The 504,999-nt window shown below is 36.7% G+C and overlaps 8 protein-coding genes across 12 annotated transcripts; 4 read left to right on the forward strand and 4 right to left on the reverse strand.

The window, feature by feature from the left end:
• Positions 1–15,529: 15,529 nt before the first annotated feature.
• LOC131430648 (SLIT and NTRK-like protein 4) lies at positions 15,530–51,507 on the reverse strand. The gene is made up of 2 exons (XM_058595773.1): positions 50,814–51,507; positions 15,530–17,110 (listed from the first exon to the last, which is right to left on the reverse strand). The coding sequence occupies exon 2, from the start codon at positions 17,096–17,098 to the stop codon at positions 15,923–15,925; it is 1,176 nt and encodes a 391-aa protein (XP_058451756.1). The 5' UTR covers positions 17,099–17,110; positions 50,814–51,507; the 3' UTR covers positions 15,530–15,922.
• An 11,018-nt stretch (positions 51,508–62,525) lies between these two features.
• LOC131428483 (polycomb protein Scm) lies at positions 62,526–77,681 on the reverse strand. The gene is made up of 5 exons (XM_058592463.1): positions 76,569–77,681; positions 75,956–76,426; positions 74,998–75,895; positions 64,190–64,698; positions 62,526–64,123 (listed from the first exon to the last, which is right to left on the reverse strand). Exons 1-5 carry the CDS (start codon positions 77,175–77,177, stop codon positions 63,992–63,994), a joined length of 2,619 nt encoding a protein of 872 aa, XP_058448446.1. The 5' UTR covers positions 77,178–77,681; the 3' UTR covers positions 62,526–63,991.
• A 4,398-nt stretch (positions 77,682–82,079) lies between these two features.
• LOC131427867 (uncharacterized) lies at positions 82,080–266,963 on the forward strand. 2 transcript variants are annotated; one of them, XM_058591420.1, is made up of 5 exons: positions 82,080–82,843; positions 185,973–186,078; positions 203,274–203,408; positions 247,071–247,809; positions 265,860–266,963. In XM_058591420.1, the coding sequence occupies exons 2-4, from the start codon at positions 185,980–185,982 to the stop codon at positions 247,692–247,694; spliced, it is 858 nt and encodes a 285-aa protein (XP_058447403.1). In that variant the 5' UTR covers positions 82,080–82,843; positions 185,973–185,979; the 3' UTR covers positions 247,695–247,809; positions 265,860–266,963. The 2 variants fall into 2 exon arrangements, with proteins under 2 accessions (XP_058447403.1, XP_058447404.1); XM_058591421.1 differs by lacking the exon at positions 82,080–82,843 and adding an exon at positions 163,835–163,984.
• Positions 266,964–274,410: 7,447 nt separating this feature from the next.
• Positions 274,411–385,400, reverse strand: LOC131432477 (dynein axonemal heavy chain 5). Its single transcript, XM_058598782.1, has 16 exons — positions 385,264–385,400; positions 384,910–385,199; positions 381,010–381,147; positions 349,606–349,904; positions 336,036–337,860; positions 335,856–335,975; positions 334,476–335,748; positions 333,937–334,418; positions 330,765–333,870; positions 330,464–330,697; positions 324,605–330,401; positions 319,165–319,321; positions 318,721–318,816; positions 318,598–318,654; positions 275,099–275,231; positions 274,411–274,907 (listed from the first exon to the last, which is right to left on the reverse strand). The coding sequence occupies exons 2-16, from the start codon at positions 385,054–385,056 to the stop codon at positions 274,654–274,656; spliced, it is 14,118 nt and encodes a 4,705-aa protein (XP_058454765.1). The 5' UTR covers positions 385,057–385,199; positions 385,264–385,400; the 3' UTR covers positions 274,411–274,653.
• A 7,384-nt stretch (positions 385,401–392,784) lies between these two features.
• LOC131430524 (coiled-coil domain-containing protein 149) lies at positions 392,785–400,564 on the forward strand. Its single transcript, XM_058595577.1, has 5 exons — positions 392,785–393,165; positions 393,232–393,921; positions 393,994–394,075; positions 399,460–399,604; positions 399,676–400,564. The coding sequence occupies exons 1-5, from the start codon at positions 393,031–393,033 to the stop codon at positions 400,328–400,330; spliced, it is 1,707 nt and encodes a 568-aa protein (XP_058451560.1). The 5' UTR covers positions 392,785–393,030; the 3' UTR covers positions 400,331–400,564.
• A 10,073-nt stretch (positions 400,565–410,637) lies between these two features.
• Positions 410,638–425,687, forward strand: LOC131429674 (bumetanide-sensitive sodium-(potassium)-chloride cotransporter-like). 2 transcript variants are annotated; one of them, XM_058593962.1, is made up of 9 exons: positions 410,638–411,175; positions 411,440–411,545; positions 417,634–418,021; positions 418,078–418,616; positions 418,678–419,654; positions 424,618–424,871; positions 424,929–425,148; positions 425,210–425,480; positions 425,563–425,687. In XM_058593962.1, exons 1-9 carry the CDS (start codon positions 410,970–410,972, stop codon positions 425,674–425,676), a joined length of 3,075 nt encoding a protein of 1,024 aa, XP_058449945.1. In that variant the 5' UTR covers positions 410,638–410,969; the 3' UTR covers positions 425,677–425,687. The 2 variants fall into 2 exon arrangements, with proteins under 2 accessions (XP_058449945.1, XP_058449946.1); XM_058593963.1 differs by having other exon boundaries at positions 417,637–418,021.
• Positions 425,688–432,892: 7,205 nt separating this feature from the next.
• On the forward strand, positions 432,893–479,053 carry LOC131429449 (bumetanide-sensitive sodium-(potassium)-chloride cotransporter). Its single transcript, XM_058593579.1, has 10 exons — positions 432,893–433,213; positions 440,841–441,145; positions 457,381–457,477; positions 475,792–476,176; positions 476,234–476,769; positions 476,826–477,802; positions 477,856–478,115; positions 478,183–478,456; positions 478,511–478,784; positions 478,845–479,053. Exons 2-10 carry the CDS (start codon positions 440,964–440,966, stop codon positions 478,956–478,958), a joined length of 3,099 nt encoding a protein of 1,032 aa, XP_058449562.1. The 5' UTR covers positions 432,893–433,213; positions 440,841–440,963; the 3' UTR covers positions 478,959–479,053.
• Positions 479,054–489,433: 10,380 nt separating this feature from the next.
• LOC131428510 (A-kinase anchor protein 17A) lies at positions 489,434–493,457 on the reverse strand. 3 transcript variants are annotated; one of them, XM_058592504.1, is made up of 6 exons: positions 493,276–493,457; positions 492,787–492,972; positions 492,257–492,735; positions 491,938–492,195; positions 491,392–491,599; positions 489,434–491,325 (listed from the first exon to the last, which is right to left on the reverse strand). In XM_058592504.1, the coding sequence occupies exons 2-6, from the start codon at positions 492,835–492,837 to the stop codon at positions 489,649–489,651; spliced, it is 2,673 nt and encodes an 890-aa protein (XP_058448487.1). In that variant the 5' UTR covers positions 492,838–492,972; positions 493,276–493,457; the 3' UTR covers positions 489,434–489,648. The 3 variants fall into 3 exon arrangements, with proteins under 3 accessions (XP_058448487.1, XP_058448486.1, XP_058448485.1); XM_058592503.1 differs by having other exon boundaries at positions 492,257–492,717; positions 492,787–493,457; XM_058592502.1 differs by having other exon boundaries at positions 492,787–493,457.
• Between the last annotated feature and the right edge of the window lie 11,542 nt (positions 493,458–504,999).

Raw genomic sequence — 504,999 nt, forward strand, 5'->3', positions numbered from 1 at the left:
ATTTGTTAGTGCTACTTAATAATTCGCGAAGCAAATGTAAAATTTGCACCAACTGTTTAATTTCAACTGTCCACAGTAAAGTGAAGTATTGAACAACGTAGTTGAAACATATATAGTGCATTGGCGCTTTTTTTAAAACAATTTGAAATAACCTAATTGCGATTTATTTTTACACAAGAACAGTATGGTTGAAATACTGATGTCTTTTTATATCACCCATATTCTTTTATACAATTCAGTAGTATTCTTCGAAATATTTCTCATTGACTCTTGAATGAAAGACATATCAATAGGTACGATTGCTTTACTGCTGCCAAGATTCCTGCTGTTCTGACTATCTCAAATAAAAACAAATCGTTCGCCATTTGTAATTCCTTCTTTTTTTAAAATTGCGTTTATCGCCTTAACGTCAAGTTTGGAAGTAGCATTAACTTAAGTCTGATCAGTGGTTTATGTGTAGCATTTTAATATAAAATGTTAATACAATAATGAATCGCAGACGAAACGTAAAAATAGTAAAATATTTATGTATGCTTTGCACAAACCCACACTCTTAGCAAAAATAAAATTTACGCTTTACGTAAATTCAAGTATGCCGTAATTTCTTCGGTTATGACACAATATTACATCTACTAACATGTTAATATAAATTTTGCGTCTGTATCGATGTGAGTTTCAGCTAAAACAACTGTGAAGTTAATTATATGACTTATCTTTAAATACTTTGTATTGTGAATGTAAGTAAATCGCGACGCTCCTTTTATGTGCATCTATAAAGATGTAACATTTTTTAAGTGTGCATGTTTCCTGTGTAGTACTTGAATAACGTCAAGTGTTGGAAAGAAAAATTTAGAAAGATTTTCCATATCCCGTTGAACTTTTCAAAAGACAAGTAACAGTTTCTTTCTACTTACTTATTCTTCTTTAATTTTCGACCAGTTTTTTTTTTTTTTCAGATATATTTTATTAAGGCACAATCTGTTAAAGTTTATGATGCCAAGGGCTTGTCCCTGTGGGTCCTCAGGAAACACTCTTGAAGATCCGGCGTGTGTCCCTCATCGATGGGAGTGGTTCTTCGTGGCGGTGATAATGGAAACATGGGAAAAATTCTCGTGACATGGAAACATTTCAAAGGTTGCCGTATTCTTTTGTGGGTCCGCGGTAAACACCCCCGGGTTACGAGAACCCGGCGGGTGGCCCGCATGTTGACTGGGGCGGCTTTCCGTGTGCGTTTATAATGATGTTGCCGAAGAGAATGAAAAAAAAAAAAACAAAAACATGGGGAAGTAAATGTTGTGGAAAACGGAGTGGAAAAAAGGGTATGGGAACGAATGACTAAAAACGACAAAGATCTAATTAGTTTACATCGAGATGGTGAAGAGACGGGGGAAGGGATATGCGAAAAAGTTAGTGACAGCAAGAAGATCTTGTTAGTTTCGATAGAGATGGTAGACAGGCAGGGGATCGGGAGAATCGAGCGGATGTTAGTGCCGAACCTGTAGGTGAAGATTATTCTTAACCTCGCCAAGGAAAGGAGAACTTTCTATGCCAGATGCAACGGATCACACTTGTATATTTATGTGTTTAAGGTACTTGTATATGAGCATCATATATGAAATATCCCGATTTGCCAACACATCTCGAACAGGTACATCAGGTGGTCTACCTCGGGCCCTGAGGGAGTCCTTCAATAAAAACCTGGCGTCAGTATACTCCACGCACGTCCACACGATATGCTCGATGTCCTGATAACCGTTACCACAAGCGCAGAGACCGCTCTCTGCGAGCCCAATACGCCGGAGATGCGCGTTGAATGTGTAGTGATTTGACATGAGCCGAGACATCACGCGAATGAAATCGCGACTCACGTTCATCCCCCTGAACCAAGGTTTCGTCGATACCCTAGGGATAATGGAATGCAGCCATCGTCCCAGTTCGCCATTGCTCCATGAAGTTTGCCAACTTTCGAGAGTTTTCTGACGAGAAATACTGAAAAATTCATTGAAGCAGATTGGTCTTTCATAAATATCACCTTCCAATGCGCCCAGTTTAGCCAATGAGTCTGCCTTTTCATTGCCCGGAATGGAACAATGCGAAGGGACCCAGACTAACGATATTGAATAAGACCGTCCAGCTAAAGTTCTCAAGTGTTCCCGTATTTTCCCCAGAAAATATGGGGGATACTTTCCTGGCTTCATTGCCCGGAGAGCTTCTATTGAGCTTAGACTGTCCGTGACGATGAAGTAATGGTCTTTGGGCAAGGTTTCAATGATCTCGAGGGTGTACTGAATGGCAGCTAATTCTGCGACGTAAACTGAAGCCGGATCACTGAGTTTGTACGAAGCGGTGATGTTCTGATTGAAGATACCGAAGCCTGTGGACTCGTTGATGTTTGATCCGTCAGTGTAAAACAATTTTTCACAGTTGACTGTTCTAAGTTTGTTATAAAAAATATTAGGGGCTACTTGAGGGCGTATGTGATCCGGAATTCCACGAATCTCTTCTTTCATGGATGTGTCGAAAAACACAGTAGAATCAGAAGTATCCAAGAAATGAGCACGGTTGGAAACAAACGAAGAAGGATTAATATTCTGAGCCATGTAATCCAAATACAAGGACATAAAACGGGTCTGAGAATTAAGCTCGACAAGCCTTTCGAAGTTTTCAATCACCATCGGATTCAAGATGTCGCATCGGATTAGCAAACGATATGAGAGATCCCAGAATCGATTTTTCAACGGTAAGACGCCCGCAAGCACTTCGAGACTCATCGTATGAGTCGACTGCATGCAACCTAAGGCAATACGCAAACAACGATACTGAATTCTTTCCAGTTTAATGAAATTCGTCAGGCTGCTCGGCCATCCATGGAAGTTGACCATCAATGTTAACTTCCCTCTCTGAGCAGCCTAGATAGCCGTGTAGTGTCGGTAGCGGTTTCCCAACTGGCTAAGAATAACGCTACGGTCCACCTGTACCGGTGGTATAAGTCCACCAAACAGGTAAGCCGTGTGGCATCCGGCGGAATTATTTTTACCAAGAATTGATCCACTGGTTTCCTGTTCCATGTCGTAAAAGGCCACAAAAATAGGAACTCCTAAGTCAAGGTGTATTTCCGTGCCGATGGCTGAATGGCTGCAGGAGGTTAAACAATGCAGTCGTGAACGGAATATCTTGGGGTTTTCCCTTACTGGATACACGCAATGCTTAGCAATCAACTTCTTTGATCATCGCTTCGGCAGGCCAGAGATTAGAAAGCTGAGTGTCTGTGGGTGTCCTCAAGGTGGTGTACTATCCCCACTTTTATGGAACCTAGTCGCTGATAGTTTGTTAAGGAAACTTAATAACCTTGGATTTCCGACTTATGGTTTTGCCGACGATTATCATATATTGATGACCGGTATAAGCATTAACACTCTCTTTGATTTAATGCAGCAAGCCCTGCGATCTGTTGAACAATGGTGTTGTCAGGTTGGATTATCTGTAAATCCGGGTAAAACATCAATGGTGCTTTTCACTCATCGTAGGATAATTACAGGAGCTCGTCCGTTGCAGTTTTTGGTTCAGAGGTCACTGTGGTCGATCAAGTTAAATACGTCGGGGTTATTCTTGACTCAAAACTGAATTGGTCTGCTCACATTGATTTCAGGATTAAAAGAGCTTGCATGGCTTTCGGCCAATGCAGACGAGCTTTTGGAAAATCATGGGGACTCAAACCCAGATATATTCATTGGATCTACACAACTATCGTTAGACCAATTTTAGCATATGGATGTCTTGTATGGTGGCAGAAAGGAGAAGTCGCGACAGTTCAGTCAAAGCTAAATCATCTCCAAAGGATGGTCCTAATGGCGATGACAGGAGCATTCACGACAACTCCTACTGCTGCTCTAGAGGCGCTACTGTGCATTAAACCACTACATGTGTTCCTAAAACAAGAAGCATTATCTTGTGCATACCGTCTTAGGGTTACAGGGCTTTGGAACAGTAACCCATTAGATTATGCTACCAGTCACACTCGCTTGTGGTCTCAAATGGTTACGTGGGATGAGTATTTACTCGCTCCTAGTGACCTAACTCTCACATGCAGTTTTCCTTTTAAAACATTCAATGTGAGCTATCCTCTTCGTTAGAAATGGTTGTCTGGTTGTCTGGAACGACAACTTGATGAACACATAGTTTGTTATACGGACGGTTCTCTGTTGAATGGTCGTGCTGGTGCTGGTGTCTACTGTCGTGAAATGAGGCTGGAGCAGTCTCATTCACTTGGTAGATACTGTACTGTGTTCCAAGCAGAAATCTACGCAATTCTGTGTGGAGTACAATCGGCACTTCAGCAGAGGATCTGTGGTAAACGTATTTATTTTTGTTCCGACAGTCAGGCAGCCTTAAAAGCACTCAGTTCGAATGACTCACGGTCGAATCTAGTGATCGCATGTCGAACTCAAATTGAAGACCTCAGCATTTCAAATGCTGTTTACTTCGTATGGGTACCCGACCATTCTGGTATTACTGGAAATGAATGGGCTGATGAGTTGGCTAGAGCTGGTGCAACGAATGATTTCGTTGGTCCTGAACCAGCTTTACCACTTTCAACTAGTTGGATAAAGCACAAGATACGTTCTTGGGCTGCATCCAAGCATGCCAGCTACTGGCGCAGCTTGTAAACTTGCGCTCAGACAAAAGCATTTCTATCAGATTTAAATCTAAAAATGTCAAAGTGTCTACTGCATTTTACCAAGTATCATTGCAGTATTCTGGTCAGAGCTCTGACTGGACATTGCAAACTCAATTATCACATGGCTACTATTCAATGTGCTGAGTATTATTCGTGTGATTTGTGTGAATGCGATTATGGTACTTCATATCATCTGATATGTAACTGTCCCGCATTGACGCTGCTACGTATCCGGGTTTTTGGTTCTCCATACATGGTTGAGTCTGTGTATGCGGAGCTAAAATTGAAGGAAATTCTCTCGTTTCTCACCCAATGTGGTAAGGAGCTATAGTCAGAAGGGTTCATCGTTCTTCCTGGAGTGAATGAATCCCTTCTGTATTCACCTTAAATAGGGTTTGGCAGATTGTTTGGCATCCTTTGGGGGGTACCGAATTTACTTCTGCTCGTACATACTGCGAGTCGTTCTGCATTCTTCCGGGAGTGCAGAATGGTGTCGCTTTTGTAAGATCTCTAAATCCTCTCGGGGGTTGGAGGTTTTATTAACAGCAGACTGTTCGGGACCTCGTAGAGGTTCAGAATTTCCTTCTGCTTCCACTAAATGTGATCCTCAGCAGATTGTTCAGCATCCCTTAGGGGTGCAGAATTTACTTCTGCTTTTATGTGTTTTTGTGTCGTCAATTTTTCCCATCCTCCTAGTCCAACCCTTACCATTTCCTTTCAATCCTTCCCTCTTATATATCGGGAAAATGATGCTAAAAACAAATTGATGGCAAGGCACAAATCTCCAAATATCAAGGGGAACGTGCCATTTGAGCCAATTTGTTCTGATTCCTGATTCCTGATGAGTCGACTGCATGCAACCTAAGGCAATACGCAAACAACGATACTGAATTCTTTCCAGTTTAATGAAATGGGTGTTCGCGGCGGATCGGAAACAGAAGCATCCATATTCCATTACGGACAATATCGTTGTTTGGTACAGCCTGATCAGGTCTCCTGGGTGGGCACCCCACCAAGTTCCGGTTATTGTACGAAGAAAATTGATTCTCTGTTGGCATTTTTGTTTCAGATACCTAATGTGACATCCCCAGGTGCCTTTGGAGTCGAACCAGACCCCGAGATATTTAAATGTGAAGACCTGAGCTATGGTTTCACCCCTGAGTTGAAGCTGTAATTGGGCTGGCTCTTGCTTCCTTGAAAATACAACCAGCTCAGTTTTCTCCGTAGAGAATTCAATACCCATTTGAATAGCCCATGCGGATAAGTTGGCAAGAGTATCTTGTAACGGTCCTTGCAGATTGCCAGCTTTGGGTCCTATAATGGACACAACGCTGTCGTCGGCAAGTTGTCTTAGCGTGCCAGATGTGTTTATACATTTGTCGATGTCGTTTACGTAAAAATTGTATAAAAGGGGGCTTAAACATGAGCCCTGAGGAAGACCCATGTAACTGAATCGTATTGTCGACAAATCACCCTGTTCAAAATGCATGTGTTTCTCGAACAATAGATTATATAAAAAGTTATTCAAAACTGGTGAAAGACCATGCTGATGCAACTTCTCAGATAGAATTTTTATAGAAACTGAATCGAAAGCCCCCTTGATGTCAAGGAAAACAGATGCCATTTGTTCTTTACGAGCAAATGCCATTTGAATTTCGGTTGAGAGTAACGCAAGACAATCGTTCGTTCCTTTGCCCCTGCGGAAACCGAATTGTGTATCTGAAAGTAAGCCATTAGTCTCGACCCAAGTATCTAAACGAAAGAGAATCATTTTTTCGAACAATTTCCGGATACAGGAAAGCATAGCAATCGGCCGATACGAATTGTGGTTAGAGACTGGTTTCCCTGGTTTTTGGATAGCGATAACTCTCACTTGTCTCCAGTCATGTGGCACAATATTACCCTCTAGCAACTTGTTGAATAAATTCAATAAGCGCCTTTTGGCAGAGACAGGCAAATTTTTCAACAAGTTGAATTTAATTCTGTCTAGCCCTGGGGCTTTATTGTTACACGACAAGAGCGCAAGTGAGAACTCCATCATCGTAAACGGTGTTTCGTTTATGTTCGATGTCGCGACGCGGGTGATCTTCTCTTCCGGAACAGAGTCGGGGCATACCTTTTTCGCGAAGTCGAATATCCAGCGATTTGAATATTCCTTACATTCATTCGTATTATTTCGATTGCGCATTCGTCGGGCGGTGTTCCAAAGAGTGCTCATTGATGTTTCTTTTGTTAGTCCATCCACGAATCGACGCCAGTAACCACGTTTTTTAGCTTTAATCAAACTTTTCATTTTAATTTCTAGCGCCGCGTATTCGCGATAATTATCCGGTGTTCCATATTTCCTAAAATTTTTATACGCTGAAAACTTTTCTGCGTTAAGTTCTGAGCACTCTTTGTCCCACCATGGGTTTGGAGTACGAATGTTAGTTTTTGTGCCAGGTACACGTTTCGTCTGAGCTTGAATCGCGGTTTCGAGTATTAGGCCAGCCAAAAACGTGTATTCATCGTTCGGAGGAAGCTCTTGAGTAAATTCGATCTTCTCGGATATCGAGGACGCGTAGCTTTTCCAATCAATGTTTCGTGTGAGGTCATACGAAACATTGATTGTCTCCGATGGTCTTAAACCGCTGTTGATTGAAATTACGATAGGCAGGTGATCGCTACCGTGAGGATCATTGATCACATTCCACTTGCAATCTAATCGTAGCGAAGTCGAGCAAAGGGATAAATCCAGCGCACTTGGCCTTGCTGGTGGTGCAGGAATCCGTGTCATTTCTCCCGTATTCAAAATTGTCATATTGAAGTTGTCGCAGATATCATGGATCATAGTTGATCTATTGTCATCAAGAAGACAACCCCATCCCACACCATGTGAGTTAAAGTCTCCTAAAACTAACGTAGGTGCAGGAAAGAGTTCTATGATATCACAAAGCCGTCGGTGCCCGACCGAGGTTCTAGGAGGAATATATATAGAAGCAATGCAAAGATCTTTACCTTTGATTCTAGCTTGACATGCGACTACTTCAATGCCTGGAGTCAGAGGGAGGTTAATTCTATAGAACGAATAGCACTTTCTGATCCCTAAAAGTACTCCTCCGTAGGGGTTTTCTCGATCCAAGCGTATTATATTAAAATCGTGGAAGGTAAGGGGTACCTGAGAAGTTAACCAAGTTTCGCATAATGCAAATGCATCACATTGTAGGTTTCTTATTAGAATTTTGAAGGAATCTATTTTAGAGATAATACTTCTACTGTTCCACTGTAAAACAGTAATCGAATCCATGACCTCGTTCGAAAAATTAGCCATCGAAGGATACGATTGCTGAAAGAAGGGGCCATTTTGCAGTCAACTGCATCAAAAACGTTTTAACTACTGGAATAAAAGTCATCAAAAGACTCTTAAGGGGGTCAGATATGTTGAAGGTAGAGAATATGAAGTCCACAATGTCAGTGAATTTTACAAGTCCAGCACATGGTATGTTCTTTGGCTCCTTGGGAGTTTTTGGTGTCCCCGGAAGTGCTGGGTATTCTTTTTCGCATTGTAGGTCTCCGGAACTAGGAGCTTTTGGCTTTGTATTTTTGTTTTTTCCACCAGCACTCCCTGTTGATGTTATTTTTGGAGGGCCCTTAAGAGATACCTTCGAACCCTTGCTAGGAAGCTTAGGAGATGATATGTTTCTCCTTTTCCTAGAACTTTGAGGGACAGTTGAAGATGTACCTTCGAGAGGATCATCAGAGTCGCACTCGTCCGTTGACAAGCAAGTGTAGAGATTTGTTGATTGTCTCGGTGGTGTAACATTTTTCAGTATTTCTGCGAAAGAGCGCTGTGAGCGTTGCTTGAGGGATTGCTTCAAGTGATCTCCTCGTAATTTATACGTTGGACATGCTGGGAGATCATGCGGACCTGTGTTACAGTAAAGACACTTTTCAATGTTTTTTCACAAGTGCCACTCGCATGACTCCCTCCGCACTTCGAACAGCGGGGCCGATTTCCACAATGGGAAGCTGTGTGTCCTAGCTGTTGACAACTAGTGCAATTCATTACCCGTGGTACGAAAAGTCGTACAGGCAGACGAACCCTGTCCAGGAGAACGAATTTCGGCAAAGCCGAGCCGGAGAAGGTCACCCGATACGAGTCCGAGTGGGGATAAGACTTTGTCCCATCCGCGGCGATCGATACTGAATGCAAACGTTTGCAGTCCAGTATCTTGACATTCTTAAGCAAGGGATCTTTAAAACATCCAACCCCATGTTTGAGAATGTCCTCGCATGTCAGACTTGGATCTGTGATCACTCCGTCTATCTCGACTTCGCGAGCTGGTATGTAAACACGGTAGTCCCGCGTAAAGTGCTTGTTTCGAGCGATCTCATTAGCCTGCTTCAAACTGGTTAACGAGACCCTGAGCTTATCCGAGCGAACTTTCAATATATTTTGCACGGTTGTATATTGTGACGTCAGGTCTTTAGAAATTTGCAATAAATTAAGTGGTTTTTCTATGGTCCGGAAATAAACCACATAAAGGCCAGCCGGGATCGAGGGTTCATCGGGATACTGTTTAACTCGGGTAGTCTTATTGTTTGGAGCAGATTTTGAATCTGTCTCCATTGTATCAGCGGGGGGAAGGGTACTATCAGAAGGACTTGTCATAGCGCGGCTGATTCTCCGCGCGAATTATAGGGGGTAATCAGAGTAGAGATATACGATAAAAAGTAATGAAGGGAAAAAAAACACTATACTCAACGGATAATTTGTGGCAAAACTCGGCCGCTGGGGCCACAAGTTGATTAGTTGTGCCTCCGTGTGCAAAAAACCTCTGAGAGGAAAAAGCACCGGTCCACTGTTTCACTTTAAATGTCTGATCCAAACGTCCAAGCAGCACTAGCCTACGGCACTTGCCACGCCGTCAACAACGATGGGTAATTGCACGAGACTTTCCAATATTTTATGAACAAACGAAAAAATGACACGTGAAAAAAATTTTCCTGACTGTTCAAGCACCAAGCCTACTGAGCAATGTATTTTCGACCAGTTCTTCCTAGAATACCTCCTGAAACTATTGAAATTTGTTGAAAAGTAACAAAAAAACCTACAATGATTACCATTGTCCATTATGCTAGTTGAATTGTAATAAAATGGCGTGAGTCGTTGACTTTCACACTAACACATTTATAAAAAGATCAAAAATTCAATAACATTTTTAATGTCACAATCAACCAGGTTATTACTGGCCCTCCTAAAATAAGAAGCAGAAACGAAAATTAAGTTTGAGAAATATTATGGGGCTGTTGATTTTGTAGATTACACCGTGAGATAGAGGTTTTGAGTTACGTGATGGTAAAAAATTCACTGCCGATAGAGCACGCAGCGGTAGACCATACGGAGCAGAACAGGAGGATGAAACCGGGGTGAAATAAATGAAAATAATTATAATACATAAAATAGTAGATTAGTTTTTGAAGCTAAGTACGTTACGAAGTTTTTTGAGGCCTATCTGAGTCAACGCCTGTGTAAATGGCCCATGGAAATGTTGTTGTTCCTATTATAGAGGTTTTAACCTTAAGGTCACTCACCTCTTCGGGCTATAAAAACTTTCTGACCCTATGTGCGGGGTTGGGAATCAAACCCAGGCGGATGGCGTGAAAGGCATGGACTTACCCATCACGCTATACCCGTCCCAAATATAGAAAAGTGTTCTATTTGACCAAGTGTTTTACTCGGTATTATCGTGTAAGTTATAGACATTACGAAGCGTTACTTTTTTGAAAGTTATAGTCGTTACTGAGCGTTACGAAGCGTTACTTTTTTTGTAAGTTATAGATGTTACAAAGCGTTACGAATCGTTATTTTTTTATTGTTATAGGTGTTACGAAGTGTTGCAAGCGTTAAATTTTTTGTAAGTTTGTAAGTTATATAGGCGTTAAAAATCGTTACATGCGTAACTTTTCTTGTAAGGTTAAGGTGTTACAAAACGTTACATGTGTTACATTTTTAAAAGGTACAAGCATTGCGAGGCGTTACATTCGTTACTCTTTTGTATGTTTTATGTGTTAGGAAGCAATATATGTGTTGAAAAACGTTACAAGAGTTTTGGCATCCCAATTTTAACATATTAAAGAGTCACTTATTTGCAAAATCTACTGGAAATGTAAAAAAAATGATTAGAAATAAACCTACAACGACATGGAATACACTGACCAAAATTAACACGATGGCATATCTTATCGAAACGAAAACTTGTATTTAATCTTGATGGAAATCAAGCATAAATATTGTTCAAGTGAATTCTCATTAATTGCTAAATTTAAAGGCTCATTTTACAATTTGGTCGGTATTTTTCGCCGTACTCTAGGACTTTTCAAATTTACAGTGTACATTGTGTATTTATTTACATAATTCTGCAAAACAGGCTGCGTACAACTGATCTCTCGGTAATAATGCACCGAATTTCTGTAAAAAATGCATTCACCGGAAATTCGGTTATTTTTTTTGTTTTACCGAAGGTTTTCGTTCATAAAATTACCGAATTGCTAAATCGAATCTTAGTGAGCCAGTTCTGATTCGCTTCATACACTTTTAATCGCTAAAATGAAAAAAATTCTTACTTGAAATTGCTAAGAATGCTGCAACGGTGCCTGAGGGAGACTAGTAGAAGTAATGTTTAGTAAAGATCATCGCGACCTCACCCTAGCTGGATGCAAGTGAAGGAAGAAAATTTCTGTGCGGTACACCAGCTTGTCGATAGATTGTTCTTTCATTTAGTCCCGAATAAGATAAATAATCTAATACTTTTTCCATATGACTCCGTGTTGCGAGAATCTACTCACATCATGATTTCAAACAGCAGTAAAACGATTATTAATTTCGTTTTAATTCGAATATCGATTCGCAAAAACTGTCCTCAGAAGGAGAACGTACTTTTCCTAACATTGAATGTTGAAGAGTTTCAAACATACCTAAACTTTGACTCGGCCTCGGAAACTTTTTTTCGGTTGTAAGTTAGTTACGTTCCAATGACCTTCCCAAGAAAGTTATCATACACAGTATCTCAAAATGGTTAATACAATTTAAACTATAGTAACTTTGGTGGCATAACAAGGCAGAAGCACTAAATCGATACAGACAACCCAACGTTTGGAGTTCCGTCTCAGTCCACATTCATTTGCACCTTGTTGGCAAGAAACCGGGCTGACGATATACCTTGCTTGCTTGCTGACTGCTCATATAAACCGGATATATTCCGGAATCAAAATATATGACTCTGGCTAAAACTTGTCTTCTCTATTGATTATCGTGTGCACGAGATAGAACTACGTAGTAACGAGGGCACAATAATGAAATTTATTAATTAACAAAAGTTTCGAACGCCTCTACCAAATTCGCAACCTTTCTGAGAGTGGTTTTCCGGGTAGTATGATAACGATAGACTAGCAGCAGCTTTAGGGTAGTTAGAGTATAAAATGCTGGGATATATTTTTGATCGTTTAATCATTGAATTTTCATCGTACATCGTAGCGCTATCATATAGAAAGCTGGAGATTGTTTATATCCATACAAGATTACCGGCTCTATCTGTAAAATGTTACGTTATATACCAAATGTTTTAGTTTGTAAGCACTGAAGTAGAGCCCAAATATAGTTCAGGGTGGTTAGCTTAATTCGCCCGTGTCCCTTACGTCAATTTTACATGTGACGATTCCTAAGCATTATCTATCATTAAAACTGTTTCGATGAGATTAAGTGTGAAGTTTTTCTGATTTTTTTTCACCGACTCAAATTTTGTTCTTAAGAAGAGCTTCCTGTAAACGGGGTTTGCGTTCCATCATTTCAAGCGACGGTTAAAAAAAACTATGAGCCGCCTAATGTTTAATTATTATGTACATGCAGGATAATTAAGTTTGCATTTAAACATATTGCGCTTTGAATTCAAAAATATTTTATTTTGAATCAGCGCATATTTTCATTTCCCTTTGATTCAAATACTTTTGATATTACCTTCAAAGCAAATAAATTTTGTTTCTGCACGCACGGAAATAAATAAAATTAACATTAAATTTGAATTTATTGTGCTTTAAATTCAAATATATTTTATTACAATCTGAATCTCATTTCACTTCACTTGGAATTAAATGCGATTGTTATTTAAATCAAAACAAATAAGTTTTGTATCTACACTATTTTCAATAACTTTACTGTAAAACCGTTCCCTGGAATGAATACAAATATAAGTAAAAAAACGTGCTTAATCCACCTAGCAGTAAGATGACACCTTTTTTATTAATCCGCATGTATTTTTTGCATGAATATTCTTCGGTGTTTCACTTTTCATGACATTATTCTAATGTCCGTCGTTTTAAGTGGCAATTTGAGATTTTAATCACTCATTACTCTGTAATGTTGAAACTGCAAATCGGACCAAATTTGAATCTACAAGTGTAACAATCGATTAAACATTCCATGATATGTCCAAGTACGGATACGACTTCTGGTTCTGGAATTACAGACTAATAGGTATACAAATTTCATTTTCGGGGGCGTGTTTTGCCTCTCTCGTATAGAAAGGCTATGCTACCACTGTGAAAACCATTTTATCAACCGAGGTCCGGAGAGCCGAATGTTATATACCATTCGATTTAGCAAATCTCTCTCTCTCTCTCTCTCTCTCTCTCTCTGTGTCTGTGTGTGTATGTGTGCTTGCAAAGAACAAAAATATGCACTCACTTTTCTCGGAGATAGTCGAAACGATTTTACAAACTCAGATTCAAATGAAAGATCTTTTAGTCCCATAGCCTACTATTGAATTTAATTTGGATCCGACTTCCGGTTCGGAGTTACAGGGTAATATGTGAAAATTTCGTATAAATAGGCACTTGATTTTCTCAGAAATAGCTTGACCGATTTACTAAACTAAAATTAAGACGTAAGGTTTTGAGATTTTTTAAAGTTTACTAGAACATTTCTTCGAATTCGGTTTCCGGTTTCGGAACTAGAGTGCGATAAGTGAAAAATATTTAATTTCATGTGCTTTTTGCCTTTCTCATATAGAAAGGCTATGCAATCACTGTGAAAACCGACTTTTAAACCGAGGACCGGAGGGCAAAATGTCTGTGTGTGTATGTAACGTTTTTTGCACAAACTTTTCTCGGAGATGGCTGAACCGATTTTCACAAATTTAGATTCAATTGAAAGGTCTTGTGGTCCCATATAAAATTCCTGAATATTATTTGTATCCGACTACCGGTTCCGGAGTTATGGGGTAAAGTGTGCAAAAAAAAAAGAAAATATGTGTTCTAACTTTTTTGATAGATGGCACGACCGATTTTCACAAACCTGGATTCAAATGAAAGGTCCTGTGGTTCCATACGTAATTCCTGAATTTCATCCGGATCCGACTTCCGAATCCGGAAATATAGGGTAAAGTGCGTTAAAATTTTTTTACCATCACTGAAAAGGATGAAAAACCGTAAAAAGTTTTCTAAATCGACCTCAAATCTTCTCCAATTGATAGTTTTTATCAGTAGACGATCAAACAAACCGATTTCGGTTATTCTTCAGAAGTAAAACTCATTTCGATTCAGAAGTAAAACTCATTGAGATTTCTCAGCGATGCTTGAACCGATTTTCACCAATATTAATTTAAATTAAGGCTCATATTGTCTCAAAAGCTAATATGAAATATCATCCGAATCTGACTTCCGGTTCCCCAATTACAGGGCGATGCGTGTCAAAGCTTCCACGCGGCTTTATAAATTGACGATACAAAACCAGTACGCATCGGTACGAGCTGGCACGGAAGAAGAAAATCTAATTCGCCTTTACAAACAATGCACACAGCGGACTTTGTTCAATTTAATACACGCTATAAAGAAAACGAAAGTCAACACCTGGGCTAATTACTTACTCATTTTCCTCAGATAGAGTGAGAGAATTAAAGCCTGCTGAGAACCACTATACGATCATATTTCAGCTAAGCGGATCATGCTTATAAATAGCCAGCATAACCAGCATGGATCTACGTTAAATCTATGTCGAAATGATGTAAAATACTAGCTAATTTCACAACCAGCTTTACCATCAACGGAATCAGATGAATTAAATTTCGTAATGAATAAACTATCATTTTCATAATATTTGGCTTGAATATGTTCAATTACTTTATTTTGATTACGACCAGAGACACACAGAAAGAAAGAATGAAATTTACACGAGATGTAAATCAATAGTAACATGGAATAGACATGGGCTGAATCGAAATTTTGATTCAAAGCCTTCATCGATGCAAAACTAAATTGAATTGCATTGATTTTTCAATGAATATAACTGTATCTTTCAATTAACGCTTATTTTGCGATTAAATTGTATTGAAACGTACAGAATTGTAAAGTAATTTTATGTTTAATACCCTGCTCCAAATATGTGTATGAAAATAGATGTAAATTCACAAAATATTTTTATCTGTGTATGTACGCTGGTCTAAGATATATTAGAGTTACCCTACACCCAACATTCAGATTCAAAAATTAAATGTACGTCGTGTTGATATCTAACTGATGTCAAACATAGAATTTCAATACACAGTTAAAAATATACCATTTACAGGTGACACAAATTGACATATGATTATATGTGTCAAACATACCCAGCTATTCAAGCAGAGTAAACTTACATGTTTCAGCACTTTCATTTTTGACACTCGAATATGTTGGTTTCCGAAGACGTGAATTTACGTGGTTTTTTCTTAGTGTGTCCATTTATTGTTCTATGGATAGTTCAATTGTCCGATATATTTATTTAAGTATTATACCTTTATATCGATTCGATTTTCTTTCTAACAATCATACTCCCATGAATCAAAGAACCTAAACATTTATTCGAGTAATGATTTCATTTGTCACATCTCGTATTTTTCTTTTGGAAATATTTCTTTATTATAACTAAATACCTTTTAATAAAAAATTGGCTTTAAAATATCTATCCTAATCTAGTCAACCTAAGGTCATTTTAAGTAACAATGTCTTTTAAGTTTTGAATTGATCCTGCTTTTAGCGTTAGTTGCATTAATTTGATTTTCTTAAACAATGTAAAGTTAAATTTTTTTTTTAATATTTACATTACTGGGCTTAAGCTTAGCTAAACTTGGATATGAATATGATTAGATCTTTTTCCGTGGTTCCATCTCGATCACTGTTCTACAAAAATACCACACGCGAACCGTTTTGTTTCCGCAGTTTCATCTCAGTGCATCATACGTATTGCTCGGGTGCTTCTTCATCCTTAATTGTGGAATAATGTACTTTCTTAGAAACGTGATCAACCATCGGACTGATCAAAGTCTTCAGCTTGTCTTTACTCACGTAGATCAATGATCCAACTAGTCCCACTAGAATACAACTTAAACAGATCAGTACAAACACTAGGGTGACGGTATGATCTCGTTTTCCCGTTCGGGCCTTTTGGCATTTTTTCATATTAAGTGATAGAATTGACTCCTGGTGCTTCTTATTTCGGAAACACATGAGATTTTCACGATTTCGCACGGTCACATTCGTTTTGCGCATCCACTCGTACAATGGGTTCAAAGTGCAGTTGCAGTTGAATGGATTGAAAGTGAAGTCTACCATGAGATTCACCGATCGTCCGGGAAGTGCTTGGAGCGAATCCAACATGTTAATGTCATGTGGTCGTAGATCTTCAAATTTGTTACGTTCCAGGTCCAGGAAGCGGAGCTTACTCAAACAGGTGACGTTGAAATTGATCGCCGTTAGCAGGTTGTCGCCAAGATAGAGATCTAGCAGGGCTGGTAAATCGCAAAATACTCGTTTATCGTTGAACTTCGATATCTCGTTCTGCTCGAGATGAAGTTTAACTAACTTGGTCAGATTACTGCTCACGAAAATGTCATGCAGATCTGCCGACAACTCCGCAGATGTATTATCAGAGAACGCATTCGTGAGATGCAGTTCCATTAGATTGATAAAGTTAGAGAACACTCGCGGATGGTGATGATTATATTCGTCATCGTCATATCGGGAAATGCTTAAGTTGTTATGGTTCAGCATCAACCGCCTCACATTCGGTACGTGATGATACGTTTTTCCACGGATCTCACGTATATGGTTGTTGCTCATATCTACGATGGTGAGATTTACGAGATCATTGATGGCACCAAATACGTTCCACGGCAGTTCTTCGATGTAGTTCCCGGTGAAAATAACCACCTCTGTCTGTTTTGGTAGATACTCCAGTACGGCCGTATCTCGGAATCCTTCACCGGTACAGTTTACTACGTAGCGGGTCTGATAGTTGTACATTTGCTGCCCGCAGCTGCATTTGCCACGGAACTTCTCTCCGCAATCACTAGCGTTCGAAAATACAGCGAATCCCAGCAGGAGAATAGCGATACTGAGTAGGTTTGTCATTTTGTACAAATTCTGAAACGATATGGAAAAGATAAGATTTAATTGTTGTGCTCGACTTGGCAACTAGTTTGAATACTTGTTGAAATAATTAGTTTTTTTTATTGATCTTAGCTTAACTATTGAGGTTTGTACGCAAACTATTTAAGATTTATAAATTTCATCATACTAACAATGTGGTGAAAAGTGTTACAATATTGTAATTGTCTCCATCTCTGTAAGATTTTTCATAAGATTACTGTTCCAATAGTCATCTCATTAGTAGAGTTAGCATGAGGATTTTTCGACTTTCAATCAAAGAATTGTGATATAGTCGAATACAGTGTCTTCACTTTGGTTCTAAGAAGCAGTAGCGTAGCAAAAAATAGTTCAATAATTGTGCAATACTGCTAAAGTAACGCGTGTCTACTGTTAAAAACCTGCATAACCTTTTCGGTATTACATTCATTTTAAGGAATTTGGCTTCTATATTTCAAAAGACTTCACAGACGATGCATAGCTTACAGAATCATTAAATGGTTAGTACTACAATCCTACTGACACTCAAAATCCTTCCAGGTCGGGGCTCAAACATACGACAATTGGCCTGTAAGACCAGCGCCCTATTTATTGAATTGCCAACCCGGTCATAACCTTTCTATATGTGTTGCATAAAAATTGATACGTCCTTTGAAAGAACTGCCTAAGCACTCGTATGCAGCAATAATTAAAAATGTCATTGTTAGAGCTTAAAATTGTCACGTATTTTCATTTAAAGAATGCAATCCGACAGCCTCATCATCGTTTTTTATTGTCTCATTCATTAATGAGCATTTAAAACAAACGAAGAGAGAGCATTACGACAAGAGGAAACGAAAATATCATTTGCATGGCATTTTAGTTGAATTCTTATTCAATAGATAATATAAAATATAAAAAAAATCAAAGCTATCACACTCTAGATACCACAACTCTTATAGATACGAGCAAGGATGGCTTCTATCGTATCAAAGAACGTTCACTCGCAACTCTTCCACGATTGAATCAGTGCCATCAAAGAGAAACGGAAATCATCGCAACAACAACAAAAAACGGCATAGTACATTTAACATATAATAGACACCAGTGCGAGAGCGAATTTCGCTCGGTGAACCGTCTGAGAATCAACGGCTAGCACGCTGCTGTGGGGATTCTCTCTGAAGCAACAAACGGTCACTTATTCTCGTTTCGCGATCCGATTCTGTATGGGCAGTGGATAATTGCGATAGAATCATTTTACTATTGCCGCTTATTCTAACTATGTGCATATAACTTTTGTACAATTTGTGTCTATGAAAATGTATGTGAATGCTCCACACAAGGGATTTTAAATATTGCAACCTAGTATGAGAATCATCAAGTCGAATCATCGATTCGATTTTCTGCGATAATTATCAACTTGCGATTCTCTCTTGGTAAATTCCATACAGCGGCGATCATTAACAGACTGAAATTTTTTTTAAGGGTCATGAAATACTCAGAGTATGAAGTGGAGCGAAGAAATGTAGAAAAATTCCCTCTAGGTTCATGCATTGAGAGACTCGAATTCTTGTAGCATCTTCTACCGGATTGAAAATGTTGTATACAATATACATAAAAATCGAGCAGCTTCTGTCAAATTTTCAGCAATCACCAACACTGGATACGAGCACCACCAAGTAAAAGTCATTGCGTATCGTTTTCTGTCATTATCGATTCTTAAAACTTCGGTTTAATATTGACTGGGTAGTATAAGATTTTCAGTGGAAAACCGAAAATAACTGAGAGGGTAAACGAAAGAAATAACACAATTTTGGAACTACTATTCCGCATTGGTCGTTGACTGGACATGGATCTCTTTCTCAAAATTAACAAGTAGTGCACTTTTATGAGCAGTGGTCATTGCTGATACTCCATCTACTTAGAAAACACTTTTCATTCTAGGTTCTGAATAGTTTGACTCGGACGAAAATGGGCTCATACATACTGATCAATGAAAAGATAGAAGTTCTTCCCCAAATGACACAACGAAGATCCTAAAATTTCATCCTTATCTGACGATCCATGTGCTGCCTGGTTTTACAAATTCCGAATTCAAACCAGAAACTACTTGGGCGGAACAAGTCAATAATATAACGGGTCAATAATATATTTGCAATGAAACCCGAAAATTTAACGATAAATTGTTTTATTTTGCTGATTTTGCGTGCCCACGCTTCTTCTACGCAAACCATACAGCAGAGTGCTCACCGGCATGTACACCTCTGTGAAAGTATCTGCATCCACCTCAGAGAATTTATTAGCTAATGCTCTAGCACTTTGGTGCGATTCAGTGGAGGAGGTAAAAGGAAATAAACAAACGCACTCATTATGCGTGCACACTTTATACAACAGTGGTGTATATATGTGAAAGAGAAGAGATCTCGGTGAAGTTGTCAGTGCGAGGGGAGAAATTTTTCTTGCTCTTCGTCATACAGAGGAGATGGACATCTCTGGACGCAAATCCACATATGATTCAATTCATAAGAACATAATTCTATATGGTTGATTTAAATATGTATCAAACATACTCCGCCTGTAAACTGACATGCTTCAGCACTTCAATGTATGTCAGAATGCTTTCAAAGTGCGTTAGATCAACATTGTAGAAACTTGAAAATGTTGATCTTAGAAGATGTCAATTTACACGATTTTTTTCTAGATACACACTTTGAAAAATCGTGTAAACTTACGTCTTTATAGGTGCACATAAAAGGAGCGTCGTAACTCATTAAAATTTTCTATTCTAAGCATTTAAAGATTTAGTTTCTCTTCCGGATGTTTTGACACGATCACAAACATTTTCCTTATTATTTCAAAGTAATAACCAATATTCGAAGGTGGTAAAGTATAGCAAATTTCAGATTGTAGTAAATTACTTTAAAAATTGTAGTAACTTAGTTAAGAAATATGGATGATTACGGAAACAAACTACGGGGATAACAGAAAAAAGTGTTATGCCATGAGATATTTCTAGGAAATTTTCAAATATTTATTCCAGTTGCCAAAATATTGGGAGGGCATCGCCTCCAATCAATCTTTTGGAGGGGCTAAAAGTGCTGCTTTGTAATTTACTCATATCCCAGAATAATATCGCAATATATTGTTTTCTCTCCTCGGACCAGAAGTTATATAAACCCATACCCGAGAACGTCGAGTTCGTGTATTAAGAAGATCGGGAGATAGAGTTTCCACCTTGGATGAAATCCTTGCTCGGAAATAATTTAAATTGAAGAAGTCTTTGTTATGTCGCAAATATCATAACATTGTTGGTATATAATATCTTATACTGGAGACGTACTTGAGTATGGTGAGACCAGAAGGTCTATTATTATTATTATATCGCTTATTTATCCCCGGTTTTAACCCCAGAAAATCTACGATGCGTAGAAAATGCGTTTTGTTTCTTCTAAATGAGCTAATTTTATTCTTAACAACAATTTTTAATCCAATTGGCAGTCTGCTAACTAGTGAAGACTCTTAGCTTTCAAATTATGGAATCTGACTTTCAATTGGATCGGTAGTTAAGTAGAACTACTTGCTACTTATTATAACATGGCCCGAATATTCCAATGCGAGAAAGAAGGAATAACTTAAATATGAATTAAGTGAAAAATAGCAGGAAGTGAAATTAAGAGGGACTTGGTTTGTTGTGAAATCAATTCTGTGGATGAATTCAACTTAGTACTAGCAATTCGTATGATTGTAGCAGGAAGTTTCTTAGAAAAAAAAGATTTAACATGTCATATATCTTTATCGGGTAACCAAAAGTAAAGAAAATGTATCAAATACTACTTTTTGATGTTCGCTTGTGATATAAAGACATACGGGTAGGATTAAAACAATAAACGATAAATGAAACGCGTTAGCGACACTATCAATTAAGTTGTCCTCGCATCCCATTAGAAGTGGTAGAACAATTTTAGTGATCGAAGAAGGTATACAAGTTTGAATACTGTGTCTTCCGTTTGGGTATTGATTTAAAGTTAAACTAAGTTAATGAATTATGTCATAATCTTCAGGGGGCTGGACCCCCTTGAGATGACGGGTAAGCATTTTTTCAAACCCGAACCTGTCCCGTACCCGATCGAAAATAAAAACCTTTTATTCGTACCCGTCTCGAACCCGAGATTAATTTTTCTCCCATACCCGAACCCGACCCGTACCCAATAAAAATCTTTATCTGTACCGTACCCGAATCCGAAGAAAGTCCCAATTCAACTGAACCCAGTTGCAAAGACGATTTGAAACAAAACAATTTTTTTAGATTACAGCAGATCTCGACGTTTCATGCATTTCTAAGACATTTGGCATCAGAAAAATGTTCAATTTTTCTTAGGCCCAAGTCGATTAAAAAAAATTGAGATTACACTAGATCTGGACGTTTCATGCATTTGGCATAAAAAAATTGAATTTACGCAGATTTCCGAAGTTACGCGTTTTTTGCACGGTTTCTTGCGCGGTACGTTCGTTTTTACGCGTAAAAAAATCGCTGATAGTTTCGGCGGGGCAGGGAATGTTATTGAACTACAGACTTAAATTGGATTACCAATCTCAGCTGTTCAAACCATGGTAGCTAATTTTTTCCGTAAAAATAACATTTCATCACAGCAGTACCTTAATGGATTACACCACTGTAGAAAAAAAGGAGAAGGACTGTTTTTGGGGAATTATTTTGGGATCCAAAAAATGGAGTAATCTGAATTTTGTATAGAGCACTTTTAAATATGTATATTTAAGTACAAAAAATGATCAGTTTTAAAAATTGAAAAACAAAATGGCGGCTTGGCGGCATTTCCGCGAAAGTGCTGCATTTTGATGGCCGGAAATTCAGCTCCCGCAATTTTCGATCTAGAACAAAAAACAAAACATTTTCTAATTTCATATCACAATGTGCATAGAGGTACGTAGGGGTTTTAATGTGGAACACATTTTTGTTTTCTATATAGGGGTGCAAATTAGAAACTCAATAAATATACACGTAGAAATGTGGTCAGGTTTTGAACAATCACAGTTCAGTCAATTTTGTATCAATTATTAATATTATGTCACCATTTGATCTGAAATATTTCTACGTATTGATTTAAACGTTCATAGCCATGTATTTTTAATTGTATGTCATTGAAATGTTGATTAATAGCTAGCAGTGTCCTATTTGGTCTGCAAATAATCTCCGGCATACCGGATTTCCCTGCCATAGTCGACAGTTTTGAAGGAGGAAGCGATATATCAAAGGGAAAGCATCACTCTGATTGGTCAATCGACGCAAAAGCGAAGCTGTTGGAAGCACGCGAAGCTATAAATTTAAGCAAAATTATAGCTAACGTTTCAGTCCTACGTGTAGCATGCTAGAGATAGGTTGTTGCTAAACAGCAAGACAAAAAGTGCCATAAAACGTTTTGAAGCTGTAATTGGAATGATCTAATCTTGTGTCATGCAAGATCGGATGAAATTCCATGTTATGTCGTTTCGCCTGAGAAATTGACAGCTATCCCAGGGTAAATTTTGAGTACATAAGATTAATTTCTAGTTTGTATAAGATGAAGAATTCGCCGAATGGTAGTAATGGTAGAGAAACGCTAAAAAAATAACTGCTTGCATACAAAACTTGAACACAAGCTTCGCGAAGAGAAGCTTAAATGTCGATATCCTTATCGTAAGCATTTACAAACATATAATTGCATACATTTGGGCTATTGATGTAATTTCGTCGGCTATAAAACAAATACAAATCACGACAAATAGAGTTTATATCCTGGGTTCGCGCGTGCGGTGTTGGTTCCAAATAAAGATCAATCTGAGCAGACTCTCGTGCATTTGCGGATTCAAAAGTGTGACGATTATTTGAAAATTTCGATCATTAGAAATTTTGGTTACATTGTTCCACATCAATGCCTGGGACAACCCCATGAGGCTGATCCTCGTAGTTTTTTAAATTATTGATTTTCTGTAAAATGACAGCCCTTTGGAAATAAAACCGCATTTTTTCATCACAAAATTGTTCATAAAAAAATATATTCACAATTTTCAAAAACCCTTACGTACCTCTGTGGAAATTGCTATCGAGAATATTCTGTAAAATTTTTTGAATCGATTGGTCAAGATTTACTTGACTTATGTTTCCGGCCAGCTCAAAAAACGTGGTTCTGAGATAAACGCGTTTAAAGTTTTCGGTGCTGTAAGATCGTATCTCATACTCGAAATTAAGACGTCTAGAAAATTTTCCCGCTTTTCATTTTTTGGAATATTATTTTTAAGATCATACATGACCTTTTGCAATGAAAAAAAATTCCGATTTTTTGAAAATTCTACAGTGGTGTAACCCCTTAAGGTACTGCTATCAACAAATGTTTATTTTTCGCTGATATATCAGTAGAATGAGAATGTTCGATAGTTCGGCTGTTCTAAACTCGCCAAGAGATGAGAAAATTAACAAATGTAGCTTAGTGCGTACACTTATGTGAATTACCGGAATCAATCTGAAAAATATTCCATCTATCGAAATTTGGTTCAAAAACGGTTTTGATGATGATAATGAATGACCAGAGCAAGGCGTTATCACAATGGTAGGTGGGTTAGGAAGCGGTTATTAAAGCTGTTACCACTAGCCTATCACTACCGACCAAAGTGAAGTTACGAGAAGTTGTTTGTTTGTTTTCAACTCCATGATTATACAAAAATGTCAACTGATGATATTTCAATATTTATCTGGCCTTGCCAAAGTTTCTACTGATTGAAAATCCATCGCATGTTTCAATCACAAGGAAACCTTTATTTTTCAACTTCCTCGTACGGTCCTGCAATGTTTCCAAGTTTATTCGTCCTTTCAGGCTGCAGTTGGCAAACTATTCGATGGCATGCTATAGCCCAAAAGTTTAATGGTGAAAACATAAAGGCCTATAGCCCATGATTTCGCATAAGGCAACGAAAACATCGCCTATTCCTTCGGGAAGACAGCTTGAAAAATGCAATCAATTTTCCATTTTCCGCAAACATAAACTTTTTCAACAGCCCTTTCTGATATCAGTTCGCGGCGCGTGCGACGCCCAACGAGCTTGTTATGTAAAACCCCTGCGTGCTATTGATTAACTTTTATAGGGCATGTGTGCATAAAAAAATTCAACCCACTGCGATAATGCTTTTGGAAGCTGATAATATCATATTGTTTTATCTTCCTCATGGGTCTGCGAAATCGACTACGTTCCCTAATTTTCAAGAGTTGAATTTCATATTCCATTCAATTCAGGTTGGTCGAGATCGGAAACCGTCTACGAGTGATTGTTTATTCATTTAGCTTTAAAAAGCTGAAAGATTTTGGACTTCGTGAGGGCACATTTATTTGGATTTGCGAGAGAATAGGAAGCATCAATATGTACTGCAAACAGCTTACCCGGGTAGATGTAAATAGCAAACAAAGATCAAAATAATATTTTAATGATATTCAATCGAAGCAATCAAAAAATTGTAGAATAGCATGTTTAGCATCAAAATTAGTTATTATACCTTATTTCGTTGTTGATGAGGTATTCAAATTTCATGGAGTGCAATTGATCCATTCTAATAATGATAAAACTGAAAAAAATGCATCTGAATCAGATAAGAGAAATGCTTAAATTATTATTCTATTCTGAATGCTAGAATATCAATTAACTGAAAAATTCATCTTCTTTCAATATTTTATTCTTACTTCGGTATTACAATCCTCTGAATTTTATGTTTTGTTTGTGTAAGGATACCAGATGGGTGATGATGCCTCCAGGATAGAACGAACAAACGGAAAGTATAGAGCTTGTAAGCAGTACGGGTCGGTGAATTCTTTAGCATTCCATGTGATGAAGCTAAGGTTTCTATCTGTCTGAGCTGTGAATAGTGATCTCTAATCGAAAGGTGTGAGTCTAAAGGTACACCCAAATCTCTAACAACTGACTCTCTTTTTCTTTTCAAGTGGATGACCCTTTTTTCTTATTTTCTTTTCATTTCATTTAGATCCGAATTCCGGTTCCGGAGTTACATGTGAAAAAATTGTGTGCACTAAATTTTCTCTGAAACAACTCTACCGAATTTAACAAACTAAGATTCAAATGAAAGGGCTTATAGTTTCCTAAAAATCTGTAAAACATTTTATCCGGAACCGATTTCCGGTTCCGGAAATAAAGTGTGATAAGTGGAAAATTACTAATTTCATTAATACTTTTTCACGAACGATGGTCAAAAACAAGTACAAATCCCATAAACTGTCTGATATATTCTTCTAGTTTACAGAGCTTGTTAGTTTATGGGCATAGAAACTTAATTCAGCACAACTGTTCCCCCCTTTTCCTGTTCCGGAAGCACCGAAAGTGATTAAGAAAATCTCCAAAAATAGAATTCACTTCGATGTCTCTGCGATGCTTGAACCGATTGTCGATTTTAATCAAAACTTAAATTATCTTTAAAGCCGCTGTGAAATTTTATCCGGATCTGACCTCCAGTTACAGGGCGATGAGTGTCAAAGTGTTCAATTCGTCATATAGAATGACAATATATACAACACCCGTACGTGGTGGTACGGTGGAAGAAAAAAAACACAAAGCGAATGATGCGTGTTATATTCTATTACGTACACGCTATAAAGAAAACGAAACAGTTACGGATGTCAGCTACAAGTATGTGATATTGGTAAAGGACGGTGTTGCGGTTGATAAAAATTTTAGCTATTATATTATAAGTGCGACCGAAAGAATAAAAGAATGTAAAGCCAGGTTAAAAAAAGGTTAAAAAAAAAGAATGTCAATGAATTGAAGTTTATTTGGTAAAAACAATTTTTACAGCCGGTAGTGCAGTAATACCATGCCGATGGTGTAGTGATGTCAATAATAATAATACAAAAAAAAAAATAAAATAATAATAATAATAATAATTATCGTACTACATGTTTTATGCTACCAATTCATGCTATTTAACTTGACTTACATATGCAGAAGTAACAGAAACGCAGGTTCGCTTCGTTTGTTAGATTTATTTTAATTGGTTTTAACTAATTTCAAATTTGTTTTAATTTGGAGGTTATGTTGGTTGCTGTAAATGAACCAACTTTTGCTATTCCGGTCATCTGAATCCGGTTTCGGAAGAATTAAATATGGTGATTAAAAACTGCAAAAAGAATCTCACTCACTTTTACTCAAGATGGCCAAATCGATTATCACAAACTTATAGGTTCAAAGGAAAAGTTTTAAATTTCTTACGGAATTCCTAAAGTTGTTGGAGATACTTCTTCCGGTTCCGGAACTACAGGGCAAATAGGATTTGTAGAGTTTTTTAGATTAAGTCCGAACAAATTTTCCTATTTCTATTCAATGAACAGTTGTTTTTGCGAATTCCACAGTAATATTTAAAATGTTATGAGTAATATGAGAAAGCCATCGTTACACCACTAGTTGGATTACTATTCTTACAGTTTTCCCTAACAGAGACGATGTTTTCTTATAAATATACATCACGGTTTTCATAGGAATTTCAAAGTGTGTGCATTTTAAGAAAGTGTGTGCATTTTAAGAAAGTCTTTTTACAAAACATGAATCAATACCGAACGCAATCTGTGCGCTCTTTGCGGTTCGTTAATGTCATCGAAGCGATTACTGTGCACATCAGCATGAAGACCTACCGCGAATTTATTTTATACACCGTTCGCTTCGCACGAGAGACATTTTCATAAAAATTTTGTTGTTTCTTCGCATTCGAGAGAAACGCAGCATGACCTTAATCATGGAATACTGGATAGTCGTGATCATTACCATTCATCACCAACACCAACAAACTAAATGGTTCTTTTCCGCGCATCACACATTATCGAATTTTTTTTTCAAAAAACTATTTCGCATGGATGCAAATCAGTTTGTATGGAACACAATAAAAATGTTGCCAAAGTATTCAAAATAATTTTTAGCAGTGATTTTGGCAATAGTTGTGTAGTTAATTACGTCAACAGTTCGAACAGTCCCATAGGACTAGTTCCCAACAAGTTTTCTCAATTTTCGTATAATCCAAGTGTTGTGATTTTCATTGAGTTGTGGCGTCAATTTTGACGTAAATACGTCTTACTTTATTATGGGGCACCTTTTCAAAATTTACCCAGTACAAGAATGGGTAGAACTTAATCGTGAATATCTCTTGTTGTACTTAAATCAGCACCATAATTTTTGCACATCATAATCGGAAATACGCTTAGCAATTTATGATAAAATATTCCGTAATAAGAAATAACTACATATAGCCTTGATGAAGAGATTCATTCCCGCGTTTTCTACTGAGTAATTGAAGAAAAATTGATCCATTTCATTTAATCTAACTTGCGAACACAGTTCAGTCCGTATTATTACAGTTCGTACAGTATGTTGTTTTCCGGCCGGGAAATGTTTTAACTCTCGTCGTGTCTGGTAGAATATATTTGTCGTGAATAAGTTATACTTTAGTATAGATGCTCCTTTACAATTCTGGAAGTGAAAAATTAAAGATTTCCAAAATCACACAATCAATCAACTAGTACGAACTATTATCGATTCGGGAGTGAAAAAAAAACATGACCGCTTTATTCGTATTCACGTCATTTAGTTATGCCTCTGATATTACCCACTCGTCTTGTTTTTACTATGACGGGTAATTACTGTGGGGCTCTATGTTACAGCGCTTTAATTTCAGGATGAAAGCCGAACCAAATTACTGAAACGAAAAGTATGCAAAAGCATTTTCTACCTATGCTTTTTTGGCGAATCAAGAATGTGCATCAAACCGTAACCATCACGCTCAATACTTCCAAAACAAATCACACTGAAGCAAGAGTTCCCTGCTAAAAGCAGTAGAATAATTTAATTAAATTTATGTTTTTTTCATAACTTTTTGTTGACTTGCAATTAAACTTTCCTGGGTATTTGCCGAAGGTGCAGTTCACTGTGATTGCAATGCTGCAAGACTAATCCAAAACAACAATGCAAAGAAATTCACTCTGAAAACAGTTCGGCGTAGAAAATATACGCCAACCTACTGCCTAACTAACCGAGAATATGCAAAAAAAAACCAAAACAAAACACAAACTTTCGGAATCTGCATTTCCACCATTTATTAACTGAACTGAGCGATGCTGGATGCTGACTCAGTCTTCGGACATTGCAAATATAAACAATAAAAACATGCAAGCACTGTGCACGGTACTGCATATTGAATTAGCATCGCTGTCTGACCTCCGCTTGTTAGGTGGTGTTTTACTACTCGTTTTGTGTACCGGTCGCAAGTTGAGTAAAATTTTCGTTTTTCTGTTAAATTATTTCAAATAGTCCAGTCCGTAGCTACAATTCTGATTTCGCTTTCACTCTCGGATCCGTAATCAGCTCAGCAGCAAAAGGAAACAAGATCCACGCGGTGATTTGCTGATTTGCCTAGAACTAACTATTGCACTATTTGGACTGCATTTTGAAATAGTTTGCATAAAACGGAGCTGGAAGAGAGCGCAGAGTGCATCACAGGAAGCATGAACTGTTTTGCTTTTCATTTCAAGTATGCTAATTGGAAAGTTATGCAAAGCTAGAACAATTCAAATAATAACATTCCAATATCATGGAAAATGAGTAGAACAGCTCTTTACAAATTCACGTCAATCACGTGTCTGTTGATGAAGGTTCATCTTCTGCTAATGGCGTGTCTGCATTTCCACTTTTCAAGTGAAAACCAGTAGAACAGAAGCAAACTGGGTGGCAGGGAAATGTTGTATCATATCTTTTGTTGAAGACATTGTTCGAATTTGACGTTTCAGCGTACCACAATTGTGTGAAGCCTGCAAAGCATTCAGTGCTAACTGCAAACCAGCATTAGTACAGTAACCAAACCGAAACCCGGTAAAAGCAGATAATAGCATATACATTATTTAATGCTATGAGTTTCCAATGCGAATCATTACCGCCCTCCGGATGGATGATGGAATCAATTAGTACACATTAAATTTTACACATGGGCGGTTGGTTGTTCTGTGAAGAGGGAAATCATTAATAACATCTTTTGTTTAAGCTCTTATCTACCACAAAGTGCATATTTGAATTCGGTAAAGATACAATTGCAGTCGCTGACAAAATGAGATGCTGGGTAAGATGCTGAATCAGTAAGATTCTAACGCTGTTCAATTTGGTAGTACATTTAAAAGCTACATTTCCTGAATGTAGGTAAGTTTCACACTTAGTTTGTATTGTTTTAACGGAACAAAACAACTTAACTCGGCAAAGAACTGAAAATAAATCAACAACAATAGTAATGTCGTCTAGTTACGTCTAGTATTATTTCCTAAATAGGTTACTTGCAACATAATTCTACACTCTTACGAACGGCTATCCGACAGTTAACCGGAATATTTTCCATGGCAGACGAAAACATGCGTGTAGGAATGCTGTTTAGTTCTTTCTTAGTTTTACTTATCGACTCCTCATCAGTTTTTGTGACAAAATTATTGGAGTAGATCTTACGCTTCAGGTTGTCTCAGAAATCAGAAATCGATTGAACGCAGCTGGGGACGTTGCCGACTTGAGTACTACATCGATATTCAGCCGCTCCATCTCCTCCAACGATCGCTCAGATCCGGCCAGAACACCGCGTCTTTGCCCTTATGGTGTTTCTTGAAGAACGACACAACTTCCGGCAGGCATTTCGTACAATAAATTTTCCCGTTCAATTGCGGCTTTCACATCCCCTTGTCGCTTCGATTGTCAGTCACAGCAGCACCTTCTTAGGGAACTTGGTGTATGAAATGAAAATCGCCTCGAAGCTCTCTTCCTTCGTGGGGGAAGTAAAATACGAAGTGCCCTGCCAGTCATTGCCATTCAGGGTGAGATAGGACTCGTCATCCATCACCACCGCTACGTCGCGATTCGCCGGAAAATCGAATTGACCATCTTATTCAGCCGCTGCCTGCATCTCCGGAACCAGTGGACGCGACTTCCGCTTCCTGACGTGTATGTTCATGTTCGCCAGGTACTTTTTCACTGTACACTGTGTATCTGTTGCACTGACTTCCCGGCCAAGCGCACCCAGCGATGTAGCCATTTTTCCATCGGTCCTCCTCTTCAGCTTCATTTGATGATCTCGGGCGCATCCCGGTGAGTTTTTGGTCATTACTTACGGAACTTCTGAAACAGGTCGTCAAATGGTGAGATAACTAAGTCCTCACAAGTTTCTATCTTATGTCTCCCTGTGTGTCTATGATGACATTTGGTCAACACGGCGTCGACTGTGTGCTATCGCCTTCTGCGTTAGTAGCAGTATGAGAGGGTGCGAAATGGCTTAAAAGTTAAAGCCCATCCTAAAGTGCAATGTTTATCATAGTATATTACAGCATATCATTCTGTTGCTTATTACAATTATTGTTGACTTCCGGTAGTGCAAAATTCGACCTTCGATACGAGAACTTCAAGGTTTGCTTGAGGAGCAAATGCATCTTGACATTAAACGTGTGCATTTACTTCAATGCAATAAGACGAATAATGTTGTTTACATCCAGTTTTATAAAAAGTTGGATGCACTTCAATTCACAAAAGACAATAACAATGTGCACTATGTGGAGCACGAAAACATTAAGTACAACATTCCAGTATATATGGAAGATAGTGCTATAGAAGTGCGTGTGCATGATCTTCCCTCAAGCGTCATCGATCCTTATATTTGCTAAACTATGTCCCAATACGGAGATATTCTCTCTATCGTAAAAGGAAAGTGGAAGAACTTTTTCCCCGATATTCAAAATGGCGTATTTTTGTTACACATGCGCTTGAAGAGGCCTATACCTTCTTATGTGGCTTCGGGTCAGGATACAAGAATCCCGTGCAAATCACTTGTTACCTATGACAATCAGATGGCCACATGTCAATATTGCCAAAAAGCTGTTCACTACGGTGAGCCATGTGATAAACTGGACGAGGAGACAGCTACACCAGAGGACTACGGTGCTTCCTTCACACCAACCCCAAGCATCCCCAGTACACCTGTGACAGCTACGAAATTACACGAAACCATCAGTATCTTGTATTGAACAAAGTACACCAGCTGCAGTTAACAACTTACCCAACGCCTGTGAAATAAGTAACGATTGTTACGCCAATAACAGTGATGCCGAACCAATGGACGGAAGCGTGAATAGCGAACCACTGCTTTCCCTTCATTCGCTAGATAATAGCGAAAGTGTCTCTCCTCTAAGGAAAAAAATTACAAGATCCAGCAAAAAAAATAAATTTAACGGCCGCGTTAAACTTAAGTGCAAAGCCGAATAATAAGAACTTTAAAAAAAATATCACTATTATTATTATTATTATTATTATTATTATTATTATTATTATTATTATTATTATTATATTATTATTATTATTATTATTATTATCATTATTATTATTATTGACTTGAACTGATGGACGCTTCACACATACTTACATAAATACATACATTATGTACGGAACTTCTGAAACCGATATTCAGTGACTAGCGTATCCAAAAACACTTCGTGTTGCCATGAATTAACATGACAAAAAATTGAAATAGTTTCGAGACCAACATTGAAGATTTTTCACGATCAAGTCTAAGACGGAACATAGAGAAAAGTGAAAACAGTTATTTCCCCTGAGCACAAACTTAGGATAACCCCTAAATGACTTTTAATTCGATTTAGTTCGACCATAAAACTGAAAGTAAAATTTTTATAATATACATACTCTACTATAGAAAAGTCTCAGCTTTTTGATAAAAATATTCCAAAAACATAAAATCGCAAAAAACAATTTCTTTTACGATTTTTTTTTGCTTTTCCACAGACTTCCTTTCTTCGTTTTTTTACATACATTTACATTTAAATCAAGATTAGAAAATATGGAACTCTTTTTGCATGAACGTCAGTCAAAACAAAAAGAAAACGTTCCACGGCACGGTATGACCATTCGCGATTGTGTTAAATAGCGAGGGGATTGTTAAAGTAATTGAGTGTGTGGACGTGTTTAAAAATTCTTATGCATCAAAAACATTAATATTAGCCACATTCATCACTGAGAGTTATGCAAAAATATTGATAATTCAAAGAGTACATCAATAAACACTATTCAATTGAATCAACTCTGTCTACACTCTTGGAAAAAATTAAATTTATGCTTGACGTAAATTCAAGTATGCCATATTTTTTTCGGTGATGACACAATATTAAATCTACTAACATGTAAAAATAAATAAGCTAAATTAACTGTAAAGCTAATGATATGACTTATCTTTACATGCTTTGAATTATGAGTATAAGTAAATCGCGACGCTCCTTTTAAGTGCATCCATTAAAATGTAAATTTTTCTGAGTGTGTATATTCGAACAAAAAGAAATCATTTATGCGAAGATTTTGAACTGATTAACAACTTGTGAGCTAGAAGTAATTTTAACATTCATAAAGTTTTTCCGATCAGCTGAAGGAATGACAGTGTAAAAATGTTGTGTTCATTTAATAGTTGCTGTTTTTAAGAGCTGATCTTCAAGAATTATTTTTATGTTTTAATAAGTAACTCAACAATACTTATACGGACACTTAGTTCTCCGGGTCCTGTTTTGATGGTGTAATTATTTTCCTTGTTTAATGTATGCACAGTCTTAGAATAAATGAAATTTACATAGTTTGTTATAAGGACGGTTCTCTGTTGATTGGTCGTGCAGGTGCTGGTGTCTACTGTCGTGAAATGAGGCTAGAGCAGTCTCATTCACTTGATAGATACTGTACTGTGTTCCAAGCAGAAATCTACGCGATTCTGTGTGGTATACAATCGGCACTTCAGCAGAGAATCTGTGGTAAACGAATTTATTTTTTATTCCGACAGTCAGGCAGCCTTAAAATCACTCAGTTCGAATGATTCACGGTCGAATCTAGTGATCACATGTCGAACTCAAATTGAAGACCTCAGCATTTCAAATGCTGTTTACTTCTTGTGGGCACCCGGCTATTCTGGTATTACTGGAAATGAATGGGCTGATGAGTTGGCCAGAGCTGGTGCAATGACTGATTTCGTTGGTCCTGAACCAGCTTTACCACTTTCAACTAGTTGGATAAAGCACAAGATTCGTTCTTGGGTTGCATCCAAACATGCCAGCAACTGACGCAGCTTGGAAACTTGCGCTCAGACAAAAGCATTTCTACCAGATTTAAATCTGAAAATGTCAAAGTGTCTACTGCATTTTTCCAAGCATCATTGCAGTATTCTGGTCAGAGCTCTGACTGGACATTGCAAACTCAATTATCACATGACTACTATTCAACGTGCTGAGTATTGTTCGTGTGATTTGTGTGAATGCGATTACGGTACTTCATATCATTTGATATGTAACTGTCCCGCATTGACGCAGCTACGTGTCTGGGTTTTTTGGTTCTCCATACATGGTTGAGTCTGTGTATGCGGAGCTATAGTCAGAAGGGTTCATCGTTCTTCCTGGAGTGACTGAATCCTTTCTGTATTGACCTTCAACAGGTTTTAGCAGATTGTTTGGCATCCTTAATGGGGTGCCGAATTTACTTCTGTTTATACATACTGCGAATCATTCTGCATTCTTACGGGAATGTTAAATCTCTAAATCCTCTCGGGGATTGGAGGTTTTATTAACTGTGCATTTAGGCACCTGCAGATCGTTCAGCATCCTTTCGGGGATGCAGAACGATTTGTTTCTTTGTGTTTTGTGCTGTTTTCCCACCTCACCCACTTCACAATTCCCTTCCATGTTCCTTTTATCCTTCCCTTCCCATCAGGAAATTGATGAGAAGCTACGGCAAGGCACAAATCTCCAAATAACTAGGGGAACGTGCCTCTTGAGCCAATTAGTTCTGATTCCTGATTCCTGATAATGATATGTGAAGTGAATAAGTGAATCAAGACGCTCCATTTATGTGCATCTATAGAGATGAAAATTTTTCTAAGTGCGTGAAAACATTGTTCGAACAGCAGCTTGCAAGAATTACCTGTTATAAAGTTTAGAGATTTGTATATTTAGTACGCGTCATCACCTATACAACTAGCAAGACCTGTGAACTAGAAGAATTTTCTGAGAAGCGTTAGGAAAATAGGCTTTTTTCGCTCTGTACTCTTAGAATTGATGTTATATTGACCCATTAGCTAGAGCGATCCTGATATCTCTGATCTATACATCAATTCAAAGAGTTGGATGAAAATTTGTGTATTCGCTTCGCTATAACCGTACTATTGCAGTATTGCAAATATACTGAACTTTTGTTCTGATATTGTTCCCTAAACCCAAATTGTAGATTTTCTCTCAAATTTTATTAAAATTATTGGAAGTCGAGTAATCCGTAAAATAACGTGGAAACTCTACACTAATGACTTTTCGTACAATAACCGTAATATATTTTATTCGTGACAAAGTTTATAAAAATCGGCCTAACTGAATTACTTGAACAGTTGATATTTAAATGATTCTCTTACTAACCTGCCAATTTGAACAAGAACAAGCGTCTGGCATACGAATTGAAGCAGCACAATTTTGGACAACCTTAGCATTTTCGTTAAGTGCTTCTTGAAAAATCCAAAACAAAGAAATATAATTACCCCATTGCACTCTTATCACAAACGATTGTGTTTGTCCAATATCATATTTGAGTGTTTGCAGAAAGGAATAATTAAATGGTAGAAGTATAACCGGTACGTATAGAATGAATCATGGGTACATCTGTAGAAGCGAATCCTAAATAACAATCCTTGACGGAGAATATTTGCTATAGATATCTTCCTTGTACAGATGCTAATTATTATGATAAAACTGTACATGAATGTTATTCAAGTTAAAAAAAAACTGAATCTAAAAATAAATTAAATGACAGTGATCGTTAAGTTTGTTGACAACAACTCGAAAGGCGTAGAACATGACAGACTTAAATTACATGTACTGTACGGTGATTTACTAATTCATTTGCATGGACGTTTTTTCATCCCAAACGAATGGACATACTTCTTCCGTACTGTGTTCAACGTAGCCCAGCAAATAGTGGCTGGTTTGCACGACTCCCAGTAATCTTCGCCTACATCGAAAAATTTCCTATCCGAAAAACCAACTACAGGGTATGATTGTAAACGAAGTATGAGCAAACAAAGATAAAAAGTAAATTTATTTTAGAAGCTAAGTGATGGCCATCCTGTGGCCGCACGACAGTGACAGTGGCATGATAATTGAACAGATGCTTCACTGTTCTCTCCGGTAGGGACACGAAACCCAACACTGACCGGCAAAAACCACAAGAGAGCCAATTTGCATGGTACCACCCAACCGGGATGACAACATGAACTGCATCTATTTAGATGCGGTGTGTTTTTATCATACTTACTTGCTTCACAGAAATACCCGCTGGACGGTGGACGCAATGTGAAAATTAATTTGAGTAATCCTCCTATAGAATTTCACCGCGAAGGGAATCTAACGTTTTTTGTAGTTGTTTTTTTTACAACCTGTTAAGTCATACACATATTTACCACGAGAAACACCAGGTCGATGGCTTAGTACAACATCAGTTATTAACGCAACCAAACCGGAACTAAATAGGACGGTATTAGGTTGTTACCATTGTTCGAATTCTGCAGTGAGCGAACGGAACGCATGACGACGATGGAACGTTGAAGTCCTGATGCACATATCTTTTTCGTAGATTCATGTGTACGTGCGAGATAGGGGAGACCGGGGCTGGTAGGCCGAGTTTTGTTTTCGGAATTTCTACTCTCTTTCTGGTTAGACTTTTTAATAAACGCTTTGTTCCGTCATGAAGAGCGAGTTTCAAGAAACGAAACTAACTCCTAAATAATTACTATCTGTTGACGGCCAGAACGTCGTCACTTAGTTTCGTTTCTTTCGGAACGTTATTAAAGACATAGCACTTCTGTGTAATAAGTGTATATGCAAATAGTATTGACTTTACGTCTGATCAGCGGTTTATGGTGAACCATTAGGTAGCGTTAGCAGTTTAACATAATTTTGTATTATAGCACAGATAACAGATATACAGGCTCGAACTAAATTTTTCAAAATCCTGTGAAAATTTGAAATTGGCTATACGTTGGAAACACTACTGCCACCTACTCTACTATTCGCCGCGATATTTCAAAACGTTACACTACCTTCCGGAACGATAACAAAATCCTCCTGCCTGTTATAGAAATATTCCAACTATAACAATTTTAACACTTGTCACACGATTTACCTAAGTGTTAAGGGCAACTTTTTTTTCATGTCGCATAAATCACACGAGAATTCGATCGGAATAAAACAAAAACAAAATTTGTCATTTTAACCAACTGCTAAACAATTATCTAGGGTGAAGTGGATGTTGCACCTAAAATTGTGTCTCATGTAAAAGCGGCACCCAAGTCGTGGAGGCACTTTTTGTCGATCGTGATGACATCTACAAGTGTTCGCCATGCAGATTGAGCAAATTTTACACACAGTTCATATGAGAGCCTGTACATCTGTTTTCTGTGATTATAGTTTGAAAGTTTTGACACTCGTTGCCCTATAATTTTGGAACCGACAGTCGAACCTGGATGAAATTGCACAGTATCTTTTAAGACAATGAGTGCTTTAAATTGAATCATGATTTCTGAAATTTACCGAGATATCAAAGTGAGTTTCGTTTTTAGAGCTTTCCTTCACTATAGCCGGTGTTTTCGAAAGCGGAAACCGGGAACTAGTAGTCTCAAAGTAGATTTACATATCCGCTAACTAGCAAAGTCTCCCAACTAGATGAATTTGTAATACCGGAACCAGGAATAGGATGTGGAACTTTTCGGGCTCTACTTAATGAATTCCAAGACGTTTTATCTGCAACTTCAGTTCGTTAGTTTTCAAAAATCGGTTACGAAATTTCCGAAAAAAATTGAGTGCAATTTTTTTCTTCGATTTGCACGTATTACCTTGTAATTCCGGAACCGGGTGTCGGATAAAGAAAAATTTCAATAGCAATCTAGGACCATAGGATCTTTCGTTTGAATTCAAGATTGTGAAAATCGGTTCAGCCATCTCTGAGAAAAGTGAGTGACAATTTTTTCCATTTTTTTGGTCCAGATCACCTTGTAATTCCGGAAACGGAATACACACACACATACACACATAGACATTTTACGATTTCGATGAACAAAGTCGAATAGTATATGACACTCGGGCCTCCGTTCAAAAGTCGGTTTTCACAGTGATTGCATAGCCTTTCTATACGAGACAAAAAGGGTAACGTTTCACGAATATTCAAGTGCACATTGCTCTAAGCTAAAATTACAACTCGGCCAACCTACCCCAATGAATGTTTTCGAAAACAATCGCGATTAACAAAAATGAAAGTAAGGTTATACATCATGTAAACTGACTGTGGTCGTCTAAAACCTGCAGAATGTTTTTTTCCTAAATACGTTTATTTCTAAAAGCAATACACATTAGATTTTCTTCGCCGTAGCATCCACCAAATATAATATACAGGATTCGTCATCTATTTTTTTTTTGAACTAGCGGTTATTTCGACATTGGTAACCTTAATGTCATTTCTGATTTGACAGAAACTTAGTTTCATCCTTCCGCTGAACGAAAATGGTTCTGTATACGCTTGAGAAACGCGTGAAAATAGTGCCAACTGGGCTTGTGATCAGCTTGAAGAAGACGCCGATTTTTGCCAAAAAATCATCTTCTCGGTTGAGGCACATTTTCATCTCGGTGGGTGTGTTAATATGCCAAATTGTCGCATCTGGGGGACGGCAAACCAGCACGTTATCATGGAGAAGCCGATGCATCCTCAGAGAGTGACGGTTTGGTGCAGATTTTGGTCTGGCGGCATCATTAGGCCATTTTTCTTCGAAAATGAGGCAGGAGCCGCTTCCACGGTCAATGGCGAGCGCTACCGCGCCATGATTAGCGATTGGTTCTTCCCGTTACTTGAAGAGGAAGACTTGGACACCATTTGGTACCAACAAGATGGCGCTCCATGCCACACAGCCAACGCTACGATCGATGTTCTGCGCACAGACTTCGAAGATCGAATTATCAGTCGAAATTTGGATGTCGTTTGGCCGCCTCGGAGCTGTGATTTGACGCCGTTAGACTATTATCTTTGGGGGGCTAACAAAGATAAGTGTTATGTGGACAAGCCAGAGACAATTCAAGCCTTGAAGGCCAACATTCGTGCAGCCATAGCTGAAATAAAGCTGCATACCATCGAAAATGTACTAAAAAACTGGACCGACCGTATGGCGTAATGCAAGGCCAGTCGAGGCAGCCATTTGAATGAAATTATATTCCACAATTAACCGGAAGAATTGTACTTTAATATGAAAAAATAAATGTTGAAATCGGATGAACCGTTTGTGTTTTATTGCATGTTTAAAAAAAATTTACATGGCCTCATACATTTCGAACAAAGTCACTACGATTAGTACTTAATAAAACATATTACTACTAGTTTCCTTGAATATCATATTAATATTTAGTGCACTTTCATCTGACACAGATTGCATAATAAGCAATTAAATTATTTCTAATTCTGGCAATATGAGTAAAGATAGAAATATGGAGCCAAACCACGAATTGCTTTTGTTATTCAGTATTCATAGCTTCTTATCAGTTGATAATCATACCAGTAATCTTAATCTTTAGTCTTTAGTACTTAATGGATTCCAAATTCAGAAAATAACCGATCAATCTAGCAATTCGAAGAATTAGCGACATGGTATTGGGGTTTTATACCTTTATGCAGTGATTACTCATACCATTATTGTCTATGCTCTTTTGTTAGATTCATTCAAGTGTCGATTTTTTAGTTGTATTTGCGATATCAGCAGATTGAAACGAGGGAACCAAACTGGGGTGTCTAATGAGGCCAAAATTCGACCTGATATTATCACTTGTGTTTGACGGAAGTGCTCTTTGATCGTTTGTTTTGGGTTACACTATTTAAGTAATCTATACCCGAATAAAAGGCAATAGAAACTTAATATCATAGTAAGATTTTATTTTACTATAATTACTTGTTATTTTAGTATTTAAATGACAACATAATAATTCAATTTTGTTCAATTGCTTATTCTGCTATTTGCTCATTTTTCCGAAATAATAAAATGTATGTAGCTCAATTGGAGAAGGGAACTAGTTTTGCATAATACAAAGCATTATTCGAACAACATTTTGTAATTTTCTCGTGGAAAAATATTGAGACATAAGTCGGTGAGAAAGAATTTTTGAAAACGCCCATAAGAAATCAAGACTTGCAAAGCCTTGGTATTACATTCCTGTAGTGGAATTTGACCTCCTGTTTCAACAGACTTCGCAGCCGATTCAGAGTGTACAGAACCGTTTTATGACTGATGCTACGATCCTACTGACACTACGAATCCTTCCAGGTCGGGACTCGAACATACAACAACTGGTCTGTAAGACCAGTGCCCTATGCATTGAACCGCCAACCCGAGAAAACATGACTTGCGGTGTCCATTATTTCTCAGCGCAGAATTATCAGAAGTCAAACAATTAAAGCAACATAAGTAAATGTTATTCTAAACCCTTACGTTTTCATTTGATTTTTTAAACTTTTGGTGATTGTTTAAAGTCCAAACTGCGCAAAACACGCAAAAGAAAACTTGGTACTGGATATTTTATATGCAGAAAGTGTGTGCAAAACTTTAAAATAATTGGTGAAGTAGATTTTAAATGACGAAGAACATAGAATTGTATAACGTGCCTTTGAGAAAAACACGTTTGAAGTTTATTGTCTACAAAATCGAAGGAAAAAGTTTACTTTTCTAGGTGGCGGCTAGGATCAAACACTTTCGAATAGGATTGCCACCTGCACGAGCCTCGCCCCTGAAGATCCATATAATTTTATTATGATGTAAAGGAATTGGTTAACTTAGCTATGTTTTTATTCAATATTCTACGAAATACAGATTGAGAATCGTTGATAATAAAATCAAATTACGAAAATCATTAAAACCTTCACCAATCACTGGAACTCTTCTACCACCATTGATTGAACAGAGCGTCGTACATTTATACTTCTCATGGCCGATCCAGATCTATTTTTTATCTTACACGTATGTTCGTATATCGCAAGCAAGCATCCACAAGCTACACGTAATATTTGATACATTTTTATTCCTATCGTTCACCCGATGAAGATATACGACATAATAAAATCAGTAGTTCTTTCTATGGGATTTCCATTTCGTGTGTTATGATCGTACGAATTGCTAAGGATAAGTTTGATGAATTTAACAGAATTTCGTTTATTATGAACTGAATGTTGCTTTGCTATTACACAACTGACTAAAAACACGACTATAGGATTTCATTCAAACATTTAGGAAAATAACAATTAGGAATTTGTTAGGATCGCAAAAGAATAGTTCACAACAACTTTGAAACAAAACCAAAGCTTTGTTCCCCTTTTGCATTTACTGAATATAAAATACGTCTTGCTAATGTTGTGTGTTGTTACACCATCACTCTTCTTACAGTGTTTCAAGTAGGTAATCAAACCTGCTCACCCTTAAAGTTGTTGTAGATGTTTTTTAAACCGATAATTCTATCAGCTGGCACAATTTTAGATCATAAGTCACAAAATAACTTTTGTTAGCTTTTGATCATTATCCAAACTTAAAATTGGAAAAGTGTCTCAAGTGCTTCTTAAAAAAGACGATACATTCTGAAAAAACTGCGTACAAGATTCAATAGAATATATTAGTATGCATGGATTTAACATAATTTAATTTCGATCGAGATAATTTGATTTTCTCAGACATGTTAAAATGAAGATTATCGTTTTCGAGTAATTTTACCGAAATAAAGTACAACACACTTGGCTCACATTTAGGCTATTACTCCCTCCTCGAATGGATTGAAATATTCGTTCAATGTTGCAATAGGTAGCAAATTTGCGAGAAAACTGAGAAATTCGATTCCACAATTCGAGAGCTTCCCTGTCTTCCCTAACCAGCGTACACTCATAGAATTGAAAATTTTTGCTTCGACCATAATTAACACACTTGGACAAAACCATGCGCACGTCCTTCGCATCGTGGATCTTTCGGTAATTCATATCCTTGTATACACCACTAACAAAATGCGAATAATTTGACGTCAATACCCAAATATGTCCCCAGCATCGGGTATTACATCGCAACGATTATATGATATTTGTGACATAACAAGGAAAGTTAACAAAAGCAACTGCAAGAATTTGTGTATCCAAATTAAAATTGTGCCGGGCGATGAAAGCCCTATTTTCGAAAATCATTATTTTTGTATTTTGTTATAATAAAACATTTTAATAACGTTTCGTAAAATTTTCAAATTAACCGAAACAGAACTTTTAGGCCTTTGCTCCGAGCTCTTGCAGTATGAGATAAGAAAGGATAAAGGCCCATAACTTCCACGGTTTTGTACCGATAGGCTTAAAAATGTGACAAAACATTTCTGAGATGTTTTATTATAACGAAATGTACAGAAAAAATATGACTTTTCGAAACTTCCCGCTCCTTACGGGACAACATATTTACTAAATCCTAAGTAAATTTTAGTAAATCCTGGAAAAGTTTCAGTGAATCATTTGAGAAAAGACAAAAAATTGATCAAATTGTTTCACTTAATACGTATCACTCTGCTCATGCAGAAAACAATTTTTGGTATTCAGTTTAGATCTTATTTCAACCAAACGAAAATCATATTAATTTATTCTGATAGTCGAACATTAGGGTCTACTACACGCAAAAAAATGAAGCATGTTCAAAACAGATTTTTAATTTTGATTTACGTTAATTTCAAGCTAGAATATTTATTGTTGAGAATTAATTTCTCCCTACAATATCAACAAGGAACTTTATTTGATTTGAATCAAAATTTTGATCTAGTTAACTGAAAAAAGAACTTTGTTCCGGCTGATTTTATTTTTATTATTATATTTACGTTTCGTCTTTGACTCATTAGAGTAGAGCAGTTCAAATTGAACTGCTTAGTGCTAAACTCGACAGTTCAATTTAAACCGCTAAGCAGACGTAAAGTTTCTGCTATTTGCCGAACGAAAACGTGTTTTCGACTATTTCTGGTCGATGCAGGTTTGGTCATTTAGGGGTTAGCCAAATTGATTTTGTTGTTAACATAAACTAACTATTTATTACATGCCAACAACATTTGAGTTGATATTATTTTGTGACTCAAAGGCTTTGCGTAAAAAATTAGGTTAAAACCGGGTATAAATAAACGATAAAAAAAACTTTGTTTTCGAGATTTTGATAATCGGTATAAAAGTAAAAATAAATCGAAATAAAAGTTACTTCAGAAATTACCTTGCAAATTAGTTTGAAAAAAATCTTTTTTATAGTAGTTTCAAGCAGCAGTAAAATTCAATTAAAAAAATCGTTGCGTGAAACCCAATTTGGGTTATGTTAACATTTTTTTTCTCTACGTGTACGGTATACATTAACTATTTTCTTTTGATCGGGTATGCCTGTCATTAGAGATATCAAACCGGAGGAAATGTAGACCGATTAGATAAAACTGTTCGTGGTATTTACTCTCATTGTAGGAAACAGAACTGATGATAGCAATCACTTTCACAAAAAATAATCACGCACAGGCCTGGTTTTATACCAGGAATATCACTCCTGAACCAGTTGTAGCTAGTTGAAATATTGACCATAAGAGATTTTAAGAGTATGTAAGACAGTAGCATTAGTTGTGCAAATGTCTTGCAGTTTAAGTACCGGTTGTGAAGCCTGTCAAAATTAAAGGTCAAATTCTGCACCGGAGGTCAACCTTTGTTTACTTAATCACTAGCGAACACTACTTCAAGTATTTGACAAAATATGAATTCAAAAGGCTACCCTGCTCATATTCGTATGGGTAGACGGTAAACAATAAATTTGTTTATTTTGCGGTCTAAACACATAGGCAAAATAAACATAATCTTCATAACCCACTGTCAGCTTCAAGGTGTCGCATTTGAAACGGCGACCATTGCGAGCGATAGGCATAATTATTTTATGTGCCTAAGCACAAGTCGGAGAAAGGTAAACTAAAAAAATATATATCGCATCCCGTATAAGTTACTTGCTCTGCCTCGAACTTAGTAAGAAGTTTCAGTGGAGTAAGTTTTCATTAACGATGTGTGTTTGTGAAAAATATGCACAGCCGCAGTCATAATGAACCAGACTGATATGCATGTACAAAACGGAGCCGCCAGAAATGATGACGGCACTGTATACAATCATATGTGGAGTATTGTATTTCAACTCCATATTGCTGAAATCGGTAGTCTGATGCTGGAAAAGTTTGGTGATTTTGTTGTGTACTCGAGATCATAAATAATTCGTTTGTAGATTTCCGAAACAGTTCATAGTGTTTAAAAAATTAACTGATGACTTGATATTTATGTTAAACCATGTTTTCAAAATTAAATGTTGGTTTATTGTCATTTGTATTCGTTATAGCTAAAAGTCATCCTCAACCTATTTTGACTTTTTATAAAGACCAAAATGTGTGGAAGTGAAAATTTCGCACCTGAACCAGAAAATCTTATCCAAAGTAATGAAACTGCTTTACCGCAGAGCTACCCTGGATATGCGAAGAGATAAACAACGTATACAGTCAGTCGATCTCTTTTTTCTCCATCGTACTCTAGATAAAGACATTTAAGGTCTGAAGCCAGTGTGTTTTAGAGGGCTTCAAATCTGATTCTCTCAGAAACTGACGAATATAAAAAAAAACCCAACTGACAATCTCTTAGAAAATTAGTTTAGATTATTCTGTGAAAATTTCAGAATGATTCATTAACTTTAGCGGTAGGAAAAGTTTTTTTTCTGAAGGAAGAATTGCATAGCTGAAAACGCCGTCTTCCAACTTGTTCATTGAATATCTCACTTTCAAAAGCATGGATCAAAAGCCTATCCTGACAATGTCTAGATAATTTAATTTAGATGCGATTAGTGCATAAAAACATATATGTTGTCGCGATAAAAATGAAGTGAATGTTATTTTTGTGAAGATAAGTCGATTTCTATGGCAGCGCCATTTTGTCTGCTCCAGTTTCCTGGTAACGTAACAAAACATGAGAGAGAAATAAAATCGGCTCAGAAAGGCTGCCAAACAAGCGGTAGCTTTATTGGATTTTATGTGATGTAGTCAAACTTCTAACCGAAAATATCAAAACTTTCGTGGCCACCCGGCCACATTGAGAATCATTTGGCGAGAGAGCATGGAGAGAAATGTAATATGCAGAGCGAGGCACGTGGTTATATGCAACCTACTGGCCTCAGCCCTTAGGGTTATGTTTTGCTTTACTCAGAAAGAAAGAGTCACTGTGGAAACCTACTTCTGATCCGAGGCCCGGATGACCGAGTGACTGATTTCATCAAAACAGTATAGGGCAACGGCTCCCTATTTCATCTGAGCTCCTATTTCCATCTCATCCCTTCACCTCATAACTTTGAACATGAATAATATTTTACAACCTACCGGAAGCAAACTGTGAAATGTTTTAGAATGATTTGAAAAGCTATTGTCACACTTTCCTATTGAAAGAAATGGTTTTAAATTCTTCGGTGATCGTTTTTTTCATATAAAATAAACTCACTTTTCAATTTAGGACACATTTTCGTCTCAAGATTTACAGTTCGTCATGTTTCTGAATATCTACTAATCGATTCGTCTCAAAACATGATCACTATTTCGCACAATTACACTACCATTGAATGCTGGATGACTTTATAATTAGTTATGTTCACTTGCCACTTGTTTAGTTAACGATTAAAAACTTCAAAAATTACCCGACAAGCAATAAAAGTCTTCAAAAATATGAGATGAAAGTTTTTCACTTCGTTCACTTGATTGCGCTTTGTTTTCATCTCGTTTGGTTTCGCAAAGTTGCCAAGTTATCTCATAATGTTACAAAACAAAAATTGTTTATCTTCTTCAAATTATCATCAAAAAGTATGTTTTTGATATCCGTGATATTAGCTTAATTATATTATTGATACTAATATTTCAATAAAACTGTTTCAGCTTCGAATATTACCAGAAAGAACGGGTTAAATACTAATGAAATAACCATTGTGGCAAATCTAGTAGCGCTGGTTTCATTCCGCTATACGCCAACATAACGCTGTGAAGTGTGTGTGTGTGTTTCATCGGCTGTGCACAGAGATGCCAGATATTTTCATAGAAAATATGTATTACTTTGCATAGAAAGTCTATATCTGTTCTATCTGTTTTCACTAATAAAATGATGTTAAAAGATAGTTCTTTAGATCTCCGTAAGCCATTGACCCATTAATTAGATGATTCAACGAGTAAATTTTTTACCAATAGTAATAATGTGGAAAAATCCTGGTGGGTACGGTTGTATCGTCTGAGTTGTATATCTGGCAGCGGTGAGGCAGTCGGTCACCAGAATGTCTGCCCAGCCATATTTTTCATTGCTGGCAGCGTTTAGTCAACCATCTGGCAGCCATGCGTATGCGGGTGAGAGTGTAATAGTGGAATATTTTGTTTTGATTGCTGTCGCCATTGCTAATTTATAGGATGAATAAAAGATCAACGATAGGATGGATAAAAATCCATTGAGATGAAATTAGGAGCAGAGTAGTGAAAACATCATTAGTGTTTTTAGCTGTTTTATAAATATTAGTTGAATTTTCAAGAAATGTGAATCTATTCTCAACGTGGAGCAAGGCGAATGAAGCAGTAATATGAAATAGTTACAGTGATTTTAGTGGCTAAATCAGGTTTTTAAGGTAACGTCCTTACAAATGAGATGAAATAGGGAGCCCTTACCCTACTTTAAAATTATTCTCCAACTCTACCATACCCTTTGGCACGAAGGGGAAGAAAAATTTTAGGGCGCAGGTTTACCACAAGCACGACAATAAAATCAGTATCATTATACCATTCGAATCAGTTCGTCGATAGCGCACAATGTCTTTTTTGTATATATGTGTATGTGTCTGCGCATCAATTTTCCCGATTTTCACAAAAACAGGCTCAAATAAAAAGCACTATTGTCCCGTAGGAACAAAAAAAATCATATATGTAGATCAGACTTCCAGTTCCGGATTTACAATGAAAAATATGCAAAAAATTGCTCAAAATATGCACTCGCTCTTCATCGAGATGGCTGATCTCATTTTTTCCACTTCCGAAATCACATGGTCAAGTAAACTGTAAATTTAATAGATTGTTTTATTAGAAGAAGATGTATATATGAGCAAATTTTTCATAATTTGTGAATAAATTCTTTTCGGATATCATATTTGACATACCGATCTCCAAATTCCAGTACCGAAAGTACCGGAAATAGTGGTAAAGCTGTTTCGAACAATTTCCAAAAACTTAGATTCAAATGAAAAGCATTATGATTCCAAGAGAAATTCCTACATTTCATCCGAGTCTGACTTTCGGTTCCTGAATTACCGGATATTGACTGTCCGAGATGGCGATATAAAAAAAACCCTGTTTCAATCCACCTAGTGGTGTAATGGTGCCTTCCTCATAAACATTCCCGGAAGCAGAATGCTCAAATAGTTCTAAAATTTTCTAAGAAAATTTCGTACCTTTTTGTGTCGTCAACTATATGAAGAATAGATATTTTTATCTTTCACTATCTTGGAATTCTGATCAGGCTAAAATTCAACCTCATTAAATAGGATAATAAGACATTTATTTGAACTAATGCTCGACCGGTTCAGTCAGCATTAGTTTGTTTGATTATAAGCTAATGAGACCTGCATGCTGAAAATATTAACTGGTTATTTTTAAGAAATTTGTTCCATTCTCAATATCCACTTACAATAAATTCAACGGAAAAATGTTTCATTCTGAATTTTGACTATAGAGACATAGTCTTTATTTTAATTCCAGTTGTTTGGATTATCTCTCATGCCTGTTTCAATTGAATCAATTTCTACAAAAACAAAAAATCTAGCGAAATCCTGTACTTCTGTTACTTTTGTATATGAAATTCTAGCTAAACAGGGTATTTGATTCGGCTGGGCAAAACATGCTATGTAACCTGAACAGCATAGAAGTCGGAGCTTATGCGAATTATCGACGGTTGCCAAACAAGCTGTCAGTAACGAATATTTGATTTGATTTTATATCAGTCACATTGGAACAGAAAAAACACGTTTGTGTCAAGTTAAAATTTGTTGATGTTTTTCCATTATGGCCACATATTGGCATTCTATAATCAAAACTGAAATACATAGAATTCAAGATTGTGTAAATTCATTATATCTACTAAAAATTTATGTGCTATTCGATATTTATGGTGAAGTTGATCATTGTACTTATTAAAAACTTTCGCGCTATTGATATGTTAGGTTTAAGAGCATCGACATACAATTAATATTATTATTCCCATTCCCATCATATGTAATTTGGAACTAAAAAGTCAAAATTTATTCAAATAGAATTTTTATTGGTGATTTTCATTAGTGTTTCGTCGATCACAGTTCAAATAGATTACCAAACTCATTAAAAAATGCATTTTGTGAAATCTATTGAATATTGTATTCATTGATTCTAATGGCTGCCATTTCCAACCATACACTATCGTGACAAAGCGTTCAAATATTCAATGGTAGAGAGAAGGTACTTTCCAGAAACCAAAAAAACAAATATCAAACAAAATAGTTGCTATTGGTTTCAGCACAGACTCAACTATACAAATTTTCTTTTGAAATATTCATATATGTATTTAATTTGTCCTGTAGTGTGTGACATTTTCATTATCAAATTTTGTTGCAGTGACAAGTTGGCGATCAAAAATAGTTAATGCGAACATGTCGTAAGAGTTAGGTTACCGAAAAGTTACGTCGCAACTTATTGTAACTTAGTAAAATGAGATGTGAACTCCTAACATAATTTTGACTTCATTGCCATCATCATATTCCGACTTGTTTCGTTGTGTCTATCATGCGACCATTATGATTTATTTTCTTTTTGTGAATAAGTTACAGGTGCTACTTGGGACTACACCATCGCACAGTGGTATGAATCGACAAAAACGTGAACTTAATTCTCTAGCTGCTAAACCGTTGATCCGATATACATACACATAGTTCCTTTGGAGAACTCATTCACAAAAATGTACCTCGTGATTTGAACACAACAAAAAATGCGCAAAGCCTACTACGACAAAAGTTCATTTCAGCAACTGTTTTTCCCTTAAGAGATAGAAAAACGATCTCTTCTACAAAGTTTTAGAACTTCTAACTAGAAAAGGTCTAACGCAAATAGGATATATGAAGCAATTTCGTTTGAAATCACCTAAAATCAATTTTTGTACATAACTTTTTCACAATTATTTTCAGTGTCTACTATGTTCGAGACAATTATTAAAAACATAAAACATAAACATAACATGTGCACGGTTTTGCCTTTTCGTTAAAAAGTTATTTAACATTTAAACTTTTATATACACTAACTTTAACTATTAATAGGAAGCAGGGTCGCAGACCAAAAGGCACATACATATACTTTTTGGAAAGTTTAAATCAAGTAATATAAAGTTACGAAATGTGTAGCGTGGCCCTTTTAAATTGTGTGAATGAGACAACAAAATATAGAGTGCTTTTTTGACCATTTTCTTAGGAAAAACGGACATTAATAAAATTGTTTATCTTCATATCACGCGTTTTTTGTGATATCGATCGATAAGTTACCTTAAGGTAACAACTTTTGCAAGAAATTGCCGTCGAGGTATAAAAAATAGAGCATTAGTTTTAACACCAGACGAAAGAGAAAAGTTTTCACTGTAGCTTACTATTATAACTTACTCTCAGCGAGTACCGAGTCTTTCGGAATTCCTCTTCAAAGTGACCGCATATAAAAGTTTAAATGTTAAATAATTTTTTAAGGAAAAGGCCAAACCGTGCACAGTCTTCAACAAAAATGTGTAATTTTACGTTTTTAGTAATTGTCTCGAACATAGTAGACACTTAAAATAATTGTGAAAAATGTTATGTATAAAAAATGATTTTAAGTGATTTCAAACGAAATTACTTCATATATCCGAAACTTTTCCGTTAGACCTATAGCTTCTTCGGCAAAGCTTTTTCTCGTTAGAAGTTCTAAAACTTTGTAGAAGACATCGTTTTTCTATCTCTTAAGGGAAAAAAGTTGTTGAAATGAACTTTTATCGTAGTAGGCTTTGCACATTTTTTATTATGATCAAATCACGAGGTATATTTTTGTGAATGAGCTCTCCAAAGGAACTATGTATATCGGATCAACGGTTTAGCAGCTAGAGAATTAAGTTCACGTTTTTGTCAATTCAAATCACTGTGCATCGCACTGTGGAAAAAAATCTATGAAAACCCGCAAAGAATTCTGGAACTCATAAACTAATTAAGATAGGTCAACAAACTAAATCGTTTCTTATGTAAAAATGTCCAAGGAATTCAATGGAATGGTTTACAATGGGCGCACGAATCGCAATCCTGCTCGTTTTACCCCAAATGTACAGCAGTTTTGGAGTTTCCTATAACATTCGCTCTGTAACTTGGTAAGAAGTCGAGTGCGGTGTTCTGGAATATCCTACTTTCATGAAAACAAGTTTGGAGAATCGATTAGAACAACCCACACTTGCCGCACGAAACGTTTTGGTGGCTATTTAACCCCAACTCCTCCATTTCATGAGATCCTTACTGTAAATCGTCCTTGAACCTTGGTAAAACTTCTTGCAAGTTTGCTAAATCTAGCTTATCTTATGTAAAAAAGTCTGGAGAATCGAATAAAAAGAACCTACACTGGCCGCATGAAACGTTTTGATGACTAATGATGATTTAAAAAACATAAAAAATGACTCTATTTCATGAACTGAAATAATAGCGGCATAGTATATTTGAGAAAGTTGTGCAGTTCTCAATGATAAAACACTTTGTATAACATGAAGAGCTCATAGAAATTAAAAATATATAAGTTTTCATACATAAACTGGTTTTAGGACATTTTTTTAGAAAATACACTTTATCATGAACTCTACTCAAGTTACGGGAATAGTACCTTCTACAAATTTGTATGAAATGGCTTTTTGCACAACTTTTCCGAAATTACTTAGCCCCTATGTTGACCCTGAGCTAAAATAATATTTTTATCTCACTTTTAGGGGGATCAATCACATGAATACAATTTTTAAAAGATGACGCCGCCTATCAATCTGGGCAACTTTGCTGAAGATACTGTATATCGAAAAATCACGTTTAATTAAGAGCGTGAAATTGGACTTTTGAACCACTGTGCAATGTAATAAAAGACACTTTTCTCGTCTATCAATGTGTAAGAGACAATATTATCTAAATATTATATGGTATTTTGTGAAATATTTAGTGTTATGCATCAAGAAAAAGAAAACAAATCAATTGAATAGCATGGTGCGTTCGAATTTGCATACTGGAAATACTGAATAACTGTTCAGCTTCAGAAGAAAATGTATCAGAAAAATCTGCATATGTTACTTCAAGCGCGCACAAATATTGTAGTATCTTGCAATTTTTATATCTCATAGTCTACTACCTCGTAGCACAGCCCTTCGGATGTATATGTTCTTACTGTGTAACATCGTTTAGACACTTTTTGACTTAGAAAAATACCCTTCGTAGAGCCATCGTTTGCATGTAAAACAGTTCTCACCTTTTTCTTTTCTTTTTTTTCAGTTCAATAATGCTTCCATATGTGGTCTGGATGCGTTTGCTTCTTGGCAGCCACCGTAGTCCACAGCGGAAATGATGAACAAGTCTTCCATCCGTTGCCTCTTACAGTAAATTAGCTTTTTCCATATACACCTTGGCTATTGGCAAGTTCCCCACATTCGAAGTACTGTGTTTTTCTGTACCGAACTTCACGAAGCTTTGTCAAACAATTTTCATAATTTAATCGACCAATTTCCCTTGCGCTGGTTCCACGAATAAAAACAACTAGCACATGTGGTTTTCTTGAATTCTGGATTCTTTTCTGTAGATCACTTGTTGCCTACTTTTGTGCTGCAGTTGCCGCGATGACTTCATGACTGCTCCAGCCATAATAAGTGACGGAGTCGCATAAATAAGTAGGCGCAGCCGTTCGCTAAGCCGTCACGCACACCTTAAGCACAGGCACAGAACAACACCACATACAGGTAAAGGCTTCAACAGGTATGTATTCGAACAGGCTGTCCGACTGACACCGAGGTATAGAGTCGAAGTGATAGGTTTCTAGTTGTGCTCTTCGACCCACGGTTTTAGCCATACGCAAACAATGCACTGGTAGACCCAAATACTAACCAGGCACGCGTCATCAACCGAAGAGACAGAGCTGCCGCATAAACGACTAACCCGAAAGAACAACCGCCGAGAACTGATTAAAACCAATGCATTAGCCAGTGGATCGCAAAGATATCATAAACTCCTGTTGGGCACCGCTGTGTTCTTATGTTGTACTCTCTTTTTCGCTCTCTCGAATCAAACTATGCTTTTGGTGGGCCCGCGGATGATTCTGCGCTCTCGCTTATTGTATGCAAGTTCCGTTCTCCGACTCGACTGGGTGGAAAATTTACGTTGAATGTTTGCATAAACGTGCAAGGTGTCATTGGGTAAATCGCGGGTTCTCACTTGTAATTTATACGTTCTACACATTTGGTCTAACCATTCTATCATAACAACTATATTATACAGGGTGACGGATCCAGTGGTTTTTTTTTTTATAAATACGTTTATTTCTTAAGGCAGTTTACATAAGTTTTTCTTCGCCGTAGCATCACTTTTACATAATATTCTTATCCTAATTTAATTCTAACATAGTCACAACGTTTTGAATTTATTAAAACATATTCTCTTATAGCTTAAATATCATCTTAGGTAACTCGTCATTAATTATGAAATCTACTCGGAAATATTATTTGAACCAAACGATTAACTTCTATAAATTATAAAATAAGCTGTTATTTTCAGACATTTTGTTGATAATTTCATAAACTGTTTCGAGTTTGTTTGTATCATTACATAATTTTTATTCTAATTTAGCTATTGGTTGAACTCATGGACGCAACTGGGATCAGAACTAAGTCTTAAAAGGGGCCTTTATTAAATTGAAACTCCAATTTTCTTTATGAAATGATAAATAAGTTTCATGTATGAAAGGTCACGACAAGCAAGAATGTCTCGAACTGGGATATTGGATAGTCTACCTTGGGTACGCAAAGAATTTATTAGTTGAGATCTGACATCACGATACTCCACGCATGTCCAAACGACATGATCAATATCCCGATAACCTTCTCCGCAAGCACAATGATTAGTCTCGGAGAGCCCAATTCGAAGGAGATGTGCATCTAACGTGTAGTGATTGGACATGAGTCTGGACATCACACGAATGAAATCCCTACTCACATCCAGTCCCCTGAACCATGCCTTTGTCGATATTTTCGGAATAATTGAGTGCATCCACCGACCCAGATCATCTCTATCCCAAGATGCTTGCCAGCTGGCAAGTGTTCTTTGGCGAGACGAGCTATAGAATTCGTTGAAAGCAATCGGTCGCTCATAAATTTCACCCTCAATAGCACCACGTTTGGCTAAAATATCGGCTCTTTCATTGCCAGGAATGGAGCAATGAGCCGGGACCCAGACTATAGTGATTAGATAATTATTATTCAATATGTCGTTCAGACACTGTTTTATTTTACCCAAGAAAAACGGTTCATTTTTGCCAGCAGCGATTGAGCGAATGGCTTCAATTGCACTCAGACTATCTGCGAAGAGGAAATAATGGTTTGGAGATAATGTGACGATTACACTCAAACTATAATGAACTGCTGCTAGCTCTGCTATATAAACAGATGCAGGTTCTTGAAGCCTAAATGAGGCCGAAACATTATTGTTGAACATACCAAACCCTGTCGCTTCTTCAATTCGCGATCCGTCCGTGTAAAACATTTTCTCAGAGTCAATATGCCTGAACTTACTTAAAAATATTTTTGGGATTTCCGTCGAGCGTAGATGATCCGGGATTCCACGCACTTCACGCTGCATGGATGTATCGAAAAATAAAGTTGAGTCAGGGGCACTTAGGATGCTGACACGGATAGGAATATATCTTGAAGGGTTGATTTCCTGTGACATATGGTTAAAATATACTGTCATAAATTTTGTTTGAGATCGAAGCTCGACTAGTCGTTCGAAATTATTAATTACCATGGGATTCAGCACCTCACATCTTATTAGCAGGCGTGATGAAAGCTCCCAAAATCGATCTTTTAATGGAAGAACTCCCGCCAGAACTTCAAGACTCATTGTATGTGTCGAGTGCATGCAGCCTAAGGCAATTCGCAAACAACGGTACTGAATTCGCTCAAGTTTGATAAAATGAGAGTTTGCAGCGGAACGAAAACAAACGCATCCATATTCCATCACTGAAAGTATCGTTGTTTGATACAATTTTATTAGATCTTGCGGATGAGAACCCCACCAAGATCCTGTTATTGTTCGAAGAAAATTTACTCTTTGTTGGCATTTCGTTATCAGATACCTAATGTGTCCTCCCCACGTGCATTTGGAATCGAACCACACCCCGAGGTATTTAAAAGTTAAAACCTGATGGATCATTCTTCCCATCATATGGAGCTGAAGCTGCGCGGGGTCATGTTTTCTTGAAAAGACGACTAACTCTGTTTTCTCCGCAGAGAATTCGATACCAAGATGAACAGCCCAAACGGACAAGTTATCTAAGGTATCTTGCAATGGTTTATGCAGATCAATAGCTTTGGGCCCAGTAACTGAAACCACGCCATCATCTGCCAATTGTCTTAGTGTACATGGGGTTACTAGACAGCTGTCAATGTCATTCACGTAAAAATTATAGAGGAGCGGACTGAGGCATGAGCCTTGCGGGAGACCCATGTAGCTAATTCTGAATGTTGCCAAATCGCCATGTGAAAAATACATGCACTTCTCTGACAAAAGGTTGTGCAAATAATTATTTATAACCGCTGGAAGTCCATGTTGGTGGAGCTTGTCTGAAAGAACATCAATGGAAACTGAATCAAATGCTCCTTTAATGTCTAAAAATACAGATGCCATTTGTTGCTTTTGAGCGAAGGCAATTTGGATGTCAGACGAAAGTAATGCAAGGCAATCATTCGTCCCTTTATTTCTACGGAAGCCAAACTGAGTATCTGACAACAAACCGTTCGTCTCGACCCAAGTGTCGAGACGTCGCAGAATAATTTTTTCGAACAATTTTCTGATGCAGGACAACATCGCAATGGGTCTATATGAGTTGTGATTGGAAGCTGGTTTCCCCGGCTTTTGAATGGCGATAACTTTCACTTGTCTCCAGTCAGGTGGAACAATATTTTGCTCAAGAAACTTGTTGAACAATTCCAACAAACGTCTTTTTGCGAGGTCGGGCAGATTCTTCACCAAGTTGAATTTAATTCTGTCCAACCCAGGGGCGTTATTGTTACAAGACAAGAGTGCTATAGAAAATTCCATAATTGAAAATGGGTTATTAATAAAACCATTATTTGGAGGAGATTCACGTATAATGCTCTGCGTAGGAACAGAATCTGGGCAAACTTTCCTAGCAAAGTCAAATATCCATCGGTTCGAGTATTCATCACTCTCATTGCCCACGTTACGATTCCTCATTCGTCTGGCCGTATTCCAAAGAGTGCTCATTGAGGTTTCTCTTGACAAACCTTCGACAAAATGTCTCCAATAGCTACATTTTTTGGCTCGAAGTATGCTCTTGTACTTGGTTTCTAAAACCATAAGTTTTTCAAAATTCTGAGGAGTTCCTCCTCCCCGTTTTAGAAACGTCTTGCAAGCATTTTGTTTTGCGAGTTTAGCCTCTGAGCACTCTTTGTCCCACCAGGGGTTGGGAGGCCTTCTGTTAGTCGTTGGCCCAGGAAAGCGTTTAGTTTGGGATTGTTCTGCGGCCTCCAGAATCGAACAAACGAGGAAGTCATATTCTTCAAGTGGAGGGAGCTCTTCCATTGAATTCAAAATACTAGAGATTCTACTTTGGTATTTAATCCAGTCGATATTTTTTGTCAAATCATATGGAATACTAGCTGAATTAGCAATACATTTGTTACAGCTAATTGAGATGATGATTGGTAAATGATCGCTACCGTGTAAATCAGGCAATATTTTCCAGGTGCAATCTAGTCGAATTGATGTTGAGCAAAGAGATAGATCTAATGCACTTGGGCGTGCAGGAGGTCTTGGGATCCGTGTCATGCTACCCATATTTAATACCGTCATGCTAAAATTGTCACAAATGTTTTGTATTAAAGATGATCTGCTATCATTGTAAACGGAACCCCACATCATTCCGTGCGAATTTAAATCCCCCAGAATCAATCGTGGAGCAGGAATGATCCAGTGGTCATCTCATATACGAAAACCATTAGTTGGAGTGAGATCTTCTTTCTCTGTTCGATAGACTGCTTTAAAGGGTAACATGAAAATAGTTGAATCCGCTTCGAGTTGAACAAGTTTCGAACTATTTTTTCTGCTGTATTGCCGAAGTAATGATATTGTATCCGATTTTATCACAATTCGTTGATTGAAAGTCGAGTTATCGGCAAAATACTATGGTGACTTTATTAATGAGATGACGTTTGGCACAATAGCCCTATTAAAATATATCTGAAAACGAGTAGGAAACGCGAAGTTCGCACCAAACGGCGCACTAATATGTAACAAAAATTACGTTGATACGTTAGATACAAGAGATATTCACTATCAAGAACTTATCACTCTCTCAGAGGCAAAGTAAGTCGGATTCACGACAAAAGTTCATAAAATTCATATCACGGGTGCTGGCAGTCCACAAAGTTTTGTTCAGAAAGTTACAGGGTCCGGCACTCGAAGTGTAACCAACTTCAGACCGCTCGCGCAGCTGACGCACGGGCATCAGCTCTCTAGAAATTTGCTAAATGATAGTTCGGAGTTGTATTGTTTACAAGCGCAAGAAAGCATTTCGCCAAAAGTGAACGCGAAAAAACATCTAGACTTGAGAGAGCGAAGGAGTTGCTTCGTTTGGCCGAAAGCGGTCAATTTCCGAACATTGTATTTTCTGACGAGAAAATTTTTCCAATTGAGCAATTCGTAAACTCTCAAAACGATAGGGTTTACTTGATCGACCGTTCATACGAGAATTTGAGTCATCGATTGGCCACCAGGAGGCAGCACCCGCAACAGATAATGGTTTGGGCCGCTGTAACCGCAGATGGGCGCTCTCCAATCGTTTTCATCGAGCCTGGCGTCAAGGTAAATGCGACATATTATCGGGAAAGTATTCTGGAGGTTGCTTTGAAGCCGTGGGCAGACAAACATTTCGGTGGCAGACCATGGACGTTTCAGCAGGACTCGGCACCGTCTCACAAAGCTCGAGTGAACCAAGAATGGCTGAAAAACAACGTTCCGAACTTCATCACGTCCACACAATGGCTCTCGAATTCACCAGATGCGAATCCAATGGATTATTCTCTTTGGGCCATTTTGGAGAGCAAAGTCCGAACTAAAAGATACACCAGTCTCGAGGCGCTGAAAAAAGTTATTGTCCGCGAGTGGGCCTAAATACCTGCAAGTCACATTCGGCAGCTTGCGATTCGTTTTTTGACCGTCTCAAGGCCATAGTCAAGGCAAAAGGTGGTCATATCGAGCAAAAGTGAATTGATTCTGAATTTTGTATTATTTTTACACATTTTGTACTTTGAATCAAGTAAAAGTAATTTTCCAAACTGAATTTATGGCCTTTTTAATTGGTTACACTTCGAGTGCCGAACCCTGTAGTTTAATTGTCTTGTCATAAGCAGAGATGTCTATCTCCTCTGTGTGACGAAGAGCAAGCAAAATTTCTCCCCTCGCACTGACAACTTCAACGAGAGCTCTTCTCTTTCACATTTATACACCGCTGTTGTGTAAAGTGTACACGCATCATGAGAGCGTTTGTTTATTTCCTTTTACCTCTTCCACTGAATCGCACCAAAGTGCTAGAGCATTAGCTAATAAATTCTCCGAGGTGGATGCAGATACTTTCACATAGGTGTACACGCCGGTGAGCACTCTGCTGTATGGTTTTCGTAGATGAAGCGTGGACACGCAAAATCAGCAAAATAAAACAATTTTTCGTAAAATTTTCGGTTTTCCTTGCAAATTTTTCATAGCAAGGCCAGATCTACTCTCTATTAATTGAAGTTCACAGAAGTGTTCGCTCGCCATCACGCGCCAGTGGTCACTTGGGTGTATTTAGACGAGAGCGCGTGTGAGCGATTCATGCGAAGAGAATGTGTTTCACTCGCGCCAGCTGCTTTAACCACAAGCACACACTCAAATGCTGTCTATTCGACACTGAGAAGAAGTGCGCTTTCCTCTTTGTGCGGTGCTTCGTTTTTTTCATCCTCGGTGTGGCAAAAATCTGACTCTAGCGTTTATCACTCTGGTGAAATGCCATCTCTGGTCATAAGACCTGAATCACGATGTCGATGCCGTGCATTGTAGGGGTGACCGGGACTAGTTGGCCGGAATTGCAGGTTAGCCGAGTGGCTTTTATGAGAGGGCGCAAGGCAATATCTATTGTGATTTTGGTGGAGTGTTAGGTCACTCATGTACCTACGTAATTTCAGGTGTTTTTGTGTCGTCGTTTGTACAGGAACCCGTTTATTCTATTTTCGGCATTTTTGAGTAAATTTAGGTTTTTGTACAGTAATTTGCGTAACGCGAATCAATTATCATCCGAACTCCAAAAGCATTGTTTCTGTGTTCTCTTATTTCTGTTAGTGCAAATCGTGGTTGTTCTCGGAAATATTCATTGGGGTAGGTTGGCCGAGTTTTGTACGGGGGTAGTTGGCCGAGTTGTAAATTTTGTGTATTCGTGAAATGCAAACTTTTTTCTGAGTGAACTTAAAGGTTATGCTAATGTTGATTATTATAAGTGTTGTATTCTTAGTTAATTGATATGCATTGCTTTGCTATACTTTTTGCTCGGTATTATTATTTCCTCATACATATTACTTACTACGAGTTACTACAGTTTTCTTATGAGAAGTGATATCTGCTCAATTATCTCTTGGTTTTGTCTCTCCTCTCATGATTCCAATTGATTTCCACTAATAAACGTTTTTCATTGATGCATTTCATGTGTTTCACATATTTCATCATACTCGGCCAACCTACCCCGCCCCGGGGTTAGTTGGCCGATTTTTTCCTCTACATTTGATTGTTAATAACTTTTTCCCTGATTTTTCTAGAGTTATGAAAAAAATCAAAAATGTTCTCAAAAGATCAAGACAGCGTAAACCGTATATCAAAAAGTACAACCAGAATGAATACAGAAATTCCGAAACGAAAACTTGGCTAACTAGCCCCGGTCTCCCCTACTGTTGGAGAACGTAGTGCTCATCATCGTAGAGGATTCAGAGCGATGTTTTTGCCTTTCTCATATAGAAAGGTTATGCAATCACCGTGAAAACCGACTTTTGAACCGAGGTCCGGAGGGCCGAGTGTCATATACCATTCGACTCAGTTCGTCGAGATCACAAAATGTCTGTGTGTGTATGTGTGTTTGTATGTCACTCAATTTTCTCAGAGATGACTGAACCGATTTTCACAAACTTGAATTCCCATACAAAGTTCCTGAGTTTCATGTGGATCCGACTTCCGGTTCCGGAATTACAGGGTGATATGCACCAAAAAAAGGAAAAAAATAGTCACACACGTTGCTCAAAGATGGCTGAACCGATCTTCACAAATTTAGATTCAAATGAAAGGTTTTATGACCTTATGCAATGTTCCTGAGTTTCATTTGGATCCAAATTCCGGTTGCGGAATTACAAAGAAATATGTGAAAATTTATGAAAAAATATGCAATAAATGTTCTCGGAAATTTTTTAACCGATTTTCACAAACTAAGATGCAAATTACAGGTCTTGGAAATCTTTGAAAAGTCCACGAAAAGTTGATCCAGATCCGACTTCCGGTTCCGGTATTACAGTGCGATTAGTGAACATTTTCAATTTCATGAGTATTTTTTACAATCAATGGCGAAACGAGGTGCACATTTTCATAACACTTACTGCTAAATTGATCTAGTTGACGGATCTTATTAGTTAGTGAATATATAAAACTACTTTGAAACTACTAGTCCCCGGTTTCCGCTTCCGAAAGCACCGATAATAGTGCAGAAAATCTCCATAAACGGAACTCCCGTCGATTTCTCAGCAACGGTAAAGCCGTTTTTTACGATTTATTATTCAAATTGAAGCTCTCATTGTCTTTAAACATACTGTTCAATTTCATCCTGATCCGACTTCCGGTTCCGAAGTTATAGGGCGAGGAGTGTCATAACATTCAAATTCAAAATGACGATGCAGAGGAACGGGTATAGCGTTATGGGTAAGTCGATGCCTTTCACGCAGCCCACCTGGGTTCGATTCCCAACCCCGCGCACATAGGGTCAGAAAACTCAAAGGTGAATGACAACAATGTTAAAACCTCTATAATCGAAAAAAAATGACGATGCAAAACTGGTACGCGACGGTACAAGCGGCTTTGCTCCATTCACAGGGTGCTTTGTTCAATTTCGTATAGCGTGCAGTGTTGCTGCCATATTAAAATTTATATTTTTCAGGTGAAAAATATGTAAATTTCTAATCCTTTTATTCAATTTGTACCTACTTGTTAGTGTTATTACAAGATCATGATAACGATGCTTTTCAATTAAAGTGCACTTTTTGACTTTCTCATATAGAAAGTTTACACAATATGTACTATAAAAAGGTAAAGGGGTAAAATTATTCTAGATATGACTTAAAACTGATTTAATTCGTAGGCTATATTAGTTACTTACTAAACAAACCGACTTTGGCTATACTGGTTCCAAGTTTCTGGTTCCAGAAGTACCAGCACTAGTGGTCAAAAAGTTTTAACCGAGACTCACTCAATTTTCTCAGAGATGATTTGAACGATTTACACAAACAGGCTCAAATAAAAGTTCCTACAGTCTCATAGGTTGCTGTTTAATTTCATCCGGGTCTGAAGAGTGTTTAATAGTGCGACGATGCAAAATATAGAAAAATTCTTATCAACTTGACACAACTGTTTAGAATTTGAAAAAGGTTATGCTAGTTTATACCCAAAGAAAGTTTCTTATTTTATTCAAGATTGAAACAAACTTTCTTCACAAAATCTTCTGGTGATATTTTTGAAAATATAAGTAATATGAGAAAGGCATCATTACACCACTAGGTGGATTAAACAGGTTTTTTCTTCCAATGAACACCAAGGGGACCTTAGCAAGTTTGTGTACTGCATATTCTTCGTTGACCCGGTTGTTTTGAATATTGTGCAGCAGCTGCAGTGCAGCACGAACAGTTTTTCGTCAAAAAAAAAAAAAATACAAACTTTTGGTCAGCGTACCTCTTTTTGTTGGCGACGTCCAGGTCGTTTTTGTAAACATTCCTTGATGTATATTTCGCTGTTCATTGAAGCATGAAGGGTTTCGAAATCTTACCGCAGCTTTCTTACCAAATTTTTCGACTTGATGTCTCGGACTGATTTAACACTTGCCCTTCTCGCACCGTATAATATTGTGGTCCCGGCAAGGATTTGTAATCGAGTTTCACGTAGGTTTCGTCGTCCATGATTATGAAGTTCAAATTTCCAGCAAGAATCGTATTGTACAGCTTTCGAACCCTCGGCCTGATCGATGCTTCTTGTTTCGGACTACGTTTTGGTTGTTTCTGCTTCTTATAGGTTCGAAGATTCAAACGTACTTTAGCACGAAGAACATTTGACTTCGAAGTGTTCACTTTTTTGGCCACATCCCGAACTGAAACCTCCATCTTTTGCTCGAACGCCTTCAGTATACGTTTATCCAACTGAGGGTTAGCAGGACCTTTTTTTCTACCCGTTTCCGGTTTATCCTCAAAGGTGTTATCCTCACCGAACTTCCTGATTGCATTTCGCACGGCTTTTTCACTTACTCCTTTCATTTTTGCTATCTTTCTCAGTGACAGTCCGCGTTCTGTGCACCATTTGTACACAATTTTTCGATGTTGTTCTGCTGAAAGTCCACGCATTTCGAAACAAACTAATGAAAACGAATAAACAACTGCACAAGTGGTTAGAGAAAAGTGTAAACAACAGGACGCAGCCATAAAAATTAACAGATTCAGAACCATTGCGAAATGGCAGCGGTTTTTGGTTGCGTCCATACTTTCTGGGATAGTCTTTAATTGTTTTTTTGTATTCAACGATAAATTTAATTAGTCCCACTGCCTTAGCTCTAAGATGCCAAAGGCATATTTTTTATTTTGAAGAAAAAAATAAATCTTCGAATGACCCGGAATGGTCTGAAAATATTCGGGTCCAGGGAATTTCCCCCTTTCGTCATCCCTCTGTGTGGCCCTGCGGGATGCCTCCAAAACACCTTGAACCTTACTTTTTGTAAGGCTTATAAGGGTGATTATTATGCTGGTATCTTTTCGGCAGCACTGTTTTTGACAGATCACACGTGAATCGTGTCATTGTCAAACTTATTCACTTTGGTCTATAATTTAATCATGAATCGTCGTTTGGTCTATAATTTAATTACGAATGAGCACTGGCAAAGTTGGAGAAAGATCCACTTTTTTATCGAAAAAAATGTCCACCAAATACCAAATACCTTACGCATAGACCATCTAAAGCGGAGCCGCGGCCAGCATGAAATCATCTTCAAACATAAAGTTGTATTGATCGTTCTATCGATTATAATAGATTTATTAATTTTCTCCATTTTTTTTATTTTGAATATCAATTCCATTCCATATTAATTTTAAGTCGTATATGTTTGAAGCTTGTAGGGAATAAATAAATACATGAGAGCTATTATGGAAACTTGTGCGTTTCGTTTCTGACTAATCAGTGCATTATCAGTTTATGTTGAAACACAATACCGCGTCAATGGGTTCTGAAGCACATCTTATGAAATTTTTCACCAGTTACCACTATAAACTAGTGTTACCCGAAACAACATTAAATTTTATCCATGCAATGAAAAGTTATACTCAAGGAGAGTTTTGTCTTTACTGTTGAACTCTTCGTTTGCTTAGTTATGTAGAACTGCTGACGCACTGTTGAGTCGAAGACGAAACAAAATATAAACAGTCCCGTGAAAGGTAACGGTGAAACAGCTCAGCGAGTAAGCTCGAATCGATGGTGATTTATGGAGTAATGCGACGATAACGACTTGGATGGTTCAAGTTGATGAGTAAGAGGATGTTGGGAGGATGGTTTTAGTGGATAAGTAAGCAATTGAACGATTCGGAATAGTAGTCGTTCTCATTATGCAAATCAGAATAAAACTAGCTCCGTAAAATTTGCTTTACAGTCATCACGAAAACATCTCTGATATCATTTTTTATTTCAATATTTTTTACAAATTCACACACATGCGATGAACATCGTGCTGCAATGCCGAAACGGATGCTACTGCCGGAGTGGGTCCCCATCTGGGATCGTAGATGTTAGTTTTGAGCAGTTCCGTTACTGATTTGGTGATCTATTTTGATTTGAATCGTTTCTCGTAAGAATATAATATTTACCATTCGTTTAGCTGACCTACACTTTGATACAATATCTGTACATCTAGCCATTGTGTTTATTTGTGATTCGCTTAGTTTTGTTTATCAGGTGTATGAAAAATATAATTACTAAATTTAAGTGTATGAAAGATGAGTGTGCCTGCCCAAGGTATCGAAATCGAAATCGGTTGTCCTAACGATCGTTGGAAGTAATACACTGGTGCCATATTTTACATCCCAAAAACTGGTCGAACTGAAAATTAAAACGCGTACTATGTCACATGTGAGACGATTGCAAGTGAAGCGTATTATCTATGGCCGTTGCACTTAGCTAACCTATTGTGTGAGATAACTGGTTTATTGCATTTTGATAGAAAATTTAATATCTGCTTACTTAGTTGTAATTATTGTTTACGGAAGGTGCAAAAACAAATTTTTTGACATAAAACTCAACAACTGGTATCAATATCAATGTCAATATTTCTCTAGTCTGTTTTCCTGGGAGTTATTTTGCTGTGTTACGAAAATTTCTAAGTTATAGATATTTGCGTATACTATTTTCTGCTGTTTGATTAGTACTGTAAGTTTTATTTTCCAATAAAGGTCGTGCATCGTTGTGTTTCTATAGAATTAACCATTGATTTTAGTATGTTCCATTGAATACGAAAATGTTTGCTGTAAAGATGCTATGCCATACTGTTGACTTCTGTTTCTGCTGTACATCACTTGTATGTAACCTAATTAAAACAATAATATAATTACACCTGAATCATTGAGAATGAGCCAAATTTATTTTACATACATTTTATAGAATGTAAATAATTCTTTTTTTTTTAACAGAACATAACTACAAGCTTACTTTTTTCACCTATTTTAATCAGTATTCCCACGGAATAAGGTTTTCACTGTTGCCAACTGAAAGCCACTGAATGTGACTTTCAGAGGTAAATCTACCTATACACTATCGGCTTCTATCACTAAATCAACTTTTCAATTTCAAAACTTGTATCAGTTATCGCAATCGTTGCTTTCATCATTCAAATACATCATAAAAACATAAATAAATTTCAATTGCTTTCCTCGCTTACACACATTGTAGATGTAATTCATTATTGGGATTAGTAGAACAACAAATTTCCGAGTGGTCATTGAAAATAAAACTGTTTCCAAATTTAAGGGAAATCGGATTGGAGTGTCAAGTGTGTAAGGAAATGAGGAGCGTGTGGTTAATTTGAACCATAATAAACGAATTTTAACTCGACTATAGGTTGTACCGACGTCCTTGAACTCGTTTGACCAAATTGCAGATCTTCACTGTAGGTCCTAGCTTCAGACCCATGTACTTCATTAGCATATCGCTGTTGAGCAGCAGCAGTGCTTTACCATCGATTTCCTGCGGAAAATTTGCATTGAATTCATTAATTGTTTAAATCGAAACAAAAAGCTTCTGCACACTCACGTGATCTCTGAACAATTCTGCGTGAACCGCCAGTGCCGGGTCCTGCACGGCAATGAATTGTATCACATCTTCGATCGTCCAATCACTGGGCTGACCACGGGGCATTTGTGGCCGTGCAACCGGTGCCGTTGTGGCGATCGGCACTTGTGTTACGTCCAACGGAGCAACTGTAGGCGCTACAGCAGACGACGACGGACATGGTTGTACAGGAACGGCAAGTGGACTGCTGGGTTGCACTGGGACGGTCGGCACAATTGTGTTCGCTGCGGGTGCGGGTAGCACATTGGCCGTGGGGGTCGAATGTATAGCGGGTGTTGTGGCTTGTGCTGGTGAGGCTGTCGTAGCTGACATTGTAGCTGATGAGCTAGCAATTGCAGCTGCAGCAGCCGTTACAGCTGCGGCAACCGGACTTTGTGACTCACCCTTCACGGTAGTGCTAGGGACGTTGAGCGTGCTCGATGAAGGTGGTGGAACTACCACCGTCGATGATGGTGTCGGATGAACGGCAGCTAGAATGTAAAGCAAAAAAAAAAAGCAAAATTATTATGACTGATCCCATCCTCATGCAATGCCATAATTATCTTAAGGTCATATAAATATCTTAAGGTAATTATAAAATTTTACCTATTTTCTATTTATTTTTTCCTGTTGAAGTACAGATTGTGCACCACACAGAATTGTGAAAATTTCCGTTTCCGGTTCACAGTTCAGTATCTACTTAGCAAATGAGATTACTCTAATCTCTTTTCACGACAGTGGATACCAACAGCAGTACGAAATTCTTACATTGAGTATGTATAACAAACAATGTGTTCATTAAGGGCTGAGGACAGTACCGTAAAGTTGTAGGTTTTTTGCTATTTTCCCGTTTAAAATTAAATTTTCTTGGAAACGATGCAGAAAATAGAAAAACCCACCTGACAATGTCTTCGAAATTTAGTTGAGAATATTCTGTGAAATTTTCAGAATGATTCATTGAGTTTAGCGGTCGTGTTGTATTTTTTTCTGACTGTAGAACTGCGATTGGAACGCTCGATCTCGGCTTTGAAGGCTCGTATCATAAATCTACCGTGACAAAGTCTAGAAAATTTAGTTTAGATGCGATTAGTGCATAAAAACATCTATGTTATCGCGATAAAAATAAAGTCTTGTATTTTTCTGTGAAACCACGTCAGTTTCAAAGCAACCGCCATTTTTTTCGCTTTGGTTTCCTGATAGCATTCTGAAAAAGGAGAGAGAAATAGAATTGGCTCGACAAGGCTGCCAAACACACAGACGTTTCATTGTAAAAGGTGATTTTTTTGAGGTTAGGATTTTCATGCATTAGTATTTGCTCAGATTTTTTGAGGTTATGATTTTCATGCATTATTATTTGCTCAGTATGCTCTGACATTTCATCATGAAGCCGAACGATCTGCCACAACGTCGAATTTTCAGTGAATGGGCCCTAGAAAAGTTGGCAGAAAATCCGCTTTTTTATCGACAAATTTTGTTCAGCGATGAGGCTCATTTCTGGTTGAATGGCTACGTAAATAAGCAAAATTGCCGCATTTGGAGTGAAGAGCAACCAGAAGCCGTTCAAGAACTGCCCATGCATCCCGAAAAATGCACTGTTTGGTGTGGTTTGTACGCTGGTGGAATCATTGGACCGTATTTTTTCAAAGATGCTGTTGGACGCAACGTTACAGTGAATGGCGATCGCTATCGTTCGATGCTAACAAACTTTTTGTTGCCAAAAATGGAAGAACTGAACTTGGTTGACATGTGGTTTCAACAAGATGGCGCTACATGCCACACAGCTCGCGATTCTATGGCCATTTTGAGGGAAAACTTCGGAGAACAATTCATCTCAAGAAATGGACCGGTAAGTTGGCCACCAAGATCATGCGATTTGACGCCTTTAGACTATTTTTTGTGGGGCTACGTCAAGTCTAAAGTCTACAGAAATAAGCCAGTAACTATTCCAGCTTTGGAAGACAACATTTCCGAAGAAATTCGGGCTATTCCGGCCGAAATGCTCGAAAAAGTTGCCCAAAATTGGACTTTCCGAATGGACCACCTAAGACGCAGCCGCGGTCAACATTTAAATGAAATTATCTTCAAAAAGTAAATGTCATGTACCAATCTAACGTTTAAAATAAAGAACCGATGAGATTTTGCAAATTTTATGCGTTTTATTGTTTAAAAAAGTTCTCAAGCTCTTAAAAAATCACCCGTTATATAAACACATTTTTTGCTTCGCATTCAATCTTTGTGAAAGTTGAATATTTTTTATGTGATAAAATGTGATAAAACTTCTCATCAAAATAATAAAATGTATGCTGGCCGGTATAGTTTACCCATATACGAGAGAGTACAAGAGAAATACGATGCGCAAAGGGAATTGAGCTAGCCACGTGGTCGATTTAAAACTCAACACGCGACCCTCTGTCCTCAGACCTTAAGCTCTCGTTCCAGAAAACCGTACAACCATTCCTTACGGTGGGGGTATTCTACACTAAATGTTTTGGAAGGCTGATTGCAAGTTAATGTTAGATCATAGGACTACTGTTGCAAAGTACTTCAATCGTGAAACAATGCACATGTACAAAACAATGCTTCTTGTTTTCGAAACACATGTAGTATTTTAATGAGGAAGCAGTAGAAATTGTTGAGAATCGAGGATGCTTCTTTCATCACCATTAGGACCATACTAAAGAGATTATTTAATTCACTGTCCAACGTTTCGGCCTTTGTTGTAGGCCTTTTTCAAGGAAAATAAAGTCTATCGTTTATAATCCAAATGTCTATGTCTGACGATACGTTGTCTGGTCAATTTTAGAACATGCTTTAAGACAAATTTTTTTTTCTGAAAATAGTTCTCGAATGGTGATGAAAGAAGCATCTTCGAACATTTTTGTTATAATGTTATAATTAGAACACTTAGAGGACTCGTTGTCCGGCAGTCAAATTAATCCAAATGGCGCATGCCTTCTGTATACATTACGAGTTTTCAAAAGGACAAGAATATGTTGGTACAGGTTAGATCGTTCGAGTGTTGAAGTGCTGGTAAGCACTTTCACTACAAATAAAGCTTGAGAAAAGATTCTTTACAATTCCGTAGATGCGATGGGTAGTAAACACGAATAGTCTTAATAGTAATTGTTAACTAAACTGAGTGGGAAGACATGGGTATTGGATGAATAACTATGCACGCAGCGACAGAATTGAAAGGGAAGAATCAATAGAGATGAATGCGGATCTAATTAGAAAAGGTATGGTATGTGTCATACTGAAGAAACTTTCATCGGCGAAGATCATAATACTGCTAGAGCTATATCATTCAAAATGGTATCAAAACTGTACTGCTTGATATGATGAAGAGATGATAAGATTAGCAAATCCGACTAGTTCTTCAACTCTACGAAATTCTCGATGATATCAATGACTATGCTGGCAATATATCATACACCACAACTGAGCAAAAGAGACGTTGTCGTGTAATTTACGACGAAAATTGAAGATCTGAAAACTGATTAATCATTTTATGGAACGACAGTCAATACTCCTGTGAATTGTTGAATGAATGATTTTTATTAACTATCAAACTTTAAATAAGCTCTCACAATCGTTTTCTTACAGGCAACCTGTTCCATTTTCTAAAGTTTTTCTCAAAAGTGTCTCAGTGCTTTTTAAACTCTCATCAGAGACCGTGTTAATTGCGAAAACCGTGTGTTAAGGTGAAATGTAGCGGAATGCGAAAATCGTGTTTTTGATCAATTATTCAAAAATTAGACCGATTTTCGAAAAACCAGAAACACTTAAGTTTTCGAAATCAAATTTATCATAACTAAGTATTCTTAGAATTTTGAAATTTTGCTTTGGCGAGCCATAATTGGTTTTTGAAATGTATAAACGAATACTGTTCCGTTACACGGGGGTGATTTTAGAACTGAAAAGTAGTGTTTGTAGCAGAATTTCACAAAGAATCTGAAAATGCAACTCAAAATTATAAAATATTAGCTAAAACAACCGAAATTGGAAAAAGTTTACATAAACTTTTCCGCATTTTTTTAATTGCTTGCGCGCTGCTGTTTCGTATTGAGGTGGTGTGAGAAATGCAAGGTGGGCACGGTGGCATTATATCGTGAGCAAAAATTACATATAAAATAATGACGCGAATTTATGCACCATTGGGTTTTGTGTTGAAATAAAAACGAGTTGAATACAATAAAATGGGTATTGTAAGAAATTGTTTATTTTTTAAGTAACTGTCATTTATAATGCTAATAATGTCCAATTCTGTTGAGTTCAATGCATTGCAAGGTCTTGGTATTAGGTTTATTGTTGAATATGACCATTTGTTTCAACAGACTTCGCAGACAAGGAGTGGCGGAACCGTATTGGGAGAATACTGAATCCACACCAGGAAAATGTCTGGGTGTGGAAGTCTTGCAATTACTTTCCTTTTGAGAAATTTGGCTTTTCTGTTTTAACAGACTTCGCAGCCGACTCATAGCATAGCTTCGATTACACGGCTAGTGCTACGATCCTATTGACACAACAGAAATAATACTTTCTACTTATTCGAAGATAATAATGAAAGTCAATTAGAATGGAATATATTGGCATTGAATGTATTCGATAAGTAAATTCAACCGCGCTCTATCATGCGAGTCAAGTAAATACTTTTACGTAAATTCTATCTCATCGGCGGGAAGGGCCTGGTGAACGACTGGAAAAGATATCGAAAATACTTGAATGTTATCTCGTCTTCAATCGTTCTTTTGAAGGAGAATCCATGCTTGCTACTAAACTCAGGAATATACATGGTTAGCAAGTTAGTCAATACATATACATATAACCTCATGTTAGTCATTCATAATTACTCATGATTTATAGCTCTAGTATAAGAGTAATCACTCACAATAACGATTGAACTAGCATATATTCAAAGTGTGAAGAATTCAAAAATCCATTACGTCCAGTATTTTTTACAAGCCAATATAACGAGAGGTAAACCCACTGCGCTCAATCATTGAAAAAAGTTCTTGTTTCTATGTGTCCGTTTTTCTTGGTATGCTTTGTGCGACGGTTCGTTCAACTGAAGCGGATAAAATTTTGCGCGCATTTTATGACGCTACATTTCACCTTAATTCCAGAATCCGTGCCAAGAAAACCGCGTCGAATCATAGCTCTATACCCTTGTGGTAAATCATTGATAATAAGAGAGATCTTAAAACCATATCTCGGTAAATTTTTCAAAAGGGCGTATGAGCAAGTGACAGTTTCTCTTTGTTTACATTCTCTTCTATTAATTATCAAGCGGTTTCCACGTTTATCACTCAACTCTTTGCATGAAATGATACCCGAAACTTTCGGCTTTCAAACAGAATAATGATATCAAAGAAAATCTTTTTAATCACATCACAATAATCGAAAGAGAGAGTGATTAAAGAGAAACTCTCACTTGCTTATACGCCCTAATGAAAAATCAACCGAGATATGGTGTTTCGTGATGAAAACAAACATCATATCGACAGTCCCACGACAAAAGGGCCTAACTGCAAATGAGAGCCTCTCTTTGTTTACTTTCTCTTTTAATTATTACGAAGCCATTAATGCAAATTCTCTAAAGTTTCTAATATAAATCGAAAGCTTGCAGTTTTACCTTGAAAGTTTTGCGAAGAGTAAAGAGAAACTGTCATTTGCAATTAGGCCCTTTTGTCGTGGGACGGTCAATATGTTTTTCGGCTAAGGTACGATTCACACGTTATATCAGGTGACCGTTACAAGCAAGGGATGGTAATGGAAAGCAGTTTGTAACACTTTTTAAAACACTATGTCAACTTCACGGAACGTTTTTAGTCCGGAATGTGAATTCATTTCTTGGTTGATTTTTCATTAGGGCGTATAAGCAAGTGACAATTTCTCTTTAATCACTCTTTCTTTCGATTATTGTGATGTGATTAAAAAGATTTTCTTTGATATCACTATTCTGTTTGAAAGTCGAAAGTTTCGGGTATCATTTGATGCAAAGATTTGAGTGATAAACGTGGAAACTGCTTAGTAATTAATAGAAGAGAAAGTAAACAAAGAGAAACTACCACTTGCTTATACGCCCTAATGAAAAATCATCCGAGATTTCAATGACGAGGGCTTTAAACAGGCCTCTTCTATGACGTCATGAAACTGTGGCCAGCATCATTCTTCAAAAATCAAAACAATGAAGAAGAATGGCTAACAAAAAATTAGATATTACAAACTACTTGTTTATTCAGTACCCTTCACCGCACTTCCCCGCAAATTATCGATCAGAATATCATCACTACGATAAGGAAATTAAGATTTTACTCGATTTGAAATGCTCGAATGTTTGTTTACCATACTCTGAGCGCTCTGATTGCTCACCAAATGCCCCAGATGTTGGCTACGATAGCACTTGCTGGAGCGCCCTATCCTTGCCAACGGTTTGCTTTGAACTAATCAAAACTAAAGGCGAAGTTTCGTTAACGTTGGCGGAAATTGACTGATCGTCTGAATTTTACTTAAAGCTGTTTGTTGTTAGATGTTTCGTGATGAAAACAAAATAATTTCAAAATGGCGAATGTGCATTTGTGGCTGTAAGTGAACTGTCAGAAAGGTCAATTCATCGATGTTTTTCTCCATTTGCTGTCAATTTTTGATTCACCCGTTTTTGAAAAACAATTGATTTGCACATTCTCGTTGAATGACGAGTTGTGTTGATATAAATAAATAGAAAGCGCTTATAATGCTTCGTTTTATTGTAGCTCAGATTTTGTTCTGATTGAAGTCACTTCATTAGCGATGACGTTGGCTGATGGCACAGCAACGAAGCAACCGAAAAGCTTAATATCAATAAAGCTGTGAATCTTCTTTAGGAGCCTGTTGCGGAGAACCACATTGTCTCCCAGGGGATTGAGTAATGAATTCGTTTTTGAGTCCTCGACAGAGAAAAAAGTCTTCGTTCTTGCCCGGAATCGGTATAGTGAGTAGGATAAAGGCCATGACGTAAGGAAAAAGGCCATGAGAATATATGGAGAAGAAAAGGGTAAACATCGAGCATTTCAGGATTATCTGTCGAATCACATCCAGTTGCTATAACTTGGAGACTTGATAACTTGGAGAAACTAAATTATATACCCGAAAATACCACATATTAGGTCTGAAAAAGAGTTTTGAGATATATTTTGTTCCGATGTTTACTTGCGTGGGTCCCGGCGCCATACTAAATTTCGTGAGAAAATTACAACTCGTGACACTTTGTTGAATAGTGTCAAAAGTTTTATTTCTTGTATATTTTCACTACAATAGAGGTCAGAAAAAAAACTTCCGGTGAAGCCATTGTATATATTTAACTGTTTCCTCTCTGGAGAGAAAGTATTGTAGGATTGATGAACAGTTTTGATTTTTTGACAATATTTTCGTCAATCCAATGAAGTTTCCACTACACGATCAAAAGTATTGTCAATACACCTTGTATTGACAATACTATTGTCTCGTGTAATGGCCGCTAATAGAGTGCGGTTTAGAGGAATACATCAAAAGTCGGTAAAAAGCAATTCGATAGTCCCACGACAAAAGGGCCTAACTGCAAATGAGAGCCTCTCTTTGCTTACTTTCTCTTTTGATTATTACGGAGCCATTACTGCAAATACTCTTAAGTTTCCAATATAAATCGAAAGCTTGTAGTTTTACCTTGAATGTTTTGCTAAGAGTAAAGCGTCAAATATAAAATCAGTTTGGTAAATCGAGAAAGAAAAAGGAAACAAAGAGAAACTGTCATTTGCAGTTAGGCCCTTTTGTCGTGGGACGGTCGAATTTCTCATAATAATAGCGCATATTTGGTTACGTGTGTGCATTTGTACGGTCCTTGAAGTGACATTTCATAATGTACGCCACGAACAAAGTTATTTAGAAATGCTCAACATAACATTTGCTCACATGTTGAAATCGGAACTGAAAATCATCATTGTTTGAAACAGACTTTGGTGACTGCCGATAATGACACCAGCAGAGAAATTCAGAGACGCATATTGTCAGGAAATCGTGCTTACTTTGGACTGCGTAGGACGCTTCGATCGAGCAAAATTCGCCGTCGTACGAAGTTAACTATTTACAAAACGCTGATTAGACCGGTTATCCTCTACGGGCACGAGTCCTGGACAATGCTTGCGGAGGATCAACGCGCACTAGATGTTTTTGAACGAAAGGTGTTGCGAACCATCTTCGGCGGAGTGCGGATGGAAGACGGTACGTGGAGAAGGCGAATGAACCATGAACTGCACCAGTTGCTGGGAGGACCAACCCTCGTCCAAACGGCCAAGGTCGGGCGGTTACGGTGGGCCGGGCATGTCGTTATAATGTCGGAGAACAACCCGGTTAAAATGATCCTCGATAACGATCCGACCGGTATAAGAAGAAGAGGCGGCAAGATGGATCGATCAAATTGAGGACGACCTTCGCAGCTACCAAGACTGGCGGCGAACAGCCATGAACCGAGTTGAATGGAGACCCGCGTGGTCTACGACTGAAAGAGTAAGAGTAAGATTTGAAACAGAATCACACGTGAATTCAATTGAAGTAAAACTTTTGATTTCAACCAACAGCAAAACAAGATTGTTGCGTGAAGGGAATGTAGCACCTGAAATAGTGTTGTGATGTGAATGCGGCACCCAAATTAGTGTCGATCGCGGTGACATCTGCAAGTATTCGCCACACTGACTGAGTAAATTTTAGACACAGTTGCCTGTGTATCTGTTTTCTGTGGTAAAACAATGCCATCGAAGTGCGTGTGTATGACCTCCCTAAGTGATATAGCAGCATACAAAAACACATGAATTAGTACGACGAGGTTCTTCCCATCGGGAAAGACATATGAGATTATTGACACGTGGCTAATTGGTTTTCGGAGGTGACCATTGCTATACATGATCTATGAGGTGGGGTATCACATTGATACATGACCACCTTCAGTCGTGATCACATCAACGGAAATTTGGTTTCACTAAGCGCTTGCACCGTTCCACCATTCACACTTGATGAAGAGAATCTCTTCTTATTGAGTCAACCCATTTCGAAGTAAAATCTCTATCCTGCTTATAGGGGCAGATCCATGCACGCGCACTTCAATTGCACTATTCTCCACGAACTGTTGTACTTCACGTGTTCATGCACTACATTGTGTTTGTTGTTGGCTGCCTCTTCTCCAAGGAAAAGGGTATCGAAGAAACCAAGCACAAAGAAACATTGCAGATCCGACAAAAATCGATGCAATCTTAGGTCGTTTTTGCTTGAGCAAACGGAAACTGACCCAGAATAGTTTCATCAAACAAATACTTTTCACGTAACTGTGTTGGGTTCGCACTTAGCAACGGGGGGTTGAGCAAACCTAATATAAAAACCAGGTTCGAAATTGACTCGATTTTCAGTTCAGTTCAGTTGAAACTAGATTAGAAACTGGCTTCAAGAAAACAGTTTGACAGCAGTTAGGATGGAAACTGGGTTAGGTTTGGTATCAAGCGAAAACGACATTAAATTGAATCGATTCGCTCTTAGTATATGTTAGTTGACGAGTTTCTTTTCCCGTTACACATTTCGAGCAGGTTTAAAATTTTCCGATCGAAAAATGCAGTTTCATACGCTTCGGTTAACAACGAGGTGCGCAGTGTCGAGTATGATAAAAAATCCCTGTATACGTGATGGATGGTGCCATAGAAGTGCGTGTATTTAATCTCCCCCTGCACATCAGCGACCATTACGTTCGAGAAAATATGTGGCGCAACGGAGAAATTCTTTTCATCGAAAAGGAAGTGTGACGGAATTTCTTTTCCATACGAACGTATGCGACTACATAAGGCAATTCCATGTTACATCATTTGTGGTCAAGATGGGAAACATCCTTGTAAAACGCTGGTTACCTATGAAAATCATAGGTTATATGCCAGTTTTGTGAACAACTTGCACACTACGGTAAACCCTGCATTCAAACTGCGAAAAGGATGTCTTCAACCAAATACAAGGTCAACCGTTCAACAACGGTATCTAGTGAACGCAGTACTTCTGTTACAAATGCGCTTTCACTACAACTAGCAACTGAACTTAATGTACAATAAAGTGCATCTACTGAAACTAGTAACAAGCCCAAAATTGCGAACAAGGAAAACGAAAAGAAAATGGAAACACAGATGATGAAGCAATAGATGATAAGATGAATCACGAACAAAGTGACCCTCAATCCTCGCTGGAAGTTCCTCTCCCCCTTGAATAAGGGTAACAACGAGATCTAATAGTTAATTTTATCTGACAAAAACATGGCTCAACCGGCCACTTAAAACTTGTACGCTAATAAACCTGAATAAAAAAATTGATGAAAAAGAAATTGTCTATTCATTTAGCCCTAGCTTCACCTATTTTTAGACATACGCCGAAACCTTTGGAATGTGTTTCAACGCAATATTCCCTACACTAGCTTTAGACAGACTGGTTGTTTGGTTTCTTTGGACATATATTCTTAGGGCTGATAGAGAACCGGATTCAATAAAACATCATTAAATTGGTTTTCAGTATGCATAAATGGTTAAGCGAACAAATCAACACCAGCAACAAAGTTTTATCTTTGACAGATCTGATCATCTTTCATAGAAAATGTTTTAAATAAATTGCATATGAACAGAGTAATTCAGAAAACAAGACTTAACCATTTAAATGTCATGAGTTCAAATTGCTTCAACATCAAAATTGAATTAAATTCAATGTTTAGGATCGTCCAATTACGTCGGTAAGCTGGACGAAACATACACACTTACCGACACTGACTGCCATCAGGTTAGTGGCAGGAGATGACGAGCTTGGCTCGTTGTTGGTCGTTGATGTTGCTGTTTCTCGTTCAACTGCTTTGCGTTTCGGCGACGGGCTTCGGGGGTTCTCGTTCTGCGATTCGCGCTTTATGGATGCTGCTTTCGGGGAGGACGCCGCCGTTGGTGGCGGACTAGCCGACCGCACATTCGGTTCCGTTTTGATCGGTCGTTTGAGTGGTGGAGATTGCACCATGCATGCGTCACACTGCTCCGGACCAGGCTCCAGGGTGATTAAATGCCTGCATGATCTGCATGCCGTGCACAAGGTTTCCAGAAATTCCGACAGTGCAGTGTTTCCTTTTTGTCGGATGCAGGAAGGAATTTTGACAGTGAAATTCTTCCCAGCTGCTGTAACAATGTGCACATCTCCTTCGAGGCCAAACAACAGCGGTGATAGCTGTGAATGATCCTTGGAGGCCGCTAGCACCTCTTGGAGGCACAACTTTGCCAGTGTTTGATGATTTGGAGCCGTCACCATAGAAGGTAGCTTGGAGCTATTGATGAATGGACCACCCTTGCATCTGCTATGGAAATGAGCCGTAACCGGAGTGGTTGGCATCATAGAATCCGGTTCGGATATCATAGCAAATGACGATCGAGTTCCTTTAGAACGTGCATTACTTCCATCCATTTTGTTCTTCTGACCTGGTGGTTGCATTGGATGACAACTTTTTGCACACCAACCGACCGGAAATATATCTCGGGAATCATAACGGCACCAATAATCGAAAGCCCCTCGCCAACCATCGAACGTTACGTGGATCTGATCTTCCTTCACCGCGTCAACTGTTGCACAGCAAATCAATTGCGGGTTCTTTTTGTCGACAGCTTCCAACTTCTGACCAACCTGTAAAATGGAATGTTTATAAATATATGAATCAACAACGTCTGAAATTCTAAAACCAACTTGAAACAAATTGCACTTGGGCGTGGGTGGTTCCGGCATGAAGATATGGGATGGCGCCATCGGTGCTCCGTTCAAAGTCTTCAACAGAAACGTTGGCCAACTGCTGGCATTCATGCGGAAACCGAGCGGTGGTTGCAGCATCTCCCCTGTCTGCTCACAGTGACCAATAGGATGGATTTCATTCGAATCGACAAGCCGCCAGAAATCGTTTTTGTTGTCACTGCCATCCAACCGAAGCCGAAGTCGAGAACCGAGCACTCCCACAACACTGGCGATGCAGGTAGAGGTCACATTACGTGGGTCTAGTGCTTCTAGCTTCATACCGATTTTAAACTCGTTTTTCGGTGGACCAACGGCCTGTTTGAAACATTCGGCAGGCGCGGGCACACTTCCGGACTCACGCAGGTACTCAGTCCAGTCAAATACATGGAAACTTTCATACTGGAATGGTCCGGTTGAAGTTGTTGTTACCTAGGAAAATGAGAAACGAGTTAAAACGAGACAATTTTCTAAATCTCAACAAATATGATTATTGTTATTCATTATTTATAGCAGTCGTAGTTACTTGCGGCATTATTGGATAAACTGATAACGATTTTTCAATGCAACTCACCGGGCTTATTCTGCTGGCAGTCGGTTCCCGACCAGGTGAATTGTTGCCATTGCTTCTCCGACCGGTGTTACTGTTGTTGTTGTTACTATTGCTACTGTTGTTATTATTGTTGTTGCCGTTTATCTTCGTGCCAGCCGACGAACCGGAAGTTGTTGACGGGACTAACCCATCGGAGGGCTGCGCCGCGGATGTTCCGCCGGCCAGCGACTTTTTCTGATGTTTCTTCATGCAGAACGTCGAACAGTAATTAGGTTTCGGTGCGTTGGCTCGTATCACATTATCGCACTGGACACAGGCGCCCTTGCTGTATGCCTTCCGGAACTCGAGAATGCACGTTTCCGAACAAAACTCTTTCTTCCCGTTCTGGGTTGGGAGGACGTACTTCAGGGGAGATTTGTTCTCCCCACACCAAACACATGAACTACTGCTGGAGGATGTCCCGTTACTCCCCGCTGCACTATTGGCAGCCAATTTACGGGGAGTCCTTCCAGAACCGGACGTGCTGTTGTTAGCTCGCCGCTCGGTGCTTATTTCTAAACTGTTGATTCCGCTGCTACTGGTAATATTGTTGCTGTTACTGCCTGGTGATGAACTTCCAGATGTGGACATCACAAAATACCATCTGAATTGGTCCACTTATTTCCAATCGATAGTTACTCAAGCCTAATGCTAAACAGGGCACTTCTCGACGACTAAGCCGATAAAAACACTGCAGTTCTAACTCTTCTAGCAAATTTCAACCGATACCATTTCTTTTTTGCTCATTCACTCATAGGAATCGATTTCTTGCCACTCTAATAATTTGCCTCCTTGCGTCCTTGCCTGGTCGTCAGGAGAGTTTGATCCGATTCTGATTTGCTTGTTTTTCACATCGCACTGCGATTCAAAAACACCATCCACGTTATAAGATGCACCATTCTTCCCGTCAAGAAAAATATTGTCAATTATTATACTGAAATATATGACCAATTTGCGAATAAAGCCTGCAAATTATATCGGCGAAAAAACTGATTAAATTCACTTTTTCTTCTACCCTTCTTTCCTGCTGCTATTTTTCGAACGAAGAAGAGACGCGTTTTGTCAAAAAATTTATTTATCTTCGCTCTCACTTCGATTGCCATAGCGCTGTTGTGCTCTAATGACTGATGCGCTGGAGCTTTTACTTCTGTTTCTTTCTAACGCAAGTGTGTTTCAACATTTCGTTGCCAACGATCTCACTTTCGCATTTTACGACGTTGCGTTTTGACTTTTGCGACTTTCGTTTTATTTCTTTCTCTCGCTGTTTGTTTTTGTGATGCGGTTGTTTGTTCGAAACTGAATTCGATATCGAAAATATACCTGCGCTTTGATTTAATAGGGCAAAAGGTCTATTTTTTCTCAATACATGATTTGCGATTTTTTTATAACGGCTAATAAGCCAATCGTCAACATTCCCTTTGACAACTTATCTTGAAGAATTCTGTACTCGCTGAGTTAGTCAGAACATTCAACGAAAGAGGATACATTTTCTTTTTCATCTGGTGTACAAATTAGTATACACTATTTGCAATAGATAGTTGGTCCTCTTGAAATTGGATGTTTAATAATGCTACAAGTGTTTTAATTTAATTGAAATAATGACAGATAGAAATTTAGTTTGATACTGCAAATATAGTTGCTTGAAACTACAAGTTTATTTAATGCAAATAATGTCTAGTTTGTAATCTAGGCTTCGTTACATTTTCCAGTTATAATACATTTTGAAATGACAATAAGATAATAAGAATAAAATGTTATGTTACGATTAATACAGACTTAAAATAAAAATTTCTATTGGACTTTTTCATGTACATAGCAAAGCCTTGGTTTTACATTGCTTTTGTGCACACTTAAAACTAAAATTTGATCTCGGCGAAAATAGATGCCGACAACGAACGGCGAAGCGATATTTCGCTGAAATTTTGGCAAAGATAGCTTTTTCAAAAATTCAATTCAAAATGTCATACTGATATTCGGTTTATTGAATTACCGTGTTTACCAGCAATTGGCTGTTACCGAAATCAGCAAATTAATGGTATCAATTTCACGAAATCACGATACACAGCTTTTAGATAACCGAAAAACCAAATAAAAAATACCTAGAATTTTAGTCGAGCAATCGGATGTGCAAATCTCGGCAAAGTTTTGCGTGATTCGTGGAAAAAATCTAAGTGTGTGGATTTTCACGTTCTGAAATCAGGCTTCGTAGCTGATTCATAGCGTACAGAACCATTGCATGGCTGGTGCTACGATCTTACTGATACTAAGAAACTTTTCAGGTCGGGACACGAACATAAGACAACTGGATTGTAAGACCATTGTGTATGTATATGCGAGCCTAAATATCTGTTTTCTTGAAAATATAATATTATTTTTACTAACTGCTAAATTTTCAAATTTGAGTTATGTTTATTTTAAGCTGGAATAAAAAAATTTTCAAACTGTTTTTGTTATTCAAGCAACAATGATTAATTTTAGTCTGAATGATGAGCACAAGAGGCGATGTCAGATTCGAATTGTTCGATTATTCAATAATCGAATATAATTTTCAAACTAAACAATTGAATATAAGTAAAATAAATAATTTTGTTTGATGTAGTTTAATCCCAATTAATTGAAGCAAATATTAACTATTGTTCCAATTATCAAGAGTTTGTAAAAAATTGCTAACAAAAATTACAAGCACATGTTCTTTCTCTTAAAATTAACCGAATACAGATACAAGTACACGTTCTGAAATTTGAAATCAAACGTAATTTTAAGCTCACAAAAATAACTTCGTTGCAGAGCAAATAACAAGAAAATTGCTGAGTGGCAGTTTGAAGTATTTTCCCTTCGCGTGATTCTTATATATCATGGACTCTGGTATAGATATGATTAACTTATTTTAGTCATTTTAGATTTTATCGTTTGGAGTTAACTGTACACCTACTTTAGTATGAAATAGAGGGTGTGCGGACTCAAGAAAATATTCGATAAAATCCACCCATTTAACCGATCATCTCCAAGCTTTCAGGGAATCAAAATAAAAGATATCATTTAAATTTTTCTATATACTCTTTATTCAATTTTAATCCAAATGTCCAAATGTATAACCATATTCTTATCGCTATCTACAAGATCTTGTATAAAGTTTGAACTAATATTTTTTTTTACGTGGAAATCCATTTTTTCCGTATCTTACTCCGACTATACTCCCGTAGGATGTTTCCGAAGCGTCTGCTTCATGATGGGCCAGTACTTTTCAATTGGCCGCAGTTCCATTGCGTTCAGGGGATAGAAGTTTTTCGGTACGAAGTTGACCTCATTATCCTTGTACCACTCCGCTTTCCACATGAGCATATAGATTATGAATTTTTGACAAACTTTGACCTCTTCAAAGATATCAAAGTTATGAGCAATTATGAGAATCCTGAAAGCAATCCGAAGTCTTCTTTTGCGTAACGTTTGTACGGCTAGTCCGGTGCAAAATAAAAGCAGCTTTGACATCCACTTCTTGCTGATTATCAGCCACAGCAACACCTTCTTGGGAAACTTGGTGTGTGAAATGAACTTTACTGGAACTCACTTCCTTCGTGGGGGGAGTAAAGTACGAAGTCTCCTGCCAGTCGTTGCCATCCTGGGTGAGATAGGTCTTCGTTGTTTCATAGTCGGAGAACTTTTTCGTCGGTGTAGGCTAGATCCATCGTCAGAGACTAGCCGAGTAGTTCGTGACGTAGTTAGACCTGGGTCATCGAGGCGCCAGCGCACCGAAAGTCATGCTCCAACCGAAATCGCCAGACCGACCTTGACATCTTCCTGGTAGATCCCCTGGATCGAAGCGAGTCAAAGTCGATTTAAATGGTCCAAACGTAGGAGGGAACGATGCAGACGTCCATGGCGATGCACTAGGCCGAGAAGGGTGCTTTGAGCACCGATAGCCTTCCACCCAGAAATAATACCAAACCGTAGTTCCCGGGAGATAGGGTTGGAGATCCAAGGTGTTTTAATGGGTAGTTCCAATTATACAGTGGTGGAGTCCCACACTCTGTGCGTAAATGAATTTCATTTTATAAAAAAGGGTGAGATAGGTATCGTCGTCCATCACCACCGCCGATTCGCCGGTAAAATCGAGTTGACCATTTTATTCAGCCACTGTCGCTGCATCATTACCTACAGCTCCGAAACCAGTAGACGCGTCTTCTGCTTCCTGACATGTACGCCAGATACTTTTTCACTATTTGGCTACTTGCACCGACGTCCCGGCCAAGCGCATGCAACGATGTAGCCACTTTTATAAATACTGAGAATCTCGGGAATCCTAAATTTGTTAACTATCAATTATTGTCGAACTTATCAGCAGCACTTTTGCTGTTAGCTCAGCAAAAGTGATTAGGATTGAACGATGAATTGCGAGTCATCAGTAATCGAACATAGAAGATTTTCCCTTTTTATTGTATGTTATAAATATCACAAAAGCTAAGCATGCCGAAAGGAAGTGTTTTGTCAATGTTCATTTAATTGAACATACAAAAAATATCCCAAATGGAAACATCACGGCTGAAGACAGTTATTTCTAGAGCTCCTCAACGCTTCTACCAGGAAATAAACAGATGTTCATGGTATTATATAAGAAGAAGATAGTGTTTGATTTTACTAATCTACTCACGAAATATAAAAATATCCCTCCTTTATCCAATTTCTATGTTTTTCAGCTCCCCGAACAATGTCGACTTGGTGTACTGCTGAATCGATAAAAGATATTGAATGACAAGTGTCTCACCGAGTTTCAATTAAAACACCTTCGAAATCTCGGTAAACAAATTTGCCGATACATCGGTATATTTCTTGTTTACTGACAAGTACAGTATAATATTATGCTAAACTTCGAATAAAAACGCGCTTTACCAAGATATCAGAACATTACTTTAATGAATTTCGGAAAAGAGCATGTAAATTGGTGAACAAAAAATGTCGTGTTGCCGATTTTTTTTATACCATCCGGAATACTTCTTCGAAGTGAATATTGACAAATAGGAAAAACGCGTTAGTTCAAGGTCGTAATTACATTTCAAATTATTACATGTTTAATGATTTAATTGTAGGAAGTTTAGTTTAAATTAAAATACAACGATTCCAGATAACCGCTACCTTGTAAAGTTGTGACGTGATTTTTATATCATGGGCGAATCGAGCTTTCGCCGGGGTCGAGACTTGGGTTGATGTTGCGCGACATCGTGTCTCGCTGTTGCATCATAATAAGGATAATCGTGCGACATGCGCGACCGGACCATCAAATAAAACGAACATTACCCGAGCGGGACGAGCATCCGTCGGTGACCGAATACAAGCCAACCCACCCACGTGCGGAAATCTGTTCGCAGTGGGCGCGATACAAAGCGTGACGGCCGGAAAAGCGGCAGGCTCGTGATTGACTGAATGAAACGAGCTCGGGCCACCGAATATGAAATCGGTGGGAGGAAGGGCATTTATAAAAGGGTATACACGTTGGTGAGTTTTATGATTTGGTGCAAGGACGTCGTTGACATAACACTTGTTGAACATCGCAGAAGACATTTCTGCTGGGAAGTGATAAGCAGTTCAGCGCGTTGCTGCAGGACAAATTGTTGAGCAACCGATTGTCTCACTGTTGATGTTGCACTTTTTACGCACCGTGAATGAACGAGTAATTTGGTCGGTTGTTTGTGCGTACGTTTCGATTCGAGTGAGTTAACTCACATCGAACGGATAAAGTTCCGGACTTTGGGCTCAACATCCAATAGTGATGTGAAACTGAAAACGAACAGTGTGGAAGCTATTTGTGCAGAATAAAGTTTCAAAGGTAACAATTAACCAGAGTAGACCAGAAACAACAGAGGCACGTTGGAGAATAAAGGTGTTTGATTTCCGACGGGAGTGGTTCGCGGTTCCTAGCCAAAACACAGACAATACAAAAAGGTGTGCTTTGTTGGAAATCCGCACCGGAAGGTATACTATTTAACACGTCTTAAATTTCGCGGTTCACAAATTTTAATGCCGCTGGATAATTGGAGAAGTTTACGAGTTTGAAATTTGAGTTCAGTGAGTGTAAATTATATTGTAGTTGTATTCAGCGAAAACGCCAATAGAGAAGTGTCTATGCAATCAGTAAGTTCAGTATAGTTAACGCAACGGTGTGATTTTTCGTATTTTGTGACAAGCAAGCAGAAGTGATTTTCCCGCCGACGGAAACCAGATATCTTATTTTCGTGGCACTTTTGCAATCTACATAAATTGATGTAAGTAGATAGTATTGCTAGAGGTGATAAGTATATGTTTCTTACGTAGGGAAAAAAAGGCGGGTGGAATTCTCTGACGGTAGGCTGTTGTTGTTTGGTTGAATTTTCATGCATGGAAAGCTGCCACCGATTAGGGTGGCAGGGTATATCATCAGACTATAGACTGTGTGGGACCTCATAGTAATCAGTTCATCTTAGATGAAAATTTGTATACAACGAGTGTGCGGGAACGGGGAAACAAGATATGGTTGTTTGTTAATATGATGGTCATATGCAGGCAACCCATTAGATGGTGCTATATCATGCTCTTAGGAAAACTCAACTGACCATCAATTAATACGTTCAGTTGTTCCTGTACATAGTAAAATTAAAATAAAATTTGATTAATATCGATTGATTATACTTATGATTTTGGGATGAATTTAAAGCTTTTCACTTAAATTGTAGCATTATCTGACTCGAAAAAAGCCAATCACTATAAGGTTAAAGCCTCTTAAAAAAATTTATATCTATTTATTATGCACATGATTTTGATTTTGAGAAATTCAATGAATATTATTATTATTTTATATGTTTAACCTCGGTTTTAACCATCTGATCATTCGACGAGCTTTCAATTTCTTTTGAATTCCAAAATTAAGTGTGTCATGTTTTAAAAAAAAATGTTTCCACCAGGTGTAATTCTAGTCTCGGAGAGACGAATGACTACGGTTAAACCTCTTTTTTGAAAAAGGAATGACACTTTTCTCACTTGCTTCAGTCAAATTTCTGCTGAGCACTCTTTGTGATGGGGTCGATCGATTTAGGCAACTTCAGTTTAGGTTTTTTTAGGCGCTTGAAAATTATTTGTTCGTTTATTTGGGAATCGATTTTTTTCAATTTCACCAACCTCTTCAACGTAATGGACCAACTTCCTATCGTCAGTAACAACTCGATTTGAAAAACTTTTTCATTTGTGCCTTCGGAGCAGTTCTTTGCACATTTGAAACGGCGTTCGACGTTCCTTGGCTTCAATTCATATGGTACCCGATTTTCTACCTTTCGTATCATTTCCTCATATTGAAATAAAGAAATTTTCTACTTAAAAGTTTACCCTTTAAAATCACTTTTTTCGTCACTAAATCTGACAGTTTCTTAGTAAAAAAAGTATTGTTGTTTACGCTTCAGCACATACTGATTCTGAAACCGTATGACATATTTGGAATTATATTGGCGGCATATTTGGAAAGGTGTTGGAAAAAAATTAAAATTTCAAAAATCGGGAATTTTTTTAGAAGTGATTTTCAGACAAAAAAAAACCAACGATTAGAAAACTCACTGCAGAAAAGTTCAGTATTAATTTTTTTCAAACTCAATCCTCACTGAAACTGGTTTCATATGGCAAGAAATCAATTGTGGAAAATTTACTAGCGACCATTCTGCTCGATGATATTTAATAAACAAAGTTTGAACATTGAATATATGATTCTCAAACAGAAGAGTTTTATTCATAGCCGTTATTTCTCAACTCATTGCAGAATACAAATTCGCCGATGAACAAGAACTGAATCTTTCTGAAAATATTCAGTGCACGTAGTGTGGTTGATAAGTGGATCAATAGTGGTGATATTTTCAAAATTTATGCAGTAACACCGGATACGTGGAGTCACATCATCAATAGAATCAGCAAGTGTTGTGATTAAAAATTGTTATTAGCCATATCGCTACGCCAAGTCAAAGGCGGCGCCTGCTGTGTGCTTGAGACATGCACAATGTTGCACTCCTATCACTTCTATAAATCAAATGCATGCAAAAAAGCGTTTATTGGATTTAAGTCCATGTTCCTCCATAATACGTGTTTTATTGAAAAAAAATACACTTGTTTGAGTAATATTTCAAAATTATACTTTCTAGAGATAAAAGTACATATATTAAGCTTCATTAAAAATCGGTTTATTTCAATATGGTGCGTTTAAAAACAACTGCTCAAACTCATTCGATTTTTTGGTGAGTGTCATAATTTCTCGGAAACGAAAGTGTCATCGAAAAGCAAAATGCAAAATATTTTCATATTTTCTATCAAATTGGCTATGGTCGGAACAAGAGTGAAAAATTTTCATCGCGAAAAAACAAAATGTCGGTCATTTTTTCGATTTTTCATCCTTTTTTGCACTTTTAATTGTTGAAACTTTTTTAAATAACAATGAATAATTTTGGAATATGACTGACATCCAGTTTAAAAAAAACGTGGTTTGGAGAAAAAGCCAATCAAAGTTTTTATTCGCTGGGTGCTCTCCCTTTCGATTATCTCTTCAGCTGACACTAAAAACCATTTGTGAACTCTGAGGTTCCGAGTTTTGTGGATGCTTGTGTCATGAATTAAACAGTGCTTGAACAAGAAATATGTTGGGCGCTGAGAACTGTATGGATCGATGCTATTCTACCTCGTATTTGGGGATAGCTTGGAAAATGTTACTACTTATATATTTATATTATAATAATATAATTTCAAGCAATATCATATATATTTTTCCTGTAGCTGCGTATTTACATCATATAAAATACATTTAAAGCTATAAAATGATCACCATACAGCAAATAAATTTCGTTAAATGGAAAATTCGTCGATTCACGATGATGATAAATTCAAAATTTGCACAGGTTTTTGAAAATTTTTGTCTGGTCATATCTGTTACCTGTGATATTTCAGTCAACAAACCATTCTTTTTCCTAATAAATTGATTGAATTTCCTGGTAGTTCGGCTGTTGGAAAATCAGTCATAAGATTCAAACAAATCCAAACGAAATTCTACACGAAAGATTAGGTATGAATGTTGATTTGGTAGAATATCAAAAATATTAAGAGAATTTAAAAAGGAAAGAACAACAAGGCACAGTTGATACTTCGAATTAGCGCATTAGCACATTCTGACTCAATGTGCTGGGTTCGAAACAGAATGAAATCTAAATAAACTGCAATTCAAACAATTAGTACGATAATGATTGGTAATGAGAGGTGATTTCCAAGAGAGATCACTTTTGTAAGTTATAACTTTTTTAGAAAAACGGCTCCATTGTCAGAATCGGACACACTTTCAAAGTATATTCTTGTGAATGATAAAATTAGTTGTTAGCAGTTGTTAGTTGAATTATCTTTTGATTCGTTCTGGTTGATGTGCTACACTATATCGATAATCCCGTGCCGTAAAAAACATTCAATAAGCCATTTAAAGGATTATGCTATGCTTGTGCTTAGGGGACTTAACCGTATTTGCATTTTCTTTACGTTTCGTCTGCTAGGTGGCACACAGTTCAACATAAACTGTTATACACAGGCGAGTCTAAGACGAAACGTAAAGATAAAGTATTCAATAAACTCCAGTTTTGCCATTGACTGAGTAAAAACAGAAGCAAAATGAATGAAAATCTCACAGAAAAGATTTTTTTTTTAAATGCACTCAGGGCAGGATTCATCGAATAATGATCTAAATACAAGCCGCCTCACGACCGGTACTCCATATTCAAACATCTTCTTTGTTCATCAGACAACAACACACTAGTCTTCTCGCTCTATACCTATTTAGTATGTAGTATGTTGTAGTGTGATGAACAGAGAAGATGTTTGGATATGAGGTACCGGTCTCGTGAGGCGGCTAGGATTTAGAGAATTGCTCGATGTACGCTAACCAACTCGATTCTGTTGTAAAACTGTATCTACCACAGCTCAGGATGACGGAAATGGTAAAACGCTTATACACGGATTGCATAAGAATGCAGATTCGAGTTCTGCTCTGAGTGTATCTTTTTTGAGTGTATCATCTTTTCTGTGTGTTTCTCATTCATTTGGCTTCTACAATAAATTTTTCCACTCAGTAATAACAAAACTGAACATAGTTATGAGTAATTTAAGCCAAACTAATCAAAAATTAATAAATAGGTTTCAATGAGCGTCAATCGGCAATAGTGCCTATGAAAACCATGAAGATGTTGAACACACTACAAGAAAATCATGTGAATTTTCATACAAAAAGTTTAAATTTTACTGTATTGTCTAAGATCTGTGAAAGTTATTTTTCCTGGTCAATTTTACGAATTCGAACCCCATGCTGTTCAGTAATGATTTGGTACTAAAAATAGTTACCATTTATACATTTTTTGCGATTATTGTCCAGTGAATTTTGCAATAACTTATTATGTTATTTCAATGCTGAAATTAGAACCACGTAGAAAGAATTAAGAACTGTTTTTGCCTTTCTCATATAGAAAGGCTATATACCATTCGATTCAGCTCGACGAACTGAGCAAATGTCTGTGTGTGTGACAAATATTGTCACTCACTTTTCTCGGAGATGGCTGAACCAATTTTCACAAACTTAGATTCAAATGAAAGGTCTTATAGTCTCATACAAAGTTCCGGGATTTCATTTGAATCCTACTTCTGGTTCCGGAATTACAGAGTGATATGCATAAAATTCTGAAAATAATGAACAAAAAATGTGAAAATAATGTCACTCACTTTTTTTGGAGATGGAAGTTCTTAAAATGTCATAAGAATATCCCAATTTTCATCCGGGTCAAACCCCTGGTTCCGGAGATAGGATGCTCAATATGAAAACGTCAATCTCAGGAATACTTTGTTCTTAAGCTACCTCTTTATATTGGCGAGTGATTTTCTCTAGTTTTCAGACCATGTGGCTCTGTAACCTAATAAATCAATGATAGTCCCATAAGTGATTTGCTAAATTTTATCCCAGTCCGACTACCGGTACATTTTTTCTCACATTCAAATCGTCATTGAGAACCGTAAATAAATTTGTAGTTCATGTTAGTGTATGGTTGAATGAACCGAATGTCACTATGCCGGTATCCAGCTTTCGGTTCCGGAAGTACCGGCAATATGTTAATAATCAAATATGATAAAATGGAGCTCACTTCACTTTTTCACATATGATTGAATAGATTTTCACTAACTTAAATTCAAATGTAGTGTTTCAATGTAGTAATATTATGAAACAGAAATCTTCAATACTCTTTTCTGAACTTTTCAAATTGTAGTATTTCGGGGAGTTTCTGCTGTAATATACAGGAGAACATGAAAATGAGATAGGCATTATTACACCACTAGGTGGATGAAAACAGGTTTTTTTAAATCATGTTCGATATATAAGAAATTTGCAACAATCAGTTCGAAAAGAAGTTGCTGCGTATTTGATAGGAAAATTTTTCAAGAGGTAAAGCATTTGATTTTCAAAAAAACAACAAATTTGAGAAAATTGATCTTTATTGGAATCGATAGAACGATCAATATAAATTAATATTTGAAGATTATTGCATGCAAATGTTGGCCGCGGCTCCGCTATAGATGGCCCATGCGCAATGCCAAATTTTGGCACACTCTTTCAAAAATATCGGCCGGTATTTCACGAATAATGCCACCGGCCTCTAATCCACACCAAACAGTGACTTTTTTGGGATGCATTGGTAGCTCTTGCAATGTTTCTAACTGATCTTCACTTCAGATGCGGCAATTTTGCTTGTTGAAATAAGCTTCGTCGCTGAAAACAATTTCCTTTCGTCCTTTTATGATTAAATTATAGAGAAAACGACGATGCATGATTACAATCATAGAACAAACTAAACAAGTTTGATAACGACACAAGACACGATTCACGCGTGATCTGTCAAAAACAGTGTTTCCAAAAAAATACTAGCAGAAAAATCACCCTTTAGTTGCATACTAGGACAGGACCTGACAATTAGCTTCTTTTTCAGAAAAATATTTTTTTTATTTCTGTTGCTCCTTGTAATAAATAATACATCCCTCGCTAGTACTGAATTATTTTTTTGTTCCAAGAAGCATCTCCCCGTATTACATACGGTTTTGCATCATTTCAAAACATTTAGACATATAGTAATTAGGCAAACAATATAGCTCTGAATTCATTTTGATCTGAGGTTTGTTTTAAACAAAAAATTCAGTAAAATATTTTTTTGGTAATTAGTTCTTGATTTTTAAACTAAACTATTCAACATATATTACAATTTGAAAAAAATAATAACAAAGATAATTATCCAAAGATCTTGACAATGTTAGCAGAAGATTTATTATTCCACCACTACATCACTACTTCAGTCTTAGAACAAAGTTAATTTATTGCCTTAAGAAGTTAAGATGCAATTCACTTTCTGCAGTAAACGAACATTGTGGAAAAGGCAAAAGCAGTACTTTCCATTGCCGTTGAATGGAAATTTATATACATATAGAAACTGCTTTTGCCTTTTTTTAACAATGACCTAAATAAAATTTTGTACTTTATTGCTCGAAAGTTGTAAGAAAATTTGATTGTAACAGAAATTTTTGCAGTCGTTATAATGTCTGTTATTGTTGATTGGTATACACATAGTTATTTTCTTATTTCCTCAAACATACCCACCAAAAATCAGTTAAATAACCCTTACATCAAAATCACAGTTGAATAACTCTTAAATCGCGGTGATGGAAACAAAAATAATAAACAAACCAATACGAACCTGCTTCAGGATGATAGAGAATCGGGTTCCTTCCATTTAGCTCAGTGTCGGAAACTTTTAGCTTTATGAGGGTGTGAAATTCATTGATTCCTCTTGGGATTTTCGTAGAACACTGGGTGATAATTCCATGCTGCGCCTACTTGGAAGAGCATTCGTTTTATTTTAATAAAACGTGTTCATGTATGTTGAATATTTCGGTTCGAATGTTATTTGTTTTCAGTGAGGCCCCCTGAAGTCTCTAAGGCTTAGTATCAAATAAAAAAAAAACAAAATTCTACAATATAATATTGTTTGGGTAAATAGCTTTATAACCCTATAAAGGTGAAAGTTGGATCAAAATATCAAAATCAGGGCGGCAAAATTCGCTCTCAGCGGCTTATGTATTGCCTTTCCTCGAAAGAGTATTAGCCGCTGGGCGCTTGCACATATTTTGATTCGAATACCTTTCTACTCGGCGAATTGTTGCCTGCAAATGGAATGGAACAAGAAATGCTGGAATTCTTGACCGGCGTTCGTTCGCTGCTCGCTTGTTCGCACACTCTGGGTGCGGTTACTTTCGACAAGGTTGCGTTGTCGGTGAAAAGTGCTTCGTTAACTTTTCCCATCAGGAAATGTATAGCCGTGCGAAGAGACTCGGGGGTAGTGTTTTCCACGAACAAGCTTGTCGATTTTTTTGTACCTGTTGATGTCCTCCGGGAGTTAGCAGTCGTTCCGTTGCTATTTTGTGTGTGAAACAATCGCAAGCGACGGAAAAATTCAAATTTATCTTTTGGGTCTTGGTTATGTCAGTAGTTTAGTAGCGAGTTTCGGCTGAAGAAAAATAAAGAATAGTTTTCCGAAAGATCGTAAGAATAAACTTAAAATGACTTGATACGAATATAACTCTTTCATGATTTCAGAAATGAATAAAAAGTCAACAGACTTCACATACTCCGATTTGGATCAATTCGAGTCAAGAATTGTTTTTAAAAAAGCGAATGTGTTTTTGTATGCACTTTTTACAAATCGTTGAAACTCGGAATCTGTAAATTGTACATAAATAGTTACCCATAAGTTGAATACTTTTCAAGAATTATAAAGCTTGCAAAAAGAAATAAAATAAAATAAAATAAATAACAATAACTTATTTTAGGAAGGGCGGCCCCTTGCAAAAAATCAGTTACGTGAAATCAGTTATAATTACAATTGTTATAAATTAATTAACTAGCAGATAGCTTGATAGGTGTCTTCCAGCCAGAGCTACTTTAAATAAATTTATTGTCTTTAGTTTAGTCACGCTGTCAAGAGAATTTACTTCTAGCGGATGGCTCCTTCGATAAACAAACTCTTCCTTATTAAGATAGTGTGCTTAGGGAACACAAAGCTCTTTCCTGTCTTCATAGAACGAAGTGTATTTGCAAGTAAGCAGGGAGATTATGGTCAAATGATTGGTACATTAAACAGCACATTTCGTGATGGTAGTCTGCTGCTAAATCGTGACTGAGAATTCAGCAAATCAACTTCTGTTGATGCTGCTGTTGTTGCTAAACCGAACATTTGCTTTTAAATGGCAGTGTAGTTGAAAATTCAAAGCTTCCAATTGTTTCGCTTTCTCCACAACGCTAGCGTATTAGAAGAAAGGTGCTGACTTAAACACTTTTCTCGTTATTGAAATGGATAATAGAGAAGAAAATTTTCTAAAACTGTTGAAGACTACAGAAAATGCAATTTATACTTTATATACATTTCGAGTTTCAACCCTAAGGAATTGAAAAGCTTATATTTTATCAACGATTAGTAGCACAGAAAAATAAAAAGAAATATACACAACATGTTAATCAATAGCAATATAAAATAGACATCAGTTGTATCGAAAATCTGATTTAAAACCATGATCGATGTAAAATTAAATTGAAATACACTCATTTTTCAATGAACAAGCCTGTATCTAAAAAAACGCTTATTGTTGAATTCCAAGTATATTGAAAAATAAAGTAACTTTCCATTCAATTTTCTGCTCCAAACATGTGCATGAAAATTTATGTAAATTCACTAAATATTTTTATCTATGAGGATTGATATTAAGCTAGAGTCGTCTAACATCGGGATACACTGTAGCGCACCCAGTAGTCAAGACTGTATATTTTGACAGCACACAGATAAAAATATTTTGTGAATTTACATCTATTTTCATGCACATATTTGGAGCAGGTAATTAAATATAAAGTTACTTTACAATTCTGTAGGTTTCAATATAATTTAATCGCAAACTAAGCGTTAATTGAAAGATATTATTACGGTTATATTCATTGAAAATTCAATGCAATCCGATTTAGTTTTGCATCTATGAAAGTTTTCAATCAAAATTTCGATTCAACCCATATCTATTCCATGTTACTATTTGGCGTGTAAATTTCAATATTTCTTTCTGTGTAGTTCGTTCTGAAAAGATTTCTCTTTCATTGCTGAAAATTTCGTTACGATTCATTTTGTTTCAAAAAAGTTAAACATGATGGTTGCCGCGAACCGAAAATAAATTGAGGACCCCCAATTCGAAAATCTGACATGTCCAGGTTAAAAATAAAGTAAAGTCGTACACTCAAAAATATCCACACGTTAATATTATGTAAAAAATCACGTAGATTCCAAAAATGGCTTTGTCATCGAAATCTACGTGATGTACTTAAGGCCATCGTCCAAGTACCATGCGCGCGGGTGGGTTTAGGAAATTTTTCATGGAAATTTTGAAAAATTTGCCAAAACCAAAAACATACAGACCTTTGAAAAGCTTTTATCTATCTGCAGGGCAAAAATGGCTGAAAAATTCGGAGGGATTTATCGAGTCTTATCAAAATAGCTCTGAAAAAATGAGTTTTCTTTGTGATCTCTCACAATTATTTTAAAAAAATAATTCGATGGTATGAACTCAATAACATATTTGCATGACAAATTGGAATTACGTGAATTCTGTGTACCAAAAAAAAAAACTAAAAACTAAAACTCAATTTAATTTTTCTTTTCTACATTTTAAAAGGCAAATCCCCTAGATTGTGTTCAAGCACATCAATCTTCTACGGAAACTGTACATCGAAAATTGTCGTCAATCACAATACATGCATCTCAACCCGTAGAATGAGTTAATTAGTTTTTAATACCCATATTCATTATTAAGATTCAATTTAGAACTTAGTAACAATTACATGAAAATAATGTGACTATTACGTAAAACTCTGGTAAAAAGTAAGTTCAGATGTAAGCAATTTTACAGTACAATTGCAATGAACTTCGTGTAAATTTCACAAAGTTATTCTATAGAATCTACAAAAAAAGTCACGTAGGGATTACGTGATACAAATGTGGACTATGAGTTCATGAGTTCATTCTGTGCCACCTATACTTCACATAAATATTACAAGAACAGTTATATGGATAAAAATCACATAAGTTTTCACGTAGCATTGAAATGAGAATTTTTCTGAGTGTAGAAATCGATTAAATCGGCAGGCGTTGTAGTGGTGGAACTATCAATCAGATGTTGCATGATTTGAACGATTAGGGCGAACCCAAGGCTGACGGATTATGTTATCTCCAAGAAATTCAATACCACCCAAAGCATCGTTCGTAAAATTCGTCTGCGGATTTAGCTTTTTTTGGACCAGTAAATGATTAAACAGGACATTGAATTTGAATGTAATTGCCAAAAGACGTATCCGGAATTTAAACAATGAGGTTCTTACGAAACTTATGGAGCGCTGTATATTTATTGGCAAACTTTTGAATCTTCTGCTTTCTAACGACTTCTGGGACATCAAACTGATGGGTAATGAAAAACAGAAATCCGAGAAGCTACCGGAAGTCGGCTTTTACGTACGTCTCGTTATCCATAGTGAAACAATGCGGTTTTGTTAAAATCTGTGTGAAGAGCGGGTGGATGCCAATTTAAAACATGCAAAACTAACCGCAGAACCTATTTCTGTCATAATTTTGAACGCTTATAACTTAGTCATTTGTTGATAGATTTATATAATTCAACAACCAATCGATTCGGAAACATTTAGCTTAAACTTATAAGCTAACGTCGCATAAAGACTGTCCAGAAAGTATGGACGTAACCAAAAACCGCTACCATTTCGCAATGGTTCAGAATTTGTCAATTTTTATGGCTGCGTTCTGTTGTTTACACTCTTCTCTAATCACTTGTGCAGTTGTTTATTCGTTTTCATTAGTTTATTTCGAAATGCGTGGTCTTTCAGCAGTACAAATGGTGCACAGAACGCGGACTGTCACTGAGAAAGATAGCAAAAATGGAAGGAGTAAGTGATAGAGCCGTGCGAAATGCAATCAGGAAGTTCGGTGAGGATAACACCTTTGAGGATAAACCTAAAACGGGTCGAAAAAAGGTCCTGCTAACCCTCAGTTGGATAAACGTAAACTGAAGGCATTCGAGCAAAAGAAGTAGGTTTCAGTTCGTGATGTGGCCAAAAAAGTGGGCAGTTCGAAGTCAAATGTTCTTCGTGCTAAAGAACGTTTGAATCTTCGAACCTATAAGAAGCAGAAACAACCAAAACGTAGTCCGAAACAAGAAGCATCGATCAGGCCGAGAGTTCGAAAGCTGTACAATACGATTCTTGAGGAAAATTCGAACTGCATAATCATGGACGACGAAACCTACGTGAAATTCGATTACAAATCCTTGCTGGGACCACAATATTATACGATGCGAGAAGGGCAAGTGTTAAACCAGTCCGAGACATCGATTGAAGTCGAAAAATTTGGTAAAAAAGCTATGGTTTGGCAAGCAGTTTGTAGCTGCGATAAGATTTCGAAACCCTTCATCACCACTGCTTCAATGAACAGCGAAATATACATCAAGGAATGTTCACAAAAACAACTTCTACCCATGAAGCCACAAGGATCCTGCTGTCTTCTGGCTAGATCTTTCTTGCCACTACTCGAAATCAACGGTAGAATGCAGGCGCGAACCCAGAAAAAAATTTCGGGGGGTGTTTCAGAACATGTTGATCAATTCCCATACAAATGGAACTTTTTATATAATTATTTGAAATTTTTTTTTTGTGGAGTCGTTTGTTGAAAATTATTCATTTTATTTTTTACTTATTTGAAAAAAAGAGTTTACATAATATCATACTTTTTTGAGTTTCGGAGGGGGTTTGAACCCCTAAAACACCCCCCTGTATACGCGCCTGGTAGAATGGTATACTACCAAAAATGTCACTTTCGTCCCAAAAGACATGAATCCACCAAGTTTCCCACAACTTCGACCCATTGAGGAATTTTGAGCATTAACGAAGGCACATCTTAGGAAACATGTCTCGGCAGCCGAAACCATTCAACAGTTCGAAAAAGATTGGAAAAAAGTATCAAAACTTGTCGCCAAGAAGTCTGTACGGAACTTAATGAGGAACGTTCGCAAGAAGGTGCACCAGCTAGTCTATAATGGCTAAGTAGCAAATGTTGAGAATAATATTCTGTTGTTTTAGTCTAACATTATCAGTATATCGAATAAAGTTTGAATATCTAACACTTGTGAATTATTTACAGCGAAATCAAAGTGCGTTCATACTTTCTGGTACAGTCTTTATACTGTCATTTTGGTAATATTTTACTTAAATATGTGTGTCTCATGTCGGTTTTGAATGCAATCAGTAAGAATATCTTAGATTTTAATTAAGAGTTTAAGGCTTTTTCTAACTGTGAAAACTTCATACGCTTATATTTTTATCATGTATGTATAGATAAAAATAAGAATAATAACTAATCACCTTGAAATAAATGCGCTTTTTGCGAAAGTCTTCATGATTTGTAAAAAAAGTATGGGTGCTTAATGTCAGAGACATAACTGGATGTCGTGAATACGAATAAAACTGACATACATTTAAGTATTACGAAATAACCAGTATAATTCTTTATGATCAAATAATGGTGGTTCTGAAAAAACCTTTTATGAAGGCGTTCGTGATGGAGAGTGACGAGTTAACTTCGAATCTATTCTGAGTCGGTGCTATGCATTTTATATAGCAAATCAACAGAAAATTCAACAGAGCTAAAACTGGTTGATAAATGGGCCGTATAGAGTATAGTAAACAGAGCTTTCACCATTCATTCATCAATGCGAGTGACTTGCAACAAAACGGTTCAGCGCAGCTACAGCACTCATACCCACAGCCTGAGTTACCGGCTTCGATGCAGGAAATATACACGAGCGAACAGATTGGAGAACGAACCATTCCATACATACTTGCCGACGAGCGTGCCGTATTACGTTTAATACTATTGAACCTGTCTGAAAAAGAGTATGCAGTATTCTCTTTTCTCTCAAATATAGGCAATTCGTTCAAATAATTCATCGGTAGTATAAGTGATTCAAGCACACTATCGCTGGTGAACCATTCATTATTAGTAAAGCAATATTTCGCATAATGTTTTGGGTATACCATTATGGTTCTAAATAGCAACTTACAGAATTTTGATGGCGATTATTTCATAAATATTTCCTTGATTAAAACTAACAAAAGGCTGTACGGGATTAGTTTCTGGCATTCAGAACGGCCAAATTATGTAATTCTCTAAAATATTAAACACGGTTTGGATATAAACAATATTAAACACTGTTGCAAATTTTGCACTGCGAAAATTACAGAAAGCTAATCAAGTTATCCTAAATTTGCACTGAACTGATGGTTTTAATTATCGATTTGCGAAGAATCAATCGTTATAGTTCTATAGATAACATTTGGAGCCATTAGAAGGGCTGATTTTATATAATGTTTTTAATTCTTCGTTGCATTTTGCTCCAATGCAAACGACCAGGAGCAGGATGATGCAATTTTTTGAAGAGAAACTGGCGCTGCGACTTGTACGTTTGAGGTCTTGACCCATGCAAAAGATTTGCTCTAATTACTGACGACTGCTGCCGACGATCGAAATCCAAATGAAAGCACGACCTAAGCCTTTTACACTTTATACTTGGTTTGTTCTTACTGATGTTGGTGGGAGAACTTCACCTCGACATCCAGTTTCGTCTGAAGCACTAGAAGAACGATCGAACGATTTTCAATCAAAGTTTACATTTTATACTCGTCCAGTAGATAATCGGAACTGATATGTGCTCGACTACATTAAAACCTGTCGTCCGGGTGCGAAAAAGGCAAGCAAGCGTGATGAATTTTCCTCTTTATTTCCAAAAGTTTCTTATGTTTTTCTAATGTTTTTAATTATTTATTGTTATCTCACATTGTTGAAAATTTAATCACCAATTCCTGATCATATTTCCGATAGCTTGTAGAAAAAATTATGTTGTTGGGTTAAGTACATACATCAAGAGATATTCATGATAAACTTCTGCCCATTCTTGTACAAGATAAATTTTGAAAAGGCGCCCCATAGTAAAGTAAGTCGTTCACGACAAAATAAATTTTTGTGATTCATCGTCATTTTTGTACAAATCTGTATCATTGTGTCAAAAATGTCATATTATTCTAAAAATTAATCATAAAAACCCATCATATTTCCTCGTTTTTGAATTTCGAAGTTTATTTGATGTCAATGAATGCTACGGTATAGAACTAGATTTATGAAATTATTGAACTGACAACAATGATGCCAAGAGAATGTTTGAAAGCAATATTAAGGGTATATGCATGGTTTTATTTTAGATCAAGTTGTTCTATTTTCAGTTCAATTATGAGTCCGCATAAAAGGTTTTATAGAAGCTTTAAAAACTAATATAATAGTACAGGGTCCGCCATGTAATTTTTTTGAACATGCAATAAAACACAAACGGTTCATCCAATTTCAAAATTTATTTACTCATATTAAAGTACAATCCTTCCGGTTAATTGTGAAATATAATTTCATTCAAATGGCTACCTCGGCTGGCCTTGCAGTACACCATACGGTCGGTCCAGTTTTTTAGCACATTTTTGATTTTTTTTTTTTTTTTTTTTTTTTTTTTTTAAATAACTATTTATTGGAATATGAGTTAAAATTAAATTATTAAGATTTAAATTGGGTGTTCAGCCACAAGTGGTGACTTTTCAGCCCTGTTATATATATATGATTTGGTTATTACCATGAAGACATCATTTGCTTCCGCAATTCTGAGATTTTTGTGTAGGGAAAATTCTAAACCTACTTGTATTGTGTAATGGGGAAAAGGAACTTATATACTAACTTACTAACTAATACAGAGAGCGAATCGATTCAATTGAAGATTGCATCGATTTTTGTCGGAATTTGCTTATAATATTATGTGACATTACATCTAATGGTTCTATATTTGTGAGTCTGTGTAACTCATTTGTACTAAACCAGGGAGGACGCTTCAGAATCATTTTCAGAATTTTATTCTGAATCCTTTGAAGCGTTTTCTTCCTGGTGGAACAACAGCTTGACCAAATTGGTACCGCATAAAGCATGGCTGGTCTGAAAATTTGTTTATAAATTAACAATTTGTTTTTTAGACAGAGCTTAGAATTTCTGTTTATAAGAGGATATAAACATTTAATATATTTATTACACTTTGCCTGGATTCCTTCAATGTGATCCTTGAAAGTGAGCTTTTTGTCATACGTTAAACCTAAGTATTTAGCTTGATCAGACCATGTCAATTCCAAGCCATTCAATTTGAGAATGTGATTATTGTTTGGTTTAAGAAAAGAAGCTCTTGGCTTGTGAGGAAAGATAATTAATTGCGTTTTTGCTGCATTTGGTTTAATTTTCCATTTTGACAGATAATCACTGAAAATATTTAAACTTCTTTGTAGGCGACTGCAGATCACTCTTAGATTTCTACCTGTGGCTAACAGACTTGTGTCGTCACAGAATAGCGATTTCTGACAACCAACGGGTAGATTTGGAAGATCAGAAGTGAAAATATTATACAAGATTGGAGCTACACTCGAACCCTGCGGAACACCGGCTCGTACGGGTAGCAATTCAGATTTACAATTCTGATAGCTAACCTGAAGAGTACGATCAGTTAAATAATTTTGAATCATTTTGATCAAATAAATAGGAAACTGGAAATCAGACATTTTTGCTATTAAACCTTTGTGCCAAACACTGTCGAATGCTTTTTCTATGTCTAGAAGAGCAACTCCAGTGGATAACCCAGAAGATTTATTTGATTTTATCATGTTCGTTACTCTGACAAGTTGATGAGTAGTTGAATGTTCATGACGAAATCCAAACTGCTCTGGTAAAAAAATTGAATTCTCATTTATATGAGTCATCATTCTTAACAAGATAATTTTTTCAAAAAGTTTACTGATAGAAGAAAGTAAGCTAATTGGGCGATAACTTGATGTTTCTGCTGGGTTTTTATCAGGTTTTAGGATAGGAATTACTTTAGCGTTTTTCCATCTTTTTGGGAAGTAAGCTAATGAAAAACACTTGTTGAAAATTTTAACCAGGAGTCTCAAGGCAACATCGGGAAGATTTTTAATAAGAATATTAAAAATTCCATCATTACCAGGAGCCTTCATGTTTTTGAGTTTCCTAATAATTGATTTAATTTCATCAAAATTCGTCTCAATAATGTCATCGTGTGATAACACTTGGGTTGAAATATGATCATGCTTCAGTGAGACTTCATATTCAATAGGACTCACAACGTTTAAATTAAAATTGTGGACACTCTCGAACTGCTGAGCTAGCTTTTGAGCTTTTTCACCATTTGTAAGAAGTATTTGATTTCCTTCCTTGAGAGCAGGAATTGGTTTCTGAGGTTTCTTAAGAACCTTAGAAAGTTTCCAGAAAGGTTTAGAATATGGTTTAATTTGTTCAACTTCTTTAGCGAAATTTTCATTTCGCAAAAGAGTAAATCTATGTTTAATTTCTTTTTGTAAATCCTTAACTATGTTTTTCATAGCAGGATCACGAGAACGTTGATATTGTCGTCGACGAACATTCTTCAACCGAATGAGCAGTTGAAGATTGTCATCGATGATAGGAGAATTTAATTTAGTTTGAGCTTTGGGAACTGAAAGATTTCTAGCTTCGATAATATAATGATTCAAATTATCAATTGCTGTGTCGATGTCCGCAGAATTTTCTAAAATAGTTTCATGATCCACATGATTTTCAATGTGAGATCTGTAATCCAACCAATTAGCTCTATGATAGTTGAAAATAGAACTAATTGGATTAATTATAGCTTCGTTGGAAAGTCTGAATGTTACAGGAAGATGATCTGAGTCAAAATCAGCATGAGTAATCGGTTCACTACAAATGTGACTTTGATCTGTTAGAACCAGATCAATTGTAGACGGGTTTTTCACGGAAGAGAAACAAGTAGGATTACTGGGATGAAGAACTGTAAAGTAACCAGCTGAGAGTTGATTATGAAGTATTTTACCATTACTGTTATTTTGCCTACAATTCCACTGGACATGCTTAGCATTTAAGTCCCCTATTACGAAAAATTTCGATCGATATCTTGTAAGTTTTTGCAAATCGCCTTTAAAGAAATTTAATTGTTCGCCGGTGCATTGGAATGGCAAATATGCTCCAGCGATGAAATAAATTCCATGAATGGTTTCAACTTCGATTCCCAAGCTTTCAATAACTTTAGTATTGAAAGAAGGTAAAATTCGATGTTTAATTTGCCGTTGGACAAAAATGGCAACTCCACCACCAATTCCAGTAAACCTGTCAAATCGATGAACCACATAATGTGGATTACTTTTCAATTTTACATTTGGTTTAAGAAAAGTTTCTGTCACAATGGCAATATGAATTTTGTGAACTTTGAGAAAATTATAAAATTCATCTTCACTCGATTTCAAAGATCGAGCATTCCAATTTAAAATATTCAAATAATTATTTAACATCACTGTTAAATTTTAAATTCATTATAATATTATTTGCAAATTTCCATCCGATTTGAAATGCTTCAAAAAGTGATGAAGTCGAATTCATTTGGATGATCATTTGAAAAAGTTGATCTTGTAGGTAGATCATTTTATTTTCAGTTATATCGCCTAAATCGACTTCATTTAAAGAAGCGAATGGCATTGAAGGAATATTTGAAGGTAGACTGCCATTAGAAGAAGATGATTTGGCCGGTCTACCTATTAATAAATTGTTTTCGTTAGAAGAAGAACTGCAAGGCGGTCCTGTGTTTTGATTATTTACATTAGAAGAAATAGGAGATAGATTTCTACCTAATATACCAGCATAACTGACATTAGAAGAAGATGATGACGAGGTCGATCTACCTGTCAATAAATTGTTTTCGTTAGAAGACGAATTGGCAGGTGCCTTAGAAGAATTTTCAGGTATGTTCTGTAAATTTAAGGTCGTTGATTTGACTTGTTGTCTAAGCGAACGAGCGTTTAAAATTTTTTCCCTGACAGGACATTTCAAATAATTGGATTTATGATTTCCATTGCAATTTGAACATGAAAATTTATCAGTGGTTTCATTCATTGGACAAACGTCTTTCGAATGCGATTCACCACAATTCAAACACCGTATATCCATATGACAATTTTTGGTTCCATGGCCGAAGCCTTGGCAACGACGACATTGCGTTAAGTTTGCAATACGATTATGCCGTTTATAATGTTCCCAATGAATTTTAATGTGGGAAATGAAACGTACTTTTTCTAAAGTTTTCAAATTGTTTACATCACTTCGATTGAAGTGTATTAGGTAAAGTTCATGGGAAATTCCAGAGCGTGGTTTAGAAGTACCATTCGCTCTTTTTTTCATAAGTATTACTTGGGAAGGGGCAAAACCAAGCAATTCTTTTATTTCATTTTTAATTTCATCAATACTTTGATCATTTGATAATCCTTTCAAGACAGCCTTGAAGGGTCTGTCTGATTTTATGTCATATGAATAAAATTTATGAAGTTTTTCGGACAAATATCGAATAAGACGTTCGTAATCTTCCAATCCATCCACCAAGACTCGACATTCTCCTCTTCGTCCGATTTGAAATGAGACTTTTACTTCCGGGAGAAAAGTAGAAAGCTCAGTACGGAATGCTTTGAAGTCGGAAATCATCACCGTCACTGGTGGCATAGATTGATGTTTCTTCCCAGAACGACAAGCGTCCATTTTGGGAATTTTTGAAGAATTTTCTTCTATGTCGCTACAATCGGATTCAGGAAGAATCTCGTAAATATTGTTAGACGGCATAGGATCAACGGAAGGGAAATCCGTCCGTTGTCTTTTATTTTTACATTCAGATTCTATAAGATCGTGAATGTTATTAGAAAAATGTTGAATAACGGATTGTGATTTATTCCGTATTGAATTATTTTTAGCCTTAGGCTTGTTGCCTTTCCGGTTGGACGCAGGCATTTTTGAAATTAATGAAATTTTAAATTAAATTAACTAGGCTAAATTAGTCTTCGATTAGACTCCTAGCTAGCCTTAAAAAAGGCTGATTAATTTCTTAGTCACTCTAATATCACTCTTTGTATCACTTAGTCACTCTAATATCACTTAGTCACTTAGTTAGTGATTCAGGTAGCCTTGAAAAAGACTGAAGCCTTGAATCAATGAAACTCTAGGTAGCCAGAAAAAAATTCCAGGAGCCAAGAGCTATACGCGTGCGGTGCGAACGACTGTTCAACACCGACTGACGCACATTTTTGATTGTATGCAGCTTTATTTCAGCTATGCCTGCACGAATGTTGTCCTTCAAGGCTTGAATTGTCTCTGGATTGTCCACATAACACTTATCTTTGACAGCTCCCCAAAGATAATAGTCTAACGGCCTGAAATCACAGCTCCGAGGCGGCCAAAAGACATCCGAATTTCGACTGATAATTCGATCTTCGAAGACTGTGCGCAGAAGATCGATCGTAGTGTTGGCTGTGTGGCACGGAGCGCCGTCTTGTTGGAACCAAATGATGTGCAAGTCTTCCTCTTCAAGTAACGGGAAGAACCAATCGCTAATCATGGCGCGGTAGCGCTCGCCATTGACCGTGGCGGCCGCTCCTGCCTCATTTTCGAAGAAAAATGGCCCAATGATGCCGCCAGACCAAAATCCGCACCAAACCGTCACTATCTGAGGATGCATCGGTTTCTCCATGATAACGTGCGGGTTTTCCGTCCTCCAGATGCGACAATTTTGCTTATTAACATACCCGCCGAGATGAAAATGTGCCTCATCCGAGAAGATGATTTTTTGGTAAAATTCGGCGTCTTTTCTAAGCTGATTTTCAAAGTAAAACTGCCCTATTTTCACGCGTTCCTCAAGCGTATATACAACCATTTTCGTTCAGCGGAACGATAAAACTAAGTTTCCGTCAAATCAGAAGTGACATTAAGGTTACCAATGTCGAAATAACCGCTAGTTCAAAAAACCTGTTTTAATCCACCTAGAGGTGTAATGATGCCTTTTTCATATCGATCATACTATCATATATAATACTGCGATTCTTGAAAGAATAACCGAAATCGGTTTGTTTGACCGTCTACTGATAAAAACTATCAATTGGAAAAGATTTGAGGTCGATTTAGAGAATTTTTTAGGTTTTTCCCCATTTTCAGTGATGGTATACAATTTTTAACCCACTTTACCCTATATTTCCGGATCCGGAAGTCGGATCCGTATGAAAGTCTGGAATTACGTATGGGACCACACGACCTTTCATTTGAATCTAAGTTTGGGAAAATCGGTCGCGCCATCTATGGGAAAAGTTAGAACACATTTTTTCTTTTTTTTGCACATTTTACCCCATAACTCCCGAACCGGAAGTCGGATCCAAATAATATTCAGGAATTTTGTATAAGACTTCAAGACCTTTCATTTGAACCTAATTTTGTGAAAATCGGTTTCATCAGCCATCTATGAGAAAAGTTAGAACACATTTTTTCTTTTTTTTCCACATTTTACCCCATAACTCCCGAACCGGAAGTCGGATCCAAATAATATTCAGGAATTTTGTATGGGACCACAAGACCTTTCATTTGAATCTAAGTTTGTGAAAATCGGTCGCGCCATCTATGAGAAAAGTTAGAACACATTTTTTCTTTTTTTTGCACATTTTACCCCATAACTCCCGAACCGGAAGTCGGATCAAAATAATATTGAGGAATTTTGTATGGGACTTCTAGGCCTTTCATTTGAACCTAATTTTGTGAAAATCGGTTTCATCAGCCATCTCTGAGAAAAGTTAGTGCACTTATTTTCACTATTTTTTGCACATTTTACCCCATAATTCCGAAACCGGAAGTCGGATCCAAATAATATTCAAGAATTTTGTATGAAACCACAAGACCTTTCATTTGAATCTAAGTTTGTGAAAATCGGTCGCGCCATCTATGAGAAAAGTTAGAACACATATTTTCTTGTTTTTGCACATTTTACCCCATAACTCCCGAACCGGAAGTCGGATCCAAATAATATTGAGGAATTTTGTATGGGACTTCAAGACCTTTCATTTGAACCTAAGTTTGTGAAAATCGGTTCAGCCATCTCTGAGAAAAGTTAGTGCACTTATTTTCACTATTTTTTGCACATTTTACCCCATAATTCCGGAACCGGAAGTCGGATCCAAATAATATTCAGGAATTTTGTATGGAACCACAAGACCTTTCATTTGAATCTAAGTTTGTGAAAATCGGTTCAGCCATCTCCGAGAAAAGTTAGTGCAAAAAAACGTTACATACACACATACGCACATACACACACACACATACACACACACACACATACACACACATACACACACACAGACATTTTGCGTACTCGAAGAACTGAGTCGAATGGTATATGACACTCGGCCCTCCGGCCCTCGGTTCAAAAGTCGGTTTTCACAGTGATTGCATAACCTTTCTATATGAGAAAGGCAAAAAAAGTCAGATGGCGGACCCTGTAAATTTGTAAAAAGAGGCACTAATTATAGTTGTCTTCAAACTGGTAGTGATTACAGAATCAGTTATAAAACTCTTAAAAATTAATATCAGAACCATTAGATATTCGAATTGTTACTTGGGTTTGAAGTTTTTTCGCCGAAATAAACCTAATTTTTGCATCGATATGCAACAAATGGCGAAACCTGGATCCATCGACACACTCCGGAGTCAAAGCAGTCATTAGTCAGTATGGTCTCGGTATTTTGGGATGCTCACGAAATTTTGTTTTTCGACTACCTTGAAAAAGATAACACTATCAATAGCACTCCGCGACTTTTGTTAGATCCGAGACGTTGTCAGTAGCTATGTTTCTTTGTGTGAGATTTTGTGCGTCACAATTAGAGGTGTGCGAAACGGTCATATTGGTGAGCAGCTCCGAGCTGATCAGTTCACCAAAGTGAATCGATTCGATGTATCAGCTCATTAGCTCATTTAAATTGAACTGAAGGTTTCTTTCATGTTCGAAAATGAATCATTGATTTGCATAAATAACAATGCGATGAGAACTTTTTTTTTATCTCACAATAGTCTACTAATTTGTATTAGTAAACATCTGCGAAACATAATTATAATGGCATATGTGTTGAATATCCGTAAAAGTGGCATCCCTGGTTGTATCCTACTTAGTAAGAGGACAGATTTCTAACTCACAATGCCTCATTTAATCCGTTAAAGAAGGCTAGATACAAGTTTGGAAGAACGAACAAATGTTCGTGCACACATTTCTTAGAAGTCACCCTTTTTAAGGCAAAGATCAGTTCAGCTCGTAGCATGTTCCCTTCTTCATAAAGCACAGTGGCTCAAAAGCGCCATTTCATGCTCTTAATTGATAACTCATAGGAACGTGGTTTTTGAGGTAGAGTGTCTTTAGCAAAGTTGCTCAAAATGCCATCTTCTGGCAAGTTTTATTTATGTGATTAATCCCCCTAAAAGTGAGATTAAATATTATTTTGGTTCATGGTCAACATAGGGGCTAAGTTACTTCGACAAAGTTGTTCAGAATGTTATTTCAAACAAATTTGCTGAAGGTACTATTCTATTTTCTGAAAAGGGTGTCTTAAAACCAGTTTTTGTAAGAAAACACATATATTTTCAATTTATATGAGTTTTTCATGTTATACAAAGTTTTTCATCATTATAAACTAAACCACTTTCTCAAACATACTATGCTGTTATCATCTCAGTTTAATGAAATAGAGCCAATTTTCATGTTTTTTTTTTACAAAATTTCTACTAATCTATCATCAAAAGGCGCAGAAAGGAGCAGATAAGACTACTTACATATTAAAGTACTTTAAAAGAGCTTTCATACCGTGGTTGAATTATTCGTCTGCAGGCGACAGGCGCGTATACAGGGGGGGGGGGGTTTAGGGGTTCAAACCCCCCCCCCGAAACAAAAAATTATAACCCATGGGAAACATTGTGATATAAATTGTACATGTGTTGATTTATCACCATGTTCTAAAACCCCCCCCGAAAATTTTCTCTGGCTACGCGCCTGGCAGGCGATATATGTTTTTTTTAAATAGCCTTGTTCTTGACATTTGCAATGATAAGGTTCATTGTATATCAGATCAGACTTCAGTATATATTCGTTACCATGGTAACTCTCACAATAAATTATTTTTATGGACACCGAAGTCTAAAAATAGAAAAGTTTAGTAATCATTACAGGCGTTTTTTGAAAGTGAGACAAAAAGCCACGACTTTGAATAAAGGCAATCATCATGTCGAATTACGTTATGTCATTTTTTGGTAAGTTTTTCTATAGAAAAGCTCTGCGGATAAATATCAATTGAAGTGGAGATCGATAAACGCTTACTATATTGTACTGTTCACAATGATTAAGAAATTTCTTTCATACAGATTTCGAGAGTATTATACGAATTACGAATCGGGATTCCATGAATTGGTTATTCGTTTCATCGGTTCCTTTGGTTACAAATATTCGTGAATGGCCAAAACAGTCCAAGAAAAATCTGTCGGACGATGCTAAGAGTTTTTAACTGGTTAAGAACATTGTCAGCTATCATAAAATAAATACAAATAACTAAAAAATGAGTTTTGATCATACTTTTCTCTACCAGAAGATGACATAACTAAATTCGATTTTATGATTGCTTTTTTAAAAAGTCGTGACTGAAATCTGATCTGACATGAAGTGAACCTTATCATTTCAAATGCCAAGGACAAGGATATTTGAAAAGAACATATCTCGCCTGCAGACGATCGCAGACGAGTAATTCAACCACGGTATGAAAGCTCTTTTGAAGTAGTTTAATATATAGGTAAGTATTCTCATCTGTACCTTCCTGCGCTTTTTGATGATAGACAAGTTGAAATTTTGTAAAAAACATGAAAAATGGCTCTATTTCATTAAACTGAAATTATAGCAGCATAGCATGTTTGAGGAAGTTGTGTAGTTTTTAATGATGAATAACTTTGTATAGCATGAAATCATATTAATTGAAAATATATGTGTTTTCTTACAAAAACTGGTTTTAGAACACCCTTTACAGAAAATACATTATATCATGAATTACACTCAAGTTATGGGAATAGAACCTTCAGCAAATTTGTTTGAAATAACATTCTGAACAACTTTGTCGAAATAACTTAGTCCATATGGTGACCATGAACTAAAATAATATATTTATCTCAATTTTAGGGGGATTAATCACATAAATAAAGTTTGCCAAAAGATGGCGTCTATCATTCTGAGCAACTTTGCTGAAGATACTGTACCTCAAAAAAACGTTCCTATGAGTTATCAATTAAGAGCATGAAATTGCGCTTTAGAACCACTGTGCAATGTGGTGAACTGGGTGGTAAATGAATGAGCTGGTGAGCTGCCTCTCTTTTAGAAAGAGCTATTAGCTGTCAGTTCACTTTTATGAATCGGACCGGCATATCGAAAACAATCTTGTTTAGTATCGACTAACGATACCTACAAAATGAAAGAGGTATCGTCTCTTATTAGTAAATTCAGCAGAAGTTGGAACACTGCCATTGGATACTGAGGTCAGATTCCAGGGCTACGGAATAATTAAAATTTACATAAATTTACCTTATGCGACAGAGTACAGACTCTTGAGTTTCAATTCTGGTTCCATTGATTACGGTGCTAATCATACTATCGCTTCACTGTTATTTTTTCATTACCTCGGTCGGTATCGTTAGTTTCTGTTTGTTAAAATTTACTCATCACTCGGCTTACAATCGATAGTTCGTGTATGATTCATTGTCAGTATTATTGATATGACAGTATCATAACGAAAATGGCAGGAAAATACATTTTATTGTATTTGTTTTTATAAATACGTATATTTCATAGGGAATATACATAAGTTTTTCTTCGCCATGACATCCACAATACATAATACTTCAAACCTAATACATTTCTAATATCATATTAGTATGTTGATCATCATTAGTTAATCTAAACACTGTTTTTATCAAGTGATTTTTTTATTATGAATGCATTAAATAAAATACAATTATTCTGTACATGATCTTATAACTATTTCAGGTTTGTATGTATCAGCTCATCACTTTTATTCAATATAATATAGCTGACTATTGGTTGAACTCATGGAAGAGAAAGGAGTCTAACATAAAATAAAATTCAAATTGGAACTAAAATGGACTTAATGAAATGATAAAGAAGTTTCATGTAAGGAAGCTCACGACAGTTATTGTGTATAACGATGCGAAAACTCGATTCGAGTATGTATATATTACAATTTTCACCCTAAGGTTGATGTCAGAGTGAGCGCGGAACGCGGAACCCGGACCGAAGCGAAGCGATTCAATGCGATGTACTGTTTTCGCATCGCATTCACTCTGACAGGTTTGCTTTGATCAAATGCAACTAGCTCGCACGCGTGCCTCGACGCTTCGCGTGACGCTTTCACTCTGACAGCATTTGAGTCCGTGCATCGAACGACTAATGCATAACTGTTCTGCCCATACTCGCATATCAGTCCCATATCGACGTTCGACAAATTTGAGTTTGCTTGAGGAATGAAATCTATCCTCGATATACTCTCAGAAATTGCAATAAAAGTTGAGGCTTTGCTCAGTAATTGTAATAAAAGATCAACTTTTGTCTGTCCTATATGCAAAGTACCCGCATGTCAGTCCCATTCAGTGCAAATTTCAATAATTTAATTTGTTGAAAAATTGGAATAGCAAAGGTGTATTACCGATATTTCATGTAATAATACCATAATTTAGCATCAAGTAGCACAATAAACTAAAAATTTCGGAAATAAAATTTTTGATCGTCTTTTTCTCGACATGCCGATTTTCCATATGGGACTGATATGCAAATATGAGCAGTGTTGTTGCCTCATCAGCGAACTACCGTGATTTGCGAACATCACTCAATACTTCATTATTTGACCCTAATTTATGAAAAACATTGTCAAACAAAATTAAAGGAGCTGAATACCAGAGATCTGCAATGCTACTGAATTTGCGTCAGAAAAACGTATAAAGAGATGTGTTTACAACCTACGTCGAGACCATTCATTCATGCCATGGTTACTGGTACCAGAACCGTATGTCATTGAAAAAGCATTAAAAGATTAGCATCATCCCGAACACCATACGAATCCGCTGCCTTTGCCTGCCGAAAAATTGATAGCGTCTACTGGAAAAGAAATAAAACGACCTGTACGCGTTCATTCAAGCGAACCAAAATTGTGCTTTTTCTTCCAGCAGCGAATTTTATTCAATTTATCATATTCATACAAGAGCGTCATGAGAGCTATAAAGAATACTAGGCATGTTCATTTGCTTTTTTTCCTGTAATACTTTTTTGGTTGTGTCAGTTGTGAAAAGCTTTCTAACCGAATGTGCGAGTGTGGGAGTCGAACCCAGGTGGGTTGCGCGAAAGGAATCGACTGACCCATTACGCTGTAGCCGTCCTCAATATCCAAAAATATCACGAAAATGAGGTTTACTGGAAAACAACAGTATTGGTTCGCTATGTTCATAATCTAATTCAACAAGTTGAGAGAAGAGATCATACGAGTCTTTTCTAATGTACACGTTTTTAATTGTTTGATGATTCGTTTTGACAATATTCTCAACAAGATACAATTATTCGTCACGGTTTCAAAGGAATTCTTGATTTTTTCCTGTAACACGGCTCATTAGTCGGCGCACACCTTCTTCGTCCATCGTTTTAGCTATCTTATTCCACCAGATCGTCATCTGATTGATGTCTTTGACTACCTTTCCCTTTGCCTTGAGTCTCCTCTTCATGATTGCCCAGTATTTCTCAATAGGGCGGAACTGGGGGCAGTTGGGTGGGTTAAGGTTTTTCGGAACTAACTGGACTTCTTTCTCTGCATACCATTCTTGAACGACTTTGCTGTAATGACAGCTTGCCAAATCTGTGCAAAAACATTACGGGATGGTCGTGGGATCTAATGAACGGAAAAATCGTTTTTGGAGACACTCTTTTTGGTATAGTTCCGATGTCATTGTCTTATTTGTAGCGAAAACTTTCGTTTTTTTGCCACAGCTGCAAATGCCCTGCCGAATCATAAATTTTCTTGCAAATTTGTCGGCAAAAACAAATTTAAATTTGGCTAGAACATCCCCCCGTTGATGAACATTGCACACACAGACATTTTCCGATCTCGTCGAGCTGAGTCGAATGATATACAACACTAGGGGTTTCCGCGGATCTTATCAATGATCAGTAATTCCATCAATTCTATATACTTTCTATTGAGAAAAGCGAAAATTGATGGAAACTGATCGATTTTGGACAAGTATAAATAAATTTAACTAGAATAAAATTGTCGCTATAATTATGGCTTCACCATTTATGTTTATCTCAATAATCAAGCATGCGCTCTACTTTATTATACATTTAACCTATAATCAGTGAATGGCAACTCTAAATGTTGGTTTATGATAGATGAGATGAATAAAGGAGCCAAGATGAAAATGAAAGCTATTATCATCTATACTATTAGACCGATGTGTGATAAATTTAAGTTAAGCATCTCAGGGGAATCGTTGAGTTCAATTCAGTTGTAGATTTTCGATAAGATTTGTTTGTTTGCTGCTCCAGCGATCTTCGGAAATAACAATAGGGACAATTTGGCCTTTGAGACTTTGATTGGACATCATTCAGTAAGATTAATTTGTCTAGGCTTCTTTCATACAGGCAAAGCAAAACGAAAGCCGATCCTGCCATTGGATACTTATGAATCAACTGTTTGGAAAGTGATTGTAGCAATTTTCATCCCATTTCTTGGGATACAAGTATGTCTAGGGAAAGACAAGTAAAACGCACCCCCAAAGAAATGTTGTTATATAATAATCAAAATAAAAATAAAATGCTTTCTCATTAAATCTTCATCTTGAACACGTTGAAACACATCTCAATGAATACCAAAAAATCGAAAATTATCTATTCACGCCGGTCGGAATAAATTTCTGTTGAACTTGTTCACTGCCGGCGGCTGAGATCGTGGATCAGGTAGACCCGTAAAAAAATAAACCATTGATTATACAGCATAAACAACTGATTCACAATAAGATCTATGGGTTACAATGCATTTTATTGTAACTTGACAATTTTTTTCTTCATTTCCAACGATTCAATATATTGTGTCTACGATTCACAATTGAATGTATTGTACACGTGGGGGTTCAAACGATATGCAAACTGTACATTTGATTGTTTTCCAAGAAAACATGTATGAGAAAATTTTATGATTTGAATTACGATACTTAACATTCTATTGTAAAAAGCATGTTCACAAATAATTGAATAGTGTATAACAATACATTTTAATATTTTTCAATGGTCAAAGCAAAATTGTAGAAGGTTTTGTAACAACAAATCGTATTGTTTCTCTACAATATTTTTTGTTCCGGGATTCATTGGCGCTAGTAAATGAAACTTCATTTGACGAAGAATTCAGTGAATCTTTGAGTATGACACCAAAGGTCAATTGATTGAATTGGAAGAGCTTTACAGTGACAGTGAAAGGCCATAAATTTCATATTCATCAAATAATTTCATTCGAAAATGAAAGGTTTTTTTTAATTTTACTGATCGGCACATAGAGGCACGATGATCTTCAACATCGGGTCAATATTTACGAAAATAACGGAGCAAAACGCACGACAACAAAATGCATCCTCGAAGAGATGTTTTTTCGAATTAAAAGGAAAAGTTTTAGTCTTTCCAGATACAAGATTGTTCACTATTAGTCATTAAACTGACACTTTATAAATAACTGTTGTAAGCGAATTCTTAAGCATTTTCTCCGCATAATTCGGATTATTTTTGCCCCATAAATATCAGACGATAACTTTGACGATTAGTCAATTTAATTGCAAACACATGACTTGTATTAGATTTTTTATCGTGATTTCACAAATGAATAAGCATTCATCCTTGACAGTTCAGCGGTACTGTTTACAAACAAGCACATCTGAAACAATCATCTTTACACTTTGCAACTAGTCACTTTTATTTAATAAATCTGAAAAACAAACCGTATCAAAATTATGACTGAATTTAAGAAAACGAAGAATTGAAACAGAAGTTCACTGGTTACATAATTAAAACCGTCTTCATAAATCTAGAAAATTACTGTGGAATACCTAAAATTACATATACTTACTACGTATTTATTTTTTGTTTGTTTTTCCAGATATGATAAATCCAAAGCTACCAAAATTTCCTAGAAGTATCTTGGCATTATGGGCTTTCAGCTTCAATAATATATCTGCGAGAAGAATTGGTAACCTTTGTGGAAATCATGGGTTGCGTTTTTTACCCCACGGGTACCGTAAAAAAAATAAACCATTGATTTTACAGTATAAACAATTGATTCACAATTAGATATATGGGTTACAATACATTTTATTGTATCTTGACAAGATTTTTTTTTCATTTCCAACAATTCAATATATTGTTCCTACGATTCACAATTGAATTTATTGTACACGTGGTGTTTCAAACAATATGCAAACTGTAAATTTTATTGTTTTCCAAGAAATCACGCATGAAAAAATTTTATGATTTGAATTGTTACGATACTTAACAACCTATACATGCTATTGTAAAAAGCATTTTCACAATTGATTGAATAGTGTATAACAAAACATTAAAATATTTTTCAATGGTCAAAGCAAAATTGTGGCAGGTTTTGTAACAGCAAATCGTATTGTTTTTATACAATATTTTTTATTCGGGGTGCGTTTTACACCTTCTTTTCTTATAGTGGATAAGGCTTTGCTTTGCTTCAGTGTCTGCTTTGTTTCAAAGAATTAGTGTCTCAGCAAAAACGATCTGTAGTTAGAATGAAATGAAAATTCGATTTGAGAATTCCAATTGTCTCAACGCATTTAACCGAGACAATTCGCTCTTATCAATTTCGATGAGTTCCAAAGAATAGGTGAACAAGGAATTGAAATAAATATCTGTTGGCTCGGTTACCGTTACTAAAGCCCTTAGCGATCAAAATTGAATTGACTAGTTGGATTACAATTTTTTCTGTTTATTTCAAGATTTTGATCTTAATCTTCGTCAAAATTTCTATTCAATTTTATCTGATAGTTTCGGTACACTGTCGAAGATCTATCATCATTCGAAGTGGGAAGATACAGATGGTGTAGAAAATTCAATGCAAAGAAAGTTGATTTCGTCTATTCTACGCAATGTAAAACATGCCTAGATGGTGCTGATACCCACTTCGTTATTTGTCTGAGCAGCTAATTTTCGCCTTACCTGACAAGCTTGCTCAATCGCATCAGAGAAGAAGCTATGGCCCATGCTACAAGTTGGAATTAGAGCACGATTCGGAGGGTGTTTCGATCTCAAAGGAGAAAGCTACCGCCGAACGGTTCGGTTCGTTGGAAAGGTATGAGAACGGGTGCACTTGTTGGAAAAGAATGCTACAATTTGCCTCGACTGAAGGTTATCTTTTATACTTATCATTTTGGCAGTTTCATTTACGTTTCTAATTATATTTCTTTCGTAAGTAGAGTGGTCCTATTAAATTAGAAAAACTTGGCTTAATTGCAGCATTTTTGATAACAAACAGTAAATTTGGCGAGGTTGATGACATGATTCTAGCACGGAGAGGAATGTACCTTGCTTGATCTTTACGAATTTTTCGGATGAAGTTAAAATTCGTATTTGTATTGAATCAACATCCAAACTTTGGATGCTACGGCGAAGAAAAACTAATGTATGTTGTCTTAAGATATAAACGTATTTATGAAAAAACCATTCAAACTTGTTTACACCAAACCAAACCAGCTATCGCATTCGCTGTTGACCCAAATGAATTTTACATTTGGTTCGAAATTGTATAAACATATTGTTTCAAGATTAAAATTGACTGCACCTAAAATAATTGAAATTCTGCGCTGAAATTTGCAAATATATCTTCAGAAATTATTATTATTTCCGATTTGAGCGTACCAGAAATATTTGTTTGGAATTCGATCATTTTCTTGACAAACGGTCTAATTTTCGACAACTAGAATCACGGATGGATCGACACAATAATGGATGCAGGATATGCCTTTACTGTTAGCTATTCATTTTTGACTTCATTGGAAGCCATGTATATGGTAACGGCTCTCTATTTCATCTGAGCTCCCAATTCCATCTCATTTCTTCATCTCACAACTTTGAACATGAATCAGATGTTTCAACGTACCTGAACCAAAGTATGAAATACTTTAAAATGTTTATTTAATTGTTTGTCACACTTTCCTATTAAAAAAATTGTTTAAAATCCTTCAGCGATCGTTTTTCCATTAAAAAATAAATTCCTTTTCCAATTTAGGAAACATTTTCGTTTCTAATTTTACAGTTCGTCATGTTTCTGAATATTGACTAATTGATTCATCTCAAAACGTGATCACTATTTTACATAATTACACCACTATTCAATGTTGGATGACTTCATAATTAGTAATGTTCACTTATCACTTGTTTAATCAACGATTGAAAACTTCTGAAATTACCCGCTAGACAATAAGAATCTTCAAAAATATGAGATGAAAATTTGAAATTAATTCACTTGATTGCGCTCTTCTTTCATCTTATTTCGTATCGCAAGGTTGCCAAGTTTTCTCATGATGCTATGAAAAAAAAATCTTTTCTTGTTTAGATTCCCATCAGTAAGTGTTTTATTGATATCCGTAACATTAGTTTAATTATATTATGGATATTTATATTTAAATAAAACTGTTTCGTTTTCGAATATTACTAGAAAGTGCGTATTAAGTACTAATGAAATGACCATTATTGAAAATCTAGTAGTATCTAGTTTCATTCCGATATTCTACCTACCAATAAATGCTTCAAAACCCTACAATTTTGCCAAAGGGCCAATTTTGCATATAGAAAGGCGAAACTGTCATTCCATTTGTTTACGTAAGTTTCAAAAATGCACAAGGGCATAACTTCATAATTCACACAGGAAGCATGAAAATAAACAAATCGAAAAAGGACGGGACTCTTTTTGTGTTGATTTATTCAGTAGATATAGAAGGAAAGTGGAAAAATTTTGGTTGTTTCTGTTTCTCTAGGTTCGAAGATTCAAACGTTCTTTAGCACGAAGAGCATTTGACTTCGAAGTGTCCACTTTTCTGGCCACATCCCGAACTGAAACCTCCTTCTTTTGCTCGAACGCCTTCAGTATACGTTTATCCAACTGAGGGTTAGCAGGACCTTTGTTCGACTCGTTTTTGGTTTATCCTCAAAGGTGTTATGCTCACCGAACTTCCTGATTGCATTTCGCACGGCTTTTTCACTTACTCCTTCCATTTTTGCTATCTTTCTCAGTGACAGTCCGCGTTCTGTGCATCATTTGTTTTTCGACGTTGTTCTGCTGAAAGTCCACGCATTTCGAAACAAACTAATTAAAACGAATAAACAACTGCACAAGTGGTTAGAGAAGAGTGTAAACAACAGGACGCAGCCATAAAAATTGACAGATTCTGAACCATTGCGAAATGGCAGCGGTTTTTGGTTGCGTCCATACTTTCTGGGACAGTCTTTACGATAATTTCTAAATAGGATTTGAAACCAAAGTCGAAACATTCATCGACATTTTTCTCCATTTGCTGTCAATGTTAGATTTGCCCTTCTTTGAAAAACAGCTGATATGTCAACATAACGCTGTTAAGTATGTGTTACATCGGCTGTGCAACTGATATTGTTATATTTTCAAAAGGGCCAATCCAGATTAACCTGGCAGTAAAATTTTAGAAGTAAAAGGGAAGGAAACGAAAACGACGCAATAATTTTTAAAAGTCGAATTGATTCCAAACTGGTTCTAAAAATATCGTGTGTTGTTTAACAAATTGACACTCGGCCCTTTTTAAAAAGAATTCTTATACTTTGAATCTGAGAGTGTAATAGTGAATTATTTTGTTTTAATTGCTATCAATACTGCTATTAAGTAGGATGGATATAGGACCAAAGATAGGATGTATAAAAATCCATTGAACATTTTATAAACTAAGGTTCAAATGAAAACTTTATTGTCCTATAGATTTTTTTTTAATTTCGCCTGGATCCGTCTTCCAGAACCGGAAGTACAACGGAAAAAGTGTAAGAAAAACTTTAAAAAACTTTGGTTTAAATAAAACAAATAGACAAAACCGTAACCCCCCTTCCTGTACCCAGGAAGCCGAGAGAAAATTTTGGCCCGAGGGGACTCCCCTCGGCAATACTGCTCGTACCTTCTCCTAGACTTTCGTTGACATTTTCAAGTTATGAAAATGATTTTATCTTGACATATGGCCATAAATTCATATTTATGAAAGATATACAAGCCGAAAATGATTACGAACTTTCTCAAATGTCTTTACCGGATGAAGGATAGGATAAAAAATATGTTTTTTTTCCGAAGAGTGGTTCAAATGACCAAGCATTTATCATAAATTTTTACTTTTGACACTTCATTTACCTTTCCCGAGTCCGTTGCTTGTTGAGTAAAGTTAAGCTGATGATGGTTTCATGTCATAGCAATTTCGAAGTTATTTTTTAATGAATGCCGCTGAAAAATAGAACATTCTTCGTTTTTTCAGAGATTGCTGAATAGATTTTCACAGACATAGGTTCAAATGAAAGGTCTCAAAACTCACGAATTTGATACGGATCTGATTTCGGGGTCCGAAGTTACAGTCAAACCGTCAAACTAAAGAAAAATCTATAGAGTGAGCTTGAAACTGTTCCGATTTGTAGGTCGTTTAGGTGCTGGAAATTCGGTTTTATCGGTCTGCGGCTCCGGAAATTAAGGTCAAACGCTCAGCTTGTTTTTTGCAAGATGTCTAAACCGGTTTACACGAACTTAAATTCAAATGAAAGGAGTTACCGGGAAGAAGTAATTTGAGTGATTAAAATTTCAAACCGTTACTAATGATGACAATACAAAAGCCTAGAAAAATCTTTTAAATTTGGCTCCAATTTATTCCGATTTGTTTTCATGTGAGTTGGTGACCAAACGAACGACTTTAGCTATATCGGCAGTGGCGTATCTAGGGGCGGGGGCGGTGTGAAGGGGACACTCACCCCGGGCGCAATGGTTTTAAAGGGGGCAAACCAATCTTGGATTTTTTCAATTTTTTTTTTCGTTGAGGGCATCTTTTTTTAAGTGACGACGCAAAAGAACACTCGAACGGTGAATGATCACAAAATTAAAGACATGATTGAAGCGTAGTATGTTGACGGAACTTACAGTATTATGAAAGAGAATATGAAAATGGCATCATTACATCACTACGTAGATTGAAACTGGTTTATAAATATGTATATTATTGAAAAGATGTAGACTGATTTGACCTGTAGTCATTTTATAATTCGAACCACCACAATGTTTTACTTGTTTCTGGAGCCACAATCAACAGATTGTAATATTATCGGACACCTAAAATTAGGAGCGAATGCATCAATTTTCGTCTTATCCACAGGTACAATTCTAACGGTTTTCAAAACATGATGTAATGATGGAGCTCGCTTAAATATGAGTACGGTTTCTCAGAGTAGGATTTGCTTCTGTAAATCGATATAATTATGTAAATTTTGTTATATACTGTTAGATTTTTGGAGTGAAAAGAAAAGGTACCGATCTAGACCACAGCATAGAATAGGATACATAATTTTATTTAGATGCAACAAAAATTCATAAGATTTTTTCAAATCTTATCACCCAACGAGCAATCAACCGAATGAATAAGGATAAACGTCACAAGCCACCCTTACAAAAGACGATTTATAAGATCCATTCATCAACCCTTTTGCCTACAAAAAAAGAGAAAGACAAATGTAGCGCGCTTATCGCTAACGTGTTTACAATCTTCTGAAAATGCTGTTTATCAATTCAAAGCAGCTTCAGGGAGAACCAGGTGAAAGGTGGCAACGTATATGAGTAAAAATGTTGTAATCCTGATTTCAGTGTCACAGAAGAATCGTAAAAGCTGTCTATCATATTCCTTTGGTTGAACGCTGTGCCATACATTGTCTAATATATATACGATAATAAATCGTTTATTGTTAGCGGGATTTTCTTTTATTTTCGCCACGCCGTACCGATCAATGATAAACATATAGGATAAACGTACCCGTATCGATCTGAGTTTCTCAGCTCATCATATTCGAGGGATTTCGTTAGACTAATATCCGTTATGACGTATCGATTCAAATGAAAGGATTGTTACTAAATCGAAATTTTACAGTATTCGATTTCTTCATACTGATTCCTCAATGATATTGTGGATTTTCTACTAAAGAGTTTAATGTAGGAACAATTGCCCTACTCCCATTCGGTTTCTGTTTTTTGCTTCTGGTGTGAACAGTGCAATAATATTAGCAATCATTTCTAGAATATACGTTGGCGGAGTCATCACTTTAATAGTGGCTGTTAATGGCTTCAACACCTGATTATAACGTTGCTCATAATTATTACAGGGTTACGCAAAGGAACCTGACACATTTTGTTCCCCGGTTACACTGGAACCAAACAAGGGAGGGAGGGAGGGAGAAACCGAACACGGCATCGGAAAGTAGAAGAATGAAGGTTTATTTTCGTCTAGTAGTTTTCTATTATGGAGCACTGAAGTTTCGGTCACCGCGTTTTGATTCATAACTCGTTTTTTGAAGAATCAGTTGTAGTATTCGTGAGTTTAAAACAAACATTTTAAATTAATGGAGGGTCTTCTCCACAATCTGTAATGGATTTGTCTCAGCATGATAATGACAATTTTTCTTATTTACCGTGCCATCCAGGTGGTAGAATTCGTCGCTCATAATTATGTCGCTTAGAGAAATCTTACCACTGCCTAGCATTTCGAGCATCTACACAAATCTTCATTGACCTTAAGACGGAAAGAACGACGAGAAATTTGAAAAGCAGCCGAATATTTCTCACTCAATGCGCGGGACTCTTCACAAGAGCGTATCGAACTCGTTCAACATTCTCTGGTATCCGGACAGTCCCCACGTGACCCGGAGGTTTCATTCTGGTTGGTATTTTGATCTGTTTTTACAAAAATTTTCACCAATTACTTCTCAGTAGTACGAAAAGGCGACAGCATTTTCGGTTTCAATTTAAAATGTTTTGACGTGAACATACGTTTTACTTTATTATGGGGCGCCGTTTCAAAATTTACTCTCTGGAAGAGTTATAAGATTTCAATCGTAAATATCTTCTGTTGTATCTAGTATATCAACTTATTTTTTGCTTCATGCCATAAATTCATGATAAAATATTCAGTTGTATGACATAATCACAAATAATTCAAAATTAAAGTTTTCTTAAATGCATGATATCAATCCTGCGCCGATGAGTGAGCAAGAAGTGAAGCAAGTGCATCTTAAATACCTCATTTCGATTGGTTCAGATTCTGTTCCAGTTCCAGTATCACGAATTCAGTTCGTAAATATAGTTTTAGGTTTAAAAAAAAATAGTATTCTTGCGGAATACATCTTTATACAGATACGCGTATTTCGGAATGTTATTTACATTCTCCTTCAGTGTATCGGTTTTATAAGTTTGTTCGAAAGAATGCTGTAATGCTGCTCCTTTTATACGAAATGTCTTATTTTCAACGGGTAAAAACGGGAAGAAACATGTTGTAACAAACGGGTAGGACGGTAGTTTGATTGTCAGCGGAGGGTAACAAACTGAAGAAGTGGGAGATTAACACTCCTAATACCAAGCCTAAAAAAGTTACGCGGAGCACCAAGCCTCAAAAAAAGTTGGAACGGTAACTTTGAGCTGTCATAGCTCAGTTGTTACTTGACCAATTTCGATAAATTTTACACCCTCGAATTTTGTGAAGTTCGTAGATTATTTTAAGTAACGATCGTTTAGGAAAAACTAATGAAAATCAGATTTTTCCCGTTCTAAGTTTTTTTCAAGCTCAAAATGTGCCCTATCTGCATTCAAGCGGCACCTGCATCGCGAATCGGATATTGAGAACCTCAACTTTACCGAGTCATAACTTTGTTGTTAGTCTACCGATCTTGAAAATTTGTTCACCATTTTAAAGGTACTACTTCCACAAATAAAATGCACTGAAAAAAAAAACTAAAAATAGGGTTGTCTACCCAAAGTTATAATGAAAACTGTAGATAGATGACCTAAGAAAAGATGAGACCTTTTACAATGATCGTAAATAAATATATATGAATTTATCATTTTTTTACACATGTTTGTATATAACTCAAAAATTATAACGATGACATGTACATTTTTTTGATTCAAAATATTGGAATCATTACCAGAAACAACGTATTGATGACCAAAATTATATATCCGTTCAAAGAAGCTCAAGAAATTTGGTACAAATACAGAGAATTTTTATTATTGGGAAAATTTTGCCAAACAAAATCAAATCAAAACTTTTAAATTTTATGACACATTTTTTTATTATTTTAGTTGGAAATTTATTATGAACAAAATTTAAAAAAAAAAACTGAAACTTGGATTTCACCGAAAATTATAAAAATTTTAGTAAATAACCCAAAACTCTAAAAATAGTTATATTTTTGTATTGGACAAACAATCTAAACAATTTTTATGCACAACCCAAACGCAATTGATACCTACTAAAATTCTGATTTTGTTGTAGGTGTGCCGTAGAATCTAAAAATATATGTAAAAGATCGGAAATTTAAAAATTTCCGAGTAAAATTGCATTGCATAGTGGTCCGGATCCACAATTTAGGGGGACAAAAACATTTGTGGCTTAACCTTATACTTTAGAGGTATGATGCCTTCAAAACAAATGATCAGTGAAGATAAGCCATATGTCGATGTACATGATATTAGGGTGGCTCTTATTATTAAGGTGATTCAAAACTTATTTTCCGGATGTATTGAGATAGAGGACTGCATTCTTCGGAAAAAATGTAGATGAACTTATATCGAGCAGCTTTGCTGAGGACACTATAGTAGTATCTTCAACGGTTTTAGTGTTATAGCTATTTTTAAAGAGCAACTTAGGGTGTTCCTCGAAAAATCAGATTTTTTGCTTTAGCATTTATATTTTTCTCTTTTCGTATAGGTATCTATGAACATCTTTTAGAGTTTGTTAAAACCAATTTTTTAATGACACGCCAGTCGAAGGTAGCGTTTTCTGAACCAAAGTTATGAGCAAAACTAGTTCAAAAACAGGTTATTTTTAAACTGCTATATCTTACATTGAGGCAAACGAAAAACAATCCATTTCTTGTATTTGACAGAAAATATTTTCGAGCATGTTTACAAAAAAAAGTCTGAGGAGATATTTTTTAAATTTTTTTAAAATTATGTTCAAACATTGGGTTTTTTCATTGAAAAATATTCGTATCATGTAAGTCATTTATTAGCTATATATGAAAATAAGGTATTTTTGTCTTCTAAAGTGTCAAATTAATTCAATTGCATATTCGGGAAGAAATCGTTCTGCATTCTTCGGGGAATGTAGAATGGTGTCGCTTTTGTAAAATTTCTAAGGCCTCTAGGTTTTATCAACCGTGCATTTTGATACCTGCAGATCGTTCAGCATCCTTTCGGGGATGCAGGACGATTTATTTCTTTATGTTTTGTGCTGTTTTCCCACCTCACCCAATTCCCAATTCCCTTCCATGTTCCTTTTATCCTTTCCTTCCCATCAGGAAGTTGATGAGAAGCTGCGGCAAGGCACGAATCTCCAAATAACTAGCGGAACATGCCACTTGAGCCAATTAGTTATGATAGGTGTAGGGTTTCCTTCAGTAAAAAGCATTCAAACGAAGAGGTTGTTTTTCGAGACGAAGACAACTGTAAGCTGCAAATAGATTGGTTGGTTGGTGCTAATCGCAAAGGTTGCTGCAAAGCCAATATTCGGGGCGATTCCAGTTTCATAAGTACCTGAAATAGGGGAACTCACTTCACTGAGAAAGATGGCCTAACCGATTTGAGAACTGTTTTATTTTGTAAGTTACACTATTTCATGCACTAGCTTTCATGTTTTTCAAAAATCAAACAAAACTGTTTGAAGAATACATTTTTTATATGAGATCAAGAGAGATATGAGAAAGGCATCATTACACAACTAGGTGGATAAAAACAAGTTTTACTTAATTTCGTGTGATTTTTTGTGCTAAATTCAGAATTCTACTTTTTCTGAATACTAACTAACTACTAAATACTAATAGAAAATTCAAATAATTTTCGAATTCTATACATTCCGAAATAATTCTAAGTTTATGATATTTAAATTTTAATATTCTATCGATTATAATTGATGTCGTTTAGGATAGCGGAAAATATAAGATATATGTTTTTGTTCTTAATTGTTTGTAAAACAAAAATCAAACAATTTTTTTTTAATTGTAGTTGTTTTTTTTGCCATGGGTTAGTAAATGAAATTCATATAATTTTACGTTATATTTCTTATTGAACAAAGCCATTCAAATAATTTAAAATTTTTGTGTGGTCACAAAATCTATTTTATTATTAAAAAACAAATTCGACGTCTCTTTGAAACAGATGCAATCAAAACGGATTCCAATATTTTCACTTTGATTTGCAGAAACGTTGGAACGCAATATATATAAGAAATTTTGAAATTTCCGATCTTCTACCGATTTTTTGAGATTTTACGGAAAACCTAAAACAAAAAAACCTAATTTTAGTAGTTATCAATTCCGTTTGGGTTGTGCATAAAAATTGGTTAGATCTTTTATCCAATACAAAAACATAATTATTTTTAGAGTTTAGGTATATTTACGAAAATTTTTAAGATTTTCAGTGAAATCCAAGTTTCAGTTTTTTTGTAAATTTTGTTCATAATGAATATATAAATATATAAAAAATATATGTCATAAAATTTCAAAGTTTTGATTTGTTTTTTTTTGGCAAAATTTTTCCAATAATAGAAATTCTCTGTATTTGTACCAAATTTCTTGAGCTTCTTTGAACGGATATATAATTTTGGTCATCAATACATTGTTTCTGGTAATGATTCCAATATTTTGAATCAAAAAAATGTACATGTCATCGCTTTAATTTTTGAGTTATATACAAACATGTGGAAAAAAATGAAAAATTCATATATATTTATAAATTCATCGATTGTTTAATGTTTTCTTTTGATCGTGCAGGAATGGTAGTTGAGCGAAAATTGTAACTGGTATCACTAGCAATCGAATGATGTATAAAAATATATAGGTCATCGCTTTGAATTTCGGTATATTTACGGTCATTGTAAAAAGTCTCATCTTTTCTTAGGTCATCTATCTACAGTTTTCATTGTAACTTTGGGTAGACAACCCTATTTTCAGTTTTTTTTCAGTGCATTTTATTTCTGGAAGTAGTACCTTTCCAATGGTGAACAAATTTTGAATATCGGTTGACTAACAACAAAGTTATGACTCGGTAAAGTTGAGGTTCTCAATATCCGATTCGCGATGCAGGTGTCGCATGAATGCAGATAGGGCACATTTTGAGCTTGAAAAATCTTGGACCGGGAAAAATCAAATTTTCATTGGTTTTCCTTTACCAATCGTCTGCTATAAAGTTTTTGAATCAATTTACGAACTTCACAAAATTCGAGGGTGTAAAATTTATTGAGATTCGTTGAAAAACAGCTGAGCTATGACAGCTCAAAGTTACGTTCCAACTTTTTTTGAGGCTTGGTATTTGTAGTGTTAAGAGATTAAGTATTTTCATATATATATTACATGGGTTGGAAATTTGTCTTATGATTTTTATGTCGTTGGTAGTGAGTTCATGATCTTCAGAAAAGGATATCCGGAGCGTTCAATCCAAACAATCCTCGACAAAAACTTAAGATTGTTGAAAAAATAATCACTTACAACTCTGCCTCCCCCATCGGAAAATTTAGAAAGAATATCGGTGGACTTCAATCCAAACATTGCACATCCTTTGAAATCAAAACTATTTGATAATTTGGTTTAGATTTAGTATTCAGCAGCATGAACTGTGAATTGGAAAATTTACTAGGCTCTACAAAAAAGCCTACGGATAATTTGAAAAAATCTGGGGTATACAAAATCTCGTGTTCTCATTGTGATAAAATATATATTGGACAAACAACGAGAACTCCAGACATCCGTTTCAAAGAGCACGTCGCTGAAATAGCGAAAGCATCTAAAGAATTAGAGAAAGGACTACCACATCATTTCAAGTCAAAAGTAGCTGAACATGCCTTTTCTGAAGATCATGAACTCACTACCAACAACATAAAAATCATAAGACAAATTTCCAACCCATGGAAATTAGACACAGCCGAAAGTTTAGAAATCTTCAAAAATAACGCCATTTCTTTATTAAATCGTGACCAAGGAAATAAGCCCTCCTGGCTGTTCAAGTTATTACCGACACAAAAGATACAAATAGATTTAGAAAATACTTAATCTCTTAATCTCCCACTTCTTCAGTTTGTTAACCTCCGCTGACAATCAAACTACCGTCCTACCCGTTTGTTACTACATGTTTCTTCCCATTTTTACCCGTTGACAATAAGACATTTCATATAAAAGGAGCAGCATTACAGCATTCTTTCAAACAAACTTATAGAAATAACATTCCGAAATACGCGTATCTGTATTGTAACGTTTGTTATGCTTCATTAAAGTATAGTGACTTTGTGAAAGTGTAATAACGTGACAGTGAAATAGTGGAATTAAATGGTACATAAATAGTGCAACTACTGCTTTCCGATGCCGTGCTCGGTTTCTCCTACCCTTGTTTGGTTCCAGTATAATCGGAGAACAAAATGTGTCAGGTTCCTTTGCGCAACCTTGTACTTTAATCATTCATCTTGATTCATATTTTCCATATAATATACAGACAAAGTCAAGATTTGTTGAAAAAGAATATACTCCTCGATGCAGATTTTTACAATATGTCTCTATTGATTTCACAGTTTTAGGACAATGGCATAGTTTGTGTAATTTACGATGCCATGACCAACATTATCCTTTCAGATCAGAATTCGACCATGCGACAACTGGTTTTTAAGACCAGTGCTTTTCCTTTTGCATCACAGATCAACTGCTCAATTTGAAATGCAAACAAGCGTCTATGGCATTTCTCGAGAATTAGCATTCTTGTGGTCCCATCGGTTGAATAGTAACCGCATCCGAACTCTGTTTCCGAAGCTGGCTTAAATTTGGATAAGAACGTTGGAGGATTTTTTTTACTAAAACAAAAATTTACATCAGTCTCATACATTAAGACTGATGTAAATTTTTGTGCTTCTCAGAGCGGAGATTTGATTCATAAGGAGTGTATCGAAAATAAGCTATCCACATACATTTGTGTTGTACGCATGTATTTGTGATGGGTTTTTATACTCAGATCAAAGCATGCTGTGCGCAGCGATGTCAGATCTACGGAAATCTCCGTAGATCTACGGATTCGAACATTTTCTACGGATCTACGGATCCGTAGACAAAATCTACGGAAATTTGATTTTTTTCTACGGAAATCTACGGAAATTACAATTAATCAACGGAGAACTACGGAAACTAGTTTTGTCTGGCGAGCAAAAAAAGCTTTTCACCGTGAGAGCTTCCGAGAAAAATGCCAATCTACGGAAATGACACTACTACTATCTGGCATCGCTGGCTGTGCGTCTGGCTGTTAGCTTTCGTTTGTTTACTTGTTTGTGCGTTTGAAATTCTGCGTTTTCAAAATGTCGCGTATTGAAAAGGAAGTGAAAATTAAGGTTCTGGACACATGGCTAAGTTAAAAGGGTATTACTATACGAAAATTGGCGAAGCGGTTTGGAATTCATCATGCCAGTATTAAAACCATCATTAATAAGTTTGGGGAACACTATTCTTTGGATGAGCTACCAGGAAGAGGCAGAAAACCCGGTTCTTACAACCCGAAACTGAACTATAAAGTGGTATCGCTAATCATGAAAAATAAATCAATGTCAATACGTGATTTTGCCAAAAAAGCAGAAACAAGTGTCGGAATGATCCAGCGAATCAAGAGGCGAAATCACCTGAAGACCTACAAGAAGCAGAAAATCTCGAAACAAAGTGTAGAACAGAAGAAGCGAGCAGCAACAAGGGCCCGGAAATTATATTCGCGTCTTTTGCAGTGTTCGGATGCATGCGTTTTGATGGACGATTATGTAAAGGAGGACTCAAAAACCCTTCCAGGTCATTAATACTTTACTGTTGTCGTTGTGGAGGATGTGAGCGATGCGGACAGGTCGATTCAAGTGGAGAAATTCGGTCGAAAGGTACTGGTATGGAAAGCAATATGTTCCTGTGGTTTGAAGTCAACCATTTTTTACACTACTGGAACTATAAATGCAGAAATCTATCGATCTGAGTGTCTCCAGAAGAGATTGCTGCCTTTATATAAGAAGCATAGTACACCTCCACTGTTTTGGCTGGATTTGGCGTCGGCTCACTATGCCAAAACCACTCTCAATTGGCTTGCGGAAAAGGGTATACATTTCCTTGAGACAAATATCAATCCACCAAATTGGCCTCAGCTTCGACCCATCGAACGTTACTGGGCAAACGTGAAGAGGGTCTTCAAGAAGACTGGTTAGACAGCTGGGAACATGCAGGAGTTCAAAAAAATTTGGGCTCAAGCGTCCAAAAAATGCGATGCAACACTTGTCCGGAACTTGATGAAGAGCGTTCGATCAAAAGCTCGAAAACTCGCGATGGAATAACTTAAATTTCATCCGGTTTTCTTTATGCTCAAGTTTAACCTCGTACAATAAAGGATCAATTTTTATTTTTAATAAAATATCGGTATTTTATCATAATTTGAAAGAAAAATTTGTGGATAGCTTATTTTCGATACACTCCTTAGGAGCTTTTCACACAAAATTTTAGTTTAGCGAATATGCCCGATGTCGGATGCAGAACATTTTCTTCTTCAAGAGAACAATATCGAGAAGCATTGGAAATATTTTTTTTTCTGAAATTTATTCTTTTCTTTGTTATTAATGGATAAACGAAGGAAAAAAAGTTTATAACTTATTAAGTTTTTCTTAAATAAACATTTGAAGTCGAGCCTCGTTTTCATAAGTTACTGTAGCGTTTCCCGAAATTACAGGGCAAAGTTTGTGAAAAATTACGATTATTTTATTCGATTTTCTCGCATATGGCGGGCCGATTTTCTTGAGCTCAATTCGAATGAAAGATTTTATAGTTGCAGAAACTGCTATTGAATGTTATCTAGACCCGACTTCCGGTTCCGGAACTACATGGTGATACAAGAAAAAATATCGGTTTCTAGTGTTTTATAAGTGACACTATTTTTTTATCTTTTTATTTAACTCCGGCTTTATCCTTATTATGGTGAACCGATTTTCACAAACTTAGACTCAAATGAAAAGTATTATGGACCCATTCTAAGTTCCTGAATTTCATTTGGACTTCCGGTTCCAGAATCACAGGATGATATGTACCTAAAATGTGAAAATAATTCCACTCACTTTTCTCGGATATGGCTGAATTTATTCTCAGCATCTTAGATTCTACTGGAAGGTCTAAGATGCCATAAGAATATCTAAATTTTCGTTCGGATCAAACCCCTGGTTCCGAAGTGGTGCTTAGTGTAAAAATGTAAATATCAAGAATATTTTTTTCATAAGCTACCTCCTGGCTAGTGAATTTCTCTTGTTTTGCAGACTATGAGAGTCTGTAACCAAATAAACCATTGATAGTCCTATAAACGATTTGCTGAATTTTATACAAGTCCGACTACCGATACACTTTTTTCCAAAATTCATATCGTCAGGGAAAATCGTAAAACAACTTGTAGGTAATATTAGTGCATGGTACAATGAACCGACTGTCACTATGCCGATATCCAGCTTTCGGTCCCGGAAGAACCGATAATAGTAATCAAGTGTAAAAATATGGAGCTCACTTCACTTTCTCACATATTATTAAATAGATTTTTACTAAATTAAATTCAAATGTAGTATATGAATGTAGTAGTATCCTGTAATAACAATGTTCAAACCACTAGGTGGATTAAAATAAATATTTTACTTCTATAAACATTGTGTCGTAAAGAAGTGGCAGGAAATCTATTGGGCACTCGTATAAATATACACTGATAAAAAGTTAGTTAAGAGTTAGAAAAGAATCGAAAAATGTTACATTAAATTATATTTTTTTTCAACATATTTTTAAAACATGTTATTAAAATCAACAATTAATGTTAATTTGTATATAGTGTTTTTAAATGTAACAGTTACAACTGAAATAACTTATATGCACTCAAAACTCAAGCTGTCCATTAAAAATAGTTACTTAAAAACTGCAATACGATTGTACAGATCAAAAACAATTGATTTTGTTCATAGTTCCTTTCTCCTAAAAGTAACCATTCTCGAGATACTTGATATATAGTGCAATGTATTCAGATTTTTTTTGAATAGTACCGTTTTTCTTCAAATAGTTGCAAATCGAAAACTTTTAATTGTACAAACGTAGTACCTAAGGAAAAGATGTAGGAAATCAAATGGGCATACACTAAAAAAAAGGTTGAAAACATGTTTCAACATTACCACCAACCATTCTTATACCACCATTATTGTACCAACTCTAATTTGGTTAGTGTTTATTTTTAAATTAGAAGTTACGATTAAAACAATTTTTAGCCATTTGAAAAAATTCTGGTGAAAAATAATCATTTAAATACAGGTGATTAAGAATAAATTTATTAACAGTGACCTTTTTCTTTGAAGCAGTCGTTCTCTAAATATTTAGATAAAACGCTAATACTATTTAAAATTATATTGAGTAAGGTTTCTGGTATTCGAATAATATCAGCAACTAAAAATGTTGCAAATTCCCCCAAACTTTTTTAAGTGGGAGCTTCTTCATTTCTAATAAGGCAAAGTCTAAACAAAGCCCTGATATAACATTCCTTTGTGGAATTTAACCTTCTGTCCCGATAGATTTCGCAGCCGATTCATATATAATGTACAGAATCATTGCATGGATCGTGCTGGCTGGTAAGACCAGCGCCTTATGTAACCCGGGATAAAACAAATAAATGACAAATATTGATATTGATAACGAGCTTAAAATAAAAATATTGAAAATAAAATAAAAGATGCGTTTGGTTCTTAATTTAATTTATTTATTTCCTAATTTTAGTAAAGTACAAGTAAAAATTTTCGAGTTGCGATGATTTAAAAAAATACATGCAAACATTACATGCGCTCTTATGTCCAATCGGTTTCTCCATTTGTGATAAACCAAGTGGTTTGCTATACTGGAAAAGTGTGAAAAGTTTCATTCAAACTGAAGTATGTGAAGTCTGATAAATCAAATGTGTAGTAACCATGTTCTGGAAGGATTCTTTGAGTCAGTAGAAATAATAGTACCAACCTTGTCATTAGTATTTTTGAAGGAAGAATGAAAAACGACAGCTAAATTCGTTCAACTACAGGGTGTCCCACGAAAAATTTCGAATTAAAAAATGCAATAATAAAAAATATGGTAATAAAAATCGAATAATCAGCAGAAATGGTGATATTAATTCGCCTCCGAGAAGCTGCCGTTTGACGCCGCTGGATTTAATTTCTTTGGGGAAAATAATTGAAGACCTCAAGCACGAAATTCAAGTTGCTATTGATGACGTAAAGCCAAAAACAACTGAAAATGTATTTAAAAATTGGGTGGATCGGATTTGCTACTGCCAAGCCAGCCGTGGGTGTCATTTGAACGAAATTATTTTTCATAAAAATTTCATGAATCAACCTTTCAAATAAATGTATAATCATTGAAATCTGTCACACCGTTTTTTTTACTATTGCCTTTTTAAATTCGAAATTTTTCGTGAGACAACCCGTAGAAAGTTTAGCTCCTCAGTAGAGTGTTGTACCGAACTTGTTTATTTTCTGTGCCAATAATAGCAACATATTTCGTTTTATTTTTGGATATACCGCTTAGGCTCATCGATATATTGACTTTGAGTGCCATGCATGACGTGTCTGCCTCATGCATTGAAGCATTTACTAGACCGGAAGCGATACTTATGGTGAACGGAGAGTTTGTTTCGTACGTGACATAGCACTGATTACCCGTTTGACCGATATTGGATACTAGCTTCCGCGGACAAGTTCGAAAAATGTCGGCGATGTCCTAAGATGACGCAAGTGTGATTTCTCCGGCTGAAAATTTTCTCGTTTTCTTCTATTTTCGGCATGAAATTTAAGTATCAACCCGTATTGAATATGGTGGTGGTTTTATTCGGATTTTGAATATTTAATCTATCAAAGCTCGACTTTCTCGTTCGTATAAGCGCTATTAAACATTTAAACTTGTAGTTTGAATATACCAGGTATACTGGTATTAAGTGAGCGTTAAGATACGAATGTGTCGATACTAAACATTTGGTCTGAATGAGCCGTAATTTCGTTTTGTTTGGTTGGTATGACATCTACCAAACATATTTAACATTTATGAAGTCTATGAACAAACAACGTCACGTGTTGAAAATGTCGAAATTTATACCACACAGTGATGATTTGTAAAAAGCATTATTTTGTAGCATATACTCTATCAGAAATGACGTGCAAAAGATAGTTTAAACGGTTCAAGGATAACGGTTTAGATGTGAGAAATGAAGAATGTGTAAGACCATAAAAAAATTGAAGAAGCCGAATTGCAAGTAATGTTGGATGAAAATGATACTTCCAGTCAAAAGCGAATGGCAGCAATTGAAAATGTTGCACAACAAACAATGTAAAAGTATGGAAAACGGTGGCAAAGATAGATGGCAAACCCAAAAAACACTAGTAAAATTTTGCTTAAATGAAACGAAAGAAAATCAGTTTTACGTCGAATTGTTACTGGCGATGAAAAATGGTTTTTTTCGGGAATTCTAAACGGAAAAAAATCATGTGCTAATCCGGGACAACCATCAACATAGACTTGACACGGCAAAGTAATTTTGTTACACGACAATGCATCTGCACGCAAAGCAAAACAACGCGATAAATTGCATTGATTTCATGAGTAGTGAAGCAAATGAAATTGAAATATTATTGAAATAATGAATTCATGTCGAGGCCAAGGGTGTGGGTCAGAATTTGTAAAACCGCCCAGAAAAAAATGACATATTATTTTCGGTTCAAGTTGTTGACAATTTGGCTCTATTTGTTCATTAAAATGAGTTTTTGAAAGTTTTTTCAGGAATCAGCAATCTGGGAGCAGAATCAGAAATTCCTCTTACACTACTGATGAGGTCTTGTACAATGTTTGGACCAACATTTTTTGCATGAAAATCCATTTTTCTTTATATTATCGTCCAATTTTACTTCCGAAGCGCCTGCTCCATGATGACATAGTCCGGGTAGATGTAAATTGCTAACAAAATAATAACAAATTCTTCCATCATATCTTGTCTTGATGTTTCTGTGTTGTCATAGCAATACATGATATTTTCTTGATATTTTATCAAAGGAATCAAGGAATTGTACAATAATTGTTCAGTATTAAAATTTATTATCATATTTTATTTCGTTATTGATAAGGTATTTCAATTCAATTAAGTGCAATTGAACCAGTAGTTCTATCTTCGAATGAAATACAATTGGATGAGCTGCTTAAAAATCAATAAGAGAAATGCTCATAGTTGTTGTTGCTTTGATATTACAATGAAAGAATTTTGTATTTTGTCATTATTTTCTCATGCAGACTTTGCTACGATTTGTGATATGTTAACTCTTATTTCAAACAAAATAATATTAACTTCTACTATTGAAATGGTCCGTGTGACCTTAGAAGTGGAAGTAGATGCTTTTTGAGGCATTCTTTTATGTTTACGTGCTTAATAATCGGGCCGGTTATCGCAAATGAAGTGCTCCACTTTCCACTGAGCGAATTAAAGGCCAAATCATATATTTATTGGCAAACTTTGAAATCTTCTGCTTTCTAACGACTTTTGGGACATCAAACTTATGATGGGTAATGAAAAACAGAAGTTCCAGAAGCTACCGGAAGTCGGCTTTCACGTACGTCTCGTCATCCATAATGAAGCAATGCGGTGTCAATTAAAAAAAATGCAAAACTAACCGCGTAACCTTTTTCTGTCATAACGCTTACAACTCAGTCATTTGTTTATAGATTTATATATTTAAACAACCAATCGATTCGGAAACATTTACCTTAAACTTATGAGGTAACGTCGTATAAGTATTTTAATTGCATACCAATGAAAAATTGGTTTGAAATGACCTATGTTTTACGAGACAATCAAAGTGCGTCAATGATGTCTTCCACTCGTCCGATTTGCGCAGTATGAGCTATAGCACAAAAGGGAATATGCCCGAATACATTTCTGCTTTAGTTAACCCCTGGCTGTCAGCGAGGAAGGTGTTTGAGTAGTGAGTGGATAATGGATAAAACCAGACCCTGTCAGCTTGGAGCGAAATCAATCTTCAGTTCAACAACGCCATCGCATCAATTGTATGGATGCTCAGTGCTGCTATTTTGGCGCGCACGAATTTGACATTTCTTTCCCCTGCTTCTATGTGCGAGATTCGATGCGGACTCGCCTGAGGGCACCATGTTCGCAAAAAAGGATGTTGCCAGAGATTTGTTCGGGAAATGTGAGAGCTGGATATCTTGTTAATATGATGTCTTTGATAAAACTTACAACCATTCCCTCGCCGAATAGTTGCTTTTGTATGTGTGCGTCATTCACTTGAGTATATTGAATACTAGTAGCAATTTATTTTGATTCTCCGGTAACTAGCAGACCAATTTAGAACTATAGATACAGCGATAGATTTTCGGACCGGCTTGTATCTCGGTGAATTGTTGATGGATTTGGCTCATTTAAATGATTCGAAAGCATCAATATTGTACGCTTCAATTGTCCTGAAAGAATCTAGTTGTCAGATTGTTTGTATTATTCGCAAAAAAAATCTAAGCGCTTAAAGTAGAGTAAGTTTGTAATTTGTCACAGTTTAGTGCATCCACCATCACCTTTCTTTTTGTATTTATTATAGAAACCTGAATTATTTCATTTTAATATAATCGTTCTCGGTCGTGTCATGCATACTACACTCTTTTTTTTTTTGGGCCACGATCCATTTTTCGGGATTACCTAGTGCTGGTGTTAGATGATAACTTAGTGCTGATGTTAGCTTAGCTACTACTAATATGGATCCGAAGCAAAAACAACAAGTGCCAATTTGGACGATAAATACAGGGTGATTTTTTAAGAGCTTGAGAACTTTTTTAAACAATAAAACGCATAAAATTTGCAAAATCTCATCGGTTCTTTATTTTAAACGTTAGATTGGTACATGACATTTACTTTTTGAAGATAATTTCATTTAAATGTTGACCGCGGCTGCGTCTTAGGTGGTCCATTCGGAAAGTCCAATTTTGGGCAACTTTTTCGAGCATTTCGGCCGGAATAGCCCGAATTTCTTCGGAAATGTTGTCTTCCAAAGCTGGAATAGTTACTGGCTTATTTCTGTAGACTTTAGACTTGACGTAGCCCCACAAAAAATAGTCTAAAGGCGTCAAATCGCATGATCTAGGTGGCCAACTTACCGGTCCATTTCTTGAGATGAATTGTTCTCCGAAGTTTTCCCTCAAAATGGCCATAGAATCGCGAGCTGTGTGGCATGTAGCGCCATCTTGTTGAAACCACATGTCAACCAAGTTCAGTTCTTCCATTTTTGGCAACAAAAAGTTTGTTAGCATCGAACGATAGCGATCGCCATTCACTGTAACGTTGCGTCCAACAGCATCTTTGAAAAAATACGGTCCAATGATTCCACCAGCGTACAAACCACACCAAACAGTGCATTTTTCGGGATGCATGGGCAGTTCTTGAACGGCTTCTGGTTGCTCTTCACTCCAAATGCGGCAATTTTGCTTATTTACGTAGCCATTCAACCAGAAATGAGCCTCATCGCTGAACAAAATTTGTCGATAAAAAAAGCGGATTTTCTGCCAACTTTTCTAGGGCCCATTCACTGATTTGCAAGCGTTGCTCGTTAGTAAGTCTATTCATGATGAAATGTCAGAGCATACTGAGCAAATAATAATGCATGAAAATCATAACCTCAAAAAATCTGAGCAAATACTAATGCATGAAAATCCTAACCTCAAAAAAATCACCTTTTATATTGATAATTTAATTTACTTTCTGTGTCGATCAACTGATTCAGAAAACAATACTCGACCAATCGGTTGACAGAACGGTGCTGTGAATTTTTCTTTCCATGAATGAAGTATAAAGACGTTTCAAAAGAACGATGATTTCATTTCTTCCATATATTCGAACCATTGATTTTAATTTTTCACATTATCTATTGAACTTGAAACTAAAATGTTTAGCCCCGAGCTTTCCGATGTTCTTCATATCACATGGAACTAGTTGCATATAGCTTTACCAAAGATAAACAATAAAGACATGTATGTGCCTACAATAATTAAAAAAAAAATCTGGTTTGTACCCGATACTTTCTAAAATGACCGCACTCACCGTTTGGTGGAGCGTGAGTTTAATTGCATTGTTATCATTTCGATTAAAGTGTGCCATGAGTAGGGCAGAATCAACACTCATTGTCACTCATTTCGATACTATAATATAAAAAGACAGTTGTTAAAAATAACCAACAAGATAAGCAAAACGAATCGCAAAACGAAAAAAAACGGAAAAGCACGAAAAATGGGCATCCAAAGCAAGGTCATCACGCTCATTTCTTCCATATACTCGTCAACCGTAGATTTTGATTTTTTAACATTTATGCAATCTACTCTGACATTTTCGTAGTACATAATAGAACGTCGGAAATCTACTGTGTTAGCACTTGGAATTCCGAGATTTCCGAGCTACCTTTACTTCCAACGCGAAAAGTATACATTGTAACTTCCATTTAACTGCTATAATTCATATCTGCTGTAAACTGTCCTCTCGCCAAGGGGAGAGTCGCTTAACACAAACTATATTGTGCCTCTAAAAAAACCCGTGATATACTGTGAGTCTAAGTGTGCCACGCTGTTCCCCATGAAACAGTTACTTGTCAAAACTGAGCCCTTTGTGTGCCGCAACTGTGCAACTGTATGAAAACGAAAGTGCCAATATTGATAAATGCACCAACGCATTGTGTTAATGTGTGATTGGCACATTGTTCTAAGCGTCCTCCCCTTGGCGATGTATCAAAGAGAGAGCATCGCTCTGATTGGTCAATCGATGCAAAAGCGAAGCTGATGGAAGCACGCGAATCTATAAATAGAAGCGAAATTAAAGCTAACGTTTCAGTCCTACTCCTAGCATGCTAGAGGTAGGTTGTTGCTAGACAACAAGACAAAAACGTGCCATAAACCGATTTGAAGCTTTAAGGGCGGATGCCAGTTGTTAGCGTAAAACCGTGTCGCTTGCTTTGCGTATTACATTTCTCTTCATGCTCTCTCGTAAATGTGTAAAATGACTCTCGATGTGGCCGGGTGGCCAAGAAAGTTTTGATATTTTCGGTTACAAGTTTGACTACATCACATAAATTCCAATAAAGCTACCGCTTGTTTGGCAGCCTTGATGAGCCGATTTTATTTCTCTCTCGTGTTTCGTTACGTTACCAGGCAGAAATGGTGCCGCCATAGAAACGTACTTACCATTACAAAAATAACATTCACTTAATTTTCATCGCGACAACATATATGTTTTTATGCACTAATCGCATCTAAACTAAATTATCTAGACATTGTCAGGATGGATTTTTGATTCAATTTGATTCAATCATTCTGAAATTTTCACAGAGTAATCCAAACTAATTTTTTAAGAAATTGTCAGTTGGGTATTCTGATATTCGTCACCGTTTCTGAGATTGGCGTTTGTGTGATTGGCACATTGTTCCAAGCGTCCTCCCCTTGCCTCTCGCTATTAATTTAAATACACGAGAGATCATGGTGGTAGCTGATTACATCAAAACAAACAAATTATTCAATGTAGCATAAAATTTCAATATATACAAATGAGCTAACGAATCGAAAGGTTCTTACGGTTTGACATTTGTTTTATAAATGTGATGATGGGAACTCAATAGTGCAACCAGTTTATCACCATTGTTGCCAGTTTCATGGTGGACCGTAGATGTGCGCCAGCCCGGTGGCAAGGATAGGGCGCTCCAGCAAGTGCTATCGTAGCCAATAGCCCCAGATCATTTGGTGGGCAATCAGAGCGCTCAGAGTATTGTAAACAAACATTCGAGCGTTTCAAATTGAGTGAAATCTTAATTTTCTTATCGTAGTGATGATATTCTGATCGATAATTTGCGGGGAAGTGCGGTAGAGTACTCAATAAACAAGATTACAAACTACTTGTTTATCTAATTTTTTGTTAGCCATTCTTCTTCATTGTTTTGGTTTTTACAGAATGATGCTGGCCACAGTTTCATGACGTCATAGCAGGGGGCTGATGTGCGCCAAAAAAAAGGTGACTGTCATGTCCGGAAATTCGTCTGTGGCTTTACTACTAACGAAAAAGGATATATTCCAATTTTACTTAACAGCGCAACAGCTGTAAATCATCCACTTGTGGTTAATTAAAATATATGTGAGACGAACCAAATGATGGTGTCGATAACTACGAAACGTAATTCAAATGTAATATCAAATCTCAATAATTACAAATAAGTTAACGAATCAGAAGGGCTCTCACGGTTTGACTAAGCCGGGCAACCAGTTTATTATTGTTGCCAGTTTTACGGAGGGCCGTTGATGTGCGCCAATATTTCAGATGGGTCCAAAAGCCAGTATCAGATTCTCTTTGTTCATTTTCTCTTCCGCTAATAACTCTAAACTCATACATTTTTAGGTTTACTTTCAAACTATTTGTGTAGAATGACATCAAAGATAAATAATAAAGATATGTACGTGCATATAAATATTTTTGAAAAATGTGGTTCGTTCCCAGTACCTTCTGAAATGACCGCATTCATCGCTTGGTGGAGCGCGAGATTAATTGCATTGTTATCATTTCAACCAAAGTGTGCCATAAAATCTCAATATATACAAATGAGCTACCGAATCGAAAGGGTTCTCACGGTTTGACATTTGCATTAGGAATGTGCAACCAATTTATCACCATTGGTGGCAGTTTCACGGAGGACCGTAGATGTGCGCCAAAAAAGGATCGTGACTGTCATGTCTGGAAATTCGTTTGTGATGACATGTCGTTTGCTTTAAGGTCCATTTGAAATGTTGATGTCGATTTTCCACGTCGATGTTCCACGTAGTTCAATCAGTTCAATTGGATCACAGCAACTTTAACCGTAACAAATATGCGCGGTCATGTACAGCTTTGATAGCAGCATGAAATGATTGAAGGCGATTTCAGCGTTATTGTCTATCAAACGTCTTCCGTTTGTCCGAATCAGTCTAATCTATACAGGACAAAAGGTACGCCCCTCATCTGACAGATGCTACAGTTCTATGTATTGTTATCACGGTTGGTAGAATTACAAGGAGCCACTAGATAAGCTTTACTCTGAACGAGGAGCGTAAGTGAACTGGGGATGTGCATATTACGGGCTGAATATTTATCACCAATTAATTTTCTAGTTTCAGGAAATATATAACAGAATTGAGCTTGGAAACTTATGTGAAATGTTATTTGTAATTTGTAATTTTGAATAATTTTGGTGTTCTGATAAAAATGTATTGAAGTTATAAGAAGCCATCATTAACAAAGACGGTTGTGATCGCTGAAGGATTTTATGTATTCGGTAAAAGGAATACATAAAATCCTTCAGCGATCACAACCGTCTTTATTAATGAAACAGCGACAAATACTGTTAGTTAGAAACGGCTTCAATATGCAATCGATTTCATTGATGGTCGTTGATTAATATCGAATCTTTCTAATGAAACTAACTTGAGTACACGTGTATGGAACAAGCAGCACCATATTTCCAATCCACACTGCAGATCATGAAACTAATATGCTTGGCTCGGTTGAGGCCTTGGGTATGGGGCCGAGAACGAATTAGTAAAATGTTACAATGTTTGATTGCATGAAATTAATATTCAAAGCGAAACATCGCGGCGTTCATGCTGTTTTTGATAATATGTATGTCAGTATGTGTTAAAGGTTATAGTTAACTAGAATTGAAAATCAAATTGTATTAGGATTCTAATCCGCTCTCCATGACATTCAATCAATTGACTCTTTTCTCTTCCGTAATAAGAATTTAGAAAAGCCCAATCTTGTTCAGATTCTCAAATGACTAAAAGTGAAGAATTCTCCATAATTGAGTCACAATATCCTCATTAAATTCATAGCAACAGGTATACACGTAGCGGAAAGCGTAAACACGCCAGCAGTCGTCAAACACCAGGTTTGCATACATGGGATAACTTTCTCAGCACTATGAAGGTGACTGTTCGGGTATGCGTGTATTATTTATCAGATGGAAACCAGCTTGATATATCCGTTGTCTTGATAGTAGGGAAAGTTCTCGAGTAATCGTTATTCGAATGGAATGACGTTGCGGGGTTGGGTTATGCATATACAACAGGAGTAACTTTTTGTGTCAACAAGAATTACTATGTGTGATGGAAAACGATTGTCGTGTTGTCCGTTGATAGCGAAATGATTGATTTGGGTATACTAAACCCGTAGGTATGTCGAAACAAAGCCTGCATTACATGTGATAAGTAATAAAGGAAACGCTGAAGTGTGATATTGGAACAAATATTTAAAACAAACACCTGGAATTTATATTTCATACTTTCGACAATAGTTCGTGCAATTGCTTTTTCCCAGAGGCCAACAATATGTAGCGTTTTTACACTTCAGTTATTTCAATAAAAAAACGGCCCACAATATGTGTAGCGCAACACGTGTCCTTTGGAGAAAGTCTGTTTGAATTTGTCGAAAAATCATTCACCGAACTGATAATGGTAGAGCGGACCGACATGGAAATCCGGTGAATGATGCTTCCGTAATCCGGCTTACATGGGACAGGACATAATCGCATGTGTATTTAACGCAAAACTGTTTCTGACTTTCGGGATTGATACTGCTAAATTTGAATTGATGCTGGTAAAGTTATATTTGAAGCGCGAAGCTTCTATTGTGTTCGCTGAGGCAAATTGTTTTATCGGTGCCGTTGGCGTATTTTTCGTTAATCTAGACCACGCTTTCCTGAATAGTTTGGCCAACGATTATGGTTCTCGAATTTTGCTGCCCTAAATAAAACCCATTGCTTGATGTGGCTTAGAACGAATAAAAGAATGGATAAAGTGCGGGCCTGTTGAACATGCTTCCCTTTTAGGACAGGTAGGCTAGTTGATACAATGGTTTAACTAAAGTAGCTCCCAATTCTTTATGTGTCTGAGTGCTGCGAAGTTCGCTGTTAGAGAATGGTTAAATTTTATGAAATTGTATGAACAGAAGGCACCGGCACTGGCGCTTGATATGAAGAAAGTGCAAGAAGTGAAATTAAATTAGGCCAACAGTGTCATTTATGTTACATACAGTCCTTTTCTGTGCATAAAGCAGTTCGATTCGAGTAAACGATGACAAAACATCGATAACCGGCATTCGTAGAATTGTCTCTGTATCAACTTAAGCAATCCTAATATTCTTTCATTACTTTCATCATCGATATAACCAGTAACTGGAAACAATACACAACCCAATCAGCAGATCATAACAAACTTTTTACTCGTCTTCAGTAGGGTAAACTATTAATTTTGTACGAATAGATTCGACCGATTCGACTCATGACTGATTTTTAAAAAGTGTGAATGAAATTGTAGGATATCGATAGGACACTTTAGCGAAATTATGTACAGAATTAAAAATATTTGAATGCTTTTCCAAAGTTTAAAATTATAACCAAAATCATTTTAAACATGTCATTTCCATAAACATTTTACATTTAATTATTTAATTAGTGTTTTCGTTTTCTCTATAGAAAGGTATTAGAATTACAGGAAAACCGACTTCCCAACGAAGCTTTGGAGGCTCATAGTGTTACATACCAATCGATTCAGCTCGACGAGATCGAAAAATGTCTGTGGGTATGTGCGTGCACCTTTTAACGAATTTTTAACGTACAACTTTTCCAGAGATGGCTAAACCAATCAAGTTCAAAGATCAAATAGCTGCGTAACCTTTTTCTGTCATAATTTTGAACGTTGATAACTCAATCATTTGTTGGTGGATTGATATAATAGATATAATCTTGAAAAATCACTACCATGAAATTTCCGAAATCTTTTTTTTTTATGCGGAATGTCTTAGAACTACATGAAAAGTGGAGTGTCATCTCGAAATAAATCGAAACTCGAACTTAATAAAAATTCCAGAAAGTCGACGTTTCATGAATTTCTAAGACTTTTAGCATTAAAAACAAATTTACGATTTCGGAAATTTCATGTTACCTTGAATTCCTGAATTTTATTTCGATCCGACTTCCGGTTTCGGTATGACAGGCTGTAATAACTCCGATTCCAAATTACTTACTCACTTTTCTAAGAGAATGACCGATGTTTACAAACTTAGGTTCAAATCAATGGTCTTATAGTTTTATATAATACTTCTGAATGTCTTCTGGATCCGACCTTTCGAAATTACAAGGTGATTTAATATTTCAAACCGTCCTATAATGTACATCGGTACGTAAATGCGCTGGTACGGAAGAAGAAACCACAACACCGTACTCGTGATATTTAACAAGTATTTCAAAGTACTCAGATTGTTGTTGAATTGCGCAGTTCAAGCAAGCTACCTTTTGTATATTTAACAAGAACAATTGTTCTTGTGTGTGTAGACTTGCTAAGACACCGTAATTCAACGAAAAACTTATTTACTTGTAAGAGCAATGTCAATCTAACTACTCGAACTAAGCACCATGCGTTTACTTTTAAAAGAGCTTGAATGGAAACGCTTAATTTGTAATTTATATTGTGACTCCACACATAATTGAAAATTATGAGATCGAAGCATCTGTGCGCACAAAAATTAATATGTCAGTTAAGGGGTTGAAATTTTGGGAAAATTGTTTCCAGTCCAAGCTCTTTCAAATGTGGTCCAACGATATGAATTTCCTTTGGGAGCAGATTTCACAGAAATTTATTCAACTTGAGAAAAGCGATATTCACTATTGTGTGTTTTTTTTGCCTATCTCAAGCCCCACTTCCGGGCATGGGTTTAAACAGAAATAAAAATGCTTACGTGTGTTTTGTTTATACATAAGCAAAGCAAAGTCTAGACATTACATTCTTTTTGTGGAATTTTTCCTTTCTGCTTCAACAGATCTTGCTGTTGATTCATAGTGTACAGAATCATTGCATGACTAGTAATACGATTCTACTGACTAAAGAATCCTTTCAGGTCGGGGCTCGAACATACCACAACTGACTTGTAAAGCCAGCGCTCTATGCATTGAGTCACCAACGCGGCCTTTATTTATACATGGAAATAACTTTAATTCTGTACTTAGTTGAATCGCGTTTCGATTAGCCTTTTCGTAAACAGTTTGCATTTTCTAAACATTTAGAATAAGGTGTTATAATATGCCCCCTTAAGAAAACATTAAGATATTTCTAAATGTACTGATATATTTTCTTCCAGGATGTAGGTATTTTATTGCAATACACCTGAGGAACCTAATTTTCAATGATTCCAGTAGAAGTGATGAGAATTCATTGATACAAACACACTTTTCAAAACGACCACATTCTCAGTTTTTTTGCTTGCCGTATGCATAATGCCCCAGCAACCGTATAATATGCCTCACAACAAATCAGTGGTATGCCACACAACAATGAAGCAATATGTCCCTTGAAATGTCGATATAGAAGAAAAGTAGATAAAGAAGATATTCTTTCCATCAGAAATCACTTGTATAATTAATCAATTTTAATTGTAAACCAACATTTTTGGTCATTCAGTAATAGCCGTTCAACCGAGAAGGTTGTGTATAGAAGCGTACAGTTTAATAACGCTGGTTAGTTTACACGCGTTAAATACGACAACGGTTGAACTACAGGTAGAGACCTGTTGGCAGCAGCCGTTAAAACGTAAAATCGTGCTGCATAAGAGAGCCCTAGTGCTGGGCCAAGCTGGTGAAGGAAACAACAAAGGGCGTTTCCCAAGCTCTACCCAGGCCACAATATACAGCCACAAGTGCTGAGCAGGAGAGTGCAAAGGCACATTGAAGAAGAAGAGTGCAAAGGCACACAGAAGCAGGAGAGTGCAAAGGCACACCGGTGCGAAGGCACTTCGGTGCAGAAGCATATCGGTGCGGAGCACAAGGAAGAAGGAGACAAGACAACTCGGTCTTTCCACTGCCATACAACACGCAGGTATACACCGGTGAACTGCGCTGGTTGCAGCTGGCGAAGACAAAAGTAAATCGGAAATCGAGTGGTGCTGGATGTCAGGTAGCAGTAGCATCACATCCAACAATCAGCATCCAACAAGAACATTTAGAGCAACGAGGATCTACACGGCAGTGCAACGGAGATAGACAACAATTTCAAGGTAGAAGTTTTTTCTTTTCCTTTTGATTGAGTACTGTGTAGTGTTGGTTTCATTTTTTATTTTAAAGTTTGATTAAAAATTTTAATGTGATGGATGAATCCATGGACGTAAATCCTTGCATGAATCCTATACCCCCACGAACGAAAAAATATCAGGAGAGCTCTTCTGGGCCTTGGATAGTCTTTTTTAGACGTATATCAAAGCCATTAAACATTTACCAAATTTCTAAAGGTTTGACATCACGATTCTCTTCAATCAAAGAGATCATAAAAATAAATAACGATAAAATTCGTGTTGTGGTAAATAATTTGAAACACGCGAATGATATTGTCTCTTCGGAACATTTCAATAAAGAGTATAAAGTTTACATACCCTCCAAAGATGTCGAAATTGACGGTGTTGTTACCGAAGCGAGTCTTTCGGTAGATGATTTACTCAAGCATGGTGTTGGTCGTTTCAAGAACTCTATGCTTGAGGGTGTGAAAATACTGGAGTGCAAACAACTGTACTCAGTAGTTTATGAAGAGGGAAAAAAAGTTTATCGCCCATCAGACTCGTTTCGAGTGACATTTGCCGGATCTGCGTTGCCGTCCTATGTCTATGTCGATAAAATTCGCCTCCCTGTTCGGCTTTTTGTTCCAAATGTAATGAATTGTACGAACTGCAAAAAATTCGGACACACAGCTACTTACTGTAGTAATAAACCAAAATGTATTAAGTGTGAAGGACCTCATAAAGATAATGATTGCAACAAGGAAATTGAAAAATGTATTTATTGTGGGGAAAGTCCTCATGAGGATATTTCAGTATGCACTGCATTCAAAGTGCACAAAGACAAAATTAAGCTTTCTTTAAAAGCACGGTCTAAGCGCACATATGCAGAAATGCTTAAAACGGTCATTGATGTCCCCCCTTTGGAAACCGAAAACGGGTTTTCAAATCTAGAGGAACCAGAGGACTCTGACTCTGACGCAAATAGTGAAGGTAATTCGTTTATCACTACCCAAGGGTCAGTTAAGAGAAAGAAGTCTTCTTCGAAATTACCAAAAAAGACACCTAAAGTTTCATCTTCAAAAAAAGATCCCCGTGTTAAACAAAAAAAGTCAAAACCAAAGACTGTGCCTCCTGGTTTGTCAAATTCACAAACCAATCCAGGATCTAGCACAGAAAAAGGTAATAATCCTGTGGAGATTTCACAGCCACCAACAGGATTACTGAAGTTTTCGGAAATTGTTGAATGGATTTTCTCAGCATTCAATATATCTGAACCCTTAAAGACCCTCATAATGGCATTCCTTCCAATAGCTAGAAATTTTTTGAAGCAGTTATCAGCTCAATGGCCAATTGTCTCAGGTTTTGTATCTTTTGATGGATAATTTATCACCCGCCGCAAATGATACAATCACTGTCCTGCAGTGGAATTGTCGAAGCATCATGCCAAAACTTGATTCATTTAAAATTTTATTGCATAGTCAAAAATGTGATGTATTTGCTTTATGCGAAACATGGCTTACTTCAAACATAGCTTTAAATTTTAATGATTTTAACATTATACGTCTCGATAGAGACTCTCCGTATGGTGGAGTGCTTTTGGGAATTAAGAAATGCTGTTCCTTTTATAGATTAAACATCCCTTCAACTTCTAGTATAGAAGTTGTTGCTTGCCAAATAAACATTAAAGGCAAAGATATTTGCATAGCTTCGGTTTATATTCCTCCAAAAGCACAAGTTGGACAGCGACAGCTTAATGAAATGGTTGAAGCCCTTCCTGCTCCACGATTGAATCTGGGGGATTTAAATTCGCACGGAATGATGTGGGGTTCCGTTTACAATGATAGCAGATCATCTTTAATACAAAACATTTGTGACAATTTTAGCATGACGGTATTAAATATGGGTAGCATGACACGGATCCCAAGACCTCCTGGACGCCCAAGTGCATTAGATCTATCTCTTTGCTCAACATCAACTCGACTAGATTGCACCTGGAAAATATTGCCTGATTTACACGGTAGCGATCATTTACCAATCATCATCTCAATTAGCTGTAACAAATGTATTGCTAATTCAGCTAGTATTCCATATGATTTGACAAAAAATATCGACTGGATTAAATACCAATGTAGAATCTCTAGTATTTTAAATTCAATGGAAGAGCTCCCTCCACTTGAAGAATATGACTTCCTCATTTGTTCGATTCTGGAGGCAGCAGAACAATCCCAAACTAAACGCTTTCCTGGGCCAACGACTAACAGAAGGCCTCCCAACCCCTGGTGGGACAAAGAGTGCTCAGAGGCTAAACTCGCAAAACAAAATGCTTGCAAGACGTTTCTAAAACGGGGAGGAGGAGCTCCTCAGAATTTTGAAAAACTTATGGTTTTAGAAACCAAGTACAAGAGCATACTTCGAGCCAAAAAATGTAGCTATTGGAGACATTTTGTCGAAGGTTTGTCAAGAGAAACCTCAATGAGCACTCTTTGGAATACGGCCAGACGAATGAGGAATCGTAACGTGGGCAATGAGAGTGATGAATACTCGAACCGATGGATATTTGACTTTGCTAGGAAAGTTTGCCCAGATTCTGTTCCTACGCAGAGCATTATACGGGAATCTCCTCCAAATGATGGTTTTATTAATAACCCATTTTCAATGATGGAATTTTCTATAGCACTCTTGTCTTGTAACAATAACGCCCCTGGGTTGGACAGAATTAAATTCAACTTGGTGAAGAATCTGCCCGACCTCGCAAAAAGACGTTTGTTGGAATTATTCAATAAGTTTCTTGAGCAAAATATTGTTCCACCTGACTGGAGACAAGTGAAAGTTATCGCCATTCAAAAGCCGGGGAAACCAGCTTCCAATCACAACTCATATAGACCCATTGCGATGTTGTCCTGCATCAGAAAATTGTTCGAAAAAATTATTCTACGACGTCTCGACACTTGGGTCGAGACGAACGGTTTGTTGTCAGATACTCAGTTTGGCTTCCGTAGAAATAAAGGGACGAATGATTGCCTTGCATTACTTTCGTCTGACATCCAAATTGCCTTCGCTCAAAAGCAACAAATGGCATCTGTATTTTTAGACATTAAAGGAGCATTTGATTCAGTTTCCATTGATGTTCTTTCAGACAAGCTCCACCAACATGGACTTCCAGCGGTTATAAATAATTATTTGCATTACCTTTTGTCAGAGAAGTGCATGTATTTTTCACATGGCGATTTGGCAACATTCAGAATTAGCTACATGGGTCTCCCGCAAGGCTCATGCCTCAGTCCGCTCCTCTAGAATTTTTACGTGAATGACATTGACAGCTGTCTAGTAACCCCATGTACACTAAGACAATTGGCAGATGATGGCGTGGTTTCAGTTACTGGGCCCAAAGCTATTGATCTGCATAAACCATTGCAAGATACCTTAGATAACTTGTCCGTTTGGGCTGTTCATCTTGGTATCGAATTCTCTGCGGAGAAAACAGAGTTAGTCGTCTTTTCAAGAAAGCATGATCCCGCGCAGCTTCAGCTCCATATGATGGGAAGAATGATCCAACAGGTTTTAACTTTTAAATACCTCGGGGTGTGGTTTGATTCCAAATGCACGTGGGGAGGACACATTAGGTATCTGATAACGAAATGCCAACAAAGAGTAAATTTTCTTCGAACAATAACAGGATCTTGGTGGGGTTCTCATCCGCAAGATCTAATAAAATTGTATCAAACAACGATACTTTCAGTGATGGAATATGGATGCGTTTGTTTTCGTTCCGCTGCAAACTCTCATATTATCAAACTTGAGCGAATTCAGTACCGTTGTTTGCGAATTGCCTTAGGCTGCATGCATTCGACACATACAATGAGTCTTGAAGTTCTGGCGGGAGTTTTTCCATTAAAAGATCGATTTTGGGAGCTTTCATCACGTCTGCTTATAAGATGTGAGGTGCTGAATCCCATGGTAATTAATAATTTCGAACGACTAGTCGAGCTTCGATCCCAAACAAAATTTATGACAGTATATTTTAACCATATGTCACAGGAAATCAACCCTTCAAGATATATTCCTATCCGTGTCAGCATCCTAAGTGCCCCTGACTCAACTTTATTTTTCGATACATCCATGCAGCGTGAAGTGCGTGGAATCCCGGATCATCTACGCTCGACGGAAATCCCAAAAATATTTTCAAGTAAGTTCAGGCATATTGACTCTGAGAAAATGTTTTATACGGACGGATCGCGAATTGCAGAAGCGACAGGGTTTGGTATGTTCAACAATAATGTTTCGGCCTCATTTAGGCTTCAAGAACCTGCATCTGTTTATATAGCAGAGCTAGCAGCAGTTCATTATAGTTTGAGTGTAATCGTCACATTATCTCCAAACCATTATTTCCTCTTCACAGATAGTCTGAGTGCAATTGAAGCCATTCGCTCAAACGCTGCTGGCAAAAATGAACCGTTTTTCCTGGGCAAAATAAAACAGTGCCTGAACGACATATTGAACAATAATTATCTAATCACTATAGTCTGGGTCCCGGCTCATTGCTCCATTCCTGGCAATGAAAGAGCCGATATTTTAGCCAAACGTGGTGCTATTGAGGGTGAAATTTATGAGCGACCAATTGCTTTCAACGAATTCTATAGCTCGTCTCGCCAAAGAACACTTGCCAGCTGGCAAGCATCTTGGGATAGAGATGATCTGGGTCGGTGGATGCACTCAATTATTCCGAAAATATCGACAAAGGCATGGTTCAGGGGACTGGATGTGAGTAGGGATTTAATTCGTGTGATGTCCAGACTCATGTCCAATCACTACACGTTAGATGCACATCTCCTTCGAATTGGGCTCTCCGAGACTAATCATTGTGCTTGCGGAGAAGGTTATCGGGATATTGATCATGTCGTTTGGACATGCGTGGAGTATCGTGATGTCAGATCTCAACTAATAAATTCTTTGCGTACCCAAGGTAGACTATCCAATATCCCAGTTCGAGACATTCTTGCTTGTCGTGACCTTTCATACATGAAACTTATTTATCATTTCATAAAGAAAATTGGAGTTTCAATTTAATAGAGGCCCCTTTTAAGACTTAGTTCTGATCCCAGCTGCGTCCATGAGTTCAACCAATAGCTAAATTAGAATAAAAATTATGTAATGATACAAACAAACTCGAAACAGTTTATGAAATTATCAACAAAATGTCTGAAAATAACAGCTTATTTTATAATTTATAGAAGTTAATCGTTTGGTTCAAATAATATTTCCGAGTAGATTTCATAATTAATGACGAGATACCTAAGATGATATTTAAGCTATAAGAGAATATGTTTTAATAAATTCAAAACGTTGTGACTATGTTAGAATTAAATTAGGATAAGAATATTATGTAAAAGTGATGCTACGGCGAAGAAAAACTTATGTAAACTGCCTTAAGAAATAAACGTATTTATGGAAAAAAAAACATTTTTGGTCCTCCCAACGCCACATTTTGTTACAATAACCGTTATAAATCTTCAAAACAATATTTTAGTTCGAAGCATACTGTTGAATTGAAGGTGGGGCATAATGTCTGTTGAGTGACTGTTATGAGAAATATTTTGTATATCAAAGAAATGGCTTTGTTTCGTTGGATTTTTATACTGTAAATAGAGACATTAGCACTGCTAAACGTCATTTACTAACTAGCAACCGACCATTAGACGTTTTATACGGTAAAAATGCTTGTTTAGTCGAGGCAAAACCTTACATCGAAAAGCTGCCTAATGATAATTTCAGTTTTTTTCATATTTTCCAGCAAAGGACAACTGCCAAATTTGCATAGCATAAAGATCTTGCGAAAAGATAGTGTTAATGATAGAACTTTCGTGTAGAAAAATCTTGAATACTTTAAAAAAGAAGGGGGCGTTTTGGCCAGTAGGGGCACTTTATAGCATTTTCCCCTAGTATTTTGCATTTCCTTGCATTTACATAAACTCCAGTTTCTTTTATTTCCAATCGTATGCAAACCTTCTTAATATTAACAACCAACAATTACAACTAGTCAATTACAACTTTTGGACACAGTATGATATTGTTCACAAACAGATAAGACTCATAAGACATTTTTTTTATGTTTTTCCAGATGTTGAATTCATTAAGGATGAGATTAAAAATATTTGTCGTTATTTCATATTGTGTACTATGAACAATACAAAGATTCAAGGAACCTTTAATCAATTTCGCAAGCCCTTTCTTGCGACTACTAGCAAAAAAAGGTATAGTGCCCCTTAGTCGAAACTGTTCTATTGACCAAATGTTATCATAGAAACATGGAGAAGCATGGATAAGAATTTGTGGGCACTTTATTATCTCACCTTTTGACGACCATCAGGTTTAAAATACGAATATGGCACATACATTTGAAGCTGATATTTTTTGCCGATTCTAATTTTTCAGATGTAGAATTTTAGAGTGCCAACTTGATATCTTATATTTTCTTCAAATCAAAACGCAGCCTTGAGTCGCATCGGTCTCTCCTCCCGTGCAAACCAAATGTTTTGCTATACCGAAAACGTATGCAAAGTTTCATCCAAATCGAAATATGATAAATCTAATGATTTGTAACCCATTCCTGCAATTGCTCATCAACCTCGCGAGTTTGTAGAAAATTGAGAATTTAAAAGATTTCAAAATTATGCCCACTTCAATTAAAGGAATTCGTTTCATATGAAGAAAATTTTTTATCGTTTTTAACCGAATCGCAAACTGGGGAAAGAATATCGTAATGTTACGCGTTAGCAAGCGGAACCAAACCAAATTTCAGACAAGCAAAACTTGAACACAGATTCGGTGTTAAATGGCTAAGTGCGACGATTCCGAACATGTTTTACCAATTTGTAGAGCAGAGCTGCTGATTGGAAAAGATTTGCAGGTTCCAGTTGAATCTCTGAGGAATTACTTTGATATTATTTTCATATGTAATGGGAAAATAACGTTAGTCAATAATTTCTGTAAACGACACCTACGTTGATTCAACTGTATGAATAAGAATTCTTTACAGAAAATTGTCACTCACTGTTACCAAGGCGAATGTGTGATGTGATAAACGTTTTGACATTTCCAAACACTGGTTAGCTTCAATGAAAAAGCCTTCCACTCAACCAGCATATAATGGAAAAGCGGCGACATCATCCTGCTTATCACCGCCTAGTTATTGTTATGCTTTTCCTGAACGAAAGAGAAAACAGGCAAAAGTTCATCGTAATGCATTATGGCATCGGTGGCCAGTTCCGATTGCAGGATGTGGTGAACTAAATTGAATTCTATTTATATAGTTGGCGACAGTTATTAAGTTGTGTTGGGAAAATAAACCACCAGCTTCCGAAACTTATGTTGTATGTGGAGAAACAAACAACTAACTCGACTAACTAGCAAGAAAATGATATAAAAGCTTTACGTTTTGATTTGCATTTTATATGAAACGCAAATCTTTGTAAAGCTTCGAGCTCGATCTTTTATTTGTCATTCAGGGGTTAGCCAAATTTTGTGCTAGGGCACATAACCGATTTTGATATGTTTACGTTTCCCCAAGTAGCAATCCGCAACTAGTTCTGATACGACAAAGTCCATACTATGTTGCAACAAGAGCACGAATATGTTTTTTTTATGTTATACTGGTTAAAACATGGTGAAAGCAATGTTTCATCATAACATAACTAGTTACGAAATTAAATAACTATTTCGTAACTAGTTATGTTATGATGAAACATTGCTTTCACCATGTTTTAACCAGTATAACATAAAAAAAACATATTCGTGCTCTTGTTGCAACATAGTATGGACTTTGTCGTATCAGGTTTCAAATCATAACATCTTTGTATCATATTGAATTAAATATAATTTATAAGCTACCGTTACTTAATCCAAACATATCTTTAATCACAACAATGCTTCTAGCTATTAGTTGAAAATAAGTTTATTCGACTTCAATAGTAGCAACCCATAACTAGTTTTGATACCACTTAACCCAACTGTGTTGCAACAAGAGCACGAACACATTTTTTATGTTATACTGGTTAGAACAAAGTGACAGCAGTTTTTCTTTATAAAGTAAACATTGAACTAACTATCATTTGTAAGTTATCGTTACATGATTCTTACATATCTTTAATCACAGTTATGTTTTTAGCTACTAGTTGAAAAAAGATTTATTTTCCGTTGCGAAACCATTATAAATACGTTAACGTATATGTGAATCGTTACTGTGAATTGATATAGCAATAACTTTGATATTATAAGATTATAACATATAATATCTTCAGTAATTCAGATAGTTATCGGTAGGTTTTCCCAACGTTATGATAACGAAAATGCAAACAAAACAACCTTTGTGGGCTTGGTGAACACAATAAGGAGTCTCAAGAAGTGTATAAAATATAAATAAAACCAGGATATTACTTTTTTCAAAACTACTTTTGCCCGAAAATAGTGAAAAGCAGAATAGTAATTTTTGTTCTAAGGAGTGTATCGAAAATAAGCCGTCCACATACATTTGTGTTGTACGCATGTATTTGTGATAGTTTTGTTATGCTCAGATCATAGCATGCTGTGCGTTTGGCTGTCAGCTTTCGTTTGTTTACTTATTTGTTCGATTGAAATTCTGCGTTTTCAAAATGTCGCGTATTGAAAAGGAAGTGAAAATTAAGGTGCTGGACACATGGCTAAGTGAGAAGAATATTACTATGCGAAAATCGGCGAAGCGGTTTGGAATTCATCATGCCAGTGTTAAAACCATCATCAATAAGTTTAGGGAACACTATTCTTCAGATGAGCTACCAGGAAGAGGCACAAAACCGGTTCTTCCAAACCGAAACTGGACCAAAAAGTGGTATCTCTAATCATGAAGAACAAATCAATGTCAATACGTGGATTGGCCAAAAAAGCAGGAACGAGTGTCGGAGTGATCCAGCGTATCAAGAGGCGAAATCACCTGAAGACCTACAAGAAGCAGAAAATCTCGAAACAAAGTGTAGAACAGAAGAAGCGAGCAGCAACAAGGACCCGGAAATTGTATTCGCGTCTTTTGCAGTGTCCGGATGCATGCGTTTTGATTGACGATAAGACTTATGTAAAGGAGAACTCAAAAACCCTTTCAGGTTCACAATACTTTACTGTCGTCGTTGGGGAGGATGTGAGCGATGCGGACAGGTCGATTCAAGTGGAGAAATTCGGTCGAAAGATAGTGGTATGGCAAGCAATATGTTCTTGTGGTTTGAAGTCAACCTTTTTTAACACTACCGGAGTTATAAATGCAGAACTCTATCGATCTGAGTGTATCCAGAAGAGATTGATGCCTTTATATAAGAAACATAGTACACCTCCACTATTTTGGCCGGATTTAGAGTCGGCTCACTATACCAAAACCACTCTCAATTGGCTTGCGAAAAAAGGTATAAATTTCGTTGACAAAAATATCAATCAAGTTTAACCTCGTACAATCAAGGATCAATTTTTAGTATGAATAGAATATTGTTTTTTATCATAACTTGAAAGAAAAATTTGTGGATAGCTTATTTTCGATACACTCCTTATGCACTGTCATAAACACGAAGAAAATAATATAGGGATTGAACATCGATTGTGATAATATTATAATTCTCATGATATATGAATTTAAAATGATGAGAAATCACTCTACTTGGAATAATTTTGAGCATTCTGAATATAGGGTTATTTTGTTGTTTATTTTTTATATCTTTATAAACAGATTTAGATTGAAGGCGCATAAAAAACAGTTAAGTAAAATTGAATTCCGCTCGACAGTTTTGAAATCGTTGTGAAATTTGTACCTTGTATCAAGTTTGAGATTTAAAGTACTATACTGCCACTTTATTGTTGATAGAAAAGTATTCTGGATGCATTCAATGTTTATAATGTCGATGGTGACTAAGTTTCAACTAGTTTACTTGAAAACAAGTTATTTTCAAGTTATGAAAAGATAAGTTATTTCAGTATGGGATTAAAAGGTAACGAAAACTTATATTTAGCCGACTTAACAACTAGTAGAAACTGCGCTTTTTGAGTCATGCAAGTGGTTAGATGTTAGTAACAATCAATCAAATATCTGGTTGCAAACTAGTCACAAACAAGCTAGCACAACAAAAATTGTTAATTGGGTCGTCTTTGACTCATCAGTGCATAGCAGTTCAAATTGAACTACTTTATTCAAAACTCGGCAGTTCAATTTGAACTGCTAAGCAGACGTAAAGTTTCTGCTATTTACAGAACACTTTTTTCTTTGTATCGAAATGCAATGTCTATACTTTTGCTACAAAAACTACAAGGATAAGCCCCATGGGGTTGTTCGAGCCATTGATGTGGAACAAGGCAAAAAAATTTCTGATGATCTACAAGCAAACAGTTCAATCAATGGTCACACTTTTGAATCCGCAATTGCACACGAGTCTGCTTAGATTGATCTTGATTAGGAACCAACAACGAACATTGTTTGTTTTATAGCCGACGAAATTACACTGATATCCCGAATGTATGCATTTATATCTTTGTAAATACTTGCGATACGATTTTGATATTTAAGCATCTCTTCGCCAAGCTTGTGTTCAAGTTTTGTATGCAAGTAGTTATTTTTATTGCGTTGAGTTTCTCTACCATTCTGCGATTTCGGTTGAAGCGGTAAACTTTTTCTCATTATCAATCGAGTTCATCTTATATAAATTAGAAATTAATCTTGAGCACTCAAAATTTACCCTAAGGTAGTTGTCAATTTCTCAGTCGAAACGACATAACATGGAATTTCATCGGAGCTTGCATGACACAATTTCATAGCATACCAATTAAAGCTTCAATTCGTTTTATGATACTTTTTGTCTTGCTGTCTAGCAACAACCAACCTCTAGCATGCTACGCGTAGGACTGTAATGTTAGCTATAATTGTGCATCTATTTATAGATTCGCGTGCTTCCAACAGCTTCGCTTTTGCCTCGATTGACCAATCAGAGCGACACTTTCCCTTTGATATATCGCTTACTCCTTCAAAACCGTCGTCTATGGTAGAAAAATACGATATGCCGGGGATTTTTAGCAGACAAAATAGGACACTGCTCGCTACTAATCAAAATTTCAATCATTTGTAATTGAAAATACGTGGCTTGATACATTCAAATCGAATCTTAAAAATATTGCCACTCGAATAGTGAAATAATATTGATAATTGATACAAAATATACTGAGCTGTAAGTGTTTAAAACCTGACCACATTTCTACGTGTATTTTTCCTTGAGTTTCTGATTTGCATCCCTATAAAGAAAATAAAGATGTGTTGCACATCAAAACCTGACTTTTTTTCCTCAACTGGCAATCGCTTACCAAATCAGAAATTTTTGTTGCGAAATTTTTAATAAAAATTAGCTTATATCTGTTGTATACAGTTTTCTAGAGATATTTATTCGGCGAGCGGTATCCTGGTTATATCGTGAAAACTTCTCTATATAACTTCCGGTCTCGTATTTAATTTTCAACAAACTTGTTTTTAATTGAGATGTTTCAACCAGGGCGGGTAAGACCGACTCTCTGTGTTTTTGACTCACAAATAATGGTAAAAGATTTATACGTCTTAGAAAGCATATTTCGCGGACATTCCACGAGCTGTTGCATACTTGACAAGATATAACTGTCGTTGGTTGTAACTCACACGGGTTGTTTTTCTTTTTTGGTTCTTATGAAAGGCACAAAAACTAATCAGAAACATCGCATAAATCAAACACAATGGTGATCTTACCCCACACGGACAATTTTTTTAATTCTATTTCTGTCGTAAAACAAAGTTTAAGAACATGTGATAAGTCTAGTGTAGTTTGCTTTTATTTTATGTTTTATGCTAAAAAGTCATGATTAACTTAACTAATTAACACAAAATCAGAACAACAGTTCATATAAACTCATAGTGGCATGCATAGAAAATTTAGCAACAAATGTATTTATATCGGATGAATAGAGGCCAAGTCGGTAAATTGATGGGCCAATTCATGTGACTGAAAGGATAGAAATTGTTCCTAAACATTTCATGACATGTGATGTAAAGTGATTCCTCGATTGGCTGGTGGGCGGATGGGTGTTAGATAAACACACAACTGCACTGCCTACCGTTCGCGCCATCCGCAGAGTTCACCGACTCGGGACAACCATTCAATGATGGTTATCCGCCCATTGAAGAATTATATCGGCTTCACATCGGCAGAGCAACTGATAACGGTCCACACGTCATAAGCTAATAACAATAACAAACAATCAAACGAACATCGAGAATGCCGATGGTGCTGGTAATGATAATCCCGATAAAAGTGCGATAGCCGATAAAGGACGAGTTACAGTAACACTGCTGACACGATTCCATCTCTCACTAGAGATTCACAGTAGGTCGATACTCTGATCAGGACAGTACCGACGAAAAGAGAAGAAAATCACATAAGCTGTGTTGGTACACTACAAGGAAAATGAAAAGATAAGATTCTATTTATAGGGTATTATAGGGTAACCAATTGATTGCCTATGACGTTGCGATTTTTCTAGCCACATATCTAATGTTACTGTTCAAAGAGATGTTTTTTTTTCATAACACCTTCATTCATAATTCAATTCTCTATAACTCAATCGTAAATGTTGGCTACCATCAATACCGCCTAATTATGAATGTGTAGAAAACAACGTAGGGCTGATAATGGATTGATTGAATTATAACCCTCAGTATGGTAATTAACAATCACTTTTTTGTCCCCTAATGTTTGCGTATGGAAATCGTTATCATGGCGTTGTCTGACAGGATGGGCGGGAAGCTTGACTATCTACGCAATTCTCATTTCATCTATTAATTGAATAATTCAAATATAGGCAGTTTACCGTGAAAATGACATCTCAACAGAACAGGTTCTTGTTCATGTGTGAACGAAATATAAAATAGAAAAACAGAAATATAAAGTTATGCACCCAAGAGAATAAGGCACACAAAAGCACGGTCAAAAGTTTTCACTTCCACTCATTTCGTTTGGCATTGGATAAAACTCATGTTTTTGCGTAGTTAATCAGACTGGAACATCTTGCAGGACAAAGTTTCTCGTGAATAGACTCCCTATTATTCAGATCGTATCACTGCTTCCATAACTTCAAAGAAAATCTAGTAACCGTGACCAGGCTATAATCAGTGCAAAAACGAAGTATTTTTCTCGCTTGCTTTCTCCTACAAATCAATCATAAATTTTTGAATCCTGAAAGTTTTTCTTGGAAACACTTCAAAGAGGCCAACCCATGTTATAAGACCTGCATACAGTGATGACGAGAGTGTCATTTAAACACCTGTGGACACAGTTCTAGAGCTTGTACAAACCCGTCTCACACCTGAATGACAGGGAAAGGAAAAACGGAAAAAGTTTGAGTAATCGGATAATATACCCTTTGAATCCTTTTTGTTTGTTTTAAGTTCAAACAGCAACACTGTGGAAGTCGGCAGTGAAAGAGCGTTGTTTCCGGCATTTTCTATGCGTCAGTTGTTAGACGTTCCGCATGGATTTGAGTTGGGTCCAATACAAAGCAGCGGTGGAGTGATCGTTGTTGACATATGATTTAAGTTAGAACATGGCCCGATTCTCAGAACAATAGACGCACAGTGAAGTGATGGAACAAATTTAGGTTCAAAATACTGTGTTTAATTTATATTACGTATTATATCAGGTGTACAACTTTGCTGCCGCCGTTTTTTTCAAAATTAAAAGCTTTATTGCGAAAAAGGGCTTACAGATGTATTATTCAAAGTATTGTCCGCGGCTAGCGACAACTTTCTCTCATCTTTCCGGCAATTTTCGGATCCCGGCTCGAAAAAAGGAGTCCTCTTTTGACGCTATCCATGAAGCAATCCTTTTTTCCAACTCTTCGAAGGATTGAAAATGTTAATCTGCCAGGCCGTGGGCCATCGAACGGAATAGGTGGAAGTCAGAAGGGGCGACATCTGGGGAATACGGCTGGTGGGGCAAGACTTCCCATTTCAGCGTTTCCAGGTACTTTTTGACTACTTTTGCGACGTGAGGTCGAGCATTGAAGGATGACTTTGTCATGTCGTTCTTGATATTGAGGCCGCTTTTCTTTAAGCGCGCGACTAAGGCGCGTCAGTTGCATGCTCGGGCTTTCCTCATGATCCTCTGCATTTAGGATTATCGTATCGAACCCACAAAGTGGTACACCTGATAAATGCGTGAGTTGTAAATCAAAATCAAAATTTTTTTCACAACACTCAAAAAGATTTAGATTACAGTTCTGAAAAAGCAGGAATAAAAATTTGAGAAATTTTACGCAAAACGTCAAGAAATTGGTAGGAAAAAGTATGCCTCGAAAATGCCAAGCAACAACTGATTAGACTGAACTGACAATTGATTATTGAACTGAAAGAAAACGCGTTACCTGCGAGTTTATTTAAGGACTGAGGCCAGTAGGTCGCGTATAACCACGTGGCTCGCTCTGCGTATTACATTTCCTCTCGATGTGGTCGAGTGGCCAAGAAAAAATTGATAATTTCGGTTACAAGTTTGACTACATCACATAAAATCCAATAAAGCTACCGCTTGTTTGGCAGCCTTGCTGAGCCGATTTTATTTCTCTCTCATGTTTCGTTACGTTACCAGGATACAAGAGCAGAAAAAATGGTGCCGCCATAGAAATGGACTTACCTTTACAAAAATAACATTCACTTAATTTTTATTGCGACAACATAAATGTTTTTTATGCACTAATCGCATCTAAACTAAATTATCTAGACACTGTCAGGATAGATTTTTGATCCATGCTTTTGAGGGCGAGATATTCAATGAACAAGTTGAAAGATGGCTAAGCAATTCTTCCTTCAGAAAAAATACTTTCCCGACCGCTAATGTCAATGAATCATTTTGAAATTTTCACCGGATAATCTAAACTAATTTTCTAAGAGATTGTCAGTTAGGTTTTTTGATATTCGTCACCGTTTTTGAGAAATTCAGATTTGAAGCGTGAAAATAGCCCTCTAAAAGGCTGTCCGCATTAGGCCGATCCGACCGATCCGAGCTCTCCGGCGTCTCCTTTTTTTCTGCTTCGGCTATGGCTGAGCTGCACATGCAGCTGTGTGCATGTGCAGCTCAGCCATAGCCGAAGCAGAAAAAAAGGAGACGCCGGAGAGCTCGGATCGGTCGGATCGGCCTAATGCGCATAGCCGTTAAAACACCACAAAACACACTGGACTGTATGTATGAGTCAAAAACTTGTATTCGCATCTCATCTGACACAGTCGAAAGCTGCTTACGGTCGAGACGACAGAAACGAAGACAATACCGTGTAGTGAACAATAGAGTTTTACGAAATGGCCAAATACGATTTACAAAAGCCTGAAATATGGTTTACAATACCAAATTCAATTTGTATTGATTCCAAACGCTGCACAGGTAGACCAACAGTAAACTAAATTGAAATCTTACTTAAAGAACGAATGCATCTAGACGCTTATAATGTAATTGAGATTCAAATCAACAAGGCGTCTAACTCTGTGTGCATTATGTTTAAACGTAAAATAGATGCAATTTCATTCGCTTCGGTTAACAACGAGGTGCACAGTATCGAGTATGACAATTTTTAATACAAAACTGTTAGTAGATTTTTATATTTGATTTATGACGATTTATAGCTAGATTGTTTTGAATTATTCTCTCCCTTCAACATCAACATTGTTTCCTGTTTGATTTGAATCAGAATTTTTGTCTAGTCTAATGAAACAAATGTTTGTTTCGGCTGATTTTATTATTGAACTAAACTAACTATTTATTGCATGTCAACCAAAGTTGGGTCGATGTTATCGGCAATGTCTATGTTGATTCAATCCTGCTATACCTTTGCATCTAAAAAGATTTTGTTCAATTTATCTTTGGTTCAATTTGTGTAATGGTACAACTAAGTTTACTGTTTACTTGAACCGTAATAGTTCTTTTTCTTTTAAACCAGAGTAATTTTCTGCTGCCCGAATAAATCAGAGCATTTTTCTCTCACGTGAATAAAGCATGTGCGCGTTATCTAAGTAAAATTTTTATATGCTTTTTTCATTTCCTAGAGAGTTTTCAACAATTCAAGCGTTTGTATTGATAATTAATAATAATTTTAACATTTATTTATTTATTTTTTGATTTTTTTTAATTTTTTTATTTAGCATGTAAATCTAATTAGTTATCAAAAAGATGGTGGAAGATGGGGTTGGAATCGTCATGCAGATCTAATTAGTGATAAAAATGGATGGTGGAGGACAGAAAAAATGAGGAAAGGACGACCTGGCAACATCTTTACGAAAAATATTTGTTGTTGTTGTCGTTTATTAGCGGCTTTAACCACGTTTGGGTCGTTCACCGCAGAAAAATATTTGTTGCAGAGATTTCGATTGAACTGATGCAGGGCCAAATCGTGATAATAAAAATACCAGAGTATGGTTGTGGTATGCGCATAATTTGATCGCCTCGCGACAAAAAGGCTAAATGTCTTGGAAATTAGAAATATCAATTAAAAAAAAAGCGAATACAAATCGAATTAAAAGTAGCTTCAAAAATTAGCTTACAAATTAGTTTGAAAGAAATCATTTGATTCTTAAATACAATGAATGATGTATGAAAATGTATGATTATAACAAACAAAAGTATTAATTGTAAAATCTAAATTGAAGTTCATTAATTCAACGAAAAAGCTTACAAGTTTTAAGTGCTACAATTATCAACTTTAACTAGAGTTCGTTCATTTAAAACAAATATTTCAAATTGAATTTAATGTGAAATCGTTTGTGAACAACTTGACAGGAATCCCATATCTTGATTTTATTTAAAATCAATTTTATATGATAAACCGACTCTGTTTAGCTTTCAGAATCTTGAGCCGCATAAAATAAATGTATGAATAATCAAAATAAATAAACTGTTTCAAAATTATGCCCCGTACGCTTTTACTTACTAGACTGTGTATAACGAATAAACTAGATTGTCTCGAACCTATTTTCACAAACCTAAATTTAAATTTAAATACTATAAAGCTTGTGACTATAAAGCTAGAAACTTATCCATTGTGCGAATTCTGGGAACATCGATATTTCCGTTAAACATTGACGGATAATAAAAATGTTAAGCGTGTTGAAGAGGTATAGCCATGAAATATCTAAGTTTTGAAACATTTTTTGTTTCAGGACAATTTGTGATAAATATTGTTAAAAAAATTGAAATTTTTGACATAAAGCTTCGTATAACTCAAAAAGTAAACACCAGGTCCCAGAAATCTTCAAAAGCGTTCAATTAGACAAGGAGACTGGCCTTCTTTTACGACTAGTTTGATTGAAATTGATATAATATATCTACACAAAGAACAGCTGTTTTAGGATGTTTCAGGAAAGAACTAAAATGCCCGTTTTTCTTCGCATTTTTCATCTCCCTAGCACAACTCCGAATTGCGACGATAAGCGAAACAAGTCATAGAGTTTCGCAAAGAAATATCTTGTGTGGCAGGCCATATGTTCCTATGGTTTGAAGAGCGACATTTACCTCGCGATCGGGACCAACAACCAGGAAAGTAATATACTCTAGAGCATGTTTGTTGCCTTTCCTTAAGTAACACAATTGTTCCGTTTTGCTTTGCCGGCAGACGCTGATTTGAGATTCTGTTTTTGTCTATTTCACTGCCTATGCCTACAAAATCTCAAATCAGTGTCTGATGGCAAAGCAGAAAAAGAAGATAACAGATCGGCTGAAAAGTTCGTATCGTTTCTATGAGAGGGCGCCACTAGAATTAAATCCATGCTGAAATTGAACGAATTGGGCTTCGAATTGCTCCCTCATCCACCGTATTCTCCAGATTTGGCCCCCAGTGACTTTTTCCTGTTCTCAGACCTCAAGAGAATGCTCGCTGGTAAAAAAATTTTGAAGCAATGAAGAGGTAATCGCTGAAACTGAGGCCTATTTTGAGGCAAAGGACAAATCGTACTACAAAAATGGTATCGAGAAGTTGGAAGATCGCTATAATCGCTGTATCGCCTCTGATGGAAATTATGTTGAATAATAAAAACGAATTTTGGCAAAAAAAATGTGTGTTTCTATTAAACGATACGAACTTTTCAGCCGAACTGTTACACTTGTTATACGACGTGTAATGATTGCTGGCGAAGGGATTGCCCAAAAGTTATTACTATAATTGAATGCCATGGCGCCCGAGCATAGCGAAGCATGCTCGGTTTTTCTAGTCAATTAGGCTGTTTCTTCATGGGTTTTCACATGGATATGCAATACTGCCGTTCAACAATTCTCTTGAATTCAACTTGTTCGGCAATCAATTTCGAACAACTGTAGAAGAATCTCTTTGCTTCTAGACACGAGGAATTTGCTTGTGTCTGGCATGGATTAACTGATTCAAATTTCTTGTTTTAAAAAATGCCTCGGCCTTCAGGTGCGCTACTTATCATCAAAATCAGCATATTTGACTTTAAATACGTCGCTAGAAAAATATAGTATGTAGCAAGAAATGCACTAACAGAACGATGCATCGTTGTTGACAGATGCCCTAGCTGAAATATGACACATAAAATCTGAGTTCAATTTCATACCCTTTTGAGTCTTACCTTCGGATAAGTATAGGAATTGCAGTAGTCCATCGACTGTTGAAGACAGCCAACCAATTGTAAAGTAGAAGTAGGCGAATTGGATTCGTTTTGTATATTTTTCTCCCTAAGTAAAAAAATAAAAAAAAATCAGATGTTGGTCGTTTGTTTTTATGTGAGTGGCCTTGAACAAAAGATGAATGAATAATTCAATCACGTCAAATTCATGAGATGTGTATTTGTGGAGAAAAATGGATTGGTCCTAGATGGGAAACATTTTTCTTTCTGGCGTTGGTTGCATACTTTTGTGAAAGTTTTCCTTTTTTCCAGGATTGTTGGATACTTAACTACTCCTTGAGGCAGACGCTAAAATTGATTTTATTTTCCAATCGGGCTTTAACGAATCCCCCTGATCTGGAGTTCCATTCTAAATTTATAATTGATGCAATCTAGTGTAGGATGATGATTGTCGGCCCAATGTAGCCACAGATCAAGCGCGATATATTTTTTGCTCTTGTTCAAAGTTTTCTAGAATGTGAACGAGCCGTCCGTTCCACCCATTCATGTTGGATTTCTCCATGGATGCTCCTGATGAGAAAGTTAGTCTAAGTTGACTCGTGCCACCTGACTTTGCGTTAGTGCAGTCGAATGTTTGTTTGTAGAGATGATGAGCAAAGATTCATCAGTCCAATTGTTAAGATGGAGTTTGTGGAGTGGAATTTGAACGTGAAGACTCAATTGTCAAGTACTATGGAGTTCGCTGGCTTAGATATAAAGTCTTTTGTTGGTGAGTTTCCTTCTAAATGATTATTTTTGTTGGTGAATTGATGGCAGCAATATGATAATAACTAATAGGAATTTCTTGAGGCATTGTATTCTGGAAATGACATCAATCCAATTCGCATTGCACAGTCATAATTTCCAGCCGCCCATTTTCATCGTTCACTGGATGGATAAAGGAAAAAGTTGAAGTTCCTCTCCGCTCATCCGACTTCATAATCGAGTGGGTCGCATATAGATTTTAGATTGATCACGTAAGTTCATAAATTTCCTTTGCGTCTGTGTGTTTGGCAACCATGTGAGCCGATTTTATTTCAGTCTCCTTTTTCCGAACGCTAGAAAACCAAAATGTAAGAAACGGTGGACTTGTTTAAACTGACTGTTTCACAGAAAAATATAAGACTTAATTTTATTCGCGACAACATATATGGTTTTATGTACTAATCGCATCTAAACTAAATTATCAAGATATAAGGAAAAAGATTGAGAATGACATTCACAATACGCCTTGTCGTACAGCAGCCTTGTTGCTTGTTAAAGGTTGCCATTCAGTTTGACAGTTTATGAGCAAGAGAATCCTTTAAAGGTATAGCATGGGAAATGCTTATGAAAAATTTAAGCCGAAAAAAAAAACAGAAAACATCCTTTTAATCCGAATGGAATTGTTCCAAAAAGTAGAGAGCCGAACAGTTTTGTTGTTCGAGTTAACGGTGTTAATTTGAAGTGACAGCACACCTCAATCCTGTTGTCTCAGTGCATTGTGACAGCAATAATTATATCTATTGTGAAGATAAGATTCACATTTCTGGATTTTTACGAAAACAACGAATCATTAAAAAAAATTAATCACATTCTTTTTTTTATAGTCGTCTATAATTTGACTTGACGGCAACCAAAATTTATATATCGGAAAATGGAACCCTGTATGCTGTTCATTTGGCGCTCTTACCTAATTGAACATGTGATTGGAAATAAAGAAACACGTGAATCAAGTAGGCTCAGTGAAATTTTGAACAAATCAGCTCATTTGGCGCCAATCGATTTTATTATTAATCTATTATTCATATTTTGCTCTACAGTCAGATAGCATTTCACAACTTCATACGCGCCAAACAATCATCGGAGATCTAGCATGCATTCAGTGGAAAATTTCCAATCCTAAACGAACCAATTTTCTAGTTTTTCTCTACTTTCCCAAAGGATTTTACTTATCTATTATAGCCTAAAATCTCCGCATAAACGTCACCTGTCGAACAAAAAAAAATCATTTTAAGATCGGCTTCAAGATGTTCCAAAGCTCACTGTAATATCGTTAAACCGGGAGTCACCGTATTGAATTTTGAAACCAGCTCAAACATCGTTTTCCGACATTTGCTCTTAAGAGTTTTCAAAATATTTCGAACCGGAACTGGAGAAGTCGCCTTTTCGAATTTCGGAACAACATCAAACATTGTTTTCTTGCATCTAATCGTGAAATCCGCTAAAAAAGTATCCGAATTATAAGAGTTTTCAGTGAATTAAACCGGAAGTCGCCATTTTGGATTTGTAAACGACCTAAAATATCATTTTCCGGCTCCAATCAATCAAATCCGTTCTGAGAATACCCATATTGTAAGGGTTTTCATGAAATATCGATAAACCGGAAGTCGCCGTATTGGATCTCGGAAGGATCTCAAATATCGTTTTTTTCTGGTGTCTTATCATAGAATCCGTTCCAAAAATACGCCTATTGTAGTGGTTTGCGTGGAATATCAATGACCCGTGAATAGTTTTTATAGTATTTACGAAGTAGGAATCAAAATTATTTGGGAGTCCAACAGAGAAGCTAATCACTTTTTAGTCAAAATACAAATGCCTGCAAGTAGTTAGTTATCTAGTTACTCACACAAGACCTTTTCGCTGAAATATGACAATATGATTATGTATCAATCATAATGTTTGCAGATCATAATCTCTGACGAAAGATACTAAATGAAATCCAACCTGTTGTGAATCACTATTTCAACAAGGTTGCTTATCTGCATTACCCCGTTTCTCCTCTGTTTCAATGAATCTCTCGTTGAACAAACTACTTTGAGTGTAAGTAAAAATTTAGCATATCCTCTGGCGGTAATTGTCAAGATAAATATTTTTCGTTCCGTAACACAGTTGTGCTATTAAACAAGCAGTAACAGTTGCGAAGAAGACTCAGTCGTTGTTTTGGTGGTAGTCCAGTGCGATGAGCGTAAAAACTGACCAAAGGTTTAGTGTGTGAATTAGAAGTTTTCCAAAATCGGGGCGTTATCGAAGTGCGGCTGATAGAGAGTGGTTAAATTTCACTGTGTGAGCTGGTTCTGCAGCAGCTGTGTGGTACGTGTTCATAATAAATCTATTGTAATACTATCTAGATAGTTTTTTTGGTTGAGTGTGGTATATGAGTGTTTAGTGAGCAAAATTATAAAGCCTTTAACTTTCAATTTATTATTTAGGGTAACAGAGGTATTTTGGTCGTTTCAGATATTTTGGCCCACCTAACAAACTTTATGGATTCAATCGATGTTAAGTAACCCATGTTGCATCAATTTGAAGCTAATCACATTAAATTACCTATTGCGGAAGGGGTTTTCAAAGATATTACAACCTTTGGTGGATATTTTCACAAGTTGGGCCAAAATAAAATCAATTTTAAAGTGACCCCCCCCCCCCCCCCCCCCTTGTTAATGCACTTTGTAGCGTAATGATCCCTTTCTCATTATTGTAGATCTTTGACGCTTGAATGAGTACACAGACGAACTAACTGAAGAGATCCCCAAGCAGCAATCCGCAACTAGTTCTGATATAACGAAGTGCAAACTATGTTGCAACAATAGCACGAACATGTTTTTCATGTTATACTGGTTGAAGCAAGATTAAAGCAATGTTTTATCATAACATAATTGGTTACGAAATAGTTATTTAAGATTCCAATTTCTCCATTTTTGTTATATTTGACTAGTTATCGTTACTTGATTCAAATATATCTTTAATCACAGCATGCTTTTAGCTAAGTTTGACGTTGCGAAACCATTATCAGCACTTAATTATCATAGTAATAACCCACGTAGCACATGTAACTTGTTCATTAAAAATAAAAACAAAACAGATGCTGCCTAGTGGTCGCATGACAAACACGACGAAACAAGTCGTATTATGATAGTGACAATGGAGTCAAAATAATATTACGAATTGACATCTCATCATACTAAGTTACAATAAGTTCCAACGTAACTTTTCGGAAATCTAACTCTTACAACGTACTCGCATTGACTGTTTTTAGTCGCCAACTGGTCACCGTAACAAAATGCGACAATGAAAAAGTGACACACTATAAGAAAAAGTTAAGTAATGCTTTCATGTCGGATACCGTATTCGTTGTGATGCAACAAAGAAATACAATTACAGTGTCGGTTGAAAGCTTCCGTACACTATCCCGGAAAATAATATTAAATCAATAAGTAGAATAAGTAGAAAATTCCTTCATTTTAAAAAATTGGCTAAAGTTAAATCTGCGCTTATACGCAAATTTTTTACCGGTGCAAGTGCGAAGCAAACTTGTTTAGTTTTGAGAAGTATGTTCGCACTACCAGGGAGAATATTTCTACACTTTATCACGGCAGTGTATGCATGGAAAAACTTATGCCAATGGCTACCATTATGTCCACGGAATGAAATAATCATTAAATTTAAAAAAAGTGCAATATTTAAAAAGTTCTAACTGAACACATTTCGACTTTTTAGCTGTAAATTCCATATGACGGGAATAAAAATATGAATACTATGAATATGAATGTATGTCGACCATAAATAGCATCGAATAGCACTTAGATTTTGAGTAGATATAGTGAGTTTAAAGAATATTGAATTCTATATTTTAGCTATCATTATCGGATGCAAATTTTTGAATGAGAAAGACATCAACAACTTGTAACTTGACACAAACTTATATTTTCTGTTTCATTGTGACTGATGTGGGCGCTAAATCAAATCAAATATTCTTTACTGAGAAGTTGTTTGGCAACCCTTCGTAAGTCGCACAAGCTTCCCCTCTTACGCTTTTCAGGTTACATAGCAGTTATAATGCACGTTGCAAAGTCCTCAAATTGTTCCATGAATTTGTGTCAAATAAGTTACTATCATTGACGTGAAATAACGTGTGCTACTTGGGAACATAATAGATATTACAAGATTATAACATGACATTATTTGATTTTGTAGCGTAAAAATAGAGAAAATGAAACGTAACAAATTGTTTGTGAACTTGAATATGTATATGTATATTGCGAACACAAAATGGATCTGCAGGAAGTGTATGAAATATAAAACAAGAATAATACGTTTTTCGATACCACTTTTGGATGAAAAACAAAAAGTAGCTGAATAATAATTTTTCTTAAATGCACTAAGAAGAATAAGAACTAAGAAAACAATACATGGATTGAGCATTGATGGCAACAGTATTAGAATTCTTAAACACGTTTTCTCGTAATATTTTTTATATTTCATGAAATTTAGCTTAGCTTAGTTAACCATCCGCGCATTTCCTTCGATTGATCAAAAAGCCAGTTGAAATATCATATTCAAAAAAATGCACTTAAATACTTAATGCAAATTGTCACTTTTTTTTGTCATTTGATACATGAAATGTCCGGAATCGAAAAAAAAAGAGTTGATGCCAAAAGTCTTAGAATTGCATAAAACGTCGAGATATAGCGTCATCTCGAAAAACAAATTTCCCAGTCCCAGAATGACGTTTTTTTTAAATTTCTCGACGTTTCATGCAATTTTAAGACGTTTGACATCAAATTTTTTTTTTCAATTTCGGAAATCCCATGTTTTTCGGAAATTTTTTTTTTCAATTTCGGAAATCCCCCTATGGTGATTTTTCAAGATCGAAAATTTTCAAACTTTAACCGCCAGCACCCCCATATCCGATTTAGCTCAAATTTAGCATGGGAACTTTTTTCGAGGTCAATGGCCCGATAGTAGCTTTCAAACGAGCATAAGTTTGTTAAAATTGGTTTAGCCAACTTCAAGAAAATTAAGCACTAAAAATACAACGCGGTTACGTCACTTATACAATCATATCTCAGGAACTAAAAGTCTCAGTCATTTGATCTTTGAACTAGATCAATATCCTGACAGTACCTTTCAAACGAGCATAAGTTTGTTAAAATCGGTTTAGCCATCTCTGAGAAAATTGAGCGGTAAAAATACAACGCGGTTACGTCACTTATACAATCATATCTCCGGAACCAAAAGTCTCAGCCATATGATCTTTGAACTAGATCAATGGCTCAACAGTAGCTTTCAAACGAGCATAAGTTTGTTAGAATCGGTTTAGCCATCTTTGAGAAAATTGAGCGCGTAAAAATACAACGCATTTTGTCGGTTACGTCACTTATACAATCATATCTCCGGAACCAAAAGTCTCAGTCATTTGATCTTTGAACTAGATCAATATCCCGACAGTACCTTTCAAACGAGCATAAGTTTGTTAAAATCGGTTTAGCCATCTCTGAGAAAATTGAGCTTGTAAAAAATACAACGCGTTTTGTCGGTTACGTCACTTAAATAATCATATCAATGGCCCGACAGTAGCTTTCAAACGAGCATAAGTTTGTTGAAATCTGTTCAGCCATCTCTAAGAAAAATGAGCTCGTATAAATATCTTCGTAAATTGCACACACACACACACAGACATTTTCCGATCTCGTCGAACTGAGTCATATGGTATATAACACTATGGGTATCCGAGGATCCGTTCGAAAGTCGGTTTTCCAGCAATTCTAATACCTTTCTATAGAGAAAAGAAAAAAGCATCTCGCTTGTTTTTTGTTTGATATGATTCACAGCAGTAATATTTGTTAATTGAAAACTGGATTTGAAACTGAAATGAACATGTTGTACAGTCAGTTAAAATACGAAATTGAACTTAAACCTTTCAGATTTTTGAGTTAGTTTCACAAGCAGTAATTTGAATATTTTTCACAAAAAGGCAAGAAATTTTAACAAATTTTAAATGCTACTTGGATTGTAACTTTGTAACTTGTTTCATTCGTGATATCCAAGTTATTGCTCAACCATTATATCATATTTACGTCTTTATAGATACGTGAAAAAGAGCGTCGTAATTTACTTATATTTACAATTCAACGCATGTAAAGATAAATTATATTTTTAATTTCACATATTTTAGCTGAAGTCTACATCGATACAGAACTACAAAAAATATTTTTACATGTAAATATATGTAATATTGTGTCGTCATCGAATTATAGCATGCTTCAAGTTACGTAAAGCATTATTTTCATTTTCCTAAGAATATGTATAATAACGCAAAAATAATCGAAAATGAAATTACAAATTCGATCCGTCCCGGCCGAGGGCGTCATTCTCGCAACGAAGTATGTCGCTTATGATTTTTTTTTGCAAAATGTGAGAGCTTGGGAATATGATTTCTTTGTTTTAGGCCATTTTAAAATGTTCAGTCGAGTCGAGCATGCTGTTTAGAAATTAACCAAGCAAACAATTTTTTTTCAAAACATAAAGTTTTTCTCAAAACATGAAATTTTTCTTCGTTGAATGCAGTCTTTAGCCAGTTAGAAGATTTAAGAAACACATTAAAATCCAAAATAAAACTTGAGTTGTGCATTGAAAAGTAATAGTAAACAATGGATGCATTACCGTTCATAAGTTAGTGTGTATTGTTTTAGAGTGTATGTGTGTTTTGCTTCGTTTGATTACTTGGATAATTAATTTCCGGATTGTACGTTGTATTCCAAATGTCGCTGAACTGAATTTGAGTCTAAAAAGACAATTCTGCACACTTGGTGCACTGGAAAAGATGTTACCTAAAAAATTCCGCCGGAAATCATGGAAAAGTTTGATGAAGAGTGCTTGGTTTAGGATTTACCAAGAAGTTTCCAGTGAAATTAAAGTTTCTGACAGTTTTGATCTGAAAGTAATGAATTCTTTCAACGGAACAACTCTGCCTCCACTTTCGATGTAGCCGAGAAGTTCAGGATTAGGAAGTAAAAAGAGCAGAAAGTTTCTAAACAAACTCGGAAACAAAAGTCTAATGCCAAACCCCAGGCATACAACTGAATTTTAATCAATGTCAACCAGTGCGTTTTGCGGGATGACGAGACATAAACACAAGCATATTTACGAACACTACCAGGCCCTAATTTTGATATTAAATCTGCTGGAAAAGTGCCCCAACTGCTGATACGACTGTTACGATAGAGAACTTTGATCAGAAGATTCGTTTGGCAAACTATTTTCTCATCAGGTTTGCGTTCTTCAATTTTCTATTCAAATGGTACTAAGAATGCGGAAAAATTGTTAAGTAAGAATGATTAAAAAAACAGGTTGCTTTCATTATACAAATGTTATATTAATACTGATGAAGTTATTATTAATTTTACAAAAGAACTAATCGTATTATTTTTTGTATTATTAATATAAATGAAATTCAACATTTTTTGGAACACTCCTTAATTGAAGCTGAAGTTGAAAAGTGTGGAAAGTGAATGATATTTCCTAAAAGTGTTATCATTACAATCATTCTCTCTATGTATGTATGTGTGTTAGAGTAAAGTAAGCATTTGCTAATCTTGACAACAGCTTTTCTAAAAAAGATTACGGTTCGGCGAAGAAAAAGCTTGATAAAAAAAATCAAATCGAGTTCGCGTCTAACCAGAATTTGAATTGAAAATTTAGATTCAATTTGTACGCCGCCAATCGAAACAGGGAGCGTCTTGAACATTGCTCTTTTCAACGTAATGATATTGGATGTGCTCAATTGTGTTATCTCTTCGATCCTCTGTATGTTGAACCCACATTCATATGTCAATCTATTCAAGAAGCCAAGGGACACTTAGGTAGCCTCCGAAAGATTTTACTATTGACATAAGGAAATGTTACTTTCTCGGTAAATCACTGTGGTTACGTAATGATTCAATAATGTACGAATAAGAAACGTGAGCATCACTAAACGGCAATAAGCTTCTCTAACCCGTATCGTAAAAATCATGCTGTTTCGGAGAAATATGAAAAGCTACAACGGTGGAAGTCTCGAGTGTCAATAAAACACGGTGCTGAGACTCAGTGTTATTTGCTAAAATTGGCAGAAAAATGATTGACACTCGTGATCATCATTCCTGCAGTATTGAAGGAGTTGCCTAATTAATGCCTACAAATAAAATATTCTAGTAACTATTCGTATCGAAGCTTAACAATCGCATTACTTACTGGAATCAAAACATTACTGTGACCATTTTTGTAAGTAGGAAATCATTTATGTTAGAAGACTGCGAGAACATCTTTAGCTTAAGCACATCATTTCCGCCCACTTCCGCTTGAAGTATAGCTTCGATGTAGCATATTAGGCTGAAACTGGTAATAACTTGAATTTTTCCCTTGAGAAATTTTGGAAACAACTGTTGATTGCGATTATTTTAATCTTGGTAAAATATGTATCAGCCAAATTTGTAGCGTTTTGTCACTGACAAAAGTATTAGCACATTGCGTGCAAATGTCTAATTTTGTGTTTCTTCGGTAAACAGTGTATCATAAAGTATCAGAAACTTTCACTAATACAGTTTTGTACTTGCTTCTATAGTACGGCGACCAAACTCGCCGAAATTAAATTGCTATTCATTGTCTTAATGTACCTTGTCTCGTTGTAGCTTTTACAATTATTTATGTGACTAATATGGCATGATATATTGAAGAATACGTCTTCTTTTTACGTATTATTGGTAATATGCATGTAGTATTTTATTAACTATTTCTTGTTACAATGTTTAACCGACCGAATCCTAGTCTAATTGATGGAAATTTACATTTTCCATTCACCCTGATCTCAGTTGTTCAAGTCCAAGCCAAAAATTCAAATTTATCTAAAACACAACTGGTTGTAATTTGAAACTATTCGAAATCAGAAAAAACTTTTCTTTGGTGTCCTACAATGTTAAATGCATATATTTCAAAACAAATGACATCTTCCACCAGGGTTATGGGTGTTCATTTGGGTGACGTAGCCTAAAGGACTAAAGGAAAACATTCGGTAAAATTCACCCATTTCACCGATCCTCTCCAAAATCGATTTTTTTCAACTTAAACGTGTATAGCAAAAGCATTGAAGTATTTCAATAGTACACTACACTGCCATTTTATTTGTAGGCATTAATTAGGCATTTGACCCATGTCAACACCAGCCAATCAGAACGCGTTCTGAGGAAGAGAACAAAATATCTGCTGCTGTACAACAAATCGTTCGAGAAAATGTTCCGAAAAGTGTTGAATATCGTAGTGAGTTCCTCAATTTGGTCCTTCTGAATGCTAGAAACGAATCCCTACAGAATATTGATAGTTTCTTTCAATAAATTATGCAAATCCGATATGAAAAAATCGACATTAAAATTCTATATGCGGCTATTTTTATAGTTGTTAAGACCGCCCATTAGTGAAAAAGCTACAAACGAATTCACGTAAAAAGAAAGCTCCTAACAAAAATTGGATCAGTTTGGATTGTATCGCCACTGCGAGCAGATGTACTTTGTGTCGTTTGCAAAGCTAGTTTCGCTTCCGACAAGAGCGATTACGTCACAGCTGCCAGTCATTTGCATATCAGTATCGCACCCAAGGACAACAGTTCAGCCTGGAATTAGATGACGGAAGTCAGCGGCATCCATCGGAATTCGAATTCAACTCATCAGTCTCCATCACAAACGCTTTCATAAAAGGTTCTTTTCAGAGCCACCATTATTTTATTATATAAAACTATACTGGTTATTTCAATATATGTGTTTTTCAGAATGTTAAATGTATCTGTACTTTAGTTTAGGCGCATCGTTTCAAATTCTACATACAATTGATCAACTAATTGATATTCGGAAGTGTTAAGGAACATGTCAGTTGTTTTCGTATTCACGACATCCAGTTATGTCTCTGACATTACCCACCCACCTATTTTTTGCGTAGAAATCCGTGTTTGCTTCATATTTTCTTCCTTAGAATGTTTTCGAATCGCCTGCTTCATGATGGCCTCATTAGCTTTATATTACACCAAAACATCCTTTGAGTGATGGTACGAGGCTAACCCGCGCCAGAAAAGCATAGGGCCATTTTATGACCTTAGAAGTAGAAGTAGACGCTTGTGGAGGCATTCCTTTAATTATGCGTGCCTAATGCTCGTACCGGTTGACACAAATGAAGTGCTTCACTTTCCACATAAACAAATTGATTGCTAAATCATGTATTTTTGTGTTAAACAAATTTCGACATCTGCTTTCTAACGTCTTCTGGGACATCAAGCTTATGATGGGCAGTGAAAAACAGCTGACGGAAGTCTGGTTTCACGTACGTCTCATCATCCATAGTGATATAATGCGGTTTTGTTTACATATGTGTGCAGAGCACACGCGCACCGTATTCTGTCGTTCATTGTGATTTGGTTCCTTTTGAACTTTGTACGTCCTCTTGAAGGCTTGAACTGTCTGTCTATGATGATTTTCACTATACACGGGTAGGTGTAAATAGCGAACAAAGATAAAAATAATAACATATTTTACCGTCATATCTTGGCGGGATGTTTCTGTGCTGTCATAGCGATACTTGATATTTTCTTGATATTTCAGTTTCAGTCATTATATCTTATTTCGATATTGATGAGTTATTCCAATTTCATCAAGTAATTTGATCTAGTAGTTCTATCTTCAAATAAAATGCAATTCAATGAACTGCGACAGAATCAGATAAAAGAAATACTTATGAAATTACTCTATTCTGAATGCTAGAGTATAGAATAACTGAAAAATTCATCTTCTATCAATTTTTTTTCTTGGTTTGATATTACGGTGACAGAATTTTATATTTTGATGCTATTTCCTCATGCAAGCTTTGTTATGATTTTTTATATTTTAACTGTCATTTCAAACTGAATAATGTTACCATTGAGATGTTTGGTTTTAATAATAGAACTTGTTATTGGTTTGCAAATCACTTCTACCCGGGTACGGAAACATATTTTGGCCACTTCTTTCCTTTCGATCAACAGTTAATTGTTAGTTGCACCGTTTTAAAACACGAGATACCGAAGATTGTGCAAATGGTTCAAAATGACTCCAAAATCCGAAAATAAGTTTCACATGAAAAGTCCACATTAAAACACACATCATAGGGTAAACACATTGGCGAAGGAACAAGGCCATTCTCATTCAACTCGGTTTGTAAAACCACATTGAATGCTGAATCCTGCTGTCGTAAGCAAAACTTATAGACAACGAACAGTCGGAATAACTCGCTTGTTAGAATACGATACTATCAAATCTGTTCGTCATTTGCCTGTTGCCTTGTGGCAATCAATTATTATCAGCAATATTCAACAATGGTACGTCGACCCACATATATGGCAGGAAGTCGAACGCTAATGAGATAGTTCTAGTATCCCTTGAATGACCCCAATCGATTTTGTGCACAGAATGTTGAACGAAATAGATGGACTGTCATATGAGTATATTTTTTTTATTTGGTACGGAACTTATTGTGTTTCCTAGCTTGTTTGTACTGTGTTTCCGTTCGGTTATTGCGTATATTTGAAGAAGTCAAAATTACATCATTTTTGTCTTTCTCTATAGAAAGGTATTAGAATTGCTGGAAAAACCGACTTTCAAACGGAGCCTCGGAGACCCATAGTGTTATATACCATTTCGACTCAGTTTGACGAGATCGAAAAATGTCTGTGTATGTGTGTGTGTGTGTGTGTGTGTGTGTGTGTGTGTGTGTGTGTGTGTGTGTGTGTGTGTGTGTGTGTGTGTGTGTGTGTGTGTGTGTGTGTGTGTGTGTGTGTGTGTGTGTGTGTGTGTGTGTGTGTGTGTGTGTGTGTGTGTGTGTGTGTGTGTGTGTGTGTGTGTGTGTGTGTGTGTGTGTGTGTGTGAGTGTGTGCACATGTGTGCACTTTTCGAAAATATTTTTAACGCTCAATTTTCTCAGAGATGGCAAATATAGGCTCGTTTGAAAGCTACTGTCGGGCCATTGATCAAGTTCGAAAGCTATTGTCGGGCCATTGATCAAGTTCGAAGATCAAATGGCTGTGACTTTTGGTTCCGGAGATATGATGATATAAATGACGTAACCGACAAAACGTTTTGTTTTTTTTACCGCGCAAGTTTCTCAGAGATGGCTGAACCGATTTTAACAAGTTTAGCCCCGTTTGAAAGCTATTGTTAGGCCATTGATAAATTCGAAAATGAAATAGCTGTGACTTTTGTTTCCGGAGATATGATGTTATAAGTGACGTAACTGACAAAACGCGTTGTGTTTTTACCGCACAAGATTCTCGGAGATGGCTCAACCAAGCTCGTTTGAAAGCTACTTTCAGACCATTGATCAAGTTCGAAAACCAAATGGCTGTGACTTTTGGTTCGGGAGATATAATGGTATAAGTGACGTAACCGAAAAAACACGTTGATTTTTACCGCTATTATATATAAGGGATCACCTCTATTTTCGTAAAGCTTTAGTGCTCAAAAGTTTAAGCACCTCTAAAAAGCCTTCATGCCAAATTTGAGCTAAATCGGCTTTACATTAGGATCATTAGTGTAATAGCTTTTTCGTTTTCAGTCAAGCTACTTTAAAAAACGTGCTTAATCCGCCTAGCAGTGAGATAATACCTTTTTTTATCAATCCGCATGTGTTGTTTGTATGAATATTCTTCGCTGTTTCAGTTCTCATAACATTATTCTAATGACCGTAATTTTGAGCGGCAGTTTGAGATCGAATCGAATTTGAATGTAAATGTGTGACAATCGATTGAACATTCTATGAGATGTCGAAGTTAGTTCCACTTTATAGTTTTTCGTCATTATTTACGGTGCGGTACGGTGTGGTAATCATAAACCAGCATAACTCAAAACGGTTCGTTTGGCCATACATTAACTCATAACGAACTTAAAACGATTCGTTTGACCATACACATTAGCCATAATTCATCACCCTATAATTCCAGAATTGGAAGTCGGAATCGGAAATTCAAAAATTTGTGTAGCCGAAGTCAGTTCAATTCACCTAAAGATCTGTATTGTTTACACTTGGTCCAAATTTTTTGAAAGTTAGTGTAGACATCTTTGAGAAATCGTAGTTCGGATTAAATTTTTGGGTACCCTCCGGATCGACTATCCAAATCTGCAAACCCGATTAATCTGATTAATTTATGTAAAATGGATCTACTTAAACGGAAATCGGATCTGACTAAAAAGCAAAGTGTTTTATAGGATCTTAAAACCTTTCATTTGAATCTTAGATGACTCATAGATTTCATTTGAATATTAGATCGGTTCAGCCATGTATGAGAAAAATGAGTTAGATTATGTAAATTTCGTTTCACATATCATCGTGTAGTTCCGGAACTAAAAGCCGGATCCAAATGAACTTCTGGAACCTTGTTTGGGAATATACGCCTTTTCATATGAATCTAAATTTGTAGAAAACGGTTAGGGGCTGGGGCCCATTAGGAGATTGATAGTACCTATCAGCTCTCTCCGGACAGTACCAGCCTAGATGCCGTGTGGAATCCGGCGGAAAAAAATGAACCAAGAACAGATCCACTGGATTCCTGCTTCCATGTCGTAAAAGGCGACAATTGCAGGAGTTTCTTTTTCCTTTCAGTTATTAAATATTTTCAATATCTAACTGATTGAAATAATTCACTTCTGATTACTCTACTTTACTAAATTATCTCTTTATTCAACCTATCAATTTCCGTCTAGCTTCGGAGAAAAGTTTTATTTGGAATGTTTTCTTCTTCCATGTTATTGATTGTTTTCCAGGATTGTAAATTGAATGATAAAAATCAACTAATCAGAATCAATCCGTTGATATCACAAAGTTATTAACAGAGATAACATATATCGGTATATTGAATACATAATAAAAATACACTTGATATTAATATTTCACACAGTAACTTACTATTTTTCTCGGTAGCAGGCTGTCCAGATCAACCAATATAACCAATTAATAATTTTATTAAATAATTAAAATCATAAAGTGGAAATAATAAAGGATCAGGACTCGCGTGAAGTCTGTTGACCTTTGTTTGGTGATTTAAAATGATTTTATAACAAATGTTTAGAATATGTCAATGCAAGGAATCAACTGTTTTGTCTAAATTCTATTCATTCGTTTATTTTGTAATTTCATTTATAAAAATAGGGATGTTTTTATTCTTTACGCGATAGTATTGTAATTTTTATTCAGTTTCCTCGAATAAGAGCTGTGAATCAAGACTTCCCGGGACTTCAAATAGGATATTGATAAAGCGTTCACTCGGGAAGTCAGTGAGTTTAATGGTGCATCCGAGCATCTTGAAACCGGAACATTCTGAGTCGTGCACCAATACTACCAATACTGAAATTTTACTAACACATATTCTTCTCCCGTGACACTTGTGGAGTGCGCAGTAGTATATACGGCCTCTAGTAACAACAAGTGTTGGATTAACATCCCTTCTCATTCCTTAGACGATCTACGTTCGGGCCTGGCCGACGCCGGTACTGATCAATGCATTCTGGGATTATCAGAAGATGAAGGATGATTTACCAGTCCCAGGTCGGTTCATCTAAAAACTCCCTATACAATTTCAGCTAATCCCGATCAGTAATGGAGTAGCAACCAGGGGTGGTCGCTCAAGCTCAAGCTCAAGAATCCGAGTTTGTAGAAAACGGTTGAACCATCTTCGAGAACTATTTGTCACACACGCATTTGCTGATCTCGACGAACTGATTCGAATAGTTTATGGGTGTTATGTTCTTCCAGTGTTTATTGCTGTAAGCAGTTTAAACCAATATAATTGTGGAATTGTTTTGAACCTCGAAAATGCAGCCATCTTTGCCATCATCTCGCCATATTCGAACGATCATGTTGCCAAACACGAACATAAAATCGATTCGAGGCAAAATGCCATGAAAAAGGATACTGAAAGCAGTCTTTTTGGTACTTAGAAACAATTGCATGTAACTGAATTAAAAATCGCTTTTCGTGTTGCTCTCAAGCATCGCTTTATAATACAGCGCTCGAAACTCCTACTGCTGGAATCGGACGCTTACACAAAGATATCGATATCTCCGTTAAAAATGAACGGATTTCAACAAACTATGGCTTGTTTGATAGCTATTACCGTGTCAAATTTTGACATAAACCTTCGTATAACTCAAAAAGTAAACATACGATCTCAAAAACATTCAATAGCGTTCAGGGCGGTGGAGAGACCTTTCATTTGAGACTAGTTTGATCAAAATTGTTCCAGTCATCTCTGAGATCTCGACCTCTTTGCGATCTCGACGAGCTGAGTCGAATGATATATGGAACTCGAGCCCACATAAACAAACATTTTCCAATCTCGTCGAGCTGAGTCAAATGGTATATAACACTATAGGTCTCTGGAGCTCCGATCAAAAGTCAGTTTCTCCAGCAATTCTATAGAGTAAGGCAAAACCGTTGTTGTCTATGTCAATCTAGGAACTATTTTACCAAAGTGGAAAGGTTTTTGAAGAGGATACGCACCGCATCAAATACAAACACATGATAAATTCGCATAGAAAACTTCGTGAATGGACATCGAAATAAACCTAATAATCATCCGAGATGTCACACGCAATTTGGGAGTGTCGTTTACAACCATGCGTCGTGCTAAAACAACGAATGAGAATATGCTTTTCTAAAATTATTTAGTAAAACGCATCTTTAATATTTTTTACAATATTTAAACTTGTCGTAAAAGCCAAAATTTGGTATAAATTCACTCTTTTAAAAACGAGGAAGTTACAACTAAAACAAATAACAAGTATTACCGAAATAACAATTTTTTGATAGAAAAAATGATCAATTAAACACTGAAAAAATGATTAAACAACAAATAATTTTCACGTAGTAACTTTTTTGCTAGAGAAATTAGGGTTTTCGCTAAAATTTACCCTTCCAACGAGTCCAAGATCAGTAATGTGTAATTAAATATACAGTTACCTTTATATATAAATATAAATATATATATATATATATATATATATATATATATATATATATATATATATATATATATATATATATATATATATATTTATATATATATATATATATATATATATATATATATATATATATATATATATATATATATATATAAATATAATATATATATATATATATATATATATATATATATATATATATATATATATATATATATATATATATATATATATATATATATATATATATATATAAATTAAGTTTTCAAATTCGTTAAGAGGGTTTTTAAAAAGCCAAACGTATTGATCGAAGTCTAAATTAGAACTGATTTATTTTATGAAATGTTCGATACATCGAAGAGCCCTGTCTTTGTCCCTAAACTGCTGATTTGACGGCTAGCAACGATGGTCCTCCGGTCACGTACGGTGTTGGGTTGAGTTCGTTGGCGTTCCACTTCGGTGTTGCTGACTTCGCTGTATTGCTTGGAGCTTCTATCGGTTGTCCGGTTAAGTTTGGTTGGGGAGTATCGCGTTTAACTGCTTCCCCCATAAGTATTGCTCGTCCCGAGCAATTTCCTGTTTTTGTAAATTTCCAGTATTTGATGATGCCGATGGCCAAAAGTATGAGCGTGAGAATGATGACGGTGCCGAATGATATGGATCCGATTCGGTATCTGAACTCTATAGTTTTCATGAGTTGTCTGTTTTCTAAATGGATATTATGTAGTTCGGAAAGGTTTACGTGTCTTTCTACGTGCAACGTTCTGATTTTTGTAAGTTGCAGCGGAAGAATTGATGGTTGATCAAACTGTAGTTCGTAATTCTCAAAAAGCTCATTATTGATGAATAACGAACAGTTGTGAAACGTAACTAGATGAATTCCTTTCAACGTTTCTGGTTGAATGCCGCAGGTGCTATTAATGATTACGTCTTGGTGAACGGTTTGCACTAATAGTGTTCCTGGAGCTATCGTTTTGGTATTCATTGATGGTGGTTTTTCTGATACCGGGCATTGCCCAGGTTGGCCTCTTAGTAGTGGAGCTTCGCATGCATTGTTGCTGATGTCCATTAGTTGACTCCTTTCACAGATCGTAATTTGGTTGGCTTCTCGACATTGTGCTGTAATAGCTAGTATCTGCTGTGGGTTTATCAAAACGGTGTTATGTGTCAGCTTCACTGAGTGGTTGTTACGGGATAACGGTTCAATAATAACTTTCTCGTAGGATATCGGTTGTAGTCTGGGGATGTTTACACATATAATGATTGTTGAGCCTTTATGTAATGTAGTGGTCGTTAAGTAGTTGCTAGCGTCGTCAAAGTGTTGAATTTTCATGCCCTGCTCTATGAACTCTTGAACAATGATTTGTATTTCTTTTGGTGTAAGTAGAAATTTACTTATGATATTTAATTTTGATAACATAATTGCATATTCTATTGCTTTTAGATTCTCTAGGAATGTGTCTAATTGAAAAGCTATCGATATTTTTTGGTTTTCTGACAGAATGTAATCGTCGATTTTTAAAATTGAGTTCAACATGCTTTGGTGATTTCTGATTTCTCTGTTTACTAGGTTAAGCCTGTTTTCAAATTTGGAAATAATTTGGATTTGTCTATTGTTTTGTTTAACGATAGAATTACCAGTTTTTCGCAATTCATCTAGATTATTATTGATAATTTTCAGATCTTCTGCGTCGAGATTACCTGTTATGAACTTGATTGTACTTCCTAATAAGTCGATAGACCTCCTGTATCTGTTTGATTGCAAATTTAGTGTGCTATAAATGAATTTTACTTCTCTGAGTTTCATTTCGAGAATGTCTGATAAACTGCTTGATGAATTCTTAGTTTGATTAATTACATTTTCTAAAATAGATATTGAAATTTCAAGTTGTGAGAAATCGATCACATGCAATAATCTGTCGTATCCTGCAATTACTCGTCCATCCCCCCTTTTAAGAAGCAACGCTCCTGCGTTGTTCGTAATGTCATGAATCTGGATGGATTGTGCATGGGATGAAATGAGGATTGTGAAGGTGGTGTATAGGAATAGAATCCATTGTTCGCAAGCCATATTTTCTTTTCCTGAAATTAGATTTATGTTAGTTTGTTCTTTTAATATTTTCTTTGTGTATTTCCCGCCCAGAGTCGTCTATCAGCAATCTACCTTGATTTTCAGCGACTATGACCGGTGAATACATAGGATATGTTTTTTTCTTTATTCCTTGCACTTTCTTGTATCTAGTTGAATTTTGTTGGAACTCAGGAATGCTTTCTTTGTTTTTATTGTGATAGCGTAAATTTTCTTGTTTTGATTTTTCATGGGCCAAAATGATCTCATCGTAGACTTTGTTTCTACTTTCTATTAGCATTTCCGTATCTAGAGGCCTTTCTTGGGAATCTTTCAGCCCATAAAAAGCTTCTCTAGGTTTCATTTTAATAGCGGAATGGATTGTGTTGTTATATTGTGTGCAAGCAATATAGAAGGTTTCTTTTAAGTTCAGTTCTTTAAATGTTGGTTTGATACAGCGAAAGATTTCTGCAATGGTGGAGTGAAATCTCTCGACAGTACCGTTACTCTCACTGTGGTTGGCAGGGGTGAAGAATACTTTAATATTGAGGTGATGAAGTAGTCCTCTAATTTCAATTGATCTCAAGGATGGTTCGTTGTCACAAACTATTTTCCGTGGTGTACCATGTATTTTTAAAAACTTAATCAATCCTTTTCTTACGTCTATAATGTTACGGGATTTAATGTGTGTCAACGATCCGAACCTTGAAAATTTGTCAATAGCTGAAAGGAAATATGTTTTCTCTGCAGTAAAGATATCTATGTGTACTATGTCTAGGGGTCTTTCCGGGTTAGGTGTACTGCCTATTTTTAAATTAAACGGGTGGCGATCATATTTATTTTTATTACATGTTTCGCAAAGTTTGATATATTCTTGTATCTTCGCTTTCATCTTGGGGAAGAAAAATCTATTCGAGATTTGTTCGTTGTTTTCCCAGATGCCTCTATGAGCACGTTCGTGCGTTTGCTCTATGATCAGGTTTTCTTCTTCTGGGGTTCTTAGGTCTATTAGCAACTTTTGTGTTAAATAAACTTTGAATTGATTTGCTCTATTAAAATGATTTTTATACACAGTCTGAATAAGGTTCATGAGGTTCTCTGGACAATGAATACAATTTGTCCGTTTTAAATCCATGTAATCCTTAAACATGCTAAATATTATTGGTACCCCAAAGACACATCTCGTTATGGTTCTTCGATAGACTCTCGGAAAGATTTCTTCGTAATGATCGGGTTCGTCGGGTCCTATTTTTAGAATAATTTGGTTGCTGAAGGCATTTAGCGGTTGTTCTGTACAACTTATAAACTCGGAATCATCCGTGTCGGCTGAATGAACGGTCATATTGGATGATGCACTTTCATTATTATTAAGCTCATTTCGAATCCGGGAGAGGCTGTCAGCGACTACGTTTTGCTTACCCGGGCGGTAGCGTATTTCATAATCGAATTCGCTCAGTGAAAGACGCCAATGGACAAGTCTATTGTTGGTGTCTTTCAGGTTGAGACCATATGTGAGTGGCTTGTGATCCGTGTACAGAGTGAATTTCCTTCCGTAGAGATACGGACGGAAATATTTGCAAGCCCAAACTACGGCTAAGAGCTCTTTCTCTATAGCCGAGTATTTTTCTTCTGACTTATTAAGGGTTCGGGAGGCAAAAGCTATTGGTTTATCGCTTCCGACAGTCCCTTGAGAGAGTACAGCGCCAATTGCAAAATTGCTGGCGTCCGTAGTCAAAATGAATTGTTTAGAAAAATCGGGATACTGTAAAATGTTACTTCCTGTTAGTATTGTTTTACAGTGTTCGAAGGCGTTGACAAATTCTTCTGAGTGAGAAATTGTTTCTCCTTTTCTTAGAGCATTAGTGAGTGGTTTCGCAATTTTTGCGAAGTCTCTAATGAATTTACGATAATACCCTAGAATTCCTAGGAAACCGCGCAACTCTTTTTCATTCGAAGGTAATGGCCATTCTTGAATGATTTTGATTTTGTCCGGATTCGGTTTGCAACCTTCCGGTGTGACAATGTGGCCTAAGAAAGCAACCTCTTTCTGTAAGAACTCACTCTTGTCCAATTGTACTTTGAGATTGTGTTTTTGCAAAGTTTTGAAAATTTTTGCTAAACTGTCCATGTGCTCTGTAAGGCTTGTGGAAAAGACAATGATGTCATCCATATACACTAGACAGATAACACCTATATGCTCGCGAAGAACATTGTCCATCACACGTTGAAAAGTTGATGGTGCGTTCTTTAACCCAAAGGGCATCCTTAAAAATTCATAGTGCCCATTTTCGACACTAAATGCTGTTTTTGGGATGTCTTTTTCTTCTACCTCTACCTGGTGAAACCCAGATGCGAGATCGAGCGTGGAAAAATACATACTCTTTCCTAGTTTGTCTAGGATATCAGTGATGTTCGGTATCGGATGACGATCATCAATCGTTTTCTCGTTTAGTTTGCGGTAGTCGATTACGAGTCGCCATTTTTGTTTGCCGGAGGCATCTAATTTTTTTGGTACTATCCATACCGGGGAAGTCCAAGGGCTATCCGAATGACGGATAATTCCTTGATCGAGTAGTTTTAAAATTTGTCTTTGAACCTCTTCACGGTGACAGTATGGGTACCTATAGGACTTGGCATGTACTGGTGCTTCATCCTTTGTTTTAATATTATGTTTTATTGCGCTCGTGAAAGAAAGTTTTGAGCCTTCCGTAAAGAAAATATTTTCGTGTTGAGAAATTAATTTAAGTAGTTTCCTTTTTTCATCATCATTAAGATGCTCTGTCCTAAGTTGATCGTATATAGATTTTGTTTGCTTAATCTTGGATTTGTTTGACTCTAACGTAATGGTTTCAAAGTTATTAATTTCTGGTTTGAGGATATCGTTGCTAATTGAGACGCTACATGGTTCAGAAGAATGATTCATAATAGGCATTATAACATGAGAGTCTACTGCTGAGTATAATCCAGAGTGAATTGTGACGTGTGAGTTAACTTCCAAGTCATTTTCTAAAAGAAATTCGCCTTTTACCTTTGTAGGAATTTTGGTAAATTTCGTTTCGTGTGCATTCAGATGTAGAGATATTCTATCAGGATACTTACGTTTCATTTTGATTGTTCCTCGAGGGAATTGTAGTTCGTTGTTACTAGTAATAATATTTGCTTTGAGATTTTTGAGAGATTCATATCCTATTAGCCCATCAAAAAATGGGTGAAAATCAAAAATAAGGAATATTTGCTTTTTTGTATCAGGAATTGTATGGAAAGGGTTCAATTCTATGAATTGGTTAACTGTATGTGTGCCTCTTACATTTCTTACGGTAGTGGGTGTTGTGTACCTGCAATTTTGTAAATTTACATGTTTTTCTGAAATATAGTTACGGTTGCTCCCAGAGTCGATTAAAAATTTAAGTTCACCTTTGTTTGTTGAAACGGTGATATACGGAATAAAATTGTTCATGTCTGGCTCGATGGACCGCCGGCCAGTTGAAAATTTAAATCATCGACTGGAGCTGTTTCGTTTGGTTTTGTTTCGGAATCGTTTTCTGCTACCAGTTCGGGTGTATCAACGACGTGCTCGTTTGAATTGCTTTCTATAGGTTGATAATTGTTGCTTATTTCAGACTCGGGATAGTGATAATAATAATAATCATAGTCGTCGTCGTAGTTATATGTATCATGCTCTATATGATAGTTGGGTCTGTTCATATAGTTCAATTTACTGGACCTGATGGAGTGGTCGACTTCCATCGGGACTTGTTTTGGTTGTGGTAAAAATCGCGGAGCAAACACATTTTGTATGGGACGTTGTTGTTGTGGCATGTTAAATGAATGCGGTATTGAATAGTGCTGTCTGGGGAAGTTGAACGGAGGCGGATTTGTAGGGTTCTTGGTTTGGTTATGGAAAGGGTTAAGGTGAAACGGGTTCGGTTTGTGTGTATGAATTGGATTTCCTTGAGCTGGGGTTAATGGCTTATATGGAAATCGTGGAAATGGTGCGCGATTTTGCATTGGATACTTTTGAACAGGGTGTTGAACTAGTTTATTTGGAATTGGAGGTGGTATTATTAATTGGTTCTGCCTGTTTGGATTTCTTGCGTGGTGATAGTTTGCTTCTTCTAAACAAAGTCTTAGAGCGTCTTTTAGTGTTGACGGTGTTTGTGCTCGTATTATCGGTCCTAGGGGCTCTTTTAATCCTCCTAAGAAAACTTTAAGGCCCATATCCTGATATAGTTTGATTTTTGCTAACTTTACCTGTTCGTTTACCGTGTTCAGGTTAAGTAAATTGATTAGTAGTGAAATAATGTGGGAGACTTTTCCGTAAAAGTCTTCTACTGTCGTTGTTTGTTCGAGGCGATATAGGTCTCGGCTCAAACATACTTCGTCGCGCCTATCGCTATAATGCGTGATTAAATTATTTTTAATTTCGTTCCAATCGAGGTTTGTTCCGTATAGCTCTAGCACGCTATCGGCCTCGCCTTGGATTTTACTTCGAATAGCCTGCAACCAGACATTGTAGATTGCAGTTCCTCTAGCGTTGTCAATGATCGGTAGCAATTGATCTATTGACTTTAAAAATGTATGTAATTTTATGGGGTTGCCATCAAACGATGGCAAATCTTTGATAATTTGAGGCGTTTGGAGGGATTTTAATATTTCTTCTACACGCGGTACTTGGTTTTGCGCAGCAGCGCTCGCTTGAGCAGCGAGTACTGCTTCTGCAGCGCCGATTGCTTCCACTTGAAGCTGTGCAATTTGCTCGTCTTTTTCGTTTAACAGACGACGCAGCTCGCCAATTTGGTTTTGGTATTCCATTGTAAAATTTATTAAATTATGCACTTTTTGTTTCTTAAATTATTCACTTTTGTTTCTTCAATTATTCACTTTTTAAATTATTTAAAGATATAAAAATGCAGACTTACCTTTGATTTCACGATGTTCGTTCGCGATCTTAGATGAGTTCTGGATTGCGATATTCACTCGCGGATGGGATTTCTTGGTTCACGAATTTTCCCGGTTTTTAAACACAAATTCACAATATTCACTCGTGAATGCTCGATTGCGGTTTAAAAACTATTCGGTAAAATCCGCACGACTGCGCCAATTAAGTTTTCAAATTCGTTAAGAGGGTTTTTAAAAAGCCAAACGTATTGATCGAAGTCTAAATTAGAACTGATTTATTTTATGAAATGTTCGATACATCGAAGAGCCCTGTCTTTGTCCCTAAACTGCTGATTTGACGGCTAGCAACGATGGTCCTCCGGTCACGTACGGTGTTGGGTTGAGTTCGTTGGCGTTCCACTTCGGTGTTGCTGACTTCGCTGTATTGCTTGGAGCTTCTATCGGTTGTCCGGTTAAGTTTGGTTGGGGAGTATCGCGTTTAACTTATATATATATATATATATATATATATATATATATATATATATATATATATATATATATATGTATATATATATATATATATATATATATATATATATATATATATATATATATATATATATATATATATATATATATATATATATATATATATATATATATATATATATATATATATATATATATCAAATTATACAATTCAATAAAAATATGAGTGCTTAGAATTTCATGCCTGATAACTCGATAGGGTTACTCTGAGGAAATTTATTGCTTTAGAATCAAAGTCACAAACTTGAAGTTTAGCAAATGCCTATAAATTGTTTCAGCTGTAACTTCTTCACTGCAAGGAAAGCACTAATCATTCTAACGTCAAATGTTGGTTTCAATAACAGGTTCAAAATGAAAATATTGCGAAAAAAGTTAAAACTTTTGCGTTTACCCAAAAGATCGACTTTTACAGCTGTTATGAGTCAAAAATAAAACGTTATGAAAACTGATTAGTGATCGATAACTTAACGACACATTGCTGAATGTCCTTACTCTTTATCAGGCCTCTGTCTCAAATAACTTCAAAGCCCACTCGTATCACAAGCATAACATTTGACCGTTGACTAGCGTAACGATTCACCTGACAGAAGCATATACCTTCGCCGAACCAAATAATCTCTCCGCATGACAGAGGACACCGCCTAGGGTTACTGGGCTTGTTTATTATTTAATTATTGCGTGTAATCTGGGCAGGTCACAGCGATTAATTAATCTTTCCACCAACATCTTTCCTCCATTTCACTCAGTTCTACGTACGTTACTGCATCTATCAAATATATCTTCTTTTCAGAAACAACATGAAGGCCACCTTGTGGATGTGGTCACTCGTGACAACGCTTCTGTATGTCAGTCAACAGATATCAGCCGAGCCGTACACTGATTTGCGGATTTTACAGGTGAGTGAATTTTGCGCCATCTGGATCTAAACAGATCATATGAACTCTGCGAAGTTTCACGATAAATAATATCTGAGAATATTTTACTGTTACTTGCAAACAGAAACTGAGATATACCTACCTACCTACCATACGAACACTTTTATCACAACGTTCCGTCAACGGGTCAGGATACCCTTGTCAGTAATCTAAAGACACATGTCAGTACCACCGGTGAAAGACTATTTTGACTGTTTGATATTTTACTTTCGTTTTCGGCCCGACCACATGTAGAGAATCGAGGCAAGAAAAGTTAGCAGCATAATCTCTGTTAATTTTTTCGTCTGAGAATTTTACTTGCTACGGTTTTAAAGTAAAATATTTCATTGCGCCCTAATTACAAATTCGTTCGGCGACGTTGGTCATTTCGAAATTGGGAAGGAGAATTATATGGGTGAATAAAAAAGAAAAAATGCGTTTAGCATTAATTTTAGCTATTTAAAATCCCGCGTCTAGGCTAATATCCCGCGTTGCTCGGCAATGTTGAGTGAAAGTTCCACTATTAGTCACAGTAACAAATGATGTGAAAACGGTAACAACTTTTTGAGGTATTACGCTTGATACTAGAATATTTCTGTTTGAAAGTTCAAAATCAGAGTAGTCCACGCCACCAGTGTTATATAGTCATTGTCCTTAACGTAGGGTATTCAGATCAAATTTGCGATATTTCTGTAGCTTAACTCGGTAACAACTTAGTGGCTTTCCTAATTATGTAATGTTAAATTTTTATGTTCGACTTTTTTGTTGAAACAAAACCAACTTGTAATCAATATGATACCGAAAACACCCCATGTTAAGGACACTGACTATATTTCTTTCCCCTTACAAATACATGTTGACAGCTTTTGATGACTATATTTCTTTCCCCTTACAAATACATGTTGACAGCTTTTGATGTACTAGAAGTATCCGATTTTCCCTAAAAGTGCACATCTCGCAACGTATTGATGCCTGATAGAAACGGGTACGACTCTCTATCAGGCAGTCGGTGATAGAGGGGTGGGGATCAGGTTTGGGTTGACAAGAAAAATAGTTTGTCGGGTACGGATGGCGATTTTTTCTTTGCAAACGGATGCGGATCGGGTTTTGAAATTTGAATGGGTTTCAGGTATTCGAATTCGATATGTAACCCGTAAATTAATCCGGATTAGGAAAAACATTGGTCCGGTTGAGGTCGTACACGAGTAAATATCACGAGATATTCGGGTACGGATCGGGTGCGCGGCTCGTTCTAAAGGCCGATTTTGACAAACTATATACTCAAGTAGCACCTGTAACTTATTCGGAAAAAAATAAATAAATCCAATGCTGCATAATGGTCGCATGATCGACACAACGAAACAAGTCGGATTATGATGGTGACAATAAAGTCAAAATAATGTTACGAATTCACTTCTCATCATACTAATGTCGTTTTTCATTGAGAACACTCGTGGAGTGTTTTGCTCTATTCGTGCACTTTTCGTGCAGTCGGGCAATCAAAACCGGTGCACTGTGTTTCATTGATTTGCACCGCACGAAAAAAATGCACTTTCGGGGCAATTCGCGGGCAATTATTTTGCACCCGTTTTCTTTTCCACACTGGCACCGAGCGAGTGGAATCAATGAAAAACGACATAAGTTACAATAAATCCGCCGTAATTTTTCGGTAACCTAACCTCTTATGACATGTTTGCATTAACTGTTTTTGGTCGCCAACTGGTCACCGCAACAAAATTCGACAATGAAAATGTCACACACTACAAGACCAAATTAAGTAATGATTTCATATCAGTTAAATAAATTGTATGGTTGAACCGGTGCTTTCACGAAGAGCAACTGGAATTCTGGAGAGTTCTTGCCGGCATTTGTGCGAAATAAACTACTGCTATGAAACATATCAAACAACAAACTTGTTGCACATTATACATGCAAAATGCGCTTGTTCAATCGCACAATCGTTGCGAGAAGAGTGAAGAAATACAATGCTAGAACAATGTTTGCTACTTGGGTATGAACCAATACCGCCTTCTGGAGGAAGATGGAGCTGAAAAAGTTCGGTTCAAGAATTATTTTTAACAAAAAGATTGGTTCTACTATACTTCAAGTCTTCTTCTATTTTTGATACTTTTGGGACTACCTTAAATGACGTATGCAATCGACACATTTCTATGGCAAAGATCATAGCTCAAATCATTTGTCTTGTCAAAGTTAGACTATTTATTGCTTGTATGAACAGAAAACTTCATGTAATGCATACTAGTGATCTACAAACTCTGATCAGTTGGGTAGAAATGATGCAACGGTCATTGGCTTTCAAAGCCAATTAAACTGAATTAAACTCAAAACATTCAATTAAAAAATGCAATTTTTCGATTTTATTATTATTAGTATTTTAATATGGAACTTCATATTTTTTTTGTGTTGATACAACTCCGGAATTTTGGTTCACCATGAAATTGGTCTTTAATGACCTTGATTTGATAAACAACTCAATGCGTCAAGGAGCTATAGTCAAAGATGTTTGTCATTCTGTCATAATTTTGGAACTCTTTGTTGATCATTTGTTGATGAATGTATATATTTAACCTACCAATCGAATCGAAAACATTTTATTTTAATATGTATTGCCACGTCGTTTTAGTATTTCAATGTTTGAAAAATCGGTATTAAATGATCAATGTTTTCACGAACCATAACGATGTCTTCCTCTCGTTTCTTCTAACACGACCGACGGTTTTGATCGTTACTTCACACCTCTCATTAAATTCATTAACAGTTCTGCTACGGTCGGTATAGAGAGACATCGCGTCATGTATGAGAAAATACCCCACCATTCTGCGCAGTATGAACTTTCGCACAAAACGGAATCTCTGTCACATGTTTTACTCAGTCAACGCCTGCTTTCATGCAGAGCGGATGGATTGAATATTTACCTTAGTCATCCACTCGATGAATAGACAACTCGATGCGGTTCGATAATGCCGTAGAGATGGTTGTTTGTGGTGTCCAAAGTTTCCAATATTCCAGATTTATCTGGCATTAGCCAGATTTTTCTCATTTCGACCGACACTCTAACGAACCAGATTTTGTAGATTTTCAAATTTTCTATATGGGGCATTCCACGCAAAATCAGCCACTCAAAAAATTTTTTCATCTAACTTTTTTTTTCGGTAAAGAACTCGAAAATATTCGACACGTATTTTTTTATTTCTATATGGTACGTGAAATTTTCGAGATATGATTTTTTGAAATTTCGCGTTTTCGAAAAAGAGCCTTTTTTCAACAGCCTATACTGTAAAATCTAATAAAGATACAAAAATTTGTCCAAGACATGAAATGTGCGTCTTTTACTTAGCTTTCAAATAGGCGATACCGTAAAACAACCTTTAAAGTTAATATAATGAAAAAATTTAAAAATTAATAAACAAATAAAAAAATTTCAAACTTTAGCCTTTTTTTTATTGTTGAACAAAGAAACTTTAGGGGTTTAACTCAATCTTGGCAAAGTTTCAGAGTGGAAAGATCAATACTTTCGGAGCAGTGAATTTTTCAAGTACGACCCGCACGCGCGGAGCGTACAGCAGCGCAATTCATTGATCATTTGTAAACTTGCGCGACGTGCCATGCTTTTGATAGTTCCTCCAGCACCGTCGCATGGCCCTTTTAAATGAGCTGTCGCGTGGAAATTCCACTGTGCAAAACGTAGAAAATCATGCTCGTGATGAAAACTATTCACAGTGTTTACATTTTTGAATTGCGGAGGAGCGCCGTCAGAAAAATAGATGCACTTGCGTATATGTGGATAGCATTGTGAAAAATATTGATTAAGAGCTTCGAGAAAAACATACACAGCTATTGCGTCATTTATGCAATCATAAATAATTACTAATGTTTTATGATCGGTTTTGCTGTTTATTTTATAATAGAAGACAATGGGGAATATAGTTTCTTGGTCATTGTTCCAATGAAAGCCAGTTATGGCGTTTTGAATAACGAAGGCGTAATTTTCCGCCAAATCGCAAATTATTAAACTTTCGTCACTCTTCAAATATTTTTTTTCACATATTGAAAATATGTGATTTTGTTTTCGAGCAATGAAAGAATGCATGTGTAGCTCAGCCATAGATGAAGCAGAAAAAAAGTCAACGCCGGAGAGCTCGGATCGGTCGGATCGGCATAATGCGGATAGCCTTTTAAGCCCGTATCCGAGCGAATTGTGCTGCGGTACGCTCCGCACGTGCGGGTCGTAGTTGAAAAATTCACTGCTCTCAGTTTTGTTTGAATAAACTTCTCAGTTTTTTTTTAATAATTTTGAAACAAAGGGTTCAAAATCGTCATACCAGTATAAAACAACGAAATTAAATTCCAGTAAAGACATTCCCGAATAAAAAATATTGTAGAAAAACAATACGATTTGTTTTTACAAAACCTTCCACAATTTTGCTTTGATCATTGAAATATATTTTAAAGTATTGTTATACACTATTTAATTAATTGTGAACATGCTTTTTACAATAGAATGTATAGGTTGTTAAGTATCGTAATAATTTAAATCATAAAATTTTCTCATACATGTTCTCTTGGAAAACAATCAAATGTACAGTTTGTATGTTGTTTGAAAGACCACGTGTACAATAAATTCAATTGTGAATCGTAGAAACAATATATTGAATCGTTGGAAATGAAAAAAAAATTGTCAACTTACAATAAAATGTATTGTAACCCATAGATCTAATTGTGAAATAATTGTTTATTTTGTAAAATCAATGGTTTATTTCTTTACGGTTTGGCATCCCTGCTGGTTTCATTTACGAATGAGACTGTCAAATAAGGAATATGAGGCAGTTGGAATGGATTTTTTCATTGAAAATGCGTGACAATTTTAAGCTCTACTCTCAACCATCTCAGTGCCACTATATATTTCAAATATTAAACCCATTGGTTGGAGTGAGATTAACTATCTTTGCATTGACTCAAATAACTAAATGAAAATTAGCAAATTCGCTTCGAGTTTTCGTGTCACTTTAAGAATTTCATTGCGAAACTTTTTCGCTACCGGCCAATACAAGTTGTGACCAGAAGTAGTTCAGTCGAACCTTCAATTGTTCTGCTTCCCACCTACCTGTGAAATACCCACACGAATATCTGACATTCGACGCGCAAACTAACTCGTACTTTGTATGTGAAAAGTTTATATTGTACAAAACAACAAACGATGAAGATTAGTGGGAATGGTATTGATTTCCAAATATGAAGAACGGCTTTACATTTTATTGCAGAAGTTTCCTTGCGTTCATTGCAGTAGCAGCATATAGAAAGAAATTACAAATTTCGCATAACAATAATACTAATGGTAACATGAAATAAACATTAGTTGAATAGAGCATTTGAGTTCAAAATAAATTGAAAAAAATAGATCGTTGAAATAATTTTCGTGATTAAATGTGTGCTCTAATTATAAGCACGAAAAAAGTCTTTCCAAAAGTTTCATTTGTGCATTGCAATATTCCACCTTTGCAATTCCACTTGATACACGGGTTAGAATGTAAAGCAGAACCACGTGTTATTATTCAGACATAAAGGGGAATCCTAGCGTGGGAAAACCCATGCAACACGGACACGACAGTAGAAGTTATCTTACAACTTGGTTACGACTTAGCTGAAGTAAAACAATGAAAACACCCTCGTCTTTATACTTTTGCATACTTTGGCTGAACGGTTGTTGTTACAGGTCGAATCGAGAAACGTAGGAGCGGTAGAACTTGGTTGATAACCGGCTCGTCAGCATCTAAATTGGATCTTAAACTTCTATTTTGGTTCTTAGAAAAAAAATCCGGATTAGGGGGCTTTTAAAAGTCGTGAGTCATATAGCTTATTTCACGTAAGATAAATTACGAGTGTTTCTTTCTTTAAAGTTCGGTAGATGGAATGTTTATGTAACAAACAGGTTGAAACAAGGGATATCTCATGTTGTCTCATGAAAGTGTCGTTCTTGAAACCACAGGAAGAGATGATCTGCTACGCATCATATATCTTTGAGAACAGTATTCGTGATCATATTCTAGCCGATTGAATTTTCTTTTCGACACGATTTGAAGTCTCCAGTTTCTTGTAAGTCGACAATCCGGCTCGTTTTTTAGCTCGGTGCACGAATGTGAACGTCATTCCCAGGTAGCTTACAATGTCTCGAACGGAGTACTTGTAGTTCCGCTTGAATCAACTGGCCTCTCGAGCTTTGTGTGGCCTCTGTTTTTGAATTTCTCCTCAAACTAGGTTTCCTCATCCAACAATGTTGCCAACCTGACGTGACAGTAGTACGAATTTTTGGGATGGGCGAGCTAAATTTTTACGCGTTATCCTCTTGGTCCGATTTCGTTTTCACAACTGAAAAGCAAATAGTCCTGGGTCGGCAGTTCAATGCTGTCATACGTTCAAGTTTCGCCCTGGAAGTGTCTAAGTGTCAGTAGGACCGTAGTACTTGCCAATGTAATGATTCTGTACGCTAGGAATCGACTACGAAAGCTATTGAAACAAAAATGCCCAATTCTACAAAAGGAATGTAATGCCAAGAGTTTGTAGGCGTGATATTTATTACTCATGATTTCATGAGCAATATGATTTATGTCATGGAAATTTCATGAGAATTGAGCTATGGCTCATAATATGAATCATTTTTCACATGAAGTCATGAATAATAGGCATGATAACATGAAACAGTGGTTAAAAATTTCAAAAACGGAGCTCATCTCGATTTCTCTGAGATGATAAAACCAATTTTCATAAACTATGACTGCTAAGAAAAGTCATATGGTTTTAAAAATTGCTATGAAATTTTCGACCTTCAGTCTAGAAATTATAGAGTGATTTTTTATTGAAAATGTCGATGACAAATAAGTAAAACAACTTAAATGCTCATCCAATATAGGTCTTCCTAGTTGATGGGCATACAAATTTACTAGGCAACATTAGGTGGATCGAAACAGGTTTTCACCACTGTCGTCGGTACGTATTGATCCGAAACTGGACGGATAACCCGCAGATCACAAAATTACAATATTGCAATTGTTGTTTCACGCCCTGGTTGTTTCAACTAAAATGTTGTTGATTTAACTAACATATCTGTTGATTTTGACATAACCATATTCAAATGCTGTCACTTGGCGGAGAACGAAGACAGCAAACCGCAGAACAAAAACCTCTTCATTTCACCAGAAACGTTTCATATTGAAAATTTTCAATGGTAAATGAACGTCATTTATGTTAGTTACGTAGTGGTCGTTTTATGTAAGTGAAAGTATGCAGAAGAATATATCAGTTAATTGTAAAACAAGTTTTCCATGTGTTAAATAGATATTCCTACAGTATAAATGATTTTATTTCACCTGAGAGTAATGTATTCTAGGACAGTTCATGTCAATGTTATTAAAACCGCTTAACGCTTAAAAATTTGCTGCTAAAGTGAAGTGGTACTATTTGTATTTTCTTGAAAGTGTATCTGTAGCATTAGGTTTACCAGCGAGCCATTCTGCAAGTGAAGGAAAAATTTCCAAATTCCCTGTGACCATTTTTCTGGTGAGTTCCCCTTTGAGAATTGTAATCTTTTGGTGCATTTCTATATCCTTTGTGAGTTTAGTGATAAAGATATAAGCAGTTAATTAGGTAAAATTTCGTTGTTCAAGCAGTGAACGATTAGCTGCCCCGAGAAGAGGCTAACAGTAAAAAATATTTATTGCAATTGGCGTCTTAAGTTCATATAACTGAATAATTGGTTGAAACAACTGAGACATTTTTTTGCTTTCATGCATACAAGTAACTTTGCTGGGATTGTGTCTTTGCTGAATTGCACGAGTGACACCTCATTGAAACGTTTCACTGTTCGCTCAGGATGTTTGGCATTGCTCAACTGAAACGTTTCATTACTTGTTTGTGGTGCGATTCTTGGTGGGTGTCGTTGCTAAGCTGTCAGCACGATAAATCAAAAATGACAGATTAGTTAAAACAATAGTCGATTAGTTGTACCAAATTTTAACCAATCAAAATCAGAAAAACAACTAATATTTTAGTTGTTTTGCGATTGCTGGCTTTTCCGTGTGGGGACCGATATAGCCCAAATCGGTTCGTTTGGCTATCAACTAACGAGACTTTTAAATTGGAACAGGGATTCTCGTCAATCTTACTACATGTGCAGCTTACAGAAAACTGCCTTGATTCCCTGACTTTCAGATTCCATCTTACCTTCTTAACTTTACTTTAATGATGAACATCCCGTCTCCTGAACATGACCAAACGAAGAGTAGATTTCCAGAATACTCGATATAAAGCTGCCGTTCTCCAGTCGCTCTGTACTCTCGCTGTGCATGCATCTTCTTCGGCTGCGCACACCCAACGAGTGCGAGGTCTACCCCGCAATCGACAACCTCTCCACAGTATCACTTCAACGACCATGCCTCGCGGCCGTATTGGGTAAGAGGTAGTATCAACTACTTGTGTAGAGCAAGTTTTGTGAGTGTGTGCCAGCTACGGAGTTTCTCTACCATGTACTTTATCTTTGTAGAATTTATCGTCAACCCTATTCTCGCAGCTTCTTTCTTGAAGGCCACAAAAATCTCTTCCATAGCTCTACGATCCACACCAATAATATCAATCTTCATCCGCAAAACCAAGGAGCATGTGAGACTCATTCATGATGGTTTCTCAGTACGCCGGGTCTTCGTATCGCAGCTTCGAGCGCTATATTGAGCAACAAATTTGAGAGTGCATCACACTGCTTCAATCCCTCTGAGTCAAAAGCATCGGTTGTCGTACCAGCTATCTTGACGCCTTATTTTCATCCATCGAACGTCGCATGAATCAGTCTAATCAGTACGAAAACCAGAATTTTTCTTTTAATCACACCGAGTATTTTGTCTTGGTAGATTTTATAATGCTCTCCTCGCAACTTCCCTCTTTAAGGTAGCGCTTCGCCATGGTAAGGTCGAAGCGAGACATCTTAATGCTTCCTCTTGCTTTGTCGCCGAAATTTCACCCTAAATTGAAAATTTCTCCAATACTAACCCGATTCACGACGAATCACAAACATACGATTGTAGATAAAAGATTTTACTATGCATTTGCATTTACAGTTAGAAATCATTTCTTTGGCGAGATTTCGTGCGAGTTTTGATAAATATTTTGTTTTCTTGTGTATTGACATTGTGTGGGTGCGAAAGAATAAGAAAAAACTCATTTATTTTTACAACTCGCACGAAATCTTTCGATAAAAACGATTATCATTTAATTAATTATCTAGAATCGTATGTTCTTGGAATTTTAGTTTTCTTCCCCGATCTCTCGCAATTTTGGGTAAAGTGCGTGAAACCCCGGGAGAGGCAGCGAACTTCACCTGACCATGGCGAAGCGCTACCTTAAAGCTATTCTCTTGTCCTAAGATTAAAATTAATTTTATCAATGGTGGCCACAAATGCTTCTTGGTGTTGTGATACTAAATGTAGATGATTCCGTTGCATTGCACGTGGCACATATCGCACTTTTGAGTGCTATATTATACAACAAACCAGAGAGCGAAGCAACCTGCTTCAATCCACCTAGTTACCATTACTTTTTTGGGCTTGATTACCGGTTAGTGCAATATGGTTAATTGGAAAACTATGTTCTGATATAATACAATTTCCTTCTGAATTACGTAAAAAGTTCAACAGCGTCTGGCTCAATAGCAAACTTTTTTTTATGAAGCGGGTATGGTCTAACACTTTTGAAAATCTATTTATATTTTCTTATGGTAAAACGCTTCATGAATCTTTTGTCAAATTTTCAAACCTATCGCAACAAAACTCTGAAAGTTATGGGCCATTATCTTTTATCTCATACTACGAAGGGGTAGGAATTTGGTATAAAAAATTCAAAGAAAAAATATGGTTTTTGTTAATGTTAGACCCTACCCGCTACTAGAGAAATTAATTTATTTTTCTCCAAATAAATTTGTTTTTTTCTATTTTTCACGAAAGCACGTTTTAAAAGTCCGTGTCCATCGTCATTTAAAAACTACTACAACAATTCTTTTCAAATTTTGCACACAGTTTCTACATATAAAATACCCAACTCCAACGTTTTCCTTTTCTTTTTTGTTACTTTGGGTAGGTTTTACAGCTACAATGTGACCGATTTTTTCGTGAAAAATTGCAGTTTTGACTTTAAACAACCACCAAAATCCCAAAAAAATCAAACAAATCAAATGAGAAACATATACTGCAACTATACGTTGCTTCGATTTGTTTGACTTCTGATAATTTTGCGCAGAGATACACCGCAATTCATGATTTCTAAAACGCCTTTTTTTGAAAATTTTGCTTCAACGACAAATTACAAAATGTTGTTCGAGTGATGCTTTGTATTATGCTAAACATTTGAATTTATGTTTTTGAACGACAGCGGTGTTTTGAATGATAGCAGGTGTTTTATTTCATCCCCTTAACACGTACAAGCTTATATCGATTTCGCTTGAAGCCAAAACTAACCCAGTTGCGAACCCCAACTGATGCAAAATCTATAAATTTGACAGCAGTTGGTATCGAAACTGGTTTGGGTTTTGCTTCAAGCGAAAATACCATTAGCACAAAACGGAAATCAAGTGCGCGACTCGTGAACCATGGAAATTGCTTTCTATCACACTTGCTCCAATTATTTACTTAAACATACTACGTTTCGGTCTGTGTCAACTAAGAGCCTCTTGGTGGAAAATAACTCGCGCTGGTCCTTCCGAGTGATCCGTTACGTATCAGCTCCATCAGAAAATAATGTACTCATTTTTCGTTCAGAGCCTAGAAGTTTGACAAATAACTCTGTTCAATAATTCTGTCTTCTGATTTCTAAGTGGTAAATTATATGCTTCGTGTACGAAGTTGAAGTCCACTGGAGCGATCAAATAAATCACCGAGATTGACAACTTGTTCAGATTGTACGCTCCAATGCATTATGACTAGGATAGAACAATTTCACGATTTTTATTATCAATTTTCTAATCGAGTACCGTTGTGCTATCGGCAGATTGATTTTCTATTGACTTCGGAGACCCCCAGAGAATATTTCAAAATTGATTATCTATCGGCCCAGTAGATAGAATAATTATTCATTTTCGTTCTAAGTTTAAAAAAAAAAGAATGAGGGAACAAAATGGCGCCAAAAAAATCGTTTAAATTTTGCGTTTGACCACTTTGCCCACTTGTTGTTGAGTGAGAAATCCAATGTTATTTGAAATTGAACAAAAGGATATATCAACATTTTTGTTGGGATTTGAATTGATTGCCCCCTTTGTCACGAAACCAGTGATAAAATTCTATGTTATTTCCTGCAATTCTCAGTGTGTAATCTAAAATAGTTCAGCTACTAAGTTATTAAAAAAACTTGTTCGTTTTACCGGGAAATTCACACAGTTGATCCTAAAATTGTTTTTAAACCCGTAATAAAATTAGACTCTCGGTAAAAGCGAATTATAACAAACACTTCATGGAGAATTCATATCATAATTCTATCGCCACCAAATATCATTTGCCTGTATTTACTCGCTTAGTCGGGGGCGATTAATTGCACTTTTTTTGTCAAAAAAAAACATCTCCGAGCGGGGTAGTGCGGTATGGTTTTACGACGACCGTCACAGGTTTGGTCGCAACAGGTGATGAAACACAAATAAATATTTGCTCCGGCAAATAAAGCAACCGGACTGTGTTCGCTTGTTTGCCAACTCACCTACATATGCTGACATAGTGATGTAAATTAGCCCAATTTGCGAATCTTGTTTACAGTGTCAATAACTTGACAAGTGATCAGCACTTATCCCCTTGATGACGCGCGTAGGGGAATAGTGAATAATATGTGCACATGTGATCGGCTTCATGGGATCTAGATTGGATATATTGTTTTACTAACTTACCTCAAATTGCTAAAAATAATAACTTCCAAACATTTTTAAATTTCACTCAACAAAAAAGTCAATGTTTCTGACGTCATGCATAAATTACGTATTTTAACGCCAAATTTTAATAATCTGAAAACTTTTGAAAATCCTCCTGAGAAATTATGTTTAAATTATGGCATTATTTCTAAGGTTTAGCTGTAACTCCCACTAAATTTTTGACATGCTTAATTGAATAGTATTGCAATTTGGATCATTCTATTGATTGGATGATTTTTTTCATAAATGGTTCTCAAAGACTTAATCCAAAAATAAGTTAGGATAGTAACGGATAGGTGCATAAAAATTTATTTGTGGAAGTGATATTGTAGATTGGATACGTTGCGAAACAATATCGGCAATGAAGTAAGCGTTACTAATTCTCGGTGTTCCTTAAGTGAGTTTGATAAGCATGCAACGAGCTTTATATGGCAGAAGTGGAAATGTGGTCCAGTTTAGTCTACGATTCCAAGCATGTGATATATAATGATTTAATAGTGTATGGGTCCTGAAAATTTTTACTGGAACGTTTAGCACGTTGTTTTAATGTGGAACACATTTTTGTTTTCTATATAGGGGTGCAAATTAGAAACTCAAGAAAAATACACGTAGAAATGTGGTCAGGTTTTGAACAATTACAGCTCAGTCAATTTTGTATCAATTATTAATATTCTGTCGCCATTTGATTGGAAATATTTCTAAGTTTTGATTTGAATGTATCAAGCCACGTATTTCTAATTGTATATTATTGAATTGTTGATTAACAGCTAACAGTGTCCTATTTTGTCTGCTAAAAATTTCCGGCATACCGGATTTCCCTGCAATAGTCGAGGGTTTTGAAGGTGAAGGAGATATATCAATGGAAAATCATCGCTCTGATTGGTCAATCGATGCAAAAGCGAAGCTGTGGGAAGCACGCGAATCTATAAATATAAGCAAAATTATAGCTAACGTTTCAGTCCTACGTGTAGCATGCTAGAGGTTGGTTATTGCTAGACAACAAGACAAAAGGAGCCAAAAAACAATTTGAAGCTTCAATTGATATGCTCTGATCTTGTGTCATGCGAGTTCGGATGAAATTCCATGCTATGTCGTTTTCGTCTGAGAAATTGGCAACTACCCCAGCGTAAATTTTGAGTGCTTAAGATTAATCTCTAATTTTTATAAGATGAATTCGATTCATAATAAGAAAAAGTTTATCGCAGAATGGTAGTAATGGTAAAGAAACGCTATAAACAAAAGTAAGTAAGAAGAAAATGTTATTGACATGCAAAATAAAAAGGAGAGGGCCTAAGTGGGAACCTTGCGGAACACCAGAAGTAACATGAATTGATTAAGAAAATTTATTTTGAAGGCAAACTACTTGATTGCGTTTCAAGAGGTACGATTCTAGCACGCTCAGATGGTAGTTGAAGTTTAAATAGTAGCAACGGTATGTCAACGCGGTCAAATGTTATACTGAAATCAGTGCATAATGTTTCTACACGGTTGCCATCATCTATCGCATTAAGAGTTAACGTCACAAATTCTAGTAATTTACCAGCCATTGAAAAAGTAGTGTTGATTATTTGTTGCCGGATTTTTTACCTTCTGAAAAAATATAAAATTTAATTTTTTTTAAAAATAATATAGGAATTCACGAGATGATAGCAGCTCAACGATAGATCCGAATATGTGATTTAGCACCAGATTTGAAAATTGGCACTGAATACGACAGCTTCCAAATTTCTGGGAATGATGCTTATTTTATGGACATGTTGAAAAGCACCGGAGCAACACCATCAGGCCTTGGCCCTTTTGAGTGCATTCAAAACATCTTCCTCTGAAAGTGGTTCTACAGAAATTTTGATCGGAGTTTCGGGAATATATGAGAAGTCACGATCACGATCGCTTTTGGTATGTGTAGTATATACTTCCAGGAAAAATGGAGAATAAATTACAAATTTCATCACTATTCCTAATAGTTACTAGTTAATGTTGTTTCGAACAGCTCTTTATCTCATTTTGAATGGCCCTGGTCTCTCCTGAAATCTCCTGAAACAGAAACGAAAAAAAAGTTTGAGAAATATTATGGGGCTGTTGATCCTGTAGATTACATAGTGAGATCAAGGTTTTGAAAGTTACGTGATGGGCAGAACTCCACTGCGGATAAAGCACGCAACATCAGGCCCTACGAAGCAGAACAGAGTCAAAACCACACAAAATGAGAATGAAACCGGGGTAAATGACTATAATAATAACACATCAAATACATCAAATAGAAGATTAGTTTGTGAAGCTGTACACGTTACAAAGTGATTTGAGGCCTATCTGAATCAAAGGTATTATGGAAAATTATAGAGGTTTTAGCCCTAAGGTCATCAGCATCACCACCAAATGTTCGCCTTTTCGGGTTAGAAATTGCAGGGTTAGGAATCGAGCCCAGGCGGGTTGCGTGAAAGGCATTTACTTACCCACCACGCTATACCCGTCATCAATATGGAAAAATGTTCCATTTGACGAAGCGTTGCATGCGTTACTTTTTTAGTAAGTTATAGGCATTAAGAAGCGTTACTTTTACGTTACGAAGCGTTACATGCGTTACTTTTTTGTGAGTTATAGACGTTATGAAACGTTGCTTGCGTTCCCTTTTAGTAAGTTACAGGCGTTACGAAGTGTTACGTCCGATACTGTTTTGCAAGTTGTAAGTGTTACTAAGAGTTAAATGTGTTACTTTTTTGTAAGTTATAGGCGTTATGAAGCATTATATACGTTATTTTTTACGTGAGCTATAGGTGTTACGAAGCGTTACATGCGTTACTTTTTGGCGAGGCATTGGTGTTACGAAATGTTACATGCGTTACTTTGTAGTAAATTTTTGGTGTTACGAAGCGTTACATGTGTTGCTTTTTCGTGAGTCATAAGCGTTACATGCGTTACTTTTTTGAAAGTTATTGGCGTAATGAACCGTTACATGTGTTACTTTTTTTAGTATGTTAAAAGCGTTTCGGCGCATTACGAAGCGTTACTTTTTTGTAAGTTAAAATCATTACGAAGCGTTACATGCGTTACTTTTGTGTGTGTTATGGCGTTACGAAGCGTAACATGCGTTACTTTTTTGTGAGTTAGAGGCGCTACGAAGCGTTAGATTCTTTACTTGAAATAAGTTTTGGGCGTTACGAAGCATTGCATACACTCCACTGCCGATAAAGCACGCAGCGGCAGGTTCTGCGAAGCAGAACAGAATCAAAACCACATAAAATGGTAGATGAGACCGGGGTAAAATAAATGATAATAATACTAATACATAAAATTGTACTGGGCGACCGCAAGATTCTGCAGATGAGAAAGATATCCTGCCGCTGGATTCCGCATATACTTATTTAGGGCTAGAAAGACGAATGCAAGCGCACTTCGAGTACATGTTTGGCTGAATGCATTATTATACGCTAGAGAACTGAATGATTACTTGAATACAGCAGACAGCAATAGTGAGTGGTTTAAACGGTTCAAAAGTGTTGATTTTGATATCAAAGACAACGAATGCTCCAAAAGATCGAAAAGGTTTCAGGTTGAAAAAAATGGCAGTTTTGCCACTTGAGATTTCGTGTCAACCGCTAGAATGGTTCGTTTCTTCGTTGAAGGTACCTTCAATTTAGGCTCATATGGAAGGTTGAAAATATGGTGCCGTACGAGTTGAAAATAAGCCTATTTATTGGAACTGATAGGAGTTCGTAACATTTCATTGCGGCATCGCTCGGCTTGGATCTGGCGATAGTGTACGCTTTTCTTCATACGGTGGAATTGCCCAGAAATACCGTATGGCGCGTTATCAAACGGTATAAGAAAACATTGACGACGATTCGGAAGCCTCAAGCCAATCGTCGGAGTGGAACTGTCGACCGGAAACTGCGTGGTAAGATTTTGAAGACGATTAAGAGGAATCCTAATCTGTCGGACCGTGATTTGGCCAGAAAATTCGGTGCTGTCCATAGTACCGTGAGGAGAACTCGACTCCGGGAAGGAATCAAGTCGTATCGAGCTAGCAAACAGTCAAATCGGACCATAAAACAGAATAGTGTGGTCAAAATTCGTGCTCGGAAACTATACGACCAGGTGCTGACCAAGTTCGACGGGTGTCTTCCGATGGACGATGAAACATATGTCAAGGCTGACTTCGGGCAAATTCCAGGTCAAAAATTTTATTTGGCAACGGCTCGGGGGGATGTTCCAGCCAAATTTAATTTTATTTTTGCCGACAAATTTGCAAGAAAATTTATGATTAGGCAGGGCATTTGCAACTGTGACAAAAAAACGAAAGTTTTCGTTACAAACAAGACAATGACATCGGAACTATACCAAAAAGAGTGTCTCCAAAAACGAATTTTACCGTTCATTCGATCCCACGACCATCCCGTAATGTTTTGGCCAGATTTGGCAAGCTGTCATTACAGAAAAGTCGTTCAAGAATGGTATTCAGAGAAAGGGGTCCAGTTTGTTTCGAAAAACCAGTTCAGCCCTATTGAGAAATACTGGGCAATCATGAAGAGGAGACTCAAGGCAAAGGGGAAGGTTGTCAAAGACATCAATCAGATGACGACCGGGTGGAATAAAATAGCTAAAACGTTGGACGAAGAAGGTGTGCGCCGCCTAATGAGCCGTGTTACAGGAAAAAATCGAGAATTCCTTCGAAACCGTGACGAATAATTTTATCCGTATTTTTCCTTAAAAGTATGAAGAAAACGCCACATTTGTATAAAAAAGATCTTGAATTCAATAATAAATAACTGAAATACAGGCAATTGTCTTTGTTCCAATTCTATCTGAATCAAGCTTTATATCTACCTTCTTCAATCAAAAGCAATATAATGTCGCAATTCTTAATTATTCTCATAGCAAAACACGGATTAAACCTTGCATACTCACATTTGAGTTCTTTCATAAGATCTTAACTTAGCCCGCAGCTTATTCGTCAAATTCATTCCGCTTCGCTTTGCACAATTTGTTAGCACAACAAATGGAAGCATGCTTCGGAAGCTGGGCTGCAGCACAGACTCATGCGAGCATACATAAATAAATACGAATGCAGTTCCAATTACTACATGTGTCGTATGTCGCAAGCAATCTTTTTCACCTGAGAGACTCTGAAGAGCTACCTGCCATCGCAATGAGTTATCTCTTTTCTATCAGAACATTACCATACTTGAAACAGAATTTTTTTCCTGATACGTTCTTTGTTTCGTTTCAGCCACAAGACAATAGTTTGGTTGGTCCTGCCAAACGAACGAAGCCTTCGCTTTCGATAGTGAACCCGCTGGATGTCCTGCGACAACGAATCATTCTCGAGATGGCTCGGAGGCAGATGCGAGAAAACACCAGACAGGTAAGCAACCGTCGTCATTGTCGTCATTATTATTGTTAGTGACAATGGTTCGGTTGACGATGGTTCTTCAAGCGTAGCTGAGACGTGAAGGCGGATCACGGTGTTTCTTTATGCGACTTTCCAATGTAACATGACGATTTTTTTCGCACTGATAGTCCAAGTGCACGTCATGAGGTGACAGTACTAATCCTAATTGCTACTAATTACATGTGGGATCAACTTCCTTTTTCGACTCTCCCTCCGCTACTAGGCTAATTAGAAATGGGGCATCAATTCGAAACGTTCACAATCCATTTTTATATGCGAAATTTGTGCACCACAAAAACATCAACCTGACAATTCACATCAGTTGAGTTGTTTGCCGCTAATTGATATGTCTAAATTTTATATTTTAGTTTATCCTGTGACAAGCAGAGTGCAAAAGAGATTGTTTGTCAATGAATGTGCCTATTAATCGCCAACAACATTGATAGACGGAATTAATCACGGCCGACGGCTTGAATAGTAATAGTTTGGTCGATTTAATTTGGGGTTGTTCAGTTGAACCATCGAATTGATAATCCTTTGTATCATAAAACGTGTCATACATGTGCATGTGATACAAAATTTTACCATCGAGAACGGACTCTATTAAATTAATTAAGTTAAATATAGTCGAGAAAACCTTACACAGCAATTTTGTGCCAAACGAAAAGACTTGCTCCTGGCCTATTCAAGTATTACCTTACAAAACGATAATGTATTTCGAACTGGACTATGGAACTTCTCAATTGAAATAAACACTTTGGTCAATAAGTTCCCGGTATCACAGACAGATGGAGTTACTAATTGAAAATCACTCTAACGGTCGTCAGATGTCATTTGTCAAACTGTACTTTAATGCTTCATAAGTACTATACGGGTTTTGCTCTAAGCAAATCAATAATTATTAATAGTCATGTAAGCACCATGTTCTGGACGTTAAAATGAGACTATCGTTCCGAAAATCATCTCAAAAGTTCATGTCATCGTTATGGAAAATCAAAACGGGACGTTTCAGTAGATTGTGAAGACATCAAAAGGAAGTGTATTCAAAATTTCACATGAGCACATGAATATGAAAAAATTGTTTTCAAAGTGGGCGCTTTTTTCAGTGTGTCCACTATATTCACCAGACTTAGCCCCCAGCGCCTATAATCTGTTGTCAGATTTAAGAAGAAAGAGATTTTCATTAAATGATGAGGTATTCGTTAAGAATTAGGTGTTTATTGAGGCTAAGGAGAAATCGAGTTATGAAAGTGGTCGTGAATCGTCGGAACAATTGTATTTCTCTTCAAACCGTTAACAAACCTTTCGACAGAAGCCAGACATTGAATGCCGCTGCAAGAAATGGCACGCTTTGGTTCCTGTGTTTCAAATTGTTACGTTTCATAAAGATTGTATACAGTGTTTGTGTAGATGAATTTGAGACAAATATAAGGAAACATAATTTTTTGGCCGTTTTTGAACGAGAGAGTGCACAAAGTTCTGTGATATCGCAAGAGCAATTAGTAGCTAATGCATTCGACTCATATACTGCGCTCAATCCATCATGAAAACAAATAATTTTTATCCACCAGTATTAGGTCTCACATAGGAGGAAAGGTAAAACAAATATTGTTCGGAACAATGAAAACAGTTTTGTTTTTGGTATGAGGTATGCCACACAATTGAATAACATTTGGACTTATTTCACATTTTGGGTATTCGAAGAAACTGTTAAAAAATTCTTTCTGATTCTAGTTTTGAGAGAACGAATGCTCCCATAACTTTGAAAATGTTCAGAACTCTAATTATAATTATGTGCACTTAATGCAAAAATGTGCACTCAGGTTTCTCAGAGATGGTTTCACCGATCCTCACAAACTAAGATTCAAATGAAAGGCCTTTAAGTTTCTTAAAAGAAAATTTGATACAGATCCGACTTCTTGTTCCGGAGCCATAGCGCGATAAGTGGAAAATTGTCATTTTTATGAGTATTTTTTCTCAAACGACGGCAAAAACAGGGGCAATTCCAAAAAACTGACTTATAAATTCTTCTAGTTTGCAGAACTTGCAGAAGTTGGTAGATATATTGACTTATTTCGGAACTACTGGTCCCCCGTTTCCTGTACCGGAAGCACCGAAAGTAGTGAAGAAAGACTCCAAAAATGGATCTCAATTCGATTTCTCAGTAATGGTCAAACCGATTTTCACAGGTTTGAAACATAAATTTAACATAATACTCTCATTGTACTCATTGTACTCGACTTCCGTTTCCGTAATAACAGAGCAATATAATACTATATAAACTTTCAAACCGTCATATAAAGTGACGTTGCAAATCCGTTACGCACCGTACGTGCAGGTACGGAAGAAGAAAACACTACGTCGCACACGAACGATGCACACAGCATAAGGTGCTCGAGTTCGTACACACAGAACAAAGAAAACGAAAATAAACACCGAAGCTCGGGTTTGAAAACATAAACGAGTTCATCGGCATGGTTTTATTTGAACACGGTTGAAAAAAAGCATTGCCACTTTACAGGAAGTCAATATCAATAGATTGGAGTTTCTTCCAAAAAATATACATCGGAATTTCATGCTTCACGATGATATGAAATTTTCTCAACTGGTAGTCGATAATGAAAACAGCAAATAATATTACTACATGGAATGAGAAATTCCGGGCTTAACAAAGAAAAAGTCAATTTTTTACCGTGAAAAACAATTTAATTCTTCAGTATAATCTCCATCTAGAGCGATACACTTGACCAATTGGTCCTCCAACATTTTGATGTGTTAAAAAAAAAGTTTTGTCAAGGCTTTCAAATTAGGCTTCCGTTTCTACAATGACCTCAGCATTCGACGAAAATTTCTTTCACTAGAGAAATCTTTTCAGGTTTGAAAAAAAGACAATAGTGGTTGAGGGCCAGATCAGGAGAATACGGGAGATGGTGGACCAATCCATACCCTAAATCATTCAATTTCATCGTTTATGTTCAGGACACGTAACTTGTATTTTTCCGCTTGATGAAAACTAGAACTCGTCTGACACGATTAACTGTTATTCAAACACTAGGGAATAGATTGTCATGAAATTTGGTATTGGGCCATCTAGAGGCTTGTTCTCATGAAAAATATACACGGTTCGAAACTATTCACGTCTTTTCGGTGAGAGGTCCGAGACTTTTCATTTCATGCAGTATGCATGCAGTGATTAATAATTACTATTATGATAATTATGACAATATTAAATATCTAATGATACCAACAACGCTGCGATTGCTGTATGTTCGAGGCATACATAATCGTGCGCTCCTGTTATTTTTATGACTTCAATTCATCATTATAGCGGTTTTGCTATCAATTTAAATAGCAAATTTTACGAACAGTCATTAGTAGAGTACCTTCATTACTTTGTGGATTAGTCGACTTTCAATTAACGAATGATGATACAATGTCCTTGCTGTTTTACTCCTCCTAGTGGTGTAATAATGCCTTTCTTATATTACTCGTATTCTCGAAATACAACATTTTGCCTATCAACTTACAACGCTTGCACAAAGAAAAATAGTTCAAATAATTTCGTTTCGTTTTGTAGAAAAAAACATACATATTAAAATTTCGTCATTTATCCGCTCTGATTCCGAAATTGAATGTAAAAATGTAAAAATCGAGGATACGCTTTGTGTTCATGTGCAGTGCACCCAGTGCTGTTCACAGCTGTCACCTGCGAAGGGAAAGACACTTCTCGTCTTGAGCCGTGTGTACACCATCACATATTTCAGTATTTATATGAATAATTTTAATTAGGAATATGAAGTTTTGAATATACGTAAAAATTGTTTTAGCTGTAATTTCTTCATTTAAAAAAACCAATCAAACTATAGTCAAATGTTGGTTATAAGTTTATTTTTGAAACAAAATTATAGAAAATAAAAAAATGCGTTTTTTGAATGAAAATAAATATTTATTTTGTTTTATTCCACTTCTTAATTTAGTGTAGTGTAATGCTCAGTTGATTTCTTACCCATTCTTTTTAACACTATTTCTGCACAATTTACATCTCATCTGCACAATTTACGAATTAAAAGAATTTTCGTGCAAAAATACATTCGGCTTTTTAAAAATCCGTGTTGAGTAGGACTGGTCTCTCCATCCGTGCGAAATTAACACACACTGAACATACTGAAGACGAAGTTCGATTCAAATCTAAGCAATTCAACCCTGATTTTGACATCATTACTGCTGTTAATTTATGGAATCACTCGGAAGCAAACATTAGTTTTATTACATAATATTATCACACTGTTGTGAGAGTTTACGATTTTCTAGACTACTCAGTTAAATTAGATAAATATGTAGAAAAAATCGCTCAAACTGGCGAACTTGGCATTCAGCAAAAAATGTTAATATGAAATATACAATCAAAATAATACAAACGTCCCGGAATTCGATCAATTTGTGTTGTTGAACTGTTTCATTTTTACGGAATGAAATTTATAAAAATATCTTATTTTATTTCTAAATCCCTGATGTTTATTCGGAAGCAATCGACACATCTGAACATTGAAGTTAGAACGCTTAAATAAAAGCTGATAGAAAAATCTCACTGCTAGGTGAAATAATTACGTTTTTTAGTTCATAACATTTCTTGAAATCTTGTGCATATCAAAAATTGGCTATTGCAATGTATTGAAGCGCCTACTACTGTGAAAGTGATACCGCTGAAAATTTGTACCGGAATTGCCAGTTTGGTTTTTCAATGAATCGCTCTGCTGAAATTGCCCGCGATTTTTTTTCAAACTCAGTTTTCAGAGTAAATAATAATAAAAAACAAATGAAAACAAGTCGTTTCCCTTCAGGAATGCGTACCGCACCTGTTGCTGAGAATTGTGTATAAACAGCCGACGGAAAACATAAATCGCAGGTAAATATTGATCAAGGCTATGGTGCTTCTTTATATTGCATTTGGTTTCTGAAATCACTGCACACTGAGTTACGGATTAGAAAAGATACAGCAATTTCCTCAATGTTGTAATACATCATTATAATAATAAAACAAGTGTTTCGCGAATATCTGTACAAATCTCGATTTTTAATATCCCCAACTTGAAGACAAACACATAGAAAACTAGTAGTTATGTTTTATATTAAACTGTTTCTATGTTTTATCTTGAATTGTTTGTTCAGAAACGCCGTTCCCACTGTGCCTTAGTGTGGATTTCAGTCTCTTCGCTGCGGGGAATCAGGCTCAACACAAATATCAATTTTCTTCGGAGAAGCAGTGCTCGTAAGGAGCAAACGAAATTGCGTTTCGTTCTAGCGATAGTTGTATAACGTCACCTAGAATCCGATGATTGCGTGTTTGAACTCGAATTACAAATTACATATATCATTGCAGTGATGAAATAAACAGGTCAGAAGCGAATCCAAATGACTTTACTAAGTGTGATGTAAAATGGCTTAGCCATAACTTTAATAAATGAGAAGTATAGGTGTTGTGTTGAATGCATGTAAAGGGTGTTTTCTTAGAGCTTGCTGATATGAAATTTAAATAAAACATATGCCAAATTATGAGATGGCCATTTTTCCTACTTGGTATATAATTGGTTGGAATTTAACGTTTAAGGTTCTACTTACAATCTCAGGAAAACAGCCATTGTTGAAAAATGCTAGAGCAGTTTCCTCCGCTACTGCTTGATGACTCTTCAACAATGCAATAATGACCGTTTTTCTTAGATTGTAAATTGTCCCTTTAAATATGCTTTCCGGCATATGACCGCCACGACTATTTTTCACAACGGTGATTGGGGAGGTCCGATTTACGACCACTTTTTCAAGCATTTGAGGACGTATTTCAGTCATGACACTTTGAATATTGGTTTCCAAAGCATCAATTGATTCTGTTTTTTTTCAAATAAATCAATGACTTCACGTATCATCACAACAAATAATCGATTGGCGTCAAATCACACGAACGCGGAGGCCAGTCCATTTCTTGAAATAATGTTTTCGTTGAAATGTGCTTTCAATAAGTCGATTGTTTCGGCCACAGTATGCCAATTGGCACCATCTTGTTGAAACTGCATTTCGTCCACTCCCACATACAGGCCCGTACCCCGGGTTTCGTTTCGGGAGGGGCCCAAAGAAAAAAAATGTTACTGAAGATTGCTGATGTACCTAATTCTCGGTGTTCCTTTTATGGGTGTTTTTAACAGACATTTTACACTTTTCCACTGGAACTGTTATTGTATTACATATTTTTACGTTTACTTTTTTTGATTACGTTTTTTGATTTCTAGAGGGGCCAGGGCCCCCCCTCTAGGTACGTGACTGCAAAAAAATTCATTGATCATGGTTCTGCATCAATTTCTATTCACGATAACACATCGTTCTTCCTCATTTTTGAAGAAATAAGGACCAATGATTACACCACCCATAGACCGCACCAAACAGTACATTTATAAGAATGCACTGATAATTCTTGAACGGCGTGTGGATTGTCTTTGTTTCAAATACGGCCATTTTGATTGTTACAATGTTAAAAAATCAACCAAAAATGCGCCTTATCACAGAAGAGAATTTTGTGCCATAAACAGTTATTTTGAAAATAAATTTCCACGATTTGTCAAACAATCCTGAGTAGAGACGTTACTTTACACTGTCAAAACAACTTTCAGACAATAAAGTAATCCCTTCGAACCGTAAAACAACCAACAATACAAAGTAGGAATGAAATCTTCAATTCAGTTTCAATACTATTCCAATTCGTGGATCTAATTAGTAATTGGTCAAACAAACTCACCTCTGCCTTATAAGTAACGACTCAAAAAGGAATAAAATCTGCATAACGGAAACTGAATTCCGATTACAAAATTTCTTGAAAAAGAAAAGAACTGCAAAAAGATTTCACCTATTTGTTTCATTTGGAAATCCCGCCAAGTTCAGAGAAAAAAATTTCGGAAGGAAGACATGGAAGACAGTTTCTTTCAGAAACACTATTAAAAATGACTCCTTATTTCGATTCATCTCCATTTGCCTGGTTTACCCTAAACTATATATAAGTTAGGTACATTTACCAACCGGCAGAGAGAATCGCGTAAGCTGCATTAGGCATATTTTTCTTGCGCCCAGCTAACGTATAAGTATCCATACTGTTTGTGTTTGTGGGTACATGAAATTTTCGAAATCGAAAAAATAATTTTGATGCCAAAAGGCTTAGAATTGCATGAAACGTCGAGATTTAGTGTCATCTCAAAAAAAAATTTTTTTTTGAAAAAATCTTCTTTTTGGGACTAATATCAAATAGTCCCAGAAAGTTGATTTTTTTCTAAGACTCAGCAAGATGAAATCTCGACTTTTCATGCAGTTTTAAGAGTTTCGGGATTAAAAAAAATTTTCGATTTTGGAAATTTGAAAATTTTTGATCTTGAAAAAGCACCCCCCTATGGTGCTTTTTCAAGATCGAAAATTTTCAAACCTTAACCGCCGGGTAGTACAACGCGTTTTGTCGATTACGTCACTTATACCATCATATCTCCGGAACAAAAAGTCACAGCCGTTTGATCTTTGAACTTGATCAATGGCCCGATAGTAGCTTTCAAACGAGCTCAAGCTTGTTAAAACCGGTTCAGCCATCTCTGAGAAAATTGAGCGCGTATAAATACAACGCGTTTTGTCGGTTACGTCACTTATACCATCATATCTCCGGAACAAAAAGTCACAGCCATTTGATCTTTGAACTTGATCAATGGCCCGACAGTAGCTTTCAAACGAGCTCAAGCTTGTTAAAATCGGTTCAGCCATCTCTGAGGAAATTGAGCGCGTATAAATACAACGCGTTTTGTCGTTTACGTCACTTATACCATCATATCTCCGGAACAAAAAGTCACAGCCGTTTGATCTTTGAACTTGATCAATGGCCCGATAGTAGCTTTGAACTTGATCAATGGCCCGATAGTTCAAATCGGTTTAACCATCTCTGAGAAAATTGAGCTCGTATAAATATCTTCGAAAAGTGCACACACACACATTTTCCGATCTCGTCGAACTGAGTCGAATGGTATATAACACTATGGGTCTCCGAGGCTCGAAAGTCAGTTTTTCCAGCAATTCGAATACCTTTCTATAGAGAAAGGCAAAACACTGTAAATCTTCCTGGATATGAAAAATATTTCGGATTTTTTTTTTCAAATTTTTCGTTAAAGCGGTTGCTTCAAAAATCAAGTGAAATGAAAATCAATGGAACAACTCTAACTCCGTCAATATGACAGTTAAAAGATTGAACCTCTGGAAAAAATGTCTCCAGTTTAAGTTCTTTCGAATGTTGTTTAACATTATAAATGTTCTTAGGGTGCATATTTCACATGCATTCTCGGCTATAGCCATTCATCATTTGCTGTTGGTTGCAAAAAAATTTACAATTTCCCACGGTTTTAGAAACTTGTAGTACGAGAAACCTTTTCGAACCCATCATTTTCTTTCCGAAGCAATTAAGTTTTGCAGTTGATTTTCTGAGCTTGGGATTCCCGAAATAAATCCATTTCACATCTCTCGTCGCGATCCGGTTCAGAAAATCCTTCGTTTCATGCCGTGAAAGCCGAATATCACTCGCCAGTTTTTCTCTCTCATTCAGCTCTTGAGAAACCCATTTTTCCTCCTGTTGAATCTTTCCCATGTCGCGTAGATGATCAGAAATGACATGGCGACTAACCTTCAACCTCTTCGCCATTTGCTTTTGCGATTGTGCATTGCACTTGAGAAACAACTCTTGAAATTCGGTATTTTCATTGTTTTTAGTTGATTTGTGTGTTCTTTGTCATTAACACTGGAATTCTCACCTTTAAATCGTTTAAACTAACGTTCTCTAGTCACGATCGACAGAGCATGTTTTCCATAAGGTTCAACGACACTTGCAGACTAGGTTAATCAACACATTCCACAAATGTTCTTGACACTTTGCATTTCACTAATTTAATATGACACTAACTTGCAATTGACAAAACAGTAATGATTTTTTGGAACTTGATGTTACAGCAAACTAAAAATAACACTATAATATCGACGGTGAAATAATTCTGGTTTGACGACATATCTCTCGAGAAAAAAGACGCGCTCTTGGAGTCGATGAAGTAACTTTAAATTTCATATTTTCGTGCAGATGGCTTTCCTAGAACAGTATTTTAGGGGTTTTTTGACGATGTATGGTTCCATATTTCGAAAATTAAATGAAAACCATATGGCCACTTAACTCAATATAATTTCAATACATTCTCGGTAGCCGGCTACCCAGAGCCATAAGCACATTATAATATTAGATTTACTCATAATCAACCCCTTTCTGTGATCCATGTAGGAATACAATGGATTTCTCGGTTCCTAGTTTTTTTCGCAAATGATACATTCAAATCATTTTGTTCACCAAATATGTAATATGTTGGCGTAACAGTTAAACATCAACAGTTACTCACTGATGAGTCGAAGACAAAACGTAAACAAAATAAAATCGGTTATATGCCTTAAGGGCTGAGGACAGTACCGTGAAATGGTAGGTTTTTTGCTCTACTTGTTCATCGAATATCTCGGCTTTGAAGGCTTGTATCATAAATCTACCGTGACAAAGTCTAGATAATTTAGTTTAGATGAGATTAGTACATAAAAACGTGATTAATCCACCTAGCAGTGAGTTTTCATTACATTATTTTAATGACCGTCGTTTTAAGCGACAATTTGAGATTGTAATCACTTATTACTCTGTAATGTCGAAACTGCAAATACAATCGAATTTAAATCTAGAAGTGTGATAATCGATTAAACATGCCATGATATGTAAGTTCCACTTTAGAGTTTACGGTAATTTAAGGTACTTCCAGAGCCGGTATTCAGGAACCAGCATAACCCAAACCGATTCGTATGGCCATATGACGAATAAATTACAGTTTTGAGTACAATTTTGAAGCTTAATTGGATAAAATTCATTAATTTTTGTATGTATGCATAAAACTAATTAATTTTGTATATAAGTTTAATTCAATTTGAATTTTTGTTTCTGAAATTTGATTAGGCTTTTTTGAGAAAACGATTGAGCTTTGAGAAACGATTTTATACTGGAACCGGAATTCTAAAATCGGTATGGCCGAAGTCAGATAAATTCACCTGAATAGCTGTATAGTTTACATTTGTTTCAAAATATTTGAAAATCAGTGAAGACATCTTTGAGAAATCATAGCACGAATTAAATTTTTAGGTGCCTTCTGAATCGACAACTGAATACCACTAAAACTGAAAAAAGTTAATTTTTTTATCGACTATCCAAATCTGCTAACCCGATAAACCTGATTAATTTATGTGGAATAGACATTTTTATACTAATCACCCTGTATCCCCGAAACCGGAAGTTGGATCTGACTGAAGAGCAAGATGTTTTAAAGAATTTTGAAACTTTTCATTTGCATCTTAGATGATTCTTAGATTTCATTTGAATCTTTGATCGGTTCAGCCATCTACGAGAAGAATGAGTTACACAATTTTGATTTCGTTTCATATATCATCCTGTAGTTCCGGAACCAGAGGTCGGAACCAAACATAATTCAGGAACTTTGTTTGGGAGCATACGAATTTTCGTATGAATCTGAATTTGTAGAAAAAAAATTTTCAGAGAAAATTGAGTGAAATTATTTGTCACACACGCATTTGCTGATCTCGACGAACTGATTCGAATGGTATATGGATGTTATGTTCTTCCAGCATTTATTGCTGTAAGTAGTTTAAAACAATATAATTAAAAAAAAATCTGCCATCATCTGGTTTATGTATGTCATATTCGAACGATTATGTTGCCAAAAACGAGCCGTGCTAAAATCGGTCCGAGGCAAATTGTCATGAAAAAGGATGCTGTACACAGTCTTTTTGGTACTTAGAAACAATTGTATGTAACAGAATAAAAAATCGTGTTTTCCGTTGCTCCCAAGCATTGCTTTGTCAAACAGCGCTCAAAACTCCTACTGCTGGAATAGGGGGAAAAGTCGTTTACACAAAAATTTGGATATCTCCGTTAAAAATGGACGGATTTTAACAATATATGGCTTGTTGAATAGGTATTATCGTGCGGAATCTAAGTCTAAAAACATATTCTGTTTTCAAGGTCAATTGTGATAGATACTGTCAAAAAACTGAAAATTTTGACATAAAACTTCGAATAACTCAAAAAGTAAATATCCAAAATAAATCTCAAAACCATTCAATAGCGTTTTGGGTGACGGGGAGACCTTTCATTTGCGACTAGTTTGATCAAAATCGGTCCAGCCATCTCTGAGATCTCGACCTCTTAGTTGACAACACACATACAGACACACACACACACACACACAGACATTTGTTCAGTTCGTCGAGCTGAATCGATTGGTATATGTCATTCGGCCCTCCGGGCCTCGGAAAAATTTTCGAAAGTTTGAGCGAATTCTATACCTATTTTTTATATATATAAAAATAGGTAAAACATATATGTTATAGCGATAAAAATAAAGTCTTGTATTTTTGCTGTGAAACAAAGTCAGTTTCAATGCATCCGCCATTTTTCTCTTTAGTTTCCTGATAGCATTCTGAAAAAGGAGAGAGAGTAATAAAATTGGCTCGACAAGGCTGCCAAACACACAGACATTCAATCTTTGTGAAAGTTGAATATTTCATTGTTCATTGAAATCCATGTAATGTCCAACCCATACGATAGATTAATGTGATAAAACTTCTCATCAAAATAAAAAAATGTATGCTGGTAACCCGGTACAGTTTGCTCATATACGAGAGAGTACAAGAGAAATACGATGCGCAAAGGGAATTGAGCGAGCTACGTGGTCGATTTAAAATTCAACACGTGGTCCTCTGTCCTCAGACCTTAAGCTCAAAATTGAGCTAACTTGTATATTACCAGTCTAAATCGGTCGATAAAATGTTTTCGTTTGGCACGTAAGTTGAGGCCAGGTTCCTCCGAATAACTTTCAAAAAACCGATTAAGAATTTCCATAAATTGTTAGGAAACACTCAGAAATTATAAAGAAATAGTCCCGTAGGTACGCGTGGCCAATAAGTTGGTAGAGAAAAGTAGGGACGTAGTGCGCCCAGGCAGGATTTTTCTCGAAACCACGTTTTAATAACTGGATGTCACTCGCAATCCAAAACTAATACACTTATCAACGTGAACCAAGTGGCAATTTATTCTTTAATATTCATTATTATTTAAAAAATAAACGTAAACAATCAAATGTACAAAAATGGGTCGAAAAACGAAAAAAGTCCTACATTTTGTTTTTTTATGGTGGAAATATTTCATATTAGTTTCGATTAAGCCAACCCGATCCAGAATATGAAACTGTTTTGCTATCAAATTATTCGTTTCTATTCGAAAGAGATAGAGCAGTTGTATCCAGAGCCATCATACTGTAAAAATAGTATCTTAATATATATACAAATGAAATTAATAAAAAGGATTTTTTGAGAAGCCTGAACTTAAACTATAGCATTTTGGTGCAAAACGAAACGTGTTCCGTAAATAGCAGAAACGTCTACTTAGCGGTCTACATTGAACTGTTCGTTGGTATACCAGTTAAACATAAACTGTTGCGCACTGATGAGTCAAAACCGAAACGTAAAAAAAAATTTAAAAAATAGATAAAAAATGAAATAAATTTTGTTTACTTTGTTTTCTGCATCTACTTTCGTTGAAACTACAGCATACCTTCTTATTCCATCCTCTTTGTCGATTCGCAAGGATAAAAATACATTGCCGGTACCATGATTGGGAAATTATGAAAATCATGAAATGTCTTCTTATGGGATCAAACCTATTGTTAATGATATTATGAGCAAATTGGATTAAATCATGAAAAATTGTATGGGGTTCGCTCACAAAATCATCAGTAATAGGCATGGTCTCATGAGAAGTAATGTTTCATGATTTTTATGATTTCTTAATCATGGATTTGTTTCCGTGCACTGTTTTCCTTATTTAAGCCATAGGAATTCATTTTACCATATCCGATATAATTAGCTTTAAGAATTTGAATGAAAACAGCTGATCCTGGCTTGAAACATATAAACGCAACAGGAAAGCGTGAATAATTTGAATATCCAAGCATGATGCAGAAGTAAATAATATCCGCACTACAATGTAGCACCTCCGAAGCCGGCAAAATAAACATCAGCTCATTTCACCTGGATGCTATCACGCAATGCTATGTGCCATGAATTTTAATGCCTGATCAACATTATCCAACAATTTTCTATTCTAGTTACGAGCCGCTGCAAATTACGTGGCCATCATCATCAGAAATTTGCAATAAACTTGTGCTGTTAATTAACATGTTATTCTTTTTTTTTGTTGTTGGTAATTTCATATTTGGTTGAACTGTTTCAACTCAAGATGATGATGCAAATTGAATGATTTTAAGCTGTAAGACAAACGGATCTTTTAAATTGATTTTGTTTTGATCTGAAATGGAAAAATAAACAGGTCAATTGGAAGAGTTTATTCTAAGAAACTTTTTTAATTCGGGCATGTTTGAATGGGTATTAAAAACAACCTAAATTCAATGGTTTATTTTAAGCTTGTTAACTATGTAATAAGAACCACGAAAATGTTACCGCAGAGACGAGACTCGAACCCTTAGCTAGCTACTATCCAGGGCTTGTACTGTGAATCCTCAAACGAACGAAACAACAACAAAATATCCGCTGTGAACACTTTGCTTGACATTGCTGCATGACAGACTTATATTAAAGAGAAACTGGATGCGTGAGAGTAAATGCTACTGAGCAAACCGTTTCCTTTGCTTAATAAATTGCCTGTACTCGCAGTCTCACTTAACACATAAACTAAGCAATCCATGACAATGTAATGGGTTCGCTCTCATTAGTACTGTACGAGAATTAAGAACTTTGATTCACGGCGTGCAACAAGATCCGAAGCAAAGTCATACAGGCAAGGTTTACGGTGTGTTTTCAGTGTAGGTTAACAGAAATCATTTTTGAACATAATGTTTGCACTTCAAGACCACTTGTTTGCACTTGAGCCCATTTTCAAAACGATCAATTTATTTCTTGAGAGTTTACACTGTGTATACATCTAGAAGCACTGAAAGCAATGATATTGAAATTGATATTCATCGGAACCAAAACTTATGAATCTAGTTTTCTCATAGGCATCTTCAATATGAGAACCCTTCATCAAATGCCGACCTCGTGAAGCATAGTCATCAGCTGGCGCACATATTCTTGAACGAATTAGGCAGTTCTCCTTGCTTGTATTGCGCAGTAAATTTGACCAGCAATGTATGTGAATAGCATAGAGGGCGAAACTTTTTGTTCATATTTGTTGCTTCAATTTGCAAGCTCTGCTATTATCCGGAGAGATTATGTTGCCAATTAAACTACCCTGCATGTGAAAACACATGAAGAAACAGCCTAATTAACTAGATGAATCGACCATGGCGGCCCAAACATTTTCGTGATTTTCATTACATAGTTGTATTCGTATGTTATTTTTTCAATCTGTTTTCCTCGTCAGATGCTGATCAAATTCATCCTTAATTGTTTCAACGGAAATTCTTTTTATTTACAAACTTTTAATAAAACTGCAGTTTTCGAAATATTATTCATGCCTTTCGGATTTACCTGAGAATCAAATTTTGTAAAATTAATCATAATGCATATAAAAAAACAAAGTAAACAAACATGTTTTAGGAAATAAATCAATTTTTCTTTGAAAATCAATGCGCAATATTTTTAAATAGTAAATTATAAGTTATTCAATAATCTAATGACGTTTTCGCTTGATGCCAAACCTAACCCAGTTTCCACCCTAACTGCTGTCATACCGTTTGTTTGAAGCTAGTTTCGAACCTAGTATTTATGTTGTTGAACTGAAAATCGAGTCTGTTTCGAACCTGGTTGTTATATCAGGTTTGCTCAAACCTCCGTTGCTAAGTGCGAAATCAACACAGTTTCGTGAACAGTGTTTGTTTGATGAAACTACCCTGGGTCAGTTTCAGTTTTCTCAAATTAAAAAACTGTTGGTTTACTACTTGGTAAATATAATAGAATTTGATATAAACACCGAGGTGCATTGAAAATTATATCAGGTAAATCTGTAATTCGTGTAATTGATTACAAGCCAGTTGTCGTATGTTCGAGCCCCGACCAGGAAGGATTCTTAGTGTCAGTAGGATCCATAGTACTAGCCATGCAATGATTCTGTACGCTAAGAATCGGCTGCGAAGTCTGTTGAAACAGAAAGGCCGAATTCCACAAAAGGAATGTAATGCCAAGACTTTGCTTTAAATATGTAATTCGAGAAAAGTAAAACTCGACGTTATCCTTAGCATTTTCATTACCATTCCGCGAGATAAGAAAGGTTCACTATTCGCGTCCTCGTCCATTGGTTTGGTGACACTGATGTTAGTGGAATCATCACCTGTTCTTGTCTTATTGATATTATTTATTCATGGTTGGTCATAAATTTGGGAATCAAGTTACTTAATAGTTATAGAAATTATTTTACGAAATGGCGACTTAGTATTCCGAACTCCATTTCACAAGGATGTTTTTAAATTTAAGATCAATATTTCACTCAAGATTTAGCAGCATTCGGTAATTTTGCTCGGTAATCACTGAAGGACCAATAATATGCTATTCTTTCTCCAGCAACTGTTCTTCTGATCATAATTTAGGAGAAAAGCACTTTGTTTCATTTGAAAAAATAGTTTGCTTTTAAGTAAAATTTCTCAGCTATTGGTGAATTACTTCATTTTTAGATTCTAAAGCGAAAGATGAAGCCAAGGCAACTGCTAACCCAAGTTACTTTAGAATTATATAAATATAAATATACATAAAAATTTAAATATAATTTAAATAAAATTAAAAAATAATTTGCTGACAGATTTTAAAAGTCTTCAACACACACACGCACACAGAATTTGAGAATTGTTAGCTTTTACTCTTCCGACTCAAAAAATTGCCGACACCCTGTCTTAGCAACATGCATTAATCACTAAATTTAAAAGCGGAGGTCTTCCAGCCAGAAGTGTTCAAGTGTTTATGAGCCAATGACTGTATTTCAATTGGCTTATTGATCTTAATGACTATTCGTACTCATACAAGAAAAACATAATAGTCCATTAATTAGAAACACTTCTATACTTTCGAGATGAGTTTGTTCAATCTGATCAAGAAAAACAATTTCCTAATTAATGAAGTCGCTATAGATCGATGTCAGAAGTTATTTTAAAAGGCGAAGTCAAAACTGCATAGTGCAGTAGAACAAAAAACAGAAATACTAGTAATTAAAAGCGATAGATAGAAGCGCTTGAGTTCTTTTATCATGATGTGCTTAAATTTCCGCCAGTTCCTTCCTTTCGCAGCAAAAAAAATCGGGCGAGACGAATTGTACTAAGTTTTCCGAACCTGTTATTATAGAGTAGCTTTTAAATTTCCGTTAAAGAGGTTATAGGGGGAATACGGGACTTCTAGAGCATGTAATGTAAAAAATATTTGAATTTTGTTAATCACTTTAAGATGCGAAAAACGGAATGGAAAAGGTCAGACGAATTTAATTACGAAATAAAAAAAACAGCGAAAAAGTTACCGCAGCAGAAACGGAACTCGAACTCGTAGCTTTCTCCTAATCGAGCACAACTGTAAAGTTGCTCAGTTTCTTCTATTTAACTGATAGTAATAGGAGTAACGGTACCAGTAGTCATCTCATATACGAAAACCATAAGTAAGAGTGAGATCAGCTGTCTCTGTTCGATAGATTGACCTTAAAGGTAAAATGAAAATAGGTGCATTTTCGATCTATTTCTTCTGGGGTTTTGTTTCTTAGAGCCGAAGCAAAGCTATTGCATCCTATTTTATCACAATTCGTTGATTGAAAGTTGGCTAAACGGAAAAGTATATAGCGACTCTACAAATGAGAATTTTTTCCAATCTGTTATTCTCGTTAAATACTGATGAGGCCAATTAATATGTTGGCTTTTGCATTGATAGTAATTTTTGAAAAGGTGGGCTATAATTCTGGCATGATTTGAAATTATAATAGGACAACATTAAATTAAATATACAATTTAATTGAACATGTTACACAATATTATACATAGTAATTATCTACATAATTAGGCTACCATTTTTTTGGTAAACAGATCTCTATTTCGAGTGTTGAACGACGTTCCTGGTGTATTTGATGATATATCCGAACACATATTGGACCAGAATGCAGTGAGCAATCATCGTAATGTTTTATTAAAACTTTTTGTTGATCATTTTTCAAGACTTCGCATGGAACAACTTGCAAGAAATTTGCTGTGCGAAGCAATCAATGCAAACGAATCTCACGAAGCTAATTTTGTTCTGAAATGAATAAATTTGGAGATGTTCTTACCACATATTTTTATTCAAATCATAAAAAACTCCCGTTCGAAATGTAATAAATCGTTTTGACAGAGTCAGAGAATCAAATTTTTTGTAACACTTGAAAACAATAGGAACTGTCAAGTTGTTCTCCGGTTGGTCTTGGTTTACTAACAATTTTTATGCAAAAATTTCACAAGAAAAATTAAAGTGAGTGTGAGTGTCCGGAAATCAGGTTCGGATAAAATTCTGGAATTTTGTATAAGAAAGGGAATTTCGTATAAGAGTGAGATCAACCATGATAGCCGGAGTCAGTTTTTTTGGCCTACTGATAATGATAATCGAATGGAGTAATTCTGAGGCCAGTTTAAAATTCTTTTTCAATTGTTTGCTTCGCCCATTTAAGAGATGGTATAAAATTTTTAACACACTTCACCATATAATTTCGAAACTGGAAGTCAGATCCTGATGAAATTCAGAGGTTTTATATATAATTGTCCCGGGTTGGCGGTTCAATGCATAGGACGCTGGTCTTACAAGCCAGTTGCCGTATGTTCGAGCCCCGACCTGGAAGGATTCGTAGTGTCAGTAAAATCGTAGCACCAGCCATGCAATGGCTCTGTACACAATGAATCGGCTGCAAAGTCTGTTGAAACAGAAGGTCAAATTTCACTACAGAAATTTAATAACAAGGCTTTGGCTATATAAAATCATAGAACCTTTAATTTAAATCTAAGTTTGTAAAAATCGGTCCCGCCATCTTGGAGAAGAATTAGTACACATATTTTCATTTTGTTACACATTTTACCCCATAACTTCGGAATCGGAAGTCCTATCCAAACCAAATTCAAACATTTTGTATAGAATCATAAGACCTTTCATTTGGATCTAAGCTTGTGAAAATCCATTCAGCCATCTCCGAGCAAAGTTAGCGCAAAAAACTTTACATACTTACTCATACACACACAGACATTTTGCTACTCGACGAACTGAGACGAATAGTGTATGACACTCGGCTCTACGGGCCTCAGTTCAAAAGTCGGTTTTCACAATGATTGCATAACTTTTTATAAGAGAAAGGCAAAAATGATGTTTATGCGTTATATACAACAAGAAATATTCACTATCAAATATTTAACATTCTCTCAAAGAGAAAATCTTGAAAAGGTGCACTTTTCGAGTGCACTTTTTTCATATTTTTGAACATTTTACCCTGTTACTCCCAAGGGACCAAGAGACCTTTCATTTGAATCTAAGTTTGTGAAAATCGATGCAGCCATCTCCGAGAAAATCGAGTGCACATTTTTGTTACATGCACATATACATACACACACACATACATACACACACATACATACACACACATACATACACACACAGATATTTGCTCAGTTCGTCGAGCTGAGTCGAATGGTATATGGCATTCGGCCCTCCGGGTCTCGGTTTAAAAGTCGGTTTTCGCAGTTATTGCATAACATTTCTATATGAGAAAGGCAAAAACCCAATGTTTGTACACAATTTAAACAATTAAAAAAAATATCTCCTCCGCCATTTTTCTATAAACATGCTCGAAAGTCAAATGAATCAAATGAAAAAAAAAATGATTTTTTTTTCATTTGCGTGTTTTTGAAGTAGTTTTGCTCACAACTTCGGTTAAGAAAACGTCAATCATCGAAAAATTGGTTTTAACAAACTCTAAAAGATGTTCTAAGATATCAAATACGCAAAAGTAAAAAATAAAAAAGCTAGAACAAAAAATCTGATTTTTTAGGAACCCCCTAAGTTGTTCTCTTGAAATAGCTGTAACACTAAAACCGTTAGAGATACCACAATAGTGTCTTTAGCAAAGCAGCTAGATATAAGTTTTTCTACAATTTTCCCGAAAGATGCAGCTCTCTATTTTAACACATCCGGATTTTTTCTTTGCATCACCCTAACAATAAGAGCCACCCTAATACCTTATGCATCAAAATATGGCTTATGAGTTACTGATCATTTGTTCTCCATAATCATAACCGAATCCAAGGCCGCCGACCCGCCGTCGGAAGCGGCGGCCTCTTGCATACAAATCTGTAACCACCTCGTTGCCCGGTCTATTCAAAGCTAGGTTTCTTTACTTCAGTTAGCATTCGGATAGCACACGAGTAAAACGATGTGGCGAAGCCGCATTCGATATTTTTTTTCATTTACGCTCAGTTATCGGGAAATACCGCAAACAATTGCCTGGTAGATACTCTAATAAAGTCAACAAGGTCTCTTGGTAATTCCGTTCAGAAGATAATGAAATAAAAACAAAATAAAAAAGAAAATAAAAATATTTTTCTGGACTATTTCAGAAGTACGATTGTAGTTCAACAAAACGGGAGTAAATATTGTCATTTTTCATTTGTCTTTATTTCAAATCAATACCAATCACGATATGAAGACTATTGAAGAATTAGGATAAATGACCCTTTCGGTGAAATAGCATCCGGCGAAATGACATTCGGCGAAATTATCCTTTCGGCGAAACGACATTCGACAAAATGGCTTTCGGTGGAATGGCTTTCGGTGAAATGACCCTGATTCGTCTTGCAGAATAGCTTGTGATTTTTGTCTATAATTTAGAGCTGGAAGTATTTTTTGACATAGTTCATGGAATTTTTTTATTAGTTTTCGGTCATAAGCTTTCATATTTTTGCTAGATAAAAACGCTAGCGAATACCACATAAAAGCAACTCCATTTTTTATTGCTGGTGTAGTTGACTGCCGAAGAAGTTTGGAAATATTACAATTACAGCGGAAACCAATAGTGAAATTTTATTAGGAAAATAAAATCGTGATAGAATTTTGAGAGTTACATAATCAAAAACAATGTTTACAATTTACTACATCTCTTCTAAAGAGCGACGTAATATTCGGAGATTTCGCAAGAATTTCATCATATAAATGCAGAATTTTATTGCATAAATGCAAGATTTCATTATGATTCATGCAGATGATGATTTGCAGAGATTTCGAAAGATTGTTCTTTCATTTAATAAAGATTTGACGATGGTACATACTGAAAGACTTTAATACAAGACTTTTCCTGAATAATCATTCTAGCGCCTCTTTTAATACTTCAATACCACTTTTGTAGAACGATTTATCTTTTGCCTCAAAATAGGCCTCAGTTTCAGCGCTAACCTCTTGATTCGTGCGAGATTTCTTACCGGCGAGCATTTTTCTCAGGTCTGGGAGCCAAATCTGGTAAATACGGTTGAGTTTTGCTTTGTCTTGATGAAACAAAAAATGTTTTGCCATATATGGTCGTTTCTTCGCAATTTACGCCTTCAAGCGCTCCAATAACGCTATATAATATTCACTGTTAATGGTATTTCCTTTCTCAAGATAGTCGTTAATTATTACGCACATCCCAAAATACCGAGGCCATAACCTTTCCAGCCGATTGTTGTGCCTTCGGGTGCTTTCGACGAGGTTCACCAGTTGCTGTCCACTCAGATGACAATCTTTCTGATTCCGGAGTGGAATGAATCCATGTTTCATCAATTGTCACATATCGACGCAAAAATTCCGGTTTGTTGCGTTTAAACATGGCCAAACACTGTGGATTTTTTTTTATATTTTCCCTATAATTCCGGAACCGGAAGTCGGATCCGGATGAAATTCGGAAGTGTTGTATGAGACCATGAGACCTTTCATTTGAATCTAAGTTTGTTGAAATCGGTCAGGTCATTTCTGAAAAAAGGAGGGAAGTAATTTGAAATAAGAATTTTTTCACTAATCACACTGTAACTCCGGAACCGGAAGTCGGATGAAAATAAAGCTCAGAAACTTTGTATATAGGACAATTGTACCTTTCTTTTGAATCTAATCTTGTGAAAATCGGCTAAGCCGTCTCTGAGAAAAGTAAGTGCACTTATTTTCATTTTTTGGGATAGGACAATTGTACCTTTTATTTGAATCTAAGTTCATGAAAATCGGCTCAGCTATCTCCGAGAAAAGTGAGTGAAAAAAATGTTACATTCTTACACACACTTTAAAAAAAACCCTGTGATTTTACATCTTATTAGATGCACATAAATGGAGCGTCGCAGTTCACGCAAATTTACATCGAAGAACATTTAATATTGTGTCTAAAACTCCATGCATGAAACTCGTTGAAATAAAAAAAGAATACTGATACGCAACCGCCGCGGCTTGAACCGAGAATCATTGGATCGCAAGTACGTCTGTTAATCGACTGAGCCACAGAAGCATACATCTGCTTCGTTGGTAAAAGGTACATTTAAATTCATACAGTCGCACCTGCTAGCAGAATGTAAGTTACAGTCAAAACCAGTAAAATTCAAGATCTTCTAACATTAAGTCATTCAAAATAAAATTTTCCGTCATTTGACAAATTAGGTCTTTATGAATTACATCGTATGAGGAATTAAGTCACCTGTGAAATTCAAAATTTTTTAGAATACATACAGACTTTAAAAAAAACCTGTGATTTTACATCTTATTAGATGCACATAAATGGAGCGTCACAGTTCACGCAAATCTACGTGGAGTAACATTTAATATTGTGTCTAAGACTCCATGACATGAAATTCATTGAAATAAAAAAAAGAACACTGATAGTAACCGCCGCGACTTGAACCGAAAATCATTGGATTGCAAGTACGTCTGTTAATCGACTGAACCACAGAAGCATGCATCTGCTTGGCTGGTAAAAGGTGCATTTAAATTCATACAGTCGCACCTGCTAGCAGAATGCAAGTTACAGTCGAAACCAGTAAAATTCAAGCTAATCTAACATTAAGTCATTACAAATAAAATTTTCCGTCATTTGACAAATTAGGTTTTTATGAATTACATCATATTAGGGATTAAGTCACCTGTAAAATTCAAATTTTTTTGAAGTGCAGTGCTGCTATTTTGACGCGCACGAATTTGACATTTCTCTCCCCTACTTCTATGTACGAGATTCGATGCGGACTCGTCTGAGGGCGCCATTCTCGCAAAAAATGATGCTGACAATGATTTGTTCGGGAAATGTGAGAGCTGGATATCTTGTTAATGTGATATCTTTGCCAATTCATAGCTGTCCAAGTTTTGCTAATTGAAAGTGGAAAAGGCAGGAAAGACCTACGTAAAAAAAACAAGAGGAATACTGAATAAGTGAAGTATTGAATTCGTGTACCCAACGAAAATGTAACCCATTATCGCTAAGTGTATAATTTGTTCCCTTAAAGTTTCCTGAATCGGTGTCATGTCTACTAGAGCTTATGAAGCTTGGCAGATGCATATAATAAAAATCGAATTAGTTTTGCCAAGTTCTTTCGATGCTTCCTTCATACGAAGGCGACAGGGCAGACGCATTTGTGTTTGTTATTTTTAGTTCCCCAGAGTAGGTAACTTTAAGTGATTCACAAAGCATATAAGAAAGAACTAATAAACTAGTTTGCCATTTTCCCATTGAGAGTATAGTTTTAGGAATGTAGATGTCAAACTTTCAAAGAGCGAAATTCGTTTATTATACCGATCGCCATTGCGCTGTATGCACATTTGTTCTAACTTCCCGTATGACAAAATCAGTTTATTATAATTGAAGTGGGTATGAATAGTTTGAATTGACGTCAATGAAATAGTGAGGTTTCTCGAATGAACACCTCAAAACTTGTATAGTTTGTTTATGTATGCCGTTCTTCCTAGGCACACACACATGAAATCAAATTGAAAACTTAATGAAAACATATTCTCGCCCGGATCGTTCAATTACCTAACGGTTGGGGTTTCACAGGTGCTTCAATAAGTCACGGCTGCATACATCGCCCCAAGCCACTGCAAGCTGGTTCAATTTGTGTGTTATGGAGAGCAATGAGGCGAACTCACCGTTTCTGATGGCCTGTGAAGATGAAGGCTAGTTATATCTTTAAGCCGCAGAGGTTGAGTGAGGTTTTATGCCGTCTATGGCTCTTGGTATGAGGAGCATCTTTAATCCTTCACTTGGCATAACGTGCAAATTGACACAACTTAGTTCTTCGAAGGGTAGAGCAAAGCGTAAATACGTGAGCCAGTAGATTGGCTTGATCCCATATGTAATGTATCATCATAGGGGAAATGTAATGGACTAGAGGCGTGCACTTGTAGCACAGACACGTATTGAAGCTGCGATAGAGGTATACTACAGGTAATCACGAGAGAATCCATTCGAGGTGTTCAAGATTTTCGCTCATAATGGGTTTATTCCAAATTCTATTCACAGCCAAACTATATTGAATTAGGATGAATCCTATTCGAATCTCTCGTAATCGCTACATTTTGCACACAAAATAGACATAATTAGGGCCATCAACCTCAGCTTCCAACCTTTCCTTCCACACCTTTTGTATAATTCAAAACCAATTTTCAACGCATCAAACCACCACCCACAATCCAATCACTTTTTTCTCTATTGAGCCACAGAAAACTCTAAAATCTCTATCGATTTTGAATTACGCCCGGTTTTCTCAATTTCGATAACTTCCACCGCACCGCATCGTACGTCTGGCAAACCACCATCGCTACACAATTCATACAATTCGATTTGGTAATAATTTATATTCGATGGACTACCGGGCGAAACCAAGCTTTTGTTCCTTCGCTGCCAAGCGTTGTTGTGAGAAGTGCAAACCTTCGTGACTGCGGGTAGCCAAAATTTACGGTAAGCAGTTCAAGTGGATGTGGCGAGTTTATTTGTTTGTTTGTGCGGTAGCTTATTTTCATTCTGTTCGCTAGGTTTGCTAGTGGAAGCACTGGGCCACTCTTAAGTGTACAGCTGTCTTATAATTTACAATGCCCCAAAGCTAATCTGTTTCTTAAATATTTACTTCCTAACACGGGAAGTTACTTCTGGAATGTGAGTGTTCTTCGATGGTTTGGTGGTTGCAGCACAATGGTAATATATAATAGAACAGGGGAAAATGTGATATGTCTTCATGTATTAATCGTAAGTTTTGTGCCGCAATGGAATGAATCGAAAAAAAAATTTCTGGTTCAGTATTACGCTGAACGAAGCTATGAAAGATAGTTCAATGGATTTTTCCACAATTTCGATGTTTATGAAACCTTTAACAAAATTCTTCGACCATAGCGCTACCTTATCGAAACATTAGGCAAGGCCGATCAAAAGATGCATATCTGTATGTTTTTAATTCCAGTTCCAAAGTAATGGTCAATTTGCCCACCTCGTCCGAGACAGTCGACGAAATAAATTGCTTCCCACGTTATTACTTCGAAATTAATTATGGAAGTCAGTATGAAATCAAAACCATTGCAATCACAGATTTTGAATTATTTCTGATTTTTAGTTAAATTGGAAACTAAAACTTTGTATGACTGAATAAATAAACTCAAATCATCAATGTTTTCGGATATTTAGATATTTTATCTATTCAACTGCCATATATATGGAGTAAGGGTGATTCTTCTGATTTTCATTATAAAGGGTGGTTTATTCTGGAATCTTTCTGGTAACACTGTTTTTGGCAGATCACGCGTGTATCGTGTCTTATGTCATTGCCGAACTTGTTCAGGTTGGTCTATAGTTTAATATTTGTTGAATGGCCGAAATTTTTCTGGAAATTTTTTATCGACTCATTTCTGGTTGAATGGATACGTCAACAAGCAAAATTGCAACATCTGGAATGAATACCAGCCAGAAACATTGCAAGAGCTATCAACACATCATAAAAAAGTTACTGTTTGGTTTGGATTACGAGCCAGTGGCATCATTGGGCTGTGCGTCTTCAAGGGCGACGATGGCCGGAACGTTACTGTGAATGGCAAGCTCTACCGTGTGAAGAATGCGATTTTTTTGCCCAAAATGGAAGAATTGTATATGTCTGACATGTGGTTTCAACAAGACGGTGCCACATCCCACACGGCACGGGGAACCATTACCAGATTGAGAGCCGCCATCGGTGAACAGTTTATCCCACGTTTCGGGCCTGCCAATTGGCCGCCTCAACGTGTGATTCAACACCTTCGGTCTATTTCTTGTAGGACCATGTAAAGGCTCATATCAGCAAAGATAAACCAGTAATGATCGACGCACTGAAAGCCAATACTGAAGCATTTATTCGTTAAATTTAGGCCGATATGTTGTTTATCAAAATTTTTCTAAAACTTTTACAGCAAAAAAATTCATAAGAAAATCAGAAATATTGTACATATTATGGGAACCGGCTGCTCGGCCACCAATGGAAATTAATCTTCAATATCAACTTTTCATTCTGAGCAGCCCAGATAGCCGTGTAGTATCGGTAGCGGTTCTCCACCGGCTAAGAATAACACTACGGTCCACCTGATGGTAAGCCTAGTGGCATCCTGCGGTATTATTTTAACCAAAAATTGAATTTGCGGGCTTGCCCTTGCGGAGCTCAAAACTCCGTGTCTCAGTTAGACTGACTAATTGAAGGCATAGAAGGAAAATATGTCTATTTTTCTATAACTATAACTGGTCTTCGCTGAGCGGTGACATCATATTTTTCATATTATATTACTCTCATACAATACTTAGTTGTTTGTAATGATTGTTTGGCATGCCTTATAGAGTGCCGTGTTTGCTTCGCGAATCGTTCAGCATTCTTCCAAGAAAGCAGAATGGTGTCGCTTCTGTAAAATCTCTAAATCCTCTAGAGGGTTGGAAAAAAATTTAAAAGAAAGTAAGAAATACGTATTATGGGAAACCTTTCTGATATTTTTCAAAATTTTTCAAAGTGAATATCGTTCACACTAACAATTTTGATACCATTTAAGATTTTACTTAAAAAATGAATCATTCATGAGTACCTTACGCTGTATTATTTTCAGATGTTTGAAAAATGTGGACGGATATAATTCCAGACTTCTAAAGAAATAAACCAATCGAAAAACCATGCGTCGCCATCAAATTATATTACATGTACACGCCCCTGAAGCTTGACCACATTATATCCTACTGTCTTGGATGTAACCCTCCTTAAGTTCTTCACCTAATCTGCACCTTACACGAGTCCGCCGATCTTTAGGGGCTAAAACCGTTTAACTTCAATTGTTTTGTAGAGCAATTTCAGACAACTTTGCTATTCAGAATGCCGTATATCTATGTAAATCGTGCTGGGTGTGTATAGAAAACAAGTTATCCACAATTTTTCTTTCAAATTATGATAAAAACGATATTTTTTTCAAACTAAAAATTGATCCTTTGTTGTACGAGGTTAAACTTGAGCATTATGAAAACCGGATGAAATTTAAGTTATTCTTTAACGAATTTTCGAACTTTTGATCGAACGCTCTTCATCAAGTTCCGGACAAGTGTAGCATCGCATTTTATGGACTTTTTGAACTCCTGCATGTTTCCAGCTACCTTACCAGTCTTCTTGAAGACCCTCTTCACGATTACCCAGTAACGTTCGATGGGTCGAAGCTGAGAGCAATTTGGTGGATTGATATTTCTCTCAACGAAATTTATACCCTTTCCGCAAGCCAATTGAGAGTGGTTTTGGCATAGTGAGCCGACGCTAAATCCGGCCAAAACTGTGGAGGTGTACTATGCTTCTTATATGAGGGCAGCAATCTCTTTTGGAGATACTCAGATCGATAGATTTCTGCATTTATAGTTCCGGTAGTGTGAAAAATGGTTTAATTCAAACCACAGGAACATATTGCTTGCCATACCAGTACCTTTCGACCGAATTTCTTCACTTGAATCGACCTGTCCGCATCGCTCACATCCTCCCCAACGACGACAGTAAAGTATTGTGGACCTGGAAGGGTTTTTTTCTCCTCTTTTACATAAGTCTCATCGTACATCAAATCGAGACTGCAAAAGACGAGAATACAATTTCCGAGCCCTTGTTGCTGCTCGCTTCTTCTGTTCTACACTTTGTTTCAAGATTTTCTGCTTTTTGTAGGTCAGGTGATTTCGCCTCGTGATACGCTGGATTATTCCGACACTCGTTCCTACATTTTTGGCCAAATCACGTATTGACATTGATTTGTTCTTCATGATTAGAGATACCACTTTCTAGTCCAGTTTCGGGTTTTCTACCGCTTCCTGGATTCTCATCCAAAGAATAGTGTTCCCCAAACTTATTAATAATAGTTTTACCACTGACATGATGAATTCCAAACCGCTTCGCCAATTTTCGCATAGTAATACCCTTCTCACTTAGCCAGCATATTAATTTTCACTTCCTTTTCAAAACACAACATTTTGAAAACGCAGAATATCAACCGCACAAACAAGTAAACAAACCAAAGCTGACAGCTAAACGCACAGCATGCTGTGATCTGAACATAAAAAAACCGCCACAAATACATGCGTACAACCAGTATTGGTGATTGCCGAAAATTTGACAGAAGCTGCTATATTGCTACACCGAAACCTCCATTTACGAACTAAACGGGGGTTCGTAAAAAGAGGTAGTTCGTAAAAAAAGATTACGTTATTTGGGATTTGGTTCGTGAAAAAAGTTTACGTTATTTGGGATTTGGTTCGTAAAAAAAGTTTACGTTATTTGGAATTTACTTCGTAAAAAAAGTTTTGTGTGATTATTGTGGAAACCGCGCATCATATGTTTAATTTCGGAACGGATGTGAAGAGTAAGTGCAGGAAAATGATGTTTGGGCTCGTTTCAAAATCCAAGATGGCGGCCTCCGGTTTATTTATATTCCTTGAAAACCCTTACAATATGGATATTTTCGGAACGGAATTGATGAGTAGATGTCAGAAAACGATGTTTGAGGTAGTTCTGAAATCCAAGATGGCGACTTCCGGTTTCTTGATATTCCTTGAAAACCCTTACAATATGGATATTTTCGGAACGGAATTGATGAGTAGATGTCAGAAAACGATGTTTGAGGTAGTTCTGAAATCCAAGATGGCGACTTCCGGTTTCTTGATATTTCTTGAAAACCCTTACAATATTGGTATTTTCGGAACGGGATTGATGAGTAGATGTCAGAAAACGATGTTTAAGGTAGTTTTGAAATCCAAGATGGCGACTTCCGGTTTGTTGATATTCCTTGAAAACCCTTACAATATGGGTATTTTCGGAACGGACTTGATGAGTAGATGTCAGAAAACGATGTTTGAGGTAGTTCTGAAATCCAAGATGGCGACTTCCGGTTTCTTGACATTTCTTGAAAACCCTTACAATATTGGTATTTTCGGAACGGGATTGATGAGCAGATGTCAGAAAACGATTTTTTAGGTAGTTCTGAAATCCAAGATGGCGACTTCCGGTTTTATGATATTTCTTGAAAAACCCTTACAATATGGGTATTTTCGGAACGGAATTGATGAGTAGATGTCAGAAAACAATGTTTGAGGTGATTCTTAAATCCAAGATGGCGGCTTCCGGTTTATTGATATTCCTTGAAAACCCTTACAATATGGATATTTTCGGAACGGAATTGATGAGTAGATGTCAGAAAACAATGTTTGAGGTGATTCTTAAATCCAAGATGGCGGCTTCCGGTTTATTGATATTCCTTGAAAACCCTTACAATATGGATATTTTCGGAACGGAATTGATGAGTAGATGTCAGAAAACGATGTTTGAGGTAGTTCTGAATTCCAAGATGGCGACTTCCGGTTTCTTGATATTTCTTGAAAACCCTTACAATATTAGTATTTTCGGAACGGGATTGATGAGTAGATGTCAGAAAACGATGTTTGAAGTAGTTTTGAAATTCAAGATGGCGACTTCCGGTTTGTTGATATTCCTTGAAAATCCTTACAATATGGGTATTTTCGGAACGGAGTTAATAAGTAGATATCAGAAAACAATTTTTAGGTAGTTCTGAAATCCAAGATGGCGGCTTCCGGTTTCTTGATATTTCTTGAAAACCCTTACAATATGGGTATTTTCGGAACGGGATTGATGAGTAGATGTCAGAGAACGATGTTTGAGGTAGTTCTGAAATCAAAGATGGCGAGTTCCGGTGTCTTGATATTTCTTGAAAACCCTTACAATATGGGTATTTTCGGAACGGGATTGATGAGTAGATGTCAGAAAACGATTTTTTAGGTAGTTCTGAAATCCAAGATGGCGACTTCCGGTTGATTGATATTTCTTGAAAACCCTTACAATATGGGTATTTTCGGAACGGGATTGATGAGTAGATGTCAGAAAACAATGTTTGAGGTAATTCTTAAATCCAAGATGGCGGCTTCCGGTGTCTTGATATTTCTTGAAAACCCTTACAATATTGGTATTTTCGGAACGGGATTGATTAGTAGATGTCAGAAAACGATTTTTTAGGTAGTTCTGAAATCCAAGATGGCGACTTCCGGTTTGTTGATATTCCTTGAAAACCCTTACAATATGGGTATTTTCGGAACGGGATTGATGAGTAGATGTCAGAAAACAATGTTTGAGGTGATTCTTAAATCCAAGATGGCGGCTTCCGGTTTATTGATATTCCTTGAAAACCCTTACAATATGGATATTTTCGGAACGGAATTGATGAGTAGATGTCAGAAAACGATGTTTGAGGTAGTTCTGAAATCCAAGATGGCGACTTCCGGTTTCTTGATATTTCTTGAAAACCCTTACAATATGGGTATTTTCGAAACGGGATTTATGAGTAGATGTCAGAAAACGATGTTTAAGGTAGTTTTGAAATCCAAGATGGCGATTTCAGGTTTGTTGATATTCCTTGAAAACCCTTACAATATGGGTATTTTCGGAACGGAGTTAATAAGTAGATATCAGAAAACGATTTTTTAGATAGTTCTGAAATCCAAGATGGCGACTTCCGGTTTTTTGATATTTCTTGAAAACCCTTACAATATGGGTATTTTCGGAACGGACTTGATGAGTAGATGTCAGAAAACAATGGTTGAGGTGATTCTTAAATCTAAGATGGCGACTTCCGGTTGTTTTATATTCCTTGAAAACCCTTACAATATGGATATTTTCGGAACGGGATTGATGGGTAGATGTCAGATAACGATGTTTGTGGTAGTTTTGAAATTCAAGATGGCTACTTCCGGTTCGTTGATATTCCTTGAAAACCCTTACAATATGGATATTTTCGGAAGCCGCCATCTTGGATTTCAGAACCACCTCAAACATCATTTTCCGACATCTACTCATTAACCCCGTTCCAAAAATACCAATATTGTATGGGTTTTCAAGGAATATCACCGGAAGTCGCCATCTTGAATTTCAAATCTACTTCAAACATCGTTTTCTGACATCTACTCATCAATTCCGTTCCAAAAATACCCATATTATAAGGGTTTTCAAGGAATATCAACAAACCGGAAGTCGCTATCTTGGATTTCAAAACTACCTCAAACATCGTTTTCTGACATCTACTCATCAAGTCCGTTCCGAAAATACCCATATTGTTAGGGTTTTCAAGGAATATCAAGAAACCGGAAGTCGCCATCTTGGATTTCAGAACTACCTCAAACATCGTTTTCTGATATCTGCTCATTACTCCGTTCCGAAAATACCCATATTGTAAGTGTTTTCAAGGAATATCAACAAACCGAAAGTCGCCATCTTGGATTTCAGAACCACTTCAAACATCATTTTCCTACATCTACTCATCAATTCCGTTCCGAAAATACCCATATTGTAAGGGTTTTCAAAGAATATCAACAAACCGGAAGTCGCCATCTTGAATTTCAAAACTACCTCAAACATCGTTTTCTAACATCTACTCATCAATTCCGTTCCGAAAATACCCAATTGTATGGGTTTTCAAGGAATATCAATCAACCGGAAGCCGCCATCTTGGATTTTCAAAATACCTCAAACATCATTTTCCGGAATCTACTCTTTAAACTCGTGTCAAAAATACCTATATTGTAGTAGTTTCCATGGAGTCGGAAATCGCTTTCGATGAATGACAAAACCTCTTTTTACGAAGTAGGTTCGTAAAAAAAGTTTACGTTATTTGGGATTTGGTTCGTAAAAAAAGATTACGTTATTTGGGATTAGGTTCGTAAAAAGAGGTACGTAAAAAGAGGTAACGTATAAAAAGTGTTCGTAAACGGAGGTTTGGGTGTGTCTATATTGTATACAACATTTTCAATCCAGTAGAAGATGCTACAAGAACTCGAGTCTCTCAATACATGAACCGCGAGAGAATTTTTCTACATTTCTTCGCTCCACTTCATACTGTGAGTATTTCACGGCCCTTAAAAAAATTACAGTCTGATAATGATCGTTGCTGTGTGGAATTTCCCAAGAGAGAATCGCAAGTTGACAATTATCGCAGAAAATCGAATCGATGATTCAACTTGATGATTCTCATACTAGGTTGCAATATTACAAATCCCAAAATTATCAACTGCCTGTATAGAATCGGATCACGAAACGAGAATAAGCGAGTTGCTTCATAGCGAATCTCCACAGCAGCGAGCTAACCTTTGATTCTCAGACAGGTCATCGAGAGAAATTCGCTCTCACACTGGTGTTTATTCTATGTTAAATGAGCCATGCCGGTTTTTTTTTGTTGCGATGATATCCGTCTCTCTTTGATGGCACTGATTCAATCGTGTGAAGAATTGCTGGTGAGCGTTCTTTGATACGATAAAAGCCATCCTTGCGAGCAACACAAATGTATGTGGATAGCTTATTTTCGATACACTCCTTATATAAATAACATATAATATGAAATTATCTTATTATTATTATTATTATTAAATATTAATACTCAAGCCTAGAAAGCTTGTAGATGGAAATATATTGTATTTTGTTCTGCAGGCATGTGGTGTAATACTAAATACCATGCGTCTCCATCGGATAATAATTTGATGGAGACGCATGAAAAAACCTTGATTCGTTTTTTTTAAAGTCAGATATTATTATAAAACAGCGTAATGTACTCATGGCTGATTTATTTTTGAAGTAAAATCTAGAGTGGTACTGAATCCGTAAGTGCAAATAAAAAAAACCGAAAATTTTGGACATGTTTTTCGAAAAATTCTGGAAAATATCAGAAAGATTCCTCACAATACAGAAAATATTCCTGATTTTTTCAAATCTAAAGAGGTTTTTAAAAAATTAAAACCTATTGAAACCTTCATAAATATGACAGTTAAAGAGTTGCCTCCTAACAAATCAGTGGTAAGTCACACAGCAAGAGACATTTTGCCCCTCAACAATGATGCATTATGCTCCTTGAAATGTCCGTGAAGTGACTGTTTCGAGAAAAGTAGTATTTCAAAGAAATAGCGGATGAAATGCTTATTTAGTAGAAGAAAAATCTTTAATCGAAAAGCTGGCTAATAATATTTTCAGCTTTTCCCTGTTTTCCACTAAGATCCTTAGCAAAGATACTATTAGTGATAAAACTTTCGTTTAACAAAGTCATGCATGCTTAAAAATAGAAGGGGCTTTTTGGCAAGTAAGAGCGCTTTTCATACCTTCCCCTAAAAATTGGAGCTTCGACAAAACAGCAAATGGTCTTCGATCTAATCAGATGAATTTGCTTAATTGAATAAAATAGTGTGATGAATAGTTTAATGAATATGATTTTTATGCCTCGAACAGTCATCGGGTGCTGTTTACTTTTTCGAACGCTTAGGCTAGTGCATACAGTCATACGAGACCTCGTTACATAGTGGCAAAGAAAACGTCAACAATTCCATCAACGTCAACGACCAAAATATTTTGGAAATGAGCGAACTTCTTCTTCGCCTCGAAGATAAGCTCATAAGATAGCAAACCCTATTCTGGATGAATTGAGACATAAAGTCAAAGGATAATCGACTTCAATCAATTTCAGCGCTGGCGTAGGTTAGCCGAGTTTGATAAAATATGTGAAACACTTCAAATGCGTCAATGGACATCGTTTATCAATGAAAAAAGTTGGCGTTCCGTTTTGTATTATCTAGGTACGTAAAAAAACTCATACCTTAAATTTTAGTATTTTACCTATTCTAAACATAGTTTCGGCAGCATTTGTGAACTTTCTATAGGAATCGCTGCTATTTTTTTCTTTGTCTACATTTATTGGAAAATCCGTGAAAATTTGGTTCAATCGGCGTTTACAATATTGACGCTTCATCGAATCAGTTCGTGCGTGTTCTACCTTGGGGAGAGGTCTGACGTCTTCAGAGAACAGCAGCAGATTCTATACTGATGGACGGGCTTTTTTCGAGTTCAATCTGTGACAAGTCCTATCATGAATTTTAAATGCTAAAAGTTTAGGTGGCATTTAATTCATACAATATTGGAATCATCTTTTTTTTATAAACAACTTCCAACTTTTAATGATTGTGATCTCTTATTTCTATGTGTTAATCATTTCAATTTGTTTGAGTAACATATTTTTCATGTATATTATTCCTTATAATCATTAATATTAGCGTAAATTTAGTTAAAAGAAATATTTTACGTTTCATGAATATCAAAGTACACATTACTTTACGTAAAGTATACAACTGGGTCAACCAACTCCGCGCAAAATTTGGCAACCCTACCCCAATGAATATTCTGGCGAACAATCACGATTTAAAAAAACAAAATGTAATGTTTTTTAGTTATTTTGGGGGTTTGGTATCGCATGGGCAAGGTTACAATTGTATACGTCATACCATTTTGTATAGTTTTAAATACCATTTCAGCGATACTACGTTTTAGGGAATTGAATGTTATTTGATTCTTGCTACATATATTATATTCTAAAACTAGAAATTTAGCTCCGAAAAAAAACAGCGTGTTCCTGTACAAACGACAACACGCAAACACGTGAAATTATACCGGTACATGGGCGACTTACTGTGCATATAATTTATTAATAAAAGATACTCGGGCCACCAACCCCCGCCACTTCTACATCTTCAGAATTAGTACCGCAAAACAAATCACGAATACGTAAAGATAAAAAACATGCTGCAAAGATCAATTTCAGACGGAAACGTCAAAACATCAAGTACAACATCCCAAATAAAAAGCGGTAGCAAACTTACATCAAAGCAATAGTTCATTTTAATATCATGCCTATGAGGCATTATTTAATTATTGAAATGGGAAAATAATGCTTCAATTTAGTATAAAAGCTTGTTTCGTTATTATTATGCGATTTATATTTTATGTAAGTACAACACCAACGTATTTAATAAATTGTTAGAAAATTTTGATAACTTGTAAAGAAGTTTTGTTTTTAGTAAATTTAGTAAAAATAAATTTCAAATCATTCTTTATGATGATCTGTAGCCCTGAAAAGAACCTTGGATTGCAATTACCGATTTGATTTGCATTCAAACAAAACTTTTGGTTTTTGGTGCATATACTCGGTAAAATCGTCCGAAATTAGACTTGGAATTATGACAGCAAAACTAACGCGGCTAGGTTTGAAATTTTTATTGACACCCAGCCTCGTATAGTAAAGAATAAGGCAATTTTCATTTTAAAAAAATCGCAGTAATTATTTCAGAAAAAAATCGCTTACAGCCTCGGTACACTAAGGTCTTTTTTTATGCGGTCTATTTTTATGTGGTTTTTTATGCGACTTTTTTATGCGAATTTTCAGAGTTATGCGGTTTTTCTAATGCAAAGTTTCTGATTTATGCGGTTTTTTTATGCGAATTTTCAGAGTTATGCGGTTTTTTTATGCGAAGTTTCAGAGTTATGCGGTTTTTTATGCGAAGTTTCAGAGTTATGCGGTTTTTTATGCGAATTTTCAGAGTTATGCGGTTTCCTTTCTTCGGTTTTTTTATGCGAATTTTCAGAGTTATGCGGTTTTATGCGGTTTTTTAATGCGGTACGTAAACTCGCATAAAAAAGACTTCAGTGTACTATCGTCTTGGGTAAGAGAAAGGCAAACACCCGTCATGAGTTTTCCTATTTGATGCTTGTTGTTGATTAAAAAAAACTTGAATTTTGAATTATTCGTGGCTTCCGATCATATTTCCGATGTTATGCAGCAGAAATTTTGTTGATACTTCAGATAAGAGATATTCACGATGTAAAACTTATCACTCTCCCAGAGGGTAAATTCTGAAAAGGTGCTTCATATTAAAGTGAGCCGTATGCACGTCAAAACATTTGAAAAATCTTGAAACCATCTTTTATTTAAAAGATATTTTATTCAGGCCTATTTACGTACAAGCTTTACGTGGCCGATTTAGTTGAGTTTTTAGATAAATTTTTTTTTGTATTGGATCTCGATGTCACCCTTTTTCTAGGGGGAGAGGAGCTTCCATTTTCCTCCAGCGAGGATTGAGGGGCAGTTTGTTCGTGGTTCATCTCGTCATCCATTACCGTTGCTAGTTGCTGTAGATGCGCCTTGTTGTACATTGTTTGCAGTTGCTGGTTGGTTAGATGAGAAGCTGTTAATTGCAGCTGGTGTACTTTGTTCTATAGGGGATACGTTGGATGGTTAAGTTGAAGGGGATGCTTCACTGTTGTTGCTGACTGTCACAGGTGTACTGGGGTTGCTTGGGGTTGGTGTGAAGGAAGCACCGTTGTTGCGGTTTTGGTTTATCGACTTACTTGGATGAGATGTGGAACCGAACTGCTTGAAACCATCTTCTTGTTATTAATTTATTGTTATTTTACATGCAAAATCATACAGGAGCATAGAAAAATTCATAGCAAAATTTCGTATAGATCGATGTCGCATAATGACTGATAAGACTAGTGTTTTGAAATAACCCATGGTTCGAAAGCTCAAAGTAATACACAACAGTATGGTGATTCCAATTCGTCCACGACCATGGTCGCTTTTTTAAACGGCGATTCGCCAGTTATACTATCTTTTGAAATGTTCCATTATAATAATTAATGGAAATAAATCCGAATACATGGAACGTATGTTAAATCCACTGTAACAAAGTTTAATTTTGGATATCTCGTTCTCAGATGACATTAATTTACACGATTAGAACGAACTACAATATTTTGATTGTAAAAATACATATATCCATCAACTGTAGGCTTCCTAAATATCGAAAGTCAAAACAATCGACGATGTAGTATTATTAAATAATTTGTATATTTGAGATTACTCACAAGTATCATGTATTTGGTACAAAATGCCATTTTAACTGGCATTTGATGAATCACAAGAAACTTAAACTTAAAAGCGACAACTAAGCTAAGAAAAGCTTTAATTAGCTTAATATACTATGCAAGTATTTTGGAAATCTTGGCTAAGCACTAGATAAATAAATGCTCTAATAATCAGATATCAACGAACTGTTATTTTTTCAATGGAGGTAAAGAATATCAGAAAAATATGAGGAATTGTGTGATTAGTGTGTAGATTACGTCACATATCTGAAAATATTTTCAGAACCGGAAAGATTCTCCAAAATCCAGTTGAACTTGATCGGTGACCTCACTGTAGCAACTGAAAAAATTCGATGCGTTCTTCGTGTACGGAGGTACATGGGTTCCATACTATGCTGCAGTATTCCAAAATTGGCCTGACAAAGGTTGTATATAATAATTTTATTGTGTAAGGTTCCTGAAAATTATGTCTGAAACGTTATAAACCCTAACATACTGTGTGCTTGATTGACAATTGTATTATAATGCTCCACGAAAGTAAGTTTAAAGTCTAAAATTACTCCTAGGTCTCTAATAATTTTACTTTTTCTACAGGTTGGTTTCCTACTAAACGATATTGAACTACATTTCTTAACGTTTAGTTGGAATAAGCTATTATTGCATCAAATGTTGAATACGTTAATTTCATATTGGAATACTTTAGCATCTACAGCATTTTTTATTTTCGTAAAGAGCTTCATGTCGTCTGCATATAAAAGTACTTTTAGTACGTTTACGTTTAAGATAAAAAGAAGAATACCTAAATGCGTACCTTGGGGAACACCTGAAGTGACATTTATTGATTTGGAGTATGTATTTTGATAGCATACAATTTGTTTGCGTTTTATGAGACATGATTCAAGCCATTCCAAAAGTTTTTGTTCAATGCTATATTTTTTTATTTTGAATAGTAATAATGTTATGTCAATTCTGTCTAAAGCTTTGCTGAAGTCAGTATAACGAGTTTCTACATAGTTTTCATTGTCCATAGCTTCCAAAGTGAATGTAATGAATTTCAAGAGATTTTATGAAGTAGAACGGACCTTTGAAAAAGCCATGTTGTTTTGGGGTTATGTAATTTTTTACTTGTTGAAATATTTTTACATTGATCATTTTTTCAAATAATTTTGGAATGCACGAGATAATGGCAATTCCTCGATAATTACGTATGTCTGATTTTGAGCCTCATTTAAAGACCGGCACTAGGAAGGAGAATTTCCATGTTTCTGGAAATATTCCTGTTCTTAGAGATAAGTTGAAGAGATGACGTAATGGTGTTGTGAGTTCAGTTGGTAATTGTTTAAAAAATAATGGTGTTTTTCCGTCAGGTCCGGGTCGCTTTGCTGCGTTGAGGTTTTCAAGTGCAGTGAATGTTTCTTGCTTTGATAGTTAGTTGACACTGATGTAATTAAAAAGCTCCGGTATAAAGGAAAAGTAGTCATGTACACCGCCTGTCTCGGCATATGATGTATTTCTTGGAAAAAATTAGCAAATAAATTGCAAATTTAAGTGCTATTATTTCCAGTGGTTCCGTCTAAATTCATTTGGAAAAGAAGGTTGTTAATCATCATTTATTTTTGGATGCTCTTTGATTTCGCTTTCAACTTTAAGATTATATTTTTCGTGTGCCGAGTTGATTGCTATTTTCAGGTAATTGCAAATGTTTAAGCAATATTTGAAAAAAAGTTGTGAATAAAAACCGCTTTTTTATTACGTCACTAATACGATGATATCCCAGAACTGAAAATGTTCGCTATGAGCATTATTAACTTATTAAAAAACCCAATAGTAACTTTCAAACGAGTATAATATTGTTAAAAACTGTACACTCACCTTCGAGACAACTATGCGGATAATTGAAAATTCGGCCTATCGGTTACGTCATTTATAAGATTTGTAGCCTGGGTTGGCGGTTTTATGTAGGCGCTGGTCTTACAAACCAGTTTATCGTATGTTCAAGCCCTGATCTGGAAGGATTCTTTGTGGCAGTAGGGTCGTATGCATTTATCCTGTACGCTCAAAATCGGCTGTCAATTCTTTTGAAACAGAAAGGACTATGCTAACATATAAGATTATATCTCCGGTACCAAAAGTGTTTGCAGTAGTTATCAAACAACCATTTACTCTGAGCGAAATACGCTAGACCTCTGTCCAAAGAAATAAACATTCTATTTCATTTTGGACCCAACAAAATCAGTTTCGTATTCATAAATTTCCAAAAAGGTGCGAAACAATAGTAATTGACTATTTACTTTTCGATCCAATGTACAATCTGTGCTGGTTGAATACAAAATATACTGTTATATAAAATATAAACTGCTGGTGATGCATGATCTCATCAGATTTCATAAAACATAATACGATGAGTGTGTAATCTTGCTCACGTGGAATAACGAGGAAACTTTCAACGGCACATGTCCCTTGCTTTAAATGGGAAAGCTAGATGCCAGAAAACGTTATTTGTACTTGCTCTGGAACGAAGTGGCTTGCTGTTTTTTTGCACCATTTTCCGCATCACTGAATTTTCATTGTGCTAATGATATTTTTTGGCAGCTACATGCTATCGCATCTGCTTCTACGACATACTCTATAGGAAAATAACAACCTGAATCTGATGATGTCTTTGAAATTTAGTTGAGAATATTCTGACTGGCATACCCCTACTTGTTCATCAAATATCTCGACTTTTAAGATTTTAGTTGATTTTTTTTAATTCGCCTAAATGAAATAAACAAAAAGTTATAATTCATCAATAATCTTAGTTCTCTCAATTTCACGTCTAAATATCTTAAAACGTTACTAGAAACAAATGTGTTACTCTTGATCTGTAAAATCATGTTCTAGCGTAAGAAAAACCTAGTGTTAGAAAAACCATTATCATTGTTTTACGAATTCTTGTAATTTGTTTTAACTGTAACTTCATTGTTGAAGAAGAACTCATCGAATAATCGAAAATGTTGATGCTCAACACTAATTAAAAATAAAAGGCTGCCTCATTATGCCTTAACAAAAATATTGTTAAACAACGAAAAATACTCTACTCGGTCGAAAAAAAAGTAGTAGAGTAGTTGTAACACATCAAACGGACACTCTGAGAATATATGTTGAAAAAAAAGTTGACTGTTTTCTCATTAATCAAAAAATTAACCAAACAAATAAAACTTAAAAGAACGCGTCTTGAACTTATTTTGTGATATTTTATTTTAAACTGTCTGTGGAAAACAGTATTGGATGCATATTTAATGAGTGTCTTTTCGAAAATGAGAAAGTTATAGCCAAATCAATCTGAAGGGGTTTGCTAGGCATCAGATTTTTAATAGAAAAAAGGTCTGGTAAACATCAGAATAAAATGTTTTCCTTCACGTTTCGCCATCGGCTCATTAGAGCGAAACGAGAAGAAAACATGAAACAAAATATGCGCTTTTTTGTACAAACCAAAAACCCCTAAATGTTCACCATTATTATGTGATTCAAAAATTCCACGACATAAAATTCATAAAAAAAACAATGACTAATAACGACCGCCTCGACTTGAACCGACAATCATTAAATCACAAAGAACGACCGTTAATCGATTGAGCCCCAGAAGCACATATCTGCTTGTTGGGTAAATGGTGCATATAAAGTCACTTCTGGTTCCGGAAATATTATGGTATAAGTGACGTAACCGACAAAACACGTTGTTGTTTTAACACCTAATTTTCTCAGAGATGGCTGAACCAATACCAACAAGCTTAGTCTCATTTGAAAGCTACTATTGCATTGTGGATCGAGTTTGATGATCAAATGGCAGTCACTTCTAGTTCCGGATATATGATGGTATAAGTGATGTAACCGACAAAAAGTCTTTTTTATCGCTGAATATTCAGAGATCCGATTTTAACAATATTAGGTTTGTTTGAAAGCTACTATCGAATCATTACCCAAATTCGAAGATCAAATGGCTGTCACTTCCTGTTCCTGAGATATAACAGTTCGGCTGAAAAGTTTGTATCGTTTAATAGAAACACCCATTTTTTGCCACAATTCGTTTTTATTATTCAACATAATTGCAATCAGAGGCGATACAGTGATTATAGCGATCTTCCAACTTTTCGATACCATTTTTGTAGTACGATTTGTCCTTTGCCTCAAAATAGGCCTCAGTTTCAGCGATTACTTCTTCATTGCTTCTGAATTTTTTACCAGCGAGCATTCTCTTGAGGTCTGAGAACAGGAAAAAGTCACTGGGGGCCAAATCTGGAGAATACGGTGGATGAGGGAGCAATTCGATGCCCAATTCGTTCAATTTCAGCATGGTTTTTCGTTGTTGTTTTTGATCGATTGTGAGCTCACGCGGCACCAATTTTGCACAAAGCTTTCTCATATCCAAATATTCGTGAATAATATGTCCATCACGTTCCTTTGATATCTTTAGGGTCATTGAAAATCATTTTGTGGATTTTTTTCACGTTTTCATCGGTAACAGCCTCTTTTGGACGTCCACTGCGTTCATCGTCTTCGGTGCTCATATGACCAGTACGAAATTTTGCAAACCACTTACGAATTGTTGCTTCGCCCGTTGCAGAGTCTGGATAACACTCATCAAGCTATTTTTTGGTATCGGCGGCACTTTTTTTCATCAAAAAATAGTGTTTCATCAACACACGAAATTCCTTTTTTCCCATTTTTTTCACAATAACAAAAGTAGCTTCACTCGAAATGCAATATCTCACAAACTACTAATCAGACAGCTGTCAAATTATACACGTATCTTTTGAAGGTTGGTACTAACTGAAAATGGTATGGATTTAATTCTAGTGGTGCCCTCTCATAGAAACGACACGAACTTTTCAGCCGATCTGTTAAGTAATCAAGTGCATTAGCAGATTATGTTGAACTACTAATGTCACCTCGTGATGTGGTCCGAAACGGGAAATTAGCGTGATAAAAATATTTTCACTATTGAATATTAGTTTTTGTAGTTGGTGTCTTCACAAAAGTTGTTTGTAACCTAATGGCGCTCCTTTTGATGAAAAATGTTACTAGGGTCCTCATTTAGATTGAAAATCATGAAAATTTCTGTTCATAGATTTACCATGGCCAACTAGTTCGAAATAATCATATTACACAGTATCTCTGATCCTCAGTTGCTCAAACTCAATTGAAGTAGTTATTTTGGTAATAAATTAATAAAAATAGTTCTGCAATCTATTTTCGGCTGTAGTTTTTGTGTGTCTTATTTCTGGGAAGGACAATGTATAGAACACTTGTAGAACTAATGTGATACTATTATTCTGCTGAAGGAAGTATGTTGATACGTTAAGGCGTTTAAGAGTTATGCAATGGTTTTGAGTTTTTTGAAGGTATTTTTAAAACTAATTTAAATAAGTTTAAAAAATAACAACCTCCCAATTTTCTCTTAAATTTTTACTTATATTATGACCTTTCAGTAACAGCATAGGATACATTTTTATCGATCTGGCATCTAATGAATATTGATATTTGAAGCTTGACTAGTTTTTGATGAAAAAATAATCATAACTTTTTACTTGTAACTCATATGAAAAAGCTTGGTTGAACAAAATTATGCACAATGATTAGTACAACAACTCTTCTGAAGACAACTTTTCCGTAGAACGTTCCAAAAAAAGGTTAGAACAAAAAAAGTGAATTTTCAAGAGCCACCCTACATTTATTCGGGAAATTTGATGTAACTCGATCAAATGAAAAGCTAGAGAGGTGCTTTTTTCAGCAAAGTTGTTCAAAATCAAATTTTCTACAACTTTATTGTACAACAAAGTCATTTTTGAGTTCAATTAAGAAAGTTAGATTTCAGATTTCAATCTAAATGAGGACCACCCTAGTAACATTTTTCATCAAAAGGAGCGCCATTTGGTTACAAACAACTTTTGTGAAGACACCAACTACAAAAACTAATATTTAATAGTGAAAATATTTTTGTCACGCTAATTTCCCGTTTCGGACCACATCACGAGGTGGCATTAGCACATAATCCGCTAATGCACTGATGACCTGACTGCGAATCGTAAATAATTCACGATTCAATAGTTTCATTAAAACATTTATAAGATTCTATCCTTAATCATAAGTGCTGTGAGCTTATCTTAATAGCAACTTTCAAACGACTCTAAGTCTTTTGGAATCGATTCTTTCATTTAATAACAGTGGGATTTGATGATTACGTGACATATATTATCACATCTCTCGAACCGGTAATGTTTGATCTAACTCTTCCAAATTTGATCAACATTGTTAGCTTTCAAATAAGCATAAATTTATCGAGATTCATTGAGTCATCTTCGAAAAAATTCAGCTGATGAAATGTGGTTAGTCGGTTAAGTCACTTATACCATTACATCTCCCGAATCAGAAGTGATAGCCATTTGAAAATTTTTTCATGAAAAGTGTTTTGCAGGCAATTCTATTAAGGAAAAGCAAGACCCAAATCCGAGATCCTATGGAACTTAAGTTATCGTAAAACGTATAGGGTATTAGTATGTGGAGTGTGTGATGATATGTTCAACACCGAACTTTTAAACTCAGTTTAAGTGTCAGTTTCGGGACCTGCAGCAAGCTGTCCTTGCATAATCATCTTTTTTTAATACACCTATTGACACCTTGAATCAAAGTGCAATCTTACCAATTATTACAGATTTGTGTGCGAAATTGAGTAGGATTTGCACATTAATTCATACACAACTTCTGATCGATAATGATGCCTAAATGATGTGTGGCTTAGATGACAAACGAATTCGATTTCGATGCACTATCAATGCGATTAACGCCAGTAATTGGATTATAAAATAAATGTTCCTTTAATTCAAAGATATATTTTCCACTATTGAGTGCAAATAAGAGCTATGATATTGCGTTCTAATGAAACAAACGACAACATAATTCAGCTTGATTGACTCGGCGTGACACAAATTGAATTATTAATTCTAGTTCAATCCAAGCGTTAATATGGTTTAAATTGGTTTTCATTGTTGAGCCTGCTGATTATCCTAATAGTAGGGCCTCCAAGATTTGCCAAGATAATAACATCCTGTTTATCACTAGCCTCGTTGTACTTAATGAAGAAACAATCGATCCGTAGTATGGTCAAATCTCCGGCCAGTACATGTCAACCGAATTATTACGTAACATACCCAAATGAATCCAACCGACAAGTATTATCTGCTGTTGATGGCTTATAGTTAGTCGATAATACAATGCAATTATTTCCATTTCCTCTCCGCAGGTTGAACGTAATAAAGTCCTTTTGCGCGAGATTGGGAAGCGAAGTCACCGCGAGTTTCCCCCGAACGTGGAGGAGAGCGCACTGGTTTCCAGCCGGACTCATTCCAACTCGTTTCCCTATCCGCATCGTTACGAACTATCACCAGAACGACGGCTTGACAGCGAGGACTACGATTTGGAATCGTCGGCGGAACGGAAGGCTACCGTAAGCAGAGCAAACAATCACAGCCGCAGTCGTGGTAGCGGAGACGACTTTGACGAACACAAATCAATTAGCAGTACCAGTCTCAGCAATAATGATGGCAGCGGGGTGCTCACATTGATGCAGGAACAACGCCAATTAGAGCAGCAGCAAGAGCTACAAGGTGCGGAAAATGCTTTGAATAAGGATGGTTTCCATTCACAAGAACTAAAATTCTCTCCGGATAACCGACTGTTACAACCGATTAGGATTCTGAATGAACAACGTGATGAAGACGAGTATTACGACAGCAACAATCTGCTTAAGGACACGGAGAAATCACATCGACGGCAGCTGCAAGGGCATCAGCCAAATGATAAGCTGAAAAGTGGGGATTATCGGCTAAGCTACTTATTCAACATCCAGGATAAGCTATTTGGTTAAAGATCAACCCCGAATAGAATACAAGGAAACCGCAAGATCCGTACAGTGTAATCACAATGGAGCAATCATACTAATTTTAACGCCTCTTCCTCGTCAGTTTCTGTAGAAGGTGGAGGTGAGTAGAAAAACTGCTTTAGCATTTACTTTGCGGTAGGTATGCGTACAAAGCAATAGCAATCCCAATCGCCAAAGAATTTATTTTTGTTCCCATCACGGTAAACATATTAATTTTACCGGAATTTGAATACTGACTTGAATTTTAAAGACGGAATTCTATGATACACAACGTTCCATTCATCGTAATGTTACATTCAATCTGATATAAATTTCTTAATATTTTTTTTCATATCAATATTGTGTTTGTTTTTCAATTAATTGTCCGTGCAGCGTTATCTTCAAAATGAAATACAGTATGTGTCAGAAAACAATGAGACTCATACATCTTTATCATCAACTTTATAAATAACCTGTATTAATTTGAAATGTTTTTAGAAGATTAAGTTTCCTCTTCACTCAATACGTCCTCAATTTGCACCTATGACCGCTACTAGACGACGCCTGAAGCTTTTCTTTTAATTTGATGATATTTCTCTCCAATTCTTTGTTTTAGAGGAGTTAGCATGCTTTGTCATCTTTCTCATGCTCCGAACGGGATTACGAGTTACTTTTATCTTAATGGATTGTATCAACTCTGGCGTTCTTACAGATCGTCTCCGACCACTTCCAAGTTTTCTTGGTACTATTGGGAGTCCAACTAACGCCTTGACATGAAATACAGTAGCCCTGGAACATTTTACAAGAGCCATGATATCTGAAACTGACTTCTGAGCGTGAAGTAATCTAAAGATGTCATCTTTGTCGTACATTTTCAAAGAATCTTCCTTAATAAAAACGTGCTTAATCAACCTAACAGTGAGATGATACCTTTTTTATCAATCCGCATGTGTTTTTTGCATGAATATTCTTCGGTGCTTTAGTTCTCATGACATTATTTCAATAACCGTAGTTTCAAGCGGCAATTTAAAGTTTTATTCACTTATTACTCTGCAATGTCGAAACTGCAAATCGAATCGAATTTAAAATCTAAACGTGTAACAATCGATTGAATATTCCATTAGATGTCGAAATAAGTTCCACTTTAGAGTTTACGGTTATTTACGGTACTACCAGAACCGGTATTCAGGAACCAGCATAACCGAAAACGATTCGTATGGCCATAAATTAATTACCCCTATTCTGAATAACGACGTATTGATTTTTCGATCGAATGTTGTTCGGTCGAATCTTAGCTACTTTTGATTTTGGTAGCGTTATTCGGAATACAAATGTAATACGATAGAAATATCAATACGTCGTTATTCAGAATGAGGGTGAATATGACGAATAAATTGCTGTAGTTTTGAGTCCAACTTTGAAGCTTTTTTGGATTGTCAACTTCTATATCGGTATGAATATCACCATGTAATTCCAGAATCAGATAAAATTCATTAATTTTGTATGGGTCATTTGAATTTTTGTTTTTGAAAAAATTCGATTTGGCCTTTTTTGAGAAATCGATTGAGCTTTGAGAAACGATTCGATACTGGAACCGGAATTCGAAAGTCGGTGTAGCCGAAGTCAGTTAAATTCACCTAAAAGCTGTATGGTTTACATTTGATTCAAAATGTTTAAAAATCAGTGTAGACATCTTTGAAAAATCGTAGCGCGAATTAAATTTTTAAATACCTTTCGAATCGAAAACTGAATACCACTAAAACTGAATTAAGTTTATTTGGTTATCGACTATCCAAATCTACAAACCCGATAAACCTGTGAAATGGACATTTTCATACTAATCATCCTGAAGTTGGATATGACTAAGAAGCAAGATGTTTAATAGGATCTTAAGACCTTCCATTTGAATCTTAGATAGTTCTTAGATTTCATTTGAATCTTAGATTCGGATCAATATAATTATGGAATTGCTTTCAACTCGAAAATGTTGCCATCATCTGGTTGACATGTTTCATATTCGAACAATTATGTTGCCAAAAACGAACCGTGCTAAAATCGGTCCGAAGCAAAATTTCACGAAAAAGTATGCTGTACACAGTCTTTTTGGTACTTCGAAACTATTGTATAAAAAGTCGTGTTCCACGTTGCTCCCAAATATTACTTTGTCATTTAGCGCTCAAAACTCTTACAACTTTAATTAGGCAAAAGTCACTTACACAAAAATATCGATATCTCCGCAAAAAATGGATGGATTCTTACAATCTATGGCTTGTTGGATAGCTATTACCTTGCGAAATCTACGTCTAAAAACATATTCCGTTTTCAAGGTCAATTGTGACAGATATTGGCAAAAAAATTTTGACATAAAATTTTGAATAACTCAAAAAGTAAAAAGTCCTATCTCAAAACCATTCAATGGCGTTCAGGGTGACGGGTAGACCTTTCATTTGAGACTAGTTTGATCAAAACTGGTCCAGCCATCTCTGAGATCTCGACCTCTTTGTTGACAACACACATACAGACACACACACACACGGACATTTGCTCAGTTCGTCGAGCTGAATCGAATGGTATATAACATTCGGCCCTCCGGGCCTCGGAAATTTTTTCTGAAGTTTGAGCGAATTCTACCTTATGATAAAAATAACCGGAATTTTCATTTTTAAATTTCCGCGCTTGTCCCATCGGTAAGCTTTTATTCTCTCAACGTTGGCAACACTTTTATACACATTCTGTCAAATTTTGACGCATATCGTAGAATTAGTTTTTGTTTCTATACAAAGAAGTAGAAACGGCTCGCCTTCGAAGCGCCATTCGGTCGATTGTTGTGCGGTTTCGACGTCATATTCATAGATCCACACCTCATCACCAGTTATGATGCATTCGATGAATGTGGGGGCACTATCTGCGTTGGAAATCATCTCTTTGGCCACATCAACACAACGCTGTTTTTGAATGAAATTCAGCTTTTTTGCCGAGAAGCGACGCGTTTCAAACCCAAAATATCAGTTAAAATGTGTTAGGCTGATCCATAAGAGATGCCCAACAACACAGCTATCTCTCTAATCGGTACAATGTTTTCTTCAGTAACAGATGTTGTTGGGCGGCCAGGGATCTCATCATCATTCAAGCTTGTACGACCACCTTTGAAGCGTTTATACCACTCGTATGCCTGTGTTTTTCCTAGACACGATTCACCAAAGGCCTTTTCTAACATTTTCAACGTTTCGGAACACTTAAATCCATTTGCAACACAAAATTTGATGCACGCACGTTGTTCTAAATTTTCATCCATTATAAAAATCGCCACACGAAAATTCTTCTTTGTATAGACGCCAAACAAAAACTAATCGTACGATACGCGTCAAAATTTGACAGAATGTGTATAAAAGTGTTGCCAACGTTGAGAGAATAAAACTTTACCGATTGGACAAGCGCGGGAATTTTAAAATGAAAATTCCGGTTCTTTTGTGATCATAAGGTATACCTATTTTTTATATTTATAAAAAAATGTAAAACAAATTCAAATGTACCAATCTGTTTGTAAACAATAACTGTCACCTGGAGCAATAATTGGTAAAACTAGGTTGAGAGACTTCATTTTTCTAAAATAGCTACAAATTCAATACAAGTATTATCCATCGCTAGCCATCACCATTTTTCTTGCAATGCTTGACTCAAACGTATGAATTGTTGTTGGTAGACCTCCCTCGTTATTCTTTCATTGGGTTGCAGTAGCTCATACTACACCTCACCCAACTGGTCCCATCATATACAGAGCAACACCTTCAAGCCATGAATATTCTGAACGGCCGTCGATGATTATGCATAGACGGGGTATCGATACGTTTTGGATCATCGTAATGGACTTACTTTTCATTGCCAGTATCGATTCGATGCAAAAAACCTTTTCTTTTGTACCGTTGAAACAGTTGTTCTTCCATGAAGAAACGACGTTCAAAATCCCTTGGTTTCAATTCATTCAGCACCCGATTGTCTACCTTTCGGATCGAAATTTTGCAAGATCGTTTGCAATTCCTCCAATTCTTCATCTTTGAACATTGATGGGACTTTGATTCGTTCTTCGTCTTCCAAATCAAAATTGCACTTTTAAGAACTGTCGTGTATATATTTTGAATCGATCACGTTGCTCCATCAATTCCCTTTGCATTTGTGTGTTCGGCAACCTTGTTGAGTCGATTTTATTTCATTCTGAACGCCACAAGGGAAATCAAGAGGATAAAATGGCGGAAGCGTTGAAACTGATTGTGTTTCACAGAAAAATATGACTTTATTTTTATAGTGACAACATATACTACCGTGATCAATAGTTTCCGGAATCACCACCGTGTGGCGCTCTCAGTCACCCGATTAGATTTTTGTCTAGGTTGCCACATCTGTCATTGATATTTTATTAAATTTTCAGCTTGATACCTGGACATTTGACAAATTTACGCTGTATTGAGTACATCTGCGATGCGTATACAAGGTGGGATTTTAGGGGCTCAAACCCCTCCCGAAACTGGAAAAAAATATTTTTTTTTTGTGAAAACTTTTCTCTACAAATATGACGAATTTCGCGCCAACTAGAACAAATGTTGTCAGTACCCTCTCTGATTTGAATGAAACTTCCCGGACATGTATTAAAAAGTCAGCTTTTGTTGAAAATGAAAAATCCTACAAAAATGTGTTATACTAGTGATTTTCACAAAATCAGTTAAATTTTTCAATAAGAATACTGAATACTGAAGATCCTTATCTAATCCTACACTGCAAAAAGTTAATTTCAAAAATTTATAATCGATTTACAAAACAAAACCATTATTGATTTTGATAAAATTTTGTCCCAAGATAGGTGATTAAGATTCCTACCAACTGATCGTACATTGAAAGATGGGCACATTCAAGGGATAACAGTTTTTCAAACAAAAAAAAATTTCTCGTCCAAACTGAATTTTTTCAACCAGTGCCTTTTTATTAAAAACGAAACTAAACTGAAAGTCATAATCATCCAAGTTTGCAATGAATCTCAGTTTGTGATAAAATGTCACCGAATAACCTGTTCCTAGTTACCCGATATATCAGCCCTGGATAAGAGCAAAGTTTTCGTTAGAAAAATTGTTTTCCCATCCAAACACCCATCTTACAATGTATGGAAGGTTGGCAGAGAACATTATTATCTATGTTGGAACAAAATTTCATTCAAATAAAAAATTGTTTGCAATTTGACTTCAAATTTTTAAGATCGATTTTTTTCAGTGTAAAATCCAACTAGGAACTTTTTCAGTATTTTCATTCGAAAATTTGACTTATTTTGTGAACATCACCAGCATAACAATGTTTTGTAGGATTTGTCATTTTTCGTCAACTATTTGAATAAAAATGGTTAAAAAGTTTTAAAAGACAGTCTAGATTAATTTTTGAAAAACAAAGCCTGCAATGTGACATTTTAAAACAAAATCTACATGTCCACAAAGTTTCGTTTAAATCTGAGAAAATTTTGCCAATTGCGAATATGATTTAGCATGAAGTTCGTCTTATTTAAGTCAATTACAAAATGAATTACAAATTTTTAACAATCGACTTTATCCAAAAATTCTAATTATATACATATTTTCATGCGTATCATCGTGTTCTGAAACTCCCTTCGAAAAAAATTTCTGGGTGCGCGCCTGGTGCTGTGTATCATAAATTCCTTCCACAAGGCCAGACCGTAAACAAGAAGTGCTATTTAGGCGTTATGAGATGTTTACTTGAAAGCAATTCAAGGAAAAAGACCGGATTTGTGAGCAATCAACTCGATGACGCTCCACCACCTATACCCGTGAACATTTGGCTGAAAACGAAACGAATACCATTCAGCAATCGTCGAATTCTCTTGATTTGGCTCCCTGCGACTTTTTTCTATTCGGTCGACTCAAGAAACCGCTCCGTGAAATGCATTTCTGCACCCGAGAGTCAAGATATTCGATGAACCAGTAGAGGTATGCCATTCCAAGTGTTTTCAAACACAGCATCAGGCAGATTTTTCGATACCACTGATCATTTCAAAGAAAATTTGATTTGAAACGAGAAAATATCAAAAACTTACGCCTTAAACGTACTGTCTTCAACCCTTGAACCGTGCAAACCATTTCCAACACGTTCGCTAAGTTAGAGCCTAGGGTGGTACAAAGTTTTTGATTTCAGCTCCACCAAGCTTGTCGTGTTCCTTTTGGGTCCCACAAGAATTATGAAAAATTTTTGCTCGATCGGTGAATCGATATTTTTGCGCCCGATGTTTAATGTTTGAATGGGATTTAATATAAGGAAACTGATTTTTACAAAAAAAAATCGACTAAAGATCAGTGCAGCTAAAATTTTACATAGTTCTTATGGGACCCAGGAGCAATACGAAAAGTTCGGTGGCGCTGAAATCAAAAATTTTTCCCACCCTAATGAACACTCTAGATGCAAATAGAAGAAAAAATAAAACCGATTGATTTATTAGTAATTGGAGTTTGGTAGGCTAGGAGCTGCTTTTTAATAGATAATGGCTTTTAGAAGGTTCAAAAGCAAGAAACGGTTTGCAATCGTAATTTCTATCGAATCTGTTCATGTTTCCAGCTTATTCCCATCGCGTTGTGTTTTTCATCACCTAATGAACATTTAGCATTTTAGTTTTTTTGTGCGATATGATAGAAAATTATAATTTATTGCGATGATTTGAAACCTTCAGGTCTCATGAATCGCAAAGAATCGAAACGCCCACTATGTCAAAACTCTTTACTTAACATAGGCAAAAGCAAAGATTTTCCGTTTTACCGCCTACTTTTCCTGGCTCCGGCAGCCATTTAGTCAAGTGTTTATACGTTTACTCAAGGATTTCTGTTTAAGTCGCTTTTCACGGCATGGTATAGGAAATCAGTAAATCCATTCATGGCTGAAATAATTCCGCCGCATGTCACACGGCTTACCTGTTTGACAGGCTTATACCTCTGGGACAGCTGGAGTGTTATTCTGATTCAGCTGAGAAATGCCACCCACACTAAACGGGTGCCATAGGAACTCGGAAAACGAAATTGACTTTGAATTGACATCGATTGCCGAGCAACCGAATAATACATTTATTTTCATAAGCATAGCTGAAGTCGGTTTGTTTGTCCAGTTTTTTGACTGTATTTGTATCGTCACTTTAGACAGTATGCGTTGCTTTTCCACAAAGCTTTTGTCGGTTTGCATGCTAATATCTTTAAGTTTTCAGACTAACAAGATTTTCTTAAAAACATTATTGTAAATTTATACCATTCCCATTCAGATTAAACTTCTCAACAGCCTGTTAGCCATCATTGCCGGATGCCCTCAGGTCCATAGTTCAAAGGGAATCATAACGGATATAGAAAAGGGAAAATATTAATGCTTAACCTACTTACTCATCAGACTTTCTCCAAAGTTCCTGATAATAGCCATTTGAATAAAAAAGGATGAAAATTACTAAATTAGACCGACATCTTCTCGAAAATTGAGTAGCATTGGATTTTTCGATGATTGAAGTGTCTACCGCTTAAATCCGCACACACTCAAATTGCTCTAACTTTGGTTCCACTGGGTAAAATTAATCAAAATTTTAAGTAGCCACAGCTTAATGTGCATTGTTTACATTCTGTAAGTTGATTTCATCAGGGGGAAACTTGGGTAATTCAAACGGAAACCGAACGCTTCTGTTCGAAAAGTGGCTGAAAACTTGCATGGCAGTTTTCCCAAAATATCAACAATATAACTGTCATATTGATTATAATTTTATTTGATTTTTGAAGCAGCCACTCCATCAAAAAGGTAATAAAAAATCTGTGATCTTTTAAGCTTTGTCAGGAAGGTTAACAATTTTTTTAAACTGTTTGAAGATGCAGGGCTATTGCACCCTCTCATTCAATACTGCTGTTATTGCTTTAAAATTAACAATCAATCGTGCGTCTCCATTAAAGTCTTATTAGATGGAAACGCAAGGTGCATAACTACTAGAACTAATCACCATGCGTTTCCTTCTAATAGAACTTCAATGGAAAAACATGGTTTATTGTGATTTTCTTTCTAGAAAAAAGAAAGCTGAAAAACTGAATTAAAAAATATGAAGCTGAAGTACTTAGAAGCGTTCAAAATTTATTAACTTAATACAATGTGGTGAAAACTACAAGGATCAGCCCCATGGGGTTGTTCGAGCCATTGATGTGAAACAAGGCAACCAAAATTTCAATTAGTAGTCACACTTTTGAATCCGCAAATGCACGAGAGTCTGCTTAGATTGATCTTTATTAGGAACCAACACCGAACACGCGAATGCAGACTATAGACTCTATTTGTCGTGATTTGAATTTGTTTTGTAGCCGACGAAATTACATCAATAGCCCAAATGTATGCAATTGTATATTTGTACATGCTTGCGATACAGATATCGATATTTAAGCTTCTCTTCGTCAAGCTTGTGTTCAAGTTTTGTATGCAAACAGTTATTTTTATAGCGTTTCTCTACCATGACAACCATTCTGCGATTTCGGTTGAAGCGATAAACTATTTCTCATTATCAATCGAGTTCATCTTATATAAATTAGAAATTATTCTTACGCACTCAAAATTAACCCTGGGGTAGTTGTCAATTTCTCAGGCGAAAACGACCTAACATGGAATTTCATCCGAGCTTGCATGACACAAAATCAGAGCATACCAATTAAAGCTTCAAATCGTTTTATGGCACTTTTTGTCTTGCTGTCTAGCAACAACCTACCTCTAGCATGCTACACGTAGGACTAAAACGTTAGCTATAATTTTGCTTATACTTTTAGCTTCGCGTGCTTCCAACAGCTTCGCTTTTGCATCGATTGACCAATCAGAGCGCTGCTTTCCCTTTGATATTTCGCTTACTCCTTCAAAACCGTCGACTATGGCAGGGAAATCTGGTATTCGAAGATTTTTTGCAGACAAAATAAGACACTGCTAGCTATTAATCAACATTTCAATGATATACAATTAAAAATACATGGCTAAGAACATTCAAATCAATACGTAGAAATATTTCCAATCAAATGGTGACATAATATTAATAATTGATAAAAAATAGACTGAGCTGTAATTGTTCAAATCCGGACCACATTTCTACGTGTACTTTTCTTGAGTTTTTTAATTTGCACCCCTATATAGAAAACAGAAATGTGTTCCACATTAAAAATGGGAAGTGTCAGAAAGTATGTTTTAAAAAATTTTGCATGTAGTTTTTTTTCATAAATACGTTTATTTCATAAGGCAATTACATTAGTTTTCTCTTCGCCGTAGCATCCACAATACATAGTACTTTAAACCTATTACATTTCGAATACAGTCACAACGGTTACTATTTAAAAAAACATATGACTATTAGTTTCCTTAAATATTATATTAGTATGTCGGCAATTTTTCTTTTCAAGTATTTCCAATGAGATAACATAAATACATCTCCAAACATTTAAATAAATTGAAACATTCCTATTTTTTAATTTTCGAAGAAGCGCCACCCATAAGAGAATTAAAGGGTTTAAATTAGAAGAAAACTGCCTCAAGCTTTCTTTAAATGTAGTATAACAGTATGAATTCTCTTTAGGGGCAGATTTCACATTGCTATAACCTTTACAAAGTGGTCGAAGTTTGACAGTTAATTGTCATTGATTATACATCTCATGCCGTATTTTTACCGTACTCGCTGATTATCCAGATTTACCACACAACTTGAAAATTATTTCAAAACAATCTTCAAACAACAGAAACTCGCATGGTTTCTTTGGTAAATTTTGTTTTTTTCTATTTACCGAAAATTTTCGCCAATTTGAATCAGTTGAATCAGAGTAAATTGGCTCAAAGGGCACTTTCCGCTTGTTATTTGGATAGATGTGCCAATTTAACATCTGAGAGCAGTTTCACTCAGAATCGGGATGGGTGAAGCTACAAGCGAAGCGTAATAAAACTGTGAGAACGGAAAACCCAGTCAATGTTGTGACACAAGAAATGATTTGCTTCGAAGACAAAGCGATTAATTTGATGAATTTGAATTACTTTATTTCTAAATCAATATTGCGATGAAACCAGTGCACCTATTGACAGAAATTACCTCAGTACTGTTATAGAAAAAAATGCACATGAATTTGATGACAAATTTCAGAAATTCAAAGTCAACAACTACTCACGCATTTATAGTAAATCTTAGGAATCATTTGGATTTATTCAGATAAAAAACTATTTATTCAAGAGCTATTTGTTGTTTGTTGAGAAAATGTTTTGTTGCTCTTTTAAAAGCAGTAACATTTTTGGCTCTTTCAACTCAAAAGGTTCTCGACGACTGGCGTAGACCAATCCTCCGATATATTTGTTGGAGCTGTGTTTAATGGCTGCCATATCAAGAGTTCTGGGTTTGCTCTAGCGGTGCTCAATACTATCCAATGCAGTTGACACTTGTAAGTTCTACTATCACTTTTAGTGTCCACTGTCTCCCAAGCGAAAAACCGGATGAGAAAAACAAATGCTGTAAATAGTTTGTCTCATGAGCTTACGGGGCATCGTTTTTTCAAGGGAATTGAAATAAAAAATGAAACAACTAAATTAAACAAATCCACGTGCAAATTCTGTCCAATTGTATTCGAAACAAAATACGCCAACAATCAAATCTAATTTTCGGTTGTTACTTCACGTATCAAAACATGCCTGGCATTCTGTTATCACATTAATTTCATTGTTTTGCTGAGTTTTCCCCCTCGAGTTTATTTCTGTTGCTTTCAAGGTATTTTCCCTCGTTTCTCATAACGAGCATTGTACCTGTGTCCGTGCGCCCGTGCATGGGAAAAAATTATGAAATCTCACCCGGAAAATCATCTGCCAGGAACAGCGAACGAAGAAACGAACGTATCTCATCACGGCACCTACATGAACGCAACTAAATATGGATACTCAGGTGGAAAATTATGAAAATGGGATTTCAGTTGAGGGATCAGCGGCTGCTGGGCGGCCAGAATAAATGCTCGCTAGTGATGTACCTTTTATCCGTTATGATGATCAGGACAAGATCGTTGACTAGCTGATTGAAGTATTTATCGCACGGATAAGTACTATGTGCTGTATTTCGTGTTGTTCCATGAACAAAATTTTAATAATCATATGTTTGATGAGATCTGAAATTCATCACATGATACAACGAATATAGCAAAAATCGTACACGCGCGCGTCGAACGATGAAACCAAGTAAGCAACCGTCGGATGTAAATATGGACCGACATTTCTATCCCCTTCATAGCGGATGGAAATGGGCCCCGTGTGGCAAATGAGAAACAACATCCGCAGATTCTTAAAATATAATACTGACATGGGAACCTATGACTTGATGTGCAGAATGCGGAACTGTTAATACCTGGAGCTAGTAGACCGTTGCGAGTTTATACCTAGCCTACCATGAAATAACCACAATCGAGGATGGGTTGCGGAAAATGAAACCACTTTTTGTACAACAAAACATGTCTGAACATTTGTTTACTTAATAGCAATTCATAAGAAAAACTCTTGAGCTCAAAATCGTAGAAGAAAAACCAGCCCATATGTTACTAAACTTCATTTGGATGCCTTCTATCAGATCCTTAACGGCTAAAAACATTTGCCTTAATTATTCTAAGTAAACTTCAATTCTTGTATTTAAGTGAAAATGCAACAAACTCATTCAATTCAGCATTCCAAGAAATTACTAAAAATATTCATGTTTTATACAATTAGAAAAGTGTATAACCCTGTTCAAAGAATACAATGCATAATGAGAAATAGAACTATTCATTGAGGTGATCAAATTGCATATCCCGTGTGGTAGAAAACCATTATAAATTTAATTCCCATAGATCAAAAGTATTAAGGACTAGGCAGTATAGGAATAATTTTCTTCGGATATTTTTGATACCCTTTTGCTACGCTAGAAGGAAAACATGCATAACTTATATATATATATATATATATATATATATATATATATATATATATATATATATATATATATATATATATATATATATATATATATATATATATATCACGATATATATATATATATATATATATATATATATATATATATATATATATATATATATATATATATATATATATATATATATATATATATATATATATATATATATATATATATATATATATATATATATATATATATATATATATATATATATATATATATATATATGTAAGCAGGGTAAAAAATACGTTCAGAAGATACTTATCTGTATTGACCTGTACACCGAACCGAATCTTATATAAGACCGAATGAAGCGAGCAAACGTTAATTAATTCATTTTGAAGCAGTAAACGTCCAGCTTATATATCATAGAGTGCCTATAAGCAGAAAGTCGACAGCGGTTCGTTCGAAGGACACATGTTTGTCAGTCTTGTCCCGAACAAACAAACGACCTGCCAAATACACTGTAAAGCTTTAAAAACTTCATATATTTCTGAGTTGATGTTCTGTTAATAATTATTACATGGTGTACGTATATTGATAGTAATCTAGTAGGCCTTAGAAGTTCTTCTAATAATAAAAGATCATAACGTACACGTAGAGGGAATAAAACCCAACACACAATAGGGAAAAATGAGCCAAAAACGCGACATAATTTTAACACTCCGAATACCAAGTGGGTAAAAAAAGTGGGAACGCTAATATTGACTAACATTATCTCAGCTAGTTTTTGACCGATTTAAAAAGTTCCATTTTCCATTAGAATCTACTTAGGCTTATGAAGAATAGAGCTGTGTAACCAAAGTTATAAGAAAAACTTCAAACCAAAGTCGTTTTAAAAAAAAGTGGCAGCGCTTGCTTTGACTGATCATATCTCAGCCGTTAGTAAACCGATTTTGAAAATTTTATGATCATTAGAAAAATAATTTTTCACGAAATTTTATTTTACATTGATAATAAAAGTTCTGATCATAAACGTAATCAAAAATCCAGGCATATGTAATTGGAAACTTCGTATTTGTAACAGATCTTGAAATTCAAACCTAAGACATATGTATATTTATGTACTAATAGATTGCATTCGATACTAGACAACAAATATGAATCATTGTTTTGAATTTTATTAAATATCTCCAAAAATAGATATTTCCACCGGAACAATAGAATATTAGATATATTCGGCACGTATTTAGTAGCATTCCTAACAAACTGTTAGATACTTTTGGATTCTCATCAATTGATTTTGATACAAGCTATGATTAACAAGATTCTGAAATTTCGTTAAAACCGATTTTTTTAAATTTAATAGCAAACATAAAATATATCCTTTCACAAATTTTAGTTGGAGCAATATTAATTAGAATGCAACATTCATTAGAATGCTTAGATTGTCGATTCGATTCCTTGTACTGTGAAAAACATTCAATATTTTTGTAATTTCAGTGTAGTTATCATTTTTTGTAAAGTCTTAGTTAATTATACCTTGTATCAAAATCAATCGATAAGAATCCAAACGCCTTAGCATTTTGCTTAGCACTCTTGAAAAAGTGCTGCGTGTTTCTAATATTCTAAAATTGCTTTAAAAAAATGATTTTACCCACCATCTTTGAAAGGGACGTTAGGAAGTGCATAGTGGTAAAACAAACAGTGGTAAAACAAACAAACGTTATTAGTGCAACAAAAGTGACGAAAGAAGCTTTGTTGTTATGTAAACAACCGTTCGTGGGCATACGATTTTTAGACGAGGAACGATAAGATATTTCCCTTGAAAAAGACCATAACCAGTGGTCGAAACGTCGGGCAGTATATAACAGCCGTTCTTATTTAACAGACCGCTGAAGCCGAAACCATAATTAATGCAATTACGTTTAAATTCAAAATTGTATGAACGAGGTCAAAATCTAAATTGTAATTGAAACATATCGCAACTCATTTATTTTGTTGAATAAAAAATATCTTTCAAATGGTCATAAAACTTTCAAAATTGAACTACTGATGACTGAGATATGGTCAGTCGAAGTAAGTTTTCGCACTTTGTTTCAAAAGACTATGGTTTTTAGTTTTTCTTATAACTTTGGGTAGACAACTCTATTTTCCATGAGCCATTGCAGGTTTCATTCTCAATGAATTTCCTTTTCTTATGTTGATGAAACTTTTTTTATCGGTCAGAAACTGAAATATCAAAATTAGCTTTCCCACTTTTCACGGTACCGTTGGCGGTCCGCGTAACTTTTTACCCTCTTGGTATTCGAAGCGTTAAAGGCATGATACAGCTGTCCACAAAACATTATTTTGGTGTAAAATAGTCAGGAAAATCGATTCCACCGCATGAAACGCAATCATTTCCATTTGACCCCAAGTACTCTTTTTGTACTGGATTGTATTCAAGTTTAACTATTTAACATAAAACCGAAGTACTTGCAGAAAATTGAATATATAAAACTCTAACAAATCGATTGCATGTAGTTTCAATGATAGAACAAAACTTTTTTGTTCCGATTTTTCCATTTTTTTCCTGTAATAATATTCAGTTGAAATTTGTTCCAGAATCAATACGATCTATAAATATTGGTTCATATTACGTAGAGAACTTTAAAGATTCATGTAGACACCATGGGAATTACAGTACTAGCCCGTTTAATCAGCTTTACCATAATTTATTTCATAAGTTGTATTTTAAAAGTCGTAAAATCAGGAAGTGAGGTTGGTTGAAAGCCCGCTAAGCCTACCAAAGTAACAGAATTATGAACTGTCAAAAATCTCAGTTTATGAGTGATTCTAGGAAAAATTATGCAAATTTTCCATGTACTCAGATATTTAGTGTTGTATATTATTTTTGATTTGTTAAAGGCCACGATAAAAAGTACATGGATCGGATGTTAGTAATCCGAAACCACTAAATTTGGAGAATACCTTGTGTTAGATAAATCACAACATGTTACAATAAATATCATATACCATCTGATTCAATCCGCCGAGATCGTGAAATGTCTGTGTGTACGTGTATGTGTGACAGATACTATCAATCAATTTTCTTGGAGATGGCTTAACCGAATTCCACAAACTAAGATGGAAGGATCCTACGATCACACCCAAAGTCCTTTGATTTAATCTGAGTTCCGGAGAAAGGGAGAAAAATTACGGGATCACAGAATTACCACAAACGAGACTATAAAATCAGTATTATTACTTAATTGTCACAACTCGTATTTAGAACAGGTTCCCCTTTCAAAACTTTTAACATTTTTTAAAATAATAAAAATCACGTATAGAATAGCTTAAACTTTGTAAAAATAATCGTATGTAAAAGTTTCGTACGCCAATCGATTCAGTTCGACAAATTGAGCAAAAAGTCGGTGTGTGTACAGAATATAGATAGATCTCAGAAAAATAGTTTTATTAACCATCCGTCTGAAAGACATTTTTATACCTTCGGTCTGACTGATGGGTCTGACCAGACCTCCATACATTCACGTGTATTCCTATGCATTTTGTTGTATCTTACAAATGTGGTCAGGCTGATTTCTTGCAAACCAGGTATAAAGGAAGGCATTCGGTTGCCGGCACCCCACCGTAACTTTTGACAGAAAGCAGATATTCCGACAAATGTCATGTGTGTGTAATAGCAGCACATTCTTTTTGTGCCGAATACCGAAGCAAACAGACGCTTGTACTTTTTGTTGCGCTCAAAACAAATTTTAATTGCGTGAAAATCAACACAAAATTTTTTTCCGGCTGTTTTTACACAATAATAATTATATATATATATATATATATATATATATATATATATATATATATATATATATATATATATATATATATATATATATATATATATATATATATATATATATATATATATATATATATATATATATATATACTCCGGCAAAGAAAAAACGTGGAAGACCGCCCAAATCAACACCATAGGCGCCACCATCCAAATTATCGACCAAGAAAACCAAGGCGAAGTCAATCAGACAATGAAAACTTTTGTCCAAAACGCTTCAAAAAAAAATATGTTTTTTCTTTGAATAATTGCAGTCTTTACTTATATATTTCCATTTTTAACGAAATTTCTTGGGGTGCCGAACATCTTTTTTGAAATGGCCAATATTTATCGCATTACTAAATTGATAATAATTGTTTTTCAATCAAATGAATTGACTTAGTTTCTTAATCAGTGGTTGCATAGGGACTTTAATTTTCCATTGATGTATAGATGTCTGCATAAAGTTATGAGCTTAAAATAAAAGAATGCCGGTAACCGAACACTCTCCCCTACATTTTTTCGTATAGATCGATAGCCAAAACAGAATGCTGCAATGAACTTCAAGTCGATAGATACATTAATAATATGTCTAAATAAGGGTAAAAACGAAATAGATCTAGCTCAGTGATTCCCAAACTACAGCCCACCATTTGGCGCTAGCTCATTTTTAGTGGGCAGTAAACTTTAAATAATCAACAGGTGGGTAATTAGACGTATATAGTGAGCTTCACCAGTTGTTTGACGAAGAGTGTCCGAGGACAGAGCAGAGCAAATTAACCTTTGATAAACAAATACAGGTATGAGGGCAAATTTTCAATAAATCTTTTAGTTGAACATAACTCATGCAAATAATAATTATTGAATGGGACACAACCTTATAGAGATGAGACGGAAAACAATAGTGAGTAAATCATACGGGATTTCTATATTTACTATATTTTCTGTCGTATATTCGAGTTCTGACTTGGAAGAATTCCTAAAGTCATTAGGATCGTAGCAAATGCCATGCAACAGTCCTGTATACTTACGAGGCGGCTGCGAAGTCTATTGAAACGGAAGGTCGAGTTCCTCATCAAAACGCAGTACGTTAACTTTACTTTGTTTGTACCGGATTAAAATGATTCAATGAAATAGCAGTAATTTTTATAACTAAGTCCTGTTATAACAAGTAAAACTCCCACTACGGAACCACTGAGCAGTTGCATATCAAGTGATCTGGTCGATATGAAGCTTCGTAATCGGATTCACAAATGTTACACAAATAACATTAATTATGCTGAATAGTAACTAGGTGACAATTATGTTTACAATGTGCAGTCAGCACCAAGATTTGAGTTTGAAATGTTGTTGTTGTTGAATTCGGTGGGCAGTAGAAATAATGATATATATAAATTGGGCAACCGAAAAAAATAGTTTGGGAATCACTGGTCTAGCTTAACCCATCTGTCAGGTTAATGTAAAACTCATTCAAAAATATTGCTAAAATTTATGGACCTATATATTGTTGTTGTTCCTGACCACAATTTTTATGGGATAAAATTTTAAAATACTCAAAATGTTCCAAAAATGTGAATTTTTTTATGAATAATAATCAAATTGAATTTGTTTATAAACTACTAAAGCAATTTGAAAACTTACAACACATACGAATATTCATGTAAAAACACATGCGAATTGATAAAAAAAAATTGTATCATTTTATTTCTAGGTGGATTAAAAACGTTTTCAAGTAATTATCCATACTTGAAAGTTCAATTTACATCAATACAACTCAGACGGTTTCAAATGACATTGATTAAATAAAACTAAATCTATTTATTTAAAATTCAAAACGCTTCACCCACCTTTCTCAAAGGCGTTGACAAAAAAGCCAGCGCTTGCTTTGTTGAAGGTAGACAAATATAAAAATTAAGTTCTTTCAAATATTACTTTAAACAATTTTTGACAATTCAAAAGTTCTTCCTACCTCTCCCATGTTACGCAACCGCAAAAAAATCAATTTCCCCAGAACTGATTCCGTAACATGATGACTCCCATGAACTTAGAGAGCCCGACTAATGAACTAGTAGGCAATGCAACTGTGATATTCTCATACATGAAGTTATTGCTACTGTTCGTCCCATTCTACATTATCATTCCATACGAATACCGTTCTAATGGCTTTAACAAAAACCGCTATTGAAGGATCAATAAACCACAAATTCCAACAGAGTGCTTTCGAACCGTATGTGCCCAGAGTAAGATAAAACCAGGTCAGAAAGAATAAATAAACGCGAGTAGTTTTCATTTCGCTTGGGAATGCTATTGTGTATCTATTTACTATACATGTTGTCGATTTTGCCCTCAGCTCAACTTACCAACCAACATATTTATCATTCCATTGCAGATTCCTTTCTATAACCAATTCCGGCTATGGCTCACTTCAATGGATGATGTGCTGCTGTGCACGTTTTGTCGCTCTTCCATCGTACAAATCGCAACGCAACTGACAAGCTTCCTTGGCTGGCTTCGCAACAAAATATAAAGTGTTATGTTGCAATCGCTGCTCTCAGCATGATGAGAAACGAAATCGACCTATTAGTTCCGTGTTACAGTTAAGATTGAAGGAATGTCCATTAAACTACAATAAAAGTGAAGGAATATACCACATTGTAATCACCCATCGACCATATGAAAAATAAAGAAAAGAAACCTGTTTGATATGAGGAGCTGAATGTTTCAGAACCGAATTCAGAACTGTATATTAAATGTTGAAGAAGTTGTCTTTATGAATAAATGAGGCGCATAATGAGAATCAAATCGATATAAAAAGTTAATCTCCAAAAACCTGACTGACTAAGTTGGCTGCTATGAATTTGTTTTGCTGTGTATTTCTGATCTCAGCAGAAACCGAGAGATAATAAGATGTTGGAATTTTAACTAGAAGTTAAAGTAATTAAATCGAAACACAAATATTTTTGCATGTTTTCTCGGTAGCACAAAGATCCATGATTATCCTAACGTAGAAAGAAAACCAGCACAATTACTTAAAGAACGAAACTGGAACTTGCCGGCACTATCATAACCCCGTTCTCACTATGGCTTTTTTAAACACGTATACACATGAAATCATTATAATAATACTAGTAGTGCAGAAAATCTGAAGTACCAAAAATGGTTGGAACAAACAATGGTTCGTTTCTTCGAAGGTAAAGGTTACTAAAAGTTGCAAAATAAAAATGCAGTGAAAAAAAACAATGACGAAAATCTATCTGTATAATAAAAATGATTCCCAATGTTTGCGTGAAAACAGCTTGAGAATGACATTATTCCAAATAAATATAAATTTTACCTTATATAACCTAATTGTACTTGTTGGAAACTTGTGACAGCTGAAAATGTGCTACAATGGCAAGGTAACTGTGAAACAAAACTAGTGCAGCTGATTCTGGAATGTATATACAAGTAAACTATTGAAAAGTAATAAAGTATTTAATTTTTAAGAGCAAAATGTTATTTATTCCCCGTCTTCGAATTCCACGAGGAGAAAATGGTTGGTTCGATCCGAAAATTTGCAGCATAAATTTGGCGAATTTCAGTGCCCGTACTATGCACTTGTGGGTATACGGTTTTGAGTGAAATTTATATCATAAAATAGATGGATAAAACATAATCATAAATATTCAAGAGCACTCTTTTTGTTATAATTCTATTATTCATGAGAACCAATTAAAGACTGCTCTAAAAAAATGGAACTGTGATAAATGATAACCAAAAAAATTAATTCATGTCGGATATTTCTGAAATTCTTAGGTAATAAATAAATACATATTAGCTATGATTTTGTGAGGTTCGTAGACATAATCTGATCTCTTAGGCTGAATATCGGTACCATGGACTTAAGGGCTGAGGCCAGTGTGTTTTAGGGCTATTTTCATGCTTCAAATCTGATTTTCTCAGAAACGGTGACGAATATAAAAAAAAACCAACTGACAATCTCTTAGAAAATTAGTTTAGATTATTCTGTGAAAATTTCAGAATGATTGTTTGACTTTAGCGATCGGGAAAGTCATTTTACTGAAGGAAGAATTTCATAGCTGAAAACGTCGTCTTTCAACTTGTTCATTGAATATCTTACCTTCAGAAGCATAGATCAAAAATCTATCCTGACAATGTCTAGATAATTTAATTTAGATGCAATTAGTGCATAAAAACATATATGTTGTGTCGATGAAAATGAAGTGTAGGTTATTTTTGTGGAGGTAAGTCGATTTCTATGTCGGCGCCATTTTAGTTCCCTGGTAACGTAACGAAACATGAGAGAGAAATAAAATCAGCTCAAAAAGGCTGCCAAACAAGCGGCAGCTTTCGTTGATTTTATGTGATGTAGTCAAACTTTCTTGGCCACCCGGCCACATCGAGAGTCATTTTGCACATTTATGAGAGAGCATGGAGAGAAATGTAATACGCACACACACTTGCGCCACACTTGCGCCATCCTTCTTCCACACTGACATTATTCTCATTCTCGTCGTTTTTGATGACCTTCCTTGTTTGTCGGTATTGGCTTCGTATCACTCCATTACCGGTTTCTTGTAAAGGTACGATGTCAGATCCTACCAAATTACAGTGTCCCCTTCATGACATTTTTCTTTTGATATTTGGCCATTGATGAAGCCGGTCGTTATGTTCGTCTTGCTGAATTTGCGCATACATAGATCGTCTGCCACATCAAGTACTTTTGTGGTAAATTTGTGGACCTTCTTCTTCCGGAACATCTAAATGAGATTTGCCGATGAAAAAGTCCAGGGCCGAGAATCAGCATGGCGTTTAATATACGTCTCGTCGTCCAATACGGGAGCGGGTCATATCGCCGAAAGCTGTTTCGCCGAAAGTCGTTTCGCCGAATACCATTTCGCCGAAAGTCGTTTTGCTGAAAGGGTCATTTCGCCGAAATGTTAGTTAGAAGCAGATAACTCGTGCTCCTTCGAGTGTTTCACATTCGATAGCTACATCTGCGCCAACAACCCTCGATCACGAACGAGAGCACCGGCTTCACTCATATGCCGCCGACTAGGTGACACGTGATCCAAGCTGATATGATATGCGAAATATATTCCAAGCAATTTACACACCGTATAATGGTTCTGTAGGGTAAAAAACCGGCAATAAAACCTGTTGAACGAGAATGGTCAAATTCAATTCACTAAAGGAATGTAACACTATAACTTAGCTTTACTAATATTTTGCTTGGATCAGATATCCATTCTATCAAAGATTTCGTCGTGCATACGAGGGCACCATCAGTATTTCTTCTAATATCTAATCCAAGTGGTATAAGAAGAAGAGGGGCGCAGCGAGCAAGGTGAATCGATCAAGTGGAGGGTGCCCTACGAAACATCCGTACCTTGAGTGGCTAGCGACGAGCAGCCATGGACCAAGGTATGTGGAGACGTATGTTTGATACAGCAAAGGACACCCCAGGACTACAGCTGTTAGGTTAGGTAAGTAATCTGTATTTCTTCGGAACGGGGTCACAAAACATCTGGCAAAAGGATCTCTCTTCGATCTTTTCGGTTGTTTAGAGGTATGGAATGTTGTAACCTTTTCCGCACTAGTCTGACACGTCCAAATTTTCTTTGATTGACCTTAAACGCTTCCAATTTTCCCACAAACTAGAGTTCCGGTATGACGTTTGCTTTAAACCACACTCTTACGCTCCCATTGAAACACTCGCCATTTTTTCCGTTAGTTTTTTAATTTAATGCGTAAACTTTTCGACATAGGTGTGTACAATCAATTTAAATTTTTATTCTGTATTTATCAGAACGAAACTGAAACGCTTGCACTTTCAAAGTTAACTACTGCCAAAACATTCAATATCCTACCCCCAGCGGTACTGTTCAGGTATAAATGTCAGGATTTCATTCGGACCAAACTTGAATACCGTGTTGTTGGACAATTTTGCCATCAACTATAGCAGGCATCGGATTTTTTGTAGTTATCGTAGATTGGTTTTCCGATAAATTGCCTCTGATAATCAAAATTTGACGAAAGAGTGGCATTTAGGGAGCTGTTTTACACAAGTTTGTGCCAGAAAATCCATATGAATCTTAAATCATGAACATAAATAAGGTATGAGAACAAAAAAATCTTGCAAAATAAATTCTCGTAGTATAATATTACTTCCATTTCATGATGAACCCAGAAAAAAGTCACAGGGTTAATGGACAACTCATCTACATCAAAATACTATTTTCGGATTTTTGAATATCCGTATGCTCTAGCTTTATCTTTGATACCACCCACTCTGTCATCCCTGCATTTTAGCAAAATCTTTTCTTGCCTTTCGAATTTCCAAGATTTGACTTGCCAATGGCCCAATATATACTTCTATTGGCGAAGTTTTGAAGTGTTCGGAGGATTGTAACGGAAACGATGTTGTAGTTATATCCAAAACAATGCAGAATTCGTTTGCTTTTGGATGAAAGCATAAATCAAATAAACATAGATTTCCCAGTGTAATACTAATGTAGTTGAGCAACCCGTGACAGCAAAAGCACCGTCTGATGGAGAATGGGAACGTAAATGCTCCTAAAATGCATGCATAAAAATTGCCTGCGCATTTAACAAAACCACAGTAGCTAATGGAAAAAAGTACACCCGTTTCTCACTAGAGGTGCTGTTAGTGTCACCGTACAGTCGGAAATCTATGTTTATTTGATTTATGATGAAAGGTAGTAGTCGATTTAGGTCACACTCGTACACGTCAACTTTTCGGTTTATTGTGCCTATAGTTATAACGAAGATTTTGGTCTTTAAACTACAACTACGAATAACCTGCCAAACTGAGTACTCTTAGGTGAGCTTCGACACCTTTTTGATCTTGTAATACATGTTGTAATATGGTACAAAATTCAAAAGCTGGAAGCTGCTTGTAGTTTGCTATGAAATTTATTTCATTATCTAAAACGACACAGTCAATGTGTCCTGCCACCTGTTTGGAGTTTTTATTACTATGAATGACCTATAATTACAGACTAATAGACAAGAATCTCAAATTAGATTCTTTAATCAAATGCAGTTCCTAAAACTGTATACTGTTTTTTCGTCTAAGATGTACGGTATTTTAATTTGTACTGTATTTTATCAATGTTTTTACACCGCAGAATAAATACAATATTTTAAGTCTTTGACACATCGAATTTCAATCAGCCGCAATACAATACGTCAAATAGAACAGGGGCAACATACAGGGTAAAGTATTATAAAGCGTTTCTGCTGACCAAAACGCCCCCTTACTTTTTTAGGTATTCAAGTACATCGCTAAACATAAGTTTTATTACTAGAAATATCCTTTCCTATGATCTTTCTGCACGCTAGTTTGGCAGTTGTCGTTTGCTGGAAAATATGAAAAAATGAAAGTATCATTAGGCAGCTTTTCGATGTACGATTTTGCTTCGACTAAACAAGCATTTTAACCACGTAAAACGTCTAACAGTGTTTGCTACTAGGTAATTAACTTTTAGCAGTGCTAATGTCTCTATTTACAGCATAAAAATGCAGAGAAACAAAGCCATTTTTTAATACACAAATTTTTTATAACAGTCACTCAACGGACAATATACTCCACCTTCGATTCAACAGTATGCTTCAAGTTAAAATATTGTTTTAAAGATTTATAACGGTTACTAAAACAAATTGTAGCGCTGGGAGGATAAAAAATGTTGGTTCCAATTGAAATTAATTGATTATGCAATTGATTTCTGATGCAAAAAATATCTTCTTTATCTGCTTTTCTTCTATATCGACATTTCAAGGGGCACATTGTTTAATGGTTGTGGGGCGTAATGTCTCTTGTTGTGGGGCATACTACACTGATTTGTTGTAAGGCGTATTATACGGTTGCTGGGACATTATGCCTACAGCAAGCGAAAAGACCAAGAATGTGGTCGTTTTGGAAAATCTGTTTGTATCAATCAATTCTCATCACATTTATCGAAATCATTGAAAATTATGTTCCTCAAGCGTATTGCAAAAAAATACCTACAAATAAATACCGGCACTGGGCAAAACTCGGCGAGGAATATCGGTGGCAACCAAATGGATTTTATGCCGGGTCCGGCATTCCAATACATGCACACACCGGCAGCTCAGTCATCGCCAATGAGAAAAAATGGCCCGGATAGGCCGTTTCGGCATAGTGCGGATAGACTTTAAATCAAAGTTTTCATCAAAGAACTCGAAAACACAAAGGAAAAAAAGAAGTAGTGTTCACTATTTTAAAATAAAATGCTCACTAAAAAACGTTCTGTTTTCCCCAAATCGATGATCTATATTTTCTTGATTTTTCAGCAAAATGTTCTAATTTTCGTCAAAATAAATATACGACCATAGTAATGTACACATTTGTATACGCACATGCTGAATTTATATAGAATACAAATGTATACTCCCAAAAAAACAATCGTGCATGTTTTTGGTGGAACCATCTGGCATTTGGTTTATCAATGCAATTTCAAAATGCTCAGGGTATAATTTTCTGGTGTAATAACAAAGTGAATAACAAACCAGAGAAAATTAAAGGATGCTATAAAAAGCATGGCTAAATCACTATCAGAACGGAAGAATACGACGTTTTGATATGTTTAGTTCAGTGCTTGGAAAACGAATGAACCGAATTAGAGTGAATATCCTTCATACGCTTCTTGGTTCATGAATGTACTAGCAACTGAACCATTCATCATCCACTTCTTTTCTGATGGATTTGGTTCACATTTGTTTGTGTTTGTGAATTAACGCACTACTGGACGTGGAAGGTGAGCGAATAGAAGTGGTATTAGTTGCTCATTCTCTACCACATAACAAGGCGAAGCTACGAGCGAATATCGTTCGTTCTGCATCGTAAGCAGCCACGGCTTGGAGAACGAATGAACCTCAATATGAAAAGCTCTTTTTTGTTTCCCTCTCACATTCGGTGTATATTGATCAAACTTGGCTCGCATTCGCACTTTTGTTTGAGCTTTAATAGTATCAGGATTGTTGTGATGACTATGGCTACAAAAAGCAAAAATCGTTCCTCAAAGGGACCAACATTGAAGCAAAAAGTGCTCAGTATGATAAGAGAGCCAATGAGAGATTATAAATAATATCAATCCCACTGCCGCTAATTTTAGTTTTAAGTACTGCTAAATGTTCATACGGCAGATAAATTATTTTTATTTCTGATTCATGAATGTCCACCAGTGCTTGCAAGTGCTTGGTGCTTGCTTTAAACAGCACACGCATTAAAGCAAGCCGTATTGCGCAACATTATCGATCAAGCTTATCATCTTCCGAAATGAGAGAAATATGCTTCAGTGCAGTGCCCATTCATTACGAAACTTTCCTTATTCCGTACACTTGAAGGAACACAAGCTCTAATTGACTCAAAAACATGAATTATAGCTACTGGTAGTGAAAGATGACGTGGAAAGTCTATTCTACAGCAGCGTGAAACCTTCTAAATTTAATTTTTTTATGCTTAAATACTTTAATGATATAAATTATTTTTACATTCAAATTCAACAGTATTCTTTGATGATGAATGGTTCACCAGCGATAGTGTGCTTGAATCACTTATACTACCGATGAGTTATTTGAACGAATTGCCTATATTTGAGAGAAAAGAGAATACTGCATACTCTTTTTCAGAAAGGTTCAGTAGTATTAAACGTAATACGGCACGCTCGTCGGCAAGTATGTATGGAATGGTTCGTTCTCCAATCTGCTCGCTCGTGTATATTTCCTGCATCGAAGCCGGTAATTCAGTCTGTTGGTATGAGTGCTGTAGCTGCGCTGAACCGTTTTGTTGCAAGTCACTCGCATTGATGAGTGAATGGTGAAAGCTCTGGTTTAGTTACATCTCGAATGGAAAAGTTTGAGTTTCGCTTAATCTGCCTAAGCACTACATTCCGCTGGGATTTAAAGTTGTCGTTCCACTTGCCGCCGAATCCCGTAAGCATTTCAAATCGATACTTACTGTCGCTCACTCGCCTTCTTCTATTTCCCGATGCGACATAGACGGATTTTTCACACATTCGTGCTAAATTTTTCCATGCTCTTAATGTTTTCAAAACAATGTTTTTTTCGTCAGCAGATGCCATAACAATCACACACATAATGGCATTTCGTTCACAGTGTTGGTAACATCTTTATATTAACATGTAAAATCGATGCGACTAATAAAAATGACTCGTTTTTTCTGTGCGCATATCTTATATAGATGAACTCAAAGCCGAATTGAAATCTGAAGAGTTCTGCGTAAAAATGTACTATATATTATATTTTGATCGTTACTTAGCTAAATTATCGCTTGAAATGAAAAAAACATGTAGTGTTGAAAAATCTTTAGAAATCTACATAAATCATTATTAGAACAGAAAAACACTTTACTTTCGCTTGCCTTATGTTTTTGGAACTATGAATATAATGTTTTTTAGACGAACGTACAAATTCATCGTACGTACCGAATGATGAATTTTAGATTACTACTGGCGAACAGTCTTAAAAATTATTTCATATACGTACCACATTTAAAACTACATATTACTTCAAACGGTCCGTGCCGATGAATTCCAGCTTTCTGCCGCTTACCTTTAATTAGATTGTGTTTTATATTACCATGCATCATTCTGAGCTATTTTTACAATCAACGGTATTCTTGTCCGATTTGGCTCCGACTGTGTAACACGTTCCAGCGCTAAAATTAGGAACGGGTGATTGAAAGCAGACCGAGCAGGACCTAATTGATTCGTCAGTTTACTTCATTTTTTTTATTTATCTCCTGGGACCAATAAAGGCTGTAAAGATCTTTACCAGACTAAAATGTTTTTCTAGCAACCATCCCGGGCACGTTACCCGACGGTGCGGAAGTTTCTTTCACGTTTCAATTTCTTCACCGTTTACTGCAAAGAACATAACGGGAGGCACTTGTCTTGGAGTTTTATTTTTCATAAATCCCTAATAAGCTATATTTGAAACACTTTCTAATGAAGTCGTAAATTTTCTGAGAAGTGACAGACAAGGACGGTGCTCTAGATATGTATGGTTGACTTTAAAATTCAACATTTCACTTTTGGCTACTAATTAGGTTAATTCTATTTTACAGAACAAGGAACAAGTGCGGAAAACAGCAACGGTGAACAAAACAGACATTCTTTTTATTTGATGTCACAGAGCAAAGCGACTCCTCGCAAGGTCCAGTGGCGCGGGTTGAAATCAGTCTCGAAGTCTATCGAGCCAACATACTTCTGATCGGTTCGCTGCGGCTTACGATAAATCGGACACTCGTAGAGTCGGGGATCCTTACCGGCGGTCGTATTGATAGCGTAAATGTAAATAACCGGCATCTGTTCGTATAAAATCTTTGCTTTCGATTCAATCAATTTTCCACTGCGGCGATCCAACGATGCTCCTTTTCATAGATTTCATGGGAATCAAAACGAGAAATATGAGTAGTTAAGGGGATACGTGACAGTTATCATTGATAACGGTTGTAGAGCAGTGAAGCGTCTTTGATTTTACTCGACATGGACAAAATAAACTTTCCCTTGCGGATTCGAAGTCTTTCGGAAAACTTTACTAAACCATGTGAAAATCACTTACCTTCCAAAAACAATCCATGCACATACACTCCTTCCTGAGGAAAATCGTGGATATCTTCCTTGTTGTGACGGGTAATTTGATTCTGTAGTACCACCGAATCTAGGGCCCAACCCTTATGAGCACGAGTTACTTCCTAAAAGTAAAGTAATAGAACGGTAAAAATTCAATGCGAATTGAAGTGAAAAAACAACTGTCAAATAATTGTAGTAAAAATAACTATCAATGTAGGTACTATAATGTTTTATTTCAACTTTATTCATATGCCTAAATTTAATATATTAGAGGATTAGATTTTGTGCAAACTAGTACATACTAATGTTGTTTTCGTTTGAAGCAAAATCCAACCTAGTTCCGACCTTAATTTCCTGTCAAATGTATGGATTTGACAGCAGTTACGGTTGGAACTCTCAACCTTAAACTTAAACTCGAGTTGGAGGTTCAATACATACGACGCTGGGCGTTACAAGCCAGTTAGCGTATGTTCGAGTCCCGATCTGGAAGGGTTCTTAGTGTCAGTAGGATCGTAGTACTAGCCATGCAATAATTCTGTACGCTATGAATCGGCTGCGAAGTCTGTTGAAACAGAAAGGCCAAATTCCACAAAAGGAATGTAATGTCAAGACTTTGCTTTGCTGAGGTTGGAACTGAGTTAGTTTGGCTTCAAGTTAAAGCGGCATTAGAATTTGATTCCTTTTCAATTTCATTTTTTGCAATTGCCATTATAAATATGTCACTTTGAGTCAACAATACTAGCTTTAACAAACGTTTACAGATCCCGTGTAGGTGAGAATATAAAATATAGAATACAATAATTTCATTTTTATCTTAAGCCGTCTTGAAGTTTTCAGATTTTGCTCTAATTGTATTAGTTTACTGGGGATAATTTATTATTGAAACTGGCTAACATGGGACATAACGTAGGAAAGAAAATTTTTAGCATTAAAACACTTTGTTTAAGTGATAAATTTTGCTTTCGATTTGATTTTCTCTTATACTCGTAGTGAGTCTTTCTTGTTTTGTCACGACATATGACTATTTCTAGAGTGTCTATAACCAGAGTGACGACAGCTGTTCGTTAGGAATGACAGCTTCCAGTTCCAAACGAGCAAAGGACCTGTCAATTACAATGTAAAGCTAACAACACTGCCAGCATTAAATGTTTTGAATTGTTGCCAACATCACGGATAAGAAGTCGTCACTATGGTTATAGGCGCTCTAGCTATCTCAAGTTAGATTGGATAAGATATTTATTTTGTTAGTTCTGAACCTTAAAGACAACCACTCAAGTGTTCAAAAACATATGTGCACTAAAAGTATGTATGGATTGTTTAAAATGTCGTTCATAAGGTGAGTTATTGCAATTGTGCTTACAGTGACGCTGCATTTTGGTAATTTGGAAACAATGGAGATAAATGAAAAAATGTTTTTTCATGAAAAACAAAACATCTGTGCAAGCATGGAAATCATTGGCTGATATAATGATTTGCTGAATTCAAACGTGGTCGTACAAACACCTATGATGCACCACGCTTTGATCGTTCCGGAAATTTCATCTTTATGGAAAATCTAAAATTGGAGTTGCAGGAGCTGATAACGTCTTTACGCTCAAAGATCAAAAAGATGTGCCTATTGAAATTAGGCATGATCATTTGATTATGGAAAAAATGTTTGCAAAATGAGTACCGCGTTGTATCACAGCTGATCAAGTGGACCATGTTACAAATCGATCATTACGATGAGTAAACTACACCATATTCACCTGATTCAGCCCCCAGCCACTGTTTTCTATCCTCAGATTGAAAACCTGTTTTTATTCACCTAGTGGTTTAATGATGCATTTCTCATATCACTCATAACATCATAAATATTACTGTGGAATTCGCAAAAACAACTGTTCATTGAATAGAAATAGGAAAGTTTGTTAGGACTTTCGGTGCTTCCGGAACAGAAAAAGTGGATACCAGTAGTGTCGAATTAAGTTTTTACTAAAATACCCTGGATTTTTTTAAGAAACTATAAGACCTTTCATTGGAAGTTGCATTAATTTGTGAAAATCGGTTGAGCCGTTTCAGAGAAAATTGAGTGCACACTTTTTCTCTAATTGTCACATATTACCATGCAATTCCGAAACCGGAAGTCGGATCGCGATGAAATTTAATAGCAGGCTAGAGGACCAACAAGAAAAGTCGGTTTTCACAGTGATTGCATCGCCTTTCTATATGAGACAGGCAAAAATGAAGCTTGATGGAAAAAGTTTTGCATCTAAGGAGAATTTCTTCGTTAATACTGAAGCGTTTTTTGAGGCTGAAACAAAATCGTGGTATGAAAGTGGAGTAGAAATATAGAAACACCGTTAGAACAATTGTATTGCTTTTCAAAGAAAATAAAATCGAAACTTGTTAAAATAAAGTGTTGTTTTGCTTGTAAAACTGGGGCCATTTCGACCGACGTATTAAATCGTGTTTCATGTTGAATATCCTCGAAGGCTGACTATAAGTAAATCAGTACGCACAAATAGAACTGTGCTTCATAATTTAATAAGTTGAAAAAGTTCATTATTGATCGTTTAACAGTTCTTTTATAAAAACTTCAAAGTTACAAAATAAAAGGGTTACATTTTTCTAGTTCAAACAAAATCTCGAACCTTCCTCTTGATGGCGCCCATCAATGCTCGTACAGTCTACACGAACACGGAATCAGTGCATTTCTTTCATTTCGTCCGCATTTGCTAGATGTATTTAACTACCCCACCGCTTCGTCGAAGTCGGTCCAAAAGATGACTTTGACCCTATGCCTGCGTGTGATCGGTTTGTTCAGGCATTCTTCGTTGTAACCCTGGGATGTCAGCGTCGAGGATTTGAAGTTTGTAACTGCAAATAGCCTACCAAATCATGGCCTTCTTCGAGAACTTGTCGGCAAACATGAGCTTGAATCTTCCCGGTAATGAGAAGCTGCTCAAAATCGAGTTAGACGTTCGTTTCGTCATCGATCAAGTAGCCCTTGTGTTTCGTCAAAACACGTTCGTAAAAATGCCTTGCACTCTTTTAGGTTCCGAGTGTTCTAGTTCTAAAGAACCGTTCGAATAAATAATACTAAAACGGCTTGCTGGGGTTCGTTTGTTTCAGTTTCAGTTATATTATAGACCACCCATATGAATCTTGCAGCTGCTGAATTTACTCTTAGAACTAGTTTTCTCCGCTATCGTTGAGTGAAAATTTTAAAACGAAATATCAGTTTATTCAGTACATGTTTCGAAATAAATTAATGATTTTTCTTGAAGATTTATCTAGCGGTTGCAGAGAAAACTGCTTTTGCGTTTGTCAGCAATAACGGTTTTTTCTAAGGTTGAAACTTCACTTCTTACCAACATAACCAACAAACTATCTTGAAGCTTCGCACAATGCAAAAAACACCCATGAAATTAACATCGGGAAAAATCCATTTGCAAAAACATTGCTACAAATCTGACGGCCTTCACATCATGATTGCAAGTAAATTTTTCTTTTTATTGCCTGACGATTACGTTTACTTTTGAATTAAAACACAACAATAAATGATCATCTTTTTTAGTAAAAGTCTCGAACTTTCATTAAATAACACGAAAAAATGTAAACAAACTAATTTCTTCAACGTTCCCTTCGTTCGGCGTCTCACCTTGAGGTGAGACATCTCACCCGGATTGATTTTTTTTAAAGAATATTATAAATAATTTTTTTAGCGCAAATAAATTTTTCAATATTTGGTAGGATTCTTTGAATAAGTCTCATTTAGTCAAGAGTTACGAAAAAATGTCGATCTTTCAAAGGAAGTAGCATTTCATCCGGCTCTACCCTAATATTTTTTGTAATACGAATTTTTCCTCATCGATATTTTTTTCTTTTTTTTTTGTGTCGAGCCGATTGTAAGTGAACTCAAAATGTTCTTTGAAATCTTTTTTCTAATGTACTATTTAAAATAAATATTAAATTGTTAAGATAAAATGTAGGTGTTTAGTCACAAGTGTCGACTTTTCCTATTTTATACATGATTGGTTATTACCATTAGGACATCATATACAAGATCGGAGGTACGCTCCTTTATTTATTTTTTATTTATTTGGAGCAGGAAAAAGCCCACTGGAGCTGAAATAATAATCTCTCACTCCAGCAGGCATAAAACCTCCTCATCGTTTATATCAACAGATTACAACAATCCAACAGATACATGTATGTACTTAATACTATCAATTAAAACTAATCCTAGCTAACTAACTCCGACACTAAACCCATCGGGTAAACGTTGGTGATTTTGCATTAAAACTAAAGAAAAAAAGAAATATGCTTTAAAATGGGAGGTAGAAGGAGGGAGTGGTGAATGAGAGTTGGCGAACGAAACGGGGTTAGGTTCGGCATGTAGATCTAATTAGTAGTCGAAAAGATGGTGGAAGACGGATAAAAAAAGAGGGCTAGCAAACGAACACCTGCTCTTACGGATAGCAATTCAGATTTACAATTCTGATAGCTATCCTAGAAAGTACGATAAGTTGAATAATTTTGAATCATTTCGATCTAATAAATAGAGAATTGAAACCAGATATTTTAATAATAACCCAAAAGATTTATTTGCTTTTATCATTTTTTTAAAAGATATTTTTATTCAGGCCTATTTGCGTACAAGCTTTACGTGGCCGAAATAGCCGATTTTTTAAATAAAGAATTTTTTGAAGTGGATCTCGTTGCCACTCTTTTTCTAGGAGGAGAAGAGCTTCCATTTCCCTCCTGCGAGGGTTGAGGGGCATTTTGTTCGTGGCTTGTCTCGTCATCCATTGCTTCATCGGTTGTATTGTTGATGGTGTCCGTCTTCGTTTCGTTTTTCTTGTTGTTCGTAGTCTTGAGCTCGTTGCTAATTGCTTTAGATGCGCCTTGTTGTACATTGGTTGCAGTTGCTGGTTGGTTTGATGGTGAAACATGAGTACTACGCTCACTAGTTTTCGTTGTTGAACGGTTGACCTTGTCTTTGGTTGAAGATGTCTTTTTCGCAGTTTCAGTGCCAGGTTTACCGTAGTGTGTAGATTGTTCACAAAACTGACATGTAACCAGTTGATTTTCATAGGCAATCAACGTTCTACACGGACGTGTCCCACCTTGACCACAAATGATGTAAGATGGAATTGCCTTACGTAGTTGCATACGATCAACTCGCACGCCATTCCGGATGCCGGGGAAAAAAATCCTCCATACTTCCCTTTCGATGGAAAGGATTTCACCGTACTGCGACATATTCTTCTGAACGAACTTTTCGGTGGCCTGCGGGGAAAGGTCATGCACGCGTACTTCTATGGCATTGTTCAACATGTTCACAGGGATTTTGTATTTAATGTTGTCACACTCAACGCTGTGCACCTCGTTGTTAACCGTACACACACACAGTTTGACGCCTTGTTGAATTGAATCTCATTCACATTATCAGCGTCTATATGCATTCGTTCTTTAAGTAAGATTTCAAGATTTCAGCTTGAAATCTAAACAAATTGAATTCGGTCTTGTAGGCCAAGTTTCAGGCTTTGTTAAATCGTATTTGACCATTCCGTACACTCTATTGCTCACTGGCGTATTGTCTTTGTTTCTGTTATTTCGACAGTAATCGATTTTCGACTGTGTCGGGTGAGATGCGAGCACACACACACACACACACACACACACACACACACACACACACACACACACACACACACAGAACTAGATTTATGAAAGAATTGAGATGACAATATATTGGTATAAAGAGAATGTTTTAATAAAATATTGAGAGTGTATGCATTGTTTTACTCTAGCACTAGCTCGTTATTTTTGGTAAATTACAATGCGATTAAAAATCAATGATAAGACCAAAATCTCACTAAGTCGATAGTCCGTGCAAAAGGTTTTGTAAATGCTTAAAAATTATAATACATGTCAAAAGAGAAATTGTTTACTGCTGTTACAAAACATGGGATCAGGGTCATTTCGCCGAAAGCGTCATTTTGCCGACTTCTTGAATAGTCTTCATATCGCGATTGGAATTGAGAAATGAAAAATCACTTTTTTACCTGGAGCTGTTAGCGGAATATATTTAATAGTTGCACTATTTATGTACCATTTAATTCCACTATTTCACTGCCACGTTATTACACTTTCACAAAGTCACTATACTTTAATGAAGCATAACAAACGTTACAATACAGATACGCGTATTTCGGAATGCTATTTACATCCTTCTTCAGTGTATCGGTTTTATAAGTTTGTTTGAAAGAATGCTGTAATGCTGCTCCTTTTATACGAAATGTCTTATTGTCAACGGATAAAAACGGGAAGAAGCCAAACCAAGTGAGCCAAACAGGTTTATTAAGTTGAGAAAGAAAATTGTGGGAATATCCAAAGATATTGCGTTTTTGAAAAAATGCAGTAGACTTGGATTAATTCCCACATGCTGTAAGGTAAAGGGTGGGAGATCTTTTTCTTGAAAAATTTTAATTAAAATTCAACACGAAATTTTGAAAGAGAAGGTTAAAAAATTGTATAGCATTCAGAGCGTAAAAACTTTGGAATGCTATAACCTTCACTTGAAACTAGCGAAACAATATCCCCAAGGCTTCGAAACTTTTCTAAACAAAGTAAAAATTGCAGAACATTGCGAATCCGAACGCAAACGAATTCTTCTTCATAAGAAATTCGAAAATTTACGTTCCAAAAATCTTTCAGACCGTCCCCCAAAACCTCCAGTACAATTTTTGGAGGATTTTCTTGTAAATCGTTCATCTCAAAATTCTACCAATGAACAAACTAATCTTCTAAATCTTGGTTTTAATTATGCAATTTCTTCAAAATTAAATCTCGAACAAGTTATTATAGACATAGAAACAGGTTTAAATAACTGTGATCTTTCCTATCCTCAAATTAATGACGCCAGAACTACCGTAGCCGACGTCATTAAAAGTACTTCTTTGAATAATCAGCAAACCGTTGATGAAAAAGGACTAGTGAAACAATTGCGAGAAAAGCCTGTTTTTTATGTAAAGGCTGACAAGGGAAATAAAGTAGTTATTATGGACAAACAAAATTATGACAACTTGATATCCCAAAAAATTAATGATGGTCCTTATATGAAACAAAGAACCGACCCCCTTCCTGAAATTATCAAAAAGGTGGATAAAACTCTTCTTGAATGTAATCCAAACTTCGATATCAACCTCAATTACCTCAAAGTTCCTAACCCTTCTTTACCCAAAATCTAAGGACTACCAAAGGTTCATAAACCTGGTAACGAAATAAGGGAAATTATTTCTTCAGTGGGAGCCCCTACCCAAAAAATCGCCAAATGGCTAGTAAAGGAATTCCATTCTGTATGTATGTATGTATGTATATGTGAAGCCACCATCAGTTCAAGGCATTACCAATGTATGCGGGTAGACTTACAGTAGATCCGAATTTAATTATCAGATAGCTTTCATATTATTACTGTTAAGAAGGCCAAAATGGGTTATTTGGACCCGGCGCCTTCCAGCAATAACATCCAGCCATATAATAAAGATTTTCGCTGTACCAGCTTAAACCCGCCTGATGGTTTGTTTGTTAGAAGGGCGCGTCTTACTCATTTCAGACCTTCTGGGAGAAACACGAAGTTTCTCCCATGTGACTCAGGTTGGCAATCCACTCCATCATCCAGTCATTCACTTGTAAGATACCCTGATGCACTCCCTGCCCCTCACCATTGTAATAAAATAATATAATATTTGTGACGAAGTACAATATAGTAAAATAATAAGACATAATATAATATCATTTAATATAATACAATACAACAAATCGTCATACAATATAACATAATAAAATATAACATAGAGCAATATAATATCACATAATATAACATATATACTACAATATATTATCCTATAGAAGGGTTCCGTCATCATCCATCATCTCCGTTCCGCTATCCACTCATGTTCGAAAACTGACAATTATAGTAAAATCTGCTATCTCTTATCGATATGTTGACTATAGTGTTTGTCCGAAGAAAAGATGCCTACATTCCGTATCTCCTCGAAGTAATGACAGCAACATTATTATATAAGTAAAATCAAATAATATAACTCATTATAATATAATATAATATAATACAATATTATATAATATAATACAATACATATAGTATAACATAATACAATATAATACAATATAATATAATATAACATAATATAATATAACATAGTATAATATAATATAATATAATACAATATACCATACTATAGAAGGGTTTCCGTTATCATCCTTCATCTCCCTCCGCTAGTCAACTCATGCGCTAAAACTGACAATTATAGTGACATAAGCTATCTCTTATCAATATGTTGACTATAGTGGTTGGACGAACAAAGATGCCTACATTCCGTACCTCCGCGATGTTATAACAGCAGCAGTATTATATAATTAAAATCAAATAATATAACTCATTATAATATAATAAAATATAATACTATATTATATACTATAATACAATACATATAGTATAATATAATACAACATAACATAATATAATACAATATATATAGTATAACATAATACAATATAATATAATATAATACAATATACTATACTATAGCAGGGTTTACGTTATCATCCTTCATCTCCCTCCGCTAGACAACTCAAGTGCGAAAACTGACAATTGTGAAATATGCTACCTCTTGCTATTGTCAATTGAACAGAATATGAAAAAATGTTTAAGGAACGATCTCACCAGTATCCTGAATCCTGTATTTAACGTATTTTCAGTAATGTGTCTTGGTCGATCGCTTTACCACCTAAATTACGTGCGGTAGACACTAAATCATGCGGCCAAGATGACGCGCCAGTAGCAAAAACGTTGAACATTCGCGATTTCGATGATAGCCATCACTATAATGATCGTCCGAGTAAAACGCAGCAAATGAATTTGAGCGATCTTACGCGACGAGTGCTCCACACGAATCACTACAAATACATCGTCCGATTGATAAATCATACATGAAAAATAAAACCTTGCGACCGAACGTAGTTTCAGCCATTTGTCGTGGAGAGCACACTAAAATGAAAAATCTGTTCTCTACAGCAACTTCTGCTACTTGTCGCAAGATGGCACATCACTTTTTAAAATGTTCAGGTACTCGTGTTAACTATTTCTATTTTGGTGGTGAAATACACGATAGCGACTTGCGTGTTGCAATAATGAAATGATATCATATTACGAAATAAAATTTGGGATTCCGCACTTTTGATTTCAGGGCATTTTCAAATTTTCACATCACTGCATCATCAATAAAATGACTTCTTTAGCATATAAAACCATGCGAATCCGGGAGGCGGAAACGGAATACGAAAAGACCGACCGGTACAGCCCGAGCGAAACACAATTAACACTGAGAAAGCAGAAAATATGATCTTATGCGATGAGGGCTCTAAACCTGGTTCCTGTCGTTTTCTGCATGCGAAAACTCCACAGTCAGAACACACTAACACTTGCACTTTCATGAATCCGGGTGGCAGAAACCCAGCACACATAGCAGTCCGGATGGCGCAACCCGAGCGACATTCAACGAAAGAGCACAGAGCGAAAGAAAAACACGACCGTGCGCGATGGATGTTATACACGAACTGCTAGTAAAGGAATTCCATTCTATGCCAAAAAATATTTCAGTAGATGAGTCCCCAACACACAAAAATTTATGACTCAACTTCAAAACTCTGGTGAAATCGAAGAAGACGAAATAATGGTGTCATTCGATGTGACCGCCTTATTCCCAAGTGTACCGGTGAAGGACTCTATCAATCTATTGGAAGATTGGTTACTTCAACAACATAGTAATAGTTTATGGAAAAGCAAAGTAAGGTCATATCTGAACCTAACTCGGCTTTGTATCGATGTAAATTACTTCAAATTCAGAGGCGGATCTTATAAACAGTTACAAGTGGCACCAATGGGTAACCCGCTCTCCCCGTTTTTATGCGAATTGTTTATGGCAAATCTTGAAGAACTTTTGAAAAACCAGGGATTATTACCTAATCGCTGGTGGAGATACGTTGATGATATATTCTGTATCATCAAACGCAATGATTTATCAACTTTCTTACAAATGATTAATAACTTACATAAAAACATTAAATTCACCTATGAGGAGGAGAAAGACAACAGTTTACCTTTCTTAGATATCCTAATTGTCAGAGAGGCAAAAACCTTAAATTTCGAGATATCAGGAAGCCAACCAACACAGATTGGGTCATACCAAATACTTCTAATCATTCCCACCAACACAAAATGGCAGCTTTCCACCATATGATTCACAGAATGCTGACCTTACCCCTTAAGAGAGTTGCTGCAATTAAAAAGAAAAACTTTATTTTCGAAATTGGAAAGCTCAATGGATATCCGGAGCGTTCAATCCAAACAATCCTCGACAAAAAATTAAGATTGTTGAAAAAACAATCACTTACAATTCTGCCTCCCCCATCGGAAAATTTAAAAAGAATATCGGTGGACTTCAATCCAAACATTGCACATCCTTTGAAATCAAAACTAAATAAAATTGATCTAGATTTAGTATTCAGCAGCATGAACTCTCAATTTAAAAATTTACTAGGTTCTACAAAAGATCCTACGGATAAATTGAAAAAATCTGGGGTATACTGAATCTCGTGTTCTCATTGTGATAAAATATATATTGGACAAACAAAGAGAACTCTAGACATCCATTTCAAAGAGCATCTAAAGAATTAGAGCGTTTAGCGTTTAGCGAAAGCATCTAAAGAATTAGAGAAAGGACTACCACACATTTCAAGTCAAAAGTAGCTGAACATGCCTTTTCTGAAGATCATAAACTCACTACCAACGACATAAAAATCATAAGACAAATTTCCAACTCATGGAAATTAGACACAGCCGAAAGTTTAGAAATCTTCAAAAATAACTCCATTTCTTTATTGAATCGTGACCAAGGAAATAAGCCCCCCTGGCTATTCAAGTTATTACCGACACATAAGATACAAATAGATTTAGGAAATACTTAATCTCTTAATTTCGCACTTCTTCAGTTTGTTACCCTCCGCTGACAATCAAACTACCGTCCTACCGTTTATTACTACTTGTTTCTTCCCGTTTTTACCCGTTGACAATAAGACATTTCGTGTAAAAGGAGCAGCATTACAGCATTCTTTCAAACAAACTTATAAATCCGATACACTGAAGAAGGATGTAAATAACATTCCGAAATACACGTATCTGTATTGTAACGTTTGTTATGCTTCATTAAAGTATAGTGACTTTGTGAAAGTGTAATATCGTGACAGAATTAAATGGTACATAAATAGTGCAACTATTAAATGAAAAATGGTTATGTTTATTCCAGGTTTTGTTTTGTTCTTCTGAAATAATCCAGAAAGATTTAAATATTTTGGCATTAAAAATGCCTTACTCTTCATTATATGGGGCCGGGTGTCAATTTAAAGTTTCAAAAATAGTCGCGTAACCTTTTTGTGTCATAATTTTGAACGTTAATAACTCGGCCATTTGTTGATGGATTGTTATAATTTCACAACCAATCAATTCGGAAACTTTTAACTTAAACATGTATGACGACGTCGCTTCAGTATTTCAATAGCATACTATTGAAAAAATGGTTGGAATCGACCTATGTTTTCATCCACCAATCCCTGTTGTACAAAATGACGTCAACTTCTTGTTCGGCATAGGAGGCTTTGCGTCATGCATAAAAAACACCGCATCGTTCTGCGTAGTATGAAGAGAAATCTATAAATATAGGCTGCACAATATTTCTTTGCCTAGTTGATGTTTGACTGTGAATGAAACAAGTAGCTCGTCCAGTGAGCTGATGACTGGATTTTATATGCGTTCACTTGCTGGATTATCGCTTTTGCATTATGCCTTGGTGAAATTTCCTATTGTCCGTGCAACACCGTGTTCGTTTGAGTATCTTATATATCATCTAGCTATTGAAGAACCGAATCAGCGTGGTTACCGATTCTTTTGAAATATCACATGTGTTTAGCAAATTTTTGGTCGATTTTGCTATTAAAAATGCCTCACACTTCGCTTCCCGAGGCTGGGAGTCAATTTAAAACATGCAAAACTAATCGCGTAATATTTTCTGTCATAATTTTGAACGCTTATAACTCAGTCATTTGGTGATGGATTTATATAATTCAACAAACAATCGATTCGGAAACATTTAATTTAAACTTATGAGACAACGTCATTTGAATATTTCAATTGGATACCATTGGTTTGAATTGAGTATTTTATTTTGATTCTCTGGTAACTATCAGGCCAATTTAGAATTATCGGCGATAGATTTTTCGGATCTAATTTGCAGCGCTTGTTCCTCGATGATTTGTTAATGGATTTTCCTAATTTAAATGATTCCAAAGCTTCAATATTGTAAACCTTAAAATGTTTTAATTTGCCAACGAATCGCTTTGCATACTTAAATCTCAATTCTCATACGAACAAAACGTGACTATGTGACTGAACAAGTTGTTGTCCCACCAGGAATTAAACGCTTCAAAAGATTCATAATTAAATTCTGAAACTTATCTAAAAGCGGCCTCCTCGCTTTAGTAGTATAATTGAGTTCCACAGGTTCACATATACAGTACAATTAGATGCAATATCATATACTATCAAAGATAAACTGCTATTTACCTGCGATTTTACATGTATCGTTTGAATAGGAACCCTCGTGGAATTTGGTTAACCGCCAGTTTCAGTTCAATTATTATTTGCTTCAAAACAATAAGCGTCTGATGGCTACACGCGTTGTAACTATGACAATGTTCATTCATGTGTTAATAACATCAATGTAAGTAACTAAATATTTTATGGGGACTGTTTCACATGTTTTCTTCCTCGTATTGTTTCCATAATATTTACCGACACTTTTCGAAGATTATCGACGATTTTGAAGGATTAATAAAATTACACCATTATTGAGATTACTGGTACAACATTCTCTTGGATCGATTATCTGTTTATAAATTTAATAAGTCCACCCAGTGAACGACCATTATCAACCTATAATGGTAATAAATAAACGATATAAATCAAATCAAATTAATAAGTTTGTACGTTTCTCGAATATTATCATCATAAAATAAAATAGTTTCTTTTGTTCAGGTTTAAATCTTTAGGTTGTTTGCATCTAAAATTGAGCTTTCAAGTAACTTTGAAGTGTAGTGAAGTTTAGTGGATCATCATCATTATCATCTTTATTTTTGTATTTATTATGAAGACCCTAGAAACGTTTCATTTTTAATGTTATTGTGCTCGGTCGTGACTTGAATACAACCCTCTAATTTTTTAGGTTTATTCATGATCTTCATAACGGAATTTCCAAAAAAAAACTTGTTAACCTCATTAGTGCATCTACTAGACAATTGTTTGCGGTATTTTCCGATAACTGAGTGTAAATGAAAAATTACCAAATGCGGCTTCGCCACATCGTTTTGTTCGTGTGCTATCCGACCTCGTTACCGTTTGTTCGGAAGCAAATAAACCTAGCTTTAAGTAGGCCTTGCAAACGAGGCGGTTACAGGATTGTATGCGAAAGGCCGCCAACTCAGCTCCCGGTGGCGGTCAACTCAGCTGGCGTTGGGTGGCGACCAGTTCATCTTGGCTTCGGTTATGTAGCTGCACTACATCAATATTTCAGGAGATGTAAAAACAGATAAATATTATACAGGGTCCGGCACTCGAAGTGTAACCAATTAAAAAGGCCATAAATTCAGTTTGGAAAATTACTTTTACTTAATTCAAAGTACAAAATGTGTAGAAATAATACAAAATTCAGAATCAATTCACTTTTGCTCGATATGACCACCTTTTGCCTTGACTTGATGACTTGAGAGAGCGAAGGAGTTGCTTCGTTCGGCCGAAAGCGGTCAATTTCCGAACATTGTATTTTCTGACGAGAAAATTTTTCCAATTAAGCAATTCGTAAACTCTCAAAACGATAGGGTTTACTTGACCGACCGTTCATACGAGAATTTGAGTCATCGATTGGCCACCAGGAGGCAGCACCCGCAACAGATAATGGTTTGGGCCGTTGTAACCGCAGATGGGCGCTCTCCAATCGTTTTCATCGAGCCTGGCGTCAAGGTAAATGCGACATATTATCGGGAAAGTATTCTGGAGGTTGCTTTGAAGCCGTGGGCAGACAAATATTTCGGTGGTAGACCATGGACGTTTCAGCAGGACTCGGCACCGTCTCACAAAGCTCGAGTGAACCAAGAATGGCTGAAAAACAACGTTCCGAACTTCATCACGTCCACACAATGGCTCTCGAATTCACCAGATGCGAATCCAATGGATTATTCTCTTTGGGCCATTTTGGAGAGCAAAGTCCGAACTAAAAAATACACCAGTCTCGAGGCGCTGAAAAAAGTTATTGTCCGCGAGTGGGCCAAAATACCTGCAACTCACATTCGGCCAAACGAAGCAACTCCTTCGCTCTCTCAAGTCATCAAGTCAAGGCAAAAGGTGGTCATATCTAACAAAAGTGAATTGATTCTGAATTTTGTATTATTTTTACACATTTTGTACTTTGAATTAAGTAAAAGTAATTTTCCAAACTGAATTTTTGGCCTTTTTAATTGGTTACACTTCGAGTGCCGGACCCTGTATAAATAATATGATAGAGTCGAAGTTACCCTTTCGGCGAAATGGCCCTTCCGGCAAAATAACCCTTTCGGCAAAATGACCTTTTCAGCTAAATGACACATTCTGTGAAACGACTTTCGGCGAAATGGCCCGCTCCCATGTTGTCATCGTTGGAACAACTATAAACCCCTTAACAATTAAAACCATAAAGCATTCGAATTGTTGCCTGTGTTGTCCAAGCAAAACAAGAGTCAAATAGAGGGCAAAAGTTATAGCGTGATCGGTAAGAAGTTTTATGTCTGCTTAGCGGTTTATGTTGAGCTGAAATGCACAACAGTTCAACATGAACTGTTATGCACTGACGAGTCGAAAAAAAAAATCATAACGGTTATATGCTCTAAGCACAAATAAAGGTTAACCTCTAAATGGGCTGAAAATAGCTTAGCAAATAAATGCAAGAAGGAAGGAAAAGAATATGGACTATCCGAAAAAGACCAGAAACCAGAAAACACCATCGGCAAAGAAAATGGCGTACTCTTTGATCCTTGTTGACTGAAAATGAAAATTTGTACTTTGCAACAACATTTTTATTGGTTTTGATAAGTATTTGGTAAGTATTTAATAGTCCCGGGTTGGCGGTTCAATGCATAGGGCGCTGGTCTTACAAACCAGTTGTCGTATGTTCGAGCCCCGACCTGGAAGGATTCGTAGTGTCAGTAGAATCGGCTGCGAAGTCTGTTGGAACAGAAGGTCAAATTCCACTACAGGAATGTAATACCAAGGCTTTGCTTTGCTAAGTATTTGGAAGTTTCTTACTCTACCCTTCGATTTTCGAAAGTTTATTAAATTTTGTTTACTAGAGTTAGTTCATCATAAAAAAAAAATTAGAGGGTTGTATTCAAGACACGACCGAGCACAATAACATTAAAAATGAAACGTTTCTAGGGTCTTCATAATTAATACAAAAATAAAGATGATAATGATGATGATACACTAGACTAAAAACATATTCAATTGACTAATTACAAACTTGCTCTAGTTTAAGCGCTGAGATTGTTAGCGAATGATAAAATTGACAATTAGAATCTTTCTTGATTATTGATTCTATTCAATTTTGATCCCTTTCCACAAATTTTTACACTGTTAAGTTTTTGAATAACGTCCTTTAACTAGAAGTCAATTATGATGAATTCAAAGTTACTCGAAAGCTCAATTTTAGATACAAACAACCTAAACATTTAAACCTGAACAAATAAAACTTTTATTTTATGATAATAATTTTCGAGAAACGTACAAACTTATTAATTTTATAAACAGTTAATCGATCCAAGAAAAGATTTTATTTATTTTAACGAAAGATGTTGTACCGGTACACTCAGTAATAGCGTAATTTTATTAATCCTTCTTCAAAATCGTCAATAATCTTCGGAAAATGTCGGTAAATAATATGGCAACAATACGAGGAAGAAAGCATGTGAAACAGTCCGCATAAAATATTTAGTTACTTACATTGATTTTCGCTTTGGCATATTAGGAATATACGGAATGGATACGCAACAAAATTCCGAAATTTTGTTAATATTGTAACTTGATGTTATTAACATATGAATGAACATTGTTATAGTTACAACGCGTGTAGTCATCAGACGTTTATTGTTTTGCAGCAAATAATAATTAAACTGAAACTGGCGGTTAACCAAATTCTACGAGGGTTCCTATTCAAAGGATACATGTAAAACCGCAGGTAAACTTACTTTGAGTTTATCTTTGATAGTATATGATATTGCATCTAATTGAACTGTATATGTGAGCCTGTGGAACTCATTTATACTACTAAACCGAGGAGGCCGCTTTTAGATAAGTTTCAGAATTTAATTTTGAATCTTTTGAAGCGTTCAATTCCTGGTGGGACAACAACTTCTGCAGTAACATTGTCACGTTTTGTTCGTATGGGAAATGAAAACACCGATCCATCAACAAATTAAAACATTTTTAGACAAATTAAAATATTTTTAAGCTTACAATATTGAAGCTTTGGAATAATTTAAATTAGGAAAATCCATTACCAAATCATCGAGCAACAAGCGCTGCAAATTAGATCCGCAAAAAATCTATCGCCGATAATTCTAAATTGGCCTGATAGTTACCAGAGAATTAAAATGAAATACTCAATTCAAACCAATTTTTCAATGGTATGCAATTGAAATATTCAAATAACGTCATCTCATAAGTTTAAGTTAAATGTTTCCGAATCGATTGGTTGTTGAATTATATAAACCCATCAACAAATGACTGAGTTATAAGCGTTCAAAATTATGACAGAAAAATGTTACGCGATTAGTTTTGCATGTTTTAAATTGACACCCAGCCTCGGGAAGCGAAGTGTAAGGCATTTTGAATGGCAAAATCGACCAAAAATTTGCTAAATACAAGGGATATTTCAAAAGAATCGGTAATCACGCTGATTCGGTTCTTCAATAGCTAGATGATATATAAGATATTCAAGCGAACACGGTGTTGCGCAGACAACAGGAAATTTCACCAACACATAATTCAAAAGCGACAATCCAGCGAGCGAACGCATACACAATCCAGTAATCAGCTCACTGGACGAGCTACTTGTTTCATTCGCAGTCAAGCATCGACTAGGCAAAGAAATATTGTGCAGCCTATATTTATAGATTTCTCTTCATACTACGCATAACGTTGCGGTGTTTTTTTATGCATGACGCAAAGCCTCCTATGCCGAACAAGAAGTTGACGTCATTTTGCACAACGGGGATTGGTGGATGAAAACATAGGTCGATTCTAACCATTTTTTCAATAGTATGCTATTGAAATACTGAAACGACGTCGTCATACATGTTTAAGTTAAAAGTTTCCGAATCGATTGGTTGTTAAATTATAACAATCCATCAACAAATGACCGAGTTATTAACGTTCAAAATTATGACACAAAAAGGTTACGCGACTATTTTTGAAACTTTTAATTGACACCCGGCCCCATATAGTGAAGAGTAAGGCATTTTTAATGCCAAAAACTGGTTCAGTTCAATTTGTGGAGTTTCGAAAAAAAATCCCCCTTACCCCACGTACGCTTACGCCATGTGCCATGTGTCTTCATGTGTCGAAAAGTGATGATTGCCGACGGCTATTATCATCATCATCATCACCACCAACGTCATTGTCAACGATTCCATAAACCACCAGTTTTCGCGAGCGACCAACATGCTTAATCTCGTCTGATTCAAACCACCACCATATGACTTGTTATCACGAGCAGAAGATGGTTAAGAGGATTACCTACAAGTGTTTTCCAGTCTAAATTTCCATACCGTATGAGCTAACGTTGGTAGACCTCTTCTGGGTCAGATGAGAAGTTACAGAGAAAACATATTCCAGAGAACGACGAATGCATTGGTTTTTTTCAACTGTCCAATTTCATGCATCCGGGACCGATTTGGAAATCAGCCTAAGGCGATCAGCCCACGAAAATTTCTACACACAGGACTTGCGTCCTGGTTCTGAATCATTTGGTTAAAAAAGCGTGCACTTTCGCTTTTCAATCAAATGGTTCACCAAACGGTAATAGAATTGGAGCTCCGCTCTGGCCACCAAAGTGTCGTAGTGCAAACGATGAAACTCCATTAAGCATTCCAATCCTAAAGAGTAATATTTGTTCTACAACTGCTGTTGAAACAAAAACTGCGAAACTTTAGTGGAGCGCTGAAAATTGAACGATTAGGATCTATCTAACAGCTCGGAGCCACCAAAAAAGTATCTCACTTCGAAGCAGCTTGTGTAAATTCGAAAACTGTTCGGTTTCTCAACATTGAAAGCAGCGGAGAGATGGTTGTTTGGATAAATTCTGCTTTTCTTCTGAAAAAATACTTGTTGAAGATAATGCGTCCATAAAAGAAAAATATGATAGATCTATTTCTATACATCCATAATTTGACGCGTGTATGTGCACCTGTATTTGTTATATTTTTCTACAATAGAACATTTGGAAAATTGCTATTGGAATTACTATGTCGTTATCGTTATCTTGATTAAAAGTAGTTGCCTGCTTATCAACGCTATCGTATGTATTTCAGAAAACAATCGTGTTTTTTTTATCACGTGCACGTTAATTACTAATTATTTCTCGATCGGACGCAACTGAGGGTAATTGGAGGGTATGAGGTCTTCTTCTTTTTATTATTTATGAAAATTTCTATTTTTTTCACTGGTTGTTGTTGAAGACAATTACAATCTTTTCATTTATAAAAATGTATGGGTTTTCACTTTGAATTCGAAGATAATGGAAAGTTTCCAACATGAGGATTGATACGTCACAGTCGAACAATTGTGTTGCTAAATAGGAACCGAGCTAAAAACCAATCGAGTCAAAATACTATGCTGAAAAGTATTGTATTCAATCTTTCTATCACTCAGAAATGATAGTATTGAAATATGTGTCTAATTTTGATTTCAAGAGTGATTTCATCGTGCTGCCCCTGTTCAAACCCCCATTTATTGGGATATGGCGAAAAAATCGATATCTCCGTGATTAGTTGACAGATTCTTACAATCAACGGCTCGCTTGATTGATATTACGATGAAATATCTGAATTTGGAATAATTTTTAGTTTACAATGTCAATTGTGTCATATTATCAATTATGATATTGTAAAAAAAACCTGTTTTAATGCACCTAGTGGTGCTACAATGCCTTTCTCATATAACTCATGTTTTCATTAATAAAGGGTGATTTTTTAAGAGCTTGAGAACTTTTTTAAACAATAAAACGCATAAAATTTGCAAAATCTCATCGGTTCTTTATTTTAAACGTTAGATTGGTACATGACATTTACTTTTTGAAGATAATTTCATTTAAATGTTGACCGCGGCTGCGTCTTAGGTGGTCCATTCGGAAAGTCCAATTTTGGGCAACTTTTTCGAGCATTTCGGCCGGAATAGCCCGAATTTCTTCGGAAATGTTGTCTTCCAAAGCTGGAATAGTTACTGGCTTATTTCTGTAGACTTTAGACTTGACGTAGCCCCACAAAAAATAGTCTAAAGGCGTCAAATCGCATGATCTTGGTGGCCAACTTACCGGTCCATTTCTTGAGATGAATTGTTCTCCGAAGTTTTCCCTCAAAATGGCCATAGAATCGCGAGCTGTGTGGCATGTAGCGCCATCTTGTTGAAACCACATGTCTACCAAGTTCAGTTCTTCCATTTTTGGCAACAAAAAGTTTGTTAGCATCGAACGATAGCGATCGCCATTCACTGTAACGTTGCGTCCAACAGCATCTTTGAAAAAATACGGTCCAATGATTCCACCAGCGTACAAACTACACCAAACAGTGCATTTTTCGGGATGCATGGGCAGTTCTTGAACGGCTTCTGGTTGCTCTTCACTCCAAATGCGGCAATTTTGCTTATTTACGTAGCCATTCAACCAGAAATGAGCCTCATCGCTGAACAAAATTTGTCGATAAAAAAGCGGATTTTCCGAATGGACCACCTAAGACGTAGCCGCGGTCAACATTTAAATGAAATTATCTTCAAAAAGTAAATGTCATGTACCAATCTAACGTTTAAAATAAAGAACCGATGAGATTTTGCAAATTTTATGCGTTTTATTGTTTAAAAAAGTTCTCAAGCTCTTAAAAAATCACCCTATATTACTAAGGGACTCTTCAAATAACTTTGATTTGAATATTGAAGTTTGTTTGGGCATACATTTGCATAACCTTCTCAATTTTAAACAGTTTTGCCCCATGCTAATAAAAAAATTTCGTTTTCGTCATCTTCGCTCAAAATGACAGTTTAAAATTTTAAACACATCTCACCCTGTTTATCCGGAACCGAGAGTGGGAGTCTATTTTTATAGATGTTAATCTTTACCTTTATTTTATCAGGAACTCTTTCTGAACTGTTTCTGAGAAAATGAAGGTAGTTCCATTTCTGAGCACGCAATGATGTAGCAACTTTTCTCTCGGTCTTCCACTTCAGCTTCCTTTGGAGCTTCTTGTCGCTCAGGGTCGTCCGGAACCGGGACTACTTTCGATGCTCTGAATGTTGTTTAATTGTGCCAAGATCTTGTAGATGCCGAAATGGGGCTTATCCGGCGTCCAAAAAGTGTCACACGATTTCCATTTTCGACACGGTGGAGTGCCGTTCTTTGAACGCGTACACTTCTGAACGAAGTTGCTTCACTGTTCACGGTTAGAGCTCGACTGATAGAGCTGTCAAATTTTGTAGCTGACTCATGGGTTACTAAGATTGATGCTGCATGGCTAGTTTCGTCAGTTCGGGTGAAAGTAAACGCATAAAAAATCGGTAATAAATGGATCAACCATTTATTCAAATGCAAACGTTAACGTGAATACTTCCTGGAAGACTTTTCATTTGCAATCAGTTTGGTCAAAATCGGTCCAGTCTTCTATGAGGAACACGCCTTTTAATTTTGCACACAAATGCAGACACACATACATACACACAAACATTTGCTCAGTTCGCTGAGCTAAATAGATTTTTCCCCAAAGTTTGAGGCAGTTCTATACCTATTTTTTATATTTATAAAAAAAGTAGAAAGTTTTCGGTTTGCCGGGTTTTTGACCGTGTATTCCATTTTACGATATTTTGTTGAAAAAGTGTTAAGGAACGTTGAAAAATGTGAAAATTTTTTCACAAATTGTATATGATTCAATTAAATTTTAAGTAGACATAGTATAAAATTTTATAAAGTTCAATTTAGTTTTAAGTATAGTATAAAAAACTAACGTTTTAGTGTCGCTTTTCAATTCAATCGTACATCAATCCGTAGCACTACAAGTGTGTTTAAGTCAGTAGCGTATCTAGGGGGGTCCGAAAGGAGCCCGTCGCCCCGGACGCAACATTTGCAAGGGGGATGGTAAACCAATCCGTGGGAACACTTTTTGTCCTTTCTCATATAAAAGGGCTATGCAATCACTGTGAAACCCGACTTTTGAACGAAGGTCCGGAAGAGGCGGGTATCATATACCATGCGACTTAGTTCGTCAGGATCACAAAATATCTGTTTTTTCACAAGCAATGAAAGAACGAGGTTCAAATTTTTATGAAACTTACTAGTAAATTTATCCAGTTGGCAGATCTTGTTAGTTAGTAGATATATAAACCTACTTTGGGACTACTAGTCCCAGGTTTCTGTTTCCGAGAGCACCGATAATAGTGAAGAAAAGCTCCAAAAACAGAAATCACCTTGATTCCTCAGCAATAGTAGAACCGATTTTCACAAATCTTGATTCTAGTTAAAGCTCTCATTGTCTCAAAAGATACTGCGCAATTTCATTCAGATAAAACTTCGGATTCCAAAATTATATGGCGATTAGTGTCAAAAATTTCAAACCGTCATACAAAATGACAATTCAAAACCATTTGTAGTTTTTACCATCTCTTTTGTTCAATTTGTACCCACTTGTTAGTTTTATCACAGAATCATATAGAAAGCTTACACAATTACTTTACTAGCGTAATTATAAAAAGACGTAAATAAATATTTGTAGTTAAATTCTACCCATTTCTGTACAAAGTAAATTTTGAAAAAGCGCCCAAGTATTCACGTCAAAAAATATTTGTTTATTCCCAAATAGCAGACTAGGCTCTCCAATCGTATTTTAGTTTGTAAAAATCTGGTCGATAGATGTGAGTTTCGTTTTGGAGTTCTCGATTGCTGCTTCCGAACCTGAAACCAGTAACCGGTGAGTCAAAGTAAGTTTGTATGGCCATCAACTAATATAACCAAAAAAATTGATATAGTTTTGAGCTAAATTTAGAAGACTTTTTTTGTCTTTCGCGAATCGCAGTCATTTCACGGTTATTCCGAAGTTCCACAAGGAGGCCAACTCGGACCACCCCTGTTCATGCTATTCGCGAATGATCTATGCAGAGAACGGTCGTCATTCATAGCTCAATTAATTGTACACAGCACGAATACAACAACCCAATGAATGGATAATCTCATTAAAACATTTGTAAGATTATATCCTCGGCCATTAGTATTGCGAGTTCATCAAATAATCTAATAATAGTTTTCAAACGAGTCCAAGTCGATTCTTTCATCTCCGAGATATTTTGTTGCATTGAAAAACATTTGGATTTGTCGGTTACGTCCCTTATACCATTACATTATCAGAACCAGAAGTGCCAGCCATTCGATCTTTGAAATTGATCCACAATTCAATAGTAGTTTTCAAACGAGCCTAAGCTTGTTAAAATCCGAAAGTTGAGCGGCCGAAAATTATTCGAAAGTGAACACACATGCATTTTCCGATCTCGTCGAAGTAAGTCGAATGGAATAATTACCTTTCCTTTTTTTTAGATTAAACTTATATTACACTTTAAAATTTTTTAGCACTTATAATGCTGTACCTCCGGAGCTGGAAGCCCGAATCAGACGAAATTGAACAGAAATCTAATCTTTTATTTTTGAAAATTGGCCTAGCCCTGGGGTTGAACATCTTTTATCTCGGAAAAGTCAACAACAATTTACTAAATATTTTTTTTTTGAAGCGTCACATTTATTTTTTTGTTATTTCTGACTCAAAAAAAATAAATAAAATTAGCATAAGGAGCTTTCCACACAAATTGAGATGTCGATATTTTATCATACAAATGAGGTGATGCTTTCACCAATTTACCCGATTATTCTATCTGTGCGATTTTTAAAATATTCTACAAAACGCAAAGATACCCCAAAACAAGAATAATAATGAGCAAAGCTCATTCTGAAATGAAAATGCAACCTTCTCCTAAGCAAATAATTGATAATTGAATTGTCCTTCTATAACATGAACAGCAAATACTGAGCACTTCAGTTCTATACAGTTCCAACCAACCTGCATTAGATGTTTCAATTCTGATCAATCTAGGCACGATATAGTTGCTATCGAGATATTTGCTTCGTTAACCAACTTTCAGAATAATGCTGGAATTTTGCGATAACACGCTGATGGTACGTGTTCCGTAAAGTGGTTGAACAGATGCGATTCTTTTCCACTGCACTTTTCTGATTTCTTTTGTGCCCTATCAGTCGAGATGGTCTTATTACCCAAGTTGGAAAAAATCCCGCGGTTCGACATATTCGCTACAGCATATGAACAGAGCCTAGAAATTTGAAGCGCTTTTAGCTCTTTCGACATTTTCTGTCGACTACAGACAAAGTGTAGTATGGTGGATCTTTTCAAAGCTCGCATACTTATGAATCTTCTACCAATCAGTTGCACAATGATTCCTCGCCTGTTATAGTGCAACGATATGAGAAAGTACTTGTTATATCATATTATGGGATCCGTAACCGAAACAAAATATTAGCATAGGAAGTAGGCCTCTGAGTATAAAGCTATGATGTCTTTGCAACAAATCTTCAGTACCGAATAAGCGATTTTCAAGCGATTAATACATATTCATAGCAAAATCGAGAAACAACGTTTAAAAAACAGTTGTTGACTCTATCATTATGAACAAATATGGCCTTAAATATTGAGCGATCACCTTCGAAGGAGGAAATTGATCATTTACAGTTTGTAGAAGTTGCAGTTGTTTGCTCTTATTTTGCCTGCTTTTTAATTATGCTTGCACTATAAATAAAATTTCAATTCCGATTTTCCAATCTTTTTGCATTGTGTATATTTGAGTGCGTGTACCAATTCGCTCCAACATATCAACTGTGGACTACAATATTTTAAATTGTTTGCAGAAAACAGAGCCAAAAGTTAGGGGACAGGTATAGCGTGATGGGTAAGTCGATGCCCTTTCACGCAGCCCACCTGGGTTCGATTCCCAACCCCGCACATAGAGTCAGCAAATTTTTCTGGCCCGAAGAGGCGAATGACCGTAAGGTTAAAACCTCTATAATCGAAACAAAAAAAAAAGAGCCAAAAGTTTAAATCATTCGTGATCTGATTCCTAAATATATCGTACCCACAATAAAGATTTCTGAATAAAACAGAATTTTTCTCGCACGATTACAAACTAGGACATTTAACAACGATGATTATCGACGATGCTTTATATTTGATTCAAAGTGAGACGGTAGCAGGCCATGTGACAAGTCTAGATGTTCCTTTTCTTCCTTATCTCAAAATATGAAGAGAAAATGTCAACTCCTATCGTCTCCAGCTCATACTCATACGACATTCAATTTCCAACCTTTTTCTATTAGTTCTGCGCGCAGAGAAAGCTTTTCTTATATCTCGTATGGATTCTCATGCAGTAAAAAATCCAATTTCTCATCATAAACCAGTCTTTTCGAGCACTCAATATCTACAACGTCGGAAACACTTCTTCTTTTAAGCCTCTCATGACATGCCAAGTCACCCATATATTCCACCTCAATCTCAGTCGCACTTTTCTTTACAATAAAGAAAATAGTAGCGCTACTCGCCAATGACGCTTGTTTGGCTGAAAACTTGTCAAAGTTTGAACATTTCGAAAATAATAATGACGCCGATAGATGATGACTAATGGACAGCTTTTATTTTATTTTAGAAATTTTGAAGATTTGCGATTTCTAAGGTTACCATCTTTAGTTCTTACCTAAAGATTGTACCTTTGGAGAGTGTGAGAGGGGACGTTTTTGGGGACAGTTAGTCACAGTCTACAGTAATCGAGATACATACGGTGGAAGCTCACGAGGGTAAGATTTTTTAGAGCACATTAGGTTAGCATTTCTCAGTATAGGTCTAACCAAAGGGCAATATAACGCCTTCAGGCAATACTGATTTATAAAGTCCCACCCGATCTTCGCAATAAAAGCTAGTTGCCGTGTCGGCTTTGAATTTGTAGATGAACGATATAGATTGAAGGTCACACAAAGATTACTAACGTGATCTACTCTCTGGAGTGTTTTTCCTTTAATTTCAAAATAGAATCGAACTGGATTTCGCAATCAGTGAAACGATATGTCCTGGCATTTCGCAAGGCTGACAATAAGCCAGTTTCTGCGACATTAGGCGATGAATGTATAAAGATGTTGTACTCTATTTTCCAAACTCGAAATAAAAGTTGCAGTGAAACCTAAAAGCCACGTGCTAACTGAATGACCTGGCATAAATCCGTGCTGATCGATGGAGATGTAATGTTTAGTACTAAAAAAGATGATTGCCTAAACTTGTTAAAATCGGAGAAGCCATCTCTGAGAAAATGGAACGGAGAGAAAAAGTAAACTTTGTCAGTAACAGCTCTTCTACCATTATATCACCTTAACTGAAAGTAACTGCTTTAGAGCAAATTCAGCAGCTGCAAGATTCATATGGGTTGTATATAATATAACTGAAACTGAAACAGACGTATCCCCAGCAAGCCGTTCTAGTTTTATTTATTCGAACAGTTCTACTGTCAAATTTAGAATTGGTATACGCTGCCGTTCTATTTTTTCTATATTTGAAACATATATAAAACGCTGCTGGGGCAGCCAGTTCATTTTGTTATAATTTTCAGATTTAAATTTTAAAACTGACATAAATTATGCATCTAGAACTAGAACACTCCTGAACTTGCCCTTACGATCTTAAAACAAGATAAATGAACCATTACTAGTTCTCAAACGATCCTACCCAAGTAATAATTCGAATTCCTTATGGTTCTGATTATGATTTATAAGAGTTCTGTACTTGATTATGCAATCGTTACCAGTTTTGTGACAATTATAATAAGTGCCACTTTTGACAAGTGATATAATAGTTTTTCAAGCTTCTGTAAAACTTCTAACCCGGACTAACAACTGAACTAAAAATAAAACAACTTGTACTAGATTAAAACCATGGATACACCCTCAATATTGCTTTCAAACAATCTCTCTAAAATATTATTGTCAGTTCAATTCTTTCATAAACCTAGTTTTGCGTGTGTGCGTGTTCATTGGATCACAATTTCACTCACAGCCAATTTTATGGTTCTAAAGTACATTTATCAATGAAGCGGAGATCGCCATCTTGTATGTAAATATACTGCATTTTATGTTCTGTATCGTAGAATTTATTGACATCAAATGAACTTCGAAATACAAAAACAAAGAAATATGATGCACTTTTATGATTAATTTTCAGAATCAGGAATCAGAACAAATTGGCTCAAATGGCACGTTCTCCTTGATATTTGGAGATTTGTGCCTTGCCATCAATTTGTTTTTAGCATCATTTTCCCGATATATAAGAGGGAAGGATTGAAAGGAAATGGTAAGGTTTGGACAAGGAGGATGGGGAAAAACAAAACACATCAAAAACACAAAAAAGCAGAAGTAAACAATCTGCTGGGGATCACATTTAGTGAAAGCAGAAGTAAATTCTGAACCTCTACGAGGTCCCGAAGAGTCTGCTTTAAAACCTATTTATCTTGTGCTCTATTCAACTAGTTGAAAGTGAAGAAGTTAGTTCCGGACCAACGAAATCATTCGTTGCACCAGCTCTAGCCAACTCATCAGCCCATTCATTTCCAGTAATACCAGAATGGCCGGGTACCCATAAGAAGTAAACAGCATTTGAGATGCTAAGGTCTTCAATTTAAGTTCGACATGCGATCACTAGATTCGACCGTGAATCATTCAAACTGAGTGCTTTTAAAGCTGTCTGTCGGAATAAAAATAAATTCATTTACCACAGATCCTCTGCTGGAGTACCGATTTTATGATTAATTTTCAGAAAGTATGTACAAGTTTTGACGCAAAAAAACAGATTTATATAAAAACGACGATGAATCACAAAAAATAATGTTTATAAACCATGGACGCTTTGGTCAAAACGTGTTGGCGTTTATTTCAAGGCGATAAGTTGATTCCATTTTTTTTTTGTATTTGGAGTCAGTTCGCAAAAAATCAACTGAAATTAAATTTCAGTTGACTTTCGCGAAGTTTGAAGTTCTAGTTCAAGATTTATGACGTAGCATTGCAGACAGCTATAAGTGTTCAATAATATTAAAAACAGTTACTTGGGTAAGCTCGTTGAAAGCTAATCTCGTTATGTTTGATTCGCCAATGACAATGATATGCAGAGGGCGCTTCGAACGATTAAAATCATTTAATTTTGGACGGTAAATGATCAGTGTCCGTCACTTGAACGTTATTCATTTTCGTGAATGAATGCAAGAAATAACACTTTTAGCACTTTTCACTAATCAACACACATTTGCACACGATTATCATTATCACTCCAAATAACAGTTTAGACCTATTATTTTACTATAATTTTTTTAGGTGAACATTGAAATTAGACTTTTTGAAAAGCAACACTTGGGTTGCTATGCGGTCGTGCTCCCTGTGTTGCCAATTCTTCTCCCCATCAGAGCTGCCATATAAAAATCTTTGTTTCAAAATAAAAAATCTTCCCATCATCTCACAGTGGTTTGAATCGACATAAACGTGAACTTAATTCTCTAGCTGCTAAACCGTTGATCCGATATACATAGTTCCTTTGGAGAACTTATTCACAAAAATAAAAAAAAAATATGTACAAAAACTGATTTTAAGTGGTTTTAAACGAAAATGCTTCATATATCCAAAACTTTTTGCGTTAGACCTACAGCTTCTTCGTCAAAGTGTTTTCTCGTTAGAAGTTCTAAAACTTTGTAGAAGACATCGTTTTTCTATCTCTTAAGGGAAAAAAATTGTTGAAATGAACTTTTATCGTAGTAGGCTTTGCACATTTTTTATTGTGATCAATTCACGAGGAATATTTTTGTGAATGAGTTCTCCAGAGAAACTATGTATATCAGATCAACGGTTTAGCAGCTTCACATTTTTGTCGATTCAAACCACTGTGCATCTGTAATGCATGAACTACATAAAAATCTGTGAAAATCTTGATGAAATATTTAAAAATTCTAGTAATATATCTAATAATTTTAAAATGTGAGAGAATCTGTGATTTGTGAAACAGCATCTATGTAACAAAAATGATTGGAAAATCTGTAATTTTACAGAAAACTTTGTAAACATAGCAACCCTGGCTCCCATATTATAAGGGTTGTAAAAAATGTTGATAAAGCGGAAGTCGCCATCTTGTATATTGAAACATAAACAGTAACTATTGACTACAATAAACGATTCCATTGCACAGAGCTACATCAAACTTTTGATGAGTGCTACACCAGTGGTATCGGTACAGAAAAAGTGTAACACTGGTTTAGTGCAATTGGCAAAAACGAACGGTTTCAGTGCAAGCTTACCTACACCGGTGTAGTGCAATTTAAAAACGAAAACGACCTTATGTAACTGGACTGCTGCCAACCAGTCTCTACAAATCACCATATATTGAGTGTCTGAGAGTCGATCAGCAGAACTTAAATTCTCTTGATATTACACTCACCATGACACTCATTGATTGCCGATGCGATTGATATTATCTTCATTTCTTCTGTCATTGCTTGATTACGATGTGACTAAATATTAATCAAACAGCTTAAACATTGAATTAAATTCATTAACACCAATGAACAATAAAACTTTTTGCAAAGAACTTGATCAATTTTTGTTTATGTTAGTACTCTCTTTGATTTTTTTGTACGTCAACAGGTAATAACAGAATGTGACAGAAAACAAAAAAGTCGCCTGTCTTAGACTAAGTATACTTCTAATTGGTCATAGACAAGGATGGCTTTTATCGTATCAAAGAACGTTCACTGGCAACTCTTCAACGATTAAATCAGTGCCATCAAAGAGAGTTGGAAATCATCACAACAACAAAAACCCGGCATGGTACATTTAACCAAAGACATCATATTAACAAGATATCCAGCTCTCACATTTCCCGAAAAAATCTTTGGCAACATCCTTTTTTGCGAGCATGGCGCCCTCAGGCGAGTCCGCATCGAATCTCGTACATAGAAGTAGGGGAGATAAATGTCAAATTCGTACGCGCCAAAATACGCCGTGCGATGGCGTTGCTGAACGGAAGATTGATTTCGTTCCAAGCTGACAGGGTCTGATTTAACATAGAATAGACATCAGTGCGAGAGCGAATTTCTCTCGGTGAACCGTCGGAGAATCAACGGCTATCACACTGCTGTGGGGATTCTCTCTGAAGCAATAAACGGTCGCTTATTCTTGTTTCGCGATCCGATTCTGTATGGGCAGTTGATAATTGCGATAGAATCATTCTACTATTGCCGCTTATTCTAACTATGTGCATATAATCTTTGTATAAGTTGTGTCTATGAAAATGTATGTGAATGCTCCACACAAGGGTTTTTAAATATTGCAACCTAGCATGAGAATCATCAAGTTGAATCATAGACTCGAATTTCTGCGATAATTATCAACTTGCGATTCTCTCTTGGGAAATTCCACACAGCAACGATCATTATCAGAGTGTAATTTTTTTCAAGGGCCGTGAAATACTCAGAGTATGAAGTGGAGCGAAGGAATGTAGAAAAATTCTCTCGCGGTTCATGCATTGAGAGACTCGAGTTCTTGTAGCATCTTCTACCCAATTGAAAATGTTGTATACGATATAGATAGCAATATAGCAGCTTCTGTCAGATTTTCGGCAATCACCAACACTGGTCATAGAACTATCGAGTATCTCATTTGACAGTCACTTTCACCGCACCGATTACAGTTGACGATGATGTTAGTCAGTCTGTCAAGGTCAATACCAAAAATGTCCATATTGTAATGGTTTCATTAGAATATACATGAACCGAAGGTCGTCATGTTGAAATATGAAAAGACATCAAGCACCGCTTTCCAGCACCTACACTTATCAAACGAGCTTCAAAAGAATATCGATAGACCGAAAGTCTCCTTCTTATATTTGTAATCGACTTGAAACATCATTTTCCGGTATCTATCCTCTTTATAATATCCACAACTTTACGTTGTACCATATTCATTACACTGAACATTTTTACCAAAAAAAATCCTTATGACGGAGACTTTTTACGAACACTCACATTAGCTCGTTAAACTAGGCTTGGAAGTATACATGTTTTAGATTGTATATGATTAAACCAAATGACCCTATTCTACAGCGAAACTGTTAGAATTCTTCAAGAAGTTTCTCTCAGGATGAGACAAAACCGAGTTTCATCACTATAAATGGGAAAATGTACAAAGATGAATGACTCCTGAAGTTCTACGAAGACCAGTTTCACCAAATTTGTCGTGCTGCCCAACCTAGGCCCAACCAGCCTTTGACAAACTTTTATCGGAACCCTAAAAGAAAACTGACTGATTGATGAATCAAATAGCAGAAACTATACTTTGCGAAAAAAAAATTACCAACGAGACCGAGCTCGAAGCCACAACTTTTCTAGGCACAGAATGTGAAACACTAGTGAGCAATCAACTTAATTGAACAGAACTTCCGTACATGTTCAATGTTGTATGGACTCTTGGTAAGTCATCAATCAGTACCGCAAGAGAATACTTTTCTTTTTTTGCTATTTCATTCAGAATTTTTGAAGTATGTTTTCTTAATGGGTGCAGTTGGCAGTTTTACGTCAGTTTTACAAACAAAATTAAAAAAATCATTCCAACTGTTAGGTATATAAATGACAACATAGACAGAAAATGTTAAACCTTGAGAAAAACTGGATATCAGGCTGTCAGGAAAATTAAATCTATAAAATACTTGAATTGAAATGAATTTGAATGAACTTTGTTTGACATTTTCAAAATAAATAGGCCTATCTTTGCTCAAAAAGATTAGGTAAATGTTTATGAATTGAATTGTGAAAATATAACGTTGACGAAAGAATTCATTTATATAAAAGTCCTAACAATTGAAGAAACTTAACGACTAGGTCTCTAAAGTTCCAATTTTCCAACAAATGTTATTTAACTTCACTAAGACTTGATCAACCCGGGTTGGCGATTCAATGTATAGGACGCTGGTCTTACCAGCCAGTTGTCGTATGTTCGAGCCCCGACCTGAAAGGATTCTTAGCGTCAGTAGGATCCATAGTACTATCCATGCAATGATTCTGTACGGTATATGAATCGGATGCGAAGTCTGTTGAAACAGAAAGGCCAGATTCCACAAAAGGAATGCAATGCCTAGACTTTGCTTTAAGACTTGATCAAGAAGTGTTATATTGCGAATCGAATTTAATTCGAAAGATCTATCAAATAGGAAAATTCTGCAGATCTTTTTCCAGAATTATTTTGTATCTAAACTCGTTAAATTTTATTGAGTGTATTGAATTTAGTTAATTACGAGGTACATTCGATATAATTATTATAATATATTATGAAATATTATAATATATTATAATCATATAAAATAGGTCATTCAGAGGTTAACCTTCGTTTTGCTAATTCACGTTTCGTCTGCGACTAATCAGTGCAAAACAGTTAATGTTGAAATGTCACGTTAGTTCAGACAATACACTTCTGTGCAAACCTGAAAAAGTGTTCTTTAAAAAACTGAAACTTTCCGTTTTTTTATTTCCCATAGATCTATTTCACTTTTCTGAAGAATCACAGTTAAGTTTCAAGTTCGAAAGTGGAGAAATTTAAGTCTACGTGGCATATGAAAGGTCTCTAAACGTGAACAACAGTGCTTCGAATAGCGAAAGATCGGAAGCCCTAATTCCCCACTCAACTAAAAATCGGGCAAATTAGAAAGGATAAGAATAAATGAAGTGCAGCAATTCACACGTGTAATACACCACTAAAGGAGCGTGCTAATTAACTAGACTACCATCTGGTACGAGTTGTTCTATTGGGGATAAACAGGTAGATGCACACCGCCACAAAGCCACGTTCGTGTGTACTGTACATAGTTACTAGATTTGAGATTACTGTGATGGTTGGTTACTTTAATTAAATTATTCTGGGTGGCTCCGATTTATAATCGTCTGAAGCAAGATTAGTTTCAATCGTACCTAATATCGAAAAATTCACATATAAAACAAAAGAAATTCGAACAGTTGGAATATAGTACAAGTAGTTGAATTATTGAATTATTAAACATTGCTAAGCACTTTCGTTGAATTCAATATAATGGAGGAGAAAGGTCACTCAATCCTTCAGCGATCCATTGAGGATCTCATGTCATCTACATGATTGTACATTAATTCCGAAAAAACCGAGCTTCATAGGTAATACATCCCAGTGGTCGAAGAAAATCGACAAAATGAAACATCGCCCTGCTGTTTGTTTTAGCATGCGAATGTTTGGTATTTGTTTAGGTTCCTGCACCTCAATGAAGGATTCAGGCTTGGATCCTTTAACCGTCATATTTCCGAATGGGGTCATTTGACCCATTTTTTTACAAACAAGCACTTTCAAGGAATTAAACTAATACATGTGTCTTGATCGGTGATGGCTGGGTTTTTGTAGTTGTTTGAAATAAAATATCGTTTTTAATAGCTTCAATCTTATATATGAAACTGACTCAATCCATAATCTAATAACTACAATTCCATGTGGTAAACAACGAGCCATTCTACGCGAACCTAATGAAACGAGAGCAGTTTTTTTTTTTTTTATTCAACAATATAATATAATTTTTTTGGCACACTGCTTAAGCTCTAAGATGCCGGTTTTTTCTAATTTTAGTTAACGACTAACATAAAACTGTAATATTGGTGTTGAAATTGTCTATTCTCGAGAATCCAGCCTACAGCTGGCAATCCGCAGTGGTTGATGAACTGAATATAGCGTGTGTCTTCCAGATGACGTTGGTAAATATTTATGCTGGCCGCATCCTTTGGTCCGTAAACGAGAGCAGTTGTTCAATATAACGAAACGAGTGGGTGAAATTTTCACACTGAACGCATTGTCTGGCAACCTGAGTACCGTAAGTGCCAAAATCGAACCTGAGTCACCGTAGCCGAACATAAAAAGAACGGAGCAATGAGATGTTATTTTTTCCACGGTGGAGTGTGTTTCGCGTAATGCTAGAGCGGAAAACATTATCGCTCTATATGTATAAAAATGGACCAGTTCTCTGACTTACACGAAAATTGGCTTGAATATTATTATTAATGTGTAGAAAGTTCTAGACATTGCTCGGTTCGTTTGCGCTTGACAAATGTCATAAAATTGTAGAAAATTTCGGCATTTAGAATCAATTTAATGATCTTTATATATTCATGCATATGAAGTAAATTTGAACCAGAATTGCCAGAAAAAAATTGGTCAATCACTGATTGATAATTTATCAATCGATTAACCACTAGTTAATAGTATCGACTTAACGACCCGCGTTTTCAAACAAATGTTGAAAGCTTTTATTGATTCCATAGTGAAAATTCATGATTTTGAAGAACGTGAAAACAAAACGTGTCTTTGAATTTTGAATAAGAACAAGAAAGTTTAGTTGGGCCTAAACAAGCCGCGGTTTAGGAGAAGTGTTCCGTTTTTTTACTTCACCGTCCTAAACGAAGAGCTACTATTTCAAACACACTCCACTCTGTTATTCCAGAACTGGAAATTGGATCTGAACAAAATTCGACATAAACTTATGGGACCACTATTTCATTCATTAGAACCTTAGGTTGTAAAATTCAATACAACCATATCTGAGAAATTGAAGTGGTTTTCGAATTAGAAATACTTCCAAAAATTTTCAGCCTGTAATTCCGGAACCGGAAGTAATATCCGGATTAAATTCGATAGAATTCTATGGGGTTTTGGGACCTTTCATTCGAGTATAGGCTTATGAAAATGAGTAGAGAGGTCTCGGAGCAAATAGAGTGCAGTTTTCTTTCATTTCTGCCTTTCTCATATAGAAACGTTATGCTATCACTGTGAAAACCGACTTTTGAACCGAAGCCCGGAGGGCCGAGTGTCATATACCATTCGACTCAGTTCGTCGAGTACGCAAAATGTCTGTGTGTATGCGTATGTGTGTATGTAACGTTTTTTTGCACTAATTTTTTTCAGAGATGGCTGAACCGATTTTCACAAACTTAGATTCAAATGAAGGTCTTGTGGTCCCATATAAAATTCCTGAATATTATTCGGATCCGACTTCCGGTTCCGGAATTATAGGGAAAAATGTACAAAAAATTGTGAAAATAAATGCACTAACTTTTCTCAGAGATGGCTGAATCGATTTTTACAAACTTAGATTCAAATGAAAGATCTTGTGGTCCCATAAAAAAAATCCTGAAAATTATTTGGATCCGACTTTCGACTCCGGAGTTATGGGGTAAAATGTGCGAAAAAATAAAATTATGTTTCTAACTTTTCTCATAGATGGCGTGACCGATTTTCACAAACTTAGGTTTAAATGAAAGGTCCTGTGGTCCCATACGTAATTCCTCAATTTTATCCTGATCCGACTTTCGGATCCAGAAATATAGGGTAAAGTGTGTTAAAAATTTTTAAACTAACACTGAAAGGGGCGGAAAACCGTAAAAAGTTTTCTAAATCGACCTCAAATCTTCTCCAATTGATAGTTTTTATCAGTAGACGGTCAAACAAACTGATTTCGATTATTCTTTTAAGATATGAGAAAGGCATCATTACACCACTAGGTGGATTAAAACAGGTTTTTAACATTTTACTTCTTTACTCCAGAACCGGAAGTCGGTTTTGGATAAAATTCAACAGAAGGCTATGAATTATTTCAATCTAAGTTTGAGAAAAATTGTTAAGGTGGTAGAAATTAACATCGTTTAGTTTGAAATAGGAGGTAAAATATCAAAAACCATAACAAAGTCTGCATGAGAAAATAGCAACAAAATATCAAATTCTGTCCTAATAATATCAAAGCAAAAATATTTAAAAAATGCGATTTTATTCCACTATTAGATAGTATATCACCTCGAAAAGAATAGCATCATAAGCATTTCTCTTATCTGATTCTGATCCAGTTTATTCGGTTGTATTTTATTTAAATATAGAATTACGGGATCAATTGTACCTAATTAAATTGGAATATCTTATCAATAACCAAATAAGATATAATAACTAATTTTGATACTCAACAGATATTTTATTGTTTCTTGATTCCTTTGATGAAATATCAAGAAAATATCAAGTATCGCTGTGACAGCACAGAAACATCACTTCAAGATATTATGGTAAAATTTGTCTTTATTTTGTTCTTTTTTTTTCTAAATTATAAATACTTTAATTTTAAGGCCATTCCCCTGGGAATCGAACCTGGAGACTAACCCAACACGCTATACCCGTCCCCTTATTTTGTTCTTTGTTTGCTATTCACATCTACACGGGTTGTGTTTCACATTTTATGCCGTTACTTCCTAACAGGAAGCTCGATCCGGATCCTTCAATCTGATTTTAAGTTTGTGGAAATCGGTCCAACCATATTCGAGAAAATCGAGTGCATATCTTTGGAACATACATACGCACACACAGATCAGATTTTTTGAACTCGACGAACTGAGTCAAATGTTATTTAAGACTTGGCCTTCCTTGGTTCGAAAGTCGGTTTTCACAATGATTGCATACCCTTTCAACATCTTTTCGTCCTCTCATGTACTCAGGCCTATTATTCAAGGTTTTATGATTAAAACTATGTTCATAATGAGCATCATTTCTTCTCAAAAAATTAAATTTATCATGTATTCCATCCTGCTTTTATCCACATAGAAGTGTTACCAAATTAATTTCCATTGCGAAGTGCAACCTCTGCGTACGTTAATTTCGAAATGAGCGATTTTACCAACCTCAATTCGGGGATCGAGAAAGTACATAATCAAAATAATTTGTTTGGTTTGAATATTTCTAAGACCAGTTTTGATAAGTATATCCGGAGGTTGGATCTGCATAAATTTCAGTTGCAATCGGCAGAATTATAGTGCCTTGTACTTGATTCTTGACCGTTTCGGCCATCTTTAGTAATCGATAAGATTAGATTCTGGCATCTAATAACTGGTAAAGTCGGGATGAGTATGTGGCTAAACAAGAACAACATACAACAAAAACAGCGAACTGTAATAGTTTTGAATTTTTTGATTCTGTACTTTTTGCGTCATCCCTTCATCGCCTACAATTTTGATACCAGAAATCGGAACCGAATTTTATCAGTTTGTGAAAATCGAATAAGACATCTTTGAGAATTCGACATAAATTTTATATAGGGTAACGGTTCCCTATTCCATCTCATTTGAAGGGACGTTACCTCAAAAGCCTGATTAAACCACTAAAATCACCATGATTATTTAATATTTCTGCTTAATTCGACTTGCTTCAATTGCGACACATTGAAAATCGATTCATATCTTGGAAATTAAACTTATATTCAAAAAACAGAGGAAAACACTTCTGAAATGTTCACTACTCTGTTCCTCGTTTCATCTCAATGAGTTTTTATCCATCCTATCTAGTCCTATATTTATCCTACCAAATAGGGATTACATCGCAATCAAAACAAAATAATGCACTATTACACTCTCAGATCCAAAAAATCAGAATTCGTCTTAAAAAGGCCGAATGCCAAATGTGTGACAACACACGATATTTTTAAACCCAGTTTGGAATCAATTCGACTTCAAAACATTTTCTTGGCCGTTTTCGTTTCCTTTCGTTTAACGTTTGAAACCCTGGATTGGCCCTTTTAAAAATATATAAATATCAGTTCCACAACCAATGAAACACAACAGCGTTATGTTGACATATATCGAAATGAAACCAGTGCTACTAGATTTGCCATCATGGTTATTTCACTAGTATTTAAGACGCACTTTCTAGTAATATTCTAAGCCGAAAAAGTTTTAATTAGATATAAATATCAAAAATATAATTAAGCTAATGTTACGGATACCGAAAAAACGCTTGCTGATGGTAATCTAAAGAAGAAAATATTTTTTTATAGCAGCCTGAGAAAACTTGGCAACCGGCGATTCGAAATGAGATGAAAACAAACATTGCTAATTATGAAGTCATCCAGTATTTAATAGTGGTGTAGTTATGTAAAATAGTGATGACGTATTTAAACGAATCAATTAATGAATATTCAGAAACATGACGAACTGTAAAACTTGAATGTTTCCTAAATTGAAAAGTTATTTCAGTTTTTAATGGAAAAATCACTGAACAATTTCAAACCATTTTTAATGGGAAAGTGTGACAAAAACTGAAATAAATGTTTTAAAATATTTCACACTTTGGTTCAAGTACGTTTAAACATATGATTCATGTTCAAAGTTATGAGATGAAGAGATGAGACAGAATTAGAAACTTAGATGAAATAGGAAGCCGTTACCCTAGTTTTTTTTATCACTATTCACTTTTGTAACCGACTATCGAGGAACGGAATAACCAAAGTCAGTTTGTGTGACCATCAACGTATAAGTGATTTCTTTACGTGTTTTGCATTTTCACTTATATGACGGCTTGAAATTTTGATTTCTTTGTGTTGGTTGAGTGCATATATTTTTCATCCATTGCACATTTAACCACGTTCCTCCGGAGCCGGAATTCGAATTCAGATAACAAAGTAGGCTATGGAGCAATAGAATCTTTCATTTGAACTTAATGTCGTTTTCGCTGGAGAAAACTGAAACTGATCCAGGGTAGTTTCATCAAGCAAACACTTTTCACGAAACTGTGATGATTTCGCACTTAGCAACGGGGATTTGAACAAACCTGTTATGTAAACCAGGTTCGAAACTGGCTCGATTTTCAGTTCAACAACGTTGAAACTAGGTTCGAAACTAGCTTCAAACAAACGGTATGACAGCAGTTAGGCTGGAAACTGGGTTAGGTTTGGCATCAAGCGAAAACGACATAAGAGTATGAATCGGTTTCAGCCTTCTTTGATAAAATCGACTTAACTGATATATTTTTGGCATTAAAAATGCCTTACTCTTCACTATATGGGGCCGGGTGTCAATTAAAAGTTTCAAAAATAGTCGTAACCTTTTTGTGTCATAATTTTGAACGTTAATAACTCGGTCATTTGTTAATGGATTGTTATAATTTAACAACCAATCGATTCGGAAACTTTTAACTTAAACATGTATGACGACGTAGTTTCAGTATTTCAATAGCATACTATTGAAAAATTGGTTAGAAGTGACCTATGTTTTCATCCACCAATCCCTGTTTTACAAAATGACGTCAACTTTTTGTTCGGCATAGGAGGCTTTGCGTCATGCATAAAAAACACCGTATCGTTATGCGTAGTATGAAGGGAAATCTATAAATATAGGCTGCACAATATTTCTTTGCCTAGTTGATGTTTGACTGTGAATGAAACAAGTAGCTCGTCCAGTGAGCTGATGACTGGATTGTATATACGTTCACTTGCTGGATTGTCGCTTTTGCATTATGTGCTGGTGTAATTTTCTGTTGTCTGCACAACACCGCTTCGTGTTCGCTTGAATATCTTATATATCATCTAGCTATTGAAGAACCGAATCAGCGTGGTTATCGGTTCTTTTAAAATATCCCATGTATTTAGCAAATTGTTGGTAGATTTTGCCATTAAAAATACCTTACACTTCGCTTCCCGAGGCTGGGTGTCAATTTAAAACATGCAAAACTAATCGCGTAACATTTTTCTGTCATAATTTTGAATGCTCATACCTCAGTAATTTGTTGATGGATTTATATAATTCAACAACCAATCGATTCGGAAACATTTAACCTAAACTTATGAGATAACGTCATTTGAATATTTCAATTGCATACCATTGAAAAATTGGTTTGAATTGAGTATTTTATTTTGGTTTTCTGGTAACTATCAGACCAGTTTAGAATTATCGGTGATAGATTTTTCGGATATAATTTGCAGCGCTTGTTCCTCGATGATTTGTTAATGGATTTTCCTCATTTAAATGATTCCAAAGCTTCAATATTGTAAGCTTAAAAATGTTTTAATTTGTCAACGGATCGGTTTGCATACTTAAATCTCCATTCCCATACGAACAAAACGGTGGCGCGAAAATGGATTCAGTATAAAGTTGTGTTATGATGATAATCATAGATACTTCTTCTTCATTATATGTGACTGAACAAGTTGTTGTCCCGCCAGGAATTAAACGCTTCAAAAGATTCAAAATTAAATTCTGAAACTTATCTAAAAGCGGCCTCCTCGGTTTGGTAGTATAAATGAGTTCCACAGGCTCACATATACAGTATAATTAGATGCAATATCATATAGTATCAAAGATAAACTAAAGGTAAGTTTACCTGCGATTTTACATGTATCGTTTGAATAGCAACCCTCGTAGAATTTGGTTAACCGCCAGTTTCAGTTTAATCATTATTAGCTTCAAAACAATAAGCGTCTGATGGCTACACGCGTTGTAACTATGACAATGTTCATTCATGTGTTAATAACATCAAGTTACAATATGAACAAAATTTCTGAATTTTGTTGCGTATCCATTCCGTATATTCCGTATATGCCAAAGCGAAAATTAATGTAAGTAACTAAATATTTTATGCGGACTGTTTCACAAGTTTTCTTCCTCGTATTGTTGCCATATTATTTACCGACACTTTCCGAAGATTATCGACGATTTTGAAAAATGATTAATAAAATACACTATTACTGAGTTTACTGGTACAACATTTTTCGCTAAAATAAATAAAATTAATGAGTTTGTACGTTTCTCGAAGATTATTATCATAAAATAAATCAGTTTCATTTGTTCAGGTTTAAATCTTTAGGTTGTTTGTATCTAAAATTGAGCTTTCTAGTTCTAGTAGAATTCTAGCTAAAGGACGTTATTCAAAATCTTAACAATGTAAAAAATTGTGGAAAGGGATCAAAATTGAATAGAATTTATTATCAAGAAAGAATCTAATTGTAAATTTTATCATTCGCCAACAATCTAAGCGCTTAAACTAGAGCAAGTTTGTAATTAGTCAATTGAAAAAGTTTTTAGTTTAGTGTATCGTCATCATTATCATCTTTATTTTTGTATTTATTATGAAGACCCTAGAAACGTTCCATTTTTAATGTTATTGTGCTCGGTCGTGTCTTGAATACAACCCTCTAATTTTTTTTTTTTGACATTGTACTCTAAAACTCGGGAACTGGAACCCGAATTCGGATGAAACAGAATGACAAGAAATCGGATCACAAGAATTTTCATTCGAAATAACCATCAAGTGTTCATTTTTGTTACACACACACACCACTCACACACACACACACACACACACACACACACACACACACACACACACACACACACACACACACACACACACACACACACACACACACACACACACACACACACACACACACACACACACACACACACACACACACACACACACACACACACACACACACACACACACACACACACACACACACACACACACACACACACACACACACACACACACACACACACACACACACACACACACACACACACACACACACACACACACACACACATACAGCGTGGATTGCTCTGGTCACCGTCAGAGTAATGCATTTCTGCTCGAGAGCAATCAACGCCACCAGTGTTTTTAAATGAAAAACGGTACTAGAAATCATGATCATCATCCGGGGTTCCAGTACGAGACGTTTTGGCCCATCGAGACCTTTCCTATATGTCACTCTTGTACCAGTTCATAAAAAACATCAACTTACAAGTCTGATCTGTGTTCTGCTCCGATAATATTTCAATTCAACCTCGATTCTAACATCCGCTCGCAACTCCTCATCCAACATCTGTTCATCATCTTCTTCGTAACTAACAAGATCTTTGTGCTGACACTATTTTTTTTGCTCCCCCTTCTTTCGTATCTTCACTATCTCAACGTGAACTAATTAGATCTTTTAGCTGACCTAAGTAATTTCGCTTTCTTACCCCTTTTATTAACAACATTTATTTCTTTCTGTTTCTCTCCTTCTTTTCCGCAAAATTCATAATACTACCGACAAAATCACTGTAGAACAACTTTAAGTGCATCTAAAACAATTGTGCAGTAAATCACCAACTTGTTAATGTTGCACCAGAAGCTCTACAAAAAATTTCATATCGTCATGTAAAACGGGAGTAACTATAACAATTGTGCAACTTATCAAAAACTTTCCAAACGGCTGTCATAATTGTACCGGGCACAATATACGTCGAAATTGCTATAAATCTCTTGTGGAAGAAAAATAAGTGAAATGATTGATGCTCTCCGCAAGGCAAAAAAGGCTAAGCCGAATTGATAACCTTGCTGTAAAAAATATTTTTCAGCAGAGTCCGCATTATTTTGGCATTATTTTAGATCAGTGTGCGCAGTTTTCTTCAGTTTTAGAAAAACATTGATATAAAATTCAAAACTTGCAAAAAAGTTGTGCAAGATGTTTGAATTGAACGCAAAACTTGCAGACATGAGATTATTATCATGAAAGTTACAGGAATACAGCGTTATATACACAACGAAAACAAAAATCAACAGATAATTTGTATTCGGTTTTCAAATCGCGAAAAAAAATAAGCAGACCTGACATCACTTTTCAAATATATTGAACGAAAAGTTAATTTCATCATAGTTACTCCCATAGTTATATATTACCGCTTGTGCAACTTGTTTTTGCAACTCCAGCACACGGACTGCCAAAATAATACCTACAGTGCGTATCACAAAAGTCGGACCCTCTAAGATAAATGACTATACTGTATTGTTGTTTAATTCAACTAGAAGATTAAAACTGATAAAAAACAAAACGTAGAGAATTTCTTTCCGAAATATTAACATGTTGATGTTTCCTGTTATTTAGATAATATATGTCATTACGTTGGGTGAAACATTTTCTTCACAACTCACTGTTACAATCAATGTCATATTGGAAAATATTCAAGAAAAATCATTTCGAGATTTTTCAGGTTTAATTACACATTAGTTCGATCAAAATCGTCTGAGAATTTTAAAGAATGTTTGAATACACGTATTTTAAACACCATTCCGATGATTCTCATTAAAAATAATAGAAATTTGTGTACAATCATCAAAACACGTTAATTTAAAGGCGCTTGAAAATTTCGGGTGTACGAATACATGTTTCACCATAAAAATGCAGTTCGTTGTCGATTTTTCATTTACAAAAACACAAAAGATTAATTCTACAATATGTAGCATTATCATTTTTCACGTGCAGATTATTTTACAAGATCCATGTTTGTGTTGAGAACAGTTGTATTGGAAATCAAATGTGAAACTTATTTATTAGAAATTATGTTTGTTATGTTTTTGTAAACGTCATTCCATTTCTTGTTTACATTACGTAGTAGTTCTCACGAATTTCACAATTGTTTTTTCGCTGATTTTATTACTGCCTTTTGATGGGATCGACGCATGAGTTTTTGTATCAGTTGCACAATCGTTGTGAATAAATGTTCGTTATAACGGATGAACTTGAAAGTATGTTGCACAACACAGAAAAATAGCGCTTTTTCCATAACACAAAAGTTACTAGAATAGTGATATAAACTAACTTGATAAATTGCACAATCGGTAGCAATATACAGGACAGCAACTTAACATGCTACTTGGGTAGTATGATTGATATGAGAAAGGCATCATTACACCACTAGGTGGATTAAAACAGTTTTTTTAATAAAAATGAGCATTGATAAAACACGTTTTTTCTCCTCTTTATCTATTGCGATAATCATGTCACGCATTAATAAAGCAAAATACTTCCTACTCTCGATTACTGATGACTCGGCAATTCAACATTCAACCCTAAACGCTTTTGCTGAACTAACTGAAAAATTTTGGTTGAAAAACTCGGCAATAATTGATAGCTACCAAATTCAAGGCTGCCGAGATTTTAAATAACTATGCATTTTGCCGAGACGGTTACCGAGCTCTCGGCTATGCAAATCTCGACGAGATTCAATAAAATTTAAGCGTGTAGTAAACTAAAATAAAAAATTGTGACCTAGTTGGCAGATAAATTTATGTTTTGATAGGTAAATGACATTTCACCAACCTGTCTCATTGCAGTCAAAAATCCTTGAGGATTAAAAAATCCAGTCATCCAGAATACCTACGGTGGAAAAATTACATTACCCATTGTTCTATACTAGCAGCTTGGTATATGAAAAACTTTTACCTTTGGACGATCACTGTTAATCCAAGTTCGAAATTGCTGATTCCTCTCCAATAATTCGGTGTACCAGAATCCTAAGGTGGTGGATTCCCAAGAAATCTAGGTAGTTGAAACAGATTAAAATATATGTGTAGAAATTGATATAATTATCAAACGAAAACAAAACATTAACACTTTTTCAGCATGCAGTATACTTTTTTGCTCCCTTACGAATTTGTTTCTTGAAACAGCTAAAATAATCGTACAAACTTTTCTGTAAAATTTTACTTCAAAGTTATTTTTGTTCCTCATTCGCTATCATCCAAATATGAAAAAAACATTTGTTAAAATCTATTTGCATGATCAGAAGCACCCTCTTCCAACGCATCATTCATTAATGTTAACATTAAAAGCGAAAAGACTCATTTGCGGATGCGTCACTAACCACAAAAGGTCGGTCAGATTTACCTTTTGCCATTTTTCCGGAATGCGTGCGTCGTACATCGCGTCCAACGATTGCCGCAGATAGTGGCTCATTACAATGGTTCCATCGATGGCCAACTTCAGGTCGCACAGATTGGTATAAACGGTGTTGATGACACGCTGGATGCGGTCGATCTCCTGTCTGTAATTGGAAAACGTAGCTCGTTACGTGATGAATCGTCATTATTGTTCCCAGATCTCATATCCTAGAAATTGTTTTTTTTTTTTTTTTTTTTTTTAAATAACTATTTATTGGAATATGAGTTAAAATTAAATTATTAAGATTTAAATTGGGTGTTCAGCCACAAGTGGTGACTTTTCAGCCCTGTTATATATATATATATATATATATATATATATATATATATATATATATATATATATATATATATATATATATATATATATATATATATATACATATATATATATATATATGATTTGGTTATTACCATGAAGACATCATTTGCTTCCGCAATTCTGAGATTTTTGTGTAGGGAAAATTCTAAACCTACTTGTATTGTGTAATGGGGAAAAGGAACTTATATACTAACTTACTAACTAATACAGAGAGCGAATCGATTCAATTGAAGATTGCATCGATTTTTGTCGGAATTTGCTTATAATATTATGTGACATTACATCTAATGGTTCTATATTTGTGAGTCTGTGTAACTCATTTGTACTAAACCAGGGAGGACGCTTCAGAATCATTTTCAGAATTTTATTCTGAATCCTTTGAAGCGTTTTCTTCCTGGTGGAACAACAGCTTGACCAAATTGGTACCGCATAAAGCATGGCTGGTCTGAAAATTTGTTTATAAATTAACAATTTGTTTTTTAGACAGAGCTTAGAATTTCTGTTTATAAGAGGATATAAACATTTAATATATTTATTACACTTTGCCTGGATTCCTTCAATGTGATCCTTGAAAGTGAGTTTTTTGTCATACGTTAAACCTAAGTATTTAGCTTGATCAGACCATGTCAATTCCAAGCCATTCAATTTGAGAATGTGATTATTGTTTGGTTTAAGAAAAGAAGCTCTTGGCTTGTGAGGAAAGATAATTAATTGCGTTTTTGCTGCATTTGGTTTAATTTTCCATTTTGACAGATAATCACTGAAAATATTTAAACTTCTTTGTAGGCGACTGCAGATCACTCTTAGATTTCTACCTGTGGCTAACAGACTTGTGTCGTCACAGAATAGCGATTTCTGACAACCAACGGGTAGATTTGGAAGATCAGAAGTGAAAATATTATACAAGATTGGAGCTACACTCGAACCCTGCGGAACACCGGCTCGTACGGGTAGCAATTCAGATTTACAATTCTGATAGCTAACCTGAAGAGTACGATCAGTTAAATAATTTTGAATCATTTTGATCAAATAAATAGGAAACTGGAAATCAGACATTTTTGCTATTAAACCTTTGTGCCAAACACTGTCGAATGCTTTTTCTATGTCTAGAAGAGCAACTCCAGTGGATAACCCAGAAGATTTATTTGATTTTATCATGTTCGTTACTCTGACAAGTTGATGAGTAGTTGAATGTTCATGACGAAATCCAAACTGCTCTGGTAAAAAAAATTGAATTCTCATTTATATGAGTTATCATTCTTAACAAGATAATTTTTTCAAAAAGTTTACTGATAGAAGAAAGTAAGCTAATTGGGCGATAACTTGATGTTTCTGCTGGGTTTTTATCAGGTTTTAGGATAGGAATTACTTTAGCGTTTTTCCATCTTTTTGGGAAGTAAGCTAATGAAAAACACTTGTTGAACATTTTAACCAGGAGTCTCAAGGCAACATCGGGAAGATTTTTAATAAGAATATTAAAAATTCCATCATTACCAGGAGCCTTCATGCTTTTAAGTTTTCTAATAATTGATTTAATTTCATCAAAATTCGTCTCAATAATGTCATCGTGTGATAACACTTGGGTTGAAATATGATCATATTTCAGTGAGACTTCATTTTCAATAGGACTCACAACGTTCAAATTAAAATTGTGGACACTCTCGAACTGCTGAGCAAGTTTTTGAGCTTTTTCGCCATTTGTAAGAAGTATTTGATTTCCTTCCTTGAGAGCAGGAATAGGTTTCTGAGGTTTCTTAAGAACCTTAGAAAGTTTCCAGAAAGGTTTAGAATATGGTTTAATTTGTTCAACTTCTTTAGCGAAATTTTCATTTCGCAAAAGAGTAAATCTATGTTTAATTTCTTTTTGTAAATCCTTAACTATGTTTTTCATAGCAGGATCACGAGAACGTTGATATTGTCGTCGACGAACATTCTTCAACCGAATGAGCAGTTGAAGATTGTCATCGATGATAGGAGAATTTAATTTAGTTTGAGCTTTGGGAACTGAAAGATTTCTAGCTTCGATAATATAATGATTCAAATTATCAATTGCTGTGTCGATATCCGCAGAATTTTCTAAAATAGTTTCATGATCCACATGATTTTCAATGTGAGATCTGTAATCCAACCAATTTGCTCTATGATAGTTGAAAATAGAACTAATTGGATTAATTATAGCTTCGTTGGAAAGTCTGAATGTTACAGGAAGATGATCTGAGTCAAAATCAGCATGAGTAATCGGTTCACTACAAATGTGACTTTGATCTGTTAGAACCAGATCAATTGTAGACGGGTTTTTCACGGAAGAGAAACAAGTAGGATTACTGGGATGAAGAACTGTAAAGTAACCAGCTGAGAGTTGATTATGAAGTATTTTACCATTACTGTTATTTTGCCTACAATTCCACTGGACATGCTTAGCATTTAAGTCCCCTATTACGAAAAATTTCGATCGATATCTTGTAAGTTTTTGCAAATCGCCTTTAAAGAAATTTAATTGTTCGCCGGTGCATTGGAATGGCAAATATGCTCCAGCGATGAAATAAATTCCATGAATGGTTTCAACTTCGATTCCCAAGCTTTCAATAACTTTAGTATTGAAAGAAGGTAAAATTCGATGTTTAATTTGCCGTTGGACAAAAATGGCAACTCCACCACCAATTCCAGTAAACCTGTCAAATCGATGAACCACATAATGTGGATTACTTTTCAATTTTACATTTGGTTTAAGAAAAGTTTCTGTCACAATGGCAATATGAATTTTGTGAACTTTGAGAAAATTATAAAATTCATCTTCACTCGATTTCAAAGATCGAGCATTCCAATTTAAAATATTCAAATAATTATTTAACATCACTGTTAAATTTTAAATTCATTATAATATTATTTGCAAATTTCCATCCGATTTGAAATGCTTCAAAAAGTGATGAAGTCGAATTCATTTGGATGATCATTTGAAAAAGTTGATCTTGTAGGTAGATCATTTTATTTTCAGTTATATCGCCTAAATCGACTTCATTTAAAGAAGCGAATGGCATTGAAGGAATATTTGTAGGTAGACTGCCATTAGAAGAAGATGATTTGGTCGGTCTACCTATTAATAAATTGTTTTCGTTAGAAGAAGAACTGCAAGGCGGTCCTGTGTTTTGATTATTTACATTAGAAGAAATAGGAGATAGATTTCTACCTAATATACCAGCATAACTGACATTAGAAGAAGATGATGACGAGGTCGATCTACCTGTCAATAAATTGTTTTCGTTAGAAGACGAATTGGCAGGTGCCTTAGAAGAATTTTCAGGTATGTTCTGTAAATTTAAGGTCGTTGATTTGACTTGTTGTCTAAGCGAACGAGCGTTTAAAATTTTTTCCCTGACAGGACATTTCAAATAATTGGATTTATGATTTCCATTGCAATTTGAACATGAAAATTTATCAGTGGTTTCATTCATTGGACAAGCGTCTTTCGAATGCGATTTACCACAATTCAAACACCGTATATCCATATGACAATTTTTGGTTCCATGACCGAAGCCTTGGCAACGACGACATTGCGTTAAGTTTGCAATACGATTATGCCGTTTATAATGTTCCCAATGAATTTTAATGTGGGAAATGAAACGTACTTTTTCTAAAGTTTTCAAATTGTTTACATCACTTCGATTGAAGTGTATTAGGTAAAGTTCATGGGAAATTCCAGAGCGTGGTTTAGAAGTACCATTCGCTCTTTTTTTCATAAGTATTACTTGGGAAGGGGCAAAACCAAGCAATTCTTTTAGTTCATTTTTAATTTCATCAATACTTTGATCATTTGATAATCCTTTCAAGACAGCCTTGAAAGGTCTGTCTGATTTTATATCATATGAATAAAATTTATGAAGTTTTTCGGACAAATATCGAATAAGACTTTCGTAATCTTCCAATCCATCCACCAAGACTCGACATTCTCCTCTTCGTCCGATTTGAAATGAGACTTTTACTTCCGGGAGAAAAGTAGAAAGCTCAGTACGGAATGCTTTGAAGTCGGAAATCATCACCGTCACTGGTGGCATAGATTGATGTTTCTTCCCAGAACGACAAGCGTCCATTTTGGGAATTTTTGAAGAATTTTCTTCTATGTCGCTACAATCGGATTCAGGAAGAATCTCGTAAATATTGTTAGACGGCATAGGATCAACGGAAGGGAAATCCGTCCGTTGTCTTTTATTTTTACATTCAGATTCTATAAGATCATGAATGTTATTAGAAAAATGTTGAATAACGGATTGTGATTTATTCCGTATTGAATTATTTTTAGCCTTAGGCTTGTTGCCTTTCCGGTTGGACGCAGGCATTTTTGAAATTAATGAAATTTTAAATTAAATTAACTAGGCTAAATTAGTCTTCGATTAGACTCCTAGCTAGCCTTAAAAAAGGCTGATTAATTTCTTAGTCACTCTAATATCACTCTTTGTATCACTTAGTCACTCTAATATCACTCTTTGTATCACTTAGTTAGTGATTCAGGTAGCCTTGAAAAAGACTGAAGCCTTGAATCAATGAAACTCTAGGTAGCCAGAAAAAAAAAATTCCAGGAGCCAAGAGCTATACGCGTGCGGTGCGAACGACTGTTCAACACCGACTGACCTAGAAATTGTTTCGTGTCTCTTCGACCATCGCAACCAATATCTGTTATCGATTGGATGGCCAGTCAGATAAAGTTGGAAAAACCGTTAAAGTAGCAATCAAAGCTGCAGCAATTGAAAATATAAAATGAATGATTGGATTGTAATAGATAAACCTTTGTTGGATAAGTTCTTCCATATGGCAAATAAAACTGACCAGGATGGCAAATGAAGTCAAAGACATAGACTATAGACAGCAATTACCGGATTTCGACGAGTTCTTTTTATCTGTCAAACAGCCGTGATTTTGACAAACCGATCTGTTGATGAATGTAGTCATGGTCTTCGACCACATTGGTAAATTTTAGATGCCCTGGTGTTCGAAACATAATCCTAGCATCTTCGGAATGATTATAAGTATTTGCGAATAACTCAGTCAGCGATAGAAATTGACAGCTTACCTTAAAAAGATATTCATCGGCAACAACGCACCCATTCGGGTTAACGATTCCTTTACCTCGAATGCCACATACTGCTGTGGAAGCTTCCTGAGCATATCGTTGGCCAGCTGACAGACGATCGACTCCCGGGTTTCCCCCCCACCGCCTCCTCCTTCCTTCGGTTGCACGCTGAGAATTGTATCCAGAATACCCTTTGCCGTATTGATTTGATAAGTAATATCCGCATTCGGATGAAGCCCAAACACCTCTGGAGTATCGGTGGTGGGCAATTGGTTAATATAATCGATATAAGTTTGAATATTTCTTGAGTTTGGTACTCGATAGCCGCGGTAAAATTCAAAACTTGGTGTCAAAAGATGCTCGGAGAACCATACCTGTGTAAAGGTGGTAAGCAAGCGTTTGTCAAAGTCGTCGGTAACCCTGCCACCATACATAACCTCACCAAGCATGTAGCAAAGCGTTTGCCACGAAACGCCCTTCTTTGGATCCATTTCGTCGAGGTGATTCTGGATAAACTGAACACTAGCAGAGAAATCTGCTGCGTTAAACTCATACGGTATATTCCAGCCCAAGGGTCCAAACTTACGTCGTTCCTGAACGACACAGTGTAGAAACGCTACGGTGTACAACAACGGAGGCCACTGTGGTGCGGATGTGTAATCTAAATAATCTTGGGTGTATGTGAGATAACTGCGCTTCAAACTGGCTCTGATCCCTTGCGGAGGTTCATTAGTGAACTTTATCGCCATTTGCAGCAATCCGATTGGGAATTGTGGGTGCGTTTCGGTGGTTACCCAGAGACGAAACGAGTCCGCCACATGTTCCGTTTCGATGAGAATATCAATAATTTCGTTACAGAATGACAGCGATAGATGTACGTTCTGCAGCAATAGCCAACCTCCCATGGACATGCAGTCTGTCATCAGTTTACGTGCGTGATACTCTTGACCTTGACCCATGGAAACCGTCTTCAGTAATATTCCCTTCGTTTTTGCCAATGCTGCAATCTGCACTGTAGGATCGGATCCAATGGACAAGATACAAACTAACGGTGTTCTGGGCTCTGATTCAACCCAAGTTAGCTCCAAATCTAGAATATGCATTTCACCATACTCCTTTCCAAGCGAGAACTCAATGTATCGCCTAGCCTGCGAAATAGTCCTATCAGGGCTCCATGATCTAATCAACAGTAGCTTCCTAAACACATCCAGTTCATGTTCGTAGTCACAAGGAATCACTTCCATCTCCGGTCTTTCTGTCTCGTACCAGAGCCTCCACTCTCGTTCGTTATACTCAATCTTTTTCAGAATCCCGTGGAACGTTTTCAGTTTACTAATTTCTACCAAATTCAACCAAGTTATGTCAAGAATCCAACGAAACGGTTTGGGGGCAACCCCATTCAGATCCAATGAAGCACCGCCTTTGACGAACGCCATAAACTCGTCATGACTAATATTTCCTTTCTGGTAGTCGATTTTTATGGCCAACATTAGCGTAAAGAGTTGCTTGTGTCTCTCATACAAGCTCCGACTGGTGAAGGCCCACACTTCGTAGGTCAAATATTTCAATATTATATTAATACGTTCTTCCGTAATGTTACTCTTGGCGGACTTTGTAATTGAATTATCAAATATTATCAGAAACTGTTTCAGAGAGTTCTGATACATCACGTTCACATTGGACATTTCAACGATCAAAAAGTACAGAATCGAACCACGTGCCGCAACGGCACGGAACTCTTCTCGAGCGATCATGATTTTTTTCTCAGTGACCTCAGCAATCTTCAACTTCTGGTTTACGTCTTCTGCGGTAGTTTTGGTCTCCTGAAGCACCTCGATGAGCGCCTCGTCGTCAACTAGGGAACCCTCCGTCGATGTCAAACGGAGTAGCAGATTACCCTCTAACTCCTTCATGCTCCGTTGGTTCTTCATCACACTCTCGAACAGTTGTACTCTCTCCGACTCCAAATCCGCTTTCTCCATCAGAATCACTCGTCCAAGCAGTTGATCTTCCAGACCTCTCATTGTTACAGTGAAATCAATAATCGATGTTTTCGAACTGATTTCCGGGCTAAACGGTGGGTTCGGTAGTTTCGTGGTTATGTACAGCATAAAACCCGGCATAACATCACATTCTTTATCACCCACCAGCACTTTCTCCAACGATCCAGATTTGATGAAATTTTTCTCCAATACATTGTCTATAACCGGATCCAACTCGATACCAACATCCTCAATCAGTAAAGGACGTCCCAAAGACAAGCTGTCTTCCAAATGAGTTCTGAAGTACTTGTGATTCAGGGACGTTATTTGGAGCTCGTTCTGATCTTCTTTGCATTTGATCCATATCTTACCCTGGCTTTGCGGGTCGATCAACAATGGATAACTGCTGGATTTTGTCACGATCAATGCATTCTGTATGGATAATTCGTCATTCGGTAATCCCTGTAAGTTCCATTCTGAAATAGTGGCAGAATCTGTCAACATTCCGATGATACTAAGACCTGTCGTATACGGGATGGTTCGAGTTCTCAAAATATTCATCCATGTTTTAAACAGAGTTCCTCGAAACTCTTGGTTGTACGGGCCACAATAGGACAGGAATCCAGTAGCAAGCAAGACATCACCTACCAATTTTCCCAGTTGAATTTTAAACTCCTTACTCTGTTGCGTCCAACGCGCCTTTTCGCCTCCGAGTCCATTTATCAATGCAGTAGCAGCCGTCATCTTGCGCAAGCAGCTGTTCGCAGCATCCGTCAATCGCTGTTTTTCGGAAACCGCAGCATCGTACTGATCCTTGACTTTCTGCAGTGCTGCCTCTCGTTCTGCTAACTGATTTTCCGCCGCTGCCAGATCGTCCATGGCGATCTTCAGACGAGCTTCCTGCAGCATCAAATTTGCCTTCAACGGCAACACTTCCTTATTCACCCCATGGAAGAATGCCATAGCTTTAGTCCAAGATAATAACCCAGCGACGTCGCCACACACCCTTCTTGCAGTGTCCATGTTGTAATCCTCCATGCGGAAGTAGGGCTGCAGGTGCTCAATCATCTCATCGTTGATCGTATCCTTCGGGTAGTTTTGCAGCTGAAGCAAGAACGTAGTGCTGGCCATCATTTTCAGTGACTCTTGCCAGGAAGGTTTCGGAGATGGCGCACTCGTGTCCGCAATTACCGGATGCAATTTACGCTGGAACATTATCAATACACAATCCATAATACGCATAATTAAATGCGGTGGTCTACCAAGCTTACGAACTGTTGCTATGTGAGCCGGTTTGATGGTATTCAATGCTGCTTCAGCTTCTTCTAGTGCCGGTTTGGCAGCTTCCAACTTTTCTTCGGCTAGAGCCTTTTCCGCCGCTATGTTTTGCACCAGGGCTTCGGCCTTCTCTTTCACTACTTGAACTTGATTTTTGAATACTTCAGCTTGCATGGCTCGCTCAGTTACTTCTACCAACACTCGTTCAGCCTTGGCAGACGCTTCGACTAGCTCTTTCTCCATGTGAGCCAAATCTATCTTGAGAATTTCAACTGACTCCGAAGCTTCGGCCAGTTTTTCCAGACCAGTATCCATCTTCTCCGCTCCGTCGCACAACTCCTTGTGTTTCTGAGTATAAATGCTCTTATACCCGGCTATAAAATTCAGGTACGACTTGGGAGTTACATGCGTTGCTCGCCGGAACCGTTGGTAGTACTCAGATGATGTCACCGATACTATGTCTTGAATAGTTCCGAGAGCATTCACTAGCTCATCCTTCACCTCTGCCGTGCATTCGATGGAAAAATCTGTTAAAAAGTGTCGGGCTACTGCAACCAACGCATCTTTCGGCCACGGCTGGAACCAGTCTACTGTACAGCCAGATACCAGCGCCGGGAACCGCATAATTCTGCGTCGGAAAGTTTCGCCGACCGGTGAGAAGCAAAAGACCACGTGAAGATGGTGACATACTCGTTGCAGGAAATACTCCATTACCGTTTCTTGTGTCACGTTCTTCTTCTGGTTCTCCCGCTTCATTGTGGGTGTTAACTCCGAGACGATTTCCGTCTGTTCGTCGCGGTTAAAAAGGTTCGAAATCACTCCCGATGAAAGTATATTGTTCAAATACTCGAGGAAGCTTTCCTCTTTGACATCCATGTCGGTGAAAAGAAAAGTAGTTCCTTTGCCTTGTACACCACAAGATCGGTACAAGAGTTTCAAATCTTCAAGAAAGTTTGCTACGTTGTAGGAGCGTGTTAAACTGATCTGGAAGGTCTTGTATCCGGCGATGAACGAAGCAAGTTTGGTAAGCGATTGCTTACCGGATCCACCAACTCCCACCAACATTACATTCCCTCTAGGATGACGGATGATTCTTGATATTTTCACGAGATGTAGCATCGCATCCGGGAAAAACACTAGATCCATTCCCGTGCCACGAATCATTTCGTTGAACTGCAGTAAAAACATCTTCAGCCGCTCGCGCAATATTTCGAAATCCGAAACCGGTTCATAAACTTTCGGTAACTCCATGTCTGTTTCTTCACCTTCCTCCCCGGTAGGTTCCGGTGCGTCTCGCATAAAATCTACGAAAACTGGACTCGTTGCTGCCATTTCTTTGTATTCGGGCCCAAGCTCTTTATCCAACACTTGTAGCATTTCTTCCAGGAACCATTCCGTGTCTGACAGCGATACAAAACGATCCGCGAACACTCGGGTACATTCGTTTTTCCACAGCAGTATCAGTACTGCTTCAGAAATGATCACCGTCGACAGTGTACCGATCATTCCCTGCCATATACGGGATAGATCTCTCAAACTAAATATGTAGTGGAACTTTGCTGGAGTCGGTAACAGCCGTTCTCTAGTATGCTGCCATAATGTTCGAGTTAGTGGTACTAAACGTTTAACCAGTTTTCGTACCTCAAGTGTGAAACCACGTTTCACATTGTAGTGACCTTCGCCGAGTGTTCTGAAGATCGTATCTATCGACGTATGATCGGGAATGTTGCAGTTAAACACGCTGAACTGCCGTTTGAGTCGTGCCGGTATATCACTTCTACCACCACCGGGCAAACCCATTGCTCCGGCAAACTGCACATCTACGATATTGGTAAACTCTCCTGGCTTCTCCAAACTGTAAAAACCTTTCATATCCATGGTCTGCCGTACGATCTCATTAGTAATTTGATCACCCCATTCGTTTATCTGAGGCATGTTGATGTCGTCTATAAAAACCAGAAGCTTTCGGCCACCACTTGGTCCGAACATATTACCCAATCGCTTTTCGACGTAACTTTCGATCGTTTTTTGAAAGTGGTACGGACTTGTGGCAGACGAGAAATTAAACGACCGTCCCATGTGAACTTCCGAGTTAAGTTTTTTCATAAAGCTTTTCATCATAACGGTTTTCGCTGTCCCTTGCTCCCCGATAAGCAAAACAGCCTTTTCCTGCTTCACGATCACGTTGATCAGAAAATCGATTCGAACGTTGTCCACAATTGGAATCAGTATGCTTAAATAATCCGGAGTAGAATTTTCCGGATAGACGTAGGGCATCACTAGAGTTTTCCACAACTGCCAACTGCCAGTGGCCGACACGAAATAGTCAAATATCGTCGAATCTGGTTTTTCCTCCGAAGTAGGGAAATCCAGACTGCGAAAGTTCTTCTTAATATGTGCGTCCAACTTAAGACGGTCCGCTGTGTTGAGGTACGCTCCGATACCCCACGCCAATGCAAAGATATACAAACGATGCAAATGCTCCGGCGTACAAGCCTCATCTTTTGTTTTGGGAACCTCGTCGTCGCCAATGTCGTCTAGCGTGAAAGAAAAAAGGGGAAATTAACGTTTGTGGTACAACAACACACAGAAAGACCACCATCAAGACTTCCGGTGGTAGAGAGCGCAGTTTCCTGTTCGCTTTCTCCCATGACTGGAACCAATCCATCGAGTAGGTAGATCATCTGCTGAATAATGTTACACTGCAACACTTCCATCATCAGAAACAGATTCTGAATAACCCAGGTGTAAATCTTTAGGAACGATCCTTCGAATAAATCGTTGAATATTTTCTTCTCCTGTACACTACGTGTCTTCAGCCAGGCTAGTAAAACTACGGCAAAACCCAGATAAGATTAATTGCATTCCGTAATTATTCTTACCAACTTTATCCCACTTACTTGGTTTCCAGTCCAAACCTGAGGAACTCATATAAACCATTCCGTTGCGGGACACCGTCGCAGGTGATGCGTTGTCAATGTTGTGAGGTTCGAAAATAATCTTACAGGTCGGTGCCATCGAAAGCCGATCCCCGTTGGCAAGCGTCAGTGTTTTGTTATCATCGAGCACCGAGTTCAAATTCTCGATCCAAATACTGTCGACCGGGCCGTCCAGCACAAGCCAGGTATGTTCGCCTTTCTTTGCTTTCAGTGTTTTCCGCCAGAGGGCAGAGAAGATACCGTCGGTCCAATCGTTCGTAGCTACGTCCAAACGTCCGAACATCTGCGCAGCGGTTATGGCCTTTGGATTCATACGCATTTCCTTGTGAATTATTCCTATATCGGTCAAGGCTTTCATCAGTATGCGAATGCAGCAGGTCTTGCCAGCTCCAGGAGGTCCAAGTGTCATAATTCCATGACGAACCTGTTGGGTCTCGTATAGTTGGATAAGTTTGAGGATCCACGGTGGGTGATAAATCAAGCCCGCTTGATCAACTTGGTTGGCAATTGCCGTCTCTAATTCCCCGTAGCTGGTCTTTTCCAATGATTGATTCGGGAACAAATCGGATACTAAGGACATAAACAGTGGTTCATCCTCATCAATCAGCTTCGATAGATTCATATCACGAAGTACTCTCATGACAATTGTGCTTTCACTATCCTTGGTGTTCACTCTTTTCGCTGCTCCAAGTGTTCTCAGTACTGATAAAATGTTTCTCAATCCAAAATCGTAGTGAACCTGTTTGGTCAATTGTTCCTCACACAGTTTGTACAGTGTGTAGAACTTTCGTGCAAGAGTGATGTTCTCAAGAAACCCGCATGAAGCTAGTTTCACTCGGATAATAATCTGTCTATCAGGCACCATCATTGCCACAGTACGGAATTGTATTTTCAAATTTTCCGGCAGCTCTTTACGACCGGCGTATCCCGGATTCATGGTAATAAATACACCAAACTCCGTGTTCATTTCTATGTCATCACCATCGGTAAACACAAACCGCTTCTTCTTTTCCTTTCTTGCGGTTAAAATAACTGCCACCTGTTGAGCCGCTACTGACAGAACCGGTAACTCAATTCGGTTGAACTCATCGAAGCAACCCCACGATCCAGACTGTGCAAGACCTTTGTAAATTCGTCCCAAGCCACGGTAATCCATTTGATCCGAGCAGTTGAAGACGACTACGTACTTAGCCAGTGTTTTTCCCATATCCTTAACAGTTTCGGTTTTCCCGGTACCAGCTGGACCACAAGGACTTCCACCCATACTCAAGGCTAAAGCCTGTGCTAAAGTTATATAGCATCTGTCAGTAAGTGGTGTGATTACCAGACGATCAGTGCATCCCAAGTATTCATTCTGATAAACGAATGTAACGTCTGTTATATTAATCCAGGTTTTGTCAATGTCTTCCTTAAAGTAAAATCTGCACTGTTTTAACCATTCGAAATCATTTACGGAACGAATATTCATTCTACACAGAATATCAAAAATATCTCTTTGATGAACGTGAATCGTGATCATTGTTTCAAACTTAGTCCTTTCAATTTTCGTCAAATCCCTGGTTGTCTGGTCAATCAAATTGTTCAAAAGCTCCAAGAATTTGTTGTTCGTTTCGGACATCACCTTCTTTTCGTGACGCGCTTGCATCAATGCCATTTCAGCGTCTCTGGTCCAAATCATTTGAATTCCTAACAAACCAACCTGCGCAGGAAGTTTCTCCAGGAACGACAGTAGGACGAAATTTGGATCATTCATCAGAGCGTACGCTTGACGGATGATGGAATGAAGTGATTGCTGCATCGACTGCAACAGCGACGTAAGCCACGTTTCGACTGAACCTTCTGCTCGAATTGCACGATCCAGAGGAATCTGCTCGCCTTCGGAGGAAGTTATCGCCATCATTTTGTTGTATTCGATGTCGTGGAACTTTACGTAGCGAGTGTTGTCAAAGATCGACAATAAATGGTTCTGTATTGTATGCGAGTCGGACGCTTGCCCAAGAATTTCCAGTAGAGCAGGATCGGAAACGAAGAAAAATCGCGGAAACATCATACGTTTCTTCTCCAAGTAGCCGCTTAGCGATTTCTGGCACAACTCGAGTTGTTCCTGTAGATGCGGTAGCAACTGTTTCAGCAAATCATCTCCAACGCAGCAGGCAACTACGCCGGGTGTTTCGTGGGCTCGCTGCATAATTTTTTGCCATGATTTGTCAATTTTAGAAAACCGCTTGGCTTCTTTCGGAAGCTGTTTGGCAATGTCTCCGCCAACGAATACAGCCTCCAAGTAGACCCACATGTTTTGTACCAATAACCAGCGTTCGAGAATATCGTTAGAGTTAGACAAATCGTAAACCCACTGTTGAATTTGTTTGCGGAATGGTGCATTATATCGATTAGAAAGTAGAGAACTCAGCACCATGAGGCTATCTTCGAGTTGACCGATTGTTTCGGCCGTGGTGTCACCTCGCAACAGTAGCTCTCCGCGGTTGTTGAACGTCATGAAGCTCAGTTCATGTGCGGACCATTCGTTCGTAACCTGTTTCAGTTTCGCTTCAATGTCCTTTTCTTTCATTGCTGATATGCAAATATCTTCGATGTCCTCCTTGTGTTTCAGTAAGGGTGCTTCCAGAATGTGCTTCAGCGTAAAACCTTCGCTATCAAACTCGAAGGTGTACTTTGTTACCTCCATGATTCTCTGCCAATGACGTGGTTTCATCGCTCGATTTGCCATTAGCTCAAGCAATGGACACATGTCATTGAAGTCATCAATTGTTCGTTTGAGCGCGTAAAAGGCGGGCCACTCCTTGAGACCCTTCGGTAGCTTGCGGCACCGATTCTGGAACTCCATCAGCTCATTGTTGATCTCTTCGATGTCGACATCACTCCAAGGAATATCATAGTAGCTGCTGACCCGATCAATGACATCGTTGTAAAGCTTGTACAACTTCTGTAGCAAGTTCAGCTCCTTCTTGATCTGGCCAAGTTCAGGATAGTCTGATTGAGGCAAACCAAACAATTCCTCGCCACTCTGATAAGTCTGGAGCTTTCTCCACATTCCGTCGAATCGATTCTGTAAAAACAACAGAAACAACGTGTTTAATTTTGTTAAAATTATTTTTATACCAAAAAGACTGACTTGGAAGAGCAACAATTTGTCGGACGCTTCACGTGGTGTCAGCCCAGTTTGCATCGGACCGGACGCCCGATATTCGGCCACATAATCGATTTTGTCCTGTTTGAACCGCTCCAAATTGGCTCGCAGGTCACTTTGGAAATCTGGTTGCATCTCGAGTAGCTTGCAGTGTACTTCTTTAGCACGAGACTGCAAACGAACCCAAGTGTAGCGCAGATTGTCGACCTGATCCATTTGCTCTCGGTCGACCTGAATCTCATATTTGTGCATCATGTTGAAGGCATCTTCAATTGGTTCGATCTTCAACTCCATGTCGACCTCTTGTTCACGGATCTTGCATAGAGTATCCATTATAGTACGGACATCATCAAGATCGCGGATTTGACGATCTAGCTTTCGATCCATTTCATTGATTACTGCGTAAACGTAGTCCATTTCACGTTTATATTTCTTCTTCATTGCCTGTCCTAGTTTGTGAGTACAAGCTAAAATGATACTTGAATTAGTGTACCGGTAAGAAAGGATCGCCTCATAATACTTACATTTAATTTCAATTGCGAGACCAAACTTCAATTTCTCAGTAGAAAGAGCAATACTCTGTCCAAAAAACTGCATATCTGGTTCCACCAACAGGTTGCTATCCAAATCTACTAACCTACGGAGCGTACTCTCAAAATCCAAAAGTGAGTACTCCAAAAGCTGACGAATGGTTTTATCATTTTTCCACAAAAAGTGATATGGCTTCCATTTGTCCACGAACTGATGCAATTCAGGTTTCATATTGCGAATGCAGCTCGACAAAAGAGATAATGTTTTTACCACTTCTTTGTTGTCCATGACATAACTGTAAAAACTTTTCGTCATGTGAACCATCTTCGGTTTCTCTTCTGACTGAAGTCTATACATCTTTCGACGACGAGACTTTTCATCCAATGCCGCTGCATTTGCCCTAGCTATTTTGGCTGCAGTTGCAGCAGTAGCAAGAGCGACGGCGGACGGTCTCTGCTTGTCTTCGGCGTCTTTACCTGTATTCCACTGGGCGACACCCTTAGACACACCGGTAATTTGTTTCCCTGCAATCGCTAAAGCCTCTTGTAGCTCCTCAAGATTCGGTCGAATCGTAACATTCGGTATCATCAACAGCGATTGCAAAATAAATATTGGTTTTCTCGGAAGATCTTCACCTTCCACTTCGATGAACCGCCGCCTCAGACAGTCCAACGAAGTTCGGGTGACTCGTATGAGGACATCGATTACTTTCCGGCTGTAGTAACGCCGCATTTCCGACACTGCGTTGAATACCATATCCTGCATCCCTTTGGGCAGTCCACCTCCATGGTGAGATAATAGTTGCAGTGGATTTTCGAAGCACGACCAAAGAATACTCCAGTCCTGCTGCTGACCACTACCATCATCATTCCCCGCCCCTGGAGTTGGAGATGACTTCTCCGACGGTTTTCTTTCGGTTTCGTCTACGAAGAAGTCGTTTTCTGCTCCAACCATGCGTTTGAAAATTTGCGAAGCTCGATGCACCAAGTCCAGGACTTCTTCGACCGCTTCCTCAACCATTTGGCTTTTACGGTTCAGCTCACTCGCTGCTTGTCGGCATGTTTCTTCGGTAGTCTCCAGAAACTCGTCCACGGTCCACATTTCGTCGTCATTCGGTAACGATTGCAGTTGAATATCTTGCATCGATGTTAACACATGTAAAATACGGTTCGAGTAAATGTCGTGCACTCGAGCCACTAACACATCAAATGTTTCGATGGCTTCTTTACAGTTGTCGTAGAATTCCATCCATCTGGGACTAGTCCACTGAAATTTCAGACAAATAAAACATTTAAAGATTATGTGAAAACATATTTACAATGAAATCTGATGAAAACATGATTATATGATCCCCTCTAGTTCCGAGAACTTACATTTATGGACTTCAATCCAGGTTTCATCATTGCCGTTAGCCTGACAAGCTGCGGAAGCAGCAACGGTCGCACCTCAAGTTTAACTTTTTTGATAGTGTTCAAAAACATTTTTATCAAACTCTGAAATCAAACAAACATATAACGCTTAGCAAGACCAGATCACCCTAAATCTACACCTACGTTTAACGAATCCTGAATAGTACTAAAATGGTTCTGCTTGCAAAGTAACGTAGCAGCGACGATCGGCAGATCGATTTTCATCTTTGCCATACATTTACTTTCGCGAATGAGCAGCGGAATGGTGGGGTGCAAATTGACCACTAATCTGTCACCCTGCAACGCCAAAATTGGCTGCACCAAGCAGGCGTCCGCAACGCTGACATCCTGACTGAGCCAAATTTGGGTCATCTCCTGCTCATATTCCGCTAGGATTATCTTGGCTGAACTGTACCGGTTTTCGATGTCTTTTGTCGATGGCAGCGTGGCCAGCACCGGATGGGTCGTAACGGTGGTTACCAACTCGTTAAGGTGGTACTCCAACGAACGACACCATTTGATACGTCCAGCAATCGGTGGGAAATTTCGCGGTAATGGCGGATCATCACGCTGTTTCCTAAAGAGCTTCAAGATACGATCGATCTCTTTCTCACAATACTTGGACACTCGCTGATATTTTTCATCCATCGTACTGAGCGGGATTTTTTCACTGACCTTCTCAAAGCGGACCAAGAAGCGGATACCTTGAGGTGTCTCCCAAACGCTGTCAAAGTTATGTTCAATCATCGAAGCAATAGTTTCTTTTAAAGTATCTGTCTTCTGTAGGAAAATCTGAAAATCATTGTTGAAGTCCAGATTGCGCTGATCCAGGTAGTCGTACTTTTTCATTATTATTTCTACCCGAGCTTCATCGAACGCGTTAATTGCATCCTCTAGCGCTTCGCCAAGTAGAAGGCCTTCCAAGCGTCTCTCAAACAAATGGTTATAATCGTCGATCAGATTAAACATGGCTATTATCTTGGACAAACGATCACAAAAAGTGTCGAACTTGCCAAATACATAGTTTTCTGAGAATGCAAAGGGAATTTGATCCGGTAGGAACGGTTGTGATTTAACAGCGTGATAGGTTTCCCTGTAAATGTGATTCAATTTCAAACAATTGGTGAGTTTGGTGCGTACTAAGTCCCGATCCTGAGTCCAGATCGTTTCCTTACCCCTACAGGTAATGTACGATTTGCAGGTTTCAATCATCTGATTGGTAATTTTCACCATCAATGTAGACGTTCGCTCAGAAGTGTTGTAGAATTGTGACACACTGTAGATCAATCTAACGGTTTGCAGGAGGCTCACGATCGACTCCTTCATGTTGACAGGATCGTCCAAGTAAAGAGAGTGACAACAAGCTTCCATCGCTTGAATGAATTTGGAATTATCGCGTGCTTCATTGTAGCAGAACGTAATCTTCTTATCGGTCTCTTTCCATTGCTTCAACACCTTTGAGCCAGACTGCGACAAGCAGTACAACGTCCACTGAACCTCACGTTCCTGCAGATGCGACAGCAGTTGGGAAAATTGCGCTCCACGGCGTTTCCAGTATTCCAGCTCATCCTGCGGTCCGCTAGAGTCATTTTCCCTTCTCAGCTGCTCACTTTCCATCAGAATCTTCGCGATGCCTTTAATCCAATTGTTGACCCGTTCCTCCAGCTCTGCACACGTGGACGCACTTTTGGACATCTCGCGAACCTCTGCCAGTGTATCGACGCGGCAGACAATTACCTTCCCATCATCAAACACGTTAAAATGATTACAGACTTGCTCACAGACGCGCAAAGCACTGCAAAATGAGCGCAATCCTGGTAATAGCTGCGATTTGACCAGATTACAACTCATCTCCTCATCTTCGGATTCGATGTTGGGATATGCCAGAGCCTGCATAAAGACATGCTCGACGATGCGTTCGATCGATGTCACCAGGCCCACTCGGTTCGCGTCTATATAGCCGCAGTACCTGCAAGGAGTAGTAACATACAAGTAAGGGGAGATAGAACAACACCGTTGAAGTTCGTTTCGTTTCACATTATTTCATACTTTGGAATAAGTTCTGAATTTTTCAAAAAATGTAAACTTCGCTGCAAAGTTTATCACATATTCAGTGTTGCGTTAGTTTTATTTCCAGTGTACAAAACTGTTTTAGTTTATTTGTAGAACTAAATCGAAATGGTATGTAATAGCTACAGTATGCATCAGAAAATTTTGAGACTCTCACTAATACTACCTTACCGCTCAAGTCACTTAACCTAGTTTTACAAAATTTTGCTCCAGGCGTCAGTTATTATTTACAAACCTTTATTTATATATTTTAAAAGCGAAAATGTTGCGGCTTCGACTCTTTACCATATCCTAAGATCTCCAATAACTACTCGCAAGAAAGTTAGTGGAAGACCAGCCAAAATTATGGACGCAAAAGAACTTCGTTCTCTTTCTCGTGCCTTCAACAACAAGGATTCACTGAGGCAACGGGATGCCTCAAGAAAGTTCAACTGTTCTCACCAGTACATCTGCAAAACATTGGAAAGAGTCGGAATAAAGTGCCGAAAGAAGACACGAGCCCCGGAATATACTGACGCACAGGTTTCAACGCTGAAGTCCCAATCAGGGCCGGTGAAAGAGGTGGGTACGGTGGGTAGTACTACCCATCCGAAAATTCCAAAGGTGGGTAATTACCCACCTGAAATTTCGATCGATAAACAATAGTAATATTAGTATGATTCATAATTAGAATATTTGTTACTCAGAATAATAAAGGAAGGATGTGAAGATATGCAACAGAAAGGTGAGACGTGATTTCTGTTTGCTCAAATGAACCGTCACATCTCACCTTTCCGTTCTATATCTTCACATAAATAAAAAGAACTTTTGACGTAGGATTACATTTCTGTTTTCTATACTGGGGTGCAAATTCAAAATACAAAAAATAAGATAAGTATTTCTAATTTTACCAGTTTCTCAAACCATTGTCATGATTTCCTCCAACAGATACGACAGTTTTGTATACATAAGCTCGCGGTATCTATAAGATTTCTGCTCTTGAATGAGTGCGTTCGCATTTGAGAAAATCGCTCATACAAAACAAGATTCGACTTGCACTCTGTGCGGTTCGATACTGCCGTACAAAAACACAACGTTCAAAAAGTCCAGGAACTTACTAGGATTGTCAAAACTTGATTAATTTTTTCGGGATGGCTCCCTCATTTGGCCACATTTAAAATCAGAATACCACAAATCTTTGTTTTTAATCCGAATATGGATAACACTTCCCAAACTTGTTGGGCTTGCGCGGTTTTATCAATAAACGGAAATCGTTATTTTCATTTTTGCCTTTCTCATATAGAAAGGTTATGCAATCACTATGAAAAACCGACTTTTGAGCCGAGGCCCAGGTGATCGAGTGGCATATACCATTCCACTCAGTTCGTCGAGTACGCAAAATGTCTGTATGTGTGTGTATGTATGTATGTATGTAAGAATTTTTTTGCACTCACTTTTCTCGTAGATGGCTGAACCGATTTTCATAGATTCAAATGAAAGGTCTAGTAACCCCACACAAAGTTGCTGAATTTTATTTTTGAATTCCGGTTCCGGAATTACAGGGTGATATGTGCAAAAAAATGAAAATAAGTGCACTAATTTTTCTCAGAGACGGCTGAACCGATTCTTACAAACTTAGGCTCAAATGAAAGCTATAATTGTCCCATACAAAGTTCCTGAATTTTTGTTTGATCCGACTTCCGGTTCCGGAATTACAGTGTGATTAGTGAAAAAATCCTATTTCAAACTACTTCTTTACTTTCAAATGAAAGTTCTTATAGTCCCAAATAAAAAACCCAAATTTCATCCGGATCTAACTACCGGTTCCGGAATTATAGGGTGTTAAAAATTTGATACCGTCACTTAAACAGGCGAAATAAAAAACGCAAAAAAAATTCTAAACTGGTCTCAAAACTACACAAATTGATATCCATTATCAGTAGGCGACTAAACAAACCGATTTCGGCTATCCTGGTTCCCGGTCTCCAGTTCCGGAAGTACCGGAAATAATGGTCATATGTTCCAAAATAGATCTCACTCACTTTTCTCAGCGATGGTTTGACCGATTTCCACAAACTTAAATTCAAATGAAAGCCCGAGTAGAGTGTGAGATTAAAAAGAAAACTCAATTTGATGTTGTGCTGTTCGTATATATGATTACTTAATTTGCTTTCGTTTTGGTCGTTTTAACGGTTAAAAGATCAAAATTGAAAGCAAAAAAAATGCTGTGTGACATCAAACTGGAAACTAGTTTTGATCTCAGTGAAAGCACATTAAAAACATAATATGATGTAGATTTTCTCGAAATGACACGTCACGAGCATAATCTTAAAATAGAACAGCCAAAAAAGGTCCAGGATAGTATACATTTAGGCGTAATTACTCGCAAGCAAGAAAAAAGACTTTATGCAATCTCCATATTAGTCGCAAGCAAGAAAAAAGATTTCATGCAATCTCCCACACTACCGCGGAGAGAATCCGGATTCGAACTTAGGTGTTTTGGAATGCGAACTTTTTACGATTGCTATGGACTGTAAGTGCTAGCTATCAGGAGATGGAAAATGTTCGATTATATGACAAGCAGTGTTGTTTCACAAAGTTGTATACAGGTAGTTTCTGTCAATGCACACTCATTGCGTCGCTTCCATCCCGCATCCACCGTGAATAGCAAAGTGGCTATTTGAGTACAGTATAAAAATGTTTTCTTTGTCCTGCTCATATCCAAAGCTGTGGCATTCAAATATATCATCAAATTGAGTTATCTACTTGATCGCACATAACTCGCACATGAAAACACTTTGAAATACGAATTTAGAGCCTCTGGAGACCGAACGTTTTACAGTGAAGTATTTTACAACACAGGGAACGTGAATTAGGAATCCGGCAATAAGGTATCCCAGATCATATGTTTTTTAGACTAATTTGGACAATGAACGATTATTTCGCTTCTGACCACAGATAGAACCAGAATCTCTTCAGTTCTTGTCTAGACTTATAATTTACGATCATTTGATGCAGAATTAGTCCTGTGACTCAAAATTATGAAGATTTAGTTAGACGGTTTCTTTAGAAAAGTGTATTAAAGTTCCAAGATCTATTAGATTATTGACAAATTACTTCTCATAGTATCTAGCGTTAGTGAGAATATGAAGTTCTAAGCATTTATAACTAGGAATAAGAATTGTTTTGAAGAGGTTCTTCGACACAGTTTTTGGACTACTTAGGAATATACAAATTAAACATATATTTTCTTGGTGGCCCCTCTATGCCACTAAAGTATTATTAAGAATTAACTCTAGGTTCTGAAATCTGAGACATTCAATGTTCGATGTTCGAACTTCGTAAACAATGAATTTTTCCATACTGTTGGATATAAAATTATGGATATTTTCAGAACGGGTTTGGCGAGTAGATTATTTTCGCCATCCAGGTCCCCGATTTCTGGATGCACTGAAAATAATGGTCTAAGAACTTTGGAATGAACTTCGCAAATATCGAAACATTTTTTTTAAACTGAACGCAAAAATTGTTACAGGATCGGATACTTAACGTATCTATAAGGAAATAGATGACGTCAAATATATTTCTCATATCAAATTCAGAAATAAGCTCCTTCTACGGCAGACGATCAGCGAGATGGGCATGCCAAAGCCACTATTCAGATTGACCTGCCTTCAGACAAACGTGGTACCGATGATCGCCAATTTATCTAATGTCTCCCAGACGTGTGGTTTGACACCAATATTCTCGTGGTCAAAAATAAAGAGCATTATTTGCGTAAAAGTTGAAAAAATGTTGAAAAAAATCGTTTCTTCGCGGTTATGGTTGCGGTGAACTGCAGGATCACGGCAGGATGTCAAAGCATTTTTGTAAAAGGCAACAAAGGATTGAAGGAATAATTCTTCCATTGAAACTTAACTTTGTATTTTTGTGCTGCCATTTTTTTTTTTTTTTATTCAATAGTAACATGTTTGAAGGCACACTGCTTAAGCTCTTAGATGCCAAGGGCATTTTCTTATTTTAAATTAAAACTAACTTAAAACTAGGGTATTATCATTAGGGTAGTGGCGAATTCCGGTCGCAATGGTCGATTCTGCAAATTCAGTCTGCAGCTGGCGATCGGCAATGGTCGGTGGATTAAATATGGCATTAGTTTCTTCTAGATGACGATTATACGTTTCAATGGGTCCGCGGGAAACACCCCCAGGTCACAGAGACCCAGCGGGTGGCCCGCATGTTGTTCATCGATTGAAGCAGTTTTCCCGTGGGCGATGCCTTTGCCTAAGAGAATGAAAGAAGTATAGAGAAGTAATTTTGTGGAAAACGGGATGAAAAAGGGGGGATGAGAACGAATGACCAAACACGATAAAGATCTAATTAGTTGACATCGAGATGGTGGAGAAACGGAAAAAGGGGGAACGAAGAAGTTAGTGACAGCAAAAAGATCTTGTTATTTTATACAAAGATGGTGGACAGGCGAGGGATTTGGAGAATCGGGCGAATGTTAGTCTCGAACCTGCAGGTGAAGATTATTCTTAGCCTCGACAAGAGAGAGGAAACTACGGATTACACTTGTATATTAATGTGTTTAAGGTACTGGTATATGAGAAGCATATATAAACTATCCCGACTCGCCAACACATCCCGAACCGGAACATTGGACGGTCTACCTCGGGCCCTAAGGGATTCCAGTAGCTCCGACCTGACGTCGCGATACTCTACGCACGACCACACGACATGCTCGATGTCCTGATAACCGTCGCCACAGGTGCAGAGACCGCTCTCCGCGAGCCCAATACGCCGGAGATGTGCGTTGAAGGTGTAGTGATTTGACATGAGCCGCGACATAACACGAATGAAATCGCGACTCACGTTCATCCCCCTGAACCAAGGTTTCGTCGATACCTTAGGGATAATGGAGTGTAGCCATCGTCCCAGTTCGTCATTGCTCCATGAAGTTTGCCAACTTTCGAGAGTTTTCTGACGAGAGATTCTGAAAAATTCATTGAAGCATATTGGTCTTTCATAAATATCACCTTCTAATGCGCCCACTTTAGCCAATGAGTCTGCCTGTTCATTGCCTGGAATGGAACAATGCGATGGGACCCAGACTAAGGATATTAAATAAGACCGTCCAGATAAAGCTCTCAAGTGTTCCCATATTTTCCCCAGAAAATAGGGGGGATACTTTCCTGGCTTCATTGCCCGGAGAGCTTCTATTGAACTTAGACTGTCCGTGACAATGAAGTAATGATCTTTGGGCAAGGTTTCAATGATCTCAAGAGTGTACTGAATGGCAGCTAGTTCTGCGACGTAAACTGAAGCTGGATCACTGAGTTTGTAAGAAGCGGTGATGTTTTGATTGAAGATGCCGAAGCCTGTGGACTCGTTGATGTATGATCCGTCAGTGTAGAATATCTTTTCACAGTTGACTGTTCTGAATTTGTTATAAAAAATATTGGGGGCCACTTGAGGGCGTACGTGATCCGGAATTCCACGAATCTCTTCTCTCATGGATGTGTCGAAAAATACAGTGGAATCAGAAGTATCCAAGAATAGGACACGGTTGGGCACAAACGAAGAAGGGTTAATATTCTGAGCCATGTAATCAAAATACAAGGACATAAAACGGGTCTGAGAATTGAGCTCGACAAGCCTTTCGAAGTTTTCAATCACTTTCGGATTCAAGATTTCGCATCGGATTAGCAATCGATATGAGAGATCCCAGAATCGGTTTTTCAACGGTAAGACGCCCGCCAACACTTCGAGACTCATCGTATGAGTTGACTGCATGCAACCTAAGGAAATACGCAAGCAACGATACTGGATTCTTTCCAGCTTGATGAAATGAGTGTTCGCCGCGGATCGGAAGCAAAAGCATCCATATTCCATAACGGACAATATCGTTGTTTGGTACAACCTGATCAGGTCTCCTGGATGGGCACCCCACCACGATCCGGTTATCGTACGAAGAAAGTTGATTCTCCGTTGGCATTTTTGTTTCAGATATCTAATGTGACATCCCCAGGTGCCTTTGGAGTCGAACCAGACCCCGAGATATTTAAATGTGAAGACCTGAGCTATGGTTTCACCCCCTAGTTGAAGCTGTAATTGTGCTGGTTCTCGCTTCCTTGAAAATACAACTAGCTCAGTTTTCTCCGTAGAGAAATCGATACCCATTTGAAGAGCCCATGTCGACAAGTTGTCGAGGGTATCTTGTAATGGTCCTTGGAGATCGGCAGCTTTGCGTCCTATAATAGACACAACGCTGTCGTCGGCAAGTTGTCTTAGCGTGCAAGATGTGTTGATACATTCATCAATATTGCTTACGTAAAAATTGTATAAAAGGGGGCTTAAGCATGAGCCCTGAGGAAGACCCATGTAACTGAATCGTATTGTCGACAAATCACCATGCGCGAAATACATGTGTTTCTCAGACAATAGATTATGTAAAAAGTTGTTCAAAACTGGCGAAAGACCATGCTGATGCAGCTTCTCAGATAGGATGTTTATGGAAACTGAGTCAAAGGCCCCCTTGATGTCGAGGAAAACTGACGCCATTTGTTCTTTACGAGCAAATGCCATTTGAATTTCTGTTGAGAGCAACGCAAGACAATCGTTCGTTCCTTTGCCCCTGCGGAAACCAAATTGTGTATCTGAAAGCAAGCCATTAGTCTCCACCCAATTGTCAAGACGAAAGAGAATCATTTTTTCGAACAATTTCCGGATGCAGGAAAGCATAGCAATCGGCCGATACGAATTGTGATCGGAGGCTGGTTTTCCTGGTTTTTGGATGGCGATCACTCGCACTTGTCTCCAGTCGTGTTTGTGCTGCCATTTGAAATTTGCTCAATTTCAATGGATTCACTAAGTTGTTGATATTAATATTTTCATTCTTCGAGTTTCACAAAACTTTTGCCTTTAAACTGCAAAATGATAACACAATGTGATATTAATTGAAAATTTGATGAGTCGATATCATAGTAGGATTTCAATCTGATGTTGCTATCATAATCAAATATCAATTTGTTCTAATTTTGATGTTAGACTTTACTCGGGAGGTCTCACGATTAATACGGGATTCCTTAATTTAATTTGGATCCGACTTCCGGTTCCGGAGTTATAGGGTAAAGTGTGTAAAATATTGTACACCATCATGTATACAGGCGAAACAAAAACCTTAAAAAAAATTCTAAACTGGATTAAAAACCAATATTCCTAATCTTAGAGGCAAATGAGAGGTCTTAAGGTCATGCCAAAAATTACTGTATATTTTCGGATACAACAAAAATTTAAATCTCCGTCGCGAGCAAAGCACTGTTACATTCTGTATGTTATACTAGTTAATGCACGAACAATCCCTTGGTTTCTTTCAAAAATCGAAGAGAAACATTTTGAATAGAATACCACAGTATTAAATATGAGAAAGGCAACATTACACCACTAGGTGGATTAAAACAGGTTTTCACAAATGAAAAAGTAAAAACACTTGAAAATAGTGGGTCGTTTCCCCAGGTACGAAAAATTACCCACCTGGGCTTAACAAGTTTCACCGGCCCTGGTCCCAATGCCGCTGGTTGATCAAAAATTATTCCGGAAAAGGTTTTGTTTTGGACGGCGAAAGTTATTTCGCTCTTTCGAAGACGTAGATTCCCGGAAACGATCGATACTATTCAATGAATAGTTTTATTGCATCTCCGAACTTGAAATATAAGTTTAAACAGAAGTTCGAACAGAAGGTGATGTTGTATATTGCTATTTCCGAGAAAGGTATTTCTAAGCCATGGTTCAAACCCTCTGGTTTGCAATCAATCAAGATGTGTACCAGAACGAATGTTTGAAGAAAATTTTGGTCGGATAAAACGTCATCGCATTACGCCAAAAAACACAATCGTTAATGTATACCCATTCGATCACATTTGTACCCAAAAACCACAATACGTCAAATCTGCCTCAGTGTCGCTCAATCGAAGATTTCTTCGGGGTTTTGAGCTCCTTGGTTTACAAAAATAACTGGAGAGCCACGAATTGCAAACAGTTGATTGGTAGAATCAAGAGATGCATTCGCAAAGTTGACATGAAGGCCGTACAACGCTCCTGTTCCGACATCAAACGGAAGCTTCGCCGAACATCCGATTACGGACCGTTTGGAAATGTTCACTAATTTTTTTTCAACAGTGGACAATCTATCATTAATTTCAATAAATCAGATCTTCTTTATATATGTTTGTCTTTTTTTGACAGCTTGAGAAAGAAATTCCGAAATTTTAGTTGCCACCCGTTATTTTGACCACTTCATATATTTTGGCCCACCTAACTAACTATATGGATTTAACCGATGTTAAGTAGCCCATGTTGCATCAATTTGAAGCTATTTACATTAAATTACCTATTACGGAAGGATTTTTCAAAGATATTACAACATTTGGTGGATAGCTTTACAAAGTGGTTTGTTTGATGTGGTTTCAAATCCAAGATGGCGACAAACATAACTGAAGGATGCAAATACAAATGAAACTCACATGCTGTGAGATAGAAGTTTTAAGGGTTACGTGATGGTCAAAACTCCACTGCCGATTAAGCACGCAACGGCAGGCCCTACATAGTCAAAACCTCATAAAATGGAGGATAAAACAGGGGCTACTATAAACTTTCTGACCCTATGTGTGGGGTTGGGAATCGAACCCAGGAGGGTTGAAAGACATCGGCTTACCCATCACGCTATATCCCCGCGATGCCTTTAATCCTGCAATGTAATGTAATTTTTTTATTTGACGAAGAGTTTCACTCGATATTATTGTGAGATGGGAAGCGTTACGTTAAGTTAAAGAAGCTAGGAAGCAATAATTTACTTAAATTGAGGAATACAAATCATATGAATTATTTTGTGGAAATTGAATTGAATTGAATGTTAAAAATCGTTATAAAGGTTCGATTCTTGCGGGAAAGATTTACGATGCATTACTTTTACTTCCTCAAAAGGTGTTACGAAGTGTTATATACGTCGCTCTTTTGTAAGTTGTAGGTGTTACAAAGAGTTGCATGCATAAATTTTTTTATAAATTATAGGCGTTACGAAGCGTTGCATGCGTTACTTTTTAGTGAGTTGTAGGCGTTACTTTTTTGTGAGTCACAGGCGTTACGAATCGTTACATATGTAACTTTTTTGTGAATAATAGACGTTACGAAGCGTTACACGTGTTTCTTTTTTATAAGTTACAGGCGTTACGGAGCGTTACGCGATGCATTTTCAAAGTTTTGGGCGTTACGTAGCGTTTCAATCGTTACTTTTTAATAAGTTTTTTGCGTTGCGAAGCGTTATTTTTTGTAAGTTATAGGCGTTACGTTTTGCAAGTTACAGGCGTTACGAAACGTGACATGCGTTAGTTTTTTGTGAGTTATAAGAGTTACGTTCGTTACTATTTTGTGAATTACAGGCATTACGATATGTTACATGCGTTAATTTTGTAAGTTAGAGGCATTACGAAGCGTTACATTCGTTACTTTAAATAAGTTTTAGGCGTTACGAAGCATTACATGCGCTATTTTTTGTATGTTATAGCCGTTACAAATCGTTACACGCGTCATTTCTTCTGTAAGTTTTAGGTGTTACAAAACGTTACATGTGTTACGTTTTTAAAAGGAACAAGCATTACGAGGCGTTACGCCCGTTACTTTTTTGTAAGTTTTGTGTATTAAGAAGCGTCATATGTGTTACTTTTCATAAGTTATAGATGTAAAAACCTGTTACAAGAGTTTTTGTATCCCAATTTTAATACACTGAAGAGTCACTTATTTGCAAAATCTACAGGAAATGTCAAAATTTCGAAATGGTTAGAACATTCCCTACAACGACATGGAATACACTGATCAAAATTAGCACGATGACATATCTTATCGAAACAAAAACTTGTATTTAATTTGGAAGGAAAATAAGCATAAATATTATACAATTATACAATTGAATTAATTGTTCTTTTCTATACATGAAAGAATCATTAGTTCTTTTCATGATATGTGAGTATTCTGTGAATTGAAGTGTTATTTCACGTGATTCAACGTTTCCATTATTCTAAATGTTGCCGAAGGCCGCGTACCCGGAAGGAAGGGGGGCGAGGGGCCCTGGGCCCTCCCGAAATCAGTAATAGAAGCGAAATAAAATTTTGAGAATGTTATAGGGCTGTTGATCCTGCAGATTACACCTATAATCTTGAACTTCAATCCTTAGAATATATAAGATCAACAAATTGGTATGTTGTCAACAAAAACCGATTAAGCTCCTCTCCACACCCCCTCACACCTGAGGTATGACAAGATAGTTCTAAAAAACTATGAACACACTTGTATTACATCAGTATTTCTGATATCACCTTGCCGTATTAATTCATCCGCCTTTAGTTTACAGAACACGAACAAAAACTCCTTTTCCAATACGCAGTGCTGAGGAAGCCAAACGAAAATATTTCAATGAAAATATTTCGCAACCAGTTCACCTGTTGCACGGCTCAGATAAAAGTTTCACTTCTACAACGTCATTCGGGACAATGGATTTTATGCCTGAAATTTCACCGAGCAAACGCGCCTACGTTATGCAACGGGGCGTGTTTATAGGGAAAGACAAATTAATTTAATTTCTTTTCATTTCATTCTTCATTTAACACATTTTCATATTTTTATTACAACCGTGTAGAATGTCTTTCTTTCGTCCAGCTCCCTTGAAACAGTTCCGGATCAAGTGGTTTGGCAATTATTTTATTTGATTCAAATTAAAATCATCAACCTTGTACTCAGCAAACTATCACCAGGTTGGCTTCACCTAAACCTGGATTGCGTAGTCTGAGGGGTAGCAATTACTTCTGTTTACTCGTGCTGCTAGAGGATAGCGACATTGAATTGCGGGAAAAAATAGGTGATATATATATTTAAGCACAAAAAGGACTTTTAAAAATCATGTCAGATCCTTCTGGCCCTGGCTTGAAATCTAATCACAAATAGTAAACCACCGCCCGAAGAACCAATCAGCCCAATGCAAATCGTTCACTGATCGGACAGCATTGCAAGATCCCCACGGGGCAAATCACCACCCCCTGTTTACCCTTCGTTTTACATACAACGAGGGAAAGTCAGACCTGACATCATAACACGAGACACCGCCAGGGACCACCAGCCGAGTCAAGTAGAAAGCAAGTTCACGCACCATTACTTCGCTACTAAACCGAGACGCGAAAGGTGGCGCAAGCAAAACTAATTTTTATGCAAATCTACTTGCCCCTTTTTCACATTTTTCCGAGATGCCAATCTCGCGAGAAAGGATTAAATTATGAAACATATTACTTGTACGTACGAACACCAACATTCGCCGGTTGTTATCAGCGATGACACCCACTATGTTTCGATGATAATTGTCGTTATTTTTAGTTGTTGCTATCGTACTACCGTGATTGAATTTTGTATTTTCATTATTCGCCTGTCATAGCACTAACAAGCAGATAGATAATGACCCGGATGATTTTATTCTTCAATTTCGAAGTCAGATTTCAGCTTTTACTCGTCTTTTTGAAACATGCTGGATCAACTATCAATCGAAAAAACGGTTACAACAGATTATTGAACTACGTTTCTCCTACATTAAATTTGAATAAAACAAACCATCAGCTTCACTTACAAGTCCTTGTGAAATCCTTCCTCTGGCAGCTGCTTCTGAATGTTGATGCGAAACATGTAGATACATATGCCGGTGAATGCGCAACTCCAACCATCGGTTATGAACAGCTTGTGCGGTCTCTGAGCCGTTCCACTCATCGCACTCTGGGGTGTTTTGGAGGAACTGGAAGCTCCTGCCCGAGATGGACCCGGTTTGTTGATGTCACGCTCGGCCGGCATGTCCACTTCATCTACTTCCTGATAAAACCACATCAGCTTGTTGCGCATGTTCGGCAGAAAGAGTTGATTTATTTCGTCCAGCTGAAATGCAGAAATCCAATGTTTTATTAGAAAAAATATATTATTAAGATATACAGGTATTTGTAATTTCAAATCAGCGAAGGCGGGGTGTTGCAGAAATAACAAATATATTATACATCAATATGAATGTCTCTTGCGATTCACAAACAGCATCGCAGTAACACTGTGGCCTGAATTGCGCATTGTCCAGTCGTTTGGTTGGTAAACGACTGGACAATGCGCAATTCAGGCCCCAATGTGGTTCTTAGCCTCTTGTCCAGTAACTCCTATCCCTACCACCCCGCGGTGCCGGCTGGGGTACGAGCAACCATAGGAAAGATCGGGTAACCAACCCCGGTGGGACCTTGGTCGTATGCTGACAGGGAAGGGGGTCCTCTTTAGAGGATGTCGGAGCGTCTGTACTCCATGTTAGGAGCGGCTTCAAACAGCGTCTGTTCTGGTATCCAGCGGCTGAGTATGAAATGCTGTATCCCGTCCAGCTAAATCCAAGGTGGCAACCCCACCAACGGGATCGTCCTAGTGCTAGTTGGGACGTTAAACAGAGCAAGCACGATGATCCTCCGGCGAGACAGGGGGTTGGCGCAGGCCTAATAAGCCGCCCGTAAAACACCTATTACGAATGATACAGGAGAGAATACGACCCGGAACAATCGGCATAGACCCACGCAACGAAAAAAGGACTACGATTGGAAACTTGGAACATGGAACTGCAAGTCGCTAGGTTTCGCAGGCTGCGACAGGATAATATACGACGAACTAAATCCTCGCAGCTTCGACGTCGTAGCGCTGCAGGAGCTTTGTTGGATGGGACAGAAGGTGTGGAAAAGCGGACATCGAGCGGCTACCTTCTACCAAAGCTGTGGCACAACGAACGAGCTGGGAACTGGCTTTATAGTGCTGGGCAAGATGCGTCAGCGAGTGATTGGGTGGCAGCCGATCAACGCTAGGATGTGTAAGTTGAGAATTAAAGGCCGTTTTTTCAATTACAGCATGATCAACGTGCACTGCCCACATGAAGGGAGACCCGAGGACGAGAAAGAAGCGTTCTACGTGCAGCTGGAACAAGCCTATGACGGCTGCCCACGCAGAGACGTAAAAATTGTCATCGGGGACATGAATGCCCAGGTAGGAAGGGAGGCAATGTACCGACCGGTAATCGAGCCGAACAGCCTGCATGCCGCATCGAATAACAACGGCCAACGGTGTGTCAACTTTGCGGCCTCCCGAGGAATGGTAGTCAGAAGCACCTTCTTTCCCCGCAAGGATATCCACAAAGCCACCTGGAGATCACCTGACAAACAGACCGAAAACCAAATCGACCACGTTTTGATCGACGGAAAATTTTTCTCGGACATCAACAATGTTCGCACCTACCGCAGTGCGAATATAGATTCGGACCACTACTTGGTTGCTGTATGCATGCGCTCAAAACTTTCGACGGTGGCTACCCAACGTCGAAACCGAACGTCGCGGTTTAACATCGCGCGGCTCCGGGATACTGGAGTAGCCCAAGATTACGCGCAGCAGTTGGCAGTGGCACTACCAACGGAAGAGCAGGTTGGTGCAGCTACTCTTGAAGATGGCTGGAGAGACATCCGTTCTGCCATAGGTAGCACTGCATCAGCAATGCTAGGTACGGCGGCTCCGAACGTGAGGAACGACTGGTTCGACGACGAATGTGAACAGTTAGTGGCCGAGAAGAATGCAGATTGGGCGAGCAAGCTGCAACACCGGACGAGAGCAAACGGGGAGCGATACAGACAGGCGCGGAACAGACTAAACTCGGTATCCCGTAGAAAAGAGCGCCAGCAGGAAGACCGAGATCGCGAAGCGATGGAACAGCTGTTCCGTGCTAATGACACAAGGAAGTTCTACGAGAAGGTGAACCGTTCGCGCAGAGGCCATGTGCCACAGGCCGATATGTGCAAGGACACCAACGGGGATCTTCTCACGAACGACTGTGAGGTGATCGAGAGGTGGCGGCAGTATTTCGACGAGCACCTCAATGGCGATGTGGCGGAATACGAAAGTAGCGGCGCGGTAACGAACTTGGGAACGCGTGCGGAGGACGATAGACTGCCGGCCCCAGACCTCCAAGAAGTGGAGGAGGTGGTAAGCCGGTTGAAAAATAATAAGGCCGCTGGCGTTGACCAACTACCAAGCGAGCTACTAAAACACGGTGGTAATGCACTAGTGAAAGCACTGCACTGGGTCGTTACCAAGATCTGGGAGGACGAGATTTTACCGGAGGAATGGATGGAAGGAATCGTGTGTCCCATCTACAAAAAGGGTGATAAGCTGGATTGCTGCAATTACCGCGCGATAACTCTGCTGAACGCCGCCTACAAGGTACTCTCCCAAATCTTATGCCGTCGACTTTCACCGATTGCAAACGAATTCGTGGGACAATATCAGGCAGGATTTATGGGCGAACGCGCTACCACGGACCAAGTGTTCGCCATCTGCCAGGTGTTGCAAAAGTGCCGCGAATACAATGTGCCCACACATCACTTATTCAACGATTTCAAATCAGCCTACGACACAATCGATCGAGAACAGCTATGGAAAATCATGCACGACTACGGATTCCCGGACAAACTGATACGATTGGTCAAGGCTACGATGGATCGAGTGATGTGCGTTGTTCGAGTATCGGGGATAAACTCGAGTCCCTTCGAAACTCGCAGAGGGCTACGGCAAGGTGATGGCCTTTCGTGTCTGCTATTCAACATTGCTTTGGAGGGTGTGATAAGAAGAGCGAGGATAGACACGAGTGGCACGATTTTCAGAAAGTCCGTCCAGCTACTTGGTTTCGCTGATGATATTGATATTATAGCACGCAACTTTGAGAAGATGGAAGATACGTACATCGGACTAAAAGCTGAGGCCAAGCGGATCGGACTAGACATCAATGTGTCAAAGACAAAGTACATGAAAGGCAGGGGCTCGAGAGAAGATTGGTGGTGATGAAATCGAAATGGTCGACGAGTTCGTGTACTTGGGCTCACTGGTGACTGCCGATAATGACACCAGCAGAGAAATTCAGAGACGCATATTGTCAGGAAATCGTGCTTACTTTGGACTGCGCAGGACGCTTCGATCGAGCAAAATTCGCCGTCGTACGAAGTTAACTATCTACAAAACGCTGATTAGACCGGTTATCCTCTACGGGCACGAGTCCTGGACAATGCTTGCGGAGGATCAACGCGCACTAGGTGTTTTTGAACGGAAGGTGTTGCGAACCATCTTCGGCGAAGTGCGGATGGAAGACGGTACGTGGAGAAGGCGAATGAACCATGAACTGCACCAGTTGCTGGGAGGACCAACCCTCGTCCAAACGGCCAAGGTCGGGCGGTTACGGTGGGCCGGGCATGTTGTTAGAATGTCGGAGAACAAATCGGTTAAAATGATCCTCGACAATGATCCGACCGGTATAAGAAGAAGAGGCGCACAGCGGGCAAGATGGATCGATCAAATTGAGGACGACCTGCGGACCCTTCGCAGCTACCGAGGCTGGCGGCGAACAGCAATGAACCGAGTGGAATGGAGACGCCTCCTGTATACAGCAGAGACCCGCGTGGTCTACGACTGAAAGAGTAAGTAAGTATCACAATAACACTGCGGTGGCAAAAAAGGTTACTAATGTCGTTTCCGCTTGATACCAAACCTAACCCAGTTTCCACCCTAACTGCTTTCAAACCTTTTCTTTGAAGCTAGTTTCTAACCTAGTTTCAACGATGTTGAAAAAATCGAGTCAGTTTCGATGATTTTTATATCAGGTTTGCTCAAACCCCCGTTGCTAAGTGCGAACCCAACTACCCTGGTTCAGTTTCAGTTTTCTCAAGCGAAAACAAAATAATATACTTCAAATTTTTTGATGCACATATAACAGCTTTTTGTATCAGTATATTAAATCAAACAATCCCAAATATATGAAACATTTCTTCATATGGAGTCTACGAAAAAAATAAGCTGTAAATAAGGCTTAAAATGCAATCTTCTACTAATTTGGGAGAAAATACATTGTTATATCAAAAATCGATTTTGATATATTGTCCATTTTATACTATTTGCTTAGTATTGTTTCCCGAAGTACATACATACAAATAAGCTCAGTACACCCAAACCTCCGTTTACGTAAACTTTTTTTACGTTACCTCTTCTTACGTTACTCTTTTAACGAACAAAATCCCAAATAACGTAATCTATTTTTACGAACCAAATCCCAAATAACGTAAACTTTTTTTTACGAACCTATTTCGTAAAAAGAGGTTTTTGCATGCAATGAAAATCATTTCCGGCTCATTTATATTCCATGGAAATTACTACAATGTTTTCGAAACGGCTTTGATGAGTCGATGAGATGTCGGAAAACGATGTTTGAGGTGGTTTTGAATCCAAGATGGAGACTTCCGGTTTACTGATATTCCACAAAAATTCTTATAATATGGGTATTTTTGGAACGGGTTGGATGAGTAGACGTCGGAAAACGATGTTTAAGGTGATTCTGAATTTCAAGATGGCGACTTTTCTTTGAAGCTAGTTTCTAACCTAGTTTCAACGATGTTGAAAAAATCGAGTCAGTTTCGATGATTTTTATATCAGGTTTGCTCAAACCCCCGTTGCTAAGTGCGAACCCAACTACCCTGGTTCAGTTTCAGTTTTCTCAAGCGAAAACAAAATAATATACTTCAAATTTTTTGATGCACATATAACAGCTTTTTGTATCAGTATATTAAATCAAACAATCCCAAATATATGAAACATTTCTTCATATGGAGTCTACGAAAAAAATAAGCTGTAAATAAGGCTTAAAATGCAATCTTCTACTAATTTGGGAGAAAATACATTGTTATATCAAAAATCGATTTTGATATATTGTTCATTTTATACTATTTGCTTAGTATTGTTTCCCGAAGTACATACATACAAATAAGCTCAGTACACCCAAACCTCCGTTTACGTAAACTTTTTTTACGTTACCTCTTCTTACGTTACTCTTTTAACGAACAAAATCCCAAATAACGTAATCTATTTTTACGAACCAAATCCCAAATAACGTAAACTTTTTTTTACGAACCTATTTCGTAAAAAGAGGTTTTTGCATGCAATGAAAATCATTTCCGGCTCATTTATATTCCATGGAAATTACTACAATGTTTTCGAAACGGCTTTGATGAGTAGATGTCGGAAAACGATGTTTGAGGTGGTTTTGAATCCAAGATGGAGACTTCCGGTTTACTGATATTCCACAAAAATCCTTATAATATGGGTATTTTTGGAACGGGTTGGATGAGTAGACGTCGGAAAACGATGTTTAAGGTGATTCTGAATTTCAAGATGGCGACTTTTCTTTGAAGCTAGTTTCTAACCTAGTTTCAACGATGTTGAAAAAATCGAGTCAGTTTCGATGATTTTTATATCAGGTTTGCTCAAACCCCCGTTGCTAAGTGCGAACCCAACTACCCTGGTTCAGTTTCAGTTTTCTCAAGCGAAAACAAAATAATATACTTCAAATTTTTTGATGCACATATAACAGCTTTTTGTATCAGTATATTAAATCAAACAATCCCAAATATATGAAACATTTCTTCATATGGAGTCTACGAAAAAAATAAGCTGTAAATAAGGCTTAAAATGCAATTTTCTACTAATTTGGGAGAAAATACATTGTTATATCAAAAATCGATTTTGATATATTGTCCATTTTATACTATTTGCTTAGTATTGTTTCCCGAAGTACATACATACAAATAAGCTCAGTACACCCAAACCTCCGTTTACGTAAACTTTTTTTACGTTACCTCTTCTTACGTTACTCTTTTAACGAACAAAATCCCAAATAACGTAATCTATTTTTACGTACCAAATCCCAAATAACGTAAACTTTTTTTTACGAACCTATTTCGTAAAAAGAGGTTTTTGCATGCAATGAAAATCATTTCCGGCTCATTTATATTCCATGGAAATTACTACAATGTTTTCGAAACGGCTTTGATGAGTCGATGAGATGTCGGAAAACGATGTTTGAGGTGGTTTTGAATCCAAGATGGAGACTTCCGGTTTACTGATATTCCACAAAAATCCTTATAATATGGGTATTTTTGGAACGGGTTGGATGAGTAGACGTCGGAAAACGATGTTTAAGGTGATTCTGAATTTCATGATGGCGACTTCCGGTTTATTGATATTCCACAAAACCCCTTACAATATGGGTATTTTTGGAACTGCTTGGATGAGTAGACGTCGAAAAACGATGTTTAAGGTGATTCTGAATTTCAAGATGGTGACTTCCGATTTATTTATATTCCTTGAACCCCCTTACAATATAGATATTTTAGGAACGGGTTCGATGAGTAGATTTCGGAAAACGATGTTTGAGGTGGTTTTGAATCCAAGATGGCGACATCCGGTTTATTAATATTCCTTGAAAACCCATACAAAATGGGTATTTTTGGAACGGGTTCGATGAGTAGATTTCGGAAAACGATGTTAGAGGTGGTTTTGAATCCAAGATGGCGACATCCGGTTTATTGATATTCCTTGAAAACCCTTACAATATGGGTATTTTAGGAACGGGTTGGATGAGTAGACGTCGAAAAACAATGTTTAAGGTGATTCTGAATTTCAAGATGGCGACTTCCGGTTTATTGATATTATTTGAAAACCCTTACAATATGGATATTTTAGGAACGGGTTCGATGAGTAGATTTCGGAAAACGATGTTTGAGGTGGTTTTGAATCCAAAATGGCAACATCCGGTTTATTGATATTCCTTGAAAACCCTTACAATATGGGTATATTTGGAACGGGTTGGATGAGTAGACGTCGAAAAACAATGTTTAAGGTGATTCTGAATTTATACCATGCGAATCCCAAGATGGCGACTTCCGGTTTATTGATATTACTTGAAAACGATGTTTAAGGTGGTTTTGAATCCAAGATGGCGACTTCCGGTTTATTTATATTCCACAAAAACCCTCAGAATATTTTAGGAACGGGTTTGAAGAGTAGACATCGGAAAACGATGTTTAAGGTGGTTTTGAATCCAAGATGGCGACTTCCGATTTATTGATATTCCTTGAAAACCCTTACAATATGAGTATTTTTGGAACGGGTTCGATGAGTAGATTTCGGAAAACGATGTTTGAGGTGGTTCTGAATCCAAGATGGCGACTTCCGGTGTATTGATATTCCTTGAAAACCTTCAAAATATGGGTACTTTTGGAACGAGTTCGATGAGTAGATGTCGGAAAACGATGTTTGAGGTGGTTTTGAATTCAAGATAGCGACTTCCGGTTCATTGATATTGCTTGAAAACCCTTACAATATGGGTATTTTTGAACCGGGTTTGATGATTAGATGTCGGAAAATGATGTTTGTGGTGGTTCTAAATTCCAAAATGATGACTTCCGGTTTGTTGATATTCCTTGGAAACCCTCACGGTATTGGTATTTTCATAACTGGTTTGATGAGTGAATGTCAAAAAACAATGTTTGAAGTGATCCTTTTTTTTTATTTATTTATTTTATTATTTTTTTTAAATAACTATTTATTGGAATATGAGTTAAAATTAAATTATTAAGATTTCAATTGGGTGCTCAGCCATAAGTGGTGACTTTTCAGTTATATTATATATATATATATATATATATATATATATATATATATATATATATATATATATATATATATATATATATATATATATATATATATATATAAATATATATATATATATATATATATATATATATATATATATATATATATATATATATATATATATATATATATATATATATATATATATAACAGTTCGGCTGAAAAGTTCGTATCGTTTAATAGAAACACACATTTTATTGCCAAAATTCGTTTTTATTATTCAACATAATTGCCATCAGAGGCGATACAGCGATTATAGCGATCTTCCAACTTTTCGATACCATTTTTGTAGTACGATTTGTCCTTTGCCTCAAAATAGGCCTCAGTTTCAGCGATTACCTCTTCATTGCTTCAAAATTTTTTCACCAGCGAACATTCTCTTGAGGTCTGAGAACAGGAAAAAGTCACTGGGGGCCAAATCTGGAGAATACGGTGGATGAGGGAGCAATTCGAAGCCCAATTCGTTCAATTTCAGCATGGTTTTCATCGACTTGTGACACGGTGCATTGTCTTGATGAAACAAATTTTTTTTCTTCTTTAAATGAGGCCGTTTTTTTTTTTTAATTCGTCCTTCAAACGTTCTAATAACGCTATATAATAGTCACTGTTGATGGTTTTCCCTTTTCAAGATAGTCGATGAAAATTATACCATGCGAATCCCAAAATACAGACGCCATAACCTTACCGGCAGATTGTAGAGTCTTTCCACGCTTTGGGTTCGGTTCATCGCGTGCAGTCCACTCAGCTGACTGTCGATTGGACTCCGGAGTGAAGTGATGGAGCCATGTTTCGTTGTTATATATCGAAGAAAAAAATCGGTTTTATTTCGATATAACAGCTCCGAACACTACCCAGAATCATCAATTTGTTGTTGTTTTTGATCGATTGTGAGCTCACGCGGCACCCATTTAGCACAAAGCTTTCTCATATTCGTGAATAATATGTCCAAAACGTTCCTTTGATATCTCTAGGGTATCAGCTATCTCGATCAACTTCACTTTACGGTCATTGAAAATCATTTTGTGGATTTTTTTCACGTTTTCATCGGTAACAGCCTCTTTTGGACGTCCACTGCGTTCATCGTCTTCGGTGCTCATATGATCAGTACGAAATTTTGCAAACCACTTACGAATTGTTGCTTCGCCCGGTGCAAAGTCTGGATAACACTCATCAAGTCATTTTTTGGTATCGGCAGCACTTTTTTTCATCAAAAAGTAGTGTTTCATCAACACACGAAATTCCTTTTTTTCCATTTTTTCCACAATAACAAAAGTAGCTTCACTCAAAATGCAATATCTCACAAACTAATAATCAGACAGCTGTCAAATTTATTCACGTATCTTTTGAAGGTTTGGTACTAACTGAAAATGGTATGGATTTAATTCTAGTGGCGCCCTCTCATAGAAACGATACGAACTTTTCAGCCGATCTGTAATTATATATATATTGAGTATATTATAATATTATATATTATATATATATTTATTATATATATATATATATAATATATATATATATGTAGTATATATATATATATATCTATATATATATATATATATATATATATATATATATATATATATATATATATATATATATATATATCTATATATATATATATATATATATATATATATATATATATATATATATATATATATATATATATATATATATATATATATATATATATATATATATATATATATATATATATATATATATATATATATATGTTCGAGATATAGACCACCCACAACTACAACCCTGTGTAAACCCTCTCAGCAGCAGCATCTATAGTGAGAGATCCTGGATCGACAAATTAATCCGAAATAGAACGGGACAGTGCGAATTCTAGCAGATCACCATCATCATCATCGTCATAGTCATCTCCGTCATCATCATTCATCCGATTACTGGTGTGATAAGGAAAGTTGATGAGAGCGAGACTGATCTTTACTTGCTTCAACCAAAACATCGCCGAATTGAAAGCTGCCTGATCTTATCGGTCTATCGATCACGCGATCGGGAGATTTAACCAGTCTGGAATGATACCTTGCCGCGGTGACACACGAAATGGGTTCGTGGCACGCCCGTCGTGATTTTAACCTGTTATAGTTAAGTTCAAATTACCTAGTTAAGAATAAATTAGAAGCATGCATAGTTCGTTTTAAATAAAATGTGTTGTCAGTAATAAAAGTGTGTCAGTATAAAATATGCGCCTACGTTACTGAAGGAACTTTATCCCGGAAACAATAAGACGTCGGTGTAGCGATTTCGGTATAGTGCTACTCATTGCATGTTGGTTGCATGCCATTCCGCCATTCTCTGGTGATCTCTCGTTCGATGTTGGGATTTGGACATCTACCGCTCACCGCTATCGAAGAATCCATAAGGGTAACGTTCACATCCCCACATTTTGGTCCTTCGAACCGGATTTGGGACCTACAAAATTAAGGAAATCCAGGAAGGTTCTGCATGATACCGACGCCACCAATGGTAAACGACGCTTATTGCCGCCATCGCACTGGACCATAAAGAACAATAGGTTGCTGTACAACATAATCGCGCCTTGGAATTGGCGTCGCTTGGGTCGGAACCGCCATTGCTTCTGGATTACACCAACGGATCAATTGGTCAACAACGTTCTGGGATTCCATAACTGGAAAATACTACATTTGATGCTCGAATCACTGGACCGGCGCCACGTTTTCTTTTTAAGGTAAATTAAGTTAGTGCAGTATATGTCCAGTCGAAGCATTTCCACCAGAATACTAACTCTGTAATTTCGACGCGTTTCTCAATACTTGGCTACAACTTACGGCAAGGGACGTCATTTCGTTGGACCAACGACGATTGGCAGTATTGGTATAGGAAACCAATTCAGGATCGTTATCGCGCTGGGCGTAATACTAAGTGGATGCGTCATAATAGTTTCTCAGGTGAGTGAACTATTAGTATACTGCCGAAGCTAGTACAGAAAATACACAATTGTAATTAAATGATGTTCTCTTCGACTTTGCATAAACTTACTGAGCCTTGAATGCCTTTGGGCATTTTCTTTAAACTTGGAGTTGGAATCAGTTTACTTCGCCGTAGTCTTGCGTCGCTGTTGGTTTCTCTGGGTGAGTTGCCACAGTATATGCCCGGCCGAAGCCGACTTTATTTGGTACTACATAAATCTTTTCCTCTTGGCGATCATATTTTACCGATGAGTATTACATATATTTGGATGTCATTTGGCGACGAAACGATGTTGGACACTGTTATATAGCGCAAATACTGTTTTCGTGGGTAATTTACACAGTATATGCCTAGCGAAGCTAGGTCATCTCGCAGAGCACTACATCGTCCTTCTTTTTTGGTTTTTGTTTACTTTCACCAAACATCATGCCTGCTGCTGGTACCACAACGGCTAAAAAGCCACCATCAATGCGGGCGTTAATGGCTAGATTAAAGGAGATTCAATTATCTTTCAACGATATTTGGCGATTCGTACAAGCCTTCAAGGAAACGAATACAGAAACTGAGGTTGAAGTGCGCCTGAATAAGTTAGACGAGCTGTGGGAAGGGTTCGGTGAAACATTAGTTGACATTTTTGCTCATGATGATTACAATGCTGAAGGCAGTGCTTTGGAAAAGGAGCGCATGGAGCTCAGTGATCGGTATTACGAGATCAAATCCTTTTTAGTTGACAAGGCTAAGGAGTTACAAGAACCGAATGTGTTGGATCAATCTACCCGACTCGGTGACTCGTCGATACGTGGAAATAGCGATCACGTTCGGCTACCACAAATTAAGCTGCAGTCATTCGACGGAAACATAGACGAGTGGCTGAGCTTCCGGGATCTATTTACATCACTCATTCACTGGAAACCGGAATTACCCGAGGTTGAGAAATTCCATTATCTGAAAGGGTGTCTGCAAGGTGAGCCCAAAAGTCTTATCGACCCTCTTCAGATTACCAAGGCCAACTATCAAGTAGCGTGGGATTTATTGTTGAAACGGTACAACAATAGTAAGCAGCTGAAACGACGTCAAGTACAAGCTCTCTTCAGCCTGCCTGTCCTTGCGAAGGAATCTGTTATCGATCTACACAGTCTAGTTGAAGGGTTTGAAAGAACTGTGCAAACGTTAGATCAAATCATTCAATCGGCCGATTACAAGGATCTTCTATTGGTGAACATCCTCACTACAAGATTGGACCCCGTCACTCGTAGAAGCTGGGAAGAGTTCTCAGCCACGAAGGAAACTGATACACTGACGGATTTGTTTGACTTCCTCCGGCGTAGGCTTCAGGTATTGGACTGCTTGCCAACAAGGGTTGCTGACACTAGGGGTGTTCAGCCACAGCAATTACAACCAAGGCAAAAAATACCACCCGTGAGGAATAGTTACAGTTCAACGCAAGCGTCTGGGGGACGTTGTGTCGTTTGCTCGTCAAATCATCCACTTTATCAATGTGGTTCCTTTCAGCGAATGGAGGTTTCGGATAGGGACACTCTGCTGAAAACTCACTCACTCTGTCGGAATTGCTTCAAATTTGGACACCAGGCTAAGGAGTGCCAGTCTAAATATTCTTGCAGAAACTGTAAGGCACGACACCACACTCTCGTGTGTTTCAGGTCAGAAAGGGAGCACGACAAGAAGGTTGCGGTAGTTGCTGGGGGCAACAATCCTTCTTCGTCAAGGGAACCATCCAATGATTCTACGATACAAATAGCCAACGTGGCGGCTACAGAGGTTCTAGCGGTTAATTCGGCACATCAACGTGCTGCTAAGGTTCTTTTGGCTACAGCGATTGTTATGATCGAGGATGATTATGGCAATAGATTTCCTGCTCGTGCTCTTTTGGATTCGGGATCTGAGTGCAATTTCGTGACCGAGAGATTAGGTCAGCGCATGAAGTTAACAAGAGAGCGAGTGAATATATCGGTGGTAGGAATTGGACAAACAGCGTCCAAGGTCAAATATCGGATTCAAGCAGTTTTACGTTCGCGGGTATCGGAATACTCCAGAGAGTTAAGTTTTTTGGTTCTCCCGAAGGTTACGGTTAATCTTCCAACCACTACTATCTGCACTGATAAATGGATAATTCCGGAGGGCATCAAATTGGCTGATCCGGCCTTCTTCGAATCGAAGGTCGTCGATCTGGTACTCGGCATCGAGGCATTCTTCGATTTTTTCGAAACAGGGAAAAGAATTTCTTTAGGACAGCAGCTACCAACATTGAATGATTCTGTATTCGGTTGGGTCGTATGCGGTGGATATTTAAATTCCAATCGATCACTAAGCATGAGCTGCAATGTGTCAACCACGGAGGATTTAGAATCGCTAATGACGCGATTTTGGACTTGTGAGGAAGTTGAACAAGAAAAGGCGCTCTCGCTCGAAGAGAAACGTTGCGAGGAACTGTTTCTGAATACGTTTCAAAGAGATCAAAGTGGTAGGTACACCGTCGCCTTACCCAAAAATGAAGATCTATTATCTAAGTTAGGTGCATCAAGGGATATCGCAGTACGACGCCTTCAAGGGACGGAGCGTAGGCTTGCAAGAGACACATATTTGAAACAGCAATATGAGATGTTCATTGAAGAATATCTGCATCTTGGTCACATGCGAAAGATTGATGACGCGACTCCGGGATCTGGTAAACGTTGTTATTTGCCACACCATCCTGTAGTAAAGGACTCTAGTACCACTACTAAGGTACGCGTCGTATTTGACGCTTCGTGTAAGACTTCCACGGGGGTATCACTAAACGACGTGCTACTATCAGGTCCTGTCATACAGGAGGACCTTCGTTCGATTATTCTACGCAGTCGAATAAACCAAATTATGCTAGTGTCCGATGTTGAAAAAATGTTTCGACAAATTCAAGTTTTTTCCCAAGATCGACCGCTACAGTGTATTTTGTGGCGTAACTCGCCATCGGATGAGATATCTACCTACGAATTGAATACGGTGACGTATGGAACCAAGCCAGCTCCATTTTTAGCAACAAGAACGTTAAAACAACTAGCGCTAGATGAGGAAGAGCGGTATCCGCTAGCGTCCAAGGCAATCCTTGAGGATACGTATATGGACGACGTCATCACAGGAGCAAATGAGATTGAATCAGCAGTCATTTTGCGAACTCAGCTTGATTCGATGACATCAAGTGGGGGTTTTTGTTTGCGGAAGTGGGCGTCTAATTGTCCTGAAGTGCTACAAGGCATAGCAGAAGAGAATCTTGCCATTCGAGTTTCGGAAGGAATCGTTCTGGATGCAGATACTTCGATAAAAACGTTGGGACTGACTTGGTTGCCAATGACTGATACACTTCGGTATCAGTTTAATATTCCTATGCAAGATACAGGTGAACCATTTACAAAACGGAAGATATTGTCGGTGATCGCATCACTTTTCGACCCATTAGGCCTTCTGGGTGCTGCAATCACCACTGCAAAAATTTTCATGCAGCTGTTGTGGACGTTGCGTGATGAAAATAATCAACGATTAGACTGGGATCAGCCGTTATTTCCAACGGTGGGTGAGAGGTGGAGAAAATATTATGATCAGCTTCGACTATTCAACGAAATTCGTATCGATCGCTGTGTTATCATCCCAGAAGCGTTGTGTGTGGAAATCCATTGCTTTTCGGATGCATCGGAGAAAGCGTATGGTGCATGTCTTTATCTTAGGAGTCAAAATTCAGTTGGAGAGGTAAAAGTAAGGCTGCTAACCTCGAAGTCTAAGGTTGCTCCGCTGAAGTGTCAGACCATTCCCAGGTTGGAGTTGTGCGGTGCACTGCTGGCAGTGCAGCTGTACGAAAAGGTTCGTCAATCGATAAAAATTACCGCTAAATCATATTTCTGGACGGATTCTACGTGCGTCCTGCGCTGGATCGCTGCAACTCCATCGACCTGGACAACATTCGTTGCAAATAGGGTGGCAAAAATACAGTCAGCTACAAAGGGATCCAAATGGAATCACGTGTCTGGTGTTCAGAATCCAGCAGATCTCATCTCCAGAGGAATTCTTCCAGATGATATTGTTTCCAACCAGTTTTGGTGGCAGGGACCTAGCTGGTTACAAGAGACTGAAGACCGATGGCCTAGTAGAGCGGAATTCTCACCAACAAATGAGTGCGATGAAGAGAAACGGCGGACAGTTATAGCTGTGACTGTTTCCACAACTGCAGAGTTTAACAATTATTACATGACAAAATTTTCTTCATACAACGACTTATTGCGTTGCACTGCTTATTGGTTACGTCTGATCCATCTTTTACGGACCCCGAGAGCTGCTAGGAAACCTTTTTCGTTCCTGACCACAAATGAGCTGAAAGAGGCGGAAAACACACTTGTCCGACTAGTTCAACAAGAAATGTTTCCAAGCGAATGGAAGGCACTTACAGGGGGAGTTGCTGTTCACAAGAGTTCGCCGTTAAGATGGTTTAACCCATTCATCTCCAAAGAGTTGCTGATCAGACTAGGAGGTCGTTTAAGACATGCAATGGAGTCAGAGGACACTAAACATCCTGTTGTTCTACCTGCTCGACACTGGCTCACACGTCTTCTGTTGCGTTATTATCACGAACAGCTTCTACACGCTGGACCACAATTAATCTTGGGAGCTATTCGACTCAAATTCTGGCCACTTGGAGGCAGAAGTGTAGTGAGACATATTGTGCATCAATGTCATAAGTGCTTTCGATCAAAACCAACAACTATACAACAATTTATGGGTGATTTACCTGTTGCTCGAGTCACGATATCTCGCCCGTTTTCACGAACCGGTGTTGACTATTTTGGACCCCTCTACATTAGACCTGCACCAAGACGTGTGGCTGTTAAGGCATACGTAGCTATTTTCGTGTGCATGTGCACTAAGGCAGTGCACTTAGAACTGGTCACAGATTTGTCTACAGATCGATTTTTGCAAGCACTACGTCGTTTTGTGGCCAGAAGAGGTCGGTGTTCGGATATTTATTCCGACAATGGAACCAATTTTGTCGGTGCTAGAAATAAGCTGAAGGAGTTTCTTAACTTAATAAAAGAGGCGCATCATCACGACATAGTTTCCAAAGAATTAGCCAAGGAAGGGATTCAATGGCATTTCAATCCACCGAGCGCACCTCATTTTGGTGGTATCTGGGAGGCAGCTGTTCGATCCGCTAAAAATCACATTTTAAAGATCGTGGGCGAAACTCCCGTGTCCCCAGAAGATTTAAACACCTTACTTGTGCAAGTCGAAGGATGCTTGAACTCTCGCCCACTAACACCCATATCTGATGATCCGAACGATCTGCAACCACTGACCCCGGGTCATTTTCTTGTCGGTGAATCACTCCAAACAATACCTGAGCCAGACCTAACGAGCATTCCCACAAATCGTCTAACTCAATGGCAGTTAATGCAGCAGAAAGTGCAACATTTTTGGAAAAGATGGCGCAGAGAATATCTCTGTCTACTGCAAGCAAGAGCAAAACGATGGAAGCCAGCTGTTCAAATCGACGTAGGAAAATTGGTGATCATTCAAGATGACAATCAACCACCCATGCGCTGGAAAATGGGACGAATCGTTCAAACTCATCCTGGTGATGATGGAACCGTAAGAGTGGTTACACTGAAAACCGCTACGGGAATGCTGACTCGTCCAGTGGAGAAAATCTGTTTATTACCCGAGAATAGCAGCTCACATTCCTTAGAAAATGACAAGCAACATCCCTAGATCCTATTCCCTACCTTTACAAGCGAAGAGGATTTTCTTTATTTGCAGAAATCAATGACATTTCTGGGTGGGTGAGGATGTTCGAGATATAGACCACCCACAACTACAACCCTGTGTAAACCCTCTCAGCAGCAGCATCTATAGTGAGAGATCCTGGATCGACAAATTAATCCGAAATAGAACGGGACAGTGCGAATTCTAGCAGATCACCATCATCATCATCGTCATAGTCATCTCCGTCATCATCATTCATCCGATTACTGGTGTGATAAGGAAAGTTGATGAGAGCGAGACTGATCTTTACCTGCTTCAACCAAAACATCGCCGAATTGAAAGCTGCCTGATCTTATCGGTCTATCGATCACGCGATCGGGAGATTTAACCAGTCTGGAATGATACCTTGCCGCGGTGACACACGAAATGGGTTCGTGGCACGCCCGTCGTGATTTTAACCTGTTATAGTTAAGTTCAAATTACCTAGTTAAGAATAAATTAGAAGCATGCATAGTTCGTTTTAAATAAAATGTGTTGTCAGTAATAAAAGTGTGTCAGTATAAAATATGCGCCTACGTTACTGAAGGAACTTTATCCCGGAAACAATAAGACGTCGGTGTAGCGATTTCGGTATAGTGCTACTCATTGCATGTTGGTTGCATGCCATTCCGCCATTCTCTGGTGATCTCTCGTTCGATGTTGGGATTTGGACATCTACCGCTCACCGCTATCGAAGAATCCATAAGGGTAACGTTCACATCCCCACAATATATATATATATATATATATATATATATATATATATATATATATATATATATATATATATATATATATATATATATATATATATATATATATATATATATATATATATATATATATATATATATATATATATATATATATAATTTGGTTATTACCATGAGGACATAATTTGCTTCCGCAATTCTGAGATTTTTGTGTAGGGAAAATTCTAAACCTACTTGTATTGTGTAATGGGGAAAAGGAACTTATATACTAACTTACTAACTAATACAGAGAGCGAATCGATTCAATTGAAGATTGCATCGATTTTTGTCGGAATTTGCTTATAATATTATGTGACATTACATCTAACAGTTCGGCTGAAAAGTTAATAGAATCACACATTTTTTGCCAAAATTCGTTTTTATTATTCAACATAATTTCCATCAGAGGCGATACAGCGATTATAGCGATCTTCCAACTTTTCGATACCATTTTTGTAGTACGATTTGTCCTTTGCCTCAAAATAGGCCACAGTTTCAGCGATTACCTCTTCATTGCTTCTAAATTTTTTACCAGCGAACATTCTCTTGAGGTCTAAGAACAGGAAAAAGTCACTGGAGGCCAAATCTGGAGAATACGGTGGATGAGGGAGCAATTCGAAGCCCAATTCGTTCAATTTCAGCATGGTTTTCATCGACTTGTGACACGGTGCATTGTCTTAATGGAACAAAACTTTTTTCTTCTTCAAATGAGGCCGTTTAAATTTCGTCCTTCAAACGCTCTAATAACGCTATATAATAGTCACTGTTGATGGTTTTTCTCTTTTCAAGGTAGTCGATGAAAATTATACCATGCGAATCCCAAAATACAGACGCCATAACCTTACCGGCCGATTGTTGAGTCTTTCCACGCTTTGGGTTCGGTTCATCGCGTGCAGTCCACTCAGCTGACTGTCGATTGGACTCCGGAGTGAAGTGATGGAGCCATGTTTCGTCCATTGTTATATATCGACGAAAAAAATCGGTTTTATTTCGATATAACAGCTTCAAACACTGCTCAGAATCATCAATTCGTTGTTGTTTTTGATCGATTGTGAGCTCACGCGGCACCCATTTTGCACAAAGCTTTCTCATATCCAAATATTCGTGAATAATATGTCCAACACGTTCCTTTGATATCTTTAGGGTGTCAGCTATCTCGATCAACTTCACTTTACGGTCATTGAAAATCATTTTGTGGATTTTTTTCACGTTTTCATCGGTAACAGCCTCTTTTGGACGTCCACTGCGTTCATCGTCTTCGGTGCTCATATGACCAGTACGAAATTTTGCAAACCACTTACGAATTGTTGCTTTGCCCGGTGCAGAGTCTGGATAACACTCATCAAGCCATTTTTTGGTATCGGCGGCACTTTTTTTCATCAAAAAGTAGTGTTTCATCAACACACGAAATTCCTTTTTTCCATTTTTTTCACAATAACAAAAGTAGTTTCACTCAAAATGCAATATCTCACAAACTAATAATCAGACAGCTGTCAAATTTATACACGTATCTTTTGAAGGTTGGTACTAACTGAAAATGGTATGGATTTAATTCTAGTGGCGCCCTCTCATAGAAACGATACGAACTTTTCAGTAGATCTGTTAATGGTTCTATATTTGTGAGTCTGTGTAACTCATTTGTACTAAACCAGGGAGGACGCTTAAAAATCATTTTCAGAATTTTATTCTGAATCCTTTGAAGCGTTTTCTTTCTGGTGGAACAACAACTTGACCAAATTGGTACTGCATAAAGCATGGCTGGTCTGAAAATTTGTTTATAAATTAACAATTTGTTTTTTAGACAGAGCTTAGAATTTCTGTTTATAAGAGGATATAAACATTTAATATATTTATTACACTTTGCCCTGATTCCTTCAATGTGATCCTTGAAAGTGAGTTTTTTTGTGATACGTTAAACCTAAGTATTTGGCTTGATCAGACTATGTCAATTCCAAGCCATTCTATTTGAAAATGTGATTATTGTTTGGTTTAAGAAAAGAAGCTCTTGGCTTATGAGGAAAGATAATTAATTGCGTTTTTGCTGCATTTGGTTTAATTTCCCATTTTGACAGATAATCACTGAAAATATTTAAACTTCTTTGTAGGCGACTGCAGATCACTCTTAGATTTCTACCTGTGACTAACAGACTTGTGTCGTCACAGAATAGCGATTTCTGGCAATCAACGGCTAGATTTTCAAGATCAGAAGTGAAAATATTATACAAGATTGGAGCTACGATCGAACCCTGCGGAACACCGGCTCGTACAGGTAGCAATTCAGATTTACAATTCTGATAGCTAACCTGAAGAGTACGATCAATTAAATAATGTTGAATCATTTTGATCAAATAAATAGGATACTGGAAATCAGACATTTTTGCTATAAAACCTTTGTGCCAAATACTGTCGAATGCTTTTTCTATGTCTAGAAGAGCAACTCCAGTGGATAACCCAGAAGATTTATTTGATTTTATCATGTTCGTTACTCTGACAAGTTGATGAGTAGTTGAATGTTCATGACGAAATCCAAACTGCTCTGGTAAAAAAATTGAATTCTCATTTATATGAGTCATCATTCTCAACAAGATAATTTTTTCAAAAAGTTTACTGATAGAAGAAAGTAAGCTAATTGGTCGATAACTCGATGTTTCTGCTGGGTTTTTATCAGGTTTGAGGATAGGAATTACTTTAGCGTTTTTGCATCTTTTTGGGAAGTAAGCTAATGAAAAACACTTGTTGAAAATTTTAACCAGGAGTCTCAAGGCAACATCAACAAAAATTCGATCATTACCAGGAGCCTTAATGTTTTTAAGTTTCCTAATAATTGATTTAATTTCATCAAAATTCGTCTCAATAATGTCATCTTGTGATAACACTTGGGTTGAAATATAATCATATTTCAGCGAGACTTCATTTTCAATAGGACTCACAACGTTCAAATTGAAATTGTGGACACTCTCGAACTGCTGAGCAAGTTTTTGAGCTTTTTCGCCATTTGTAAGAAGTATTTGATTTCCTTCCTTGAGAGCAGGAATTGGTTTCTGAGGTTTCTTTGAAGTGATCCTGAATTCCAAGATTGCATAGCCATCTGCTCCAGTTCTTTATGTCCAGAATTTCACTCTATTTAGGACACTTGTTCAGCAGCTTCAACAGTCTTGATAATCTGAAATAGATTTGACTAGTATTTAAGTCTTTTTGTACTAAATTCGGCTATAATTTAGATTTAAAGCAGATATTATGCTACTGCTTATAAAATCTAATATTGGAAGGGTTTTTAAGCAATATCAATAAACCGGAAGTCACCATCTTGGAATTCAGAACCACCTCAAACATCGTTTTCTGACATCTACTCATCAAACCCGTTCCGAAAATACCCTATTGTAAGGGTTTTCAAGCAATATCAATAAACCGGAAGTCACCATCTTGGAAATTGATGCTGATTAGAACATCCTTTTCCTGCAAATACTGATAATTTTCGTTCCATAACTATCCAATAAACTTTTTTACGTTGGAAATTCCAAATAACGTAATCTTTTTTTACGTTGAAAATTCCAAATAACGTAAACTTTTTTTACGTCATAATATACGTAGTCCCAATTATTACGTAAATAGAGGTTTGGGTGTATATGAAAACTAAGTGATGTCACGTATGCAGACTTATCTATGAATTTACAGATTTCTGATCAACGCTGCGGATATTTGAGGATTTTACTTATTATCTGTAAAATGTACATTTTTGAAATTTACATCTTTAGAGCATTAGATTTTCATTTTTACTTGCGATATTTTTTCCACTGTCACTGCAACAGTTTGATTGCATATACTTTTTAAAACATGCTTAAAAATTTAACCTGGCATCCGTGATGTGAACGGCATACAGCATTTATACTAATATTGGTTTGTGAGCGAAAAGTTCGTGTCAAAATTTATTTTCACTCTAAGTAAAATTCTAAATAAAGGGTGATTTTTTAAGAGCTTGTGAACTTTTTTAAACAATAAAACGCATAAAATTTGCAAAATCTCATCGCTTCTTTATTTTAAACGTTAGATTGGTACATGACATTTACTTTTTGAAGATAATTTCATTTAAATGTTGACCGCGGCTGCGTCTTAGGTGGTCCATTCGGAAAATCCGCTTTTTTATCGACAAATTTTGTTCAGCGATGAGGCACATTTCTGGTTGAATGGCTACGTAAATAAGCAAAATTGCCGCATTTGGAGTGAAGAGCAACAAGAAGCCGTTCAAGAACTGCCCATGCATCCCGAAAAATGCACTGTTTGGTGTGGTTTGTACGCTGGTGGAATCATTGGACCGTATTTTTTCAAAGATGCTGTTGGACGCAACGTTACAGTGAATGGCGATCGCTATCGTTCGATGCTAACAAACTTTTTGTTGCCAAAAATGGAAGAACTGAACTTGGTTGACATGTGGTTTCAACAAGATGGCGCTACATGCCACACAGCTCGCGATTCTATGGCCATTTTGAGGGAAAACTTCGGAGAACAATTCATCTCAAGAAATGGACCGGTAAGTTGGCCACCAAGATCATGCGATTTGACGCCTTTAGACTATTTTTTGTGGGGCTACGTCAAGTCTAAAGTCTACAGAAATAAGCCAGTAACTATTCCAGCTTTGGAAGACAACATTTCCGAAGAAATTCGGGCTATTCCGGCCGAAATGCTCGAAAAAGTTGCCCAAAATTGGACTTTCCGAATGGACCACCTAAGACGCAGCCGCGGTCAACATTTAAATGAAATTATCTTCAAAAAGTAAATGTCATGTACCAATCTAACGTTTAAAATAAAGAACCGATGAGATTTTGCAAATTTTATGCGTTTTATTGTTTAAAAAAGTTCTCAAGCTCTTAAAAAATCACCCTTTATAAACGCAGAACTAAACGAATTTGTCTAAATGCTAATTCCCGAATTTTTCCACCATTTCTAAAATTTAAAAGTCAATCCACTTGTATCCGGTTCCACTTTTGTATCGTCATTCTAAAAAACAGTATGAAATTTTTAGCACACTTTACCTTGTTATTGCGGAATAGTGAATTTCGACTTAAAGCTTTCGGGTACTTCCGGCACCGGAAACTAGGAACTAACATTTTCTGAGCATCAATTCAGTATATGAATTATATGGTAGGCTAAAAAAATTTATTCGCTTCTAGGTCGTGGCGAAAAGGTACTAAAAACCAAATACTCATGAAACCGATTTTCCGGAACCAGAAGTCATATCACGATAAAATTCAACAGCTTTCTAATTGCTTTTGAATCTTAGTTTGTGTGAACCGATTTACACATCGGAGAAAATTGAGTTACATTATTTGTCACATACACATATACATACATACATACACACAGCCAGACATTTTGCGACCTCGACGAACTGATTCGAATGGTATATGGCACTCGGCCCTCCGGGCATCAAATGAAAATTCGGTTTAGCAGTAATTACATATCCTTTCTATATGAGAAAGATAGAAAATGAATATAAATACAAATAACAAAAATCTATTTTAATCCACCTAGTGGTGTAATGATGCCTTTCTAATATTATTCATTTTCTTCTATATATTACAGTTGAAATTCCCCGAAATGCTACAACTTAGAAAAGTTTAGAAAAGAGCTTTGAAGATTTCTATTACCCATTTGAATTTAAGTTAGTGAAAATTTATTCAATCATATGTGAGAAAGTGAAGTGAGCTCCATTTTATTACATTTGATTACTATTGTCGGTACTTCCGGAACCGAAAGCTGAATATCGCCTAATGACATTCGGTTTGTTCAACCATACACTAATATAACCTACATTATTTTTACAATTCTCTACGACGTTTTGAATTTTGAAAAAAAATGTGTACCGGTTTTCACTAGCCAATATAAAAGGGTGGCTTATGAACAAAATATTCCTGAAATTGACATTTTTATACTAAGCACCTTACCTCCGGAACCAGGGGTTTGATCCAAATGAAAATTGGGATATTTTTATTGCATCTTAAGACCTTTCAGTTAAATCTAAGATAGTGATGATCGGTTCAGACATCTCCAAGAAAAGTGAGTGACATTATTTTAACATTATTGGTCATTGCACCCTGCAATTCCGGAACCGGAAATTGGATCCAAATTAAATTCAATAAATTTGTATTTGTATATGACATCCGACCATCCGGGCCTCGGTTCAAAAGTTGGTTTTCACAGTGATTGTATAGCCTTTCTATATGATAAAGACAAAAAAACTCTTCCACTGTGCAATGATATGAAGAAAGTGCATGCAAAAATTTCATTTACACTTAATGAAACTCAGTCTTGAATCGAATTGATCTCTCCGTCCGTTTAAAACAAATGGTTTGTCATACTAAAAACTGAAGGATAAGAAACATGTAAACTCGATACGTGCTTCATACGATAAAACTTGAAACTCGAGTATTCATCCTAAATATATATCTCCCACCAAATTCTACGACGTTGATACCGAATATAGCCCAACTCATCGATTACAGAACGAACAACGGATAAAACAACGTGGTAGCTACCACGATAGATGAAAATAGATAAATTTGGTATAATACGGTAGGAAGAAGAATGTTCTATATTTAGGTAATTCTAATCGATACTAAAAGCATTAAACGAAGCCATGTCAAAAGAATTTTGACATAAATTACGAATTGATATTATAAACTCAATTAAAGGCAGACCCAATTATCCACCGATATTATTTCGATCATCGGAGTTCTATTTTTGCCCAAAAAGTACTAAGCCAAATGAGTTTCATCATTTGATTTATTTACATTATAGCGATGCAAAGGAAATGGAAATAAATCTAGGTAAAAGAAAAGCACTCTGCTGAATTACATTGTAAATATTATTCTGAAGATTTTTTGAACAACACATTTTCGTGTAGAATATAATTTTTGAAACAACAAATGTTCGTAATAAAATCGATAACGTATTATAGAAACCTGGAAATCTAAATTGTATTAAACGAGTCTACAGGATTTCAATCCTTAAAACTCTAGATTAATTTGAATATAATATATAAACATAAAATCTAATACAAACAAATAAATTTGAATTGGCTCCGTAAAGTTTGGGTATTAAGCTTAAGCCGGACACTTCTTGGAAAATAAAAGAAGCATCAATTACAACAAAGTTTTTAACCAAGTTATCTATACCGTTATGTAGCTTCAACATTGTGCTACGATTCCCAATATGTGGTTTGGAAAAATATGCATTAGTTTCACTAAAAAGTCGCGCAAAATGATCAACTCACAGTCCAATATTTCGGAAATTTCGGAGTTAAGCCAGATACTTTTAGAAAATTGAAAAAAACACCCATAAGACCTAGGTTTTCGTTATGTTATCTATTCCGTTGTATAGATACCTAAATATCAATATTTCAAGAATCCATTAAAAAATTCAAGTCGGTCTGGTTAGTGCTTTCAAATGTTCATTTCGTGCTGAATCCAGTGTGCTTTTGAAAACACTAAACAGACCGTCAATACAATACATAGAAATCAAATATACCCAAGGATACGAATGACCCCTCTTTTAAATGGTCCTTAACAAAATAAATATACCCAAAAAGTCAGAAAATTGGGAGCGCGTTTACAAAGTCAAACCATGGATCGAAAAAATTACTCGCCTATTGAACGATTGTAAATTTAGCCCTTTCATACAAAAAAAATGATTTGTTTGTACCCAAGTACCCTTGTGGTACAAAAACTCCTAAATGGCTACTATATGTTGAGCTTGAACTTGAGCTTGAGCGACCACCCCTGGTTGCTACTCCGTTACTGATCGGGATTAGCTGAAATTGTACAGGGAGTTTCTAGATGATCCATCCTGGGACTGGTAAATCATCCTTCAATGTACATCTTCTGGTAATCCCAGAATTCATTCATCAGTACCGGCGCCGGCCAGGCCAGAACGTAGATCGTCTAAGGAATGGGAAGGGATGTTAGTCCAACACTTGTTGTTACTAGAGGCCGTATATACTACTGCGCACTCCACAAGTGTCACGGGAAAAGGATATTTGTTAGTAAAAATTTCAGTATTGGTATTATTCGCGGGCGACTTAGTATGTTCCGGTTTCAAGATGCTCGGATGTAACACTAAACTCATTGACTTCCCGAGTGAACGTTTCAACAATATCCTATATTGAAGTCCCGGCATGTCTTGATTCACAGCTCTTATTCGAGAAAACTGAAGAAAAATTTGCAATACTATCGCGTAAAGAATGAAATCTTCCCTATTTTTATATAAGAAATTACGCGATACAAAATAAACGAGTGAATAGGATTTAGACAAAATAGTTGATTCATTGCATTGACATATTCTAAACAGTTGTTATAAAATCATTTTAAATCACCAAATAAAGGTTAACAGATTTCACGCGCGTCTTTATTTATTATTTATTATTCTTCATTATTTCCGCTTTCTTATTTTAATTACTTATTAAAACTATTAATTCGTTATATTGGTTGATCTGGGCAGCCGGCTACCAAGAAAAATATTAATTTATTTTTTGAAATATTAATATCAAGTGTTTTTTACTACGTGTTCAATATTATCTCTATTATTAACTTTGTAATATCAACGGATTTGCGCAATAGTTATAGATTATTTATTTATTTATCATTCAATTTATAATCCTGACAGACAATCAATAACATGGAAGAAGAAAACATTCCAAATTCCAAACTTTTTTTCGAAGTTAGACGGAAATTGATAGGTTGAATGAAGAGATAATTTAGTAAAATAGAGTAATCAGAAGTAAAACATTGAAAATATCTGATAACTGAAAGGAAAAAGAAACTCCTGCAATTATCGCCTTTTACGACATGGAAGCAGGAACCCAGTGGATCTATTCTTGGTTCAGTTTTTTTCCGCCGGATTCCACACGGCATCTAGGCTGATACTGTCCGGAGAGAGCTAATAGGTACTATCAATCTCCTAGTGGACTCCAGCCCCTCCTAAATGGCTACTATATGTTTATGGTCATAAAGTTGTAAATTTTGTTTTTGTCTGAGACGTCAGTATATACATTACATGCAGTGTGCCTTAATATTATATTATATTATTGAATAAAAACAAAATATACATTACATTTAGATACAAACAAGTGATTTGCCGAAAACATTTCTTTTACGCCTGCCTAGCAATTAAAGTTGAATAGTAAGGTGGCATTAACAGTTCAACACAAACTGCTAATGCACTACTGCGTCGAAGACGAAACGCAGAACAAAATGCTAGAATAAGGTTCTATAAGAATCATATTTCGTAAAAAAAAGCCATTGTCACTACCTATCGAGGTTTGATGAATTTAATAGATGAAGAATGCTCCACGAATCCATGATCATCGCTATAACGATATTCGAACCAATTCGAGAAGTGCAGCAAAAAACGAGTGACTAACGAATATATAAAACGAACATGCACGAAGCATCCTAAGAACGAAGAATGTATTTATAGACTCGGGTTCTCCACGAGTATTGCTTATTCATTTTCACGCTTCGCTCTTTTGTGCGTTATTCAACGTTATTCGAGACGGGTGTGAATTATATAAGGAAGGTCGCTCTGAAGATGGATGAATGAATTAGTTATACGAAGAATTAGTGCAACATTCAGGCCAGGTTCCTCCAAACAATTTTCGAAAAAATGGAAAAGTCGTAGTATAAGTATTTATAGTATTTGTTGGAATTATATATAAATCAGATTCTAAATTATGAAAATTGGAATATTCGTATCATTGATGACCAATAACTTTTTCCGTAGATACTCTTAGAAATGATATAGAATTAATCCCGAGGATACACGCGACGGAGAAGTTATAATAAGGAAGGGGGAAACGGTGCCCAACCAGGCACGATTAGTCGCGAATAAAAACTTGGTTCGGTTTTTCCTCAAAACCATATTTTTTCAACTGGGTGTCACTCGTACTTTAAAACTATTACACGTATCAACATGAATCAAACGACATTTCACTCGTTAGATGTCGCTCTACGGTCGGAACAACAAACAAAAATATTCAATGTTACTTAAAAAAGTGATTAACTACACAAAGTGCAAAAAAAGTCGAAATCGAGAAATTGTCGCCATGCTGTTTTTTCTTGGTGGAAATTTTTCATTCTACTTCCGACCATAACCAATTCGATACAGAATATGAAACTGTTTTGCTTTCTGCTTTCCGATAATTGCTTTCCTAGAAAAGTTCAAGGTTACCAACAAATCGAACAAGTTTGAGCAGCAGTTGTTAGAGCCGCCATATTGATAAATTAAAAATTATTCAAATTAAATAAATTAAAATAAATTAAAAATTAATTAAAAATCGTATTCAAGAACATATGAAATTGTGTGATTAGAAAATAACATGACTTGAAATCGGATTAAAAAAAACGAAAGACCAACAGCTCGACTTGAACCGAGAAACATTAGATCACAAAGCACGCCAGTTAATCGAATGAGCTGCAGGAGCAATGAATAATTGATACATATAAATCCAAACAGCGGCAACTGGTAGCCGAGTGCAAATTACACTCAAAGCCAGTAAATTTCTGTATGAATGAAATATTACGTCATTTGACAAGTTAAGTAGTTATGAATTGTATCGATTTATGAATTGTATCGATTGCTGTTCAAACGTATAACCCGTGTTAGTTGACGTTCATATAAAAAAAAAAATTTCTTAAAAAACTCTTCTTAAGCTACGATCAGACTAGCCAGTTTATTTGTCACAGTTTATCTGCCACAGACAAGTAATTTTTCGGCAGTTTATATTTGGTCTGGCAATGTGATCACACTATTTACAGTTAAATGACTGTCAAGTTTGACTGCCGATAGTCAATATTTTGACAGTTGTTATGTTTGACTGTTACAGACTTTTTGAGCATGTCTGTATTGTGATTACACTGATTAGACAAATAGAACTGGTTACGGACTTAAACATAGGGAGTGGACTGTTTTTTACAGTTTTTCTGCACACAGTGATCACATTGGAAGAAAGTTTGTGGGGCAGAGAACTTTTCTCGGAATATCGTTTTATGATATAATATCGATCTGGTCTCATAAAAGGAAGTTCGTTGTGTTTGGAATCATTTAAAGAAGGAATATAAATGTGCTTCGGTTTTTTTACCTCTTTCATAAACATAAAAAATAGGCATAGAAATCGCTCAAACTTTAGAAAAAATTTCCGAGGCCCGAAGGCGCATGGTGTATTGGTTATTATTTTAGGAAATCTCAAATACTGAACTTTTCCATATTTTTAAAAAATATGAAACCGGATGTAACTAAAAATTATGTATTAACCAAGGATGAAGTGAGCGTGTTTTTGTTAAAATGAAACGTTTATTTTGAATGAGAAAATAAAAAAAATAGTCGAAATAGTGACCATCTTTCTGGCAATTTGTGGATACCTTGCCAATCAGACATCCAATTTTCAACTTCTTCGTAGGAATTGAAATGGTGCAAAATCAATGCGTGGCTATTCGATAAAAACAAATGGTAGTCATTTTATTGAAATTCATATTTGTTCTCTTTCCTTTTTCATCTCTGAACGATTTACATTTCAAGTGATCACATAATAAAATATTTCATCTTTGTTACAGTACTTTGGTTGTTCTGTTTCTTAATTCCTATCTGTATTTTACTGATTTAGTGTCGTTTGATACAAATAGTAGTCGAAAATAAATGAACACGACGGTGAGGGAGAAGCTCCCAGTCAAGTGCTTAGATTGTATCCTTCTTGAACTTTGAAACTGATTTTGATCATTTGGCTATTTGTTCTATATTAGATATGTTTAGCAGATGTCATAACAAACACAAAATTTAGATTCTTTCACATCATATGTTCATTATCTACACATTTGTGTCTTAACACTCACATCATATGGATATATCTGCTATTACTAAAAAATCCAGAGTGGCACCGAGATCAAAAGCGTGAAAAAATATGTTTCGCAATTGTTAAGTATTTTTCACGCAACAAATACATTTTCAATAAATTGTAAATGGAATGGTAGATTCAAAAACCAAATGCAATGAAAATCCCTAGGATCATCCTACCTAAATATGACAATTAAAGGGTTGAAATTTGGGAAGGTTGACTCCAGTCCAAGCTCTTTCAAATATGGTATAACGGTATGGATTTCCTTTGATGCAGAGTTCAGATTTTGACAGATCCACAATTTTATTACCAAACGCTTTGTAATCAATTCAATTATCGATCTAATGATAGAACGATAAGCTATTAGAAACTCGGTAAATATTTACAAAATCAAGAAAAAAATTTCATATAAGTAAATTTTTTGTTATCGTTCAGCATTTTTTAATTTGGAGTGGTTAATATTTTTTTCATTAATTCATTTTTTAATTTTTCATATTTATTTCATCCTAGCTAAAAGTTCCAGTACTATGCTTCTGGAAATCCATTGGAATCCATACATTCACGATAAAGGAAGGGGGAGCTCGGAAAATTCAGTAGTAATTTTTTTTAAGAATTCTGCGAAATGTGCTGTAAGCTGCATTATTTCGACCGGAAATGACGACATTGACAACGCGGTGAGAAGTTAGTACACGTGGTTGAGAGATAGAAGTGGTGTCTAATACTTGTTAATCGATTTCGATCTATTTTAGATACTTTTTTCCCGGCTTCCTGTTCCTGAAATAGTGGTCATATACTCAAAAATGGAATTCACTCACTTTTCGTAGAGGTCGCTGACTTGTTATTCACAAATTTAGGTTTAAATGAAAGGTCAAAACTCCTGAACTTTGCGCGGATGCAAGTGTTAATAAAATTCATTTATGTCATTTTTTAAATTATAAGTATTTAAAATTTTAACTATCGTTTAAAGTACGATGGTCGAATCATATAAAATTTTATAAAATTTACTAAAATCAATACACCTTATAAGTCATGTTACGGATGGTCATTCGAACCGACTTCATTTACATCTGTTGCAGAAGTACTTCCAATAGCAAAACTGTTTCATTTTGTTGGTTGTTGGTTGTACTAATTGATACGCAATCATTTTTTTTTCTTTCAAGAAGCAATAAAAATTATTCGAAGAACACCACATATATGAGAATGTGAGAATATGAGTAATACTAGATAGCCATCAATACACCACTAGGTGGATTAAAACAGGTTTTTTATTACTATCTGGTTTCTACACATTAGAAGAAAATTGATCACGAAACCAAACCTCTTGAGGAAAACTACGTCTACTCACTTCTCACACTGATGCTGGAACGTTTTGCTTTGTGTTTGGATGAAATAAACAAGTTTTTGGTTGTCATAGAATCTGTGGCAGACAACTTCTGCACAACAGTTTCAGAAACAACCAAATTTGTCTGTACAGTCCTCAACTGTATGTCTGTCGACTATGATCACACTGTGATTACATTGTCACAGATAATCTGCACACTTTGACTGCATACAGATGGGCAGTCAAATCGATACACTATATTACAGTCAAACTGCACAAGTTTGTGCAGATAAACTGGCTAATGTAATCGTAGCTTCAATAGAGCTCACTTCGAATTCTCTTCGATTGATCAACCGACTTTCACAAGCTTTGATTACAATGAAAAAGTTTCATGTTATGTTCCCAAAGATAAAGATTTTATCCACAGCCGTACTACAGCAGGATGATGAATTAACATTTTTAACAAATCTCAAAAAACCCACTGTGCCACTTGCGCCTGTTTGTTCTAAAGTGACAATGCAAAATGCGTCAAAAACTCTTTGAAACTTTGAAAACCATTCCAATTAGTTCATGATCAAACAAATCGACATCACCTTTATCGAACCCCAGTTTACGATTCCGAAAATACCCAACTCGAACACAACAAACACCTGCTACTGACTGATATTTGTTCTAACAAAAAATCATCTCAATCAAAGTGACATTTGAAAAAAGAAACATTCTTTAATCTCTACTCACCATATTTCCCTCGAAGATGTGATCCATGATCTGATGGCGTGGCAACCCGGTGGCATCCATCAGTAGCTGGAAAGTAAACTCCAACCGAGGATCCATTTCACCGCGACGCGCCTTTCGTTCGCATTCTTCCCGGCGGCGCTGTGAGTCAGGTGATTCGGCCATCGTGACGAGATTCAAGTTTCAGATTGTTCGAGGCACGCAAGTATCACCGTGGATACGTGATCAAAAAAATGGTTTATCGTTTGGAAAACGTTTTTGTCAAGTTTCAAAAAGTGTTGAGTTGTTTATTGGTCACACGAGATATGCAAAAAGAGGGTAAAAGAGTTCAAAATTACATTACCCACACTGATTGTGTGCCTCTGAATCCACAGGAGTTAATTTTTTAAAGTATTTTCATAGTCTATAAATTACTATACACTAAATACACTTCTAGTTCGTGTTCGTATGTTCTGTCGAAATAACTACGTACAGCGATTCACATGCGCTCTTAGAATGCTTTTCTCACTGTTTGCTGGAATAAATAACGTGAAATAGGTAACGCAATGCAAAAATATGTACAGTCAATTCAAAAACAAAACTCCATGCAAAAAACAAATTTCAAATCGAAGCTTTTCTGGACTTTTTTGTTCAAAAAGGAGCACTCTGTGAAAGAAACGGATAAATTGTACATGATATCAGAACAGAAAGAATCTACGAGCATGCGGATATTTGTTTTGCTATATTCATACACGTAAATGCATACATTTTGGATCAAACAAAGTTTAAATTAGAGTCTTCTATATGTACAGATGTAAAAATGCATCTTCTAAAGTGTTCGTGTATGAATTAAATTTAATTTTTATTAAATTTGATTCGACAATATTAGCAAGGCGAAAACAAGATCCCAATAAGAGGATTTCATAGTAGGGGAGACCGGGGCTGGTTGGCCAAGTTTTGTTCTCGGAATTGCTATACTTTTTCTTGTTAGACTTTATAATAAACGGTATGTTCCGTCATGAATATACACCATTTGAGCACATATGTAATTTTTTTCATTCATGAATGAAGATCAGGGTGATAGTTATTAACAATCGAATGCGATGAAAAAAATTGGCATTCTTCCCATTTTTAGAGCTACTTGTCAGGGTATTCTGGTACTTGTAAGAACACGATCCAGAAGGCAGCCTGATTAAGTAGTGCGAAACATATCATATTGTCATATTGTTTCACTACCTACTACAAACCTCGCTTTACAAATCGCAACGCATCGCAATCGAAAATAAGCTATCCACATACATTTGTGTTGTACGCATGTATTTTTGATGGTTTTTTATGCTTCGATCAGCTTGGCTGTCAGTTTTCGTTTGTTTACTTGTTTGTGCGGTTGAAATTCTGCGTTTTCAAAATGTCGCGTATTGAAAAGGAAGTGAGAATTAAGGTTCTGAACACATGGCTAAGTGAGAAGGGTATTACATTGCGAAAATTGACGAAGCGGTTTGAAATTCATCATGCCAGTGTTAAAACCATCATTAATAAGTTTGGGGAACACTATTCTTTGGATGAGCATCCAGGAAGATACAGAAAACCCTGTTCTTCCATCCCGAAACTGAACCAGAACGTGGTATCTCTAACCATGAAAAACAAATCAATGTCAATACATGATTTGGCCAAAAAAGCAGGAACGAGTGTCTGATTAATCCAGCGTATCAAGAGGCGAAATCACCTGAAGACCTGCAAGAAGCAGAAAATCTCGAAACAAAGTGTAGAACAGAAGAAGCAAGCAGCAACAAGGGCCCGGAAATTGTATTCGCGTCTTTTGCAGTGTCCGGATGCATGCGTTTTGATGGACGATAAGATTTATGTAAAGGAGCTCTTCAAGGTCCACAATACTTTACTGTCGTCGTTGGGGAGGATGTAAGCGATGCGGACAGGCCGATTCGAGTGGAGAAATTTGGTCGAAAGGTACTAGTATGGCAAGCAATATGTTCCTGTGGTTTGAAGTCAACCATTTTTTACACTACCGGAACTATAAATGCAGAAATCTATCGATCTGAGTGTCTCCAGAAGACATTTCTACGTGTATATAAGAAGCATAGTTCACCTCCACTGTTTTGGCCAGATTCAGCGTCGGCTCACTATGCCAAAACCACTCTTAATTGGCTTGCGGAAAAGGGTATACATTTCGTTGAGAAAAATATCAATCCACCAAATTATCCTCAGCTTCGACCCATCGACCCATTACTGGGCAATCGTGAAGAGAGTTTTCAAGAAGACTGGTAAGGCATCTGGAACATGCAGTCCAAACAAATTTGGACTCTAGCGTAAAAAAAATGCGATGCAAAACTTGTCCGGAACTTGATGAAGAGCGTTCGATCAAAAGTTCGAAAACTCGTGAAGGAATAACTTAAATTTTATCCGGTTTTCATTATGCTCAAATTTAACCTCTTACAATAAAGGATCAATTTTTAGTTGGAATGAAATATCGTTTTTTATCATAATTTCAAAGAAAAATTTGTGGATAGCTTATTTTCGATACACTCCTTACTTCCCTTTTTTCTGTTTTGTTCTATGTTTAGTACTATCGGAAAATGTTAGAATGGTTAGAGTTTTATATTGATGTGACGCCCACGAGTCAGATCATAATAAGTCACAAAGAAAGCTAACATTGTTGAAATTCATACTATCAACTATCTTTCTCCCAGAACACTGCGCCTTTGGGCCATCGAGCCATCATGGATTTGGTTATGTGGCTGCACTACATTGATAATTTTCAGAAGAAAAATTTACAATACTGTTACCGCCTCGCTTGACCGGTTTACCCAAAGCATTTACCTTATCTTAGTACATTTACCTTTGTTAAGGAACTAGCGGCGGCAAGATTTGAGCAGCACATGCAGCAAAACGATGCGAAAAGTCGTATTAGGTTGCTGCCAGAATGTAAGCGTCGCGCTAAGCGTCAATACACTAACACGCTCAATTTGACAAAATGTTTAGGTTGATGCCAGAGAGAACACGATTTGCGAAGCGGTTCGAAGTGCTCTGACAAGGTGGCTGTGATTAAATGTAACTTGATCGCATGTAACCTGATTGACGCTTCGCGTTACCCTGTCACTCTGGCAGAAACTTTAGGCTGCTGTTAGTGTGCAAGCGTCACGCGAAACGTCAACACTTGCGTGCCAATTTGATCGAAGCGAACCTGTTAGAGTGAATGCGAACCGTTAACAATACATCGCATTGAATATCGCTTTGTTTTGCTACGCAAAACGTGTTTACTCTGACAGCGACCATAGGTATACAAATTCTTGTGCTCGGCTAACGGATAAATACTTTTATTCATATTATATTCCTATGTTCTAGACTCCAACACACTACCCAAGATTTTATATTCCGATCACGAAGAACCGCTGTTATAACCATGCAATTACTAAACTTTTAATGCGAATGACAATCCTAGCTCACTTGGCCGGTAGTTGTCACATTTTATCATTCGTAATTATTCTGTGTGCACTGAAAATAGCAGTGCCTCCAAACCTTTGCCGTAGCCGGCTGATACACGGAACTAGGAAAATATATGAAAACACATAAATGAGCCAAGCCCATGAAAGCCACTCCAAAATATTGATCAATCAAAACCCAAACAATAAAAATAACTATAATACTGACAAGCTTGATAGCAGAACCCGAAGGCCAACTTTTTGCGTCTCAAATCGAGTGTTATTCGGTGCATAGAAAAAGTGCACAAAATTTACAGTGAATTTGATAATCAATTGTTGCAATACCGAATGATGATAACCTAGTTTTCGACAAACGTATCGAAATGAGTGTTGAGATTTTATTTTTACTTTACCTTTCAACAAAAATGCAATAAAATTGAGGCTGCCAACAAGAGAATCTATGGTATCTACAGCTTCCGGGAATTACCTGTAGCATATCTTCTTCGGATATTTCCTCTTCCTGTTCTTCCTCTTCTTCGGTTTCATGATCATGTGCGGGCTCATGCTCAGGTTCATGATCATGATCATGATCTTGTTCATGACTGTGCTGTTCGTTGTGATCACTGTTCTCCATATGTTGCTCACCTTCGGGTTCAGCAGCTACTTCTTCAACAGCAATTTCTGGAGGACCTGCACGTGCACCTGCTTCCAAGGACGATGGTGCCTGCAGTTGATGCTGCTGCTCCTGCTGCTCCTCATCGTTCGGAGTTTCTTGATCTAATCAAAATTCGTTTTCAGTTACAGATAATAGTAAACTTTCATAAAAATCTAAAAAGCTTACTAGACTCAATTTTGCAAAAAGTTTAGTTGAAACAGTCAAAAAAGTTCGTCCTCCTTTGAAGACGTCCAAAGCCTAAGTGAAAAATCGATCAAAAATTCAACAAAATATATGTGGTTCCCATGGTCTGGTTAAACGAATAAAGCACAACTTATCATTTCGAATCATTCATTCATCTAAAAATGCATCCAGCGCACGCTCAGCTGTTACATTGTACATAATTCCAGCCACATCGCGATCAACTCCATGGGCTGTTTTTGGTCTAAATAATTAATAAGCATGCCCGAAAGTATGTTACCATGGAAACTGATTTTAACTGATAAATAAACTTCCATAAAACGTTAGTAACTATTCATTGGTTGTATTGTTTTGCCGAGCAAAATAGCGGTTTATCATAAATAATAACATTATTGTTTTCCAACCGGGTTCTAAATCAACTCTACTGTCTCTTCTAAAACATATAAAAAAAACTTGTTGCTTTGCGTCTTCAATTGCAGATTTTGACCAGTGTGTTATATACATTATATATTCTATCGAACATTTTCACCTACTAATGAACTCTTTCAAATCGATAACCTAGAATAATATAATATCGGCAGATACGTGCAGCTTTAGAAATGTATATATTACGCACCGCCCACGTGTTCCAAATTTCCCGCTTCTATAGCAACTGTTGTTAGGCAATGATTCAAGTTCAATGGCAATATTCATTTGAATACATGCAACAAATATCTACAAGTGGCGGCATACCATCTACAAGTTTTTTGCAAAGTGCCGGCTCATTCGGTAAATATCCTCAGGCTGAAATGGTGAGGGAAATTACTTATTATGTTGGTTAGTTAGATAACAGCAAGTCGTTAGCAACTGTGATGAAACCACGTGCGGATATTTGTTGTGATTTGCGACATTTTCGCCGGGTAGACCGGAAACGTGACCCTGACCTGCCGCTTGTTGAATTTTGCTGCGCTAGTATTGGAATTGCACGTACCACGACAGCGTCGAAAACAACAACTACAACAACTATGTACCGCTCTATCATTCGTCTACGATTGAAAATAAGTTCATTCCAGGGGGAAAGCAGAAGTTAGAATCAATATTTCTATTATTATATTTCAACTGCAGAATAGCTGATGCAACCATTGTACCATACAGCAAGCAGCTCACTCTAGAATAGGTTTTGTTGAAGTAGGTATATTGCAACCGCGTCTCTGCATAGGAAAAAAAATGCTAGATATTTTACGTGCTGGGAAATACAGAATCCGAATCGTTGGTTGCACGATGAAATTATTGTCATGAGGTGGGTTATCAAATAACAGCTATGAACGTTTCAAAACCCGCTCCGAGCAGTCATGTACAATCAACGCAAGTTGACGATTCCCGTTTCAAATTGGTTTAATATGAAATTTCATACGTATCCAATCCAATAATAGTGTCATTTGAATTATTATAATTTATTACAATTTCAAATTAAGTTTCATTATAAAGTTATTAGTCAGTAGTACACTATTTGGTCTTCTTCTGTTTGGTGTCACCTCACTTAAGATTCGGAATTACTCTAATATTCAAATAATTATTCGATTATTTGCAATGGATTTTTCGAATTATTCGATCAGATAAATAATCGAATATTATTTTCAAACTAATCGATTTAATTTCATTCGATTATCTGGGTTTTTAATCGATTAATCGATCGAAAACCCGACATTCCTACTTAGGATGACGTCGATTGATGACACAGTAACATAGGTAATATTGCCGAAAATGTTTATTAAGACTATCCAGGGTACGGGTATAGCGTGATGAGTAGGTCGATTCCCAACTCCGCACATAGGATCAGAAAGTTTTTCTGGCCCAAAGAGGTGAATGATCTAAAGGTTAAAACCTCTATAAATGAACCAAAAACAAATACTGTCCTATAAAGTATGGGCACACCAGCGGAAATAATACAAAAGTGTTGGATATTTAATATTCTGATTTTATTAGGACTAGGTACAACCGAACGGTATTCTCAACACAAGCGATTGTAGGTTAACTGCTGCATTGAAAATGTTTCCAAAAATGTGCCTTCGTCAATGCAATTCTTCAATCGGTCAGATTATTTCTCATATTATTTATTTTCTCCTATATATTACAGTAGAAATTCCCACAAATCCCACTATCATTTAAAATCCCACTATCATTTAAAACCTGTTTTAATCCACCTAGTGGTGTAATGATGCCTTTCTCATATATAATACTGTGGTATTCTATTCAAAATGTTTCTCTTCGAATTTTTAAATAAGCCAAAGGATTGTTTGTGCATTAACTAGTATAACATACAGAATGAAACAATGCTTTGCTCGAGTAGGGCATCCTTAAGAAAACGAAGTGGGTTCACTATTATATGTACTTCCAGAACCGGTATAATCGAAGTCGGTTCGTACGGCCACCAACTAACATGCCGTACAAACTCTACTAGTTTTTATTCAAATGTTTAAGATTTTATACGATTTTGCCATCGTACTCTAAGCGACAATTTAAATTTTTGTTGTATCCGAAAATATGCAGTAATTTTTTGTAGGACCATAAGACCTTTCATTTGACCCTAAGATTGGAAAAAACGGTTTTGACTCCAGTTTAGAAACTTTTTTACGGTTTTTGTTCGCCAGCTCAAGTGACGGTGTAAATATTTAACACACTTTACCCTATAACTCCGGAACCGGAAGTAGGATCTAAATGAAATTCAGGAATTCCGTATGGGACCGTGAGACCTTTCATTTGAATCTAAGTTTGTGAAAATCGGGCAAACCATCGCTGAGAAAAGTGAGTGAGGTCAATTTTGGAATATATGTCCATTATTTCCGGTGCGGTTTGTTTAGTTGCCTACTGATAATGGCTATCGATTTGTGTAGTTTTGAGACCAGTTTCGAAATTTTTTTTCGTGTTTTGTTTCGCTGGTTTAAGTGACGGTGTACAATACTTAACACACTTTACCCTATAACACCGGAACCGCAAGTCGGATCCGGATGAAATTCAGGAATTCCGTTTGAGACCATGATACCTTTCATTGGTTATACCATCTCCGAGAAAACCTAGTGAAATTATTTGACACGTACACACACAGACATTGCTCAGCTCGATGAACTGAGTCGAATGGTATATGACACTTGATCCTCTAGGCCTCGGTTTAAAAGTCGGTTTTCGCAGTGATTGTATAGCCTTTCTGTATGAGAAAGGCAAAAACATTTCCTGGTCCGCTATTCATCGAAGCAATTGAAAAAATTGCAACTTCAGATTAACCGCAGCCTCAAATACCATGCCAATCCATAACGTTTTTACTATTTTTCAATTCGAATAGATATCTTGTACTGGTTAAATACTTACTTTTCTTGCATCGTATAATATTGTGGCCCAGACTAGGATTTATGATTAAATTTCATGTAGGTTTCGGCGTCTATGATTATACAGTTCGAATTCTCAGCTAACATCGCAATGTACAACTTTCAAACGATGCACAGTGGTTCGAATCAATAAAAACGTTCGTGTTGAGAAATAATGTCGGTTATCTTTAAGTGTGCGTGCTTTAAACGATGGTAGAGGAAACGCTGTCTAGTTTAATTTACAGAATGCATTCAAAAGGAACTGTTTCTGGATCGATGTAATACGTTGCTGAACTCGTTACGTTTGTTGTGGAATAGCTAGAATATATTGGAATATTTCGGCGTCGTAGATGTTTCTAATTTCCATGAAGAGTTTCATCGTTAGCATATATACGCAGTTTTAGATATTTGAGTATGAAGAAAAAATCGTTTACATGCAGAATGAATGTTAAGAGGTCCTAGATGAGAGCTCTGAAGTACGTCAGCTCAGGCAAAATGTTATGAAAGTCAACTACTCATACACGTTTAATTAAATATGATTCGAGCCACTGTATTGTTCTATGCCATATTTCTGCATTTTATAAACTAGTAACAGTATTTCCATAGGTTTGAACTTTAATGCCGCTGTATAGAGTTCAGAGTTAAAGTGATAAATTCTAGAAGATTTGTTGTAGTTGAGCAACCTTCAAAAAATCCATGCAGTTTGTTTGTTTTTACTTTTTTCAGTTGTTAGAAAAGTTTATCATTAACATTTTTTCAAATAAATTAGGAATGCTTGAAATAATGACTATTCCACGGTTTTTTCGGAGTTCAGATTTCGAGCCTGATTTAAATATTGACACAAGAAAAAATGATTTCCATGTTTTAGAAAAAAATTATAGTCTTAGAAGTGGATGTGAAAGTTCTTCTACAAATTTTTTCAAGAATATATAAAATTACTAGCTGACCCGTCGAACTTCGTCTCGCCTAATATTTTTTTTAATTCACATTTTTGGACGGCCAGAGTGATCAAACGTCAAATGTTGTTAACGCTTCTCTCCATTATTTTTCTGATTAACCTACAATCAACGTAATTCGACACACATTGGCTTTAGTCCAAAAAAATATCACCAAAAATTAGTGTGAAAATGTGAAATACTTGTGTTAAGCAAAAATTGAGCAAAGGTACAGATTATCATCTCATCCTTTGAATCAAAGCACTGAACAGAAATCTCTCTCTAATGACTTCGACATAAAGGATATAAAGTGCCACGTTTTCTCTTCCAGATGTGCTCTTCTTGCTTACTAAGCAGAATTTTGTATTGATGAACCTAACACAATGTTGAAGATTTTCTCTTCTAGAATTCGGTAGAGTAGGATATGTTTACAGTTTGTATTTCGCCCAAGTAACTAAAAGTTCGTAAAAAAAGATTTGGCTTAAGGAATTATTCATACTCGAATGTTCACCCGACGCAACAGAACAAACTTTGAAGCTTTTACAGCTTTTAAGCAGTGAGACAGTTTTCTCAGAACCTGTTCTGTACGTTCAAGTTGCCAAAAAGTGCCACGCGTACTTTAGAGCTCTAATAAAGTGGATATTTCTCAGGTACTGCGGAGCCCATAAATGCTTGGAGAGACGACGCATGCATTTTAATTTGATATTCATCCTACTAATTTGATCATTCTTTACAGAATATGAAATATAAATTGACAGTCTCGTTCCATTATGGTAATCATCTTGAACATTGATCTAATTACCACTTATGATGTGCGCTTAGTGTAATCTAAATCATTAGAAAGCAAAATGCAAAGAAAGTCTCTTAGTTTGACCTTAGGGCTTATACAGCACAATCTTTCCATTGATTCATTCAAAAATAATCTGATTAGTGAAACTCGCGCCCGATGACCAATAATATTCATCTGACTCCAATTCATTAACTGGTTTAGCTCTAGATAAACAATTGATTTTTTTCATAGAATCTTAACTATTCCCAGGAATATTTTCAAATCGTTGCGTTTTATGGTGCAGTATAAATCTTCAACGTATTTCGAAAAACAATAAGGTTCCTCTTTCTGTTCCTCATTAGATCGTGAATACGATTTACTTTACTATGGGGCGCCTTTTCAAAATTTGACCTGTACAAGAATGTATAGAACTTAATTTCTTCTCCATACCATGTTAAGCAATTTATGATACGAATTTTCAGTAGTATGAAATAACTAACTCAACTTGAAGTTTTCTATAATATTTTGTATGAACGAGCATTAAGGTTAAATTCAATGCCAAAATAAGGCACGCAATTTTCCAAACAAATTAAACGTAGCGTATCGTGCAAAACCGCCAACTATGAATACGAGATATTTTCAGTGATGAGTGCTGTGGGCTAACGACTTACGACGTATTAATACGGGGTAATTCAATCATTCAATTTAGAACCCAATTCGCGGCGAGAACCAAGAGCGAAATTGTTCATTCTCTGTTACAGATCAAAATCTTTGGCATGATCTGTGGACTGCTCCTTCGGTTCATAAGCGAGGGATATGAATGGTAAGAGTGATACTTGTTGTGGTCGACTGATCACCTATACATCTATGCAGTTCCTTACAAACACTCTTAACTCAGATACATGGCAGTTTCCATAGGAAATACGAGTAGTAAAAATTTAGCTATTTCTAGCAATACACTGCAACTTTATGAGTTAGCGAATCCGATAAGTTATAATGAATCTCTTAAAATGCTTTTTTTAATATTCTGATGAATTTCAAGTTTCCAAACTTAAACAGCCAAAGCCAATTCTAAGATTCTAAGAAATTTTGTTTTATTGTTTCACATACAACAATTTACCAAATATGTTTTGACACTTCTCAGAAGGTGCCTCTGAAAATCTAAAAAAACACGAATATTTTGCGTTATAAAATGAAAATATTTGTTTTCGTTCTATTTTTTTACATGTTATACATCGGTCGTTGTCATCTTTTTACTTACAGTAAAATGTGATTATTTTAAATTTTTGGTAAGATGCGACATAAATGGTATGTCTGTTTACCTTTCTTATAATAAATAAAAATATAATTCGCTTAAGCTAAAGAAAATTTTTGCTAAGTTATCCATTTATGTCTCTGACATTACTTCTTTTTTATATTTTCTTCAAGGCAGAGATATAATTTGCATAAGAGCGAAGAAAGAGGGGTAACCATTAGTGCTCTCTATAATAGTACATAATATTCACCTCTGAGTTTGAAATAATTTACGTGCATGCAATGGCGAGTAGATTGAGATTTACTCTTACTAAACACTAAACAAAGCGCCAATATAGCTTGTTTATTATGAAAATGTGTGAGCCCAGCTAGTAAGTGTTACCTTACAAGTTTAATAGCATTGCTGACCAATCACCATTTGAAGAAATAATGATAAGGGGCACGGACGAAGAGAGATCACCACCACTGACAAATTGTTACTATAATTTGAATGATTAAAATTAATTCTCGTTCTTGCTCCTCTTTGTATAATCTGATGGATTTAAAAGAGTCGGTTCCCCGGGCCGTGAAAAATGGAATGCTAGAGAAAATGTAGCTTTAAAAGTTCTAAAAAAAGAGATAGACATAGAACCGTTCCTCGCAAACAAGACAAATGTAAACATGTTCTAAGTAAACATAATTTGATCTTGAACTAGAGACATTATTTTTTCATATAAGAAAAAACCAAGATTAGATTCCATCACGAAAAGCTCTTTTATGTTTCATGCCGGTTGCATAGAATCTTCATTTAATACGAATCATTCAAATTACTGTTGCATCGCATAGTCATCACCGATGGCTATGTAGCGGGCGAAAAGCTTCCATAGGTTTGAAGTTCGTTCCCACGATAAAGTCCGGCGCATTCCGCACATGCGTGCTGCATTGCACCATGCAATACAATCGGCAAAAGCTTTACCAAGCTTTTCATAGACATATGTTCGAAAGATGCTAATTCGAAGGAGTACGTTCAATGAGACAAAATACAGAATGTTTCGAACGTTTTGAACTTATCTCGAGGTTCGAGCGTCTCCTACTCTAGCATAGAGCGGTGCTGGGTGTGAATGAGCGAAGATAAACATAAACTATGCAATGTTTCGCTCTCTCCGCACCATCCGTGCTTGCTACGCTATGTTTATCAAAATGTCATAACAAAATAAGGGAGGATAGAAGCACTCGATTCGGTTGTTCCTTTATGAACCATCGGATGCATATATCTATCCTTGTCAGGCGATTTAAAACCGAACAATCAGTAGTAACTTTTTCAGAAACAGATTGGAGAAAGAATAATCGATTTTTTTATCAGCAAAGTCTAAAAAAAATTTAACAATGTTGTGATTTTACGTTTCAAGTCGGTGGCTTGATTTGTAAATATGTAACATAGTAAAGCGTTGTTGTAATAAAACAGGCGGCATATATGATATCGCATGAAGTGAATTACTTTTTAGATAGTAAGAAACGAAACAATAAGCAGGTTCCCCAAAACTCCACAATGGATTTCGAAGCAGCTAATTTTGACATTAAAGAACATATGGAAAGGTTCGATATTGAGGTATTTTCAAACACGGCCTTGGTCGGCGAGTGGGTAGAATAATTCAAAACAATTAACACATTTTAGAACTCAGCCGTTCATCGCAAACTACAAAGCAAGGTTGAAGCACTGAAGATTATGAGAAGTGAGCTGGAGAAGTATCGTGCCGAACGGGACCAGTTTAAACTGATGGCTGAAACTCTTCAAATGCGGTACACGGCAATGAAAAACAGTTTGAACAATTCCGAACTGCAGACAGCCGTATTTGGTCACAATTCTGCTGTTAGTTTAATCGTCAATCAAACTCGAGAAAGAAATATGTCACTGAACACCGAAGTCGAAGCACTTAAACAACGTGTTCACGAATTAGAAGGTGACATCAAGATTCTCAGGACGAAGAATACCGAACTGCAAAGTATCAGTAAAAATCTAAAATCTTCAGGAGAATTGAAACTAAAAACTCACGTACGATGGAACGAGGAGAAATCCAAACTGATCTGTCAGATGGAAAAACTCAAGAAAAAAAACGCTCAGTTGCAATACGACTTTCGGTCGTTGATTGACGAAAAGGAGGACCTCGTCATGGAACGAGATGCATACAAGTGTAAAGCCCATCGCCTGAATCACGAGTTAGGTGTGCTGTTAAAAGGCGATCAATCTCAGCAAAAAATTTTGGACATTGACGGTCTGATCTTGGAAAACAAGTGTCAACAAGAGAAAATTTCTAATTTAGAAAATGAGCTGGAATTAGCAAAACAATCAGCTTCCAAATACAAGGTTAGATTTCAGAAGGGTTATATGGTCGAGTATGGCTAACAAATTAACATATTTGTATTTATTTCCTAAAAGAGCATGCTGGATCCTAAGCGTAAAAGAGGAATAATCAAACTAGGCAGCAGAACTAACCAAACGATAATGTCTCACAGTCAAGGTTATTGCTAATTTAGTAACTACTTACTAATTATACTAACAACAGTAGCCTCCTGAAGTGTTCAAATATCGAGCAAATCGCGTTCTTTGGGTATCAGAATCGGGGCTAGCATTATCTAATCAACTCGATTCGACTTTTTCGTACATGCGTACAATAACCGTTTATTTTCAGTTTCATAAAGCGTCCCCAGATTGTTCACTGAAATCAACGTATATCGATTATAGTTGAACATAATTTTTTTTGTGAATATTGAAAACACGAATAGAACGCTTTTCGGATATCAAGTGCAAGCAATGTCAAAAAATATTGTTTAGACAAAAGAAAAATTACAAAGTCACTTCGAGCTGCAGCTTGTCAAGATCTATTCAAACTTTTCCGATCCGGTTCAAGATCGGCACGACGTCGTGCACGGATGATAATATTCTTCCTCGCGTTACTGAGCCGAACAAAAGAAAATATATGCCGTTTAAGGTGCGGTACGAGGATTTTTAATTATGTATTTAGCCTACAAATGAAAACTGTAATATATTTGATCGGAAATGGTTTTATTGTTCTACAAAATATTCACCTAGATGATCAATACACTTTCGCATACGCTTGAACTAATTTTCATAACATTTTTCCACTCTTTGAGCGATTGCCAATTTATGATCAAACGTGAACAATTTTTTTTCACGACTAAATGTTCATGCAAAATAACATATAAGCTTTTAACACTCATGCCCAAGGCTGCCTTAATTTCACGGTATGTCACATGGCGATCTTCCATCGGCATCGATGTTTTCCGGCAAAACCACCGACCTTCTTTGAATTCATCGGCAAGCGAACTACGACCACGATTGAATTGGTTACAGCAGTTTTCGCAGTCGCATAGGATGGAGCAACACAAAGTAGAGCTCACTTCAATTTCTCGCTGATGTTTGAACCGTTTTTCACGAATCATTTTTTAAATTAGAGCTGTCTAAATTGCTACTGTGAAATTTCATCCGGACTCGATTTCCGGATACGTTAAAACTTTCAAACCATCACCTAAAACTGGTTCGTACGTACTGGTACGAAAGAAAGAAACACCGAACGCCTTTGCGAACGATGCACACAGCGTGTTTTGTTCAATTTCATACACGCAATAAAGAAAGCGAGAACCAACACCGAAGCTTGAGTTTGAAAACACAACCGAGTCCATCAGAACCAGGGAGTTTTCAATCGCGTTGAATAAACCAAAATCACGGTGCGACTACGAATGTCTGCTACTGTTGTGTGATTTTGGCAAAACACGGTGTTGCGGTTGAGAATTTTTTTTTGCTATTTTACGATAAATGCGACCGAAAGAAAAAAAGAAAAGAATCATAATGAATTGAAATTTTTTTGAAAAAATAACATACATCGGAATTTCATGCTTCCCGAGGAATATGCACTTTTCACAGCCGGTAGTGCAGTAATACCGGGCCGGTGATGTAGTGATGCCAATGAAAACAGCAAATAATATTAACATACATACTGTTATGGAAATTATTTACAATGATAATAATTCTAACAATAATAATAATAATTCTAATACATGTTTTTATGCAGCTGATTAATGGTGTTTAGCTTGAATTACATATACAAATGTAACAGAAACGCAGAATTGTTTGGTACGTTAGGTTTTGTTCGATCGGTTTAATCGAAATAGAGCATGAGAGGTTAGTCAACCAATTGGAATTTAAGAAAATTCTCTGTCTGTATTATCAATACTCAGAATGAAATATAATTTGACGGGATTTTTGATCTTCTCATATGAAAGGTTATGCAATCAATGTAAAACCGATCTTTGCACCGAAGTGCCGAGTTTCATATACCATTCTGTCTGTGTGTATGTAACATTTTTGTGCACTCACTTTTCTCTGAGATGGCTAAACCGATTTTCATAACCTTAGATTCAAATAAAAAATCTTAAGATGCCATAGGAAATTTCAGAATTTCAAATTCATCCGACTTCCGGTTCCGAAATTACAGGTCACTTCGTCACTTGAAGCGGCGAAGCAAAAAACGGGAAACAAATCTAAACTGGGCGCGAAACTATTCCAATCGTTAGTTAAAAATTCTATACCGCCAACGACGACGCCAAAGAGGGAACGCTACACGCGTCCCCAGCATCGAAATTATTCAAAAATACACTTTCTCTCATTCATCATAATAACTAAGGTCTTTATTTTTATGGTAATATGCTAATTAAAAGTAAATTTTAGTTCACTTTTCGTTTGAAGATGCGTGATTCGAGTTATAATTCCTATGTTGTATAGATATAAACTGGCTCATGAAGTCTTTTCATCTTTACCGATCTTCTGTGGGTTAAAGCGGGGATTACATGAAACTAGTATTCATGAAAATTGGACTTCCGATTTGACAGAAATCGTGTAGTCGTCGAAATTGTTTTAATTTTCATTATTTTTTTGCACTTTTTATGAAAATAATTTCTCATAAATGGTTCCAATTTATACCATAGCTGTATCGCTAGCTTAGAACAAATTCTAGACCTCACACCTAACCAAATCTCTCACTCTGCGGCTCCTATGGAAGGAAATGAGAACTCGTCCTTTCGGAAAGTCGGTGAAACATCAACAGTACCTCTTCTCTTCATCCTTCATCCTTTCCTGTAAATGATGGAGATGGAGGCGGCCGGCGATGCTGACTATCATGTTGTTGAGATGTTCAGTTGAGATTGGAATGATCTCAATTCCCAATACTATTTCCTAAACAATTCTTATTTGTCAATCAGTAGGAAACATGATGATATCAGTGTGTAATCCGCCAAGACCATCAACGCAAAACAACGCAACGCAATTCATGGTTCCGGAAGTACCGGAAATAATTATCAAAAATTCCAAAACGAAGATCATTTCATTTTCTCAGGAATAGCTTAACCAATTTTCTCAAACTAATGTTCGAATAAAAGATCTATTAGATTGAATTTCATCCGGATCCGACCTCTAGTTCCGGAGTTACAGGGTGAAGCATGCTCAAAATTTCAAACCACCATTTAGAAATACGATGAAAAAAAGGGAACGATTCTTCTAAATTTGGCTCAAAACTGTTTCAATTTCTAGCCAATTCCGAATCCCAGTTCCCGATTACAGATGAATCGAAATTACAATCGTTATCATAACTAGCCCATAAACACTGAAGTTCTTCTTCTTCGCCCGTTCTAACAGCTTAGATATTGCACCTTCGGATTTCCATCTATTCCGACAACTTACTTTGCTGAACAACTGATTTAAGAAATGGTTTCGATTCAAGAATTGACTCAAAACCGCCAAAAGTATTTTCCCATATTTTTATAGTATTGCAAGTATTTCCCCATATTTTTATATAAGGGAAATATCGTTTAAGTACAAGTCAAAAATAAACGGACCTAAATGTAAGCCCTGGGGAACACATGAAGTCACACAGCTTGTTAAAGAGTGTGTGTTTTGATTTTTATTGCCTTTCTCATATAGAAAGGTTACGCAATCACTTGAAAAACCGACTAGTGAAAATTGGCCCGGAGGGCCAAGTGTCAAATACCATTCGACTCAGTTTATCGAGCTGAACCATGTCTGTGTGTGTATGTGTGTGTGTGTGTCAAATAATCTCACTAGGTTTTCTCGGAGATGGCTGAACCGATTTTGACAAACTTAAATTCAAATGAAAGGTCTTCCGGTCCCATACGGAATTCCTGAATTTCATCCGGATCCGACTTCCGGTTCCGGAGTTATAGGGTAAAGTGTGTTCAATATTGTACACCGTCACTTAAACCGGCGAAACAAACAACGAAAAAAAAATTCTAAACTGGTCTCAAAACTACACAAATCGATAGTCATTATCAGTAGGCAACTAAACAAATCGATTCCGGCTATCCTGGTTCCCGGTATCCGGTTCCGGAAGTACCGGAAATAGAGGGCATATATACCAAAATGGATCTCAATCACTTTTCTCAGCGATGGTTTGACCAATTTCCACAAACTTAGATTTAAATGAAAGGTCTCCCGGTCCCATACGGAATTCCTGAATTTCATCCGAATCAAACTTCCGGTTCCGGAGTTATAGGGTCTTATGGTCCTACCAAAAATTACTGCATATTTTCGGATACAACAAACATTTAAATCGTAATTTAGAGTGCTTACTAGTAGAGTTTGTATGTCATGTTAGTTGGTGGCCGTACTTTGTCATGTTAGTTGGTGAACCGACTTTGATTATACCGGCTCTCGGGTTCCGGTGCTGGAAGTGCATATAATAGTGAACCCACTTCGTTTTCTTAAGGATGACCTACGCAATCAAAGCACTGTTTTATTCTGTATGTTATACTAGTTAATGCACAAACAATCTCTTGGTTTCTTTCAAAAATCTAAGAAAAATGTTTTGAATACAATACCACAATATTATACATGAGAAAGGCATCATTATACCACTAGGTGGATTAAAACAGGTTTTTTGTTAGATATGATTCAACCCTTTATCAAAGTTTGTTTTTTATTAACTTTTTTTATACTCAAAAGTGTAAAAATATTTGATCAAACATGTAAACATTTGAGTTTGGATAATACAGCTGAAGGCTTAGCAGAATTCAATCTATAAAGTATCCTACGTGATAGACATTGTTCATGACATCCGTTAAAAATGCCATAATTTCTAATAATTTTAGAATAAACGAGATAATTGCAATCACTCGGTAGTAACGCCTGATTTTGAGTCTGATTTCGAAGACAGGTAAGTCAGAAATTATTCTTCTATTTAGTATTAACTTTAAAAGATAGTACAAGTTACGAGTTCAACTGATTCTTTTGAGGTGTTAAAATTTTTATGCATCTGGCGCTGATAATTGTTCGAACGATTATATCGTTTGGAGGAAAAGTAGTCCCTTTCCGTGGGCTGCCTAGGTATGTGAAATTTTTAGTTCTTAGAAGAAATTGGCATATGAATTGCAAATTTCGATACTACTTGTTTCAGTAAGTTCATTTGAGATAAGAAGCTCAATTGCAGTACAGCATAAAAAAAATTTGGATAATTGTTTTCTCAGTTCTTTGCGAATATCAAAGTGTTTTCACGGATAAATTTCGCATTTTCAAAGATTGTATTGTATTTCTAATTTCTAAAGAGGCTGCATTACTCCAGTAGGTGGGTTGAAACAGATTTTTTGAATATCATGCTCTCGATTAAACTATAAACTGATTTGGTTGTACCTTATCGTTACAATTCTATGTATTAATATCTCAAGCGAAACCCAAAATTCGCACAAAATATTTGGACTATTCATTTTCAACCAAGTCATGATTGCATCTTATTTGAACACTTCGGTCGCAGCACATTTTATATTTAAACAGTCATTTCAATCATTCAATAATAACTTATACGTTTACTTCCCACAGTCAAGGAACTTCTAGAGCGTGGTACTGTTGAAGAGCTTCCTCTGAAGGCAGACACTATATCGGAGTTGAAGTCTCTCTGTCTGGCCCTACTAGATAACGTGAACGATAAAAGTCTAGCCTTATCACATCAGAAAAAGACTAACAAGTATGTTTGCGTTTTCAATTGTCACTGCACCGTTTTGTAACCTTGCCTATTGCGTATTCTATCCATTCCAGGCTTCTGGCTGCAAACATTTCCGAGCTCGAGCAACGAATACACGCTTTATCGGGATCAAATGGTACTGCACTATCCTGCTTGTCGCCATCACAAATTTTACTCAATGGTTATACATCCGCAACCGTTGATCATGAACTCGTCGAGGAAATAGAACAACTCAAGGTGTCGAATCGATCCGAATACAGTGAGAGCGGGGGCAGTGGACTGCGATGTGGCGGAGAGGGTGCTAGCTCCAATACATCTCAAGGTTTGCCGACGGAGCTGCTATCGTCTGAATCGAATAAGAGTTTACCAAGTTGTTCGGAGCTGGCACAAAATGACTATGGAAGCGGATCATCTTCCGAATTCACATCAAATGCCGACGAAGCCGACGAAGCCGACGGAATACTTTTGGATCCGTGCATCAACGCAGATCGAAACCAGTTATTGGACGATACTGGACTTCCCGAGTTACCACCTGAAATGGCTGAGCTTGTGCGACGATACACAGAAAATATGAGCAACGACTGTGCTGATGACATATATTTAGATTCCTGCATTGATGTCGGCCAAGACCAGTCGCTGGAAGGCCAAACCAAACTTCCCGAGCTTCCGCCTGAAATCGCAAAGCTGGTAGAACAGTTCTCGAGGGATGACCCTTGTTCCTCTAAATAAAATCGGAAGAAACTAGTTAGCACATTCGTGATCTCGAACAGCAGAGTGTAGACATATGACTGATAATTTTTAGCACCTCTTGTCAAGCGGAAAGATGTGACAGATTATATTTTCAGCCACTGGCTCCAGTTCGATGTGCTGTTATAGTACGATGTACGAATTGATGTGTAAGATATTATTGTATACAGTCATTCGAATAAATATTCCTGCGAACAATGTTGCTATTCATTTTGAGAGATATAGGGTAAATTTAAAGGTCAGGATGACGCCATTGGCCAACGATTCCATGAATGATTGTTCACTTCCTTCAATTGCATATATTTCACTTCCCTCGAGTCTCATCTCATGCTGCTGAATGCTCAGTTCTGATATTGCATTCCGAAGTGAAACTTGACCTACTTCGAACGATTTCGCTTCCGATGTTTGTCGTACCGTGTAACTACATGGCATGAAAAGTCCTTCCATGTTGGAGCGGGTATAGCATCACATGGGACAATTATACTTAAAATGGAAGTAAAATGGTTGTGTTAAATGACCAAGCAACTTTATACATACTTTTTGGAACCTTGACGTTTCCATTTCTCACCAGATGGCACTGATAGCTCTATTACATTACTAATTAATTCGGGTCAATAGGTTTGTTTAATTTATGGTAAGATGATCACCTGTTTCGTAACAAATTTGGAGTGTATCGAAAATAAGCAATCCCACATACATTCGTGTCGTACGCATGCATTTGTGATGGTTTTTAATTCTCAGATCACAGCATGCTGTGCGTTTGGCTGTCAGCTTTCGTTTGTTTACTTGTTTGTGCGGTTGAAATTCTGCGTTTTCAAAATGCCGCGTATTGAAAAGGAAGTGAAAATTAAGGTTCAGGACACATGGGTAAGTGAGAAAGGTTATACTATGTGAAAATTAGCGAAGCGGTTTGGAATTCATCATGCCAGTATTAAAGCCATCATTAATAAATTTGGGAAACACTATTCTTTGGATGAGCTACCATGAACACGCGGAAAACCCGGTTCTTCCAACCCGAAACTGGACCAGAAATTGGTATCTCTAATCATGAAGAACAAATGGGAGCGGGTCATTGCGCCGAAAGCCATTTCGCCGAAAGTCGTTTCGCCGAATGCCATTTCGCCGAAAGTCGTTTCGCCGAATAGGTCATTTCGCCGAAAGTCGTTTCGCCGAAAGGGTCATTTCGCCGAAAGGGAAATTTCGAATACATAATTATTTTTTATGCCTTCTGTATAACTGATGTGGCGCAGCCACATAACCGAAGCCAAGATGGCTCGGCGGCATAAAGCCGCCGAGGCGACGCCGGCTGAGTTGGCCGCCGACCCGCCGTCGGAAGCGCCGGCCTCTTGCATACAAACCTGTAACCGCCTCGTTTACCCGGTCTACTCAAAGCTAGGTTTATTTGCTTTAGTTAGGTCCGAACGAGCGGTAGCGAGGTCGGACAGCACACGAATCAAATCGATGTGGCGAAGCCGGATTAAATATTTTTTCATTTAGTAAACGGAAAATACCACATACATTTGCTTGGTAGATACCTATGGAATTGCTTTGATGATTAGTAGTCAACAAGTTTCTTTGGGAACTACGTTCTGAGGTTCATGAACCAATCTTTATTCAAGAAGTACAATTGTAGGTCAACAAAACGGGCGTCACGTTATTATCTTTAATTTGTCTTTATTTTAAATCGATTCCCATTACGATTTTAAGATATTTGTAGGAATCGGCGAAATGACCCTTTCGGCGAAATGGCTATCGGCGAAGTGGCCCATTCGGCGAAATGACATTCGGCGAAATGACCCTTTCGGTGAAATGACTTTCGGCGAAACGGCTTTCGGCGACATGACCCTGATCCAGAACAAATCAATGTCAATACGTGATTTGACCAAAAAAGCAGGAACGAGTGTCGGAATGATCCAGCGTATCAAGAAGCGTAATAACCTGAGGACCTACAAGAAGCAGAAAATCTCTAAACAAAGTGTAGAACAGAAGAAGCGAGCAGCAACAAGGGTCCGGAAGTTGTATTCGCGTCTTTTGCAGTGTCCGGATTCATGCATGTTGATGGACGATGAGACTTATGTAAAGGAGGACTCAAAAACCCCCAGGTCCACAATACTTTACTGTAGTCGTTGGGAAGGATGTCAGCGATGCGAATAGATCGATTCAAGTGGAGAAATTCGGTCGAAAGATACTGTATGGCAAGCAATATGTTCCTGTGGTTTGAAGTTAACCATTTTTTACACTACCGGAACTATACATGCAAAAATCTATCGATCTGAGTGTCTCTAGAAGAGATTGCTGCCTTTATATAAGAAGCATCGTTCACCTCCACTGTTTTTGCCAGATTTAGCGTCGGCTCACTATGATAAAAACCACTCTCAATCGGCTTGCGGAAAAGGGTATAAATTACGCTGAGAAAAATATCAATCCACCAAATTGCCCTCAGCTTCAACCCATCGAACGTTACTGGGAAATCGTGGAGAGGGTCTTCAAGAAGACTGGTAAAGCAGCTGGGAACATGCAGGAGTTCACAAAAATTTGGGCTCAAGCGTCCAAAAAATGCGTTTCAACCTTCGTCCAGAACTTGATGAAGAGCGTTCGATCAAAAGTTCGAAAATTCGTGAAGGAATAACTTAAATTTCATCCGGTTTTCATTATGCTCAAGTTTAACCTTGTACAATAAAGGATCAATTTTTAATTTGAATAAAATATCGTTTTTCATCATAACTTGAAAGAAAAATTTGTGGATAGCTTATTTTCGATACACTCCTTATTTCCAACTTCGCACATAGGTTCAATAAGAACTGTCACCAATAAGTACCTCTATAACAAAACACCTGTTTTAATCCACCTGGTGGTGTAATTACAGCCATTCGATCTTCGAACTTGGAAAGTGACTTAGTAGTAGCTTTCAAACGAGCCTAAGCTTGTGCCATCAGTTCTTATCTGAGACGTTTCTCAGGTAGAAAAGGTACCAGTTTCTCAGGTAGAAATGCCAAATTTGAAGCAGTTTTGGAACACTAGTTTGTATCAAATTGCATACTGCCAGAATTATGCTTACGATGCTTGAATTGAATGTTTCATCTGGTGTTTGCTCAGAAACGAACGTCTGTTTATGTTGGACATTTTATGTAAAACGGTTATTTTGATATCTATTGAAAATTATAAAAAGCTATTTTATTTGTCCATTGGCCGGATTCAGATGGGGCCACCTGTATGACTCCATGATCAGTCTCTGTTAAAGAATGCCGTTTCCGGAATTAGTGATGAATGAAAAAACTGAGTTTGCTTTTATAGAAGAAGTTCCAAAGATTTGCTAATTTCTCAAAAAGTAGTGAAAAAATTCCTCAAGCACTCAGGTCTTGTAAGTTGTCCATGGACTCCAGTACCTGAAGAACCGGAAATAGTACTCAAAATCTGACAGTGTCAAAACTACATAAAATTGAGGTTGAAATCGAGGCAAAATAGACAATAATAATAATAAATAAAATTGTAAAGATGACAGATACAGATGAGAAAGATATCCTACAGCTGGATCTCGCACATATTAAAAAAACGAACGCAAGCGCACTTCGTATACATGTTTGGCTGGATCTATTGTTATACACCAGAGAAAAGAATGATTACCCGACAAGGGACGGAAGTCGGAACAAGTGCTTCCAAAGGAGGCTCAATGGAACGGAAAGATCCACCCTGTTCACCTGATTTGGCTTCCTCGAACTATTATCTGTTCCCAAACCGCAAGAAATCGATGTGAGTTTCATTTTGGAATTTTGGACCACTGCTTCCGAAACCTGAAATCGAAACCAGTATAACCAAAGTAAGTTTGCACGGTCATCAACTAATGTGACCTACAAATTTAGAAGATGTTTTCCGTTCTCCTCGCATCGGGAAGGAGGCTATCTTGGACTACCTCTCAAAATCTATTACATCATCATCAAGTCTTGTGGATTGTTGTGCACTATTAATGAACGTTTAGAAATGTAATACCAATTTTATACAAATACTCAATAATGACACTTCCATTTGAAGCAGTTCTGTGGGTTAAAAATGTGAGTATCTATTGCGTGCTCTGCCTGTCTCTGCGCAAGTTTTTACAATGTTTATTGCCTCAAGAAACATGACATCAGGCACATACCCAGAAAAAGGGGGGAGTGGGGTGCAACGGTGCCTGAGCCCCTTCCGAAATGGGAAATTATAGATTGTTTTACCTTTTTTACCTTTTTTTAGAAATATAAAAAATAGATATAGAATTCGCTCCAACTTTAGAAAAAAAAATTCCGAGGCCCGGAGGGCCGAATGTCATATACCAATCGATTCAGCTCGACGAACTGAGCAAATGTCCGTGTGTGTGTATGTGTGTTGTCAACTAAGAGGTCGAGATCTCAGAGATGGCTGGACCGATTTTGATCAAACTAGTCGCAAATGAAAGGTCTCCCCGTCGCCCAGAACGCTATTGAATGGTTTTGAGATCGGATGTTTACTTTTTGAGTTATACGAAATTTTATGTCAAAAAATTTTTTTTGACAGTGTCTGTCACACTTGACCTTGAAAACAGAATATGTTTCCAGATTTAGATTCCGCACGGTAATAGCTATCCAACAAGCCATAGATTGTTAAAATCCGTTCATTTTCAAGGGAGATATCGACATTTTTGTGTAAGCGACTTTTGCCCCTATTCCAGCAGTAGGAGTTTTGAGCGCTGTATGACAAAGCAATGCTTGGGAGCAACGTGAAACATGATTTTTTATAATGTAACATACAATTGTTTCTAAGTACTAAAAAGACTGTGTACAGCATCCTTTTTCATGACATTTTGCCTCGGACCGATTTTAGCACCGTTCATTTTTGGCAACATAGTCGTTCGAATATGGCATATGTAAACCAGATGATGGCAAAATTTTCGAGTTGAAAGCAATTCCATAATTATATTGTTTCAAACTACTTGTTGAAAAAACATAACTCGAATATACCATTCGAATCAGTTCGTCAAGATCAGCAAATGCGTGTGTGACCAATAATTTCAAAATTGATTTTTTCGGAGACCGTTTTCTACAAACTCAGATTCATATGAAAAGTCGAATGCTCCTAAACAATGTTCCTGAATTATGTTTGAATCCGACTTCTGGTTCCGGAACTACAGGATGACATGTGAAACGAAATTTAAATTGTGTAGCTCACTTTTCTCGTAGATGGCTGAACCGATTCAATTGAAATCTAAGAATCATCTAAGATTAAAATAAAAAGTTTTAATTATTTTTACTTTTCGTCTTTGACTCATCAGTGCCGAGCAGTTCAAATTGAACTGCTTAGTGCTAAACTCGGCAGTTCAATTTGAACCGCTAAGCAGACGTAAAGTTTCTGCTACTTACAGAACACTTTTTGTTTTGCAACGGAGTGCAATGTCTTTTCTGACGTGCCGAACGAAAACGTGTTTTCGACTATTTCTGGCCGATGCAGGTATGGTCATTTAGGGGTTAGCCAAATTTTGTGCTAGGGCACATAACCGTTTTTATTATTTTTACGTTTCGTCTTTGACTCATCAGTGCAGAGCAGTTCAGCAGTTTTAAGTTTCTGTAAAACATCTTGCTTTTTTGTCAGATATAATTTCCGGTTTCGAGGATACAGGGTGATTGGTATAAAATTGTCTATTTCACATAAATTAATCAGCTTTATCGGGTTAGCAGATTTGGATAGTCGATAACCGAATAAACTTATTTCGTATTTAGTGATATTCAGTTTTCGATTCGGAATGTACACGGAGAACCCTTCGATCATTAAATTGCGATATCGCAGTTTTTGATTTTTGCGATAGTTGATTTAACTAATTTCTTTTTAATTCAACCAATATGGTTTTTGATTTGCATATATTCAAGTAGTTGAAAAATATGTTGTTTTGAATGCTGTCAAATACCGGAGACAGTCGAAAGCAAAACAATAATCGCAATGCAAAATCAACAACTTTCTTAGTTGAAATCTGTTCGCGTCGCTTTAAAACGTCAATGAAAACAACATCGATGATTAAAGCGCGTAAACTCGTATTTACCAGATTTTCGAGTATTTACTCGTTTGGTGAAATTGTGTCCATTCGATTCGAGAAATTTATGATTCCATAACAAGTGTTTATCTAACAGCGGTGTTGTGATAAAGTCAACCTTGTTTAAGTTGAAAAAGATTTGGTGACAAATTAGAAAATGTTTATGAATGATCATCTCGTAATCTTTCAGGTATGCGCAAAAATTTTATGCTTCAAATTCGATCATTGATTACTTCCAGCAGACTGTTTTACTTCCAGCTGTTTGATACCGATGATGATGTTCATGCATTAGCAATAAAACGCTTTTTGACATGAATTTAATCTACAAAAGTAACAGGAGCGAAGGATTTCAAACACACAGAACGCGCTGCGATTGAATGGCGCGTTTGAATTGCCGTCGCAAAATTTCAATTCCCAGCGGTTGATGCACCCAAGTTCATACAAATTGACTAAAATTATCAGTGCATAACTTTAGTTCAACCGTTTGAAGGCATCATCTTTCAATACTCATTTTAGGTAAATTTAATAATTTCGCTAATTTACTCGCCCCTCCGGGCACTTTTGTTGAATCAAAACGTTTTTCTACATCAATCATTTCCGATCGAATCAGAAGTATTTTTTTAGAATTTAGATCTTTACTGATCTCGACTTGACATGATCATGATCATACAAAAATCAAAATCACTTAGAGATCAAATCAGTTCTGATTTCGTAATGATAATTTATTCCTTGGTTAAGATCACTTGAAATCAGCAGTGATCGGTGATTTTCCCAGCCCTAATGATATTACATGTCAATATAAAATACTATTTATATTTTAACAACGATATTTATTTCATGCACGGAAAAACCTCCAATCAAACAATTACGATCTCGCAATTTTTGATTTTTGCAGTTGTTGTTTTAACTAATAATTAGTTGATTCAACCAATTTGCTATTTAATTTGCACATATTGAAGTAGTTGAAAAATCTGTCGTTTTTTATGCTGTCTAATGTCAAAAACAGCACAAAGCTAAACAAAAAACGCAATGGAAAATCAACTATTACTTTAGTTGAAATTCAAACGCGTTTCTTAAACATTTTCATGCAAATGGAATTCGCTTATTATACGTTTGTTAAACTCGTAACTTTTGAATGATAGTAAATTAATGTTTATCATAACACTAGTTGTCAGAATAATAATGTGATAATAAATTATCTACATCTTTACTGATCTGGTATTACAAGAAGAAACGATTGATATAAAGTAGTGCTATGCACAGAACTGATACCCGTTAGAGATATTGCAATTAACAAAACGTGTTCAACCAAAACTAGAACCCAGTGAATTGTATGCGTTTTAATTTTGGTCTTAAAATCAACTTAATTCTCCATCGTGAAATGCATGTTAATGAATGAGCATCATGTTATCTTCAAGTCATGTACATAAATTGTTTGAACAAAGTGAATAAATTGAAATTGTTTATTATTCATTTATATAATCTGTTGAAACTGTAAGTTGTAATGGCTCAAAAATAAAAATCAGTGCATTCGGTTCGACTTTTTTTCGTAAGTAGTATAGTGGTCACAATTAGAAAGTTTCGTTGACACCAGCACTACTAAAAGACAGTATATTATTTATATTAAATATTACATATTTTTTTATATACCTTAAAATACCGAATTTTCATTTAAAAAATCAGAACGTATATCAATAAGGAATATTTTATTGTCATTCAAAATCAATAATTTTGCTTAAGTTGAAATAACTACTCTAATATCTAAAACAACTAAAACCGATTTGTTTTTCAACTCACATAACTGTTAAATCAAAAACAAGGTCGGTTGTTGTAACTAAAATCTTAATTGATAATGAAAGGTGTGTGTCTTGACTAACTGACAGCATCTTTTTTGCAACCAAAAATGTTGTTATTTCAACCATCGTTTCTGTCGATCGAAAAACAAAAATAACAGTTTAGAAAAAACAACAATCGATTAATTGTACCAAATTTTAACCAATCAAATTCAGAAAAACAACTAATATTTTGGTTGTTTCACGATCGCGAGGGGTTCCGTGCAGCAAAATTTCCAGACAAGAAGCTCCTTTTTACATTCATACACTCATACTCTGTAATTCCGGAAACGGAAGTCGAATTCGTACTTTGGGACTGTACTTTGTACGAGAAAGTTAAAGTCATTTTTTCCCTTTTGCACATATAATATATGAATATTTACTTAAGTGGCTTGTTATTTTCTATGCGAATACGGAAATTCTTTTTATTTAATTAATCACTTTTGAGTTTTCCCTCACGCTTCCAAGAAACAAGAGGTACTAAAGGCGAACCAAGAATTAGATACATGAAGAAGTTATTTGTTTTATTTTTGATCTGTCCCCCCCCCCCCCCCCGATAACACTGAGTTTGTATAAAAACCAACTAACAAGACCTTGAATACTGTGTTCTTCGACACACCCATGAAAGAAGATATTTGTGGAATTCCGGATCCCGTACACCCTCAAGTGATCATAAATATTTTTAATGATAACTTTAGAGAATTCGACTGTTATAAAATGTATATTTAATTGAAATTTCACCGCCTCCTATACACTCAGTGATCCAGCTTCAGTTTACGTCGCAGAACTAGCTGCTATTCAGTATACCCTTGAGATCATTGAAACTTTGCCCACATACCATTATTTCATTGTATCGGACAGTCTCAGCTCTATCTAGGGTCTACGCTCAGTGAAGCCTGGAAAGTACTCACCGTATTTCCTGGGGAAAATGCGGGAACAATTGAGTGCTTTATCTGAAAAATCATACTGGATTACCTTGGTTTGGGTTCCATCACATTGTTCCGTAAGGGGCAATGAGATAGCGGGCTCACTGGCCAAGGTGGGCGCATTACAAGGTGAAACCTATGAAAGACCAATTTGCTTCAATGAATGTTTCAGTCGTTCTCGTCAAGAGGCACTCGTCAGCTGGCAAACCTTCTGGAATGATGGATGTCTAGGACGGTGGTTACATTCCATTATACAGCAGGTATCGACGAAAGCTTGGTTCCGAGGGTTGGATGTGAACCGGGACTTTATTCGCACAATGTCAAGACTTATGTCCCATCACTCTTAGCTCAAAACGTATCGTTTGGCAAAACGTTTTGGCAACCCGAGATCCCCTTTACATGACCTACCTCTATAACTTCTTAAAAGCCTTAAACGTGCAAATCAAGTGCCCTCTCTTTCTCTTTCTTTCTTCTACAGTGGTCCTACCCCAAACGAACTAAACACTGGTCAAGCTGAATTGCTGGAAACCATCTAAAAATGACACACCAACATCAAAGTGCACCAACAAAGCATTCGAGTCTAGTATAGTCTCTTCCTCGTTACAATTTGGAGAACGTCGAGATCCCGAAAATGCAAAGTGTGCTTAAAAGATGCAAGCTATTAATGAATGATTTGTAATATCAAAATATGCTTAAAATCAACACAGTATAGGTCCCACCCTCCTGACACTCCTTTACTAACTCTAAGGAGCAGGCCGCCCATAATACGGCCTCCTCTCTATTCCACCTAACAACAAGACAACCGGCCACGTTAAGCTAACGCAAATGAGCCCAATAAAAATTTTGCTTAAAAAAACAAGACCTTGAAATTGAAACAGTTTTGAACCATGTGGAGAAGATGTTTCTGTTTTTGCTGCATCGTCACTTCTAATGACGATTTGAAAATTTCAGCCGGACCTAGAAGTTAGATCTCGATTAAATTAAATGTCATACGAGTTGATAACACCTTTCATTTGAATGTAAGTTCGTGAAATATCAAAAAGCAATATCTGAGAAACCGGTGTGAGGTGAAGTCAACTGGTCCCTCCCAAAACGAAATCCTAGGCATGGGCCTGATAATAACTTGCTTCTCAGAAAATTTAACAAATCACATGACCAACCCCATGAAAGTTCTGCTTTTTAAGATATGGCTGTAATGCCAATACCTTTCCTCACCGAAAGTATGCGTAGTCCATTGTAATCTCCATACCCAACAGCTGTGTCACTATCCGAGCTACTATCATATATAGTTCATGCACAGACGCAATGTGAACACATGCATGCATCCTGACGACGATTACAGTAAAAAAAGAGCTACATTTATATTGTACATTCCGATGTAACCGCCCTAATCTGCCTTCAACAGGGAACAGTTTAAGATGTTCGCGAATGTTTCACTCGATCGATATAAATATTTTAGCACCCCGGTGAGATGATCAGTCAACACCATATTCATGATCAGCCTATTAAACCACCGAAAATAGTTTGATTGAAATCAGGTATAAAAGCAAAATCACCCTGACCGCTAGGTCCGCAGTTTTTCCAGTTCCGTTCACCAACGCTGATATTCCGTGTCCAGATTTCGATAGTTTTGGCGACAGTTATAATTTGCTACTGTTTTTGAATTAATTATCGTGCCGTTAATCTGCATTGAACCAGATAGTTCAGATTGTGAAAGAATAGGATCATGTGATAACGATAAAAAATGCACCAATAGGGAATACAACAGAAAATAGTCAGTGATTAAGTTTGAGTCGTGATCTGATTCTAGTGCCATCGAAACTAGCACAATGGTCCACAATCGGTTTACCGTTCAGACTACCATACCAATCAACGGTCATGGACAAGACAGTACAATTCAACCCACATTCCGGCAGCTGGACGATTCGGTTCGGGTGACCGTAACCGATCTTAATAACCGCAACAATGGCGATGGCATCAATACGCCACCGCAAACGCCTGAAAATCGACGAATCAGTATATTGGGTATAACGAGGTAAACTTATCGGTTCTTTGAGCAGTGAACAGAGGACGGCGTTGCCTCGAAAGTGATTAGTAAACATGCATAAATGTACAGTAATTGTTAGTAAGTTTGAATGTCACGATTTATGAGTTAGCGGAAAACGAAGTGTAAAATAGCATTACGATAATCAACCGAACAATTAGTACGTGAATTTACACCTTCCTGCAGTTCCCACGTGGAGCTTAGTACGATGACAATAACACAATTCATACCAATACAGTGAGTCGTAAATTTCAGGGATCCTCTACCACGATTGGATCACTACCGATTATCGACCCGGAAAAACCAACGCCCATCGATAGGTGCATTGCGAGGAGATAGCGATGCGGAAGACAAAAAGCAGGTACTGTTCTAAATTTACTAACCAAACGAGCATTAAATATCTCGCGGTGTTTGTTCAATAGATAATAAAATCTTGGGCAAAAGCTCTTCTAAAGTCATGAGTGTATTGTTTTAATAGAATTCGTCATCAATTTGGAAAATTAAAAAATTTTTACCTCAATAACTGGCAACATTCATTAAGAATGGATTATGGATTGTATTCTTTCAATTGACGTCCTCGATAACTTTCGGACACCAAAATAATAGCAGCTAAGAAAAATTGCACATGATTCAACAATTTTTTTTTGTTTCAGTTGACTAAGATGTTAATGCATCATTCTGAAAAATTCCTGAACTTTCTGTGGCATTCTTGCCATTAGGTCCTCAGATAATTCCGCGGTGACGACTCTTCATCATGCCATTTCAAATTTCAAGAGTTTCCGCATAGTGACAAAACAAAGTCGGAACTCTGATAAATAGTAGCAACCGCTTTTGCAGACATTCTTCCTCGTACATATTTTTATTGATAGTGCCGGTAGAAACAAAACTTTTAGATTACATATGTACATAAACCTGCAAAATTAAATACTTCTTCGGGAATTCGGACACCTTCTTTGATCGGAAAAGCTCGACAGCGGCGTTCATTCGCATTGTGGTAGAAAACTTTTACGGAAGACTTGGAAGCTGTTTAAAGTCTTCGAGCACTTTTACTTCGTCGTCTATTATGGTACCAACTTCTAGTCCAATTGTCGGGAGCACACTTTACTTCCAAATTAACGATCCAAAAACGATGCAAGCATAAACAAGGTAATTTTCGGTACTTTCAGTTTCTTGACAAAATCCGTACCGATAAATTCGTTCGTTCATAATGCGTTTGCGCATTTCTACTTGATTCGACGACATTTTACTGATTGTAACAAGAATGTAATCAAGGTTGTTACCACGAAATAAAGTGCAGAATTTCAGCTGTCATATTAACAAAACCTTTCTAAATCCAGCTAGTGGTGTGATAATTCCTATCTCTTGCCATTTATATAGTATATTTATGAGAAAGAAAATCTCATACAATATGGGGACAGTTATGCGTCGATCGGCCATGCTGTAGACTTGTCAAATAACATATTAGCGGCCTTCAAACGAATCTAAGACTTTCGAGTTCGATTCAGGCATCGTCGATAAATTTTGGCGTACTGAACACACTATGTTTGTCGGTTAAGTCATATATAAGATTACATTTTTCGAACCGGGAATTTGACAAAATTTTCCAAAGTTGGCAGAGTCAACATTGCAGCTTTAAAACAAGCCTAACTTAATGGAAATTCGTTGGTTATCTTCGAGAGGTCGAACCAATGAGAAAAGTGCAGTTAGTCGATTACGTCACATATGCTATTATATCTCCGGAACCGAAAGTAATAGTAGTTTGATCATCAAGCTTAACGAAACAACGTTTTGTCGGTTACGTCACTTATACCCCCAGAAGCGAAAGCGATAGCCATTTGATCTTCGAACTTGATCAAAGGCCCAATGGAAGAATTCAAATGAATCTAGGTTTGTTAAAATCGGTTTAGCCAACTTGAGCGGTAAACAAACAACGCACTATTTCGGCTACGTCACTTTTACCATTATATCTCCGGAACTGCAAGTGACAGCCATTTGATCATCGAACTTGATAAAAAACAACGAGTTTAGTCGGTTACGCCAAAAGTGACAGAAATTTCATCTTCGAACTTAATCAATGACCCAATAGTAGCTTTCAAATAAGTCTAAGCTTGTTAAAATCGGTTCACCCATCTCTGAGAAAATTGAGCGGCAAAAAACGAGGCGTTTTGTCGGTTACTTCACTTACACCATTATATCTCCGGCAGCAAAAGCGATAGCCATTTGATCTTTGAACTTAATCAATCAGCCACCATCCAGAAAATTGAGCGGTAAAAAATCGTGGAGAGGAGGAGATTTCGTCGAGCTAAGTCGAATGGTATATTCATAAAACACTATGGGTCTCCTAGGGTCCATTCGAAAGTCAGCGATTTGTGAAATAATTCAAAATCTACACCGCAAGTGTACAAACTTTGACATTAAATTTCATCTGTGGATTTTGGCCTTTCTGTTTCAACAGATTTCGCAGCCGATTCTTATCGTGCAGAATCAACAATTCAAGATCACCAGGAAGAAAACGCTTCAAAGGAAATAAAATTCTGAAAATGATTTTGAAGCGTCCTCCATAGTTTAGTACAAATGAGTTACACAGACTCACAAATATAGAACCATTAGATGTAATGTCACATAATATTATAAGCAAATTCCGACAAAAATCGATGCAATCTTCAATTGAATCGATTCGCTCTCTGTTAGTAAGTTAGTAAATTAGTATATGAGTTCCTTTTCCCCGTCACACAATACAAGTAGGTTTAGAATTTTCCCTACACAAAAATCTCAGAATTGCGGAAGCAAATGATGTCCTCATGGTAATAACCAAATCATATATATGATAGGGCTGAAAACTCACCACTTGTGGCTGAACACCAAATTTAAATCTTAATGGCCCTTATTACCGGTGTCACTACACGGTGAAAACCAAGTGAAGTGATTGTGACCCTTATTATGGGTATCACTTCACGGTGGAAATAAAATGAAGTGAATGTAGGTCCTTATTACGGAAGTCGCTTCAGAGACAAAAGTAATTACTTGAATGAACTTGATGCCATTATGAACATCACGCCACCAACATTTTGTTGAAAAAATTAGTTTTTTCTACCATAGTGATCACTTCACTATACGTGATACCGGTAATAGGTAAAATCAAGTGAAGTGACATGTAAGTGAAGTGAACGTGAAAGTGGAAGTGAGAACGGTAATAAGGGCCAATAATTTAACATTTAACTCATATTCCAATAAATAATTATTTTAAAAAAAAACAATTCAAAATCTAATGGTCTAAACGGTATTTAAATAAATTACATATTACATCAGTAACCAGTAGTTTGAAACCAATTCGTTTAGTACCATTTTCAACGTTAGCAGCACCTTCTCAAATTTCCATCGAACTTCCTATACATGTAGCCTTGTCACACTTTGCGTATTAAATTTTAAAAAATCAATCCAGGCTGGCCAGGTTGAAATTTTGATTTCAGATTCTTTTTATCTAAAAAAACGTGTTTAATACACCTAGCAGTGAGATGATACCTTTTTTATCAATCCGCATGTGTTTTTTGCATGAATATTCTTCGGTGTTTCAATTTTCATGACATTATTCTAATGTCCGTCGTTTTAAGTGGCAATTTTGAGATTTTATTCACTCATTACTATGTAATGTCGAAACTGCAAATCGGATCGAATTTGAATCTAGAAGTGTAACAATCGATTAAACATTCCATGATATGTGGAAGTAATTTTCACTTTAGAGCTTAGGGTAATTTAAGGTACTTCCAGAGCCGGTATTCAGGAATAACCCAGCATAACCCAAAACGATTCGTATGGCCATATGACGAATAAATTGCAATATTTTTGAGTCCAACTTTAGAGCTTTTCGGGATTGTCATCTTCTATATTGCTTTGAATTTTAAAAATTCATCATCATACAATTCCAAAATCGGAAGTCAGAATTGGATAAAATTGGATTTATTTTAATTTGAGCTTTTGTTTCTGAAATTCGATTTGGCTTTTTTTTTGAGAAAACGTTTGAGCTTTGAGAAACGATTCGATACTGGAACCGGAATTCGAAAATCGGTGTAGTCGAAGTCAGACAAATTCACCTGAGTAGCTATATAGTTTACATTTGTTTAAAAATGTTTGAAAATCAAAGTAGACATCTTTAAGGAATCGTAGTGCAAATTAAATTTTTGGGTGCCTTCCGAAACGAAAACTGAGTATAACCAAAAATGAAATAAGTTTATTTTGTTATCCACTATCCAAATCTGCAAACCCGATAAACCTGATTAATTTATGTGAAATAGACATGTTTATACTAATCACACTGTATCTCCGAAACCGGAAGTTGGATTTGACTGAAAAAGAGATGTTTTTAAGAATCTTGAAACTTTTCATTTGAATCTTAGATGATTCTGAGATTTCATTTGAATCTCAGATTCGTTCAGCCATCAACAAGAAAAATCAGTTACACAGTGTTAATTTCCTTTCACATATTATTCTGTAGTTCCAGAACCAGAGGTCGGAACCAAACATAATTCAGGAACCTTGTTTGGAGTATACGACTTTTCATATGAATCTGAGTTTGGATAGGTATTACCGTGCAGAACTGAAAATTTTGACATAAAACTTCGTATACCTTAAAAAAGTAAACGTTCGATCTCAAAACCATTCAATAGCGTTCAGGGTGACGGGGAGACCTTTCATTTGCGACTAGTTTGATCAAAACCGGTCCAACCATCTCTGAGATCTCGACCTCTTAGTTGACAACACACATACAGACACACACAGACACACACACACACAGACATTTGCTCAGTTCGTCGAGCTGAATCGATTGGTATATGGCATTCGGCCCTCCGGGTCTCGGAAAATTTTTCGAAAGTTTGAGCGAATTCTATACCTATTTTTTATATTTATAAAAAAAGGTAAAAAACAGTAAATAATCCAATGAAACTTATGGACCAGTGCCCGCACAACAGAAACGGGTACAAAAAAGCGTATTTCTCACATTTTGTCCGTATTTGAACACCGCTTCGTCGAAATCGCAGCTTTGAAATTTCGCAATATTTTTCTATTGGTCTCATTGCGAGCAATTCAAAGAATTTCTTAGGAAATTTTGACTTAGGAACAAAATCGTTCTTGTTGACAGCATACCACTCCAGAACTACCTTGAAAAAAAAGGCAGGTAGACAAATCACACCAAAGTATGACTTTGCCGATGAACGGCAATACAAGCCTTTGAGGTATTCTTCGATATAAACTTAGGATGTCATCGTCGAGAATGTGACAAATGGTTCCGTTTCCCAGTCACAACTGCAAACCGTTTGCCAAATCATGGTCTTCTTCGCGAACTTGTCGCCAAACACGAGTTTGATTCTTCCCGGAACATCCCACTCCATGCGCGATGTTAAACTTGTAACCGGAAAGCTGCTTAAAATAGACCATAGACTGCTATTGAATTTTATTCCGACCCAACTTCCGGTTCCGGAATATGATCCAACAAATTGAAAAAAATAGTCACTCACTTTTTTCAGAGTTGGCTGATCCGATTTTCACAAACTTAGATTCAAACGAACGGTCTTATGGTCCCATAGTCTGCTATTGAATTTTACCTTTATCCGACTTCCGGTTCTGGGACTAAAAGGTAATATGTACGAATTTATGACAAAATGAGCTTAATTAATTAATTTTCTCCGAAATTACTTAACCGATCTTCACAAACTAAGACGCAAACGAAAGCTATAAAAATTGGTCAAAAAGTTGATCCGGATCCGTCTTCCGGTCCGGTATTACAGTGTGATAATCGAAAATATTCGATTTCATGAATATTTTTTTTTAAAGTGATAGCAAAACGAGGTGCAAATTTTTACAACACTTATTATTAAATATTTCCAGTTGAAAAGCCATACTTGAAATTCTTATACTGCAGTAACAAGGGCATAAGTTTTCTTGTGGTTTCATTTTCGTTTAAATGACTCAATCCAAATAGTGCATGAACGATGAATCAACTAGCTTTAATTCAAACAAAGTTTTTGTCTCTATAATAGGCATTTGAATGGAATAGTTTTTTCGTTGAACTAATTATATGTTGGTCAAAATGTCTAATCGTCATAAAATTTACGATTATTCTATATCTGATATGAAATAACACAACTGTTTTGAAATTAGTTTATTTATTAAATGCCTAATCGTTCAAATTGTAGTGGTATCAGAGACCGCTTATGTGGTGCTGAAGACTGTACTCGAACATAATGCAACACTTTCTTTCGTGAACATATTTTTATTGGATGGGTGAAAATTGACGAAAGTTTGGGACAACCTAGTATTGCTGTATTCGAAAAAAATCTTTTCAAGCAAATACTTTATTGATTTCTCCACTTCGCGAAAATTTCTCCATTCCATTTACACTATTCCATAATCGATAATTGTACTCCATAAAATTGTAACCCTTAGTTTATTAGCAGGACTACGAAGATGATCAAGCAAAACCTGCCGGTCCTGGTCATGCGATTCGACTAGGATGGATCCAAGGTGTGGTTACACCATGTTTGCTGAACATATGGGGAGTGATGCTATTTCTCCGGCTCAGCTGGATCGTGGCTGAAGCCGGCCTAATCCAAACTCTGCTGATCATAGGACTGTCGTATGTGGTGTGCGTGATAACCACACTCTCGTTGTCGGCGCTGTGCACCAATGGGCAGGTGAAAAGCGGTGGCCTCTACTACATAATTTCCCGATCACTGGGACCGGAGTTTGGAGCATCCGTGGGTCTAGTATTTGCCTTCGCAAATTCCGTTAATGCGTCAATGAACACGATCGGATTCTGTGATTCGTTGAATACTTTATTAGGTAAGTATTTTTGGCGTTCATTGGAAGTTTCAAACTGAATTCAACTATTTTTTCAGGTAGCTATGGTATAAAAATAATTGATGGATCCATCAATGACACTCGTATAATTGGAACTGTTGCGCTGCTGATAATGGTCATGATTTGTGCGATTGGAATGGATTGGGAAGTTAAAGCTCAAAATTTTCTACTGGTTTCGATTTTGGTAGCAATTGCAAGTTTTATTGCTGGTGCCATCCGTGGTCCAACTGATCCAGTTGAAACAGCACAAGGATTTCTTGGTATTTCAGCGGCAGTTTTTTCATCGAACCTTCAGCCCGGTTACCGATTGAGCGAAGGAGTTTATCACAATTTTTTCAGTGTGTTTGCAATTTTCTTCCCAAGTGTAACCGGCATTCAAAGCGGGGCTAACATCTGTGGCGATCTGAAAGATCCAGCGTCCGCTATTCCCAAGGGAACACTGCTCGCGTGTTTGATATCCGCAATTTCGTATATAACATTCTCATTGTTTGCGGCGGCCGGAGCAGTACGAGATGCTTCCGGTAACTTAACGGATCTTATAGGCGTTAATTTTACATCGTGCAGCACTGAATTGAATGTAAGTTGAAATTACATAAAAATCGCACGATGAAGAAAGTATCATTTTGATTTCCTTGCAGAACTGTCAATATGGTCTAAACAATGACTACGGGATTATGCAACTTATGTCAGTTTCGGTTGCATTAACCTACCTGGGATGCTGGGCAGCAACATTGAGTACAGCATTGACCAATATACTCTCTGTTCCTCGACTTATTCAGACACTCGGTGTAGATCGTATCTACCCAGGTCTCGTATTTTTCTCCAAAGGATACGGCAAACATGGAGAACCATACCGAGGCTATGTTTTGGTGTTTCTAATATCATTTACTTTCCTGATGATTGCTAATTTGAACACAATTGCTCCATTGATCTCGATTTTCTTCCTGGCATCGTACGCTCTCGTGAACTTTTGCACATTCCATGCAGCAACTATTAAACCTCTCGGCTGGCGACCAACCTTCAAATATTTCCATCCTTGGCTAAGCATGATGGGTTCTATTTTATGCATTACCATAATGTTCCTAATCGACATAGTATCGACGTTCATCGCCGTGGTAATTATCTTCATTCTATATCTGACTGTCATCTACCGTAAGCCGAACGTGAACTGGGGATCGTCCATGCAAGCTGCTACCTACAAATCGGCACTCAGTTCTGCGTTCAATCTCGAACAAATAGGCGAACATGTCAAAAACTACAATCCCCAGCTACTGGTTATGACAGGAAATCCATTGCACCGACCTGGCCTGCTGAATTTTGCATATCTTATCACCAAAAATAATTCGCTTGTGATCGCTGGAAATGTTGTAGAAGACAAACTATCCTACAAACGGCGAAAAGGTATACTGCTAGAAGGAAAAGGCTTACTGAAGGCCTTGAAAATAAAGGCTTTCTATCAGATACTGGATGGATTACCGTTCGACGAAGGAACTCGAGCACTGATACAATCAGCCGGATTCGGAAATCTTTCACCGAACATTTTACTAATTGGATACAAAACCAACTGGCTCACATGTAGTCCGGATGAGCTGAAACGTTATTATAACGTTCTGCAGTGAGTATTAATAGTATGATTCGAATTAAAATAAGACCAAATTTAGGCCACTCGCTCATCACTGCGTGGTTCATGATAGTGAAATGTTCAAACTATTTGAAGCTTTGATTATGTTTGCTAAAATTTAAATATTATTACTCTCCCACCTTCATAATGATCATTTTTTTATTCCGCTTCAAGCTACTTCATTAATTTTTAAATTGTAACATATAACCATATTATTTTCTTTTTCTTGTACAAAACACAAACCTTTTCACGGTGGTCCGAAACGCGAAATTAGTGAGACAAAAATATTTTCGTTATTAAATATTACTTTTTTGTAATTAGTGCATTCACAAAAGTTGTTTGTATTCAACTGGCGCATCTTTTAATGTAAAAGATCATTAGGGTTGTGCATGTTTGGATTTAAATCTGAATTTGACTTTCTCAATTGAATTTAAAAATCATTCCACTTCACAGCAATTCATACCATCGAATTATTTTTTCAAATAATTGTGGAAGATCTTATTGTTCCTTAAATCTCGGGCCGCGACTTTCATGATAAGCCAGAACTGGCAACTTTGAACGGTCGTTCAAACAACACCCCACATCAAGATTTGGAACCGAAATCGGTTCGATTAAATACAATTGTTTTCTATGGGTCTGGCCGACATCTACCTTATACATCAACGTGGCATGATCTAATTTACCCGGGCTGGAAATGAAATTCCATGTATATCGCTTGAATATTCTCGTGGCTCTCATACTCACTCTGTTGAAAACGCTTTTCTACACAAACATTTAGGAAAAAGAGCCGATAATCCGTTCAATTAAACTGATTCATACACATCAGCACCCGGTTCAGAGCTACTCATTCCAAATGAATTCCGGAGTTAAATCCGAGTATGAATTCCGAATCAACGCGAACTTCAATGCAACAACCGATTTCGAATGAGATTCATCGCTAACCGATTGATTCCAGATTCTTCTGCGTTTCCGATTTTCACGTGTACCTGCTGAATTCAATTAAAATTCGGTAGAAAAGTGTAACAAATTGGTGTAAATCGTCTGATTTTTACACTAAGGTTTATGTCAGAGTGAGCGCGGAACGCGGACCAAAGCGAAGCGATTCAATGCGATGTACTGTTTTCGCATCGCATTCACTCTGACAGGTTTGCTTTGATCAAATGTAACTAGCTCACACGCGCGTCCAGACGCTTCGCGTGACGCTTTCACTCTGACAGCAACTTAAGGTTGTTGCTTCCCAGTAAATCCGAGCATCGGACGCATCGTGCACGAAAGCTTTTGATTGCGTTTCGAGCTTACGTAGTGTATCGGTAGAACAAAAGAGTGAAGATGTACTAAAGCAGAGAGCGGATGTCTGATACTCAGGAGAGATGCGATATATCGGGGTTTGGATTTCCAACCCCGAACATAGGGCAAGAGTTTTTCTGGCCCTAAGAGGCGAATGACCTTAACGGTAAAGCCTCTATGATCAAAACAAAACAGCGTTTAACACTCCTTCACACACAATCGGGGAGACGGCGGCCCGAAAATGTCTAGTTTGATTTTCCTTCGCTCTGTTTCTCTAGCGATACATAATGTAAAAATAAAGCTTTCTTAAGTCGACGCGGTTGATGCAAATGGTGCAGAATTGTCCGACGACGGGCCGATCGAAGCGCTACGATCGGCCCCATATCGTGCTCAATCGGTCCGATAATCGGGCCGATGATCGGACCGATACGGGTCTACAAATTTCACTGGGTTATAGACTGCAAGCGTCACGCGAAGCGTCGAGGTACGCGTGCGAGCTAGTTGGATTTGATCAAAGTAAACCTGTCAGAGTGAACGCGATGCGATAACAGTACATTGCATAGAATCGCTTCGCTTCGCATCGCGTACCGCGCTCACTCTGACATCAACCTGATGTTGCTGCTAGACTGCAAGCGTCAAGACGCGCGTGCAAAGCTACAACTACTTTAGATCAAAGAAAACTTGTCAGAGTGAGCTTGGTATGTTGATCATCATTGATTCAACTAGCTCACGCGCGTCTTCACGCTTGTACTATGCAGCAATCCGATATTATGACACTGTCAATCGAATTCAACGAGCACTCAAAAGACGACCAATCGAAGAAAAATTCATCACTCAATTCGAGTAGGAGACAATGTTGGTTGGAATGTATCATATTGCCTATCACTAGCATTATTAAATAATTACACGGAACCAGAATACTACTTTTTTTTAGTACTTCCCATCCAATTTCAGACTTTAACTCAATAATCTATTTCTGGATAAAATTATGCTAAGTAGTCTGAACATCTGAAATCTTTTGTATAACGGATAAAATCGTATTCTCTTGATTTTTCTTAGAAAGAAAACTCTTAATTTAGCTCTCTAGTATAATTTACGCTCCCTACAATGAAATTTTCCGGCAAACTAGTCGATAGACAAATAGAGCTTTAACTTGAAACAAGATTTGTTTAACCGTTGCAGAGAGATCGCAGTGAGTTCCGTTTTTGGAATTTTTCTTCACAATTATCGGTGCTTTCGGAATTGGAAACCGGGTACTAGTATTCCCAAAGTAGTTTTATATATATTCATCTACTAACAAGATTAAACTAACTTACAAGGAACCGAAAGGCAGATCGACTTCTCGTGGGCTTTTTAAATTTGCATCTTAGTTGATGAAAATCGGTTAAGTAATTTCGGAGAAAATTGAGTGCGCACTTTCTCATAAATATGCACATATTACCTTGTAATTCCGGAGCCGAAAGTCGGATAAAGATAAAATTATAGCAAACTATGGAACCTGTGGGACCTTTCGTTTGGTTAATCTTTTGCCTCAAAATAGGCCTCAGTTTCAGCGATAACCTCTTCATTCGTGCTAATTTTTTTACCGGCGAGCATTTTTTTCAGGTCTGCGAACAGTCAGTAGTCGCTGGGAACCAAATCTGGCGAATACGGTGGATCTGGGAGCAATTCGAAGTTCAATTCTTGTAATTTTGCCATTGTTTTGATTGACTTGTGACACGGTTCATTGTCTTGATGAAACAAATTTTTTTTCTTTGACATATGCGGCCATTTTTTGCAATTTAAGCCTTCAAACGCTCCAATAAAGCTATATAATATTCACTGTTAATGGTAAATACCAAAATAGTCGTCAAATATTATACTACGCACATCCCAAAATACCGAGGCCATAACCTTTCACTAGTTTCTGTTCACTCAGATGACAGTCGTTTTGATTCTGGAGTGAAGCGATAAATCCATGTTTCATCCATTGTCCCATATCGACTCAAAAATTCCTGGTTTGTTACTTTTAAAGATGGCCAAACACAGCTCAGAATCATCAACACGTTTTCGTTTTTGGTCAACAGTGAGCAAACCCACTTTGAACAGAGCTTTCTCATAGTCAAATGCTTATGTAATATAAAGCCAACACGTTCTTTTGATATCTCTAAAATGTCAGCTCACTCATGCAACTTTTCACTTTTCGATCATTCAAAATGATTTTTTTAATGTTTTCTGGTGTTATCGCCTCATCTGAACGTCCACTGCGTTCTGCATCATCGGTGTCCTTACGACCACGTTTGAAGTCAGCAACCAACGTTTTATTGTTGTTTCTGATGGAGTCTCCATAACACTTTTCAAGCAATTGCTTGGATTGAACGGTATTTTTTTCTCATAAAGAAGCAGGGAAAAATTAAAACACGAAATTGTTTTTGATCCATTGTTCTGAAAATAACAAAAGTAACGCCACTCCTAGCACAATAACTCACAAACTAATGAATGGAATATCATGAAATTTTAACAGATGTCTTTTGAAGGTTAGTATTAAAAAAAAAGGTGACTGCAATGAAACTAGCGCCATCTATCGCCCGGGACTTCTCAGCCCATGTGTTATATTTTCCTTTCTTTTGCATATCACCCTGTAATTCCGGAACCAGAAATCAGATTGAATGGTCAGATTCAAATCCTCAGCCTATGGGACCATGAGATCGTTCATTTGAATCTGAGTTTGTGAATATCGGTTCAGCCACATCTGAGGAAATTGAGTGGCATTATTTGTCACATACACTCAGACATACAGACATCACGGGTTACTCAAGTTCATTACCTTTACCCAGGATATCAATTCGGGAGGGGCCCAAAAATTAAAAAAATAATGTCGCTGAAGATTGCTTATGTACCTAATTTTCGGTGTGCCTTTTACGGGCGTACACTTTAAACTACTCCACTGGACCTGGTATTGTATTACATTACATTACGTTTACTGTCTTGTTATTTTTGTAACACATGTCTAAGGCCTTCTAAATAAGTATATGTTTTTGATTTCGGGAGGGGCCAGGGTACGTGACTGATTACTACACTGGGAAATCTAGATGTATTTGATTTATGATACGATTCTCAATCGAGGAAATTAGATAATCACCTTGGGAAATACCAAATCCAGCAACCGATTCATCGGACAATTATACAAACAATAAAATTTAGCAGGCCGCCCAATTTGGCAGATCGACAATATTACGTTTACGATTTATCATATTTAACAACTCAGCAATATTTTGGCTCGGAATGATATTTTCAGTAATAATGAACTAATTGATGAAACGGCATTCGACGAAATGTCGCAAATGTTGAAAATAAGAAACACAATTAATCATAAAACATCAACCCAGGAGCAGTTTGATTTTTAGTCTCGCAGCTTTTTTGGATGTCTCGTGATTCACAATAATCCGTGAACTGTTAAATACACGAAATTCGAAAAAAATGAGGCTTAAATTTTAACCGATGATTAAGGTTCGCATACGTTTTTATTTCGTGTTCTATTGTATTCGTACACGTGTACGTAATAGAATCGACAAATTGCTCAATTCAACATCAAGTAAGTGATGGCGGTACGGACCACTTGGGGAAATACTCCGATAAAATGAAAATACACTGATATATTATCATAACAACAACTTTTCTTTTCGAACAGCAATACCTTTGATAATCGACTGGCTCTTGCAATTCTTCGACTTCCCGATGGAATCGATCGTTCTAATCATATGCCTATGAGTTCAGTACAGGATTTGTCAATGTCGACACTAAGCATCGCATCTTTGGGTGCAGTAGACAGCTCTCCACTAGGCGAAAGAGACAATCTTGGGTTCATGCCAATAAATTCAAACCTGGATTTACCAACGATTGTTCCGTCCATCAGCACCGGAAGTGTTAGTACAACAAATGAAGGTTTGTTCAAACCATTCTAATAATCTTTCTAACTAATAACCTATGTAACAATTCTAGTCATTCTTGACCCCAGCAAAATTACGGACAACAAAGAACTGAATATGTTCCGAGAGAAACAACTTCCGGGGGACATTGATGTATGGTGGTTGTACGACGACGGAGGACTGACCATTCTGTTACCTCATATTATCGCAAGTAGACCCAAGTGGGCTGCCTGTCGAATACGGGTGTTCGCTCATGCGAGTAAACGGGAGGATTTCGCGGAAGAACTCAAAAAGTAAGCTATTTAAAAATACTAACCATTGACACAACAAATAACATGCCAAGCATTCCCACAGCATGTCGAATCTGCTGGTAAAACTTCGAATCAAGCATTTCTCCATCACCGTTGTCACTATTACGGATAAACCCAAGGAGTCAACAATCAATGCACATCGTGCACTGTTGGGTACCTTGTTCGAGGATCAAGAGAACAATCTCACGATTAGTGATGAAGAATTGAAACAGCTTACGGAGAAAACTTACCGACAATTGCGGTTACGAGAATTGCTGCTGGAACACTCGAAGAATTCATCGATGATTGTTATGTCCATGCCAGTTCCTCGAAAGGTGAGCGATTTTCTATTGGATTCTAACACGGTTGTTTTCTAAGGTGTCAATGATGTTAACATTTTCTCTCTCTCTCCCTTAGGACATCGTTTCTGCTCCACTCTACATGTCTTGGCTAGAAATGCTCACCAAAAATATGCCTCCATTCCTGTTGGTACGCGGTAACCAAACGTCCGTTTTAACACTTTATTCTTAGATTTATGTCGCATTTCAACATATCAAAATAATAAAAATACAAGTACTCATTGAATTCATACTACTGAAATATTTTTCATTTTTAATGATGGCCAGTCAAAAAGTTAAAATATTCAACCGAATGACTTGTATTCAAGAAAAATACTTGGACTTTATTTTCACAGTTTCAGAAAAAAATCTTGAAAACCGATATAGCTGAAATCGATTCGTTGGGTCAGCAAGTAGCATAACCTATAAATTGAAACAATTTAGAGTCAAATTTAGAAGAATTTTTCCGTGTTTTGAACTATCGCTTCAAATGACGGGTTACAATTTCATTCACATTTCACCCTGTATTTCCGGATCTGGAAGCCGGGTCTGGATAAAATTCTACATACTTTTCATTCGTATCTATGTTTGTGATAATCGGTACAGCCGTTTCTGAGCGATTACCCTTTTTCCGGAACCCGAAACGAAGATCCGGTGTGCCCAAAATCATTATATTAGATCATCAACTAACCAGATATGTAAAATTTAAGAATTATATGACTAGTTGAAGGTATTTGGCTCGATATTTCATTTAAATAGTGAAAACAATCATTAAACCAAAAAGTCCCCGTTTTGCCCTCCCTTCCACTACTCTTACTCATAAAACGAATTTTGCTTTATACGACGAATTGTTTAAGGATAAGATGAAAAATGTTGATCTATGAATATTTCACGGAATGTCTTAAGTCCTGGCATTACATTCCTTACGTGGAATTTGGCCTTTCTGTTTCAACAGACTTCGCAGCCGATTCATAGCATACAGAATCATTGCAGGGCGTGTGCTACGTAATGTTACAGACCGTTTTTATAAAAACAAGTGGACTAAAAGTCTCGATAAATGAATTGCAATTTGAAACCACATTAAGGGATTTAAATACACTTCAACAATAGGACGTCAAGCCGAAATACTATTCCAATATTATTTGTTATTTCAAATGAACGATATACATACATACATGCATATCAATTCTCATTTGGCAGCATAATCGTTCGGACATGACATATGTATTAGAAAGATGACAGTATTTTCAAATTCAAAACAATTTCATATTATGATTTATACTGGTTGCAATAACTGCTGGAAGAACACAACTTCTGACACCCTAATACTATACGAAGAAGTTCGTCGAGATAAGCAAATTTGTGTGTGAAAAATAATTTCATTATTTTGCTCGGAGATGGCTTAACTGATTTCTACAAATTTAGACTTATATGAGCAGTCCTATGCTCCCATATAAGGTTTCTGAATTTCATTTGGATCCGATTTTTGATTCCGGAGCTACTCATTTTGCTAGTAGATGGCTGAACCGATTTCGTCCATCTAACATTCAAATGAAAGGTCTTAAGGTCCCATAAAAACTACCTTTTGTCTTTCTCTATAGAAAGGTATTAAATTACTGGAAAAACCGACTTTCGAACGGAGCCTCGGAGACCCATAGTGTTATATACCATTCGACTCAGTTCGACGAGATGACGAAAAATGTCTGTGTGTGTATGTGTGTGCACTTTTCGAAGATATTTTTACCGCGCATTTTTCTCGGAGATTACTTAACCGATTTTAACAAGTCTAGACCTGTTTGAAAGCTATTGTTAGCGATTTATTATTTTTTTGTTTGACGTAAAGCCGCCATGACTAAGTTCAGTTTTTGCAATGACTGAGCGGAAATATATGTTGGAGAAGCCAAGTGAAAGAAAAACTAACAGAAAAGATGAATTTTTGGAAAAAGATACGCTCAGAGACAGGACTCGAACCTGCGTTCTTATGCATTCCGTGCATACGCGCTACCATTTCGCCACTCTGATCTTGCTTTAGCCACACTAAAACTCACAGACATGGTTAGCAACGTACATCGAACATGGTCTACATCCTGGCCGTCACCCGACCGACACCTTATATCCAAACATCTTCTCTGTCCATCAAACACTAGTCCTCTCGCTTTATACCTATTTCTCCGATCAAGCATTGAGTAGGAGAGTGTATTTATAATCGCTTGTCACCTTCTTTAATGGTGCCAGTCGCTGGCTGGACATTAAAGAAGGTGACAAGCGATTATAAATACACTCTCTCTCCTACTCAATGCTTGATCGGAGAAATAGGTATAAAGCGAGAGGACTAGTGTTTGATGGACAGAGAAGATGTTTGGATATAAGGTGTCGGTCGGGTGACGGCCAGGATGTAGACCATGTTCGATGTACGTTGCTAACCATGTCTGTGAGTTTTAGTGTGGCTAAAGCAAGATCAGAGTGGCGAAATGGTAGCGCGTATGCACGGAATGCATAAGAACGCAGGTTCGAGTCCTGTCTCTGAGCGTATCTTTTTCCAAAAATTCATCTTTTCTGTTAGTTTTTCTTTCACTTGGCTTCTCCAATATATATTTCCGCTCAGTCATTGCAAAAACTCAGCTATTGTTAGGTTGTTGATCAAGTTCGAAGATCAAATGGCTGTGGCTTCTGGTTCCGGAGATATAATGGTATAAGTGACGTAACCGACAAAACACGTTGATTATTACCGCTCTTATATATATAAGGGTGCCCATATTTTGGGATCACCTCTAATTTCGTAAAGCTCTAGTGCTCAAAAGTTTAAGCACCTCAAAAAAAATTTGGCAAAATTTGAGCTATATCGCACATGGGTAAGGGGGGGTGCTGCCCAGCGGTTAAAGTTTGTAAATTTTCGATCTTGAAAAAGCGCCATAGAGAAAAATTATCCGGATATTTAGTATTATCTCAAAAAAATTTTTTTTCGAAATATCGACTTTCTAATTTTGATATTTTGTCCAAGTCCCAGAAAGTCGATCTGAAAAAAAAAATTTTTCGAGATGACACCAAATCTCGACGTTTCATGCAATTCTAAGACTTTTGGCATCAACAATTTTTTTTCGATTTCGGAAATTTCAAATATTAAATGGCTAAACCGATTTTAACAAACTTAGGCTCGTTTGAAAGCTACTATTGAGCATTTGATCAAGTTCGAAGATCAAATGACTGTGACTTTTGGTTCCGGAGATATGATGGTATAAGTGACGTAACCGACAAAAAACGTTGTTTTTACCGCTTTAATATATATAAGGGTGCGAATATTTTGGGACAAACCACCCCCCCCCCCCTCCCCCCCCTCTAATTTCGTAATGCGGTGGTACTCAAAAGTTTGAGCACTTCGAAAAAAGTCCACATACAAAATTTGAGCTGAATCAGATTTTTTCTAATTCCCAGAAAGTTGATATTTACAAAAAAAAACTACAAGGATCAGCCCCATGGGGTTGTTCGAGCTATTGATGTGGAACAAGGCAACCAAAATTTCTTATGATCGATATTTTCAATTAATCATCACACTTTTGAATCCGCAAATGCACGAGAGTATGCTTAGATTGATCTTTATTAGGAACCAACACCGAACACGCGAACTAAGAATATAGACTATGTTTGTCGTGATTTGTATTTGTTTTGTAGCCGACGAAATTACATCAATAGCCCAAATGTATGCTATTATATGTTTGTACATACTTGCGATACGGATATCGATATTTAAGCTTCTCTTCGCCAAGTTTGTGTTCAAGTTTTGTATGCAAGCAGTTATTTTAATAGCGTTTCTCTTCCATTACTACCATTCTGCGATTTCGGTTGGAGTGGTTATTTCGGTTTCGGTTATCAATCGAGTTTATCTTATATAAATTAGAAATTAATCTTATACACACAAAATTTACCCAGGGGTAGTTGTCAATTTCTCAGCCGAAACGACATAACATGGAATTTTATCCGATCTTGCATGACAAAAGATCAGAGCATACCATTTAAAGCTTCAAATTGTTTTATGGCGCTTTCTGTCTTGCCGTCTAACAATAACCTACCTCTAGCATGCTACGCGTAGAACTGAAACGTTAGCTATAATTTCGCTTCTATTTATAGATTCGCGTGCTTCCAACAGCTTCGCTTTTGCATCGATTGACCAATCAGAGCGATGCTTTCCCTTTGATATATCGCTTATGCCCCGTTTACACTTCTGCTGGCTGCCAGCATGCTGGTGTCAGTGTACTGCCCTCTTAGGAAAAAAACTTTCAACGGTGGTCCTTCGTTGGTCTAATACTTTGGATCATTGGACCACAGTTGAACGTTTTTTCCTAAGAGGGCAGTACACTGACGCCAGCATGCTGGCAGCCAGCAGAAGTGTAAACGGGGCATTACTCCTTCAAAACCGTCGACTAAGGCAGGGAAATCCGGTATGCCGGAGATTTTTTGCAGACAAAATAGGACACTACTAGCTATTAATCAACATTTCAATGATGTACAATTAAAAATACATGGCTATGAACATTCATATCAATAGGTAGAAATATTTCCAATCAAATGGTGACATAATATTAATAATTGATACAAAATTGACTGAGCTGTAATTGTTCAAAACCTGACCACATTTCTACGTGTATTTTACTTGAGTTTCTAATTTGCATCCCTATATAGAAAACAAAAATGTGTTCCACATTAAAAAATTTTTCGAGATGACACTAAATCTCGACGGTTCATGCAATTCTAAGATTTTTGGCATCCAAATTTGTTTTTCGATTTTGAAAATTTCATGGTGATTTTTCAAGATATATGAAAATTCCACTAAGGGGTTTTTTTAGCATCACTCTTCTCATACAAATAGGCAACGCAAATAACAAGCACTAGGTTGGAAAAATGATGCTAACTGTGTGACATATACACTGAAGCATGCTTTTGTGAACTACTCGAATCAATCTGAATCAATTGGTGTCCAAATTAGTATCCGAAATTATTTAATAAAAGTATGAAATATATTTTCATGAGACTGTTATGAAACAAAAGAAACACTAGGTGGATTAAGAAGGGTTTTTTTCAATTAGGTCCGACTTCCGGTTCAAGAGATACACGGTGATTAGTGTAAAAATTTCACATAAATTTATTTCAGTTTTACCGGTATTCGGTTTTCGATCCCGGAAGATACCCAAATATTTCATGTGGAACGCACTTCGATTTCTCTAAAATGGCTAGGCGAATTTAACTGACACCGATTTCCGAATTCCGCTTCCAAAAGTATCGGGAATAGAGAAGCTGCAAGAAGGCCAGAACGAATTTAATAAACAAAAATTCAAATTAAAATATACTTATAGTCCCATTCGAAATTTGTGAATTTTATCCGATTCCGACTTTCAATTTTGAAATTACGGAGTGATGAGTTTTCAAAATTCAAACCGTCAAAGAATATGACGATTCCAAAAAATGTTCAAAGTTGGTCTCAAAACTATTTCAATTTATTTCTCATACTAATTCATGGACAAACGAACTATTTTTGGCTATGCTGGTCTCTGAATACTGTTTCTAGAAATACCATAAATATTGACAAAAACTTTGAAGAGGAACCCACTTCTACATCTCAATAAATGCTTAATCGATTGTCACACGTTTAGATTAAAAGGAATAATTTTAAGGTTTCATACAATTTCTATCTTCGATTTATTTGTACAGCAATTTCAAAATTCTAATTACAATCTATTTAAAACGACGGTCATTGAAATAATTTCATGAAAACAAAATACAATAATATTCACGCGAAAAACACATGCTGATTCCTCCGAAAAAATACATTGGATTCATAGGAAATGTTTGTAAGACTTTTGAAAATATTCGTTGTAGTGTTTCAATATTTCCTGTTCAATTTATCTTAACATAATTTACCCGACTGAAAGGGAGTTTTTCCTGGGATCTTAAGACCATTAGTTCGAACCTATGTTTGTGAAAATAGGTCCAGCCATTTTCTAACAGTGAGTGAATTCCATTTTGGAGTATATGACAACTATTTCCGCTGCTTCAGGTATAAAAAACCGGGAACCAGGATAGCTGTAATCGGTTTATTTAACCTTTCACTGACAACGACTACCTATTGAAATAGTTTTAAAGTTTAGAAATTTTGTTCCGTTTTTTGCTACGTCGCTTTGAGCGACTTTATAAAATTTTCATCACTCTTCACCTTTTAACTCCGGAACAGGAAATCGAATCGGAATGAAATTTAGAAGTTTTGTGTGAGATGATAAGATCGTTCAATTTGTAAAAATTTTTCTTGCCATCTCTGAGGAAAGTGATTGAGTAGTATGAAAATTAAATGTTTTCACTAATCACCCTGTAATTTCCAGTTCCGGAAATTGGATTCGAATGAAATTCAGTAGCTTTGTATGGGACTTTAAGATCTTTCATTTGAATTCAAGTTTGTTAAAAGTGGTCCAGCCATCTCCGAGAAAATTGAGTGAACAAAAATATTTCATACATGCATACACACATTCAGACATTTTGCGTACTCGACGAGCTGAGGTATATGACACTCGGCCCTACGGGCCTCTATTTAAAAGTCAGTTTATACAGTGATTGCAGAACCTTCCCATATGAGAAAGGCAAAAAGTCGTTTCACTCCACTTTTCCCTATAATAAAAAAGTTCGGTTTATCGGGTACTTCATTTATACTATGGTATCACTAAAAAGGAAAGTATCAGCCTTTTGATCAATGACCCTATAAAAACTCAATCGACTCCTAGATAGTTTAAATCGGTAGAGCCGATCTCGAAGAGTTTATAATGAAGAAAGACAAAAAGCGTTGCATTTTTCGACACTTTCATGTTTCGAAGCTTTGGAACACATTTTCTACCTTAAATATAAAATCAATTTAGTTAAATCCGATGAGGTAAATTTATATCATTTTTTTTTTTGTTATTAAAGTTGATTTATCCCGATATATTTTATTGAAATTTAACTATTTTTCTCGTGACATGAGTTCCCGAGCTCATTAAATATGCTCCTATCATCTACGTATCGGAATGTCACGAGGCTGTCTTCTATAAATCCATCCTGTCTCGGTACGTGAATTATTAATCCTAACATTTACTTTCCCATTTACAAAGTAATTTTTGTGCGGCTGGTGTCCGTTCTCGTGACATCATCTATCATCACGAGCGAATGCCGATTTCTCCGCTCAGCTTCGTAGATATTTTCCGAACGTTCGATCGTGCTGGAAACGCTACGCGGGAGCCCTAACGTACAACTACAATCGCCACCCACATTTCAAAGTGCGCTACCGAACAATAAGTAAGTTGGCGCAGCCACGAAAAAAATTACTTAGCGCTAATTTACACCCCAATCCAAACGGCAACGCGTTTCTATATATATGACAGGAGGGCGCAAACAGCGCTTTTCATAGTTGACAGGTCGCGATGGTCGGTAGTTTGAGCTGTCGGTAGCATCAACCAAAGTTGGCTGAGGGTGGCCCGCATCGCAGCGCAACAGTGATTTAAACGGTCAGTGTGAGACGAACCAAAGTGAAACACGATTCGATCTGTTCAGAATTCGATATCTAAAAGCTATGAGAAAAATTAGAACCAAATCAACGGTGAACAAAGTGAAAGTTTATTTCAATAAAAAGTCTATGTGGACGTTAATTTCTATATGAATTGATGTGAGTTCGGATGAAACGTGATAGTTTTGTGATGGACATGGAAATCAACTAGGTGCTTAAAAGATTTCTATAATAAGTAACCTTTAACCGTGTTTGTTTTTTCAAAAATTCTTTCGTTTCAAGTTACATGTTTTTATGCATCAATTGCTTAGGTCGATGGTTCACGAAGAAATGGACTAGTTTCGTGAATCAGATATGATAGTACCCAGATCTGAAAGAATTATTAGTGTCAATGGTGTCATAACACTAGCAATAAAATTTTCCTGAATACTCAGAATGTCAAGCTGCGCATTAATATTAAGATTACTAGACATACCACTATATCAGCTTCTTTGCTCGTTGTAGATATGAGTTACAAAGGGAACCCAAGCAATCACATTTGTTTCGTTCTAAGCAAAATATTATACGGATAAAAATCCATTGCCGATAACATGATTAGGAAATTCTAAAAATCATGAAACGTATCTTCTCATGAGATCATACCTATTATTAATGATATGATAAGAAAAATGATTTAAATCATAAAAAATTATAGGACTGGTTCACAATAAGTAATCAGCAATAAGTATGGTCTCATGTGAAGTAATATTTCATGATTTTCAAGATTTCTCAATCATGGTACCGGCAATTGATTTGTATCCGGGTAAGACATAAAATCAAGCGACCAATTTCTAATCATAATCTAGTGTACGATTCAAATCACTGGAATTTTAAATGGTTGTAAAATTTAAATTGCAGGTATTGTTCTCAGCCGAAATTTAAATTGAACAGAATGACAATAGACATACGGCTAAAGAACGTAAACAAGGGACATTTTACGGTTGGTCGATCGCGGTCGGCGTTTTCAGCTATCGTTAGTGAAACATAAACAAGAACACCGCGCGGAAGTGTTTAATACTTTAATCGTCAATTTTGCGGTGCAATCAATTATTTTTATTGCAATTTCAAACAAACAACCGCAAGTAATTACTCGAATGCAATCCTATGCAACGCACAGTTGGCCAAGTTAGAACACATCGTGGACTAAAGTCTAACAATTATCATTTTATAAAAATGTCTAGCCATTATCATTTAAATAAAAAAAAACCTTGTCATTATGGGATACTCAGTGTTGATATAGCCAAACATACAATAATGAGCGTTAATTCATTTACGATTCCGAGGTGTGAGTAACTATTAAACATGACTGTGTTTCAAACAGGCTTGTTGATAGATTTAGGAATTCATTGCGAACATACGAATGCACACAACCTAGGTAACCATTAAGCAGGGATAAATGTAATGTGATTTTGTAGCTTGGGTTACTGATTTTAGAGCAAAGAAAACAGAAATGAAAATAGATCGATAGTTTGGTATACTTTGTGAGTGTCAGCTTTTGATATAAGGTCACAACGAAGAAAACAAAAAATATAACTAAAGAGTGTTTGCAATATGGAATTATGAATATGTATATTTTGGCCAAAAATTTAGTTTCAGTTGGACGATCAATTCATGACAATCAATTTTTGAATATGATATCAAAAATATGACCACCTCGACTCTTCTGTACGAACACCATCCATTGGGTTCAATTTTTGACCACTTTTTCCACAAATGGGGCTGTATTCCACTGATAACATGCTTAATATTGTCATCCTAAGCATCCAAAGTGTTGGGCTTGTATGCATAAACCAGTGACTTATCATAGCTCCACAGCTTTTCTGGCTCGAAGAAGTAAATGACCTTCAGATTAAACCTTCAATAATTGAAACAAAAAAAAGATAATCAAGGAAGTCAGATCACACAATCTTAGCGGTCAAATGATGAGGTCAAAACGTGAGATGACATTATCACCGAAGACAGTCTTTGATTAATAAATCGATTCGCCCGAACTATGGGCCCATCCTGTTGAAACCTTTTACAAAGTGTGCAAAGTGTACCCATACCCTGCCAGCTTGGAGCGAAATTCATTTTCAGTTCAGCAACGCCATCGCACGGCATCACATTGAACATATCATGTCAATTGTTTGGATGCACAGTGCTGCTATTTTCGCGCTCACGAATTTGACATTTCTCTCACCTACTTGTATGTACAAGATTTGATGCCTTGCTCGCAAAAAAGGATGTTACCAACGATTTGTCCCGGAAATATGAGAGCTGGATATTTTGTTAATATGTCGTCTTTGGTGTACGTGTAACACAGAGAATGTCACAAGTTTTTTGATTTTTAATTCTGATTGAATTGAATTGCGAGATTAACACATATGGGAATCGTTTGAAAATTGCTTCTAGTGTTAACGTTCCGAAACGAACTAGAACTTTTCGAAAACTTGAAATTAGCAGCAAAGAACCCCTTGCTTTCAAAGTGCAGAAAATTTTAAATTAAATCGAATTTAGAGATTTTTAAATACATTAACTGAACAAAATAATTCATATACAAAATGTTTTTTTTTATAATTAGTATTTTTGTAATAAGAAATAAAAAACAAAATATTTTTTTTTTTCATTTTACCGAACAGAAACGTTTTGTTTTCGATGTCGAAAATCTCGTCTGGTGTGCGAATTTTCTTCAGATGTCCCCATCTAGTATCGGCCCGCACAATTTTCTTTTAGTTTTTTCAGCATCCGCTGCAGCATTTTCGCTTCTCGTTTAAGTTGTGTAGCTCCCTTTGCAGTTTCTTTTTTCATTTTTTGACTTTATCTCGTTCAAATTTCTTCCTAATAGCAAAAGCTTTCGTAGCTGCTAACGCAATTTTTCTATCACGGATGAAACCATCAAAACTGCGACTCCTATGGACTTGTTTGCAGGGCTCAACATTTGGATTCGTGTGCCTTTAAACTTAAATTTGGAAAAAAATTAACTTCTACGATAATTGCATTCCGATTTTAAACAACTCCGTAGATTTTAAAAACAAATGGCTGCCTCGTTCGTATTGTTTGCGTATTGTTGCGGTAATCGTTATAATTTGTCCATTGTTAGAGATTGATAGGTGCATTATACTCTCAGAATGATTAAAGGGTAATTTACAATCTTGGAAAAACGGCCATTATTGCAAAACGCAAACTCAGTTTTCCTCATAGTCTTTGAGCGGAAGTTCAAAAGAGAAATATCAATTGAAGTTTCATCCCGCAGTAGCGGAGGAAACTGCTTTAGCGTTATTCATCAATGGCTGTTTTCCTGGGATTGTAAGTAGAACCTTGTTTTCATAAGGATTTTTTTATTCGGCTCTTTTGCTCTTAAGCTTAACGCGGTAGTATTTTTTTTTCCTTGGAGGAGAGGCGCTTTCGTTGTTATCTAGCTAATGGAGGGGGAGCAGTGGTTCACTATTCACGCTCCCGTCCATTCGTTCGGCATCACTGTTATTGGCGGAACATCCGTTACTTATTTGACAGGCATTGGGTAAGTTGTTAACTGCAGCCGGTGTACTTTGTTCTATAGAGGATACTGATGGTTTCGTTGAAGGGAATGCTTCATTGTTGTTGGCGGCTGTCACAGGTGTACTGGGGTTGCTTGGGGTTTGTGTGAAGGAAGCACCATTGTCCTTTGGTGTGGTTGTCTCCTTGTCCAGTTTATCACATGGCTCACCGTAGTGAACAGCTTTTTGGCAATATTGACATGTGGCCATCTGATTGTCATAGGTAACAAGTGATTTGCACGGAATTCTTGTATCCTGACCGAAAGTCACATTAGAAGGTATAGCCCTCTTCAAGCGGACACTAACCATCAAATTCTGTTCAACACTTGCGCCATCTTTCTTACAAATTTAATTTACTCTTTCTTCAAATCATTGTCGTTTTTTAACACCGCCCGTGTTTTTTGGAGTATGCCCTTTCATACTCTTTCATAATATTGGGCGAAGCTCTGAAGAGTTTGGCAGGTTTGCCTCGATCGACACAACAACTACATCGTTTACTTAGTAATACTCCATCACCCGTTTCGCGTAATGACAAAGGAAAGGCACCAGGCGCTTCTGGAGGTATGCTTTTTCTAATATTTGCCCGCATACAGATCGCCTGCTACATTAACTACATATTGCAAATTTGTCGACTTTCTTCTTCCGGAACATCCAGGCGGGTATGTACGTAATGTAAGTCTCGTCGTCCATTACACTGCATCTCAACTGCACCAACAACTTTCGGTACAATTTCTAGACGTGGGATCTAACAACCGTATTCAGTTTGTCTTGGAGACAAACGCCTTCCTTATCTTGAAGATATGATGTCCGACCCGCTTCATTGTCTTCTGGACGAAAAAGGCGACAGAGGTTAAACAAATTTAGATTTAATAAAAAGTCTTTTGGTCCATAGGCTGCTATTGAATTTTATTCCGATTCGTCTTCCGGTTCCGAATTTACTAGGTGTAGTGTGTTTAAAATTTAAAAGTTGCCTTTCTCATATCTCAATCTCCAATCTCCGTGGAAACCGTAGGACAGAATTTAATATACAGGGTCCGGCACTCGAAGTGTAACCAATTAAAAAGGCCATAAATTCAGTTTGGAAAATTACTTTTACTTAATTCAAAGTACAAAATGTGTAAAAATAATACAAAATTCAGAATCAATTCACTTTTGCTCGATATGACCACTTTTTACCTTGACTATAGCCTTGAGACGGTCAAAAAACGAATCGCAAGCTGCCCGAATGTGACTTGCAGGTGTATTTTGGCCCACTCGCGGACAATAACTTTTTTCAGCGCCTCGAGACTGGTGTATCTTTTAGTTCGGACTTTGCTCTCCAAAATGGCCCAAAGAGAATAATCCATTGGATTCGCATCTGGTGAATTCGAGAGCCATTGTGTGGACGTGATGAAGTTCGGAACGTTGTTTTTCAGCCATTCTTGGTTCACTCGAGCTTTGTGAGACGGTGCCGAGTCCTGCTGAAACGTCCATGGTCTGCCACCGAGATGTTTGTCTGCCCACGGCTTCAAAGCAACCTCCAGAATACTTTCCCGATAATATGTCGCATTTACCTTGACGCCAGGCTCGAAGGTCTGAAGTTGGTTACACTTCGAGTGCCGGACCCTGTATCATTCGAATCTGTTCGTCCAGAAACGCAGAATGTCGGAGTATATGTATGTGTTTACGTGTGTGTATGCACGGGTGTGAGGCCCAAGAGTTCTGCTTCGATTGATTTGAAAAATTTATACAACATTCTTGAAAAGTTTTATTATAACAAAATACAAAGAAAAAATACGAAATTTTCTAAATTATTAGACCCTACACGTCCCCTTGAAAGTATAAATAATTTTTTTAGAATATATGGACAATAAACTTCAAACACGTTTTTCTCGAAAGCACGTTTTGAAATTCCGTGTCCACCGTCATTCAAAAACTACTACACCAATTTATTTCAAGTTTAGCACACACTTTTTACTTATAAAACACCCAACGTTTTGGGTAGGTTTTGCAGCTACAAAATGGTGAAGTTTTTCGCGAAAAATCGCAGTTTCGATTTGAAACATCCTCCAAAAATTAAAACAAATAAAAAATTTTCAAATAAAAACGCAGGGGTCTAGAAACACATTTACTACAACTATGTAACATTCTGGTATCTCTCGTTCAGCACAGTACGTTCGAACTCGTTCCAATTTGAAATATTCGCATATGCCTACATCTAATTTTGCCCAACGCTATGGCAAAAGAGCTGAATCTTTTCCTAAAGTTGTTGCTTCGGAGGATGAAATTTTGAGTATAAATGGGAACAATACGTTTGATTCTGGAGTAAGCTATTTTGGCGAGGAACTGAGATCGAAACGCAAAACATCCAAGAAGAAATTTCGTACCGGCTATATCCAAAGATCGATTCAAAGATAATTTATCTTACATTATCAAATTTTTGCATGCACTGTTACATTGGTACAGTGTCCAGAAGAAAAAAAAATTAATGCAACCTGTACATTTTTTAGTTCATGAATCAGAACTAATTGGCTCTAGTGGCACGTTCCCTTAGTTATTTGGAGATTTGTACATTCTATATGGGATAGACCCGACTTGATATTTTTTCCAAATTTTTTTTAACTAACCAGTAATTGGTAATTTGAAGGGGAAAAAGCTAACTTTTACCCCCAAATTTATGCTAGGTGCACATAACCATTTTCTTAAGTTTACGTTTCGTCTTCGACTCATCAGTGCGTCAGCAGATTATGCTGACGCAAACCCCCGGATCAACATAATCCGCTGAGCAGACGTAAAGTTAATGCTATTTGCAAGACACTTTTTTATTACACAAAAAGTGTAACGTCTAAACTGACGTCTCGAACGAAACAAGTTTCGGCTTACTGGCCGTACAGATTGTGGTAATTTTTGTATTTATTTTTGCGATTTTTGAAAGTTGCGTAAAAATAGACGTTATCCGTCAGGCTAACTCAAAAGTGGCCAGTACCCATATGGGACTGATATGCGAGTATGGACAGTACAGTGGCAAAGCCTTGGTATTACATTCCTGTAGTGGAATTTGACCTTATGTTTCAATAGATTTCGCAGTCGATTCAGAGTGTACAGAACCATTCCATGGCTGGTGCTACGATTCTACTGATACTACGAATCCCCGAATATACGACAACTGGGTTGTAAAACCAGTGCCCTAGGCATTGAACCGCCAACCCGGGACGACAGTACAGTAAACACCGCAAATCATGATTTATGAAACGCGTGCTCGAAAATACTTCTTCGCCGACTTATTTCTCAATATTTTTCTTCGTAAAAATTACAACATGTAGTTCGAAAAGTGCTTTGTATTATGTAAACCATTTGAATTCATTTTTTTTAACGATAGCTCTAAAAATAATCACAAAAATGGTTTTTGTTTTCATATATAAAAATTGAATTGAATTTTATCCGGTTTGGGAGTAATCGATTAAAATGGGCAAAAAATTGAAAAATTTGCACTCGATCAAATCTTGAAAAATCGAGTACATAACTTTAAGTAGCCGTATAATTCTTCAATTGGGCAACTATGGTTAGCTGATGACCAAAAACTTATGACCGGATCATCGTTCCCGGTTCCCTTAAATACCGGAAAAAGTTATCGTGCTTTTCAAATCGGAAATCATTCCAATTTCTCAGGTTCGACCGATCTTCACAAATTAAGACTCAAATGCAAACTATTGTTTCCCCATAAGTAGGTGTAGAATTTTGTTCAGATCCGGTTTCCGGTTCCTGGAATACAGGGTGAAGTATGCATGAAATGGCAACCCATCATTTAGAGTGATAATGCCATTAACGGAAATTTCATTCTAAATTTGGTTCATGACTATTTCAATTCAATATTTGCTGGTCAAACGAACCGATTTCAGCTGTATTGGTTTTTAAAAAAACTTTCATTAAACGATTGTTTTACATGAAACGAAAACGCACATAGTCTAAATATTCATTTTAATACATCAATCTAAGCCAGTTAAACGAAACCATTTGGCACTTATTTATGACGACTGTGAATCTTCTGGAATCACTTTTCAATAATGACCAAATCGATTTTCAATAAAGTATTGATGTGATGTAGGATGTCGAGAAAGTTGAAACAAATACCATTATCAACCCATTATATTTTATATGCATGAGGATGCAATTGAAAACAAGTTTAATATTAATAATAATTCGCTGAGCTGTGGTTCAGCATATTGAAACCAATTATCGATCTTATTAAGAATTTATCACCGCTGTTCATTTTTTAATAAACTGCCGTACATTTCACCCCCCTAGGCATGATGTCTCCCATTAGTTGAATGTCAGCCCAACATCATCACCAAATCAACAAGATTAATCAATCAATCAATCAATCGATCGATCCAAGCACAGTCACATCACAGCACTTAACAAATCACGATGAAGTTGGATCGGTTCTCGATAATTCGCCTCAGCAATCGCATTCTGGGAAACCGCAGGAACAATAACCAGCACACGGCAACTTTCTCCATCAGCGGCAATGACAATGGGGCGGCGGTGGACATCGACGACCGCACTGTCTCTTCGACAGATTCCGAGTTCAGTGGCTACCATCTGACCAGGTGAGTGATTCATGCCTAGCTGTTTTCAATTATTAGTAAGGAAAAATGTGCACCGTGTGCACTTATTAATACGCATATGAAGTGATGTTCTAGGCGATTCGAAACAAACAACGATTGCATAATTCGATAATTCAAGAATATATGTCTTCTATTCCGAAACGAACAGTGAATCAACTGTTAAATATCTTTATGGAAGAAAATTCTAATCACTGCAGTAAACATAGAAAGAAATGTTTTCTCATTCATATAGTATTAGTACTCGTTAATCGTTCGACAGTAAATTGAAAATTAATGGCTGGATTATTGGTCGTTATCCGCGCAAAACATGAACTAAATCGAAAGTAGAATGTAAACCAGATCGCAGTAGTCTTTTTCTCGTGGAACTGCTGGAAGCAAGTAGAAGTAAACAAAGGAGCAATAAGTAATACGAAGCGTTTGGTAATATTTATTCTTCCTGTGAAAAAGTGTCAGAAATTCCATAAATTATTTCATCCCTAATGCCACTGTCTATATCGTTTGGATATACCAGTACCTCACGAGTGTGTGAAGAGTTCCAGAATGTATCATTATTCGAAGATACTATCGATTAAGTAGCGGATATTAATGCAGTGTTCCGATCGACGATGTTCAACTAAGAATCCAAAGTAGACCAAATTATCGCAAATTATCGGAAAATCCCAAATAATGTCCGAAGAAAGTATAGTCGGGTGAGATTTGATCTTTTTAATTGATACTTTTGATTTGTTCGCTAGTTTATTCATTCCTTTACTAATTACTTACCTACTGAGATGTTTTGAACTGAGTACTATTGCATGACGAAGCTTACGTTTGACTATGGAAATAAAGAATACACAATGCATAGATTTCGAGGATTCGAACTGCTAGAATAAATCGATCACGATTAATTTAATGTTCCCAAAAGATATATGATTTAAGATCGTGAAGAAAATTACCGCATTGCAACAGCATAAGATCATTGAAATCCAAAACAAACATTGCACCATAAAAACTGGTACATTGTGCAACGAGGGTATTCGATCGGTCACAAATGCGTTCAGAGCCGGAATGAAGGCCAGATATCACTATTATATGCATTCTACCGTGCCCAACCTAGGTGTAAACAAAAGCGATGAATTGTTATCACGTCTCAATGTAAGGGACAATGAATTAAACGCCATTGGCGATAAGGCCCATGCAAGATTTGCACAAAACTGGACAAGTTCAGTGTGAAATTGGATTTTTCGTAATATTCCTGTTACATGCCCCAACAATCGGCAACCTACAAAATGACGAAAACTCAATTCAAAGCTGTTCGTTGTGACACAATGATAAACCCGTGGAGGGTAGAATAGACGCCAGTATATTCCCGTTATCTTCGTCGATTGCCAGTAATCGGTAATGTTGCTTAACAAATTATTGTATTCCTTTGAATTTCATGACTGAATATTTCGAAAATGTTTTTTTCTAGGAAAAAGGTTTGTTTGTTTGTTTGGTTTATTAGCGACTTTAACCATGTACGGTCATTCTCCACAGTGATGGTGAACGGTTACAATGAGAAAATTTTTAGACAATCTGTTCTACTATAAAAAAACTGACTGTAAATTTTTTTAGTGACTTCTTCATTTTAAAAAAGACACTCATCACCTTAACGACAGGTATTGATTTTAATATCGAGTTGTTGAGAAGAAACTATTATTAATGTAAATTTTAAATTGTCTACGGTACTTATCCGTTAGGACACAAGTAAAATTATATCTAATGTGGCAACTTCGCATCGCTTTCCTAAATCTCGCTGCTGCTTATCACTAACTAAGGTTAATGCTCTTAATTAAGGTAAATTTATCTCACTAAGGTCAATGCATCTGACTTTGGTTACAGCAAATCTTTCTTTATATATGAATCAATGTGGTGTAGCCACATGACCAAAGCCAAAGCCGGTAAAGTAGGCCGCTGACCCGCCGTCGAAAGCAGCAGCAAGAAAACATGTAATCCAACCCTTTTTCCCAATCTGCTCAAAGCTAGTTGCTATGCGCTCGTTAAGTAGCTGACCTCCGTTGGAAAATTTGATATTATTGCGAGGTAACGCATTCCAAGTCGTTCAATGAATTTCATTCCGGTTCCGGAACTACAAGATAAAGTGTGTTGAAAATAGAACATTACCCGATCATATGCACATAACAAAATCACAAGTATATCAACAGTTGATATGTATAACAATTTGTGTTATTTTGAAATATTTTACAAATAAGAAACAGTTGAAAGTTAAAACTTATGATAACAATATAATAACAAAATTAGTTATGATGTTTTATTTTCATTTGCAAGACTCATGATAAAGTTCATTAATTGAAAAAATGAGTTCTTCCGTTGCTTCATATCGAAATATAATGATCAGAATTTCAAAAAACTAAAAGCAGAAACCAGATCACTAAATAAATTATTCATTTAATAAAAAAAATTATTCAACAATTTTGGATGGAAACGATGCTAAAAGTTGGCTGTAATATAGTTTTTCTGTGTTAAATTTGCTATCTAATTTATTACAACTTTTGTTATAAAATCCTGCTTTCGGACTTCTATAGTTCTATAAAATTCAATAATAATTGTGATACAAGCGTTTCAAAATCTGTTACGATTTTGTTCCCGCTAGAGTCTTTTTTGTTTTGATTTTTGTTATTTTAACAGCTTACCAGCCAAAAATATTTCAAAATTGGTTACAAAATATGCCTGAAACAAATTACTCCAGTTGTTATAATTCTGTTATTACCATCTGATCGGGTACACCACTAGGTTAATTAAGACAGGTTTTTCTATGCACTGAATTTTCACGGAGATATACGAACCGATTTCAAAAATCTCAAATTCGATTGAAAGCTACTGTTAGATCTTTATGGGGTGGGTAGGGTCTAACACTTTTAAAAAATCATTTATTATTTTCTTTATATTTGCTTATAGTAAAACATGTCAAGATTTTTCAGTGAAATTTTCAAGTCTATCGGAACAAAACTCTGGAAGTTATGGGCCTTTACTTTTGCTTATCTCATACTGTAGAGAAGTAAGAGCTCGGCACCCAGGCCCAAGATTTCTGCTTCGTTTGACCTAAAAACTTGACAAAACAATCTTGAAATGTTTGATTATAACAAACTATAAAGGAAAAAATATGATTTTTCGAAAATGTTAGGCCCTACGGGCTCCCTTGAGTAATAAATTGTTTCCCTTTTCGCTGAAACACGCTTTTGTGAGCTACCCGAATCAATATGAATGAATTTGTGTTAAAAATTAGTTCAAATTTCTGTCAAAATTATCTGAACGAAAAAATATGTTGAAATGAAAATGCTCGAATAGTGAAAAAAAGGCATTATCACACCACTAGGTAAATAAAGAAGTGTTCTTTTGTACTTCATATAAATTTTTAGAGTGTTCAAACGATTTTTCGCAATTCTATATTGGACACAATTTTTTTCCACTTAATAGTTTTCGAAGTACAACAATTTGAAGAAATATACATTCTCCCATTTGAAAAGCAATTTTAAGTCGTATTGGTCCCTCCATCTACGTAAAACAAATGGTTTGTCATACTGAAGATATGTGCAAGGTTCATCCGAATCGGATGTAAAGTCTGATAAGTTGTTATCCATTTCGGGAATTTGACTTTAAGAACAATTTTTTATGTATGTGACTCCAGTAAGTTGAAACGATCATGATACAAGTTTTTACTGAACCACTTTTATCTTGATAAGCGATTAATACAAAAATGCACTTTCAAGATTAGGTGGTAAAGTACTCGAGAATGTGTGAACGATTATCTCGCCTCTTTCCACAGAAAGTACTCGGGAATGTGTGAACGATTATCTCGCTTTTGTCCGCAGATAACACTACACCGCATTCAGCAAGCTTGCCGTAGTTGCTTAGTTCCTTATTTTAGGGATAAGGAGTGTATCGAAAATAAGCTATTCACAAATTTTTCTTTCAAATTATGATAAAAAACGATATTTTATTCAAACTAAAAATTGATCCTTTATTGTACGAGGTTAAACTTGAGCATAACGAAAACCGGATGAAATTTAAGTTATTCCTTCACGATTTTTCGAACTTTTGATCGAACCCTCTTCATCAAGTTCCGGATTCGCGCATTTTTTGGACGCTTGAGCCCAAATTTTTTTGAACTCCTGCATGTTCCCAGCTGCGATAACCAGTCTTCTTAAAGAACCTCTTCACGATTGCCCAGTAACGTTCGATGGGTCGAAGCTGAGGCCAATTTGGTGGATTGATAACGAAATGTATACCCTTTTCCGCAAGCCAATTGAGAGTGGTTTTGGCATAGTGAGCCGACGCCAAATCCAGCCAAACCAGTGGAGGTGTACTATGCTTCTTATATAAAGGCAGCAATTTCTCCTGGAAACACTCAGATCGATAGATTTCTGCATTTATAGTTCCGGTAGTGTGAAAAATGGTTGACCTCAAACCACAGGAACATATTGCTTGCCATACCAGTACCTTTCGACCGAGTTTCTCCACTTGAATCGACCTGTCCGCATCGCTCACATCCTCCCCAACGACGACAGTAAAGTATTGTGGACCTGGAAGGGTTTTTGAGTCCTCTTTTACATAAGTCTCATCGTTATTCAAAACGCATGCATCCGGACCCTGCAAAAGACGCGAAAACAATTTCGGGGCCCTTATTGCTGCTCGCTTCTTCTGTTCTACATTTTGCTTCGAGATTTTCTGCTTCTTGTAGATGATTTCGCATTGACATTGATTTGTTCTTCATGATTAGAAATACAACTTTCTGGTCCAGTTTCGGGTTGGAAGAACCGGGTTTTCTGCCTCTTCCTGGTAGCTCATCATAAGAATAATGTTCCCCAAACTTATTAATTATGTTTTTAACACTGGCATGATGAATTCCAAACCTCTTCGCCAATTTTCGCATAGTAATACCCTTCTCACTTAGCTTTGTGTCCAGAACTTCCTTTTCAATACGCGACGTTTTGAAAACGCGGAATTTCAGCCGCACAAACAAGTAAAGAATCGAAAGCTGACAGCCAAACGCACAGCATGCTGCGATCTGAGCATAAAAAACCATCACAAATACATGCGTTCAACACAAATGTATGTGGATAGCTTATTTTAGATACACTCCTTATTTAACATACAACTAGTTAAGAGCTATTCCTTTAACATTCCTAATATCAAGAGGGTAAAAAATTACGGGATAAAAGTAGTTGAAACGCTGATTTTGACTGACTATATCTCAGCTGTTTTTAAACCGATTTCAAAAATTTGATCACCATTAGAAACGTAAATTCAATAAAAATATGTATGTAATGTATTGAGGGTAATGGATAATAAAGTTGCAAATTCAAAGTTATCTTAATAAGTGTAAACCAAAGTTTTTTGAAATATAGTTGGAACGCTTACTTTGGTGGCAAGAATATCTTAGATATTAGCAGTCCGATGTTAAAAATTGTAGAAATGTTAAACAAGTCCCTGTTTACTAAGACATCTCTTGGAAAAAAATCCGGAATTATTAACTGAATACCGGGACGATTTTTACCGCTAAGGAATTCATTTCATTACCGTTTACGTTCGAATCAATCACACTTCCAAACATTGTAGATGCATAATAACAACGCAAGTCCAACTTTAAACCATCTGGAACAGATTTAAGTTGTTATAAAAATCGTTTCGATATCATTTGTTATTTGTCTTGTTTTTCGTTGATTTTATATCATCTTGCTTGTTTACGTCCGTATCGACTTTTCGACGAACACATACTTGCGAATGAATGCGAACAAGCCATTCTTGTTTTCACTCGAATGTGTACCAACGCAATTCCTGTGCAAAAGAAGGATCGGCTTCGCAGGTAATTTTTTAGGAAGATTCCAAGCATAAAAAAAATTAGAGGGTTGTATTCAAGTCACGACCGAGCACAATAACATTAAAAATGAAACGTTTCTAGGGTCTTCATAATAAATACAAAAATAAAGATGATAATGATGATGATCCACTAAACTTCACTACACTTCAAAGTTACTTGAAAGCTCAATTTTAGATACAAACAACCTAAAGATTTAAACCTGAACAAAAGAAACTATTTTATTTTATGATGATAATTTTCGAGAAACGTACAAACTTATTAATTTGATTTGATTTATATCGTTTATTTATTACCATTATCAACCTAACAATGGTCGTTCACTGGGTGGACTTATTAAATTTATAAACAGATAATCGATCCAAGAGAATGTTGTACCAGTAATCTCAATAATGGTGTAATTTTATTAATCCTTCAAAATCGTCGATAATCTTCGAAAAGTGTCGGTAAATATTATGGAAACAATACGAGGAAGAAAACATGTGAAACAGTCCCCATAAAATATTTAGTTACTTACATTGATGTTATTAACACATGAATGAACATTGTAATAGTTACAACGCGTGTAGCCATCAGACGCTTATTGTTTTGAAGCAAATAATAATTGAACTGAAACTGGCGGTTAACCAAATTCCACGAGGGTTCCTATTCAAACGATACATGTAAAATCGCAGGTAAATAGCAGTTTATCTTTGATAGTATATGATATTGCATCTAATTGTACTGTATATGTGAACCTGTGGAACTCAATTTTACTACTAAAGCGAGGAGGCCGCTTTTAGATAAGTTTCAGAATTTAATTATGAATCTTTTGAAGCGTTTTATTCCTGGTGGGACAACAACTTGTTCAGTCACATTGTCACGTTTTGTTCGTATGCACGGAGAACCCTTCGATCATAAAATTGCGATATCGCAGTTTTTGATTTTTGCGATAGTTGATTTAACTAATTTCTTTTTGATTCAACCAATATCGTTTTTGATTTGTATATATTCAAGTAGTTGAAAAATATGTTGTTTTGAATGCTGTCAACTGCCGGAGACTTTTGAAAGCAAAACAATAATCGCAATGCCAAATCAAAAACTTTTTTAGTTGAAATCTGTTCGCGTCGCTTCAAAATGTCAATGAAAACAACATCGATGATTAAAGCGTTTGGTGAAATTGTGTCCATTCGATTTGAGAAATTTATGATTCCATAACAAGTGTTTTACAGCGGTGTTGTGATAAAGTTAATTTTTAGAGTGTTCAAACGATTTTTCGCAATTCTATATTGGACACAATTTTTTTCCACTTAATAGTTTTCGAAGTACAACAATTTGAAGAAATATACATTCTCCCATTTGAAAAGCAATTTTAAGTCGTATTGGTCCCTCCATCTACGTAAAACAAATGGTTTGTCATACTGAAGATATGTGCAAGGTTCATCCGAATCGGATGTAAAGTCTGATAAGTTGTTATCCATTTCGGGAATTTGACTTTAAGAACAATTTTTTATGTATGTGACTCCAGTAAGTTGAAACGATCATGATACAAGTTTTTACTGAACCACTTTTATCTTGATAAGCGATTAATACAAAAATGCACTTTCAAGATTAGGTGGTAAAGTACTCGAGAATGTGTGAACGATTATCTCGCCTCTTTCCACAGAAAGTACTCGGGAATGTGTGAACGATTATCTTGCTTTTGTCCGCAGATAACACTACACCGCATTCAGCAAGCTTGCCGTAGTTGCTTAGTTCCTTATTTTAGGGATAAGGAGTGTATCGAAAATAAGCTATTCACAAATTTTTCTTTCAAATTATGATAAAAAACGATATTTTATTCAAACTAAAAATTGATCCTTTATTGTACGAGGTTAAACTTGAGCATAACGAAAACCGGATGAAATTTAAGTTATTCCTTCACGATTTTTCGAACTTTTGATCGAACCCTCTTCATCAAGTTCCGGATTCGCGCATTTTTTGGACGCTTGAGCCCAAATTTTTTTGAACTCCTGCATGTTCCCAGCTGCGATAACCAGTCTTCTTAAAGAACCTCTTCACGATTGCCCAGTAACGTTCGATGGGTCGAAGCTGAGGCCAATTTGGTGGATTGATAACGAAATGTATACCCTTTTCCGCAAGCCAATTGAGAGTGGTTTTGGCATAGTGAGCCGACGCCAAATCCAGCCAAACCAGTGGAGGTGTACTATGCTTCTTATATAAAGGCAGCAATTTCTCCTGGAAACACTCAGATCGATAGATTTCTGCATTTATAGTTCCGGTAGTGTGAAAAATGGTTGACCTCAAACCACAGGAACATATTGCTTGCCATACCAGTACCTTTCGACCGAGTTTCTCCACTTGAATCGACCTGTCCGCATCGCTCACATCCTCCCCAACGACGACAGTAAAGTATTGTGGACCTGGAAGGGTTTTTGAGTCCTCTTTTACATAAGTCTCATCGTTATTCAAAACGCATGCATCCGGACCCTGCAAAAGACGCGAAAACAATTTCGGGGCCCTTATTGCTGCTCGCTTCTTCTGTTCTACATTTTGCTTCGAGATTTTCTGCTTCTTGTAGATGATTTCGCATTGACATTGATTTGTTCTTCATGATTAGAAATACAACTTTCTGGTCCAGTTTCGGGTTGGAAGAACCGGGTTTTCTGCCTCTTCCTGGTAGCTCATCATAAGAATAATGTTCCCCAAACTTATTAATTATGTTTTTAACACTGGCATGATGAATTCCAAACCTCTTCGCCAATTTTCGCATAGTAATACCCTTCTCACTTAGCTTTGTGTCCAGAACTTCCTTTTCAATACGCGACGTTTTGAAAACGCGGAATTTCAGCCGCACAAACAAGTAAAGAATCGAAAGCTGACAGCCAAACGCACAGCATGCTGCGATCTGAGCATAAAAAACCATCACAAATACATGCGTTCAACACAAATGTATGTGGATAGCTTATTTTAGATACACTCCTTATTTAACATACAACTAGTTAAGAGCTATTCCTTTAACATTCCTAATATCAAGAGGGTAAAAAATTACGGGATAAAAGTAGTTGAAACGCTGATTTTGACTGACTATATCTCAGCTGTTTTTAAACCGATTTCAAAAATTTGATCACCATTAGAAACGTAAATTCAATAAAAATATGTATGTAATGTATTGAGGGTAATGGATAATAAAGTTGCAAATTCAAAGTTATCTTAATAAGTGTAAACCAAAGTTTTTTGAAATATAGTTGGAACGCTTACTTTGGTGGCAAGAATATCTCAGATATTAGCAGTCCGATGTTAAAAATTGTAGAAATGTTAAACAAGTCCCTGTTTACTAAGACATCTCTTGGAAAAAAATCCGGAATTATTAACTGAATACCGGGACGATTTTTACCGCTAAGGAATTCATTTCATTACCGTTTACGTTCGAATCAATCACACTTCCAAACATTGTAGATGCATAATAACAACGCAAGTCCAACTTTAAACCATCTGGAACAGATTTAAGTTGTTATAAAAATCGTTTCGATATCATTTGTTATTTGTCTTGTTTTTCGTTGATTTTATATCATCTTGCTTGTTTACGTCCGTATCGACTTTTCGACGAACACATACTTGCGAATGAATGCGAACAAGCCATTCTTGTTTTCACTCGAATGTGTACCAACGCAATTCCTGTGCAAAAGAAGGATCGGCTTCGCAGGTAATTTTTTAGGAAGATTCCAAGCATAAAAAAAATTAGAGGGTTGTATTCAAGTCACGACCGAGCACAATAACATTAAAAATGAAACGTTTCTAGGGTCTTCATAATAAATACAAAAATAAAGATGATAATGATGATGATCCACTAAACTTCACTACACTTCAAAGTTACTTGAAAGCTCAATTTTAGATACAAACAACCTAAAGATTTAAACCTGAACAAAAGAAACTATTTTATTTTATGATGATAATTTTCGAGAAACGTACAAACTTATTAATTTGATTTGATTTATATCGTTTATTTATTACCATTATCAACCTAACAATGGTCGTTCACTGGGTGGACTTATTAAATTTATAAACAGATAATCGATCCAAGAGAATGTTGTACCAGTAATCTCAATAATGGTGTAATTTTATTAATCCTTCAAAATCGTCGATAATCTTCGAAAAGTGTCGGTAAATATTATGGAAACAATACGAGGAAGAAAACATGTGAAACAGTCCCCATAAAATATTTAGTTACTTACATTGATGTTATTAACACATGAATGAACATTGTAATAGTTACAACGCGTGTAGCCATCAGACGCTTATTGTTTTGAAGCAAATAATAATTGAACTGAAACTGGCGGTTAACCAAATTCCACGAGGGTTCCTATTCAAACGATACATGTAAAATCGCAGGTAAATAGCAGTTTATCTTTGATAGTATATGATATTGCATCTAATTGTACTGTATATGTGAACCTGTGGAACTCAATTTTACTACTAAAGCGAGGAGGCCGCTTTTAGATAAGTTTCAGAATTTAATTATGAATCTTTTGAAGCGTTTTATTCCTGGTGGGACAACAACTTGTTCAGTCACATTGTCACGTTTTGTTCGTATGCACGGAGAACCCTTCGATCATAAAATTGCGATATCGCAGTTTTTGATTTTTGCGATAGTTGATTTAACTAATTTCTTTTTGATTCAACCAATATCGTTTTTGATTTGTATATATTCAAGTAGTTGAAAAATATGTTGTTTTGAATGCTGTCAACTGCCGGAGACTCTTGAAAGCAAAACAATAATCGCAATGCCAAATCAAAAACTTTTTTAGTTGAAATCTGTTCGCGTCGCTTCAAAATGTCAATGAAAACAACATCGATGATTAAAGCGTTTGGTGAAATTGTGTCCATTCGATTTGAGAAATTTATGATTCCATAACAAGTGTTTTACAGCGGTGTTGTGATAAAGTTAACCTTGTTTAAGATGAAAAAGATTTGGTGACAAATTAGAAAATGTTAATGAATGATCATCTCGTAATCTTTCAGGTATGCGCAAAAATTTTATGCTTCTAATTCGATCATTGATTTACTTCCAACAGACTGTTTTACTTCCAGCTGTTTGATACCGATGATGATGTTCATGCATTAGCAATAAAACGCTTTTTGACATGAATTCAATTTATAGAAGTAACAGGAGCGAAGGATTTCAAACACACAGAACGCGCTGCGATTGAATGAACGCTGCGATTGAATTGCCGTCACAAAATTTCAATTCCCAGCGGTTGATGCAACCCAAGCTCATATAAATTGACTAAAATTATCAGTGCATAACTTTAGTTCAACCGACGACGTTCAACCGTTTGAAGGCATCATCTTTCAATACTCATTTTAGGTAAATTTAATAATTTTGCTAATTTGCAATGTCTAAAACAAATAAAACCGATTTATTTTTCAACTAACAAAATTTTGTTTCAATAACAACACCAGTTATTTCAACTAAAATATTTGTTGAAATTGAAAGGTATGTGTCCTCACTAATTGACAGCATTTTTTTTCAAACAGTTAAATTAGTTGTTTCAACCATCGTTTCTGCTAATCGAAAAACAAAAATGACAGTTTAGTTAAAACAACAATCGATTAGTTGTACCAAATTTTAACCAATCGAATTCAGAAAATCAACTAATATTTTGGTTGAAATGGGATCGCGGGTGGTTCCGTGTGGGAATTGAGATTTAAGTATGCAAAGCGATTCGTTGGCAAATTAAAACATTTTTAAGTTTACAATATTGAAGCTTTGGAATCATTTAAATTAGGAAAATCCATTAACAAATCATCGAGGAACAAGCGCTGCAAATTAGATCCGAAAAATCTATCGCCGATAATTCTAAATTGGCCTGATAGTTACCAGAGAATCAAAATAAAATACTCAATTCAAACCAATGGTATCCAATTGAAATATTCAAATGACGTTGTCTCATAAGTTTAAATTAAATGTTTCCGAATCGATTGTTTGTTGAATTATATAAATCCATCACCAAACGACTGAGTTATAAGCGTTCAAAATTATGACAGAAAATATTACGCGATTAGTTTTGCATGTTTTAAATTGACTCCCAGCCTCGGGAAGCGAAGTGTGAGGCATTTTTAATAGCAAAATCGACCAAAAATTTGCTAAACACATGTGATATTTCAAAAGAATCGGTAACCACGCTGATTCGGTTCTTCAATAGCTAGATGATATATAAGATACTCAAACGAACACGGTGTTGCACGGACAATAGGAAATTTCACCAAGGCATAATGCAAAAGCGATAATCCAGCAAGTGAACGCATATAAAATCCAGTCATCAGCTCACTGGACGAGCTACTTGTTTCATTCACAGTCAAACATCAACTAGGCAAAGAAATATTGTGCAGCCTATATTTATAGATTTCTCTTCATACTACGCAGAACGATGCGGTGTTTTTTATGCATGACGCAAAGCCTCCTATGCCGAACAAGAAGTTGACGTCATTTTGTACAACAGGGATTGGTGGATGAAAACATAGGTCGATTCCAACCATTTTTTTTCTTCCCGCGCAGCTTCAGCTCCATATGATGGGAAGAATGATCCAACAGGTTTTAACTTTTAAATACCTCGGGGTGTGGTTCGATTCCAAATGCACGTGGGGAGGACACATTAGGTATTTGATAACGAAATGCCAACAAAAAGTAAATTTTCTTCGAACAATAACAGGATCTTGGTGGGGTTCTCATCCGCAAGATCTAATAAAATTGTATCAAACAACGATACTTTCAGTGATGGAATATGGATGCGTTTGTTTTCGTTCCGCTGCAAACTCTCATTTTATCAAACTTGAGCGAATTCAGTACCGTTGTTTGCGAATTGCCTTAGGCTGCATGCACTCGACACATACAATGAGTCTTGAAGTTCTGGCGGGAGTTCTTCCATTAAAAGATCGATTTTGGGAGCTTTCATCACGCCTGCTAATAAGATGTGAGGTGCTGAATCCCATGGTAATTAATAATTTCGAACGACTAGTCGAGCTTCGATCTCAAACAAAATTTATGACAGTATATTTTAACCATATGTCACAGGAAATCAACCCTTCAAGATATATTCCTATCCGTGTCAGCATCCTAAGTGCCCCTGACTCAACTTTATTTTTCGACACATCCATGCAGCGTGAAGTGCGTGGAATCCCGGATCATCTACGCTCGACGGAAATCCCAAAAATATTTTCAAGTAAGTTCAGGCATATTGACTCTGAGAAAATGTTTTACACGGACGGATCGCGAATTGAAGAAGCGACAGGGTTTGGTATGTTCAACAATAATGTTTCGGACTCATTTAGGCTTCAAGAACCTGCATCTGTTTATATAGCAGAGCTAGCAGCAGTTCATTATAGTTTGAGTGTAATCGTCACATTATCTCCAAACCATTATTTCCTCTTCACAGATAGTCTGAGTGCAATTGAAGCCATTCGCTCAATCGCTGCTGGCAAAAATGAACCGTTTTTCTTGGGTAAAATAAAACAGTGTCTGAACGACATATTGAATAATAATTATCTAATCACTATAGTCTGGGTCCCGGCTCATTGCTCCATTCCAGGCAATGAAAGAGCCGATAATTTAGCCAAACGTGGTGCTATTGAGGGTGAAATTTATGAGCGACCGATTGCTTTCAACGAATTCTATAGTTCGTCTCGCCAAAGAACACTTGCCAGCTGGCAAGCATCTTGGGATAGAGATGATCTGGGTCGGTGGATGCACTCAATTATTCCGAAAATATCGACAAAGGCATGGTTCAGGGGACTGGATGTGAGTAGGGATTTCATTCGTGTGATGTCCAGACTCATGTCCAATCACTACACGTTAGATGCACATCTCCTTCGAATTGGGCTCTCCGAGACTAATCATTGTGCTTGCGGAGAAGGTTATCGGGATATTGATCATGTCGTTTGGACATGCGTGGAGTATCGTGATGTCAGATCTCAACTAATAAATTCTTTGCGTACCCAAGGTAAACTATCCAATATCCCAGTTCGAGACATTCTTGCTTGTCGTGACCTTTCATACATGAAACTTATTTATCATTTCATAAAGAAAATTGGAGTTTCAATTTAATAAAGGCCCCTTTTAAGACTTAGTTCTGATCCCAGCCGCGTCCATGAGTTCAACCAATAGCTAAATTAGAATAAAAATTATGTAATGATACAAACAAACTCGAAACAGTTTATGAAATTATCAACAAAATGTCTGAAAATAACAGCTTATTTTATAATTTATAGAAGTTAATCGTTTGGTTCAAATAATATTTCCGGGTAGATTTCATAATTAATGACGAGTTACCTAAGATGATATTTAAGCTATAAGAGAATATGTTTTAATAAATTCAAAACGTTGTGACTATGTTAGAATTAAATTAGGATAAGAATATTATGTAAAAGTGATGCTACGGCGAAGAAAAACTTATGTAAACTGCCTTAAGAAATAAACGTATTTATGGAAAAAAAAACCATTTTTTCAATAGTATGCTATTGAAATACTGAAGCGACGTCGTCATACATGTTTAAGTTAAAAGTTTCCGAATCGATTGGTTGTGAAATTATAACAATCCATCAACAAATGACCGAGTTATTAACGTTCAAAATTATGACACAAAAAGGTTACGCGACTATTTTTGAAACTTAAAATTGACACCCGGCCCCATATAGTGAAGAGTAAGGCATTTTTAATGCCAAAAAGTGACGAATGCTACATAATAAATAAATATCGCTCTTAAGATCAATTCTATTCAAGTCGTCAAAAAAAAATTTTGAAAGTAAACTTCGCGCAAAGTAAAAAATACCATTGGAAATAGCAGTCCGATCAGTAGTATTTGCGAAAAATATGTTGCATTTTTCTTGCAATTTTGTCATGTTTTCGACAGTCTGCTTATTTATTACATTGGTAAAATCATGCATTCAATATGAAATAAAGCATGTTTATCCATGGCATATTACTATGATTTCTATGATTTCCATAAAGTACCTAACAAATAAGGTAAAATTTTATGCGTAAAATCTTGTAACCGCCCATATATTCAAAGGCTCACCAGAAAAAAACACACATTCTACTATGATCGCTATGCTGTACATATTTCTTCAAAAAACAAATTTATCTTTTGATTGCAAATCACCTTTACATTCGAGTCCAAACCACGGCATTTCGTCTATTTGTCTTTAAAACTATTCAAAACTAAACTGGCATACATTCTAGCGTTTCACATATGGCTAATTGCAAGAATTGGAGTGATTTCGTCATAGCTTAGCATTTATTTGAAGAAGTTTACTGATATTTAAATATTTTGTGGCAAAATTCGAGTCCAAACAAGAATGGCTTATTCGTATTCGTAAGCACGTAAACAAGAATGAGGGTGATTAAAATATACGCGCCATTTTTTTGTATTCTATGCTAACTTCAACAATTGTGATACGTTCTTTGTGAACCAAACCCACGAGAGCCCATCACCTGCAATTCAGCCTGGGTAATATCAAGCATTTAATTTAATGGAGGCATAATACGTGTTTGATTTTATTCTCTTCGGTCGGTACCTAATTATACTGTGGTCGGAGCTTTTCATCCCAGCGATGACGTTAGAGCGCCGAGATAGTAATGGATTTCCAAACGATCTAAGAAAGTAACGTAAAGTGAATAATTTCAGCAGTTGATCTAGAAAATAATTATGCGCAAAGTTAAAGTTACATTATTTCGGGCAGAGCGACCTAAGTCATTTCATCTTATTTCTAATTTTCATTGAAAAAATTCAATTATAGTACAGATACGACACAAATCAGGTTGCATTTGTGTTCTAATGTTATGATTGAACGAAGCCATAGTCATTCGCTCTCACTTTTTCTACTGCCGCTTTGATGTCTAGCATTAACATCCATACTAAGCACTATCAGCTTGTAGCTCTTATCATATTGATTGTTATCCGGTAATCAAGTTACGCTACGTCGATCGGAGAATATTTAAATGCGTGTAATCTCGAAACACTTCCAGCAGTTTGAAACACCTTCCGATTTCATACGATTCAGTCGATGGGAACCTTTGGAAGTGACAAGGCATTGTGTTTATCGAACAATACGAGAGCCGTTTTCTAGTTCAATTACCGGAGTACTTAGCGAAAATGAAACAGTTTAAGAAGTTGCTTAGCGGAATTAGCATGCTCAGTCATAAACTAGGACGAAAGAAAAGTGTGGATAAGCCAGATGTTGGAACAGTAATGTGCAACATAACGAGGTACTATACAAATGTTTGAGCTCAGTGAATTATCAAGCCAAAAATTTTAGGAGTTCCAGCGTTTGTTAAATTTATTCGTTCTACAATATGATGTTTAGTGCACTTGTATGATTGCAGGGAACCTTTACCACGCTTGGAATACTATCGCACTTCGAAACGATGCCTTAAACGTCCCTCCATTGGCGAGCTGCATGGGGATCTCGATAGGAATCCGGTAAGTTTTAAAGGATATACAAAAGATATTTTCCCGCGTTTCTGTCATATTCTTCGTGAGTGTCGGTGAAATGTAATCATTTGGAAATGAAAAGAAAAAAATATTGATTGATAGAAGATTTCATACAATAGATCTCATGATTTAACATCAATATTAGAAAATTCATACATCAATTCATATTTACATAGCATATCATTCTTTTGTTCCTCATAGTCATAGGAATCTGAAACGTCTTGGGAATCATTAGACATAGAGTCGCGTGTAGCTCAAAAATCCATTGGTACAATCAATATTGCGGTCATAATACAACAAAACGTCATATATTAGCAAGGAATCAATTTTTTTATGAATTTAACACATATGACATGTGCAATATTGGCTAAACTAAAAAGAAAGTAGTGAAAAGGAGATTGAAATTTTCCGGCGGTTTGCTAATAAAAAACCACGTTAGTAATGTAGAAATTAAGTAGTGCAATTATTGATGAGTCGTCTTGATGTCTTTCATTGAATTCAAACATTGCTTAAACAGAAATGCAATATCTTATTTTTGCATGAAACTGTCATAAGTTATTTTCAGGAATAAGGACTTTGCTAGAAAAAAAACATATTCATTTTCTTGTAACTAAAATTGAAAAATTATAGAAGTATTAGTAATATTCATGCCGGTTTCATGACGATCAGCCAAGAAAGACCTCTTAAGAGCAACTTCAGCAGCTGCAAGATTCATATGGATGGTCTAAAATGTAACTGAAACTGAAACAAACGTATCCCCAACAAGCCGTTTTCGTTTTATTTATTCGACCAGTTCTACTGTAAAATTTAAACAGGTATACGCTGCCGTTCTATTTTTTCTATATTTGAAACACAGATAAAACGCTGCTGGGGCTGCCAGTTTATTTTGTTATAATTGCTGGATTCAAATATTAAAACTGACATAAAATATGCATCTAGAACTAGAACACTCCTGAATATGCCCTAAGGGGTTATGATACGTTGAGGGGCAAAAGTGAGCTAATTTTGGTGAAATTTGTAAGGGATTTAAGCAATTGTTATGGCATTTTTTTAAACGTCGAAAGACAGTTTTTCTGGTAGTACTATCGAAAAAAAATAAGTTGAGCAATAAAAAATTGAAAATTGTCAGATTTCCCCGATTAGTGTCTTTTACAGCAGTGAAATATATTTTTTGAACTAGTTGAACGTTTTGTTTCCAAAAAAACGTGTTGATAAAAAATCCATTTGTGCGGTGACCAAAATTCTAGTTCACAAGTTTTCAAATACGAAGTACACAAGTTTCCAAACACGAACAATTTAAAAAAAATATATTGAAATCAATTGAAAAGTTTTTGATACATCACGTCTACTACAACGGTAATTTTTAAAACCTGCTATTGAACAACTCCAGAAAGTAACAACAGAAAAAATGCTTGAATGTGACATAAAGCTTGTTCGTGACCGAATCTAAACATTTTAAATTTGGAATAAAACAAATTTGCTGTTAGTTCAATCCAAGATGCATTATCTTAAAACAATTACAGTTATTTAATTAGGCTGTATGAAGAAACTTTTGAGTTTACTTCATCCATTAGAATCTGTGCAGACTTTTCTGCAACCGGTTTAGCTGCTTTTGTTCAAAATTATGGTATCTTGCTGTATTAAAAGAGTTCACTCTTCACGAGAACAATACCGCTGGATAGGTCGCAACTCCGGGCAGTTAACTGGATTTCCCTTTTTCGGTGCAACATGGACTGCATTAGCTTTATACTTTTCCTAAACAGTAGTTTGGTGTTGTGTTAAGATGTCAAATCAGGCCACAATAACGAGGGAAAATCATGGCATGCTCCTCTACGCCGTTCCGTTGCATGGCAATATAAAAGACTTTCCGGGAAGCTGCTTGAAATCTTGCAGCACATAAGTTTTATCGTTCATGATCACGCAGGAAAACTTTGTCAAATATTCGTCAAACTTGCGAGCCCGGGTTTTTGGGTGTCACATTCCGTTTATCATTACGATTCGATACAGTTGGTACGGTGGTTGGAAGTATGCACGAAAGCTGGAGACATTTTTTTTCAAGTCGCAGCACAAAACGAAAGATCTGGTCTCTTCTGCAATATTTACTTCACCTACACGTCCTTCTGCTGGTTCCTGAAATCCGTTTTCGTTCCGCTCTCAGCCTTCCTGGCTGTTGTCAAACGACATCCATGCGAGTTTGTTTATTTTTTCCTTTTTTTATGAGTTGCTGTTGCCATTCTAACAAATTCCGACACACTTTGGTACCCGTGTATCTCCGATTCCGCTGAAACTCCAGAATAAGATGTTTGGTGTACGTAGTTTATTTTTCGATCAAATTCGATAGATGTAAAAAATGTACATACATATGTTGAATGTGAAACAGTTTCAACATTTTGATGAAAATGTTTTGAAAATTATAAGCGAGCTGTTTTGTGTGGAAATTTTACTGAGCCTACTATGTCGCACCACATGCTTAGTTGAGCTAAAGAAAAATCATGTGTGTAAAACAATATACGGAATTTTTCAGACAAATACATTAAGTGAATCTTCAACTTCACTGTCGTAATGCGTTAAATAGTACTCAGAGACAGGATTGAGTGTTAAAGTGGTAAAGTCAAATTATCAGCATAATTTCAAACGTTAAATTTACACACTTAGAAAAAATCATGTAAATTTACGTCTTTATAGATGTACATAAAAGGAGCGCCGTAGTTCATTTAAATTTACTATTCAAAACATGTAATGATAAGTTATATTTTTAACTTTACAGTTAATGCAGATGAAGTCTACATCGATACAGACACAAAAATTATTTTTACATGTTAGAAGATGTAATATTGTGTCATCACCGATGAAATTACGACATACTTGCACTTAGGTCAAGCGTATATTTCATTTTTTCTAAGATAGACACGCACGTTGAATAGATAATTGACTTAATTAGTCACTTTCTTAAGTTAACCTGTTAGTAAAATTTTTAATCAATAATTTTAATCACAATTCAATTGTAATATCCACTGGCATTGGTTTATACCAACAAACTTACAAAACGGACACAAAGACGACGACTACAACAAATAGTTTGGAATTGGTATCTGTATTGTAATAATTACATCTTAGTGAAGGTGTAAGGGCATATTCAGTAGTGTTCTAGTTCTAGATGCATAATTTATGTCAGTTTTAAAATTTAAATCTGGATTTTATAACAAGAAAGACTTACAGCCCCAGCAGTGTTTTACTCGTGTTTCAAACATAGAAAAAAATATAACGGTAGCGTATCCCAGTTTTAAATTTGACAGAAGAACTGTTCGAATAAATAAAACTAAAACGGCATGCAGTGGATACGTTTGTTCCAGCTTCAGTTCTATTATAAATCTTCCGTATGAAACTTCCAGCTGCTGAATTTGCTCTAATGACGTGATAGTGGACAATAGAAATTAATAACGACAAAGAAAATGAAATTGATTCTTAATAAAAATTTCCAACCTTCATCAATGTTTAGAAGGTTTGTTACATAATGTCCGAAAGACAAAATTGCAATGGCTCATACAATTGTGATAAATGCGCTGAAGTTGATGAATAACTTTGAGTAAATGTTTCACTAATTATTTTCAGCAAAAGCTCAATATGGAATAGAAGCACATATGGTTGCTGAACTGGGAATTACATTGCAATAATTTTGTAAATTTTTACTACTCCAATGCGCTTAAATGTCGTTCGAGGGCACAAAGATGCCTAATTCTCACTGTTGTCTCAACTGATAAAATCGGTTTGTTTTTTTTTTTCTTTGAAGAACAATACTACAATTGTTATACAAAAATATAAACATCTAACCATCGTTATCCGATATAAATATTTTAGGAGAACGTAGAAACAATAGTAACATTTAACTATGGGGACGGGTATAGCGTGATGAGTAAGTCGATGTTTTTAACGCAGCCCGCCTGGGTTCGATTCCCAACCCTGCGCATATGGTCAGAAAGTTTGTCTGGCCCGAAAAGATATGGTCAGAAAGTTTTTCTGGTCCTAAGAGGCGAATGACCTTTAGGTTAAAACCTCTATAATCGAAACAAAAAAAAACATTTCACTGTTCTTTTCCTCATACCGTTTGATGATTTGGACATTAGACATTTGCTGTGAATTCATCGGTTATTCGTACACTTCAAGTAAAAAAGAAATACAAGAGTGCCTGAGCTATATTAGAATAACTCAAGCAAAGTACATTTTTTTTTATATATCGTCTATTTATACCCGGCTTTAACAGCAAAGTACTTAAGTTTTTTGATAATTCTTCAGTCTGATTGAATTCGGGTGAATTCATGATTGCTAGAAATAATATGTGAAAGATATGAATTTTGGGAGGGACAAAGTTCTCTTACTAGCAAATTTTCCAGAGATGCCGGTAACCGAACACCTGTTTTGAAATGACCAAAATGATGGCTTTACTAAATAGGTTAAAAAATTCCAATCGCTGGAATCATTTCAAATTCTTAATAAGTTGTTAGCTAAGGACTTTTACTTTCCATTGCCATATAAATGTCTACATGATGCACTCAGTCAAAAGTTATAATTCAAAACTAAGAGCATACCGATAATCGAACACCCTCCACTAAGTTTGAGAAACAAAAAAAAATGGGAAACTATTTTTTTTCGTTGTTACTGTTTTTAATCATTTTTCACTTAGGCATATGAATATTGTAAAATATTTTGATGCAGTTTTATGATCGAAACAAATCCAATTAAAATTATATTAAACAGCTTATTTTGGTTCTGATTATCATATTCTGGAGTCAGACACGTACCCAGAGGGAGTACCAAGGGGCGCTGCCCCATCCCGAGATTGGAAATTATAGATTGCTTTTTACATACGATTTCTATACATAGAAAACTTTTTAGTTAAAAGAATTTGGTTTAAAAAAAACATTTATGGGAGGCAGAACGGCGAAGGAAGACATTACAGTCTAAATGATATGAGTGGGCAAAAGCCCGTTTGAGTGTACCAAAACATTTCAATGGCACTAATCTCAAAGAGGCATAAAAACCACTATCTTTTCCAATACACTAAAATTTACACATAATACATTCAAAATTGTCGTTGTTAATAAATAAAACTATACAAACACCATACGTTAATCATACAAACACCAATAAATAGTATACAAAAATATCACAGTAATTGTTATCTTAGACGATGCTATTTTTTTTGATGAGTCGCCAAACTCGAAGGTACACTCTGCTCGTGAAAAAGTACGTATCATTGAAGAGACGGGTTCGTGATATCCATAGCTCGTCCGATGGAACCTTGTTGATAATAACGACACATCGCGGGTTCTTCTAGTGGCTCGAAGATCCAAACGGGATAGTAGTTCAGGTGCATCAATTTCACCATTCAGAATTTTCGCAACTGTTAAGGCTTGTTGAATACGACTACGACGCTCTAATGATTCAAGATTTAATAGCTGACAAAGATCTTGATATGGCGGTAGGTTCTGCGGGTCACGCCAAGGTGGATTCCTGAGAGCTAATCGTATGAATCTTTTCTGAACTCTTTCTAGTTTTAGGCACCAAGTTAACTGATACGGATTCCAAACTGGCGATGAAAACTCAAGAATTGGCCGAACTAAGGAGCAATAAAGAGATTTTAAGCAATATGGATTCGTAAAGTCACGAGATATTTTAGATATGAATCCCAGTTGTCGATTCGCTTTTTTAGTTATATGAGCCATGTGGGAGCTAAAGCTCAGTTTGTGGTCCAATAGATTGCCAAGATCACTGATTTCATTGATTCTACGTAACGGTATACCATCAATGCTGTAACTGAAGATGATCGGATCGCTCTTCCTATGAAAAGTCATTACGGCGCATTTAGCGATGCTAATGGTCAGCTGATTTGTTCGACACCAATCCACGAAGCTATTCAATAGTGTTTGTAATCGAACGCAGTCTTCGGTCGAATTCAGTGCCAAATAGAGTTTGAGATCGTCAGCAAATATTAGTTTACATCCAGTACCCAAAACGGAAGCTACATCATTAAAAAAGAGTATGAAAAGCAGGGGACCCAGATTACTACCCTGTGGTACTCCTGATCCATTGGTAAATGCGGATGATTCGCAAGAACCCAGTTTAACACGAATGATCCTGTGGGTAAGGTAAGATCGTAGCCAAGTAGTTAGCTTGTGTGTGGCTCCGAGCAGACTGAATTTGCGAAGAAGAACTTCATAGTCGATACGATCGAAGGCTGCTTTCAGGTCAGTGTATATAACATCCACCTGTAATTTATTCTCCATTTGGTCGATACATGTTGACGTAAATTGCAGTAAATTCGTTAAAACAGAACGCCCTGGCATGTATCCATGCTGGTCAGTTGAGATGTAGCTAGCGATACGACGGAGAATAAATTGATTGACGATGATTTCAAATATTTTACTTCCTGCCGAAAGATTCGTAATTCCACGATACTGTTGGATATTCCGTCTATCTCCATTTTTAAACACAGGAAACATGTAGGATTGTTTCCAAATATCGGGAAACTTTGCCTCATTAAACGATTGGTTGAAGATTTGAAATAATAATATCGATGATATGATATCATGAGTCTAGTGCTCCTTAATATTGTGGTTTTCAGAGTTTCATGGTGGCCAAGACTCCACTACCGACGAATTTTTTGCGCTTACAAAGGACAATGTCAAAACTACACGAAATGGTGTTGGATGACTGGAAATAGAAGGTGCGCGAGATGCCTACTCAGGATTAAAAAGACGAACGCGAACGCACTTGGGAAACATGTTAGGCTATGCTGATGCAGATTCGGTTGGACTTTTGTGCAAGTTGGTAACTGAAGACAAGACCTGGATTCATTTTTACACACCAGGAAACATAATGATTATCCGAGAATGAACTGAAGCCGGAATGAGTGTTCCGAAGCAGTCTGGGATTGTCATGGTATACTTTCTGGGAGTCTGGGATTGTCATGGTATACTTTCCATGAACTGCTTTGAAAAGGGAAAATTAAACCATCGATAGTGAATATTGGAGCGTGCATTATTGGAGCGATCGAATACCGAACAAATCGTCAATATGCCTGTACATAAGAGCAACGCTACCATCAACGATTTAGGGTTCCAAGTGCTTCCCCATCCACATTATTCACCCGATTTAGCTTCCTCGAACTATCACGATTTCCTTGTGCGCTTCTTTGTTCCAAACGATCAAGGAATCGATGTGAGTTTTCCGGAATCTGAAATCGGGAACCGCCGAAGTAAGTTTGTAGCAGTTTTGACGAGCGTAAAGAAGACTTTTCTGGTCCTCACGGGAAACAAAGGAGCCACCTCGGGATGTCCATCTCCTCTGTGTGACGAAAAGCAAGCAAAATTTCTCCCCTCGCACTGACAACTTCAACGAGAGCTCTTCTCTTTCACTTATATACACCACTGTTGTATAAAGTGTGCACGCATCATGAGTGCGTTTGTTTATTTCCTTTTACCTCTTCCACTGAATCGCACCAAAGTGCTAGAGCATTAGCTAATAAATTCTTTGAGGTGGATGCAGATACTTTCACAGAGGTGTACACGCCGGGGAGCACTCTGGTGTATGGTTTGCATAGAAGAAGCGTGGGGCACGCAAAATCAGCAAAATAAAACAATTCTGTATAAAATGTTCAAAACGACGTATGTAACAATGAGAGATTCTCTTTGTTTACTTTCTCTTTTGATTATTACGGCACTCTTAGCAATCCTCCTTTCCAATTATTTACCGATAATAATAACTAAAGCTATCATCTTTTAATCTGCTCTGGAGAAATTAACGAATATTTCGCAATAATCGAAAGAGAAAGTAAACAAAGAGAATCTCTCAATGTTACATACGTCGTTTTGAACATTTTATACAGAATTTATCGTTAAAATTTCAATTTTCATTGCAATTTTTTTATAGCAAGGCCAGATCTACTCTCTATTAACTGAAGTTCACAGAAGTGTTCGTTCAACATCACGCACCAGTGATCACTTGGGTGTGTTTAGGCGAGAGCACGTGAGAGTGATTCGTGCGAAGAGAATGTTATTCTCTCGCACCAGCTTCTTTCAACACAAGCACGCAATCAAATTCTGTCTGTATGGACACTGAAAAGAAGTGCGCTTTCCTCTTTGTGTGGAGCGGAGCAAATGTATTCGCAGTGTACAATTGAAACCTACGCCCTGGTGTATCTCTCTAGTGAAATGCCATCTTTGCGCTCGGACCACTGATTTTCATACTATTAATTAATGAACTTTGCAGTGAATTCAAAGAATATGTCGCATCATCGTTAGCCTTGTGGATTGAGGTGGTTTACAAATAGACATGTGTAACCGAAACAATAACCCTTATTACCGGTGTCACTACACGGGGAAAACAAAGAGAAGTGACTGAGACCCTTATTATGGGTATCACTTCAAGGTGGAAATCAAGTGAAGTGAATGTGAAGGTCCTTATTACGGAAGTCGCTTCAGAGACAAAAGTAATTACTTAGATGAACTTGATGTCATTATGAACATCACGCCACCAACATTTTGTTGAAAAAATTAGTTTTTTCCACCACACGGAGAACCCTTCGATCATAAAATTGCGATATCGCAGTTTTTGATTTTTGCGATAGTTGATTTAACTAATTTCTTTTTGATTCAACCAAAATGGTTTTTGATTTGCATATATTCAAGTAGTTGAAAAATATGTTGTTTTGAATGCTGTCAAATGCCGGAGACAGTTGAAAGCAAAACAATAATTGCAATGCAAAATCAACAACTTTTTTAGTTGAAATCTGTTCGCGTCGCTTCAAAATGTCAATGAAAACAACATCGATGGTTAAAGCGTTTGGTGAAATTGTGTTCATTCGATTTGAGAATTTTATGATAACAAGTGTTTATCTAACAGCGGTGTTGTGATAAAGTTAACCTCGTTTGAGATGAAAAAAATTTGGTGACAAATTAGAAAATGTTAATGAATGATCATCTCGTAATCTTTCAGGTATGCGCAAAAATTTTATACTTCAAATTCGATCATTATTTACTTCCTGCAGACTGTTTTACTTCCAGCTGTTTGTTACCGATGATGATGTTCATGCATTAGCAATAAAACGCTTTTTGACATGAATTTAATTTATAAAAGTAACAGGAGCGAAGGGTTTCAAACGCACAGAACGCGCTGCGATTGAAGGCGCGTTTGAATTGCCGTCGCAAAATTCCAATTCCCAGCGGTTGATACACACAAGCTCATATAAATTGACTAAAATTATCAGTGCATAACTTTAGTTCAACCGTTTGAAGGCATCATTTCAGGTAAATTTATTAATTTCGCTAATTTACTCGCCCCTCCGGGCACTTTTGCTGATTAAAAACGTTTTTCTACATCAATCATTTCCGATCGAATCAGAAGTATTTTTTTTAGAATTTAGATCTTTACTGATCTCAAAACAAACAAACAAATAAAACCGATTTATTTTTCAACTAACAGAATTTTGTTTCAATAACAACACCAGTTATTTCAACTAAAATATTTTTTGAAATTGAAAGGTATGTGTCCTCACTAATTGACAGCATTTTTTTTTCAAACAGTTAAATTAGTTGTTTCAACCATCGTTTCTGCTAATCGAAAAACAAAAATGACAGTTTAGTTAAAACAACAATCGATTAGTTGTACCAAATTTTAACCAATCGAATTCAGAAAATCAACTAATATTCTGGTTGAAATGGGATCGCGGGTGGTTCCGTGCACAGTGATCACTTCACTACACGTGATATTGGTAATAGGAAAAATCAAGTGAAGTGACATGTAAGTAAAGTGAATGTGAAAGTGGAAGTGAGAACGGTAATTAGGGCCAATAACAACCCAGATTGTTTTTGTTGCTGCGAAAGCTTACGCAATTTTAGTACTCATCAAACGCCACATTCCTGACTTTAATTATATGTATTTTCTGTAGAATGTCTACATTCTACTTGTACGCAGTATTCTGGAATACGCGATTACGATTTGGTTCTTGTATCACAATGTTCACATCGATCGGATCGAAAGAAGATCGGATTGCTAAGAAGATTGTTTAAGAAATCGATAAGAGTTATTTCGAAATTTTTGAACGCTCTTTCCCGTACTTCCGGAACCGCTATATTCGAATCGAAACCAGCAAAATTTTCAAACTAGAAGAAGCTCATTTTTACATTTACACACTCAATACTCTGTAACTAGTATTTCGGTACTAGTAGATACTAATATTTCAAAATGGCTTTATAACATCTTACAATTACTATTCCTTTAGCTATATCTATTTTTATTATTTGTTTTTTTCTGACTTCATGTTTATCCATCTTATCTACTAAAGGGTGATTTTTTAAGAGCTTGAGAACTTTTTTAAACAATAAAACGCATAAAATTTTGCAAAATCTCATCGGTTCTTTATTTTAAACGTTAGATTGGTACATGACATTTACTTTTTGAAGATAATTTCATTTAAATGTTGACCGCGGCTGCGTCTTAGGTGGTCCATTCGGAAAATCCGCTTTTTTATCGACAAATTTTGTTCAGCGATGAGGCTCATTTCTGGTTGAATGGCTACGTAAATAAGCAAAATTGCCGCATTTGGAGTGAAGAGCAACCAGAAGCCGTTCAAGAACTGCCCATGCATCCCGAAAAATGCACTGTTTGGTGTGGTTTGTACGCTGGTGGAATCATTGGACCGTATTTTTTCAAAGATGCTGTTGGACGCAACGTTACAGTGAATGGCGATCGCTATCGTTCGATGCTAACAAACTTTTTGTTGCCAAAAATGGAAGAACTGAACTTGGTTGACATGTGGTTTCAACAAGATGGCGCTACATGCCACACAGCTCGCGATTCTATGGCCATTTTGAGGGAAAACTTCGGAGAACAATTCATCTCAAGAAATGGACCGGTAAGTTGGCCACCAAGATCATGCGATTTGACGCCTTTAGACTATTTTTTGTGGGGCTACGTCAAGTCTAAAGTCTACAGAAATAAGCCAGTAACTATTCCAGCTTTGGAAGACAACACTTCCGAAGAAATTCGGGCTATTCCGGCCGAAATGCTCGAAAAAGTTGCCCAAAATTGGACTTTCCGAATGGACCACCTAAGACGCAGCCGCGGTCAACATTTAAATGAAATTATCTTCAAAAAGTAAATGTCATGTACCAATCTAACGTTTAAAATAAAGAACCGATGAGATTTTGCAAATTTTATGCGTTTTATTGTTTAAAAAAGTTCTCAAGCTCTTAAAAAATCACCCTTTATATAATTTTAAACCATTGACTGGAATCAATGGATTACTCACATTATTTTGTTTACGTTTAATCGAAAATGTAAATAAACCAATGATTGCTGACAAACATGAAACATATTCATCGCGGGCTCATCTTGTAAGTCCGAATTAGAGCGGAATAATGTTCTTAATATGAACGCGCCTCATTATATGCAAGCAGAAAATGTAATATGAGTCTAATTGACCAAACCGTTATCATATACTTCTTTATATGATATCACGAATAAATATTCTGTTGACGATAAGACGGGAAAAATCCAGATCTGTTGAGCAAGTAACTAGTATTTTTCGGATAAATGACGCGAAAACCTGTAAACTCATCAGCGCATGAAACGATACAAATATCATCAATTGCCCATTTGTTTTCATATGGACACAATGCCATGGAGGCTAGAATGTGTTTATGATTCGCTCGATACACGCATTTTTATACTAACCACTCCAAGCTTGTTTTTCTCTATCTTGTATGTTCAAGACCCGTTTTGATTAGAGGTGCAGAGCATGCAAAAAATATGGCAAGCTTATTGATCAAAAGCTATAGCAAGGGTTAGTATGGACAAAATAATCCAATGGATGTTTGCAGCAATCAATTCAATAGAGTTTATCATCTGTTTGATTTTACTATGAACAAAGACACGTTTAAATCGAAAATATTGTTAAGTTAATGTTATTAGACTACACACTAAGATTCAATTCCGTTGTTCGGTAATTTTTTTTACCGTCCGTATGGTAAAATAATCTTCCAATAACCGAACTTCTGTAAATACTGATTATCGCGAAAACTACCTGTAAAACTGTTGATCAAATTTTCAGTAAGTGTCTTTTTATTAATCAAATCAAAATCTTGTAGAGTTTATCAAATGGGTTGAAGTACAGGTCCTAAAGTTTTTAAAACATTAGAACCACTAAAAACTTTTTGTTTCCTTATAGGCAAAAAATAATTTTGTATCACTTATCCACTTGCTGCCTACACAAATCGTTCAAGGGTAATTTCTGGTGGACTCGACGGATTGTGCAGTGTTTTGGAAGGTGCTCACAATTCCGGTCAGCCAGAACATTTGGCCCTTTTTTCGTGGAATAAAACCATAGCAGGTTGGAATTTTCTTCATACGTTTTTGTGAATATGTGTAGTTTTCTAAAATCCGAAAATAAAAGAATTTTAATCTAAGGAAAATAAAAAAAAAACAAAAAATTACCGAACAATCAGTTAGATCCATTTGGTTTACAGTTTACGGTAGTTGTTTGACAGTTCAGCAATTACCGAACGATCGGTAATCAATTCAATTACCGAACTGATTACCGAACGTTCAGCTGTTGAAAATTCGGTAAAAAATTACCGAATTCTGCGAAATTTTCTAAGTGTGTAAATAGATATTAATGAGTCTGTGCGATAGTTTTTACTCTAATCGAAGACAATAAATTAAATTAAAATATTAAATATGTTACCACCTCTACCGGAGTCTTCATATTTGGGAACAATTTCCGGTTCTCCAGGCGAACACTTCCCGCATACGCATGGCTGACTAAACGCTGCCAGCTGGAAAAATATGGCTGGCAGACATTCTGGTGACCGACTTCCTCACCGCTGCCAGATATACAACTCAAACGATACAACCGTATCCACCAGGATTTTTCCACACTGAAATCTTTGACATTTTCAGCGAAGGTGAGAAGATGAAAACGCTCGGCTAACTTAGACACAGGCGACTTTGTTTTGTCAAATTGGATTTGACAACCGTCACTGAATCAATTTTGGTAGCCGTCTGGTGGCCATGGCTGCCCAGGTAGCCAAAACGCTATGCGGGTAACTGTTCACAGAACTGATTTTTTATATGGCGTGCGAGAAATTTTTGTCACGTCCCGATCAAACTCCTTTACTGAAAAATGTCATATCAAATAAAATGAAAGGTATAATTTCAAAAATATGTTTGCTGTGATCTCTCAATTCGAAATAGTCATTTTTACTTTTTCATACTCATTCCATTACTATTTTAAAGTATTGACTCAATTTGACTTTTTCAGATAAAGAAATAAGATGGAAAACTATTGCATTGTTTTATAAGAATAATATGTATAAAGAGATAATTTTTTCTATCATAAATATTCTACTAAACACTCAGACCCTGTTAATTAGTCATAAAGAGACAGTTAAGTTAGATGATTCAAAGCGGACATCCAAATGTTGTTAAAAATAAATTGTTTTAAAAATTCTACATAATATAAGCAATTAAAGTTTATTTGTCATGAACACAAAATCTAATAAAAGAAATGAAAAGACTCATTTTTTCTTCATGAGTAAAATATATTGGTCAGATAAATTGACGATTTTAATATTTCACTTCCCATCTAGAACCTTCTCCCTTGAAATATACTAAAGTGAATAGTATCAAGAGTAACAACCAAAATATGCTTGAAATTATGTCCATCAATGTAAGATCGTTTATGTCCATCAATCTAAGATTGAATCAACCAATTTGCTATTTGATTAGCACATATTGAAGTACGAATGATATAAAGTAGTGCTATGCACAGAACTGATAGCCGTTAGAGATATTGCAATTAACAAAACGTGTTTAACCAAAACTAGAACCCAGTGAATTGTATGCGTTTGAATTTTGGTCTTAAAATCAACTTGATTCTCCATCGTGAAATGCATGTTAATAAATGAGCATCATGTTATCTACAAGCAGACCCTGTCAGCTTGGAGCGAAATCAATCTTCAGTTCAACAACGCCATCGCACGGCATCACATTCAACATATCATGTCAATTGCATGGGTGCACAGTGCTGCTATTTTGGCGCGCACGAATTTGACATTTCTCTCCCCTGCTTCTATGTACGAGATTCGATGCGAGCTCGCCTGAGGGCACCATGTTCGCAAAAAAGGATGTTGCCAATGATTTGTTCGGGAAATGTGAGAGCTGGATATCTTGTTAATATGATGTCTTTGCTACAAGTCATGTACAAAAAATGTATGAACAAAGTGATTAAATTGAAAATGTTTAATATTCATTCATATAACCTGTTGAAACTGTAAGTTGCAATGGCTCAAAAAATAAAAATCAGTGCATTCGGTTCGACTTTTTGTTCGTAAATAATATAGTGGTCACAATTAGAAAGTTTCGTTGACACCAGCACTACTAAAAGATACTTAAAAACAAGAATTGAAATGGTTTTAATGAATAATTCATTTAATATAAAGCAAGGGCTGAGAAAGGTTTTATCATACCGATAGATGGAAGGTAATATCTTAACATACCGAATTTTCATTTAAAAACTCAGAACGTATACCAATAAGGAATATTTTATTACCATTCAAAATCAATCGCCCTTATTTGGAATAACGTCGTATCGTTTTTTCGCTCGTATTTCATTTGTATTCCCCATAACGCTAGCAAAATCAAAGGTAGCTATGATTCGATCGAAAAATCAATACGTCGTTATTCAGAATAAGGGCGAATAATTTTGCTTAAGTTGAAATAACTACTCGTAATATCTAAAACAACTAAAACCGATTTGTTTTTCAACTCACATAACTGTTGAATTAAAAACAAGGTCGGTTGTTGTAACTAAAATCTTCCGTGCAGTCGACTGTATGGGTGTTCCAAAAAGAAACAAAACCAACAAAAGCTGTTCATGCTCGAAGCACTTCAAAGAAAATGGTGGCTTGTTTTTTTCGGTTTAAACGGACATATCGCTACCGTTGCTTCACAGGATCGTGAGACCGTAAATTCTGATTGATATACCTCCATTTCTTTGCCAAAAGTTTTTCGTGAAATAAGGAAAACAAACTCAAGACGCAATATCATTTTTCATCACAATAATGAAAGCTTCAACTGACTTGGCACCTAACGACTTCTTTTCCGTGAAGAATAAACTGCGTGGAGAGTGATTAAATACTCCTGAAGAAGCTGTTTAAGCGTTCAAAAACCATATTTTGGGGATACCTCAAGAAGAGTGGAAAAAAATGTTATGAAAATTGGTTTAAGTGTATGCAAAAGTGTATTGATTATAAGGGAATATTTTGAAAAACAATAAAACCATTTCCGATCAAATATAATACTGTTTTCATTTCTAGGCTTAATACATAAGTAACAACCCTCATATAGCAGATCTCACTCTAATTAAAAAGGTGTTAGTATATGAGATGAATGAGGAAACCGTTATCCTAGACCATACTCAGAGTGTGTTACACAGATAAAAATATTTTGTGAATTTACATTTATTCTCATGCACATATTTGGAGCAGGCAATTGAATGGAAATTTACATTACAAAACGAAGCGGTTTGTAAATATACAGTCTTGTTCAATGAAAAACTAAATAAATTTTAATGTAATTTTACATCAATGATGGTTTCAAATAAGATTTTCGTTTCAACTGATGTCTATTTCATAGTACTATCGGCTTACATGTCGTGTAAGTTTCATCTTTTCTTTCTGTGTATGCTGATTTTGTTTTAGCACTGCACTTGTGTAGTGCACAGAAAGAAATAATGAAATTTACACGAGATGTAAATCAATAGTAACATGGAATAGACATGGGTTGAATCGAAATTTTGATTGAAAACCTTAATCGATGCAAAACTAAATTGAATTGCATTGAATTTTCGATGAATATAACTGTATCTTTCAATTAACGCTCATTTTGCGATAAAATTGTATTGAAACGTACGCCACGGAACCCCCCGCGATCCCATTTCAACCAGAATATTAGTTGATTTTCTGAATTCGATTGGTTAAAATTTGGTACAACTAATCGATTGTTGTTTTAACTAAACTGTCATTTTTGTTTTTCGATTAGCAGAAACGATGGTTGAAACAACTAATTTAACTGTTTGAAAAAAAAATGCTGTCAATTAGTGAGGACACATACCTTTCAATTTCAACAAATATTTTAGTCGAAATAACTGGTGTTGTTATTGAAACAAAATTCTGTTAGTTGAAAAATCGGTTCATTTGTTTTAGACATTGCAAATAGTTGAATCAACTCGAACAACGTTATTGATTTGCGAAAATAATCAAAATATACTTACTGATACACGTCATGATCTATTTGAAATAAGTTCGGTTTGTTGAGATTCATGAAATAAATATCGTTGTTAATATAGAAAACAGTATTTTATATTGACATGTAATATCATTAGGGCTGGGAAAACCACCGATCACTACTGATTTCAAGTGATATTAACCAAGGAATAAATTATCATTACGAAATCAGAACTGATCTGATCTCTAAGTGTTTTTGATTTTTGTATGATCATTATCATGTCAAGTCGAGATCAGTAAAGATCTAAATTCTAAAAAAATACTTCTGATTCGACCGGAAATGATTGATGTAGAAAAACGTTTTTAATCAGCAAAAGTACCCGGAGGGGCGAGTAAATTAGCGAAATTATTAAATATACCTAAAATGAGTATTGAAAGATGATGCCTTCAAACGGTTGAACTAAAGTTATGCACTGATAATTTTAGTCAATTTATATGAGCTTGGCGCATTACCGCTGGGAATTGGAATTTTGCGACGGCAACTCAAACGCGCCATTCAATCGCAGCGCGTTCTGTGTGTTTGAAACTCTTCGCTCCTGTTACTTTTATAAATAAAATTCATGTCAAAAAGCGTTTATTGCTAATGCATGAACATCATCATCGGTATCAAACAACTGGAAGTAAAACAGTCTGCTGGAAGTAAATCAATGATCGAATTTGAAGCATAAATTTTTTGCGCATACCTGAAAGATTACGAGATGATCATTCATTAACATTTTCTAATTTGTCACCAAATCTTTTTCATCTTAAACAAGGTTAACTTTATCACAACACCGCTGTTAGATAAACACTTGTTATCATAAATTTCTCAAATCGAATGAACACAATTTCACCAAACGCTTTAACCATCGATGTTGTTTTCATTGACATTTTGAAGCGACGCGAACAGAGTTCAACTAAAAAAGTTGTTGATTTTGCATTGCGATTATTGTTTTGCTTTCAACTGTCTCCGGCATTTGACAGCATTCAAAACAACATATTTTTCAACTACTTGAATATATGCAAATCAACAACCATATTGATTGAATCAAAAAGAAATTAGTTAAATCAACTATCGCAAAAATCAAAAACTGCGATATCGCAATTATATGATCGAAGGGTTCTCCGTGCGGAATTATAAAGTAATTTTATGTTTAATTACCTGCTCCAAATATGTGCAGGAAAATAGATGTAAATTCACAAAATATTTTTATCTGTGTGTAACACCGACTATACTATAAGCCGGTGAAGTACCATTAAAAACGAAATCACTATGAATTTTCCTAATCATTGCGTGTTGCGGAACGATTGAGGATACGATTGATTAACAATCTTGTTTAGGCTATCATCATCGAATATCGTGTATCTCATCTAAAAGAGAGTATTACATCCTGTAATACATTACATTTCGCCCAACTAGGCTTCGTTGCAAATTTCATTATGGTATTCTACTATATTATCAATCTACTAAAACAAATTATTTTCCCGCCTCAATAACACCTATGACATGGTCATCTACGTTATTAATCTTTTTATATTTTAAGTTAGTTTAGGTGACACTTTGAGCATGATCTACTGATCCAGGTACTATGCATCTACCTATATGTGATGTCAGATATTTTTGGTTAATCATAGTAATCTCAAATGCTGTCATCTAAAGCAGTTAAGCTTTGCATTCCTGTTCACTCAAACCGCCTTATAATTATATCATCAAATTCAATGGACTACGATTGCAATTGCAATTTTTAACAATGCCATTAGCTGATAAAATGACTGTGCAGTTTAAGTAACAAAAATGTAGAGATTTGTATGATTACTATCTGATTAATTTAACTATTCAGAATTACCTACCCCTGTTAAATCGGATTATCAATTACATCACCTGTGTCTGTGTTGTGTTCAATAAGTTTAAAATAATATATATTGCATACCATTTCATGAGATTCTACTACAACATATGAAACCTGTTCTTCGTTACAGGAAGTTACAGAAGAAGACGATAAACCGGATGCTCACGGGCATGGCATCAAGCTAGGCTGGATCGAAGGGGTGCTAATACCATGCCTGCTCAACATCTGGGGTGTGATGCTGTTCCTGCGGCTCAGTTGGGTGGTGTCGCAGGCTGGCATCATTCACACGTTGATCATTATCGGTATCTCCTACTTAGTATGCGTAATCACCGCCCTATCGCTGTCGGCTATCTGTACTAACGGTCAGGTGAAAGGAGGCGGGATCTACTATCTGATATCGCGATCATTGGGACCAGAGTTCGGAGCATCCGTTGGTATTGTGTTTGCGTTTGCAAACTCTGTTGCTGCTTCACTGAACACAATCGGTTTTTGTAACTCCTTAAATGATCTGTTAAGTAGGTTATGGGTAGACAACTTCAGAGCTAGTAATTCTACGTCTTATCTTATTTCAGAATCGTTCGGAACTAAAATCGTAGATGGTGGAGTTAATGATGTTCGGATTGTGGCAACAGTGGCGATCATTGTTATGGTTGTAATATGCGCAGTTGGAATGGAATGGGAGGCGAAGGCACAAAATTTCCTGATAGTCACAATTGTAATCGCAATTTTCAACTTTTTGATTGGCGTCATGGTGGGACCAAGAACGGAAGAAGAAATAGCACACGGTTTCACGGGATTTTCAACACAAGTTTTCACCGAAAATCTGAAACCAGATTATCGCTACAGCGAAAACCTGCAGCAAAACTTCTTCACAGTATTCGGAATATTTTTCCCTAGTGTAACAGGTGTACAAGCCGGAGCAAATATTTGTGGAGATCTGAAGGATCCTGCTTCTGCAATCCCTAAAGGGACTTTGCTAGCGCTGCTAATCTCAGCTATATCGTATATATTTTTTACGTTCTTCGCTGGAGCTGCCGCATTTCGAGATGCTTCTGGAAATATTACTGACCTGGTTAATGGCACATTCGTTTCTTGCACCGCCGAAAGTGTAATCTAATTATTTGAATCAACAAAAACGTTTATTTGAATATACTTTGTTTGCAGAACTGTCACTACGGTCTACACAACGACTACACGGCGATGCAGTTGATGTCACTTTCCAGTGCCATTATTTACGCCGGATGCTTCGCAGCGACCCTCAGTACGGCTTTGACAAATCTTCTTTCGGTTCCCCGGATTATTCAAGCACTCGGTATCGATCGTATCTATCCTGGACTCATATTCTTTTCCAAAGGCTATGGAAAACACGGAGAACCTTATCGCGGTTACGTTCTAGTATTTCTAGTATCTGTACTGTTCGTTTTGATTGCAGATATCAATGCTATTGCTCCCATGATATCCATCTTCTATCTAGCCTCATATGCTCTGATCAATTTCTGCTCCTTCCACGCTGCCACCGTGAAGCCGCTGGGATGGCGACCAACCTTCCGATTCTACCATCCCTGGCTTAGCTTGATCGGTTCGATACTGTGTGTCGGCATCATGTTCCAGTTGGATTACAAGTATACGATTGTTACGGTAGTAATAATCTTCATTCTCTATCTGGTAGTTGTCTACCGGAAACCGGATGTCAATTGGGGTTCCAGTACCCAAGAACAAACCTATAAGAGTGCACTTTCATCCACATTGAAGTTACAAAACATCGGAGATCATGTCAAAAACTACCATCCATCGGTACTTGTCCTGACGGGTAATCCCATGAATCGACCTCCTCTACTGGATCTCGCAAATCTCATTACGAAAAACCACTCCCTCATGATAGTGGGAGATATCATTAAGGAACGGCTCTCACATCGGAAACGTCAGGAACAAAATTCAAAGTACACCAAGTTTCTGGAAATTCGTAAAATTCGCGGTTTCTACCAACCCATAGACGGACTGTCCTTCGAAGAAGGTGTTCATGCGTTGATTCAAACATCCGGAGTTGGAAAACTTTCACCTAATATCGTTTTAATGGGATACAAATCGAATTGGATGACATGTCCGGTGAAAGACCTGTTAACGTATTACAATGTTTTACAGTGAGTAATGGATTTTGGTTCGGAATATAATTTCTGATATTTTTCTTTTATAGTGATTCTTTCGACTGTCGTATGGCAATTTCAATTTTACGGCTTCCAGATGGGTTAGATTTTTCTCACTTGACAGCCGAGATCGTCTCTACACCGGATGGTTTACCTGACAGTAACGGAAGCAACGCCAACCTACAAGCAATATCTACCATAGTAGCTGATGGACTTAAACCGCCGTTGAAATTGATGCACGTTGATTCCAACCTGAATCTCGATTCGATGGCAAGTAGCAACAATGCAACATTGACTACTCCTCAACCACGTAAGTCCATCACAAGCACATTATTTGGAAAGAGAATTTCATATATTTGCTATTCCTCGCTACACAGCACCTTTGCCAAATCACCAAAGAGCTACCAGAGATAGCATAGTCTATTCCACGCGTGGTGGGTCGTTCGTTTCCAAGGAAGTCCTCGATCGACTAAGTGTTTTCCAACGCAAGCAGTCCAAAGGAACCATAGATGTTTGGTGGCTCTATGACGATGGTGGACTAACGATACTAGTACCGTACATTATCTCAATGCGATCTAAATGGGCTCAGTGCAAGATACGTGTGTTTGCTCTCACCAATCGTCAGATGGAACTCGAAGAAGAAGAAAAAAAGTATTATCTTCGATGATCATTGAAACAATACCATAAATCACTTATATCTTCTAGCATGGCAAATCTCCTCAAAAAGCTACGAATCAATTATTCCTCGCTCATCATGCTACAGGGTGTTACGAATCATCCGCGACAAGACACTGTCGACATGCATCAGCAAATGTTGCAGAACTTCAAGGATAACGATGGCACTCAAATACCGATCAGTGAAACAGAGAAGTTAGCACTGCATGAAAAAACAAACCGACAGTTGCGGTTACGGGAAATGCTGCTCGAATATTCTAGTGAGGCAAACTTGGTTGTCATGTCTATGCCTATGCCCCGATTGGTACGAACTATTCAAAATGACGTATAGGTATCATCAATATATGGAACCATTTTTTTGCAGGGTACGGTATCGGCACCACTCTACATGTCCTGGCTAGAAATGCTGACGAAGGATATGCCTCCGTTTTTGTTAGTTAGGGGAAACCAAACTTCTGTACTTACCTTTTATTCCTGAGTTGAGTAAAGCAAGGATCAATTATTTGATAATTATTTGTATAGTGAACAGTATTACTATTGGTAAACAATAAAATAAACTAATTATAATGCTGAGACTTGGCTGCAAATTTAAAACCGCTGAAGGTAACAGTCAAACGAAGTTCATCAAGCTTATTTAGTGAGGTCACGTCATTTTCGAGTAAGACCTAATTAGGTCGAACCGTAAGTTTCTTGATGGGTGCACAAATGGATTTCGGGTTAAAGTGTCAGATCACTTGTGAATTTATATATTGAACGAGCAGCACTTTTGTGACACTTCTCACCTGGATATCAAAAGCTTGGACATCTGTCATCTACATTGCAAAATTTGGACGTTGAAAACAAGGAATGCTACAGAAGTCGGGGAATTGAACGTTTTACAGCACGAAGATTTATTTCAGGCATAAGATGAGTGTGTTTCGTCGGTGGTTTTGTCAAAAAATAATTTTTTGTATTCTTAGCCTACAAACTTAAATTTTATTGCTAAATCTCGCCAAAACAATGCCGAGATTTGCACAGCCGAGTGCTCGGTAATCGTCTCGGCAAAATGTATAATTACCAAGAACCTCGGCAGTCCTAAACTTGTTAACTGTCAATTATTGCCGAACTTGTCAGCAGCAATTTTGCTATTAGCTCGGCAAAAGCGATCAGGATTGAATCATGAATTGTCGAGTCATCTGTAATTGAACGCAGAACGGATTTTTCCATATTATTGTATGAAATAAGTATCGCAAAAGTTTGGGGAAAGCACCGAATAATATTGCATTTTTGCTCGAAAGTGCAAATTCAGAGCAATCCACGCCACCAATGTTTTTCAATGAAAAACGGCTTAAGTATACATCTCGCGTTTTGTTGTGATGACGGCCAACAAGCCACATTTATACATCCACTTTTGATACAAATTGCAGTTAAGCTATGAAAAATAGAGTTTTAATTTTAACACCAGACAAAAGAGAAAACTTTTCTCTATAAATTACTATGATCACTTACTCTCAGCGAGTACCGAGTCTCTCGGAATTCCTCACCATTACATTACACCACTATTTTAATGCGGGTGATAAGGAGTGTATCGAAAATAAGCTATCCACAAATTTTTCTTTCAAATTATGATAAAAAACGATATTTTATTCAAACTCAAAATTGATCTTTTATTGTACGAGGTTAAACTTGAGCATAATGAAAACCGGATGAAATTTAAGTAATTTCTTCACGAATTTTCGAACTTTTGATCGAACGCTCTTCATCAAGTTCCGGACAAGTGCTGCATCGCATGTTTTGGACGCTTGAGCCCAATTTTTTTTAACTCCTGCATGTTCCCAGCTGCCTTACCAGTCTTCTTGAAGACCCTCTTCACGATTACCCAGTAACGTTTGATGGGTCGAAGCTGAGGGCAATGTGGTGGATTGATATTTTTCTCAACGAAATTTATACCCTTTTCCACAAGCCAATTGAAAGAGGTTTTGGCATAGTGAGCCGACGCTAAATCCGGCCAAAACTTATATAAAGGCAGCAATCTCTTCCGATGACACTCAGATCGATAGATTTCTGCATTTATAGTTCCGGTAGTATAAAAAATGGTTGGCATCAAACCACAGGAACATATTGCTTGCCATACCAGCAACTTTCGACCGAATTTCTCCACGTGAATCGACCTGTCCACTTCGCTCACATCCTCCCCGACGAAGACAGTAAAGTATTGTGGACCTGGAAGGGTTTTTGAGTCTTCCTTTTCATAAGTCTCATCGTCCATCAAAACTCATGCATCCGGACACTGCAAAAGAACCGAATACAATTTCCGTGCCCTTGTTGCTGCTCGCTTCTTCTGTTCTACACTTTATTTCGAGATTTTCTGCTTTTTGTAGGTCTTCAGGTGATTTCGCCTCTTGATACACTGGATCATTCCGACACTCGTTCCTGCGTTTTTTGGCCAAATCACGTATTGACATTAATTTTTTCTTCATGATTAGAGATACCACTTTCTGGTCTAGTATTGGTTTTGAAAAAGCGGGTTTTCTGCCTTTTCCTGGTAGCTCATCCAAAGAATAGTGTTCCTTAAACTTATTAATGATGGTTTTAACACTGACATGATGAATTCCAAACCACTTCGCCAATTTTCGCATAGTAATACCCTTCTTACTTAGCCATGTGTCCAGAACCTTAATTTTCACTTCGTTTTCAATGCGCGACATTTTGAAAACGCAGAATTTCAACCGCACAAACAAGTAAACAAACGAAATCTGACAGCCAAACGTACAACACAAATGTATGTGGATATTACAAACAATAATGGTTTATCCGTATTCGTTCGAAAGTATCCATTCGACGTATGGTCGATACGGCCGTAAACAAGAATGAGAGTCATTGATTTATATCATAAAATTATTCACTTTAGTATTATGTTGCATTCGATTCCCATATGTGCAGAGTTAAGAATTAAATATCATTCGTAACCGAATGTTCGAAGTGTACACACGCGTTTTTTAACAATCGACATCGGTAAGACGAAGGTGCCTATCACAGCAGAGGCTGTAGTATAGGCATTAAATAAAAGTCCTAAAAAGTACCATCCCCGCAAGTGAGTTCTGTCTGTGCACCGGTTTCGTATCGGTATCGACAGTAGACGCCATTGTGCTATCCTCGGGCAGCAGTTATTTCTATTGTTTGCTACCCGCATCGCAGCATCCAAATCCTGAGTCAAGGTCACGCTGAGGCACAACGAAGGAGTGAAGGAGCAACTCACCTAACAGGTTACCGTGACATACTGTTAAGTATTTTCTCAAACTTTTTCTTTCAACTTGTACTATCCATATATTTTCTTTTCATTTTATTTCTTTCATTCTCATTTCAAGTGCGGGAGACTTCTTTACTCCCGCACTTTAAATTTGAATATTGATGACAGTGGGGGTGTCTCGGAGGAGGGCGAAGCTGAACGAATGAACGAAGAATATTTAGAGGCTGAGTTTGCTTCTGAGATGCCACCTACCCCCCCTATACCATCTCCCCCTCCGATACCATCTCCCCCTCCGATGCCATCTTCCTCTCCGATGCCTCCATCTCCCTCTAAGATATTGCCTGCTCGCCAAAAAGTTTACCAAGACGATGGCTCGAGGGGTCCGTGGGTGGTATACTTCCGGCCCAAATTAAAGTCTCTCAGAGTTTTAAATATTGCTCGGGACCTGACAAAACATTACTCGGCAATAAAAACAATAGATAAGGTTTCGTCAAACAAGTTACGCGTTGTTGTGTCCGACCTGAAGCAAGCAAACTAGATTGCTACCAGCGAGTTGTTCACGAAGGAGTACCGCGTGTACGTCCCGTCTCATGTGGTGGAGATCGACGGTGTGGTCCGTGACGAAAGTCTGACAATCGAAGATCTGATGAAGGACGGGGTAGGCCGTTTCAAAAACCCCGACCTTCAACCAGTGAAAATTTTGGAGTGCAAGCAATTGCACTCCAAATCGATAGATGGTAAATTTTACCAATCGGACTCATTTCGCGTGACTTTTGCCGGATCTGCACTTCAAATTATTTGGTAGTGAGTGGAGTTCGTCTACCTGTTCGGCTGTATGTACCGCGGGTAATGCATTGTACAAGCTGCAAACAGCTAGGTCATACGGCAACCTATTGTTGCAACAAACTGCGATGCGGCAAATGCGGAGAGGCCCATGAGGACGATCTCTGCAGAAGAGCAGTGGAAAAGTGTTGCTACTGCGGGGAGAATCCTCACGATTTTCGGTGTGCCCTACGTACATACAGCGTGCGGAGAAATTGAAGCGATCCGTGAAAGAACGTTCCAAACGTTCTTATGCGGAAATCTTAAAAAGAACCACTCCATCGACCCCTGAGAACCCGTTTGCAATCTTGCCAGTTGAAGAGGATACCTCTGACGACCCAGGGGAAGGACTTTCCTACACACAGGTTGAAGGAAGCAGGAAAAGACAAAATCTGGCTTCTCCCAAGCTTCCTCGTAAAGGCCTGAGACTGTCCTCTTCGCCACAAAAGAACCAAACGGAAACAAAAAGTGCTGACTCAAAACCGAAGCAAACACCTCCTGGGTTCGAAAAACTTAGGGATGATAAGGAGTACCCAGCACTTCCTGGGGCATCAAAAAACCCGAAAGACCCCAAAGCACAACCAGAAAATCCAACAAACGCTGGATTATTGAAATTTTCTGATATCGTGGACTGGATATTAACAGCATTCAATATTACTGATCCTCTAAAAAGCTTCCTAACTGCTCTACTGCCAACAGTAAGGACATTTTTAAAACAGTTGACTTAACAATGGCCCCTCCTTGCAGCGATCGTATCTTTTGATGGATAATTTACCACTGACAATCGAAGATATGATCATTGTGCTTCAGTGGAATTGCAGTAGTATCATCCCAAAACTTGATTCTTTCAAACACTTAATACATACTCATAATTGCGATGTATTCTTCTTGAGTGAAACTTGGCTTACTTCTAACATCAACCTCGACTTCCATAATTTCAACATAATCCGCCTGGACCGAGAAGACTCTTATGGAGGGGTACTTTTAAGGATTAAAAAGTGCTATTCATTTTATCGTATTAACCTCCCCTCGACACCGGGAATTGAAGTTGTTGCTTGCCAAATTAATATTAAAGGCAAAGATCTATGTATAGCTTCTATCTACATTCCTCCCAGAGTCTCGATAGGGCATCGTCGGCTTGCAGACATCATAGAACTTCTTCCTTCACCGCGGCTGGTTTTAGGGGACTTTAACTCGCATGGTACAGGATGGGGCTGCTTATATGATGATAATCGTTCTTCGTTAATCCAAGATCTGTGTGACAACTTCAATTTGACAATTCTAAACACGGGAGAAATGACACGGAACCCTAGACCGCCAGCACAACCTAGTGCGCTGGATTTATCCCTTTGCTCGACTTCGCTACAGTTAGATTGCAAGTGGAAGGTAATCTGTGATCCTCACGGTAGCGATCACTTGCCGATCATAGTTTCTATCACCAACCGTGTAAGACCATCGGAAACAATCAATGTTTCGTACGATTTCACACGAAACATTGATTGGAAACGTTACGCGAGCTCGATATCTGAGAAACTAAAAACATCACAGGAGCTTCCTCCGGAGGAAGAGTATACATTTTTGGCTGGTTTGATTCTTGACACCGCAATTCAAGCTCAGACGAAACGAGTACCCAGCGCGCAAACTAGTATGCGTTCTCCCAACCCATGGTGGGACAAAGAGTGCTCAGAGCTGAAAACGAAAAAAGCTTCAGCCTTCATCTCGTTTAGAAGGAACGGAACCCCAGATAGTTATCGGAAATACGCGGCGTTAGAATTTCAAATGCAAAATCTGATTAAAGCTAAGAAACGCGGTTACTGACGAAGGTTTGTTGACGGATTAACGAGAGAAACAGCAATGAGCACTCTTTGGAATACGGCCCGTCGCATGCGCAATCGAAATCACGCGAACGAAAGCGAGGAATATTCTAACCGCTGGATATTTGATTTTGCTAAGAAAGTATGTCCTGATTCTGTTCCGGAACAGAAGATATCCCTCGTCGCGACATTGAATACAAACGAAACACCGTTTTCGATGGTAGAGTTCTCACTTGCGCTCTTGTCGTGTAACAATAGAGCCCCGGGGTTAGACAGAATTAAATTCAACTTGTTGAAAAATCTGCCCGACTCTGCCAAAAAGCGCTTGTTGAATTTATTCAACAAGTTCCTCGAGGGTAATATTGTCCCACACGAATGGAGAGAAGTGAGAGTTATTACTATTCAAAAACCTGGAAAACCACCCTCCGATCACAATTCGTATCGGCCGATTGCTATGCTTTCCTGTATTCGGAAATTTTTTTAGAAAATGATTCTCTTCCGTCTAGACAATTGGGTCGAAACAAATGGATTGCTTTCAGGTACACAATTTGGGTTCCGCAGGGGCAAAGGAACGAACGATTGTCTAGCGTTGCTCTCAACAGAAATTCAAATGGCGTTTGCTCGTAAAGAACAAATGGCATCAGTTTTCCTCGACATCAAGGGGGCATTCGATTCAGTTTCCATTAACGTTCTATCTGAGAAGTTGCATCAGCATGGTCTTTCACCAGTTTTGAACAACTTTTTATATAATCTATTGTCCGAGAAACACATGCATTTTGAGCATGGTGATTTGACGACAAAGCGATTCAGTTACATGGGTCTTCCTCAGGGCTCATGCTTAAGCCCCCTTTTATACAACTTTTACGTAAATAACATTGATGAATGTATCAACACATCTTGCACGCTAAGACAACTTGCCGACGACAGTGTTGTGTCTATTATAGGACCCAAAGCTGCCGATCTCCAAGGACCATTGCAAGATACCCTCGACAACTTGTCGACATGGGCTCTTCAAATGGGTATCGAGTTCTCTACGGAGAAAACAGAGCTGGTTGTATTTTCAAGGAAGCGAGAACCAGCACAACTACAGCTTCAACTAGGGGGTGAACCCATAGCTCAGGTCTTCACATTCAAATATCTCGGGGTCTGGTTCGATTCCAAAAGTACCTGGGGATGTCACATTAGGTATTTGAAACGAAAATGCCTACAGAGAATCAATTTCCTTCGTACAATAACCGGAACTTGGTGAGGCTCTCACCCAGGAGACCTGATCAGGTTGTACAAAACGACGATATTGTCAGTAATGGAATATGGACTGTTTCCGCTCCGCTGCGAATATTCATTTCATTAAACTGGAAAGAATTCAGTATCGTTGTTTACGTATTGCCTTGGGTTGCATGCAATCAACCCATACGATGAGTCTTGAAGTGCTGGCGGGCGTCTTACCGTTGAAAAACAGATTCTGGGATCTCTCATATCGACTGCTAATCCGATGCGACATTTTGAATCCGATGGTGATAGAAAACTTTGAAAAGCTCGTCGAGCTTAATTCACAAACCCGTTTTATGTCCTTGTATTTTGACTACATGGCTCAGAATATAAATCCTTCTTCGTTTGTTCCCAATCGTGTTCATTTTGTGGATACTTCTAATTCTACTGTGTTTTTCGACACATCCATGAAAGAAGAAATTCGTGGAATCCCGGATCCTGTACGCCCTCAAGAGATCCCAAAAATTTTTAATAATAAATTTAAAGAAGTCGTGGGGCTCGCTGAGAGTGGTGTCTGCGTTTGCGGTGAGGGTTATCATGACATCGAGCATGTTGTTTGGACATGTGTCGAGTATTGTGATGCCAGGTCCCAACTCATAGGTTCCCTTCGGGCCCGAGGTATACCACCCTTCGTACCAGTCCGCGACGTCTTGGCAACTCGAAATCTTCCTTATATGACTCTCATCTATAACTTCTTGAAAACTATCAATGCTCAAATTTAGTGCCCTCCCTATCTCTTTCTCGTCTACAGCTCTACCGCACTCTTCTTTACGTTGCTGGAAGTATGACCTGTGTAAACGATGCTTCGGGGCATGCACCTGCCTTGAACTGACTGAGTTGCTGGAAGCTACCCAAAAACGTCACATCAACGTCAGAGCACATCAACAAAGCCTCCCAATCCAGAATAATCTCTTCATTGCTACAAGCTGAAAAACATGAAGATTCATCGAACGCAAAATGTGTCTAAAAGATGTATGCCACAAACCAATGATGTATTCAAATTTCAATTCAATTTTGTGTAGGCCCCACCCTCCCTATGTCCCCTTACTAACTCTAGGGGAGTATGCCGCCCCGTAATACGGCATCCCTTTCTCTCTCCCTAACAACAAGACAATCGGCCACGTTAAGCTAAAGCAAATGAGCCTAATAAATTTTATTTGAAAAAAAAAGAATTAAATATGACGACACTCTAAGGGGCGGTCGCTTAGAGCAGTGTGTCCATCACAACTTAACGCACACGTCAGTACGGCTCAGACACTTCTCGGTTAATTTTTCAAAATGGCGTATAAGCAAGTGACAGTTTCTCTTTAATCACTCTCTCTTTCGATTATTGTGTTCCGATTAAAAAGATTTTCTTTGATATCACTATTCTGTTTGAAAGTCGAAAGTTTTGGGTATCATTTCATGCAAAGAGTTAAGTGATAAACGTGGAAACCGCTTTATAATTAATAGTAGAAAAAGTGAACAAAGAGAAACGGTCACTTGCTTATACGCCCTTTTGAAAAATTAACCGAGACTTATTTCTCATGAAGGGCACAATTGAGCACGATCGTTCTCTTTCTGAGACGCAAAAGTTAACTGACGTTGATTGAACCGACAGTCTGACGCTAAAAACTGCTAGGTGGATAAAGCACGTTTTTAAACAGAATCGGTTTTTTTGCCTTTCTCCAGTGGCATATCTAGGGGACGAAGGGGGCTTACGCCCCGGGCGCAACAATTTTAGGGGGGCGGCAAAGTTATCCTGGGGACCTTTTTTTTGCTCGCCCAAGTCAGTTCTCCGGATATGGAGTTCAGCTTTGTTGTTTTTTTGCTCACTAAACCAACGATGGGGAATGTTAATCTCTTATTGTGCCCCGGGCGGCATATTTCCTCGGTACGCCACTGCCTTTCTCATATAGAAAGGTTATGCAATCGCTGTGAAAACCGACTTTACAGCCGAGGCCCGGAGAGTTGAGTGTCAAATACCATTTGACTCAGTTCGTCGAGAACACAAAATGTCTGTGTGTGTGTGTATTTGTGTGTATGTATGTATGTATGTATGTATGTATGAGAGATTACTGAACCCATTTCTGAACCCAGAACCTCAGAGATTACTGAACCCATTTTCACAAACTCAGATTGAAATGAATGGTCTCATGGTCCCATAGACTGCTATTAAATTTTATCCAGATCCGACTTCCGGTTTCGGAATTAAAGGGTGATATGCACCAAAAAAAAAGAAAAAAAATAGTCATACGTGTTTCTCAAGGATGGCTGAACCGATTTTCACAAACTTCCTGAACTTCATTTGGATCCGACTTTCGGTTCCGGAATTACAAGGTAATATGTGCAAATTTATGAAAACATGCGAACTCAACTTTGTAGGAAATTTTTCAACCGATTTTCACAAACAGTGCGATTAGTGAAAATTTTTAGTTTCATGAGTATTTTTTCACAAGCGATGGCGAAACGAGGTTCATATTTTTATAGAATTTACTCTTAAATTCATCTAATTGGCAGATCTTGTTAGTTAGTGAATATATAAAACTACTTTGGGACTACTAATCCCCGGTTTCCGCTTCCGGAAGCACCGATAATAGTGAAGAAAAACTCCAAAAACGAAACTCACTTCGAATTCTCAGCAAATGTTAAACCGATTTTCACGAACCATGATTCAAAGCTGATTTAAAGCTCTCATTATCTTTAAATATACTGTGCAATTTCGTCCAGATCCGATTTCCGGTTCCGAAATTATAGGGCGATGAGTGTCAAAATATTCAAATCATTATTCAAAATGACGATGCACAAACGGTACACATCGATACATGCTGGTACTAAAGAAGAAGAAAACACCTCCGGCTTTGATCTATATTTTTCAGGTGCAAAAAATAAAATTATGTAAATTTGTGAATCTTTTATTCAATTGGTACCTACTTGTTAGTGTTATAAATAAATCATGATAGCGATGATCTATAAAAGTACACGTATTGCCTTTCTCATACAGGAAGTTTATGCAATCACTTGAAAAATTGACTACTGAAAAATGAGCCACATGGGTTAGTGTTCTATATCATTCGACACAGTTAATCGAGCTGAGCAATGTATGGGTCTGTGTGTGTATGTGTGTGAGTATGTGTCTTATAGGTTGCTACTGAATTTCATCATGCACACCGTCATTTAAAGCGACGATGCAAAAAAGGGTAAATTTCTTCTAGATTTGGCTCAAAACTGATTCAATTTGTAGGCTATATTAGTTAGTTATTAAACGAACCGACTTCGGCTATACTGGTTCCAAAATCCCGATTCCAGAAGAACCGGAAATAGTGGTCAAAAACTCTAAAACGACTCATTCAATTTTCTACGAGATGATTTGATCGATTCCCACAAACTTCAAATAAAAGTTTTTATAGTTTCAAAGGTCGCTGTTCAATTTCATCCGGGTCCGACTTCCGGTTCCAGATCTATAGGGCAAAGTATGTTCAATCATTTAATGCGCCGATGCAAAAAAAGTAAAATTCTTATCAACTTGACATAACTGTTTACAAATTGAAAATGTTATGTTAGTTTATACCCAAAAAAAGATTCTTATTTTATTTAGGATAGAAAAAAAATTTCTTGACAGAATCTGAAACTTTTGGAAATATAGGTAATATGAGAAAGGTGTCATTACACCACTAGGTGGATTAAGATAGGGTTTTTACAAGAAACCCTTCAAGCACACAAACATGTGAAATTCATTGGTATTTTTGTGAAGCCGTGCAAATATAGAATATATCAGTATTAAACACAATTAAATACAGCATGTTTTTTTTTCAATGTTATTAAATAAAATACTCGATATACATTTCAAAATTAAGATCTTTATTCTGGACCAAAAAAAACGATAGCTTTCCCGCCTGCGACACTTTTGGGGGTTGAAGCCATTCTCAATCCAGGACATTCCCCCGAAAACACTTCAAATAAACTGAGTTTGTTTTGTTAGTGCAAAGTTCATACGATGTTTGGTTCGCATTAGTTAAAACACATTAATTTTTTATATACATGCAACACATTCCTCACGGACTATTTTCGCGTCGTCTTGGACTGTCCTTCGAACGATTCGTACGCCTTCGATCAGAACGCTGTGAGTTCGAGCGCCCTTTTCTGTTTCGTTTGATTTCACTACTATGATTTTGACCTCTTTCGACCTTCTCAGAAGATGTGGATGATGTTGAATCACGCCGATGCTTTCCTCGGGAACTTTTCTCCGGCGATCTGGCAGAATCCTTCCGTTGTCTTCGTTTGACCGAAGAATTCGCTGGAGTTTTGCTTTTTGATCTGGAACGTCGTTTGGATAACCGTTTTTCGACTGACTTCGATCGCGTCCGTCTCTTCGATGAAGATCGTGTACGTGATTCATGCGAGTTCTTAGACTTTTTATTGCTAGTTTCTACCATTTCTACTGCAGTATGTGCTTCGGTATCATTTGATATTATTTCGTTCTGTTGACGCTCTTCCTCTTCCTGCTGTTTACGAATATGTTCTCGTACTTCTTCCTCTATTTCTTTTGCACTTTTCACTAATTTATCTGTTTGCAGTACAATTCGATGCTTTTTGAACGATTCGGGAACGGGTTCATCTTCCTGTTCCTTTGAATGAGTACGGCGATGATGCGAGCGATGGCGATTTTTTGAACGGTGGCGATATCTGGACCTGGATCGCGACTTAGATCGTGTTCTAGAGTGAGATTTAGATCGCGATCGCGTGTTTCTTATTGTAGAAGCAAGATGCTTTGACGTAGGTTTAGACGCTTGCACCGTTTTCAATGATTTTGATTCCGAACGACGGGAATTTGAACGTGATCGTTCTGATCTTGTTCTGGACCGTCGATTAGATCTAGATCTTGAACTCGACCTAGATCTGGATCTCGAAGACCGGGATCGACTTCGGGAGCCCCGAGATCTGCTTCGATCGCGAGAACGGCTCCGACTTCTGCTGCGTGTTCTTCTACGACGGGATCTTGATCGAGATCTAGATCTTGATCTCGAATAAGATCTTGTTCTTGACCGATTTCGATCCCGTTCACGCTCACGCTCATTGTAATCGTAGTCACCATAATCATCTTTTTCGCGATAGTAGTCGTAACCACGACCACGGTAAACACCTCTACCGCGTCCTCTGGGAAATCTTGGCGCTCGTGGAGCACCCCGAAATCCACGGTATGCCATAGCATTTGCATAATACCCAGCACGCTGAGCATAGAATGGATCGTATGCATAAGCGTAGCTCATTGCTGCCCAATCGAATCCTGGATACATTCCGGGGTAGGCTCCCGGTGGTAATGCTGGAGGGCCGGGAGGATATGCAACAGCAGCAACAGCGGCTTCATCGTGAGTCTCTTCGTCTTCATTTTTATCGGATTCTTCTGAGTTCGTTGAACTAAGGTCAGAATCAGACATTTTCTTCTTTTTCTTCTTCCTTGCGTCCATGGGATGGTCATTCAGTATACTATCGTCCGAACTGATAGTATTAATGCTAGGCGACCGAGACCGGGCAACAGAAGTGCGACCCGTAGTTCCCAGAAAATTTTTTAGCAAATTACCGTCTTTAACACTTTTTACTCGTTGCCGCAATTTCACCATTTCTTTTTCCTGAGCTGCTTTCATCTTATCAGCTTTTTTATTAGTCAGTCCAGAAACTTTAGCGGCAGTGTCTTCTTTGACTGTTTTACCCGCGAGTAAGGTTTGTTTTACCTGAAAGTGAAACGAAAAATATGTCAAAAGTTTATTAAAATAGTGCAATAGTGAACATCCACATACCTTTATTCTATCAAAAAGGGCATCCAGCAATCGAATACTCTCCAGTTTTCGCTGCGTCTCCATCAACTTCCGCTCTTCTTGAAGTATTTTCACGCTAATCTCGTCGGTTTCGCGCTGCCGTAGTTTCTGCAAATGCTTCTCCTTTCGACGCTGCTCGCGTTGCATTCGCTTGAGTTCGTCCGCTTTACGCAGATCCTCCTGGCGCTTTCTGTGAAATATACAAGTTGGACCCATACAATACTGACCATGGCGGATATCGGCGAAGATTTCCAATGGTCATCGCACTTTTCTTCACTGCACTGCACTGATTTCATTTGTTAGGTTTTGGCTATACTTGGAGCTGCTGCGGAAAAATGCTAGTGAAGAAGAAATGGCAGCAAAGGATGATCAAAACTTCCGTCCGCAAACTCTACTATGAGCTGGGTGGAAATTAGGACATCTAATGCTTCCGCAATTTGCCGCTCAATTGATCGCAAAAAAGAGTTACAAAGATCGCATGAAAAACAAATGATTTAAAAAGCTTAAAATAACGAGCAAAACTCAAACCTTTCGCGTTCTTTCTTGGCTTCCTCCTCAGCGACTCTCTTTTTTTCTTCTTCTTCCTTTTCTCGATCAACCGCAATCAAACGTTCGCGGACCACTTTTCGTTTTTTGATTGATGAATCACTCAGATGTTTGGTGCGATCGAAGTCAACTGAAATGGATACTGCCATGTTTTTGTCGCCTTCCTTTCGTACCAGCTTCATGCCGCGAAATTCATCCATTGCCTTCACGAATCCCACATACTCACTGAATTGAACGTATCTAGGCAAAAAAAAATCTCAATAGAACTACTTATTATTTCTCTCACAACATAAAGCCATACCCCTCAAAATACATCTCCTGCTCAAAATTGAACTTCTGCATTCCAGACATGTGCGATTTCATTTGTGCTCGGTATGGGTCACAAATAGGAATATCCACACAGCGAACGTCACCAAACCTTTCGAATATTCGCTTGAAAATGCTTTCGCTTGGCTTAGCATCGTTGTCATTCTCCTGGTGTCTAGGACAAAACCACTTGATCGGCAGATTGGAAAAGTGAACGGTGTCCGGGCGCTCGCCTGGTTTCATTTCATCCATGTTTCGAGCATCGCGAAAGAACGAATCCCAATCATGCCGAGTCGGGAAATCGTCTTTCGCTTCCGATGCTCTCAACTTTACCGATTCACTGAATCCGGCCAAACGAATAGGCCGCCCATCAAGTCGTCCTAAAACATGACGCATTTTGCTACGATCCTCTAGCTCTCCCTCGAAACGAATGAAACCGACAGTGCTTTTGGATACCTTTGATAAAAAACGAATCTGTTAAAGGTTTATAAAAGTTGCTATGTGATCCATTCAACGGATTCCTACCTTTAGAATCGCAAATTTGTCGGGTATAATCATCTGACGCATTTTCTCCATGACCTCGTAGTTGGAGATGGATTTACCGGTGATAGCGTTCGGCAAGGCCACCGATATATTAAGTTTTGACGATGGTTTGAGGTAGAGGCTATGCGGCAGATACAACGGAACGCAATCGCTGACATCTTGTATGGTCTGTATCATTGTTTTTTTTATTTTTATTTTTTTTTTTCAAAGTTCATTCACATTGAATAAAAATTGTACAGCAGGCACAAATTGTTCAGCATCCAAATTCACATATTGTTCCCCCCACGGAAAGTTAATGAAACAAAGCAAGAAAGATTAGTGCTTTTACATACATTTCCGAAAGGTCCCTGTAAAAACCAAAACACTCCCGAACCGACAAAACTAACACATTTAAGTGAAACCAACGAGGGCAAAGCCCCAACCCCACGTTATTAACTCTAGAATTTTGAACGAAAATTAATTATAACCGACCGTTTATAAGCACTTTAACACTTGCAAAATTTATTTCCGAAGTATCCAAAATAGTTCAAAGTTTTTTTTTCTAATAAGCCATTCAATGCATCTAACGATATTCTACAAAATATTTCGATTTTTCTTCAAGATGGAGAGAATTTTGCACTTTGCACATACACGCCTTTGTTGTTTTGACAGAAATAGAGATGCTAGATGATATGCTCTCAACTACAAGGCGTTTAAATGAATAGGTGACGAAATAAGCCACTTTTTATTGTGTTAATAATTTTCAACCACACTGAAAATAATCCTCACGTTCAATCCAAGTGCGTGCTGCATTTGAACGTTCAAACGCGTATAGTACTTCATATTCAAATGTTTTTCTCATAACTAATATGAACTCGATAAATTCAATTCAACAGTTTTGGCATGTACACAGAATTCAATACATGGAATCTTGAGTGTCGTATGCAATAATCACCACTTCTAAATGCTCTGATAGTTTGAAATAAATTAAAATTGATAACATTAGAATCTAGATGTTGCACACATTTTCCTCAAATAGACCGCACGTTCCAATCAAATGCACACGCGTATTCAGTTTTACATACACTTGACACTTAGAGTTTGAATACTTTTGTTTTTAAATTTATGTGCCATACATTTTGTTTTTATGGATCATGGTGCTATAATTCAAGAAGCACCCTGTGATTAATGGAATCAAAATGGCTGAAAACAAACCACCACAGTCTCTTGCATTTGAAAAGTTTAAATCATACGGTTTTCCGGAACATATTTGCAGAATTCTTTTGGGTAAGCATATACCTTTTGAAACTTTTTTAATCTCACAACTCTATCAATCTTTCTAGATCGAAATATTAACCCAGATGATGGAACGGAGATTCTCCACATTTTAGCCAATTCGCAGTTAGCACAATTGGTATCAAACGAGGCAGAAAATTCAACCACGATTATATTCGAGGTAAGTAAAAGATACTTATAATAATAATAATAATAATAATAATAATCCGTATGTTATATTACAAATGTATCGTTACTGATAGAAAGACGAATTTCCGTCGTTCGAAGCACCAGAACCTGGTTCGTCACCTACGAAAGCAACTGAACCAGCTGCTCGTTCATCAAAAACCGTTCCCATTGATTTTGAACTTGAGAGTACAGAAGATTTTGTTTTGGATGATGTACCAACTACTTCCGGATTGTCTTCGCATTCGTTTCCCGAAGTATGTATCTTAACTGCAATGAAGATTATTATTCGTACATTGTACGAATTCAAATATCATGTTTGTTTTGCGACGTCTTGAAAAGTTGTTATTGTAATATATTTTGTGTTTACCAAAAGGAGACGGACTGCGGCAAACCACAGCAACTTGTAGAACTGACACCTACAATTTTAGTTCATGCATTAAGAAGCAGTATTTTGGGACAAGTATTATTAAAACTTGGAAAGCAAGGTGCACCCTTATCCGAAGCTCGTAAATTAGAACTTGCTGGAATTGTTGCTGAATGGCACCTAGTCAATCGCTCGAAAACAACCGAGAATGATCTTCAGAACGACGCTAGAGTAGTTAAAGCTGTTTTCACGAATGAAAGTCTGGTATTACCCCAACACAAAAAGATAACTGTATCGATTTCTATATTTAATTAGTTTAACTTTTTTACAGAATTCTTATTATCTTCCCAGAGGAGGAGAGAAGAGAAACCCTGGAGGGAAAATCTATAATAAAATTAACACGCTCAAATCGAAATACCGTAAAAGGAAGAATCAAGACGAGCAACAATTACGTGGAGTAACTAATGAAAATGGCGAGAATTCTGAACGACCAGAAGTAGTGGAAGATCTCCAATGGTTATGTCAGAACATTGGGCCTTGGACAACTGTTCTGGAGAAATGGAAAAGTACGTTTCATAGTCGTGAGCCTTTCCTCGGCAAATCAGTTGCAAAGGAACGAATAGTTCAGGCAAATCTTCTGAGTATGGTTTCCAACTAGTGAGTAACATTCCTGTACTTGTGTATGATTGTGCGTGTGTGTATATGTTGTAGATCGCTCTCAAAGCTGAAGTTCAAATGCAACTTCTTAGGCAAACTCTTTTTGTAAAAAAAACATAGTTGCCGGAAAATATTGTTAAAATCAACGGAAAATGATAGTTTTATTTTAAACTCTCATTAACATATGCATGTCTGGTAACCTTGCTTATAAATTTGACAACAACCTGAAAAGGAACAAAAATAAAAATAAGTATATATATATATATATATATATATATATATATATATATATATATATATATATATATATATATATATATATATATATATATATATATATATATATATATATATATATATATATATATATATATATATATATATATATTTATATATATATATATATATATATATATATATATATATTTATATATATATATATATATATATATATATATATATATATATATATATGTATATATATATATATATATATATATATATATATATATATATATATATATATATATATATATATATATATATATATATATATATATATATTTATATATATATATATATATATATATATATATATATATATATATATATATATATATATATATATATATATATATATATATATATATATACATATATATATATATATATGATTGTGTTTTCATTTATAAACGACAGAGTTTTGGCAGCCTGCTTACTCAGAACAAGGCACTTGCACTTACAATTATATCTGTGCACTTTTTTGTAGGGTTGATGGTGCATAAGCCTGTTTATGTGTGATTATTACTTTCTGTATAAATTCAAATTTGTTGTGGAATTGAAATTTCTTTATTTGAATGCAGCTAGACATTGACTATCAGTTACTACGATTGGCTCCAGACCACAGCAAGGAATATTGGGATTCTACGTGGTCCCATACACTGGGATGCATTGGTTCGTATATTCGTTTCATGTGAGTTGTTGACTATTTTGAACGACGTGGAAAACACTGAAGGTATGTAACTGATATTCGAAAATCACATCATTTACTGATAGCTTTCATCCCATGCTACAGACGCTCGTATAACTGCCTTTTTACTACTGCTGAATTGCGTCTTGTACCCAACAAAAGTTACATCTAATTACAAGCCGACAGTAGTAAATGGACAAGAGGACACAATTATTTTCGTGGCATCTGGAGAAGAGGCAAAAAGAGAAATAGATATTCTCTACAAGAAATATCAAACTTTTGGGCAACCTAGATTACCAAAACTAGTGTTCTTCGGAAGACCCCAAAATTTGACTGGCGAATTTTACGTTTATTACGACGAAGTATCGTATTCACTGCCAACCGTCCGCCGGGCAATCGATGTGCTTATAAACACGAATACTGTTCTCGGGTTGCAGTATTCCAAAACTACTAAACTAATTTGGTTTTTTATACGTCATTATCTTTACCAACATAATATTCGTGAGAAGTATGCCTGTATCGAAAAGTTAGAAAATTTTTTGGAAGTTAGTCGCAATGTCGAACGAAAACTATAAATGTTTCGTAAAACAAATGTACGATGTATTTTTTCAGCCCATATGAATACATTGAGCATTTAACGAAGCATCACCGCGTGCCACAAAATTATAGAATTTCTTGTACATATCCATCTTGTATATCAATTTTCAATAATTTTAGCCGATTTAAACGACATATTACTAAGCATGCAACTAAAAGTGCACCCGTTTCCATCTTTCAAGCAATACCATTTATAAGTCCTGGATTAAGTCCTGAAGCAATACCATGCATAAGTCCTGCATTAACAATAGAGCATAGGAATCATGATAAAATAGTCGATAACACTTTCACAACCTCAATGATGGAGTTAGAGAAATCAGCAGTATATTTTACCCTGAAACTACACCATAAGAATAATTTTACTAGAGCGGACATATATTCTATTCAACATGAATCTCAAATCATATTTAATACAATTGCTGAAAAAATAGCCCAGTTACCGTTTCATAACTATGATGCAAACACTTCGTATGAATTTATGATCATAAATTGTTTAGTTATTTATAGAGCAGAAATCTATACAGTTCACCAAAAGCAATAACAGTTGAAAACTATCCTAAAATGGAATCGAATTGTTTTGATTCTGATTTTCTTTTAAATTTTGAATCTAGTAAACAGCATATGGCACTAATGGATATCGAGTTTACATTTAAGTCATTCTTTGAAACTTCACACATATTCGATGCAACTTCATCTTATATACAAGAAATAGAAAAAACTGATCGAATAGATCATTTCATGAATGGCATGGTGTGGAAACAGATTAAAGAGAAATATATAGAAGATGTAGTTTTGCCACTATCCTTTTATTCAGACGAATACGAAATCAACGACAATTTGTCTTCACATAATAAAAGACATGTAATATGCGGCATGAATTACACATGCCTCGCCATACCTGCTAAGTTTGCGTCAAAACTGAGTAATATTTTTGTAGCTGCAATAGTAAAGAAAGTAGATATACAATCAGTGGGAATAAATCAAATGATTGAAAAGGTACTTCAGATATTTCATTTTATTGAAGAACGTCATTTAGTTTTAGTCATTGAAGAACGCGGTATTATTCTCAGCATAGGGGATAAGAAGATTTCAGTAAGATTTGCAATAGTTTTGGTGCAAGGTGATAATTTAGGCATTCACAACATGTTAATGTTAGCGGGTGGATTCAGTGCGAAATATTATTGCCGCTTTTGTCGACGAGCAAAAGAAAAACTTCAATACGATGTAGACGGACACGAATATGACTTGCGCGATGAAACAAATTATAATCAAGATATTTTATACGGGAAAATGAAAGATACTGGAGTGAAAGGTAGAACAGAGGTTTCCAGTCTTCCGTCCTTCCAAGTAACGAAAAACATATCGATAGATCTAATGCATGACGTGTTTAGCAATGGTGTATGTAAACATGGGTTCGAAAATGCTTTGAGACATTTTATATACACCCGAAATTACTTCACCCTCGAGGAGTTTAACTTACGTAGAAGAATAGTAGCCAAACAAACTTATGATGAATCGTTATTGCGTTTGCCAGATTTAGAATATACTTACGATTCAACATACAAATCAAAGTCGGTCAAATCGCGAATGACATCTGCCGAAATGAGATCCTTTTGTTATTATTTTACGTTGATAGCTGGTCCTTTCGTACCTCTCGAGGATCCCGTGTGGGAATACGTAATACTATTAGTCAAACTAGTTGATTTTTGCTTGTTGCCTTCGTTTTCAACAACTGACATAGAAAAACTTAAGAATTTAGTCAAACATCATCATGAAATGTTTCTTAAGTGTTTCCCAGGCGAAATATTGCGCCCAAAACATCATCACATGCTTCATTATGCAAGAGTTATAAAAAAAAGTGGTTCATTAAGTAAAATGATGTGTTTTCGTTTCGAAGCAAAGCACAAACAGTTCAAACAATACGCCCACATGACTTCATCTCGAAAAAATATTTGTTACACCTTAGCAGTTAAAGCCTCGATACAGTTTAGTTTCGATCTATGTGAAAATATTTTTTTCAAAAATACTGCCACTAATAATTTCACAGCAATTGACTTGAAAGCAAGATACTATTATCAGAAATTGATTTATTTTGATTTGACGAATTTCGACTTAGATGTTTTATATACCCACCATTTCAAACATTTCGGTACAGTTTATAAGCGTGGTCTATTCCTAACCATAACGAGAAATGGTGTAACTGAACTATATGAAATTGAAGAAATAATAAAATCCAAATCATGTTTGTTCATTGTTGGTGTATTGTGGCAATGTGGTATGTTTAATGAGCATTATCAAGCCTTTACGGTAATAAAACGCACACATTTATATTTCATAAAACCTTTAGATGAATTTGACGGTCCACCTGTAACAGTACATTATTGCAAGGATACATTGTATTTTAGAAAGAGATACGATTTTATGTTTCAAGAAAATGATTTGTGAATAAGCAATACATCTTTAACGAGGTTAGCTATAAGCATTATTCGCATTAGGAACATATTGTAATTTTCACATATGTAAAACAATAAAAAGACTTTAAAAAATACTGCATATCATTCTATTATTAGGTAAATTAAACAGTACCATCTGAAAAAGATTACTTAAGGTTTTATGTGATCAACATGTTGCAATCTAGTATTATTCAGTTGATACCAGTTTATTATGATATTGAAACTCAAGTGTTTCGCCTATGAATACCATGTAAGATATCATTTCACATATTTCGAAATGCGCTTTACTTGACAGATATGTGTAAATTACTTCAATTTAACATCTATGATGTTGTTCGAAATTAAACAGAAAATTTCCCAAAATAAATACACACAACATTGATTTAATTAAGGAATGTTATTGTTTGCGGAGAGAAGGGTTTATTGATTTCTATGTGTAAAACACGATCAATGAACGTGCTTTGCTGTTGAATTAGTTGTGCGCCACGCTGGTAGATTTTCAGGTGTTTCGAATATGCATTTCAACTGGGTATTTTTATAGCACAAATTCAAGTGTAAAACCATCGGAAGCAACGTGCAGATTATTTTCAGTGCAGGAAACAACATGACATCCCGTAAAAAAATAAACCATTGGTTTTACAGCATAAACAATTGATTCACAATTAGAACTATGGGTTACAATACATTTTATTGTATCTTGACAAGATTTCCTACCATTCAATATATTGTTTCTACGATTCACAATTGAATTTATCGTACACGTGGTATTCCAAACAATATTCAAACTGTACATTTGATTGTTTTACAAGAAAACGTGTATGAGAAAATTTTATGCTTTGAATTGTTACGATACTTAACCTATACTTTCTATTGTAAAAAGCATGTTCACAATTAATTAAATAGTGTATAAAAATATATTAAAATATTTTTCAATGGTCAAAGAAAAATTGTGCAAGGTTTTGTAACAACAAATCGTATTGTTTTTCTAAAATATTTTTTATTCAGGATATTACTGATGTGTACTTATAAAATGGATCATCAATTGAACACGCAACCGACGACACGACCAGGCTCTCTGAAGGAAATTCGGCTTGAAACATGTTCGTTAATGATTTACCATCAGTTACCATAAATTGAGCGATTCCTCGCTATTGACAAAAACAATCTTATCGAGTAACACTGTTTAGTTGCTACGAACAAGTTTCCAAGGAGTCCCAATATAAATAAACAAAGAGTTTGTCTCCAGAATTTTGCTACAGGTGGAACAAACTAGAGAATAGGATTCGGGTTTCCCGTATCTAGTGCAGCGAACAATCTCCAAAAATTCAAATTGACTCTGTCGGTTAAGGGACGATACGGTTAGATTTCATTTTGTTTGAGCCACCGATCCATTCTGGTTCCGATCACTCATGAGGCTCGAAAACATACTTCGATACACTGCTGATATCGAGGGAAACCGGAACGTGCAATTATTACGATTACCTTAAAAATTAGTTTATTAATACTGTATTATGTACTGTATTAATACTTAATTATATCACTGTCCTCTGCTTTGGTACTCCATACGGAGATATTTGATACGCCTGACAAAACAGCAATCGCTCATAGACATCCAAAGTAAAACCATCTATGCTAATTTGTCAGCAAAATGTGGTATATGCATTACAAGAAAATACATAGAACTAATTAAACTAATGCATTGAAAAGCAATCGTTTATATGTATATGAAATAAAATGTGGAGCTGAGTCGATTACGGACATTTCATTTATTTATTATAAACGTATTATTGAATGAATAAGGTAAAGTCACAGACTAACAGACATGACAGTATGAGTAAATTCTAATAAAAATTATTTTTCGTGATGCACTAGTTCCACCTATATTGTACTGCGCGAACTATTTACTATCTGTACACCCCTTGTGTTATGTAAAAGTTTTTTTACTAGTTGGTTTCCCCTCGTTTGTCAACACCGATCAGCTGCTTGCAGGGATGCCTGATTTCATCAAAATATTTGAAAATGAATCGTCACAATGATTTATTGGATTACGTTGATAATATATTTAACTTTTTCTTGATGTTGGAGGGTAACCATTTATTCGACTCAAATTTGTTCATCTAGACTATTTTTTATTGTGTTGGTAGTTTTCACCCGAAATTAAGTGGCGGCAGACCAGAAGCAAGTAAATATTGTAACAAAACGGGTTCGATTTTTTATTGAGTTGGAGGATGAGAAGTAGGCGCAATTATGTATATAGTTTAGGCAATATCAAAGATAAACTCAAGATAGAGTAGTCTGCGATTTCTTAGGTATCATTTGAATAGGACCCCTCGATGAGCTCGGTTCACTGTCAATTTGAGTATTTTGAAGCAAAACAACAAGTGTCTGATCACTAGATGCGTCGTAACTATGACAATGATTGTTTATGTTTGGAAAAATATCAAGTTACAGTATGAACGATATTGAGAAATTTCGCTTTATATCAGTGATTCTTAGAATAAGAAAGTGAAAACTACTTAGAACCATTGTCTAGAATTTATTTAGTTTGTTATAGCCTCATCCCATGAAGCATCAGTTGTGGCAAGAAATCATTATATGCTGAATGTAAACATATGTGTGCTTCCTTTCTAACTTGTATTGTTTCCATGGCATTTTGTCGGAACTAGTCGACGCTTGTTAACGGAGGGTCAATAAAATTACATTATTACTGAACCAACTGGTTCACGATTACTGACCCAACATTTTTCAATGAAACGTATGGAACATTGTAATCTTCAGTTTATCTTTGGCAATATGTATTAAATCTGTATCCTGCATGAAATTCGCATGGACGTATACAAATCAATACATTACAGGTAATTCTGTATGAATGGCAACTCTGTTGGTAAATGAAAAAAATAAAGACAGTCTAGATGACAGACATGATGTTTTTGATAGGGTAACGTGGCGCCATCATGACACATGTGAGTACTGTCCCAAATAATGGAATATTCGAAATGACCGTTAAAATGATTGAAGAATCAAATTTGAGTGTCCTGTCTGTTAGTCTGTGGTAAAGTGTATTCATTTATAAAAATCAAGTAGCTGGAAAAGTATTCTGGGATAATAGTGCACCTCAGGCTATTCTCCAGTCGCCAGGTCCTCACCACCCAACGAAGAGAGGATCTGAGTTTTTAAAAGTTTCGACTAGTTTGCAGCACAACTTGGTAGATTGTACTTGTTGTTCGGCTTTCGAATGGGAACCTGGAATTGATAGTCATTTTTTCGCTAGCACAAACACATATCGGTACCATTTTAGATTTTTTATTTTTCAACAGAACAACATTGGTAACTATGGTTCTGTTATTCGAAATAAACAATTTTTGGCCCTTGTTGCCAGTTCCAATATTTTTTCAAGCTATTCAGTTTGGACATTACCAGTTACTGAGGGGTAGTTAAATTTGCGATACAGTTTTAATAGACGAGTGGCAGGTCGTGTCGTCGACGCAACTTTGTATCGCTATGGAAAATCATGCATTCGTTTCGTGTTTCGTGAAATCGTAGCGACAAACAGTTGTTGATGAGCGAAACATTTGGAAAAGGTATGCTAACAAAATGTATTGTTTGAAATTAAAGCATTATGTTTGGTAAGACTTTGGGATTTACTTTTGAATTTTTATTTACATGACTACATTTCTATTCAGTTAGCTGTCCGGTCAGCTTGTTACGACTATACATTATACTATATAATAAAACCGACGACACGACCTGCCACTCGGTTATCAAAACTGTATCGCAAATTTAGCTACCCCTCAGTAACTGGTAATGTCAAAATGACATCTCCTGAAAAACTATTCAAACTGGCAACACAAGTTGATGAATTGTTGATTTTGAATAACAGTTACCAAAACCATGGTTACTGCATATTGAAGACTTGAGGAATGTAAACATAAGCTGCCACGGGTGGATGATCCTTATTTCGCGGCAAAGTTGTCGGTTTCATATAACATTTCAATATCCGTTGATACTTGTTAAATAATTCAACGTAATCAGGCTTCAGATCAGATCTATGACGTGAGTTTTAAAATGTTAGCATACTAAATAAATGAATTTTAAAATGTTAGCAAACTGCAAGAGTCATTGAATCCGTCATAATAAATCTTATTATCAATCTGATGATTTAGTACCGAAATATGAATGACAAAGCTGACTCAATCCGGTATATCAGTACTATTCTACGAGATGCAATCGCACTTCATATGCAGATGCGAATACACTTATAAATAGAATTCATGTTTGTTCTTTTATAATGAATTTCTAAAGTATTCATCATATGTTATTTATGTATATTCGTCACTTCTGACATTTTTCCAAATCATTCAACCCAAGTTTCTAATCAGCGTATATGTAAAACAATACTCCGTCATATTTTGGACATTCGAGAAACTCCTTTACATCGCAAAGCGGGTGAAAAATCTGATGAACATGAAAGACTCTTGAAAAGCACGGGAAACCAGTTTTTTTAGGATATGTGATCTGATCAGAATTATGACCTGTAAAAACTAATTTACTTTAAATAATTTTATAATTAGTTCTCAAGCAGCACATAGGCCGTAACTTGATGATTATATAGAATGAAGCCTGTCTATCGTAGCACTACATTTAGTGTAAGATTTGGATATTGTTCCGTTTGCCTGGTCGTGTCGTCGATAAAACTGTGCTAGAGAGCGAGAGAAAAAGATGAATGTGTCATTCATTTCGATCGCAAATTATTCAAGCTAGTACAAACTTTTACATAAAAGCTGTTTAAAGCATACAAATGAAAATCCGTTAAAAATCACCGTTGCGTACGACTTGGACGCATTAATTACCATTGCATGGAAGCTCGAACGCAAGAGCCTATAAGCAGCTGCAGGGCTGCTCGAAGTGCCTCTACAGGAGAATTGCTACTTTGTAATTGCTTTTTAAAACAACCTTATCAATTATTTACACACATTGAAATCTCTACCAAAATCCGAAATTATCAACGGCACCAACAACATGGAAACTCATGCAGGAATAGTGTCAATCTGCGAATCATCACAGAATGTTCATTTCTGGTGTGTTTATAGGTATATTCAAACAATCATCGTAATGTTTTATTAAAACTATGCATTGAATATTTTTTTAAACTTCGCATGGAACAACTCGCAAAAAATTTTAACTGTTTGAAGTAATCAATGCGAAAAAAAACTCGCGAAGCTAATTTTGTTCCGAAATGAATAAATTTAAAATCATTATCATTTTGAAAAGTAATACACCAAAGCCTTAATTTACGCGCCCTATATATGTATATATGAATTTATATATGCAATATAAGTACATACATATGCATGTATTTATACATATGTATAAACACATTCACTGCACCAATCTTTTAATGTATAAATATATACACATCCATGCACATATGCGTGCTTATATTAAGACATATATACATACATAAAGCGCGTAAATTGAGACTTTAGTGTAAATCGTTTTGACAGAACCAGAAAACCAAAAATTTTGAAACGCTTGAGAACATTGGGAGCTGTCAAGTTGTTCCAAGGTTGATAATTTTCAATCACAATGATAAAAACTGACTACATTGAACTGCGCAAACTATTTATTATCGGTACGTCTTTTGTGCTATGTAAAAGTTTTTTTACTGGTTAGTTCTTGCATCTCTTATATTTAATTCAGTGATTGCACTT

The sequence above is a fragment of the Malaya genurostris genome, chromosome 2 (genome assembly GCF_030247185.1).
Source record: "Malaya genurostris strain Urasoe2022 chromosome 2, Malgen_1.1, whole genome shotgun sequence".
Classification (NCBI taxonomy): Eukaryota; Metazoa; Arthropoda; class Insecta; order Diptera; family Culicidae; genus Malaya; species Malaya genurostris.

Coding starts and splice junctions, on each gene's coding strand:
- LOC131430648 (XM_058595773.1), bottom strand. CDS start 17,098: ATGACAAACCTACTCAGTATCGCTATTCTCCTGCTGGGATTCGCTGTA.
- LOC131428483 (XM_058592463.1), bottom strand. CDS start 77,177: ATGTCCACATCTGGAAGTTCATCACCAGGCAGTAACAGCAACAATATT. Junction 76,427..76,568: donor CTGCCAGCAGAATAAGCCCG/GTGAGTTGCATT, acceptor TCATTTTCCTAG/GTAACAACAACTTCAACCGG. Junction 64,699..74,997: donor CCTGATGGCAGTCAGTGTCG/GTAAGTGTGTAT, acceptor TTTACATTCTAG/CTGCCGTTCATCCGACACCA.
- LOC131427867 (XM_058591420.1), top strand. CDS start 185,980: ATGAAGGCCACCTTGTGGATGTGGTCACTCGTGACAACGCTTCTGTAT. Junction 186,079..203,273: donor CTGATTTGCGGATTTTACAG/GTGAGTGAATTT, acceptor GTTTCGTTTCAG/CCACAAGACAATAGTTTGGT. Junction 203,409..247,070: donor TGCGAGAAAACACCAGACAG/GTAAGCAACCGT, acceptor TCCTCTCCGCAG/GTTGAACGTAATAAAGTCCT.
- LOC131432477 (XM_058598782.1), bottom strand. CDS start 385,056: ATGGAGAACAGTGATCACAACGAACAGCACAGTCATGAACAAGATCAT. Junction 349,905..381,009: donor ACATCTTCGAGGGAAATATG/GTGAGTAGAGAT, acceptor TCTGCATTTCAG/CTGGACGAAATAAATCAACT. Junction 274,908..275,098: donor GCATGGATTGTTTTTGGAAG/GTAAGTGATTTT, acceptor ATCTATGAAAAG/GAGCATCGTTGGATCGCCGC.
- LOC131430524 (XM_058595577.1), top strand. CDS start 393,031: ATGATATCGCATGAAGTGAATTACTTTTTAGATAGTAAGAAACGAAAC. Junction 393,922..393,993: donor AATCAGCTTCCAAATACAAG/GTTAGATTTCAG, acceptor ATTTCCTAAAAG/AGCATGCTGGATCCTAAGCG. Junction 394,076..399,459: donor GATAATGTCTCACAGTCAAG/GTTATTGCTAAT, acceptor TACTTCCCACAG/TCAAGGAACTTCTAGAGCGT.
- LOC131429674 (XM_058593962.1), top strand. CDS start 410,970: ATGGTCCACAATCGGTTTACCGTTCAGACTACCATACCAATCAACGGT. Junction 419,655..424,617: donor CGTTATTATAACGTTCTGCA/GTGAGTATTAAT, acceptor CTTTTCGAACAG/CAATACCTTTGATAATCGAC. Junction 425,481..425,562: donor CCATGCCAGTTCCTCGAAAG/GTGAGCGATTTT, acceptor TCTCTCCCTTAG/GACATCGTTTCTGCTCCACT.
- LOC131429449 (XM_058593579.1), top strand. CDS start 440,964: ATGAAGTTGGATCGGTTCTCGATAATTCGCCTCAGCAATCGCATTCTG. Junction 476,770..476,825: donor TTTCTTGCACCGCCGAAAGT/GTAATCTAATTA, acceptor CTTTGTTTGCAG/AACTGTCACTACGGTCTACA. Junction 478,457..478,510: donor CTCGAAGAAGAAGAAAAAAA/GTATTATCTTCG, acceptor TATATCTTCTAG/CATGGCAAATCTCCTCAAAA.
- LOC131428510 (XM_058592502.1), bottom strand. CDS start 492,981: ATGATACAGACCATACAAGATGTCAGCGATTGCGTTCCGTTGTATCTG. Junction 492,196..492,256: donor CAGGAGATGTATTTTGAGGG/GTATGGCTTTAT, acceptor TTTTTTGCCTAG/ATACGTTCAATTCAGTGAGT. Junction 491,326..491,391: donor CCCTTTTTGATAGAATAAAG/GTATGTGGATGT, acceptor TTTCACTTTCAG/GTAAAACAAACCTTACTCGC.